The sequence below is a fragment of the Sus scrofa genome, chromosome 2 (assembly GCF_000003025.6).
Source record: "Sus scrofa isolate TJ Tabasco breed Duroc chromosome 2, Sscrofa11.1, whole genome shotgun sequence".
Lineage (NCBI taxonomy): Eukaryota > Metazoa > Chordata > Mammalia > Artiodactyla > Suidae > Sus > Sus scrofa.
The window spans coordinates 44,837,902-45,414,617 of record NC_010444.4 but is presented as its reverse complement, the minus strand read 5'-3'; the positions used below and the strand labels follow the sequence as shown (position 1 = coordinate 45,414,617).

Genomic DNA, 576,716 nt, shown 5'->3' with positions numbered 1-576,716 from the left:
TTCTGCTGTATCTGTTGTGACTTCTCCTTTTTCATGTATTATTTTTTATTTGAGTTTTTTTGTCTTCTCTTCTTAGTGATTCTGGGCAGAGGTTTGTCAATTTTGTTTACCTTTTCAAAGAACCATCTCTTGGTTGTATTGATTTTTTTTCTATTGTTTTTTGAATCTCTATTTTATTGATTTCCTCTCTGATCTTTATGATTTCCTTCCTTCTGCTGACTTTAGGTTTTGTTTTTCCTTCTTTATCTAATTCATTTAGGTGGTGGGTTAAGTTGTCAATTTGAGATTTTTCCTCTTTTTTGATGAAAGCTTGTATTGTTATGAATTGCCCTCTGAGCACTGCTTTTGCAGTATCCTATAGATTTTGAGTGGTTGTGTCTTCATTATCATTTTTCTCAAGGTTTTTTTGTTTTTGTTTTTTGGGGGGGTGTTTGGTCTTTTTCCATGGCATATGGTGCTTCCCAGGCTAGGGGTCCAATTGGAGCTGTAGCCACTGGCCTATGTCAGAGCCATAGCAATGTGGGATCTGAGCCATGCCTGCAACCTATACCACAGCTCAGGGCAATGCCAGATCCTTTACCCACTGAGCAAGGCCAGGGATCGAATCTGCAACCTCATGGTTTCTAGTTGGATTCATTAATCACTGAGGCACGACAGGAACTCACTCAAGGTATTTTTTAATTTCCTTCTTGATTTCCTCATTGACCCGTTGGTTTTTTAGTAGCATGTTGTTTAGTCTCCATGTAGAAAGTTTTTTCTCATTTCTTTTCCTGTGGTTGATTTCTAGTTTCATACCATTGTGGTCTTAGAAGATACTTGAAATAATTTCTATATTCTTAAATTTGTTGAGGTTAGCTTTGAGCCCCAGTGTGTGATCAATCCTTGAGAATGTTCCATGTGCCCTTGAGAAAAATGTGTATTCTGATTTTTTTGGATGTAATGTCCTACAGATGTCAATTACATCTAACTTTTCTATTGCACCATATAGGATCTCTGTTGTTTTACCATTTAGGATTTCTGTTTAGAGGATCTGTCCATTAATGTGAGTGGGGTGTTAAATTCTCCTACTCTTGTTGTGGTCCCATCAATTTCTCCATTTATGTCTGTTAGGATTTGTTGTAGGTATCTGGGTGCTTCTATATTGGGGGCATATATATATATATATACACACACATATATATATACATATTTTTTTTTTTGGTCTTTTTGCTATTTCTTTGGGCTGCTCCCGTGGCATATGGAGGTTCCCAGGCTAGGGGTTGAATCAGAGCTGTAGCCATTGGCCTATGCCAGAGCCACAGCAACACGGGATCTGAGCTGCGTCTGCAACCTACACCACAGCTCACGGCAACGCCGGATCGTTAACCCACTGAGCAAGGGCAGGGACCGAACCCGCAACCTCATGGTTCCTAGTCGGATTCGTTAAGCACTGTGCCACGACGGGAACTCCAGGGCATATATATTGACAATTGTAATATCCTCTTCTTGAATGGATCCTTTAACCATTAAATAGTGTCCTTCTTTGTCTTTCTTTATGGCTTTCATTTTAAAATCTATTTTGTCTGATATGAGTATTGCAACTCCTGCTTTCCTGTCTTGTCCATTGGCATGAAATATCTTTTCCTATCCCCTCACTTTTAAAATATCTATGTCCTTTGCCTTAAGGTGAGTCTCTTGTAGACAGCACATTGAAGGTTTTGCTTTTTTAATCCAATCTGCCACTCTGTATCTTTTGATTGAAGCATCAAATTCATTGACATTTAAGGTGATTATTGATAGATATGTATTTATTGCCATTTTAAACCTTGTTTTCCAGTTGAGCCTATATTTCTCTTTTCTTTCTTTTTTTTTGGTTGAATGGTTTCCATTTATTTTATGCTTGAGTACTTTTCTTTTCAGTTTTTGTGAATGTAATGTTTGGTTTTGATTTGTGGTTGTCCTATTCTTTAAGTATGTTAACCCCTCCTTATATCTGCTTGCTTTAGCCTTATAGTCATACAGGCTCAAAGGCATCATTAAAATAAAAAAAAAGAACCTATATTTCCTTACTTTCCCTCCCACATTGTATGATTTCGATGTATTTATTCATTTACTTTTAAACATCTTCATGTTTAGATCTGTCTGCTGGCTTATTTAAGTGATTGTTTTCCAATTGTGTTTTCCTCCATTCTATTTTCTTCTTACTTCTTTTTTTTTTTTTTTAATTTAGAGAAGCCCTTTCAGTATTTCTTTTAGAATGGGTTTAGTATTGCTATACTCTTTTAGCTTTTGTTTGTTGGAGAAAATCATTATTTCTCCTTCTATTCTAAATGATATTCTTGCTGGATAGAGTATTCTAGGTTGCAAATATCTTCCTTTCAGCACTTTAGATATATCTTGCCACTCTGTTCTGGCCTGTAGTGTTTCTGTAGAGAAATCTGCTGATAGCCTTATGGGGTTCCCTTGTAATGAACGCTTTGCTTTTCTCTTGCTGCCTTTAGGATCCTCTCTTTATCTTTAACTTTGCCATTTTTATTATAATATGTCTTGGTGTGGGTCAGCTTGGGTTCAACTTGTTTGGGGCCCCCTGTGCTTCCTGTATCTTGATATCAGTTTCCTTTAGATTTGCAAAGTTTTCAGACATAATTTCTTCAAACATATTTTCAATCTGCTTTTCTTTTTCTTCTCCTTTTGGAATTCTATTGTGTGTAATTTGGCCTGCTTTATATTATCTCATACATCTCATATTGTTTTCATGTTTTTTCATTTGACTTTCTGTCTGCTGTCCTGATTGGGTGATTTCCATTATTCTGTCTTCCACATCACTAATTTGTTCCTCTGCATTATTCATTCAGCTCTCTATTGCCTTTAGCTCAGTTTGCATCTCTGCAAATGAATTTTCTAGTTTTTCTTGTCTCCTCCTTATATTTTATAATTCCTTTCTGAGAGGATCTGTATTACTGTTCATATCTTCTCTTAATTCCTTGATATTCAGGCTTAATTCCTTCAGTATTTTCACTATCTCCCTTTGAACTCACTGTCTGTCAGACTGCTGAGGTCTGTTTCATTGTTGACTGCTTTAGGTGAATACTCCTGTTCCTTTAACTGGAATGGTTTCTGAGCTTCTTCAACTTGCATATGTTTTTCTTTTTCTGTGAGTTTGGGGAAGCCGTATTGTATTCTTGTATGGCTACCTCTATGCCAGATCTCCCCCCTTTTTATTTTTTGTGGCGTATTGCTATTTATTTTGGTGTGGAAGTCTGAATATTTGCTGTCTCTTTCTTTGGTGTGAGTAGGTTGTTATCCCCAGGATGCTCTGTGTGTTTTCAGTGAGAAGGAGGGAATGGGTAGGGCCAGTAAACAGTGCCTGGTTGTGGGCCTCTCAACACCAGTGAGGACCTGCAGGAAGGTGGTACAGGCTACTCCTAGTTGCAGGGTCCTGGGAAATGGTAATGAGCTCTATGCTGATCTATAAGGCAATCGGGGCATATGGCAGTAGCAGCAGCAGAGTGTGTGAGATCCTGGGGGGAATGAGAGAAACAACAGCTAGTGTTCGATTGCAATGCCCTCCTCTGAGGTGTTTGGAACCACAGGTGGTGCCTATTCAGGGACCCCTAGTGGTAGCAGGCCATGCCTGTCTCTGGAGTCAGTGATAAATGTGGTAGTTTGCCCCCACCACCTGCAGTCCATGCATGAAGCAACCTGTCTCACTTAGTCCACATAGGAGGTGCTACACAGGCTGCTTCTAGTTGCAGGATCCTGGGAAGTGACAGAGATCAGGCATGTGGGTATAGCCCAGAGCATTCAGCCATGGCAGCAGCATGGCCAGTGTGTTCCCAGGGGTGCAAAAGTACCAACAGGTGGTGTTTGGTCACAATGCCTTTCTCTGGGGTGCTCTTGAGGTGATTGGGGCTGCCTGTTCACAGACCCCTAGTGGTGGTGGTCCACTCCCACTTCTGGAGCGAGAGATAACTGTGGTGGTTTGCCCCCATCTCCTGTAGACTATTCAAGAAGCACCTTGTCCTGCTTAGCCCCCATAGGAGGTGCTGAACAAGCTGCTCCTAGTTGCAGGTTCCTGGGAAGGGACAGTGATCAATTGTCTGGGTACTGCACAGAGCATTTGGCAATGGCAGCCCCAGGGCATGTGTGCTCCCAGGAGAGTGAGAGCAACAACAGGTAGTGTTCCGTCACAATGTCCTTCTCTGTGGTGCCCTCTGAGGTGGTTGGGGCTGCAAGTGATTTTTGTTCAGTTATCCCCAGTGGTGGTGGGCCATGCCCACACAGGGATAACTGCGGTGGTTTGCCCTTGCCACCTGCAGACCACACAGGAAGCACCCTGTCCCACTTAGTCTATGCAGGAGGTGCTGCACCAGCTGCCCCTAGTTGTAGGGTCTTGGGAAGAGACAGTGACCAAGTGTCTGGGCACCTCCCAGAGCAATTGGCAGTGGCAACTGCTGGGCAGGTGTGTTCTCAGGGGAGTGAGAACAACAGCATATGGTGCTTGGTAGGCACTGCTTTGCCTTTAGCCCCCTGATGCCTTTAGCCCATACAAGAGGTACCTGGCCACCGTAGCCTGCACAAGGAGTGCCCAGTCTCCCCTAAATGAGCAAGAGGTGTCTCACCATGCACAGCCTGTGCCAGAGCCCCAGGTCCCCAAGAGTAGCAAGTGGCTTCTTGGCCCCTAGAGGCCTACACCAGAGCCACCCTGTCCTGGGCACACGTGCAAGCTTGCTCATAGGGAGTTTCCTATGGCGGTCCACCCCTCCTCCTCTTGCCCTCCCCAACAATGGCACCTTGCATCTCCTGTGGGTCTAAACCTTCTCCCGGGTTCCCTCTGCCATGGTGTTCCCCTCCCCCACCCATGGTGCACTGCACCTTAGCCCCCTAGGCTGTCTCCACATCACCAACCCCAGTCCTCTCTTGGGGACTGACCTCCGGAGCCTAAGTCTCAGCACCCAGGCCCCATTGGAGTATCTCAGGCTGTGGTGTCCAGCTGGTGGTTCAGATGATCTGTGTGGTTCTCACTCTGCTTTGCCGTTCTCAGTTCAGCTGCTATGGTTTTCTCAGCAACTTTGAGGTCCTTCTGACTCGGCTGATCTTTCTGTCAGTTAGGTGACTTCCCAGGAGGTGGGTTCCTTTTCTCCTTAACAGCTCCCTCTCAGGAATGCTAGTCCCATCCTGATTCCTTTTCTCTCTCTCTCTTTATTTCTTTTGTTCTACCCAGTTATGTCAAGAGTTTCTTGCCCTTTTTGGAGGTTTAAGTTCTTCTGCCCACATTCAGTTGATGTTCTGTGTGGGTCATTTTATATGTAGCTGTGTTTTTGAGGTATTTGTGGGAGAAGGCGAGTGCAACCTTTTATTCCTCTGCCATTTTTCTCTGCCTTCTATGTACATTTTTTGATCTTTTCTTATGACACTTAAATTCCATCTTGCATTGTACAATTGTCCTATTTTTTTCTCCATAGTTTATTGGTAGGCCATGAGACCAGCATTCCATGAAACCAGTGCCCATGGTTTTGTAGACCCTTCAAAGAGGGCCTGTCAGAAACACCAGCAGGACAACTAATCTTTCTTCCCAGTAACAGTCAAGTCATAGGAATAACTGACTAGCTTCCTGGTCCACCTATGCCTTCTTCCATAGCTGTGATGACTTGTTAATTAAAGTACATCCAGCTACCACTGCCCCAGTCAATATTCAGAGGAACTTTGGACCACTCAAAAGAATTTATTTTATTATTTTATTTTATTTTATTTTATTTATTTTAGGGTTGCGCCTGTGGCATATTGAAGTTTTCAGATGAGGGTTAGAATCAGAGCTGCACTTGCTGGCCTACACCACAGCCACAGCAATGCCATATCTGAGCCTCATCTGTGACCTTCACCACAGCTCAGGGCAACACCAGATCTTTTTACCCTAGAGGCCAGGGATGGAACCTGTGTCCTCATGGATACTAGCCAGGTTCGTTACCACTAAGCCACAACTCCTCAAAAGAATTTTTAGGGAATCCTCCAGTGTAACAACAACCACCAAAAAAATCCCACAAGATATATTCTATATACACCTTGTATTTATACATGTAGTTTATAGTTGTAACTGTATTTTGTAACACTATCCTGGTGCTTAACCCTGCCTCTCTGAACATCTTGGTTCTAAAATTACATGACAAGAAACAGAAACTATCTTTTCTACCTAAATTTATGCTAATCAAAAGAGAAGCAGTAATACTCCTCAAACCAAAATAGAATGCAAAAAATTGACTCCAGACCTTAGATAAGGAAATGCTTTTGTCAGAAGTGGCTTCTAGCCAAACAAATTATAGGGAGCAGAGGAAGACTTAAAAGCCTCTGTCAGGTAGGTTGGCTTAGCTAGCATGAAATCTGCTTAAAATCCCCACACACTTCCCACCTCAAGTGTTGCAGCCTGAACCCTTCAAGGCAACAGATCATCAAAGCTATGTCTTTGCCATTCACCTTCCCTTTTCAGTGTATATTGACCCATCTCTTATCATTTCCACAGCCCGCTACTCAGTCCAATATGTCAAAGCTAAGTTTATTACCAAAGAATCATATAACAACCATTGGTACCATGACCCACATTAGTAGCTGTTTCCTGGGAATGTTGAGGCCAACAGAATGAATATAATATGTTACCTCAAAGCTTAGGAACATCTCCAAAGGCATGGAAGTTCTGCAGTAAAGAAACCTGTTATTTCAGTCTTAATACCTACAAGACCAGATTTATTTGACAGAATCCCACTCTTTCCCACAGCCATCCAAGCCTTCATTGCTCTTGCTCTGGCGGAGGGAATAAGCCTTCTTTGGAGCACAATTTGGAAACATTAATGTCCCCTTCTGGTTCGTGGCTCTTGCCCTTCTCACATTCTTTTCTCTTCTTCTTTTTGTCTTTTTGCCTTTTCTAGGGCTGCTCCTGCAGCATATGGAGGTTCCCAGGCTAGGGGTCTAATCAGAGCTACAGCTGCTGGCCTACGCCAGAGCCGCAACAATGCCAGATCTGAGCCACGTCTGCAACCTAATCCACAGCTCATGGCAACATCAGATCCTTAACCCACTGAGCAAGGCCAGGGATGGAACCCGCAACCTCATGGTTCCTGGTCGGATTCATTAACCACTGAGCCATGATAGGAACTCCTCCCTTCTCACCTTCTTAATTTTCTGGCAAGACTTAACTAAGGAGATCTCACCCCAATCTCCTCCCCTAAAGAAGTTCTATTTTAGGAAACACAGTGTGACAATAAAAATATAGTCAAGATATGGACTCTGACAGTCTCTGCCAAGTGCAGTTGTCTCATTAAGCCTCAATAGTGCCTGAGAATGTGGCACTCTAAAATTTTCATTGAAATTGAAACTCCAAAAGTATTTTAGGTAAGAGTAGGTGGCTTTTTGTTTTGTGTGATATTTCCTTATGGAACTATTTGAATAGAGTTTTTGTTTGGGAAGCTACCTCTTAATATATTTTCTTTCATCAGCAAACTTTGGTCTTTTTGGACATGCTATGTGATATTCAGAATAATTCACATCAGAGAAAAATGTCTTATTTGAAGAACCTTCAGTGACTTCTCACTTCAAAATATGTCAGTTTGTTTATTCCTAAAAGCTCAAAGGAATCTGACCACAGCTCCATCCAGAGCCTACAGCGGAGGTTGAAATTTTAAATATTCATTATTCAGTCATTAGTTAGTCGTAAACATTAATGAAGCACCTACTTTGTACCAGATTCTGTTCCTAGTGCTGGAGATAACGAGTGAACAAAGACAGAGAAGATCCACAAGCTCTTGGATCTTATGCTCTGGTAGAAAGGAATAGGAAATAAACCCTCTGGAGGAAATAAAGCATGGTGAAGGGAAAGCAGGTGGCTTGTGGATGCAGGAGAAGAGAGGTGTCTCTGAGGAGGTGGTGCTTTAAGGGAAACCTGAAGGAACCAAAGGAGCCAGGCTTGAGTAAGGGGAGAAGACTGTATACAGAAGGGGCAGCATGTGCAAAAGCCCTGAGGTGGGAGCAGGCTTGGGATTTTCCAGGTGCAGAAGGAATAGTTCTGTGCTTGTATGTGTGAACAAGAGAGGAAGTGCCTGGGTATGAAGTTAGACAGGTGGTCAGGGACCAGACCAGGTAGGGTCTTGAAGGCTGGGGCAAGACACGGTATTTTATTCCAGGACAAGGGGAAGCCATCAAGGGTTGCATCAGGGGAATGGTATAATCTGATTTATATATCACTGGTCTGTACCAGGGCTGAAATAACCCTTGACAGCAGTTTATTTTGAAATTTGAGATCTCCTATCCCCACCACACCTAATTCCCTATCAGCTTTGTTTGAGTCCTCAAATTCAAGCCCCTGCAGTCACCAATTCTCTTTTGTGGCTTCATCTCTCCATATGCCACTCTTTTCCCTCAAAACAATTCTGCTCTGTCTTTTAGATTCCCCCAACTCCAGAATGAACAAATTCTTCTTTCCCCTCAACATCCTCACTGTGTACTCCACCATCTTCTTGTCCTAACCGAAAGACAAGCCTGTCCTTACAGGTGCTGCTTTGCTGCATTCCTTCTAAGCATCACCAGCTTGTTCTCCTACAGGCATGGGGTGAAAAGTGGGCACCCTCTAGCCTCTTAGCATCCACATGGCTGCTTCCATGCCCTGCTGTTTCCACACCCTGCTGCCTCACTTTTGCCATCCTTGATGATGCTCTGTTCTGATTTATAACATATCTGTCTGTTTGTTTCTTTCAAGTCATCTTTGTTAGTTCATTTCCCCCAACCCCTTAAGTGTTTGGGTGCTTGGGACTTTTCTGCACTCCCTTTCCTTCTTACCTTATAAACTTTTCCTGGGTTAATCCAGTTTTCCCCCACCCCATGGATTTAATCTTTATCTATAACCTGAAGGCTCTGAATCATAGGTTTCTGGTTCAGATTTCTTTCTCAAGTCCCAAATTCTTAAACTGCCTCTTGGAAACCTCTTGAGTGTGTCATAGACACTTGAAATTTAAGATGTCAAGACTAAACTTATTAGTCTCAACCACCACCCAAACTGCTCCTCTTCCAGTAGTTTCTACCTTTGTTGAATAGCATTGTCCAATTGTCCAAGCTAGAAACCTGGGATGCCTCACTTCCTCTTGATTCCCAGCCATCCTCAAAACTCTATTGCCTTGACCTAAAATTTTCTCATATTTCCATTGCCTTAGTTCAGGTTCTCATCACTCCTTAGACTAGTACTTACTGATTAACAAGAATCCTGGGAGTTCCCTGTGTGGCTCAGCAGATTACGAACCTCATACATCCATGAGGATGTGGGTTCAACACCTGGCCTCGCTCAGTGGGTTAAGGATCTGGCATTGCCATGAGCTGTGGTATAGGTCACAGACACAGCTCAGATCTGTGTTGCTGTGGCTGTGGTATAGCCTAGCAGCTGCAGCTCCTATTTGACTCCTAGCCTGGGAACTTCCATATTCTGCAGGTACAGCCCTAAAAAGCAAAAACAAAACAAAAAACCACAAAAAGAAGTTGCTTGCTTCCAGTCTTCCCTGTCAAATCCATTTTGACACAATTACCAAGAATGATCTTTCTTAGAACTAAAGCACACCTTTGTTGTTCTTACCTGCCCACTATCCATTCACCATTATCCTGGTGACAGTACCCTGAGGTGGGGGAACCACCTTCCCCCTTCACCTTCCAGGGAGTTTGAATGGGCACTGATCCTCGTTCAAAGGGTGGAGCATGAGACCAGCCTGGCCAATTAGCATTTTGAGTCTTTGGCACAGTGATTGGTTCAGAGAGAGCTTGTGACCAAGTTGGCCCAATCTGAAGGAGTTCTGGGATTTGAGGGAGAACTCCCAGGAAGAAAAGCTCTCTTGCTATTGGATTTAGCCACAGAACTGCCACCCCAAAGAGCTAGAGAATGAAACCAACATTTAAGAGAGCAGAACCAAAAGATGGAGAAGCATACACAACATAACAATTTAAACCCTATATCAAAATTTGATAGAAGCCACATTTACCCTTTCCCATTATAGTTGTGTGACTAATAAATTCATGTTTTTACTTACATGCTTTTGAGTTTAGTTTTTTGTTTGTTTGTTTGATCACTTACTACTAATAATCCAGGCTCACATCATTCCTCTACTTCATGGTGTCCTGGTATTCTTGGGCATTAAGATCTAAGTCCTTAGATTGTCATCAAAATCTTTATGATTTAGTATCTGCTTACCTTTTCAGCTTCATCTTCTGCCACTCCCCACGTCTCTGTTTAAGTCTCATCAGGCAGAGCTTCCTATAGCTCTCAGAATTTGTTATCCTTCCATTCACCATCATACTTTGCACTCACAATTTCCTCTCTCTAGAAGAATCTCTAGGCTGTCTTACACTACTTTCACTTTCACATGGAAGTTCCCAGGCCAAGGATTGAATCTGAGCTGGAGCCGCAATCTACACCACACCTGCAGCAATGCTAGATCCTTTAACCCATGGCCCCAGGTGGTGGATAGAACCAGTGCCCCCATAGAGACAACACCAGGTCTTAACCCACGTGCACTTTCTTTTACTCTTTCTTCAAAATTGAAATCAGCCATTGAATCAGCTGATTCAATTTTCTCTTCCAGGAAATTTTCTGATTCCCTTTCCACAGTCTTGATTAGGAAACCTCCTCAATACCACTTTATGTCATGTACAAATTTTAATATTAGCATTTATCCTATTGGGTTATAATTTTCTATGTTACTGTTTGTCTCTCCCCCACACACTAAACACCTTGATGGCAAGATCCATGAGTATTTTTAATCCTTAAAGGCTTTATTATACTTGTCATCATCATTGCTGTTATGCTTGCCATAGACTAAGATCATCAACAATGCTTGAGTCAATAAATGCCTTTCAATGTTATTGACATTTATAGGCAGTAAATTATAAGCTTCTTGAAGGAACGACAATATTTTCCTCTTATGTATATCACTCTTAGCATGCGCTGGACTTCATATAATATGCACTTAGTAAATATTTGTCTAAAAAATGGATGGAGGAAACATATGCCATCAAATTGTGCCTCCTTCTAGCTCTCCTCCTTACTGTCTTTCCCTGATCCCCTGGTCCCATCATTCACTGTAAAGTCTCCAGCTCTTTATACCATTAACAATCATTTTGTTACTGTCAGCATCTGTGGAGAAGACACAGCCAAGAGCTGGGCCCCAGACATTCAGTTCCTCACCTCTTGTGTTGACTCCTTTACTCCACTTCAGCTCCCAACTCCTAGGCAATATCCCAGTCTAGATCTTGTCATCACCAGTAGCTACACTTCCTCTTAAAATTTCAGTTTCATGTCTCCCATAACCTTCTGCCAACCTTCTAAAACCACACTGTAATAACTCTTCATCTTCATGTGGCCCTTTGATCTACAGACTCTACTGTTTTGTCCTCTTTAGTCCATGACCATGTCTTTATCTTCCCACCACCCACCTTAGAGTCCATCATTATCATCAGTCTCTTTGGGTTTAGATTATGTTTCAGGCAAGTGCTAGATACTGGCATAAAGCAGGGAAGAACAGACTGGTTCTGTACTCCCAGAATTTAAAGTCTGGCAGGGAAACAGATATTAGATACATGAAGAAACATACAGATGTATGATCAAACATTTTGAGAAGTGCTTGGAAAGGAAAGTATAGGAGGCAACAAATTTGCATAACAGGGTCATCTATTCCAATCTCGGGACAGAGAGGTCCTTCCTGAAGAAAGAGAAGAAAGAGAAGAAAAAGAACACCTTTGCTTAAAATGGGGGGGGGGAGTATTTTTTCAGTTTAAATATTAATTTCCAATTATCTCAAAAATCCACTCAACTTTCATCTAGGAAAAGCACTTATGATTGCCTTCTAATGGATCTCAATACTTCCAATCTTTTCTCCCCCACCCTCCTGGGTATATCACCCTGCCTAGGCATCTCCTGGTATCCACATTTTCCATCTCTCCTCCTGCTTTAGGATGCTTCTGGTGATACCAGCAAAAACGATCAAAACAGATCATAAGTCCTTTGGAAACCCTGGAAATAATTGCTACCTTTTCTCTTAGGCATAAAGCTCAGGTACAATGTCCCGTGTTTACTAATTAAAATAAAAATTGATACCTGGGATTTTGCAGTTAAAAGTAGTGCATTGTCCAGCAACAGATCCAGGGAATCAGAGGGTAGTAAATACCCAGAGTAAAGGACAAGGAAAGAAGGATCTGTGTTTAGTTTTGATCCACATTTTTTTTTTTTAAGTTGGCAATGACCAGATATATCTCTGGTTATGAAAACACATTTATTAGTGAAATTACTGTGGGGGAAAAACCCTGTTCTACTTGAGTCTAAAACTTCTCTGTTCCTATTTAAAAAAAAAAATTTTTTTTTTTCCTTTTTCGGGCTGCACCTGTGGCATATGGAGGTTCCCAGGCTAGGGGTCAAATCAGAGCTTCAGCTGCCAGTCTACACCACAGCCACAACAACACCAGATCCATGCTGCGTGCGACCTACACCATAGCTCATGGCAACGCCGGATCCTTAACCCACTGAGGGAGGTCAGGAATTGAACCCACATCCTCATGGATATTAGTCTGGTTTGTTAACTGCTGAGCCACGACGGGAACTCCTAAAATATTTTTTATTTTTTAATTAATTAATTAATTAATTTAGTTCTTTGTCTGTTCATCTTTCTAGGGCTGCACCAGCAGTACATGGAGGTTCCCAGGCTAGGGGTCTAATCGGAGTTGTAGTTGCCCACCTACACCACAGCCACAGCAATGTGGGATCAGAGCTACTACTGCGACCTATACCAGAGCTCATGGCAATGCCAGATCTTTAACCCATTGAGCTAGGTCAGGGATCGAACCCGAGTTCTCATAGATACTAGTCGGGTTCGTTAACCACATAACCACAACAGGAGCTCCTCAAATATTTTTTAAATCTTAAAAAAAAAAAAAAAAAAAAGTGGTGCCTTGGCTCTTTGGCTCCTCCCACAAGACCCTCTGGAAGCTGTCTTATTTATCCTTCACCAGTAGGTGGCTCAAGTCTCCCCCCCAATGTGGGAATCTGGCCCTCCTTAAGGGTTGTCTTCATTTGACCTGTCCAGCCATGCTCTGACAGCTCAATGTCCGAGTCACTGAGGTATCTTTCCTACTGGGCAGGAGCACCTGCTGGGTTTATTACGAAATGCTGTGTTCCTTTTCCACACCTATAAAGCCCATAGTACTGGTCCAGGGAAGCTGGTTGAAATAACCTACAGCAGCTTTCTACTACCAAGGGCAGATGCTCTGCTGAAGGCTGGCTCTCCAAGGAGAGAATCTCCTGAGTCCTACAGCTTCCCACTCATTGGCCAGTGGTCACCCATATTTTGCCTCAAGCTTCCTCTGGGCACCTGACTCCCCTATAGACAGGAGCCAAATGACCAGAAGGGATAATGAGGCTACTGGAAGATCAAGAGAAAATGATCAGTTTTCCTAGATGTTGGAGCTTGAAGAATAATGATCTTTGAACTGGTTACTACACGTCCTTGAATAAGGATGCTTTGGAAGGCCTTTAGGGAATCTGTTAACAAGGCAAATGGAGGAAGAAGGGAGGAAGGGTGGGAAGGAAAGAGAAAGAGGAAGAGAGAAGGAGAGCTAGAGAGAGAGAATAGTGAACAGTGCAGGGAGCAAGGAAACTAGAGAATTATCTTGAATTTTAGCCTCTGGGAGTTCAAGGAGTTGTGATTTGTTTGTCTGGAGCTGTCTCAGATACTTCTTTCACCATTTGAAGAGGTCTTCCTCTCTGTGTTGAAGTCTTGTAGCCTCTAATTTCTTTTTTTCTTTTTTGGCTGCTCCCACAGCATATGGAAGATCCAGGGCCAGGAACAGAATCCGAGTCTGAGCTGTGGCCTCTGCCACAGCTGCAGCAATGCCAGATCCTTAACCCATTGCACCAGGCCAGGGATTGAACTGCTGCCTCCACAGAGACAAGCTGGATCATTAACCCACTGCACCACAGCAGGGACTCCCAAAACTCTAATTTTTAAAATTGAAGTATAGGCGATTTACAAAGTTATGTTATTTTTTGCTGCACAGCAGAGTTCCCATCGTGGCTCAGTGGAAATGAATCTAAGATCCATGAGGATGTAGGAGTCTGGCCTTGCTCAATGGGTTAAGGATCCAGCATTGCCATGAGCTGTGGTGTAGGTCATAGACGCGGCTTGGATTTGATGTTGCTGTGGCTATGGTATAGGCCAGCGGCTACAGCTCCAATTCTACCCCTAGCCTGGGAACCTCCATATGCCACAGGTGAGGCCCTAAAAAGAAAAATTAAATTTTTGCTGCATAGCAAAATGATTCAGTTATACATATACTTATAGGTGTCGGCAGCCAGGATCTAAAGGTGAGCATTGCATCGCCCTGACCCGGGTCTTCTCTCTGTCTATAGTCTTTTTTAAAAAATTGAAATATAGTTGATTTACAATGGTTCAGGTGCTCAGCAAAGTGACTCAGTATATACACATATGTACTGTACAGTATATATATATATTTATATGTATAGTATATACACATATACACACATATATACACACTGTACAGTATATATATATATACATTTATAGGTATAGTATATATACATATATACACATGCATATATGTACATATTCTTTTCAGATTCTTCTCCACTATAAGTTATTACAAGATCTTGAATATAGCTCCTGTGCTATATAGCACGTCCTGTGGTTCATCTATTTTATGTATAATAGTGTGTATCTGTTAATCCCAAATTCCTAATTTATCCCCCCACTTTTTCCTTTTTCTAAGTTTGCTTTCTATGTCTGTGAGTTTAGTTCTCATAGTTTTGTAAAAAGTCCCTTTGCATCTTTTTTTTTTAGATTCCACATATAAGTGATATCATATGATATTTGTCTTTCTCCCCTGTTTGTAGTCTTCGTACAAGCCAAGCAGCTTCTCCTAACCCAAGTGAAGTGTGGCCCTTTGCCCCCCAACCCCCACCTTCCAAAACTGTTATGGGCAGCAACCCTGACTCATCGGGAAGCCTAGAGCCTGAAACGTGGGAGGCTGAGTGACGAGCATGCCTGTCAGGGAGACAAGAGCCATCCTGCCCAGAGGCAGCCCGTCCGCAGGCTCTGAGGACAGCTTTCAGACAGGCTTTTCCTCTTGCACAATTGCTGGATATTTCCCATGTTCCACGAGAGAAGGGGTGTGCATTCCAGACAAAGGCACTATTTATTTTCCCACCAAAGGTGACACGTGGCATCCAGAGGTCAAGCCCAGGCCGAGGCCATGTTTGCGGGGCTAAGCTTTGCCTTTTCCCAGAGGCCTGTATTGTTCTGACAGCCGCCCCAGCTGTGTGCTCTGGGCTGGGAATGTTTCCTCAACTGCTCTATACAAACACCCATACTGGCTACTCAGCCCCCTGGGTTTGTTTATTGACCAAAGTCAAGGAATGAGTACCCAGTCCAGAGGGTGGGCTCCAGACGACTCTGCCACAAACAGGTGGCGGGGGGCAGAGGTGGGACCCCCAGGCTGCTCTTTCTCCACACAGTCATAGCCAGAAAAGCAGAACTGAGACTAGAAAGAGGTCTTCAAACCACAATTTGACCCCTCCAAACCAAACTCTGAGTGGCTATGCCTCCTTATCTGTGCCAGTGACGTGAAACTTTTTCAGTAGCCTTTCAAAAAGTTAGAATTTTTTGGAGACAGCAATAATAGTAACGTGATAAGTTTTATTTGAGAAGCACTTAACATTTTATGAGCCACTTTTCCAAATACTATTTCTCAGTACAACCTGGAGAGATCGGGCTGAAAAACACCATGCAGGCAAGGCATGTATTGGGTTGGGCATGGTGCTGGGTAAGAGCGTAAGGTGCAGAAAAGGATCAGAGCCCTGGCCTGCGGGAACCCACTGTCATGAGTGAGAATCAGGATGGGGAAGACAGATGGGTCTTTTGAGTCTCTCCTTGCCCAGGTTTTGGCTGCCTTTGGGGGAAATTTTGTCTAAGGGAGTATGGGACACCCTCACACAAATATTGCTCCTATCCCAAATCCACCAGACCCAGGCAGTAGGCAAATCTGAATAGGCTGCCTCAAAAGCTGCCTACACCTTGATGTGCTTATAGTCTCATGCAAAGACAGCAATGAGGAAATTATCAGGCTAAGTGAAGTCAGTCAGACAATGAGACACCAACATCAAATGCTCTCACTTACATGTGGAATCTAAAAAAAGGACACAATGAACTTCTTTGCAGAACAGATATTGACTCACAGACTTTGAAAAACTTATGGTTTCCAAAGGAGACAGGTTGGGGAGGGGGCGATGGACTGAGGGTTTGGGATGGACATGCTGTAAAATTTGCTTGTGCCGATTTCTATACACCTATAAATGTAATAAAATTCATTGAGTAATTAAAAAAACAAAGATAGCAACTAGGTTCAACTTGAGTGACTATTCTGCGGGGAATTTCAGCTCTGCTACTTTACAGGCTATGCATCCTTGGGCAAGGTGCTCAAGCAGTTGGGCAAGCAGGTATAAGCTTCTCCATCTTTAGAAGGAAGTTACAATCCCTGTTTACTTTGCATGTTGGTAGTGAGTGTTAAATGAATTAATGTACGTGAAGTGCTTTTTTGTTTGTTTGTTTGTTTTTTGGTCTTTTTGCCTTTTCTTGATCCACTCCAGCGGCATATGGAGGTTCCCAGGCTAGGGGTCTAATTGGAGCTGTAGCCACTGGCCTATGCCAGAGCCACAGCAATGCCAGATCCAAGCCGCATCTGTGACCTACACCACAGCTCACAGCAATGCCGGATCCTTAACCCACTGAACAAGGCCAGGGATCGAACCCACAACCTCATGGTTCTTAGTCGGATTCGTTAACCACTGCACCACGACGGGAACTCCAACATGAAGTGCTTTGAATTTCCCTTGACATTACATAATACAGGATCAACACCTGCTAGCTGCTGCTGCTGCTGTTGTGACTATGTGGTAGGTGAACTGGATGAAAATAAGGTTAAAATCAGCAACACCAGTTCAGACATTAGTGCAAAAACTCCAGAGAAGAGTTAGGAGAACCAGGAGTTCCTGTCGTGCTACAGGGGAAACGAATCCGACAGGAACCATGAGGTTGTGGGTTCAATCCCTGGCCTCGCTCAGTGGGTTAAGGATCTGGTGTTGCCATGAGCTGTGGTGTAGGTCGCAGACGCAGCTCAGATCTAGCATTGCTGTGGCTGTGGCATAGGCCGGCAGCTGTAGCTCTGATTGGACCCCCAGCCTGGGAACCTCCATATGCCGCACATGCAGCCCTAAAAAGACAAAAAGACCAAAAAAAAAAAAAAAAAAAAGACACACACAAAAAAAGTTAGAAGAACTGAACTGAAGCCTTTCTTCTTCCTTGCTTTTCACCCTTCTTCCTTCCTCACTCCTTCCCTTCTTCCTTCCTTCTTTCTCTTTTTTGGTAACAGGCGTGTGACTAGGAAATGGGAAGAGTTAAGGAACACTGGGTGGCCTTGAGTTAGGAATAGGGTCTGACTCTGGGCATTGGGAAGAACCAAAGGCCCCATCCAAGCCCAAGACCACGAGGGAGCACCCACAAGTCAAGCACTGGAAACCAAACATAAAATCCAAGTGCCAAGGACAAGGCAAGATTGGAGTCAGGAGACTGAATACAGAGACCAAGAGTATACAGGTGGGGAATGGGAACAGGGAGACCGCGGGGTGGGAACGATCAGAAAGGTCAAAAGGAATTGCTGCTAACAGACCAGGGAGGTTTGGGCAGCTAGATTGGATGATGGTAAAAGGTCAGAGACAGTCAGAGACTTGTATTGATCACTCACCCCCACCTCCACCTCCCCACCACCGATGGCCACCATCTATTTAGCACTTACAGTGATGGCAGTATGCTAACTGCTAACCCCTTCATGTGTATTTCTTTCTTTTTCATCTCTCTCTCTCTCTCTTTTTTTTTTCCTTTTTAGGGCCACACCCATGGCATATGGGAGTTCCCAGGCTAGGGGTTGAATCTGAGCTGCTCTGCCGGCCTACGCCACAGCCACAGCAATGCAGGATCCAAGCTGCATCTGGGACCTGCACCACAGCTCACGGCAATGCAGGATCCTTAACCCACTGAGCGAGGCCAGAGATCGAACCCACATCCTCATGGATACTAGTCAGGTTCATTATGACTGAGCCACAAGGGGAACTCCGTGTATTTCTTATATGCTATTGAGTGATTACTTTCATTCTCTGCATTTTGAAAGACAAGCTTCAGGAAGGTGAGCTTTTTGCCCAAGGTCACGGAGCTGCATGTGACAGAATAGAATCAGACCTCAGACTATTCGTCTGTGGAGCTCATGCTCTATCCCCTGCTGTTGCTCTTTACTCAGAAACACTGCCCAAATGTTCCTGGTGCCCAATCTCTGCAACATTTTGAAGGTCACATACATGAATTGGACTCAGTCCTTATTTTCCCAGCTTAGAGGGCAGCCATGGAGGCAGATAGAGAATCAAAATGTGATTTGTCAAGGACCAGAATCCATTTCAGTTATTTTAAATTTAAACAATAAATGTGTTAATGGAGTTCCCTTCATGGCTCAGTGGTTAATGAACCCAACTAGGATCCATCGGGATGTGGGTTCAATCCCTGGCCTTGCTCAGTGGGTTAAGGATCCGGCATTGACATGAGCTGTGGTGTAGATCGCAGATGTGGCTTGGATCTGGTGTGGCTGTGACATAGGCCAGGAGCTATAGCTCTGATTCAACCCCTAGCCTGGGAAGTTCCATATGCCGTGGGGGAGCCCCTAAAAAGACTGTGTGTGTGTGTGTGTGTGTGTGTGTGTGTGTGTGTGTGTGGTGTGTGTGTGTTTAGTGGAGCATGGAGTACAAGAGTGTGGCTCCTGACTTAATAGTATTTATGGCACACCTGCTGGCATGTGCCCAGCCCTTGAAGGGAAGTGTGATGCCTGATCAGAGGAAAGGACAGCCTATCAGGCCTTGTGAAAATAGACCTACAAGGAGTAGGCAAAGAAAGGAGCATTTCAGAGGAGAATGAGCTATCTGGGAAGTAGAATTTGCAGAAGGCAGTGACTTACTGGGGGTAGGGAGCAAGGGGTATGGTTAGTTCCCTGAGCTTCCACCAGGAGTCCTTCTGCCAGGAGCTGGGGTCTGCCGATGGGCCTGGTGGTTCCAGGGATACAGAACACAGCCAGGCAGAGTTCCCTGGGTGTTTGTCCCATCAGCTGGATGGAAGCAAAGTGAAATCCAAGCTGGGTCAGTCCCAAGAATGGATGCTGAGGGGCTGGTTGAATATTCCCACCACGTCCCCCTCTGCCCCTCCCTCTTTCTGCACCTCTGGCACATTCATCCTAGGACTTTTTTTGGGGGGGTGTCTTTTTAGGGTTGTACCTGAGGCATACGGAGGTTCCCAGGCTAGAGGTCGAATCAGAGCTACAGCTGCTAGCCTTGAGAACCTTCTTCTCCCCTCCCATGCTGTCAGGTCCCTACCCAAACCACCAAATTCCTATTAATTTCATGCTGAGAACACTCTGGCTATCCATCCCTTACCCACAAAGTTTAGATTCCTTTTGTCCATCCCTTTGCATGCCCCAAATGCATTAAGGGGCTCTGCTGAACTTTATCATCTTTTTATGAAATTCATCCAAAGGCACCCAAAGAGAAAGTCAAGTATACTCCAATAAAAGATTGTTTTAAAAGAGACCCATGAGTTCCCATGTGGCTCAGCAGAAACGAATCTGACTGGCATCCATGAGGGTGCAGGTTCGATCCTTGGCCTTGCTCGGTGGGTTAAGGATCCGGCATTGCTGTGAGCTGTGGTGTAGGTCGCAGATGTGGCTCAGATCCTGTGTGGCTGTGGCTGTGGTGTAGGCTGGTGGCTGTGGCTCTGATTGGACCCCTAGCCTGGGAAACTCCATATGCCACAGGTGCAGCCATAAAAGGCAAAAAAAAAAAAAAAAAAAAAAAAAAGAAAAGAAAAAAGACCCTAAGAGGCTCTGAAATAAGTTTTCCTTTCAACTTGCTGGATTCATTAGAAAGAGCTTCTCCTTTGTCAGAGGAACCTCCACCCCGCCCCCAACTTATACCCCCACCCCAGGGGTGTTGGACTTCTGTTTGTTTTTCCTCCTCCATCTGTTTTCCCACTTCCCTCTCACTGCCTTAGCTGGATTCCTCGACTCCGTTTAACCCTAGTTGACCATTAGGCTGCTTGGACTGGATGTCACTTTCTTGCCTCACAGTCCTTGACCACACACACTGTAGCCCAGGCCAGGCACACTGCAGCTGGGCCCTGTGTTCCATGCTTGGCTCTGGAGGGGGCCAGTGACACTTCTTTGGAAGGTTCCAGGCAGCAAGGCCATTCGTTCAGTGAGGAGTCTCGAGTCATCCTGTTCGTGGGGGCTGGAGGCAGGGAACCTGGGGCCACCATCTAAAGTTAGAACCTGTCCTCCACAAGGGGGTGGGGGGCGGGGAGAGGAGACCAGGAAATCCATAAAAGAGAGGATGGAATCTAGGCAGCTCCTGGCTTAGGAGTTGGCTGCCTGAAGGTGACATTAATGGGAACACGAGCAAAGCAGATTTGGGAAGGAACGTTCCCTTTCAGGCCTATTAAGGCTGACGGGCCTGTGAACAACTGAGGGCGAAAGGCCATAAAGCAAGCAGCTGGGAAAACAGGTCTGCAGCCCCTGGAGAAAAACGGGGCGGGGGGGAGGCAGGGGGAATTGAGGGCAAGAAAGTAGTGTTATCGCCAGAAAGACTGCCTGCCGATGGTTCTGCTCTTCCTGAGTTCCTGCGGGAGCAGCGAGGCCTCGAGATCCAAGATCTCCCCCTACGAAGGGGGCCCACCGTGCCTCCCGAGCTGCAGTCATGCAGCCCTTGCCCTCAGCCGACGCAGGCAGGCAGATAATGCGCTCATGTTCAAGGACAATCAGACTCAGTAAAGCGTGAAATCAGTTTTTTCCAACTAACTCACTCAGGGCTAGAGGAACAGTTTCTATCTTGAGAGTGAGGAGTAACCTGTCAGTCCCTGAAGCAATTTACCTGTTTCAGTGGAAGCGGGTGTTCTTTTAAAGATGGCGGGGGGGGGGGGGCAATCTGTACAAACCAGGAACTGCGCATGCACCAGGAAAGGTGCCTTCCGCAGATCAGAGCGTGGAAGTCACCGACTCTCTGCTCTGCCTCGAGTTGGAGCACTTGAGGTGGTGGTGGCCGCATCAGGAAAGCCAATGTTACGCATCAGCAGCTGAGGACCGCTGGGAACTGAGAAATAGGTTTCACTCATTTGTGGATTCATTTTGCCTTTATCAAGCCCTTTCTAGGCAACTGGCCCGGGATCTGATTGTTTTATAAAAGAGACAGAAAAATAGAGGACACTTTTGGGTATGTAGACCCTGGCGTCAGTCCTCTCAGGTTTAAGTCTGGCTCCATTATTTACAAGTTGTTGACCTTGAAAAACTTGTTTCCCTTCCTTGTGCCTCGATCTCCTTATTTATAACATGGGAATATAAAAATTGTACCTACTTCATGAGATCATTATTGCCAAGACTACCTGTTCTGATATATGTAAAACCTCTTAGAACCATGCTGGTACCCTGTAAATGCTTCCTAGGGGTGAGTATATGCTATTATCTGAGTGTGTGTAGCCCCTCCAAGTTCCTATGTTGAAAACATGATGCTCAGGGAGACGGTATTAGGAGATGGGGCCTTGGGAGGTGACTAGGTCGTAAGGGCAGAATTTCAATAATGGGATTAGTGTCCTTGTGAAAGAGCCCCCAGGAAGATCTCTTCCTCCTTCTGCCACGGAAGTTACAGTAAAAACACAGCCATCCAAGAGAAAGCCGGTTCTCACCAGGCACAGATCTGTCAGCATCTTGATCCTAAGCCTCCCAGCCTCCAGAACTTTGAGAAATAAATGTTTGTGGTTATAAACCACCCCATTAATGGTATTTTGGTTATAGCAGCCGGAACAGACTAAGACAGCATAGAGAAGCCAACTATTCAAGTCACGTGGTACACGCAGTATTGATGAAAAGATGTACCAGATTCTGGAAGAGCACCAAAGGCTTGTCTGGAAGAGTTCGTGGAGATGGTGGTGGCTGTACCGAGTCTTGAAGAATGATCAGGAAAGTGGACCCTGGAAAATGGCTCATCACTGCTGGAGCTAAGGTTCCTGCAGGGAAGGGGGAGGTAGAAAGGGTGGGAATGTTGGCAGAGGCAGATTGCAGGGGCCCTTGATTGTCACGCCAAGACCTCTGATATTAGGTAATGCATGGTGAAGATGATTCTGGAATCATTTCTGAGGACAAAAATACCATGCCATTATTCATTTGCCTTGGAAATAAATGTTCTCTCATCAGAAAGGTAGAATTATAGTTTGTTTATTTTTAACAAAATTGATTTTTTTTCAAACCTCCCATCTCTTTGCCAATAAACTATTGTGCCACTGATGCTGCTTCATAAGCCAGTGCCTGTGCTAGCTGGAGTGTAATAATTGTTTTTCCTCTTGGACTGACTGAAGCATTGGTCTGTGAGGCAGAAGTTCAGGTTCAAATTAAATGGCATTTGTTCTTATTTAGGCCCACCTGTTCTGAATATTTACAAAGCTGGGGGAAAACGTGAACCAGGACAGTCTGTGATGGTGTTAGGTTGGGGGACAGATCCCCTGGTAGAGAAAGTGTATGTCTGCATACGCACCCCTCCCAGGAGTCTTTCCAGACCTAGACCTAGGGAGCATTTCTTTCTTTGTTTTTTTTTTTTTGTCTTTTGTCTTTTGTCCTTTTAGTTCTGCACCCATGGTATATGGAGGTTCCCAGGTTAGGGGTCGATTTGGAGCTATAGTGCTAGCCTACACCACAGCCACAGCAACGCAGGATCCAAGCTGCGTCTGCCACCTACACCTCAGCTCATGGCTATGCTGGATCCTTGACCCACTGAATGAGGCCAGGGATCAAACCCGCATCCTCATGGATGCTAGTCGGGTTGTTAACCACTGAGCCATGACAGGAACTCCTTAAGAGAGCATTTCCCGGAGTTCCCGTCATGGCGCAGTGGTTAACGAATCCAACTAGGAACCATGAGGTTGTGGGTTCGATCCCTGGCCTCGCTCAGTGGGTCAAGGAACTGGCATTGCCATGAGCTGTGGTGTAGGTTGCAGACTCGGCTTGGATCTGGCGTTGCTGTGGCTCTGGCATAGGCTGGTGGCTACAGCTCTGATTAGACCCCTAGGCTGGGAACCTCCATATGCTGTGGGAGCGGCGCTAGAAAAGCCAAAAAAAAACCACCAATTTTCTCAGTGTTCTTTTCAGGATCCTTCCCATCTTCACCTGGTATGATCCTTTCTCCTTGCCTAGGGGGCTGTTCCAAAAGCAACATCATTTGGTGCATCCCATTCAGGGCCTTAGGAAGTTCCTAGGCCTCGGGGACCAAGGACCTGGGCCCCATCCCAACTCTGAGCCCTTGTGTCCTCCTTCCTAAAATGAGTAGCATCTTGTGAGGTGGCAGAGAGAATTAAGTGAGGTCCCGTGTAAAGGCTCTAAGAACTTGTCACAGCACAGTGTGGACAGTTATTCATTCTCAGGGAGTTCCTGTCGTGGCTCAGCAGTAATAAACCCGACTAGCATCCAGGAGGATGCAGGTTCAATCCCTGGCCTCACTTAATGTTGCCATGAGCTGTGGTGTAGGTTGCACATGAACCTGGGATCTGGCATTGCTGCGGCTGTGGCCTACGCCGGCAGCTATAGCTCTGATTTGACCCCTAGCCTGGGACCTTCCATATGCCATGGCTGTGGCCCTAAAAAACGAATAAATTAGATAAAAAGCATCTGACCTGCCTCCGTCATCTGCCATACCCTCCAAGTGCACCCACAGGGTGGCACTGACAGAATTCATATTTGCTCAAAACAGTATCACAGCCAGGAACACAGGCCATGCTAGGAACATGGGGCCGAAGAGCTCAGATTAAGAGCTGATCCTGACCTTGGGTGACAGGGAGAGGGCTGGTGCCTCCTGCAGGTTCCTGTGAAGATGAAACAAGCAATGCCTAGAAAGTGGTTTTCTTGGATATCCACGAATAAATGGCTGGTCCTGCCTCAGTGTGACAGGTGTTTGAGTCCAGCAGTGTTGAGAGCTCATACAGGCATGGGAGGGTTGGGCTTAAGGGAAGGCTAATAACACAAGAACAGGGAGAGAAAAAGAGGGACTCATAGCATAGAAATGCAGAGAAATTGGAGGACAAGGAGAGAGTAAAGGAAGGAGGTTAACAGGCTCTAAAGGGAGGGTGGCCAGCAGCCCTGTAACACAGGGACAGTGACACTGGAAAAATGGATGGGGCGGTCACTGCCAGCAGGGGGTGTCATCTCCAGAGCCTCAGTCTCCTTTTGGGTGAAATGATGGGGAAGTGGGGTGGGGAGGGACCTGGGTGCAATGCCTTCTGGAGGAGCAGCATCCACCTCCTGCTTTCAGAAAACATGGGCTGATATCCAGGTGCCGTGCCTGGCACACCGGAGGCCATATAGTTCATCATCTATATGGAGTCACCCATGAGAGTAAAAGAGGGAGCTATGGCCCATTATATATGTACCACAGGGGAGCAGGGTAAGTGGGGACTCTCCAGGGCAGGCTGCTTTTTGTGACTCCTGCATATAGTTATTTCCCAAGTAAACAGCTCCTGCCCCCAGGATTCATTAATGGGAACCACACAGTTCAAGGCAGTCATCCAATTCTTTTTTTTTCTTCTGAAAAAAGTCCAGTTTGGAGAAAGAAAAGCCTGATACCTAAAAACAGAATGTGTCTACTGATGAGAAGGTTAGAGTCAGGATGTGGGGTTGCCAGAGCAATACAGGGAGTTCCATTAAATTTGAACTTCAGATAAGCAATAAATCATTTTTTAGTGCAAGTGTGCATTGGATATACTTACTTGTAAAAATCACATATTGTTTGTTGAAATTCAAACTTAGCTGGGCATCTTGGTTTTGTTTTGTTTTTGTTTTTGACAAATATGGCAGTCCTACCAAGACAGAATACATGTTTCTATGGATTTAACTATTCAATTAAATAAAGGGCTATTTGCTGACAATTATCTCTCTGCCAGGATATGTGCTGGATGCCGGGGTGGCAAGGGAACAAGACACAGTTCCTGCCACCATCTCAAAGGCCAGTGAGGGAGGAAGTAGAGAGGAACTAAGCAGGCATTTATTGAGCACCTAGTAAGATCTGGTTGCCATTGACAAAGTGTCCTGTGTTATCTTAGTAACTCTTTACAATCAGTGTTTTTCCAGTTTCACCATTGAGAGGATTAAGGCCCAAAGAAGTCATATGCCCAAGCTTTCAGAGTTGGTAAGTGATGAGTCAAAGTTAAAACCCAGGTCTGCTCTTTCCAACGAAAATATACTTTATAAACACATACAAAAAGTGCAACATCGAAAGACTGTGACAGGAGTTCCCATTGTAGCTCAGTGGTAATGAACCTGCCTAGTATCCATGAGGATGTGAGTTCGATCCCTGGCCTTGCTCAGTGGGTTTAGGATCCAGTGTTGCATGAACTGTGATGTAAAGTTGCAGACTTGTCTCAGATCTCATGTTGCTGTGGCTGTGGCGTAGGATGGCAGATGCGGCTCAGATTCAACCGCTAGCCTGGGAACTTTTATATGTCGCAGGTGTGTCCCTAAAAAGCAAAAGAGAACAAAACAAAAACAAGCAAAAACTGTGAGACCACATAGGAGAGAAAGAGAGAAAGAGAGAGAGAGATGAACTTTATGTAACCTGGGAGTTGTTCTCACCAACTTCTTTTAGTTTCAGGTCAAATGACTTCATCATAAAAGGAGAGAAGTTACTATGAGGAAACCCAGGAACTGGGGTCGTGGTTGGAAAACCGTGGGGAGCTGAGGCTCCTCTACGCTGGTCTCTCCGTGTCTCCCTGAGCCTCACCGTCTCTCTCTGGGCATCTCCCCTTCTCACTCCTGGCTGCCTTCTCTGCTAGTCAGAGGCTCTGCTTCATCAGAACTCTGGCCTGTGCACCGTCAGGATGGTACCTTAGGGCCCAAATCTATTTCCAGGCTTTTAGTCTCAGTTCTCACTAGCAGACGTTTCAGTATTTCAAAGTTTCTAGTTAATTTTTTAAAAACAGTTTTACATACCATAAGAGTCACTTATTTCCTAATTTAACTTTGCAACAGATTGTAAGTAGTTTATGAATGAGTTGCCCTTGGTCAAGAGCTCATCCCTAGGTCATGGACCCACCTCTGGCCCAATAGCTCATGTGACTGTCCTCTGAGTGGGTGCTGAAAGTTGAACAGTTTCAATTAGGATTGTGGACCTTGGAGTTCCTGTCGTGGTTCAGTGGTTAATGAACCTAATATCCATGTGGATGAGGGTTCAACCCCTGGCCTCACTCAGTGGGTTAAGGATCCGGTGTTGCCTTGAGTTGCGGTGTAGGTTGCAGATGCAGCTCTGATTTGACTCCTAGCCTGGGAACCTCCATATGCTACAGGTGCATCCCTAAAAAGATAAAAGACAAAAAAAAGGGGGGGATTGTGGACCTTTATTATATATTCCTATGTGCGATATAGATGTGTTTTAAGAGGAGAGGACACTGGATATGGGCCTGGAAGGACAGGTTAGAAGCAAAAAAAGAAAGCAAGAACATTCTAGCCAAGGGATGTGTGCAAATGCAAAGGTGCCCAAAACAGGAACGAACAAGGACAGTGAGGGGTTTGGAGAGCCTGGAGCACAGGGTCCTGGATGAGAAGGCAGGTGGTGTAAGCTGAATGTCAGCCTCCGGGTTTATAGTGTGGCTGTTTGGGTGGATACGCATTGGCAGTTCAATGAGATTGTACTTCTGGGTGTGAAAGATGGATGGGACTGGTTTGGGCATCCTGAGTTTGAGGGGCCTATAGAACATCTGTATTGGGAGGGTTCAGGAGATGTTTGGATACAGAGTTAGGAACTTATGGTCATCTTCACCCCAAACTTGCTATGAAGTTCCCCCCATATCTGGGCTTTTAGAAGACCTTGATGCTGAGCTGAAGCCTGTGCAGCCGGAAAATAGAGCCATTCCTCCAAAGATACCTGCTCAAACCATCTGGAGGGTGGACACACCCACTTCTGCATTGTCGATTCAGTCCAAAAGCAACCATCTGTGTACCTTATGAGGAAGTGGGGAGCAGCAGAAATCTGACATGCTTTATGTGAAATCGCTGCTTAGCCAGCATGTTTAGATATTAAACATTGAAAAGAAAAAATATGACCTGCCATAAATTCTCATTACACACATTATTGCCTTAATAGTATGAGCACAGATAGGCCCCTATGGAATTTTCTGATTTGTCGTCAGTATTTAGTTTTAGATTTTGATTTATTAATTTATTTATTGTTCTTCTTTCCATGTGTGCTTATGGTAAGCATTTTAGAAAATGGATACGTTTTCTGAAAGGTAGAAAAGAAAAATTGCCATGAATACCACTACTCAAATAGAAACCACTTTTAGCAGTTTGGAGTATGTGCTTCAAGCTTTCTTTCCTTTTTATAATTAAATCTTAATTTCTCAGTAATGCACACAGTTACACATCCAATGTACAGAAAAGTTTATCATAAGCAACTTGGCTCCATCTCAAACTCTTCACACTATCCCACTTCCCAGAAGGAACCTATTTTAGTGGATTCTGCCTCCCGTGGTGCTTGCCTCCATGGCTCATGATCTGTCCAATATGCTGACCACTAGCCATATGAGGCTCTTTAAGTTAAAACTAATTAAAAGTACACAAAAATAAAAATTCAGCTTCTCAGTCTCACTAGCTACGTTCAATACTCAATAGCCAGGTGAAGCCAGAAGTTACCATATTGGGCAGAGCAGACACAGGACGTTTCCTTTATCAAAGAAACTTTTTTGTGCAGTGCTACTCAAGATAAAAATATCCTTTAACGAAAGAGACAGCAGGAGTTCCCGTCATGGTGCAGTGGTTAATGAATCCGACTAGGAACCATGAGGTTGCGGGTTAGATCCCTGGCCTTGCTTGGTGGGTTAAGGATCCGGTGTTGCTGTGAGCTGTGGTGTAGGTTGCACACTCGGCTCGGATCCCGAGTTGTGTGGCTGTGTCTGTGGCATAGGCCAGTGGCTACAGCTCCGATTCGACCCCTAGCCTAGGAACCTCCATATGCTGTGGGAGCGGCTCTAGAAAAGGCAAAAAAAAAAAAAAAAAGGAAAGAGACAGCAGTTTATTAGTCTCATATACTTATAGCCTGAAGGAGGAGGACACTGCATGTCACACAGAGCAACAAGAGGCTTGTACTTGGGAACAGAGTGAACACCAGGAGATAAGCTTTGTTGTATGAAGAGGATAGAATAATCTAGCCCTGTGGGAGGATGTGATTGGCTTTGTTTTTTTGTTTTCTTCCGATTCTCTCTCTCTCTTTTTAAAAATTTTTAAGTTTTTATTAAAAAATTTTTTAGTGTTATTTCCCCAATACAATTTTTTTTCTACTGTACAGCAAGGTGACCCAGTTACACATACATGTATACATTCTTTTTTCTCCCATTATCATGCTCCATCATAAGTGATTAGACATAGTTCTCAGTGCTACACAGCAGGATCTCATTGCTAATCCATTCCCAAAACAATAGTTTGATCTATTAACCCCAAGCTCCGATCCCTCCCTCCCTCCCCCTCCCCCTTGGCAATGACAAGTCTAATTGAAATGAATTCGTCAGCGAGAGGACCTTGATCCCAGTCTTTCTTGGAGAAGAAATTAGGAGACCAAGATTGTGAAGCAAGTGTGAGTTTATGAAAAGCACAGCACATACGAAGAAGCACACACAGGTGAGCTTGCCAAATGAGCAGCACACAGTAGTGGCGGTTTAGACTGCTTTTATGCAGTCCTCCGGGTTGTCAGGGGTAGGGTGATGCTTCTAGCCAACTATCCTGTTTGTGCCCATATTTGGTCTGACTTAGGGTCCTTCCTGGTGGGCATGAGCATCTTTTATCAAGATGGATTTCAGGAGTCCCCACAGTGGCTCAGCAGTTAACGACCCGACTAGTATCCATGGGGCACAGGTTCGATCTCTGGCCTCGTTCAGTGGGTTAAGGATCCGGTGTTGCTGTGAGCTGTGGTGTAGGCTGCAGATATGGCTTGGATCTCAAGTGGCTGTGACTCTGGCCAGAGGCTACAGCTCCTATTGGAACCCTAGCCTGGGAACTTTCATATGCTGCTGGTGCGGCCATAAAACAAAAACAACAACAAAAGCCAAAAAAAAAAAAAAAAAAAAAAAGATGGATTTCAGGATGAACATTTCTAGGAGGTTGGCAGAATATATCACAGGCTGAAGACCCTTCTCTCCTTTGGCTCCCTCCCTAGATTGAGGACCTTTTCTGTGCATGGAAGTCCCTCTCATCCGAAGGAGAGTGAGAGGAAATTGTGGTCTTTCACCTGCCAGGGTCTAATGCTCCTGCAGGTGTCTTAATCTTAAAATGTCATCAGGAGACTGACCTCAAGCCACTCAACCTGGGACCCAGCTATCTCCTAGCTCAGAAATATAGTTAATTTACAATGTTGTGTTAGTTTCAATGCTGTGTTTAGCACAGTGATTCAGTGATTCAGTTACACCCACACACACACGCGTTTTTTTCAGGTTCTTTTCCCTTATAGATCATTTTATTACAAAATATTGAATATAGTTCCCTGTGCTATACAGTGGGTCCTTATTGGTTATCTATATTCACATACATTTTTAACAAACTTTTTAGAAAAATTAAAGATACAGAAAAGCATATCTTCATAAATATAAATCTTTTTTTTTTTTTTTTGTCTTTTTGTCTTTTTAGGACCACACCTGTGGCATATGGAGGTTCCCAGGCTAGGGGTCTAATCGGACTGTGGCCACCGGCCCATGCCAGAGCCACAGCAACGTCAGATCCAGGCCTCATCTGCGATCCACACCACAGCTCACGGCAATGCCAGATCCTCAACCCACTGAGCGAGGCCAGGGATCAATCCTGCCACCTCATGGTTCCCAGTCGGATTTGTTTCCACTGTCCCACGACAGGAACTCCCATAAATATAAATCTTAAGACTTATCGCAAAGTGAATAATCTAGGTAAATACCTCCACAGACCAATACATAGAATATTATGGGGAACCCAAATGCCCTCTCATGCTTGCCTTCAATTACTAAGTACTCTCTCAGTATCGCAACATCTATGGGCATGGTTTTCGCCTGGCAGTTTTTAGTATCTGGGCTTCTTTTAGTGCAAATTATGAACGTGGGAAACATCTGTATTTTGTGAAGGAGAGTTCATTCATTGGAATAGTATTGTTGTGGAGTTTGCTCTGTATGAATACAGTAAAGTTTCTTTATTCTGCTATTTTAGAGACATTTGAGTTGTTTGCAGTTTGAGGCTATTATGAATAATGTAGCTGTGAACATTCTTGTGCATATCTTTTGAAATGCATGCATACAGATTTCTGTTAGGTGCAAACGTAGGAGCAGAGTTTCTGGGTCACAGGTATGCATGTGCTCATCTTTATTAGATCTTCCCAAGGAGCTTGTACTTGTTCATACCTAGCAGTATTTGAAAGTATCAGCAATTATTCCATATCCCCAGTTATGGATGAAGAACTTTTGACATTCTAACAATTACATCATTATCTTTAAATTTGCATTTCCCTGATAACTTTTGAAGTTTAACATCTTTTTAGATATCGATTGACCATTTGGATATTTTCTTTTTATCATGTGTCTGAGTCTCTTGCCTATTTTACTACTGGACTGATTTTTCTGTCTCTTTTTAAAAAATTGATTTGTAGTTATTTTTAATATTTTATGGATATAAGCCCCCTTTCACTTACAAGAATTCTCAGACATTAGTTTTCCAATATCTTTTGATGAAGAAATAGCTCATGATTTGGGGATAGCCGAATATACTAGTCTTTATGGTTAATGCTTTTTGTGTCTTAGCTAAGAAATCTTTCTCCACCATAAGGTCATGAATATATTCTGGAAGCTTTATCATTTGATTTTCCACATTTACGTCCATAACTGAGATGGAATTTATTTTTATGTGTGCTATGAGGTAGGAATCAAATTTCATTTTTTTCAACATGGAAGCCAATTGGATCCATATAATTTAGTTTAAAAAAACTATCCTTTCTCTTTGCTTCTCAGTGTCACCTTTGTCACAAATCTCACACACACACACACACACACACACACACACACACACACACACACACACAGCTAAGTTTCTGAGTTCTCTGACAAGAGGTGATAAACTAAGGCCAGCTGACTGTTTTTGTAAATGAGGTTATTTTGTAACACAGCCATGCCACCTGTATTGTCTTGGCTGCTTTCAGGCTACAGCAATATGTTGGGGTCGTTGTGACAGATCATGTGACTTGCAAAGCCTAAATAGTTTTTACTATCTGGACCTTTTCAGAAAAAGTATATGACCTCTGCTTTCTGTTCCTTTTTTTTAAAAAAGAAATTATTCTTTCACTAATGCTACGCTGTAGCTTTACCATCAATCTTGATTTTTGATGGCATAAGCCTTCCAATTTTGTTTTTCTTCAAGATTTTCTTGACTGTTCTTGAGCCTTTGTATTCCCCTTCAGACATGTCTTGACTATAAAAATGTTCTTATACAAACTACATAGAAAGTTTTGTAATTTGTTTTATAAATTACTTAATATATAGTGGAAATCTTGCCGTGATAATGGAGGTTCTTCTGCAAAATTATTTTTAATGACTTTGTAATGTTCAGTTATTTAGATAAATTATCATTTACTTAAACAAACACATTGCTTGGATATATGTCTTTATTATTTTTCTATCATTAAATTGTAAATTGCTTCTTTAACTTTTTCATACTCTTTTACCAAGTAATTCCATTTATAGAAATTGAACCAAAGTAAATTATATTAAATGAAAAAAATGCATGAAGATGTTTATCACAGCATTATTTATAATGATGAAAAATTAGAAATGATCAATTCAGTGACACTTGGTAAATGGCTAATTATGGTAAATCCACTTGTTAGAATATTGTGCAATTGTTTAAAATAATGCTCAAGGAGACTGGAAAATTATTATAGAATATTTTATTCCATAAATGATGTATATTCTTTAATTAGAAATATGAAACTCTAGCCCTTAGGAAAACGTCTAGAAGGATATACATCAAATCAAAGTTAGTTAATACCAGGGAGTAGCATTTGCTAGGGGAGGGGAGGGCTAAGTACTATATTCATTTTTGTCTTGCTTGAATATTTTATAGAACTTATGGAAAAAACTTTTGAAAATCTTTTTTAAAAATAGATTGCATGATGCATGAAATGATAAAATGGCAATGCCCTAAGGAAAAGATAAGCCTTCTGTAAAAAGCAATGCTAAAGACTTGCTTAGTTTTAAGCAAGTGCATGAACAGAGTCTAAGATTTAAAAGGAGATGGAAACATCCCAGCTTGGCAAAAGAATAAAGCACAGGAGCACGGAACTCCCAGTTAGACCAGAATTACTCCCTAAGTCACACTGGATACCCTAATTACCAGCTCCTAGTGAACACAGACTGGAGACTGTGGGTCCTTGGAGACCGGAGGATACACTCAGAGTAAAGTGCATGTGGTTCTCATTTCCAATCATGGGCTCAAGGCAATCTTAGAAGAGACTGGATGTGACAATGGAAAATACATTCCCTGGGGCTCACCTGTGAGCATCTTATGGGACCATCAAAATAGTCCAGCATCTAGCGGATGGGGTGGGAATTTTCTCTGAAGAGATAAATATCCCAGTAGCCAGTCATCTCGGGAAATGTTCATGAGGTGGGTCTTTGGACTAGTAGAGAAAGAAACCTCTCCCTTCCCTCCCACAATTGTAGCCAGGTATCTCCAAGCCTAGACACTGAGGGAAGCCTGGGGAAATTCTAGGAGTGGATGTAACCCATCTCTGGCCGAAAAGAGGCAGATGGGATGGAGCAGCAACGTGGTGTAGTTAGTGGTGACAGCAGCAGCAATAGAACAGAAGGGTGGCACCTACAGTAGCCAACATCCACATCTGGAGGCAGTGTTTGCAAGACCAGACCTCTGACCTCAGAGGGCTCCCGTCTAGGATCAATACTTCTCCACACCCTTAGATGTTGGACTCTCCTCATTGCACCCAATTTGGGTTGTGCTGCCCTGCATAATAATGATGGGTAAGAGTTTCATTCATCAGCAACAAGCCAGAGAGTCCTACAAAATGACTCCATTAGCCCTGACAAGCTGCCAGCCCTTCTCTTCCCTCTTCGCCAGGAAATTAATGAGACCATTTATTGGAAGGTAGAATACCAACCCCTGTGTTTTGAAGTGTCGTGGGTCAAACTGTACACACTTTCCTACACTTATGCTTCCATCAGGAAGGAGGAGAGGAGAAAGACCCTGGTTATGTGCCATGTATTCTTTCCATATGTTATTTCTCTTTTCACAAAACATCTTGGAAAGCAGGTAGTATTATTAACTCCTTTTCACAGAGACGGAAAATGAGATAGAAAATGGTTAAGACAAAAATGACACCCATGGTATAGAGTGGCAGAGTGAGAATTTGAGCAAATTTGTCAAGCCCCAAAGTTTATCTTGTATCTTTTTATTATAGCATCCACCTTTCTTGTTTATTGTTGCACTTGTTGTTTTAAGTGCACATAAAGCACCTAAAAGAATACCTGGCAAATAGCAAGCGTTCTATAAATATTTGTGACTCCTCCTGGGATTTTACTGTGAGGTCAGGGTTGGGCACTAATTTCTAAGCCTGAATTGCAGCAATTCACCTTTGCTGGAAAAAAATATAGAAGCCCAGAAGTTGTGACTGAGTGAAGGAAGTTTCCATGCCTGTGGCTGAAGTCCTGAATCTAAGGGTGTAGCGTCCTGTCAGATCTATTTATACAAAATAGAAGATGAAGATCCAACTTTGCTAAAACAGGATGCATGCAGTGGATTAAGCGCTTTAAACATGCAAAGCAGGTTTTAGAACTTATTGAACTCTTTTCTTAATTAAGCAAATCTTTTATCCAACCAAGGACAGGAAGGTTCATGAGTTTCTGGTGATCTCTGTGATTTCCACTATTGGTGGCTCAGCAAGCAAAAAGGACTCCTTCTTGGCAGGCAGTTGGGTTCTTCTGAGGTTCTGGAAAGGGCAGAAACAGCAGAAGGGAGCAAGTCTGAAACTAGGCAGTGAATGACTGGTCGACACAAGAACCATCTCCAAACAGGCTCCTTTTCGAAGCGAAGCATGAGATACGGCAGCGAGGGTCTCTGCTGAGTGAGGGCCCCTCCCATGGATCTTAGCTTCTCTTTCCTTTAGAGGGCTCCCACTTAGCTCCACATGCCATCACTCTCTAATCCCCTGGGGGTGTCACCACCATCTTTGAAGGCTGGCCTTGACGAAATGGAAATATCTTTTAAGGCAGTCAGACTTCCCAAAGAGACTTTACTAAATAGTAAGAACAAAAAGGGGAAAATTAGAAAGTGCCAGCAGCATCAAAAATAGACTTTGAAAATGATGTTTTACACTTGCTCCTTTTATTCTATTCTATGTGGCCTCTCATGTTTTACGCTTGCTCCTTTTATTCTATTCTATGTGGCTTCTGGCTCCAAAGGTTTGCTTCATTTCACATGCCCTGCGTGTCTTCCCTCCTGCGCATGTGCCGGGCTGCCTCCACCACCCACAAACCTGCTTATCAGACATCCTTGAGCTGCCAGGGAAAATGCCCCACTTCCCTGCCAGCGCTCCCTTTAGTCTAGTCTCTGGTATGAGGGCACGGCCTTGCCCCCTCCCCAGCTGGCCAGTTTGATAACACACTCACAAAAGAAACTTACTCTTCAGATGAGAACCCTGTTTCCTACTCACAGAAGTAGGCTTTGTCCACTTAGATTCCAATGGCATAATATCTCAAACACCAAACAATGCCCTCTTTATCAGACACAGAGTAAGAGAAATATAACTTTTTACACAGAGGCATCATGATTTTAGCAAAGACTTTTTTTCCCGATTCAGTTCCTGGTGATGCCAAATCACACTCTCAGGTCCTATAAACCACTTTCTAAGTGTTGATGAGCTTTTCTTCAATGTTAGGGAGTGTCCGCCTTTAGCTAGGCAGTGAAGAGTCTTTTATTTGTGGTTTTTACATTACTCAGGAGACACAAGTTTCCTGGGATTTTGATTAAGAATTCCAAACTGTCAGTAATGGAATTTTCATTAGCAAATATCACAGGCAGCTCCAGACACAGCATGAGTTCTGTGTGTGTTCATACTGTGAGTGTGGGGGTGTTTTGTTTTGTTTTGTTTTTGGCTATGCCCGCCACATGCAGACGTTCCTGGGCCAGGGATTGAACCCGTGCCACAGCAGCAACCCAAGCCACTGCAGAGACAACCCTGGATCTTTAACCCAGTGTGCCACCAGGGAACTCTCCTGAGTGTTTATGTGCTCTATAAGCAGACAGCAAAGACCAGTCGTTAAGGGTAATGAGAGACAGCTCCCCCTTCTGTCTGCAAAGTCACTCTCGATGGATATCTGTTCAAATGGAAATCGCCATGGCTCTTGTGAAACAACAGCATACAGTGACCAGTGACCGTAGAAGATATCCCATGATTAAAATATAGCTGGAGCAGGTGTAAACAAAGATGACTGAGATAAGAATGAATTACAAAGAAATTAAAAATGCAAGAGTAGAGGACTGACAAGCAGACGCAGCATTGCAGAAAATCAGATCGGTGATGCAGAGAACAAATTGCAGAAGGTCTCCCAAGAGGCAGAGAAAAAAAGAACAAAGAGGAAAACAGAAGAAATGATATGATTGCTATGAAAAGTAGAAAAAAAAAAAAAAGAACTTATCTAAGAATGATGGATGTCCTTGATTAAAAAACTGGAACAGAAACACTAATCAAAGACACTTTGAAGAAAACTTGCCAAAGCTAAAAACCAAACAGGTCTTTATATTTTGAAGAAACACTTTATTTTTATTTATTTATTTATTTATTTATGCCTTTTCTGGGGCTGCTCCCGTGGCATATGGAGGTTCCCAGGCTAGGGGTCGAATCGGAGCCACAGCCACCAGCCTACGCCAGAGTCACAGCAATGCCAGATCTGAGCCGCGTCTGCGACCCACACCACAGCTCATGACCATGCCCGATCCTCAACCCCTTGAGCAAGGCCAGGGATCAAACCTACAACCTTATGGTTCCTAGTCGGACTCGTTAACCACTGCGCTATGACGGGAACTCCAAGAAACCCTTTATTTTGAATAATTCTAGATTTATAGGAAAGTTGTAAACACAGAGTTCCTATATACCCTTTCCCCCCTAAAGTTGACACCTTCCATAATCATGGTACATTTGCCAAAACGAAGAAATTGGCATTGGCACAGGACAGTTAACTACAGACTATGAACATTTTTACCAAGTTTTTCACTCGTATTCTTTTACTGTTCGAGGATCCAATCCAGGACACCACACTGCATTTAACCTTTATATTTTTATAAAAATTGAATTGCAGTAGGAGACCATAGCATGGAGCTATCTATTTGAGCTTTTCAAAAGAGGTCACTCCTCAGGCCTCAGCCTGTCTCATTCCCAACTTCCCCCACCTCCAATTTTTCAATACCTCCTGCGTTTTCTCCTTGCCCTTCAGACCTGACATGCACAATGACCTCTGAACTCCTATTAATGATGACTTTATTCTCCATGCGCACTCAGTGGCCTCAGGTAGTGTCCCTCTCTGTCCCCTGTTCTATTCCTAGCACCCTCTCACCCTGTCTCCCTCCTCAAGGGCACCCCACCGCCCCCCAGCCTCCCCAGAATTTCTCTGCTACTATGTATTCAAGCTGAAAAGACAATTTAGGTCTGGAGAAGGCAAAGGAAAAATGAAAAATCAAAACCACTTCTCTCTGCATGCAACTCAATCTGCCTCCCTCTTCCCCTTGATAAATGTTAGGCCCTTTGAAAATGCCATTTTTTCTGTTTCGTGAGAGAAAATTCTCCACGGCTGGGTGTGTGGGGGTGGTTCTGTGCTGGGTACAGGCCTCTACGTTCACTGCAGCCTGGGCTCAACCTACACTCATCAGCTTTCCAGAGGCGATCACACTTGGGAATGCCCACCCATGCTAACAGGCTCTCCAGGTGGAAATAAAATCAGAACAGCGATTCACTAATCTATAAGGAGCAATACTCCCGGTGGGCAAAGCTGTCCTTGTGTAGACCTGACCAGCCAGCTCCATAGGAGCCAAATTAGTGGATGGCTGCTTGTGGGTGTGGGAGCAGAACAAGGGAGTTATGGAATCTGAAATTTTAGTGGCATCAGGCCCTGAAAAACCAATGCTCCCATTTCCCTAAGGAGGACAGGCTTGTCTGGTGGTTTAGGCACTTACCCCGCCTGGCTGGGCACTCTCTCCTATGGGCACTGTTTGGACAGCTCTGTGCTTCCATAGCTGCCCAGTTGTTTGGTTCTTGCAAATGTCCTCTAGATGTGACCATACTTTCCCTCTATTCTTGACTGGGTCTGGGAGTCATGCAGGCTCATTAAGCTACTCACGATTCTGGAGTTCCCGTCGTGGTTCAGAGGAAAACAATCTGACTAGAATGTGTGAGGACACAGGTTTGACCCCTGGCCTCGCTCAGTGGGTTAAGGATCTGGCCTTGACATGAGCTGTGGCATAGGTTGCAGATGCAGCTGGGATCCCACATTGCTGTGGCTGTGGTGTAGACCGGCGGTTACAGCCCTGATCAGACCCCCAGCCTGGGAACCTCCGTCTGCGGCACATGCGGCCCTAAAAAAGACAAAAAATAAAAATAAAAATAAAAAGCTACTCATGGTTCTGATCAATTGTATGGGAACCTGAATTTTAACCCTCAAAGACTCACTTACTTCCAAGTCCCTGTGTGTATGTCTGTATGTGTATCTTGAACATCCATATGCTTTCTCTAAAAAACAAAACAAAATAAAATAAAATAAAATAAAATAAAATAAAATAAAAAGTAACCACACAGATCACAGTTAGAACCTTTAGCGAATGCTCTGAAGGACAAGGGCAGAGATGCATGGACACCTAAGAAAAACTTGCTCTAGCTCTGGAGGGCAGGTAGGATTTTCTTATGAGGTTTACACTGCTGTTTAAAGCTTGAGTAGAAGTTAACTAGAGGAAACAAGGAGGAGAGAGCGCTGGGCGTCTTCCAGACCCACTCTCCTCCCTTCTTGGTCCTGCTCTGTGACCCTCTAGGCTGACTGCCCAGGAGAGTGCCACAGACCTGCCTGTCCCCTTGGACTGTCCGCTGGGCAGCCCTAGAAGGGAGGAGCGTGAGGTCAGGACTGGGGCTCCTATACCCTGACTCCTTCCCTGTGGAATTGCCTTGGGAGGAAACAGGGGCTGGGTCCTATAAGCAAAAGTTACTCTTCCTGAGCTTTCTCTATCCAGCTGTGCTGCCCTTGAACCCAGGAGAGAGGCTCCCTGCCATGGAGCTTTAATGCTCAGGTCAGCCCCTGGAGCTGCATCATTGCCCATGGTGCTAAGAGGCCCTGCCCCTCCATGCTGCGTGCCCACATCCATCTCTCTTCCTCAGTGTGGGCAGCACCCGCAGTGCTCTGAGCCCCAGGCCTCAGGGCTTGGTCAGAGGATGTGGGGTGCATGTGTTCTGGGCTTAGCATGGGCCTGAAGGCTGGGGAGTCCAGCTGTGTGCATGAGGTCACATGTGGTTATAGGCAGAGGCAGGGGTGGGCTGTGAGCCAGGGGCTCGGGCCCAGATGTTTCCCTTCTGCCATGTCATCTGAACACAGAAGGCTGAGCAGTGGGAGATGTCTAAATTCAAACCTGGTCTTCCAGGTTGTTCAAAAGGTTTCTTTGCCAAGGTCAACAGATAGAATATATTTTGTTTAGCAGTTTGTTAGTTTGAGTTATGACTTTTGAATATTTAGACATGCGGTTTGGGAAGTCTCCAAGTGTTCTTATCCTGCACCCACAAGTGTGTGGGAAGAGCTGCATCCAGAAACCACTCTCTCCCTCCAGCTTGTCTCCTTGGGTTTCAGGGTAGGATGCCACAGGCACAAATTCCCTGTGCGTCCCCTGCACCTGCACCTCTGTAAAGGGCTCCTTGCAAATAGACCCTTTTTTGTGTTATGTGATTTTGAGTAGGCCATCGTCTCCTGTTGAGATCCTGATTGGTTCAGCAGGTGTTAACAGGCAGAGGGAATAGCACGTGAAAGACACACACACACACACACACACACACACACACACACACACACACACGCAAAACACCCACAGTTTTTTGCTTATAGCATTCACTTCTCCTGTAATCCATTAGTTGTAGAAAGCAAGGTGGAGAGAGATGCTGAATGAAGCAGGAGGGCTAAGGGTTACTATGGCTGTTAAGCTAAAGTGTGTGTGTGCATGTGTATATATGGGGAGAGGGATTCTGTACCTCAGCTCACACACTACTCCCCCCCAGCATTACAAAAAGCAAGTGCACACCAAGCCAGGCAGATGATGGCTGGCACGAGCTACCCCCTGGTGTCTTCAGATGCTCCCAGGATCCAGGCCATAGCCCATTGCTGGAACGAGGTGAAGGCAGTGCCAGCCTTCAATCTCTGAAGCCCCTCCCTGCAAGACAACTGGATTCCTATCACCTCTTGACCCTGCCCTCAGGGACACCACTGCCCCAGTTTTGCTCACTTGGCCCCCCTCACTTCCCAAGTTTCCTGGGAAATAGGCAAATGTCCCCCCTCCTGAGCAAGTACCTGAAGCCAGCTCAGATGAGGTCACGTGCGCAAATGTTAACTGGGATACTGGACAAGCACCACTGGTGGTATAATCAAAACAGTTTTATCTCTGTCTCTCACAACCCTTTTGCAATTTATTCACCAGGGGCAAATCTCCCTGTGCCCAAGATGAAATCTCTAGCAGGCACACAATTATTCTGATCACTCTCAGGTAATAGATATCCCTAGGTCAATTTACATGGCAAACACAGTTTAATTTAGTAATTAGAATGCTCAGTCCTGGAGTTCCCATCATGGCGCAGCAGAAACGAATCCGACTAGGAAACATGAAGTTGCAGGTTCGATCCCTGGCCTCATTCAGTGGGTTAAGGATATGGCGTTGCCGTGAGCTGTGGTGTAGGTTGCAGATGTGGCTCAGATCTGGCATTGCTGTGGCTGTAGACTTCTAGCCTGGGAACCATCATATGCTGTGGGTACATCCCTGAAAAGACAACACACACACACACACACACACACACACACACACACACACACACACACACACACACACAAGAATGCTCAGTCCCAAACTCTAATCCTGATTTAACTCAGTGTCTTCTCCTTCCCTTCTCCCAATTGGTGCCGACTTTAGAATGGGAGACTGCAACGGGAAACATGGTGGTGATGTGGCTGGGTCCCCATCCCCATTCCCCAGGCTTCTCACTAGTCAATCTCCCCAGTCAGGGGAGGATGGAGTTGGCGGGGTAGGAAAGGTCTTGCTTGAAATGTGTACTCTTACCTGTGGGACTTCAGGGCTTCTCCAAGGAGATAAAACTCAAAAAGCATCTGGCCAAGATAAGAATTGCCGGACCCTTATCAGCCTACCTGTCTCAGTAAAATTGTTAGAATGTTCCTATGGACCTCCCCATGCCAGCAACATGGCCTATTCCTTCCTGCACCCTACTGGGAAAGGTATTTGTCCCACTCCTCACTTCCTCCCCTTGATCGACATGGCCTACTCCTTCCTGTCCCCCACTAGAAAAGGTATGTAGCCCACTCCTTACCCTGCCCCTATAGGGGCAACATATGCCTGCAACCAACCAGCAAGTGTATCAGGAGACCCCATTCTTCCCCAACCAATCAAAAAGTGTATCAGAAGACTCCATTCTGCCCAACCAATCAGCAGGTCAACAAGTGTATGGCAGGACCACTCCTCATACTTCTTTGTCTTTGGGCTATAAAAACAGACACGACCATGCTCCCAGAGTTGGCTCTCCCTGATGATCCAGAAATTGGCCCACTGTGTTATCAGTGTCTCTTGTAACAAACTTGTCTTTTCTACACCTTGGTTTAAATCCAGAAAATTCTTTTTCCACCCGCGTGTAGAGAACTGGCCTGCGTGTTGGTCTAGTGGATGTCTGAGCTGAACTTTTCCCTTCTGGGGTGTACTCTCAGACTCTGTTGAGTTTGCTACTGCATCCCTCTTGCATGGATTTCTCTTCACTCAGGGACACACATCAGTTTTTATGAATGATAAATTCCTTGCCCTCCAGTCAAATGTTAGGACCTAAGTCTGCCCTTCTTGAGTGTAGCCCATGTGTGTTCCATGGGAAAATATTATACTTGCCCAGACAGTATCTAGAAGAAGATTTGAAGGCCAGAGATTTGAAGGCAGCAAGCTCTCCTGGGTCCACCAGAAAAGGAGGTGGTCAGCTTCTTAATCCTCCCATCCAGGGCATATGAGGCATTTGAGGTTGTCCCTGGATTCTTGGCTCAATTCCCCTCCTATGTCCATCTCCCCTTTGGCTGTCAGAAAGCTCAGACATAAATGGCAGCTTCCCTTTATAATCATGCAGCAGTTCTGCAGCCCGTACACCTGTGTTTTAATTTTTCTGCTGAATCCTGTTTAGGAGAGTGTTGCCAACCAGGTTTCTTGAGGAAGCAGACTCTGAGATGGAGATGTGTATGCAGGTGATGGATAGGGCTGTTCTCTTGTTAGTAAGACCTGCGGAGCAGGGAAAGAAGCAGGACTGACAGATTGGAAAGGGAATTGCAATGCAACCACATAAAAATCTCAGCCAATTTCTCGGAGAGCCCTGCATCTTAGATGACAATTCAGTGTTGTATTGAATGGGGGCAATGGGCTGGGCCTTTATGCTCCTCCTGTACTGGTCATTGGATGGGTGGTATAAGTGCTGTGAGGCATGTGAGGGATCTGCACAGCACACTACAGCATCCACATGGAGAAACACACCTCCTGGTAAAGTACGCATACTCTGGACTCACACTGAGTTTGAATTCTAGCTGAATGACTTTTTTGGCTAGGTCTCTCATTTCCTCATCTAAAATAGATAATTATATTATCTACTTCATAAGTTTTTGGCAAGGATTCATTGAGTAAATCTGTATAAAGGGTTTAGATCCATAGCAGGCTCATAGTCGGCACTCATTAAATGTTAGCTATTAATATTATGCTAGTTCCTATATTTTATGGCCTAAGCTTTAAATGCATTTTTATATGGCTTTATTGTATATAATGTTATCAGTGTTTTCAAAACCTCTGTGCATTAGGGCGGGGGAGAGGGGGCATGTTGATACTGGATCCTGGATCTGATGTGCAATGAACACAGCATGGGGTACTCAATAGTTGCAACCCTACTAACTACTCCCTCTGAGGCCCATCAGGTAAGGGCCTGTGCTGGGATCTGGGGTGGGGCAGAGTCTGAAGGTGGAGCAGAAACAAGACAAAGCTGACAGATACTCTTTGACAAATGATATTAAGATACTTACAAATCCTGCCTCCAAAATACAGCTTCTGAGCAAAGCCACGCATGTTATATTATCTATCACAAGGAAATTTTCCATTTCCTGTGTCTAACCCTGCCAGGCAGTTAAATGACATAGAAAATATGGTGACAGCTTGCTGTGTTCCTGACCCCATTATGGAGCCAGTGCATGAAATATGCCTCCTTTGAAAATAAACAGTTATTCATCAAGTTGTCTCTCGCTAGCATGGTGTAATTATCTTCCCAAAGTTATGAATGAAATGATAGGTTCCCAACAGAAAGAGCATGATGTAAAGATGGGTTTCAGCAGCATCAGTTTTATTTATCTAAGAAAGGTTGGGCCTGCCTCTTCTTGCGCTGCTCTTGCTGCTGAATGATTTCATGATGTGCATGCGATGGGGAGGGGCCCCTCGGAGAGAACCAGAGCTCTCAGGTACCTAACGGATTTGTGATCACATTTTTACCTTGGTCTGTTCCAAGGGTGAGAGAGTCCAACCTTAAGTCCCCAACTTTCAGGAGGCTAGATTGGGTCAAAGGGATATGAGGCCCGAGGGGAGGCCAGAGCTGACCTGAGGTTGCAGGCAACATCCACAGAGTTGACTGGATACATCTACAAGGGACTGGGTGCTAAACGAGGGCTGGCTGCCTGGCCTTGTAATGTGTTACCCCAAACCAGAGCTTCTTCCTCTGGTCTGTGATTACTCCTTGTTCATGGCTAAAGTTCATGGGAGCAAAACATATCAGCTATATTCAGCAATTTCTGCCTCAGAATATATTTGTGTCCCAGAGTTTAGTCTAACAGGGAAGTCCTCCTCACTCAACAGCCAGTGAGAAAGCCTCTTTATTCTCTGAGACGTGAAGCTGCAAGAAGCTTGATACCCTGTCCCCCCTCTGTCACCTGCCATGTTGTGTCCGTGCCCATTTTTCTCACTCTCCTGTCACAGAGGAACCCCGTCCCTACTCTGGCCCAGAGTGAATGAGCTTCATCTGGTTCTTTTCTTCTGACCTGTGTTTTTAATCCCCTCCTCTCTCCATAGCACTCTTGCTACATCAAGTATTCCATCCTCATACAAGTAAAATGCTTTCCATAGTGCCTGACACATAAGAATTCAACTCATGTTGGCTATTGCTACTGTTATGTTTATCACCAAGAAAACACCAATAAACTTTTCACGTGTGGGTCAGCCCATTCCTTCCATTCAGAAATGTGACCACCCAGAAATGTGACTACCTAAATGTTTGCTATCAGGAGCCCCGTTGTGGCTCAGTGGTTGACAAACCCAACTAGGAGCCATGAGGATGTGGGTTTGATCCCTGGCCTTGCTCAGTGGGTTAAGGATCTAGCATTGCCGTGAGCTGTAGTGTAGGTCGCAGATGTGGCTCAGATCTGTGTTGCTGTGGCTGTGGTGTAGGCCAGCCACTATAACTCCAATTCGACCCCTGGCCTGGGAACTTCCATGTGCCTTGGGTGTGGCCCTAAAAAGACAAAATAACTAACTAACTAACTAACTAAATAAATAAATAAAATGTTTGCTATGATTAACCCCCCCATCACCCTCATCATTCTTATTATCACTATTATTATCCACCTGGGTAAAATTTCTACGAAGACTTCCTTAAGATGAGTGCTAGAGCGACATAGGCCCGATAAACCAGTTACGTCTAATTGTGAGAAATTAAAACACAAAAGCAAAATCATTTCATAAGACAGGAGCTCTGATGATAGTTGCTAAGACATACAGCTTCAGAGGTTTATTTGTTTATTTATTTTTCAATCTCTTTTCAATGCATAAACACATATATACATGTGTATGTATTTTCCCAGAACTGGACCATATATCCAAAGTTTTCCCATAACTGGAGATACATATGCTCAGATATATCCTAAGGCATTTGAAATATATTACTAAATAACTCTATTATCAATATATCAATATGCTTATTCCTCTATCCAGGGTTTCTTAACTTTGGATGAACAATAGAATCGTCTGAGAAGATTTCAGAAATCCAGTCTGTCAGGTACTTTAGGCCAATTCAAGGAGAATCTCTGGGGCAGGTCTGCCAAACACCAGTGTTTTTGTAAAGCACCCCAGGTGATCTCAATGTGTAGCCATGGTTGAAAACCATTGGCCCCATCCTTTGCATTTTGCTGATTATTTTAATTGATTGAGTTACAGAATCTACTTGGAACTGACTGCTCATCGACCAATCATTGCCCTGTGAATTCTTGAACTCATTCATTTCTCACTGCTGATGTCTGAGTGACCAAGTGTCCTGGCTTCCAGGGTACCATGGAATTATTACTGTCATTCCTCCCCGAAGGCTGTGCTGGGAACTCTCTCTGGAGATAAAGTCTGGGGTGATGGGGACTGGTTATGCCATGCTTCTGGGTTTTACTTTTGACGGTGATGTAACTACGTTGTCCTCTCTGGTAGTGAGTTTGGTAGGGGTCATGCTGGTGGTGAGGAGAACTCACTTGTGTGAGTAGTAACCCAGACGAACGTGGAACACCTTCCCCGAAAGACAGGATCACGTGGCCCCTGTTACCCCAAATCAGCCGTTGCCCCAACCTCCCCTCAACCTGCCCTACTATGGTCTTTGCAGCACATGTAAATTTCCAGAAAGGAGAATCTATATTCATAGTTTCTCTACTTTTTCAATCTACTGGCTCCTGCTGTCATGATTCCAATCAAACTTCCAGGATCACAAATGGCTTCGGAGCTGTTAGGATTCTTCTCCTACTCCTCTGACTCTCCTTTTTCTGTTTCCTTTCTTGGCCCTTCCTGTTCTATTCAAACTTCAAATTTCAAAGCTCTGTCCCCAACAGAGTTGCCAGATTTAGCAAGTAAATAACTGTTTTACCTGGCAACCCTGACCTGCTGTCTACTTGCCCATCTATGTTCTCCCTGGGAAGGTTTATCCAAGGCTTTGCTATTCCCTCTGTAAACATGCCTCAAAGTCCACGTTTCCAACTCTGCTTCCTGAGACTCAAGCTGAGAAGTTCAGTCCACTCCTGGATGTTCTCCAAACACCTCAAGCTAAATATGAAGGCTGCCTCCTCCAAACATGCTCCTCCTACTGTGTTTCAAAAATGGGACATAGTTTCCTTTAAAGGAAGGAGTTCAGAGCTCCTTTGTCCTCTTTCTGAGCTCTTCCTTGCTTTTCCCAGAGAGGAGAAATTGATCTGCATGGGTCAGGTTTTAAAATCTAATCAGGAGTTCCCATTGTGGCTCAGACGTAATGAACCTGACTGCTATCAATGAGGACGTGAGTTCAATCCCTGACTTTACCCAGTGGGTTAAGGATCCGGCATTGCTGTGGCTGTGGTGTAGGCAGGCACAATTCTTCCCTTAGCCTGGGAACTTCATATGTCGTAGGTGCGGCCCTAAAAAGACCAAAAAAAAAAAAAAAATCGAATAAGATCCTGTTTATTTGGGGGACATCACTATGCTTTATTTATTTATTTGGTCTTTTTAGGGCCACACCTGTGGCATATGGAAGTTCCCAGGCCAGGGATTGAATCAGAGTTGTAGTCGCTGGCCTATGCCACAGCCACAGCAACACAGGATCTGAGCCATGTCTGCAACCTACAGCTCACGGCAACGCCGGATCCTTAACCCACAGAGCAAGGCCAGGAATTGAACCGGCATCCTCATGGATACTAGGCAGATTTATTTCCGCTGAGCTATGACTGGAACTCCCAATATGCTTCAGAACAGGGTCTGGCAAACTTTTTCTGTAAAGGGCAGAGAGCTTTGTGGGCTATATCTCTCTAAAAGCAGTCACTGACAATAGGTAAATGAATGGGCATGACTGTAAAATTTTATGTATGGACATTAAAATTCTCATTTTATGTAATTTTCACTTGCCATGAAATATCATTCTTGTTTTAATGTTTTCCCAACCATTTGAAAATGTAAAAATCATTTTTAGCTTGTGAGTCATGAAAACCAGCAATGGGCCACTCTTAGCCCATGCTCCATAGTTTGCCAACCTCCACTTTGAAAGGTAATGGTGGGACTTGACTGTTTTTCTTTCTCCGTGGAGCAAAACTTGACTGTTTTTCTTTCTCCATGGAGCAAATGCTCCGTGGAGCATTCTCCAGGGCTTTCTCCAACTAAGCCCATCTGATCACCTATCTCATCTCTCTCTTCCTTCCACGTGTTTAAAATGATAAGGGTCAGCCACCAGCCTGGCTGTCTTATACCCTCTCAGTCATTTTTGGCTTCTTCCATCCATGTGACCAGTGTGGCAAGAGTTGAAACTTGAGTGGGGGCTTTGAGGGAGGAAGGAGGGGAAATTGGCCATAATTCTTTACCTGTTTTAGCCTCTTATTTGTCGTGTGTGTGTGTGTGTGTGTGTGTGTGTGTGTGTGTGAGTGTGTGTGTGTGCTCTCTGGATAACTTCACAGTAAGTGGCTATGGTTTGGGAAGAGAGTGTGGTAGACCATGGTTTTCTGGCTAAATATGAAGTCTTAGCACCTAAAATACAAATACTGTTTCTAACAAATAACGGCACCATCCTTCTAGCACCCCAGCTAAAAAATGTATGTTATCTTTGACTGTTTCCTGATCTGTTATCTCCATACCCAACCAGTCTCAAATTGCCACAGTCACCATTGTTATTTTGAGTATTAATGTTAATCCCCTTCTATAGTCCATTATTTTTTAAAGATTTTATGGCCATACCCACAGCATATGGAAGTTCTCAGGCCAGGAAGTGAATCCAAGCCACAGCTGAGATCTTTATTGAAGCTGTGGAAATGCTGGATCCTTTAACCCATTGTGCCAGGCTGGGGATCAAACCTGTACCCTCATGGTGACCCAAACCACTCCAGTCAGATTCTTCTTTTTTTTTTTTTTTTTTTTTAGGGCTGCACACACAGCATATAGAGGTTCCCAGCCTATGGGTTGAATCAGAGCTGTAGCCGCTGGCCTACACCTCAGCCACAGAAATGCCAGATCTGAGCCTCTTCTGTGACCTACACCGCAGCTCATGGCAATGCCGGATCCTTAACCCACTGAGAGAGGCCAGGGATTGAACCTATATCCTCATGGATACTAGTCAGATTCATTTCCACTGAGCCACCATGGGAACTCCTGCAGTCAGATTCTTAACCCACTGTGCCGCAGTGAGAACTCCAACTCCACTCTTGATGCCTTTGTAACATGCATTCAAATGGACATGAGATAATTTTTTGAATTGAAGCGGGAGTAGGGGACCTTTTTTTGATGATACTATATCAGAATTAATCAAAGATTTAAATTTGTGTAGAGCGATGGTAAATGAAAAGTGATTATGGAGGAAAGCAAGATGGCGGCTATGAGTAGACACATGGTGGTAATTATGGCTTCAGAGGAGAGCCTGGCCCCATGAAGATGCTTTATTGTCTGGAATTCCACATATTCTAGGAATATTTTAGAGACTGTCAAAGAATTAATAACATAAGCACCTGCTGGGAACAGGTGGACACTCTGAAAGAGCAATGAAGAGGCTCCCAGGATCTGAAAAGGGCATTTCTCTTCACTTTTCTTTTCTCAGGCTTTGGATTTATGAATATGCTCACCCCACCCCAGCCTAATTAATGCAGATTTGTTTGCCTTGATTAGAAGATTTACTGTCTGTGGTATGTTTTCTATGTTAATTAACTTCCTCTCTATGACCTTGGGTTTAAAAATACCTGTGAAGAACATGGAGGACACAACCCTATTTCTTTCATATGACAAATATATTCTCAGATCTGCTGGAGGCAAAAGCACCAGCCATGCCAGACAAATTTTCCTTGAGGACGTGGCCTCCCAGACTTGTGGAGGGACGTGTTCCCCTGTGTGCTCAGCCATCCTATCTCCTTAATCCCTCTTCAGCAGAGTCATTTTTTTAAAAGACACATCTAAGCAAGCCAGTATCCTTAGATGCTCTCAGTGGTAGAGTTCCCCTGCTGCCTACAAATAAAGCAAACTCCTGAGCAAGGTGTTCAGGTCTCTTCCTTTGAGCTGCTTCCCGTAAGCTTCCCGTCGCCACCTCTGACTATGCCCTGCTCTGGCCACCCTGAAGGTTCGGGCACCTCTGGGCTTCAGGCACTAAACCTCCACGATGCCGAGTGTTCATGTGACTTCTCTACACTGAGTAAGTCACTGACCCTTTTGTATCTACTGCCCAGTTCCCTTTATTCAAATTGTTCTTGTTCCTAGTTGCTATGTTTTAAAAATCTTACTCAGCTTTCCAGGTCAAATCCTGTCTTCATGAAAATTTCCCAGTGTCTCTCAGTCTATTCCCTACCACGCATTGCCACTCTTTCGTTAAACACCTGTTCATTCTAGCCTCTGGTATGTTAATTTGATCATACCATTGTTCTTCCATAAATGTTTACAATTCGCCCCCTATGTATCAGGCACCGCATCAGACACAGGAGATGAATGGGGAGCAAGACTGCGATCTAGACATCCTTTCTGGCCACGTGGGGCATGAGGACCACTGGTCGCAGCCCCCTTATAGCAAGCACTGTGGGCTGAACTGTGATGTTCCCAGGCAGTGTGAATTAAGGAAGAATAGCATCAGTCCAGCTGTCTTACCTTGGTTTTACTGAATGAGGTGTGCAGCTTGATGGGAAAACTGAATTGCTTGGGACAGTGGAGGGAATTTTTAGTGTCTTGACAAAAAGAAGACAGAAGAAAGAGACTCCTCAGAAAGTAGTTCTTTCTCTAAAGCGAAGAGGCTATAGAGAAAAAAATTAAAATATCCAAGAGAAAGTCGGCTTACTCATTGCTGTATTGTATGGAATGAAATGAAATCATGGGAAATATTCAGCACCATGCCTAAAACATACTAAGAATCAATAGAGTTTAGCTGCTGTTGTCATTAATATTTTACCCCTTTCTCTGAATCGCCATGAAATCTTCATTAACATTACTTGTCAATCCTTTGGAGCTGGTCTTTTTTGGAGGGTTGGGGAGGATACTAGGAGTCTGGGGCAAAGTATTGTCTAGCCTTGCGGTGGGCTTAGAAGACAAATCCAAGGCTGCCCAAAGAGAACCAGTCATATCTGAGTATCACATACCATTTATTGACCGCTTACCTGTGCCAGGAACTGGGCTAAGAGCTCCGTGTACTTTGTCTCCTTTAATCCTCAAAACACCCTATGACATAGATATTATTATCATCCTCAGTTTTATAGATGAGGAAACTGAGGCACCAAGAACACGAATAATTTGCCCAAAATTATATAGTTAACAAGTGGTCGAAGCTCGTATTCAAATCCTAAATTTCCAAAGCTCTTCCAAGTTGCCATTTTCTCTGCTATCCTTTGACTAACCACCAGCTCCATGAGGGTGGGAAAAGGTAGTCTTGAAGGAGAAATGACCTAGGACCCTAACCTCATTTTATAAACGAGAATTGAGACTATGGAAAGGTAAAGGAACGTAGTCAGCACGTTTTGAAATTAGGACGTTAGCCCCTGTCTTCTGACCCCTACTCAAGTGCTCCTTCCATTATAGGAGGTTGACTTTATGGACGAACATAAAATTCCCATGTTATGCATGATTGCTATCTTCACTCCTGGGTTGATAGGATCACCAAGCCCAGGCAGGATTAGTGTCTTCTTCGATTTATGGTCTTATTCTTTCCTGCTCTGGGTTATTCAAAGGTCAGCTGGACTAATGGATGAGGCCTGCTTTGCAGTCTATGTTCAATTTAAAATGCATGATGCCTGTCAGACTTTTATTTTTTTAAAGGGAGCTCTTGTTGAGGTAGGGATGCTATTTTAGAGATGATTCTGTGTTTGGTTTTAGAGAGTATATCAGATACAAATCAGAAGGATAGTGTTGAAATTCATGACATGTGAAGAAAAAGAGACCTACATTCTCAAATGAACTCCCGATAAGAACAAAAAGATTCTGTGAAATATTTCACCAAAGTCTTTTGAAGTCATTAAGAAAGTGCCCAGCCAGGGCTGAAAAGTGCCTTAATGGTTGTATTTTTTTACAGCAATTGAAGTATAGCATCAATCTCCACCTAACTTGAATCACAGTGAAGCAGGTTATTTTAAAAATTAGATACAAGTGTTCTGGTTTATAAGGTGGCTGGCTCATAACCCTTGATACAACCTCTTCCAACCTCCCAATAAAAGTCCATAAAACAGAGAAAATGTCAAAAATGCATTAAAAAAAAAAAAAACACCTATATACTGGGACTGACAAATTGCTGCCAGAATCTGGGACTAATTAACACCAACTTCAATGCCAATGAAATTAGTCTGAGAATGCAGGTCCTCTCCTGTCCTTGCTCTGTTATTAGAAACGGAAGCCTGCTAGACTGCTAGACTGAAAACAGTAATGATAATAAGAGTAGTTAACATTGATAAAACATAAAATGAGGCATATTTGAGCAAAAAAAAATTTATTTGAGCAAAGGTTGATTGGAATTGGGCAGTATTACACCAGAAGTGGTTAGGGATGATCCACTGACAGGAGCTAGGGGCAAGATTTTTATAGAGAAGATGCAAAATAAAACAAGGAAATTGATTGGCTATAGCTTCAGCAGTTGCATTATCTGGTGAAGCCTCTTTGGCTCTTTGGTGATTAATTGTTCTTCTTATCCTTGAGGCATTTACAGGAACTGACAGGTGTAGGTTTGGGTTGTCTTACGTGTTTCTTATGCTATCAAGGTGTTGGAGCCATCTCAGTCTAACGATTTCCTTTTTCGATTAGTTTAATAGCACTTATTGAGCGATGACCATGTGCAAGGCACTACTCTAAGCATTTCACATGAAATTAAATCATTTAACCCTCTCAACAGTTCTGTGAATTAAGAACTACTATTTCTCCCATTTTATAGATGAGGAAGCTGAGGCACAGAAACGCTATGATTGTAAACATAAGAAGAGGAGTTCCCACTGTGGTGCAGTGTGTTAAGGATACAGTACTGTCTCTGCAGCATCTGGAGTTACCTTGGAGACATGGTTGGAGCCCTGGCCCAACCCAGTGGGTTAAAGATCTGGTGTTGCTGCAGCTGTGGCAGAGGTTACAGCTGTGTCTCAGATTCAGTCCCTGGCCTGGGAACTTCCATGTACTGTGGGTGCAGCCAAAACAAACAAACAAAGAGGAAACTGATAGTTGTATAATTTGGGGGTGACTTCTGTAGACAAATTAGGACAACCCTGCCCCCCCACAAAACTAGGTTAATAGAGAATTTATTTATTTATTTATTTATTTATTTATTGTCTTTTGTCTTTTTAGGGCCGCACCCCCAGCACATGGATGTTCCCAGGCTAGGGGTCGAATCAGAACTGTAGCCACCAGCCTACACCACAGCCACAGCAACATGGGATTTGAGCCTCATCTGTCCATCTGCACCACACCTCAGGGCAAGGACAGATCCTTAACCCACTGAGTGAGGCCAGGGATCAAACCTATGTCCTCATGGATACTAGTCAGATTTTTTTCCACTGAGCCACAACAGGAACTCCAGAGAATTTCAACTATATACATATTATATTATGTAATAAAAAACAAAAATATATCTTTAATTAAAGTGTTTGAGAAACACAAATACTGATCTTACATTAAATTATAAATTTAAATAAATTGCAAAAAGTAGAAAATGTAATGATTATATTCTCTATCTAAAATTCAGTAAATCTAGAAATCAAAAAAATTTAAGGATAAAGCCCTCAGCCTCATGGAAGTGAAAATTTTTTTAAATATCAGGAGTTCCCATTGTGGCTAAGCAGTAACAAACCTGACTAGTATCCATGAAGATGCAGGTTCAATCAGTGTGTTAAGATGCAGGCCTTGCTTGGTGGGTTAAGGATCCAGCATTGCTGTGAGCTCTGGTGTAAGTTGCAGATGTGGCTCAGATCTGGCATCACTGTGGCTGTGGTGTAGGCCAGCAGCTATAGTTCTGATTCAACCCCTAGCCTGGGAACTCTACTATGCCATGGGGGCAGCCCTAAGAAAAGCAAAAAAGATAAGAAAAGAAAAGAAAAAAGAAAAATCATTAAGAGAGGAAATCAATGGTGCAACTGTAGGTCACTTAGGAAACTGTAGTGAGAATACATTACATCAAAACTCATGAGATGTTGTCAAAACTATCTTCACAGGCAAATTCATAGCATAAAATGATCTCATTGTATAACAGGAACAAAATAAAATTAACTTTCTTCTTTGGCTCAATAACTTAGAAAATAAACAGCTAGATAAGTAAAAAAAAAAAGAAAAGAAAAGAAACAAACATCATGAAATTGATATATGTGGTGGAGACTGTAGGATGATTTTCTTAGTGCTTTCAGTCCTAACCTTATTTTCTCTTGTCGTCTTCTATAGAAGCTGAGAAGCAAATTAACTTCTCAGTACTTTTTGAAGGTAGAAGTGGCCAGGTGAAATGAATCTTATCACCAAAATAGCAACATAGGATGAATGAGGGGGCTTCTTGGAGCGCTCTTGCTTTAATGGTAGAAAGTGTTGCTACAGAGCTCATTCATTGCTTTCTCTCTCCCCTTTCCCTGGCCATATTTTCTGCCTTGAATGTATCTTTGATATCTGACATAATAACCATCTTGTGACCAGGAAGTCACAAACATAACGAAGGAAACCAATGGCTAGTGAATTGAAAAAAACAGAATAAGTCTGGATCCCTGACAGCACTGTCGAGTAGTTGAACAGTGCTAGAAACCATCAACTTCTGAGCTCATTTTCATGTTAGAAAAGTCAGTGCTGATTTATTGAAGCCATGGTTAGTTGCATTTTCTGATACATGCAGCTAAACATACTACTAATGGTATACAGATCAGAGAACAGATTCTGAAAATGAAAACAAACTTCTGGCAAATCTAATTTTTCAAAAGAATGAAAAAGCAAATAAATAAAAGTAATATTTAGTCCAATATATCATAAATACAGAAAGAATTTTAAAATGTTTAAAGAATGTCATGCTAATAAAACTGACAATCTCTTTTTTTTTTCTTTTTTTCTTTTTAGGGCCACACCTATGGCATATGGGGGTTCCCAGGTTAGGGGCAGAATTAGAGCTGTAGCCACTGGCCTACACCACAACCACAGCAATGCCATATCTGAGCTGTGTCTGCGACTTACACCACAGCTCATGGCAATGCCAGATCCTTAACCCACTGAAAGAGGCCAAGGATTGAACTTGCATCCTCATGGATCCTAGTTGGATTCGTTTCCACTGTGCCATGACGGAAACTTGAAAACTGACAATCTCAAATGAGTCTTTTGCTCTAGACAAAATAAATGAAAAATAATCATTGTACATTCAGGTTTTTAATTTCCTTCCAATTATTGTATTAGGAATTGGTTGCAAAAATGAAGTACTCTGGGTATTTTAGGTAGGACATGATTTAGGACAGGGAATATATGCTTTAAAAACTATTGGGGAGTTCCCGTCGTGGCGCAGTGGTTAACGAATCCGACTAGGAACCATGAGGTTGCGGGTTCGGTCCCTCCCTGCCCCTTGCTCAGTGGGTTAACGATCCGGCGTTGCCATGAGCTGTGGTGTAGGTTGCAGACATGGCTCGGATCCCGTGTTGCTGTGGCTCTGGCGTAGGCCAGTGGCTACAGCTCCAATTCGACCCCTAGCCTGGGAACCTCCATATGCCGCAGGAGCGGCCCAAGAAATAGCAAAAAGACAAAAAAAAAAAACAAAAACAAAAACAAAAAAACCAAAAAAAAAAACTATTGGGAAATACATACATACCACCACACTCCCCCCCCACACACACATACACATGCACACAGACAAAACCTTTGGAAGAAACAGAAGCAAGAGCAGGGAACCTGGCTAACAGCACTCAGGTTCTAGCCAGCTTTCAGGAAATCTGGAAGTTGCTACTATCACCCCAATCTGCAACTGCAAGAAACCAATCCCTGCCGGTGGTCACATGTGCCTGCAGCACCAAGGTAGGTGTCTCTGGGAAGAAAGGCTCTGGGGCCACTGAACTGCTTTCCCTCCTGCCTTTTAAATCTCACGGTGAGTGCCTCTTATGAATATACTATGTATAAGACTACCCTGCTGGCCAAGGATTTGCGAAAATGTAGTTCTCAGATCTCCAGCCCCTGTAATGGAGAGAGAGCCTAGAAGGGGTGGAAGAGGGGAATGGTACCAAGTACCAGCAGCCATCCTGACACATTTATTCATTTTATTATTGGATATTTATTTAGGAAAAAACAAGAAGCCCATATTTCTCTCTCCCTCTCTCTCTTATACGTATATGTTATATATATATAATAGTAATATATCTTATATTACTATATAATTTATATATTTAATAATATAAATTTATATATATAAATTATATGGTGATTATATATCTTGTATAGATATATCATAATTATAAAATTACATGAATAACATATAATACATAATTACATAAATATATAAGTCCATGAAATTCTCATGCTATAGAACTGTGCACACCTTCTCTCCAAAACATATTGTCTTAAAATCCCAGAAGCAGAATTATGTCCAAATGTGTTTAGCTACAGACATTTTAATGGAACTATTTATAGAAATGTGGGCAAGGGTTTAGAAAGTTCATGTATGTTGAGGTATCCCAACCACACCAGCAATAATGGGAAACCATTACCATCCCAGGCCTGAAAGGGGCAAGGAGAGGATAGAGGTTTTAAAGTGTGGCCACACATTTTTTGCTACTCCTTGAAGAAATAGAGCTGAATTCCCCTCCGCTTGAGTGTGGGCTGGACTTAGTGACTTCCTTCCAATAAATAGAATGTGGCAGAAGTGGGGAGGATATGTGACTTCTGAGACTAAGTGGCTTGTGCCTTCTTGTTTTCTCTCTCAGGTTGGTTGTTGTCACAGAAGCCAGCTGCCTTCCACAGGACACTCAAGCAACCCTTTGGAGAAGCCCACAGGGGAAGGACCTGGGGTCTCTGCCAACAACCATGAGCTCAGTACCATACCCTCCGGTCCCAGTCAAGCCTTCAGATGATGCCAGCCCAGTTCACATCCTCATGGAAACATCATGAGAGACCTTGAGCCAGAACTGTGCAGCTATCAGAAACTGTATGAGAGAATAAATGTTGCTGTTAAATTGAGGGGTGAGGCCCAGTCCATAATGATTGGCCTTGGGGCACAGAGCTGGGCTGAGCTGGTCAGAGGACGATTTACAGAGCCAACAAAGAATACTGAGAACAGATTTTGACTGTCTCACCTATGAGCAGTGCTTTGGTCAGGATTGGTCAGAGAGGGAGACCCCCGAGGAGGTATATATATTATACTTATTGGATTTTATGCAATTGTGGAAGCCAGTTAAACAATTTCTATATGGCTATTGCTTCTGCGTCTGGAGCCAGAGCCCAAAGTCAGTGAAGCAGGCAATGAGGAAAGAAGGATGAATATGATGAAGTAAAGCAGAAAGAACTGGGGCCTGGAAATTCAGACCGAAACATACTCTGGCCTTTCACTGCCCTCAAGTCTCCAGTTTTGATGATGGGAGGATCTGCAGGGAAATTGGTACCCTTCTCATGGAGTGGAAATGAAACTGAAGAGGTTGGCTGCCAGGAACTTGGTGTGCTGTGACCTGGCTGCTGTCCCAACCCCAATCAGGAGAGCCTACAGAGCAGTGACTGTCGACTTAAAAAAATTGCACAACCTGAAAATTGAGAGTTAAGTTTTATTTGGGGTGAAATTAGGCCTTAAGCCTGGAAGGCAGCATCTCAGGTAGCCCTGAGAAACCACTCCAGGCAGTGAGGGAGGAGCTAGGCTATACAGGAGTTTTTGCAACAAAGGGCAGGGAGCAGGAACAAAAGAGACCTGGGCTCACTGAAATCATTCCTTTGCTATGCACCTCCTCTATCAGGGCCAGGATCCCGAGTTTTCACAGCCTGCAGAACTCACCTGCTCTCATCCTTGGAGGTGACTGCATTCACAGATGACCTTATGACATGCTTTGTTTTATCCTTGACTACAGCCAGGGCTGCAATATTTCAGACAGCTCTGAAATACCGCCCAAAGAGGGAAAGGGGGAATATCGAGATACGATAAAGGTGAAGGGCGAGGTGCACGCAGCCAGATACACATTTTACAAAAATTTGTTGCTGATCTCCTTGTTAGAAAGGGCGAGGGAAGAAGTGTTACTACCAGTCACAAGGAGAAGACATCACCATGAAGGATTCTAGTGTTTTTCTAGATATGAGGAGATGCAAAAATGGGGCATATAAAACCTTTTAAAAATATCTGACTTTCTTTGGAGTTCCCATTATGGCACAGTGGGTTAAAAACCCAACTGCAGTGCTAAGGTTGCTGCAGAGGTGAAGGTTCAATCCCTGGCCCAGGAACTTCCAGGGGTGTGGCCTTAAGGAGAAAAAAAAAATCTGTTTAGAGGGTAAATCTCATGTTGTGCTCTTACCACAATAAAATTAAAATTAAAAAAAAAAAATCAGGGAGTTCCCGTCATGGTAGCAGAAATGGATCTGACTAGGAACCATAAGATAGCGGGTTTGATCCCTGGCCTTGCTCTGTGAGTTAAGGATCTGGCGTTTCTGTGGCTGTGGTATAGGCCAGTAGCTAGAGCTCCGATTAGACCCCTGGCCTGGCAACCTCCATATGTCAAGGGTGCGGCCCTAAAAAGACAAAAAGACTAAAAAAAAAAAAATCTGACTTTCTGAAGAAGACCTGTTCTTCCAGTTTTCCCAGAGCATAGAGTGCCTCACTCCTGATTTTTCACCTTGTGATCTGTGCAGATAGTGTTGCAGGTCTGCTGCTGCAGTGGCTCAAGATTTAATCCATGTAGAGGCTGATGGTAAGTGCCACACTTCAGTTCACAGACAACGTTCTGAGTGGCATCAATGCCACTGACCAGTGACTGTATAAGACTCTGTCCCCCACTTCACCTCCTCTTCCCAACCTCACACAAGTGTCTCACGGCCCAGCTAACCCAGCGCTATGCACAGAGGGGAATTTTGGAAACAGTCCCTGCTTAACTATAAGTTAATACAATACAAATCCTCTGCGGAGTTGCCAAAGGACAAAATATAGTAGCAAAATGATAAAAAACAAAACACACACATAAAAAAAGAAAAAAATATAGTAGCAAAATGAAGTATTAAGGGGATTATTTACCATGGCTATATCAGGTTTACTCGCAGATAGCATGGATAAATTCACGTTGCAAAAATTTATTCACATAATGACATCAGTTCAACCATCTCAATAAGAAAAACTGTGTTCATAATCTCTATAAATGACAAAAAGACATTCAGATAAAATTCAACATTCATGCCTGGTTTAAAAAAAATCCTCATAGAAAGCTAAGAATGGGATGATAACTCCCTTTAATCTACAATATCTCATATTGACAGCCTGTATCACCCTTAATGTTGAAACACCAGAAACATTCCCATTAAAACTAGGAAGAGGCAGAAAGGCTCAGTGTCTGTATTATTATGTGGCATTGTTTCAGAAATTTTATCTGATGCAATAAGATATCAGGCCGAAATGAAAGGTAAAATTATTAGAAAGGAAATGTCAAAACTACTGTGATTTGCAAACAATATGATTATATTTCTTTAAGAAACTGCAGGGGAATTAACTGAAATCTCCTCACATTAATTCATAATAAAAGTAAAATTGTGGCATACAAGAAAAATGTGCAAAATCCTGTAGATTTCTTCCATGCCACCCATACCCTTCACATGATATCGTGGGGAGCAGAATTTAATCACAATAGAAACCAGCAAACACTAAATCCCATGATGTTGGCATTTCTGAAGAATACAGATCATTTGTTTTGTTGAATGTCTCCTAATTTGGGTTTGTCTGATGTTTCCCTATGATTAGATTCAGGTTATGCATTTTGGGCAGGAATATCTCAGAAATGATGCTGTATCCTTCTTGCATTCTTTTATGATGAACATAATGACAACTGTCCCATTATTGATGAGCCTAACTTGTATCTCTGTTAATGTGCCGTCTGCAATATTTCTCTTCTGTAAAGATTTTTCCTTTTGTAGTCATTAAGCCCCTTGTAGAAATTTATTTTGAGACCATCCAAATACCCTGTTTCTCATCAAACTTTCACCCATTGTCATTGTCAACTTTTTTTTTTTTTTTTTTTTTTTTTTTTTTGCTTTTTAGGGCCACACCCATGGCATATGGAAGTTACCAGGCTAGGGGTTGAATCAGAGCTGTAGCCTCCAGCCACAGCCACAACCACAGCCACGCCAGATCTGAGCAATGTCTGTGACCTACACCACAGCTCATGGCAATGCTGGATCCTTAACCCACTGAGTGAGGCTAGGGATCAAACCTGCATCCTCATGGATGCTGGTCAGATTTGTTTCCGCTGAGCCACGATGGGAACTCCCCTGTCAATTGTTTTATCTGATAATACTGACAAGGGCATGGTGGGATGTATATTTGCACACAAGGCCAGTGCAAGTATAAATAGGTCACAGTCTCTGAAAAGCACCTGAATGATCCTTATGAGGAAAACTAAAAATTGTCATAGCCTTTGATCTAATAATCTGACTTCTAGGAATGTATTCTAGAAAGGATAAAAATCAGAAGTGTGGCCAAAGAAGCATTGTTTTCATGTCAAATATATTTGTAATAGTGAAAATGCGGTAACAAGATCAATGTCCACTAATAAATTGATGGATATAATAGTTCTGTAGAAAGAAATAATATACAATCAATTATGGTATTCTTTGGAGACTAATGGAAAAAAATCACTAAATAATGTTTGAAGATAGGATTTTAAGCTGCATATACAGTATGTACTTATAAGATATTAACCTTTTAGAAAACATATATCAATATAATAAGAGTATTTTTTCCAGGGTAGATTTAAAGGTTGTTCTATTTTTGTTGTTGTTGTCGTTGTTCTAATTTTTTTGTCTTTTTAGGGTCTCACCTGTGGCATATGGAGGTTCCCAGGCTAGGGTTGATTCAGGGTTGTAGCTGCCGGCCCACACCACAGCCACAGTAACACCAGATCTGAGCCATGTCTGTGACCTATACCAGAGCTCATGGCAATGCCGGATCCTTAACCCACTGAGCAAGGCCAGGGATTGAACCTGCATCCTCATGGATACTAGTCAGATTCATTTCTGCTGAGCCACGATGGGAACTCCAATTTTGTTTCTTTTATATTTTGCTATATTTCCCCAGTGTTTTATAATAACATACTTATGCATTCTTTTTATAATTGAAAAAATCTTAATAAAAGCCACCATGTATGAATTAATTTTCCTGCACATTTTAAATATAAATTATAATTCATGTATTACCTCTTCTGGAGTCAGCAAGAAAGAGTCACTGGAACAGCTGACAAAGCAGGTAAAAATCACTTTGATGTGTTTGATTGCCATCAAAATTTGACATGTAATACTGAATGATTATATCCATCTGGTCAGGCCATTTTATTTATTAACCTCACAGATTTAATCAGCAATTCACACAATGGCTAGGCACTATTTTATAATTTACAATGCACTCTCATTATGCATCAATTAAATGCTGGCACTATTTTGGGTCATTTTAATATGACCATGGAGAAAATCTTAAAAATGTCCTTGAAAACTGAAGTCACTTAGCCCCTTTTGACCTCTTTTTCCTGGCTGTGAGCATACTGTGCTGCAAAGGGCTCAGGTCTAGGGTTTGAAGTGTCTTTCTTATCAGCAGAATGACCCTCATATAATCACTTCATCTGTGTGACCTTCATTTTCCTGGTCTTCAAGACAAAAGACTCCTAAGGTTTCATGGAGCTATGTGAGACTGTGATTCTTAGGTGATTATCAGTTCCTTCCACATCCAATATGCTCCATCCCTGTGAGTCACTGCCACATCCACAAACATCAGTGCCCTTACAGTGTGTCTGCAAACATCATCCCATCAATGTACCTTCACAAGTTCATTATTAAAAGAGGACTGTATTTTATTTTGCCCTGACTGTCATAAGTACTGGGCAAAAGTGCATCTTCATTTCCTTTCTCTGGAAACTTTGGACCTCTCCCTTGATTGGCTCAGTTCTTCAATGATGTCGACTCCCTTCCCACTCTAGACCCCTCCAGAGACTATTGGTCACATTGCAGCAAAAGGAAATGATACGTCACTGCATAGCTATTAGGCATTTTGCAGGAGAGTGAGCCATGGTACTCCAAGCTTCATAAACAGTGCCTTGAAGAAACACTTCCCAGTGAGTCGAGAGAAATAAGGGTCAAGAGGAGTTCATGCCCCCAATTCCTCAAGGAGACCATGCCTTGAGCATCCATTTACAAGAATATGCTTTGCAATTGACACTCACACTAAACCCTGTTCCTCCCAGTGAGGGCTATAGCAGTTTTTCTAAAACAAGCTCCTTATAGAGCACAGTTTGATTAATTCCTGAGATGTTTCATCTGAGGTCTGTTTTCGATAAGGCTTGCTGACCTTGTCAAGCTTTTAAGGCTTCCAGTAGTCTTTATCAAACCAAGATGTGGGAATCGAGTATTTGTTGAGGGCTAACCCACAGCATGGTTAAAGCCAATTATATCAATTAACCCACAACAATCTTAGGAGCTATCTTCATTTTGCCAAATGAGAAAAATGTCTCAAAGAGATTAAATGAGTTACCCTAGGACACACAACTAGATAGAGCTGCCTGACAGAATCTATGATCTTTCTATTGCATCATGGCTATCCAGATCCAGGGATTCTGGGCAAGGTTTAGTTCATCTTCAATCCATTGCTAGAGGATCATTTAGCCATTCAACAAACATTTGCCAAGTGTCCTTTTTTGTGTTGATGTCTTAGTCTGTTCTGGCTGCTGTAACAAAATGCTGCAAACTTGGTGCCTTTTAAACAACAGAAATTTATTTCCCACAGTGCTGGAGGCTGGAAGTCTGAGCTCAGGGTGCCAGCACAGTCAGATCCTGGTGAACCCTTCCAGGTTGCAGACTGATAACTCATTCTATCTTCATATGGTGAAGAACAGAGCACAGGAAGCAACTGTGACTTATAAGGGCACTAATCTCATTCATGAGAGCTACACCAATATGACCTTGTCGAATCCTAATTACCTCCCAGGGATCTAACCTTCTAATAACATCACAGTAGGGCAGTGAGGGGCAGTGGAGTAGAGCTTCAATAGATCAATTTTGAAGAAGTCCACCATATGAGAACCATATGAGACTCTGGGAATTCATAATTGAACAAAAAAGAAAAAGTTACTCCTGGAGTTCCCGTTGCTGCGCAGTGGAAATGAATCCAACTAGTATCCATGAGGGTGCGGGTTTGATCCCTGGCCTGGCTCAGTGGGTTAAAGATCTGGCATTGCTGCGAGCTGTGGTGTAGGTCTCAGATGTGGCTCGGATCCTGCATTGCTGTGGCTGTGGTGTAGGCCAATGGCTGTAGCTCCGATTTCACCCCTGGCCTGGGAACCTCCATATGCTGGCAATGCATCCCTAAAAAACAAAAAGAAAAGAAAAAAAAAAAGTGACTCCATCTGTTGGAGCTTACCTTCCAGTGGGGAAGACAGATGATAAAGAAAATAAATGAGGAAAATACCTAATGTATGTGTAAGTGGTGATACGTGTTAAGGAGAACAGTAGTATAAATTGATAGAGGTCAGTTTGGGATATGGTTAATTTTGAGATGTCTGTTAAATATGCAAATGAAGGGTGACCCCGGGGGACAGTTGGAAATATGGGTCTGGAGTTCAAGGGAGAGGTGAATGAAAATACTTCACTATAAAAAATAGAGGAGAAATGCTAGAATTTTTCTCTATTTGTGGTTTAATAGCTCCCAATCTTGACCCTGTTAGCAATGTCTGAGTACAAAATAAGACAAAGAAGAGAAATGATGGGTTTATGAGGAAATAAAAGGTGCTCCAAATAGCTGGAGTGGGATGTGAGGGGATGGATAAAGAAGAGACTGGAGAGTGACCAGAGAAAAGGTGGAAAGGACCATAAGGAACTCGGGTTTTGTTCAGAGGCGAACAGGGGGACCATGAAAGCCATTAAAGGAGAGAAAGCATGTGCTTTAGAGTGAGAACTCTAGGAGTTCCCTGGTGGCTCAATGGGTTAAGGACCTGGCATTGTCACTGCTGTGGCTCAGGTCACTGCTGTGGTGTAGGTTTAATTCCCTGGCGCAGGAAATTTTGCATGCTGTGGGGGCAGCCAAAAAAGAAAAAGAAAAAAAATAGAACTCTGGCTGCAATAAAGAGTGAGCAGAAGGGCAAGGGTGGGGGCAGGAGGCCCACCCAGAATCTGTCACAGGAGCCCAGCTGAGAGAGACTAGTGACCTTAACCACTGCAGTGGGAAAGGATAAAGAACAGTGAGTGGGTCCAGCTAGGTTTGGAAATGAAGGGTGAGCAAGGTGTGAGAAGGGTGTTGGGATGCCCAGGTTTCTGGCTTGGTCTTCTGGGTGGATGGCAGCACACCTACCAATATGGAGATTCAGGAAGGAAAGCTGATCTGGAAGAGCCAGTTTAGTTTTGCATATATTGTGTTTGAGGTAGCTGTGGAATATCCAGGTAAAAAGTTGAGTGTGTGGATCTGAAACTCATGGGTGAAATCTGACATACATCCAGAATACCCATAGACACACACACACACACACACACACACACACACCCTCAAAGTGGTTGGAGGTCACCCAGGGTTAGTGTAGAGCATGCAAAGTGAAGGTGACAGAACCCCAAAGTATCCGTATACACTAACTTATCTGTTTAACAACCCATGAATTGAGTTTTATTTTTTTTCAGTTTTCTCTGAAGTCAATTGATTAGATAATCAGAAGCATTTGCCAGTTCTCTGGGACCCTATGTCAAACCTGCTTACATGTGAGTTACACACGTATTATATGAGGAGCACCTGCCACATGAAAGCATGTGAAGAAAGTTTGAGTGCTGTCATGAAGCCTTTTTTTTTAATACTAGAATTACACAATATCCTATACAGGTTGAAATGAGAAATTCCCCATTTTTATGACTTTTGAGGCAAGGATATTTGGGGCTGATGCTGCAGTTTAGAATGTGAGCCAGGAAAGTTATCAACATGGTAAAAGTTGAGTATAGAAACACAGAGGTCAGCTAGGACATGGAGGTTTTTTTTTTTCTTTTGTCTTTTGTCCTTTTAGGGCCACACCCGTGGCATATGGAGGTCCCCAGGCTAGGGGTCTAATTGGAGCTGCAGCTGCCGACTTACATCACAGCCACAGCCACGCCAGATCTGAGTTGTGTCTTTGACCTACACCCACAGCTTATGGCATCGCCGGATCCTTAACCCACTGAGCGAGGCCAGGAATTGAACCCTCGACCTCCTGGTTTCCTAGTCGGATTCGTTTCTGCTGTGCCACGACGGGAATTCCACATGTAGGTTTTAATACATGAAAATGGTCTATTGGTCAGCTAAGGTGAAAAAAAAAATAACATTTCCACATGCTAATACTAAAATAAATAACTGGTCAGGAGAAAAGGTGGTCAGACAGAATCATTCTACCAAGAAAAATAACACAAAATATAATATATTTTGTTATAGCTTTTTTTCTACCATTCTTATAAAAGGAATTCATGGGAGGAAAGGGAAAATATTTCTATAGAATCTTAAGAGAACCTTTCCATGTGGGCTGATCCTAAATACATAAAGCAGAATAGAGGGTTTTGAAGGGAACTTTTAAAAATAATGAGAAAGTGGTTCTTTTCTCTTGAAAAATTGTTACCCTGTGTGATTTTAAAACATCTTAAATCCCCAAACAGAAATCCACTGAAAGGCAATCATTTCATTGTAGGATACACTGAAAATAATGTTTAACCCAGTGACTACACATCAAAGTGAGAAAGATTATATGCTGGAATGGCGCATGGAGCCTGTACTGTGGTCCACAGAGCTGACTGCCACCAAGCACCTCGGGAGGAAGCTCAATGCCATTGTGTACGTATTTATATTCAGCTTAGCCATGAGATATGACTCCTACATGTATATAAAGGAGAAAGGAAAGTCATTTTCCAAGTTTGTTTCCACAGCAACAGCACTCCATGTTTTCTTTTTCTCTGTCTAAACATGAACCGGCTTCAACCAGAGGGAATGAAATAGGGAAGAACCTTTGTATTCTGTTGCAAGTTAATCACTAAAGGGATATTACCTGTAAGTTTAAATGATACATAATGACTCATCTCTGAGAGCCCTGCTTCCCAAGCCATAAGCTTTAAGCTAAATACCCTTGTTTAGCTCACAGGAAACATTGTAACCAGGCCCACCTGTAAGTGGCACGTGGAAGAAATTGACACATCCCTCCTGATTCTGACAGGGAACCAGGACTTTATCGCCTCACCTAAGAGAGGTCTCTACTCAAACTCGAGAAAGATGGTTCTTTGGGATACCAGACCATTATCTTCGTGTTCTGCTGGCTTTCGGAATAAAGTCACTACTCCTTTCTTCAACAACTCAGCTCTCAATTCATTGGCCTGTTATGCAGCACACCTTTGAGCAGGATTTAGTAACAAATGTGGGTGAAGCCAGCTAGGAGACTAGCTGCTTATGGCTGGCCGGCCCCTGGCCTCCGGCCCCCAGCCTTGGTCCCCAGGCCCTGGCCCCTGTTGGGGAATTTTCACGTAGGGCCCTAGCAGCTGCCTGGACCACTTGTCCTTAGGATCTTTTGTTTCAAAATTTCCCAAAGCAGCCCTGGCTGCCCCAGTGCTTGGAACTGGAGCAAGGAATTGCCATCTGGGAGTCAACACAGGCTGCATCCAGTGGGGTAAGTCACTCTGGTGTGTACAGCCAGAAACTTTATTTCCTTTTGGCTTGGGCCTTTTTCTCTGGAATAAGCCAATTTGTTTTATTGGGGGGTGACCTGTTGGAGAGAAGAAATGGTTGCTGAATATTTACGTGATATGTGAACTGGTTTGTTTGTTTCTTTGGATGCTAGCATTTGTGTACACCCTTTGTGTTTTGTATATCTGTTGTTTAAAATGGGGACTGTTTCAACTATGCCTGAAGAAAGTCTTCTGGGGAGCATTTTGGATAAGTGGTCTGATGACAGCTTTGAACCCATGACTAGGAGGAAGATGAGCGATGTGTGGCTACAGAACCTGTTTGCATTTCCACAAGGGGTTTATACAAGGTTATCTTGTGACCCTGGGTACCATGTACTGCCACCTGTGCTGTGTTCATTACATTGTTTGTGGCTTCCTGTGTTGGTATATGGAAAACCCCAAGACCAAGCTTGAGGGTTTATTTAGGGTTTTCTATTTGTCCTTCGAGTTTTTCATTTCATTTTGTCTTGGTCCTGTTTCTGCATTTTCAGCCAAATCAGTTTTGTGATATTGAAAACGTTTACTGGTGTCAAATGAAGGGCAGGAACAAGAAAAAAAGACTTGTTGGCTCTTGTTTGAGAGTAGGACACTGCCCAGAAGAAAAGTTCTGCTTGGTCCCTGACATTACCAAAAAAAAAACCCAGCCCAGAATTCAGCCCAGTTGGTTGATGCCAAGGCAAAATGGTTAGAGTCAGTTGCTATTTATGGGTTTACGATAAAACGCTGGGAGATTGGTGCCCTTTGAATGGCTCCCTACAATCCTGCAATTATGGCTCTTCTGTGAAAAAAATGGGAAGAAGGATGAAATCCCCCATGTGCCAACATTTGTGCTGTTACATCAGGGAAAATTAGGAAAGGGAATGAGAATGAGGCTATGTGCTTCAAATCTTGACTCCTCCAGCTGAGCCAGCTGTGCCAGCCCCTCTGCTACTATGTCAATATATCCACTCCTTTCACCACTTACCATTCCCATCCAGCCCCAATTCCTGACACTAGGGCTCAGGAAGCAAAGAAAATTAGGCAATGAAATCTTAAAAACCAGGATTGGGGTAGGTGAAGAAATGCCAAAGGAGCATCCTTATAGGGAACAATTAGAACATCCTGTGTTAATTCCTGGGGAACAGGGATCTAGTCTAGTATCACCATCTAAAGACCTGACACGATGCCCAGTTTGGGGCAGGGCAATTTCCTATGCCATTATGCTGTTATCTCATTATCCTCTTATCCCGTAGGGGTACTAAATGCAAGTGGCCAGCTGGCTGGGTTTCTCAGACTTTTAACTGGCAAGATGCAACTTTTCTTAGAGGGAGGGGCCTCTTCTAATGCTATTTTTGCTAACCATCCCCCTTCATGGGCAAACATACACATTCTTCTCAATCTGATGCTTACAGGAGATGAAGGGAGAATGGCCACTGATACGGCCAGGGAGGAAGGGTACCAGCTCCACTTAACAGACACCTGAAGTCCACTTGGCAGTACCCACAGCTGAACCAAACTGGGACTCCAATGAGGGAAGAATGCCCTCATTAGAGCACAACTGTAAATGCATCTTAGCAGGCCTTTGCAAAAGGAACCAATGCTAAGGATCTGGCGTTGTTGCTGCTGAGGTGCAGGTTCGGTCACTGGCCTGGAAATTTCTGGATGCCACAGGTGTAGCCAAAAGAAAAAAAAATTATAAAAAATTAAAAAAAAAAAGAAAAGGGTAACCAAAGCAGAAGAGTTTATAAATAAAGTTCAAGAAATTCATTAAAAACTAAGTGAAGATCCTTCTGAATTTTTTTGTTATTTCCCCAATACATTTTTTTTTCTACTGTACAGCATAGTGACCCAGTTGCACATACATGTATACATTCTTTTTTCTCCCATTACCGTGGTCCATCATAAGTGATTAGACATAGCTCTCAGTGCTACACAGCAGGATCTCATTGACAGACTTTTGAGTTCAAAAGGGAGACAGTGAAAATACTGCAGGAATTAAGAGAGGATATGAACAGTAATGCAGATTCAGAAAGGAACTAGAAAATATAAGGAGGAGCCAGGAAAAACTAGAAAAGAGATACAAGCTGAGCTAAAGGCAATAAAGACCAGAATGAATAATTCAGAGGAACGAATTAGTGATGTGGAAGATAGAATATTGGAAATTGCCCAAACAGGTCAGCAGACAGAAAACCCTCTGAATTTTTAGAAGGGATTTATCAAGCCTATAGACATTTTACTGACGCAGATCCTGAGGCCTCTGAAAAAAATCCTAGGATGGTAAACTTGATCTTTTGGGGGCAAAACAGCTCAGATATCAGGGGGAAGTGGCAAAAATTAGGTGGTACTTTGGTATCTTCTCAATTGGTACATGCTGCTTTGAAAGTGTTCAACAGGGAACAATGACATAAGAAAGAGGAAAAACACTTTTCTGGCATTCCTGGAAGGCAAGTAACCCCAAGAGAGGTAAACCACCACTGCAGAAGCAAGAATGTGCTTACTGTAAAGAGAAAGAGCCCTGGAAAAAAGATTGCCCAAGGCTAAAACCTAAGAAGAAAAACAATAAAGAGGATACCCTCAGAGTTCCCATTGTGGCTTGGGGAAACAAATCTGACCAGCATCCAAGAGGACGCAGGTTTGATCCCTGGCCTCACTCAGTGGGGTAAGGATCCAGCGTTGCCATGAGCTGTGGTATAGGTCGAAGATGCAGATCAGATCCTGCCTTGCTGTGGCTGTGGCATGGACCGACAGCTGTAGCTACGATTCGACCCCTAGCTTGGGAACTTCCATATGCCACAGGTACACCCCTAAAAAGTCAAAAAGAAATAAAAATACACATAAAGAGGATAGTCTCTCATACGGTAGAAAGAGAGGAACACTGAATGAAGAGGCCCAGGGGCTCCCCTGGCCTTGATGTACCCAATTCCAATTTCCCCACGAGAGCTCCAGGTAAAACTGAGAGTGGGGAATTAAAATAGGGAAGAACCTTTGTATTCTATTACAGGTCAATTACTGAAGGGATGTTGCCTATAAGCTTAAATTATACATTATGGCCCATCTCTGGGAACCCTGACTCCAAGATAATGAGCATTAAACTAAAATACCCTTGTTGAGCTCCCAGGAATGATCCTGACCAGGCCCATCTGTGAATGGCTGCAGGAAGGAAGAAATTAACACATTGCCTCCTGAGTCTGGCCAGATCCAAGACTCTATCCCCTCCTCCTTTTATTTTATTTTATTGTTTTGTCTTTTCGTCTTTTTAGGGCCACATCCATGGCATATGGAGGGTCCCAGGCTAGGGGTCTAATTGGAGCTATAGCTGCTGGCCTATGCCACAGCCACAGCCACAGCCACAGCCATGTGGGATCCAAGCCACTTCTGCAACCTACACCACAGCTCATGGCAACGCAGGATCCTTAACCTGCTGAGCGAGACCAGGGATTGAACGTGCATCCTCATGGATATTAGTCGGATTCATTAACTGCTAAGCTATGATGGGAACTCCTCTATCCCCTCCTCTTTTAATATAAGAGAAGCCGGAATTATAACTCGGATGTTTCTCTGGGGACACTATACCACCACCTTCTTCTGTCTGCTGGCTTTCCAAATAAGGAAAGCCTTGCCTTGACAACTCATCTTGATTTATTGGCCTGTTGGGTGGTGAGCAGTATGAATTTGGACTCTGTAACAGGAGTGACGTGAAATCCTTGTCAAATACCAATTTAAGACACACTATGAGTGTGAAATCTTCAGTGATCATATTTAATAAACGTTGATTACAAGCTTTCCCTAGGCCAGGAACTGTGCTAGGTCTGGAGATGGAGGGATGAAGACCCAAGACCTGACCTCTAGATTGTCATGTGCTGGTGAGAAAGACAGCCAGGCAAAAGGATGAATATGATCCATATATAACATTATGTTGTCAGGTCTGTGGCACCTGCAGTTTCAGAGGGCCGACTGTACTACGCCTTCTCATGTAAGGGACCTGAACATCCATGGATTTTGGTGTCTGTCAGGGGCCATGGAACTAGCCCCCATGTGAATATGACAGCTGTCTGTATGGACTGTAATAGAGCTACATTTGGAGGGATAGGAGGAAGCAAGTCACAGCCTGATGAATGAATGGATATGTGATCTAGATCTTGAATAACTGACCTTGTGCCAAAAGAGAGAGAACAATTAAGGCAAAGAGAATTGTATGTGTGAAAACATACAAATGGAGATATGGGAGCAATGCCATTGAGAAAAGGCCTCTGGGATGTCTGGGAGAGGGGGAGGATGGAGGGGAAGTGGACCATAACACGAGGCTAGGAAAGCAGAGTGGGGTTGTTCAGGAAGGACCGTGTGTGCCCAACTCAAATGTGAGGATTTGAGCTTGTGGATGAGGTTTCACCAAATCTAAAGCAGGGACATGATCAGATCTATGCTACCAGAAGAGTCCCCTGAGCTGCTGAGTAAACAGTGGGAATAATTAGAAGAACTGAGCGAATGGAAGTTGAGAGAGTCAGCTAAGATCTCTTGGTATAGCTGAAGTTTTGAGAATTGACCAAGATCTAAAAACAGACATAAAGGCTTTGGCTCCTAACTAGATTACTCAGCAAAAATTAATTTTTCACCTCCTCTCTCTTCCCCTCCCAATCTTGTTGAACCCCAGAGTAGGCAGTTGGGCTGGAGCTAGTCATTGGCTGGGATTTTGCAGATGAGAAATTTAGGCATGACAAGAAAAATAGGAGGCCCACGTTTCTGACCCTTGCGAATGGCAAGATAGGAATTTGGATCCCATAGGCTGCATATGTAATGACCACTCTAGGCCATCTCTAACATGTCTTATGCTGAAATGATGATATGAGTAAGCCTTTGATTAATTTCTTACTCCTCTCCCCATGTCATGGTCTGTGACCTTAATGTGGTCACCTCTCACTTGTCAGAGTCTCACATGGGCCCTTGCAGTTCTGTATTTGATCCCAAGGCTAGAATGGCTCTCTAGAGTCTTTAGATTTTCTAATCCCAGGCCTTCTCATGACATACACCTCCCATCGGCACTTCCTGAAATATCTGAACCTCATCCTACTCTTTCCTTCTTAAGTACCCAAGGTGGGATTCTACCCAGCATCTCTTAACAAGAGATCATGCTTTTCAGAGATAATGAGCAATGTTGCTGAGATGCCAATTTACCTAAAACGGTCCTACCCAAAGTTCTGAGCCACTTGGAGGAGGGTTGGGTCCTTTGGCTGGTGTGTGACCAGTTCAAGGCTTTTTCTCTCTCACTAGAATGAAGAGACTCAGACTGAGATGCTGGAACTTGGGCTCTGCTCAAGGGCCCATGAGAGCTGGACCACCCAAGCTATTGAGAGGCTATGCAGCCTATAACCTTGGATCCTGACTTTCATTCACATTGACTGTCTGGCTATACTTTCTGCCCTTGGGACCTGCGAGATCATCCCTGTTGGCTTCCAATAAGCTCTCCTTTGGGGTTTGTGTCATTTTAAATGGGTTTCTGTTTCTTACTATCACTTATTCACTGACTCTGCTATGTAACCTTGGTGTTCTCATGTGTGTTTTATGTGTGCTCAGTTATAAACCTCATCAGAGCCAAATTAAAAAAGAAATATCTGGGGGAGTCAGCAAACCCATACTGAGCCTCAACATTGAAAGTAGATTTCTTTGCTCACAGCTTATAAAGATGTAAAACAAGCTATTCATTACCTCCTTTTTTTTTAACCTCCAAATAGTTCATGCCAAAGAGCTCTACAAAGCTTTTCTTGACCACCAGTTAGCTTAAAATATTTGGCCAGCCTTAGTGTAATCATTTTCTAAATATGAGAGCTAATTATAATGACTAATTTTATAAGTCCCAAGAATAATGGTCCTGGAGAACATACATATAGAGTCAGGGCCAATAAACTTTAGAATTCAGATACTGAATCCGTAAGTGCACACACACATGCGTAGGCACATATTCATGTGTACCAGGCTTTTACCACACTAAACACAGCATCTGGGGTACCTGCCGTGGCTCAGTGGGTTAAGGATCTGATGTCTGTCTGAGGATGTGGGTTTGATCTCTGGCCTCACTCAGTGGTTTAAAGATCTGGCATCGCCGCAATCTGCAGCGTAGGTCACAGAGGCAGATCAAATCTGCTGTTGCCATGGCTGTGGCGTAGATCTCAGCTGCAGCTCCCATTTGACCTTTAGCCTGGGAACTTCCATAGGCTTCAAGTGCAGCCATAAAAAGAAAAAAAAAGATGGCACCTGACCTCTGAAAATGTCCTTTTTTATTTTCACAGTTAGCTATGCCAGGTGGTCATCTGATTGACCATTCATCAGTGCAGTGGGGTGTCCAAAAAGTCAGGAATCATTAGAGTATTATCTCTGGAAGGTTTGGCAATTTTCCAATTTTATTTTTATCTAAAGAGACTCATGAGGCTCCACAGTGACATATGTGTATTATTTACGTCCTCAGAACCAGGGTGGCCTAGGGGGTTCCCGTCGTGGCTCAGTGGAAATGAATCTGACTAGTATCCATGAGGACAGCAGGTTTGATCCCTGGCCTTGCTCAGTGGGTTAAGGATCCGGCATTGCCGGGAGCTGTGGTGTAGATCACAGATGAGGCTCAGATCTGACGTTACTGTGGCTGTGGTACAGGCCAGCGGCTATAGCTCCAATTCAACCTCTAAAACTAGGGTGGCCTACCACAGATGCACTGATGAGGGATGAACTAAATCCAGCCAGAGGGAGCTGCATCCTGAGGGGTCAGGACAGACTGCAGCAAAGGGCCAGCATAAGGACATTATCTTGGAGTTTCCTGGTGGCTCAGCTGGTTAGGGGTCTGGCATTGTCACTGCTATGGTGTGGGCTTAAGAAAGAAAGAAAAGAAAAGGACATCATCTTGTCCCAGTGGTGCAAGTGAGGTAGGGATACCTAAATGGAGTGAAGGCCCTGAAAATGGCCTGCAGATCTGCATCACCAGGGACAACTTTGTCTTGGGCAGGCTGGCCAAGGGCTGAAAAGGACCAAGGCTTGGCAGTGGGATGGGTTTGCATCCTTAAGAAGGGAAGGTTTTCTATCAGAGAAAAATGCCCCACTTTAAATGGACATAGCTTAGCTAGTCATCCTCTGATATCTGAACATTGCTATGAAAGTATAAAGCTGTCATGAAAAGAAGCATGAAGATTAATTGATAATATTCTTCAGCACTTTAATTCTGTAGAATGCAAAATAGAAGAAAACGAATTTCCTGGCCTCTTGCCAAAAGCAGATATAAATAAGTAGCTATCGAGGCTCTCATTTCCTGAGAATTTTAATAAAGAGAAATATTTACGGTTTGAAATTACCTCCGAAATTATGCAGTGAAGAATAGATAGTTTATGACTTTGGAGAACAAAAAGAAACTTGCAAATACTTGATGTTGGCAGATCAATTAAGTGGTAATACATGCTACATTATCATTTTAATCACCATGAAATTAAAATATGGTAATGAGTGTTAACATGACTTTATCCTTTCAAACCATGATTTAATTTATGGAGGTTTTCTTGACTACTTCCTTATTTCCTTGGTTATTTTTCTCACTCCATGTGCTACTTTAAATGATACACTTTCCAGTGCATGTTATTCAAGACAGTCCTCAATTAAATGAGTTCTTCTTCCTTTATCAATTAAGCATTTTGTAGGCTAGTCTTGCTCCTTTTAATCTAGCTCTTTCTGGCTCCTTGCATAAAATATATGAAGAATTAGAATAACTTTCTTTTTATTTTTCTCTTTTTGGTTTTCAGATTGTTTGCTCTAGTGATAAAAAGGAAACCCAAGTGTCAGCTTGCCTTCGTCAAGGGCAGCCTTTCTCCAACCTATTTGGGGGAAGGGGGTGAAGCTTAGTCTTGGCATCTTCATGGTAGCTATTTGGACCTGATGCACACCTTCTGCTTCTCCCATCTCTGTTGGTGCTCAGATGCTTTCCCTCCTTTCTTCATGCTTCCATACTCCATCCCACCGTAAAGCAAAAATAGATGGTTAGTGTTGCAAAGATTGGCTTTCCCTTTACTGCTCAGACCTCTAATTCCTAACACCTTATTTTCAAAGCTCCAAATGTTGGGATGTCCAAAAATTATCTCAGTAAAGGAGAAGAAAATGTTTAATACTACGTCAAAATGGCTCAGATGGTCTATGGAAAAAAGATGACAAAATAGTTAAACCTTTCCCAGAGAATGACACTCTTGTCTTCCAAGGTGCCAATTTATTCCTTTATCTTGAGGTGAGCATTCCCCTCCAGTGGAATGGGTCCCTCCAGATGACCCATCTTCTTCAACTCCCTGCACATGTAAACTCCACTTTACCCACAATATCAGAAGTTTAACCCTCTACCCACAGTTACTGATCCAATTCTGGAACCCATTTATTCCTTGCAATCAGGCCATCTCAGGATCACAATGACCCCATTTCCTAAAGGCAGGATTATTATTTTTTTTAATCTGACTCTTCACCCAAAAGCATCATGAAGAGGGTAGGTTAGGTTGAGAGTAGGGTACTGATGCAAGACAGGGTTGAGTAGGTTTCTACACTGAAATCAACTTGACTTCCTGTCTGTGCATCAAACAACACTGAGTTCAGGCATTTTCCTATGCTTTTGATCAACAATCCTGAGGACAAGCAAACATTAACTTAGTTGCTTGCTCCAGGAAACTCCTACAAGGTAAAGCTGGGAATCAATGGAACAGTTAAATCATCAAAACTAAGAGCATACTCAAAACTCACTTCAAAATCCTAACCTCACTGTGCTCACCAGTTTAAAGTTATTATGCTAAAAACTCTATCCAGGGAGTTCCCGTTGTGGCGCAGTGGTTAACGAATCCGACTAGGAACCTTGAGGTTGCGGGTTCGGTCCCTGCCCTTGCTCAGTGGGTTAACGATCCGGCGTTGCTGTGAGCTGTGGTGTAGGTTGCAGACGTGGCTCGGATCCCGCGTTGCTGTGGCTCTGGCGTAGGCCGGTGGCTACAGCTCCGATTCAACCCCTAGCCTGGGAACCTCCATATGCCGCGGGAGCGGCCCAAGAAATAGCAACAAAAAAGACAAAAAAAAAACCAAAACAAAAAAAAACTCTATCCCGTCCTAACTAGTTCCTTGCCTTGTAAGACTGGCTTTAAAATCCCCTCGTCCTGGAGTTCCCGTCATGGCGCAGTGGAAGTGAATCTGACTAGTATCCATGAGGGTGCAGGTTCGATCCCTGGCCTCTCTCAGTAGGTTAAGGATCCAGTGTTGCCATGAGCTGTGGTATAGGTTGCAGACATGGCTCAGATCCTGTGTTGCTGTTGCTGTGGCACAGGCTGGCAGCTACAGCTCCAGGCTCAGATTTGACCCCTAGCCTGGGAATCTCCATTTGCTGCGGGTGCAGCCCTAAAAAGCAAAATAAAATAAAATAAAATAAAATAAAATAAAATAAAATAAAATAAAATAAAATAAAATAAAATAAAATAAAATCCCCTTGTCCAGGCCCCCATTACATGCTTTGATGACTCCCTTCAGCTATAGGATAAAATAAAAACTTTTATAAAGTAATCCCTGTTGACCTCTCTAGTCTCATCCCCATCACACTCAGCATTGGACTTTATGCCAGACCCCTGAAGAATTTGTAACCCCCCCAGCACACGTAGCAAGATGTTTCATATCTCCATGCCTTCACCCATTTTTGTCATTATTTTAAATACCTGCCCCTCTTCTCCTCATTGCTTTGCATAAATTCTCCTCCATCTTCATCAGTCTGAGGCCTCTCTTCAGGAAGCTATTCATGAGCCTCAGGCCACACTGGGTGTCTACCCTTCCTCTTTTCCCAGAGCCCCTCATGGTTTTAGAGGAGTGCGTTGGAATGGTCCATTGTACATCCTGCCATCTCAGCAGAATCCCATGAGAAGTGACACTTTCTGACCGAGCTCTGAGCACCCCGTGGCCAACAGCTCTAGTTACATGGGAATGCACAGTTGGTATGTTGGACTGGACTGGATTTGCCATAATAGTCATGGTGAATAGTTTTCCTGGTATCTTGTTTGCCTTTCATTTAGGTTGTGTGGACTTTGACATAGTTTTTCATTTTCATAGAGTTAAATGTATTGATCTTTGTGTGATTTTCTCTATTGATTTTTTAGCTTAAAAAGTAACAAAACAAGTTCCCATTGAGGTGCAGTGGAAACAAATCTGACTAGGAACCATGGGATTGTGGGTTCAATCCCTGGCCTCACTCAGTGGCTTAAGGATCTGGCGTTGCTGTGAGCTGGGGTGTAGGTCTCAGATGCGGCCTGGATCTGACATTGCTGTGACTCTGGCCTAGGCCAGCGGCTACAGCTCTGATTAGACCCCTAACCTGGAAACCTCCATATGCTGCAGGTGCAGCCCTGAAAAGACAAAAGGCGCAAAAAAAAAAAAAAAAAAAAAAAAGTAACAAGACTGGATTTTAAGAGACTCTTAACATCTTGGCTGAGAAATTCTGCGATTTCATGCCCCTCACTGGGAATAGGACACCGTGAGGCAGAGGAACAAAGGGGACAGCTTACCCATCTCTTCTTGGGAATTCAAGGCTCTTTGCTTTTCCTTCTTAGTGAGGGATGGTCTCTGGGTCAAAGGCACACATTGTATCTTGTATCTTGGCTTTTATAATTTTCATCAGTATATGAAGACAGCTCACTTCAAGCTAAGCAATTCCATTTGTCTTTAGGCCCCAAAGACCGTCTATGCCTAAATGCTTTCAGGGGAAAGGAAAACAACATTTGCTGTTTCACTCTTCTCTTACTTTATTTTCTAAATAGGTATAATACATTACAGCACTTTACTCAGCGGGCTGTGCTTGCAAGAGCTTTGCTCTTGGATCTCTCCATTTGAAACATCAGCCCATCTTCCAAAGGCCAGCTTAGATGCCATGGCCTTGATAAGCCCCTTCTCTGAGCTCCTACTCCTTCTAAATCAATGTTTGCCCCCTTATAGATACGTGCTTATATATCACACAACTAAAATGTGAGCAACACAAGGGAACGACCAAAGTCTCCTTCCTTTATCTATTCAATTGCTGTTCAAACATGAACGCAGCACAGCAAATTCTTTGCTAAGCATGGCAGAAATGATAGTGAGCAAGCTAGGTACCAGCCCTACTCTCAAAGAACTTGCATTCTAGCAGGGGTGAGAGCCATTTAACAACTAGTGGCACATTTAATTCCAAGCTTGGAAAGTATAAAAGGATAAGTGAATATGTAACAGAGGGGCAGGTGAAGGGCAGGTCAAGAAGATCTGGTCTGGGAAATGATAAAGTTCATATTTGAAGGTTGAAGAGGCATCAGCTAAGTAATGTGGAGGAGGGGGAGGGCAGGGTAAGCTGGGCAAAGGAATAGAATGTGCAAAGTCCCTGAGGCATGGATCACCATGCGGCTGGCTAAGAATACCACCTTGCACATAAGAGCTACCCAACACCTGTGTATTAAGTAAAAAAAATGGTAATGCATATTAAATAGAATGATTATGGAGTGCTGTAATATTTCTCCTTTTTTTCTTTTTAGGGATATGCCCACGGTATATGGAAGTTCCCAGGCTAGGGGTTGAATCAGAGCTACAGCTGGCCTACACCTCAGCCACAGTAATGCGGAATCCGAGCCGCATCTGCCACCTACATGCTCACAGCTCATGGCAACGCTGGATCCTTAACCCGCTGAGTGAGGCCAGGGATCAAACCTGTGTCCTCCTGGATCTTAGTTGGGCTCATAACTGCTGAGCCACGACAGGAACTCCCAGTATTTCTGTCCAATGTTCTAACATGTTCAACTCTTCAGAGTAGGCGCATCAAGAGTAAAATGAAGAACCCTCAGTGTACTGGAGAGATGGAATATGATGACTATGTATATGGCTCTGGAGTCAGACAGTGTTTAAATCTCAGCTCTGCCATTTATGCTAGGTGTGTGACCCAAGGCAAGCTGCTTAACTTCTCTGTGTCTTTATCTATAAAACATACTACTACTACTAATAATAATACCAACCTCATAGGGTAGCTGCAGGGATTAAATGAGCTGAAACTTGTGAGGAGCTGAGAGCACTCAAAAAGGTCCATACTCACCATCTAGTGAAACCAAGTTTCACCTATAAATCTCAACACCACTCCTTAAATAAATAGTTATAACAGTAATCAGGGAAAGGGAAAATGTAATCTTTCTTTTTTTGCCTTCTGCCTAAGGAATTTCCCTTGTGAGTATATCTATACATAGCATCTCTGATGAAAACTGGAGAAAAGAACAAGATTTCCAAGTGATAAAATTACATTTCAGTCTCAGTCATAATTACACACCTTCCCAGCGACTCTCATGAATTCCAAATAGCATTTCTCCTCTCCTTACACTTTTGAATACCTATAGGTTTTGCAATCCTGTTGGCAATCTACAACTTTTCAAACTGGGGCAGCTTAATTAGAATCTTGACGTCTCTGTTTTCCATCTGATTTGCTTAAGTTTTGAAAAACATCATTAAAACAAAGGATGCAATGAGTATGCTAGACCATGGGGCTTTTATTTGTTTCTGAGATAAGATCATGGAGGGAAGTGACTGGCAAATGATTAATAGATTTGATATTTAGACTTTCTAGCCTTGACTTCCAGCTCTGGAGCTTGCATTTAATTTTGAGAGGCCAGGCTGTTGCTGCAGCTTTATTTTACACCTTCTCATTTCGGTACTGAATTGACCAGCTCACTAGCTTTTCATCTTGCCCAACAGAGCTAGACAGGAGACAAAATAGAAGCATTTGAGGGGCAGCTGGACTGGAATACAAGAATAATCATTAATTAATTTTTCCCATCACACCTTGAACAATGACAGACAGTTGGTCTTTTCATCTCCCCTTGGTCCTCCTTGGTAAGGATGTGTGTTGTGCAGGTGGCTGAGGCTGCCGGAACCTGTGCATGGACAGAATGGGAAATCTGGTAAGATGGTGTAATTTAATGGTGTTGAGCTTCTGACTTGAAGACTTACCACTTTATGAACTTTTTTTTTTGTAATAGCTTTATTTATTGAGATAGAATTGACCGACATAAATTCACCCATTTAAAGTGTATGATTCAATGGTTTTTAGTATGATCGGGGACTGGGGCAACCACAGCACAGTCAATTTGAGAATATTTTAAATAGCCCCCAAAGAAACCCCATACCCTTTAGTCTCACTCTCCCCAACATCCTTCTAACCCTAGGGAATGGTTAATTTACTTTCTGTCTGTATAGATTTGCCTTTTCTAGATATTCTGTGTAAGTGGAATTTTATAATATGTGGTCTTTAGTAACTGGTTTCTTTGACTTAGCATAGTGTCAACAAGGTCCATCCATGCTGTAATAATTAATACCACTTTTTCCTTTTTTATGCCTGAGTAATACTCTATTTGATGGCTGTCGCATTTTTGTTCATCCATTCCTCCTTTGATATGAACAGTCAGGTTGTTTGCACCTTTTGGCTATTAGAAATAATGCTGCTGTGAGAAATCACATGCAAGTTTTTGTGTGGACATGTGTTTTCATTTCTCTTGAGTACAAGCCTAGCCATTTAATTGTGGTGTCAAATTTTCTTGATGTTTTAACTCAAACACAAACCTTACACCCAATTAAACTAAAGGACAACATTTTTTAAATAATAAAGCTCTTATAAAAAAAAATAAGCATTGAGTTCCCATCATGGCGCAGTGGAAACAAATCGGACTGGGAACCATGCGGTTTTGGGTTCAATCCCAAAAGAGACTCATGAGGCTCCACAGTGACATATGTGTATTATTTACGTCCTCAGAACCAGGGTGGCCTAGGGGGTTCCCGTCGTGGCTCAGTGGAAATGAATCTGACTAGTATCCATGAGGACAGCAGGTTTGATCCCTGGCCTTGTTCAGTGGGTTAAGGATCTGGCATTATGATGAGCTGTGGTGTAGGTTGCAGACATGGCTGGGATCTGGCGTTGCTGTGGCTCTGGCGTAGGCAGGCAGATGTAGCTCTGATTAGACCTCTAGCCTAGGAATCTCCATATGCCATGGGTACGGCCCTAAAAAGATAAAAAAAAAAGGGGGGGGTTAATTACAATCATATTCTAGAATTTTTAATCTCTTAATTTATTCCAGAAATGATGAATCCATTTCTACTGTGTACTTTGCACTGTGCTCTGTACTGGGGCTAAAGATTCAAAGAGGACTAAGATGAGGCCCTTAATTTGGAGGGATTTACTGTTTATAAAAATAACATGTTTTGAGTCCTTATTCTATGCCAGGCATGGTACCGAATGGTTTAGGTATATTTAATCTTGGAAATGACTGCTACTGCATCAGGTAGATATCATTAGTATTCTCATCCTGTAGAGAATTTAGGTGACCTGCTCAAGATTATGCATGTGGTACAGGTGGTAAGTGGCAGAGATGGGTGGTCTTTATCACTGTATCATGCTCCCAGGCTGCTTCTCTAGCAACAGCATCCTGCAAGAGTTAACAGTGTGCCATCTGAAGTTAGACATCCTTGGTTTGAATGCCGCCTCCCCCACTCACCATGTGACCCTGGGCAAAGGAATCACACTTTCTAAACCTCAAATGCTAATCTGTAAAGAGGGGCTAAATCGAAATACCTACTTCAGAGTTGCTATAAGCATTAAGTGAAATTAACATATATCAGGTGCTTGACTTGTAGTTAGTGCTCAATAAATATTAACTGCTTTTGTTATCATAATAAAGTCTACAAGCAAACCATTACAAGGGCAAGTGATATATAAAAGCTGCCAAATGTTGTAATTTGTCTCTGCTAGAGAGGAAGAAAGTTAGGTTAAGCTTCAGAGAGCTAAGCCTGTTTGCCTCCTTTTACCTGAATTCTGTCCCGTGATATTAACAACTGAAGTCTTAAAAGCTGGCCTCTGGTTATCTCTTTTCCCTCCATCTCCAGCGCTGCTGGGGAGCCTAATGCAGTGTAGCGATTTGTATTCTATAAGGGTCTCTTGTTTCATCAAGTAAGGGGCCCATCTGGGCTTGTTTTGGGGTATGTTTGGAACCTGACACCCAGGAGATGGGGTAGCAGCAAAGGAATCAACCCAGGGATCTATAGAGGTGTCAGCCAGGCAAAATGCATTCCTCTGCAGGCTCCTGCAAGGAAGGGGCAAGGCATTACCATTATGCAAGAGAAGAACTCATAGAAATGTGTGATGCATTTCCACATAATTGTGTTCCATCCTCCATCACTTGGGGGAGTTGTCTGTGCATGGGGGTCAGCCTGACATGGGACTGGGGAAGGCTCAGGGTACAGTGTGACTTGTCACACTAAGTACACTTGTCTCCCACGGCAACGGGTTACTGGGCAGCAAGAGGCAGCAGGGCTGGGAAAAGCATTCAGGGGAATGGTCAACAGGGAGCCCTTCTCTGCATATTTATCTGGTCGGCCCCAATTTGGCTGATGGTTTCAGAATGTGTTAAGCGGTCATCAGCATTCCCTGCTGTTCTTGGGGAAGAGGTTGTTCCCGAGGGAAGAAGAATCAAGATTGTCTTCTGAGTACTTATTACAGGAAAGTCAGACATCCTACAGAGAAGGCCAAGTCCAAAATGAGAATAGGTTTCTGGATACACAGATACAAATACACAGTGATTCCTGAAGGACCCTCACACTCACGTAGTCGATGCTTAATAATTTTTTTTTTTCCTGCTTTTTAGGGCCACACTTCTGGCATATGGAGGATCCCAGGCTAGGGGTCCAACTGGAGCTACAGCCATCGGCCTACGCCACAGCCACAGCAACACAGGATCCAAGCTGTGTCTGTGACCTACACCACAGCTTAAGGCAACGTTAGATCCTTAACCCACTGTGCGAGGCCAGGGATTGAACCTGTAACCTCACGGTTTCTAGTCAGATTCGTTTCCACTGCGCCACAGTGGGAACTCTGCTTAATAAATGTTGATACCCTCCCTCCTGTCCTTAAAACACTTCTCTTGAAGATATCTATCTGTATCATAACTACTTGCCTACATGTGTCTCTGCCCACCAGTTTGTGGATTCAGAGAGGATCAAAGACTGTGTATCCTTTTCTTAGTGTTCCCAAGGTCTAGCACAGAATCCAGGCCACAATGTGTGCTGAAAAAAATGAAAAAAAAAAAAAAAGTTAACTGAGTAGAATATTAGGGGTGTATATAACCATTTGACTGGAATTCTATTTAATTTAATTATATCAAGCCTGTGAAGTTGATTTTATTATTCCTATTATAACAGATGAGGAAATTGAGGTTCAAAAAGGTTAAACAAGCCCAAGGTCATATGGTTGGTGGAGCTGGAATTGAATTTCAAGTTGAACATCTGACGGGTGATTAAGACGCACATAAGAATCAGTCAGCCTTTTATCACATTAAGACACCAACTAGGATAACCAAAGAAAATGCCTGAAGCTTCCAGGAAGTTCAATATCATCAAAGAGCTTATGTTAATTACCTTCAGGCCCATGACACTGAGCTAAGTGCTGGAAAAGGTAATCTACAAAGATGGCATGGTGGCTTTTTAAATGCAAAAACCTATAAGTAAAATGAAATTAAAAGACCAGTACCACAGTAAACGTGAACCAATCTAAATATGGACCAGAGGGATGACAGTGCCCCCAAAAGCAAGAACTGGGTCTGTTTTTTGACTGGAAAGTAGGATTTTTTGCTGGGCACAAGTAAGGGTCACATGGGTGCAGTCCTGCCATTTGTCCAGGGGGCCATGATTAGGGATGTATTTGATCCCACAGCCATCTGGGATGAGCCGCTTTCCTGCCACTATGTTTTCCAATTCAAGAGACTGGGTCTTTTCATTTTTTAATTAATTAATTATTCATTTATTTTTGTCTTTTTAGGGCTGTACCCATGGCATATGGAAATTCCCAGGCTAGGGGTCAAACTAGAATCGCAGCTACTAGCCTACACCACAGCCACAGCAACTCGGGATCTGAGCCACGTCCTTGACCTACCCCACAGCTCACAGCAGTGCTGGATCCTTAACCCACTGAGCGATGCCAGGGATCAAACCTGTGTCCTCATGGATACTAGTTGTGTTCATTAACTGCTGAGCCATGATGGGAATTCCAAGACTGGGTCTTTTAAATCACTTGTTCCAGTGCCCCACACATGCTGGGCACAAAGCTGGTACCCAATACCTGCTGCTGGGGTGGATTCTATTTTAAGTGAAAAGGCTATGTAACCATTGAGTCTGAAATACAAAATGTCAATAAGATTAGAGTCATATGAATGCATCCTTCCTAGCTGGCTTCCCTGGGACTTGTAGAATGTTCACTTCACTTTCTGGACTTGAGATGAAAGCCATGAAAAAAATCCTCTCAACTGGCATCTTTGGGAGGTTAGCCTTGCAGCTCCTAGCCGCAGGTGGAACTGACAGCACTTATGACTTGAACCTATCCAGAACCCAGATTGGGACTTGAACCCACGTTCTGGGACCCAATCCCAGCCTAAACTCAGATTGGGACTTAAACCCACAATTTTTAAATTAGAATCACTCACCTGGTGTCTGGAATTACTGAGGTTCAGGTTCTTTGTGCCTCCTCACAGAAGGAATTCAGCAAGAGACAAAGTAATAGGCAAGACAGGTTTATTAAGGTAGGATGCTTGTGAGAGATGCAAGCAGGCAGGCAAGGAGGCTCTGCCCTGAGGATTAGGTGGGCTACAGTTTTATCATCTAAGCGGAGTAGGCTTGGGAAAAGAGCGCTTCTTCCTCTTTCTTCAAGTAGTAGCTCCTCCTTGGTAAGAGAGAATTTGATCCTATAGGGTCAAACTAGGACTGTCATGGTGCTTATTCAGATCATCAGGAGGGTGGTCCTTAAACTCCTGCCACTGATCTCAACCTGAATTCAGTCCTCACCCCATCCCCCACCCAATGACATGAGGCATATCTCATGCCTCCACTAGTTAAGCAAGCCTGGCTTGTTCTGATGGCTCTCTTGAGCAATTATTAACTTCGTGTGGTCTTCTAAAGTTCCCTAGGTTTCCCTCTCTATCTTATGGACTTCCACAACTACCCGTGTAACTATCCTATTCCGTCCCTATCACAGGCACAAGAGTGGTGTGCCCAAGGGCCAGCAAGGCGAAAGATAGTCGGCTAAAGCTTTAAGACTATCTCTTCCCCTCTAGCCTGGAAGTGGACAGGGGACACAGAGACAGCACCATGCAAGTGAGCAGAAGATAGGGATAGAGGCAAAAGCTGTTAGAGCCTGGGGAAAGGGAGCATCTCAGAGTCCAAGGGGCAGCAATGGGAGACTGATGCTGAGCCCCAGAACATGAGGCACTAGAATAAAGTATTATGATAATTTTTAAAAGGGCAAATTCTAACTTTTGTCACTTACAATGCATCTAACCTGACACAAGTCATGTTGTTCTGTTTAAACTTCAGTTGGCTCCTCTATAAAATGGATGTAACACCTACCTCACAAGGTTTTCTAAGGATTAAAATGAGATATATATAGAGAGAGATTGTGGAACACATGGTCTGGCATAGCAACATTCTATGTTCCAACCACTACAACTTCAACTCCTACATACAGTCCTAGCAGATCTAGGACTCCAGGTATGTCCAGTTTCAGACACTCCATTCTGTTCATTATCTTGCTGCTGTATTGTAAATATATAATAGGCACCATGGAAACTGCCTAGGTTAGTGCTTGGATAATAATAATTATAGTAATAGCAATACAAATGTTATTAATAATATATTAATATATTAAATAAATTATATAACTGTCTAGCAATTATTATGTATTTATAATTATTATCATTCTAGTAATTACTAGGCATGAACCTAGGTACTTTTCATACATTTGCTCATTTAATCTTTATGATAATTCTATGAATCAAGTGATATTACCTCTGATTTAATGGGTAAAATTAGGTGACTTGCCCAAGATTATATATCTATTAAGTGGAAGAGTTGGGACTTAATTGGGAGGTACTGATTAGGAGGTGACTCCAGATTCTATGTGTTTTGTACTACTCCAAATGTAGTCTGAGGAGTTTTTCTTTTTCTCCACTCTTTTCCCCCTTTATCATTCTTTCTCTTTTCTTCTCATTGGTGCCTCAAGGACACTTCTGCCCCGTTTTCATAATCAGGGAAACCAAAAGAACACCAGTCTTGGAAAAGAACTATAACCTCTCTAGCAAATAAAGAAATGCAAATTAAAATGAGAATGGTATTAACCTAGGCAAATTTTTTTAAAAAAATAAGAAAACCCAAGCCTACAAGGAAACAGGCCCCATTTCCTGTGACAATGTAAGTTGACACAGCCCTTTGGCTGGGAATATGCACTAGGTAGTAATAGCCACAGAAGGGCAATTCCATTTAACAGTCATTTATGCATTTAACACACAGTAATAAAGCTGCTCAGGGAATTTATCATAATGCCTTGATGGAAATTACTTTCTTCTCATGGGAGTTCCACTTAGGGAGGGGTGGCAGGCCATGATTTGCTCTTCTCCGAACCTTCTGGCAGTTTAGTATCTCTTCCCTGGGGCTAGCTGGGAGAGGGTGGCAGACTACCATTTGCTCTTCTCCCAATCTTCTGTCAGTTTAGTTTCTCTGCCCTGGGCCTAGCTGGGAGAGGCCTGCTCTGCTTCAGGTTGCATTCATTACCCTGTATTATTAGCCCCCAGGATGCTGTGTCTGCAGAGGGGACCCAGGTGGAGCCAGGGGTGCATTTGTCCACCAAGGATGCTACTTAAGTGAAAGGTAGCCCCTTTCCGAGGTGGGCAACCAGTGTGAGGAAGCTTGGCTTTCCTTATTAACAGATCTCGCAGCTCTGCCAGTCAGAACAGCCTGACTTTGCCACACCTCATGGCTTCTTACTGACCTGTCACCCCATCACTGCTGCTTCAAAAGATACAATTTACTCCTTTACATCCTCCCTCTTTTCCTAGTGCCGCTTCTGGAAGGAGAGGCCACATTAGTCTGCCAAGCACTTTGTTTCAAAGACTTTTTGTCACCCTGGGGCAGCATTCCACTTCCTTCCCTGCAGCCTGGAGGTCCTGAGCAAATAAATCTGTGGTCATGACCTTCCCCTATAGCCTCCATGGAAAAGGTCAGTTCTATGCTTAATGCCCTCTGGGTCTTGGGCAGCACACTTTAAAATCTGATCCTGTTAAGCTCTGACTGAGGCTGGGCAGGGGACGGTGAAGGGGGGCAGGGAGCACTGTTCTGGGCTCTCCTTTGCCCACTATTGATTTTCTCCCACCCTCACTCTTCCACTGCCCCTTAAAGAAGCTTAAGTAGTAAAGCTGTCAGGACATTTTCTAGAAGAAAGATGTGCTGAATGGAAATGTTGTTAGTGCCCCTTAAAGAGGGACAGGCTGTGCGTGGAGGATGGGGCTGGAAAAATATCTGCACCAGCAAGGGTCCTGATGCTGACATTCCTAGAGATGAAGGGAGCCTCATGGGCTAATTCTGTCCCCACAGTGAGGCACAACTCCCATATGGGGCTGCTGTGTTGCTTCCATTTCCCAAAGCAGAGCTCAGGTGTCAGGAAATCCTACATGAATGGGAGGCAATCTCCACCCCTCCTTGGTTTGCATCCCCAGTCCAGAAAAGAGAGACAGCGCAGACACCTGGTGGTTTTTATCACCTACGGAATCCGTGCACCAGGAGAACCCTCCCATCCACCTACATGGGTTGTGGGATTTTGCAAAGGTGTTTTGTCAGCACTGATCCAGATCCATTTCTGCCGTTGACTGGCTCTGTGGCTTCAGGCAAGTTACGTAAGCCTCCTGAGCTCCATTTCCCTTGTCCTTCAAAATGGAGATATTAATACTTACTTGCAGGCTATGATAATATAAAAGTCGAATCCTGTGAAAGAATCTAGTTGAACATCTTGCACATTGTAGTCAATAAATGCTTCCTTTGCTTCCTCTCCAGTCATTGGCCAGAGCCCTTAACCCAATCTCTGCAAGGCCTTTTATGTTTTAAAAGGGGCTTATGGATCTCTTCTAGGACTTGTTATCTTCCTGGTTTAAGACAGCCCTTCTAATCACTAGAACAACATCCTTGTACCAGTATAAGGCAGAATACACAGCTATTAAACCAGGAGACTGACAGCCATTAGTAATGATGACCTCAGACAAGTGATATAATTCAGTTGTTCATCTTTACAACAACACGGTCTTTATAAAAGTGCATAGCATAGTGCTTGGCCTCGAGCAAGCATGCAGCTATGTGGCAGGCAGAATTCTAGGATGGCCCCCCTGATCCCAACTGCCACATATGCCCATCCTGTGGAATTCCCTCTCCTGGAGTGCAGACAGAGCTTGTGAATATGATGGATTTCACTCTAGTAAATTATATGGCAAAGGTAAAGTGATTTTGCAGATGTAATTAAGTTGCAAATTAGTTAATTTTGAGTTAATCATAAGGGACATTATCCTAGGTGGGTCTGCTCCAATTAAATGAAAGATTCTCCTGCTGGTTTTGAAGAAGTGAGTCACCAAGAGTTCTACAGTTGCCAGGGAGTGAATTCTGCCAACAACCATGTGAACCTGGACAAGAACCCTGTGTCTCAGATAAGACCAAAGCCCTGGCTGACACTGTGATTACAGCCTTGTGAGTCCCCGAGCAGAGGACCCAGCTATGCTGGGCTCAGACTCCATGGGTCACATGGCAACTGTGAGATAAGCAACACTCTAAGTGATAATATTTGTGGTAATTTGTTATGTAGTAATAGAAAACTAATACAAATTTGGAGGCATTTTTAAAAATTACCATTAATCATGAAATAAATAAGACAAAATCATTCCAGAAGGAACTCTGCTACCATGGCTCAAAAAAGGACCAAATAGATCAAGATATCAGTCTTTGAAAACTGACTACTATCTCCCCAAATAAAACCCCATTCTTTCAATTCCAATATCTTCTTCTCAGTAAAGAAAGCCAGTCCTCGGGGGGTCACAGGGAGAACTCTGGAGCAGTAGATGGAAGACAACCAGATGAGCGAGAGCCAGGCTATGCTTACCTCCAACTAGAAGAGTCTCTGAGGTGGGGGAGGGGGAGGGATAAGAGCATCAATGTCATGATGGATCTCTGAAGAAAAAGCCTGTTTACCCTTCAGGCAGGCTGAGCTCGGGGTAGGGTAGATGCTCCAGAAAAGGTGGGCAAATGGAGGGATGGAAGACCCTTGTCTCACTTTCTGTGTGGAATACAAAAGACCTCAGAAAGAAGAGAGTTACATGGAGTATGGAGAGGGCCTTAAACAGCCCTGTGAGATTCCCACTGCCCAGTGGGAGTTGCAGAAGAGGAATAACTGAGTGGGCTCCAGAGGGATAGAAAAGTAGCTGCCAGGTGGCCAGACCTCAAGGGAACTGCATGGATCCTCCACTGAAGAGCCAGAACATTCCACAAGCACCATCATAAATAGATGACAATCCAGAGCAGATGATGCCTCCCCAACTCTGGAACTTGAATGGGAGTTTCAGGAGGTGGGGAAAGGGAGGAAACTAAAAATTAAATTTAAATTGCCACCATCCAGGAAGAAGGGGTGGGGGGATCAACAAAACTCTACTGAATTCAGCCAAACCGAGTTTTGTAATTAAGGTTCACATCTGAAGATCCAGAGAGAAGCAAAGGATCTGTTTCCAGGAAGAGGGGGACGGGCAGATCATAGTAGAATGGCTCCGGTGAGGAAGTTGGCAAACACGAGGCAAGCTGAGGTTTGGTTGGGCTTGCACGTTGGTGCTTGCTCTCTTGCTGCTCTTGGCTACCCTTCTGGAGGTATGTGGCCCAGCCGACAGCCAATACCATCCCAAGTGAAGCATTTCAGACCATCCAGTTATAGAATGTTGCCACCAAGGATTGCAGCTGCATGAAGGGACCCCAGGGAAAACCAACCTGGGAATCACCCACCTGAGCCCAGCCGAATTCTCTGACCCATAGAAGCATGAGTAATTAAAACAGTGGCTGATGTACACTGCCATATTATGTGGTGGTGGTTTGTTGTAGAACAAAAGATCACCAACACAGGGGCACACAGCGAAAATATCTCGGTGAGTATGAAATTGATCCCCAAACCTGAGAGCTCAAAAAAACAAATGAAATAACCAGTGAACCTATATAACTGCATTATATCACCTACGTTTTGAACCTGGAGCCTATATTTCACTTGATTTCCCCATGAAGTCAGATGTATCATAGGTGAGCTAACTCAAGCCAAAAGAGTTGTGTTAAAAGCCTCTTGTTTTTCATGGAATCCAGTTTGTGTTTTAACACGTTCCAAAGTCCTTTAGCACCCTTAGCAGGAGGGTGGAGCCACGTGCCTTGATGCGACCCAGCCCACATAATGGTTAAGTCCCCTTTCCTTTCTTGTTCATTCTAAGACCCTCGTCCCAACCTGCAGCCTACCTACCACAGGCCCCTCCTTCTTCCAAAACAAACAGAAGAGTCCCAGCAAAGAAAGAGGGAAGGAGCAGGTCTTTGTAACACCCCCTGGGGTGAGAGCAGAAGATCACCATGGTGCTCAGCGGTCTCATGTGGGACAAAGCCCTTCAATTCCCCTCTGTTTGGACAGCTGAGACTGTCCCCCCACCCCTGCCCCCCACCGTCTCTCTCCAGAGTGCTTGCCAGGAGACTCGGGCTGAATCCTAATTCCAGGCGGTCAGATGGGGGCTTCTCAGGGCAGATTTTCAATGGCACATAGGTGAATGTTCTCTAATGACCAGGAAGACTTCAGAAAATAATTTGGCTCTATTTTCTATCACTCCTGTTTTTTTTTTTTTTTTTTTGTTCCCCCAGCAGACTGAGAAAGCAGAGTGATACAAAGGCTGAGTACTTGCTGAAGAGGAAGGGGTAGGGGAAGCCTCTAAAGAAATCCCTTAATTTATGGAGTTTTAGATTGGGAGACTCTCCTGGGCTTTGTAAGCCATTAACAAGGCAGATACCTGTCAAGAGAGGCCCTTTCTCCAGAGCAGTTCTGACTCAGCCTGTTTGCGCTCGGATAGTGCTGTAGCCTCTAAGGCATCAGAGATCATGAGTCAGTATGCGGTGCGGTACCCTCTCAACTGTTCTCCTGGAAATGCTGCATCCTAAACTCAGAGATGGGGCTTTAAGTGCAAAATGAGATGGAGAATCCTAGCTCTCTGACTTACGGGAGGATTACCTGGGGCCTAAGTTCCCTCATCTGTAAAGCACAGATGATAATGCGCACCTTGCTGTGTAGTGGTGAGGATGACATGGAGTGAGATGTGTGGCTGGCGTGGCTTCTGTACATCTTAGGTACTCTGGGCACTGACACTCATCGTAGGCGATCAGTGAACAGCAGTTCCTCCTGATCTTTCCACACATATACTTATTGTAGTGGTGAATCGCCATCAGGTTATAAATTTTTTATTTGGTTCAAAAGGCAGGAACTCTTTATTTTGTTTATGGAAGGCAGAACTCTCACATTTTGTAAAAGAAAAAAAAAAAAAAAAGAGCTCTTTCCAAAGGCTCCTTGGGTCCTTTGCTAAACTGGAAAATCCAATCAATCCCTCTGGTGTGGACTCGGCTGGTTGCCTCCCCAGCATCCATTTCTCCCCACCCCCTACCTCCTTTTTATTCCCTCCTGCCTTACAGAATCTTGACTATACAGATTCTCTCCTCCTCCCTGGCCATGTGCTTTAAGGTAAGTAGCTTCTGCCCCAGATCCAGGGGGAGTTTCTGATTGATCTAAAACAGAGTTTTTCCTCTTCAGCACTAGTGTTATTTTGAGTTGGATAGTTTTTTCCTGTGGGAGAGGCTGTCTTATGCATTGTAGGATGGTTTAGCAGCATCCCTGGCTTCTACATACCAGGTGACATTAGCAACCCCCTCCCCAGTCATGGCAATCAAATATGTCTCAAGACATTGCCAGTGTCCCCTGGTGGGCAGGGGTTGGGAGCACAAACACACTCAAAATGGGAAACACTGGCCTAAGCTGATCATAGTTGTCGAATTTCCCCTGCCATTGATTCATTTTGACATGGGAATGTGATACATGTCTGGCCAATAGAACTGAGGGGAAATTTGAAGAAGCTTCTGAAAAACATTTTTTCATTCTTAAAATGAGGCTTACAGAGTAGATAGCTTCTTTTCATTCTGTTAGGTGTTTCTGGGTCCAGTTATAAAGACCAGAACTGTAGTGGTCATTTTGCAACCATGAAAAAATAGCCTGAAGACAAAGCCCACTCACCAAAAGATAGACTTTTGAACTTGAATCCTTAATGGTGCCAATGAGCCACTGAGTTGAGGAAGCCTGGATCTGACTTCCTGCTATGAGAGATTCATTTGTTCATTCAACACAGATTTACTGTCCTAGAAATTTGGGCCAGTGCAGATTTCCTGTACTTAGAACACTTGCATTCTGGTGAACTTAGTGATTAAACTTCTTTAGGAAGATTCTCTATGACTTGCTGCCAGAGGCAACCAAATTAATAGCCCTATGAAATGCTAAAACTCTCAGCATCAGTTGGGTCTCCAGTGATATGTAGGAGGGTTTTTGTTTGTTTGTTTCTTCTGAATCCTATCTCATTCTTCACACTGACCATTTCTAACCTACATTTTCCTCAAACCTCTGAGCAGCAATGCCCTTCTTCAACTTGACCCTTACTATTTTTTTCTGGGGGTGGGGGGTGCACACACCCTCGAAATATGGAAGTTCCTAGGCTAGGGGTTGAATCACAGCTGCAGCTCCTGGCCTATGCCACAGCCACAGCCATATCAGATCTGAGCTGTGTCTGTGACCTACAGCACAGCTCATGGCAAATGCTGGATCCTTTAACCCACTCAGCAAGGCCAGGGATCAAACCTGTGTCCTCATGAATGCTAGTCAGATTTGTTTCTACTGAGCACAACAGGAACTCCTTGGCCCTTACTCATGAGCTCCTAACTTCTTCTTGTGTCCCATAACACCTCACGTAAACCAATTTCATTAGATTTGTCCCTCCATATTGGGTTGTCTCCTGACTTACCTGTGGAGGTTCTGAGTGCAGAAGAGTAGCTGTCTGTACTTAGAGAAAAAATTGAAGTACTGAACGATGCAGAGAAGCCATGAGGGAGACCATTTGGTGTGGCATGAACTGAGGTCCTGAGAGCTTTCTACTTTGCTTTTCCAGTTCCCATGAGTTCTTGCTATAGCTTTATAGAAAGGAAACCTTTTCTTGAACCGGCCTTAAAGTGACTTCTCTTTCAGGGATCAGCAAACTGCGACCTGTAGGTCAAATCCAATCTTCTGCTTCAGAAGCTAAGAATGGTTTTTGCATCTTTAAATCATTAAGAAAAAAAATCAAAAGAAGAACAATATTTCATGAACCATAACATTATATATGAAATTGGGGAGTTCCTGTCATGGCTCAGTGGTTAACGAACCCGACTAGTGTCTATGAGGATATAGGTTCTATCCCTGGCCTCGCTCAGTGGGTTAAGGATCTGGCATTGCTGTGAACTGCGGTGTAGGTTGCAGACACAGCTCAGATCCTGTATGGCTGTGGCTCTGGTGTAGGCTGGTGGCTAGAGCTCTGATTGGACCCCTAGCCTGGGAACCTCCATATGCAGTGGGTGTGGCCCTAAAAGACAAAACAACCAAAAAAAAAATTATATATGATATTCAAATTTCAGTGTCCAACAATAAAATTGTATTTAGAACACAGCCACACCTACTGGCTTACTTATCGTCTGTTGCTGTTTTCACATTATAATGGCAGATTTGAATAGTTGCTGCAGAGACCGTACAACCGTACAACCTGTCAAGCTTAAAATATTTATTATGTGAAAAAGTTTGTCATTCCCTACTCCATTTCCCATAACAAAAAGAGCCCTGCTTCATACCAGTATTTTCTGAAATTAGAGAGTATGGTGACCTATAAAATACAGAATATTTGGGAGTTTCCTGGTAGCTCAGTTGGTTAAGGATCCAGCATTGTCACTGCAGTGCCTTGGGTTTCTGCTGTGGTGAGGGTTCTGAACGTCCACATGCTGTGGGTGCAACCAATAAATAAATACATAAAAATACAGAATGCTTAACAAATCATTTGGTATGATTCCGATTGGTTTTGAGAGAACCATCCTCTGCTCTAGAAAACTAGTTAGAAGACAAAAGCAGGGAAGGAGCCTGGATTTAGCCTGGCAGAGATGTGGCTAGCCCAAGAAATAGTAAAATCAAGCAATTTGTTGTTCGTCAATTGTTTTCCTAGTATATTCTACTAAGGCTCCCCAGTGTTTGTGAATCGCGAATGTGACCACAAAAATATGGCCAAGAAGTGTGGTTGGCCCACACTGTACATGTAGCAGAAACAAAACCCCAAGCCATGCCTTTACTGTCTGAGCCACTGAGTGTTCCCTGTTGTATTTCCATGGTTGATTGAATTCATTAGTTTGTTCATATCTTAGATACATTCATTCCATCAGCAAACTTATATTGGGAATTGAGTAAGGAAGTTTGGAGACCAAACTGAGCAGAGACGTGCAAGACATGTCAAGATGAACAAAATAGACTTTTTCTTCTGTCTGGAAGGATAAGAAGTGCAGGGCTCAGTGTTTGTGGCTCAGGGAGGGGTAGTGAGTGCTGTGGATGACAGAGAGAGAACAGAGCTTCTTTTCTGCTTGGCTTCTGTCTTTGTCCATGTGAATGCTCACTGGATTACAGAGAGTGAAACCAGTATTGGCACAAGAGACCTGAAGTCTAAGAAAAATTATTGGAAAATGGAGCCATTCCCAATGAAGCCATGTCTCCTAGAATTAGAGTTTACCTACCTGGGCGTGAAGATGAGTTGCCAGCATTAGACGGGGGACTTGTGGGGAATTCAGTACTGTCGGAAATCAAGATGCTATTTGATAATTTTCTGATTCTATGTCTTAGAAGAAGATGGAGTCTTCAAACGCTAGACTGGTGGTTTGTCAGAATTCCAGGACAGATGTACCACCTAGGAATCACATTTTCCTGTTTGTAACTGAAACCCTAAAAGAGTAGCTTAACCAATTTAGAGACCTATTTTCCTCATTATAGGAGCAGTCTTAAGACGGACATCAGTTAACAGCTCAAGGATGTTAGGACTTACTGTAGGAGATTCTCTTTGCCTTTCCCTCATTGTCATGGTCCTGAGATGGCTCCTCCATGGCCAGTGTACGTTTCTGTGTTCCAGGCAGAAATAAGGGAATGGTAAGAGCAAATTGATTATTTTATCTCCCTCAGCCCAACCCTTGAATGTGCTTTTCCTCAAAGCTCTACCTAGCAACTTGCACCCATATCTCATGGGTCAGAATGTGTCAGATGGTCCACTAGTATCTGAAACAAGTAGAGAATGTGGGTTTTTAAAATGAGCACATTGCTCCCTGCCCCCAATAAGACTAGGGATTTGTTAGTAAAGAAGGAGAGAAGGGTAATACTTAGACAACTAGTAGTCTCTCCCGCAAGAGATTTTTTTCTTTTTAAAAGACAGGTTTAAGCATGTGTTTTAAAAAAGAGTTGGGAATTCCTGCTGTGGCACAATGGGATCTGCAGCATCTCTGCATCATCAGGGTGTAGGTTTGATCCCAGGCCAGCACAGTGGGTTCAAGGATCTGCTGTTGCTGCAGCTGCTGCATAGGTCGCACCTGTGGCTGGGATCTGATTCCCTGGCCTGGGGACTCCATATGCGGTGGGGCAGTCAAAAAAGAAAAAAAAGAGAGTAAAAAGAAAGAGTTGATTATTAGGGACTGCCATGAGTTTGTAAAGAAACTTCCAAGCAGATAATTTTTCTTTAATGAAAATATTACCAGGCTGGTAGAAAAAGGAAAGATGGAAGAGGTAAATGCATTCATCATCAGCAAGGCATTTAACCAAGGCACTTGTCCTTATAGATAATTAAGAGAAATATGGATGATGTGACAGAAGAGTAAGGGAGATTTATGACTGGTTAAAAGACTCAAAAGACAGCTAATGAATAGCTAATGTCAGCTCTCTAAGCAATAGCTGTTAGTACTAAATTGTATTATTTTAATTAATACCAGACTCATTAAAAACAGCAATATGTATAATGGACCAAAGATTCAGTCGTTATCCCAGTCATGCTCTGCATCAATTCCTATGCTGAGGATCTGGCAGACCTATGTGTAGTCTATAGGCTTGATGATGTTAATCTGGATGACAGATTAGGAATACAAAATTATGCATATGGGCGGGAATAATGGACTAAATAATATCTGCTATCATTTATTAAATGTCTACTATATGCCAGATAATATACTAAATGCTTTCCATAGATAACCTCTTGTCTTCTGAATAGCTCTGCAATGTAAGTCTTTTTTATCATCCTCATTTTTTTTTTTTATCTTTTTAGGGCTGTACCCCTGGCATATGGAGGTTCCCAGGTTAGGGGTCCAATCTGAGCTACAGCTGCCGGCTTACACCACAGCCACAGCCATGCCAGATCTGAGGCTCGTCTGCGACCCACACCACAGCTCACAGCAATTCCAGATCCATAACCCACTGAACGAGGCCAGGGGGGGAACCCGCAACCCCATGGTTCCTAATCGGATTCGCTTCCACTGTACCAAGATGGGAATCCCATTTTACAGATGAAGAAAACCAAGACTCCAAGAGACTGAGTCACTTGCCTAAGAGCACATAGCTGGAAATGAAAGAATTAGACTGTTCCTCAGGCATTCTTAACCTTCAAAACCTTTTCTACTTTCTCTGTGCCATTCTGCTTTCCTATGCCAGTAAATGTAACCAAGAACTGTTTTTCAGGACCAAGCACAAGATGGGGAAAAAATAGGTTGGGGAAGGGAGCAAGTAAGGAAAGGATTTGGAGATTTTGGTTGGCTGAAAGTCGACGTGGATGTCAACTGTCTTGGAAATGCATCAAACAAATAAAGACTAGTGGAATGGTAGAGTGAGAGGTGGGTTTGTGATGAAGCAAGTGTAGTAAAATGTTCATTGTGGAATCTGGTGGTGGATGATTGTAATCTGGGTGTTGATTGTAAAATGTAACTTTTTTGAATATTTGAAAATTTTCATAATGAAATGAGAGGGAAAGTCATTGTAAATTGGTAGCATGATGTGGCCAGGTGTAGATGGGAAAGATAGAGATTGTTTCTTCTTGGGTAGCACAGCCATACTTTAGTTCCTGTTTTCAGTTTGGGTGCCAGCCTTTTTCAGGGTTGGTGACAAACTGCAACATGCCCTTGGGAGAGAGAGCAGGAGGTTGAGGGATTCAGAAACCATGTCTAACCTGGAAAAGAGAAGAAAAGAATACGATGTGATGATTCTCAGCAAATATTTAAAAACCTATATCGTGCTTATCCATTGATGTGTGATAAGTTGTACCAAAACTTGTGACATAAAACAACATTCGTTATCTTGTGGTTTCTGTAAATTGTAAATTCAAAAATAGCTTATCTGTGTGGCTCTGTCTGGGGGTCTCTTATGAATTGCAGCTAGAAAGTCAGTAAGGGCTGCAATCATCTGAAGGCTGGACTAGATGCTGGACTAAAGCTAGAGGATTTGCTTTTAAGACAGCTCACTTATAGGGAAGCAGGTTTCAGTTCCTATTATGTAGGTCTTTTTTCCATAGGGTTGCATGAGCATCCTCATGACATGGCAGGTGACATCCCATAGAACAAGCTATTAAGAGAGGAAGGACAAAGTGACTTTCATGACCTCATCTCTGAAACCACACACCATAACTTCTGTATTATTCTAGTCATTAGAAGCAAGTCACTGACTCCAGCTCACCCTCAAGGGGAGGGGGAATTAAGCTCTCTCTCTTAAAGAAAGAAAGGAATATTTTTTTAAAACGTGTGGATACCTTTAAAAATCACCATGGAAGAGAGTTAGGCTTGTTCTTATTTCAATAGAAAGAAAACTTTCCTAATAATTAGGGTTGCCTAAAGGAATGGGAAGGAGTTTTCCTTCACTTGAAAGATCTAAAAAGAACCTGAACTGTTAACTGGAGATGTGATCTTCATTCTCTTATTCAGCAAACATCTCTAGAGCATGTTACTGAGTCACACACTGCAAGAGCCGTAGATGCAACAGTGAGTGGGACAGGTTTGGCGCCTGCACCCTGTGGAGTTTACACTGTCCTAAAAGAATAAACAAGCTCATCAAATTATTACAGGTTGTGATGAGTGGTGTGAAGGCAATAAATAGATAGGCTACTGTAATAGCAACTAAGATTCTAGAGAGCTACATTGATTTTATAGAGTTCAGGAAAGAGAGAAATGTGTCAACCGTATAATCCTATGTATTCCTTCCAGTATAATGATGGTCCTTCCTTCATCCATTTTAAAAAATTCATTCAACAGATACTTACTGAGTATCTGCTTTGTGCCAAACACTGGGCAAGGTACTATGGATACAAAACAAACAGTTCTGCCTTTTGAGGACATGAGGTCTTGTGAGAGATAACAAGATATATACATGGATGCTGGTGTCCCATGTGATAAGTGCTATAGGCTTATGTACATGGAACCTGACACATGTGGGAGGAATAACCCTGCTTGGGCATCAGTGAAGGCTTCTTGGTGATGCCCTTTTTGTTTGTTTGTCTGTTTTGCTTTTTAGGGCCACACCAGCAAAATTTGGATGTTCCCAGGCTAGGGATCAAATCGGAGCCCCAGCTGCCAGCCTACACCACAGCCACACAGGGTCTGAGTTGCAACTCTGACCTACACTGCAGCTCATGGCAACGCCAGATCCTTTACTCACTGAGCGAGGCCAGGGATCGAACCCATGTCCTCATGGATAGTAGCTGGGTTTGTTACCTCTGAACCATAAGGGGAAATCCCTGGAGATGCCATTTGAGCTGAGATTTTAAGGATGGGATAAGGGATCAATGATCGGCATAAGAATCTTTCTAAAAGGTCAGCACCCCAGATTAAGAAGAATGAAGGAACAGAGACAGAAGTGAAATGTTAAGTTCAATGAGTTAATGGAGCCTGATGAATGAACACATTCTGAATTCCAGCTCTTGTATGTATTACTGCATTGGATGCACTCTGCCAAGAAAACTAAGGCTCATTTCACACTTGAAACTTCTCAAGAGAAACTCCAATACCACAGGCTCATCACGACTCTGCTCTTGTCACAACAGCCGTGATTCCCCACCACAAACCTTCTGTTCTAGAACCCGTGGCCCCCTCACCACTCTGCCGCTGTTCCATGCTCCTAGAGAAAGTGCTGCTCAGAATGCCTTTCTCCCTCATCTCTCCCACTCTGACTTCTCTACCAAGTCTTACTCTCTCCCTGAATCTTTTGGACCACTTTAGCCTGAGATTTCTCCTATTGTGCAAGGAGTACATAGACCATTTGTCCTGGTTCTTAGCTGGCCCTGAAATGTCTCTTGTAGATCTTCATGGTTCTCAAATTGATTGTGACTTTGGCCAAGCAAGACACCTAACCTCCCTATGCCTCAGTTTGCTCACCTGCAAAACAGGGGTAATAAAAGTACCCAGGTTGTTATGAGGATTACATGAATCCATATCTGTGAACCATTTAGATCCACTGCCTGGTTCAGGGTAAGCATGTTATGATAGTCTGCTGTTGTAATTGCCCTTTGGAGATAAGAGACATGCCCACCTGTCCTTCAGAGACTCAATAAAAGGCTCAGCAATGTCAATGTCGCCACAACCTGATGAATGAATAAAATGTGTTTTATTCTTATTCCCTCTTAATGCTCAGACCAACAGACCAGGCTACAATTTTCTAAGAGAATTAATTTTGGGGCTGAATTATGTGTGGGGACTTTTTTTCAGGTCCTAGCTCCTCGGGCTGTGTATAGAGTAACAGTTGGATGCAGCTTATTTAAAGCCACAATCCAATCCGTAAACCTGACACTTCAGCAATTATATTTTCCAGATTGGGAGAGGTGTAAAAGTTGGACCAAAGCTAATTGGAAGGAAAAGAGGGCCTTTTAAAAAACTTTGCATCACATGGAAACTTCATTATGGTGGGAGAAGGAGGGGAACATCTTTTTTTCCAGTTACTCTTGAATTCCGTTATGCACTAAATACGCTTTCTGGCCACTTCTGTCTTCTTCTCTCATGCCCTGTTCTTTTTACTGTGTCACGTCTCTCATCTGTCTCTTCCTCATGACCTCAAGCTAAAAGGATGTGGGTCCGTTTTTTCGTTTTTTTCCTCTCTCACTGCCTTCCTCCAGTCTAGTTTTATGTGTGAGCAGAGTTGCTGCCAGCCAACAAGCCTGGAAGCTCCCTGAGAGCACAGGTGCCTGCTAGGTTAGGAGTCTAGAACCCACCTCTTTGGTTCACCCTGCTACACACCACTGTGAATACCCACACATGACTTTCCGTGAGTCACATAGGGAACAGAAGAAAATGGTACTTCTTTTTTTAAATTTACTTTTATTTAAATTTTTCATTTTTTAAAGTTTTATTGAAGTGTGGATTTACAATGTTGTGATAATTTCGGCTATACAACAGTGATTCAGCTATACAAATATACACATTCATTCTTTTCCCATATAGATTGTCACAGAATATTGGGTAGGGTTCTCTGTGCTATACAGCAAGTCCCCACTGGCCAATCATGCCATATACCACAGTGTGCATATGCCAGTCCCCAAACCCCCGTCCTTCCATCCACCCCCACCTGTCTCCATAAGTAACCATAAGTTTGTTTTCAAGGTCTGTCAGTCTGTTTCTGTTTTGCAAATAAGTTCATTTGTATCCTCTTTTTAGATTCCACATAAAAGTGATATCGTATGATGTTTGTCTTTTACTGTCTAACTTCACTTAGTATTATAATCTCTAGGTCCATCCATGTTGCTGCAAACAGCATTATTTTATTCTTTTTTATGGCTGAGTAGTATTCCATTGTGTATATGTACCACATCTTTTTTGTTGTTGTTGTTGTTGTTGTTGTTGTTGTTGTTGCTATTTCTTGGGCCGCTTCCACGGCATATGGAGGTTCCCAGGCTAGGGGTTGAATCGGAGCTGTAGCCACTGACCTACACCAGAGCCACAGCAACGCAGGATCCGAGCCGCGTCTGCAACCTACACCACAGCTCACGGCAACGCCGGATCATTAACCCACTGAGCAAGGGCAGGGACTGAACCCGCAACCTCATGGTTCCTAGTCGGATTCGTTTACCACTGCGCCACGACGGGAACTCCTGTACCACATCTTCTTAATCCATTCATATGTCGATGGAAATTTAGTGTTTCCATGTCTTGGCTATTGTGAATAGTGCTGCAATGAACATAAGGGTGCTTGTATCTTTTTCAAGGGAAGATTTGTCCATATATATGCCTACGAGTAGGATTGCTGGGTGATATGGTAGTTTTATATTTAGTTTTCTCAGGAATCTCCATACTGTTTTCCATAGTGGTTTTACCAATTTACATTCCCAACAACAGTGTAGGATGGTTCCCTTTTGTTCACACCCTCTCCAGCATTTATTTGTTGACTTTTTAGTGATGGCCATTCTGACCAGTGTGAAGTGGTACCTCACTGTAGTTTTGATTTGCTTTTCTCTAATAATGAGTGATGCTGAGCATTTTTTCATGTGCCTGTCGGCCATCCGTGTATCTTCTTTGGAAAAGTGTCTACTTAGATCTTCTGCCCATTTTTCAATTGGATTGTTTGGTTTTTTGCTGTTGAGGTGTTTGAATATTTTGGAGATTAAGCTCTTGTCAGTTACATCATGTGAAACAATTTTCTCCAGTTCTGTAGACTCTCCTTTTTTTTTTTTATGGTTTCCTTTGCTGTGCAAAAGCTTGTAAGTTTGATTAGGGCCCATTGGTTTATTTTTGGTTTTATTTCTTTTGCCTTGGGAGACTGACCTAAGAAAATATTTGTACAGTTGATATAAGAGAATGTTTTGCCTCTGTTCTCTTCTAGTTTGACGGTGTCTTGTCTTATGTTTAAGTCTTTAAGCTATTTTGAGTTTATTTTCATGCATGGTATGAGGGTATGTTCTAGTTTCATTGATTTGTATGCAGCTGTCCAGTCTTGGCAGCACTGCTTGCTAAAGAGACTGTCTTTTCCTCATTTTACATTCTTGCCTTCTTTGTCAAAGATTAATTGACCATAAGTGTCTGGGTTTATTTCTGGATTCTCTATCTGTTCCATTGGTCTTTATGTCTCTTTTTGGTACCAGTACCACACTGTCTTAATTACTGTAGCTTTGTAATTTTTCCTAAAGTCTGGGAGAGTTATGCCTCCTGCTTGATTTCCTTTTTCCTCAGGATTGCTTTAGCAATTCTGGAACTTTTATGGTTCCATATAAATTTTTTGATTGTTTGTTCTAGTTCTGTGACAAATGTCATGAGTAATTTGATGGGGACTACATTAAACAGGTAGATTGCTTTGGGTAGCATGGCCATTTTAATGAGATTAACTGTTCGAATACAGAAGCATGGGATACCTGTCTATTTCTTTGAATCCTCTTTAATTTCCTTAATTAATGTTTCATAGTTCTCAGCAAATAAGTCTTTCACTTCCTTGGTCAGGTTTATTCCTAGGTATATAATTTTTTTTTTTTTTTTTTTTTTTTTTTTTTTTTTTGTTTTTTTTTGGGGGGGTGGAGGATTTTTAAAAGGGTATATTTTTGTTATCCTTTTCTATATTTTCTTTTTTTTTTTTATATTTTTGTATTCCTTTTCTAATATTTCATTGTTACTATACAGAAATGCAACTATTTTATGAATGTTAATCTTGTATCCTGCTACTTTGCTGAATTCATTGATCAGTTTGAGTAGTTTTTGTGTGAAGTCCTTAGGGTTTACTATGTATAGTATCATGTCATTTGTACAGTTGATACAAGAGAATGCTTTGCCTATGTGCACTTGAAAAGAATGTATATTCTGGTTTTTTTTGGATGTAATGTCCTGAAAATATCAATTAGGTCTAACTTTTCTATTGTGTCATCTCCATTGCCTTATTGATTTTCTGTCTAGAGGATCTGTCCACTGATGTGAGTGGGGTGATAAATCTCTAACTATTATTACATTCCCATCAATTTCTCCTTTTATGTTTGTTAGTATTTGTTGTATGTATTTGGGTGTTCCTATAGTAGGGGTATATGTATTGATGAGTATAATATCCTCTTCTTGAATGGGTCCTTTTATCATTAAATAGTGTCCTTCTTTACGGCCTTCATTTTAAAGGCTATTTTGTCTGATATGAGCATTGCAATTCCTGCTTTCCTGTCTTTTCCATTCACATGAGATATCTTTTTCTATCCCCTCACTTTCAATTTATGTGTCCTTCACCCTAAGGTGAGTCTCTTGTAGGCAGCATATTGTAGGCTTTTTTTTTTTTTTTATCTAGTCTGCCACTCTATGTCTTTTGATTAGAGCATTCAGTCCATTGACATTTAAGGTAATTATTGATACATATTTATTTATTGCCATATTAAACCTCGTTTTCCACATTATTCTATGCTTCTCCTTTGTTCCTTTCTCTCTCTCTCTCTCTCTCTTTTTTTTTTTTTTTTTTTTGGTTGGATGATTTCCCTTTATTTTAACGCTTGTGTCCTCTTTTTAGTTTGTGAATGTGTTGTTTGATTTTGATTTGAGGTTTCCCTGTTTTTTAAGTACGTTAACCCCTTCCTATATCTGCTTGTTTTTTCCTGACAGTCATATAGGCTCAAAAGCATTCTTTTTTTAAAAAAAGTTCTAGATTTCCTTACTTTCCTTCCCCACATTTTGTGATTTTGATGTCCTTTTTTTTTACATCTTCATATTTATCCTTCTGCTGTTGCTTGTGTTTATAATGGCTTTTATGAATAGTTCCCCCACCACCCTTTTAGGTCTATATACTGGCTTCTTTAAGTGATTACTTTCCAGTTGTGATTTCCTCCATCCTCTATCTTCTTACTTCTTTCCTGTTTAGAGGAGACCTTTCAGTATTTCTTTTAAAATGGGTTTAGTATTGCTATATTCTTTTAGTTCTTTTGTTGTTGTTGTAGAAATTCTTTATTTCTCCTATTTAAAACGATATTCTTACTGGGTAGAGTATTTGCTATGCTGTAAATTCTTCCCTTTTAGAACTTTGGATATATCTTGCTGCTCTTTTCGGTAGTGTTTCTGTAGAGAAATGAGCTGACAGTCCCTTATAATTAACTCTTTGTTTTTCTCTTGCTGCCTTTAGAATCCTCGCCTTATCTTTAACTTTTACCATTTTTATTACAGCATGTCTTGGTGTGGGTCTGTTTGGGTTCAACTTGTTCAGAGCCCTCTGTGCTTTGCATATCTTGATATCTGTTTCCTTTAGATTTGGAAGGTTTTTAGCCATAATGTCCTCAAATATATTTTCAATTGCCTTTTCTTTTTCTTCTCCTTCTGGAATCCCTATTATGTGTAGATTGGCTCGCTTTATATTATCCCAATAGATCTTATACTGCTTTCATGTTTTTTCATTTGGTTTTCTGTCTGCTATTCTGATTGGGTGATTTCCATTATTTTACCTTCCAAGTCACTTATTCATTCCTCTGCATTATTCATTCTGCTCTTCAATGCCTTTAACTTAGCTTGTGTCTTTGCAAATGAATTTTCTAATTTTCTTGGCTTTTACAAATAGCCCCCCCCCTTAGGTCTAATTTTCTTGGCTTTTACAAAAAGTCCCCCCCCCCCAATTTTAGGTCTATATACTGGCTTCTTTTTTTTTTAATTTTTTTTATTGAAGCATAGTTGATTTATGGTGTTTTGTTGATTTCTGTTTTACAGTATTGTGATTCAGTTATACATTTTTTTTCATATTTTTTCCATTGTGGTTTATCATAGGATATTGAATATATTTCCCCATGCTATACAGCAGGACCTTGCTATTTATTGAACCTTCCTTTATCACACATGAACTGGCTCCTGTTACCTTTCCAGCCTGATTTCTACCCTCCACTCCTGTCTCCCTATCTCCACCATCATGATCACACACTGTGCCTCAGCCGTACCATTTTCTTAGTTCTTCAAACCCACCATATCTTGCTCACCTTGGGCCTTTATACATATTTCTCTCTACCTGAACCACTGCTTCATTTCCCTAGCCAATTTCTATTCACTTTTATTTTGTTATTATTATTATTTTAAATTTTTCCCACTGTACAGCAAGGGGGTCAGGTTATCCTTACATGTATACATTACAATTACATTTTTTTCCCCACCCTTTCTTCTGTTGCAACATGAGTATCTAGACAAAGTTCTCAATGCTACTCAGCAGGATCTCCTTGTAAATCTATTCTAAGTTGTGTCTGATAAGCCCAAGCTCCCGATCCCTCCCACTCCCTCCCCCTCCCATCAGGCAGCCACAAGTCTTTTCTCCAAGTCCATGATTTTCTTTTCGGAGGAGATGTTCATTTGTGCTGGATATTAGATTCCAGTTATAAGTGATATCATATGGTACTTGTCTTTGTCTTTCTGGCTCATTTCACTCAGTATGAGAGTCTCTAGTTCCATCCATGTTGCTGCAAATGGCATTATGTCATTCTTTTTTATGGCTGAGTAGTATTCCATTGTGTATATATACCACCTCTTCCTAATCCAATCATCTGTCGATGGACATTTGGATTGTTTCCATGTCCTGGCTGCAATGAACATGCGGGTGCATGTGTCCCTTTTAAGTAGAGTTTTGTCCGGATACATGCCCAAGAGTGGGATTGCAGGGTCATATGGAAGTTCTATGGATAGATTTCTAAGGTATCTCCAAACTGTTCTCCATAGTGGCTGTACCAGTTTACATTCCCACCAGCAGTGCAGGAGGGTTCCCTTTTCTCCACAGCCCCTCCAGCACTTGTTATTTGTGGATTTATTAATGATGGCCACTCTGACTGGTGTGAGGTGGTATCTCATGGTAGTTTTGATTTGCATTTCTCTTATAATCAGCGATGTTGAGCATTTTTTCATGTGTTTGCTGGCCATCTGTATATACTGGCTTCTTTAAGTGATTACTTAATTTTCTAGTTCCTCTCTAATTATACTCTGCATTACTATTCATATCTGCCTTTTTCTTTTTCTTTTTAGGGCCGCATCATGGCATATGGAAGTTCCCAGGCTAGAGGTCTGATAGGAACTGCAGCTCCTAGCTTATGCCACAGCCACAGCAATGCCAGATCTGAGCCTCATCTGCGACCTATACCACAGGTCACGGAAATGCCAGATCTTCAACCCACTAAGTGAGGCCAGGTATTGAACCCACATCCTCATGGATACTAGTCAGGTTCATTACCCCTGTGCCACAGTGGGAACTCCCCATATCATCTCTTAATTCCTTTGTATCCACTCTTCATTCCTTCACATCTGCTCTTAATTCCTTCAGAATTTTTGCTATTCTCTTTTGAACTCAGCATCTGTTAGACTGCAGGTCTGTTTCCTTGTTTGCTCCTTGATGGGAATTCTCCTGTTCTTTTAACTTGGAATGTTTCCTGAGCTTCTTCATTTTGCTTACATTTTTCTTATTCTGTGAGTTTAGGCAAATCAACTAGTGTCATCTGTAGTCTATTTATATACAAGAGTGTTCCTGGGTATTATGTGATGGCTTACCTTTTTTTTTTTTTTTTTTTTTTTTTTTTTTGATGTGAGAGTTGGTTTTGGTTTGGATGCTTGTTGTCTTTTTTCCTTAGTGTGCACAGGCTGTTATTCCCTTGATAGATGGTGTGCTTCCATGTAGCCTGTGTGTGCTTCCAGGGAGATGGAGGCAATGGGCAGGGCCCATAATCAGGGCCCTTGACAGTAGCAAGGACCCATAAGGAGGGTGGCACAGGATTTTCCTTGTTGTAGGGCCCAAGGAAGTGCCACTGACCCTCAGGCTACTGTAGGCAGTGCCCAGAGTCTTTGGCAATGGCAACAGCAGAGCGTGTGTATTCCTGGGGGAGAGAGAGCAACAATGGGTGGCTCTTGGTTGCAGTGCAGAGGTGACTAGGGCCACAGGTGGTGTCTTTTCACAAACCCCTGGTGGTGACAGGCCATGCCTACCTCTGGAGTCTGAGATCCCTGTGGCAGTTTGCCCCTACCACTTGTTGCCCGCAAGAGGCACCCCATGCCTGAGAGCCGGCACATGCCCAGATAAAGATATTCCTATGGCCCTCCTGCCTCTCCTCTCTCTCATCCTCTGTAACAATGGCACCATGCTTCTCCTGCAGGCCCAAGCTTCCTCCTGTGCTTCCTTGGCTGTGGCTCTCCACTCCCCAGCCTGTGGTGCACCATTTCTTAGCCCCTCAAGCTATCTCTACACAGCCAACCCTAGTCCTCTCCCTGGAACTGACCTCCAGACCCTGAGTCTCAGTGTCCAGCCCACACCCTAGCATCTCAGGGTGGTGGTACCACTGGTTTGGATGCCCCTCTCTCTGCTTTGCCCTCCTCAGACTGGCTATTGCACCTTTCTCTGAGGCTTTGAGGTTCCCTCTCCACCTCAGCTGATCTTGTCAGGTAGGTGGCCTCTCAGGATCCAGATTCCTTTCCTCTTTCACAGCTCCCTCTCAGGTGCTGGTCCCTTCCTGATTCCTTTTTTTCCCTCTTCTCTCTCTCTTTTTTTCCTTTTGTTCTACACAGTTATGTGGAAGGTTTCTAGTCCTTTTTGGAGGTTTAAGGTCTTTTGCTAGTGTTTAGTAGTGGGCGTTTGTGCCAATTGTGTACAATTTGTGTACATTTGTGCCAATTGTGTACATGTAGATGCTGCCTCTTACTCCTCTGCCACCTTGATCCTGTCTCCCACATGTATCTTTTTGAATTATGGTTTTCTCTGGATAGATGGCCAGGAGTGGGATTGCTAGATCATATGGTAGTTCTATTTTTAGTTTTTTGAGGAATCTCCATGCTGTGTTCCATAGTGGTTGCACCACTTTACCTTCTCACCAACAGTGTAGGAGGGTTCTTTTTTCTCCACACCCTCTCCAGTATTTATTGTTTGTAGACTTTTTATGATGGCCATTCCAGCTGGCATAAAGTGGTACCTCATTGTAGTTTTGATTTGTATTTCTCTAATAATTAACAATGTTGAGGATCTTTTCATGTGCTTTGGTCATCTGTATGTCTTCTTTAAAGAAATGTCTATTTAGCTTTTCTACCCTTTTCCCCCTTTTTGGCCACTCTGTGGCATATGGAGTTGCCAGGCCAGGGACTGGATGTGCGCCGCAGTTGTGATGTATGCCACAGCTATGGCAATGCTGGATCCTTAACCCACTGTACCAGGCCAGGGATTGAACCTGTGACCCAGAACTCCAGAGACACTGCTGATCCCATTGTGCCACAGGGGAATTTCTGCCTGTTTTTTTTTTTTTTTTTTTTTGATTGGGTTGTTTGTTTTTTGGATAATGAGCTGCAGGGGTTTTTTGTATTTTGAAGATTAATCCCTTGTCAGTAGCTTCGTTTGCAAATATGTTCTCCCATTCCGTAGATTATCTTTTCATTTTGTTTATGGTTTCCTTTGCTGTGTAAAAACTTTTAAGTTCAATTAGGTCCCATTTGTTTGTTTTTGTTTTTATTTTCTTTACTCTAGAAGGTAGATCAGAGAAGATATTGCTGCAGTTTATGTCAGAGAGTGTTCTGTGCTTTTCCCTAAGGATTTTATGGTATCTGGTCTTATAATTAGGTCTTTAATCCATTTTGAGTTTAATTTTGTGCATGGTGTTAGAGAGTGTTCTAATTCTTTTTCATGTACATTCTTTTTTATCTAGCTGTCCACTTTTCCCAGCCTCATTGAGCCACAACAGGAACTCCTGAAAGACCTCTCAATAGGACATGTCCACAGTTGAATGTACATCATCTCACACCCTCCATTCACCCCAGCCCATGATTTCTCTTATTGAATTCATTATCACAGGAAGTTACACCACTGACACCCCTCACCCCCTTGGCTTATGTGCCCTCAGAGCCATGCTTGACTCCCTTCTCCCCTCCTGCACATTACTATTCACTGAGCCCTGTTCACCCTACCTCCTAAACAATCCCTCATGTCATCCCTTCCTCTCTAGCTTTAGCCCATGGCCTCCTCTGGACTGAGGTTAAAGCCTTTTAGCATATGTCCCTTCCTCCAGATTCTCACTGATAAGCCATCTTTTTATGGTGCCTCTGAAAGTGTCATTCTGTCACCCCAAGCACACATTCTGCCTTTTCACACCTCTCTGTCTTTGTACTAGATGTTCCCTCTACTAGATTACTTATTCCCCTTGTCCAATTGGCAAGTTCTCATCTGTCTTTCAAGAAGGTGTTGAGTGCCTTTTCAAACGCTGCATTTTCCCGAGCCCTCATCTCAAGTGTAATTGGTCCCTTTGCTCTGTGCTTTCATTAATACTTAGTATATCTGATTTTTTTAACCTTACATATATCTGCTTTATCTGTCTCTGCAGCTTTTTGAAGGCCATAATTATGTCATTTTTATATCACTTTCCTTGTTAATCAATAAACATTGAATGAAAGAATTGAATTTCACAAAAATTCATTAAATACATAGTTCATACAGACACATTATTCTAAACACAGTGGAAAACTCGGCGTCTCAAAGAGCAAACAATCTAGTCTACGATAGGCCCAAGGACGTGGGCCAAGAAGTGCCTTACAGAATACTGCTGCATGTTCCATTTACTGTCACCAGGTGGCAGTAGTGTGCCATTGTCATGTGGTCCAAGCTCAGACGTTCCAGAACTTCAAAAAGGTGGCTGTGCTTCATTGGGGTTGCTAGGTTAATAGCAGGTGAGCCACTGGGGAAATGTAGGCTGTGTCTACTTTCTGGACATGCTGGGTTTGCAAGAGCTTTTGGGAGCTGCCCGCAGCTGCACCTGGCATAGGCTGTATTTCTCATTCAGATCTCTCTGATCTATATACTCAGAGCAGGGAAACTGAGAGGTCTCCAGATTGGGATCAGGTCTTCATCTTTGAAGACCTCCTGCTGTGCACTTCTCTTTAACTTCTTCCAGTGGTAAGCTTCCATTCAGTGGGGCAATGTCAGGGACCTTAATAATGGCTTTTGTCTATTTTAATTCAGACAATGGCTATGGTGATTAGGAGGTCTTAGGTGACCTCTGTTAGAGCAGTGTCAATAAAGACTAATGAGCTATTCCCAAAGTTCACTGCATGGAAAAATGAATGGAAACTGAGGGAAGCAGAGAGAGTAAGGGAGAACAAGTCATTCAAAAGTCTGGCTCTGAAGCATAGGGGGAGGACAGCTGGAGAGGGAAAGGAGAGCAGTGAAAGGTCAGTGTCATGCCCATGCCCTTCACTTCTGCCCCTACTCCAGGGTGGGGGATATTCACCCACGTCCACAGGATGAAGACATGGACAGGAAGGGAAACTGAACTATGAGCAATAGATAGGATACCCATCAGACCAGTGTTCAGCAGAACCAGGAGGGGATGAGAACAAGAATACAAGCTAGGGATCAGCCTTGGAAGAATTGAAGAATCAAAGCCCCTCTTCATTTGAGGCACGACATGAACTTAGGTTTTGCCAGTTTGGGTTGATGATAGAAGAGACAGAAAATGGAGGATGTTCATGCCTAATGTCCTTTTTTGGGAGGGTTGAAATAAGAGACCAGGTTACCTCCCAACACAAGAGTAAGAATATCAAGAGTGATACAACAGGTTTTCTTAAAAAAAAAAAAAATGGTACAGACCAGAAAGAAGAGAGAAGGCATTTTGAAGAATGGGAAAAGAGACTAACAGTTATGGTGGAATTCATGAGTTTGTAGTAAGGTAACTGGCAAGGTCACTGGGTTTCATGCAGCAGAATTCAGAAGTTAGAGATGGTACCATTGTTCTGCTTAGTGGATGTAGGGTTGAGGTTAGTTAGAGAGGAGGTAGATAAATAAAAGAGGCCACCTAATGAATGTTGGTGAGGATGTTGTTGAAATGGTTAAGCTTCGGAAATTCTCCTGTGGTACAGGGGGTTAAAGATGCGTCATTGCCACAATTGTGGTGTGGGTTCGGTCCCTGGCCTGGGAACTTCCACACGCTATAGGTGCAGAAAAAAAAAAAAAAAGTTAAGCATGGTGTCCAAATTAGGTGGGGAAGGAACTGCCAACAAGATTGGCAGGAAAAATCAGAACCGATGAAACAATTATCAGTCTCAGTGACATAGAGAAGTCAATAAAAGGGAGTGAGGCAGTGGGACTGGAAGTGGAGTGAGAGAGGGCTGTTGGGATATTTTCAAGCTGAGGGTGTTTCTGCAGGGGAGGGCTGCTGATATGGAAGGACTCAAGCTCCTGGGAATAGAGGAGGATAAAGAGATGGCTGAGTATCAGTACAGACTCTCATCTCCTGAGACTATAGCATGAGCTAGGATGGCCAGGAAGCCAATGAGCCAGTTACGGAGTTATTTGTGGCTTCAGGGAGTAGTCTGGGGCTATTGATGATGGAGGTAGGATGAGGGAGGATGAAGGAGCATAAATTGGGTGCTGTGAACTTTAAAGTAAGAGGGACTTTAGAAGGCTATTCGAGGATGCAGATGGACAGGGCAGTGAAAAATAGGTAGAGAGATGCTCCAGAGTGTAGAGAGAGGGGTAAACCTGAATGGAGACCAAAGAACTGGAGAAATCATGTGAGGGGAGGAACTCACACCTTGGGTGGGGTTGTAGGATGGACCCGCTCAGCTTCGGAATCCCAAAGGTAGTGTAAATATATGTGATTTGGCCAATGCCTAGAACACAAATTAATGTGCTTCAGCTAATTAATGTCTTTTGCTTTTAGAATTTAAAAAAAGTTTATTGGAGTATAGTTGACTTATAAACTTATGTTAGTTTCAGGTGTGTAGCAAAGTAAATTGGTTAAATATACATATATCTATTCCTTTTCAGATTCTTTTACCATATGGGTTAGTAGCGTACTGAATAGATTTCTCTATGCTATTCCGTAGGTTCTTGTTAACTATCTGTTTTATATATAGTTGCTTTCAGAATTTTTAAAAACTGTACTTTTAATCTTCATCTTCCATAACTTGGTCCCAGAAGCTACTGGCTCCCTGGTAGACAGCTCCAGGCTTTTCTTCATGACAGACCACAAATAGATTGTTTTGTGCAATTCAGCTTTCTTCATTGTCTATCTTCTTTCTTTTTCTAGAAACCCCTTCCCAGAAAATGTCTAACTGTATGAGTGAGAGAAACAAGGACATGAGAACATTTCTAGATTCTTGTTCTAAGTAAGTGATGTAAGAGTAACAACACTAGCTTTTTTTTTTTTTTTTTTTTTTTTTTTTTGATGAATCACTTTGAAGTTTACAAATTACCTTAGTTACTTATTTCTCTATCAAAACCCCAGGAAGTAGGCAAGATGGGAGTTACCACTCCCAGTTTTCTATGTGAGCATTTTATTTTTATTTTATTTTATTTTATTTTTATTTTTTTAATCTTTTCTAGGGCCACTCCCGAGGCATATGGAGGTTCCCAGGCTAGGCGTCGAATCGGAGCTGTAGCCGCTGGCCTAGGCCACAGCCACAGCAATGCCAGGTCCAAGCTGCCTCTGCAACCTACACCACAGCTCACAGCAACTCGGGATCCTTAACCCACTGAACAAGGCCAGGGATCAAACCCACAACCTCATGGTTCCTAGTCAGATTTGTTAACCACTGCACCACGACAGGAACTCCTATGTGAGCATTTTAGACAGGTCCTGTGACTTCCTAAAACCACTAAGGTCCACAGCCAAAACGTGGAAAGCCAGACAGAAGTCTTGTACCTCAAGTCTGAATGATAAGCTCTGGAATAGAGGGTCCCTAAACTGTAGTTTGAATTTGTTCAAAGTGCAAATTCAATAGTCTGGGATGGGGTTTTTGAATTTGCATTTAAGGCAAGCATCTGATGCTTCTGTTTGAATGATCATACTCCCAAAAACAATAATCTAGATACTTCTTTTTCCTGTCTCTCTTAAAAGGGAAAAAAAGAGGCTGATCTCACCTCTTAGCAATCAAAGAAAAAAATTTTTTTTTTCTTGGAGCAGTGTAGCCCCTAGCTCTTCTCTTCTGTGACCTACCCACACACACTGATAAAGTTAATTATCTGCCCTGGCTAAATGACTTTCCCTAGCAACACCCTAGCAACTAACATCAGCTCTGCCTTAGGCTGAAAAACTGGAAAGAGATTTCTTGAAGTCCAGTGTATTTTACAACAGAACAAAACATCTGAACAGGAAATTAAATAGAAAGTAAACTGGATTCATTGCTAGGAGATGAGACACAGACATAGAGACAAGTTCATGACAATCCACTGAACACAAGTCATAAGTAAGAAACTTTCTTCTCCCAAGTTCTACTGATGCCCAGAGGAGAGACTGTGAGATCTCGTCCCATGAAGGAGAGGAAAACTTAAATGGGCAGGGCATCCTAGATGATGGTACTGTACACAAGGTGCCTCGTCAAGTCTCAAAGTGGGGAACACAGGGACCCCCTCTGGGCAGCACTGGGAGCTCAGTCTGGGATCTAAGACCAGATCATGGAGGGCCTTGAAGGTCACTTGAAGGACTTGGGCTGCATCAGAGGGCCCTGGAAATATTCACAGAACAAATATTTATGGAGCCAGGCACCACAATGTGCATGGCAGATACAGTGGTTGGGCCCCAGAGACAGTCTCTGCCCTTAGGAAGCTTGGAATCTAGTGATGGAGACAGATACTGAACAACCACAAAATGTAAAAATCAAACGTAAAAGTGAGTAAGTCGATATGAATCTTGAGACTACTAAGTGAAAGCTAGGTTCCAGGAGAGCATACACGGAGGAGCGGGATCTATTCCGGGAAATCCAGAAGGATTTCTCTGAGGAGGCTTTTTTGCACTGAGATTTGGAGGATGCAGAGGAGTTGGCTGGGAGAGGGTGCTGGGTAAGAGAGAGAAGAAAGAGCACTGGATTCCAGGTAGAGAGAACTGCACTGGCCAAAGTTCATAAAACCGAAAAGCCAGGATGGCTGGAGCTCCGGAGAGAGGCACATTGAACAGGGCCTCCAAGGCCACGTTAGAGATTCCATCTTTGTTCAGAAATCCAGGAAAAGCCACTGAAAAAGGATTTGAACCTCGGGACTGATGTTCAAATCTGCATTTAAAAAAAAGGATTGCTCAGGCTTCAGTTCAGAAGATGGATTGGAAGACAGTAAGAGCGGATGTGGGTGGCCCAATTAGGAGGCTGAGAGATGGTGACAACTCAGACTGGTGTGGTGGCAGAGAGACGGGAAGAGTGGACAGATTGACAGTGGACAGACTGATGAGGAAGCTGGAAGCTGGTGCCCTGGGGAGGGACGGGACATGTGGAGAAGGAGAATCTAGCTCTGGTAGTGGGACTGCGGCTCCATGGGCTGCTCGGAGCCTGATGCCATAACCCAGATGATGGGGTCACCACTGTGTAGTAGGAAGAACCCAATTTTGGTGTTAGTGAGGCCTGTTTTGAATCCCCGTTCTTTTTCCCTTACTTGCCAGAGCACACAGACAGGTAAATTTTATAGGTTCCTAATCTGGAAAATAAAGGAAGGGAGGGGGCTTCCTACCTCATGTGGCTTTCCTGTCAGTGATGGATGAAAAATGAACTATTACACCCTTTCTGTTCTATTCCCACCCACCTCCATGTTAGATTTAAATATGCTGATTTAGCTGAAAAGATTTTCAAGAACACCTAATCAAGCTATTGGATGTAAAATAAGCTCCATGAAGACAGGAGCCACATTTTATCTACTTCTTTAGTTTCCTGCCTTCTGAGATCAGGTACATGATCGCGAACCACTTATTTTAGTTTGTAGCATATATATCACCATTATAATTAGAAAAGACTCAGGTAACAATGTATTTAATATTTGCCTCTCCCCCAGATTGTAAGGTCCACAAAGGCAAGTCATTTACTTGTGTGTCCCAGTGCTGAGCACATGAGGGCTTTAGACGGGAGTGAGTGAATGAATTTTAGTTTCCTCTGGCCCCCACTACTCAGCACAGACTTGGCCCCGAATCTACACCCCATGAAAGCTTGCTGGATGCACGGGATTCGGCACTGTGGAGTTTATGTGAGCCTTGAGCCAGTCCAGTCATGCTGGAGATAATTTACTCAGGATCCAGAGGTGAATCCAAATGTCACCTCCATAAAGGAAGGCTGGTCAGCTGGATCAGGTGCTGATGAGGGTCAAGGAGGGTCAAGCCAAGAAAAGAGCATAATTGGCTTCTGCAAAGCGGTGCTCTCGGGGGACCTCTGGGAGAAGGTCCCCAATTCATAGTGGCAATGGGAGTCCCAGCACAAGGACTGAAGGCAGGTGAGGAGGAATGGAGCCTCCAAATGGAGAAGGCTCCTCTGGGCAGTTTGTTAGTGATGTCAAAGAGAAAAACCTGACCTGGAAAGCAAAGGGGATTGCTTTTTAAATGCAGGCTCTAGAAGTATGTGAACAGCCCAGAGGAAGGAGGGGGTTGCATAACCAAAGCTGACTTGGGATGCTTGTGCACCTTGAGGGGGAGGTAGAGGCCTTAAGGCATCCCCAAGGTGGGCTTGGTCTCGGTTACTGTGGTACCCAGGGCCAGTACAGACATACCTATTGAGATCCAGGGTGGGAGTGGGCGAACTCTGGAGAGGCCAGGCCCTGTGTTTCGCACTGGTCACTTCATTGAACTCTAGTGCCCCCTAGGGGAAGGGTGTATTAGCCACAGGCACAACACATATCCCTTCTGAGCATGAAACTCAAGCTTGAAGAGGTGAAATAACTCACATAAATTTCACAGTGGGTGAGTGACACGACTAGTGTTTGATTCAGGTCTGTCCCCAAGGACATACTGGAAAAGATTCCTGGGCCCTCTCCTGTCTGGCTTTGGGGTTGGTGCCTGAGGCTCTGACCAGTGGGCCCTCCCTCTCAGCTCCTCTCCAAACATCTGTCACTGACTGAGAAACTGGGCAAAATCTAAGCCAAGGAAACAGGCTTTTCTTTAAAACTTTCAAAACCCCTTTCCAGGGTTCTATGAGGACTCCTATAAGCCTCAGGCACTTTTGTCTTTGTGGGCAATAAAACAATAATAAACATTATAAAACAATAATAATAAACATTTTAAAATTTATAAAATAATAACACATAATAAACAATATAAAGCAATAATAAGCATTATAAAACAATAATAAACATTGTATTTTATGATTGTAGGAATTAACACACACACACATATATACATAGTTTGTTTGTTTGTTTGTTTGCCTTTTTGCCTTTCCTAGGGCCACTCCTGTGGCACACAGAGGTTCCCAGGCTAGGGGTCTAATCGGAGCTATAGCCACCGGCCTATGTCAGAGCCACAGTAATGCCAGATCCGAGCCGCGTCTTCTACCTACACCACAGCTTGCAGTAACGTGGGATCCTTAACCTACTGATCAAGGCCAGGGGTCGAACCCACAACCTCATGGTTCCTAGTCGGATTCGTTAACCACTGAGCCACGATGGAAACTCCTTAACATCAATATATTAATACTACATAGTAAAAATTTTTTTGGAACTAAATGTCTTTTTCTTATTTAAAAAAAAACATTTTCAATAATCACCAAAAGTATTACATGCTATAGCCTACTGAGCCCAGCGGATATGAGTCATTCTGTTTCTTTCTGTCCTCCAGCCTGACCTGTTCCAACAGCAATAAGAAGGGCAGTAGAGTCAGATAGCCATGGTATCTGACCCTGTCTTAACTGGCCACAAGCCTCAGTTTGCTCATCTATAAAATAAGTGAAAGTAATGTCACGTTTATTATGTGCAGTGAGAGTGGAGAAGGTGAGCAGTTACTGTATGTAAGAAAACCTCCCAGAATACTGCCAGGCACAGAGTAGGTGTGCAACAAAAGTTAGTTCTCAGTCTTTCCCTTCTTGGAGCACCCTCCTCCACGGGGACCAGGGCGTTGGGGCAGCAGCCTCCTCCGTGGTGAGACAGAGCCCGCAGTGTCCCCATACCCTATGGTTTTTCTCGCCAGACCCTGGGAATCTAGCGTCGCAAAATAAACACGGCCCCGCCGCCGCTAATCGCCAGCTCGGAAACAAAACAGCGCTGCGCTCGGGGATCTGGGCAAAATCAGCCCTCCCTCCTCCTCCTTCACCGCCGCCCTCCCTTCCTCGCGCTGCTCCGCTTGCTCAGCTCTGCTCAGCGCAGCGCAGCTCAGCAGCTGCCAAGCCGAGGCGGGCACCGTCTCCCAGTTGCCAGCGCCGGCTCTGAGCTCCGCTTCCCGCCCGGGCTCCGGCAAGGTCTCGCTTCTGCGGGGACCCCTTCGGGCGGGAGTCGCGTGGCGAAAGCCGGCGGCCGCGGCACAAAGTTGGGGGCCCGCGAGGATGAGGCTGTCCCCGGCGTCCGTGAAGCTGAGCGGGAGTCCAGCGCTGCTGGCCCTGGCGCTGCCCCTGGCCGCGGCGCTGGCCTTCTCCGACGAGACGCTGGACAAAGTGCCCAAGTCAGAGGGCTACTGCAGCCGCATCCTGCGCGTCCAGGGAACGCGGCGCGAGGGCTACACTGAGTTCAGCCTCCGCGTGGAGGGTGACCCCGACTTCTACAAGCCAGGAACCAGCTACCGTGGTAAGTGACGTTGGGGGCGCGGGACCCGGACCCCGGAGGGCGCCGACTGCTCAGTGCTGGAGGAGCGTGCATGGTTCCCGGTGCACGGTGTGGGCGCAGCCCGGCAAGGGCCCTTCTGTCCTGGATGCCTTCAGCCCATTTAGCTCCGATCCAGCATCCAGGGCCCTCGCGGGACCCCATAGCTAGAAGAGGTAGCCCCCACCTCCGACGCGTGGTTCCCGGGCGTGGGCTGTAGAAGAACCACGGTCTGGCTGGGAGGGAACCTGGCTTCTCCCCCATACCTTCCCGCCGGCTCCAGGAGAGCAGTGGAGGCTCGCCTTTCTCCAGATTTGTATCTGGAGTTGAGGGGACCCTAGCTTCGCTCAGCTGGGTTCCAGGCAAGGTGGTGACTCCGGCTTTTCCCACTCACATCCCTTAAGGAGAGGAAACCAGCCTCTGGCTGCCCGACCACCAGTGGGACGGGCAGTCCAGTTTTCCCGGACAAATCCCTGCAGGAGAAGGGACTTGGTTTTTTCCCTTAACTGGTCCCAGAGCACAGGGAGGAGAAAAGAGCCTGAAGCTTTTCGGAGGAGTCCCTGGAAAGAACTCCGAATTATTCTCTGACGATCCCAGGCGAGAGAGAAGCCCCTGCATTTCAAGGACAGGCTCTCGGTGGACAGGGAGCCCTGGGTAGTTTCAGAGAGGGAAGAGGAACCTGATGAAGAAGGAAAGGGAAGCCTGAATTCCCAAGGCCTGCTCCCCGGAGGCCCCGGGGTGGGGGTGGGGGCTTGGCTTGGCTTGGTTCCCCTCAACCTCAAGGCTCTTGTCCCAGGGATGTTGCTATGCTCCTCAGCTGAGAGCTGGTTTTGGGGAGCGCAGAGAGGGGATGGCCAAGCCAGTAAGTGCCTCTGGGCAGAAGGGGCAGCTCAACCACCGGCACAGACCTGAAGACTCCTGACCATCCCCACGGCCCACTGCCTCTCTCTTCAGCCAGGTCATCTCCCCAGACATCTCTTCCGCGTGCAGCAGCCACCGTTCTCCAGTCGAGAGCCAGGACAACACGGCAGGGAAGGAATCCTGCCTGGCCCCACTGGGGTCCCACAGGCGGGGAGTGACAGGGCGTGCGTCCCCTCACTCCAGCCCCTTCATAAATCAATTCTGGGGCCAAGCAGAGAAGAGAGAGGCTTTGGGGTACTTGGTGGGACAAATGGGCCGGTATCCGCCGCCCTTCCATCCCCGCTTTCCCTGTCCCTGGAGCATTGCGGGAGGAAGCGGTGGGAGCCACACTGGTGAAAGTTTGGGGCAGTGTCAGCGGGAGCCCTGGCCACATTGGCAGAATGCTTCTCGGTTTTTCCTGGGCTTCTTGTCCCCGACGTTCGCCCCCTGGAGCCACCCAGAGCCGGCTTCCCAGCGCTGTCCACATGCGGATGCGCTCAAACGGACGCGCAGTCCCTCTGACCCAGCGCGAGTACTCCCGGTGGGGCTGGTACTCAAAGGAACGGGACTCGGTCGGTGGGCGGGGGCGGAGAACACCGGCCCTGGGGAGAGGCCGCAGGTTGCCTGGTCTGTCTGGCCAGCTGAATCTACTTGTGGCCACAGCTGGGAAGCAGCTAGTCCTCTGGAAGTGGGCGTAACCCCAATGGCCTTTTCAGTCCTCCCCCAACCGAGGACCTGGGTTCTGGGAAAACTTCTCCAGTTCCACGTGGCAGGGAAAGAGGTGGCTCTGGAGTCAGGCAGACAGGGTTTAGTAGCTATGTGACCTTGTGCAAGTCCTTTCACTTCTCTGAACCTATTTCCCAGCTATCGAAAACAGTGGTTTTTCCAGCCACTTGGGCCGGTAGTAAGAAGTAAATGAGTGTATAAAGATGAGTGTATAAAAAGATGAGCGTGTCTGAGCTACCGCGGGTCCCCAATCAATATATGTTCCTTAGAGTTGGCTCTGAGGCCCTAATGGCTTTGTAATGGAGGGATGTGCCTGGTCCAATTTGTTTTGCTTCTGGTGTGTGTGTGTGTGTGTGTGTGTGTGTGTGTGTTTAAAAGTAGGTTTTCTTGGAGTTTCCTGGTGGCTCAGCCAATGAAATATTTGGCATTGTCACTGCTGTGGCGCAGGTTTGATCCCTGGCTCTGGAACTTCCCCATGCCACAGGCATGCCAAAAGAAATGGTTTTTTTTAAAAGTACTTTTTCTCAGTACCCCTTCAAGCCGGTGTATCAGAGAATACCACTTATCTGAGTCCTCATGAAAAAACTGAATGAATGAATGAATGAATGATTTCTCCATAGACTTGCCTAAGACTATTTCTTGTTTAAGACCAGGAGGATTTCTTTTTTGGGGTAATTCAGGCTAGTTTGGGGATCAGGCCAAGAGTCTTACTGGGTCTCTCTTTCCACATGAGTCCTCCCAGTTTAGCTGAGCATCAGCAGCAAGTGGTCCCAGCATGGAGAGATAGAGAGACGCATGTAGGATTCCCTTGGGCAGAGAGGTTCCCTAAGTGTCCATGGCCAGCAGGTAGAAACTGTAGGGAGGGGAGCACCAGACTTTAACCCTACAGGTTATTCTAGCCTAAAATATTAGCCTTGGGGACTGTGACAATCAACTCAGGCTGGTGATGGTCGATCATCTCCTTTTCTGGTGACTAAGAGATCTTGAAAGAAAGACTTGCAGGAACCATGCTGAGGCCCTCTGAGTAAATACTCTGTGATTAGCAAACCTGATTCCGCCACTCAAAGTTAGGAAGAAAAGGGCCCTGGCCTAGTTTGTGACATTTTTCTGTTTTCTAAGTATAACTTTCTTAGAATAGTTATGTTAGGAGTAAATCTAATGTATTCCGCTCCCGGGTATTGACTTGGGGCCATGGAAATTAACATTCCCCTAGTGTTCATTTGCTTTTTTATTTTTTCCTGAATTAGGGCCCCTCACAATCCTTGGAATCAGTGCCTTGTTTTCCTGCCTCAGACCTTTGTCCTCCGTATTCCAGTTCATCCCCAAATAGCTTCTGGTCTCCATGCCCCAGGCCTCCCCCCTCTACCTCTCCCCGACCCTGGCTTCTCCTTTAGGTATTCTAGACTGGAATAAAATGGTCACTATTTTAAAAATATTCGAAACATGGGATTTCTTCTCAACAGCCAGGATCCAATTGAGATGATGATTCAGCCTTTTTTCCAAGTTGTTAGTCCTATATTGACCGCCTTCTCTCTCCCACCGCATCTCTCTCCTCTCCCTCCCGCTTTCCCCCAACACCCCTCCCTCTGCAATAATTGTGCTTTAGAAAGCTCTGAAAGGCCTGCTCTGTTTCTGGCCGTGGCCTCCTTTGAAAAGGAGATTACGGTGATTAAAAATAACAAGTTGAGGATCCTCAAGGGGCTTCCCTTACAGGAGGACAATTTGCAAGACCGGCCATTCCCAGATCACGATTTCAAGCCAAATAGAAGAAAATCAGCTGAAATGTTCAGGAATTGATTGAAAATAAAAGAGGCTCTTTTGTCTGTCCAAAGTTCTGTTTATTAGGAAAATAAAGCCGGACCCTGGCTAATGAGAGTGGCTTTTCCTAGATGCTCTTTAAAGGGAAATTTCAAGGAACTTGATGGGGAAAGAATGTCCAGCCGAGATTTCAAAAGCCTGTCCAACTTCAAGCATAATTGAGGGATTTATTCTTAACTGGGAGGTTCGGAGACCTCCAAAGCTGCTTTGCCTTCTCTTTCTTTGTCTCACTCTGGGGCACACACTGCCATAGGAATGAATGTGTGTCCCAGAGTGTCCCACTTCCGCCTGGTAGAAAGAACACAGGCTTTGATGTTGGCTAGGTCTGTTTCCACTCCAGTTCGGTCACACATTCACTGTGTGACCTCAGGCAGACCACTTTACCTCTCTGAGCCATAGTTTCTCCAATGAGATGGCTTCTCCCACCACCCCCAGTGTAGCTGTGAGAATTAGAAATAATCCATGTCAAAAGAAACTCATACAGTAGGATGTGTGTCTGTGTGTGTTATGCGATCATTATTTTGGAAATAGAAAAATATTTGGCAGCTAGCACTGGAAGAGACATTGTGTTAAGTACTTCCTACTCATCTCACTTATTCCTTTCAGTACGTTGGGCAGTTTATTATTTTTATTTTACAGATCAGGACACTAAATCTCAGAGAGGTTTAGAAACTTACCTATGGTCACACAACTAATAATCAGTGGAGTCCAAATACAATGGGATGTCTAACTCTCAAATCTGTGCTCTTAACTGGTCTTCTATACTAACTCAGTAAAATGAATTAGTCAAATGCATTCACCCAGCCACCCTCAGCCTTCTGGATAGTGAGTCTTTGTTGAAGGAAACAGCAACAGCAAATAAAGATAATAACTGACAGTATCTTGGGTCACAAGTGTGTAGCGATGGGTCCTTATTTACATTTGCATTTTTTTTCTTTTTAGAGACTTCAGGAATGCATTTCCCCATAAACTAGAGGATTAATTTAGAAACAGAAAAAAACCTGGCCTATCCTTAGCCAATTCCTTTTGTTTGTAGGGAGACAGAAACAAATTGGAAAGAAAAAGAAAAAACTAATTTGACCGTTATTTTATTTTTGCATGCATATATTATATGACCATACCTGTAAAATTGTATGTTTGAAAATTATATATGTAGAATCTGAAAAACTTAAGCTGGATAAGGTCTTTTATTTTTAATTTTTTTTTTGTCTTTTTGCCTTTTCTTGGGCCGCTCCTGTGGCATATGGAGGTTCCCAGGCTAGGGGTCTAATTGGAGCTGTAGCCGCCGGCCTACGCCAGAGCCACAGCAACATAGGATCCGAGCCATGTCTGCAACCTACACTACAGCTCACGGCAATGCCAGATCCCCAAGCCACTGAGCAAGGCCAGGGATTGAACCCTTAACCTCATGGTTCCCAGTCGGATTCGTTAACCACTGAGCCATGATGGAGACTCCAGGATAAGGTCTTTTAAATGAACTATTTCTTATCTAGTAGGTTTTTTTTTTTTTTTAAAAAATTAAGTACTACTGATGATATTATAATTAGTTATAAGCAACTCCTCCCACCTGTCCTCTTTTCTTGCTCCATCCCCCTCTTTTTCATTATGTAACTTTAATTTTTAAGCTTTTGCTCACTCTTAATAAGTATTTAGGTTGACTTAATAATACAAATTAAAAGACACATATATATCTAAATGCTTAATGCTTGTGGGGATGGTTTGTTGCTTTGAGTTTCACAAAACACAAAAAATCAGAACATATAAAAATGAAAGCATACCAATTGGAATTTTTCAAGGTTTAAAATTTGAGTACTTCCACATACACAGTTAAGTTGTTCCCTTTCATCTGGTTGACTCAACTGGAACAACAGGCTGTAATTGCTGATATGTTTACAAACATGCCATTTGCTTGTTATACAAGAGTCAAATGTAGGTCAATATCAATTTCTGTGGAGTGAAAAAATGCTTACCATTTTATATTAGTCTGGATACAAACTAAGCTCATGTTGCAAAGAGACCCCAGATACAGGGTTTTAAACAAGAGGTAAAGGGGAGGAATGACCTCCTCAAGGTCAATCAGGAACCCAGTTTCCTTCTGTCTTGCTGCTCCGCCATCCTCTAGCACTCTGCCGTCCAAAGGTAACCACAAGTCACAGTACCTGCAATGTGCCTGATCCAAATTGAGATGTGCTATAAATATAAGATGCACACTGGTTGTTGAATAGTCAATATGAGAACAGAATAAACTTGGAGTTCCCATTGTGGTACAGGGTAAATTAATCTTACTAGCAACCATGAGGTTGCAGGCTCAATCCCTGGCCTCGCTCAGTGGGTTAAGGATCTAGTGTTGTCATTAGCTGTGGTGTAAATCGCAGATGCGACTTGGATCCCATGTTGCTGTGGCTGTGGTATAGGCTGGCAGCTGTAGCTCTGATTCAGCCCCTAGCCTGGGGACCTTGTATGCTATGGGTGCGACCCTAAAAATAAAATAAATAAATAAATAAAATTTCAAAAAAGGAGGAAGCAGCACAGAAAGGGATGAAGGAAGAAATGAATAAAGCAAGAAAGTGCAAGAGAGGGAGAAAGAGGAGGAGGAGGAGGGGAAGGAGAAGAAAGAATTTAAGAGAAAAGAAAAAAACTCACAGGGGTATACATTTAGAATGAAACAGAAAGAATTTGGGTACAGAGGAGTCCTATCTCTCTCTCTTTCTCTCTTTTTGTTTAGCTTTTTAAAGTTTTAATGAAGAGAAGCATTCTCATTCTTTTAGTGGATAGAGAAGTTCCCCTAAGTCAGCTCCCATTGATCATGCATTGTTTTATGAAGATTAATTTAAAAGTAAGTGCACTTGGAGTTTCTGTCTTGGTGCAGCGGAAACAAATCTGACTAGGAACCATGAGGTTGCCAGTTCGATCCCTGGCCTCGCTCAGTGGGTTAAGGATCCAGCATTGCTGTGAGCTGTGGTGTAGGTTGCAGACGTGGCTCAGATCCCACATTGCTGTGGCTGTGGTGTAGGCCAGCAGCTGTAGCTCCAATTCGACCCCTAGCCTGGGAACCGCCATATGCTGCAGATGTGGCCCTGAAAAGCAAAAATAAAATAAAATAAAAGTAAGTGCTCTTAATTTGCTATGGAACTTACTAAATTTGTCAAGATTAAATTTTTAATTTGAAGTATAGTTGATTGACAGCTATGGTTGTGTTAGTTTCAGTTGTACAGCAAAGTGATTCAGTTGTGTGTGTGTGTGTGTGTGTTCTTTTTCAAGAGAGGAGTCCTATCTTACTTGAAGGTTAGATTCAAGAGGCACTATGGAAAGTAAAAATCATATAAGTCACAATTATTCCTTAAAAATCCTTTGCGATTGTACTTAAACTATCACATGGATACTAGATGCCTTCTAGCCTTATTTATGTGCCCCTGCAGATACTTTTGCTAAGGGGGAATTGAAACACACTGACATTTCTCAGCCAGTCCAGCACTTCTACTTTCCCCTCCAGCATTGGAAGAGGCCAAGGACTCTTCCATTGAATACTGGATAAAACCATGGGTTTGCTTGTCTGTAAATGCTGATGTGACAGGTACAAAAATACTCTATGATGGACTGTGGGAGCTGAGAGTCCCTCTGCATGCTCACTCATGCACATGTGTGTAGTAAATACAGTGGCAAGTTCCCCAAACCATCTCAGCTATTATTTCCTCTCTCTCTCTCTCTTTTTTTTTTTCTCAGACAGTGTGCAGTTGTGTCTGATTCTCATCAGAGGCACCTCTCTGGAGCACCTACAGTGTCAGGGAGCTCATTACATCACATAATGCTTTCCACGTGGCTGGCCAGCTCTTGGTGATACAAAATTTCCCATTTTTACCAGGTGTTTTAGCTGGGCTGGAGTTGAGGCTAGGCTAAGAAGAGTAAGAAGTTAGGTAATACCACAAGAAGTCCTTTGTAAGCTCTACGTAGACAAGGCTTCCAACTGTCACAGAATATTCAAAACAGCCGTAAAGAGTTCAGGGAAACTTTAAGTAGGTGCCTATGCACATCCACGGATTTGCGGAGGTTCGGGAGACCCATGAGAAATAACTTGAATCCTGTCTACAGTTGCAGTTCAGTTATTTGCAAATATGTCTCATGGACTGGGAGAGGGGCGCAGGGTGGGGTTCGGGGTGCAGACCAGTGTTGGGGAAGACGGGAGTGTGGGGAGGTGGGCAGACTCAGAATCAGGTGGGAAGAACTGAACGGGGATTCTAGATGCTACAGGAAGCTCTTCTGATGCTCCTTTGCTTCCTCTTTCCTCCTTTTCCCCTCCTCCTGCTTCTTCATTTTCTTTCCTCCTTTTCTTTCTCCTCTGTCCCCTCATAGCAGCAACCCTGCCCTTTGAATTTTCCAAACACAGCAAGCTCATTCCCACCCCAGGGCCTTTGCATGTGCCCTTCTCCATGCCTGGAATACTTGTCCCCCCAGATCTTTGCATGGCTCATTCTTTGTCTTTTGAGTCTCAGCTCAGATGTTATCTCTTGAAAGAGGCTTTTCTGACCTCTGAGTTATGTTTCCTATTACTTTGGCCTGGTTTTGTTTTCTTCGTGGCCCTGCACTACTCTCTGAAATGATCTTGTTTATCATCTGCCCGCTCTAGCTAGAGTACAAGCTTTATGAGAGCAAGGACTTTGGCTTTCTTGTTTGCTGTTAGATCTCCAGCACCCAGAAGAGCATGAAGCCATAAGAGACACATTATTTGTTGAAAAATGAATGTATTATTTAAATCCCAAGAACCCCTCTAAGAGAGGTATGAGATCTCTCTCTAAGAGAGCTGGATTGGATGAAAGGAAAGGAAAGCATTTTCCCCTCTGCCAGAGAGAGGTGAGGCCAAGGGATGGGGACAGATGGCAAGGATCTCCAGGTGGTGGCAGCAGAGAGAAAGGATGCTCAGTGCCCTGGGGGCACTGGCTGGAGGCTGAGGGCTGGCAGATGGTCTGGGTGCAGGGTGAAGGCTGTTGAGGAGGAAAAGATGGGCAGTCGTATGCATGGTGGGAAACTAGGATCGTTGATGGTTCAGAGGTGAGAAGCAAAAGGACAGCAGTCAAGAGAGCAAAGGGAAGGAGCCGCCAGCTTCAGACACTGACTCTGATTACATGGAGAACAAGGCAGAGGGGATTGTTGATCCATCAAACCTAGACACCTATTATTGTTAAAGTGACTTTCCCTGGAATCAGCACTTTGTGGAGTCATTTATATGGTTTCTGAACCTAGCTATGCTTCAGAATCACTTGGAAAGTTTAAAAAAAATGTGTGTGTGTATATAGACAGATAGATATGTGTGTATATAAATATTGACATGTATATATAGATATCTGTGTGTGTATAGATAGATATTGTATATACATAGATATATTTGTATATGTGTGTATATATATAGATATGTACATAGATATAGACATATATGTGTATATATGTTATGTGTATGTATCTTAAGTGGTCCCACCCCCAACAAAGGGGTGGATTTAGATATTTGGATTCCAGGAATCTTATTCTTTCTTTCTGTCTGTCTTTTCTTTTCTTTCTTTCTTCCTTTCCTTTCTTTCCTTCCTTCCCTTCCTTTCTTTTTCTTTCTTTCTTTCTTTCTTTCTTTCTTTCTTTCTTTCTTTCTTTCTTTCTTTCTTTCTTTCTTTCTTTCTTTCTTTTCTTCCTTCCTTCCTTTTTCTTTTTCTCTCCCTCCCTTCCTTTCTTTTTTATTTTAAAGCAAGATGGTGAGACACAAACAGATGGTGACCAAAAGATGGTCACTTTCCCGACTGTGCTTCCCTGTCCCCATTTCTCCCAGCCCCACTCCCAGCCTCCTAGTCTCACGTACTTTAGCACCTGGCCACAGCACTGCCCTATCCCGTTGCTGTCAACACAGTGGCCAGTGGAACATCCTCAAAGCTGGCACAATGGTGACATTCCCCTGTCTTGACTGTGGAGTGGTGGGGGGAGAGAAGACCTGTGAGCTTCTAGGTGACAGCATGTAGATCAGTAGAGCCTGAGCTAGGGCAGATCTCGTTGTGTGTCTCTGCTGCCAATGACTGCCTCCTCTGTAACTTCTACTCTCTGTCATGGTTCTGTCCTTTGGAGTCAAGCAAAATAAGGTCTTCCCTTGGCCATATTCAGCCCTTGAGGTGTTTGTGGAGAAATAGTTATTGTAACTTCTCTTCTGGTTAAAATGCTCCATGTCTTCTACCATTCTTTTTTTTTTTTTTTTTTTTGCTTTGCTTTGCTTGTTAGGGCCACACCTGTGGCATATGGAAGTTCCCAGTCTAGGGGTCGAATCAGAGTTACAGCCCCTGGCCTAAGCCACAGGCACAGCAAGAGGAGTGTAGGATCTGGGCTGCGGCTGTGATCTATACCACAGCTCATGGCAATGCTGGATCCTTAACCCACTGAGCGAGGCCAGGGATCAAACCCACATCCTCATGGCTCCTTGTTGGGTTTTAACCGCTGAGTCATGAAGGGAACTCCGTACCATTCTTTATGGGCACTATTCCTTTCTCCCTTGCACAGCGGACTCCAGATGTGCTCTGATCAGGGTGGAACATGGTGGAATGATTACCTCCCTTGTTCTGGACACTGTGTTTGTGTTAACCTTGCCAGGTCTTGTGTTCACTATTTTGGCAGCTGCGTTGTACTCTGGAATCACACTGAGCTTGCAGCCAGCAAAAAAATTCCTGTGATTTGTTGGAATAGCTTGCTGCCCTCCTTTCCCTGTGCTAGTAAAACTGGTCCTGGAACATAAGACTTGACATGATTCCCCATTAGACTTAATCCAACATGTTTAGGTCCATCCTGGTAGCTGTCAACCATTTATGAATCTGGATTCTGTCACTGAGGGACTTACCCACATAAGCTAAGTTTGGATGAACCACAGTTTTGACAAGCAAGTCTTGAAAGTCTTTATCTAAGAATTTGATAAGAATGTTAAGCAGGTCAGGGCTTAGGAGCGAGCCTTCTGACATCCCTTAGAATCTTTCTCTAAAGCTGACATCTAATTAAAATAGTTTTGAGGTCAACTGATTTTCTGCTACCTCAATGACAGTTAAATACTAACTGCTACCCTCCTGGTCAGCCACCTCACTTTAGTCATGAATACTGTTTCTTTTGCCTGTTAATGAATCTTATATTCTAGGCAGAATTATTTTCTTCCTTCGTTCCAAATTTAGTCAGGAGTCTTTCCACTACAAGTGACAGGAACAAAGTTTAACTAAAGCAAAAAATAAAATTATTGAGACCCATATTTGGAAAGTCCAGGGGTGGTTCTGGCTTCAGGTATAAATGGATCTAGGGACTTGAACAAATTCTCTCTCTCTCTCTCTCTCTCTCTCTCTCTCTCTCTTTCTCTTTCTCCCTCTCTCTCTGCCTCTCCCCCGCCTCTCTCTCTCCCTCCCTCCTCCCCTCCCTCCCTCTCTCTCTCTTGCTTTCTCTCTCTCCTTTTTTCATTTCCTCTCTCCCTCTCTCTTCTCTTTTCCTCTCCATCCTTTTCCATCTCCCTCTTCCACCTTCTCTCTCTTCTTCCATCCTTAATCTCTTGGCTGTTTCTGTGTGTTGGCATATTTTTTCAAACTGCAGATAGACTTTCTCCCAACATCAGAGAAGATAGCTGTCAACAATCTTCAGTGAAAAGAGTTTCAGTTCTGAAACTAAAAAGACTTTTTTTTCCCCTTTAGTTCCCAACCAGAAAATCCAGGGAAGGAATCTGATAGGCCCAGCTTAGGTCACATACCCAGGGAAATGGGGTGTGATATGGAGGTAGAATGCATCTGGGTCATAGTCATGGCTATGACTTGATATTTCAGGAGGGAGAGGGGGGACTGTGATTGGCAGCACCAAAAATCACATGGTCAGAGTAAGGGGGGCGGTCCTGGACAGCATATGTCCCTTAGAACTCCCTGCCCTCATCCATATCCCCAGCCACATTCTCTTGGCTGGTATATGTATCTCCAATTTCTCAGAAGCATCCACTCTTCTTCCCATCCACATATTGACCAGTGCAGGACCCATCCACCTGACTCCCAGCTATTCCACAATGAGAGAGCATATGAGGGAAAGAATGAACTTCTATTGAGGGGCTGCTATGTACTCCATCTACCTTATCTCCTTTAGTCCACATAAACTGATAATGATGATCCTTATTTTAGAGAAGGGATGCATTTATTTTTAAATATATTTTATTAAATTTAGCAAAAATATATATATATACTTACTGTGGCAAATGTTAATTCATTATTTGTCATAATAACAACATAAGTACTATTCCTGCCATCTTATAGGAGATTGTCCACTGAGGTGATGAAAAGTTAAATAATTAATCCAAGGTAACACATAGTAAACAGAGGAAAATGTCTGTTACCCCTGGACTTTTAGCCCTACCTTCCTACCTGCCAACCTATCACCAGCATCTTCTCCTGCCTACTCCTTGCTGGGTGGGCTGAATTGCCAATTTCTATGTGAAGTATGTGAGTTGCAGCTGCCCAGAGCTCAAAAGTTGTGCAGAGTTGGAGGTTACTTATGCAATGCTCTAGCAGTCCTTATAACCAATCCCATGTTACAAGTTAAAGCAGAAACTCAAGTTCATCGTGGTCAATGTGTGGGGTGTCAAGACTGGGACATCTCAGTAACACATAGCATGAGGATGGCAGGGGCTGGCCTTGTAATAGAACTGGAATCCTGTTTAGGACCTTCTCATTAAGGTTGGGGCTGGAGGGATCTGAAACCCAGAGACAGAATGAGGAGGGTGATGGCACCAGACAAGATACAGTGAATGCAATAGACATGCCAGATATATTGGAGTTTAGGCTAGATGATTGATAAACCAACATTTGAATGGCCCAGAAAGTTTTTTGGGAATGACAGGACCAGAGTTTTCTACAATAAGGAAGGGAGAACCTCACCTTACATAGAAGCTGGAAGTCAGGACCCAGTGCAAAACACCAGTCCTCAAACAAGCCAGGCCAGAGAGGTCCTTGCCACTGAGCTTGTTCTTAGGGAAAAGCTATAATTCAGCAATCACACAGCTTCCAGCCTGATCTTCCTAAAACGTAAACACGAAGATGACATTCCCTAACTCAAGCCCTTCAGTGCCTCCTCATCACCTCCAGGGTGGTATCCACACTTCCTACCAAGGCTCTGAAGATTTTCAGCTACCTCCCCTCTTCTCATCTTCCTCCCCTAGCCTCCTATAACATCCTCCCTCCCAGCTTGCGACTTAGGAAATACAGAATCACCTCTGGTTTCCAAGACTGGCCCACCATGTCTTTCCCTCTACTTGAGATGCTGTTGTTCCTCTTATCCACTGGACAAAATCCTATACCTCATTCAACTTCCAGCTCAAATGCCACCTCACCCTCAAAGTCTCCTCTAACGTGTCTGGTAGACTCTGATGTTCCCTCCTCTGAGATCCCAGAGCACTTCATTCATAACACCCATCAAATATTATAAAAAGTATCTGCTGAGTGTGTCCTCTTCTGGCTATTAGGCTGTGTGCTCCTAGAAAGGAGAGGTTGGGTTTTTTTCTCTGCATTTTCAGAGGTGTAATGCAAGACAGACTTTGGTCCCTGCCCTCACAGAGCTTATAAGTTATTAGGGGAAACTGGCATTTAGCAAATAATTCACAGATAAATATTTCATTAAGATTGGGTGAGAGGTATTCAAGAAAAAGAAAGGTGTGTTGAAAGGTTTTATGGTGAGGAGCTGGGAGGGGCTGAGAAGACTCTTGAGACTCACTGTCTTGGGTGTGATGAGCTGCAGGAAGACTCAGTGCCTTATAAGGACTCACTCAAATGTCCCTATAGCCTGGCCCTGGGATGATCATTCCCTAAGACAATCATCTCTACTGAAGTCCTGTCAGTGTTCCTACATTGGCCCCTACCAGGGTTTTTCTCTGGAGCTTCAATCATTGTCCCCAAGGACCAGCTTTTTTTTTTCTTTGCATCTATTAACTTCAGACTCCCAGTCCATCTCACTCCCTCCCCCCTCCCCTTGGCAACTGCAAGTCTCTTCTCCAAGTTCATGGGTTTCTTTTCATGAAGCCTCTCATGGAAAGGTTCATTTGCGCCTTTCATTCCATCATCACCATCGTCCTTCTGATCCTTTTGATCTTCATCTCCTTCATCTCCAACATCATCAGCACCAGCACCACCATCATCACCCTTGACAATTTTGAATCCTTTACCTAGAACAGGCCCTATGATAAATGTTTAGTTAGTCATCCCTACATTCCTACAAGAAAGCTAATATCATTAACCTCATTTTCAAAATGAGGATACAGGTGAAAAAACTTGCCAGAGGTCAAGTATTTGATAAGTGCTAGCTCTGGGAGTCTAATCTGAAATCTTTGCTTTTAACCAGTTCCCTGTATATGCTCACAGGATGGCTCCAAATGGACCTTTTTTAAACTTTGTTTTAATCCTTCATAGCTTTTTTCTTGAACTTCTTGGGTCTCTTAATGGCCTCTCTTGGGAGGTACTGGGGAGGAGTCATTAGAGAGAAGATTCTATTATTTATTGCCAAGCAGTCATCTTCAGTCATTACTGGGACTCAGAACAAGCTGCACATTTGTTCCTTTCAAAAGAGAGTCATATAATAGGATTCTCTGAAGAGAAAGGGTCTCCTCTCTTGCTTCAATTTACACTGTGTAACATAATTTTTCTTTCTTTTTTTTTTTTTTTTTTGCTTCTTAGGGCTGCACCCGCAGCATGTGGAGGTTCCCAGGCTAGGAACTGAATCAGAAACTACAGCTGCTGGCCACAGCCACAGCCACAGCAACGCAGGATCTGAACTACGTCTGCAACCTACACCACAGCTCACGACAGGACCAGATCCTTAACCCACTGAGTGAGGCCAGGGATCAAACCTGCAACCTCATGGTTCCTAATCGGATTCGTTTCCGCTGTGCCATGACGGAAACTCCTATACTATGTAACATAATCATCATCACTGGTTATTATGGAGTGAAACACCACTCAAGTTCAGCCTCTTGGGGCTCCATATTCTGTGTTGTATCCAGTAAGGTAGAGGAAAACCTATAGTTTTCTGGAAGCTCCAGGAATGCATCATTCTGGAAAGCTGAGTTTATGGTTAGCCCTTTAAGTTCACTGCACAGATATACAGAAAAGATGGGTATCTATCATTGAGAAACATTGTTTAATAATATTTTTAACAAAAGAAAACCAACAGGAGTTCCCATAATGGCTCAGAGGAAACAAATCTGACTAGCATCCATGAGGACTCAGGTTTGCTCCCTGGCCTCACTCAGTGGGTTAAGGATCCAGCATTGCTGTGAGCTGTGGTGTAGGTCGCAGACACAGCTTGGATCTGGTGTTGGTGTGGCTGTGGTGTAATCTGGCAGCTACAGCTCTAATTTGACCCCTAGCCTGGGAACTTCCATATGCTGTGGGTGTGGCCCTAAAAAGAGAAAAAAAAAAAAAACTGACATACAACAAAGTCATGAATCATGTGTCTTGGCCAATGTTGCTTGTTGAATATGTTCACACAGCTGGCACCCAGATCAGAAAATAGAAGAACACGACCGGCACTCCAGAAGCCCCTCCTGTCCCTGCTCCAAATCAATGCTGCCTCCCTTTCCCACACTTGTAGGTGCTGACCCGACCTCCAGAATCATAGATTACTTTGCCTGGTTTGGAGCTTCGTATAAATGTCATCATCCTTTTTGTATTCTTTTGGGTCTGTCTATTTTACTCAAGATTATGTTTATGAGATGTATCCGTGTTGTTGAAATAAACTGCAATTTGTTCATTTTCATTACTCTAAAGCATTCAATTCAATGACTACAATTTATGTAACCATTCCTGCTGATGGTCATTGGAGTGCTTCCAACTGGGTGCTATTAGAAATAGTGTTACTATGAGCATCTTATAGGTGTGGTTTGGTTCACATATGTCTGCATTTCTGTTGATTTAGGGCTGACAGTACTGGATCATAGAAGATATGTATATATACTCAGCTTCAACAAATGCTACTGAAGAGTTTCCCAGGAAAATTGCTCATTTTCACTGCATCAATAGTGTGTGAGCATTCATTCCAGTTAACAACATTTGATAATGTTAATCCTTTTAACATTAGACAATACAGTAGTATTTTACTTTGGGTTTCATTTTTATTTCCCCAATGGCTAGTGTGGCTAAGTGCCTTTTTGTGTGTTCATTGGTCATTTGGTCACCTTCCTTTGTGAAGTATTCGTTCATGGGATTTTCCTTTTTTTTTTTTTGTTTCCTTTGAGTTGTCTTTTTCTGATTGATGTTAGAGTTCTTTCTATATTTGGATAAAAGTCAATTTCTGGTTAAATGGATTATATATACCTCCTTCCACACCGTGGCTTGCTTTTTTAAAATAGTGTCTTTTGATAAGCAAAATTTTGATATAATTGCATTTATACATCTTTATTGTCAGGGTTTTTTTTTGTTTTTTTTTTTTTTGCTAACATCCTGTTTAAAAACTCTTTCCTACTCCAAGATCATTCTAGTTATCACTGAAAATGCCTTCTTTCCCTCACTGTTATGCAGTGCATCCTTAATCATAAATCAAGTTTACATATATATGTGGAGTTTTATCTGGACCTCAAACTGTTGAGTTGGCATATTTTTCTTTCCTTGCTATTGTACACTGGCTTAACTTCTGTAGGTGCACTAAGCCTCGATATCTAGTAGAATAAGCCATCCAACTGTGCCCTTCTGTTTCAAGATTGCCTTAGATATTCTTGGCCCTTTGTATTTTCACGTAAATTTTAGAATCGGCCTGTCAACATCACAGAAATCATGCTGCAATTTTAATTTAGGTTGCACTAAATCTGTAAATCCATTTGAGAAGAATTGACATATTTATAACACTGAGTCTACCAGCCCATAAACTTGATTTAATAAATATAATTACACATCAGCTCTGTGCTAATCACTGTGCTGAGCTAAGATGTGGTTCTTGCCTTTGAAGGACTTATAAATATGCAAACAAATACACGCAAAATGTAACTTGATGTGATCATCTCATCATTGATAATAATAAGAACTAAGGTTTATTAAGTGCTTGTTAATCTGCCACAATTTTAAGAACTTCAGTGTGTTATTTATGCTTTACAGTGATACTTTGAGGTACATGCTGGTATTAGGCCCATTGCCTAGTTTTGTTTTTTATTTTTGTTTTTGTCTTTTTAGGGCCACCCCTGTGGCATATGGAGGTTCCCAGGCTAGGGGCTGAATGAGAGCTGTAGCCACCAGCCTAGGCCACAGCCACAGCCATGTGGGATCTAAGCCATGTCTGCAACCTTTTCATCACAGCCCATGGCAACACCCAGTCCTTAACCCATTGAGCGAGGCCAGGGATCAAATCCGCGTCCTCATGGATGCTAGTCAGGCTTGTTAACCTCTGAGCCATGATGGGAGCTCCTGCCTAGGTATTTTTAATCTTAACAAGGTCCAAGGGAAAAAAAGAGCCTGGGTCTTGATGGGAAAGTCAGAGGAAACATCACAGAAAAGGTGAAAATTTAGCTGATTTCTAAAGAAGTTTGCCTGGAATGAAGGCACTGGAACATTCCAGGCATATGAATAACAATTGGGAAAAAAAAAATACTGTAGGGTGAAATGATATGGCTTTTCAGGAAACTGCTAGGGAGCGAGTCTCTGGACTGAAACATAGCATAGCAGAGAATGGAAATGTGTTTGGTGAGCCTCTCCAGAGAGGCACAGTGTGTGGAGTTTGAGTTGTGGCCTGAAGCCAGGGACTAGCCTGCAGAGATTGACTGTCTGTCTTAGGTTGGCTTCCCCAGAAGCAGATATTATTCATTTTCTAGGCCTCCTGTGTATAGTACCACAAACTATCGGCTTAAAACAACAGAAATGTATTTGCTCACAGTTCTAGAGGCTAAAAGCCGGAAATCAAGGTGTCACTGGCATTGGTTCCTTTTGGAGGTTCTGAGGCCGCTTCTTCCATGCCTCTCCTAGCCTCTGGTGACAATCCTCACCATTTGTTCGCTTGTAGATGCCTCACTCCAATCTCTGCCTCTGTCATCGCCTGGCCTTCTTTCATGTGTGTCTCTTCTTCTAAGGACGTGGGCCATGTTAGATGTAGGGTCACCCTAATCTGGTAGGATCTCATCATAACTAATTACATCTGCAAAGACCCCATTTCCAAATAAGCTCACATTTCCCAGGAACCTAGGGTTGGTACTTTAACATATGTTTGGGAAGGACACAATTTAACCCATAACAAACCCCCAGGTGAAGATTTACGTGTGAGTGACTTGTTGAGGAAGTCCTCCCAGGGAAGCCAATAAGGGAGTAGGGAAGGGAGACGGGAGGAAGAAGCCTTGAAGCCTTGCCAGGCCATGACCCCAGGTTGGCTCTGACCCTGCAGGGCCATTTAAAGATGTCAGTTACCTCTCAGAATTGTCCTCATCAGATGCAAGGGAGCTGGGCCTTTCATATTAGACAGGGCAGACTCTAGTGACCTGAGGCCAGTCCTCCAGGAACGAGCGACAAGTGTCGGCTGATAAAAGCAAAGGCACATCAGAACCAGGGTGTTACAATGGTGAAAAGGAATTTGCCATGATCTGGGCAGCGAACCTTTGCAGTCTGCTCTGTTTCCTCTGCTCCCCTTCCTCCAGTTTCGTGTAGAATGGGCTTGAAGTCCACCCTATCCAACCCCACCCTAGATAACCTCAGACTGAGGCAGGGCTCTCTCTCTGACCCTCAGAGACCCCAGTTCTTCCCCCTGACATCATAACCATCATTTTCTTTGTTTCATTGCCAAGCACCCCACATCTCCTGCTCTTCTTTACTTCACTGTGCTTTTCTCTCATTCTTTCTTCCTTACTTTCGATCTGACCTTTTATAGATGTCGGTAGCCAATCAGAATGTACCTTTACTTTTGTTGGGATGAACTGACCAATCACAGCATGAGATATGCAATCTTTGTGTCTCCAAGTCTTTCTCTGAGATATCATAGTGTTGATGGCTCAGGGACCATGGCTGCATTGCCCTAGTGTTTATAGTTTTTGGATTTTTGAGATGTTTCATTTTCTGGACTGAAACTAGAAGACTAAATGCCTCTCCCCAACAGGGGGTTTCTTATCAGAATCCCATAAATATTATAGGTTCGATGAACTGATTTTTAAATTTTGAAAACATAGTCAATCCTTATGGAATACGCACATTATGGGTGTTGCTTTATATACTCAATATGTGTAACAATGGGTGGGGACTTAAACTGGGGAGGGAGCCAGACCCTCAGGCTGCCTCTGGGTGGTCTTACTACTGCGAGGGTGTCTGTTGACATTTCTGGGTCTTTGCTTCCTATCTGTGCAATTGGAAGTTTGGAGTGGAAGATTCTCAAGATAGCTCTAATAGTCTCTAATTTTATGTTTAAAGAATCTTAGCACTTTCATGTAGGCAGTAAGGTAATTTAAACCTCAATTTACATCAATTTCAAGAAACTTGAATTGAGTGTCTGTCTCTTTAGATGCCAGGCTCTGTGCTAGGTGATAGGGATACAGAGAGGATTAAAACCCAGTTCTCTCTAGCATTAACTCAGAGTTCCTGGGAGAAGGCTGCTAAAAAGAGAATTGCAATCCAGTGCAAAAATTGCAATAAAGGGTTTCCATCTCAGGAGACTGGAGCTACAGTGGGAAGGGTGAACATCACTGCTAAGATCCTTGAGCTTAATTTCAATGAATATCTTCTTCTCTAGGTAGATGTAGGAAGGAAGAGTTTAATGTAGGTTCATAACTCCAACTGCTGTAATAAACTATCTCCTACCATATAAGTTTATTTCCACTTTATGCAAAGTATAATATGAATGTTTCTGGTCCATCAGTGATTAATTGTGTGGTTATTCAGAAACCCAGTTTCCTTCCATCTTGTGGCTCCACCATCCTTCTCCTGGGGCATCAGAGTCCTTTGCTGGTTGTCCTGCATTCAGCAAACAGAGATGGGAGAGGAAGAATGAATGGAGAATCATGTAGAAAGTTAGGATGGGCCAGGCAGGAAGTGGCATGCATCATGTCTGTCTATCCTTTCTACCATCAGGACTGGGGCACAGACAGACCTAACTACAAGGGAGGATGGGAATGTGATCTAGCTGTGTATCCACAAGAAATAGGAAATGTGTTTTGCAAAACACACAGCAGTCTCTGCCACAAAGGGCATCCTACTGGAGTTTGTGCTGAGAGCAGCTGGATTTCTCTTGGGCCAATCCATGAAAGGGTAACATTAGGTAACTCTCAAGACTGGAGTTGCTAACCAGGGACTATTTTTATCAGATTGTGGTTACCAGGAGAGAGCTCATCTCAGCCTTGTTTGATTCAAGAAATATATCCAATCTCTTGGGATAGACCATGATGGAAGATAATATAAGAAAAGAAATATGTCTCTGTGTGTGTGCATTTTTTTTTTTTTTTTGCTGCATAGCAGAAACTGGCACAACACTGTAAGTCAACCCACTATTAAAATTTAGAAAATATGTAAAAAAAAATTCCCAAGTGAAATCTCAGTAAAGGCATTTATCAGGTACTGAAATGTGAGAGGGAGCTGGGTGGTGAAGGTGAAAGTTCACTGCTCAGTGGAATGAGCCTTTCCCACTGTCAGCTGTTCCTTGCAACCCACAGGTCTGGGATGTTGGAGAACAAATGGAAGCCAGCTGATTCTCATGCTTATCATCTGCTTTCTTTTTTCTCTGCAGTGACACTATCAGCAGCCCCTCCCTCCTACTTCAGAGGATTCACATTAATTGCCCTCAAAGAGAATAGAGAGGGTGATAAAGAGGAAGACCACGCTGGGACCTTCCAGGTAAGACCCCTTCTCGGTTTATCCAGTGGCCCTTGTCGCCTTGCAGGTAGAAGCCCAAGTGAAAAGTGGGCGGGGGTACTGAGGAGGCTGAGGGAAAGGAAGGGGGCAGTTGTCTGAGATGGCACCTCATGCAATGCCCTTGATCATTGGCCAGGGAGCCAGAGCCATACAAAGACCCATAATGGAGCAGGCAGCAAATGGCTCAAGTCTACCTTCAAGCCTTTTGGGTTGAGCACCAGGCAGGGCTCTTCTGGGGCTTACGGAGCCTTTGGGCAGCAGATTGTCCAGCATGGTGAGAGCTCCCAGAACACTGGCGAGACCTGGCTGTTTTTCCTATGCAGCCGTTTCATGATTGACTGGCAATTCTCAAGTGTAAACGGAACAAGAGCTCAGGATGGCCAGACTGGAGGGAGTTCAAAGCACAGGAGAAGGACTATTAAGGGAAAGAAGAGATTGATTTATGAGGGACGATTAAAAGAATTAAACATGCTTTGCTTGGCTAAATGAACAGGGCTGAGTTTAAGAGGTGGTAATGGTCTTTAAATGTCAGTCTGCACAGAGCCGCCTCCTCCAGGGGTGCTTCGTTTGACTTTGGACAAAAGGGCACAGCAAGACGAAAGTGGGTCAGGAGAAGAAAGGGAATCTCAAAGGCAAGGGCCCTGACAGTGAGTCATATTTCACAGGGGAATATTCTTCCAAAGGCAGTGGCGGGAATATCACCCCCTCTCAGAGCTTTAGAAAGCAGCCAGTGAGTTGTCAGAACATGTCCCAGAAGGACTGGGGCGATCCTAGGAGGAGGCCTGGCCAAATTTCCTGGAACCATTTCTCATTTCCAGTTTCCATTGTTCTGGAATCCATTTTTGTCTGGCATTTGCAAACTTAAGAAAAAAAATCTTAAGAAGAATACTTATACCCATAGCTGCTGCTGGGGACTCTGGTACCACTTGTGGGTTCCACAGAGGACCATGTCCCCAAAATAGCTTCCCCATCCAAAGACATCTTTTAACCCTTTGTGGCCAGGTTGTAATTTTGAATCCTGTGATTTTTTTTGTTTGCCACACCCATGGCATGTGAAAGTTCCCAAGCCAGGGTTCAAACCCGTGCCACAGTTGTAGCCTGCACTACAGCTGTGGCAATGTCAGATCCTTAACCTGCTGCATCACAAGGGAACTTCCTGAATCCTGTAATTAAAAAAAAATGTTTAGATTTCTGGGCTTCTGGTCTAGTGAGACTGTTAATTCCATGCTCATTATAATGTCCTTCTATGGACCTACATAGCAGGAACTTTCTTGGCATGTATCTGAAGGAGTTACCCAATAACATTAAGGATGCCTTAGGTATTTGTTGGGTACCTACAATATGCCAGGCACTTGGTTAAGTGCTTAACCTTATCTTGGTTGATTGTATCTTAATTAGTTGACTTCATCTTAGTTTAATTCTCAAAACAACCAAGTAGATAGGAACTATTATTGCTATTTTATAGATCAGGAAAATTGAAACTGGAGAGATTAGATCACTTGCCTAAAGGGCTAGTAAGTGGTAAGGCCAGGCTTTTCTATCAGGTGTCTGATTCCAACAACTAAATGGCTTCCTTATAGTAGTGAACAAACTCCTGACATGGGTGTGTTTGGACAGTGCATCAGCAAGGATGTCATTAAAGGGAAAGGAAGATCCATGCATGCATTCAGTCCATAAAGTGCTAAAATATATTCCCCTTGTTCTCGTTGTGCTATTTTACTGGAAGGTGTGAAAGATTTATCACGTGGGGGCAGCTGAGAGATCTAGCTACCTGAGTGTCAGGAAGGGAAAAGTTCTAAGAGGGGAAAATGTGGGGGATTGGGGGGGTGTAATCTTCATATTCACCCAAACAAAATTTATCTGCTTTAAAATGATGCTTAGAAGTATGTACCCCAAAGAGTAGAAAGCGGGGACTTGAACAGACATGTGTACACTCATGTTCACAGTCGCATGATTCACAATAGCCAAAAAGCAAAAACAACCTACATGTCCGTGGATGAATGAATGGATTAAAAAAAAATGTGGCATATACAGAGAGTGGAATATTATTCACCCTTGAAAAGGAAGGAAACTCTGACATATCCTCTAACATGGATGACCCTTGAAGACATTATACTAAATGAAATGAAGTAAGCAGCCTAAAAATGACAAATATTGTCTGTTGTCAATTATATGAGCTACATAGAGGAGTCAAATTCACAGAAACAGAAAGAATGGTGGTTGCCTGGGGACGTGGAGGAGGGGAAACTGGAAATTAATGATGAACAGGTGTGGAGTTTCAGTTTGGGAAGATGAAAAAAGTTCTAGAGATAAATGGTGGTAAAGCTTGTACAACACATGAATATACTTAATGCCATGAACTGTATACTTAAAAATGGTTAAAATGGTAAATTTTATATTGGGTGTATTCTGATACACACACACACACACACACACACACACACACAATGCATGAGTTATTTTAATTCAATAGCTTGATAATCCTGTCCAACTCACTGTTGTTTCCGCTTGGTTAAATCTTGGTCTTTGCAAGCAATTGGGAAATACAGGGCCCTACTTACAGTGGGCAGTGAATAAATATTTGTTGAATGGATAAATGAACAAATTATTTTTTCTATAAATCTGTCCTATTTGAGATTTTTCCCAAACCCCTATCTCTCTCTCTTTTTTTTAAATTGTTATTTCCCCAAAACAATTTTTTTGTTGCTACTGTACAGCATGGTGATCCAGTTACACATACATGTATACATTCTATTTTGTCACATTATCATGCTCCATCATAAGTGACTAGACAGAGTTCCAAGTGCTACACAGCAGGATCTCATTGCTAATCCATTCCAAAGGCAATAGTCTGCATCTATTAACCCCAAGCTCCCAATCCATCCCACTCCCTCCCCTTCCCCCTCAGCAACCACAAGTCTATTCTCCAAGTCCATGATTTTCTTCTCTGTGGAAAGATTGATTTGTGCCATATATTAAATTCCAGATATAAGTGATATCCTATGGTATTTGTCTTTCTCTTTCTGACTTACTTCACTCAGTAGGAGAGTCTCTAGTTCCATCCATGTTCCTGCAAATAGCATTATTTTGTTCTTTTATATGACTGAATAGTATTCCATTATGTGTATATACCACATCTTATTACTCCAATCATCTCTCGGTGGACATTTGAGTTGATTCCATGTCTTGGCTATTGTGAATAGTGCTGCAATGAACATGTGGGTGCATGTGTCTTTTTCAAGGAAAGTTTTGTCCAGATATATGTCCAAGAGTGGGATTGCTGGGTCATATGGTAGTTGTATGTATAGATTTCTAAAGTACCTCCATACTGTTCTCCATAGTGGTTGTACCAGCTTACATTCCCACCAGTGGCGCAGGAGGGTTCCCTTTCCTCCACACCTCCTCCAGCCTTTGTTATTTGTGGACTTATTAATGATGGCCATTCTGACTGGTGTGAGGTGGTACCTCATGGTAGTTTGGATTTGCATGTCTGTAGTAATCAGGGATGTGGAGCATTGTTTCAAGTGCTTGTTGGCCATCTGTATATCTTCCTTGGGGAAATGTCTATTCAGGTCTTTTGCCCATTTTTCCATTGGGTTGTTGGCTTTTTGCTGTTGAGTTGTACAAGTTGCTTGTATATTCTAGAGATTAAGCCCTTGTCAGTTGCATCATTTGAAGCTATTTTCTCCCATTCTGTGAGTTGTCGTTTTGGTTTCCTTTGCTGTGCAAAAGCTTGTCAGTTTGATTAGGTCCCATTGGTTTATTTTTGCTTTTATTTCTGTTGCTTAGGGAGACTGACCTGAGAAAACATTTGTAAGGTTGATGTCAGAGAATGTTTTGCCTCTGTTCCCTTCCAGGAGTTTGATGGGGTCTTGTCTTATATTTAAGTCCTTCAGCCATTTTGAGGGTTTTTTGTTTGTTTGTTTGTTTGTTTGTTGTTTTTTTGTGCATGGTGTGAGGGTGTGTTCTGGTTTCATGGATTTGCATGCATCTGTCCAGGTTTCCCAGCAATACATGCTGAAAAGACTGTCTTTTTCCCATGTTCTGTTCTTGCCTCCTTTGTCACAGATTAATTGACCGTAGGTGTCAGGGTTTATTTCTGGGCTCTCTATTCTGTTCCACTGGGCTGTCTGTCTGTCTGTTTTGGTATCAGTATCACACTGTCTTGATGACTGTGGCTTTGTCATAGTGCCTGAGGTCTGGGAGAGTTATGCCTCCTGCTTGGATCTTGTTCCCCAGAATTGCTTTGTTAATTCAGGATCTTTTGTGGTTCCATATAAATATTTGGATTGTTTGTTCTAGTTCTGTGAAAAATGTCATGGGTGATTTGGTAGGGATTGTGTTGAATCTGTAGATCGCTTTGGGTAGAATGGCCATTTTTACAATATTACTTTTTCCAACCCAGGAGCATGGAATATCTTTCCATTTCTTTACATCTGCTTAAATTTCCTTGATTAATGTTTTATAGTTCTCAGCATGTAAGTCTTTCACCTCCTTGGTCAGGTGTATTCCCAGGTATTTAATTTTTTGTGGTGCATTTTTAAAAGGTGTTGTATTTTTGTATTCCTTTTCTAGTATTTCATTGTTAGTATACAGAAATGCAACTGATTTCTGAATGCTAATATTTTATTCTGCTACTTTTCTGAATTTGTTGATCAGTTCAAGTAGTTTTTGGGTTGAGTCCTTAGGGTTTTCTGTGTATAGTATCATGTCATCTGCATACAGTGACAGTTTCACTGCTTTCTGCCTATTTGTATGCGTTTTACTGCTCTCTTCCTATTTGTATGCCTTTTATTTCTTTTGCCAAACCCTTATCTCTTTATACATCCTCCTTCTCTTCTTCTCTTGGAGCTTCTGACATCCTTTCTTGTTCTACCACAGAGGTTCTCAGAGCGTTGTCCTTGGACCAGCAGCATTAGCACTACCTGAGAACTTGTTAGAGGTACAGAATCTCATTGCTGTATAGCACAGGGAACTATATCTAGTCACTTTGAATAGAATATGATGGAGGATAATGTGAGAAAAAGAGTATATATATATGAGACTGGGTCACTTTGCTGTACTGCAGAAATTGACAGAATATTGTACATCAACTGTAATTTTTAAAAATTAAAAAAAAAAATCTCAAGCTCCACCCAGACCTACTGAATCAGGTCTGTGTTTGAGCAAGCTCCCAGAGTGAATCCAATGTAACTGAGTTTGAGAACCACTGTTGAAATGAGAAATGGATCCAGCCCATCCAAAGTGAATTCCTCGGTCCTATATCAACATATCTGCTGTTTGAGCCCTAGAGGGATCAAAGTGGGAAACACACATGAAACATGCCTAGCCTTGATAATAATTCTTGTGTGCCAGATACAGTTTTCAGTGGTTTATGTTTATTAACTCATTTAACCTTCAGAGCAGCACCAGAAGATCAGTGTTATTGTCCTGTTTTTCCCAGATGAGGAAATGGCACAGAGCAATTCATTAACTCTAAAGGTCTTTCAGCTCTAAGTGATAAAGCTGGGATTCAAACCCAGGCAGTCTGACTCCAGATCCCTGCTCCCAACCACGTACACTGTCTCTCAATATGTACGTGTTAAGTGATAAAGTGAGAATCTATTATAACTTTTTTATGGTAATAGTCTCTATGTCAAGAGCTTTATATTCCTTGTCCTAATTAATTCTCATAACAACACTGTGAAGGCAGGATGGTTATTCCCATTTTCCAGATGATGAAACAGAGTTTCCAAGGGTTTAAGTAAATTGACCAAAGTAATTAAACATCTGTGGTGTAGGAGGTGGGTGGAAGGTAGAGGGAGAAGGGACCCTGTGCTGGTGATTTTCTCACACTCATCTCCCCAGCCCTGCCCTGCCCTTGTGCATTAATTAAACTCTTCACTTGTATACTCAGTATCTCAAAAGTTACCTCTTCTGCTTCAGACACTGTGGTCTCTGTGCTTCCCCTCTTCCACTCTAGCATAAAAGTCTTTCCTCTCTGTACCATATCTGTCATCTGTGGAGTCACTCATTTATTCATCAGTATATAGTAAGTGTCTCCCATATGCCAGGCACTGGGGATACAAAGGGGAAAAAACAGACATAGTTCTGCCCTCATGGAGCTCACAGCATCTTCCTTGTAACTGTGCCTTAGATCAACAGATGTGGCAAAAAGTCAGCAAGTCATCACTTGGAACATGAGCAGATGATCAGAAGCTGCAAATGCCAATGCAATTTTTAAAATATATATGTAGCAATTAACAAATATTTGGATATACTTCTTTGTTCTCACCCTCACTCCAAATATGACAGCTTTGATGACTTAACACCAACAGCAGAACTCTAATACCCTTTAAATGTGGGGAAAGATTACATTCCTAGTTCTAAAAGTGACTCTGAGAGTGGGTGATTTTGCTTCTAAATGAGAGAGCCCTTACACAGACAGCACAGACTCACCAGGTACAAAAGAAACAAGAGCAAATTTTAATGCCCCTTTAGACTCAGCAGGGAGGGAATGGGGCAGCTAGGGACAGGGAGGCAAGGGTTACAGCTTTCACCAGCCCAGCAAGAGGCCCGAAGAGGAGGAGGTGGGGCTCCCTCCTCTGCTTCCAGCTGCATGGTCCAGCGTGGCAGCTTTGGCACAGACTAGGGTGTCTGTCCCTGGCCTCCAGAAGGGAGAGACACGGGAGTCTCTTTGATGAGCTAGCTGGGTGTACTCATGGTTAATTGAAAGTGACAAGGAATGCAGCGGCTGGACTGCCTGTACAAAAGTAATCCACCAATCCTTTAAAATTCTCTTGCTAGTCGCTCCCTGGAATGCTCATGGCCCAGCCAACTAACTGGCTCTTTCTCCCTCCTCCTCCAGGTCTCTGCTCAGACATCCCTTTCCTGGGGGAATGGGGTGGGGCTGCTGCCCCATTGCCCTGTTTGAAACTTCATTCCCCCTAAGCTGTATCCCTCGCCACCACTTAATGTTTATCTGTTGCCTTTATTGCCACCTGACGTGCTGTCTGGTTCACTTGCTGACTTGAGTGTTATCTTTCACTTCTACTAAACAGTAAGTTCCAGGAGGCAGGGATCTGTGCCTGTCTTGTTTGCTGCTATATCCCAGCACCTCGAACGGCACCCTTCATGCAGTAGGCACTCAAATTTGGCAGAATTTTAAGCACAGTATTTGTACCAAAATTCAAGCTGCTAATTTATAATACCACTGTTTTATTTTATTTATTTTGTATATGCATGGATGGGCCCGTCACATGCAGAAGAAGTTCCAGGGCCAGGGATCGAACTGGCACAACAGCAGTGACCCAAGCCACAGCAGTGACAACACCAGATCATTAACCACTAGGCCACCAGGGAACTCCAGCTGCTTTATTTTATTTTTAATTTAAGGCCTGTGTGCATCAGCTAATTTAGGAAATAGTCTGCCAATCCAAGGAAAAAGCCTCATTTTAAAAGCTGTTTGCTTGAGAAGATTCCTTATCAATACCACACAAACAAGTATCTTTCAATAACTAATTATTCCATATTCTTAATCACCTGTTTATAAACTATTTTCATTATCTCCTTATTAACAATACGTATTTATTGGCACCTAAGGAGTTTTAAGCCATGTGAGGAGCTAAATGAGTTCTCAACACACTTTTCTAAAAACAAAATGCTATTGCAAGCATGTTCTGAGGAATTCTCTCTTAGTTTATAGGAAACCTTCTCTTGTTACGCTCATCTAAGCTTAATCATGACCATTATAAGATATTAGAATTTTCCAGTCTGCTATTCACTGCTATAAATGATGTAGTAAAAACAATTTCTTACATAAAACTTTTTTCCTTATTTGGTATTATTTTGCTAGAAGAGATTCGCAGAAGTATAATTACAAATGCAAAGATATGGACATTTTTGGAGTTCCCATCATGGCTCAGCAGTCAAAGAACCTCACTAGTATCCACGAGGATGCAGGTTCAATCCCTGACCTTGCTCAGTGGGTTAAGGATCCAGTATTGCAGTGGCTGTGGTGTAGGCTGGTGGTTATAGCTCTGATTCGACCCCTAGCCTGGGAACCTCCATATGCCACAAGTGCAGCCTTAAAACACGAAAAAACCAAAATCAAAACAAACAAACAAACAAACAAATGCAAAGATACAGACATTTTTATGTTTCTGATTGTATTTCACAGGTGATCTCTACCCCCAGGCACCCGCCCCCACCCCTACTCAATTTTCACTCCTTTTAGCAACTTGAATATGGGAATTCCATTCAGTAGCCATACCCATTGCTGTGAAGGGAAACATACAAACAGGGAATTCTATTCAGTAGCCATACCCTTTGCTGTGAAGGGAAACATACAAACACGACTGGGCATGACAGGATTTGGGCAGGTCAAATCGATAGACCAAATCCAGCAAGATGAAAGCTAATGGACAAACACAGAAAGTTACCTCTTACATAGATCCAAATAACCAGTTGGATGCATACAAGGAGATTTGGATTTATGGCAGCATGTTAAAAAACAGCAAAAATATCTTAGGGTTTTTAGTTGCCTGTGAGTGAGTTCAGAATGAGTCACTCATGAGATAGGACCCAAAAAAACTAATGAGGTCTTAGGCTGCATCTTGGGAGCCTGAACACAGGAGTTAGATTGTTTTGGGGGATTCTTAATCTGTCCTGAGACAGCCCACAATATTCTCTTTCGTTTCCTATTGAGTATATCTTTCTAATAAATGGATGTCACAGTATGAAATAGACAATGTTTTCTTTCATTCGTTTATTCAAATATTTCCATACCATTCATAGCACTCCGTACTATTCCTTTGAAGTGGTTATTCCAACTTATATATTTGTTTAGTATTTCTCTGCCCCACCAAATTGTAGGGTAAAACTATATCTACTTTGTTCACCAGTGTATTTCTATCAATTAGCACTGTGCCTGGTGGACACTCAATAAACATTAGCTGAGATGAACTAATAAAAGCACTAATTATCAGCTATGTAAAAAGCAGCATAATAGGCTCTGAGCATATTGAGATGAATAATTAAGGTCTAGTCACTGGTATTAATTAGGAGGTCAAGATCTGCCGCAGAACGTCTCAACCCTGATAGGCTAGTTACCCAGGTAGATGACAAAAATGGGAGAGCCTAGATACCTATTTTCTTGGATATTGGGTGGTCTCATCTGTCTACTGCAGGAAAATGCTGTCATTTCAGGGCAATGCTGTCATTTCCTACCTGTGACATCAAGAGATTTGTATAAAAAAAACCATATTGCAGCATAGTGAGTGCTATAATTGCTGCATGCGTGCAAATAAAGCAATCATTTGCAGGAAGTGAGGAGTGAGTACTGATTTGGGAGAAGAGAAAATAGTTTTTAGAGACAATAATTATTTTTTTCTAATTAAGTATAGTTGATTTATAATATTGTATTTTAGGTATACAGCAAAGTGATTCAGTTGCATATATGTATATGTATTCTTTTTCAGATTCTTTTCCATTATAGGTTGTAATAAGATATTGAATATGATTCCCTGTGCTATACAGTAAGTCTTTGTTGTTTTATGTATTACATATATATAATGTATATATAAAATCTGTTTTATAAATTGTAGTGTGTATCTGTTAATCACAAAATCCTATTTTATCCCTCCCCCCTTCCCCTTTGGTAACCATAAGTTTATTTTCTATGTCTGTGAGTCTGTTTCTGTTTTGTAAATAAGTTCATTTGAATCATTTTTTTAGATTCCACATATATGTGATATCACATGATACTTGTCTTTCTCTGTTTGGCTTGCTTCACTTAATATGATAATCCAGGTCATCCATGTTGTTGTAAATGGCATTATTTCATTCTATTTATGGTCAAGTAATATTCCTTATCTGTTCATCTGTTGATGGGCATTTAGGTTGCTTCCATGTCTTAGCTATTATAAACAGTGCTGCTGTGAACATTGGAGCACATTTATCTTTTTGAAATAGTTTCCAGCTTTTCTGGATATATGGGGTTGCTGGATCATATGGCAACTCTGTTTTTAGTTTTGTTTTTTTTTTCTTTTTTCTTTCCTTTTTTTTTTAGGGCTGCATTTGCATATAGAGGTTCCCTGGCTAGAGGACTGGCCTACACCATAGCCACAGCAATGCTGGATCCAAGCCACATCTGAGACCTATACCACAGCTCACACCAACGCTGGATCCTTAACCCACTCAGCAAGGCCAGGGATTGAACCCGCAACCTCATGGTTGCTAGTCAGATTCGTTTCTGCTGCACCACAACAGGAATTCTTCTATTTTTAATTTTTTTAGAGAACCTCAAGACTGCTCTCCATAGGGGCTGCAGCAATTTACATGCCTCCCAACAGTACAGAAGCGTTCCTTTTCTTCATTACCTCTCCAGGATTTATTGTTTGTAGACTTTTTGATGATGGCCATTCTGACCAGTGTGCGGTGATGCCTTATTATAGTTTTGATGTGCATTTCTCTGATAATTAGCAATGTTCAGCATCTTATTTTTTTGCCTTTTATTTTTTTTCTACTGTACAGCATGGTGATCCAGTTACACATACATGTATACATTCTATTTTGTCACATTTCATGTTCCATCATAAGTGACTAGACAGAGTTCCAAGTGCTACACAGCAGGATCTCATTGCTAATCCATTCCAAAGGCAATAGTCTGCATCTATTAACCCCAAGCTCCCAATCCATCCCACTCCCTCCCCTTCCCCCTCAGCAACCACAAGTCTATTCTCCAAGTCCATGATTCCAGATATAAGTGATATCCTATGGTATTTGTCTTTCTCTTTCTGACTTACTTCACTCAGTAGGAGAGTCTCTAGTTCCATCCATGTTCCTGCAAATTAGCATTATTTTGTTCTTTTATATGACTGAATAGTATTCCATTATGTGTATATACCACATCTTATTACTCCAATCATCTCTCGGTGGACATTTGAGTTGATTCCATGTCTTGGCTATTGTGAATAGTGCTGCAATGAACATGTGGGTGCATGTGTCTTTTTCAAGGAAAGTTTTGTCCAGATATATGTCCAAGAGTGGGATTGCTGGGTCATATGGTAGTTGTATGTATAGATTTCTAAAGTACCTCCATACTGTTCTCCATAGTGGTTGTACCAGCTTACATTCCCACCAGTGGCGCAGGAGGGTTCCCTTTCCTCCACACCTCCTCCAGCCTTTGTTATTTGTGGACTTATTAATGATGGCCATTCTGACTGGTGTGAGGTGGTACCTCATGGTAGTTTGGATTTGCATGTCTGTAGTAATCAGGGATGTGGAGCATTGTTTCAAGTGCTTGTTGGCCATCTGTATATCTTCCTTGGGGAAATGTCTATTCAGGTCTTTTGCCCATTTTTCCATTGGGTTGTTGGCTTTTTGCTGTTGAGTTGTACAAGTTGCTTGTATATTCTAGAGATTAAGCCCTTGTCAGTTGCATCATTTGAAGCTATTTTCTCCCATTCTGTGAGTTGTCGTTTTGGTTTCCTTTGCTGTGCAAAAGCTTGTCAGTTTGATTAGGTCCCATTGGTTTATTTTTGCTTTTATTTCTGTTGCTTAGGGAGACTGACCTGAGAAAACATTTGTAAGGTTGATGTCAGAGAATGTTTTGCCTCTGTTCCCTTCCAGGAGTTTGATGGGGTCTTGTCTTATATTTAAGTCCTTCAGCCATTTTGAGGGTTTTTTGTTTGTTTGTTTGTTTGTTTGTTGTTTTTTTGTGCATGGTGTGAGGGTGTGTTCTGGTTTCATGGATTTGCATGCATCTGTCCAGGTTTCCCAGCAATACATGCTGAAAAGACTGTCTTTTTCCCATGTTCTGTTCTTGCCTCCTTTGTCACAGATTAATTGACCGTAGGTGTCAGGGTTTATTTCTGGGCTCTCTATTCTGTTCCACTGGGCTGTCTGTCTGTCTGTTTTGGTATCAGTATCACACTGTCTTGATGACTGTGGCTTTGTCATAGTGCCTGAGGTCTGGGAGAGTTATGCCTCCTGCTTGGATCTTGTTCCCCAGAATTGCTTTGTTAATTCAGGATCTTTTGTGGTTCCATATAAATATTTGGATTGTTTGTTCTAGTTCTGTGAAAAATGTCATGGGTGATTTGGTAGGGATTGTGTTGAATCTGTAGACCGCTTTGGGTAGTATGGCCATATTGACAACATTTTTTTTTCCAACCCAGGAGCATGGAATATCTTTCCATTTCTTTACATCTGCTTAAATTTCCTTGATTGATATTTTATAGTTCTCAGCATATAAGTCTTTCACCTCCTTGGTCAGGTGTATTCCCAGATATTTGATTTTTTGGGGTGAACTTTAAAGGGTATTTTATTTTTGAGAGATGGGATTAATATGGTGGAATAGAAGGACTGGAGCTCAACATCTCTCCTAAAAACAACAAAATTCACAACTAAAAACTGAGCATTTTTCACCCAAATGGACCAGAAACCTTAAAAAAGATATCCTACTCCAGAAGAAAAAGAGGAGGACACAAAAGGTCACCACACCAAAAACATACAAAAACAAAAAGACAGAGAACTATAACTCAGATGAGGGAGAAAGGAAAAACCCCAGAAAATCAGTTAAGTAATGAGATTCTCAGCCTCCAGGAAAAAGAATTTAGACTGTTGATGCTGAAGATGATGCAAGACATTGGAAATAAACTGGAGGCAAAGATGGATACCTTAGAGGAAACACTGAGCAAAGAGATACAAGATATAAAACTTAAACAAGAAGAGATGCAAAATACAATAACTGAAATAAAATATTCAGCAGAATACAGGAGGCAGAAGAACGAATAAGCGAGGCAGAGGACAGATTAGTGGAAATTAAGGAAGTGGAACAGAAAAGAGAAAAATGAATGAAAACAAATGAAGAGAGTCTCAGAGAACTCTGGGACAACATTAAATGCACCAACATCCGTATTATAGGGGTGCCAGAAGGAGAAGAGAGAGAGAAGGAGACAGGGAAAAATATTCCAAGAGATAATAGCCAAAAATTTCCCTAACATGGGAAAGGAATCACTCACTCAAATCCAGGAAGTACAACAAGTACCATATAAAGCAAACTCAAGGAGGAATACACCGAGACACGTTAATCAAACTGACCAAAATTAAGGACAAAGAGAAAATCTTGAAAGCAGCTAGGGAAAAGAAACAAATAACATACAAGGGAACCCCAATAAGGTTATCGGCAGATTTTTCAGCAGAAACTCTGCAGGCCATAAGGGAGTGGAATGATATACTTAATGTGATGAATGGAAAAAACCTCCAACCTAGATTACTCTACCCAGCAAGGCTCTCATTCAGATTTGAAGGAGAAATCAAAACCTTCACAGATAGGCAAAAGCTGAGAGAATTCAGCAACACTAAACCTGCCTTAAAACAAATACTAAAAGAACTTCTCTAGGCAGAAAGGAACAAGAGAAGAGGGAAAGAAAAAAGAGCAACAAAAACGAATCCAAAGCAATTAATAAAATGGCAGTAAGAACATACACATCAATAATTACCTTAAATGTTAATAGACTAAACGCCCCAACCAAAAGACATGGACTGGCTGAATGGATACAAAAACAAGACCCACATATATACTGTCTTCAAGAGACCCACTTCACTTCTAGGGACACATACAAATTGAAAGTGAGAGGATGGAAGAAAATATTTCACGCAAATGGGGGTCAAAAGAAAGCTGGAGTAGCAATACTCATATCAGACAAAATAGACTTTAAAATGGAGAACATTTTAAGGGACAGTGAAGGTCATTACATAATGATCAAAGGGTCAATCCAAGAAGAAGATATAAAAATTTTAAATATCTACGCACCCAACATAGTTTCACCACAATATATAAAGCAACTGCTAACAACCTTAAAAGGACAAATCAATGATAACACAATAATAGTGAGGGACTTTAACATCCCACTTACAGATCAACAGACAGATGGACAGATCAACCAGACAGAAAATCAATAAGGAAACACAGGCCCTGAATGAAGCATTAAACCAGATGGACTTAATAGATATTTATAGGTCATTCCATCCTAAAGCAACAGAATACACATTTTTCTCAAGTGCACATGGAACATTCTCTAAAATTGATCACATCCTGGGCTACAAATCCAACCTCAGTAACTTTAAGAAAATTGAAATCATATCAAGCATCTTTTCTGACCACAACACTATACGACTGGAAATCAACAAAAAGAAATCTGCAAAAAACACAAACACGTGGAGACTAAACAACATGCTACTAAACAACCAATGGATCACTGAAGAAATCAAAGAGGAAATTTAAAAATACCTAGCAGCAAATGACAACAAAGATACGACACTCCAAAACCTATGGGATGCAGCAAAAGCCATTCTAAGAGGAAAGTTTAGAGCAATACAAGCCCACCTCAGGAAACAAGAAAAAGCTCAAATAAACAAGCTAACTTTAAATCTAAAGCAGCTCGAGAGGGAAGAACAGACAAGACCTAATGTTGGCTGAAGGAAATAAATCATAAAGATCAGAGCAGAAATCAATGAAATAGAAACAAAGAAAACCATAGAAAAGATCAATGAAACAAAAAGCTGGTTCTTTGAAAAGATCAACAAAATTGATAAACCCCTAACCAGACTTATCAAGCAAAAAACAGAGAGGACTCAAATCAATAAAATTAGAAATGAAAAAGGAGAAGTAACAGTGGACATCACAGAAATCCAGAGGATCATAAGAGACTACTATATACAACTATATGCCAGTAAAACGGAAAACCTAGAAGAAATGGACAAATTCTCAGAAAAGTAAAATCTTCCAAGACTAAACCATCATGAAATAGAAAAGATGAATGGACCAATCACAAGAACTGAAATTGAAACTGTCATTAAAAAACTTCCAACAAACAAAAGTCCAGGACCAGATGGCGTCACAGGCAGATTCCATCAAACATTTAGAGAAGAGCTAACGCCTATCCTTCTGAAACTATTTCAAAAAATTGCAGAGGAAGGGATAATCCAAAACTCATTCTATGAGGCCACCATCACCCAGATACCAAAACCAGACAAACATACCACAAAAAAAGAAAACTACAGACCATCCAAGCAAAACTCCTCTACAAAATACTAGCAACCTGCATCCAAGAATACATTAAAAGGATTGTACATCATGATCAATTGGGACTTATCCCAGGGATGCAAGCGTTCTTCAATATCCACAAATCCATCAGTGTGATACACCACATTAACAAACTGAAGAATAAAAACCATATGATCCTCTCAATAGACACGGTAAAAGCCTTTGACAAAATCCAACACCCATTTCTGATAAAAACCCTTCAGAAAGTGGGCATAGAGGGAACCTACCTCAACATGATAAAGGCCATATATGACAAACCCACAGCGAACATCATTCTCAATGGTGAAAAGCTGAAAGAATTCCCACTGAGGTCAGGAACAAGACAAGGATGCCCGTTCTTGCCACTACTCTTCAACATAGTTCTGGAAGTCCTAGCCATAGCAATCAGAGAAGTAAAAGAAATAAAAGGAATCCAGATTGGAAAGGAAGAAGTAAAACTATCACTATTTGCAGATGACATGATACTATTCCTAGAGAATCCTAAAGACTCTACCAGAAAACTGTTAGAGCTCATCCACAAATTTGGCAAAGTCTCAGGATACAAAATTAATACACAGAAATCAATGGCATTTCTATACACTAACAATGAAAGAGCAGAAAAAGAAATTAGGGAAGCAATCCCATTTACTATCACATCCAAAAGAATAAAATACCTAGGAGTAAACCTACCTAAAGAGACAAAAGACCTGTACTCTGAAAACTATAAGCCACTGATGAAAGAAATCCAAGATGACACAAATAGATGGAAAGATATACCATGCTTGTGGATTGGAAGAGTTAATATTATCAAAATGACTATACTACCTAAGGCAATCTACAGATTCAATGCAATCCCTATCAAATTACCAAGGACATTTTTCACAGAACTCAAACAAAATATTTTAAAGTTTGTTTGGAAGCACAAATGACCCAGAATAGAAAGATATCCTGAAAAAGAAAAATGGAGCTGGAGGAATCAGGCTCTCTGACTTCAGACGCTACTACAAAGCAACAGTCGTCAAAACTGTATGGTACTGGCACAAAGACAGACATATAGATCAGTGGAACAGGATAGAAAGCCCAGAATTAAACACACGCACCTACAGCCAATTCATCTATGACAAAGGAGGCAAGAATAAACAATGGAGAAAGGACAGCTTGTTCAATAAGTGGTACAGGGAAAACTGGACAGCCACATATAAAAGAATGAAATTAGAACAGTTCCTAACACCATACACAAAAATAAACTCCAAATGGATTAAAGACCTAGATATAAGACCAGACACTGTAAAACTCTTAGAGGAAAACATAAGCCAAACACTCTCTGATGTAAACCACAGCAACATCTTCTCAGATCCACCTCTTAGAGTATTGACAATAAAAACAAAAATAAACAAATGGCACCTAATCAAACTTAAAAGTTTCTGCACAGCAAAGGAAACCCTAAACAAAACGAAAAGACAACCCACAGAATGGGAGAAAATCTTTGCAATGAATCAACTGACAAGGGATTAGTCTCCCAAATGTATAAATACCTTCTACAGCTCCACACCAAAAAAAAAAAAACAAACAACCCCATCAAAAGATGGGCAGAAGATCCAAACAGACAGTTCTCCAAAGAAGACATACAGATGGCTAAAAAACACATGAAAAAATGTTCAACATCACTCATTATTAGAGAAATGCAAACCAAAACCACTATGAGGTACCACCTTACACCACCCAGAATGGCCATCATCAAAAAGTCTACAAACAATAAGTGCTGAGAGGGTGTGAAGAAAAAGGAATCCTCTTACACTGTTGGTGGGATTGTAATTTGGTGCAACCACTATGGAGATTCCTCAGAAACTAAACACAGAACTACCATTTGATCTAGCAATCCCACTCCTGGGCATCTATCCAGAGAAAACCATGACTCACAAAGACACATGTACTACGATGTTCATTGCAGCACTATTTACAATAGCCAAGACATGGAAACAACCTAAATATCCATCGACAGAGGACTGGATCCGGAAGATGTGGTACATATACACAATGGAATATTACTCAGCCATTAAAAAGAACGAAATACCGGCATTTTTAGCAACATGGATGGACCTAGAAATTATCATGCTAAGTGAAGTCAGCCATACAATGAGACACCAACATCAAATGCTTTCACTGACATGTGGAATCTGAAAAAAGGACAGACGGAACTTCTTTGCAGAACAGATGCTGACTCAGACATTGAAAGACTTAGTCTCATGAGGAGACAGTTTGGGGGGGTGGGGGGATGTGCTTGGGCTGTAGGATGGAAATCCTGTGAAATCAGATTGTTATGATCATTATACAACTACAGATGTGATAAATTCATTTGTTATTAAAAAAAGAATACTTAAAAAAGGATATTGTATTTTTGTGTTCTTTCTGTAATATTTCATTGTTAGTATACAGAAATGTGACTGATTTTTGAATGTTAATCTATCCTGCTACTTTGCTGAATTTGTTGATCAGTTCAAGTAGTTTTTGGGTTGAGTCCATGGGGTTTTCTATACATAGTATCATGTCATCTGTCTACAGTGACAGTTTTACCTCTCTCTTCCTATTTGGATGCCTTTTGTTTCTTTTGTTTGTCTGATTGCTGTAGCTAGGACTTCCAATACTATGTTGAGAGTGTGCATCCTTGTCTTGTTCAAGATTTTGGTGGGAAGACTTTCAGATTTTCTCCATTGAGTGTTATATTTGCTGTGGGTTTGTCATAAGTGGCTTTGATTATGTTAAAGGATGTTCCCTCTATACCCACTTTGGTAAGAGTTTTGATCATGAATGGATGTTGGACTTTGTCAAATGCTTTTTCTGCATCTATTGAGATAGTCATGTGCTTTTTGACTTTTATTAATGTTGTGTATGACCTTGATGATTTTTGTTATGTTGAACCATCCTTGTGAACCTGGGATGAATCCCATCTTGTCATGGTGTATGATCTTTTTTTATGTTGTTGGATTCAGTTGGCTAAAATTTTGCTGAGAATTTTTGTGTCTATATTATATTCATCATCGATACTGGCCTGTAGTTTTCTTTTTTGGTGGTATCTTTGTCTGGTTTGGGAATTAGGGTGATGGTAGCATCATAGAATGTCTTTGGGAGTGTTCCTTCTTCAACCTTTTGAAAAACTTTAAGGAGGATAGTTATAAGTTCCTCTTTGTATGTTTGGTAGAATTCACCTGTGAAGCCATCTGGTCCTGGACTTTTATGTGTAGGGAGTGTTTTTATGACATATTCAATTTCAATTCTAGTGATCAATCTCTTCAGTTGATATATTTCTTCTTGATTCAATTTTGGCAGGCTGTAAGTCTCTAGAAAGTTGTCCATTTCTTCTAGGTTGTCAAATTTGTTGGCATACAATTGTTTATAGTATTCTCTCGTGGTTTTTTTGTATTTCTCTAGTATCCATTGTGACTTCTCCTTTTTAATGTTGAGCATCTTTTCATGTGCCTGTTGGCCATATGTATGTCTTCTTGAGACAATAACTTTTCAGTTGTCTCTTTGGGTGATTTAAGTTTGCAGGCGGGCATAGGGTGAAGATGAAGGGTTTGTTAGAAAACCACACTATTCTTTCCTCTATTTTATTTTTTTCCTTTTTTTAAAAAAATTTCCCACTGTGCAGCAAGGGGATCAAGTTATCCTTACATGTATACATTACAATTACATTTTTTTCCCCACCCTTTGTTCTGTTGCAACATGTGTGTCTGGACATAGTTCTCAATGCTACTCAGCAGGATCTCCTTGTAAATCTATTCTAAGTTGTGTCTGACAAGCCCAAGCTCCCGATCCCTCCCACTCCCTCCCCCTCCCATCAGGCAGCCACAAGTCTCTTCTCCAAGTCCATGATTTTCTTTTCTGAGGAGATGTTCATTTGTGCTGGATATTAGATTCCAGTTATAAGTGATATCATATGGTATTTGTCTTTATCTTTCTGGGTCATTTCACTCAGTATGAGAGTCTCTAGTTCCATCCATGTTGCTGCAAATGGCATTATGTCATTCTTTTTTATGGCTGAGTAGTATTCCATTGTGTATATATACCACCTCTTCCTAATCCAATCATCTGTCGATGGACATTTGGGTTGTTTCCATGTCCTGGCTATTGTGAATAGTGCTGCAATGAACATGCGGGTGCATGTGTCTCTTTTAAGTAGAGTTTTGTCTGGATAGATGCCCAAGAGTGGGATTGCGGGGTCATATGGAAGTTCTATGGATAGATTTCTAAGGTATCTCCAAACTGTTCTCCATAGTGGCTGTACCAGTTTACATTCCCACCAGCAGTGCAGGAGGGTTCCCTTTTCTCCACAGCCCCTCCAGCACTTGTTATTTGTGGATTTATTAATGATGGCCACTCTGACTGGTGTGAGGTGGTATCTCATGGTAGTTTTGATTTGCATTTCTCTTATAATCAGCGATGTTGAACATTTTTTCATGTGTTTGTTGGCCATCTGTATATCTTCTTGGAGAAATGTCTATTCAGGACTTTTGCCCATTTTTCATTGGTTGATTGGCTTTTTTGCTGTTGGGTTGCGTAAGTTGTTTATATATTCTAGAGATTAAGCCCTTGTCGGTTGCATCATTTGAAACTATTTTCTCCCATTCTGAAAGTTGTCTTTTTGTTTTCTTCTTGGTTTCCTTTGCTGTGCAAAAGCTTTTCAGTTTGATGAGGTCCCATGGGTTTATTTTTGCTCTAATTTCTATTGCTTTGGGAGACTGACCTGAGAAAATATTCATGATGTTGATGTCAGAGAGTGTTTTGCCTATGTTTTCTTCTAGGAGTTTGATGGTGTCCTGTCGTATATTTAAGTCTTTCAGCCATTTGGAGTTTATTTTTGTGCATGGTGTGAGGGTGTGTTCCAGTTTCATTGCTTTGCATGCTGCTGTCCAGGTTTCCCAGCAATGCTTGCTGAATAGACTTTCTTTTTCCCATTTTATGTTCTTGCCTCCCTTGTCAAAGATTAATTGACCATAGGCGTCAGGGTTTATTTCCGGGTTCTCTATTCTGTTCCATTGGTCTGTCTGTCTGTTTTGATACCAGTACCACACTGTTTTGATGACTGTGGCTTTGTAGTATTTCTTGAAGTCTGGGAGAGCTATGCCTCCTGCTTGGTTTTTGTTTCTCAGGATTGCTTTGGCAATTCTGGGTCTTTTGTTGTTCCATATAAATGTTTGGATTGTTTGTTCTAGTTCTGTGAAAATGTCATGGGTAATTTGATAGGGATTGCATTGAATCTGTAGATCGCTTTGGGTAGAATGGCCATTTTTACAAGATTGATTTTTCCAATCCAGGAACATGGAATATCTTTCCATTTCTTTACATCTTCTTTGATTTCTTTGATTAAAGTTTTATAGTTCTCGGCATATAGGTCCTTTACCTCTTTGGTCAGGTGTATTCCAAGGTATTTGATTTTGTGAGGTATAATTTTAAAAGGTATTGTATTTTTGTATTCCTTTTCTAATATTTCATTGCTGGTATACAGAAATGCAACTGACTTCTGAATGTTAATCTTATATCCTGCTACTTTGCTGAATTTATTAATCAGTTCAAGTAGTTTTTGGGTTGAGTCCTTTGGGTTTTCTATGTATAGTATCATGTCATCTGCATACAGTGACAGTTTTATCTCTTCTCTTCCTATATGGATGCCTTTTATTTCTTTTGTTTGTCTAATTGCTGTGGCGAGGACTTCCAAATCTATGTTGAAGAGCAGTGGTGAGAGTGGGCATCCCTGTCTTGTTCCAGATTTGAGTGAAAGGCTTTCAGTTTCTCCCCATTGAGTATTATATTTGCTGTGGGTTTATCATAAATGGCTTTGATTATATTCAGGAATGTTCCCTCTATACCCACTTTGGTGAGGGTCTTGATCATGAATGGATGTTGGACTTTGTCAAATGCTTTTTCTGCGTCTATTGAGATGATCATATGATTTTTTACTTTTTGTTTGTTAAAGTGGTGTATGATGTTGATTGATTTCTTTCCTCTATTTTAAAACATTCTCTATTTTAATGTTTCACTATATCTACTTTGACAAGTACATAGAGACCAGTGAAGGCATAGTAAATTTTTTTTTGTCTTTTTAGGGCCACACTCATGGCATATGGAGGTTCTCAGGCTAGAAGTTGAATCAGAGCTGTAGCCACCAGTCTATGCCACAGCCACAGCAATGCCAGGTCCCAGCCACTGTAGTCTGCAACCTATACCACCACAGCTCATGGCAATGCTGGATGCTTAACTCACTGAGCAAAGCCAGGGATGGAACCTGCGTCCTCGTGGATGCTAGTCAGCTTTGTTTCCAGCAGGAACTTCAGTTTCCTTTTTTTTTTTTTAAATTGCAATTTAAAATCATTTATAGGGAGAGTCAGAGGCAGCATGGCATGTGAGTGCCTAGGGTGGACATTGGGTCCTCAGACTTCCATAGCCCTGTTCCTGCTGCCTGCCACAATAAAGTAGTTTCTTTCTAGGCAGGGAAGCCTTGAGTCTGGGAACCAGATACCTGATTTGGACTTGAGCATCATTCCTCTCAATAGAGCACGTCAATGTTTTATGGTAGAAATTACAGAAAAGGATAAATACAGAGAAGGATAAAGACAAGATAAAATTTATTATCTTATAATCCAAAGATAATCATTACTAGCATTTTGGTATATTTCCTTGTGTACACACACACACACACACACACACACACGCAAACACACACATACACGTATGTTAGCTCCTCTCTGGAGGTAATCATTTAGAATTTGACAGTGGCAGTGGTGGGCACAGTTTATTATGAAAGTGGAAAGCATCACTATTTTTAGGCTAATCTTCCTTCTCACAAAGGACCATGTATCTCATTATTCTTCCAATTCTAGCTTAGCTATTCTATTTAGAGTGTACAGTGGGTGTCTGGAAAGAACACAGGTTTTGGAGTTTGAGGACCTGGGCTCAATTTCTGCCTCTCCCAGCTGGGTGATGAGGTCACATAATTTCTCTGAACCTTCGTTCTTTCATCTTTAAAATAGGCACAATAGGAGTTCCCATCATGGCACAATGGTTAACGAATCCGACTAGGAACCATGAGGTTGCAGGTTTGATCCCTGGCCTTGCTCAGAGGATTAAGGATCCGGCATTGCTGTGAGCTATGGTGTAGGTTGCAGATGCAGCTTGAATCCCGAGTTGCTGTGGCTGTTGCGTAGATCAGCGGCTATAGCTCCGATGAGACCCCTAGCCTGGGAACCTCCATATGCCACAGGTGAGGCCCTAAAAAAAAAAAAAAAAAAAAAAAAGACATAAAATAAAATAAAATAGGCACAATAAAGATTGTTCTGCATAGCAGATGAGATAATTTATGCAAACTGCCCAACACAGTGCCTGGATGTAATGGACCCTTAATCAAGGTCTCTCCCTTCTGATTCAGCAAGCTACAACCTTTTCCCATGTTTCGGTGTTCAGCAAATCACAAACTCCATCCCTCTATAAATGTGATGGACATACCATCTTAGGTATTATATACCGGCTATCTCTCTGGCTCTACCAAGTGAGGGGAGAGAAAGGCTTCTTTAATGCTTTCTATCTCTATTGTAATATGATTGGAAAGGCTATAAAGGAAAATGAAAACTTTCAGTGGATACATGGTATCCAGTAAATAAAAACAAAATTCTGTTCCATGTGGGTGCTAGCCATTTGGTTGGGCTCAATGACTGGCTTTGTGACCTATTCCCACACAGCAACTTCACCAAAAATGGGGTCCAAATGGTGCCATGATGAAGGCTCTACACCTTTGGGAATAAGCAGATGAAGAAAACCATGACTGCCCCTTCTGGGTACTAATGGGTCTGGTGGCTTCATTACTTTCATTCTCTCCCTCGGGCTGTAGGTTCCACAAGAATAGGGACTGTTTCTTTTATGACTGCACAGCCAGTGCTGGGTGTGGGTGCAGTGCTTGTCACATGGCAGGTGCTCAGTAAATATTTGTCACAAAAATAAATAAGTATATTAATTTCCTGTCAGTCTCAGACCCATCCCATGAGGTAGGCACTGTTTTCGTCCCTGTGTTAGTTAGAGGCAAGGGAACACTGAGGGAATTAGAAATGTGACAAAAGGCAAAGAACCAGTAAGTGGCAGTGAGCAAGGATGAAAACATCAGTGGTCTGTGCCATTTTCTCTATTCAGCGTCTCCTGTAGTTCCAGGGGCAGATGTGTGGGAGAGACGGACACATCCATCTGGGTCCCCTAACATCCTTCCTCGGTCATTCCAGGGGTAACACTAGGCTGATGAACTCACAGATCCTCATTCTCCAGGTCTCAACTTGCCTTCTTCCCTGTGTTTCCTGATACTTGTGTCTGTCTTCTACCTCGTTTAGAACCTGTGCCCCTGCCCTGTCTCTGAGCTCTCAAACCCTTGGTACATCCCTTTATTCTAGTTCTTCTCACACCATGCAGCCCCGACATCTTAAATCCCGGTTTCCCTACAAGATTCTGCAAAGAGGCAGGAATCTGGGTGGCAGCCATCTCTGTATTCCCACGGCCTCACCGAGGCTTGGCACACTGGCCAGTTGATAAATGTTTTCCAAATTGATGGATGAATGCTGCTGGAATTTCTGGCTTTACCCCTGCCTTGTTCACTGGCATTAGTTGGTGTCATGCTTCCTTGCATGGGAATTAGCATTGTTTCCACATCTATTTTTCTAAAACTCTGGAAATCATTTGCAAATACATGACAGAATTGGGTAGCAGGTAATATATTACATTTACCACCATGATAAAGGGCTTTAATCATGTATGTATTAGGTAGTTTAGGAATGCCACTAAGTCAGTTTGTGGCCTTGCAATCCCCTTATCTTTAGAATGAGAAAGAGATGACCTTCTACTCCAGATGTAACTACTTTGTAGGATAGATCTTAATTCTGGTTTTACAAACATGTATGCCATCTGTTTGCCTTTTAAGTTTAAATTTAAATTAAATTTGTTAAATTTTGCTTTAGAGTTAAATCCAATGTGCGAATGGATCGTAGTTTACTTAAATAATAGCCTATGGTAGCATATTTAGGTAAACTTAATTTTGTAAATAATTTTTATAAAGAAAACCTTTTTATTTATTTATTTTCTACAAAAATTTTACTAAGCCTGGTATGTACAAGACATATTAGAGGCTGTGAGAATATAGATGTGACAAAACAGACAAAACTCCCTGCCCTTATGGACTTTGTGTTTCTGTATTTTAGATCATTTCCATGGGACAGAGTCTCAAGTTTCTATATTGAATAGGTTTTTTCTTTTGGCTCTTAATATATATTATTATATCACTTTCTGTCTCAGATGATTAAGTAGGAATTTGAGTAGGTACCTGGTTCAGAGCTTTCTTTTAGAGAGACTGTGTTAACTTTTGCTAAGTTACTTTGTCTTGTTTTCTCCCTTTGGACACAAAACTGTCCATGCAGTTGACCCCAGCTGGTGTCTGATGTACCTCTAGGCGTTCATTTTGGGGAGGCCAAGGTGTTGGCTGGAAAAAGTTCCCATCTATCTGCGATGTGGTTACTAACCCCCAACTTGCACATCCCATTCTTGTGCAATGACCTTCTTGTAATCAAGGTCAAGACCTTAGATTTTTGACCTGATAAATTAATCATTCAAGATGGCCTGTCTCTCCAGCATTTCAGGATTCTTCAGATGTGGCATTTTTTTTTTTTATCTGACATAGTTAATCACTGTGCCCACAGCCTATGTCATCTGCAGACTGAATGAGCCTGTAACAGCAGCTAAGTCATCAATGCATGCTTCGAAGACTATGTATTTCCTCTTCCCTCTGCCCAGGATACTCTTCCCCCAGGTATCCACAACTCCCACTACCTAATTTTTTGAGGTTCCTGTTCAAAGGTCATTTTTGTCAAAGAGTCCATTTCTGGCCATATTTTATAAAACAATACCCCCATCACTCTTAATCCCATTTACTCTGTTTAGTTTTCTTCATTTGACTGTGCACCACCTGACATGGTTGGTATATCCTTGCTGGTGAGTTAGCTATTTTCCCTCACTGCAGTGCCAGCTCCACAAGAGTAGGTACATTGCTTTGTTCAGCACTGTGTCTGTTCAGCACTATCCCAGTGTCTGGCACATAGTAGGCAATTAATAAATAGCTGTCAGTTTCTTAGGTGTGCTTTTTTGAGTTCAGCCCTAAAGCTAGTTGTTTTTTTTGACAGTGAAATGACACTGACTCTATGTAAGGGTAAGGATTATGGCTTCCACTCTCTGCTCCTTTCCTTCCCAAAGTCAGCTGACATTCCAGGGATTCCCTCACATATACCCGCATGAGGATGCATGCTCAGCTCACCTCGCTGGCCTCTTTCCAAAGAAGCCTGTACTTGTTCAGATGTATTTCTGGATTCGCGTTGAGGGCTTTACCTAAATCCCAATTTAATTTTATCATTTTAGTGGCAACATAGCCACTCCACCTCTCACTGACTGCATAACCTTGGGCCACTTAATTTAACCTTGCCTGTCAATTATGAATAGTACTAATTTGAAAAGCTCTAAAGATAAAATAAGGATTTCTGATTTCTGCTGTGACATGTAAAGAGTTTAGATGTCACCACTCCTGTCCTCACAAGAAAGAAGCTGAAAAATTGCAAATCAACAACTCTAATTAGACTGATCATTGAACCGAGGTCACAAAGCTCCCCTACTCACCCTCAAACTGGAAAGACAGGGAACACTGAGAATCACAGCTTTCAGGAGCAACAGCTTCTGGAGATAGCAACATCATAATTGATGACTAGCTATGGCTGAGAGTGGACTAGCTTGATAGTCACACTCCTAGGAACCAATGTTAGGGGATCCCCACACATTTGTAAATTTTATCTTCAGGAGCCCCACCAGGTTTCTCAGAGGGATGATCAGAGAAAAACCCTCTCATATTTCAGGCAGCAGAAGGGGAAAAATAACCATTTAGAAATATACTCAGATCATTCTCCTTAACAAAGATTTTCCCTCAAGTGAAACCACTTGACCAGGGTCTTACCTGACCCAGGGAAAGGGGAATTAGCCAACTTAGCTCCATCTAGCTTTCTTGTCTCTAGTAAAAGGAGAAAAAAAAAAAAGGCTAGGAAACTTTTCTAGAGGTCACAGCCAGAAACTATGGTCTGTTAAAAACCTGAAATGTAATTATGAGATTCTAGACTGCTTCCCCTTTCCAATACTTTGCCATCACATCAAAGTATAATAACAGTGGATTACAAGTGAGAGAGCTTCAAGTATAATAACAGTGGATTACAAGTGAGAGAGCTTCAAGGCACAAACTCTATTTAAGAAGGAGCTGCTAGAGAAAAACCAAAGATAATAGGGGAGACAAAAATCAGGACACTGGAGGAAATTGAAGCCTACACTCTAGCAAACATTAAACACACATCTGAACTTGAAGCTAGATGAACATTAAAGCCTCACACAAAAGGCCTTTTTTGCTTCAGTTCCTATTATCTCATGGATCATATCTGGCTTTTAACAAAAAATTATAAGCATGCTAAAAGGCAATAAAAAAAAAACCACAGCCTGAGGAGACAAAGCAAGCATCAGACCCAGACTTGGCTATGACAGAGATTTTGGAATTATCAGACTGGGAATTTAAAATAACTATGATTAATATGCTGAGGACTCTAATTTTAAAAAAGTGGACAACATGCAAGAACAGATGGTAATGTAAGCAAAGTAATGAAATTCTAGGAAAGAACCAAAAGGAAATGCTAGAAATAAAGACCATTGTAACAGATATGAAGAACTCCTTTGATGAGCTCACCAGTACATTGGTCATGGCACGGAAAGGAGATATCTTCAGTGAGCTTGAAGATATCTCAGTAGAGACTTTGCAAACTGAAACACAAAGAGAAAAAAAGAATGAAGAAAAAAAATAGAACAGAAAATCTAAGAGTTGTGGCACAATAATCAAAGGCGTAAAATACATATAATGCCAATACCAGACAGAGAGGAAGAAGTAGCAGAAATATTTGAAGAGACTGGATGAAGTAATAAATAAAAAAGACTTATCAAAGTTAGCTTGCTCATACTAAATGATAGCCCTTATAACTACCATTGTCATCATCATCATTTCCTCTGGTAGCTGAAAGTACCAGAGGAGGAAGGAAGAATTTGTATGAAAGGCAACCTTGGACATAGTCTTAATCAGGGATAGAAGGGAGATTTCTTTATTTGAGACAAGACAAAGGCAAAGAAAACTGGTGGAAATACATGACAGTTTGAGAATGAACGAGAAATGAAGGTGAGAGAGTTCACATAGGATGCTCTCCATGTGATTCTGACTTTAATAGTAATATCTCCTTCACAGAGCTGAAAAAATTAAATAATGTCTAACAGTGGTAGTCAAGTTGTAGCAAACATGTTTATAATGTGTCTTCTGAGCCCCAGCCGGGAAAATTTGCTTTTATGCATCTAAGGGGGTGAGGAGTTGGGGGAGGAGACCTTACTTTTTTTTTAGCAAGTGCCCCAGGTAAATTTGATACAGGTATTCCATTTTCTTTTAGTAAATATATGAGCATATTGATTGTAGCCTGGCCTGAAACATGTTCAACACATGTTTAAGTAGGCAGAGGCAAGCTCATCTGCAGAGGGGCAAGGATAGGACTGAGAAAATAGAAGAGGCTAAGAACAAGAGCAGGAGGAATGTGGCAGGGAGTCCATGAGAGTTGGACACAAGGATTGCCCGGAGACAGAGAGACCTAGTTTAGAAAACACACATTCTGGGAGTTCCCATTGTGGCGCAGTGGAAACGAATCTGACTAGGAACCATGAGGTTGCGGGTTTGATCCCTGGCTTTGCTCAGTAGGTTAAAGATCTGGCATTGCCATGAGCTGTGGTGTAGGTCACAGACACTGCTTGAATCTGGCATTGCTGTGGCTCTGGCAGGCTGGTAGCTACAGCTCCAATTAGACCCCTAGCCTGGTAACAGCCATATGCTGCATGTGCGGCCCTAAAAGGACAAAAAAAAAAAAAAAAAAACACAAAAAAACAAAAAACAAAAACACCACATTCCTAGAAAGAACCTTCACACTAGATTTGTAATTCTTCCCATCAATCCTTAAAAACTTTGTTGCAGCAGCCAATGAACAGGTGATGTGATTTTCTCAGGGCAAACCCTGAGATTCAATAGAAGATGGGAAGAAACAGGCATCCAGACACTGGAGAGGTAACAAGATTACCACTGAGAAGGCTGGCAGGGCTTGGGGTCCAGGCTGGGGAAACGGTAGTGCCTCCAGTATCTCTGATTATAAAACAACCCCAAAAGTCCTAGGACCCCATACCCCACATCTCTTGCAATCACTTCATTTCTCTGTCCCATTTCAGAGCCAATAATCTCAAGAAAGTTGTGCCTACATATACTTTTCACATGTCTTCACTGTCCATTCACTTCTCAGCCCCCACTAGCCTGTCTTTAGCCCCAGGAATCACCAAGATGGCCCTTGACAGTTTCTTCAGTGTCTCTATTTTGTCAGTAGACACTTTGCCATCACTTCCTTATGTATACACCCTTTTCCATCACTCTCTACTCTTTGTTTTCCAAAACACTCCCCTCTCATGTCTTCTTTTTTTTTTTTTTTTTTTTTTTTTTTTTTTATCTTTTTGCCATTTCTTTGGGCCGCTCCCACGGCATATGGAGGTTCCTAGGCTAGGGGTCCAATCGGAGCTGCAGCCACTGGCCCACGCCAGAGCCATAGCAACGTGGGATCCGAGCCACGTCTGCAACCTACACCACAGCTCACGGCAATGCCGGATCGTCAACCCACTGAGCAAGGGCAGGGACCGAACCCGCAACCTCATGGTTCCTAGTTGGATTCGTTAACCACTGCGCCACGATGGGAACTCCTCTCATGTCTTCTTGATTTTAAAAATTTCTTTCTGGCTCTGGCTGTGTCTTTATTTCCTTTACCCCCTACTGACTTCTAAATCTCTGTTTCCCAGACTTGGCACTGATGACATGCGGGGCCAGATCACTCTTTGTTGTGGGCAGCTGTGCGTTGAAAGGTATTTAGCAAAATCCCTGGCTTCTATCCACCAGAGACCTTTACACCTCCTCCCCCAACAAGTTGTGACAACCAAAATATTTCCAGACTTGTCAAATGTCTCCTAGGGGACAAAATCACCCCTAAAGAGACCCACTGTCCTAAAGGATGCACTCTTCAAACTCAGTCCTGTAACCCTTTTTGTCCATTCTCTATACTCAGGTTCATCTACTACTGTGGCTGAAAATGCCAACTCATGATAATGACGCCCATTTATGCTTCACTTTAATGCTTGTTGCCCACATCCATGTTCTAGACATTGGGCTGAGATAGAGGATAAAGTAAGACTGTGGCTTTTCAAATTAGCCTGGATTTCAATCCCTGTTCTACTCTTGCTACGCGTGTGACTTAAGCCCTCCTACCTTTCATTTCTTTGTCTGAAATAACAAAGAGCTCAAATTCATAAAATACAATCATTAGTGTCCTTGGCACATAGTAAATTCTTAAGTGTTAGTAACCATACCTATCACAGTCATTATCACAGTATCTTAAGGGTATGCACAATGGACTTCTGAAGCACAAAAGGTCTTGTTAGCCTTGTTGGGTAATAGAATGTTGAGAGTTCTCTGGAGTTTAAGAGACCCAAGTTGAGATCCTGATTCCACATCTCCACACTGTGGTCTCTCAAACCTGTTTTTTTTTTTTTCCTCCTTATGAAATGGAATAATAATAGTTACCTCCTTCATCTGGTGACTCAAGTAAGGTAATTCTAGGAAATGTGTACAACATGAACATTAACAATTATTTTTGTGGGAACATAGGAGAATCTAATCTTTAACTGAATCTCAGAGCCTGAGGAAAAGGCAGTCCAGAAGGAAGGGAGAGCATGAGCAAAAGATTGGAGGCACGGAAAAGAGTGCTATGACCTGGGAATGCCAAGAAATTCCAGAATGCTAGAGCATACAGTGGAACATAAGATGAAACTGATGAAAGGCAGAATCTAAATGCCCTTCCATGCCAGTTGAGGACTACAGACTTATCTTTTTATCAGCTGTGAACAGAAATATGTCTGTTGGCATGGCAGAAGGATATGGAAGAGTTTTAGACTAGGGAACAACGTCATAGTAAAATTTGCATTTACAAACCCTCGTTAATCTAGAAGAGTTTGGAGAAGGAAGATCAGTTGCAGGAAGGCTGGTTAAGAGGTTGTGGCAAGAGCTCCAGTGAAAGATTATGAGGTCCACCATCATGAGATGAATGCCACCAATATGAAAGAGTAGCATGGCCAGAGTTCTTGACCAGTTGAAGACAGGAGACAAATGAAGGGCTTAGTAGGATTCTGAAGCTTTATGCTTGGCCTTGAGTGGTAGATGCCCAGTGCATTGAGCCCTCTGCTATCTCTCCATATGACTTCTCTCTCCTCTCTTCTCTCTCCTACTCTTTCTGAATTGAACTTGGGGTCCACTCAGTGCACAACAAAGCCAATCTACTGAAAAAGGGTTGTGGTGAAGGAAAGTACAGCATTTGTTGCAGGGTTCCAAGCAAGGAGAATGGGCAGCTTGTGCTCAAAAGACCCCAATTCCCTAATGGCTTTCAGGGAAGAGTTTTTAAAGACAACATTAAAGATGAGCATTGCAGGGTGCATGATCAGCTCATGGACTTTCTTCTGATTCCTTGACGTTGAGGTAATAGGGTGATGTTTCAGGAATCTTAAGCATCAACCTTCTGATTCCAGCCAGCCTCAGATCTATGTACTTGTGGTCAGCATGTAGTCACCATCTTAGTTTAGTTTCTGCAAAACAGCTCAAAGGTATACATCAAATTGTTATGTATATCCCTTGAGGAGGAACCAGGAGTCCTGTGATTTTGTTTTATTGCTGAACTATTGTTTCTTGACAATTTTTCCTTTGTTTCTTTGTTCTCTCACTTCTTTTGTTTGCAACTGCTTAAGCCTGCTCTTTGGAACTCAGGGAAGGCCTGGGGAACAAAGCCTTTTTCTACAAACAAGAAACGAGGGGACACAGAGGCACTTTCATATCTGGGAGGGCGTCACAGTGTCCTGCTCAGTTTCAGTCATCATCTAGACTCCTTATCTCAGTCACACTCCTGCCATAGCCCAGAATGTCCTTACCATTTGTCTTTACTGGCAAAGCTCCAACCCTGATGAGCATACTTTTCCTGTCTTTATGCTGGCACTCAAGCCCTGTCCACACAGAAAGTCACACCACTGTACAGACTGGTAGACTGACATATGGTATTAACTTCCTAGAACTGCTCTAAGTTACCACAAACTTGGTGGCTTAAAATAACAGAAATGTATTCCCTCACAACTCTGGAGTCCAGAAAGCTGGACCACATTACTTTAGCCTCCATTCTCACGTGGAAGTCCCCCCCTCCCCCTCTCTCTCACTCCCTCAGCCTCTATCTGTTAAAGACACATATGATTGCATCCAGGGCCCACCCAGATAACCCAGGATAAACTTCTCCATCTTTAAATCAATCGTAGATTTTCCCATGTACGTTGATATTCACAGGTTCTGGAGATTAGGAAGTGAATGTTCTTGTGAGACGAAGGTGCATTTTTCCACCTACTGTACATAGTTAGTCAGGAACACTGACCCTGGAGGGCCCTCAACCTGTGTGGTCTGACTAAATTACTCTGAAAGGTTCTCCTTCCCACATCCCTAATTCTGGTTCCCTCTAATTCCTCACCTTTCTCTACCTCTTTCCACATCACTTTTATCACACGACTATTTCTTGCTCTATAGGGGAAAAAAAGAAATGGAAATCCCTGGACCAGAACTGCTTAACTTGTTGGTACCAAGTTAATAAACTCACCTACATCTTTCCTCATCATCATCTTTCCTCACCATCCCTTCTACCGAAATAATGATGTACTCTCTTCCTCCTCTTAAGGACAAATTCTCTACTTAGGCTCTGAATACCATTTTTGCCAGCCTCCTCAGGAGCCTTATGTGGCTAATAAAGTCTTCTCTCCTTTTTGCAGAGTCAATAGTTTCCTCTTGATTAATTCCTTCCCTTCAGCTCAAGTTTTATGATTCTTCTTTCCCGAATCTCCTTTCTTAAAATTATAACAAGAACAAAAAATCTCACCATAAACAAAAACTCTATCTCCAAGCAATCCATCAATAAGTCCTATTGATTATACCTCCCAAGTATCTTTCCAATCCACCAGCTTATTTTCCAATTCACTTGGCCTAGTCCTACTCCAATTAGTGGTCATGTCTCCCTGGACAACTTCAGTGACCTCCTTGCACCCTGGTCTGCCACCTCAAAGCAGTTCTACCGAGCACCCTTCAGGGGCCTATATGACCAGTATGGCAGCTCCATGGGGTCAGCATTTTGCTTAATTATCTGCTGTATTCTCTGTATCCCCAGCATCTATAAAGGTGCCTCAGACATAGTAGGTACTCAATAAATGCTTGTTGAAGGTAGTCAATTTATTACTAATGTCAGAAAGAAGATAAAATCCTTAACACTCTATGAGGCCCAGCAAGGTCTAGCCCCCACTTAGCCCTTCTCACATTGCTTCCCCCCTGCTCCCTGGGCTCTAGACACTCTGGTCTTCCATAAACACTCTGTCTCCTCCTACCCTGGGGCCTTTGTAAATAAATATTTTTCACTGTTTGGAACACTCAACCCATATTTTCCTACCTAATGCCCGTTCAGTCTTTAGATCTCAGTATATATGTTGCAAGTGGCTTCTTGGAAAAACTTTCCTTAGCACCCTCATGTGCTCTCATGTTCTCATCACACTTGTATCTTTCCTTTGTAGAAAGTTCTCCAGCTCTAATTGTGTTTGTGTTTGTATGTTACTGTCTGATTGATGGCCATTCTTTCCATTAGATGAGGATGAGGGCTATTAGATTCCTACTTCTTTGCATGTTGTCTGACACACAGATGCTCAGTAAACAAGTATTGTAGGACTAAATGAAGAAGCAATGGCATAAAGTTGGGCTGAAATTAACTACAGGAAAAGGAGAGGGTTCAGTGGAAAAGTCACCATTCTGTTTTGCACATAGTGGAGAGCCTGGCCTGTAACATGGTTGAAGAGGTTCACTGCCAGTTGGAATTTTGGACTGGGAGCTTAAGACAGAGTTCAGGCTGGCTATTAAGACTTAGGGGGTTAATGAAACTGTGGTAGACTGGAAAGATTGGAGATACAAGAGGATTTTTATTAGCATGTGGAGATGAGGGGGTTGAGATTAAGAGCATTAGTGGGAGCTCATTTTAGAAAAGAAGAGGCACAGATGTGATAGATGGATGCGGACAGAGATAAGTATGGAGATGGGAGAGGGGGGAAAGGATAAAAAGATCTGAAACAGAAGGTGAGGACAGAAGGAGGGTTGGGGGCAGAATGGGGGCTTGGGGAGAATGGGGAAGGTTTAGACATTCTGAGATGAGGAAAGCTCCTGCTGCTGAGGTAACCAAGCAGCTAACCTACAGGAGCGAGTGTGTATGAGTATGTGTGTGTGTGTGTGTGTGTGTGTATGGATGTGTGAGCACCTGTGTGGGGAGACATGACCACACTCTTCTCAACGCAATCATGTTTCACAATAGCATCAGTTTACGGCTCTCCAGACTCACTGAGATGAGTAAGCCAGGTGTGATGATCTTTCTTTCTCATGCAATACTAATACCTATGCCTGTGCTTTTCCCACTAAACCACAACTATCTCACCCGGCTCTAGCCTCCCTGCCTGGGGCTGGTCATCTTTCAGCATTTGAATCTATTGCAGATGAAATCAGCCCCCGTCAGGCAAAAATAGAATGGCCTGGGTAAATAGCTTTATAAGAGGATCTTGGCTTTAGGAAATCCTGCTATCCCTTGTGACAAACCATTTTTTTTTCTGTTAATGGGGAGCCTTTAAGACCAATACATTTTCCTAATTCATGTGGGTGATCAGAACAGACCAGGACCAAGGTATTATGCACAGAATGTGCCTCTGGTCCAGGGCTACTGAATGTGAGGAGCACAGGCAGCTCCAGAGCAGATCTCAGCCATCTCTGTTCCTCTGTGTGGGTTTGAATCCAGCTCAAGAGGCTCAGGAGAAAGAGCACGTGACTCACGGAGGTATGAGATATGAGGCAGCTATGCACACTTAGAGGAATCTGGCTGTGAACAGGAGATGAATGTAGGAGGTGGGGCACCAACTGCTTCAGAGCCTTTGTGATCAGGGGTCGGATCATAAAGGTCTTTGGAACCACAGGAGATCCTCCTTAGCCTCACCAGTCAGGACTTACTGGTCAACCTTCCAGAGGCCCAACACTCAGCATACCCAGCAGCTCTGTTCCTGGTAACTCCTTGCTACGAAGCCTCCCAGTGCCAATGATGATTACAACTAGGAAGACCAAGCCTGGCCAACAGGCACCTTCCCTCCCAATGCCCACCCTGGCATTTTCCCCAGGGCCACGTGCCCCAAATGGGGAAGTTGGTGCCATGCCATAGAGGTGTTTCCTGTGACCCCCAACGGAGGTCAGCTTTTGACCCTCGTGGGGTATATCTAAGAACCAGACTAGCACCTGCTTCTTTTTAGAACAACTGAGTCGTGTCAAACCTGTTCTCACTGCAGAGACATGCAGACCACATTTGCCCTGTGTGCTTGGGAAAGAGGCTTTTCTCCCTAGGTGCGTTCTCCACATGCTTTATAAATAAGAACTCTCTAAATAAGAACAAGGATGAACCAGTCTGTTGGCCTGGCAGACACTCACTCCTCTTCGAGACTCAGCTCAAGGTCATTTGCTCCATAAACCTGCTCCTGTACATCGTCCCCAACCCAGCCCACAGTGAAAGCCAGGCCCTCCTGAGGCTTCCACTGTCCTTGGTTCAGGTGAATTTCCCTATTATTTGCACCTCTTGGCCTTAGTCTTCTAGACCACAAGTCCCTTGAGGCAGAGCATATTTTAATCATCTTGGAATCCCTAGGGCCTAGAACCAAAATTAGTTCTTGGTAGTTAATGAATGCTTGTTCAATAAAAGGGTGGCTAAACTGTATGTCCTCTTCTATAGTTATTAAATATTAAATACATCTATTTATATATCCTACCTTATTGGAGAAGAGTTGCTTATTCCTGCACAAAATGGTCCCCCATGACTGTATCCAATATTTCTTACGTCTTTTCCCTGTGGGTCTGTTTCTGACAGCAACCCCATCCTCCAAATGTAATTTCACACATGTTACTAAATCAGTTTGCTCCAGCCTGAACCTGGGTTCTTGCTTCTTCAGCATCAGTTGCAGGCTGGGAATAGAGATCCAGACAGTCCCAGAAGACCCATGCTAACAGCTTCTGCTAATTCTTAGGCTGATTATGCAAGTTCTCCAGTAGATAATCCTTTTGCTTCTTGTTCTTTAAACTCACTCTCTGTAGCCTTATCTGTTTTATCAGTAAGGTCCCAGGGGGTGAGGGGATCTGGGGAGGTGGGGCTCAGAGACTGGGAAAACCAAACCCACTCCATTCTGCTTCCTTCTGGCCAGCTTTTATCTTAGGATGATATTTTGGAACAAAAAAATCTGACTATTAGTAAAGGAGCGATAATTTAATCATTTTAGAGCTACTCTCTTAATAAGACTTGCAAATGAATCCAATTTGGGCATTCTTTGGGGGAAAAAAAGAAGGGAATTAAGGGGCTTTGCAACAATTGTTTCCCCCATTCTCTGACTCACTGATGGGTTTGTGGCTGTGCAGTTGCCCAAAGTCCATTCACCACATTGCCTGGGGAATGAGTAGGATCTTCCTGGGATACGTGCAGCTTGAAAGTAGTTCTGAAAGCTGCTTGAATTTTGCTCAGGCCATATTGTTACTATTGAATATACTTGCCTCTTGGGCAACCAGTTCACCCAGTTGGGAGAAGTCTAGTGCACCTTATTAAGTTTTTAAGTGTACCCCAATGCCGTTATTCTCAGGAAAGTTAGATTGTAAGAAACAATTCTGAAATATCTGGATGTGTCAACATAACTTTAAAAGTTATTTGTTTACAGATTTAGGCTCCATTCAGGTCATAACCCTACAGGACTAAAGGAAGTAGTTTCTGTTTCCTACTGTGCTCATCATTATTCTACTTTTAATGGCCAGCATTTATTGAGCACCTGCTGTATACCAGGATCTACACTGAGTACCCTAGCTATTTTAACTCTCATCTTCACAAGCCATCTTTGAGCAAAGTATTTTGAATATTTAAGAGATGAAGAAACAGATTCAGAGAGGTTGTTTACTTGCTCAAGCCCCCATAGCAATGACTACCAAACAAGAGGGGTGCTTTCTTTTTTGGCTGTTTTTAGAGAGAATCAAGAAAGTTAAGCCCTGTTTGCAGATGTCATGGGTTTAAGAGAAAGAGAAACATTAAGCATAGCATCTAAAAGGCTGATTCTATGATGGAAGATAATATAAGAAAGGGAATATATGTACATGAGTGACTGAGTCACTTTGCTATACAGCAGAAATTAGCACAACATTGTAAATCAACTATACTTTAATAAAAAAATAAAAAAGCTGGTTCTTTTGAAGACTTTTTTTTTTTCTTGGTCTTTTTAGAACCACATTCGCAGCATATGGAAGTTCCCAGGCTATGGGTCAAATCAGAGCTGTAGCCACTGGCCTACACTATAGCCACAGCTACAGCAACACAGGATCCAAGTCGCCTCTGAGACCTACACCATAGCTCATGGCAACGTTGATCCTTTAACCCACTGAGAGAGGCCAGGATTGAACCCATGTCCTCATGGATACTAGTCAGGGTCATTACCACTGAGCCACAAGGGGAATTCCTCTTTTGAAAATTTTGACTGTAACCAAATGAGATATTAATTCTGGGAGAAGTTCTGTGTGAGAGACTCAGGACCTCCTGGCCCTCGCTCAGCCTAAGGTGCCCCTGGCCTGCCTGAATTTGCCTTCTGGATGCCCACTCCTCTTGTCCTTCCTGTCGAACAGACCAGTGGGCCCAGCCCAGTGACTCACATCTGTGCTGTGGCTTCTTGACAATAGGTGAGATGGCAGCAAGCACAAGCACTATGATTGGGGAAAGAGAGAAGGAGACCAGGGAGGGCAACAGCAGCATTCCTCAGATTCTAAAACTTCCATGGTACTCAGAAGTCAGAATGCAGCTGACAATTACCTACATGATATAGGGTTCCTTCTCCCCAGATGTCATTGATGCCTCTCTCACTGAATGGCATCTGAGACTGGAGAAACTATGGCAGGTTTCATCTTGTGTATCCATTCTGATCAACTGGCGGAGATCTGGAGTTTGGGAGGAGATGGGTTGGGTGCCGCCTCTCATCGCAGCGGGGCATCAGGGTGCATGGGTGTTTGCACCCCTTGCCCTCAGCCTATGGGAGGAAATGGAGGAGTGCCCCGCACTCTAATTATAAAGGGAGGGACGCAATACACAGAGAAGGCTTCCCAGGACCCAGGTGTGTGGCTGAACCACACTCACACCATTTTGGCAGCTCCCTCTTAGGCCTGAAGTCCTACCCCCTCCAGTCTCTGCATGACTGAGCTTGAGCCTACTCATCAGGAATACACCCAGGCCAAGCCAAATAAGCTCCCTATCAGCGTTGTTTACCCTTGTCTTCATCTGATGTGAAAATTGGGTGGATGCCTTTTGCTGATGTGGTTATTGGTCATGAGCCCCCCGGGGAGGGGAAAGGAAGGAACACACACACCCGCCTGGTCCCCATTCATGTGACCTTGCTTCTCCTTGGTAGTCACGTTCCTTTTTTTTTTTTTTCTTTTTTTGTCTTTTTGCCATTTCTTGGGCTGCTCCCATGGCATATGGAGGTTCCCAGGCTAGGGGTCCAATCAGAGCTATAGCCGCCGGCCTACACCAGAGCCACGGCAATGCAGGATCCTTAACCCACTGAGCAAGGCCAGGGATCGAACCCGCAACCTCATGGTTCCTAGTTGGATTCATTAACCACTGAGCCATGACGGGAACTCCAGTCACATTCCATGTTTAGCTTTGGCCCCTTGAAGTCCCCCTGTACCCCTTTCAGAGGCACCAAGTGCAGCTGCAAATGCCTCTGGCTCCTGTGTGTACATTAAGTTACCCACAGTAAGCCTCACGATTCCGTTTTATGGAGTTGCCCATTTCATTTTTCAGTCTCAGAGTTCCTTCCCAGTTCAGAGACTATTCAGTGTCTCCACCTCCCAAACCAGGTCAGAGGATGCTTCCTCTCACATAGATTTGTTACTTTGCTCTTTTTTTAAAGAATTAGTTTAATGGCAAAATTAGTACCTGCTTGTTATGAAACAAACAGGTATGTAGAAGTATATGAAATCTAAAAATGTCATTGTATGGATGTTACTTTTAATGGCCATATGAATGATTTTTTCTTTTTCTTCTATTACAAACCAACATGCATGTTTATATGTGTGTTCACCCACACCCATGCACACTCACCTGCAGATCTATACAGTAAATTTTAGAAGTATAATTCTGGGTAGGCATCACTTTTAATATGCACAAAATAGTCCACTTAACCTTTCCCCATTGAGGTGTAGCATGAAGATTATTTCTGGAGTTCCTGTCATGGCTCCACAGAAACGAATCTGACTAGAGGACACATGTTCGATCCCTGGCCTCACTCAGTGGGTTAAGGATCTGGCATTGCCATCAGCTGTGGTGTGGGTCACAGATGTGACTTGGATCTGGCATTGCTGTGGTGTAGGCCAGCGACTACAGTTCCAATTGGACCCCTAACCTAGGAACCTCCATATGCTGTGGGTGCGGCCCTAAAAGACAAAAAAAAATTTTTTTTTTTAATTTAAAAAGGTTATTTCTTATTTTTCATTCTTATAAATTCTACCACGTCCCCCCATCCAAGTCTTCAGCCAGAAAAGCTTTTCTTATGTTTTAAATTAGTTCATTAAAATGGCTTCCCAGAACTGGAATTAGTATATTAAGGGTTATGCGCATGCTTAAAGTTTTTGATAATTTGTAAATTGATGACTCCAAAGACTTGTAACTATGAATACGTTTAGGCTCAGGAATAAAGCCTTTGTGTTTTCAGTGCCAAAGAACATGAGAGCACTGGAAATATCTGTGTGCATCCATACTGGCTAGTTAGTACAACTCTTGCTAGGAGGGGAGCAAGTCCTGCTGTCCCTATGCAGAACATCAGGAACTCAGGGACTCAGGAAATAGGAGGGCTTTGAGTCACCATTGGATTTACTTGTCTTCCTTAATTGCAAGCTGGGGACAGGTCTGCCCCCCAGGACTCCAGGAGAGATCTCGGAAATGTCCAGTCATTGCTTTTCCTTCTCATAGGTTAAGTGCAGGTGGCCACAGAGGGCTGTGCATTTGATGACTCACTCCTAGGGGTCTCATCTTTGGACTGATTCTTCTTCTATTCCTTTGCTGGGGATGGGAAGGCAGAGAAGGGGAGGGGTCCTGACAGCAGCTTCAGGCCCTCCAGCTCCTGGACACACGACGTAGCGATGCCTCAGGAATTTTCTTTTCTCTGTGGGTGTAATGTCAGTGTCGGCTCTTCACGGGAATACTTACCATGTTGTAAGCATGTTTCATAGATTATCTCATTTAATACACTTCATTTAACCGAACCTTCAAGAGGCTAAGTAGTTCAGGAAACTAGTAAGAAGATGCTGCGATCTGTGTACTTCCCACTTGTACCCTGTGAGAGGGTTTAATTGGTGAGATGAATAGATCTGCCAGACAGAGTCAATTTTACTATCTACATATTCAGCAAGGAGGCACAACTCTATGCATCCAGGTAGACAGTTATACCAAAGTAACAGCCAACTTACTCATTCATTTATTTGGGAAAGGGCTCATCTAACTATAGCATTGGTTTTATTTTCTCTAAATTTGATTAGCTGTCAACTGAACATACTGTTCATTTATTGCTAATGGAAGCTTTAAAGCAAGTTCTCAGCATAGGTTTTTTTTTTTTCTGTTATATTTTTATACTGACATTAAAAAAGAAATATATACCAAGCCTTGTTCAAAAAGAATCTGAGATAGCTCATATTTAATCTAAAATTAATGCTTTTAAAATAGAAAATTTTTTTAAAATGATCATTTTAGTAGTGCTTTGGGGACTTAAATTGGGGCAAAGGAAGCTTACTGTTGACTCACACAATTGCTTTAATCACCACGGGAGGTAATGTGCCTTTTTTTTTTTTTTTTTGTCTTTTTGCCATTTCTTGGGCTGCTCCCACGGCATATGGAGGTTCCCAGGTTAGGGGTCGAATCGGAGCCACAGCAACGCGGGATCTGAGCCGCGTCTACGACCTGCACCACAGCTCATGGCAACGTCGGATCCCCAATCCACTGAGCAAGGCCAGGGACGGAACCCGCAACCTCATGGTTCCTAGTCAGATTCGTCAACCACTGAGCCACAACAGAAACTCTCCTTTTTTTTTTTTTTCCCATTTTAATTCAGGCAACACTTCTTGATCACTTAGTAAGTGCCAGGGGCTGCCTTTGGCCAGCAAGACCTATCAAGACCTATGTGTATGATACAGCACTGAGGCAGATCTGCAGACCTTTGCTTCTGAAATGGACATAGGGCATTGCAGCTTAGCAAGGCAGCCTTTCCACCCCCTTTGCAGGTGTGTGTGGATTGCTGGTGTTGAAGGAGCCTTTTGTACATTCTGGTGCTGGGGTCAGGCCCTTTTCATTGGCAATGGCCCTCCTGGCACAGGTTACATTTTCCTAGATTCAGATGAGAAATTTAATTTTACTCTCCAGAAGTATTAATTATAAAGGAAAATATTACAAATCACTTTTCAACTTGAGACTGAACAGATGGCCAAGTGTGACTGGATTCAGAGCCCCAAAATAATGACGTTTCTTTAAAACATTTTCATTGAGTTGTAAGCCAATGAGGTCACAAATAAAAACAGCTAGAGTTGTTTTTAAAAATTTTCAACCCTTTGGTTAATTGGGAGAACCAATAATGAAATAAGTGAAACATACTGATTTTAAAAATCAGTATCCATTTTTTTTTTAACTAGTATCCTTTTTTCTAGGCTAAGCATTAACTGGAGGATTTTGTAATTAGCTTAATTATCATTATTTTTGTTTAGTAATCTGTGAATAAAGCTCTTCTTCTCTTTTGTCTGGCTTGAATATGTTCTAATCCTTTTGCAAAATGTGTGTCTTACATTTCTGAAGAACTCAGTGGTGCTCAAATCATGTTCATATTCATCCTCTCATTTGAACTCCATAATAGCCCTATGATGGCTTCTTACCTGCTTTTACAGATGAAGATTCAGAGGGTGAGCAACTTGCCTAAAGTATCCAAGCCAGGAAGTGGCAGGGTCAGGCATGCTTCGTGAGGCCAACAGACATTTACAACATCAGACGCTGGAATGGAAAACCTTCCCTAACGCTCTGCTCGCTATTCAGTATTTTGCAAGTGTTAATGGTTGAATTAACCAGGACTAGCTAAGTCTCTTGAAAAATATGTACATTCTGATAATGAAGGCATTACATCAACTAAGGGTTTTTCGGCCCCTTGAATTTTTATACTTGTTACATCTTTGTAATATGTTGACTAAACTCATGAATCATGGGCTATTTGAGCAGCTCACTACTATTGAATCCTCTGTTTGGTCTTATATTTTATTGATCACTTGCCTGATTGATTACCTTATACTTTACTTGGTTTTGAGAAGGCTTTGCCAGAGCTACTGAACAAATCTTTAACTCACTTTTCTTATAAAATAACCCTGGGGCAAGGTATTGTTTAGAGTAGTTGAGTTTTACTGCTAATTTGTAGATAGAAAGAGGTACAATGTGTTACAAGGCAGGACTGTATTCAATCTACAAATAGGCAGAGGGCCTTTGTTCAAATCTGAACTACCTTTCAGACAAGCAGCTCCATCTCTCAACTCTGCAGGAAGCCCTTACTAGGTCCCAAATGGGAAAGAGATCTGCTTTGCCAAAGTCATTAAAGCTAAGATCTTAAACCACGCATGCAGGTTGTCACTTGGGAATAGAAAGGAGAAGATAGATTCAAACACATTTTAGAGGTGGAAGTTTGCTGTGGGGATTAAAGAGGATATGGAAATTTCTAGTTTTAATGATACCAATAATTATGATAGAGAACAAAGGAAGGGCAGGGACTTGGAGGGGAAGGGGAGGAGCTGAGTTTGCACTACTGTATCCTACTCCTGAGACACTTATAACCAGGTCTGGGAATGTGGGGTTGACAGGGGAGGGAGTAAAATAAGTGATCCAAGGATTAAACTGCAGTATAAGAGCTGAGGTGAAGAGCTGCAAGGCATGCTGGGAGACCAGTTCTGGAGGTGGGGGAATTAGAAGCCCTCCTCGTGGACATACATGTGGGCTAAATTGTGAACAAATTACATAACTAGGGAGTGCATAGTGCAGGGCATTGAAAGCAGGGGGACAATACACTCAAAGGCCCAAAGAACCGCCAGTGGATCAGGCAAAGTCAGTGGGCAGGAGGGTTTGGGTGGTAAAAGCCAGCACAGCTGGAGCAGCCTAATCACGAGGAAGCTGGGAATAGCAGCTAGCATTTATTAAGCATTGACTGTAAGCCCAGCTCCGAAGATGAGTTCAGAATGTGTTCCGAAGGTAGAGTTGTCAGCATGTGGCAGTTGATTGGAAACAGGAGAGAAGAGTGAAACAGGAGTCCAAGGAGTCTCGCAGGTTTCTGCCTTGACCCAAAGGGGGCATTTTCAGGAGGAGCCCACTTACAAGGGGAGAGGAGGAGGCGCTCCATTTGGGACACTTTTAATTTGATGTCCCTTTAGTCATCCAGGGAGCTGAGAAGTATGAGATTATATTTGAGCATATAGACCCTGAATCTACACTGCCCTGGTCTGAATCCTAGCCCAGCTGCCTAAGAGATTTATGACTGTGGACAAGTTACTTAATCCCCCCGTGCCTCAGTTTTCTCAATAATAAATTGGGAATAATAGGAGCACTTTAACATTTACTTTATGGAGTGGTAATGATGTTTAAATATATAATTTGGAATAGTGCTTAGCTCATAGTAGGTACTTAATGAATATTCAATATTGTTATTCATTAGTATTAAAGATACTTCTGAGTCTCAAGAGAGGGGTGTGGGGTTAGCACCATCAGGGTAGAGTATTAGGTAAGCTAACCTTATATATCTATCTGAAAGGAGGTATTTGACCATAAGAAACAGAAAATCCAACTGAGGCTTTTCTCATAGGTTCTTTTACTATTTCCCAAAGAGTTTGGAGGTAAGTGGCTTCAGACTTTTTTTCAGAAGCTCAGTGATGTCAGGTCCCTGTGATTCACTTGGCCTTTCTCTCCTGGTCCATAAATGGCTGCACTAGCTCAAAGCATCTCATTTTTACCTCCTGTGTTCTGAGTAGAACAGAATGAGGTTAATAGGGAAAAAAATGCTCCCCTAGCAGGCCTCTCTCCTTCAACCATTGAAGAAAATCCCAGGAGCTCCCAGGCAGAGTCCCCTTGTGTCTCATGGGCTAGAACTGGGTCACATGGCCAACTGCAGCTCCAGGAACGGAAACAGGAGAGCCATGATTGGCTTAGACTGCTCATGATTCATCCTTTAAGGGTGAACACTTTAAGCCTTCAACAAAATGAGGGTCCTTTTAGCGAGGAAGAAAAAAGGGATGGTTGTTGGGCCTGCAATTAAACAAGGCTGCTCCCCTAGGGAGGGAGAGCATTTAGAACAGGAGGAGGACAAGGGGAGACCCAGGACTCCACAGAGGCCTGATATGCATACAGAAAAGAGACTTCGGGTGCCAAAGACATTAAAGGAGAAGAGAGCCAGAGAGGAAATGGGAGAGAAGCCTAGGAATAATTTCTTGGGAGGGAGGGTGTGTCTACAGGGGTTCATGGGCAGAGCTTGGAGCAGGATGAGGCTGTAAAGAGCTGTTTGATTTGGCAGCGAGGAGGCCCCATAGAGGCCACTGCCAGAGCAGATTCAGTGGCTCCAAGGGTTGAGAAGAGAATGACAATCTCTCCCATATGTAGTTGGTGGGAGTGCAAATTAATTCAACATTTCTATCAATTTGGCAACGTCTACCAAAATGCAAAATGCTTATACCCTTTAACTCTGAAATTCTACTTTTAGGAATTACTCCAACAGGCAGAATTAGACTAGTATAGGCTGATTTAGGTACAAGGGTATTGCCTGCAACCTTGTTTATTACAGAAAGAAAAAGAAGAGGGACAGTTGACCTAAATGGTCATCATACAGGATTAATTAAAATTAATCACAAACAAACAAAAACAAGTCCCCATCGTGGCATAACAGAAATGAATCTGACTAGAACCATAAAGTTGTAGGTTCAATCCCTGACCTCGCTCAGTGGGCTAAGCATCCCATGTTGCCATGAACTGTTGTGTAGGCCACAGATGCAGCCCGGATCCTGCATTGCTGTGGTTGTGGTGTAGGTTGGTAGCTGTAGCTCTGATTCAAACCCTAGCCTGGGAACCTCCACATGCCGAGGGTGCAGCCCTAAAAAGCAAAAATAAATAAATAAATAAAATAAACAAATGATGGTACATCTTGGCAATGGAATACTAGGCATGGTGGCTAAGAGCTGAAGTTCTGGAATCTGACAGTCAGGGTTTGAATTCTAGTTCTGCCATTTACTGGCTATGTGACCTCAAGGTCTCTGGGAAACTTTCTGAGACTCTCAGTTTCTCTGGCTATAAAATGGGATAATTACAGTACTGACTCATAAAACTATGGTAGGAATTAAGGAAGCTGGTACAAATGAAACATGTCAAATATGTCTGGCATATATTATTATGCAGGCATTTAAAAACACGTGGTTGATCTCTATGTATGGAAATCAAAAGCTGTTTATGAGATATTAAGAGAAAAAAATTAAGTGACAGAATAGCAACATAATATGACCCAACAGTTAAATGGTGCTTTTTTTCTGGGAGATAGAATCATGGGAACCATTCACTTTTTATTTTATATATTTCTGTGTTTTTTCTTACCTTTAAAATAAAGGTAGGGGAAAAAAATTTGCCATCCCAGAATGTCCCTTTGGTGTGAAGATTATTTTGAGCAAAAAATAATTAAGTCCTAAAAAACTTAGGAAGAACTTTGACCTTCTCCCAAGTCAACTAAAAGAATTTAGTGCTGTCTGAGCACTATCACCAGAGATACCAGCAAAGGCTAGGGGCCAGGTACACTCCAGGAAGGGCTTGAAGATCAGAATCTGTGCCCCATTGTTTCTTCATGGCCCAACAAACATTTATATGTCAAACATTTGCTTTCCATCTCCATTGCCTTCCTCCCCTTGACATTCCAAACCACTCCACCCAACATCCTCTTTCATCTTTATTTATTTATTTATTTTTCTTTTTAGGGCTGCGCCCGAGGCATAAGAAGGTTCCCAGGCTAGAGGCTGAAGCAGAGCAGTAGCTGCTGGCCTATGCCACAATCACAGGCACGCAGGATCCGAGCCATGTCTGTGACCTACACCACAACTCATAACAACACCAGATGCTTAATCTACTGAGCAAGGCCAGGGATCGAACCTGCGTCTTCATGGATGCTAGTCAGACTCAATTACACTGAGCCATGATGGGAACTCCTCATCCTCTTTCATCTTTAGTACTGAAGATGGTACTTATGTTGAAGGCCATTTTGGTGAATTGCTCAGTTCTCCGGATTGCTCCCATCTATACATGTTATTACAGTTTGATTTTTCTCCTATTAATCTGTCTCATGTTAATTTAATTATTAGACCAGCCAGAAGAACCTAGAAGGGAAGAAGAAAATTTCCTTTTCCCTGATAGTATTTACTGTCTTATTCACCTGGCCAACTCTAAGCCACAAGAAAGCCAGTACCATTTTTGTTTTGTGCACAACTGTGAATCATCATATCTCAGTGCAAGCAGGTGGTAACTGTTTGTTGAATAAATGAATGTAAGACAAGAAGTTGTGTTTGGGAGGAAGTTGCATAGGCCAAGATTTCAAAGATGTAATTGTTCTGTACCCACAAGGCTTGGGGCAGACCTCAGGGAGGAGTACAAAAAGGAACAGAGCTCAGGCCTGAAGGTTAGCAGTCATGCATGCTGATGTTGCAGTTTCCCAGCACATGGACAGCATATGAGGAAAACAGCCCCAAGAGCACTGAGTCTAGTCCCTGGCTCTTTCTATTCAGTGCTTCCCAAACAGGCTGAATCTGAGAGCAAAACCAAACTTTAGAACTGCAGGGGATTTTGCTCCATCAAGTCATTTTTTACACTAGAAAACAAAGACAGGAAAGGTTGAATGAGCTCCCCAGGCTCCCCAGTTGTGTCTCCCAATTCCCACTCTGGTGCTGTCTCCTTCCTCCAGGGACCCACCAGTGTGGCTATTTCAGATATAAATGAGATTGTGGTGAGAGGACATTCATTGGATTCCTAAGAAACCCATTTCTGTTATGTAGCGTGACTTGCTTTTCTAAAGTTCACTGATCACCCATGCCCTTTATTTGTAAAGAACAAAATGACTGGGAACATAATTAACTCACCCACATCTTCCATTGTCCTTACATCTTTTGTGCAAGCATTGATTGTTGTTTCTATTGTCAAAAGCAAGATTGTTCTCTTGGCAATACACATCCAGAAAGAGAGCCCAGCAGGGGGCTCAGCAGGTGACACTGTTGAAGTTTGACCTTATGGTTCAGAAGAATGAGAGAAAAAGGCAGAAAAGCACTAATTGACCAAGGGGTGATTTTGAATTTGTTATCAATCTAAACTATAGAAAGCTTTGGGACAAAAGACTTTTGGTGTTTTTCAAGTACGCTTAGGAATTCAGATATCAGCCAACTGAGTTCTTAAGTACAGGCCCCTAGGGGATCCAATTTAGTGAATATTTATGAACAACTTGTTGAGATGTTACAATTAGCACAGGTAAATGGAGCCTTCAAATGTGCTCTTGGAAAACAGCCCTTTCTAGCTTTTACATCTTAATTGTTACTTACCCATACATTGTTTATTCTGGGGTTGTCTGTGCTGGGCAGAAAGGATGTGCTTAGTAAAGGAAGATGATGTGGCAGAAGAGATTTGAGACCAGATACAGCTGGGTAGAATACTGGTTGGAATGTTGGAAAGCTGTGTGTTCTTAGGGAAATCGTTCAACTCTGTTGAATCTCCATTTCCTCCTCTGTGACTTAGGATCCCACTACCTATTTCAGAGAGTTGTTCTGCAAAGGCAACCAAGTTGGGTTTTAAAAGCCTGGCACATAGTTCAATACATTCTAGCTTCCTTCCCCCAAAACTGAACTTCTGTTCCCTGACCATCTAAAAAAAAAAAAATCAAGTTATAAATTACCAAAATCCTTCAGTAGGCAGAGAGAAAGCAGCATATTTGGTTCTTGACCATATTTTGCATATGCATTTGACTTTATCTGTAGAATCCCTTGAGTTGCTTCATCTGCCTTTCCTGCAACATTGAGAAAGCAAAGGTGAGGAGCAAATCTAAAAGCAAGTTTGCGTTGGTTCACCTGGAAAACCAGCTGCCACGGAAGTCTCAAACAAATCTAAATCTGTTCTTCACTCTTTTCCTCCCGAATTCTTTAAGATCCATGGCTGGGATCATGTAGGATAGAGACAACCAAAGGGAACCATCAAAGGCTCTTGAGTGGATCACGTTTAAAAGATTGGAGAATAGACCTGTGGTTGCCATGGGTGGGGGTGGGGTGGGGAGTGGGATGGACTGGGGGTTTGGGGTTAATAGATACAAATTATTACAATAAAGTCTTACTATATAGCATAGGGAACTATATTCAATATCCTTGAATAGACCATGATGGAAAATAATATTTTTAAAAAGTATATGTACATGTATGACTGAGTCACTTTTCTGTACAGCAGAAATTGGCACAACATTGTTAAATCAACTATACTTTCATAAATTAAAAAAAAAAAAAAAAAACTGGAGCATGGTGGAGGAGAATGAAAGTGCCGGGGGATGATGTCCAAGAAGTTGGCAGGAGCCAGATCAGTGGGGAATTACCAGCTGGCATTATAAAGTTTGGATTTGAAGTATAATCAAAAGCCATTGGAAGGCTTTTGCCAGGGAAATGACATGATTTGATGTATTGTTTTAAATGTCTACTCTGTCTTCTTTGGGAAGATAGGATTGTAGGGGTTAAGTACAGAAGCAGAGAGAGAAGTGAGGCCATTCCTATTGCGGCTTTTGAGCTTGGGGGCTCTGGGGTACTGGAGAGAAAGAATGTGGAGTTACAACTGATGGGCAGTCAGAGGTGAGGCTTACATAAAGTCACATAATGACTTTCTAAGCAGGTAGTAGACATTTGACAAAGACAAGTTTCCTTCTGCCTTCATGTTGCAACTATGTCCACAAAGGGATGTTTTTCTCTTGACTTGGATTTAAGGGATAATAAATTAATAACTACATTTCTCAGGTATGGATTTGCTCTTTGGAGGGAGGGCAGACCAAGAGATGAAGGCCAGCTCTTGCGGACCACAGCCTGCCTACTGGGAACACTTGTCAAAAGTGGGAGGGAAAAAGTAAAGAGAGGTAGAAGGGAGGGAAGAGAAGCATGGGAAAAAGACTAAAAAGAGCAATTCAGGGATCTCCTGATAAATATAAAGATGTTACTGTGTGCAGAAGGTGCTGGCATCATAGCTGGATTGGCATCCTTATAAGTGACAATATAGGAATGGCAGGAAAGTCTCCTGTGATTAGAACTGGAATAAATATTCTGGGAGTCCATCTCATCCAATGTTGTCATTTTAAGAAACTGAGATCCAGAGAGAAGCGACTTGTGCAAAGCCACATAGGTAATAGCAGAGGAAGGGCTGGTAGCAAGACATAGAGAAAATAGATTGGTTTTCAAAATAAGAGAGTGCAGATGCTGCCATTTATTCAATAAAGGTGAACTGAACTCCTGTCTTAGACCCAGCTCTCAGCACTGGAAACACAGTGTGTATTGTGACAGGTCTATCTCCTGTAACAGACCTGTCTCCCTGTCTCCATGGAGCTTACACTCCAGTTGCTCCTCTTCCAGCAACTCTGCCACCATAGACCAGCTGTTTTGCCTCCAGGAATCAGTTTCCTCTTCTCTAAGAATAGAGCAATAATACTTCTTTGATTTTAGTTAATTTATTCATTCGGCAAGGATTAATTATGGGTATATGATTGCCAGTCACAGTGCTGGGTGCTGGTGACTCAAAAGTTAAGCAAAGTAGAACTAGCCCCTGGTTTCAGATGTGAGACACTAGACTCAAGATGGTTGTCATCTTAAATGTCCATCGAAATTATCCAGGGCCTTTGAAAAAAAATCACTGCTATCCTGACCCCACACCCAGAGCTTCTGATTCAGTTGGTATGAAGTGGGGCTCAGGCACTGGTTTCACAAAGCTCCAATGTGGTTCTTTTGTTTAAGTTCAGAGGGTGAAGAATCCCTGGAAATGCAAGGATAAAGGCTGATGAGGGTGATGACTGGGTAGCAACAACAATTGATGAAAATGATGATGATAAGAACACAGGAGGCATAAGAAAAGAGGTTTTTGGAGTTGTTTTTGTTTTTGTTTTTGCAGTCTTAAGAATTGCAACTGGGGAGGCACAGAGTTGGATAACCCCAAAAGAGCATTCCAAGAAAGAGAAAAAACCAGGGGCTTATGAATACAAAAAGCCATTTGGTTGTTTAAAGTTGCCCGGTAATAACTGTGATTGACTGACTCAGGTCAGAAAGCATTTGTCTTTAAGGAATCAGGTATTGTTTTAGAATAGGAGTCTGTTAAGTAGATAGACTGTCATGAGTTATTTTAGGGTACGGGTCTGAGAAGTATCTTGAGTATCTGGCAGGTGTTCTGGATGACTTCATCAGATCAAAGGTCAGAATCCATCCAGGCTGAGCTGTGCAAATGTCACACCTCCTCACCAGCTTCCCAGCTCCCCAGCTCCATTTTAGGGAGCTCTCTTAGCAATACTGACTCCCTTTTGATTCTCCTTTCCCATCTCTCCCCTTTGATTGAGATCTTTCTTTAGAAAGCTTCAGTGGTCAACTATTTGATTATCTGGCAACAGTATCAACTCCCTCAGCTTTGAGAAGGCTCATTTCCAGTCATGTCCCAAGGAGGAGAGAAAAAGGTGGTTGTGTGAGAGGTATGCTTTTAGAGAGATTATAACCACATTTAAGCAACAAGGAGCCATCTGGGAAGTGAGTCTCAAGCAGCGTTCAAAGTAGGAAAAGTTCATGGATCTTCACTAGCAAGAATCTTATAGGAGTGGTCAGTCATCTCCAGATATCAAGCTATCATCATTCCTGTGGAGGGTGTCATAGCACAACAGTGAGAGACATAAAACAGCTTAAAAACAACAAAGAGAGAACAAGCTAGAACAATAATTAGTATAGCAAGTTGAAATCCAGATTGCAATAAGCTATCAAGTCGAGAGGGGAGCCAGCCAAAGATTTCTAGATGTTACTGAAACATCGTTTACAGTTTGAAACAGTTTCTGAAAGGTGTCATCAGGTGTTTAGGTAAAAAGAAGCTTTGGTTCTTAATGGTTCCAAGTTAAAAACATGGGAGAAAACTGATTTTTAGTTTTAGTTTGGAGACTTGTGTCACCAGATATTGGAGGAAGTGAGAATAATTCAGGATGTAGTCCATTTTACAGAATAAATACCAAAAACCTCGAAGACAATTAATAGCACTAGAACCTAATATCTGCAAAAGTATATTACTGAAACATAATTTTTTTCTCTCAAAAATTACCTTGGGAGTTCCCATCGTGGCTCAGCAGTAACGAACCCAACTAGGATCCATGAGGATGTGGGTTCAATCCCTGGCCTCACTCAGTGGGTTAAGGATCTGGCATTGCTGTGAGCTATGGTATAGGTCACAGACACACCTCGGATCCTGCATTGCTGTGGCCATGGCATAGGCTGGCAGATGTAGCTCCAATTCGGCCCCTAGCCTGGGAAATTCCATATGCCATGGGTGCAATTACCTTCATGTCTACCAATTATAGCCAAATTGAGACTAATTTGTTTGCAAAAGAAGTCTATTTTCAATAAACATGGGATGGTTATTTACATTAGTATAACAAGAATAGCAATTAATCATACAAGCTCTTTTAAATATACTTTGCTGGAACTTTTCATGAGGAATTTGGATGGAACTTTTAAAAGCCTCTTGAGCTCAGGAAGGCCAAGCAAGGACTTGCCATGAGGCTTTGTCTGCAATCAGTACTGATTTGGGTGAACCTCTCTCCTTGAGGTCCCCCTCAATATCTTGAGTTCCTGCACCTGCCAGGAAAAGACCTCCCTTACTCACCTAATAAGGCTATTGGGAATCCTGTAAGCAAGGTCCCAGGCTGTTTTTTCAACGGTCTTTATTGGCTCCATAGAGTCAGTCTTAGTTCCTTAAAACAGTCTGGTCATATCTGAGTCTATGCATGTTTCTCTCAAATATGACATTCCAGTCAAAGCCTTGGTAATATAACCACTATTTCCAATTGTGTCCTGTTGTAGGGAGAACAGATTCTTATTGAACTTATGCAAATGACTATATTTCCTTGAAAATAAGAATAGTCACTAAGCCTTTCCAATTCCAGAAGGATCAGGTAGGGAGAAAAATATAAATGTTTCATCTTTTTTTTTTTTGATCTTTTTAGAGCCACACCCATGGCAGATGGAAGTTCCCAGCTAGGGGTTGAATCTGAGCTGTAGCTGCTGGCCTATGCCACAGCCACAACGATGCCAGATCCAAGCCACATCTTTGATCTACACCACAGCTCAAGGCAACACCAGATCCTTAACCCACTAAGCAAGGCCAGGGATGGAACCCTCATCCTCGTGCATCCTAGTCAGGTTCGTTACCACTGAGTCACAACAGAAACTCCTAAATGTTTCATCATCATTAGGAAGTTATACTTGATCAAATTGCCACAAGTCACAGATAGCTTGAGAGAAAAGGTTTCCTTAAATCTTTAAAAGTAAAACATAAAAAACCCCGCAATGCTGAAAAAGTCATAAAAATTATTATCAGCCTCATCAATCTTGTGGGATTAATTTTTTAGCTTATTAGCAGTTTTATGAAGCCATCAGGTTTTTCATTAGAGCAGTAATTCTTACCCATTTCAATGGTGTGATCTGAAAGTTTATCAGAAGTCTGTATTCTAGAGTTAGTGTCAGAGTCCCTTCCATGAGTATCTCTGAAAATGCAACATATTTGTAAAAGCGTCAGAATAAAACAATAATTATCTATAAATGACAAAAGTCTTAAAATGCCCATTATTAAAGATCTGAGAGTTCGTTACAATGGAACTAACAAGGAAATTTGGTTATTTCTGTGACACAAAATAATTGAAGATAGTAACTGAAATTATGACTGATAATATTATACCAGGATATACCAGATTTCGAGAAACTTCATAGCTTCTGAAACACATATAAAATATACCTAAACAGACACAACATAAAGAAGGCTAAGTATTACTTCTTAGTTGACAATGCTTCCTATGTAACTTAACATATAAAATAATCCTAATTAGTTTAACACCTCCCTTTTTATAAGGAGAGAAAACAACTCTTTTGAGATATTTCAGAAGCCCTTGAAATATCTCATACCTCAAAGTTAGTTCTAAGTCAAAAGACTTCATATGGAATTTGATTTGGGGAAGTTGTTAAAACTATCAAACTTAAAAAAATTTAGCCAAATAGGATCATAGGTCACTGTGAAACTATGCTTAGTTATCCACATAACCAAAACGCAATTAAAGACTTGAGGCAAATATAAAATTGCATATAGTTTTAAAAAGCCTTAGCTACAAAATACAGAATCTTTGCTTTTCTAGGCAGATTACATTAAAGATAAAGAAAATTTTTGTGTACAATTTCTCATTAAGACCAGACTAATAATCTAAGAAATTTTTTTCCTATTAACAGAGAGAAGAAACAAAGTTTAATTGAGCACCAGCTTACTTTTGATTTTAAAACTCAAGTACCTAATTAAATTCATTCCAATCTTAGCCAGTCCTGATCACACAAAAAAATTCCTTTCTAAAAATTGCTTCTTTTTTCTTTTTTAACACTTTATTATAGTACAGTTGACTTTCAATGTTGTGTTAGTTTTAGGTATACAACAAATGAATCAGTTATATTCATACATATATCCATTCTTTTTTCCCATATAGCTTATTACATTATTGAGTAGATTTCTCTGTGCTATACCATAGGTCCTTGTTTATTATCTATTTTATGTACAGTAGTGTATATATATTATTCCTATCCTCCTAATTTATCCCTCCCCCATGGCTTCCCTATGGTAACATAAGTTTGTTTTCAAAGTCTATGAGTCTGTTTCTGTTTTATAAATAAGCTTTGTCCCATTTTTATTAGATTACACATAGAAGTAATATTATATATTTGTCTTTCACTGTCTGACTTCACTTATTATGATAATCTCTGGGTCCATCCGTATTGCTGCAAATGGCATAATTTCATTCTTTTTTATGGCTGAGTAATATTCCACTGTACATATGTACTATGTCTTCTTTATCCATTCCTCTCTTGATGGACATTTAGGCTGCTTCTATCTCTTGGCTATTGTGAATAGTGCTGCTATGAACATTGGCATGCATATATCTTTCCAAATTATTGTTTCCCCAGGAGTAGGATTGCTCAATCATATGGTAGTTCCATATTTAGTTTATTAAGAAACCTGTTTTCCATAGTGGTTGCACTAACTTAGATTCCTACCAACAGTGTAGGGGGGTTCCCTTTCCTCATACCCTCTCTAGCATTTATTGTTTGTAGGCTTTTTGATGATGGCCATCATGACCGGTGTGAAGTGATACCTTGTTGTAATTTTGATTTGCATTTTTCTAATAATTAATGATGTTGAGCGACTTTTCTTGTGCTTTTTGGCCATCTGCCTGTCTTTAAAGATTGCTTCTTTTCCCCCTACAAACCTTCTACAACTGTCCATATCCATTTTAGTTTGCCCCTTACTTCCTTTCCCATTTAGAAATAACCAGCCTTAGGACAAAATTACTTTCTTTTCCCTTAACAAAGCGCATATCTGGTCTTTATACCTTTAAAAAATTTTTCCACAGATGAAGATATTTTCCTTATTAATTTTAATAATTTAATTAGATATATTCATTAGAATTTCTTTTTTATTTATTTTTTATTTTATTTGATTTATTTTTTTGTCTTTTTGCTATTTCTTGGGCCGCTCCCGCGGCATGTGGAGGTTCCCAGGCTAGGGGTCTAGTCGGAGCTGTCGACGCCAGCCTAAGCCAGAGCCACAGCAACGCGGGATCCGAGCCGCGTCTGCAACCTACACCACAGCTCACCGCAACACCAGATCATTAACCTACTGAGCAAGGGCAGGGATCGAACCCACCACCTCATGGTTCCTAGTTGGATTCGTTAACCACTGCACCACGATGGGAACTCCAATAAACATGTACTTTCTCATGGAAAATTTCTCAATGTGGCACCAAACATACTCACTTATAAGCTCAAATATCTTTAGTTTCTATGTAAAAGGAAGCCTAGTTTTAGTAATTAATGTTTCAGCATCTTACTTTATTTGGGAATGATCTATATAATCAATAAATATCCATAATTTAGCAAAATTCTAAAGTTTCAAGTTACTAAAAAGATTTGGGGAAACTATTTTTAAGTAGACATATCATAAAACATAATTATTCTTAAAGAGTTCACCTAAAAAATCCTGTCATTTACATTTACTTTACTTATAGAAATAACATCATACCAAGTGATTTTTCTTGCTTGCAAATTTTATAACAGGGATAAGATGAACTTGTTTGACTTTCTGTAGACCTAGTTACCATAACAGTATTATTCTTAACATTAATAACTTTAAAGATATGTCCGTATTAATTAAACCAACAAACTTAGACCAGCTCTAATACCAAAAATTAATTTCATATCAACTATTTTCCAGAACCTGAAATTCATTTTTATTATATTTCTGCTAACTTATATAAGCATTCAATTTTCTTTAAGCCAATTAAACAGAGCTCTTTTGCAAATTAACTTTGGCAGTACCATCCAGAGGTAGAAATGTAGCATGTCTATAAAGTATGTGCAGGAGTTCCCGTTGTGGCTCAGTGGTTAACGAATCCGACTAGGAACCATGAGGTTGTGGGTTCCATCCCTGGTCTCGCTCAGTGGGTTAAGGATCTGGTGTTGCCGTGACCTGTGGTGTAGGTCGCAGACACGGCTCGGGTACTACGTTGCTATGGTGGGTGGCTACAGCTCTGATTAAACCCCAGCCTGGGAACCTCCATATGCCTTGAGTGTGGCCCTAGAAAAAGGCAAAAAAATAAAATAAAATAAAGTATCTACATAGACAAGTACATTCATCCAGTTAGTCATAGACAGAGATCTCATCATTTTCACTTTAAAACGTGAACTCAGGTACAAAACAAAATTCACCAGTTTAGGGAGTTCCTGCTATGGCTCAGTGGTTAATGCACCTGACTAGCATCCATGAGGATTTGGGTTCAATCCCTGGCCTCACTCAGTGGGTTAAGAATCCAGCATTGCCCTGAGCCATGGTGTAGGTCGCAGATGCAGCTCAGATCCCACGTTGCTGTGGCTGTGACATAGGCCGGCAGCTACAGCTCTGATGCAACCCCTAGCCTGGGAACCTCCGTATGCCATGGATGCGGCCCTAAAAAGACAAAAAGACAAAAAAAAAATAATAATAATTCACCAGTTTATAAGTAACAGTTGCAGTAATAAATTGTCTACTTGCTCAGATGGCTAAAGTATTCTCTTATTTGTGGGAAAGACTTTTAATATTTGTATTTACCTTGACAATTTTTAGGAGGCCATTTGGGCAAAAGAGTCCTTTCAGCAGTTTGAGTTTTAAACAGCCTCCTTTCCTTTTTTTTTTTTCATCTATCTTAGGAACTGGAGATGGTCTAGGTAAGAGTTCCTTAAGAAGACCAGATGGAACATTTTATCTCAAAGGCACAGGGAAATGCTAACACCACCTAGGCGGACTTTTGTTCCCTTAAGTTCAGAATTTGGGAGAAAAAAAAATGGTTTGAATTGTTTTCCAAAATGGTCATAATCATCATAGATATTTTCTACAGGCCTTTAGAATTATTGTTGCCTTCTGCAGGTGATCAACCTCAGTGTTATAAAAAGGAAGTTTATAGAGAGACAGACAACAAGGAGAGGATTGCGGTGGACATCAGATCCCAGGAAGGTGCAGAGGGAGGGGGAGAGAGGGAGCGAGCTATCAGGCGCCTCAGTGGGGCAAATAAACTAATGCAGGTATTTCAGAGGAGCCCCAGGTTGGCCAGTTTAACTATGAATCATCCTGGGTAATCAAAATCCAGCAAAACGAATACCTGTGGGACCCATGGCTCTTATATGTAAAATCAGCAGAAGTTCCGGAAGGAGGCTGCCCCATAGCCTTGGAGAGTGGACTTCCTATATTCCAATAGTGAACGTCCTAGTCTGGTAATGACCAGAAAAAAAAGAAACAAAAATGAGAAATGAAATCCCAAGACCAAAAGCCAGCAAGCCAAACAAAATGGGAAGCAATTCTGAAGGCCCCTCAAACCAGACAAACATAACAGGAAGGGAAATTCTGAAGGTCACTTAAACAAAACAAACAAATTAGGAAGCAAAATCCCAAAGGACAGAGGACACCCAAATAAACTGGAATCTCTATCAAGGAAGGAGGTTCCAGGATAGAAAGATTTACTGCCGGGTGCTAAACCTCGAAGGAGATAATAGAGCACAATGCACTCTTGTAGGCACGTTACTCGCATCCAAAGAGGTGCCAGTCCCTGGGCGGGGGGCAGGTGCCTCTGTATCTTCACTTCTCCAACCATGTAATGTCAACCACAAAAAAAAAAAAAAAAAAAAAAAAAAAAAAAAAAAAAAAAAACATAGGAGGCTATAAGTAAGAATATAGGGTTTTTTTTTTTTTCTTTTTTTTTTTCAGTCTTAAGAATTGCAGCTGGGCTATGCTGTACAGCAGAAATTGACAGAACATCATAAATCAACTATAACAGAAAAAAATAAAAATCTTATTTAAAAAAATTGCATCTGGGGAGACACAGATTCAGCTAACCCCAAAAGGGTATTCCGAGGGGAAGAGAAAGAGTCAGAGGCTTATAAAGGGAAAAAGTCACAAGGTTGTTAAAAGTTGCTTGCTGAGAACTGTGATTGATTCTGACTTAAGTCAGAAAATGTTTGTCTTCAAGGAATCAGGAGCTGTTTGAGGGTAAGGGTCTGCCAAGTAGATAGACTGTCACAAGCTGTTTTAGGGGAAGGGTCTGAGAAGTAACTTAAGTTTCTGGCCCGTGTTCTGGATGCCTTCCTCAAGTCCAAAGGTCAGATTCCATCCAGGCTGAGATGTGTGTGCGTCCCTCTTGCTTCATACCCGCCCCCAGTTCCATTTTAGGGAGCTCTCTTAGCAAAACTGAGTCCATTTTTCTGCATAATCTTTTTTTTTTTTTTTTTTTGGTCTTTTGTCTTTTTTAGGGCTGCACCCGAGGCATATGGAGGTTTCCAGCCTAGGGGTCCAATCGGAGCTGTAGCTGCTTGCCTATGCCACGGCTATAGCAATGCTGGATCCATAACCCACTGAGTAAGGCCAGGGATCAAACCTGCATCCACATGGATACTAGTCGGGTTCCTTAACCACTGAGCCACAACAGGAACCTGAGATTTTCCTTTCCTGGTCCAGAGAGCAGCCCATCTGACACATGGTCTGAGGTTTTCAGGAAGGTTTCCCAGGGAAAGTGACATATAAATTGAGAGGCTTCCCCCTCTGCAAGTAGAACCTAATGGAGCAAGAAAGGAACGGGGTCTGGGAAGGCCAGGGGCCATCAGAGAATCGCTGTGATGGATGAAGAGGTAAGAAACACACAAACACAGTCCAAAACCTACTCAGTCCAGGGTTCCTTTGCCTGTGTCCTCCTCTCCCATTGCTCGTCCTGGCCCCACTCCCTTCCCATGAATGTTCTTTCTCCTATGATACACTGCGTTGACAGGACAACAGCAGATACTTTGGCTTCTAATAATTATCTGGAAGAGCTCCTTCCTGTCATCCATCAGCTGGTGAATTGCTCACACCTCCTGCTTCTCTGCAAGGCAGGAGCCAGCCTCTGGCTCCCTCCCGGTGGGGGTCCATTGAAACAGAGGGGGATACCTCGCACTCTTTTCTGCATGATTTGATCAGTGTTCCCCCACCCTCCCACCCGCAACCCCTCCTCCTTCAGGAGCCCAAAGACAAAATGCCTTCTCAAATATTCGATTTGTTTTGCAAAAGCTCAGTACTCCCCTGCCCGGTCACCACACTGGATGTGTTTGATAAATAGCCACTGAGAGTGACTGTAAATCCCCTTCTTTAAGAGAGATTCTTAGTGTTAAAATACAGTTAGATCAAAGTTTGGCACTTCCCCAGGGTGAGGAGAAGGTCACGGATATGTACCATATTCAGTAAGATTTAAGTCCATGCGCCCTGTCTGCTGTTTTCCTGCTAAAAGGAGAGGGAATGAATGTTGACACACTTCTCTGTCCTGGAGAATGAAGATGTTCAAGGATCTGTTTAAACCTCCTCTGAAACAATCCTGAGCAGAACCTTCCCTCATTCTTCAGGGGAGAGGAGAGGGGAGGGGAGCACAGTTTTGACCCTGTACTGATGTCCATTGACTTAACACAGGGTACAGATAAGCCTAGGGTAAGGAGGAGATGGGGGCATTCGTGAGAAAACACAGCCCTCTGCCAGAAATGTCATTGTCCTATGCTAGGGTAAGGGAGAGTCCCCTCTTCTATTTAAAACCTTCTAAATGCGGAGTTCCCATCGAGGCTCAGTGGTTAATGAATCCAGCTAGGAACCATGAGGTTGCAAGTTCTATCCCTGGCCTCGCCAAGTGGGTTAAGGATCCGGCATTGCCATGACCTGTGGTGTAGGTCGCCGACACGGCTTGGATCTGGCATTGCTGTGGCTCTGGCGTGGGCAGGCGGCTACAGTTCCGATTAGACCCCTAGCCTAGGAACCTTCATATGCCGCAGATGTGGCCCTAGAAAGACCAAAAAAAAAAAAACAAAAAAGATGAAACTTTCTAAATGCAATGTTAAAAAAAAAAAAAAGGACTATACCATTATTTTATTACTGGCTATTAAATAGCCTCCATCCTTCTTTTCCTTCCTTCTTCCTCCTTTCCCACTTTGCCTCATTTGGGGCCATGTTGACATATGGGTGAGACCAGAAACAAAGGTTGCCGTCTCAGCCAGCTAGCCATCTGGCCACATTTGCCAGTGAGCTGTATTTGCCAAGAACTCCCACTCTGCGGGCTCCCGGGAAAGGCAGGCTGATAAGCTTGTGCTTCTGATAAAGCCCACAGCCTTGGATGATCCAGGCAGGGTTGGGAGGCAGAGTCTGTGGGAAACTGCATCCCTCTTGGAGACTGGTCTGGATCCCTCTCTGCCTGGACGTGCTGATCTTGTTAAGAATGAAGGAATGAGGAGGGAGGGGGAAGGGGGGAGGAGCGACTCAGAAGTTTAAGGAGCCAGAGCTGCAAATAAAATCTGTCTAGGATCAATTTTTTTTTCCCCTGCATCTGACGTTCCTTGAATCCTCTTTCCAAACATATAAGCCTTCTCTGAATACATAGGGTCTTTCTGGAGGCTGGTGGCAGAGTGGAAGGCCACTGGTTTGGAGCCAGACTGCCTGGTATGAGTCAACTGTGGGTCTGGAGAATCTGATTAAGTGACACTGTTTCTCTGAGCCTTGGTTTCTTCTATGAGATGGAAAACATTGTCCCTTCTTAGGATTGTTGGGGACTTCCAATGAGCCAACATAGTTGACACACATCAACCCCAACACAGTGACTGGGACGCATAGGGGCCTCTGAAAACTGAGTTTTTGCTCCTAACTTTGTTCTTTGCTAAATGAAGTCAAACCACTGAGAGCCCCCTCAGTGTACAAGAGACATTCTCAATGCCCCAGCAGGTCTTAGCGCAGTATAAAAAGGCTTCTTGAACAACTTCAGGCAGAGTGGGATAGAGAGCCATACATTCTGAGCCGATCATAAATCTGCATGAAATAATTATGTAAAGTATTCAAGAGCAATTCAGTGAGAAGATGCCTCATCTGCCTTGATGGGCTTTTCAATTACTCATTTTTAGTACTGCATTATACCATTCTCTGGCAATAATTATTAAGCATTTCAACTGTATGGGGATATAAAACTTAAAAGCCTGATTTATTTCCTAGGCATGACACTACCCGTATAATGTTCTCCAATGATACATTTCTGTTTGTTTAAACCTGTTTATCAGAGTGATTTTCTAGCATCGAGCTGAAGCTGAAACCATCTCCCCAAGTGGAAGATGAGGGGACAAGGACTTAGGTCCAGCCATTGCCGGCACTAGCTTTGAGATCATGGGGGACATGTGCCCAGCTACTTTCTTCCTAGTCCCAGTTTCTGAATTTGTAAAATTTATACATTTCAAGATTATTGGGATCATTATGTGAAATAATGGGTATGAAGTGTCAGCAAGAACGTAGAGTAAGGATTTGGTAAATAATAGATGTCATCACCGTGACTGTGTCTTCGGGGATGCTCTGTATTTTACATTCAGCAAATGGCAATATTCTCAGTTATTCACACATGGGCACCAATCACTGATGAGGCTCTGGACTCTGAAGCGGCTGCTGGGGTCCATTTTCTGACTGTCACTTTAAGAACTCAAAAGAAGTCACAGTTAGGGGGTACCCTCCTATTCCAGGCACCCTGCTAGGTGCTATACACTGAGCATCTTCTTTCACTGGCATGATTCAGCCATTTCATGGGCACAGACCCTGAGGCACAGAAAGGTGAGTTACTTTGTTCAAGGTCATTCAGTGACTAAGACAGAATAGAATCCAGGTCTGCCTGGCTTCAAAGCCCAAACATCATATACTCCCACTACTCCATGCTTTCTGTCGGGATCCCAGGAGGCATATTCCCCCTGGTTTGAAGGAGAATTCTTTCTCCCCTTCCTGGATTTTCTAGAGGAGATGTGTCTTTTCCTACTGAGGGTTACCTCAGTAAATGAGCAGTTTCCCCCAAGTCCAACTCTACCTTTCTCAGTATGTCCCAATCCTCATGTGGAAGGTAAGACTCTCTTTTTCAACCAAAGGCCACACACGTGCACACACACACACACACACACACACACACCAGTTCCACTGGAGCCTGTCCATTGAACCCAAGCCTCCCAAGCCAAGCTGGATTTAGGTGCAGGCCAGCTGAGCTGATGCCAGGACACCAGTTTGTAAGAAACACTAAAACGTCACTGGAAAGGTAATGAGATGGAGAAAATGGTCTTTTCAAGAATTAGTGAAAGCAAGCATGATATGAGAATGATGAGAATAATGATTTTATTATTATAAATAATAGTCTGCGATTATAAGAGCTTTGTACTGGGAACTTCTCTAACTGCTTTACATGTCATAACTCTTTTAAGCCCTTCCAGCCCATTGAGGGAGGTATTGCTGTTATCCCCAATTTTACAGATAAGAAAACTCCTTCCAGAAAAAGGTTAAGGTATTTGCCAGTCACACCATCAGTAGATAGGCTACAGGGCCCTCCCAGCCCCTTCACCATAGCCTCTCGGTAGGGGCAAAAACTCTAGGAGCTCTAAGGTGGCAAGAGAATGTGTCTTGGCTGGCTTCCTGGCCTTTTAGTTGCTAAATGAGTTCAGGGCAAGTGAGGTCAGCCGAGCTGTGAGTAGACAGTACCAAGCCCCTTCCCTCTCCCCGCACTCAGCCTCTCTTCCAGATGCATGTTGGGCAGATGCTTAGAGAATATCCTCTGAAAGGAGGCCAGCTTATTAGCCTGCTCAGGCCACCTTCATACCCTGGTCCAGCCCCACTCCCAAGCCTGGCCTGCTGTGTTCACTCTTAGTAAGTAAAACAACTAAAATAACATGCAAGATTCATCTGCTTTTCAGAGGAAACAAAATCCATTCGCTCTCCGGACGTGTCCTTGATGATTGGGGGCTGTGTACACCTTGTGGGGCTCACGGCCACCTGTGCAGTCCTCCTCCTCCTCCACCTTCTCTCATACGTCTCTTCTCTGGTCTGGAAGGTGGAGGGTACACCCTTGGGAAAGGAAAAAATAAAGCAGAAAGGGTGAAAAAGATGAATATCGTGAAAATAAGAACTTGTTGGAAGAGATGCTGGAACAGAAAGGAATTCTAACAACTGACAAGGGGCTGGGAGAATGAGTCTTTGAAAGGAAGGAGGACAAGTTTAGACTTAAATCTTTACAGCCCAGAAGAGGGGCTTCTGTTAAAGGCTACAAAGGGGAATGCGGCCAACACAGGCGTTCAAATGACGTTTCTGATGCATTTAGAGAAAACCTAGAGAAATGTCGAGGCTCTTAGGACAAGTGGAAAAAAAAGATAATGTTACACACACAGTATGAATACAACTGTCTACAAGTTTCAAAGTATAAACAGAGAAAAGTTTAGAAGGAAAGAAACCAAAATTATTGAAACAGTGGGGGATTTTCCCCTTTTTCTGTCCTTGTACACTTTTCTATATTGTACTCTTTAGAGTAATAAAGGCAAAATCTTTATTTCAGTTTTAAAAGTCCGTATTGAAAGCTCTTTCAGAAAAGACAAAGCAGCTGTCTTTCTTTCCATGACTTTCAGACTGAGAAAATACACACGGGAAACAAGAAAGAGGCAATTTAATGACTGGGATTATTTTCTTTGGATTCTCTCAGATCTTACTGAACTGTTCAAAATCCCTTACTGGGCAGATTCAGCAATAACAACCTGCATTAATTTTAGAAAATTAAAGACGTGAAATTTAGCAGTAAGAGATAATCATCATAGTCTCCAAATGTAAACAACAAAATGTTCAACACTCTGAAGTTTGTTAGGCAAAATGGGGACGATCCATACTATAGGTTATTATGCAGCCATAGAAAGTTTGATTGAGTTATATATTGAGTAGAAGAGAAAGATGTTCACAATGGACTGTTGAGTGGAAAAGACAGTCTAGCATAATTTTTTAGAATTGCATATATGTGTGTATGTATGTATAATCTGAAAAGATACACATCAAAAAAAAGATATACATCAAAAAAAAGATATACATCAAAATGTATAAAAGGTATACATCAAAAAGAACAACCTTCAGGGCAGTTGAATTGTGAGTATTGCTTGTTTCATAATTTTTGCTTCTCTATGTTTTCTGATTTTCCTACAATGAACAAATACAGGCATGCCTCCTTTTATTACACTCTGCTTTATTGTACTCAGCAGGTATTCTGTTTTTTACAAGTTGAAATTTTGTCACAACTCTGTGTCTAGCAAGTCTCTTAGTGCCATTTCTCCAGCAGTATTTGCTCCCTTCATGTCTCTGCATCACATTTTGGTAATTCTCACAGTATTTCAAACTTTTTCATTATGATTATATTTGTTGTGGTGATCAGTAATCTTTGATGTTACAGTTGCAAAAAGATTGACTTGCTGAAGGCTCAGAAAATGGTTAGCATTTTTTAGCAACAAAGCATTTTTTAATTAACACATGGGCACTGGTTTTTTATATATGATGCTATTGCACACTTGAGAGATTACAGTATACTGTGGATAATTTTTATTCTTTTAATTTTAACCTTTAAATTTATTTTACTTTTTTAAATTTTAATTGAAGTACAGTTAATTTACTCTGTTGTGTTAGTTTCAAGTATATTGCAAATTGATTCAAGATATATATATATATATATATCTTTTTTCAGGTTATTTTCCATTATAGATTATTATAAGATACTGAATATAGTTTTCAGTGCTACAGAGTGTTGTTTATCTGTTTCATATATAGTAATGTTTATCTGTTAATCTTAAAGTCCTAATTTATCCTTCCCTCCCCCTACTTTCCCTTTGGTAACTCCAAGTTTGTTTTCTATGTCTGTGCATCTGTTTCTGTTTTGTAAATAAGTTCATTTGTTCATTTTTTAGATTCCACATATAAGTGATATCATATGGTATTTATCTGATTTACTTCACTTAGTGTGATAACATCGGGGTTCATTCATGTTGCTGCAAACAACAGCAACATGGCTTTATTTCGTTCTTTTTTATGGCTAGTATTCCATTGTTGTATGTGTGTGTGTGTGTGTGTGTGTATGCCACCTCTTCTTTATCCATTCGTCTGTTGATGGGTGGACATTTAGGTTGCTTCCATGTCTTGACTATTGTTAACAGTGCTGCAGTGAACACTGGGGTGCGTGTATCTTTTCAAATTAGATTTTTGTCTTTTCCAGATGTATGCCCAAGAATGGGATTGCTGAATTATATGGTAGTTCTATATTTAGTTTTTAAGGAACTTCCATATTGTTCTTCATAGTGGTTGCAGCAATTTACATTCCCACCAACAGTGTAGGAGGGTGCCCTTTTCTCCACACCCTCTTCAGCATTTATATTTGTAGACTTTTTAATAATGGCTATTCTAACTGGTGTGAGGTGATGCCTCACTGTAGTCTTGATTTGCATTTCTGTAATAATTAGTGACTCTGAGCATCTTTTCATTGTAAACATAATCTTTATACACATTGGGAAACCCCAAAATTTGTGTGACTTGCTTTATTGCAGAGATCTGGGACTGAACCCACAAGATCTCTGAGGTATGCTTGTATTCCTGCTTCTCCTCTTCAGGGTATCCTTCTCCTGTATTAATACAATCAAACTAAGATGTAGCTCGACTTCCCTCCAGCTATGGAATACTAAGGGACCACTGCTTCTTACAAACCTCAAGAGAAACATGTACAAGATGATGCTCTAGGACATATATTCCCTATTTTTTTCACCTGGTCCCTAAATATCATGGTCTCATATATTCTCTGACTCAACAGTCTGTATTTAGGTATGCGGTTGCCTTTTCCTTCAGACTCAGACCACCCACTAAACAGATCAATAAGGACTTGAGGACAGCCTGCTTAAGCAACCACTGTGCCCATCAATATCCCTGATAGGCATCCTTGGTCGTGGTGCTCTGCAGTGACCACTGGGCTTCCGAGTTGTCTTCTTACTCACATCTTACATCCCCTACCAGCATAAGTCCCTTCTTATTTCAAGGCCCAAATCTAACTCTGTTCTAAGCCCATGTTCATGTGACTTGTTTCCCTCTAAGGATGCAATTCCAAGTTCCTGCTCCAGTTCTCAGACTTATCCATGGCCCTCATGTGGGAACTGAAGCCCTGACCCTGACCACTAGCCCTGATCTCTATGACTAGGGTTCTGCTTCCTGAAGACACATGTCCAAGATGGCACGTACAGGAACTCCTGAATAGTATTCTTCTGGATGCCCTGCTGCCATGGTCTAGTCACATGTTAGAGAGTTTGTGACTTTCTCTGTCACCTTGATGCTATTGAGGTCCATCTCCTGAGGCTCATGTCTTTGGGGCCAGAAAGGATGAGACAACATAGCAGGGGAGAGAATCCAGTTGGAGTTGAAGAGGGGAGCCAAAATTAGATATAGGAAAGAAGTATTGTGTATCTGAGTTTGAAAAGAAAGTGAGGCTATAAATAGGATGGGAGGGAAAGGTATGCCATGATGTAGATTTCAAAATGGGTATGGTAGGTGATTCAGGATTGGAATCAATAGAAAGCTTTGGAAGCCTTGAAAATCCTGCTGATGAGGTAGCTTAGGAAGTCCCTAATATTTGAAAAGGCCTATTCATGACCAGATGCCCAACCAGTTGCCTTAACCACAGTTTGCCAAGCATTCTGGAAATGAAACTTTGTCCACTTGGCTAAACCTGGGTCTCCCTTACCTGGCTATCTTACTTGGCTGTGTGGGGACTAGTCACAGGCCCCTTAATTTCTCTGTCTTCTTAAGGGAGTCAAACGGCCAGTCTTAACCAGAAAAATCTCTCACATGTGACTTCAAACTTACCCTGAGAAGGTTAATTTTAGCCTACATTTTAAAAAAGGTGTGTTGAGGGGGAGTGTTACCCATGGAATGTTGTAATGAAGTCCCTTAAAAATAATTAGAAACCTCTTCATTTAAACTAATACATCATCATTTTAGAAAACTTAGAAACTGCAAAAAGCATAGAAAGGAAATAAAAATCACCCATAATACTACTGCCAGACACAACCACTCATTATGTTTTAATTTTCTAGTCTCAGGTACTCAGAAAAGAAATCATAGATTAAAATGAGTATTGAAGCCTTTTTAAGTGACTTTCATTTTGTTGGTGACCAACATGGCGGGTCTCCTCTAGACCAGGACAAGTGTGGAGATGCTTGGCGATGGGGAAACATACAAGAACAAGTTCCGATAGGCCCAAAGCTCATTGGAGAAAGCTGATATTTTCTGAAAAGCAAACAACTTTGGGAGCATTCTCTGAATTGGAGAAAACAACCCCTTCTGTTCAATGCTCAGTTACCATCTGGCAACTGAAGTTGTGGATAAACAACCGTATTTACCTGAGGTGGCTTCTATGGCTTGGCAGGCATTCTTCTTTGTTTCGGTGTTGGGCCAAGGGTCTGAGTCTTATCCCTTGCTGGCATATTTTACAGAGATGCAGGCTTTGGTTTCTGGACAGCCCCTGAGTCACTATAAACATTTACCAAGTACTTGTATGTATGTTTATTAGAGTGGAGTTATTGTGGGCTGGTCCAATATATGTGGTTCCGTAGGTCTCAACTTGGCTAGAGAGAAATTCTTACCTAACAGAGGGGAATGACACTGTTGGGAGGGACTGTGGTATAGAGGAAAGAGCACAACAAGCGTTACAGTAGTAGGTCAAACTCCAGCTCCACCACCGTGGGATATGAACAGGTAATATAACTCATCTGCATCACAGAGGTTTCCTTAAGTACAGGTTTCATAATGCTTAGCTGTTGGAAGGAAATGGAAGTAATATATATTAAGACTTTGGCCGATAGAAAGTTGCTCAAGGGAGTTCCCATTGTGGCACAGTGGAAACAAATCCCACTAGTGACCATGAGGTTTTGGGTTCGATCCCTGGCCTCACTCAGTGGGTTAAGGATCTGGCATTGCTGTGAACTGTGGATCTGATGTTGCTGTGGCTGTGGTATAGGCCAGCAACTAGCTCCGATTTGACCCCTAGCCTGGGAAATTCCATATGCTACAGGTATGGCCCTAAAAAGAAAAAAAAGTTGCTCAAAAATGCAAGCTAATATTATTATCAAAGCTATTAATAGTTATATAGAAAACAGAATCCAGAGTCAGAGGGAAGACCAGGGAGTTGTCTAAATAGGAGGTAAAGGCATATATTGCAGCCAGGATATAGAGCCAGCAATCTCACAACCAAAGGGAGGAGGCAGTACACCTAATTCTTCAGTTCCTGGTTCTTATGCATCAGGCACTGTGCTAAGTGCCTAGGAAACAAAGGGGAAAAAAGCAAGAGATATAGAGCCACCTTCATGTGGCTTGTAGATTATTAGAGAAATAGATGTTAATCAAGGACTCAAACAAATGCTTATAAAATTAAAAGAGAACTAAAGTGTCTGAAGGGAGAGGGATGGATATATGAGAACACATACAGGAGGAAACTGCCATGGTGAAATAGGACAAGGAAAGCTTTTCAATGAGGAGGAGTGAGCTGAGATGAAGAAAAGGAAGGAAGGAAGGAGGAAGAAAGAAGGGAAAGAAGAAGGAAATAGCAATCAACTGGGCTTTGGCTGGAGAATACGCAAGACCAAAGTAGCCAAGTGCAGAAAGCAAGGAGGGAGATGGAAGAGTATGAGGGTAGAGAGGTAGGAAAGCAGGGACTCGACTCTCTTAGGGATTTCAGTCCTGATTCTGGAAACAATGAAAAGCTATTGAGTTGTTCTAGGGAAGGAGATTATATGTGTGTTTTTAGAAGACCGTTCTTGTTTGCAGTATAGAGATCACTCTGGTTTGGAAGACAAGAAAAGGTATACAAAGGCCAGTTCGGATGATTTTGTATTAGCTCAGATTAAAAATTGTGTAGCTTAGTCTACAACAGTAGTAGGGATACTAGGGATGGTAGTAGGAATTCAAGAGACATTTGGAAGATTACATGGATGGCATTTGGACATGAAGAGCAAATAGAAGGAATAACCAAGGATGACTCCCAGCATTTCTGACTTGAACAGTAAGAGTAGGACCAGGTTAGAGAGAAGATAAGTTCATTGTTGATGAGGTGGATTTGAGGCATGTTTCATCCAAGAGTGAATGCAAGTAAAAGACAGAAGTTTGGAGATACATGCCTAGAGCTCAGAGAAATGGCCAAGTCTGGAAGCATAAACTTGTGAATCCTCCACATATAGGTAGCAATTAAAGCTGTAAGTTGAACGAGATAACCTACAGAGAGGGAATAAAGTCAAAACAGGAGAGGGCTTAGGACTGAGCTTTGAGCAGTTACAAATTTAAAGGCCAGTAGAGGAGGTTGAGCAGCCAAAGAATGTAGTGAAAGTGGACAGGAAAGTTGAGGTGGGGAGAGGGCAGAAGGGAACAAAGAAGCCTTTGGAGGAGAGCACTTCAAGAAGAAGGGCTACATAGTATCTATTAGATTAAGCACTGCAGAAGCCCTGATGGCCTTAGCTAGAACCAGTGTAATAATGTGATGCACACCTAAAACACAAGGGATGGGGTTGAAAATGAGTAGGAGGTGAAATGAAGACAGTTAGTATAGCCAGCTCATTTAAGTTGTTTGATTGTTACAGAGAAAGGAGATATAACACCATAACTGGAGAGGTATGAAGAGTTAAATGAAGACCTCCTAATTTTTAAACAGGATAGACTCAGATGTGCTTTCAAGAGCAATGGGAATGATTCATTTGGGACCAAAGTTGAAGTTTGGAGAATCTGGAGGAGAGAAAAGAGGTAGTTGTTAGAGTCAGGAAGAGGGATGTGAACCCAGCAGAGATAAAAGAGAAGACTCTTCTGTTATAACAGGAATGAAGGAGGAGAGGGTGGATACAAATGGGAAAATGAAGAAGTTTATATCTGATGACTTCTGGTTTTCTTCTGTGAAGTAAAAGACAAGGTAATACAATAAGAGTGAAAGACGAGAGATTAAAGGTTGGGAGTTTGGAGAGACTGGAGATTTTTAAATCATGGTTGTTGACAGTGGAAAGGTAATGGTTTTCCAGATACATATGGCACTGAACCACGGCAGGGTTGTTGAGGCCAGGGGTCAATTAATATAGGAGACAATTGTCCCATCACATGACTTTGTCCAGCAACACTGAGCTGCATATGTGAGAGGCTGGGATTTTTGTCACATCAGGAGGATGAAATGACTGAGAAGCAAGGGAGTTTTTAGAGCATGCATATCCCATATGAAAAAATGAAGATCCACAAAGAGATAACACAATGTTGATAAAGAAGAGCAATAAATGAGGACTTGAACTTATGGATATGAAAATATATTATAGTGCTATGGTGGTGGTGGTGGATACCAGAATGGAAGTTTCAATAACAACACAAGTGTTTGGGAACCTAGTATAGGATTTAGTTGAATAAATGCCCCATTCACCTGTGAAAGTCTCAGTTTTGCCTATTGTCTCAGAATAATTATTAATAACTTTTTTTTTCATTTTTGTTTGGACAGTAAAATTTATCTGACAAAGTTGGCATCACCAGCTGTGGGAAAGATAGATTAAATGGTCTTAAAAGTAGCTCACAGCATGGACTTCCAGCTTCTAGGCTCACTTTTAAGAAGTTTAGAAATTACCACTCTATCCTAACAAGTAAAATGCTGAGCAAACTGAAAAATCGAGAGTTCTCTTGAGATCCATCAGAGAAGTGAGGTCATAGAGCAAATTACTACCCCCCAAATTGGAGAGGCAGACAGTAAGATGCAGAGAATCACAGCTTACTAGAGCAGAGTAGGAAAGTCTAAACCATTACTGACGGATTTTCTGGAGGCTCAGTGTGGGCAACTCTGAGAGCTAAAAACCCCAGAGGCCCCCAGCCATTGGTGGGGAGGGGGAAACTTTTGTGAGTTTCACCTCCAGAAGCTCTACCAGGTCCTCATGGTGAATATCAGAGAGAAATCCCTTTGTGCTTCTGACAAGGGGAGGAGAAAGGGAATGATTTTTAAATACACCAGAGCATTTTATTCTTCTTAATGAGGCCTGCCCTCAGGAGGAACTATTTTATCAGAGCCTAACCTGCTGAACTTTTATCATAGCCTAACCTATCTGGGGAAAGGGAAATACCCTCCAGCCACCCAGTCCCACCTAAAGGGTAGGGAAAAACTGAGAAGCACATGTGAAATTCTCAGTCCAGGGTTTCAAGTCGCCAAAAGGCCAAGACCTAACCATAAGGCCTAATCACAAGATATAAGGGTCCTATGCAACACTTCCTCTCCCTGACACCTTACCAATGCATACTTTGGAGATATTGTTGCTTCAGTTCCAGACCACTGAGTAAAGCAAAGATTGCAATAAATTTGGTCACATGAAATTTTTGTTTTCCCAGGGCCTATGAAAGTTATGTTTATTCTGTACTCTATTGTGTGAAGTAGCATAATGTCTAAAAAACCAGTACATACCTTAATTAAAAAATTCTTTACTATTTAAGGAGTTCCCATCGTGACTCAGCCATAACGAACCCAGCAAGGGTCCAATGAGGACACAGGTTCGATCCCTGGCTTCACTCAGTGGGTTAAGGATCCAGCATTGCCATGAGCTGTGGTGTAGGTCACAGTCGCAGCTCAGATCTGGCATGGCTGTGGCATAGTAGGCCGGCAACTGCAGCTCTGATTAGACCGCTATGCCATGGGTGTGGCCCTACAGAGACAAAAAAAAAAAAAAAAAAAAAAAAACACTTTAACTCTTTAAAAATGTTAACTATCCTCTGATAATGCAGGGTGGCCACAAACTTTTAATTTCTTTCTTTTTTTATTGTTATTTCCCCAATACAATTTTTTTTTTTTTTTTTTACTGTACAACATGGTGACCCAGTTACACATACATGTATACATTCTTTTTGCCTGTGAATTACAATAAAGTGAGGTACGTCTGCATGTTACAAAAGACCTGTTTACCTCAGGTCCTTCTACCCAGCACATCATGCCTTCCTTGCAACAAAAAATTAAAAGGCAAAAAACACATTTGAAGAGATGGGGAAAGCATCAGAACCAGGCATGGCAGGGATGCTGGAATTATTAGACCAGAAATTTAAAATAATAATGATTAATATGCTAAGGGCACTAATGCATAAAGCAGACATCATGCAAAAACAATAGACAATGTAGGTTGCAAGATGGAAATACTAAGGAAAAACCAAAAAGAAATGCTAGAGATCAAAAACCTTGTAGCAGAAATGAAGAATGCTTCAAAGGGCGTAGTAATAAACTGGATACAGCTGAGGAATCTCTGAGCTTGAGGATATGTCAACAAAAATTTGTAAAACTGAAAAGAAAAGAAAAAAAAACTGAAAAAAAAAAAAAAAACCCAGAACAGAAGTTCCTGTTGTGGCTCAGCAGGTTAAGAACCAGACTAACATCCATGAGAATGTGGGTTTGATCCCTAGCCTTTCTCAGTGGGTTAAGGATCCAGTATTGCTGAAAGCTGCTGTGTAGGTCACAGATGCAGTCAGATCTGGTGTTGCTATGGCTATGGCAAAGGCTGACAGTTGCACCAGGGATTCAACCCCATCCTAGGGCCTTCCATAAGCCACAGGTGCAGCCTTAAAACAAACAAACAAACAAACAAACAAAAACAAAAGCACAGAATATGCAGGGACTATGGGACAACTGTAAAAGGTATAATATACACATAATGGGAATACCAAGAGAAGAAAGGGAGAAAGTAACAGAAGAAGTATTTGTGACAATAATGACTGAAAATTTCCTCAAATTAATATTACACACCAAACTCCAGATCCAGGAAGCTCAGAGAACACCAAGAAAGATAAATGCCAAAAAAACTATATCTATGCATATCATTTTTACACTGCAGAAAATTAAAGAAAAAAAAATCCTGAAAGAAGCCAGAGGAAAAAAGAACACCTTACCTATAGAAGAACAAAGATAAGAATTATATCCAGCCTCTCAGAAACAATGCAAACAAGAAGAGAGTAGAATGAAATATTTAATGTGATGAGAGAAAAAACAACCAACTTTGAACTCAATACCCTGCGAAATTATTCTTCAAAAGTGAAAGAAATATAGAGAGTCCTTCAAACAAAAATTGAATTTGTCGCCAGTAGACCTGTCTTGCAAGAACTGTTTAAAAAACTCTTTAGAGAGAATAAAAATAATATGGGTCAGAAATTCGGGTCAGAAATTCAGATCTTCATAACGAAAGGAAGAACATTAAAGAAGAAATAAATTTTTATTTTTCTTATCCTTAACTCATCTAACAGATAATGGCTTATTCAAAATAATAATAACAATGTATTATTAGGTTATATATGTTTATGTATAAGTGAAATGATTGACAGCAATGATATAAGGGATAGAAGGAAGAAATTAGGAACATCTTTGAAACAGTATAGTGTTATTCAAAAGTAGACTTGGATTAGTTGTAAATGTATAGTGAAAACTCCAGACAACCATTTAAAAAAGCAAAAAAAAAAAAAAAGTGTAATTGATATTCTAAGAAAGGGAAAAAAATAGGATCATATAAAAGTCTCAACTAGAACCAAAAAAGACAGAAAAAAAAATGTGGAAGGCAGAAATAGGAGCAAAGAACAGGGCAACAGATAGAAAACAGCAACAAATATGGTAAATATTAATCTGCTTATATCAATAGTCACCTTAAACATCAGTGGTCTAATCATATCAATTAAAAGACAGATTGTCAGTGAAAAACAAGACCCTTATATGTTGTTTACAAGAAACTCACTTTAAATATAGAGACACATATAGATTAAAAGAATGATGAGAAAGATATATAATGCTAACACCAATTGAAAGAAAGCAGGAATAGCTATATTAATTTCAGACAGAGCAGAATTTAGAGCGAAGAAAGTTTCAGGAATAAAGAGGGGCATTACATAATGATAAAGGGGTCAGTGCTCCAAGAAGATGTAATAATCCTTGATATGTATGTGCCTAATGACAGTGTCAAAGTATGTGAGCTGAAAACTGATAGAACTACAAGGAGAAATAGATGAATCCACTGTCATAGTTGTAGACTTAAATATCCCTCCATCAGAAATGGACAGATTTAGCAGGCAGAAAATCAGTAAGGACATAGTTCAACTCAACAGCACCATCAATCAATTGGATCTAATTGACGTCTATAGACTATTTCATTCAACAACAACGGATTACACATTCTTCTCAGGCTCACATGCAGTATTCAACAAGACAGATCACATTTTGGGTCATAAAACACACCTTAAAAATTTTAAAAGGATAGAAATCATATAATATCTGCCCTCAAACACAATGGAATTAAACTAACAATTAATAACAGAAAGATAGCTGGAAAATCCCCAAATATTTGGAGGTTAAACAAGACATTTCTAAGCAACACATGGGTCAAAGAAGGAATTTCAAAAGAAATTCTAAAATACTTGGAACTAAATGAAAATGAAAATTCAATGTATCAATTTGATCTTTTCAAAAAAACCAGTTTAGCTTTATTGATTTTCTATATTGATTTCTCTTCCTTTCAATCAATAAAACTAAACTGGTTTTTTGAAAAGATCAGTAAGATTGATATGCCCTTAGCCAGGGTAACTAAGAAAAAGAAGACACTCCAAAAAAAAAAAAAAGGAGTTCCCGTCGTGGCGCAGTGGTTAACGAATCCGACTAGGAACCATGAGGTTGCGGGTTCGGTCCCTGCCCTTGCTCAGTGGGTTAACGATCCAGCGTTGCCGTGAGCTGTGGTGTAGGTTGCAGACGCGGCTCGGATCCCGCGTTGCTGTGGCTCTGGCGTAGGCCGGTGGCTGCAGCTCCAATTCGACCCCTAGCCTGGGAACCTCCATATGCCGCGGGAGCGGCCCAAGAAATAGCAACAATAACAACAACAAAAAAAAGACAAAAGACCAAAAAAAAAAAAAAAAAAAAGAAAAAGAAGACACAAATTACTACTATTAGATATGAAAGATGGGACATCACTACAGGTCCCAAGGATACTAAAGAAATAATAAAGGAGTATTAGGAACAACTCTATGCTCACAAATTTGATAACCTAGATGAAATGGACCAATTTCTTGATAGATGTAATCTGCCAAATCTCACACAATAAGGAATAGACAATATGAATAGGACTGTATCTAAAAAGAAATTGAATCAATAATTAAAATCCTTCCAAAACAGAAAGCACCAGACCCAAATGGATTCACTAGTGAACTCTACCAAACATTTAAGGAAGAAAGTATACCAATTCTCAACTCCCTAACTCATTCTATGAGGCAGCATCACCCTAATACCAAAAGCAGACAAAGATATTTCCAAAAAGGAAAGCTGCAAACCCATACCTCTCATGAACATAGATGCAAAATTCCTTAATAAAACATCAATAAGTCAAATTCAACAATGTATGAAGAGAATAGATGCTATAACCAAGTGGAATTTATCCCAGTCATTCAAGGCCAGTTCGACATTTGAACATCAATTAATGTAATCTATCACATCAATAGGTGAAAGAAGAAAAATCACATGATCATATTAATAGATGCAGAAAAAGCATTTGACAAAATTCAACACCCATTCATGATAAAAACCTCAGCAAACAATGAATAGAGATAAATAGAGAACATACAAAAAACCTACACCTCACATCATAATTACTGGTAAGAAACTTGAATCTTTGCTGCAAAGATCAAGAATGAGGCAAGAATGTCTCATCTCACCACTGCTTTTCGAAATAATACTGGATGTCCTAACTAATGCAACAAGACAAGAAAAGGAAATGAAAAGGTATATAGATTGAAAAAGAAGAAATAAAGCTGACTTTTTTTTTCTTTCAGATGACATTATTGTCTACATAGGAAAATCTTAAAGAATTGTCTAAAAACCTCCTGGAACTAATGAGCAGTTACAACAAAAAATAAATGACTGCCAGAGGTTTGAGAGGAAGGAGGTATAAATAGGCAACGTAGAAAATTTTTAAAGCAGTGAAACTGTTCAATACACTACTACTACTGTAGATACATAATATTATTATATATGTCAGAACTCATAGAATATTTAATACCAAGAGTGAACCCTATTGTTAATTATGGACTTTGGGTGATGATGTGTCAACATAGGTTTACATAGTTTTATCAGTTATAACAAATGTACTGCTCTGATACCTGATGTTGATAATGGGGAGGGTTGTGCATGTGTGGGAACAGAGAGTATGTGGGAACTCCCTGTACTCATGCTTAGTTTTGCTGTGAAGCTAAAACTGCTCTAAAAAATTGTTTACTACTTAAAAAATTAGCTCCCAGTATGGAGAAAATGGAGTTGGATCCCTACTCCATCATATTTAAAAATAAAGTCTTAATGAATTGAAGAACTGAAAGTGAAAATAAAATTATAAAGCTAATGGAAGAAAATATTAGCGAGTATCTTTGTAATCTCAGTTTTTTAGGCAAGAACAAAACACAAACCAAAGAAGAGAAATTGATAAATTTGACTAAATGAACATTATTAAAGAATTCCAAAGATAAGATGAACATATGGATGACAGAAAGATATTTAAAAATGATGAGCAATCATGTCTAGAAAGTCCCACAAAAAAAGAAAAACCCCCCAGTAAAGATTCTGAGTAGGCAGTTCACAAGAGAAACCTGATAAATTTATGAAGAGAGGTTCAAATTTGCTGGTATTAAATGAAAACAAGATACTACTTTATATCCACTGGATTAGAAACAATTAGAAAGTCTAGTTATCACAGGTACAAGGATTTGGGGAAATGGGAACACTTGTATATAGCTTACGGAATAAAAGTAGAGACTGCCATTCCACAGAACAACCTGGCAGTACTTAGTGAAATTGATATGATGAAACCCGCAACCCAACAACCAATCAATCCTATGACGTGGTTTATATTGCTGAGAAACTGTGATGTAGAATCCCAAGCAGAGCGGCATGAGAATTTGCATTACAGTAGTTTTTGTGGGGGCAAAGAGCTGGAAGTCAGCTAAGTGCCTCTCACTGGGAGGATGGATGAGTAAGATGTGGTCTATGTATGCAGTGGAGTACTAGGCATCAGTCAGGAGTGAATTACATTCACATAGAGTAACACTGACATAGCTCAAAAATCATAACATTAAGTGCAAAGAAACATTAATACATTATATATTTTATATAAAATAAACATTATACAAAATAATTCTAGGTAACTTCAAGAAAATCATGTATATGTATATATATTATACATATAGTCAGAAGGGTATATATTAAAAGCTTAGGAGTGAGTGCTGGATAGAGGAGGGAAATGAGAGAAGTATAAAGAATATAAATGAAACATTGTCTTTGCCTTGTCCAGTGATGAAACTATATGATGTGACTTAATTTTTTACTTTCTCTCTTAGGCAAAAAGAGAAACTGAAAACAGGATTTTTGCGTGATTTTTAAGCTATTTTAAGTGTAAAGTTCAATGAGTTTGACAAGCATGTAGCTTTGTGTAGCCACTACCACAATTAAAACTATAGGGTATTTCCATCGCTCTAGAATGTTCCCTCATCCACCTTTGCAGTTAATCAGCTTCCTGCATCCCAGCTACTGTTGTGCTTGTCATTATAGTTTTGCCAGTTCTAGAAGGTCGTATAAATGAAAACATCCAACATATAGACTTTTGACTGGCGTTTTTCACTTCGCGTAGCACTCTTGAGTCATCTGTTTGAATGCATTGCGTGAGTGGCTCATTTCTTTTTATTCTTGAGTAGTAGTCCATTGTATGGAGATTTCCCAGATATCTTTCTGCTTGATTTCTGAATTGATTTTGTTGTAGAGAGAAAAATCTCTCTCTCTTTTTTTTTTCCCCCTTTTTAGGCCCACACCTATGGCATATGGAAGTTCCCTGGCTAGGAGGTATCAGAGCTACAGCTGCCAGCCTACACCACAGCCACAGCAACATGGGACCGAAACACATCTGTGACCCACACCACAGCTCATGGCAATGCTGGATCCTTAACCCACTGAGCAAAGCCAAGGATCAAACCTACATCCTCTTGGATACTAGTTGGTCTCATTACCGCTGAGCCACAACAGGAACTCCTGAGAAAATGTTCTTTATATGATTCCAGTCTTCTAAATGTATTAAGATTTCTCTTATGGCCCCAAATATAATAAGCTAACTTGGTGAATGTTCCACGTGCAATTGAAAACCTTGTATTTTCTATTGTTGTTGAGTGGAACGTTCTATAAATGTCCATCAGTGTTGTTCAGGTTCATTCTGTCCTCACTGATTTCCTATTTACCTGCTTTATCAATTGGTGAGAGAGGAATTGTGAGCTGAGTGTAATTGTGGATTTGTCTATTTATCCTTGCATTTCTATCAGTTTTGCCTCTTGTATTTTGAAATTCTGTTTAGGTGCATATATTAGCATTTTTTTGAAGAATTTTTCCCAAGATAAGTGTTTTTAAAAAAGTAATTCTGTGTCTGCCTGCTTAGATGGATACACAGAGTGGATCCTCATTCATATATACTCTTTTTTTAAGGTAGGATGGAATAGTTGAGGAGAGCCAGGAGGGGGAAGGTGTTGACAATTCTTAAGGCATTCCAAATGGCTGGCCACAGGAGGACCTCAAGTCCAACCCACCTGATTCCCCGCCTCCCACAGCCACACACAGAGCCAGATGTAGCAAGGGCCAGGATGGCAGAGGGGCCTGATGCTTTTAAGTGACTAGGCTTAACTTTGCAATCTGATGATCAGTTTTCATCAGTCTGTGGAGACCTATTTTTATTTTATTTTATTTTTTATATTTATTTTTTAATTTAAAAAAATTTTTATCAAAGTAGAGTTGATTTACAATGTGTCAGTTTCTTCTGTACAGCAAAGTGTCCCAGTCATATATATATATATATCATATATACATACACATTCCCTTTTCATATTAACTTCCATCATAGTCTAAAATAAATGCAATATGAGTATAATGATTTCATTAAGTTTTATTTGAAAATCAAGTGAGTAATACAGACCAAGCACTTAGCTAAGTACCGAGCCTATACTAAACACTCAATAAGTGTCATCTATTAGTATTATTAACACTACTCATGACACAGCTACTACCAGTCAGTCAGAGCTGGCACTTAAGACCATTGGATGGAGATGATTTCTGCCCAAAGGTTCTTTTAGGTCTAAGAGTCTGTGGTTCTACAAGAGGGATAGGCAAGTCCTGGCACCAGACCCAGAAGCAAACAGGGGAAATGCTGAAAACAGGAATGGGAATGGCTAAGCTTTCCTGCAGTGTCATAGGGAAACTTGGGTTAACTTGGGAAAACAAACACCAAAATAAGGCACAAATTAGAAAGGACTAATAAAGAGTACTATAAAGCTAAGTGATTTTATGTACTTTGGTATGCTTCTTTCAAAGGGAGATTTTCTTTTAACATTCTAAATTCGAGTGAAAAAATTGAATCCCAACATCTAGATATATAGTGTTTGCTTTGGATTATCCCTCCCCATCCTCCTTCTGCCCTGAAGTGGGACACAGGTTGTCCTGACATGAGCAAGATCATCACCTAGTGGCCTCTTCCTCAAAGTGCTGACATGAGATCCTGGTTCCAGAGAGCAGAGAAGGTGGGCCAAACACTTGCCCTTATGTTAATTCCACAAGCTTTGCGTGGGACTCAATGCCAGGCACGCCTCTGGTGTCTGGGGATATAGAGCCACTAAGACAAAATGACAGATTTAAAAATAAAATTAAGAAAGTGTCGACACGGAAACTTCCCAAAGTGGCATTGCATTTTAATGTGTTCATTTTCCGCTGGTTTTCCGTAGATCATAGATGAAGAAGAAACACAGTTTATGAGTAATTGTCCAGTTGCGGTCACGGAAAGCACCCCACGGAGGAGGACGCGGATCCAGGTGTTCTGGATAGCGCCACCTGCAGGAACAGGCTGTGTGATTCTAAAGTAAGTGAACGTGCTAACACTACGCTCTCCTTCCCTGTGGTCTTTTGAAGTCTCTGGTGTGCTTGCAAAAGGACGTGGCTTTCCTTGGGCGTCAGACAAGTTGTATCATCTCTCTGCCTTCAGTTATGGCGAGTCTAAAATGGGACTATGGCCCCTCTTTGGTAATGGGATATAAAAAAGGATTTATCACCTGAATCTCTATTTCCTTTCATCGGCTGGTCACTATTTTCCTAGATAATGATCCTATAGCTGGTTAAAAAAATGATGACCCAAATGAGGATAATTTTTGGCTTCCTGCATCTTGAATTTGAAACCCAGTATCCTTAAACTGTGCTAGGCTGACCTGAGACTCTTGACCACAGGCTCTGCTTTTTAGAATCCTATCTTCCTCCTCCTTCCATCAAAATTGCCCTCTTTTATCAATTACTATAAGGCCTTTTGATCTTCTTTTTTGGTGAGTTACAACAGATGATAAGGGGTATGAGCCAGCTAGTGGTTTTCCTCTGAAAGGTAGCATTGTCTCAAAACTGTGTTTCCAAAGTTGTATGTCTTAGAATGATGTTAAGGAAGATGTAAATAGGTGGGTAGGAAATCAGTTTCTGTGGTTAAATAAGTTTGGCAAATGCTGTATACTGTATCCCTTTCTTGCAGATTCACAACATATATTAGCATATTGAAGACTTTGCAAAGTCCTGCCAAAATGAAATCTGTTTAACTTGATTTCACCCAGCATTTCCCAAACCTGACTTCAAAGCGCCTTTTTTTTTCTTTTTGCTGAGACATCTATTAACATTCAGCAGTTTGAAAAAATGTATCTATTTTAACACATTTAAAGGCTATATGAACTGATGCTAGGAATTTTAGGATTTTAGACAAGCAGACGTACATGGGTAGATAGGCAGAACCAATGCCAGCATCCAAGAAGCTGTTTTTCCTAGAGGTAAGGTCTAGGAAACTTCCCAACCACCTTCCACTTCTTTAAATCCCTGAAGATTTTGTTTATGTATTTCATTCATTTGTCTGAATCTCTGGCAGGTGGACATTTCAACAGACCTATAGCTGTGGTTAACTACCTCTCTGCCCTGAGGAGAGGCTGATAAGGAGAAACTCCACCTATGTTCTCCAGTCCTGCAGCTTCTGGACCCAGCTGGGTTTAACTTACAGGGAAAAAAAGCCTGTAGAGATCTCTGGAAGCCTCTGTCCATTGTCCAGACTCAGCCTTGTCTTTGCCTGGCTTCTCTTTGCTGCCATCAATCTGGACATCATTTTTTTTTTCTTAGTTTAATGCAAGCTGAGCATCCTTCCTCAGATTCCATGAGAAGTTTGGCTTCTGGTGTTACTTTAAAAAAAATAGAATTTTAAAAAATGAGACCTTATATAAAAATTCCAATATATAACATGAAAGTAGTATCTCATTGCAATGTGGGAGAAGACCTTGTAGAAATAAATGAAGATCACTAAAACATGCTCTTTATTCAGAGCTTGCTATATAGCAAGGATGTCAACTGCCATCACTAATATTTGGCAGAGACTTAAAGACAGGCAGAGGAGTAGGAAAGCTTTATAGCGGGGGGAAAAAGGGGGAGGATTGCAGGTACATTCTGATTGGAGGTTGTTGGCCCCGGGAAAAACGAAAGTGGGCTAACTAGAAATGGAACATCTACTGTGATTGGTTTGGAGAGCATATTTGACTTTCTCTGATTGGTCCTGATTTGGGAACAGAGGAGACAGTGGGGGCAAGAATTAAAGAGCTGGCCTCCTTGACCAGGTCCTAACCATCCTGGGATGATGGCTACAGAGATTATGATTTGGCTTCCCAGGCCATTTACTGCAGAGGTTGGGGATCAGAGTTCTGTTGTTATTGTCATATACAACCTGGCCACAGTCCATTGGTATATTCAGTTTCTCAGCCTGGAGACTGAGTTCTCAGTTTGGCTTTCCAGTACCCACACGCCTGTCTATGGCAGCCCTATCACTCTGCAGAGCCTGGAGCTCTCCTGCATCAGATCTCCGTGATGTGTCTTCCTGCTCTAAAAACCCTTATCCCTCTGGCATAGATCTCTGGTTTTCTTTGATTTATTGTTCCCACAAACCAGAAGCATTTGATCTTGCTGGTGGAAGCCAGAAAGGCAGCTCTTGTTTACCTATTAACAATGAACATATGTGAACATATGTTTAACCATTAACAATGAGCAAATGTGGCTTGTTCAGTCACTCATTCTTTCAGCAAATGTAACTGAGCTGCTATTTGCCCAGGAGTCCAGGATATATAGGCAACCGAGGTTAAGATCTTGCCCCTCAAGGTTCTCACAGGCTAAATGGAAGAGAAAGAATCAACCAGTATTTTCTATCATCCAGGAACACAGCTGCACATCTAGCTGGCTTTATCTGATTTAATCTTCACGGCAAACTTTCCTCTTTTATGCAAGAGAAGACAGGTCCCAGTGAATTAGGCAAGTTTCTTGATGTCATATCGATTTAACTCTAAAGCTCCATGTTCTTCCTTTCTTTTGTCTTTTTCTGAAGGAATTAAATATAAACTACAACTATCCACTAAGGAAATCATTTTATAGGTAAAATGTAAATATGTTCCTATTATGAAATTTCAAAAATAGAGAAAATAGTAAAATACAAAATATAGAAAAAGTGAAAAATCCCTGACATTTCTTCCAATAAACCTCAGAGTCTTCTATCCAAAAGTAGCAATGCATATTCATTTGGTGTCTATTCATTAGACTTTTATCTGTGCGTTTATATGTATATAAGTAAACATATAAGTACACTTTACACAAATGGTTTCATGGTCTACATGATGTACTGACTTGACTTAGTTTTCCCTAAATAAAATGTATTAAGAGATATTTCCAGTCAGAACATATGGATCTATGGTTCTTTAAAAACATTGCATTGAATCTACTATGCTAATGGCTTAGTTATTCCACAGTTGGTGGACATTTAGATTGTTTCCACTTTTTTGCTATTATAAGTAATGCTATGATAAACATCTTTATACATGCCTCTTTGAGCAAATATGCAAGTTTTTATCCCTGATAACTGCCAAGAAGTGGGATCATAAAGGATGCACATTTATAATTTTAATAGACACTGCCAGATCCTCCTCCAAAAACCTTGCCAACCTAAACACTCTCCCTGACTGTGAACAAGAGAGCCTGTTTCCTTACTTGCTCAACAATTCTTGATGTTTATCATTCTTTAAAGTTCTGCCAATCTGATAGTTAATAACGGTATCTCGTGGTAATTTATATTTTCCTGATTACTGGTAATATTAAGAATCTTCTAAAATATATGGAGTTCCCATTGTGGTGCAGTGGAAATGAATCTGACTAGGAACCATGAGGTTGCTGGTTTGATCCCTGGCCTCGCTCAGTGTGTTAAGTATCCAGCGTTGCTATGGCTGTGGTGTAGGCCAGCAGCTATAGCTCCGATTTGCCCCCTAGCTTGGGAACCTCCATATGCTGTGGGTGAGGCCCTAAAAGACAAAAAAAAAAAAAAAAAGAATTTTCTCAAATATATATTCCATTTCAGTTTCCTTTTATAAATGGCCCATTCATATTCTTGTGCATTTTTCTAATAATATTTCTTTTTAAAAATTGATGTTTATATATTTCCATATATTTATATGTAAAATATATTTATATTGTATATTATATGTATAAAATACACTTATATTATGTATTTTATAAACATATGTAAATATATGTTTATATACTTGATATATTTTATGTTTAAAGTTCATCCTTACATAGTGCAGATAGTAATACTTTATTATAAATTTCAAGTACTTCTTTCTACCTTTCTTTTAACTTGCTTATGAGTATCTAATCATCCAGAATTTGAAATTTTGATTTTAATCAAACATATCCATACTTTCTCTTATGAATTTTCATTTGTATCTTATCTAAAAATAAACTTCCTCAACCCAAGGTTATAAATATATTTCCATATCGTTAATATTCTTATAGATTTAAAAACAAATTTAGGCCTTTAATCTTCCTGGAATTTAATTTTTTGAACAATATGGTATCAATAAGCCTCAACAGAAAATAGATGGTATGCTCAATATGAGGTGCCAAAGGGTCAGTTTAATTAGGGGATTATTTACAATGGTACAGCCAAAAAAAAAAAAAAATTAGGAAACGAATCCAACTAGGTTGTAGGTTCTATCCCTGGTCTTGCTCAGTGGGTTAAGGATCCAGTGTTGCTGTGAGCTGTGGTATAGGTCACAGACGTGGCTTGGATCCTGATTCGACCCCTAGCCTGGGAACCTCCATATGCCATGAGTGTGGCCCCAAAAAGTGGAAAAACAACAGCAACAACAACGTGTTACCAAAATAACAATGAGAGAAGCCTTTAACATCCCTGCCTGAAGGGGCACTGGGAGGGTACAGAGGACAGGGAAGAGAAGACCACCATCTCCCAGAACTGAGACCTTTAGTTAAGGGAAGCTACTAGCCTGAGGTGACCCCTCAGTGACCCCACCTTGATTCCCTGTCAGTTCACCCTTTTGACCTTGACTCCAACCATGAGGACAGCGAAGCCCATTGAGTCCACCCAGGCTCTCCTTTCCCTCAAAGATGGAAAGATGGAGGAGGGAGCTGGAGGGGCAGACCAAAGCTGTCCAGAACAGATGGGAAATCAAAATCTACCTGTTTTTATCAAAATGGCTAGTTGTTCCACATCCATTTATCAAAGAGCTTGTCCTTTTCCCAGTTGTATGAAATGCTACTTTATCAAATAAAATTTTTATATAGATATGTTCTTTTCTGTGAATCTTTTTATCTATTCCTGCACAAAACCCATACCATTTTATAGCATAATTTTCTTTTATGTTTTGATAGCAAGTCACCGCTCATTAATCTTCTGGTTCCAAATGTTTACGGTCATTCAAGCAGATTCATATTTCCAGACAAATCACAGAAAAAGTTTGCTGTGTTCAATGAAAAACTTATATTAGGATTTTGGATGGTGTTACAAACCCTTATGTTTTCAAATTGTAGCATCCCTACAGTACATTTTTCCAGTTAGAAATATAGAATATCTGGAGTTCCCATTATGACTCAGCAGTTAACGAACCCAACTAGCATCCATGAGGATGCAGGTTCGATCCCTGGCCTCGCTCCATGGGTTAAGGATCTGGCGTTGCCATGAGCTGTGGTGTAGGTTGCAGACATGGCTTGAATCTTGCATTGCTGTGGCTGTGGTGTAGGCTGGCAGCTACAGCTCCGATTGGACCCCTAGTCTGGGAACCTCCATGTGCTGCAGGGGTGGCCCCAAAAAGACAAAAAAAAAAAAAAGAAAAAGAAAAAGAAAGAAATATAGAATATCTCCTGGTCACATCTTTTGTCGTCTTCAGGAAAGTAATGTAATTTTTCTTCGTTGAGATTGCACATTCTTGTGCAGCTTTTTTTCCTCACAGGTATTTTATAATTTTATTGCTTTTGTGAATGGGCTCTTTTTTTCCTTTTAAACTTTCTAATCATTGATTTGCATTTAGGAAACCTATTGATTCTTGAACCTCGAGTTTGAGCTTAGACACTGCTGAACTCTCTTGATAGTTCTCTTATTTTTTCATTCTTTTGGAAATAATGAATAAATATACTTTTGCTTCTTTTTCCTGTTTTAGTTTATTATCTATCACCTCTAGTACAATATTAAATAGTAGCATCCAAGCTTCTTCCTGGTTTTAATGGGAATACTATTGTAGCTCACTTTTAAGTCTAAAAAGAAGTATGGATTTAAAATTGATGACTTGAATCAATTTGAGAAACACCCTTTATCTGGCTGAGGAAATTTCCTTCTTTTTCATGTGGAAGGTGATATTGGGGAAACCAACCAGCCGACCAGTATTCCACGAGTACCTACTGTGTGCTCAGAGTAGACCAGCACTGCGAAGGCTAAGAGTATACACAAGGATCCTAACTTTTAAGACACTTTCATGAAGTTTAGTTGTGGTGTAAATTAAAATATGTGTGCCAGGAATTCCCTTCATGGCTCAGTGGTTAATGAACCTGACTAGGAACCATGAGGATGAGGGTTCGATCCCTGGCCTCGCTTAGTGGGTTAAGGATCTGACATTGCTGTGAACTGTTGTGTAGGTCACAGACGTGGCTCGGATCCCACGCTGCTGTGGCTATGGTGTAGGCCAGCAGCTGCAGCTCCAGTTCAGACCCTAGCCTGGGAACTTCCACATGCCGTGGGTCTGGCCCTAAAAAGCAAAAAAATAAAAATAAAATAATGTGTGCCAAATTTAGCAAATCCAAGACAGACATGAACTGGGGACAAATTAAACATGGTTAGTCAGAAAGTAAATAAATGACTAATGTAATAATGGGAGCACCAGAATTTAGAAATGTTAGTTATATCTTGAAGTCAGTAGTAGGATTTGTATAAGTTGACAGACGGGCAGAGTTTACTCCAGGTGAAGGGAGTGGAAAGTGAAAACTGAAGTGAGAACTTGAAGGTGAGAATAAATAGGGCAGCCCTGGGAGAGTCACCAGACAGACTTGGTGAGGTTAGAAGGTCTTTGGGGGGCAAAATCCATTGCTAAATCATGGAGTTTCTCCAATGTGAAAATGAAGAGGTTGAACTTGACTCCGGAGGAAAAAGGGAGCCACTGCTGGGTCTTAAACTGTGGACTGATATGCTGGAAGGATGGTTGTTAAAAAGTTCCTAAGTATGCTTAAGTCTGGCAGCAAATTCAGGAAAAGTGAGCAAGCAGGTACTAACTTTGTTGCAGAGCCCTTACCTGCAAAAATGGGCATTTGTGTTGCCATGTTTAGGTAATTTTCCTGGGAGAAGGTACCCCAGTGTGTAAGCTGCAGAGTCTGCTGAATGTCTGTAGAAAACAGCTCTGAAGCCCACTCCACTGGTTTTGTTCCTTGGCCCGGGAGGACAGGAAAGGGAAGCACACAGCAATTATGACTTTCCTTTGAGCACAAACCTGACACCATTTCTGCTTTCCACTTGAATGCAAAGATTTGAACATTTCTAAATTACAGGTTTTCCAGGCAGCCCTCCTTGTAGCCTTCTCCTTACAAATGAATGACCCGGCACTTAAAGTTTCCCTGGCATGCTACAGGGCTGCAAAACTGTTACAGCAAAGTGATGACTGATTAAAAGAAAAAGATCCTCTGTGAATAGGATAGATGTTTTCAGATCCAGCAAAGGGAACTGATAAAAGTTCTGTCCCTTGAAGTGAGCCTCTCTTTCTATATAATATATATTTATTTCTAGATTTATGATACCCACTTGTAACTCCCTGGGGGTGGTCTGAGATGTGGGTTGCCTTACTCCAGAGGAGACAGTCACTCAGTGAACCATTTGGGAAATTGACCTTATGAATCAATGATTGATTATAGGCAGTAATAATGCCTTGTAGCCAAACCCTGCTCTAGCTACTTTATAAATACTTGTTTAATCCTTAGAGAAACCCTATGAAATAGATACTAAAGAGGATGCTAAAGCACAGAGAGGTATTTTTTGTTTGTTTGTTTGTTTGTTTTTGTCTTTGTCTTTTTAGGGCTGTTCCTGCAGCATATGGAGGTTTCCAGGCTAGGGGTTGAATCAGAGCTACACTTGCCAGCCCACACCACAGCCACAGCAACACCAGATCTGAGCAGCATCTGCAACCTATACCACAGCTCGCGGCAATGCCTACTGAATGAGGCCAGGGATTGAACCTGCCTCTTGGTGTATACTAGTCTGATTCGTTTCCACCGAGCCACAAGGGGAACTCCATAGAGAGGTTAACTAACTTACTCAAGGTCATGGAGTAAGTGACAGAGCTGGGATTTAAGCAGAAGCATCTGGGCTCTGGAGCCTGTGACCTTAATACTGCATTCTACCATCTCAGATGGGCGCCACTGGGTCAAGTTCAACTGCAGCTTCTCCCTCATCCCTAACATCATTAGTTGCCAGATCTGTTTCTTCCTTCTCTCCCTTGCTTTACATTCACTGCCTTATCCACAGACCCTTCTTGCCTCATTATTGCAGGAACCTCCTACTGCTCACCCCTGCCCTCTGATCCTGCCTCATTCTAGTATGAGAATTGCTGTCCTCTTATGCAGCTTAGTCATACCATCTACCTAACAAACTCTCCATCACCTTCTACATAAAGTCCGGAATTGTGATCAGAGCATTAAGTCTCACCATGTCCTTTTCCAGAGTCCCTGACCAGCCTCTTCTGTGGAATCTCTCCATGACACCTTTCTTCAGCCATTTTTATCTGTTCATTCTCTTGGTAACATTTATTGAGTGCCTTCTGTATGCAGACACTGGGGACTCAGAGGCTATCTCTGAGGATGGCACAGTCTAGAGGTGAAACACAAAACAAATCAGGTCCATCTGTATGGTTCATTTGCATTTGTGAAATCCAAAAAGCTCTAAAATCCAAAAGATGTTTTCTTAACTCATTTAGGGCCCCCCAAACCTTCCTTGAACTGAATTGAAGTTATTTATGATCCTTTTTTTTTCAAGTTTTATTGAAGTAGAGTTGATATGTTGTGTTAATTTCTGCCATACAGCAAAGTGACTCAGTTATCCATACATATTCTTTTTCATATTCTTTTCCATTATGGTTTATCACAGGATATTGAATATAGTTCCTCATGCTGTATAGTAGGACCTTGTTCTTTAGCCGTTCTATATATTATAGTTTGCCTCTACTAATCTTCCAGTCCTTCCCTCCCCGACCCTTCTCCCCCTTGGCAACCACGAATCTGTTCTCTGTATCTGTGAGTCTGTTTTTGTCTCATAGATATGCTGATTTGTGTCATATTTTAGATTGTGTAAGTGATATCATGTGGTATTTGTTTTTCTCTGTTTAACTTAATTCACTTAGCATGATAATCTCTAGGTCCATCCATGTTGCTGCAAATGGCATTATTGGATTCTTTTTAATGGTTGAGTAATGTTCCTCTGTGTGTGTGTGTGTATGTGTATGTACCACAGCTTCTTTATCCATTCATCGGCAGGTGGACATTTAGGTGGTTCCTAAGTCTTGGCTATTGTAAATACTGTGGCTGTGACCATAGGACAGCATATATCTTCACAAATTACAGTTTTGTCTGGATTTATGCTCAGGAGTGGGATTCCTGGATAATATGGCAACTTTATTTTTAGTTTTTTGAGGAAACTCTGCACCATATTCCATAGTGGCTGCACCAATTTACATTCCCATCAACAGTGTAGGAGAGTTCCCTTTTCTCCACACCCTTTCCAGCATTCATAATTTGTAGACTTTTTAATGATGGCCATTCTGACCAGTGTGAAATAGTACCTCATCGCTTTTTTTTTTTTTTTTTTTTTTTGTCTTTTTGCTATTTCTTGGGCCGCTCCCGTGGCATATGGAGGTTCCTAGGCTAGGGGTCGAATCAGAGCTGTAGCCACCGGCCTATGCCAGAGCCACAGCTACACGGCAACGCTGGATCCTTAACCCACTGAGCAAGGGCAGGGACCGAACCCACAACCTCATGGTTCCTAATCAGATTCGTTAACCACTGCGCCACGATGGGAACTCCCCTCATTGTATTTTTTATTTGCATCTCTAATAATTAGCAATGATGAGCATCTTTTCATGTGCCTATTGGCAATCTGAATGTCTTCTTCGGAGAAAAGTCTGTCTAGGTCTTCTGACCATTTTTCAATTGGGTTGTTTAATTTTATTGGAAAATAGTTGATTACAGCGTTATGTTTGTTTCATGTGTATAGCAAAGTGAATCAGTTATATATACATATTTTTCAGATTCTTTTCCCATGTAGGTTATTACACAATACTGAGTAGTTTCCTGTGCTGTACAGTAGGTCCTTGTCAGTTATCAGTGTTGTTTGTTTTTTCTTATTGAATTGTTTGAGCTGTTTGTATATTTTAGAAATTAAGCCCTTGTCTGTAATATCATTTGCAAATAATTTTTCCCAGTTTGTAGATTGTCTTTTCACTTTGTTTATGGTTTCCTTTGCTGAACAAAAGCTTGTAAATTTGATTAGGTCCTATTTGTTTATTTTTGCTTTTACTTCTATTGCCTTGGGAGACTGACCTAAGAAAACAATGGTATGGTATGTTATGGCCCTAAAAAGACAAAAAAGAAAGGAGTTCCCATCAAGGCTCAGCAGAAACAAATCTGACTGGCATCCATGGGGACACAGGTTTGATCCCTGGCCTTGCTCAGTGGTTTAAGAATCTGGCCGTGAGCTGTGGTATATATAGGTCACAGATGTGGCTCAGACCTGATATTGCTGTGGCTGTGGTGTAGGCCTGTGGCTGCAGCTCCAATTCCACCCCTAGACTGGGAACCTTCATGTGCCATGATTGCGGCCCTAAAAAGACAAAAAAAAAAAGAAAAGAAAAGAAAGAAAACAGTGGTATGATTTATATCAGAGAATATTTTGCCTGTGTTGTCTTCTAGGAGTTTTATGGTATCTTGTTTTAAGACTTTAACCCATTTTCAGTTTGTTTTTCTACACAACATGAGAGTGTGCTCTAACTTCATTGATTTACATGTGGCTATCCAACTTTCCCAACACCACTTGCTGAAGAGACTGTCTTTTTCCCATTGTATATTCTTGTCTCCTTTGTCAAAAATTAATTGTCTATAAGTGTGTGGTTTATTTCTGGACTCTCTATTCTGTTCTCTTGATCCATATACTTGTTTTTGTGCCAATACCATGCTATTTTGATTACTGCAGCTTTGTAGTATTGTCTGAAGTCTGGGAGGGTTACACCCCCTGCTTTGTTCTTTTTCCTCAGGATTGCTTTGGCAATTCTGGGTCTTTTATGCTTCCATATAGATCTTAGAATTATTTATTCTTTTTTTAAAAAAAATTTAATATAGTTGATTTACAATGTCCTACCAATTTCTGCTGTATAGCAAAGTGACCCAAACATACATGCATATATATATATATATATATATATATATATATATATACACATTTTTTTCTCACATTATCCTCCATCATGTTCCATCACAAGTGATTAGATGTAGTTCCTTGTGCTATACAACAGGATCTCATTGCTTATCCATTCCAGATGCAATAGTTTGCATCTACTAAGCCCATACTCCTAGTCCCTCTCACTCCCTCCCCCTTGGCAACCACAAGTTTGCTCTCCATGTCCATGAGTTTGTTTTTTTCTATAGATAGGTTCATTTGTGTCATATATTAGATTCAAGATTTAAGTGATACCATATGGTATTGGTCTTTCTCTTTCTGACTTACTTATTATGGGAATCCCTAGTTATATCCATGTTGCTGCAAATGGCATTATTTTGTGCTTTTTATGGCTGAGTAGTATTCCACTGTGTATGTATACCTACATGTTCTTCATCTACTTGTCTGTCAATGGATATTTAGGTTGTTTCCATGTCTTGGCTATTGTGAGTTGTGCTGTCATGAACATAGGGGTGCATGTATCTTTTTCAGTGAAAGTTTTGCTCGGATATCGGTTCAGGAGTGGGATTGCTGGATAATATGGTAGTTCTCTATTTAGTTTTCTGAGGAACCTCCATATTGTTTTCCATAGTGGTTGTACCAATTTATATTCCCACCAACAGTTCAGGACTATTCCCTTTTCTCCACATCCTCTTTAGCATTTGTTATTTGATGACTTGTTAGTGATAGCCATTCTGACAGACGTGAAGTGGTGCCTCAAGGCAGTTTCAATTTGTATTTCTCTAATAATGAGTGATGTTGAGCATTTTTTCATGTGCTTGTTGGCCACCTGTTTGTATATTTTAGAGATTAAGCCCTTGTCACTTACATCATTTGCAACTATTTTATACCATTACATAGGTTGTCTTTTTTTTTAAGTGGATTCCATTGCTGTGCAAAAGTTTTAAGTTTGATTAGGTCCCATTGGTTTATTTTTGCTGTTGCTTTGGGAGAGTGCCTTAAGAAAAAATTTGTACTTTTGACATCAGAGAATGTTTTGCCTATGTTCTCTAGGAGTTTTATGATGTCCTGTCTTATGTTTAAGTCTTTAAGCCATCTTGAGTTTATTTTTGTGCGTTGTCTGAGGGTGTTTTCTAGTTTCATTGATTTACATGCAGCTGTCCAGTTTTGCCAGCACCACTTAGTGAAGAGACTGTCTTTTCCCCATTTTATAATCTTGCCTCCTTTCTTGAAGATTAAATGACCATAGGTGTCTGGGTTTATTTCTGGGTTCTCTGTTCTGTTCCATTTGTCTATATATCTGTTTTTGTACCAGTGTCACACTGTCTTGATTACTGTAGCTTTGTGATATTGTCTGAATTCTGGGAGAGTCATGCCTCCTGCTTGTTTTTTGGTTTTTGGTTTTTAGTTTTGTTGTTGGCTTGTTTCCCCCCACCCCCCAGGATTGCTGTAACAATTCTGGGTCTTTTATGGTTCTATGTAAATTTTTGGATTGTTTGTTCTTATTATGTGAAAAATGCCATAGGGATTTCATTGAATCTGTGGATTGCTTTGGGTGGTGTGGCTATTTAACAATATTCTTCCAATCCAGGAGCATGGAATATCTTTCCATTTCTTCGAATCATCATTAATTTCCTTGATTAATGTTTTATTGTTCGCAGCATATAAGTCTTTCATGTCCTTAATTAGGTTTTTTCCTAGGTATTTAATTTTTGGGGGTGTAATTTTAAAAGGTATTGTATTTTTATATTCCTTTTCTAATATTTGATTATTAGTGTACAGAAATGCAGCTAATTTCTGAATGTTAATCTTGTATCCTGCTACTTTCCTGAATTCATTGATCAGTCAAGTAGTGTTTGTGTGGGGTTCTTAGGGTTTTCTATATATAGTATTATATCATCTGAATAGAGTGGCAATTTTGCCTCTTCTCTTCCAATTTGGTTACTTTTATTTCTTTTGTTTGTCTGATTGCTGTGGCCAGGACTTCCAATACTATGTTGAATAAAAGTGGTGAGAGTGGGCATCCTTATCTTGTTTCAGCTTTTAGTGGGAAGGCTTTCAGCTTTTCTCCATTGAGTATTATATTTGCTGTGGGTTTATCATAAATGGCTTTTATTATGTTAAGGTATGTTCACTCTGTACCCACTTTGGTAAGAGTTTTTATCATGAATAGATGTTGGATTTTGTCAGATGCTTTTTCTGCATCTATTGAGATGATCATGTGGTGTTTGTTAATGTGGTGCATGACATTGATTGATTTGCATCAACCATCCTTGGGCACCTGGGATGAATCCCACTCGATTGTGGTGTATAATCTTTTTTATATGTTCTTGGATTCTATCAGCTAAAACTTTATTGAGAATTTTTGTGTCTCTATTGATCAAAGGTATTGGCCTATAATTTTCTTTTTTGGTAGTATCTTTGTCTGGTTTTGGTATTAGTGTGATGGTGGCATGATAGAAGTTCTTTGTGAGTGTTCCTTCTTCAACCTTTTGAAAAAGTTTAAGAACAGTAGGTATAAGTTCATTGTATACCTGGTAAGATTTGCCTGTGAAGCCATCTGGTTCTGGACTTTTGTTTGGAGGGAGTGTTTTTATTACATACTCAATTTCATTTCTAGTGATTGGTTTGTTCAATTGATCTGTTTCTTCTTGATTCAGTTTCGGAAGGTTGTATGTCTCTAGAAAGTTGTCCATTTCTTCTAGGTTGTCGCATTTGTTGGCATGTAGTTGTTCATAGTATTCTCATGGTTTTTTGTATTTCTGCAGTATCTGTTGAGATATCTCCTTTTTCTTATTTTGCTTATTTGAGTTCTTTCTCTCCTCTTCTTGGTGAGTCTGGCCAAAGCTTCATCAATTTTGTTTATCTTTAAGAAAAAGCTCTTGGTTTTATTGATTGTTTAATGTCTATCTTATTGGTTTCCTTTCTGATCTTTATGATTTCCTTTCTTCTGCCGACTTTAGGTTTTGTTTGTTCTTCTTGTTCTAATTTACTTAGGTGGTAGGTTAAGTTGTTGAATTGAGATTTTTCTTCTGTTTTTACTTTTAGATCTGTGTGCTGGCTTATTTAAGTGATTGCTTTCCAGTTGTGATTTCCTCCATCCCATTTTTTCTAACTTTCTTTTAAATTAGAGGAGCCCTTTCAGCATTTCTTTTAGAAGGGATTTAGTATTCCTGTACTCTTAGTTTTTGTTTGTTGGAGAATTTCTCCTTCTAGTTCAAATGATATTCTTGCTGGGTAGAGAATTCTAGGCTGAAAACTTTTCCCTTTAGAACTTCAAATATATCTTGCCACTCTTTTTTGACCTGTAGTCTTTCTGTAGAGAAATCAGCTGATAACCTTGTGGGGGTTCCCTTATAATTAATTCTTTGTTTTTCTCTCACTGCCTTTAGAATCTTCTCTTTATCTTTACCTTTTGCCATTTTTATTATAATATGTCTTGGCATGGGTCTGTTTGGGTTCAACTGTTTGGAGCCCTCTGTGCTTCATGTATCTTGGTATCTGTTTCCTTTAGATTTGGAAAGTTTCCAGCCAAAATTTCTTTAAAGGCGTTTTCAATCCACTTTTCTTCTTCTCCTTCTGGAATCCCTATTATGTGTAGAATGGCCCTCTTTATATTATCCTATAGATCTCTTATATTGCTTTCATGTTTTTTCATTTGGTTTTTTGTCTGCTGATTGGGTGATTTCCATTATTCTATCTTGCAAGTCACTAATTCATTCCTTTGAATTATTCATTTTGCTCCTCAGTGCCATTAATTCTTCTTGTATCTCTACAAATGAATTTTATAATTTTTCTTGGCTCCTCCTTATATTTTCTAGTTCCTTTCTAAAGTAATCTGCACTACTGTTCATATCCACTCTTAATTCATTCAGTACTTTCACTATCTCCTTTTTGAACTCAGTATCTGTTGGACTGAAGAAGTCTATTTCATCGTTTGCTCCTTCAGGTGAATTCTCCTGTTCTTTTAACTGGGAATAGTTCCTGAGCTTTTTCATTTTGCTTATATGTTCCTTATTCTGTGAGTTTAGGGGAACCAACTACTGTAGTCTTAGAGTGCTATTTATATGCAAGGTGCCCCTGGGTATTTTGTGAGGGCTTACTATTTATTTTTAGGGTGCTGTGCATGCTTCCAGGGAAATGGAGTCAATGGGCAGGGCTGGTAGCCAGTGCCTGGTTGCTGGGCCCTTGACAATGGCAAGGACCCATAGGAAGGTGGCACAGACTGCTCCTAGTTTCAGGGCCCTGAGAAGTAACAGTGATCTTTAGGCAAGGGTAGACAATACCCAGAGCATTTGGCGGTGGCAGCAGCAGGGCATGTGCATTCCCAGGGGAGTTAGAGAAACAACAAGTGGTGCTGGGTTGCTGTGCCCTGCTGTGTGCCAACCACTGAGGTGACTGCATCCACAGGTGGTACCTGTTCATGGAGCCCTAGTGGTGATGTGTCACACTTACCACTGGTGCCTGAGAAGACTGCTCTGGTTTGTCCCTGCCATCTGTAGACCACATAAGAGGCATTCTATCACCCCTAGACTTCACAAGTGGTACCTTACCACCTGTAGCCTATGCCAGAGACACACTGCCCTCCGCAAGCCCACAAGTGCACAGGGAAAGAGATTCCTATGGTGATCTGCACCTCCTCCCCTCGCCCTCCCCAACAATGGCACCTTGCTTCTCCCATGGGCCTGGACCTCATCCCCAGGTCCCTCGGCTGTGGCGCTTCACTCCCCAGCCCATGGTGCACCACTCCCTAATCCCTCCGGCTGTCTCCACACAGCCAACCCTAGTCCTCTCTCTGGAACTGACCTCCAGAGCCTGAGTCAGCCCTGCCCCTGAGTCTCAGGCTGTGGTGTCAAGAGGCAGTGGTACCAATGGTCTGTGCAGCTCTCTCTCTGCTTTGCCCTACTCAGTCCAGTTGTAGCTTTCTCTGAGACTTCCATCTCAGTTGATCTCCCTGTCAGTTAGGTGGCTTCCCAGGGTGTAGGTTCCTTTCTTCTTTCACTGTTCCCTCTCAGGAGTCCCATCCTGATTCATTCTCTCTCTCTCTCTCTTTTTTCCCCTTTTATTCTATCCAGTTGTATGGAGGGCTTCCTTGACCTTTTTGGAAGTTTAAGGTCTTCTGCTAGCATTCAGTAGCTGTTCTGTGTGAATCGTTCTATGTGTAGATTTTTTTTAAAATGTGTTTATAGGAGAAAGTGAGTGCCACATCTTACTCCTCTGCCATCTTGATCCCTCTCCTAGGATTATTTATTCTATGTCTGTGAAAAATGATTTGGGTAATTGGATAGAGATTGCATGAAGTCTGTAGATTGCTTTGGGCAGCTTGGCCATTTTAACAACATCAATTCTTCCAGTCCAGTCCAAGAGGATGGGATATCTTTCCATTTCCTTGAATCATCTTTAGTTTCCTTTATTAACATTTTGTAGATTTATTCCTAAGTATTTTGTATTTTTGATGCAATTTTAAAAGATTGTTTACATTCCCTTTCTGATATTTCATTGTTAGTGTAAAGAAATGCAACCAATTTGTGTACGTTAATTTGTATCCTACTACCTTGCTGAATTTGTTTATCAGTTCTGGTAGTTTTTGTTTGGATTCTTTATGGTTTTCTACATACAGTATCATATCATCTGCATATAATGACAGTTTTACCTCTTCCCTAACAATCTGAAAACCTTTTTCTTCTTTCTCTTGTACAATTACTTTGGCTAGGACTTCCAATACTATGTTGAAGAGACACGGTGAGAGTGGACATCCTTATCTTGTTCCAGATTTTAGCAGGAAGGCTGTCAGATTTCCACCATTGAGGAGTTCCCGTCGTGGCACAGTGGTTAACGAATCTGACTAGGAACCACGAGGTTGCAGGTTCGATCCCTGTCCTTGCTCAGTGGGCTAAGGATCTGGCATTGCCATGAGCTGTGGTGTAGGTTGCAGGTATGGCTCGGATCCCGTGTTGCTGTGGCTCTGGCATGGGCTGGTGGCTACAGCTCCAATTAGACCCCTAGCCTGGGAACCTCCATATGCCACAGGAGTGGCCCTAGAAAAGGCAAAAAAAAAAAAAAAAAAAAAAAAAAAAAAAAAAAAAAAGATTTCCACCACTGAGTATTATATTGGCTGTGATTTTATCATAGGTAACTTTTTTGTGTTGAAATATGTTCCCTCTATACCCAATTTTGTAAGAGTTTTTATCATGAATGGATGTTGAATTTATCAAATGCTTTTTCTGTATCTATTAGGATGATCACATAGTCTTTGACTTTTGTTGATTAGTATATCACATGGATGATTTGTTATGTTGAACCACACTTGTGACGCTGGGATGAATCCAACTTGGTCATGTTGTATGATCTTTTTTATATGTTGTTGAATTCAGTTTGCTAATATTTTGTTGAATTTTGTTTGCATTTATATTCGTCAAAAATACTGGCCTGTGATTTTCTTTTTTTGTGGTGTCTTTGTCTGGTTTTGGTATCAGGGTGATGGTGGCTTCATAGAATATCTTTGGGTGTGTTGCCTTCTCTTCATTCTTTTGGAAGAGTTTCAGAAGGATGGGTATAAATTCTTTTCTATATGTTTGATAGAATACCCCAGTGGAGTCATCTGGTCCTGGACTTTTGTTTATAGTGAGGTTTTTCATTTGTTTGTTTGTTTGTTTTTTAATTACAGACTCTATCAACTTCTAGTGATCAGTCTGTTCAATTTATCTGTTTCTTCTTGATTCAGTTTTAGTGGGCTGTATCTTTCTAGAAACTTGTCCATTTCTTCTAGGTTGTCAAATTTGTCAGTGTATGATTGTTCATAGTATTCTCTCTCTCTCTCTTTTATTTTATTTTATTTTATTTTTTTGTATTTCTGCAGTGTTAGTTGGGATTTCTCCTCTTTCATTTGTCTTTTTGTTTATTTGGGTTTTCTCTCTTTTCTTCTTAGTGAAACTGGCTAAGGATTTGTCTATTTGTTTACCCTTCCAAAGAGCCAACTCTTGGCTTTACTTCATTTTTTTCTGTTGTTTTTTAAATCTCTGTTTTATTTATTTCCTCTCTGATCTTTATCATCTCCTTTCTTCTGCTGACTTTAGGGTTTATTTGTTCTTTTTCTAATTCTTTTAGGTGGTGGGTTAGGTTCTTTGCTTGAGATCTTTCTTGTTTCTTAAAGAAGGTTTGTATTGCTATGAACTTCCCTGCAAGAACTCCTTTTGCTGCATCTTCTTGATTTTGTATGATTGTTTTTGTTTATAATCTTTTAGTATAAATATTAATGTATTTGATGCTGCCTCAAGTCATTATGGGAATGTTACAAAGTATATGGAAAGTGAACTTTATTATCTTTTCGAAATCCAAAAATATCCTGAATTTTGAGACACCCCTGACTTCAAGGGTATCAGATAGGTGAACTTGGCCATCTGATAGGAAATTTGGTCATGGAAATATCACTCAGAGTGCTGTTGGAGTACAGAGGAGGCACTCCCCTGCCAGGACTGGTTTTCACATAAATGCTGAAAACTAGCAATTTATTTCTTGACAGTGAGGTATCTTGTTTCCAGCTGTAGCTGCTGCAAGATCTAAGAATGTATGAAGTGTTCCCCATCACCAAAGAATAAAGCCAAAATTCTTTAGCATGTAGTCAAGGTCCTACATCACTTGATTCCAGAACCCTTTGCAGCCTCATTTCTAGGTGCTCCTCCTTCCACCCAAAACTGTGAACTACATGGAGGAGGGTATCAATCTTACTCATCTCCATGGCTCTTATGTAGGGATTGACGAACTACCATCTATGGGCCATATCTGGCCCACTGCCTGTTTTTATAAATAAAATTTATTTGAACAAACCATTCATTTATATATTGTTGAGGACTGCTTTCATGTTACAAAAGCAGAATAAGAAGTTGCAATACAGACCTTATGGAATTCAAAGCCAAAAATATTTATCTGGCACTCTATAGAAAAAAAGTGTACTCAGCCCCATTCTAATGCATACCCCAGTGCTAGGAGCTCAATAACTACTGTTTCATGGCCTGGATTCTCTTAAAAGCCTAGCTGAGAAAGAAGCTTGTGTCTAGAGAGTTTATTTAGGAAATCATCTCAGGGAGAAGGAATGGGGGCAAAGGGGCACGGGGATTATTTTTTCATGTGTTATCGACCTGGCCAAGACTGTCAGCAATTGGTAATTAATCCTGCTGGGACCTTTTGAGAAGTCTTATGATGTGTCTCAGACAGTGTGACCAGGAGTGAAGGGGGAAACCATTATCCATTGGTTTTCATCCTCCATTGATCAGGGGGCCCCGCAAGCATTAATGCCCCTGCACTTCTGGGCTGCACATATGTGAATATTCATCAGGTTCTGAATATGTACAGCAACATCAGAGAAGCTCTGGGACAGGAAGCAAGAGGTACACCATGCAGACAATGTGTGTGTCGTCCAGTTACAATGGACAGAGAGCTACTCATTCAATAGCAGATGGAGTCAGAATTGGGATGAGAAAATGAAAAGAGGCGTATAGAGTTGAGATACTCAGTGCATCAATTAGTATGAATAATTACTTCCATTTATTGCTAACAGCTATGCCAGCTGCATTGCATGCCTTATCTTACTTAATGCTCATAGAAGCTCTGCAAGGTCTCCATGATACTATTCCCATTTTATTGATGAGGAAAAGGAGGTTTAGAGCATTTGTAATCATGGTAATAACGCTGGTAAGTGATGAAGCTGGGTCTTGAACCCACTTCACCTGACTCTAAAGCCCTTGTTGTTAACTAATTACCATTAAGCTTCATGGACCCCCCCCCCATACCCCACCTTCTCAGGTGGTCTGTGAAGTTTGCAGGGGCACAGTCCTTCCAGGAAACCAGGCAGCAGAGAACTGACTGTGGGGGAAGGTATTGTTCCCCAAGCGAAGAAACTAAATGTCATTTAGAAAATGGAAACCAAACCCAGGAACCTGGCAAGAGAAAGGCTTATTAGTGGGAAGGGAGCATGAGTATTAAGGAGGAATAATCCAGTGCTCTTAATACTTTGTAACTTCATAGAGATCACTAACTCTTTTTATCTTGGAAGGAAATAACATAGAAAACCCACATGCGATGACTCTGTGCGATTTAGAGGAAGCTGGCAGGGTTAGGACGATCTGATGTGGCTGAAGTACAGCTTACCCTGCAATTTTTCTGGCATTAGGTATTGAGAAGAACCACAGGCTTCTTTGTCATAAGTCAGGGTGGCTCTCCTTTGAGGCCGGCTAGGACCTCAGCAATGTTAATCACGGGTGGAAGCCAGGAATCAACAGAGAAGGGGGTGGGAAAACCCAGACCAGCTGAAGTGTCTGGTTCTTGGGAGAGCAGTTGGAGAGACCAAGGCCATGGTTAAAAGGGCAGCTTGTGTTTTGTTCAGGAAGACTTAGATAGTTGAAGACCTACTCTCCAACAGGTGGAGTCCAGATGCCAGGGTTTCCTGGGAGACTGGGGGTGGCACAGTTCCAGGGGAGCTGTCCAATGGCAGCAGAGTTTCATTCAGCAGCTTGAGTCCCAGGTGCAGGATCCAGCCCCAGGGAGGAAACTGGCAAGAATTAAACAGAAAGTATGTGCTACAAAAGTGCTCTGGGCACAACAAACTGAAGCTCAGGTGGAAGACTGAAGCCCACACTGTAAGGGGCCAGGGTGCAACTGCAGCTTAGTGGGCATGCATGAGTGCATGGCCCACTCCAATCATGCACCAGGGCCCAGAGCCCTGGCAGCAAGATTAGTGCCAGTCTGTGATGGAGCAATGGTTGCCAAGATATTCTCCCTGCCCTGATTTGTGGAATCAAAACATGATGTTCAGACCTTGTGGACATTTTTTAAAAATTGAAATTAAATTCACACAACATGAAATTAACCATTTTAAAGTCATCAATTTGGCAGAATCATTTAGTATACATTTAGTATCACAATGTGCAACCACTTCTATCTAGTTCCAAAATATTTCCATTGCTCCCAAGTAAAACCCGTTACCCATAAGCAGTAAACTCCATTCTCGTCTCCCCACGGCCCCTGGCAACCATTAATCTGCATTCTGTCTCTGCGGATTTACCTGTTCTTGATATTTCATGTTAATGGAATCATGCACTGTGGGCTGTTTTGCATCTGGCTTTTTTCACTTACCATGTTTTTGAGGTTCATCTATGTTGTTGTAAGTACCGGTATTTTTTTCTTTATATATTTGAATAATAGTTTATCACATGTATATACCACAATTTGTCCCTGTGACAAGTTTGACATGAAATAGTCATAGGATAAAGATGGAAACATTTGGGCAACAGTGAAAAACCACCAGATTGGCATCATACCTCCATTAACCTTTCAATCCATATATTTCATACACACACACACACATATAATATATATTCATAATATGTATGTGTATGTATATATGTGTGTGTGTGTGTGTGTGTATATATCTATATTTATTTATTTATTTATTTATTTTTTCTTAGACCAGGGGATATATAATAGATGTGTTGCTCTGCTCCTCAGGCTCACTCCATCTCTGGGAAGGACAGTGATGACTCTGGGACAAGGGTAGAAAAGGACAAAGAGATGATTCCACACCTATTTCATCTCTCAGGTTCATGAAATAGGTGTTTGGGCCTGTTAGTGAGAGAGTCTGGTCTGCTGCAGGCTGGGTCCGCAGGCTGTGAGTTTGTGGTTTTCTGGCATCTGGTGTCTGCCCCCTACTGGGTGAGCCTGGTCAAGAGACTTATGCAGGTTCCCTGAGGACAGGGCTGGGGCCCAGGGGATTTGGGAACAGTGCCTGCCCACTGGTGGATAGAGCTGGATCTTAGGCCCTCTGGTGGGCAGTGCTGTGTCCAGAGGTAGCTGTGGGCTCAGGAGGTCTTTAGGCAGCCTGTCTGGTGAGAGGTGGGACTGTGTCTCTGCCCATTTAGTTGCTTGGCCTGAGACATCCCAGCACTGGAGCCTACAAGCTGTTGGATGGAGCCAGATCTTGACACTAATGACTGGAGGGAGATTTTCAAAATGGTGCCTGCCAGTACCAGCATCAGCCAGCGCTAGGATCCACAGCCTAGAAGTAGCTCCCGCTAATGGCTATTGCCAGTGTCGGTGTCCCCAGGGGGAGCAGCAGCTGTGCCTCCCTCTCCAGGAGACTCCAACACTAGCAGGGAAGTCTAGCCCAGCCTGCTATCAAACTACTGCTTTTGCCTTGGGTCCTGGAGCTCATGAGGTTTTGTGTGCCCTTTAAGAGTGAAGTCTCTTGTTCCCCCAATCCTGTAGGACTCCTTAAATCAAGCCTCACTGGCCTTCAAAGCTAAATGCTCTGGGGACTCATCTTCTCAGTGCAGGACCCTCAGGCTGGAAAGCCTGACATGGGGCTCAGAACTCTTACCCTGTAGGAAAACCTCTGCCCTATAATTATTCTCCAGTTTGTGGATTGCCCACCCCAGGGGTGGGGGTGCATATGGGACTTGACTATATGGTGAATCCACCCCTCCCATCCATCTCGTTGTGGTTCCTTCTTCATGCCTTTAGTTGTAGATCTTTTCTAATAGGTTCTGGTCGTTTTCATGGATAATTGTTCTACAATTCATTGTGATTTTGATGTGCCAGTGAGAGGAGGTGAACTCAGGTTCTTTCTACTCTGTCATCTTGGCTGATCTCATGAAGTAAGTGTAATACAGGTTGGCATATTTTATCCTTCACCAAAGTGGCTTGATTAGATCTTTTACACCCAGTATGTAATCACAGTATAACAAAGTCATATACCTGGTCGTTTATTACTTCATCTGGAAGAAGCATGGGCTCAGGTCCACTGAAGACACAAACAATGCTAGAAAGCTGAGCAGAGGGTCCTCAGTGCTGTAGAAGATGCTCACATCCATAGATGAGAAATCAAAGAATTGTCCCTGAACTCTTTGCCTTCCTCCTTCTGTGATTACTTACTGTGGGCTAATTTCAGCTACATTTTTTTCCTTGGGCATTTCCTTAACATTTTGCATTTAACAGCCCCTGGAAGCCAGGAAAACAGAGGAGGAAAAAACCTCCGTAATATCTTAGTTCTGTGCGATCCATAAATGAAAATCATTGTTAATTTAGAGTTTGACAGCTGTGGTGCATTTGTAAGTCCAGGGCAGCTGTCATCAGTGCTCCAGCTTATTTTTCAAACAGATGTTTAATTTGACTTTAGAGCTATTGCCAATTTTTGAGGAGAAAGAGAGGGGGAAGCTGAAACAGAAATAATCATTATATTCATCATTTGGTTTCCTTTCAAAACATAAATCGGCATGATTAGCAATGACATCAGAATTGCTCTAATTGCAGTTTGGGGTGCAGGACTGGTTAGCTATCATTTCCTTATATGGTCCAAAGTCTTTTCTTTTCTTTTCTTTTCTTTTCTTTTCTTTTCTTTTTTTTTTAATTCCTAAAGTCAGAGGCTGTTTTGTGATAATTACACCCAGACTCTGGACAACAGTCCAAGCTACCCAGAAAAGCCTTGCAGGGAACAGAAAAAAATTGGGGAGTGGTGAATGATGGGTGACTGGGCTGCAGCCCCAGGTGAAAGCTGCTGGGCTGAGTCTTGTCTTGCGGCTGTGGAATCAGGAAGCCAGAGAGAACAAACAGAGCCCTGGGAACGGCAGCCAGGGTCTCCCCCTCACTCTTAACATATCCGCCACACTTATGGGGCTTAGGCAGCTGGGTTCGTGCATTCTCACAGTGTGCGAATAGGTCTCAGTGTATAAAATTAAACACATCTGTAGCTCCATGTAGAAATCTGATGAGTCAGAATGTACTTGAACAGGCCCTGCTGTTCCAGTCCACACTGCTTGGAGGAATCTTCCTTCATACCAGCTGTGTTGCTAGGTAAACCCACTTCCCAGATCTGCTTTCTCTTTGTGTATTTGGCTTTCAGTGGGCTCACCTGGCTCCTTCTCTGTCCCATCTCTCAAGTGTCCCATCACTAGCCCTCAGTACCTCTTTGACAATGCCTCTGTTGTGGGGACACCAGATGCCATAATGCACTTATGGCACTTCTTTGTATGTTGAGAGAAAAGACTCATCTTACCTTCTTTCTTAGCCAACAACTGATATGTGCTGTGTGAAAGAAGAATCCACCTCAAGGAAAAAGTTGGCAGATGTCCTGGAGCCCAGCTCTTAAGTCGTGGTTTGATGAAAGAATGATCATGGCCTCATCCAACTAGTGCTAGAAATAACAGGATGCTCTAAATAGAACCAAGGATGTGTTCTCTGAGGACCAGTCTGACTCCTCAAAGGGTGTCCCTCCCCCATCTTTTTAATTGCAAAGTACTATTTCCAGGAGTTCCCGTCGTGGCGCAGTGGTTAACGAATCCGACTAGGAACCATGAGGTTTCGGGTTCGGTCCCTGCCCTTGCTCAGTGGGTTGACGATCTGGCGTTGCCATGAGCTGTGGTGTAGGTTGCAGACACGGCTCGGATCCCACATTGCTGTGACTCAGGCGTAGGCCGGTGACTACAGCTCCAATTCGACCCCTAGCCTGGGAACCTCCATATGCCGTGGGAGCAGCCCAAGAAATAGCTAAAAAGACAAAAAAAAAAAAAAAAAAAAAAAAAAAAAGTACTATTTCCAGATCACTCATCAGGAATTACTTCTTTCTTAACTGTAGCAAGATGAGGCTTCTGCCATGTTCACCACCCAAGAATTTTGAGGAATCTTTGGGCAATTATTATGGTATCAAAACCTCCTGGCCCTTACTCACCACTTTGGCCATCTACCTGGGACTACACTGTGGATCTATTCCTCAGGAAAATGCTTCCCCACCCCTGCTCCAAGCTTATTACCTCCTATGACAGCCAAGGCTAAGTAGTAGTTACTAAGATGTTGTGGAAAGCTTGGGAAGTTGAAGAAGAGACTCATAACTCAGAGTTCCTACATGATAGCTTATGAGTTTGGCCATTATCATGTCCCAGAAGCCCAAGCTCATACTTGGGTGTTCCCTGCCCTCATACTTGGTGGACATCAGGCTCCCTTCCCAATCTCAGGGGTCAGCTTAGTGCCCCCTCAAAAGAATGCCCTGTACAAGTCCCAGCTGACCCAAACCCAGACCCAACTCTCCTCTGGGGTTAGTTTGTTTGGCACTGTAGTTACAAAGGTGGATATAGATCAGATGTCTCAGATTGAAATCTGGCTCCACCACAGATGCTTCCCCTATGAAACAGGTTGCTGTGTGGATTAGCTGAGTTAGTCCCGGAAAAGTGTTTAGAGGAATGTATGGCCCAGAAGCAGTTCCATAGAAGCCTATATTACTATTGTTATTATTAGTGCTGCACATTGCAATAACATGAAGATGATCACATAGATGTTTCTAGGTCAGAAGGGGTAGTTCACCCCTAGAAGCAAATTCCAATTTCTGGCACTTAGGACAAAAACTATACATGATTTTTTTTTTTTTTTTGAGCTCAAAAATGATTAAGTCTGGAGTTCCCATTGTGTTGCAGCAGAAACAAATCCAACTAGGAACCATGAGGTTGTGGGTTTGATCCCTGGCCTCGTTCATTGGGTTAAGGATCTGGCATTGCCATGAGCTGTGCCGTAAGTCGCAGACACAGCCCAGATCTTGCATTGCTGTGCCTGTGGCATAGGTTGGCAGCTGTAGCTCCAATTTGACCCCTAGCCTGGGAACCTCCAATATGCTGTGGGTGTGGCCCTAAAAAGCAAAAAAAAAAAAAAAAAAAAAAAAAAAAAAAAAAAAAAAGATAGCATTTCAGTCTGATAGCATTTCCTTTCTTTTCACTTGTTTGCTCCTTGCCAATTCCCATAAAGAATACAAAGTGGTGTTGAGAAAAACATCAAACAAAATAGTCGTGTTAAATTTTAAAAACCAAGATCAGAGAAAATTAAAAATATAAAACCAAGAAAAGGGGAAGACCAAGCACACATACACGGGGGGTCTCAGTTCCCACAGAGTTGTGACAGTAATGGCTTACACCCCATTAAATAAAATGGGAAACTGGAGATTGTCTAATAGCCATGCATATTATCCATTCAGGTATTTAGTTGATGCTAAGTACATAAATGGATAATTGGAAAGTTTGATAAAGAATAGCATGTTTATATAATCTCGAAGTACTTGCCCTCAAAATATTGAATAGCTTAACAGAGAAAATCAGAAATGTTAGAGTGGAGAAGACTGGCAGACACCAGTAATGGAACACATCTAAATTTAAATCCTGTGCTCCCTGACAGGATGCAATGAAGAGAACACAGCATCACTTCTGTGATGTTCCTGTTCAAGGCACATAACTTGAATCTAATTCTGAGGACACATCAAACAAGCTCAAACAGTTTACAGAATTACTGACATGTAATCTCCAGAACTTTCAAAGTCATAAAAGTCAAAGAAAGCCTGAGGCATTGCTCTAGGTTGAAGGAGGCCAGAGAGACATAAAATCTAAGGGCAACACTGTGATCCTAAATTAGACCTTTTGGGCATAAAGAAACAATTGTTGAAACTTGAATAGGATTGGAGGATTAGATGTTTCAATGTTCATTTCCTAAATCTTATTGTTACATCATGGTTGCATAAGATAATATCCTTGTTTGTAGAAAAGACACTAGCTTACTCAAAGTGATCAGATACATCAACCACTTACTCTCAAATGCTTCAGGGGAAAAAAAGTTCTTTGTACTATACTTGGAAGTTTTCCTGAAGTGGTTTCAAATTAAACAGACTCAGCTCCAAGACAGGAGGGAGGGTGGAGAGGAAAGAGAAGAGCTGTCTTATGCATCTTCCTTTCTTGTCTCTTTTTTTCTGTTTCCTTCCTGGCTTCTTCCTCCCAGAAGTTTGGGCTAAGATGAGGATGAGAAGATTTTGCTTGGGTTCAATCAGGCCAGGACTCACTAGACTGGAGAGGCTAGGCTGTCCATTCATTCTTTGACTTCTTCAGGTCACTAGTACAATTGCTCTGAGGCACCATGCCAGATACCAAGGATGCAGAACTGAGCAGGGCACAGCCTCGCCTAGGAACTTGCAGGGTGGTGGGAAAATGGACCAGTCACAGGGCAATGCCCATGGGAAGAGCACAGGGCTGGGTGCAGGGTGACCGAGCTGAGTCTGAGGTGATGCAGAAGGTTCAAGAGATCAACTTGTGATCTGACAGAAGGCTACAGGAGAGGAGGAACGGAGGAAACAGCATGTGGGGGTGTCCCTAGAGCAGAGAAAGTGAGGAATATTTGAAGTCTGCAAGTGGGTCTTGATGATGGAGCAGGAAGAATTGTAGTTGGGGCAGAAGTGGCATTCAAAATGTGATGTTTTTCTTTTCTCCTCTATCCTCTTTCTCTCTTTCTTTCTTTCTCTCTCTCTTTCTTTCTTTCTTTCTTTCTTTCTTTCTTTTTTCTTTGCCAAAACATGCCTTCTTTGAGCATTCAGCTGAGTGTTGCTCTGATTTTTTAATAACAGTAATAATAATAGCTGAAATATGTGCCAACAGCCCTATAATGAAGATACTATTCTTCCATTGTACAGAGAGGAAGCTAAGGCATAACTCGCCCAACTTTGAAATTCAATCTAACTTCACAATCCAAGCTTTTGATCTACCACAGTATATGATTAGATTTTAATGAGGCTGCATTCTTATGCAGACTATTATAAAGAAGGCTTTTGAGTGTCAAGTGTTCTATGTAGGGAGAGGGGTGGTAAACAGGGGACAGGCTTATGAACTGTCATTGTTGCATCTTATCCACTCAAGTCCCCTCCCCTCACTGCCTTCCCACACCTGTACCGTCAAAAGCCATGTGAGATCTACCACTGGAGCCTTGGTTGGACCAGGAATGGTTGGATTCTGTGTGGCTGCAGAGCCAGGGCAGCTCATAGTGGAGGAGGGCAAGAAAGGGCCAAATCAAAAAGAAAGACTGAAGACAGGGGAACCCAGCCGAGTCTGGGGTGATGCAGAAGGTTCTAAGAGGTCAACTTGTGAGCTGACAGAAGGGTCCAAAGGGTCCTCAGTGAGAAAGTCAGTCACAAGGGAAAAAGAGGAAAAATTTGGGGTCAAGGTGAATGGTTTAGGATGGAAACTATGACTAAGTGAGGCAAAGGTATAAAAGGCACATTTATATGTGGTGCTATAGGTGGCACTTGGTCTCAGAGGGAAGGAGCATCAGTATATCTTGCACCACCCTCCATCTCCCACACCTCCCAGGGGACTAGTTATTCATTTGACAAACATTTTTGTCAGCACCCACTATGTGCCGGGCTTGTGCCAGCTATGGGGGAGGGAAGAAGAGAGAACAAGCCTGAGGGACTTGCATTTCACCTGATACCCTGAAATGCCAAGCTGTCCTTGGAACAGGCTGCATTTCTATGTTCACTTTAGTGCCTGGAACAAAGCCAGAAGTGACAGAGAGTTACTGTCTGGAAGCAGTGAATTAGGAGGGGAGAAAAGAAAGTTCCCCCCAGCGACCACTGCCATGGCCATCTCCAAAGCACCTCTTTACAGAAAAGCCTGATTTCCACAGCTCTCCACAATCACCACAGATTTTGTTACTAATAGCATTTTCCAAGTTGGTTCTTGACTGATAGCAACATTGCATTAGACAGTTTTCCTCCTGCAAATAGGCTCTGAGATTAGACATGTCAAGGTCAGAGTCCAGGCTCTACCCAGTCTGAACTTGTTTTCCTCTCTATAAAATGAGGGTACGAAGCTGAGGCAGGGAAGTATTCTTTCCATTTCTAAAGTAGTTTAGGGTGCATGAGCACCTTCCCCAAACTCGTGCAATGTTGACATTGTAATCATTGTAGGAAGCTGGAACTCACAGAGGTAATGGGATTTGTACTAGATCACACAGAGCCTGAGTGTAAAAGTCAAGATACAAATTTGGTCTCCACTTTTAAAGCAAGGATTTGCTGTGGTTTTGCACACTTTTTTTGGACCGTGCCTGCTGCATGCAGAAGTTCGAACCCATGCCACAGCGTCAATCCAAGCTGCTGCAATGACAGTGCAGATCCTTAACCCACTCTCCACAAGAGAACTCCTGTTTTTGCCCACTTTTTAAATGATGATCAAAATTACTGTATAACACAGGCATCTTACACATACTATTTTTTTCCCAGTAGTTTTAGCTTGGGATTTCCTTTATACAAGAGAGTTGGAGATCCCATGGAGGAAGCTGTGAGTTGTAGAGGCAGCCTCACTGTGTTCCAAATCCTGGCTCCACAGCTTAAGAGTTATGTAAACTTGAGCAAGACATTTGGTCTCTCTGGACCTCGATTCTTTTCATCCACAAAGAAGATAGTAATAGTACCTACCTCATAGGTGGGAAAATTAAACAAGATAATCTATGTCAGTGATTCTCAACCCTGGCTTCACAATGGAATCACCTGGAAGCTTTTTAAAATCATCTGTGGTCTGGCCCACCTCTAGAAATCTGATGTCCTTGGACTAGGATGGAATCAGGGTGTCAATACTTTTTAGAAACTCCCCTAAATGATTTTAATGAGTAGCCTGGGCTGAGAACACTTGAGAAGTATGTAAAATGCTTACTGCAGAGTACCTGGGATGTAGTACACACTCGTTAGGTTTGTTTTTTTTTTTTAATTTTATTGAAGTGTAGTTGATTTACAATCTTGTATTAATTTCTTCTGTACAGCAAAGTGATTCAGCCATATATATACACATATCCATTCCCATATAGGTTGTCACACAACATTGAGTAAATTTCTCTGTGCTATACAACAGGTCCCTGTTGATTATCTGTTCCATATACAAAAGTGTGCATTTGCCAGTTCTAAACCCCCAGTCCATCCCACCCTCAAGCTGATAAAGTCAAGGCTTGAGGGCTAACACTCATAAATTGGTACCCACCTCCAATGGGACCCAACAACTGTGCAGTGCACTATGGGTGGATATAGGGATGAGCAAGAAAAATTCTGTACTTTATAAAGGTTGAATGAACTCTCTAGTTGGGTAGAAAAGGCATATGCATGAGAAGTTAAATAACATCATGAAGTTTAAAGTAAAAGAAAGGAAGATAACATTTTTAAGCATTTATTCATGCCAGGTACTTTCTATACTTGCTTAGCTCATTAATGCTATAAGAGTAGATATTAACCCCAATTTGTAGGGCAGAAAACTGAGTCTCAGGGCTATAATTAACCTATTATACGCTCTAGAGGTAGATCCAAGATTAAACCTGATCTGCTTGACTGCGGATGTCTTTCTTTTATACCATGGCTTTATCATGCTGATTTCCTGGTGATTATAAAGAAAAGAAATGAACAAGTGGGATTAGAATTTAGAAGGTTTAAATCCAAGCCCTTGTATATACATATATTTTATCTGTCATTATCTGTCATTCTGTATCTCTGTCATTCTGTTCTATCCATTTATCATTCCTTCCATTGTTAATCCATCCATCCATCCATCCATCCATCTAGTTCTGTCCCACAGCATGGCTGTAAGATTTTCATTTCAAGCAAATATTTCAGTTAATAGGCCAACCTTATGGGTAAATATTAATTCTTCATTTTCCCTCATAAAGTTAAAAATTAACACTAAGCTAAACAATCTACACTTTCAGTAAATCATAGAGGATTAGGATAGCTGAGGTTATTGTGCTTTAAGGCATGCTAATGGTATCAGAGTATTTAATGTAGATTAACTATCAGTCCTAAACAGTAATACAAATAAGAGGAAAACAAAATTAACGTGATTAAATACATTCAGAGACTATTTATTCTGTTAATTGTTAAAATTTAGGCAACAGTCAAGATTGCAAAGAGACTTGCAGCTGCAGCTCCAGAATAGCTGGTCCTCCCCTCAGCTGTTGCTAATTAATGCGATTTTCCTAATAACAGTTTTCTGATAGCAGAGAGACAGTAGCAAATCAAAACAACTTCATGTTTATGCTGATGAGCCCTGACAACAACCAAAAGAGCCCAACAGGATCCAAATGGAGATGTTGCTAACTGCAGGTTTCATGTGGTATATTCCTCATGCTCAGCTGACCTTCAGTGCTGGAAGGTTATCATGTAGATACTGGGGGTGGGGGGGAAATACAGCAGGCAAGTCAGGTCATCACAACAGCCACAGTCTCCTGAGTCACAATGGAATTGTGCCAGGGCTCCACAGAGGAGCAGAAAGGTGCTCTGGACAGTTGTCCATTGCTCTGCACCTAGACCTGTGTAAGTGACCCATCCTCCCTTATTTATCTGGCTTTAAAAAAAAAAAAAAAAGGCAGTTCAAGGAGGCCAGTTTACCCCCACTCAATGTGTAGAACTACGTGGCAGAATTAGCAGGAAAGCAGAAGTAGCAGGCATCCCTCATGTCCAGCCATCTGTGGTGGCTGTTGGCCCATGTGTTGATCCCCAATCCAATCAGTTGCATTTAACTAGTTTCAACGATATAAGTTACACATATCGTAATAATTTATGGGTCGAAGGACTGGTTTGGCCTTCCTGAGGAGGGTACCAGACACATGAAAGGCCAGGATTTATTAGCTTTTTCTACTGACAATCCAGTACAGCATCATCTGGGTTTTTGTTGTTGTTGTTGTTTGTTTTTTGGTTTTTTTTTTCTTTTTTCTTTTTCTTTTTTTTTTTTTTTTTTCTTTTTGCTATTTCTTGGGCTGCTCCTGTGGCATATGGAGGTTCCCAGGCTAGGGGTCCAATCGGAGCTGCAGCTGCCCACCTACACCACAGCCACAGCAGCGCAGGATCAGAGCCACATCTGCCACCTACACCACAGCTCACAGCAACAGCAAGTCCTCAACCCACTGAGTGAGCTCAGGGATCGAACCCAAGTCTGCATGGAAACTAGTTGGGTTCATTAACCACTGAGCACAGCAGAAACTCCTATATTATCATCTGGAACTGGGCCAGTGACCTTAGATTCTGCCATGATGGACTCCTGGTCCTCTCTAGGGCAGCTTGAACAGAGAAGAATCCAAGTCAGCAGGAAGTTAAATTACGGATTTTCAAGACTGTCTATGTCAACCCCAAGAAACACTATGCATGTTGATACATTTAGATGCAGGGGGGGTTAAATCATACAAAATGTCATTCCAAAAGATCATTACTGAATATCCTCTTGGATAGGGATTCTGCTGGTTCACTTTCTTGAAATGCAGTTTACTTTATATCAGAAACATTCTTGACATAGAGCCATCTGGGAAAGTAGGGAAATAAACATTCTAACTTGATGGCATAAACTCACCCATTTGCAAACACAAAATGAAGCACTGACCAGGGCACAGACCCTAGAAAAAATGTGATTGATGGCTCCACCACACTGTGAGGGTCCAGCCTCTAGATCTTCTGTTGTGCTGCCATCGGGATGCTATCTGATTTTACTCTTGTTCCCTTTATAGAGATGAGGACATCGAAGCCTCCTCTCCCTCAATCCCTCCCTTTCCTTTCCATCTCCACTTCGATCCCTACTTAGCGAAGGTGGAAGCATTTCCTAAGAACACATACACTCAAGTTCAATTTCATCTCTCCCAAGACATGCAACATATAAATGTGGTTACACTATCACCTTCAGGATAGATTCTTTTTTATTAATTTGTTCGGTTTTCATTTATCCCTTGCCTGCTTGAAGAAAAAGCTTTGCAGTACCTTGTGTAACATGGATAAGAGACCCCAGGTTCATGCTTCTAAGTCCTCCATTTCAAGCATTAGTAGAATTTTTAAATATGCCATATTTAAAAAAAGAACTGGTCATGAGTTCTATCATGGTTCAATGGTAACTAACCCGAATAGGATCCATGAAGACTTGGGTTTGCTCCCTGGCCTTGCTTAGTGGGTTACGGATCTGGCGTTGCTGTGAGCTGTGGTGTAGGCTGGCAGCTGTATCTCTGATTCAGCCCCTAGCCTGGGAACTTCCATATGCCACAGATGCAGCCCTAAGAAGCAAAGCAAAACAAAACAAAACAAAAAACTGATCACTTGCGTTCTTTACTCTGCATGGAAATGAGGTGCCATTAATTTCTCTTCTACATCCTTTTTACTCAGAAAGTTAAAGCTCTTGACTTTCTTTCTCTCTTTCTTTCTCTCCTCCTCTTCCTTTCTTTCTCTCTCTTTCTTTCCATCCCTTCCTCCCTCCCTTGCAGTCTTCCTTTAACTTATCTCTGAAAGTATTTTCCATGAGAAAGGCTGAGAAAATGGGATAAATCACACCCAGATTCTGTGGCTTCACATGGTCTCATGTTGTTGCTTCAGAACTCTGTGGAGGCCCAGATGATCATGGCTTACCTCTGATGAACTCGTGTGACATAAGAATGAGGTCAGATGCTACAAGAGGGGTGCAGATGTCAAAAAGAAGAAGCATGGAACAAATCTAGAGCCTATGGGCATTTTTTTTTTTGAAGAGTCAACTTCAGGGAATAAAGAGGGGTGCATAGTATAATTAGAAATTGTCTTTTCTGTAAAGGAAAGCTCTGCCCTTGGATTTAAGCTCCTCCTTGCAGACATCATCTCCTGATTCCCACCCTTGTGAAAGGTTTTTGAATTCAACCCAAATGGATCCCTTGAAGAACAATGGTTGCCATCAGCCTAACTTGAACAAGTAAAGCAGACTTAACTGGTCTTCATGCAGTGGGAAATGTTTCATGATTCAGACCAGTCAGTGTTTGGTGTTCCCCTAGCACTCTGGGTGGCACTGCTAATACAGAGGAATTGTGCTTCTTGCCAGTTTGTGGACATGCGGGAGACACCCAGCACTGTGTGTTAAATGCAAAAGAGTGGAATTACAGGTCAAGTCAGTCCATGAAAACATATCAGATCAACCCACCTTAAATGTGTCCTGCCTGAAATGCCCTGTGCTGAGCGCCAGAGCGGCCGTGAGAGTATAAGAAGACCCTGTCCCTGAATAAACTCAGAATTTAGTCAGAAGTCTAAAAAGTAGACACATAGTGAGGTAAATGGTAATACAAGATATTAAAGTTCAAGTAAAGGATGTTCCAAATGCCAAATGAGTGGTGGAGATCAGTGGTGTTCTAGGAACCCAGAGGAATCACTTCTCAAGGTCCTGGTCAGTGAGACCCTGAGATGGTGACAGATGAGTGGATGTGATTGGCAGAGAGGAAGCAGAGTGTATTCCTGGCTTATGAGCAGCACAAGCAGAAGCTGGGAGGAGTCATGTGACACACAGTGAAGCAGGAGAGCTGAGGTCAAATGGTTGGGAAGAGTGTTGAGGGGAGTTGGGAGAATGTCAGACCTAGAAGGCACCTTATGTCCTGGTTTCAGGATGGTGGATGTTTAGCCAAGAGTGTAGACTGTGATCTACAAGTGAGAGGGGAATCCTTTGTTTAGGTGAGACCTACTATGTGCCAGACCCTGAGCTGGGGTGGGTGGGGCAGAGTGGAGATGGAAATGGGATCATTAGGGCTATGATACCACTGCTGCCTAATATTATACTAGAGGTGACAATTAATCCTCTAGTGGATTGTAGGTATATTGGATGGGTTGGCAAAGAAAGGAACCCTGTTAAGAGGTTTCTGCAGTAATTGTACAGGGAATCCTTCATTTAATCTCCACGCATGTCCTTCCGGAGTGGCAGGGTGGTGTTGAGGACTCAGTGAGTACCAATAGGTAAGAAAATCTTGACTCCTGGCTTAAAGCAGCAGTTCCTGTACCATCTCTCCCCAAAGCAAAGCACATGCTTACATTTTTGCGTAGGGTTTTTTCCAGGGGTTCAAGAATCACCTGAAACCCTTTCATGGACCATGAATCCCTAGCGGAGAACCATAACCACCCTCTACACACTCCCTAACCATCTAGAAGGGGGAACATCTCCCCACACATAGGTCTGCCACTGAATCAGAAGATCCAGAATTCCCGTCATGGCTCTGGTTAACGAACTCAACTAGTATCCGTGAGGAGACAGGTTTGATCCCTGGCCTTGCTCAGTGGGTTAAGGATCCGGCATTGCTGTGAGCTGTAGTGTAGGTCACAGACACGGCTTGGATCTCACTTTGCTGTGGCTGTGGTGTAGGCTGGCAGCTACAGCTCTGATTCGACACATAGCCTGGGAACCTCCATATGCCACGGGTGTAGCCCTAAAAATAAGAAGCTCCTATTTCCACAGCAGAAAACCTGAGGTGACATTCAAGGGGCTCTCTGAGGAACAGAAAAGAGGACAGGTGGTCTGTACTTAAGGACTCTGCTCTGTCACCTGGATCATTTCCTCACACCTCAGAAGGAACCCACTGAGAGGGGAGGCGGCCATGGCCATGGCAGAATAGGACCAACTGCAGAGAACACTGACTTGTGTGCACCAGCCAGGAGGGAGCTTTCAGCTTGGCAGCATTTCCTCTAACTCAGGCTGGCGTGATTATATGATGACACTCACACCCTGCTCAGAGCAACAAGGACTCTGCAAGGAACACCCGAGAAACCCAGGAGCAATGCTTCTCTTTCTAGTTCTTGTTTTCCAGCTGAAATAGGTTCTTTTTCAGATCAGAGCAAGTCTGGAAAGAAAGCAGTTGAAGCCTTGGGTGCTTGGAATAAAAATTTAACCTTCATCTTTCGAAAGAGAGTATATATCTTGGTTGGAGATTTTATGAAATGAAATGACAGTCATACCAGTTCCCTTAGCTACTGTGATGCATAGTGGTTCTTCAAGTTTTCAAGGTCAGGAACCCCTTGGAAAAGCAGATGAAAGCTATGAACTCTTAACCAGAAATATGCACTTGTGCACATCACACAAAATTTTATCATCCTGGATCCTGTCTGCAGACCCCAGATTAAGAACTCCAGGTTCAAGCCTTGGCCACATCCTCTGTTAGATTCCAGGCGTGCAAAGATGAGTAAGATACAGTCCCAGGGCTCATGGTCTGGCAAGAGTTCATAGACATGAAGATGTTGGAGGGGAAAGTGAGACAGGCACTACATTATACAGTGGAATCATAGATCCAAAAACCTTATAGAAACAGTGAACTGTCAGTTGTCCCTTCACTAGTAATACCCCGGGTACAAATAATCATATTATAAAATGCTGAAAAATGTGCTCTGGCTGATTGGAAGAAAAACAGTAATTTTTCAGGAACATCAAACCTTGTTTTTTTTTTTTTTGTCTCCTTTAGGGAAAAAAGATTTTTTTTTTGTCCTAAAGATGTGAGTTATTGCCATCCCCACAGGCTCAAAGACTAGACATACATCTCTTTGCAAGGTTAAGAAATACCGTGGACAATTTAAGCCAGAGGGAAGAACCCGTTAAGGGTGAAAAGATGCTGAAAAAAAGTGATGGCTTGGTGGAAAACAATTAAAGAAAACAAGAGAAGGTCCTCATCACTTACCAGAATGACCTGCCTGTCAGAATTTCCACCACTGGACTCCATTCTGAAGTCTGTTCATTTTGTCCCTGGGAGTTTATTTAGACGACAAATTTCCAGCCTATGATCCAGCAGGTTCCCCTAAGGGTTTCTGCTGGTGCCTCAGCCACAGCTTTTAGGCCCAAGTGAAGACCTGCTCCAGACCAAAAAAAAGCGTATTTCCCTTGCCTGTGTTTTCCTGTCAAACTCCCACTCTCTCTGCCCACCCATCTCTTCACAGCCGTGTCTCTTCAGCCGGGAACATACAAGCAGAACTGCTGCTTTCCTCCTAGTTCCTAGAAGCAGGTGCCTGTTCTCTGCACCCCATGGCAAGTTCTACCAAAGGGCAGAATGACCTCCCAGCCACCCACTCCAGCCTCATCTGGAGTGTTATTTTCCCAGACACTTCTGACCTGAAACATCTCTGCATCCAGTCCTACCTAAGCCCTTTTGTGGTTTCCCAGTGCATCTCCTGGCCTAGGTTAGAGGGTGAGCAGAGGCTGCTCTATCTTAACTTTTTTTTTTTTTTCAGGCCCTCACCTGCTGCATGTGGAAGTTCCCAGCCTAGGGGTCAAATTGGAGCTGCAGCTGCTGGTCTATGCCACAGCCATGGCAACGCAGGATCCAAGCTGCATCTATGACCTATGCTGCAGCTTGCAGCAACACCAGATCCTTAACCCTCTGATCGAGGCCAGGGATCAAGCCCTCATCCTCAGATACTAGTCAGGTTCATAACGTGTTGAGCCGCAACAGAAACTCCTGCCTTATGGGTGTTTTTTGTTTGTTTGTTTGTTTTTACAGTTGATTTATAATGCTTTGTCAATTTCTGCTGTACAGCAAAGTAACCCAGTTATATATATATATATATATATATATACACACATAAGTGATTAGATATAGTTCCCTGTACTATACTGCAGTATCTCATGGCTTATCTGCTCCAAATGCAATAGTTTACATCTACTAAACCCAAACTACCAGTCCATCCCATTCCCTCCCACTCACTCTCAGCAAGTACAAGTCTGTTCTCTATGTCCACTAGTTTGGGTTTTTTTCTATATATAGGTTCATTTGTGCCATATGTTAGATTCAGATGTAATATCATATGGTATTTGTCTTTCTCTTTCTGACTTACTTCACTCAGTATGAGAGTCTCTAGTTCTATCCATCTTGCTGCCAATGGCATTATTTTGTCTTTTTTATGGCTGAGTAGTATTCCATTGTGTATATGTACCACATCTTAATCCATTCATCTGTTGATGGACATTTAGGTTGTTTCTATGTCTTGGCTATTGTGAGTAGTGCTGCAGTGAACATATGGTGTGTGTATCTTTTTCAGTGAAAGTTTTGTCTACATATATGCCAAGGAGTGGGATTGCTCGATCATATGGTAGTTCTCTATTTAGTTTTCTGAGGCACCTCCATACTGTTTTCAATTTATATTCCCACCAACAGTGTAGGAGGGTTCACTTTTTTCCACACTCTTTCCTGCATTTGTTATTTATAGACTTATTAATGATGGCCATTCTGACAAGTGTGTGGGTGGTAACTCATTGTAGTTTTAATTTGCATTTCTTTAATAATGAGTAATGTTAAACATTTTTCCATATGCTTTTTGGCCATCTGTATGTCTTCTTTGGAGAAATATCTACTTAGGTCTTCTGCCCATTTTTCAATTGAGTTTTTTGTTTTTGCTGTTGAGTTGTATGAGGTGTCTGTATATTTTGAAGATTAAGCCCTTGTTGGTTGAGTCATTTGAAACTATTTTCTCCCATTCTGTAGGTTGTCTTTTTGTGTTTTTTATGGTTTCTTTGGCTGTGCAAAAGCTTGTAAGTTTGACTGTATACTATTGGTTTATTTTCATTTTTATTTCTGTTGCTTTGGCAGACTGACCTAAGAAAACATTTGTACGGTAGATGTCAGAGAATGTTTTGCATATGTTCTCTTCTAGGAATTTTATGATGTCTTGCCTTATATTTAAGTCTTTAAGCCATTTTGAATTTATTTTTGTGCATGGTGTGAGGGCGAGTTCCAGTTTCATTTATTTACATGCAGCTGTCCAGTTTTGTAAGTAACACTTGGTGAAGAGACTGGCTTTTTCCCATTTTATATTCTTGCCTCTTTTGTGGAAGATTAGTTGACCATAGGTGTCTGGGTTTATTTCTGAGTTCTCTATTCTGTTCCATTGGTCTGCGTATCTTTTTTTGTACCTGTACCACACTGTCTTGATTACTGAATGCCAAAGCAATCCTGAGGAGCAAAAACCAAGCAGGAGGCATAACTCTTCCAGACTTGAGACAGTCCTGTCTTATGTTTTGAACTGCCCTCTTCCACACTCCCACAAGACTTTGTTCATGCCCTCTTTCCACCAGTTAGGCATGCTTGGGAGCTGCAATCATTAGTAAACTTGACCAATAATAGCTTCAACAAAATAGAGGTTTATTTTTCTCATATAACAAGAAGGCTAGAAGTAGGTGACCACTACCTAAATGATGCCATTGACAAATGACAGCAGCTTAATGATATCAGAGCCGGTATCTCTGAATTTTCTTGGTCTTTTCCTCATGGTCACAAAATGGTTGCCTTATTTCATACGTTGTTTTTGTAATCAAGGCTGGAAAAAAGACAGGACAGGGTGGGTCATTAATTTCTTTAATCTGGAGAGCAAAACTCTCTCAGAAGTTCTCCCCTCCAGGCTGACCCCCTTCCCTTATGTTATGGAGGCCACATGTGGGTCACATGCTCCCTTCCTCAGCTGCAAGGAAGGCTGGGAAAGTGGGAATAGAACCATCATAATCGGCTTACCTAGTACTACTCCTTGATAAATGGAAGTTCTGCAAGTATGGCAGGTAGCAGGAATAGATGCATCGGGTAACCTCTACTACTTGCTATGCAGCATTGTGATTCACCTCTCTCTCTCTTAGGCTGTCAGCTATTCAGGGTCACACATGCTATGTCTTTTTCATCTTTGTACCTCCAATTCCTAACACAGCTTTGTGGCTCCTACTCCGTTAAATAAAACATGAGTAGATCAATGTCTCTCTGGTTTTAATGACTCTCACATCTAAATTAGTTCTTTAAAAGCATAATCCAATTTTATTCTTTTCCTTTTCTGTCTCTTGTATGGTACAAAAATCAGCTCCCCATTGCTAACTTTCCATTGTATTTTTAGGGGGTAAAATTTAAAGGGCTGGAGTAATAGTATTGATAAGATATATGGTAAGGAAGAGATCTGAAACTGGACAATATGAGAAAAAGAAATCATGATAAGCTTGTTGCCCTCGGGTCATTCTAAGAAGAAATAAACTGAGTGCCAAAACTAGCTTTCCTCTAATTTTTGTGAAAATCGAAACCAGGGTTTTATAGGTACAACTTTGTTCCATAATGTGAAGCAAGAACTCCAGAAATCCAGTGGCCATACAGTGTTGGGAATGGATTATAGTCTTGTTAAGAACTGAACTGACCTCTTAGCCTGATTCCGGTCATAACCTAAGCTGTGAGTGTACGTGAAGTGCTACATGGAGTTGCTTCCCCTGATTCAGGTCAAGGCGTCTGCCCAGAGTAGATGGCATTGCATCCAAGGCCCAGGGATGGTGGACCTGCTGAGGAATTCTTAGTGGTTTGCAGCTTTAACTCCTGCAGAGAACTCATCCCTCATTCCAGACTCAGCCTCTGGGATTCTAAGTCCAGTTCAGGTACCATCTTTCCAAGAAGTTATCCTGACTGACTGCATCCTTCAGATAGTTCTCCCCATTCCACCTCTACCACCACATCATCCGCCTAAGTCACCACAGCACTTGTAGATGACTCTCCTGCTGGAGTTCTAACATACTATGTATTCCAAGGGTCATTTGGGAATGTTCTGTCTTAGAATGTGGCAGCTTGTCATAGGCATAATTTCTTTAGAATGGCATGACCTGGCCTTCAGCTCATCCTCTGGCACCATTTTGTTACCAGTCTGTCTCAGACTTGGTGGACTACATCAGTGTCAACATCCTAGTTGTACTATCCTACTGAAGTTTTGCAAAATGTTGCCATTGGGGATAACTGGATGAAGTGTACAATCTCTCTTCCCATTATATGTGAAGCTACAATGATCTCAACAGGCATTCCAAAACTTCTAATTCTTCCTTGCCCCTTGCCCCTTCTGTCTTCTTTTTCAATCACTGGCATCACCAATCCTCCCTTTAGTCCTTGGAGTTTGTCTTTGGGGAGTCAATCACCTTACCTCCAACGATCTCAGTTTTCTCATCTCTAAAATAGGGATAATATTAGGGAAACATCATGGAATTGTTGGGAGGATTAAATGAATTAATGCTTATGAAACCCTTAGAAGTGTGCTTAGCTGTTAAATAAATAATAAATAAATAAAAGGTCTTGTACTCACTCTCCTTGTTTTGCCCCAGTCCTAGTAAGTTACCAGGTGCTTATACATTTTTCTATGATACGTCTCTTGGATTCTCTATTACCACTTCTCCTTGGCCAGTTTAGACCTTTAGAATCATTGCCTCCTCTTGGAGCTTTGCCAGGAGGTTAGTTACTGCTCTTCTGCATCCCCTGGCTCCTCCTTTATTGCCCTCAACATCAATTTCCTATTTCCTTTTTCTATCTCTCTTTTTCCCCACTGGACTAGAAGCTCCTTCCTGGAAGGTGCCATCTCTTATTCATCTTTGAATCTTCAGCTCTCTGCCAAGTGCCTACACAAAATAAGTGCTCATAAGTGGCTCATGAATGAGTGATAGTTAAGCAAGTGTAATCCTGGGGCAGCTAGATTTCCTAGAATTTCCTAGACTTGCTTCTTTGCGGTAATGGTAGACAACTGTACCAGTCTCTGAATCCATAGCTTTGTGACCCCAAGTATAGATTGTCACCTTACTGTTGGGAAGCCATGGAGTCCCTGTGTGTATTGTAGAGAGACACATGCAGATAAGCTTTCACTTTTCCTCTCCTGCAAGCACATTACTGTGGGCTTCCAGGAAGGCTGTTAACTCCTGGACACAGCTTCATTTCTGAGATCCACATAAAACCATAGAAAAGATTGGTCAGAGTCTGAATTATGGAATGCACCCAGCTTCTGTAAATATTTGCTGAGTAATATGAGGCCATGGTCAGATTAGCACTTGGCATCTTTGCAAAGTAAAATAAGGCAGATGGCCTCAGTTCCTAATGCTGTTACCATCACTCTGACGTTCATATTTTATCCCTGTGTCTTCCCACAAAGTTGGTAGAAGGAAGGAAGTAGTGATTGGTTATAAACTGGATCATTTCTATGGAAAATATCCCTGAGATCATAGATGTATTTGGTAACACATTCCAAGAAATGCTCAGTAATAGGAATTTTACTGGAATTGGGAAGAGGGTTGGCAAAAAATAGTCTGCAGACCACAAACCTGAGCTTCCGTTTAATCATTCATTATCTCTGCCTAAAGCAGTTGACCAAGGTAACACCCTCCCTCCTCCCTCCACAGGCAAAGGAGACAGACCTGACATCAATCATCATAATAGCTTCTGTTTATTAAGCACTTTTATATGTCAGGCACTTTGTTAGGGGCTGGTGATTTAACAACAGCAACGATAATGGCTACACTCCTGAATATTTACTTTGTGCAAAGTGCCTGTCATAGGACCTTACGGGAATTATCCCTACATGGCAGTGACCCAGCCACTGAGGCTCCATGTATATTCTTAATTCATTGTGTGCCCAGATCTCTCCCAAGTCCTTCCATTTCTGAGGTCTCCCTCTCCCTTTTCAGTGACAGCAGGGGTCCCAGGCCTTTGCAGCATTAGACAGCAGACCTACAACTTAGCCAGCATTGACTTCGCTCCAACAGGCAGCTTCCCCAAGGAAAAAGAACAGCAAATGAAGAAACTCTTCAGACAGAAAAGAGCCAAGCATCTAAGGGATTCAGGATGGAGTTCCTGAAAATGTTCTACTTTGGGTTTAAAAGGAAACTTTTAAAATGATTAGTAAGTTATTTAGAATCTCAATATTCCGAAGTTTGAGAAGCTAACATACTGAGAAATTTAATTTAGATTTCCTTAACATGCTCTTTCATGATAAGAAAGCATTCAGTATATCAGTCTATAAATGCTATACAACAGGCTGCCAAATTGTGACACAGAATGGGAGAAATTTGTCATTTTGAAATGCTGAGGGAATTCTTACTAACAGCGTTCTCATCTTGTAAAGCTATTATTTTTCCGAACCATAATATGATTTATAAATCTCTGCTGAGTTTTATACTTTTGATGGGAACAAACTTGAAATGAAATGTATTTTCTCAGAATATAAAATTCCCTCAGGAGTTGACCAAATGAGAAAGAAAAAGAAACATCTTCTGCAGCCGAGCACACCAAAATCTTGGTCTCAGCCAGCATATCTGTAGATGAACATCGGACTTCAGAGTCCTGGGCTCAGCTAGATTCTCTTTCCCTTCCACATACTTGCCCTGGGTGTCGTTGGCCACTCCAAAAGCTTTGGTTCTTTCTTCTGCTTCACTGACTCCTCATTCCATAGTCCCCACCCTTCACATCTGTCCTGAGTTACAGGTCCCTGTGTCTAACTACACACTAAGACGACCATCACGCCCTACAGACAGCTCTGCTTCAAATTCTCTCCAATCCCTGTTCCTTCTCCTTGAATCCCAGTGGTGCATGATTCTAAAATCTACTGAAATAAGTAAGATACAGTTCCTGTTCTAGGGAAGCTTATACTCTAGCACAGGAGATATAGAAAAGTCAATATACAATTACAGGTCAGGTTAATAAGTGCTGGGGAAGGAGAAGCCCTGGGGGCTGTGGCTGTCATAGAAAGAGCAGCCAGTTAAGACATCAATTTTAAAGGCAGTAACATCTTAGTTGGGTATGAATTAGGTAACTGAAGGGTGTGTGTGTGTGTGTGTGTGTGTGTGTGTGTGTGTGTGTGTGTGTGTGTGTGTGTTGAGGAGTCATAGGAAGGACAGAAGGATTCCCACAGACAGGGGCCCAGGGACGTGAGATTATAAAGACAGATAGAGGATACGGCTCCTGTAGGGTGCTCAGGAAGAGCTAGATAGAGATAAGGCCAGGTCATCAGAACAAGCCTTGTGTTCCACATATGGTCTGCACAGAGTTTGAAATCCAAAGAGCATGACCCAGTGGGTTGGCCAAGCATGGGCCTGGGGGTGTATGCTCATCTTTTCATGGAGGGTATCAGGTGATCATGACCCAGGCTCCAGGGAGACACCACCCCCCACCACGGCCCCCCATCCCCCAGAGTCTCAGCTCTCCACAGTGTGCTCCAGGAGATGCTAAAATAGATTCCCCCCCCCAAACCAATCTAAGGTTACATTTGATAATAATACTTTCCTCACAGGGCAGTTAGACTCTTTATACATAATCATCCTGAATCCTTACAAGCACTCTGAGCCTGAGACAGACCTTGGACTTGGGCAGTAGAGGGGAGACTTTAAAACCTTGAGCAGTGGGATTTCCCTTCGTGGCTTAGAGGTTAACAAACCTGACTAAGATCCATGAGGACATGAGTTCAATCCCTGGCCTCTCTCAGTGAGTTAAGGGTCTGGCGTTGCCGTGAACTGTGGTGTAGGTTGCAGACGCAGCTCGGATCCCACATTGCTGTGGCTGTGGTGTAGACTGGCAGCCATAGCTGCAATTAGACCCCTAACCTGGGAGCCTCCTTATGCCATGGGGGCAGCCCTGAAAAGCAAAAAACAAAAAAATCAAAAAAACACCTTGAGTTACTTCACCTCCCTTCATCTCCACTACCCTTACTTGTAAGATAAGGGTGACAATAACCACAAATGCTCATCATTTAAAAAAATTTTTAATTAAATTAATTATAGTTGATTTACAATGTTCTGTGGATTTCTGCTGTACAGCAAAGTGACCCAGTCATACATAAATTTACATTCTTTTTCTCATATTATCTTTCATCATGACAAACCCTCATCTTAATCCCTCTGACGACAAGAGCATTTGGGTAAATTTACCAGACTTGCCTGAACTGATGTAAAGTTGTTTATAGTTTTTATTTACTCTCTTAGAATGACACTTCTTACATTTTGCTGCTGAATATTGAGGTGTTTGATTTTGCAGATGTTAATGGCCCGTTGCCATCTTAACTTTCTAATATCTGAAAAACTCTGAATTCAAAAACGCATGTAGCCCAAGTGTTTTGAATGAAGAATTTGAGGACCTCTAGTGTATGTCAAGCATAAGATATATAAGATAATGTACATGAAGGGCTTTGTGAGCGCAGTGACTGGCGCATGGTAAGGGCTCAGAAATTACAATTACTATCAAAAAGAGGGCCACTTTGACTTTATAAAACAAGGCATGAACGAAATAGAACTATCTTAAAGGAAATGCATATTTTCTGTCTCTGGCCCCTCAAATTTTTACAGTGATTGTTTTGGAAAATTTGGGAGTAATATAATTTTTTGAAACATAATCATGCTTTTAGAGCGTAGGCTTTTGCCATTGTTCTGCTATTCACAGTAGGAGGAAGAACATTCAAAGTATTTGTAACAGATGCCAGCAAAAACAAGTGAGGAGAGATTCTGGGAAAGGAAACAGCACAGGTAAGGGTGGGGTGAGCTGAAAAAGTGTCAGACAAGGGAAATAAACTCACAGTCTTAAAACCCAGGCACAAAATGGTGACCAATAAAGCATGGTGGTATTGGGTGAACTTTTATGAAGAACCTTGAATTCCATGGTAAGTTTGTATTTTATCCTGTAGATCAGGTGTTGTCAAACCATTTTATCAAAAGGATTTTATTGAGGGAGTTCCCATTATGGCTCAGCAGAAACTAATCTGACTAGTATCCATGAGGATGTGGGTTTGATCCCTGGCCTCTCTCAGTGGGCATTGCATGAGCTGTGGTGTAGGGTACAGATGCAGCTTGGATCCTGCGTTGCTGTGGTTGTGGTATAGGCTGGCAGCCGCACTCCAATTAGACCCCTAGGCTGGGAACTTTCATATGCCTCAGGTGCAGCCCTAAAAAGAAAAAAAAAAAAAGGATTTTCTTGAAACACAGTTCGATTTGCATGGGAGCTCTGTATACTGCAACCACGCACCCCAATCTGTTTTTACTCTGTGGTCCTAAGGCTCTTTTAAAAGGGCACATCTGATCTCCCTCTCCTCAGGACACATTGCTCAGAGACTTCTCAACAAGCCTGGAAAAAAATGCCATCTCCCTGCCTACTCTGGGCACCATGACCCTTCCCACCTGCCCAGCTCATCTCACACCTCCCTGACTTATATTCCTGGGCTCTCCAGTGGGTCTTGGTCCTCCCCACCTCAAAGATCTTACAAAGGATGCCCCCCTCCTTTGCTTCTCCCTCCCATTTTCCTAATTAGCTTTTGCTTGTTCAGATCTAAGCTCAGCCACCTCTTTTGGGGGAAGCCCTTCCTGGCTTGACCAGGACCCCCTGTGTTACCCTCTCCCACACCCTATGAACATCTCCGTTCAACACGTAATCACCATTGGGTTAAATGATTAACTGAGGATTTAGTTCTTGGATGCTTTCTCCCCACCATGCTGTCAACTTTGAGAATGGGAAGTGGCCCCATCTGTCTTATTCATGACAGTGCCCCTGGCCAATGTCTGGCCACAAGAAGACCTCCAGCAACTATTTGTTGAAAATATACAAGCAGATACAACAGGAAGACAAATGAGAGAAGAGGCTTCTTTGTGTTGAAGTAAGGTTGGAGCTTTGGTTGAAACAAGAATGTAGGGCCTGGGATACTTCCCACTAGGCCACCCTTGCCCTCCACAGAGGTCCCTAAGGCACTGTCACTGGGGAATGTTCTGTGGTGGATGATGGGAGAGTCCAACCAACAAAAGTCTTGGTTATTTAGCTTTGGGGTAAGCATTCTCCAGAGTGTTCTCTTGGCCTGAAGTAACTTTCTGCTTGATGGTGGTTCAACAGAATGGATAAATGATCACAGTAGCTTTGTGTAGACAGGAAGTATATTTCATTTTATTTCAACATCTTTTCTCTCTTGGGTGGGTAAAAGACATCTGTAGACTGGCCTCAACTTGATTCTTTTGTGCAAGACAGGGTGTAGAGTAGACATTTCTTTGGAAAGTCATCTTGGCCTAAGCCCAGACCATTGAGAAAACTCCCTCTGTGCTCTGCAGATCACTGCACACTTGGGCCCATTCCTGCATCTGAGGTCATGTGACCCGGGAGCCTGTGTGACTCTATTCCTTGTTCAGTGTGGTTAGTTCTAATGGAGTCAAGGGCTCCCTTTACCTGTTAAGTAGAGCAAATCAAAGTGAAAACTACCTCTTGATTGAGTGGCATTGCCAAAGAAAATCAATAGAAATAGCTCAAGGTCCATAGGCACCATCTCAATGTTAAGTGTTGTAGACTTTCGAATTACTGGAACACTGGGTTTCAGGTCTCTGCAGGGCCAGCTGAAAACAGATAGCAGAGTGGGTTAAAGGAGAAAAGTAGTGTTTCCGTACAATTCTAGATTAAAGAGCCAGTGTGTGCTGGCCAAAAGCAAGTCATTTTTCAACCTCAAAATATTCTTTCCAAATTCCAAGATCCTGTGTTTGACATGTTTAAGAGAGAGAGAGATAACAGCTGAAGTTGTCTTTGTTCAGAACGTAGGAGACAGTTTTGTCTAGACTTGCAGGAAAGATGTAGAATGACATTTTCAGAACAAAATCAAAATATATTTTTAGGGGATTTTTTTCCCCTTCAGGAAGAGAGTTTGACATGCTTCCCTGATTTGAATTTGTTTGATCTATAAATGGCCTCAATAGTTTGATACAAAACTAGAGTAAATGAACCATTGAGAAAAGTTACTGAAAATGCTGTTTACTTTCTTACCTTAATAATAATATGAGCACCACCACCAACCCAACAATAAGTAGGATTTATTAATTGGTTTCTAGGTATGTGCTGAACTCCTAATGTACTTCTTTTTTAGTTCTCCTAGCGGCTCTAGAAGGTCAATATTATTCATATCTACTGGCATTAATAAATGCCAGTTAGATTATAACTACAGTTAGATTATTAATATCTACACCCAAAAGCTTATTTATTAATAAATATCAGTTTTCCAATGAAGAAGCCAAGGCACAAAGAGTAGAAGGGACTCCCCCAAACTACACCTGGAGGTGGACAAGCAAGGATCTAATATCTCAGCCTCGCCCTCCTCACATGGACTCGTGTCTTCTTTCTCCACAGGGCCAGCATCGTACAAAAACGCATCATTTATTTTCAAGATGAGGGCTCTCTGACCAAGAAAGTTTGTGAGCAAGGTAAGGCCATGTGGACATGTGGGTGGGAGAGGGCCAGATAAATGGAGGGTGGTGTATTCAGCCACAGGAATTAAGGTAGTTGAGCTTTCTGAGTTCCTCTGGGTTCTGCTTCCTAATGTAGCTCAGATTTTTAATCTGGCTGTGTGCTGTGGGTAATTGGATCTGCCTTAAACTCTAATTACTCAGCTTGATTCCCTGGGTAGGAGATAATGTACCTTATATTGGTGTTGCTGTCTCCTTATTTTGGTGAAACAGTGATTATTCTGAAGAGGTTCCTTGGAATAATTCACAGGACTTAATTAAGGAATGCACAATTGTGTACCTTTAAAAAGTCTATAATGGTTCCCTGGAGTAATCACGAGTAGGAACTTGCATGGCACCCAGGCAGGATGGGGGGATTGTCTCCAGGGCAACGGGATGCCCCGGGCCCCCAGCATTGTTATCTCCCCTCATTCAAGGGTCTGGTCCTTGAATTTGCAGGCTCATCAGCTCCCTTTTGGGGGGTTGAAGGCATTTAACAAAGCTTATGGGGACTGAGTAGACTGGGAGGTTGGAGCAGAGGCCTGGATTCAGATCCACCTGGGGTTCTAATCCTTCCTCTGCCCTTTCATGTGACTTAATGTATGTAAAATAGTACCATGTCTCCTTGACGCCTAGTAAATATATATATGTATATGTATGTGTGTATATACACATGTGCACATACATAAATAATATATACACATGCCTGTGTATGTTTATAGTATATATGTGTTAGCTATTATTATCTATACCCAAAAATTATTTATTAATCTACTATGAAAATTGAAGGTTTTTAAACATCCAAATGTATTTAGAAGTCATTAGAGAGCTAAACAAAAATGGAAAATGTTCTGCAATTACACGTCTTAACTCTCTCATTTCTGTTCACTTTTGCAGGCTTTTTTACATGTAGAGCAATTAGCATTTTGAGAAAAAATAATTCTATAATAATTCTCTAATTCTAGCAAATCATAAGCTACTAGGAAAAGGAACAGTTGATAATGGTCTTCTGGGAAAATAATAACAATAGCTAATTTTTTTTTAGTGCTTGCTACACACTAGGCACCATTCTAAGCACATCACATGGCTTAATCTTATAAGCTAAACACCAATCCTATATGGTAAAGACTACTATATCACTCCTATTTTATAGATGAAAAGCCTGAGACATAGAAAGTTTGTATAGCTTGCTCAGCATCATCCAGTTAGTGAGGGAGGACGGAGTTTGGACCTGGGAACCATTGCGCTAACCTCTGCCCTTTAATTAAAGTAACTATCTCCAGTTCTGTAGCTTGAATTGCTGCTTTTGGTAGATCAAAGAGTAGGTGCCCCTGTAGATGAGCTGGTATGGAAACACTGTCCTATGTGGAGGACAGCTTGGAGAACATGAAAAGAGCAAAAAGGAGATAGCTGGCTGCCCTGCATTAGGGTCATGCCTGCCAGTGGGGCCAGAGAGCTGGAATTTGTAGACCAGAGCCCTGGGCAGCGTTCAAGTGGGCATCATGATGCATGGCTGTTGGCGCTTTTCTTTCCCGTATTGAATAGTCCACAAATTCACTCAGACTTTCCCCAAACCCAGAACATCTCAATTGTTGTGGGTCTTGGTTCCCGATCCCCCACCTGCCTGGCCTCCACAAGGCAACACCAGGTTCTATGGGTTAGGGTTGTGGGTGTCCTGCCTCACCTCTTGGTCTACACCCAAGGTTGGCTGGTCATGGCCACGATGGTGCAGTTTTTGTTTGACACTTAAAGGACAGCCTTTTCCCCCATATTTGAGGGTTCCTAGAAGACACTTCACTGTCACCCTTGTGAACTGACAGCAGTCATCAACTAAAGCGGATTTTCCAAAGCCTCTGTGCCAATGTTGTGGGAGCCTTGTCTAAGCCATGAATACGCTAGCATTCTGCAGATACAGTTTCAACAAAATGGCATTGCAAATCTCTATGGGTAACCACTTCTGAACCACAGATCCTATCAATTGACCAACCTATATAAAAACACAGGGAGCTATATCCAACCTCTTGGGATAGAATATGATGGAAGATAATATGAGAAAAAGAATATAAATCTATATATGTATGCCTGGGTCACTTTGCTGTATAGCAGAAATTGGGACAACATGATAAATCAACTATACTTTAATTAAAAAAAAAAAAACACCTTTACAGCAGCAACTTTGTGGGCAAAAAAGGACCAGCAGGACCTGGGCTATAGGATCATAAGGTGCAGTTGTGGGTGATTCCTGGAATCAGTAGACCCACGAGGAAATCCATCAGTTAGCAAAGCAGATCCCGTTCAGCAAGTCTTTAAGATACAAGCATAGAGCAAAGAGATTTTTCTTAAATGTGGATGCCCACATTATTTTCGCCAACTCTTTCATTAAGGTCTTCATACTCTCTGTTGAGTCAAATCAAATCTATCGAGGAAAGGGAGAGAGAAACTAGTGTCTATTTTCCCCCCAGCTAAAGGTATTAATCCATCAGAAAAAAATAAGAACTGCACAGATTAAAAGCAATGGCAATTGTTAATTTTCAAAAGAAACTTAAAATGTTAAGAGACTCTCATACTGAGTGAAGTAAGTCAGAAAGAGAAAGACAAATACCATATGATTTCACTTATATCTGGAATCTAATATAAGGCACAAATGAACCTTTCCACAGAAAAGAAAATCATGGATTTAGAGATTAGACTTGTGGTTGCCAAGGGGGAGGGGGAGGGAGTGGGGTGGTTGAGGAGCTTGGGATTAATAGATACAAACTATTGCCTTTGGAATGGATTAGCAATGAGATCCTGATGTGTAGCACTGGGAACTATGTCTAGTCACTTATAATGGAGCATGATAATGTGCGAAAATAGAATATGTACATGTATGTATAACTGGGTCACTGTGCTGCACAGTAGAAAAAAAATTGTGTTGGGGAAAGAACAATTAAAAATAATAATAACAAAATTTTTAAATGTTAAGTTACAATTAAGAACAGAGAAACATAAAATATCCCAAACATTGATCTATAATAAACAAATGCACACATAGACTCGAGCACACATGGAATCACTTTAATACTGTGTCACAGATAAGTAAGGGAGAGACAGAGAGAGGAAAAGTGGAAGGCAAAAGCAGCAGTGAGGGGAAATGTAGGCAGAGAAAGAATAAGAAAAGGAAGACAAGGGAAGAGGAAGGATAAGCGTTGAAAAGGAAGCTGATGGATTAAGAATGGAAAGGAGGGGGTGGGGCAGCGCTGGAGATGCTGCTTGGCCTGGAGGCACCTGTATTGGGCAGGCCCTGTGAGGTTAGAAGATGAGGGGTAAGTTAACACTAGTTATCACTGCCCTGTGAAAACCCGATACACTTTCGATAGGCTTTTCCTCAGTAGGGAACAGTATGTCTGCTTTTATTTTGAAACTTAGAAATTTACTTTTTAAATGGAAGATTATTTTCCTTTGGAGTTCCAAAGGTTTTATTATAAGTGCATTCCTTTGAACCCTGGGATGTATCTTTAAGTTCCCACTGCTTAAATCCAAAAGCCATTTTGATAAGGTAAAGCTACCAATTTGCCTGATTTGGGTTCTTTAGAGATTTTTGCCACCTCATTTAACAGCACCTAGTAGTTACAATTGAAGCCCCAGCATGGATCTCTTAGCTTTGAATCTCTTTTGCAAAACTAATTTAGTTTAGGGGTTTTTTGGGGTTTTTTTATTTTATTTTATTTATTTATTTATTTTTTTTGCAGTGTAGTTGATCATAATGGAAATGTGAAAAAAAAAAATCTTGAGGAGGTATTCATTTATGCTACCTTTCCTGAAGTATATTCAATAGGGCTTGTCTCTTAACTATCAAAGAACTATCAAAGTGACTCATGTAGGAATCAAATCTGGGCTTCATGTACATAAGGCAATGGGAAGCTTGCTCCCAACACAGACAATGCTGTAGCCTCTTCCTAGTGTACAAAAAGTAGCCAGACAATGATTTCTATTTTGGATGGTTTCAGATCTCTTCTTTAAGGCTGTTTAGAAATTCTGGAGCCTTATAGGGAGGTAATTTTTAAATGCACCATTCTTCATTTGAAAAAGCAGAAAGAGAAGCACACAATACAAATTTCTCTCATCGGTGTTTATGCAGACCTACCCAGCAGAAGGTCTTCCCTGCAGTGATGTAGTATAGAGGTTAAGCTCAGGGCTGTGGACCCAAAAAGACCTAGGCTCCAGTCCTGCCTGTACCATTTCACTGTCCCTGTGACCTTGGGCTGGTTACCTAACTTGCCTCAGTTTCATGATCTATAAAATGGAGTTAAAACCAAAGTACTGACCTCCACAGATTGCTAGGATTAAATGAGACTGAATAGAAAGGGACCAACATACACGAGGACTCTGTACAATGAAGTTATTATTACAATATCCCATACCTTTGTGTCCATCCTAGAACCCAGAATTCACTTCCACTCATCACTGATTTTGCACATTCAAATCAAATGAACCCAGTGAATTCTGTAAGAAAGGTGTGTAAAATGCTCTTCCTGATACTCAAAAAGATTTTTATACTTTTTGTCACTGCTCTTTATATAATAGCTAAGAATAAATGTCCAACTATTTGGGGAGGGGAAGCGGAGAACATTTATGTTAATATCTCCAGAGGACTCAAAGAAACAGCAACTGAAGCAAGTTGCATCTGTAGACATTGTTTTCATCCTGCAGGAAGCAGAACAGACTAAAAGCAACAATGCGCAGTTAGGGATGTGGGCTTGACAATCGGAAATACTGAATTTATTCATGTTATCTCTCCCTCTCCACTTAACAGCTATTCACAGCTAAAAGTGGAGGCGGAGAGGGAATCTTGAGTTTTTCCCGGCTGTTTCTATGCTCAGAAGTAAATCTGAACTTATGAACATGTTCCCAAGCCCCCAACCCTCCTCATAAAGTCTTCAAACACTTGATAAGAAATGATGTGACTATACAGGCATATCTTGTTTTTCATAACTTTCAGTACTTGTTTAAGGCTCTCTACTTGTTCTTATTGCTGTCCTTCAAAGGTTTTCCTTCTGATCCTGGCAATTTGGCCACAGAGAATATTCCTTTGTGAAAACACACTCATGCAAATTCCTCTTAAAATTCAATAGAGAAATCCTGTTGTGAGGAAGGTGAGGAAGGAGATTCAAACCCAGAAAGGATAACCAAATAAATCTTACCAAGATAGCACCCATCCCAAATATTCTGCCTAATTGGTCTCATAGATCTCCTCACATTATTAGAGCAAAAGTTCTGATTTTTTTTTAATTTGCAAAATATAGGTATCATCCTTAAAGGTAGGTAAAATCCTTTAGAGCTGGGCCTGGTTCTTAGTGTTATATATGAAACAGTGAAAACTGCACCTTGGGTCACTTTGCTGTACAGCAGAAATTGACACAACATTGTAAATCAATATACTTCAATAAAAAATATTTTAAATAAATAAATGATATCTAAAATTAGAAAAGAAACTGCACCTTGTCCTCTTTTCCCAATCACTGAGGACAGAACGAGACCAAGATGGTGCTGCCTTGTAAATGACTCTCAGTTGCTTTCTAACCTGGTGACTTTCCTGGACTCTTTCAGATTCCACATTTGATGGGGTGACTGACAGACCAATCTTAGACTGCTGCGCCTGTGGAACTGCCAAGTACAGACTCACATTTTATGGGAATTGGTCCGAGAAGACACACCCAAAGGATTACCCTCGTGAGTAGAATGGCTGCTTTACAGGTTGGGGGAAAAGGTCTAACAAAATTCTGTCTAATTGTGAAATACACTAGCTGCTCGCTGTCACTGATTAATTCATGAAACACACATTCCAAGTAGATGAGTTCATCAGGACAGACAGAATCATGGTATGCTTTCCACTTCTTTGCATAGTATTGTTCTAAGAGTTTTCTTATCTTCGATTTAAAAAATATCCCTGAGGTCATGCTGCTTATCTTCAGATCAGATATTTGGTAACCTCAGTCCTCTTGAAGTAGCTCTGCCCATGAATCATACAACAGGCTTATTTGTGCTGCATAGAGCCAGCAAAGGGACCTGCTCTTGACGCCACAGGCCAAGGTCAACAAATACTCAACATCCTCAACCATAGCAGGCATTGTTAATGTATCAGCATGCCCTTTCTCTACACATCCCAGATACACTTTAGTATTCTCGTGACAACATGCTACCAATAGGCAGGACCAAGCCATGAGAGTTGTCAGGTGACCCCAAACTTGCTGTTTTAGAGCAGATTCTTAGTCAGGACCCCACCTACGCTCTTTTATCAAACAATTGTCTCATCAAATGCCTAGTGTGTGTCAGAGACTCTAGAGCTGAGTCTAGAGTCTCTGACACACACTAGGCTGGGTTGTCATGACACAACCCATGTTCTCAGGCAATGTAGAGATTAATGGGGGACCAGACACTAAATAATTGTACAAATGATATGAAAATTATAACTATGAATAGTGAACTTACTGTGTAGCAAGCATTTTCCATGACCTATGTGTCATTTAATCCTCAAAATAACCTGCTTTTGTAGATGAGCTCACTAGAGATCACAGAGACAGCATGATTTTCCCCTTGTCCAGCCTAACTACAGTTATCTCTTGGTACTGGAGGGAGATGGTTTCAAGGATCCCCGTGGATACTGTTGACTAAAAAAAATACAATCCGAAAGTTGAGTGTTAAGTTTTATTTGGGGTGAAATTTGGACTTAAGCCCAGGAGACAGCATCTCAGGTAGCCCTGAGAAAGAGCTCCTGAGCAGGCCAGGTGGTGGTGGTGGTGGTGGGGTGCCAGGAGTTTCACTACAAAAGGAAGGTAGTAGGAATGAAAGATTTACAGATAACCAGATTGACAGAAAACCAGTTTCTGTGGGAAGATATAGAAATGTGGGCTTCCTGGAGTCACTCCTTTGATGTGCACCTCAACTGTGGGCCAGTGTTCTTTGTTCCTTCCCTGAGTTCCCTCAGGGCCCACTGGCCCTCCCTTGAGAGTGGTTGTTGTCGCAGGTGACCATGACATCTTTTGTTTTGTCCACTAACTACAGCCCAAGAGGCAACATTTCAGATAGCTCTGAAATACTGCACTAGGGAGGGAAGGGGGAAATATCAAGGTATAAGTCATAAAGGTGAAGGGGCAGGTGCATGCAGCCATGCACACATTTTACAGAAGTTTGCAGCGGGTCTTGTGAAGGTTGCTACTAGTCACAGACATCAGTCATCAGTGAAGGATGTTAGTGTTTTTCTAGATATGAGGAGATGCAAGAATTGGGCTCATAAAATCATCTCCTAAAAATATCTAATCATCTTCCAGTTTTCCCAGAGCACAGAGGGCCTCATTCCTGGTCTCCCCACTGAGCTCCACTCAGGGGGTGCTGTGGGTTGGCAGCTGCAGTGGCTCATGGTTTACTCCATATAGAGGCTGATGGCAAATGCCAGACTTCAATTCACAATACCAAAATCTACGGATGTTCACTCTCTTGTATAAAATGGCATAGTATTTGCATGAAATGTACATATATCCTCCTGCATGCTTTAAATCATCTCTAGAATGTTTGCAATACCTAATACTATTTACATAGCTGTAAATACCATGTATATGCTAGGTCAATAGTTATTGGGTACACAGCAAATTCAAGTTTTGTTTTTTGAAACTTTCTGGAATTTATTTTCCACGTATCTGTGATCTGTGGTTGGTTGAATCTATGGGTGCAGGACTCTCAGAAACAGGAGACCAGTGGTAGTGGGTCCAAGATGCAGAAGGGGTTTGTCAGACTCCTTGTCTTGCTGTCTGTTTGGATGGCCTTGGGGACCCCATGTCTCCCCTTCGCTTTAACCGTGAGTGGCAGGATGTCCGTGTGTAGCACTGTGCATGCTTTTTTTCTGTTCATTGTGTTCACTGTTCCTTCTGTTCATTTCTGGTTCACTTTGGAGTTACCACATCTGGGAAAGAACAGGAAGGCCAGGAAAAAGAGACTAAAAAGAGGGATTTGGGTCAGCCCTGAAGGAAGCAGGGGGGAAGGGTACGTGGTTGGGACTTAAGAAGACCAGTCCAGACCAGAACTTCTGCGGTCCCCAAACAGCCCACCCAGAGGGGACTCCAACATTTCTTGGCAGATCAAGAGCCCTATTGTTTAATTTTACCCACATGTAATCAAGGCTGGAGATCTTAGAAGCCTCTTCCTAGTTCATTCTTCTGACGCTGAGATTCAGCTTGATCTGCTTCAGCTGGTGTGGGAGACCTATGTGAACAAACTTGGACTCTGCCTGGGGCTGGGGGGAGGGGGAAACCACTGGAACAAGGATGATGGAAAAATTTCTCCAGTACCTCCCATTCACTAACCCAGAGGAAATAAAATGTTAGGGGCCCATTACTCATCTTTTGTAATCCGGAGGCACTTCTTGCACTTTTCTATTCTGACATCGTTATTTCCCAGAATTTTAATTTTTTGAGAAAAAGGTACAGACCCTTGTTTCTGAGTCTTTGGACCAAATCAAGTACAAACCTATACAGACTGTCTGTGGAGTTGCTGGGTGTTTCTTAACACACGCAGCAGACCTGGGTTCCAGAGGATTGTTTCATTGGCAGATGCCAGTGTGTGTCCTAGTTTTGGTTGGAAGAAGTTAGGTCACTATGTACAGAAGAGTGTTTATCACATCATATTGTAGTTATTACTTCAGGAGCCTTTCTTCTCCATGAGACTGAGAAGTCCTCCAGGACACAAGCCACAGCATACTCATCTTTCAGGCTTGGTGCCTGGGGCCTTCCCAAGCACAGGGTACTGATTGTTGGGCTCAGAGTGGCATTCGCCATGACCTGGGAGGCAGATTTGTAGCTCACATTTGTCTTGATGGCCAGTATGGAGCAGGAAGTGGGCCAGATGTTCCCTAGAGGGAAACGGGTGGACTTAGACCCTGGGGGCACTGGAAGCAGTTGGGATGGCCTAGAGAGGTCCCCTTCAATGTCTAATCAGGACCTTGAGAATTCGGTGACTTTCATTTTGCTGCTTTGAGGACGAGTCTGTCTTGATAATGTACCCTAGCCCTTAAGCCCAATTAAGCCTGGACGCTTCCCAACAATAGTGCAAACTGATAAACACTGAGTCCACTTCTTATTAATTACTCATCCCAAACTGCACTTTCTCTGCAAGCATCTCAGAGCAGACGTTCTCAAGCTTTTTAACTCCAGGACCACTTTTAGAGCTTCAAAATTATTGAGAACCCCAACATACTTTTGTTTGTATGAGTTGTATCTCTCAATGTTCACCATCTCAAAAATTAAAGTAGAAAATTTTAAATATTACCTATTAATTAACTTCAAAAAGTAATGTATGATGAATTAGCATTACTAATATATTAGTAATGCATAATAATTAACTTATTACAAGTTAACTTTTTTAGGAGAATAACTATCTTATTCAAAACAAAATAAATTTACTGAAAACAGCATCATTTTACATTTTTGCAAACCTTCAATGCCTGATTTAATGAAAGACATCTGGATCCTCATATTTGCATTTAACTTGGTTTGGGTTTTGGTGGATTGTTTTTGTTGTTGTCGTCGTCGTTTGGTTTAAGTATATGAAATTCTGTTTCACACAGATCTGTAATTGGAAACAGGAAGAATATTTAAATAACCTTTCAGATAGTTACAGATAATCTTCTCTGGTGCTACACCAAAACTCTACAAATGGTTGTTTCTTAAAGGATAATTACAAGGTAGAAGGTGCAACCATGTCAATGAACTTGTTCTCTGTTACATTAAAATGCATTTCTTTACTTTGCACTTTGAATGCATCTTTCACAAATGAATGATTTTATAATGCCATATATTGGTCATTTGGAAAATAGCGGTTTACTGAGTTTTGCAGGTGATCCAATTTTAGTAGAGGTGCTGCTGAAGCGAGCTCCAGATGATCCAGATATTAAGAAATTACATCATGCAGCATCAAAAATCACATTCATTAAGGTCACTTTCAATCTCATCAGAAAAGTGTTTAAGTATTGAAAAGCTGTCAAATTCATGGTAGCAGATACAAATTTCCCAAGATCCCAAGTTTTGCTTGAAAGCTCGAATTTCATCATTGGCAACAAATACTGTCAGGTGTTTTTCTTGAAGTGACAGGCTCACTTTATTTTCTTTAGAAAATGTGTACCAAATTCTCATATCTGAATAACCATAATTTGTCATTTGTTCTTTCAAGTAAAAATGATGTTTTATGAAAGTGTCCAGCTTGCACCTCAAGCCATCATACAAATGCTTTTATTGAAAAGAGTCATGTAGTCAGTATACAGTAGACGGGCTTCATGTGTATTTCCCAGTTAGTCACCAAGAATAATAAAAAGATGTGCACGCAAAAATAGCAAGTTAATAGAATTAATAATGTTTATTGTTTCATCAAGGACATTCTTAAGTGAAACCGACTTTTGTGGTGGTTGTTTGCAGTGAGGAATACATTAACAAATGATCCAGGTCAAGGCCATTGCCTTGACCTGCACTGAATGCCAGCAGTTTTCCTCACAATTGCTTTTGCTCCCTCAATGTTAATGTCGACACATTGCAAAAGGCAAATTTTGTCTTAATATCATTATGAAAATAGTTTTCACCTTTACAGAGCCCTCTGAAAGGACTTAGGGATCCCAGGGAGTCTGTAACCACACCTGCGATGAAGAAGATAGCAACCTTAGGGGGCTGTCCTTCAGTTGTCTTTGCGTGACATGCCCTTGAGAATTCACAGTGGACTCTACATGGAGGACTAGACAATACTCTGAGCTGTGAGCCATCTCTGGTGGTGGGCCACATCTATAGGTGGCGCTTCTCAGTCATTATACAAAATGGTTTCTCCCAAATGCTGTTTCTGGGGTTCCTCCTCTTGGAGGACAGAGTACTCTCTGTGTCCATGACGCCCCTCTCTCTAGGAGGCACCAGGCATAAAATAAAGAAAGCAGGAGGGTATAAAGGATCTCTGGCATTTCCTCCAAGTGCAATGCCATGAGCCCCTGCTAGCCATCTGGAAATAATGAAATCTTTTTTTTTCTTTTTTTTTGTCTTTTTAGGGCTGCACTCCCAGACTAGGGGTCGAATCAGCGCTACAGCTGCCAGTCTACACCACAGCCACAGCAACGCCAGATACGAGTGACATACACAACAGCTCACCGCAACACCCGATCCTTAACCCACTGAGCAAGGCCAGGGATTGAACCTGCGTCCTCATGGAGGCTAGTCAGATTCGTATCCACTGAGCCATGATGGGAGTGCCATTAAATCTTTTTAAAATCCTCCTAATTGAGTAATTTCTAGAAATCCATTTGAAGGCTAGATCATGCAAGTTTTACTTCCTAATTTTATAAGTGAAAAAGAAAAAAAAAAAAAACACAACTCAAAGCACAAAGAAGATATAGACTCAGATCACATAGCCAGAGAGAGTTCAGAACCAAAATCAAAGCTCAGATCTTCTGATTTCCTTTTGTCTTCCTCTGGAGGCTCTCACAAGGCAGCCTTCTCTCCTCTGCAGTAAAATTAAAATACCTCATTCACAGAACATCATAAGGCCCTGCTGTACCACCATGGTCTCAACTGATCCCAAATTCTTTTTTTTTTTTTTTTTTTTTTTTGGTCTTTTTAGGACTGCACCCGAGGCATAAGGAGGTTCCCAGGCTATGGGTCTAATCAGAGCTATAGCTGCTGGTCTACACCACAGCCACAGCAATGCCAGATCTGAGCCGCGTCTTCGACCTACACAACAGCTCATAGCAATGCTGGATCCTTAACCCACTGAGCAAGGCCAGGGATCGAACCTGCGTCCTCATGGATGCTAGTCAGATTCGTTTCTGCTGAGCCACAACGGGAACTCCTGATCCCAAATTCTGAACAGCTTGGCCCCACTGTACAAACATCTGGCCTGCAGAGATCCTAACTTTTAAGTCAGAGAGGGTCTGCATTTGCTAAGCTTGAGCAGTGCTGCGGAACCCTGCAGTATTAGGAGAGAGACAGGCCCTCCAGTGACTGTCCTTGGTACTGCAAGTGTTCCTCACAAGAACACGGTGACCAGGCACATTACTGCAGAGGGATGCCCATGGGTTGGCGATATGCCCGAGCTTTACCAGGGGTTTGGGAGTTACCTAACAGATGCTGAATCTCCTTGCTGTCTTGCTCTGAACACAGCTTCAGGGTTATTGACAAATGCTCCTACCCCACAGAGACTCTGTAAATGGCATAATTCCCCCATTTTTGATATAATATCAGTTTTAACATCATTTAACACATCCATGTTGATGAAAAGAACATTTTTTTCCAGGAGCCAATTTTTTAAATTGAAGTATAGTTGATTTTACAGTGTTGTGTTAGCTTCAAGTGTACAAAAAAAGTGATTCAGTTATATACATATTCTTTTTCAGATTCCTTTCCATTATAGATTATTATAAGATATTAAGTAAAGTTCCCTGTACTTTACAGTAGGTCCTTGTTGTGTATCTCTTTTATACATAGTAGTGTCTATATGTTAATCTGAAACTCCTAATTTATCTCATCCTCACTTGCCATCCCCTTTGGTAACCATAAGTTTGTTTTCTCTATTTCATGAGTCTATTTCTGGTTTTTTGTTTTTTATGTTTTTTTGGCCACACCGGTGGCATGTAAATATTCACTGGCCAGGGGTCAAACCTGAGCCACAGCAGTGACCCAAGCCACAGCAGTAACAATGCCAGGTTCTTAACATGCAGAGCCACCAGGAAACTCCAGTCTATTTCTGTTTTGTGTATAAGTTCATTTGTATCATTTTTTAGATTCCATGTATAAATGAATCATGATATTTGTCTTTCTCTGTCTGACTTCACTTGGTATGATAATCTCTAAGTCTATGCATATTGCTATAGATGGCATTACTTCATTCTTTTTTATGGCTAATATTCCATTATACGTATATATGCCACATATTCTTTGTCCATTCATCTGCTGATGGACATTTATGTTGCTTCCATGTCTTGGATATTATAACTAGTGTTGCAGTGAGCATTGGGGTGCATATGTCTTTTTGACTTAGAATTTTCTCTGGATATATGTGGTGCAGGAGTGGGATTGCATGATGATATGGCAACTCTATTTTTGTTTTTTTAAGGAACTTTGAGACTGTTCTCCATAGTGGCTATACTAATTTACAGTTCTACCAATAGGGTAAAAGGGTCCCCTTTTCTCCATACCCTCTCCATCATTTATTATTTATAGGCTTTTTAATGATGGCCCTTCTGACTGGCGTGAAGTGATACCTCACTATAATTTTTATTTTCATATCCCTGATGATTAATGATGTTGAGCATCTTTTCATGTGCCTGTTGGCCATATTCTCTATGTCTTCTTTGGAGAAATGACTATTTAGGTCTTCTGCCTATTTTTTTATTGTTTTTTTTTTTCGGTTTTGTTTTTTACTTTGAGCTATATGAGCTGTTTGTATATTTTGGAAATTAATCCCTTGTCAGCAGCATCGTCTGCAAATATTTTTCTCCCAGTTCATAATGTATCTTTTTGTTTTGTTTATGGTTTCCTTTGCTGTCCAAGAGCTTTTAAGTTTAATTAAGTCCCCTTTGTTTGTGTTTATTTTTATTTCTATTACTCTAAGAGACAGATCCAAAAAATATTGCTTTAATTTATGTCAAAGAGTGTTCTGCCTATGTTTTCCTCTAGGAGTTTTATAGTATCCAGTCTTACATTTAGGTCTTTAATCCATTTTGAGTTTCTTTTTGCATATGGTGTTAACAGACTGTTCTAATTTCCTTCTTTTACATGTAGCTTCCGGTTTTCTCAGACCATCTTTCCTCTATTGTATGTTCTTGCCTCCTTTTTCATAGATCAAGTAACCATAAGTGCATGGGTTTATTTCTGGACTTTCTATCCTGTTCTGTTGATCTATATTTCTGTTTTTATGCCAGTACTATACTGTTTTGATGACTGTAACTTTGTAGTATAACCTGAAATCATGGAGCCTGATTGTTCCTGCTCCTTTTTCCTTTTTCAAGATTGTTTTGGCTACTTGGGGCCTTTTGTGTTTCCATACAAATTTAAAAATTATTTGTTCTAGGAGTTCCTGTTGTGGCTCAGTGGCAATGAATCCAACTAGTATCCACGAGGATATGGGTTTGATCCCTGTCCTTGCTCAGTGGGTTAAGGATCCGGGTTTGCCATGAGCTGTGGTGTAGGTCACAGATGTGGCTTGGATCATGCATTGCTGTGGCTATGGCATAGGCTGGCAACTGTAGCTCTGATTTGACCCCTAGCCTCGGAACTTCCACATGCTGCAGATGCGGCCCTAAATTGAGGGGGAAAAAACTTATTTATCCTAGCTCTTTGGGGAAAAAATGTCATTGGTAATTTGATAGGGATTGCATTGACTCTGTAGATTGCCATGGGTAGCATGGTTATTTTTAACAATACTGACTCTTCCAATCCAAGAACACAATATATCTTTCCCTCTGTTTGTGTTGTCTTCAATTTATTTTATCAGAATCTTATAGTTTTTGGAGTATAGGTCTTTTGCCCCCTTTGGTAGGTTTATTCCTAGGTATTTTTTTAATGCAATGGTAAATGGGACTGTTTCCTTAATTTTTCTGTCTGATATTTCATTGTCAGGAGCCAATTATATTTTTCATTGGACAACATATTGCCTAGAATATAATAAACATGGCCACTGAGAAATAAACTCTACAGAATCAAAGTTAGTTTTACCATGAAATGCAACCATATTCTCCATTGGGTCACTTAATTTTTAAAAGTTATTAATGCTTAAATCCAATCACATCAAAGACCACCACTCAAATTCTTGGCAACTGCTTTAACAGAGTCTCTACATCATATTTGAAGACATCATGTCCTACTTTTTGCATTTGATTTTGTTTCCATAGTCATAATTTATTGCATCATCTTGCTTTCAACCACTTATCAAACTGTTCTTTTATTGACCATTTAGGTGATGTCAGGTCTCATGCTAAATAACATAGAAAGCACTGGAATAAACAACTTCATTCTTTGAGTCTTCCCCTTTCTTCTACCCTCCTTTGAATTATTTCCTTGAAATACTTTCCCAAGAGTAAGACTGCTGGATCAAAAGATGTGGATTCTTTTGGCTCTTGAGACTTTTTGTCCAAAACATTTGTATCAGTTCACCATGTTAATAATAATGAATAAATGTACCTGTTTCTCCCAGCCTTTTCAGCATCCAGTATAACTTTAATAATTATAAAAATTTAATCTTATTATTTTAAATTGGCATTGGTTTAATTACTAACACACTAGAAGCTTTTTTTTTTCATGTTTGTCTTTAAAGTCACTAGGACGTTGGCAGGAATCAAGCCTGATTTTGCTCATTACCTCCCCAGGGTCTAGCTCATTGTCTGGCACAGGCCTCTCAGTGAATAGTGCTGAATGATTGAATGATCAGAAACTGTTACAAAGTGAGCAAGGAAGAGAGTGGAAGCAGATGAACAATGAAAAGCCACTGAGGAGTCTGTGGCAGGAGAGAGATGGGACCTTATATGGCTGCTGAGCGGGGAGCACATTGAGTGGGGCAGGTGGTGTAGGGGGAGAGAGGTTTGGTGGATAATGAAATGATGGCGTAGTTCAAACTAAAGAGATGGATGTGGTGATGCAGAGGATGGGTAGTTTTGAGATAATTTTTTTTGCTTTGTTTTCGTTTTTGGTTTTGTTTTGCTTTTTAGAGCTGCACCTGTGACATATGGAGGTTCCCAGGCTGGAGGTCCAATTGGAGCTACAGCTGCTGGCCTATGCCACAGCCATTGCAACACCAGATCTGAGCCGCATCTGCGACCTACACTACAGCTCACAGCAATACCTGATCCTTAACCCACTGAGCAAGTCCAGGGATTGAACCCACATCCTTATGGATCCTAGTCAGTTTTGTTAACTACTGAGCCACAACGGGAACTCCTTGAGATACATTTTAGAGAGCATTCTATCATGGATTAGATGTAGAGACATGAAAGAGATAGAGAAGCATCAGAGCTGACAGGCCAGGTTGCTGGCTTGGTGATGGAGGTATTCCTTCTTCCTAAAATATTCCCTAATATTGCCTGTTTTTATAATTGTGGTATCATTTTATCAAGTTCTGGAAAGGATCCTGTCAAAATTTTAAATGCGATTGCATTAGATCCTCAAATTACTTTGGGAAGAATTGTTAGTTTTATAATATTTAGCCTGCTGAATTTCTTCCCATCGATGAATAAGACTGTTTGTGAGTTTTCTTAGCCCAGTGCCTGGAACAGCAATGAGCCATATGTGGACGAGAAGGCCCTTCTCTTGATCTAGCTTCAGAAACAATTAAACATTCAGCAAACAATAATCCCACTTCTTCCCACCATCACTGGGAAAATCTTTTTCCAAGCCGAGTAATGATGCCCATCAGAGCTTTCCCAGCTGTGCCACCATCAGGCTGAGTCACGAACACAGTATGTTGCCGGGAAATAGAATTTGGTACAATTTCAGTGAAAGGAGGGGCAAAAGAGAACAGATTAGATAATTTCTTCACCCTTTTCTCCCCTCTATCTCTCTGGGAAGTCTATACGGCAACAACTCCCTGCTTTATGGATTGGGAGCCAAGAAGGAGAACTCAATCATCTGGTCTTTCCATCAGCCACCCAGGTCGAATGCACCCATTAATCTCTGATCTTTCTGCAAATCCTGTAAAAATAACATTAGCTAAATCTATGTGGATCCACAAACAGGCAAAGAGGAAAGAAGACCACACCATACAAGAAATAAATCAAACTCTGGGAAGACGAAAGACAGATGAACAAGTAGCAGCTGTCTAGCAGAGCAAGGCAAGATGAGTCCTAGGTACCTGCTCAGAGGGTAGACAGAAGAATCGAGCCAATTCAAGCCAAGCCAGAGCTACATGCTTGGCACAAGGTCATGACATTTTAGAATAATGGAGATAGGAACAACCGTGAAGGCATTCAGATAAATGGGTCATAAAGGATCAGACCTCTTTAGAGCAACACAAAAGCTACACAACAATGGAGCAGTGTCAGTCTCCAAACTTGTGGTTGTAAGTTTTCAGGGGGAGAACTTTGTTCAGCCAAGGATCCAGGTGGAGACAGAGAAGCTCTCTTGTGGTCTCCATGTGCTAGTTAAGCTTCTTTCTGGATCACTTTTTCATTGAAAGTTTATTTTGTTTTGATAAGAGAGGATGTCATAGGTGATATCTGCTTTTTTTGTATTTACAGTTTGTTTTATTTTGCTTTTTTAATAACCTCATATATGTTTGCTTTAGAAAACCTTTTGTCTCATTCCTCCCTAGGTGCCAAGCGTTATGTTACTCAACTTACAGCACACACGCATCATTGGGCCATGCCCCTCTGGCTTTATTTATTTTGTTTCATTCCACTTATCCCACATTTCTTGTGATTACAGTCATATTAAAATTTTTTCTGCCGTCTCATTTTATATTTCCTGAAACTACTTCTTTTCTTTCCACTGCCTGGGTTAAGTTTTCTGTTGCTGGCTTATACGTTATTTGATTCTTTGTTGTTGCTGTTCTTATGGTGGTTGCCTTAAATTAAGACACATGCTTCTGTGTATTTATCACTGTCAATTTCATAAACATTTTAATATTTGTATCTTTCCCAAACAAAATGAGAACATTGGCATGCTTTTATTCCTTTGGCCTCTCTGATCCCTGTAGCCAAATATACATTTCATATTGATTATTTTCTAGAACTTTATCCCTGAATTGTTATGGATGTGTTCTTTTTCTTTTCTTTAGTCTTTTTTTTTTTTCACACAACCATAAACCTCACTAGAGTTTTGACCACCCATAGCTTTTTCACATTTCTCTTATTGACTCCTTCTTTCAAGAGTATTTCCATGGTAAGTCTTTGCAAGGCAAGCCCCCTAAGGTGTGATATGCCTAAGGATAGTTTTATTATTCTCTCACATTTAAATTGCATGGGGCCGAATATATCTAGGTTCTAAAACTTTTTCATCCATACTATGAAACGTCAGATTCGTATATCCAGCTGTTGAGAAGTTCAGTGGCAACCTGATGTTTTTCCCCCTTGATAACTCGATTTTTCCCTCTGCATTTGTTTTTTTTTGTTTGTTTTGTTTTTGTTTTGTTTTGTTTTGTCCTTGCCTTTTCTAGGGCCGCTCCTGCGGCATATGGAGGTTCCCAGGCTAGGGGTTGAATCAGAGCTGTAGCTGCCAGCCTACATCAGAGCCACAGCAACTCAGGATCGAAGCCACGCCTGTGACCTACACCACAGCTCACGGCAACGCTGGATCCTTAACCCACTGAGCAAGGCCAGGGATGGAACCTTCAACCTCATGGTTCCTAGTTGATTCGTTAACCACTGAGCCATGACAGGAACTCCCTGCATTTCAGTTTTTTAAATTATACTTCTGATGTTCTTAATTCTTAATTTCATTTTCACTATTAACATGACCAACTGTGGATATTTCCTTTCGGAAATATACTTTTCTACTCTATCATTCCTTTAAAGGCAAGATCATTCCTCTTTCTAGGAGATTTCTCTTTCTGCAAATAATTCCTCTCCTTTTTCTTCCTCTTTCTGAGTCTCCAGTTACCCAGGTGTTGTCATTTCTACTCATCTCAATGTCACCTAGGTTTTACTTTATGTGTTCTCTCTCTTCATACTTTCTGCCACCTTCTGGGTGAGAGTTCCTCACTTTTCCTCCCCACATCATTTCTTTCTTCAGTGCTAAGCACCTTTTTTTTTTTTTTTTTTTTTTTTGGTGATTTTTAGGGCCAGGCCCAGGGCACATGGAGGTTCCCAGGCTAGGGGCTGAATCGGAGCTGTAGCCTCCAGCCTACACCACAGCCACAGCAATGCCAAATCTGAGCTGCGTCTGCAACCTACACCACAGCTCATGGCAACACAAGATCCTTAACCCATTGAGCAAGGCCAGGGATTGAACCCACATCCTCATGGATCCTAGTTGGGTTTGTTAACCACTGAGCCACAAAGGGAACTCTCCCATCCTTTTTATCCAAACTACTGTGCTGCTTATTTTAACCATTGTGTAAGGGTGGGTTTTGTAACCTTTTTATTTTGAAATAATGTCAAATTGATATAAAAGTTGCCAGAATGGTACACAGGACTGCTATTATCTTTCACCTCGGTTCTGTCATTGTTAAGATTTTACCACATTTGTTTCATTGTTCTCTCTCCATAAACGTATATATATTTTTTCCTAAACTTTTGAGACTGTGTAGCAGACATCATGCTTGCTCCTTCACCTCTAAATACTTCAGTGTATATTTCCTAAGAATGAGGACATTATCTTAGAAAATTACAGCATGCGTATCATTAACACTGATAAAATACTATGACCTGATCTACATTCTTTGTTCAAAGTACACTAATTATACTTCTAACATTCTTTATAGCAGTGCTATATGATAGCAGTATAATGTGAGCCACAAAAATAAGCCAGAAATGTAATTTAAATGTTTCTACCTATCTTAAAAAAGAAGCAAGTGAAATTAACCTTAATAATAAATTTTATTTAAGCCAATATATCCAAAATAGTACCATTTTAATGTGTAATTAAAATATATAACTGTGATATTTTGCATTCTTCTTTTCATACGAAAACCCAGTGTGTATTTTATAATTATAGCACATCTCAATTCAGACTACCTGCATTTCAATTATTCAGTAGCTCCACAGGGCCAGTGGCCAACAGAGTGGACCGCACTGCTCTATAGTCTGGTCCTGGATCCAATGCAGGATCACACACTGCATTTACCTGTCATGTCTCTTTAGCCTCCTTTAATCTGAGACAGTTCCTTAGTCCTTCTTTTAATTTCGTGACAGTGACATTTTTGGAGAGTACCAGGCAGTTATTTTGTAGACTCTCAATTTGGGGTTTTCTGCTGTTTCCTCGTGATTAGATTCAGGTTGTGTGTATTTGGCAAGGATACCACAGCCATGATCAGTGTTTGTTTAACACCCAATTTACATTTGGTTCATTTTCTTCACTTTTCATTCTTTCTGCCTATTACTAATATCCCTCCACCCGCCCATGTCTTTGAGGGAATGCATTGTGCTCATGTTAAGTTTGTGGTCCATCTGTTGCAATTAAGCTGCTTGATGTTTAGTTTACTTTCACTTTTGCCATTGTACCCTTGATATCTGGTTATCGTGGCATATGGTCTTATGTTTCTCTGGTGATTTAAACTTTAGGCCTGGTAGCCTGTGATGGGAAAGGGCCAAATCCTAGGTAGTATCTCTTCCAGAAATGTTTAAGGGAAAGAGAGGGGATGAGACCAGGGAAGAGAGAGAGTCAGGCATCACACCACTGCTACCCACTCCTCTCTTTGCTTTCATTTCACTGAATACCTTGTCTAGTCAGGGATTTATCCCAACCCTCTACACAAAGCAGGAATAGAAAGAAAATCTCCTTGGGGTCTATTCCCCAGCTCTGTGAGTTTGGCGAGGGAAGGGATAGAAAAGAATACACCCAAGGGTGCCTGAGCTCCCTTTATCTCCTCTTCCCTTGAGGAGAGCTTTTTGCTGCCCTGAGTGTATTATGGCTATGGACAGGCGTCGGGCTGGCACAGTGCTGCAGACATGTAGACTGCAGAACTGGGTCATTACCCTCCCTTGGCAATGTCGAAAGGAGTCAGATAGGACTACTCCAACAGTCCTCTCAAATTCATCCTCCCACCAGTGCATCAGAGGAAAGAAGAGGACTCCTCCCCCCTCCTCCACTCATCCTCTTACTCCTGCATCAGTTCACCTCCCACCTTGGGCTACTTCCACCCCATCCCCATCCTCCAGTCAGGACAGCTTTGGATCTCCCCTTTATTTCAGTGTCTCTGTTAGTTCCGTGGATCTGTTCTTCCCTCTGTTTCTGAAGTTTCTCAGGGTTGAATTTAGAGGAATGAGGAGTATATGCTCATTTGCTGTCCCATTGGAACCAGTAATAAACTTGCAGGGTTTTTGTTGTTGTGTCATTCATTCCATTTAATCCTCAGCAACATCTCTCCTTACTGCTATATTATGGTAAATTTAAGTATGTTTTGGTTTTTCAAGCTCTTTATTCTATTACTTTATCGTTTTCTTCTTGATTTTTTATATTCTGATAAGAGGGTATTAACACCTTGATTTTAAATTGCGTACTCATAATTTCTCTTGATTTTTAAAGTTATTGCTTTCTGTTTGTTGCTTTGTTCTTCGGGCCCTATAGACATAATATCACTATGCTCTTATTATTAACTCTAACTTTTAACATCATATAATTAACATAATTGGCTTCCTTTAGTAACATTTGCCTTAAATTGTATCTGACATCCAACCTCCTTTTCCTTCATTTTAATTAATCTTTTTAGTATTTTTAAATTTATTTTTTTCTTATTTTTAGAATTTCTAACCCTTTGAAAGATTTTTCAGCAAAATATTGTATTAATCTAATTGGAAGTGTGTTGTTATTGGTGGTGGGGTTTTGTGGGGAGGGGGGTTATTTGTTTTGCATTCCACATGACCTTTAAACTTACACTTATTTTAGTCCTATTTAGTTTATGTTCTGCCATTCTACTTTCTACCTCTCAATTTTTATAATTAATTTTTTCTGAATTTTCTTGGTATTATATAGACAATGCATTTGCTTGGTTTTGTTTTTGTTTATTTTTGTTCCCTTTGGCAATAATCTTTTTAATTCAATTAGCTTTCAACTTAAACAACAAAGATATTCTATTTTATCAATACATAGAATTATACACATACATATTAGAATAATATCTTTTGATTCTCTTTATGGGAAAACTTTTCTGTCTGTTTTTGTTTTTCTCAGCTCTTTTCTCACTTTCATTCTCCATTGATTTGACTTATTACTCAACTTTATCTTCATTTACTTTTTTAAAAAATTTTATAATAGTTCATTTACAATGTTCTGTCAGTTTCTGCCATACAGCAAAGTGACCCAGTTTTATATGTATTTATATATATATATATACACATATATATATGTATATATATTATATATATATACATTCTTTTTCTCATATTATTTTCTGTCATGTTCTATCACATGTGATTTGATATAGTTCCCTATGCTAGGGACCTCTTTGGCTATCCAATCCAAATGCAATAGTTTGCATCTACTAACCCCAAACTCCCAGTCCATCCCTCTCCCTCCCCTGCCCCTTCCCCCTTGGCATCAAGTCTGCTCTCCATGTCTATGAGTCTGTTTCTGTTCTATAGATAGGTTCATCTGTACCTTATTTTATTTTTTTTCCCGCTATATAGCATGGGGATCAAGTTATTCTTACATGTATACATTTTTTTCTCCACCCTTTGTTCTGTTGCAATATGAGTATCTAGACATAGTTCTCAATGCTACTTAGCAGGATCTCCTTGTAAATCTATTCTAAGTTGTATCTGATAACCCCAAGCTCCCGATCCCTCCCACTCCCTCCCTCTCCCATCCGGCAGCCACAACTCTATTCTCCAAATCCATGATTTTCTTTTCTGTGGAATGTTCATTTGTGCTGGATATTAGATTCCAGTTATAAGTGATATCATATCATATTTGTCTTTGTCTTTCTGACTCATTTCACTCAGTATGAGAGTCTCTAGTTCCATCCATGTTGCTGCAAATGGCATTATGTCGTTCTTTTTTATGGCTGAGTAGTATTCCATTGTGTATATATACCACCTCTTCCTAATCCAATCATCTGTCGATGGACATTTGGGTTGTTTCCATGTCCTGGCTATTGTGAATAGGGCTGCAATGAACATGCAGGTGCATGTGTCTCTTTTCAGTAGAGTTTTGTCCGGATATATGCCCAAGAGTGGGATTGCTGGGTCATATGGAAGTTCTATGTATAGGTTTCTTAGGTATCTCCAAACTGTTCTCCATAGTGGCTGTACCAGTTTACATTCCCACCAATGGTGCAGGAGGGTTCCCTTTTCTCCACAACCCCTCTAGCACTTGTTATTTGTGGACTTATTAATGATGGCCATTCTGACTGGTGTGAGGTGGTATCTCATGGTAGTTTTGATTTGCATTTCTCTTATAATCAGCGATGTTGAGCATTTTTTCATGTGTTTGCTGGCCATCTGTATATCTTCTTTGGAGAAATGTCTATTCAGGTCTTTTGCCCATTTTTCATTGGTTGATTGGCTTTTTTGCTGTTGAGTTGTTTAAGTTGTTTGTATATTGTAGAGATTAAGCCCTTGTCTGTTGCATCTTTTGAAACTATTTTCTCCCATTCTGTAAGTTGTCTTTTTGTTTCTTTTTGGTTTCTTTTGCTGTGCAAAAGCTTTTCAGTTTGATGAGGTCCCATGGGTTTATTTTTGCTCTTATTTCTATTGCTTTGGGAGACTGATCTGAGAAAATATTCATGATGTTGATGTCAGAGAGTGTTTTGCCTATGTTCTCTTCTTGGCAATTCTGGATCTTTCGTTGTTCCATATAAATTTTTGGATTCTTTGTTCTAGTTCTGTGAAAAATGTCATGGGTAATTTGATAGGGATCACATTAAATCTGTATATTTCTTTGGATAGTATGGCAGTTTTAATGATATCAATTCTTCTAAACCATGAGCATGGATATCATTTACTTTTATTTTAACACTTCTCCTAATCCCCAATTCGTATCACAGACAGTTCTTCCTAATCGTTGTTCTTACTTATCTCTTCAATAGATACTTATTAATTCATAATTTATTACTATTTTTAACAATATTCATTCTCATGTCTGTCTTCGAAATTCAGATTTCTTTTTGAAATAATCTTTGAAGCCAACAGTTGTCCATTAGTTGATGATTAAATTTCTTAAGTCTCAAAAGTCTGTGAAAGTCTGTGTATGTGGATAACAACTTGCTTGGATAAAAACCCAATTTTATAGCTTTTAACTCTGACTATGATTGGTGTATGTTTTTCCACTACAATGCAAGAAAACATAGTCCCTATTTACTTGTGAGTTCTATTCCTTTACGTGAAATCTGTAACATAGCTCCTCATAGTATGCTATCATTTTCTCTTGTAGATAAAAATAACATATTTGATGATGCATGTTGATCTCATTTTTTACATGGACTCTTAAATAAGGCTTTATTTATACCTTCACCTATGTTGTTTGCAGTGACATTTTTCTTCTAGTAGATCTCTTTTTTGGTCTTTTTTGTTTGTTCATTCATTCTACAGATCTATTCAGAGCATCTATTGCATGCAGGCAGCATGTTCTCCATTTATTCTTGTTTATTACGTTACCTCTGAGCCACAATAGGAACTCCCTCCTTCTCTTTCTTTGGGATTTCCTGTCTCTCCCAGAGTAGTCTGTTCTCTAGACCCATCTGCTTTAACTTTTCATATCTCTTTCCATGTTTTGCATTTTTACCCTAGTTCATTTTCTCTGTTTAGTTTCCAATAGCATCCAATTCCACATTTTGCCCCTGTTATCATTACTGATTTCTTCTCATCCCTTCCTCCCATAATAGGAATAGGTGTAATGTTCTTCTGAAATAGGTGTAATGTTTTTCCTTCACACTTAAAAAAATAGATTACAAGTATTCTCTAAATCTTGTTTTGATTTTCATTTCATGGTTTACTGATTCCACAACCATCAACCCCACCTCACTCTGCACCCAGGTTCTTCATTCATGTATGTCTTCTCTCATAGTGCCATTCTTAATAGTTCATAAACCACTCTTTCACTCATTTTCCCCTTGAGTTTTTCCTGTGATGATTTTGACTGCTATTTCTGAAACCTTTGCTTCAGATTATTTTATTAGCATTTAAGTGGACTTGAAATTGGAAGGTTCACAGCTTCTTATTCTGCCTTCCTCTGGGAAGTCCACAAACCATATTTCTTGGGCATATCCTTTCTTAACTATACTGGATTTTCCATTCAAAATTACATAATATATAAAGTATTACTTTCTTTTTATTTATCAAGATAAAGTCCATTGCCACTGAAAGGGTGAGTTAATTTATTGATAACTTGCTTGCCATTTACTTCTGATGGATGGCAGTTTAAAGAGCATGTGGTTCTTGCATCTCATTGATGTAGCTGAAATAGTCACTTGTTTGAAACTGATATGAGGAGAAAGAAAGATAGGACTCATTGGCAAGTCATGTCAATTATTATGTACACTCTAATGCTACTAGTTTCCCTGGCAAAATGGATGACTTAACATTTAAGCATGACACCAACCCATGCATTTTTTTCATTTAATATTTCCTTCAAACCTGTTTGCCAGTTTCTGTGTTGTGATTCTGAGAAAGGCATACTTTAATAATAAAGACTTAATTTTCCCTTTGCATGAAAATATTCTAAACACTAAAAAGCTTTAGGAAATGACAGGAGGAGGAATATACAAAGTCCATTAAACAACAGCATTATGTATGGTTACCCAGGAATTTGCACACAAAACTCTGCTAAAGCTAATGGCATTTAGTTCTTAAGTTTTCCAAACAATGGGTTGAAAAATATACCCTCAAGATTGTTTATGCCAAGAGGGGCCAACTATTTATAATCACAAGTGGAGTTTCTGCAGAAGTCTGTGCCAGGCACTACAGTCCTGCAAATATCCCTCCCAATTTGCAAGAACTCTACTGTTTTGGGCTAGAAGTGAAGCATAAATACAAAGAAATACTTGCAGCTTTTTCCTAGCCTCAGTTAAATTCAGAGTGAAAGAACAGCATATAAGAGGACAAAAGGTTTAAGAAATCACAATACAGGCAACCCTGCCTTATTTTAGGATTAGTACGGGTGGCCCTGCAGTAAAGCCAATGGCCTGTGATCAGGGAGGAGGATAGTTGTAATCCCTTTACGATACCACTGAGTTGATTGATTAAAATGAAAATTATGGATCAAATGCCCCAGGAACATCTTGGAAACTTCCAGAGTCTGTGCATATTTATACAATCCTAATGACCTTCCTTTGGAAGGGAAAAGTGTGTGCTACCTGCAGAGAACACATGAAGAAAGGCCTGGGGGGAAGCTAACTAACCTTTTTCACAACCACCAGCAAGAGTTTAATTAAACTCTCTCTAACATAATAAGCTTGGTTCAATTTAAGAGCAAAATGTGCCATGTTTTCCCGGCACGTGGAACTCCCCAGGGTCCTGCAGCTCAAATGGAAAGAACAATGGAAAGTAGAAGGCTTTCTCTTCACATCTGGCTCCTTGAAATGGGGCTAAGAGGCTTTCTGGAGGGTGTTGCTGCCTGGGACAGTTAGTGTTTACAGATGTGAGTGACTTTCAGTCATTGAATGCAAATTACATTTGCTTTGTTGCCCATACCCTGGGAAAACCAAGACGGAGAAGAGGAATAATGTTCCTTTATCGCCCACCCACATTGAAATTCAAGGCACAGTCTTTTCAGGATTATTGGGTCCCTAAGCAACCTTTGAAGAGAACTGTACATATGTCTGGCTGTCCCTACTGACATGGACATGGATTCACTTGGCTTTGCTTTTCAAGTCTCTGGTTCCATCTTTGCTCCATTGACTGAATTTTTAGGTAAACATTTCTTGCCTGCAGACCTGAGTGGCTACCCAGCTCCTGGGCTAATTCTGCCTTCCTCTTAAACTTTTATCTGTATTTTGAAGGTGAGTTCATCAGAAGAAAGAAAGAAAGAAAGAAAGAAAGAAAGAAAGAAAGAAAGAAAGAAAGAAAGAAAGAAAGAAAGAAAGAAAGAAAGAGAGAAAAATAGCTTTTAATGTGGAGGCTAAAAGCCAGAAAAATATGCTAAAAGCAAGAAGGTGAGAGAAAGCAAGTACTTGCTGAAATGCCAAATCTCAACACCAACTATCAGAGCAATTTGAGAGCATTCTTGAGGTGAGAGAAAGTATAATCCTGGTTTCTCTTGCCCCAACATAAAAAGAGTGAGCACTGAAAAAAGGCAATACTACATATACAATCTGAATGATCATAGTCTTGGAAGCAATCATCAGCTTGGAATCTTGAATTTGAGCCTTGTTACAGGGCCTTATGAAAACTGATGAACCTCTGTGCCTCAGTTTCTTCTTCTACAAAACTAATCAAAACACCTGCCTCATACTTTAAAGGTGGCCTGGGTTCAAAGCTAAGCTCCTTCATTTAGTTATAAGACCTTGGAAAAGACACCAAGGGCTCTGATTTTGCATAATAAGACCAAAGTCCACATGACTGGGTTATGGTAGGGTTAGATGAGTTAATAGTCTTACAGTTCTTAAAACAGGCTTGATGTATAGTGAGAGCTCACAAAGTCATTTTTTCTTTAAAATGAGAAAATGTGAAAATGGGCCTTAGCTCAGTATACCCTGCAAGTGCTGTGTTACCTATGGCTGTAATGCATTTATTTCTAGCCTTGTCATTACAACCACTCAAATTTTCAAACTTTAAATAAGAATATAGTTCTGATCTTGGGTTAATATCTTGGATGAGACCTCTCATCTGATTGGCTTACATCATCTAATGAGAATTTGCTGAAGTTCCCATCTGACATCTGAACTTCCTTCATGTCCCAAATGGACTGAAGGCTGAGTTTCAGGTATATTTTGTCATCCCTAACTTTACAAACACGACTAAAGATTCCTGGCCCTAATTTAAAAGTTAAAAGATTTTGCAAAAGATCTCATCCTACAGACAACCTAACCAGCAATGAGGAAATAAAGTTTGCACTTGTGACTTTTTTTCCCCCCTCAGAAAGGAATTTAATAACAAATGCAACATATATTTCACAATCAACCAGGCAAACACATGGAACTAGTCAGCTAATTTTAATTACAAGTTAGTATTTACTGACTTGTATTTTTGTAAATCAGCTAATGGAAGTAAACAAAGCTTGGAATTTATGTGCTCTGTGATTTCTGTTGGCCAAGATCAGTTTTACTTGGTTTTCCTCCCCAGTTTCCCTCTCCTCCTCCTACCTCCCAAATACACACAAGCAATTCTTAGGTGGGATCTGCCTCAAATTATAGGAGGACCTGAGCAACAACCAACTAGAGGAGAAGCAAAGCTGGAATGAGATAAGGAAACCAACCTAATTGTTGAACTGAGTCAACAATTCTCAGAGCCAAGTCTTACTTAGCCTTCTTTTTTAGCCTAAATTTTAGCCTAAATTATCACTTCTTCCAGGCAGTCTTTCCTGATACCCTACACTGGACTTTACAATGTTTTGTACCCTTCTAACTATTTATCATTTAATAGAAATGCTTCAGGTTTCCCTAGGGTTATGTTCCTTTAGATATCTATATTTATTTAAAGTTTTACAGAATTCAAGATTAATCCTGACAAGGGATTAAGACTGCTTTTTTTAAACCAGCTATGAAGTGGTACAGCTGTGCACCAATTACATAAACACCACTTAAAACTCACTCTGTCACCAACTTTGAAATTATGATTCTTGACAATTCTTTTTAATTTGGGAGAGGGAGAATTTACATTGTTTTACATTTTGTGCATGGAGGGACTTTATTACTATTTTATATGTTTTTATTAATGTATATGCATATTTCTATGCCCTATGATTCACATTCACATAAAATAAGGCTGCTCTGTAATTATTTGTTTAATTAAATTAGCTGTCTTTCTCTCTGAAGGATAGCTGCCAGCAACTGTCACTACCCATTTCTCATTGCAATACATCCAGTGCCTGGTAAAAGGCCTGGTGCGTGAAAGACACTCAAGAAACCAGAGAAGGGCTAAGGAAGATAAAAACTGACCTCTTCTAAGAACCTAAGAAGAACAATTTTCTTTTCTCCATGGGCAGGAAGAAATAGTTGTGTCTTCTATCTCAAAAACAGGAAAGATTTATCTCTTCCTCTGGCCTCCACCAACATTCTGTCAACTCCTACAACATGGAGCAGAGCCTAACTGGCAAAAATTATTTATCAGTCTGTCTCTTGAACTAGATTCTTTGTTCCCTGAGGGCAGGGACAATGTCTTGTTCATAACTGTACCATGATCTCCCAGTGTATACAAAACAGTGTAGACATTCATGAGTGTCAGATAGATGAACTGGGCTCCTGGGGTCCACCCCACCCCTTGCAATGAATACCTCATAGGACAGACTCTAAACTCTCTCTAAAATCTGTCTTAGTTAAATGCATCCTATTTCCTGTAATCTATAAGATCTGAGGGAAAAAAATCTCTTATTATCTTCCTTTAACCATGGGGCATGTGATTATAATTAACGTCTTCCAGGTACTAGGAATATTAGAAATAACATTGGACAAACCTCCTATGTGATCCTTTTCCTTACCTTCTATCTCCTGTGCCCTCTTTGCTTTTTCCTCATCTTCTATAAAGTTTGTTCAAGTTTTATTGAAGTATACTTGATTTACAATGTGATAATTTCTGCTATACAACAAAGTGATTCAGTTATACATATATACTTAACAGTTCTTTTTCACATTCTTTTACCATATAGATTATCACAGAATGTTGGTGGAGTTCCCTGTTCTATACAGCAGATCTGCATTGGCCAGTCATTTCATATACCACATTGTGCATATGCCAGTTCCAAACCTCTAATCTGTCTCTCCCCACACCTGCTCCCTTTAGTAACAATAAGTTTGTTTTCAAAGTCTATGAGTCTGTTTCTGTTCTGCAAATAAGTTCATTTGTATCTCTTTTTTATATTCCACATATAAGTGGTATCATAGGATATTTGTCTTTCTGTCTGATTTACTTCACTTAGTATGATAATTCTAGGTCCATCCATTTTGCTGCAAACAGCATATTTTCATTCTTTTTTTATGGCTGAGTAGTAGTCTATTATATATATGGTATATCTTCTTTATCCATTCCTCTGTCAATGGACATTTAGGTTGCTTCTGTGTCTTGGCTGTGGTAAATAGTGCTGCAATGAATTATTGTTTTTCTCTGCATAGATGCCCAGGAATAAGATTGCTAAGTCATATGGTAGTTCTATTTTTGGTTTTTTTTTTTTTTTTTTTTTTGAGGAATCTCCATACCATTTTCCATAGTGGTTTCACCAATGTACATTCCCACCAACACTGTAGGATTTCCATTTCTCCACACCCTCTCCAGCATTTACTGTTTGTAGACTTTCTGATGTTGGCCATTCTGACTTGTATTAAGGTAATAACTCTTCATAGTTTTGACTTGCATTTCTCTGATAATTAGCAATGTTGAGCATTTTTACATGTGTTTTTTGCCGTCTGTATGTCTTCTTTAGAAAAAGTCTGTTCAGATCTTCTGCCCATTTTTTGATTGTTTTGTTTGTTTTTCTTGATATTGCACTACATGAGTTGTTTGTATATTTTGGAGATTAATCCCTTATTAGCCATTTCATTTGCAAAATTTTCTCCCATTCTGTGGGTTGTCTTTTTGTTTTGTGGTTTCCTTTCCTAAACCTTTTAAGTTTAGTTAGGTCCTGTTTGTTTATTTTTGTTTTTATTTTATTACTATAGGAGGTGGATCCAAAAAGATATTTCTGCAGTTTATGTCAGAGAGTGAGTTCTGCTTATGTGTTCTTCTAAGAGTTTTGTAGTATCCAGTTTATAATTAGTTGACCATAGATGTATGGGTTTATTCCTGGGCTTTCTATGCTCTTCCACTGATCTATATTTCTGTTTTAGTGCCAGTACCATACTGTTTTCATTATTAGAGCTTTATGGTATAGTCTGAAGTCAGCGAGCCTGATTCTTCCAGCTCCATTTTTCTTTCTCAGAATTGCTTTGGCTATTTGGGGGTTTTTGTGTTTCCATACTAATTTAAAATATTTTTGTACTAGTTCTGTGAAAAATGCCATTCATAATTTGACAGGGATTGCATGAATCTGTAGATTGCTTTGGGAAGTATACTCATTTTGACAATATTGATTCTTCTGATCCAAGAACATGGCATATCTTTCCATCTGTGTCATCTTCAATTTCTTTCATCAGCATCTTAAAGTTTTCAGAGTATAGCTCTTTTGCTTCCTTAGGTAGGTTTATTTCTAGACACTTTATTCTTTTTGTTGTGTTGGTAAATGGAATTGTTTCCTTAATTTCTCTTTCTGATCCTTCATTGTTAGTGTATATAAATGTGAGATATTTCAGTGTGTTGATTTTGCATCCTGAAACTTCACTGAATCATTGATGAGCTCTAGTAGTTTTCTGAAAGCCTCTTTAGGATTTTTTTATTTACAGTATCATGTTATCTGAAAACAGTGACACTTTTACTTCTTTCACAGTTTGGATTCCTTTTATTTCTTTTCTTCTCTGATTGCCATGGATAGGACTTCCAAAACTATGTTGAATAAAAGTGGTGAGGGTGGACATCCTTGTCTTGTTCCTGATCCTAGGGGAAATTCTTTCAGCTTTGCACTGCAGAGAATGTTATCTGTGGATTTGTTATATATGGCCTTGATTATTTTGAGGTAGATTCCCTCTATGCCCACTTTCTGGAGTTTTTATCATAAATAGGTTTTGGATTTGTTAAAAGCTTTTTCTACATCTATTGAGATGATCATATGGTTTTTTTCAATTTGTTAATGTGGTATATCCACCAATTAATTTGCAGATATTGAAAAATCCTTGCATCACTGGAATAAATCCCACTTGATTGTGATGTGTGATCCTTTAAATGCATTGTTGGATTTGGTTTGCTAGTATTTTGTTGAGGATTTTTGCATCTATATTCATCAGTGATATCAGCCTATAATTTTCTTTTTCTGTGGTATCTTTGTCTGGTTTTGGTATCAGGGTGACCTCATAGAATGGGTTTGGGGGGTGCTCCTTCTTGTGCAATTTTTAAGAACAGTTTCAGAGGGATAGGTGTTAGCTATTCTCTAAATATTTGATAGAATTTTCCTGTGAAGCCATCTGTAATGACTTTATGATAGATCTTGGTGAAAGGCGCTGGAATTAATTGGGACCATCACTGTATCTGTAGCTCCAGCATAGTATTTAATATGGAATTAGTGCTCAGTACCTGTTTTTTAATGGATGTGCTGCAAAATGTCTCCTTCATTTTTAAGAAAATATTTTAACTACTTAAAACAATCATAGGAAGGAGAGATGTCTATTTTCTAAAAATCTTAATAAATTTACCAGAATTGTATACACAAAACTCCACTGAAGCTAAAAGCATTTATGTTCTTAAGTTTTCCAAACAATGAATTGAAAATATACCCTGAAGAATTGTTTATGTTAAATAAGGCCGGCTATTCAGGATCGTGACTAGAATTGCTGCCTGTTTTGTGCCAACCACTGCATTCCTGCCAAACATCCTCCCAATTTGCAAGGATTCTTGGGTTTCATGTTGGAAATAAAGCAGTAAAATGCCTCCTGAACCCAACTTATGTGGGTCTTATTCTTCATTAGTACTTACTTAAGCTACACTGATTAGAGCAATGTCTTAACTCTGTTTTGAAATGCTTATTTTGGTTGACAAAGTGACATGGATTTTCAACCAAAGGGCATAGAAGCAAGTTAGTGGAATTGTGGTGTCACTTTGAGTTCTGAACACACAACACTGGGAAAATGGCTCACACACCTTTATGCCAGAGGCAGCAACTGAGAGGTTGTCAGTCAGATCTTTCTATCAGCCAAGGAAAGAAATCAGTTCCCCATCCTGGTGGCTGTTAGGCCAAAACTTGGGCAGGGGGGAAGCAAAAAGAAAAAAGCTGGCAGACCAAGGTCTTAGATTTGCTAATCACAGCTACTAGAAATTATATGCTTGGAGAATAATTCACAACATATAGAGCTCTCAGACAAAAGTACTCCTGAGGAGTGAGCCTACTGAGGATCTTCAGGCCCTTCTTGAGACTCAGTCCAACCTCGAGTTTCTGGAACCAGTGATTTTTCCTTGTGGGAAGAGTTTAGCAACCCCTCACCATCCCATTTCTAACAAGATCATCACATCTAATGGTTAAGTGTGTAGATTCTAGAGCAGAATTAAATCCTGCCCTTACCACTTAGGTCTGTGAGATGTTAGGCAAGCCACTTAGTCAACCTCTCTGTGCCTCAGTTTTCTCTTCTCTAAAGTGGGAATGATAACAGTGCCAACTTCACAGGACTATAGTGAGGAAAAAATGAATTAATAGATGTGAAGAAATTAGAAAAGTGCCTGGCATATATTAAATGTCATATAAGTGTTAAGTATTGTTATAACTCATTTTTTGTGATCTAGATCTTGCCTTGTACCCTAGGTCTCATAATTGGGTCTCAATCATCAGACATCCATTGATTCCATGGGTATCTAAGGACTTACTACTATCCAACTGGCATTGGCCTTAATGTTGCCCTGTTCCCCAGTGACACCCATGCAGGAATCCTATCTTTGCCTCTCCAGAGATGAGGTCCCTCTCTTGCCCCTACCAATCCTTCGAAACCCTAGACTCTCCCTCTCTGAGCTGCCAGACTGGCCAGATGCCCAGTGTCCCTGATGTCTTCTGACACTGGGAGGTCCTCGGCCTGCCAGTTAACCTCCTCTACAGGATCTCAGTCTTATTTTTAAATTCATCTGCCTGGTCTAGTCTTCATTCTGTAGCACTCTTGAAATTTGTTCAAGCAATGAGTAAATTATTCAACCCTTTATTCCTTCCAAGAAAGAATTAGGAAGCCGGACCTTATCAAGTCAAAGAATTCCTGCTGCCCTCTTACTGTAATAATTTAATCTCTAAGAAGTTAAAAGAAAAAAAGAAAGAAAAACCACCACCACTACTAAGGAAATATCCCTCTAATCATAAACTATCCCTCTTCATCAAGAGAAAACAGACTTCTCCTGCTTAGAGTTGCACAAACAGAATTCTTCCATTTCTCTCAGAGCTCTGGGGAGTGATAGGCCACCAGCTGCCACCTTGGGCTGCAGGTTTCAGGAACTTGGAAAGGGAAATTGTCCGTCCTGATTATTACCTTTGTGCTCTCAGCTACCAGCACATAGTGGTGGGCGTGGGTCCCAGCCAGCTTTTGTGTTTCTAAATAATAAAGCTGAGATGCTATCCTCCTCACTGCAGAGCCCCCTGGACACTCATCAATATGCCAGCTTTCCTGTGTACACCTACCACATGCAAGCTATTAGAACTAAAAAACAAAGAAAAGTTATCTCTTTATGTATTTTTAAAAAGCATTGGTGAGAAAGCTAGTCTCAAGGCAAAACTAACCATTTTCTGATGCTACTGAAACAGAAGAGACACTTGCCCCAAGGTCACGGATCCCAGATGGGGTAGATCCAGGATTTAATTATGTTACCTTGGGTTCAAATATAGATTCTTCCATAGGATTCAGTTCAGTGGGACCTGGCCCATACCAGTCTCATCTCTTGCTCCTCTACAACTTGTACTCTTAGTTCCACGTGTATTTTATATTTTCAGATAGCACCCTGCTCTGGGCCTTTGCACAAGCCATTTCAAGGGCCTGAAACACTGTTCTGCACTCCCTAACCCCCATCCCCCACTTCACCTAGCTGATGCTGGCCACCCTCTTGTTCTCAGCATGAACCCCACTGCCTTAGAAATCCTTTTTTCAATTCCCCAGTCTGGATTAACAGCCCTCCTCCTTTCTGCTCCAGCCTTGTGTTTATCCTATCATGGCATTCCCAAGGTGCATTGCAATTGCTCATTTGCATGTTTGATCCCCCTAATATGCTGAGACAGAGCAGGGCCCTTGTCTGGTTTGGCTCAGAATCTACAGGACCTTGCATAGAATTTAGCGCATAATGTGTAACCAGTGAGTATTTATTGAATTAGGATGAACCAAGCTCTCTACCAAGCTGCCTCCTGACAGGTCAAATCCTAAAATAAAGATACTAGCTTTGCAGTTCCAAACTAATGGCTCTTTGCAGGCTGAGCTCCTGGCCCAGAGCACATGACCTCTGATCTTTAAAATATGCTGGGATAACCTTTGACCTCCCACCTGCACCTTTAACAAACTCACAGCTCATTCTGTGTCATTTCCCTTCCATCATTTTCATTACATGAGAATTAAACTTTTGGTTTCTCTACAATGCAGCTCAAGCTTCAGATAGTCCAGAATGAGGCTTGAGAGACAAGGAAAGAAAAATCACTGCTGCTACCTTCACATTTTCTTTCTAAAAAATGAGCTTTTTTGGAAACATAACATCTGTACAGGTCACAGATTCCCATTTATTTGAGCACATTTGTGTTAGCAGCACAAATAAATCAGAAAATTACTAAGGTTCCTAAGGTGCCCTTTTTGTCCCCTTTCAGTGACTACTCCACCAAGAAAGGGCAACCAACATCTTGACTTGTATCCTAGATTAATTTTGCCTGTTTTAAAACTATTTATAATAAAAATTTTACAGTGTGAACTCTTGTTTGTGTCTGGCTTTTTTGTTCAGCTTTATAGTTTATGAGAGTCATCCTTGTGGTGGTGTGCAATTTGGGTTTGTTCCTTCTCGTGGCTGTATAATACTCCATTGCATGAATGTAGTTCATTTCATTTATCCATCTTGTTATCAATGAGCATTTGGGTAGTTTCTAGTTTGGGGCTATCAAGAATAGTGCCATATAAGCATTCAAGTGCATGTCTTCTGGTAAATATATATATGTATTTCTGTTGGTTATATTCTAAGAGTGGAATTGCTGGGTCATAGATATGTAGCTCAGATATGGTAAATACTGTTAAACAGTTTTCTACAATAGGAGAGATCTGGTGAACCTATATTCTTGCTAATGCTCAGTGTTGTTGGTCTTGTTCATTTTAGCTGTCTAATGTATATGTAGTGATACAACTTTGTGGTTTTAATTTGAATTTCTTTGATTTTGAAAACTTCGATATTATTGGTTATTTGGATAATTTGAAGTGCCTGTTCAGGCCTTTTGACTACTTTTTTCAATTGAATTGTCTGTGTTTTTCTTATAGCTATGTAAGGATACTATATGTATTATATATATATAAGTCCTTTGTCAAGTAAATTTTATACATTCTGTGGGTTGCCTTCTTACTCTCCTAATATTTTGATCAACAGAAGTTTTAATTTTAATGCAAATCCAAATGATCTTTTTTCTTTACAGTTAGCACTTTTTGTGTCTCATTTAAAAAATCTGTGCCTACCTCAAAGTCATAAAAACTGTTCTGTATTCTATTCTAAAAGCTTTGTTGTTTTCACTTCTCATGACTAGATGTTATATTAATCTGTAATTGAATTTATGTATGGTGAGAGGTAGAGGTTAAGATACTTTTGTTTTCCAGGGTCATTTATTGGAATGCCCATCCCTCTCTTTCTGCATTACTGTGATCTTTGCCATGTATTATGGATCTGTATATCAGTGGATCTGTTTCTGGACTCTGTATTCTATCATTCTGTTCATTGGTCTATTTGTCTGTCCTTCATATTTGGAAGTACTAGTTCTCCAACTATGATCTTCTTCAAGATTAATTTGGCTCTTTTTGGTCCTTTACATAAATTTTGGAATCATGATCTCAATTTTTATTTTAAAAAACCAGCTAATATTTTTAGTGGTTCATGTTGAATTTTGGGACAAATTAAGGGAACTATCTTTTAGAGCATTATTGACTCTTCTAATCAACAAAAATGTTTTATTGCTCTATTCATATTCACTCAATAATGTTTTATAGTTTCCTATGGAGAAGAGATCTTGTTATTTTTCACTATATTTACTTTTAGATATTTTATGATATTGTAAATAATAGGTCTTAAATTTTTTATTTTTGTTTGTCACTGGTACATAGAAATTAAACTGTATGTTGAATTAGTATCCAGATACCTCACTAAATGCACTTACTAATTCTATTTCTTTGTATATATATGATGTTGAAATTTTTACATAAACAATTATATCTTCTACCAACAATTTCTTTCCAATCTATATGCCTTCTATCTCTTTTTCTTGCCTTATTGCACTGACTATAACCTCCTGTATAATGTTGAATAAAAGTGGGGATAGTGGGTATTCATGCTTTGTTCCCAATCTTGTGAAGAAAGTTTTCAACATCTCATAATTAAGTATTATTTTTGCCTTTTTTTTTTGTTTATTTTTTACCAGGTAAAGAAAGTTCCCTTCCATTCTTAGTTTGCTGAGATTTTTATTTGTCATGAATGGATACTGAATATAATCAAATGTTTTTGTATCTATAAAGATATCCATATACTTTTTCTTCTTTTCTATTAACATGATAGATTATATTGATTGAATTTTGAGTGTTAAATCACCTTGTATTCCTGGAATAAATCTTACATGGTTGTGATATGGTATCCTTTTTCTAAATACCTGGGTATAGGATTTGCTACTGTTTTGTTTGAGGTATCTGCATCTATAATCATGAAAGGAACTAGGCCCCTATCTTCATTTTTACCTGAAGTTTTGAGGTGGAATTTCCTTGGTCCATCCTGACTCCTCTTTCATCCTATATAAACTTGGCTTAATAGATTTTGCTTCTATTATTAGCGTAACAAACATTCCCCAGAGCCTCCAGCTTCTTTATCACTGGCAGAAGAAAAAGCCTTCTCCAAGACAAAACAACCATAATCCAAATCCCAGTTAACTACTCACAGGCAATGTGTCCACTGGCAAGTTACAGATCATGTCTGAGCTTCTGTTTCCTCATCAATGAAATGGGATTGGAAAGTAAATTAGATGATACATATGAAATTACCTGATGTAAGTAGTGTGTGCTCAGTAATTTCTATTTCTCACTACCTCTTCTCTCTGCTGCCTGAAAACTTTTCAAACACAGAAGAGCATTGGCTTACTTATTTTCAGTGTTAAGCTGACAGTTAAGATTTAAATCTGAAAAATGAACTAATGGGTATGGGAGAAGTCCATGAGCCGGGGTGGGGGTGGGGGGGCTACACTCTAAAAAGCAAAGCAAAATTATTTACTGCTCCCACTAAGTTTTTAGGTACATGCTCCTAGATTCTTTAAATTAGATAAACATTGCTAGAATTTATCATCCAAAGTGCTATAATTCCTTCCCTGGGGCTTCAAACTCAGGTGTAAATGGTATATTAAATGTTTGGAAGTTAGCCAGGAATATAGCATCTCTTCCATATATAACGATGTTTATATAGAAAAGACAACTGGGGAGAACATTTTTAAATAAAGTTCTTCTTTCCAGAAATTTAACCCCGGCGCTATTTGTCAATGCCCAATAAACCTTCAACCAGCCTCTAGAGTAGCAGTGGGTATGGGAGTTTGAGAATGCCCTGAGATTATTTTATTTACCTCTGAGATGAAAATCAGGTGATTGGCTAGACTTTAGAGATATCCAAATAAATCAGGAGTCAGAAGTTCAGAAAAACTGGATTGGGAAGGCTGAGTCTAAAGAGGGCCAAAGTTTATTAATTTCAAAAGCCAGTACCCCAGTATTGTCAGGGACACTGGATAGGCACTATCTTATTTGCCCCCTGGTGACAGCCATGGGTGACATCAGAATGACCTCCTAAATAATTCTGGACTTAGCTTAGGCTGTAGATTCCCAGTAGAATAGAAATGGCTTGGCCTTGGAAGACCAGATGATGAACTCAGCTCTGCCACTAACCAGCAGCTCAATTCCCTCATCCGTAACATGGAGATAGTAATTGACCTACCTGATATGACCATTGTGAGAACAGAAGGATGTGTGCTAACACCTATGAAGTGCATGATGCAGGGAATATGCTCAATAAATAGCAGTGGGTTTTGACAATGATATTGGTAATGGTAACCATGGCATCAATGATGATGACAATGGAAACAACATCTGTAGCTTTGGGTGGAAAGATGCTGAAAGATCATCTGTGTTCTATAAAACTACTCTGCTTCCAGAAACAAAAAGAGCAGCTTCCCCAGCTGGCTCTTCTCTAATCCCCAGACTTTTCTGGCTCTCTGGGCCCAGACACATGATCTTAGTTGAAAGATCCATTTCTCAACTTCCCCAAAAGCAGAGCCTGAGGCAAGAACTTTGGTGCAGATAGTTTATGTAGAACATGACCCAGGAAACATGAGTGAAGGAATTGAGGGGAAGGCTAATAGGGGAGGAGGAGGAATCCACCTAAGAGTGGATGTTGAGGCCATTGGCATCAGTGTACCTCTGAAAAGTGTACAGAATGCCTTCCAGAATTATCCACCTTCCATGGTTGTCCACTAGTACCCATCAATCCATAGGCTAAGTATGGTCTCCAGGAGAACTAACTTCCCTGAACTCTTAGGTGCTTGCTTGCTACCCAAGCAGACACTCAAAGCTTTAGAGAAGGCTACAGTCAGTAAATGGAGAGAAGCAAGTACCCTTGAGGTGGACACTCACTGACAGCATGAATGTGTGCTCACATCTGCCTACCACTGTGGCTGAAGTCAGAGGTAAATGGAGGGAGTATGACACAGAGCATCAAATGCAACTGCTAAATCTTAGTTCAAGGTCAGGCTCTCCCTGAATGTGGTCTACCTGCCACACACGATTCACAGCTGTGAGAGATCCCAGTCCCCAGGAAGACCTGTCCTCTCCCATCTCCACTTCCTAGAGGGGCTACCTGCACAGTTAGTTCTTATGCCTAGCAGTCCTTAGACCTGTCCAAGATTCCACAGCTGTGCTGTCTAATAAGATAGCCACGGGACACGTGTAACTATTTAAATTTAAGTGAATTAAAATTAATGTGCTCAAGTGCTCAATAGCCACAGATGGAAAGTGGCTGCCATATTGGCAGCAAAGTATGGAACACGTCCGTCCTCACAGAAAAAAAATCAGTTGGAGCTTCTCTAGAGTGAGCCTGCCTGGGTCCAAATCCTGGTTCTAGCACGTACTAGCAGGAGAACGCTGAGCAAGTTATCTTATGTTTCAGTGCTTTAAGTTCCTAATCTATAAAATGAGCTTTTCTGAAGGATTAACAAAATGACAATATATAAAGCACATAGTGAAGTCTTACTAGATATTAATTATTATTATTATTATTATTATTATTATTATTATTATTATTACCTAGTTCCTAAGGCAATTCCTATGTGAGGCAGACAGTTGCTAAAGAGCCATCAGTCCCAATCCAGGCCCCTGGTCCCACACACACGATATCCCTGCCATGTGCCCCGAAGTTAAAGAACAGAGATGCTTCTTATGGTCACTACTTCCCTCTCAGCCTCTTTTCAGCCCCCCAATCCTGACTTCAAAAGGTGGAACCTGGACCTTAATTACAAACTTATGTCAGGGGCTCTACTGCCTGGTTCTAAGAACTTCTGTCCGTATACCTGTCATTCTGCTGCCATTTTCCCACCACTTCTTTGCCTACCTGTTGGGCTTCTATACCCTCCTAGTGCTGATTGCCACCTGAACCACAAGTAAGCTGCCCACCACTAAGAAAATCAAATTTTTCTCCAGGAACCTAATAAGCAGATCCTGTCCATGTTCTGGTTTGCTTCCAACCCCCGCCTTCCCTGTAGAAATGGAATGTTAATATTTAAAGTAATATTATCGAATGTTTATTATCTATCAAGATCTGTACTCTTTTTATGTAGATTTCTTTCAGCAATAACCATAATAAATTCCCTTATGTATTACCATAGATGTACCTAGAAATTAATATTATTGCTATTCCCATAAGAAATTAATATTATTGCTATTCTCAATAAGAAAATTGGGTCTTAGAAAACTTAGGTAGTTTCTTCCAGGTCACATAGCCAGTAAATGGTGGAAACAGGAATGCAGTGATGACCTAAACCAGTAGGAAGTCTCTTTTTTTTCTTTTAAGACATTCGAAAGAAGAATGAGCTGATACATATAACATTGTGAATGAATTTCAAATGTATTATGCTAAGTTAAAGAAGTCAGATCAAAAGGCTATATACTGTATGAGTCCATTTATACTATATTCCAGAAAAGGTAAAGCTATAGAGACCAAAAGGAAATCAAAGTTTGCCAAAGGCTGGGGTTGAGGAATGGTGTTGACTACAAAGGTGGCATTGTTTTAGTTAATAGAACTATTAACTAAATAGTTAATAGAACTATTTTTATTTTGATTATGATAGGGTTACACAACTACATGTGTTTGTCAAAACTTGCTAAACTATACATTAAAGAGGATGAATTTTATTGAATTTAAGGTATACTTTTATTTTTAAATAGAAAATAAAGCAGACAGTGATTTTCTTCTCATTGCCCCCAGAAATTATGGGACTAGAGAAGAGGAAAAGTTTCAAAGCCTTAGTGGAGTATTGAGCTCCAGAGTGGGAGCTTAGGATCAGATTGCCTGGATTTGAGAAAAGAATTCAAAGAGAGGAAGTGGAAACAGTAAGCTTAGCTTTTCTGAAAAGCCTAGATGTGTAGAAAAGAAAAAGGGCAGGCTTTGTGGAAAGAGAACATTGATGGAAGATTTTTTTCACCCAGAATGAGAAAACTTGAATCTCTTTACTTCAAAGGAGAAGCTCTTCAATGAAAAAGAGCTAAAGGGTTTACCTTACACACCTATTTTTTGGCCACACCCATGGCATGCAGAAGGTCCCAGGCCAGGGATCAAACCCCAAACCCAAGCCACAGAAGTAGCAACACCAAATCCCTAACCACTAGACCACCAGCAAACTCCCATACACACATACTTAATGTCTCTGGCACTTTTCATCCTTTCATGTAGATCTGAGTTTCCGTCTGTTTTCATTTTCCTTAAGCTTGAAGAATTTCTTTTAATATTTCATGTACTGCAGGTATGCTGGTAATAAATTCACTCAGCTTTTATTTTATCAAAAGTGTTTTATTTCACTCTCACTTTTGAAGGATATTTTTGTAGGATATAGCGTTCTAGGTCAACATTTGTTTATTTCTTTTAGGACTTCAGAGGCATCATTTCATTATCTTCTGGTTTGTCTTGTTTTTGAAGCCAGTAGTCATTCTTAAGTTTGTTTTCCTGATTGTAATCTGTCTTTTATTGCCCCTGACTCTTTTTAGGATTTTCTCTTTATCTCTAGGTATCACCAGTAGATTATGTACAATTACAAAAATATACTAGGTGTGATTTTCTTTTCTTTGCTTTGTTTTCCTTTTTTCTTTCTTCTTCTTTTTTTTTTTTAATAGCCACACCCACGGCATATGGAAGTTTGTGGGCTAGAGATTGAATCCAAGCCACAGATGTGACCTGTGCCACAGCTGGAATCCTTTAACCTGCTGTGTGGGTCTGGGGATTGAACTCACGCCTCCACAGTGACCTGAGCCACTGCAGTCAGATTCTTAACCCACTGTGCCATGGCAGGAACCCTGTAATTTTCTTGGTTTTAATCATGTGTGGGGTTTACTGGGCATCCTGAATCTGTAGGTTGAAATTTTTCACCAAATTTGGGAAATTTTCAGGCTTTATTTCTTTAAACATTTTATAACCCAATTTCTCCATCATCTCCTTCTGAGACTCCAGTTATCTCTATGTTAAATTACTTGTTCTAAAGGTCAGTGAGACTCCTTTATTTTTTTCAAACATTTTTCTCTGTGCTTCATTTTGAATTGTTTCTATTACCCTATCTTTCAGTTTATCAATTTTTTTCCTTTGCCATGTCCTAATATAGATATATTTTTCAATTCTAGAATTTCCAATATAGTTTTATTCTGTAAAACACTATAATATGGTTTCCAATGGGTTTACTGGATTAGCCCTCTGGATGTAAGTAACTATAAAACTGTGCGAAATATATGAAGCACTAGTTTTCACATAGATTATCACATGGAACTTTAAAAAATCTATTATCAATATGTACAAAGATTTAAAGGAAAAGATAGACTTAACGAATGAACAATAAAGATACACTTTATTATAATTGCCTGTCCTTCATGATTTGCACCCTACCCTTCACACTAAACATTCCAAGGACAGGGACCAAATCTGATTTTTTCAGACTCTCCATGGCCTAGCCCACACATTCTCTATGAAAGGCCAGAAAGTAGCTTTTCTATGAAAGACCAGATAATCTCTGTTGTAATTACTTGACCGCCTTTGTAGGATGAAAGAGGCATAAATAATAAGTGAAAATAAAACTTGATTGGAACAAAAAACAGGCAGTGGGCTGTACGTGGCTGATCTCTGGCTTAGCACATAGTATTGGCCTAGTAAGTGTTCATTCAATTAATTAATTAATAGAATAGAATATTATTATTGGAGGCCTCAGGGGGAATGTAGGAGAGTGTAATCTATTGCCTAAATGCTTCCCTAGAATGGAAAAATGACACCTCTTGAGACCTTAAAGAAGTATAAAAGGCTAGCTGAATGAAGAAGGCAGTGCCGAGACCATCTCAGCAGGATGGGGCTGAAGAACGGGTGCTATGGAACTTAAGGAAAAAAAGTTAACATAAAACAAGACACAGAGACGTTTATCTTAAGTAAAGGTGGGAACCGGGGGACTCAAGGTCTCAGGGACCAAGAGCCCTGCCTCAAGAAACCACACTGCTTTTATTGTGCTCTTGAGGGGGTTGTAGGTGCAGGATATAGGTTTTTTTTTATTATTTTAAAAGTCACTTAACTGGTAAATGGTTAAACTTTTTACTCTAAACTTTAGGCATTTAAGAATCATTAGCATTTGAGTTAGCTGTCTGTGCATAGCATTTCAGAGAATCCTCACTGTGCTTCCAGCATGCCTATTTGTGGCAACCCTGTGTGCCTAGGTTTGTACCTTGGTTCTCTTTGCTAATGAATATTCTGTTAATGACCACTCTAAACCACTTGGCCATGAGGTTCCTCTTTCTCTTATTCTTTAGAGGACATATCATGCTTGTGCAAATGGCATGCCAATCTGCCCAGGTCTGGAGTGCCTAGACCAATGCATTATGTCATCATTCAGCTGACCCCGCGAATAACCCATGCCTTTAGGTCTTTGTTCTTAAGCTTAAGTCATTTACCATCACCGTGACTGTTTCTCAAGTAGGAAGACGGAACAAAGTAAGGAAGGGGGAAGGATAAGATGGAGTTTGCAGCAAAGAGGCTAAGAACATATTATAAAATCATGTCTCGCAACAAGGCAGGAAGATAGAAAGTTGAGGAATTTCTGACCTAAGTGACAGATTTCTCCATGCAGGGCTTTTTCCAGGAGGCTATAATGGGATGGAGTCCTGAAAACCAGAATGGCTGGCTCAGATTGAGTTCCTGAAACAGCCAAGAGTAGGAAGAGCCAGAGGGCAGTGCCCAGAGGTAGACCCAAAGGAGCCAAGTTCCATGACCAAATCCAAAGTGTCAGAAACCAGGCAGATTCTGGAACTGAGCTTAGGGTAAGAATAACAAGGACAAGAGGAACTGAGATACAAGACAACATTTATGAATGGGGCTGGCAGGTCTACCCGCAGTGCTCTTCTGTTGATCACTGGCCATGTGGTACCTGGATAAGTCTGTGGATGTGTTGACCTTGGTCTTCTCAGAAAAGTTAAGTGACGAAATCATCTACAAAGTGATATGGGGAAAGGAGGCTGGGATTTAGAGACTGGGGTAGCTCTGGTATAGCTACTATAACAGATTCCATAAGGGCCCAAGACAGATTCACTAGATGTGATGGGTGAGGCTGAGGTTGGATTACAGGAGGTTGTAGCAAACTAGTCACCAAAGTTACAGAACATTCTCCATTCACTTCAGTGAAGCACTGTGACTGAGTGTCAAGGAAGTGAATGGGTGGCTCTTGCAGGACTGGCATTGGCAGAGAAATGTAGCCACTGGCAAAGCAGACCAGGAAATCTGGGCCATCACTGAATGTGTAGAACACCTCAGAATCCATCTCCTGTGCAACATGCCTCCTCCTACATGAGACAAAAGGCCAGCCTTGGTTCTTCTTTCATCAGCAGTAGCCTTTTAGGCATCATTGTTGTGAACCCTGGTAATTAAGCACCAGCAGTGACGACAGAAAAGATGTCAGAAATGAGGTAAGTACACATTTATTCAGGATATCCCCCTGGAGTGGCCTTTGAGACAATGCACAGCTTGTTGGCCAGCAGTATCTCAGGCTCACATATCTCATCATTCTTCCTGGCTTCCTACCTGCTTCTGTCCCATCCATGCCTCCAAGCTGCTGGAGGAAACACCTAGACCCAGATATGTAGGAGCCTCTTAAACACTGCTGGAGCCAGAGAGAGGCAGGCTACCCCAAAGAACTGTGGCCTTACCTGAAAGCCAAAGAGTTGGCAGTAGTCTTTGTTTCTCTACATTTGCCCTAAGACCGAAGCCTAGGTGTTTCACCAAGAACCCAGTGATAGCCCTTTTGAGTATTCCGTTCCCAGGCCTCCTGATGCCTGAGGCTTCTCTCCTCATCCCTTATTTCCTAGAGGATGGTGTGGCCTGGAGCTGAACGTCTCTGTGTCCCAGCTAATGGGTCTGCTTAGAACCTCATTCTGCAGGCCCCAGACCACTGAGTTCCATTTATATGACTCCCTACCATTTTTTTCAGACTCAGCTCCTTGAATATAACATTCCTGTCATTTCCTCCCACCAGTTCCTCCCAGTCACCCAGTCAGATTCCCTTTAGCCCCCTGTCTACCAGAAATTTATCTAGCTTTACCCTGCCCCCTTCAGATTTAAATTGACTGGCTGGTATTTATTGAGCCCGTTTGATGTGCCAGCCGATAGTCATGACTTCATGAACTTCAGCCTCAGAAAAACACCAGGAGCTGGTCGTGTCAATATCCCTGCTTTATAGATGAGGAAACGGAGTTGAAAGTGACTGACTTAATCCATCTAGAAAGTTTCAGAATGGAGACTAGAATATATGTTGTTGGTCTGATCCATAAACCAGAGGGTTTCGTGTGTGTGTGTCCTGTTTTGTTTTTTTTGCGGGGGTGGGCTGTGGCAAGCAGCAGCAGGATGTGTGATCTCAGTTTCCAGACCAGGGACTGAAGCCTGACCACAATGGTGAAAATGCCAAATCCTAACCACTAGACCACTAGGGAACTCCCCCAAACCAGAGTTTTAACTACTTCACCCAGCTGCCTCCCATAGACTTTCCAGTCCTCCCTTTTACTGGCTGATACCTCTGGTCCCATGTTCCCATTTCCTCTGCACTGCGCTAGTCAGGCCCTACACCAACTCATGCAGGGGATGTTGATGTATCTTCTGTGTGGTCTTCTCCCCTGGGGTCCTTTTCCCTTTTCTGGCTGCTGTGTCCCATAGACACAGAGATGAGGTGTAGCAGGGTGGCACCAAACAGACCCAACTTTGAATCCCAATATCTTCACTCATCTGCTTTGGTGATCTCAGGTTAATTCATTTCACCTCCGATTCTAAGTTTCTTCATGTGAAAGTGGAAATTCTGATAGCTGTATTCTGTATCCAAAGACTTTATTAATTTTAAAGACATATCCTACATACAAGAATTTCCTCATGCCTAAATATTTCATAGATGTTCTTTTACATAAATATTTGCTATAAAAGGGGTTCTCTGTTAAATTTCTGATGTGGACATTCTTTTATAAGTTAATTGTTTGCGTCTCAGAAAGCATTTTTCCCCATTGACATAGTGTTATAACAGAAGATTTTAAGGCAAGCTCACAATTGTGTTTCTCTATTATGTACTTGAACTGCTAAACAATTCTATTGACTTTGAAAAAAAAAGAATTTTCTTTTTTGAGTGTTCAGCACAATAATATAGATCAAGTCCTTGGTACTGGGCACATGGTAATGACTCCACAGGGGTTACCCATGGTTGTGTCATTCTTACCCAAAGAAAAGAAACTCTCATCCTGTTTCCTTCTCTTCTGATGCCGTTTACCACGATGGGCACTCAGCCCCCTTTACAACCCAGCCACCCTGACTCTCTTTTCATCTTCTCTCTTTGTCTTTTAACACTCCACTTCACCAGTCTCCATTCCCTGACTGGTCAATGGGATGGAAGGAGAAGAGCATGTGTTCTGGGTCAGGCAGACCTGAGTTTGAACCCTAGCTTTGCCCCCTTGCTAGCTCTGTGAGCTTGGGTAAGTTCCTTAATATCTCTGGGCCTCAATTTCCTCAGCTATAAGATGACAATGAGGTTGTGGTGAGGGTTGTACGTAGGAAAGCTTTATGCCTAATACCTAATAGGTATTTAATCCTCTTATCTGTCTTAACAGGATTCCTTCTCCTACTGTCCTGCCAGTTTTCCCAAGGGAAACTCCTTCCAAGGGGAAAGTGTCCTGGCTCCTCTGCCTTCCTCTGGATTTGCTCTTGTGGATTCCCCTAGTGTCTCTGTCTATAAACATACTGAGTCTTTGGGAGTTCCTGTGGTGGTGCAGTGGTAACAAACCTGACTAGTATCCATGAGGACACAGGTTCAATCCCTGGCCTTGCTCAGTGGGTTAAGGGTCCGGCTTTGACATGAGCTGTGGTGTAGGTCACAGACGTGTCTCAGATCCAGTGTTGCTGCACCTGTGGCATAGGCCAGCAGCTACAGCTCCAAGTTGACCTCTAGCCTGGGAACATCCATATGCTGCAGGAGCAGTCCTAAAAAGACCAAAAAAAAAAAAAAAAAAAACGGAGACTTTGTTTTGTTCAGCTCTTTAAAGTTTTCAATAGTTCTCTCCTGTTGCAGCCCAATTAATTGGCACAGCTCTGAGAGACGGTCCAGCCCAGTCATTTTTATCACTATTCTGAACGGTAAACTGAGGCTCTGAGAGATAGAATGACTGATTCATGGTCAAGAGTGGAGGACTAGAGCCCAAACCTCTAACTCTCGGTTACCTTCTGGCCACTCTCCCCTATTCCATTCTGCACAGTAGTGACTACTGCTTACCTGAATTCATTGCCATTTCTTTTTGTTTGTTTGCTTTTTTTTCTTTTTTGGCCACCCCATGGCATATTGAAGTTCCCAGGCCAGGGATCAGATCTAAGCTGCAGTTGCAACCTATGCACCCTTAACCCACTGTGCTGGGCTAGGGATCAAACCTGCATCCCAGGGCTCCCAAGACATCGCCGATCCCATTGTGCCACAGGGGGATCTCCCATTGCTTTTTCTTTTTCTTTTTTTTTTTTTTTTTTGGCTTTTGTTTTTCAGGGCTGCACCCATAGCACATGGGGGTTCCCATGCTAGGGGTCTAATCAGAGTACAGTTGCTGGCCTACACCATAGCCACAGCAATGCCAGATCCTTAACCCACTGAGTGAGGCCAGGGATTGAACCCACAACCTCAAGGTTCCTAGTCAGATTCGTTTCCACTGCGCCATGACAGGAACTCCCACATTGCCATTTCTTACATTGCAAATTGTTGTTCCATGAGTGCCTGCCTTGTCCCCCTAGGGAGAGCGTAGTCTGCCCCCTCGCCCTAGCCTAGTACCTTGCAGGTATCTATTCTATGATGGATGTCATTCAGTGTATGGAAATTTGAATAAATGTGGTATGTTGCAAGACCATTATAACAACTGTCTTGACCAGAAGGCTGAACTGGTACAATACTTTTTATTCAACAGTAAGATATATCAGGAGTTACCTGGTGACCTAGCAGTTGTGGATCTGACATTGTCACTTCTGTGGCTTAGGTCATTGCTGTGGCATGGATTGGATCCCTGACCTGGGAACTTCCGCATGCCATGGGCATGGCCAAAAAAACGGTGATAAATCTGAATACATCAAAATTACATATTCCTTTTTTTAAAAAAAAAAAAACCATCTCACTCTTGAGGCACCTGCCTCTCTGTAAACACATCTTTAGACTTTGAATCCTTGAATTTAGAGTCTGCAGCTCCATTCCCTGAGCTCTGTGTTCCTGTTTCCATAACTCTGACCATGCTTGATTGTAGGTAATCTGCTTCTCCATCTGTTTCCCCACCCCCAGACCATGAGTCCCTCCAGGACAAGCCCCATGTCCAACTGCTGTCAGTGCCCAGGGCCTGCCACTGTGCTTGGCACATAGTAAATGAGATGAATGAATAAACCAGAACGAGCCATCTGGGTCCATCCCCTGACCCTCTGTGACGGTGCTTATTCTCTTCTCTGAGTTCATATTATATGTTTCTTCTTTATCAAATTAAAGGCAGGTTCAAGTGTTGCTCATTATGGTCACCTCCCAAACAACCAGAGAAGGAAGAAACTATCATCATTGAGAGGGTCTATTGTGTGCTGGTGATTGCATGTATTTTCTATCATTATTTTTATAATTTAATTTAATTCTTCTAACAGGTCAATAAGGTAGGCATTATCATCTCTGAATCACAAAGGAAGGAGCTGGGACTCGGGAGAAATAAAGTAGTTGGATTTTGACCAAGTTTATGCAGCTAGTAAGTGGCAATGCCAGGATTTGAATCTTTGTATGCTGGTTCTGAGACCAGTGCCTTTCCTTTTTGTTGTCATTTGGCATGTATTTAACAGTGTGCAGAATAGCTAAGTGCTTTAGCCCAGTAGGACATAGGAATTCTGCCGAACTGAGGCTTGAATTTAATCACATTGAATCAAATCTGTGCAAGCCTGATCACCAATGCTTCCAGCACGAACATTGCCACCCTTTCATGGGATTATTTGGATGAAAAGCTTCAGTGAACATGCACTAAGCATCCACAGTGCATCAGGCACAGGGCTAGGCACTGAGGATACAGTGCTGAAGGCAGCCTTTCACAGGGACCTTACAGTCAAGGGGGAAAACAGACGTGTGATCTGTGCTGTTAGAGAACAATCTGGTGGTTACCTATGGGGAAAGGAAAAGGGAAGGAGCAAGATAAGGGTATGGGATTAAGAGATACAAACTACTATGTCTAAAATAGATAAGCCACAAGGATACAGTGTACAGCACAAATAATTATAGCCGTTATTTTTTAATAACTTTAAGTGGAGTATAATCTATAAAAATACTAAATTGCTATTTTGTACACCTGAAACTAATATAATATTATAAACCAACTGTAATTGTTTTTAATGTGGTCTGTGGTAAGAGGAGACAGAAGACAAGGGCTTAAATCATTCTAAGGTGGTCTTGGAAGGTTTCTGGGTAAATCATAAAGGTGGCCAAGACAAGAGGAGGAAAGCCAAGACAGAGGGAAGAGCATGTGCTAAGCCACTGACTACAAAATTGCAGGTAGGATAGGAGGTCTGGAACAAGGGGGCATTTTTGTGGAACAGAGCAAGGGGAGCAAGAGATGCTGAAACTGGTTTCCCTCTGTTCATATCACGAACCAAATGTCATGACTGGCTCCAACACTTGCCGCTATACAAGCAGAGCTTTTGGCCTAAATGGTAGCTAGACATTCTCTCTACTCAAGAATTGAGTTAGAGAGATAGCTGGCAACATCTCCATCTGTCTTCTCTAGGGATATGATGGTCAACCATGGAGTTTGTATTTCCCTGGTGTGTAGGAAATAATGATCCGGCAATTGGGCAGACCCACATGGTGATATCATCTGCCTGGATGATGTCATCCCATCCAGCAGACCAGGCTGGTGGCTTTGTGCCCATGTTCTTCATGTGCCCCTGGGCCAGAGGGCCCTGAGGTAGGCAGGTAGCAGGTGTAACAAGATCAGAGCCTGTTCAGAACCATTTTCTTAAGTTGTGGTTTAGAGTCAAGAGTTCTGCTCACCTTGGATCCTCAAGGTGGTAAATGGCAAATGTTAGCTGGATCCACCAGGTTCAAGTTTTCTTCCTCTTTGCTGTGCCCGAAGATGTTTTTTTGTTTTTTGTCATTGTTGTTGTTTTCTTTTTTCTTTTTTGTCTTTTTAGGGCCATACCTATGACATATGGAAGTTCCCAGGCCAGGGGTCAAATTGGAGCTGTAGCCACCAGCCACAGCCCCTGCAATTCAGGATCCATGCCATGTCTGCTTACCTATACCACAGTTCACAGCAATGCCGGATCCCTTAACTCCCTGAGCTGGGCCAGGGATCAAACCTTCATCCTCCTGAATCCTAGTCGGGTTTGTTACCACTGAGCTACAACAGGAACTCCCTGCAAATGTTCTTTAACTTGAGACTTTATAAAACCAACCGAAGAAGGGTGGAGAACTGAGCCAATCCTATGGGATGAATTGCATGTAACTTAGTGATTGATATATACGTAACTATATCCATCATGTGCAAAAACAAACCATTGTGGTACTGATGTTGACTCTCTTTCCTTCCCCCTGAGACTTTGAAACATTTTCACACCAAGTTCTCTCCTGGTCCTGCCCCAGCCTTCTCCCTTTGTGTCACCCATTTTTCCCTGCTACATCCTTCTGCAGTCATCATCCTACCCGATCCTCACCAAACCACTGTGGACTTGTCACTTCCTTGTATCCAAACCACCTATCCCATCCTTTCACGTGGCTACCCTGCCTACCCCTTACTCTGGAGTGTGCATAAAAGCCAGCTAAAAATGGCAATACTTATTCCCAGGAATTGTTAAGCCTAATTCCTCACTCACTTCCTCTATCTTTTGCTCCCTGCTGACTTCCACTGCTCCATGCTTTAATTTTGCTCTCTCCAGTGCTTTCCGCACACTGCTGTCTGGATCATTTATCAAAAATCCAAATGTGATTGTGTCATTCCCCTGCTCAGAACCCTTCTGTGGTTTCAGAGCCTTTCAAATGACATCTGAACTCCTAAAGCATTTAGAGCAAGGCCATTCGTGAGCAGGCTCCCTCCTACCTCCCTGGCATCATTTCCTGGCTCTCCCCTTGACAGTTTGTGACACAGCAATACTAAATTACTTATGGCTCCCCAAACACACAGTGTTATTTAATGTTTCTGAGTCTGCCCAAAATAGTCTTTCCTCTCTGTTGTCTCACGAATCTGCTCAGCATTTAAAATTCTCTCAATTTTTCTCTTCTCTGAGATCCTCCCAGACAGAAGTCATCCTTCTGGGCTGCTTCTGTGTCCTGCTCAGGCATCTACCATTCCCAAGACGTCTTGCTTATAGGGACTGTCATATGCATCCCTGAATAGCACAGGACCTAACACAAAGCAGGTGCTTAGCCAACGCTGGTTGAGTCATTGTCCAATTACACCTCCTCCCCATCCTTTAAGGGACTTGTGTTTCAGCCACAGCCGTACTGATACCTGCATCCCAATTGGTTTTCCCAGGTCGGGCCAATCACTGGTCTGCAATTATTGGTGGATCCCATTCCAAGAACTATGTCCTGTGGGAGTATGGAGGATATGCGAGCGAAGGCGTCAAACAAGTTGCAGAATTGGGCTCACCGGTGAAAATGGAGGAGGAAATTCGACAGCAGGTAAGAAAAACAATCACAGAATGACTGAAATCCAGAAATGCAGTCAAACCATCCTTTAACTTTCTTTCCCAGGGGTTCAAAATTTACTGTACAATGTGCTGGAAAATTGGTGCCAAGGGAAGCGAAATCTATTTGCTGAGTCTGGGAGGGTGATGTTCAGTGAGGACAGAGGCACAAATGTTCATTGGGTCAACTCAGATTTTCCTTAAAGGCATGTGTGGCTTTGTCAGCTTGTGCTAAAAGCTGCTGCTGTGACTGCATGGTTGGGGCACTACGTCTCCGTTCTGAGGGTCAGTGCAATGGATTATGGTTGGTTTTCTTACTATGATCCTTGACAGGGTCAGGAAATGACATTCACACTAAGCTAAAATCACCATTTCCGGAAAGAAACATTTGTTTTTTGCACCTATGTTTTGAGGTGTTTGGTAAATTCATCAGCAATTAAACAGCGTCATTATAGACCAAAGCATCTTTTAGGTACCAAGTACCATGTTGTGTGGACCCAGGAGCCAGGCCATTATCTAGGTCCCTATTCATACCAATGAGAGATAAGGGAGAAAGAGTCTGTCATTCTTCTTTACTTTTTGGGAAATACCATCATCAACCTCATCAAAAGCATGAGAAGGAGGCCAATGAGGGATCTTAGGAGAAGAGCTATGGTTTTTGAAGGCCATTCACAGGCCGTATGTGGGAGGAGGCCATCCAGCCTTGGCAGTCATGACCCCCAAAACTCTTGGGGCCTGAGTGAACTGGGTAGGCAGCCACAGCTCACTGCTCTCAAGCACTCAGGAGGGAGTAAGAGCAAACCGTGTTTGGAATGTCGTCACTTCACAGCACAAGTCACTGCAAAGCTGTTGCCCTGCTCACATTCCTGTTCTGTGTCCCCAAGACAATGCAGGGACCCCAAAGACACTGGGCCCTGTGTCTCTGGATGTGTATGTGCAGGAGGACATGCAGAGCTGAGGCCCCCAGTCCTTCCTCCTGATGTCTACCACCTGGACCTCATGCTCCCATAAAGCCTGAACTGAATGCAGTGAAAGTCACCTGATTCCTGCTATAATCCTCTGAGGAATTCTTTTGGGCCAGAGTCCCAAAATGCCCAGGAATTAGCTTAGGTTTCTCACTAATTTTATTGAAAACCTTTCTCCATTCCTTTTTTTGTTTGTTTGTTTGTTTTTTGGGGTTTTTTTTTTTGGTTTTTTAAAATAGATTTTATGTGTATTTAATAAATTTAATCAGAGAAGAGTTGACTTACGATGTTGTGTTAGTGTCAGTGGACAGCAAAGTGAATCACCTATACGTGTGGATATAGAGTGGATATCTATATTCCTTCTTTTTCAGATTGTTTCCCCATAGAGGCTATCACAGAGTCTTGAATAGATTGCCCAGTGCTTTACAGTGTAAAACCTTTCTCCATGCTTAGAAAAAAATGTTTCACCCAGTGTTTGAAGACAATATGTTATTCATCGCGAGTTTATCCTACCAACTACTTAGTGTTTCTCTGACTCTGGTAACTGGCGTTGCTCATTCAGGCTGCAGCATAGCCATGTTCATCTGCAAAGTCAGATGCAATCTCCATATTGGTCCTCATCTGTCTATCCTGTTATGGAGGGGGAATCCCTGATTTGGGTTCCTGGTTCTCAGGTGAGGAATTGTGATATGCTGGCTTGTCAAGTTCTATTGGGTTGTATGTTGAAAACCATTTGTTACAAATAGTAGTTGAAACACTAAAGTTTACAAATGAATTAGGTCAAGGTCATGGGCATCTTCATAGCAATGCTCGTGTTAGTCATTAGCTATCTTTTTATGTTTTGATTTTCTAAAAAATTTTAAAGTTTAAAAAATTTTTAAGTTAAAAAAATCAGGAGTTCCCAGCATGGCACAGCAGAAACGAATCCAACTAGGAACCATGAGGTTGCAGGTTCGATCCCTGGCCTCGCTCAGTGGGTTAAGGATCCGGTGTTGCCTTGAGCTGAGGTGTAGGTCGCAGATATGGCTCAGATCCTGCATTGCTGTGGCTGTGGTGTAGGCTGGTAGCTGTAGCTCCAATTAGACCCCTAGCCTGGGAACCTCCATGTGTCTCATGTGCGACCCTACCAAAAAAAAAAAAAATTATCACAGTATAGTTGATTTACAGCATTGTGTTAAATGCTGCTACACAGAAAAAATGATTCAGTTATACATGTACATATTCTTTTCCATATTCTTTTCTATTATGCTTTATCACAGGGCATTGAAAATAGTTCCCTGTGCTATACAGTAGGATCTTGTTGTTTACCCATTCTATATATAACAGTTTGTATCTGCTAATCCCAAACTCCCAGTCCTTCCCTCTCCCATCCTCCCTTCCCTTTGGCAACCACAAATATGTTCTCTATATTTGTGAGTCTGTTTCTGTTTCATGGATGTGTTCATTTGTGTCATACTTTAGATTCCACATATAAATGATATATTTATTGTTCTCTTTCGGACTTAATTCACTTAGTATAATAATCTGGAGTTCCCATTGTGGCTCAGTGATAACGAATCTAACTAACCTCCATGAGGACACAGGTTCCATCCCTGGCCTCACTCAGTGGGTTAAGGATCCGGCATTTCCATGAGCTGTGGTGTAGGTCGCAGACATGGCTCAGATCCTGAGTTGCTGTGGCTGTGGTGTAGGCCAGCAGCTACAGCTCTGATTCAACCCCTAGCCTGGAAACCTCCATATGCCATGGGTGTGGCTCTAAAAAGACAAATAATAATAATAATAATAATAATAAATAACAATAATAATAATCTCTAGGTCCATCCATATTGCTGCAAATGGCATTGTTCCATTCTTTTATGGCTTAGTAATATTCCATTTTATACATATATCCCATCTTTTTTATCCATTCATCTGTCAATGAGCATTTACGTTGTTTTCATGTCTTGGCTATTGTAAAAAGTACTGCTGTGAACATAGGGTTGCATGTATCTTTTTGAATTAGAGTTTTATCAGAGTGGGATTGTTGGATCATACGGCAACGCTATCCTTAGTGTTTTGAGGAACCTCCATACTGTTTTCCATAGTGGTTGCACTGCTTTACATTCCCGCCAACAGTATAGGAGGGTTCCCTTTTCTGGTTCTCTTGAGATGCTTCTGAAGAGAAGGGAAGTATGTGTGAATTGTGAGGAACTGAGATCACCTGTGCTGGCGAACATTATGTCATGTGTCATGGTACAAAGAAGGTTGAAAACTGATGGATGAGTGTCCCCCCTTAGGAATGTCCCCCTTAGGAAAACATTCTTTGCTTGGTGTGTTCCTAACCAGCACACCTGGGATTAGCTTCTACGCATACAGTGTCTGGCTGTGCCAACCAGCTAGTGTTCCTGACATTAAGTCCTAGTAATGTTTAATTATGGGTACTACACATGGGAGTTAAAAATCCCACTGAGCATGTCCTGTCATCACCTGACCGGCCCCCTAGATGCTGAACGTGTACTTTTAGCTCTCAGCTCAAGTTAGAGAAGATAATATCATTACCCTAGTTTTTCCAATAAGAAAACTGAGGCATAGTCTGTAATTAGAGAATCCAGAACAGAACCAAAGCCTGTCCACCTCCAAAGCATGTATGCAGGGCCAGATACATAATTTGAAGGGCCTCATGAAAGTGTGGGGTCCCTTGTTCAAAACTTTAGAATTTCAAGTTATCGACACTGTGAATTTTACAGCCCGGGGCCCTGAGAGTTTACACAGGTCATGTGCTCATGAGGCCAGCCCTGCCCATCTACCCTCCCTGCCCCAGCCTGTGCTGGCAATGCATCCAGCTCCCCAGCAACTCAGAAAGGCAGGTGGATAGAATGATTTCAGGGTCCTTTCCTTCCAGGCAATTCATGGTTCTAAATATTGTTCCTGCAAGCACTCACTTCATTATATTTTTTTGTAAGTTGGATAAGAAACAACATAAAAAGAAGCAAAAATATGAATCCTCCTAGAATATAAAAGTGTCCTCTGAATAACCGGGAACTTGTTTGAACACATCTACAAACTAACACAGTGTTCTCAGCCTTTAATACCTTATATCCTACCAACCACTGTATCAAAGAACCTGAGTCCAACCAGGATGAAAATAAAAAGCCCTCTTTTCCCAAGAAAGACATTTATATGCTTTCCAGCATTCTCGTATTAATAGACTTATCGCTCACTGAAAGTTTCAAGGGCATTAAAAATCACAGCAGATATTGTTGGAGGTAAATCTTATGCTAATGGCTTTCCAACACAATGAACAAAACTAATAATCCCATTAGCAGTGGAAAACTGTAATAATATTATTGAGTGTAAATTTTAATGTTACCGTAATTGTGAAATACCAAGAAAATGAATGAAAAATTACAGCAGTATTATTGGCATTAATGACACTGGTGACTGGAGAGTGGGGGAGGGGCACAACACACACTTCTTAGCAGGGGACAGAGGCAAATAATTTCTGGACCATGGGTGAGAAAGATCAAGCTAAGGCTAGCCTGGCAGGTCATGAATAGGGAACCCAAGGCAGGTGGAGGCAGTGGGAAATGGTAGGTCACGCTTAGACCCAGGTTAGACCCAGGGCTTGAAAGTGAGCTGATGTATACTCATCGTTACGGAAACATTACGCAGAGATCATTTCTACTTCATCAAGTACACATTATGGCATATATACTAGGTGTCTTGTTTTCTGCTGGGTGTGACCCAAACATGGCCCCCCTTCACCATGTTATTCATGCTAGAAACTTAGCCATCATCCTCAATCTGCCACCTGCCCCAACTGCTGCCTTCTCCCCTGAATTCGCCCAGTTCACTTCCTCATCACCATGCCTCCATCTAAACTGTTCTCATCTCACCTAAATTATTGCACTGGCCGTCTCATCTCCCTGCCTCCAGTCCTCTTCCTGTCATCCACACTGCCCCAAGGGCTGTTTTATGAAACACCAATTGGATTATGCCACTCTCCCAATTGGGATGTTTAATGGCTCCTGATTGACTCCAGGATAAAGTCTAAACTCCTTATCATAGCTTGAAAACCCTCCAGGATCAGGCCTTGCTTAACCTTCCCCATCTTACTTCTTGCAGCATCTCTAAGCTTTACCCATGCAGAGTCTCTTTCAGTCTCTCCCAAGAGGCATGCCTCTCTTGCATCTGGGCCTTCTGTCAGCGTGAAACATCTTCCAGCTCCCTTCAATGGGTGAGCTCCTATTTATCCTTTAGGATTCAGCTTAAATATTGCTTCTTCCTGGAAGCCTTCCCGAATTCGGTATAAAATGGGCACCCTTGCCAGGCACTCCCACAACACCCTGTACCTCCTTTGTCATTACTATCGTCGCATTTACTGCAAGTTCTTGTTGGATGTCTCTCCCTCACTAAGCAGCAGAATTCAAATCCATGCTTTCCAGCTCTGTATCCTCCGAGCTGGGTATAGTGTTAATTGCTTGATCATTGTTTCTTGAGTATATTAATTTATTTGATACCTTTACTAAACACCTACTAAATAAATTCCAGGCATTAGTGCTCCAAGAGTGATCAGATCATTCCCTGCCTTCATGGAGTCTACATTCTAATGGAGGAGACAAGGAAAAAATGATGAAATAATTAGAAATTAAGGTAAGGGAAAGAAACCCACAAGGGGTGACCTAGAAAGCAATAGTAGAAAGACACTTTGTCAGATTGGTGGTCAGGGAAGTTCTCTCGGAAGAGTGCCCATTAAGCGGAGATTCAAAAGAAAAGCTTAAGGAAAAGATCATTCTAGATAGTGACAACAGCATGTGCGAAGACCCTGAAGTAGAAAAGAGCTTAGCATACTTGAAGAACTGAGCGAAGACTGATGTGGCAAGAGGGACGTGGGTGAGGAATTCCCACTCTGGCACAGTGGGTTAAGGTTCTGGCTTTGCTGCAGCTGTGGTGTAGTTCACAGCTGCAGCTCCAATTCAGTCCCTGGCCTGGGAACTTCCATATGCCTTGAGTGTGGCTCAAGGAAAAAAGAAAAAAAAAAAAAAGAGAGAGAGAGAGAGAGCAAGAGAGAGGAGAATGGGTGAAGGGGAGTGTGGCTTGATGTGAATGAAGGATCCATTGTCACCGAGCTAGAGAAATTCACAGACTGGGTGGGAGAGGTGGATACATACGTAACTATATCCATATAATGGACTTAGAGGAAATCGCTGCAGTAGCTAAGGAAATGGAGACATTTGATGGTGGCAGCCCTTGACTGTGCCATCTCTGAGTCCCCCTGCCTGTAATATCCCCAGTTCCCTGTGGACACAGTTTAGACATGTGTTAGTTTCCCTGGGCAGGCTGGGTCCATCCTGGGGTGACTGCTCCTTCCTATGCTGTCCCTCTCCTGAACTGAGTGGTCCCTGTTTGTTTCCTTCTCATCTCCCAGGCAGGCTCTGTGTCATTCCATTGCTTCATTATGACTGCTTTTATCTCTTCCATTTTAAACATGCCTAATAGTCTCATTCAGATTATTCTATTATCGCGAGTCTTAGGGACTAATGTTCCTTTGAATTGAACTTGCCCTCTCTTCCCATCCCTCCTTTCCTCGTTTAGGAGTGGATTGTTTGCTCATTGTCAGTGAATGTTTCTCTTTGTTTCCTGTGGGAGTCCTGTGTGCTCAAGTTGTGTTGTCTCCTCTGCAGGAGATTATATTTTGTGTTTGCACCCAAGATTTAATGGCGTTTCTCAGCTTAGAGCTCCCCACTGTCTGGCCAGCATAAATATAGATTCTGCATTTATACATGGGAGAGGGTGGGGGCTTCTCTTTCTTGAAGGTGAATTTTCATTCAGGGCCCTAGACGGATGGCAAGCTTCTTTGCTTTTATCATCCCTGTTCATAAAAATGGCAGTGCTTCAAAATGTCTAGCTCGATACAGAGATGTCTTACCACATCCCAGCTCAAGGCTTCCCCTTCTTGCTCCTGGGGTCACATCTCGGTCCCTGGCCCCAATGGGTTCCCAGGCATCAGCTCTTGCTCACCACTCTGGCGTCCAGGGAATTTTTCTAAACTCACCTATGTATTTTTGAAACTTGGTTTTGCTATATTTTGTCTAGCATTACTGTGTGTTTATAGTAGGAGGGAGATCCCTTGCATCAGCTCATCTTTCATGTTTCCTGACATCCACTATGTCCCTAGCACTCAGTACACTCTCTCACACATAGTAGGTGCTCAACCAGTGTCTGAATTGGCGACTCGACACATGTGCCATAAATGGCTTGCTGTTAAATTTGTATGGACTGTGCTGGGGCCCTAGTCTGACTGAGGCTCTGGTTCAAGGAAGTTCTGGTTCAAGGAAGTGAATAACAGAACCCAAACTGAGATTTACACAGCACAAGCTTTATTCGGCAGATGAAGAATGGAGAAGTGAGAATTAAGATCAACTTCTTGCCCATCTGGCAAGAGGGATTTGACTTTAAAGAGTAAAGGCAAAGGAAGGAGGAGTGACGCTAGTAATGGGGAGGCATTTGCATTAGTCTACAGGGGAAGAGACACGGCTTTTTCAAGGGAGTTGGGTGCCACCCCCTTTTTATTCTTTTTTGGTCCTTAAAGTCAAGTCACGGCTGCTAGTAGGTGTGTCATTTAATGTGCTAATATAGTAGAATCAGTGTATAATGAGACTCAGGGTCTATTGGAGGTCAGATTCATTGCTGTCTTGGTCCCAGCTGGTTCCATCTGAGTTTTTTTGTTTGCACCTTCCTTTTTTCTCTCTGGACCCTTTAATCGAAAGATTATGTTCACTCCTGTTAAAGGGGGGTGTTATGGGCTTTGAGCAAAGACCTGGAGCAGCTCAGGCAAATCTCTTGCATAAAACCATGAGCTATGAATAGGCACTCACTCACAAAAAAATGCTAGGAAAAAACACTGCAACTTTTATATTTCTCTAGATTCAAGACTTCTCTGACTGCAAGAAGTTAGATAATAGTGGACCCTAACATAGACATTGATTATTTCACCTTCAGGAGGCCTCACTTTGGCAGATTCCTTAAACCTCCTGGCAGGATTATCGCACCACCTATGGCACAAGAATCAATAAACAAGCAGATGTTCTTTTTCTTTAAAGCTGAAATGGTTTTTAAGGCTCTGTGAACTGGCAGAAAGAGTTTGAGAATTTTCTTTTCTCATCTCCTTTGAATCATTAGAGATAACAGGTATCTACTAAACTTTTATTTTTCCTGATTTTTCACTTTCTAAACTTGCGATCACTTTCCTCTAATTAAAATTAAAACCAGAGTTCCCACTGTGGCTTAGCAGTAACAAACCTGACTAGTTACCACAGGTGTGATCCCTGGCCCCACTCAATGGGTTAAGGATCGGTGTTACCGTGAGCTGTGGTATAGGTTGCAGACATGGCTTGGATCTGGCATGGCTGCAGTTGTGGCATAGGCTGGCAGCTGCAGCTCTGATCCTACCCATAGCCTGGAAACTTCCCTATGCTGTGGATGTGGCTCTAAAATAAAAAATTAAAAAATTAAAACCATCACCTGATTTCTGACATTCTCCATGAATCATGATATATGATATATAAACAGCCTCATCTGTTTGAGAAAGTCCCCCCAGCATACATGCACACAAACAGCTTTTATTTAAAATAATAAAGTTTCAATGATTTCCAGTGCTTTTGAAAAATCGTCCCATATAATAGCTAAAAGCATTGGCTCTGAGTGATTCCTGGGTTCAAATCCTGGTTCCAGCTTTTACTTATTGTGTGACTTGAGCCCTCTGTGTCTTGGTTTCCTTTCATATGAGATGAAGATGGTAAGAAGCTAGCTTTATAGTGGTACCATGAGGACTAATGGAGCTGATGTGTATAAAGAGCTTGGAGCAGAGCCTTCCCTGTAGAAAGTACTCACTAAATGTTACTTATCATCACCACGTTTTTGTTCTTGGTCACTACTTCCTCATCAGTAAAGTGAGGGGTTTTTCCTAAGACCGAAGAGCCTCTGCAGGAACTAGACAGATTAATGATTCTAAAGGTTCAAATCCATCATGTCAGTCAGCCCGAGGACACCACAGGATGAGGACACCACTTTGCCATCCCCCATGGTCTGCCACTGCCTGCCCCTCCCACCACTGCTTGTCATCTCCTGATAACCTCAACCCTCTGTCTCTCCCAAAGTTGACCCTACACAATTTGAGGACAATAATCACATCCCTCATATTTAAAAAGAGCTGCAACAACACTCCACGCCTGTTCCAACGCTATTCCTGTGCTCACGTTCTCCCTCTACCTTGGAACAGCTCTATCTGGATGCTCACAGGAGCTAGTTCAATGCCACCTCCAGAACAAGGCTAGAGGCAGCTCCAAACAGGAGATCTTCCCATTTACAACAGGACACCTGCAGGGGGGAGAAACACAGACAAGCCTCCCAATCCCTGGAAGGAGATGGTCTAGTGAAGTCTCTTGATGGTAAATAACAGGAACCCACTCAAAATAACTCAAGAACAAAGGAGACTTTATTGCAGGGGAAAAGTAGAACTCAGAAGAACACAAGTTAACGCTGACTGCAAAAATATAGCCTCCTGAAAACTGTAACCAGAAGGCATCAGGCTGGGACAATCACTGACACTCTCCCATGCCAGGCACCCCAGAGTCACATGGTCTTTTTTATGCTCTTCTAAGTGAACATCTTCCACCAAGTGAAAATCTTCCACCATCCTTTCTCAATAGATCTGCTGTCTCATTACGTATGTTGCATATGGCTCCAGATGGTGGCTACATGTCTTTCTTCCTAGCTTCCCATAGCCACCTGAGCAGTATTGGTGACTCTTAGTTAAAACACTGGAAAGACAGATTGATCATTGGACGGTCTGTGCATGAGTGCTCCAGGCATCAGATATCTACTTCTTTTTATTTATTTATTTATTTATTTATTTATTTATTTATATTTTGGTATTTTTAGGGCTGCACCCACAGCATGTGGAAGCTAGGGGTCTAATCGGAGCTGTTGCCGCCGGCCTATGCCGGAGCCACAGCAAGGCCAGATCTGAACCACCGTCTACTCCCTATACCACAGCTCACGCAATGCCGGATCCTTAACCCACTGAGTGGGACCAGGGATCGAGCCTGCACCTTCATGGTTCCTAATTGGATTCGTTTCTGCTGCACCACAACGGGAACTCCAGATATCTACTTCTAATCCAATCTGCAGCTATCCCCATGTAAAGAACCATAAAGCCTATCACTTCATACAGGGGTTGTGAATAGGACAGTTTACACTAAAAAAAAAAAAAAAATAAAGATTGAGGAGTTCCGTTGTGGCTCAGCTGGCTAAGAACCCCTCATACTGTCTGTGAGGAGGTAAGTTCAATTCCTGGCCTTGCTCAGTGGATTAAGGATCCATTGTTGCCCCAGGCTGTGGCATCGGTCTAAGATATGGCTCAGATCCTGCATTGCCAGGCATAGGCCTGCAGCTGCAACTCCGATTCAACCCCTAGCCTTGGAACTTCCATACAGGTGCAGCCATAAAAAATAAATTAATTAATTAATTAATTAATTTAATTTCATAAAGGGAATTGAAGGTAGAAGGTAAATTGATTGATATTTCAGGGCAGCAGTGGAATGGCAAGAAATAGACCAAGTTGTAGAACCCAAGACCAAAAAAAAAAAAAAAAAACAGACAGAATTATCAGGGCAGGATGTCAAGGAGGAGCACTAAAGAGAATAGAAACTTAACACCAAAAACGAGAAGAGATCAATAGAAACCCAGACTGCTAAGGCAATTGGCCAAGAAATTCTAAGTCTAGGGATTGGGTCAGCCTTTGAGGAGGGACCAGGGGATATATATCTCTAGATATAAATATAAGGATCTGGAAAGGCAAAGATCAGAGAAAAGATATGGGGGCCAAGAGCACAGTCAAGACCACTTATTGGATTTTGCATTGCATTTCACTTACCTACTGCCTTGCATTTTTATTTAAGAACCATGAAAACAGTACAGGACAAGTAGGCAAGCTTCCTACAACTTTGACCTTGAGTAGGTCACCTAACTTCACTGAACCTTAGATTTTTCATTTGCAAATGGTAATAATGAGAATATGAACTACATACGTTGGTTATGAAATAATACACATGCAAGGTCTGGCTTGAAGCTATGACCCATTATTTCTCTTAGTATTAGAACAAAAAATTAAATTTGATGAATTTATAATCCCCTTGTCCTCTCACCTTCTAAGATGCTTTAGTTTTATTGGGTGGAAATGCAATTGAAAGAAGAGGTAAACTGTGCTACATAAAAGCTGCTAGAGAAAGTAGACTAGGAAAAAGGAACAGGAAGGGGATAAGTAAGGCCAGGAAGCAGGGACAGTGTCAGAATTCTAAGTGAGAAGAGACATATTTGAGCAGTTGCCATTTGGACTGGAAATACAGAAGAGAAAGAAAGGTCTAAAGAAGATTTTTAGTAAATTCAGTTTCTAAAAGAAGAGGCATCAAAAGGGAATTTTTAGCAGCATTTTTTCAGAATACCGTGTAATGTAATTAACCCTCTGCTACCTCTTCAAGAAGCATTCAGTAAAGACCTACGGTGGTTTTCAAGGCTTCCTGGAATCAGATTGGGTAAAAGATTTTAGGTTTGTCAGCCTGTTACACATGGTCCCCAGGGGTGACCACTTTTCTTTTGGTTACATTAATGTTGTCATCCATACCTCTTTTGTCTTCTTCTGTCATTCAAGACTTAACTCCATGGAGTGTGTGTGAATGGTCACTTGTGATTGATAAAAATAAAGTGATACTAGGCGTGAGGATGGAAAAGGAATTAAATAAAGATTCTCAGTCACAGATACTTGATACAGAAATTAGAACATTATTTGAAAGGTGTGATTTCAGTCATATGAAATCTCTTGCTTGCTTTCAGTTGGATCTTCAAACAAATCTAAATCACAGTAGGACAAGCAGCCAGAGTGAGCCAAAGTGATTCAGCGATGCCTGTTTTTCTGTATGTGTGTAGTTTAATAAAACTAGCACAGGCTGCCTTTGCTGGAAGGAGGCAGAGCCCTGCTCCTAGCAGCAATTCCCGACCTCCACAGTTTTATATCAGAGCATTATCAATCCCTGGGAATTTTTTCTGTCCCCTATGAAATAAATAGGGGACAGTTTTATTCAGAACTTGAAATTATTTAACTCACTAAATATCTATTTTTACAGCAGTTGAGCCAAAATATTGCAAACAGAAGGCAAATTTAAATGGGGAAATAATAATTATCAAGATTTAGAGGCCATTTGGCAACATCTATCAAAATGGTACTTTTTCTTTTTTTATTGTGATGAAAAAAACTCATATAATGTAATAACATCTTCACCATTTTTAACCATTTACATAATGTTGGTATGTTTACACTATTGTGCATACATTTTCTTTATACCTTGACATAGTAATTCTGTGTCTAGGAATTTGTCAGAAATATTCTCACTCAAAGATATATGAGGAAGGATACTCACTGCAACATTGTTTATAAAATAATAGATGGAAAGAAGTGATATTTCATCAATAGTGGACATATTGAAAAATTCTGACTGTTTTTATATAATTAAATACTATCCAGCTATTAAAAGGACTAAGGCATATCTGTTGGTACTTACAGAGAACACTTCCTGGTATATATTCTTAGGTGGGGAAAAGCAGAAAAGTATCTCTAGCAAGCTGCCATCTGGGGAAAAGACAGGTGGGTCAGAGTCAAATGATTATATGCACATAAAGAATTTGGTATGCATAGAATATTTCTATGTACACACAAAAGAAACTCAATGTCTCTGGAGCAAACTGGAAGCAGTAGGGGTCAGAACCAAAAGATGTATTCACATTTCACCATATGCCCTCTTGTACTATTTATACATATACATGTTATGTTTTTAAAAGAATGTTATTTAAATAGACAAAGAAAACTGATAAGAAAGTGAATATTGCAGAAAGACCAATACTCCAAACTTAATCTGTAAATGTAATGTTCTTCCCCCAAAAAATATAGTTTAAAAAATTATATAGGCTGATTGTATGGAAATGAAAACTTAATAGTCAAGAAAATGTCTGAAAGATAATAATGATTGGAAGGGGAAGTAAGGAAAGAAGACTAGCCAAACCAGATGTTTAAAAACTACAGGACAAAACTATATTAAATAAAACTGTGTGACACTAGCAAATGAGTAAACAGATCACTAGAATATAATAGGAAGCCTAGAAAAAGACTGAAATTTATTTTAAATTTTAAAAATCCATATGATTTCCTATCAGTTGGAGAAAAAAATGTAATTTTTAAAAATAGTCATGGTACAACTAGAAGCCATAAGAAACACACTTTGCTCCATACTTGAATCCTTAAACCCCAAATATAGCAAAGATTTAAATATTAATAAATTAAGATATAAAAGCATTAGAAGAAAACAAGATAGAGTACTTTTATAATCTAAAGTCTCTTCCAAGCATGCCACAAAACCCAGAGGCTGTAAAAAGAAACCATTGATCAACTAAAAATCTCTCTTTTTTAAAGGATGAGATTGTTAATTTAATTTTTTCACTAAAAATATGCTAATTCTAATGAGCATATAATAGTGTACAACACACATTTATTTTTTTGGTTGGTTGGTTGGTTGATTGGTTTTTGTTTTGGTGTTTTAAAATTTTGCTTCTTTGGGTATTTTTATATCTCCAATTTTTTAAATTTTATTGAACAATTCATTTACAATATTGTGTTAATTACTGTATAGCAAAGTGACTCAGTTATACATATATATATATATGAACTATTATATAATCTCTTTCATATTCTTTTCCATTATGGTTTATCATAGGATATTGAGTATAACTCTCTGTGCTATATCGTGGACCTTGTTGTTTATCCATTCTATGTATACTAGTTTGTATCTGCTAATCCCAAACTCCCAATTCTTCCCTCCCCCACCTCCCTTGGCAACTACAAGTCTATTCTCTATGTCCAAGTCTGTTTCTATTTCATATATATGTTGATTTATGTCATATTTTAGATTCCACATATAAGTGATACTATGTGGCATTTGTCTTTCTCTTTCCAACTTCCTTCACTTAGTATGATAACCTCTAGGTCCTTCCATGTTGTCGCAAATGGCATTATTTCATTCTTTTTTATAGCTGAATAATATTCCTGTGGGGGTTGGGGGGTGTGCAGAACATCTTCTTTATCCATTCATCTGTCAATGGACATTTAGGTTGTTTCTATGTCTTGGCTATTGTAAATACTGTTGTTATGAACACAGGGATGCATGTATCTTTTTGAATTACATTTTTGTCTGATTATATGCCCAGGAGTGGGATCGCTAAAATGATGTACTATTCAAACCCAAAGCAATCTACAGATTTAATGTGATCTCTATCAAACTACCCATGTCATTTTTCACAGAACCATAAAAAAAATTCTAAAATTTATGTTGAACCATAAAATACCCAGAATTGTCAAAAAATTCTGAGGAAAAATAGCAAATCAGGAGGCATAACCCTCCCAGACTTCAGATAATGCTATAAAACTATAGTAATCAAAACAGCTTGGTATTGGCACAAAAACAGACATATGGATCAAGGGAACAGAATAGAGCGCCCAGAAATAAACCCAGACATGTGCAGCCAATTAATCTTTGATGAAGGAGGTTAGAGTATAAAATGGGAAAAAGACAATCTCCTCAGCAAGTAGTGCTAGGGAAGTTGGACAGCTGCTTATAAATCAATGAAGTTGGAACACATCCTCACACCGTACACAAAAATAAACTCAAAATGGCTTAAAGACTTAAACACAAGACATGATACCATAAAGCTCCTAGAAGAGAACATAAGGAAACCATTATCTGGTGTAAATCATACCAGTGTTTTCTTAGGTCAGTTTCCCAAGGCAATAGAAATAAAAACAAAAATAAACAAATAGGACCTAATCAAACTTATAAGCTTTTGCACAGAAAAAAAAGATACAAAAAAAAGATACAAAATGAAAAGACAACCTATGGACTGAAAGAAAATATTTGCAAATGATTCAACCAGCAAGGGCTTAATTTCCAAAATATATAATCAGCTCATGCAATTCAATAACAAAAAAAAATCAAAAAATAGAAGACCTAAATAGACATTTCTCCAAAAAAGACACAAAAATGAAAAAATGCTAATCATTGCTAATTATTAGAGAAATATAAGTCAAAACTGCAATGAAGTACCAGCTCACACCAGTCAAAACGGTCATCATTAAAAAGTCTACAAATAATAAATGTTGGAGGGGAAATGGAGAATTGGGAATCCTCTTATACTGTTGGTGGGAATGCAACTGGTGCCGTTATTATGCAAAGCAATATGGAAGTTCCTCAAAAAACTAAAAATAGAATTTACATATGATCTAGCAATCCCACTCCTGGCATACAAGACAAAACTTAATTTTTTTTTTACTTTTTTTTTTTTTTTTTGCTTTTTATGGCCGCACCCATGGCATATGGAAGTTCCCGGGCTAGGGGCCGAATCAGAGCTATAGCTGCTGGCCTACACCACAGCCATGGAAACTCAGGATCTGAGCCTCAGCTGTGACCTACACCAGAGCTCACAGCAACTCCAGATCCCTAACCCACTGAGCAAGGCCAGGATCAAACCCACATCCTTGTGGATACTAGTCAGATTCATTTCCACCATGCCACAACAGGAACTCCCTAAAAGCATCTTTTATATTTAGTCATTTTAAAGACAAGAGACAAGAGTTCCCATCATGGCGCAATGAAATGAATCCGACTAGGAACCATGAAGTTGCAGGTTTGATCCCTGGTCTCATTCAGTGGGTTAAGGATCTGGCATTGCTTGGCTGTGGTATAGGCCAGCAGTTGTAGCTCTGGTTAGACCCCTAGCCTGGGAATCTCCATATGCCATGGGTGCAACCCAAAAAAGCCAAAAAATAAAAAAGACAAATGCAAATATTTATGGCCTATACAGTAAACAAAGGGCTAATTTCTTTAATTTATAAAGAGCTCTTATGGATCAATTTTTAAAAGACCAATAAACTAATTTCTTAAATGATCAAGACAGACATTTCTCAGAAAAGGAAATCAAATGGCTTTCATATATTTTAAAATATGCTCAACCCCATTTACAATTGTAGAAATGCAAATTCATTCCACAGAGCTATAATTTTTGATCTATTAGACTTTTGATAACCATATGTTGAAAGAGGTGTAGAAAAACAGACACTGTTATATGCTAATTGTTGCAGTGCTGAGTGGTGTAGCTTTGTGGAGGGCACATTTCTCTAACTTGTAGTCCTATCCATAAACGTACATATACAGATAGACTTACATGTCGGCACATGCTATTTACCAAACATTGTTTACAACATAAAGAGTGGGAAAAAACTTAAATATCCATTAACAGGGGACCAGTTAAATAAAAATGAGAATTTGAGATTAAACATTGCCAAGACACATCATTTAATTTAAAAAGAAAATGCAGATGGCCAGCAAGCTCATGAAAAAATGCTCAGCATCACTGATTATTAGAGAAGTGCAAATCAAAACTATTATGAGGTACCACTTCATACCTGTCAGAATAGCCATCATTAACAAGTCAACAAATAACGACTGCTGGAGAGGGTGTGAAGTAAAGGGAACCCTCCTACACTGTTGTTGGGGATGTAAATTGGTGCAATCACCATGGAGAGCAGTATGGAGGAATCTCAGAAAACTAAATATAGAACCATATGACCCATCAATCCCACTCTTGGGCATATATCCTGACAAAACTTTCCTTGAAAAAGATATATGCCCCCTTATGTTCATGGAAGCACTATTCACAATAGCCAAGACCTGGAAACAATATAATGTCCATCAACAGATGGATGGATCAAGAAGATGTGGTATATATACACAATGGAATGCTCTTAGCCACAAAAAAGAAGAAAATCATGCCATTTGCAGCAACATGGATGGAACTAGAGACTCTCATACTAAGTGAAATAAGTCAGAAGCACAAATACCATGTGATATCACTTATATCTGGAATCTAATATTAGGCACAAATGAACCTTTCCACAGAAAAGAAACTCATGGACTTGGAGAACAGACTTGTGGTTGCCAAGGGGGAGGAAGAAGGAGTAGGATGGACTGGGAGTCTGGGGTTAATAAATACAAACTGTTGCATTTAGAGTGGATAAGCAATGAGATCCTGCTGTATAGCACAGAGAACTATATCCAGTGACTTGTGATGGAACATGATGGAGGATAATGTGGGAAAAAGTGTGTGTATATATATATATTTGACTGGGCCACTTTTCTGTGAAGTAGAAATTGACAGAACACTGTAAATCAACTATAATGTAAAAAATAAAAATCATAAGAAAAGGGGGAAAAGAAAGAAAGTACAGCAGAGTACTTATAGTGTACTCCTCTTGTGTTATCACTAAAGATGTACGTTTGCATCTCCTGAAAGATATATAAGAATATGAATAATGGTTGCCTCTGGGGTAGGAAACAGAGACTGTGAGATGGGAATGGAAGGGCAACCTTTCACTGTATTGCCTCTGGTGCCTTTTGAATATTGTACCATGTCTTTGCAATATCTACTCAAGAAAGTGATTATTTTATAGTTGAAATAAACCAAACACTCAAGCTTAGGAATCTTTAGAAGATACCACATAAGAAAGCACATTGGGTGTTCTTGGTGGATGGTTCTCATCCTGGTGACCAACAGAGCTTGTCTAGACTCTGTTCATGGCATCAGGCCAACATGAAACCAATATGCCTGAAAACCTCCCCTGAAGACATGGTCCCAAGAACTGCACTAGGCAGAGGTAGAGATTTATAATCCTGGTGGTGAAGAGCAGTTAACTCAAAAAAAAGAATATGAGACATGGCCAAGGAGGAAAGCAAAGGTCAGAATCAGTGCTTGGCCTTAGGTCTGAGTGGTGAGGCCACAAACAAGAAGACCCTAAAAGCCAGGCAGTGTGGGAAGGGCTGAAAACTGCCCAAAGCCCCCTCTGGTATGGGGGCAGCCACATGGCCTGGGAGGGCCTGATGTCTTAAAAGATCAGAGAGGGTGTCTCCCATTGTGGCTCAGTGGGTTACAAACCCAAATAGTATCCATGAGGATGCAGGTTCAATCCCTGGCCTCAATCAGTGGGTTAAGGATCTGGCATTTCTGTGAGCTGTGGTATAGGTCGCAGATGAGGCTTGGATTCAATGTTGCTGTGGCTGTGGCTGTGGCTGGCAACTACAGCTCCGATTCAACCCCTAGCCTGGGAACTGCCCTATGCCACAGGTGCAGCCCTAAGAAGACAAAAAAAAAAAAAAAAAAAGATCAGAGAGGACTGGCCAGAACTCCTCCAGGAAGGCTCCAGAAGTGATCAGAAGCATTCCATCTTCACCTCCAAAGCTTCCAGGGAGTGGTTCTGCATGATTTAAGAGTTTAATACTCTGCAGAAGAGGGGAACTTGTCTCTAGATTGCACCACATTCATGGGCCTGAGTCCCCTGCTGGTGTAAACTCTACTTCCTTAGAGTGTGCACTGAGGATGGGAGCCTATTCACAGGCCACTTGCAACCGTGTGCTAAATCCAGAAGTTAAGAATAAGCAATAGGTTCCCTTTTCTCCACACCCTCCCTAGCATTTATTGTTTGTAGACTTTTTGATGATAGCCATTCTGGCTGGTATAAGGTGGTACCTCATAATGGTTTTGATTTGTATTTCTCTAATAATGAGAGATGAACATCTTTTCATGTTTGTTTGGGTTTTTTTTTTTTTTTTGCCATCTGTATGTCTTCTTTAGAATTGCCTATTTAGATCTTCAGCCCATTTTTTCATGGGATTGTTTGTTTTTTTGTTTTTTGGGTTTTTTTTTTGGTTTTGGGGTATTTTTTGGTATTGAGCTGCAGAAGGTGTTTATAAATTTTGGAGATTAATCCCTTGTCAGTCGCTTCATTTGCAAATATTTTCTCCCATTCTGTGGGTTGTCTTTTTGTGTTGTTTAGGGTTTCCTTTGCTTTGCAGAAATTTTGAAGTTTAATTAAGTCCCATTTGTTTATTTTTATTTTTACTGTCATTACTCTAGGAGGTGGATCTGAGAAGATATTGCTGTCCTTTACGTCGGAGAGTGTTTGGCCTAAGTTTTCCTCTAAGAATTTTATAGTATCCAATCTTATATTTAGGTCTTTAATCCATTTTGAGTTTATTTTTGTGCATGGTGTTAGGAAGTGTTCTAATTTCGTTCTTTTACATGTGGCTGTCCAGTTTTCCCAGCACCACTTGTTGAACAGGCTCTTTTCTCCATTGTATATTCTTGCTCCTTTGTTATAGATTAGTTGACTGTAGGTGCATGAGTTTAATTCTGGGCTTTCTGTCCTATTCCACTGATCTATGTTGCTGTCTTTGTGTCATTGCCATACAGTTTTGATGACTGGTAGCTTTGTAGTATAATCTGAAGTCAGAAGCCTGATTCCTCCAGCTCCATTTTTCTTTCTCAGGATGGCTTTGGCTGTTCTGGGTCTTTTGTGCTTTCAAATAAACTTTAAGATATTTTGTTCTAGTTCTGTGAAAAAATGTCCTTGGTAATTTGATAGGGATTGCATTGAATCTGTAGACTGCCTTGGGTAGTATAGTCATTTCGATAATATTGATTCTTCCAATCCAAGACACTGTTGGTGGGAATGTAAATTGGTGCAACCACTGTGGGAAAGAGTATGGAGATTCCTTAGAAAACTAAAAATAGAATTAGCATTTGATCCAACAATCCCACTCCTGGGCATCTACCCAGAGAATAGCATGACTTGAAAAGATACATATACTCCAATGTTAACTGAAGCACTATGTACAGTAGCCAAGACATGGAAACAACCTAAATGTTCATCAACAGAGGAGTGAATAAAGAAGATGTGGTACATATACACAATGGAATATTACTCAGCCATTAAAAGGAAAGAAATAATGGAATTTGCAGCAACATGGATGGACCTAGAAGTTATCATGCTAAGTGAAGTTAGTCAGACAGTGAGACACCAACATCATATGCTATCACTTACATGTGGAATCTAAAAAAAGGACACAATGAACTTCTTTGCAGAACAGATACTGACTCACAGACTTGTGAAACACTTATGGTTTCCAAATGAGACAGGTTGGGGGATAGGGGGATGTGCTGGGGGTTCGGGATGGAAATGTTATGAAAATCAGTTGTGATGATCATTGTACACCTATAAATATAATAAAATTCTTTGAGTAATAAAAAATTAATTTTTGAAAAAGAATAAGCATTTAGGAGTTCCCTTTGTGGCTCAGAAGTTAACAAACCCAACTAGGATCAGATGCGTATTTGATCCCTGGCCTCAATCAGTAGGTTAAGGATCAAGGATCCAGCATTGCCGTGAGCTGTGGTGTAGGTCACAGACATGGCTTGGATCCTACATTGCTGTAGCCATGGTATAGACCAGCAGCTGTAGCTCAGATTGGACCCCAAGTCTGGGAATTTCAATATGCCATGGGTCCCGCCCTAAAAAGCAAGAGAAAAAAAAAAAAAGAATAAGCAGTTAGAGGAGCTCCTGCTGTGGCACAGCAGGTTAATGATCCGGCTTGTCTCTGTAGTGATGCCAGTTCGAGCCCCAGCTTGGTGTGTCAGGTTAAGGATCCATCATTGCTACAGCTGCAACTTAGGTCACAGCTGCAGCTCAGATTCAATCCCTGCCCCAGGAACTTCCATGTGCTATGGGTGTGGCCAGAAAAAAGATAATAAGCATTAGAAATAGCCGTTTAACAACATTCAAAATTCTAATAACAAAAAAAAAATCAGAACTTGAATGGAGTCTGCAACAGATACTTTTTGAATGACCACAAACTGGGCTTTTTTAAGAGATGAGAAACATTGTTTTAGAGGCAAGAAGTTTTCCTGAGTCATTTCTTTACCCCCTATACCAGAGTCAGGGTCTGGGATATCACAGATGTTAATAAATGTTTATCTGAAGTTACCAGAGTCCATGGGTTTTTTAAAAAAATAAGACTGAGGCTTGGAAAATACACCTGACTTGCCCAAACATTAATGGCAGCACAGATCAGCACCCAGGGCTCCCAACATTTGTGCGGGGGCTTTCTCTGTTCTCTGCTAAAACAGAGGAGGCATAGGAATCCCTTGAAATTCCATCCTGTTGTATGTACTGAAAAATGTATCTGGTTTTCACCAGACTGTGTCTGAGACAGGTTAGAGTGCATTTGGCCACTGAATATTTGCCATCTAGTGGTAAAAAAAAAAAAAATGCACTGTGTAGACTTCATCCATTCATTCATTCATATGTCAAACCCCGTATTTGAAAGATCACTTATCCTTAAGAGGCTCGTGATCTCTTGGGAAAGACTGACATAGAAATAGGTAATTAAAACACGGCACAACTTGGGCCAGAAAAGTCAAGTCCAGGGCACACAGGGAACACAGAGCAGAACCTTCCCCCACCCCAGAAACTGAGATTTCATGGACAGCATTAAACTCAGCATTTCAATGTTCAAAAAATGTTAGCGCCTTTCTTGTCTTGCTCTTGCTGGACCATCAGGACAAGGATAGCAGTTTTTGTGATCTCCTCCTCTGTGTGAGGATGGACCCATAACTGAGCACATTAGGGGTGCAGCCAGTGCCTGCCCTTTATCTGAAGGGGATTGATGTCCCAAGATCTGTGTCCCCCACCACCTCTACATCTGGTCTTCAGGTCTATTTTGAGAAAGCGTTGTTCATTTTCCACTTGTGGTCAGAGTCTCTGTGGTCTGTCCTCCTGTCCATTCAGTTCTTCAGCTCTCTCAACCTGAAGGTGCTCCCCATGCAAGTCGGTCCTCCAGTCTGTTGAACATGCCCTCCAGGGAGCAAAGAGCCACCACCTGGGTGTCCATCTTGCCTGCAGTGAGAGATATGTGGCATGAGAGCAGAGGGACAGGCCTGTAAAGGGAGATTACATCATCTGGTGAACAGACTTGAATACCTAGGCTCATCTCATGAACAAACTTCAATAAAAGGCTGCCGAGGTTACACAAAGACCAGGAGGAGAAGGGCAGCCGTTGAGATTTCTGGGAGGGAAGTGACCAGAAACAAGGATATTTCTTCATTGATCAAGCAATTATTAAACATCTATTGTGTGCAAGGCACTGAGACCCTGAAAGGAATGAGCCCGAATGTGGAAGACCCTTCATGCCATCCCTTCAGGTGATAATGCGCTCTCTACCCCACATAACAACTTAAAATCCTTATCTTAAGAGATGAGGGGGAAAATTAAATCATTTCTGAAACATCATAGCATATGAACTTAGCTGCTGAAATTATAAAACCATAAGTCATGCTTCCAATTGTTCTGTGACTATGTAAACATATCAGTTTTTCCTTAGGATAGAAATAGGTAAACAAAAGAGGAAACAGGAGCCCCATCTCACAGAGAGATGTTCTGCTGCCTTCTCAGATTCTGCCCCCACATTATGACATTATGTCCCCTTGACACTGAGTAGCCATAAGGTTTGCAAGGTCTGAGGGAGACAGAGGGGACAGCAAGCAATTCCAAGTTGATGAGCTGCACATTATGGTAAGAGTTATGTACTGAGCCTACTAAGGAGAAAGTATCCGATCTGTCCAATTCTGCCTTGAATGAAGAACCTCAACAAAATCATGAGCTGAATTTTGAAGGATGAAGAGAGTTTGCTGGGTAGACTAAAGGGAAGGGCCCACAAGGCTGCTCAGAGGCATGAAATACCTTCATGAAGCTCTAAGTGATGGGAGAGCACTGGGAGATGGAGTAGGACAGACAGGTTCATTCAGTCACTCTTTCCAGAAGCTTTTCTGTGCGCCTGCTATGGGCACAGGTACACAAGCCACAGATCTCAGCCTGCAAGAGCTCAAGGATTCAGAGTTTGGATAGACAGAAAACCAAAAAAAAAAAAAAGTGGTGCATTTTCTCAGAAAAGGAAGATGTAAGGAAGGAAGGCAGATGATTCCTTCAAAATCTTGCTACCATTTTTCAACCTCATGTGGCTCATAGCCTCCCTTTACTGGGTGTCTACCCTGTACCAGGTGCTATGATAGATTCCCTACCAACTAACCAATTTCAATGAACCTTCACAACAACTCTGTAAAGGTGGTTATAATTGATTTCATTTCCAGTTGAGAAAAACTAAAGCCCAGAAAATTTAGGTAACTAACACAAGGTCACACAGCTAAGAGTCAGTAGCACTGGAATTTGAGTTCGTTCCTTTTTGCTGGCTCTTTGCTTTTCCTCATGTTGACCCTCCATCTCTAGAAGTGCTTTCATTTCCACCTGCATCTATCAGAATTCCACAGCTTCCCACATCCCACTCTGCTATGATGCCTTTCCTGATCCATCCAAATGCCTGTTGTTTCTAGCTCCTCAAATCTTCCACAGCGTCTTGTATCCCATGCTGGCCCCCTCCCTGCCTTGTGTTCTGGTATCTGCCCACACCTCTGGAAGAACTAACACACAGTAGGCATCTGTCTGAGCCAGGCTGTACCCCAGTCCCACCCCTTCCTCTCCTCTTTACATACAGTTCATAATATATTGATAAGTGTCTATTGAATTAAGTTGAACACTTTAGCCCTCGGTTTCCTGACAGAAAGAATGCTTTAAGCAAAACTGGCTATCTGACCTCTCTGTCTTCATAAGTACCACCAGTTCTCCAAACAACAGCCCATTTCCCAGTAGGCTCCAGTTACAGTAAATTCTTAATTTATCTTCCCATTCAAAAGCAAAATTACTGCTTCATTAATCAATGACTAAAGAAAATCAAAAGTCTATTAACTGGCAAGCTATGCTGTCCCAAAGGGCATTGATCCATGCATGTTAGAGGCAGCCTGTTCATTGGTAACTTCAGCTCCTGAGAGCAGCCTCTGGGGAAGGGCTGGGGGAACTGGAATCTTTTTCCAAAATAGCCTTTAAATACATCAAAACACATCAGATTCTTATTGGGATGTTTGTATATGAGAGGGATTAGTGAAGGAGTGATGATTTGCTTGGTGTAGAGACTAAGAATTTCATAAGATGTCATAGCTGCATACATTAGACTAATAAGCACTGATATATGTATATGTTATCTGGAGCAAAATTAATTTTTAAAAAAGGCAATGAACTCTGCATAATATATTCAAGAATCAATGTAAATATAAAGGGTGTGCTCATCTGACTGCTGCTCTGGGATCATGACCCCAAACATGATTGGGGCTTTCAAAATGAGGTTTTCGGAGTTTCCATTGTGCGGCAGTGGAAACAAATCTGACTAATATCCATGAGGATTCGGATTCAATCCCTGGCCTCATTCAGTGGGTTAAGGATCCAGCTTCACCCTAAGCTGTGGTGTAGGTCACAGACACAGCTCAGATCCCATGTTGCTGTGGCTGTGGTATACATAGGTTGACAGCTGTCACTCTGATTTGACCCCTAGCCTGGGAATTTCCATATGCCACAGGTGCGGCCCTGAAAAAGCAAAAAATAAGTAAATAAAAGAAACAAAATGAGGTTTTCCTCTATACTGATGGCTGAAGAATTTTCTTTCTCAAATGCATTTGCTAATCATCTAAAACTCACCCTTTTGAATTATCTGCATGCAGATTAGTGACCCCAAACTTGAGCAAATACATATATATACATATATATAAATATATATATATACACATATATACATATATATAAATATATATATACACACATATATACATATATATAAATATATATATATACACATATATACATATATATAAATATATATATATACACATATATATACATATATATATATATAAATATATATATATACACATATATATACATATATATAAATATATATATACATATATATAAATATATATATACATATATATAATATATATACATATATATAATATATATATAATATATATATATAATATATTATACAATCCTAACACAAAGAAGTGGGCCTGAGATTAACTCCAAAGTCCTCTAAATTGAGGCCTAAAACAGCAGCAGTGTGGGCGGGTGTCTAGGTCTGCTGTCTGGATTAGGGCTTTATTTTGTTGCCACAGCCCCCGTGAAGATTTTGCATTCTTTACAACTTACATCTTGACTTACTGGGGTCTAATATATTAGCATCTGACATACTTTCACTACTTCTGGGACAATGCAAGTTTCTTAAAACATTGAATTCCTCTCACCTTATTGATGCCTTAAGTATTATTGTGCCAAATGATGAAATTTTGCATACATTTAGCCCTGCACAGACATTATTCATATGGCTTGGTACAGTTAATATTCACTGAGCATCTCCCCTATATTAACTCTTTCTGTTGTTCTTCCTTCCTTGTTGCATCTCTGTTTCCTATCAGGGACCATTTTCTTACACTTGAAGAATTCCTTTAGCATTGCTTTGAGGGAGAATTTGCAGGCAAACATTCTCTTAGTTTGTGTTTGTCTGAAAATATCTTTATTTTGCCTTCATTTTTGAAGGTTTTTTTTTTTTTAAAGTAAGTTGTCAGTTATTTTCTTTTGATATTTAAAAGGTATGATTCCTCTGCCTTTGACTTCCACCATTGAGTTAAGAAGTCATATGTCAGTCTGACTTTGCTTTTATAGAGATAATATGTCTTTTTCAATGGCTACATTTAAGATGTTGTCTTTGTCTCAGGTTTTCAGCAATTCTACTATGTGCTGAGTAAAAATCGTGTAAACGAGTCACTATATGATGTGGTTGAGTTTGTATTTATTTAATTTATTCTTTAGGAGGTTTGTAGCACTTCATAAATCCATAGCTTGATATCTTTTGTCAGTTTGGGAAAATTCTGGCCAATATGCCTTCAAAGATTGGTTCTACCCAAATTTTCTCTCTCCCCTTTATCTGGGACTCCAATTACATACATGTTAAATTTTGCCATCATCTCTCATATGTTTCTTACACTTTTCTTCTACATTCTCCATCATTTTTCCTTCCATACTTTAGTCTGGATACTCCCTAATCCTCTCTTCTGCTAGCCTAAACTACTACTGTTAAACCTGTTCGCTCTTAATTCCAGTTATATTTGTCAGTTCTAGAATTTTCACTTGATTCCTTTTTTTTTTTACAAATTTCAGTTTGTTGCTGAAATTCCCCTTTGTGGTTTCTGCCTCCTAGAACATACTAATCACCATTTTTGTTTAAATCCAGGTTTGATGACTATAGTATCTGGATCACCTGTGGTTCTGAGTCTATTGGCTTCTTCCCTTGGTCCGATTTCTTTGTATATCTGGTAATTTTGTATTGAATGCCAGGCATTGTGCGGGAAAAGCTGTAGAGGCTCTAGACGACATGACCTTCCTTCACAGACTTACTTCTACTTCCAGCAGGCAGTGAACGTAGGGCAAATCACTTCAATCAAATCTTAAGTTGGACAGTTGTGAAGATGAGGTCCAGTCTTTGTGAGAGCTACTTTTTTATGGTTCACCCCAACTCCAAGCACCCAGCTCTTCTTGAGAGGCTCACTGAAAGCCTGGGGAGCTTAGTGTCTTCTTCTGGTTTCTGACTTCCAATTTGAATCTTCTCAAAATATGAGACTGCTGAAAGCTCTGTTCAACCTCTTAGCTACCCCCTTCTACTCTGATTTGCAAGCTCTTAGCTACCCACTTCTACTCTGATTTGCAAGCTTTCTGTCCTGTGACTCTTACAAATCAGGAAGGCAATGCCAAGTGTGGGGCTCCCTTCTCTGTCCTTCCTTTCTCTTCAGGATCTTGGCGCAAGTCACCTTTTTCTTCCCACTCATGGGAGACTGCCAAAAGCTGTGCTTGGCACCTCAGCCTCTTAGCCTTGCATGGCTGATGAAAAAGCCAGTGCTTGGAGGGAAAAAGCAGCTGGGAATATCTGACTCACTTCTGTGCATTTCCCTTCTCTCCAGGACCTTGGCCTTCAAGTCTTGGCTGCATTGAAATCTCTCCAAGTTGTTTTGTTGTGTTTTATCCATCTTTTCTAGTTGTTCTTGGCAGGTTGTTGGTATGATACAAGTAAGTTTCATCACTGTTGGAGGTGAACCTAGAATCCCTTCTTTAAGCATTTGGGTTTGTCTTTCCAGCATAAGCTGTGTCTCTGACATCATTCTGACCTTTTGTCTTTGACCCAGTCTTGCTCTCTGATATCAGTACTAGTGTGCTAAGTGTGGGGAATGATACTATGTCTTTCCATCTGCAGTTGTTCAAAACTCCCTCTTAAGTTATATTTGCTGCGTAAGCTATGTCTGCCTTGTTTCCATTCCTTACTTATATTGGAAAATACAGTATTACACCAGAGTATCTTGGTAAACTTCTTCATGTGGAAGAGGTTTATAACACTCTGGCATTTTGATTGGCAGACTTTCCTCTGAATTAGTGTCTCTCTCCTGCTCATCAAAGCACCCTTCTTCTGTGTCCAGTGTCTTGCTCACATAAACTTACTACAAAGGAACTGCCTAGTTTGAACTCAACCTAACTCTCTCAGAGCTTTGATTCCTAACTTATTGGTGCCCGTAATATGTGAGGGACAGATTTACTAAATATATCATGATAGGTACAAGGAGAATTGGGTTTTGATTTTTCCAACTAGTGAAGTTGTTAAAAAAATTTTTAAAACCCTCTATGGGTTTAAAATAAATAATATTTTATAGTGGTCACCTAATAGGACTCTGATCGATTGTTGTTCTGCCACTTTTTTTCAGTGTTTGCAACATTAGACACAAATCACAAACTATCAAAGATTTTCTTGATGGCTTTGAAAAGGAATTATATTAAAATAACAAATATCTTGCTGAAAATGTAGAACGGACTATATTGGCTATATATTGATCCCATGCATAAGTAGCAATGTCTAATTGTGTCAGGTACCCTCCCATCCAACTTAATTAAGAGCAGAAGTTGATTACTATAATATAAAACAGACTGTGTTAAAACAGGGAATTATAAAATTTTAAGATGAATATGTGAAATATTTTAAATTAAACCATGCACATAAATTTTCCTTCAGTCGCAAAGATAAATCGCCTCAGTAGCACAACAGGTTAAGAAGCCAGTGTTGTCATTGCAGTGGCTCAGGTCGCTGCTATGGCATGGGTTTGACCCCTGGCCCAGAAACTTCCACATGCCAGGGATGTGGCAAAAAAAAAAGGAATAGATCACTCCAAAAATTCATCAGCCATGCTTTCCAGTTTCAGCCTTATGGAAGTGAATCTAGTACTTAAAGATATTTGCAAGCCATCCAAGTGCAGAATCCCTGGATTTTACAACCTTCCCCATGATCTTTGACAGTAATTTTGCTTTCACCTAATTATACAATATTTTTAGCAACTTGCCTTTCAAAGCAATCATAAAATAATATCTTCCTTTTGTCACTCATTTCTCATCAGTTTCAAAAAATTAATTCCATTATGTAAATACAAGAATAAGTGGTATAAGGAGGTTTGGGAACAAATACAACTTAAGCTTAATAAGCATACAATTCTACTGCAAGAGCGGAAGGGTGCTGCTCTAGTCAAGAACAGCACAGCGCTGACACATTCAGCTTGCCATGGACGCTATCAGTACTTACTACAGAGGGAATGACAGGCCTTGGATAGTCCTGCAAGGAGTTTACGTGGCAGATAGTCAAGAAAGTATCTACAGGACTGCTAATGAGTACAACTCACTTTGTTCAGACTTGGGTTGTGTCTGTCTACTTGAAGTCGCCTTCCTTTCCACTACCCCTCACATTTATTAGCATAATTCCAGGATAACTGAAAATAGCTTTTTCACCAATCTGTAGTATTGCCTGAATTTAATAATGACAGTGAACTTTGTGTGTGCTACCAAGGACCAGTCTGCTGAAGATTATGTGGATCATCTCACTGTCTCTTCCCAATCCTTTTAAGTTGTGCTATTATTATCATCTTTTTATATAAGGAAAATGAGACTTGGAGGAATGAAATGACTTGCTCAAAGGCTTATAGAAAAGGTAGATGCAGAAATCAAGTCCAGGCCATGAGCATTCAGAAGCTACATTTGCACTGACTGCATCCGTCATCATGGAACTTGGGAATTAGTGTTGAGTCCCTTCTGTTATAGCCCACATGGGTTAAGGCCAGCTCCCCATGCTACCATTTCCCCTCCCCCTCCTTTTCTTTTTTTTTGCTCCAGTAAGCTTTAAACTCAGCCCACTTTACTTTCCTTCAGGAGCTAACACTCTCCCTTCCTCCAGTCCTCTAAATTCTCCCCTCTCTCCCCAAACCTGGCAAAGTGCAGGGTTCTGTCATCCTAAGCCCCCTCTTTACTCATTGATCCTGAAGACATCCCTGTAAGCTCTTTGTGATTTAAGGATTTTTAACTTTGATCACTATGGTGACAGAGGGTAAAGAAAAACATATGTAGGAAGAAAAACAACAAAGAGTCCAGAAACAATCTGTTAGAATTCTGGTTCCTGAGCTACTACTCTTCATGCCATGCTGTGATGGGAACAAAATGCTCCCTTGAGCTGTTGCCCTCTCTATTTAGTCCTGAGAAAGGGGCTCCCCAATTCCCTCTGCCCCCTTAGCAACCACACCCATAAAGTCTCCTTTCCCAGCACAAATGCCCCATTGTTTACAGGGCGGGGGCTTGTGCCTTAAAACCCTTTGGCCTGGGAGGCAGCTGTTTCCCAGGAACTCAGCCCCTGACACACAACAGCAGTAGCAAACCCTCTAGGCATTACCTGATGGCCACTGGTTAGGACTAAACAGCATGATTTTTGGAAAAACTTCATTAAAATTAAGGATTAAGTATCCAACATTGTCCCTGCAGTGGCTCGGGTCACTGCTGCAGCGGGGGTTCATTCCCTGGCCCAGGAACATCCACATGCTATGTGCGAAGCCAAAAAAAAAAAAAAAAAAAAAAAAAATGGCAGTATTCTACCTGGCACACTTGGGGTTTAGTGGACAGGGCAGGAGAGCCACTGTTAACCATTAACTCTGGAAACAGCTTTGTTCATTGAAATAACTGTCAACCAGGAAGGACTTACTGGTTGCACTAAAACATAGAAACTCAGAGAAAGCCCATGGAAAAGTTTAAACTGCCACTATTAAGTAACCTAATGTGCTTCCCAGTGTCTATGGTTGGTACCTTTAGTATCAGAATAGTAATTGCTGGCTGGATACATGGCCACCCAGAATAAGGACTACATGTCCCAGCTTCCCTTGAAACTAAGTTCTGACCAATGAGCCATAAGAGGGTGAGGGAAGGTGTGCAGTCTCCTGGAAGAGTATTTAAAAGGAGAGAGCAGGTCCCTTTTTGTCCCTTGGACTCTTTACCTACAAACTTTTTACATAAGAGGAAAATAAACTTTTATTCTTGTTTTAAGCTATGATATTTGAGGCTTCCAAGTTATATGCAGTCAAACCTATTCCTGACATAGGTAAGAATTCCAAAAGTATGTCAGAGTTTGAGATACTTGTTTCTTCTTCCCTTTCAAGGTAAATGTCACTTAAAGGGAAGTTACATGGAGTAATCTCTGACTTTCTTTTTCTTCACTACACCGTCTTAAAACACACACATTGCTTTGGTCTCAAGCGACTGGAGAAGAGTCATTTGTTCTCATAGGTTGCTGTGTTCTTCATACTATTTTTCAATTAAATGAGGGTTTAGAAGTTAGAAACAACACAAACCACACAAACTTCTTCTCATCTTACAACTGATCCTGATGCCCACTCCACAGGTGGGAAAAAAAATGGAATCAGCCTGCTCGATTTATTCCTTGGTACATATGTACAATTGGTACATACCCTTCAAGGAAATGAGAATAGTTATTTCTGAGACTGAACCATCATCCACCAGCAGTTGGTAATAAATACAATAAATGTCCAAATAAATCACAACTAGAGTTGATAAAGCAATTTCACCATCAGATGATTCCCATGAAAAAAGCACTAGTGTCAATCTGCATGAAGCCCCCAGCCCCGTTTCAAGTTATCTGTTAATTACACATCTCTCTTTTATCCAGCACCTCTGCTGTTGTGGCAAGTGTCTGGTTCATTTCATCCCACCACTCAATGGGTTTTTTTTTTTAATTTTTTTATTGTTATTTCCCCAATACAGATTTTTTTTCTACTGTACAGCATGGTGACCCAGTTACACATACATGTATACATTCTTTTTTCTCCCATTACGTGTTCTATCATAAGTGACTAGACATAGTTCTCGGTGCTACACAGCAGGATATCCAGCAAGAATATCATTTAAAATAGAAGGGGAAATAAAGAATTTCCCCAACAAACAAAAGCTAAAAGAGTACAGCAATACTAAACCCATCCTAAAAGAACTACTGAAAGGGCTTCTCTTAATTTAAAAAAAAAAGAAAGAAAGAAAGGAGAATTAGGATGAAGGAAACCACAATTGGAAAGCCATCACTTAAATAAGCCAGCATACAGATCTAAACATGAAGATGTTGGGGAAAAAAAAGGGGGGACATCAAAATCATACAATGTGGGGAAGGAAAGTAAGAAAATATAGATTCTTTTTCACTCAATAGATTTTAATTGCAGCTGTTGCAGCAGACACCTTGAGATGCACTTCCTATAGAGACTGTGGCAGCCGGCTAGACTGGCCCAGTGATGATTAATTTCAATGACGTGAATCACTGAGGAAGAGGGAAGCCACTTCCATTTTAATTACATCTACAAGAGTGCAGCACTTTCACCCCCAGTTCATTGTCCAAAACAAAAGACCTCCTGAAAGGAAGGGTGTGGTGAACTCTACTTGCAAAGATCTCCTTTTTTCATTTCTTGGCAACACAACCCATCTCTGTGTTGGGAAATACTGGCAAGCCATTGGGATTTGCAAGCAAATTGGAAGATAGGAAGAAAGCATCATTCAGTTTATTTTTGTTTGTTTTACTTGGGCAATTAAGATGCATTGAGCTGGGCAAGCTATGAGACAGCATCTTGCCATCTTTGTATGTGTTCTGCATAAAAGGTTCAAGAATAATTCATTCTGACATGCATGTGTATTTATTTATTGTCCCACAGAGACAGAGCCAAAGACAGCCCATGCTGTTCTCTTCTCTCTCCTTTTCCATTTGGATAAATAGCATCTTCTAGCAAAGCTCAGCTCAATTACCATTCCTTCTGCCCTACCCTGCCCTGCCCTTCAGGAGCATTGTTGGGAGGGTGGGGCATTGAAAGAGCAGAAGACCTTAGGCGAGACATTTCTCATTGGGAATGCCAGTGCTGTGTGACCTTAAACAAGTGACTTAGGCTCTCTGAGCCCTGTTTCCTCATCTGTACCCTGGAGGAGAATTACCATTCGCCTAGGTCATACTTGTTATGCATATTAAATGAGATACTTTATATAAAGCACTCAGGATGATGCCTCGTCATTGAAGGAACATCATAGGTATAATTTACTTTCGTTTTCTGCACATTCTGTAACTTAAAGGAAAAAATATCCTGATGCTATTTGATCAACAAATCAGAAAACAAGAATTCACTTATATTCTGTCCTTTCCTCTTCCACCTTTCCTCCACCTACCCAAGTAAAAATGTGATTAAATTTAGTTGCCTCTACTTCCTGTTTCAAATCCAATCCCTCCTCTTGCTCCTCACTACTAACTGCCCTGATTCGTGCACGGTTTCTTCATAAATGCCATTAATGCCGTCTTACCCCTCCCTTCTTAACCCCTCCTCTGCATTTCCTGAGGCGTCTACAGTGATCTTTCCTATCCTTCTGCTATAGCCTGACCAACCATCTCAGCTTGCCCAAAACTGAAGGGGTTCCCAGGATGTGGGACTTGGAGTTTTAAGCTCAGGACAGTGCAGGGCAAACCAGGATGAGATGGTCATCCTGAATCTCCTACTTAAAATCTCTCTGCAGTTCCTCAAAGATTTTAAGATGAACTGAAATTGATCAGTGTAATACACAAAACCCTTTGTAATCATCCCTGCCTTCTTCTCTGCCTTTATCTTCACCACCCAACTCCTGTTCACCACACAAATCCACATCCTTTGCTTTGCTCATACTAGGCTCCTGGGACTTCTTTCACACATGTTTCATGCTTTTTCCCAGCCCCTTTTTGCTTTGTCTTTGCAGTTCCTTCTACTTGCAATGCCCATTCCCCTACCCCTTCCATCTGGCTGACTCCTTCAGACCCTAATGCATCACTTCCCCTAAGAAGCCTTCTCTTAGCACCTTCCTAACAAAGAAGCTCCTCCACTGTGCTCCTGTCACACCCTGATTTTGCCCATAAACTGATGCCTACTACACTTTTCTATGATCGTGGTCTGTCTACCCTAAGAGACTGAGAGACCCTGAGGACTGGCCCTGTGTCTTCTTTATCTTTGTAACTCCAGGAACTGACAGGTAGTAAGGGCTCAGTGTTGATTGCATGAACAAATGAGATATACACATCTGCCTCCTCACTCCCACGACTATGTGAACCCTTCAAAAGTAGAAAGGATGCATGTCTTGATTTGCTTTGATTTCTTTATTTTCCCCCAGCACTTGGTGCACGAGGCTTCATTCATAGTTTGAGCCAGTGAATAAATAAATGAACGAACGAATATATTTTCATTAGATACGAGCATTCGTGGTGAAACTTCCCTTCAGTTCCTGCCCTCCCCGAGCCATGTGCCCTGGCCAAGCCACCAGTGGTCAGAACCAAACATGGCCCCATATTGTCCCCAGGTAGCTATCAGCTGGAAATCACTGGGGTCGTGACCTCTCCTATAGACACAAACTCCAGAAGAATGATAGTTTCTGTCCAAAGGCTGATTTCAGATCTAAGGAAATTCTCAACTCGATTCCCTGCACAATTGAGTATAAAGGCCACTAGCACATGGGGAGAAAGCTGCACCAGATGGCTTCCCGCTACAAAGAGATGAAGTATGTGTCATTTCCACTTCGGTAGTGGTTTAGTCTTTTTTGGAGCACAGCGTTAAACAGCTGGGAGCCCTTTCTGACAATGCAGGTTCCACTGCCTGATGGCAGGAAGTCAGGCAGCAGTCAGGGTCCATCCATTTCCTCCAACCACCTTTCCAGCCAGAAAGCTATAACTTTCTTCTCTATAAAAGTTTTATGGCAAGTGGAGTAGAAAGCCTAGCAGGGAATAAGATCTCAGGGGGTTGTCAGGATGGAGAAAATGAGTGCAGATTACAACATGAGCAATTGTTCCTGGAAATAAGTGTGGAATGGAAAAGGTCCAAAGGCCTGTGGCCACACAGACCTGGGATCAAAACCTAGTTCTTCTATGGACGAACTGTGTGACCCCAGTTAACTGGCCTCCGTTTTCTAATTTCTGCAGTGAGAATAACAAAACCTACTTGGCACAGGGTGTGTTCAGTACACATTTACCCTCTTCCCCTCTCTTGGTTCCCATGTCTGTGTTTAAATGATACGTGTCTGACAAAGGATTTTTCCCCACAATTGTGTATTTCTTTATGATGATAAATCTTCTAAAGATTGTTTTCAACGAAATCATGTTTAGATTTAATCCTTTTTCAAAATTACCTTTATGGGGTTTTTTCCTGGTTTATTTTATTTATTTATTTATTTTCCTGAAGTATGGTTGCTGTACAATATTATATGCTACAGGTATATGATACAGTGATTCACAAGTTTTAAAGGTTATACTCCATTTATAGTTATAAGACATCGGCTATATTCCCTCTGTTGTATGGTAGATCTTTGTGGCCTTTTTTTTTGCCACACCCACAGCACTTGGAAGTTCCTGGGTCAGGGATCAAACCCACGCCACAGCAGCAACCTGAGCCAATGCAATGGTAATGCTGGATCCTTAACCTGCTGAGCCACATGGGAACTTCCCCTTGGAGCTTATTTTATACCTAATAGTTTGTACCTTTTAATTCCCTACCCCTATCTTGCCCCTCTCCCCTTCCCTACCCCCACTGGTAACCACTAGTTTGTTCTCTATATCTGGGAGTCTGCTTCTTTTTTGTTATATTCATTAGTTTGTTGTATTTCTTAGATTCCACATACAAGTGATATCATACAGTATTTTTCTTTCTCCATCTGACCTATTTCACTTATCATGATGCTCTCCAAGTCCATCCATGTTGCTGCGAATGGCAAAATTTCATTCTTTTTATGGCTGTGTTCCATTGTGTGTGTGTGTGTGTATAAAGAAGTTGTGATGTATAAACTTGTTTATCCATTCATCTGTTGATGGACACTTAGGTTGCTTCTATATCTTGGCAATTATAAATAATACTGCTATGAATGTTTGGATGTGTTATCTTTTCAAATTAGTGTTTTTGATTTTTTTTTTAATATATCCCCAGGAGTGGAACTTCTGGGTCATCTGATAATTCCATTTTTAGTTTAAGAAACCTCCATACTGTTTTCCACAGTGAATGCACCAAGTTACCTTCCCACCAGCAGTGTATGAGAGTTCCCTTTTCTCCACATTCTCACCAGCACTTGTTATTTGTAGACTTTGATGACAGCCATTCTGACAGGTGTGAGGTGATAGCTCATTGTGGTTTTGATTTGCATTTCCCTGATGATTAGCAACATTGAGCATCTTTTTATGTGCCTATTGGCCATCTGCATTTCCTCTTTAGGAAAATGTCTGTTCAGTTCTCCTGATCAGTTTTAAATCAGATTGTTTGGTTTTTTTTGATGTTGAATTGTAGAACCTGTCTATATATGTTGGATATTAATGTTTATCAGTCATATAATCATTTTCAAATAGTTTCTCCCATTCAGTAGGTTATCTTTTTTTCTTTTTCTTTATCTTTGTTTTTTTCCAGCCATGCCAGCAGCATGTGAAAGTTTCTGGGCCAAGAATGGAACCTGAGCCAGAGTAGTGATAACACCAAGTCCTCAATGATCTTAACCACCAGGGAACTCCCTTGTCTTTTCATTTTGTTGATGGCTTCCTTTGCCTTTCCTTTGTGCAAAAGCTTTTAAGGTTAATTAGGTCCCATTTGCATATTTTTGCTTTTATTTCCTTTGCTTTAAGAGACAGATCCAAAAAATATTGGTACAGTTTATGTCAAAAAGAGTGTTCTGCCTCTGCTTTCCTGTAGGAGTTTTATAGTATCCCATCTTATATTTAGGTCTTTAATCCACAAAATTGCCTACTTTTGAATAGAAGTGTGTTGAGCAGGGTAAAATCAGAACTGTCAAGGGGTATCTGGGAAATGCGGTAGTTCTCCAGGAGCTGACCATGGATGCTACAAAGTGGTGGTTTGAAACACCTGTGTTCTGCTTTGATTCTCATACTTGCTCTCCTGTCTCCCAAAAGGATAAGGGTCTCTAACTGCATTAACCTCTTGTATATGCCTCTTGCTGTCTGCCCTTCAGACTCCTTATTTCCATATACTATTGTTTGTGACTGCTGTTCATTCACCTTCCAAGTTCACTAATCTTTTATTTTTTACTTATTTTTTTTTATTTTTTGCTTTTTATGGCCACACCTGTGGCATATGGAGGCGCCCAGGCTAGGGGTCCAATCAGAGCTGTAGCCACCTGCCTATGCCACCAATGCGGGATCCAAGCCACCTTTGTGACCTACACCACAGCTCACAGCAACGCCAGATCCTTAACCCACTGAGCAAGCCCAGGAATCAAACCCTCAACCTCATGGCTACTGGTTGGATTCATTTCCGCTGCATCACAATAGGAACTCCTTCCCCCCCCCCCCACCACTAATCTTTTAAAATCACATTTGAGTAGGCATGTGTGAGGGAAGCTTACTCACTTTCTAGCCAAAATCTTCCCACAGGGAACTGAAGAATACAGCTCAGCCAGACTAAATGAGAAAAGGTTTCAGAATCAAAGGCCCAAGTTCTAATCTTGGCCTCCTCGTCCTTATATATGATCAGCGCTTATGTCTATCAGCTATTAGGTAAAACCTCTATAAACATCTGTCACTCAGTTCAAGTTTTCATCCAATGCTAGGAACCCCTGCATCACATACTTAGAAGATAGTCACCCTACCTCCACTAGAATGTCTCCAAAAAAAAAAAGTCAGGGACCTCATTTTTCCGAACTGACATGCACAGTTGTGCAGTGTGTGCACTGTGCAAAGGCACCCAGCTGAGGATGGAAATAGGAACTAAATCCCAGTCTCCTTGCTGCTTGTCAAGCTGAGTGCCCCTAAAGGGACTCCTTTTTCTACTTTGACCATCCATAGGGGGCCTCTTTTCCTGCTAGTCACAAAGGCATAATATAGACCAGCAGCAACCCTGTCAGATGGACACACTCTAGGGCTCTTAGAGGGGTGCCACTCACTAAAAAGTAGAAGGGGTTTCAGTCTCCGTCTTGAAGATGTCATTTCAGATGTCAAGTGGGGAGTAAAACTTTGTGTCCATTGGGTCCTCTTGGCAAGGGCCAAGTCCCCAAATGAGTCCAGATGTGGAGAGACCAGCAGTTAGTCAGCATTCAAGCTCACGTTTCTGCAAGGGAGGAATATAACAAAATCAACAAGGACCTATGGCAGCAAGTTATGCTTGATCATTTATCAAATTGCAAAATCTTATCCATGACTATGAAATGGCTTGATGGTTAGGAAAATGTACTAATAATTTTATTAGGCAGCAATTAAACTTAAATTCCTTTTAACTATATTTGATGTCATCCTTTTTCTGGGCCCATTAGAGTAACATTAAGGTGTTTGTGCAGATAGCTCAGTCATTTCAAATTACTTTCCTAATGTGGGAGCCTTTAATAGCATACTCTTATGTTGAATTCAATTTTGGAGACACCAGGCATGCTAATTAGATCGTCTTGGTGTTCCTTGCAGAAAAAGCCAAAGAAGAACTATGTTTGCCCCTCTTCTGCTTAGCAGTGTTCATGGAACACAGCTTTCTGTGCAATTAGAGGTATAGACCCTTTACTGCACAAAATCTCACTTGAACCGTTAAGTATTGCTAGCAGACATAACGTCTGGTTAATGTGACACTGTTGTTGAAATGTTTTTAAAATCTAATTAGAGCCAGTTAGTTTTTTCTCCTGTTATTCTGAGGATCATAGTTAGTATTTGTTCCGTCTCAGCCCTCTAACTTTAGAGTTGAAAGAATGGTAACGGAAGGAATGAACATTTATTAGGCGCCATCTGCTAAGTTCTGGGTGAGATACTTAATGCTTACAACAGCCTTCTGAACTGTGGCTTATTATTTCACTGACAGATGGGGAAACTTTGGCTCAGAGAGGGTAAGTAAAGTGCCCAAGGTCACACAGCTGCCAAGCTGTGGAGTTGGGATTTCAACAACTGTCAGCCTCTCTTTGCCACTTACTGGTTCTGGGAACTTGAACAATCTGATCATTAGAATCCTCTTCTTATAAATAGGGATGATAATAATGCTTACTTCCTCACAGTTCATTGTGCAGATCGAATATAGTAATAAGTGGACAGAAACGAATCCGACTGGTATCCAGGAGGACGCAGGTTCAATCCCTGGCCTCACTGAGGAGGATCTGGCATTGCCATGAGCTGTGGTGTAGGGCTTAGATGTGGCTCAGATCTGGCATTGCTGTGGCTATGGTGTAGGCTGGCAGCTATAGCTCCAGTTTGACCCCTAGCCTGGGAACCTCCGTGTGTCATGGATTACTGCCCTAAAAAGCAAAATATATACTATGAATATATAGTAATAAATGAAATTGACCCTTGAAGAAGATGACGTACTCTACAGATGGAACGGGTAATGTCTTCTGACTTTGCCACATCAGGTCTTGAGCCAGATCTGCCTTCCTTCTGTGGGCCTGAAACCACGTATCTTCTGCCACAGAAAGCAGAGAAAGCACACGTCAAATCTTAACTCAAGGTAAATTAGATCCAAAGGAAACAGAAGGCAACACAGTGAGGAGCTGTTCATGGTTCCAACAGTGGTTTAATGGCTCTCCAGCTCTTGAGGTGACTCAATTTCCACATCTGAAAACAGAGTGTGCAAGCTGATCTTTGGATTAGATGAGGTGGTGTTATGCAAAGCCGTAAGCACACTGCCTAGAACTCAAACAATAATTCCATTTCCCAATCATGTCAACTCATTTTAATCCCTGGCAATCTTCCACTGATGTAATCCCTGCTCACTTACAGATTCCCTCTTCCAGGTCTCTTTCTTCATTGATCTATGGCCATAAATTATTTGTCCAAAGAGTCATTGTACTTGGCATCGATCTGCTAACTTACAGTTATTACAATTATGATTGCAATTACTGTGGGTCCAGGCTCCTTGCAATGGTATCATCATGTTCTCTCAGTTACCATGATAAATGTTACTAATAACTCCTGCCTCAGAGCCTTTGTGGAATGAGGCAAGAGATTAATTTATTAATTGATAGATTAATGACTCATAACTGTTCCAATCATCATTAATTGCTATTACCTTTGAAGTATCAAATGGTTGCAGGAGTTGAGAGCTAGGCTAAAAGAATGCTGGCTTCTTCCTCTCATGGGAAATAGGAGAGCTGTCACCAGCCAAGTCGAGAAAGTGGACATCCTCATGTGCGTAGAAGTGTGTTAAGACTCCCATGGCACAAACCACAGCTGTACTGGCCCATTCCTTGGTGTTCCCTGGCTCTGATCTGGCTTTCCCCAAAACTGCTGTAATTCTCTCAACATTACACCCTAGCCCTTGCTGGCACTTTTCCCAAGACCACTCTCCACCTAGGAATTCCTAAGAGCCAGCCAAGCAAGATAAGAAAACAATGGGACTGTTTGTCCCACACACTCTGGGGTCCCTGTAAGCTCTAGTCCATGCAGGGCATAGCTGCAGTCTTGTCACCCCTATGTCTGAGAGGGCGCCGTCCTCCGGCACTCACAGACCATGGAAGACACAAGCTCCAGATGCTCAAATCAGCAGAAGGGCACACCAGGGAGAGCCCAGACCCTTTATCAGCCCACTTGGCCCCACCCCTGTGCACACCCAGCTCTCATATGGGAAAGGAACAACCCACGAATCCCTCCTACAATTCTCTTAATCCTGAGCATTTCCACTTAGACCTAAGAAAAATGCCCATGCAAAGCACACATTTGCACATATTTGCACGGGGATGCAAATCATCCCTGTGAAGCAAACATAGTAACACATGCTCCACATCACCAAGTCTACCTGGATCCCCTCCCCCCTTCACCAATCTTTTTTTTTTTTTTAATATTGTAGCTATTGTTCCTTACTATTGGCTGCAGAGTTTAGCTGTCACATTTGCCCAGGACATATTACCCTTTACCATCTACCATCCCTATGAATGTTTTCCCTCCCTTGACTGTCAGCCCTGATGGTTGGGCCAGTTCTGTGCCCCCCAACCCCTTTCTCCTAAAGAGCCTTTCTCAGCCAGATTTGGCCGATCTCATAATTCATCTGTGGACTCTTACAACCATTTTCCTAAAAGAATGATAGAAACAGACCCAGAGCTTGGTTCAGAGTTCAGCTCTGGGTTTGAATCTAGCATTCCACTGCTTTTGATTGAGCTCTCTTAGTGCTTAGAGCTTTGGTTTTCATGAATCCCATTCGTTCTTCCTTGGGTGATATTTCACTGGCAAGGGCATCATGGCAGTCGTGCTGAGGGTTTCTGCCTTCCTAGAACAATGTGGAAATGTGTGTGTTTCAGTGCTGGACCCTATAAACAGAAGGATTCTCAGTACAGACTCTTCTGTAAAGAGATGTGTTTCATGACCTGACCATCGCAGACATCAGGATGCTGACCAAGCAGTGAGGGGTTTAACAGTTCTTCTCAAGAACTGGAGAGATTCCTTATGTCAGAGAGAGTACCAAGAGCAAGGGTATTCGTGAAACCTTAAACTGAAAAGCAGAATTATATACAGTTTACCAAAGAGATTAAAATGTGTGCCCAGGGAGTTCCCGTCGTGGCTCAGTGGAAATGAATCTGACCAGCATCCATGAGGACGCATGTTCAATCCCTGGCTTCGTTCAGTGGGTTAAGGATCCAGCGTTGCTGTGAGCTGTGGTGTAGGTCGCAGACAAGGCTCAGATCCCAAGTTGCTGTGGCTGTGGGATCCCTCATTGCTGTGACTATGGCATAGGCCAGCAACTACAACTCCGATTCGACCCCTAGCCAGGGAACCTCCATATGCCACGGGTACGGCCCTAAAAAGACAAAAGACAAAAAAATAAAAATAAAATGTGTACCCAGCCACCACACATAGCATATAGAAATCACTGCAGGGTGAAGCTGGATTAAATATCAGCCCCTCCAAAACAGGGCATCAGGCAAGCCTTTGGCCTTGGCCAGCCAAATGGAGCTGTCCTGGGCCTCCACTTTTATCTTTGTTCTGGTGCTATGATCTCCACTGATCAACATCTGGACCCAGGATGACCAACACTCTTAGTCAGCAGACTGGCCCTTTCCTCAGTTCAGAGATGAGATTCACATGGCAAAGACTCCTTATTTTTTTATGTCAGTCCAATTGATCTGACATGACAGGAGGAAGAGTAGGGGGGTTTCCATGCCAGATTTTGCATTTGATCCTATAGTCAACAAATATTATCAAATCGGAGAGTAAATCCTAATAAGAATAGGTACTTCCCCAGGTTGTATGAGGATCAATGAAATAATACATGCAAAATGAGTTTGAACAGCATAGTATTTCTCTCTTGTGGTTATTATTATTTCTTCCTGCAAGGAGCACTCCCCTGCTTAGTGATTCCTGGCTCGTCCTTTGGACTCTCCTTCAGAAAGGCAAGCCAGACACATGTGACAAGTTAAACAGGCAGAGAAGATATTTTTATCTGTTTAAGCCAACAACAGTAAATGCATCACAAGACAGTATGTGATTAATTGCCAAGTGAATTGTGAAAAGAATAATTGCCAGAAGAATATGAACCAGGGAGAGTTTGGCTCTAGCTGGTGGGGGAGGGGTAGAATGGGGCTTTGGAGAGGCTGCAGAGAATAACAGAGATTTGTTTTGGGTCTTGCAGGACAGATGGGATTGGGGCTGGTAGGTCGGAGGGTTGGGAGGAGGGCAGTTGGGAGGCATTCCAGGGAAGATACGTTATGTAGAGACAGATGGACAGATAGGCCATGGGGTGTTCAGAGAAAGTTGGGGTGAGAAGAGATAGTGGGAAGAGCAGAGCATGGATGTAGTGGGAAATTGTGAATGATGTTTGCTCTGACTCCTTAGCTTTAAACAAACCCAGTACACCTATGCCATGTGCTCTAACCAACTGAAAAATAAGCTCCAGTCCTGGCTGTGTCTTTTGCCCACCATCCCCTCCTTCTTGCTCCCCCTGCATCCTTTCCCATCCCAGCTCAACTAGACTCCTAACCTTGTCCCCACTTCCATTTACACCCCTGCTCAGACCCTGAGAACTTGATTCTAATGTTTGACTTCAAAGGGTCACATCTCCATTCTGGCTCAAACCTGCAGAAACAAAGCTACCACTTACCTTGACCTTTGTGGGCTAAACATTTGACGTCTCCTACCTCCTTTCATTCTCAACATGACTCTGTGAGATGGTGTTCTTACCCCCATTTTTCAGATGAGGAAATGGATGCTTGAGAGGAGAAGAAGGTCTGATGTTGCATCGCCCATGAATGGTATGCAACATCAGACCTTCAGGATGTGAACCCCAAGCTGTCTGACCCCATAGCCTGATTCCCAATGACGAGGCACACAGTACAGCCTCTTATTGCCTAGTCCACCCCCATTAGTTCTTTCCTCATTGGTCACCCTTGGATAGGATGGCTTACCCTAGTCAACCCTTAGAAACCTAGACTCTCCATGTGCTGCCATCTTACAGCAGACCCCAGGTACCAAGGATATGACTCAAGAGGTGTTGGTGGGGCATTCAGGTTAGAGTCCTAGAACATCGACACCAACGCTTACTGCATTTGATCCTGTTGACCAAGGGAACCAATGAAAGCTCAGATTTGATCCCTGGTCCAGGAACTTTCATATGCCATGAGTGTGGCCAAAAAAGAAAAAAATAATAAAAACATGTCTTCAGAAGGCGAAGTCTGGGACCCAGTTCAGGACTGTCCTTCCTGCTCCATCTTGGTCTATGGAGAGGTTGCAGGTGGAGGATACAATCAGCAGCCTGTTTTGTGGTTCAAGGCAAGGTAACAAGGGTCTGAATCAAGGTCATGGTGGTAGAAATAGAATATGATAATAAAGAATCAATTCAGGGAGTTCCCGTCGTGGCTCAGTGGTTAGCGAATCTGACTAGGAACCATGAGGTTGCGAGTTCAATCCCAAGTCTCGCTCAGTGGGTTAAGGATCCGGCGTTGCCCCAAGCTGTGGCATAGGTCGCAGATGCAGCTCAGATCCCGCATTGCTGTGGCTGTGGTATAGGCTATAGTTCCAATTAGACCCCTCGCCTGGGAACCTCCATATGCCTCGGGGTGCAGCCCTAGAAAAGACAAAAAGACCAAAAAAAAAAAAAAAAAAAGAATCAATTCATTTCGCTGTGACATAAAATGAACAGTGTCATATTATCTGTAAAGAACCAGCTTATGGCTTCATAGATCTTTGGGACTCAGAATACATTTCAGGTGTATCATTGTTCCTTGAATTGTGTTCTTGAAACTAGTGGAGGCAGCATGATTTGGAGGGAAGCTTCAGGCACTAAACTTCTGGGTACTGCCCAGAAGTCAGACCGGCCTTCATCCAAATAATGGCTCTGCCACTCACGTGACCATGTGGCCTTGGAAGAGTATTCAATCTCTCTGAACCTGTCTCCTCATCTGCCAAATGGGGATAATAATGTCTGCCTCACAGGGTTGTAAGAATTAAAGAAGACAGTGGATAGAAAGCCTATGATTAGCCCAGAATAAATGTCACTTTTTGTGCTATCATTTCTTAGCCAAACATCTCATTAAAAGCCCTGCATAATCACCCATAAAATCTTGTTTGAAATAAAAGTGATTGGGTTCAACCAACCCTTTGGAAAGCAATTTGGCTTTCCACATGCTTTCCACTGTGTATTAAGACACATAAAAATGTTCAGATCCTTTGACCCTCTTGTTCCACTTCTCAGAGTCTATTCTTAAGAAATTGTCCTCGATGCAGGGAGAGTGAAATGCACAGAGGCTCACTGCCCGGGGTGGGGCTGGGAGGAGAGGAACCATAATTGTGGGAAATTAGAAGCACACAGAACATCCAGAAGCAGAAGCAGATGACTGAGGAGTCCTTCTGCAGTCAGCTGATGCTCTGCAAATGCTTTGCATCGGTATTAAATACTGAGCTCAGAACAATGTCTTAAAATTAGTCAAGTCCTGGGAGTTCCTCTTGTGGCTCAGTAGGTTAAGAACCCATCTAGTATCCATGAGGACACAGGTTTGATAACCTGGCCTCACTAGTAGGTTAAGGATCCAGTGTTGCCGTGAACTGTGGTGTAGGTCTCAGATGCAGCTCGAATCTCCGTCGCTGTGGTTGTGGTGTAGACCAGCAGCTGTAGCTCTGATTCGACCCCTAGCCTAGGAACCTCCATATGCCTTGGGTGCGGCCCTAAAAAGCCAAAAAAAAAAAAAAATAGAGTCAAGTCCATCAAGAATCAAACATATTCTTTTCATTTCATGAACCCGGCCCTCTCCTCTGCAGGGCTTCCCTGCAGTCCACAGACAAGCAATCCTCTCGCCTCTTCTTGACTCTGCCATCTAGGCACCTGGGGGCTTCATGCCAGACCCCCCCCAGCTTCTCATCCAATTGCCTCAGCCCTTCAGCTCTTTCCCTTGCAGACACAGAACTTCTTTCCACGACCACTCAGCTGGCTCTCTGTCTCCCCAAGGGCTGCCTTGCAAATGTATCTTCCTCAGTCCCTCCCCTACCTCGCATCCCTGCTGTTGTCCTGCTTCCAACTTTTTTCCCATTATTTCCAACAGTTTGTTGTGTCTTCTAAGCTAGAGAATATATTTTCTGGAGCATCCAAAATTCGTTCATCCAAATAAACTTAATGAAGGGAGGTAAAACGCAGACCTAGATATCAAAGGTTATTTAGAAGCCCGTGGACATTGAATCTGAGTCTTGGAGCCTCGAGTGTGTTCTGCCATCCCTCAAGAGAGGACTGAAATTGTATTAAACCACATCGGTTCAATGCTGGCCTCCATGAAGTTAGAGACCCAGATATTTCGCTGGTTTAAAAAAAAAAAAAAAAAAGTTCTGTAAAATCTCTTGGTCTACCTTTATCTTGTAAGCTGAAACTTCTTTTGATAACGCCTAAGATGGAGAGCATTTGGTTCATCTTGCATTTTTATAATTATGTGCGTTTTGCAATTCCTTCACTTTTTGGCAGGCACAGGGGAGCATTTGGCTTCAGTGCTTTCAACTCCAAAGACAATTTCACAACTGGGTTTTTTCTGATAGCTCCCACATCTGGACCCTGAGTGGCCCCAGCCCACCATGTGGTGAGATCCTCAGTGAACCTCCTCAGCAGAGCACAGAACAAGCTGTACCCAGCCCTGTCCTTCCCTCACTCCCAGGAGCCTCGGGTACAGGCCTCTCATCATTGCTGCACAAGTTGTGGGCATTTTTTTTTTTTAAGTATGAGGGTAATACCTTCTTTTTAATGTTATTTTTCTGGTTGGACAATAATCAACCAATATTTCAACTGAATATTTTCTCAGCACCTACTGTGTATCAAGAATCTTATACTGAGAACTAGATATGGAAATAGATCATGCTAGTCCATTCTGGCCCATCTTCCTCCCTCCCTCCCTTCTTCCTTCCTTCTTTCCTTTCTTAGGGATTGTTTAATTAACGCTGAAAAACAAAAAGAGGAAAAGCACATTCAATCCCACCACTTCATATATAAAGGAAAAACCTGGGGAGTTCCCTGGTGGCCTAGTGGTTAGGATTTGGTGCTTTCACCCCTACGGCCGGAGTTCAACCCCTGGTCTGGGAACTGAGATCCCACATCAAGCTTCTGCACACTGTAGCCAAAAAAAAGAGAGAAAAAAATGAACATTTCTTCTTTCTCATCCCACCCTCCAAACCCCAGAAGTGGTAACGAACCTTAGCAGATTGGTGTATGTCTTTCCCAACTTTTCCTGAATGTATCCAAATGAAGCTCTGTCTCCATCTGTATACCCAGAGATTTCTTGGATGAACAGAATGATGCTCTACCTATTAGTCCCCACAGTTGTCTTCCTTTAATATAGGATTATTAAGTAAATCTACTCATTATTTTTAAAGACTGATTAGTATTCCATTAAATTATCCATAATTTATTTAAACATTCCCCTCCTAGTAGACATTTAGGTGGTTTACAATTTTTGTGCTATTATTGTTATAAACAATTATGTAGTGAACATCTACAAATATATGGAATATATGTGTGTATATGTGTGTGTATACATATAGCTGTGTTTTATTTATTTATAACAGATTCCCAGAAGTGGCATTAGTGAGTTAAAGAGTATGTATCTTCCTCAACTGTAATAGGTACCACAAAATTGCTTCCCAAAAGATGGCAAACATTCACACACCAAGCAGTCTCTTGCGATTACCCATCTCCCTTCTTCCTCAAAAGTGCGAGGTTCTTGTCTATTTTTCATTTTGGGGGAGTTTCTTGGGGGTCTTTTGAGGGCCACACCCGAGGCATGTGGAGGAATTGAATCAAAGCTGTAGCCGCCAGCCTACACCACAGCCACAGCAATGCAGGATCCGAGCCAAGTCTTCGACCTACACCACAGCTCACGGCAATGCTGGATCCTTAACCCACTGAGCCAGGCCAGGGATTAAACCTGTGTCTTCATGGATGTTAGTCAGATTCATTTCTACTGAGCCACGATGGGGAACTCCAGTTCCTGTCTTTTTTATTGCTGCCAATTGTGTGCACAAAGCTATTACTGTTTTAATTCACATTCTCCGACTTGAAAAAAATGTTGACTATCTCACACTTTTGTATGTTTATTGGCCATTAGCACTTATTTTTTATTTACTCCTCCATGGGCTTTGTTATTGTTGGCACTATTAATTCTGACCTACCACATGCCAGCTAAGCGGGCAGCACCACTCCAAACACCTCATATGCATTGTTTTGTTTAATCTAATAACCCTGGTATGAGGTAGGTGCCATTACCATTCCTTGTGACAGACGAGGAACACCCAAGGCTCAGAGCCAGATAAGCAACTTAATTTGTCCAACATCAGAGTCTGAACTGCGTATGCTGAGATTTGAATGCAGGTCCGTTAGCTCCAAAGTCTGTATTCGTTCCCCCTATTCCAGGCCATCTCTCACCAATCTGTCCACCTCTGTGCTCTCTGAAGCTTCAAGTCTGAGCTTCCTTCTTGAGCTGAGTCTATCTCCCATCTGATGGCCCATAATAGCCTTGGGCTGGGAATCCAAGTTTGCACTAAGTGGCACCTGAAGCCACAGCCCTTGGACACAGAAGCCCCAGTCTCTGCCTTGAAGAGCTCCTAGATCACATTTATAGGTGGCGCATTGATAATTCAATTTCTTCCTTAATTCACAACCTTGTACCTTAGCTTTCTGCCGCTTCCCCAGACCTTCCCACTCCCATGTCCCCTGAGGCAGGATTCCTCTAATGCAGAGGAATTTCTTTCTTCCCTCCTCACACACTTAAAGCATTTGGGCACATTTTGTTCTTCATGAACTTTCAGGACCGGGCACACGTTGTGAAATAATTGATGGAAGGGGAGAAACGGCAAGGGCTGCCTGACTTCTTGGCTGCAGAAATTTTCTTCCAGAGTAAGCTAGCATCCATCTCACTCTGGCAAATAGTCCTGAGCCAAGAGATTCCAAACCAAAGCAAAAATCTATCAAGAGAATTCTGATTTAAAACTTAAGAAAACAGCCTGGACATATTTTTAGAACAACCCAGGAAAGAATACATCTGTGACTCGAAACAGCTGGAAATCTACATTTTTGCCAAAACGATGCCGATTACGAAAGCTGTGATGGTCAGATAAGAGGCAGTCAGGATGCAAAGCTGTCCTGTGCTTTTCGTGTGTTCAGCTTTTGAATAACCTTCACTTTCATACTTTAAACGCTGACCCCTCTAAACTGCCTTTTGAATACCAAATGCCAGCCAGCCACACAGTTTGTACAGCAGTGTTTGTATTGTTATTTGAGGGTTTTATTGTATTTTGCCCTTATTGGCTCAATAAAAAGAGGGAGAAACAGGAAAAAACAGAAGTAATAAGAAGCAAAGGCCATATAAGCTCATGATGCTTGAGAAATAGAAGAAATTTTGAGGGAGTTCCCATTGCGGCGCAGCAGAAACAAATCTGACTAGGATCCATGGGTTTCGGGTTCGATCCCTGGCCTCACTCAGTGAGTTAAGGATCCGGCGTTGCTGTGAGCTGTGGTGTGGGTTGCAGATGGGGCTCGGATCCCCTGTTGCTGTGGCTGTGGTGTAGGCCGGCAGCTGTAGCTCTGATTCAACCCCTAGCCTGGGAACCTCCATATGCTGCGGGTGCAGCCCTAAAAAGAAAAAAAAGAAGAAGAAATTTTGAGGTGTGCTGAAAACAGAGTAACCTTAGTCTCAGTCATTGGGCTGAAGCCATCAACCATTCGCTTGTGTTCAGTTGTGAAGAAGAAAAACAAAACTACAGAATATGTGTTGAAAATGTTGGTAGCCAATGGTGGGTGAAAGAGAAGGTGTCCTTGGGGAGTTATACCTTTCTTTTAGTTTCCGGAAAGTGGAGCCCTCTCCTATTTGAGGCCCTACTAGGTCGCGATGTAGATAAACTGTTGGGTGCACATTGAGGGCGAAAAATCAATGTGTCATTAGGGAGTTGAATGATTTTTATTTCTTGGAGGGCTGTGAAAATGGAAAACTTCTCTTACCCGGGACTCTGCTAGGGCAAGTTCTCTCCTTCACTGTCCTGTCCCAGGGCCTCCCTTGCCTATAATAGATGATCTATTATATGGCAGTTGCAGGTTCAACATTTTAAGGACTTCCTTGTACGCAAGAGTAAGGTATGTTTTCTGGCCCCTAAATACAAAAGAAGAAGCAGGGAAGAAAGGATTCCTGAGGCTGCTCTGTTACTGTGCCTGACCATGGCCCCGCAGCCTATGGAGGCACAGAGCACTTGAACAGAAAGGGTGACACTGAATGCCTCTAGTCAGGTTCTTGTCCAGATACACTCCCGCACAGCACCCCTTCCTCCTGTCACACAGACAGCTGACTGAAGTCAGGAAAACACATCCCCAGCCAGGACATGCATCCCAAGGACAAAAACAGGACCTGGGAGTGAGGTGCCTCTCAGTAGAAAGAAGATGCATTGTTTGGAGAGTGGAGTGGGGGTGCTGGGAATTGTGCCCAGGAGGAAACCCGACATCAAGATCAAGGCCAGTGTAAAAGGCACATGAAAAAATGTTCACGTCACTGATTATTAGAGAAATGCAAATCAAAACTACCATGAGGTACCACCTGCTGGAGAGGGTGTGGAGAAAAGGGAACCCCTCCTACACTGTTGGTGGGAATGTAGACTGGTACAGACAGCCACTATGGAAAACAGTATGGAGGTACCTCAGAAAATTAGATATAGAACTACCATATGACCCAACTATCCCACTCTTGGGCATATATCTGGACAAAACTTTCCTTGAAAAAGATACATGCACCTGGATATTCATTGCAGCACTATTCTCAATAGCCAAGACATGGAAACAACCTAAATGTCCATCAACAGATAAATGGATTAAGAAGATGTGGTATATATACACAATGGAATACACTCAGCCATAAAAATGAACAAAATCATGCCATTTGCAGCACGATGGATGGCACTAGAGACTCTCATACTGAGTGAAGTAAGTCAGAGAAAGACAAATACCATATGATATCACATATCTGGAATCTAATATACAGCACAAATTAACCTTTCCACAGAAAAGAAATGCATGGACTTGGAAAACAGACCTCCTCCCAAGGAGGAGGGGGACAGAGTGGGATGGAGGGGAGCTTGGGGTTAATAGATGCAAACTATTGCATTTGGAGTGGATAAGCAATGAAATCCTGCTGTTTAGCACAGGGAAGAAGAAGAAGAAGATGATGAAGGCCAGTAATTCAAGCCAAGGGATAAAATGAAAATTCATAGTCAAGGTAAGGAATCAAACCAGACATGCTAGTGAGTGAAGAGAAATCAAGTGGATGAGTCTTGAGGAATTCTCATAATAGACTGAGAGCATCCAAATTGGTGTTTCCTTCTAACTTGCTATGTGCCAGTTGAAGAAAGTGCATGTATCTGCTGAACAAAAGATGGATACAGGGCAACATGAAGAAGAAAAAATCCAAACTTGTGCCCCTACAGCTGCCAGCCTACACTGCAGCCACAGCAACATGGGATCTGAGCCACGTCTGCAACCTACACCACAGCTCACAGCAACGCCGGATTCTTAACCCACTGAGCGAGGCCAGGGATTGAACCCGAAACCTCATGCTTCCTAGTCGGATTTGTTAACCACTGACCACAAAGGGAACTCCAGAACATCCTTCTTTAGAGAGTTCCTCAGGCCTAGGGAGACTGATCAGGGAAAACTCATAGCCTCTCCTGAAGCCCTCATCCCAGTGCCCAGCACAGGGCAGTGGTTCCAGCCCTTCGGGTTAAGGATGAATTTCATCTCCCCCATGTTTTTGTCTCCCCACCCACCCCTCACTGGTGAGGCAGAATATGCCTAATAAACCTTTCCATTGCTATCTGAGATCTGATCTCTAGGGCATTTGGCAGCAGTGCTAGATCCCTCTTCACATGGGTCCTGATGTGCTCTCTCCTACGGGCGTGTAATTGAATGACCTGACAGTCCTAAGTATCCTTCAGCTTCTTAAGTAATAAATGCAAATTAACCTTCACTAGTGACTCTATCTTGAGTGGCAAATGTCAGCCACTAAAATTTAAAGTGTAGGGTCAGTTCCAAGTTTAATTTCCAAGGAAAACACCCACAGCAAATCTTGAAGTGGAAGATTGCTTAAAAAAAGAAAAAAAGAAAAAAACAGTGGGAAAGAATGAAAGAGAATCCAAGCTTATTCCACAAAAATAGGGCTGCCTTGCCCAGCACAGTGTTTACTCACTCATCTAGTTCATTACAAAGCCCCAATCGCAAAGATATTTATTTTGTCTTCTTTGCTGCTCTGGTAAGCTAATTACAAAGTAATTGAATTAGCTACCAAATAAATTAGTTGTTATCAAACAGAAAATAAAGGCATTCTTCTAAAAATTATTTAGGGGGAAACATTGGCTTGAATGATAATCCAGACTGAGAACTGTTTTCTTTCTTCTATGTGTTATTATAGAGGGAAATTCTATGTGGAAAGATACTCCTAAAATAAATATTTATTCTACCTTTAATGAATGACAAAGAAAGCAAAGCAGGTTTGAGTCCTTGAAAAACACTAGAGGGGGCAGTCTACATGAACTGTTTACATGATGGCCCTTGTCAGCCGAGGTTGCTGAGATATTGAAATGTCTTCAAGGGTGAACGAGAGGGGTGGAAATTAATGATGCTTGCTGTAGATATGATCATTTCACTTAGCTGCCTCATCACATGCTGTTACTACTAAGTAGCTAGAAATAATGCCTTTTTCTAAAGTGTGTTCCTCTGTCTGCTTTAAAATTATGAAGATATAGGAGTTCCCATCGTGGCTCAGTGGTTAATGAACCCAACTAGCATCCATGAGGACGCATGTTCAATCCCTGGCCTTGCTCAGTGGGTTAAGGATCTGGTGTTGCCATGAGCTATGGTGTAGGTCGCAGACGTGGCTCAGATCCCAAGTTGCTTCGGCTGTGGTGTAGGCTGGCAGCTACAGCTCCAATTCGACGCCTAACCTGGGAACCTCCATATGCTACAGGTGCAGCCCTACAAGACAAAAAGTAAATAAATAAATAATAAAATTATGAAGATATAAAAATTTTGGAGTTCCCGTCATGGCTCAGCAGAAATGAATTGAACTAGCATCCATGAGGATTCAGGTTTTATCTGTGGTCTTGCTCAGTGGGTTAAGGATCCAGCATTGCCGTGAGCTGTGGTGTAGGTCTCAGACACAGCTCAGATCCTGCATTGCTGTAGCTGTGGTGTAGGCCAGCAGCTACAGCTCCAGTTCAATCCCTAGCCTTGGAACCTCATATGTGTGGGTGTCGCCCTAAAAAAAACAAAAAAAAATTTATATTCAAGTGCTAAATTACCCTTTCAATAGATGCCACCCAAAGTTCCAAAAAATGGCTGTTTCTGATCAGTCGGTTTTACAGAGCCCTTAATGAAGTCATTTCTAGTTGATCACAAATAGGCCTGAAGATTCCTTGTGATAAGGCTTTCAGCTCTCTTACAATATCAAAGTTATTTATGAGTTAAAAGAGTGCAAGCTCTTAATGGTGAAAATCAAAACGAGTGGAAAAAGCCTGGAGTCAAAGGACAAAAGCTGGACTCATTCAAGACAATACAGCAAAAGCCCACAATCAAAACCACTGTGATACCATGGGTTTCTTCACAGTGCAGGTCAAATCAAGTCTCATGATGGTAATGCTTTATGATTGAGGGTAAAATATCAGGTCCCACACTTAGGCCCAAAACCAAGAGCATAATAATAAAGTCAGAGAACAGCATAAAAATAATTTGCAGGTTTTTTGTTTGTGTTTTGCTTTTTCTAGGGCCGCACTGCACCCAAGGCACATGGAGGCTCCCGGGCTAGGGGTCCAATCAGCGCTACAGCTGCCAGCCTATGCCACAGCCACAGCCACACCAGATCCGAGCTGTGTCTGCAACCTACACCACAGCTCACAACAACATTGGATCCTTAACCCACTGAGCGAGGCCAGGGATCGAACCTGCAACCTCATGGTTCCTAATTGGATTTGTTTCTGCTGCACCACAATGGGAACTCCAATGATTTGCAGGTTTTAGTGGTCTATGACGTAGGCAGAATCAATGGCATGCAGAAGCTGCAGAAGAGCCAGTAAGAGTGTGGTCAAGGTTGGACTATGTTCCTCAGAATAAGAGGTCTTTTTATTATGTTTTTTGTTTGTTTGTTTGTTTGTCTTTTTGCCATTTCTTGGACCGCTCCCGCAGCATATGGAGGTTCCCAGGCTAGGGGCTGAATCCGAGCTGTGGCTGCCAGCCTACACCAGAGCCACAGCAACGTGGGATCCGAGCCGTGTCTGCAACCTACACCACAGCTCACGGCAATGCCAGATCCTTAACCCACTGAGCGAGGCCAGGGATCGAACCCGCAACCTCATGGTTCCTAGTTGATTCGTTAACCACTGTGCCATGATGGGAACTCCCAGAATAAGAGGTCTTAACTGGGGCTTTGTGTGTGGGATTTAGACATCACACCCTCTATTGTCAGACACTGACTTCACAGTTTTCAATAGTACTATCAACATTGTGATCATCCTTGTCCCTGTGTCTCTGCAACTATCCTTGAAGAACGCCTACGTGGAATTCCTGGGCCTAAGGGTATACATATTTTTAGCGCTCCTAATGCATATTAGCAAATATGTATCTAGGAAGATTGTAATCTCTCTGTTTGTAACAAGAACATTTGAGGAGTTCCCACTGTGGTGAAAGGGAAATGAATCCGACCTGTATCCATGGGGATGCGGGTTCCATCCCTGGTCTTGTTCAGTGGGTCAGGGATCCGGCATTGCTGTGAACTGTGGTGTAGGTGGCAGACCTGGCTCAGATCCGGGTTGCTGTGGCTGTGGTGTAGCTCTGATTCGACCCCCAGCCGGGGAACCTCCACATGCCTGGCAGGTGCGTCCCTAAAAAGAAAAAAGAAAAAAACAGCATTTGAAAGTTTCCGTTTCCCCACCTAGCCACATTTGCTTCCTGTTTTTTCTCTGAGACTGAATTGTAGAGTGTTTGGACTAGAAGGGAACCTGAATTCCATCCCTTTCATTTTTAGGAGAAAAAACATGAAGCAGATTCGGGGAGGGGGCGTGTGTAGGTGATGTTTTCTCCAAGCTAATTGCAGAGCTTCATGTGTTGCGGGGAGACACTGGTTTCTGTAGCCTCTCTGGCCTCAGGCCTGAAAGGTTCTTGGAAATGTCCATGGAGACAAATCTATAGAAACAGACAGTAGATTAGCGCATTTGCCTAGGGTTGGAGAGGGGATGGGAGCTGGGGAGTGACTGGTACGGGTGTGGGGGCTTGGGGGAGGAGAACGATGGAAATATTCTCAAGTGATGGCTGCACAACACTGTGAATATACTAAAAAATCATTGAATTGTACCCTTTAAATAAGTAAATTTTATAGTGTATAAAACGTATCTCAGTTTTTTAAAAAGAAGAAGAAGTGCTCTGTAAACATTTGCAGGAAGAAGGAAAGGAAATCTACATCCGTATTCCTTGATTTCTAACCAGTAATTGTTCCACTTACTTCATTTTTCAAAAGAAGAGCTTGTCTATGGTTGATTCCAGCATCCCCTTGGCGTTCTCTCTATTAGATGTTTCCCTGTTGCCAGTTACACACTGATCTGCCTCTTCTCAGAACTGAATGGGTTAAAAAATTTTAAAAGTTCTGCATTTCATCCTTTTAGAATCCTCTGAGACTCTCACTCAGGGCTGGTCACAAAGTAGGAGCTTGATAACTGTCTGTTTACTGAAATTGCTGGTGCACTGCAAGTAAATTAAATACTAACTAAAAAGGCAGAGACATCGGATTATTTCCAAACATTGATGCCAAATTTTCTGCAGCTGTCAGCTCCGGCTCTGTAAATGAAGTCAGCAGTGACACAATTTGGCGTTTTGGACATTCATTCCGATTTCTCTCCCAACCTTTCTCTGCAGGTAGTAAGCAGTCGAGGTCGCATTTTGCCCTCAGTGCAGGACTAAATTAAGGACTCAAGAGTAGCAACTGCTACATGCAGGGGTGAATCCAGAATCCATGGGGCTTAAAGCTTACTCAGTTTGACAAGGGGCCCTTTTACAGAAACAAGCATACAAAATTATGAACACAAATTAAGTGAGATCTTTGGAAGCCTGTGCAAGGAGGGTTCTGAAAGTAAAGCTTCCTTCGCCTCCTGGTACATCTGCTTCTAGCCAGGTTCCTGTCTCAGCTCCTTTTGATTGCATTTTATTTTGCTTTTGTGTAAAGGTCCTTTGTTAGAAGCAGTTAGCATTATAAGTCTCCTAGCCTTCCAGTTCTGCTTAAAAATAGAGCTTAAGCAATTGATTAATTAACTCCCCATGTTCCCATGCAGACAACTAGACAGATGACAGGAGCCACCCATCATGGGTAAAAGGCAGACTCTAAAATCCCGTGCATAATGTGAAAATCACACACAGTCATAATTGTCCTTAAAATCCCTGAAATCACCTATTAAGTACAGAATATGCAGTTTTATGTATGTGACCTTGAGTTGTTGTGCACATTCAAGTTTGAAATCCACTGAGCTGGGTGGAAGGAAAGTACAAATGCAGATGACTGGACTTGAAAATCTTTTGGCCTCATGACAAGTCTCAATTTCTAGCTGGAACCCAACGTGGGAGGTTCTCACCTGGGGTGTTTATTCCATCCTATTTCATTTTATCTTATTGTTTATTGAAGTATCATTGATTTACACTGTTTCAGGTGTACAGCAAAGTGATCAGTTGTACATATATGTGTGTGTGTGAGCGTGTGTGTGCTTTTTCATATTCTTTTCTATTATGGTTTATTACAGGATATTTTATATAGTTCCCTGGACTGTACAGTAAGACCTTGCTGTTTATCTATTCTATATATAGTAGTGTGTATCTGTTAATTCCAAACTCCTAATTTATTTCCTCTTTGGTAACTATGAATTTGTTTTCTACATCTATGAGTCTATTTCTGTTTCGTTAATAAATTCATCGGTACCATTTTTTTAAGATTCTGCATATAAGTGTTATAGTATGATATTTGTATTTCTCTGACTTGACCTCACTTAGTATGATAATCTCTAGGTCCATTATGTTGCTGCAGATGGCATCATTTCATTCTTTTTTATGGCTGAGTAGCATTCCATTGTATGTGTGTGTTCCATCCTATTTTATTTATTTATTTTTTTTAGCTTTTTTTTTTTTTTTTTTTTTTTTTTTGCCATTTCTTGGGCCGCTCCCACGGCATATGGAATTCCCAGGCTAGGGGTCGAATTGGAGCTGTAGCCACTGGCCTACACCAGAGACACAGCAGCTCAGGATCCGAGCCACATCTGCAACCTACACCACAGCTCATGGCAACGCGGGATCCTTAACCCACTGAACAAGGCCAGGGATCAAACCTGCAATCTCATGGTTCCTAGTCAGATTGGTTAACTACTGAGCCACAGCAGGAACTCCTCCATCCTATTTTAATACTGAGCTTTTTATAAGTTTGATAAATGTTAACGGATTTTTTTTGATATTTGGAATTTTAAAAGATGATACAGGAGTTCCCATCATGGCTCAGCAGAAACAAATCTGACTAGCATCCATGAGGATGCAAGTTTGATCAGTGGGTTAAGGATCCGGCATTGCCATGAGCTGTGCAGTAAGTTGCAGACACGGCTGGGATCCCGTGTTGCTGTGGCTGTGGTATAGGCCGGCAGCTACAGCTCTGATTTGACCCCTGGCCTAGGAACCTCCATATGCCGTGGGTGCACCCCTAAAAATACAACAACAAAAAAAAAAGATGATACATATGAAAGCTAGTAGACCAGGACCTGGTGTGATACATAGGTGCTTTATGAATGTGTGTTGGATTGAAATCTGGTCTTGCCTGATCAGCCTATTCACATGGCACTCTGTAAAGTTGTGTCTTCTCTGCTAATGTTCCTAACGAGGGCCCCACCCACATGTCCATCCCTCTCAGGCCAGTGGGCTCCAGGCATCACCTGGCAGGGTGGGCACACTGTAGCTATAGGATTCCTTGGGCCCAATGGAGTGATCACAAATCCCCATTTAAAGACATTTCTTGCTGAAAGCTACTTCATATAACTTTGTATACCCAAAGGCTGTTTTGAAATGAAATTATTTATTTGGTAATTAGTTTGCTACATTTGATTTTTCACTTCTTTGGAAAGCCTCAAGTTAGGAGGAAAAGATGCTTCTCTTTTGTCTGTATTTTTAAAACTGCCTCAAGCATGGCAATAAAGAACAGATTTCTAAAAGGTAACCAGGAATCTAGCTAACACTGGTCATAGGACTTCAGTGAATTTTAGTCCCGCTTTCACATTTAACTGAGTCTCTCACAGATATCAGTAATGACAGTTCTAGCATAAAATTTCATAGCACAATCGACTACTTTGTGGGGGAAACAAGAGAATCCCTTTCATATGGATTTACTGAGAACCTAAGTGTCAGCCCAGGGCTGGGCATGCGGGATACAGAAAGAAATAGTGCACAGCCTTGACCTGAGGGTCACAACTGTCTGAATATATTCGGTCCCCTTGGATACTTTAGGTGGATGTGCAGATGCTAGCTTTCAACATACCTTCCAGGCTGGGTAAGAATAACTTTGTCCACACCCCTCTGTCTCCATAGTTACTCTACTCTATAAAGAAATCCCCTTCATAATAGCATCACCTCCCACCCAGGTGTTCAGTCCAGACTCCAGGTAGTCATGCTAAACCATTCCTCTCCTTCACACCCACAGCAGCCAACCACCTTGGCACAGAAGCTCTAAATCCCAAACTATTTCTTGAATTCATCTCTTCCTCTCCATCCTCTGCCTCTTTCCTGGTTGGAGCCTCATCACCTCTTGCCTGAACTATTACAACATCCTCCCAGCTCCTCCCCTTTCTCCATTCTCACTTCCTGCCTCGTCTCAAATGCTCCTTGCCCCTCATCACCCGCCTCAGAGTTCCTTGTCCCTGCTTCTTCTGCTAGAAAGGGCTTTCTAAACAAAAATCTGATCACAGCGCCCTCCTTCCTAAATTCACTGATGCTTCCCCATTATTCTCAGAAAGGCCGCTTCACCTTTTCCTCCTGCTAGTGGGTTGGTTCACATGCAGGCAGGATTTTCAGGTTCATTTCCTCAGCTAGGTTCTGCGTGATGCCCAGCATACTTGTGGTAAGCTCGCCCCACTTCTACACTGCTGACCTCACCACTCAGGAGTGTGCAAGCTCTCAGTGGAGCACCTCTGACTTAGAGGGTAAAACCTAAGCTTCTGGGCCTTACCTACAAGGCTCTCCCTCGTCTTGCCTTTCCACATCTCCAGCCTCATTCCCTCCCAATCCCCAATACATGCCCTGTGCACCAGCCTCCAAGCTGTGCCCCTGTGCCTTGCACATGCTGTTCTTTTTTCCTTGAGTGCTTCCCTCCAATCCCTCATCCACCTAGTTAGCAAATATCCATCCTTTAAGGCACAGCTCAAGAACCCCCACTTCCAGGAAGGCGTCCATGCTCCATCCATATCCTTAGTATCCACTCTGTATGGTCCTCCCTTAAACTCATTGTGGCTCCATGCTTATCTCCAGTTAACAGAGCACTCAAGTTTATAGCTTGTCGTGTGCCCTAGAGCATAAGTTCTTTAGGACCCGGGACTTTGAATTATTAATTTTTAAGACCTCAATGCCTTACCTAGTGTTTTGCATCTTGGGAATTTGCTATTTGTTATTTGTGGAAGGAAGGGAAGAAGAAAGAAAAGGTGGGAAATCGGAGCTGTAATCATTTCCTTTCCCTCAAAGCCATAGAAAAGACTACATTTTTAACATCTAATTAACTTCTCTGAGGTATTCCTGTTGACTTCACGCCTTTGAAAAGTCTTTATGTAAAAGATCTTTTGGCTGATGTTTCATTCTCACTTTTGGTGATTTGTTTTAAAGTTCTATAAAGGATTCATGGGAACCGGTATTGCTCCCAGATCCTAAAAGAGGGTCCTCTGTAGGATAGTGGCTGAGAGTGTGAGCTCTGAAATGAAACAGAACTGTGTTTAAATCCCTCACTATCTATGTGGCTCTGGCAAGTTACCTACCTTCTCTGTGCCTTGATTTCCTCATCTGTAAAATGGAGATAATGAAATTACAAACTCCAGGAGTTCCCACCATGGCGCAGCAGAAACAAATCCGACTAGGAACCATGAGGTTGCAGGTTCGATCCCTGGCCTCGCTCAGTGGGTTGAGGATCTGGTGTTGCCATGAGATGTGGTGTAGGTCACAGATGGGGCTCAGATCTGGCATTACTGCGGCTGTGGCATAGGCCAGCAGCTGTAGCTCCAATTAGACCCCTAGCCTGGGAACCTCCATATGCCGTGGTGCCTCCCTAAAAAGCCAATAAATAAATTAAATAAATAAATAAATAAAATTCCAAACTCCAGACCATTAGTTTGACTTTGAGAAAATACATGCAATTGAGTAGATACACATAAGTGTTCAGGAAATGATGATTATTATTAGGGCAAAATCTAATACACCCAATCATAAGTTATGGCTGCATTAGTAGGTGACTATCAAGTAGCAGATTCTAATAAAAGGGAAACAAAAAATTCACTGAGAACTTACATAATAAGCTCATAGAGAAACTATTTTTTTGAGTATGTTTAGCTCATTTTCTTACAATTAAGCTACCAAGATTATTCCTTCACCTACAAAATGGATAAGTTCTTCATTGGCTGGACTCATTTGAAGAGAGAGCTTACATGGAATAAAGTTCCCTTTAATATGATTTCCTAGCAAGATTAAATTCTAATATGGAATAATCCTACATTGAGCGCTCTAATTGAGCACTGCAGGAATCAAGCATGCGTTAAAGATATCACACCTGTTCACGCATCCGTCATGAAGAGACACCCAGCAGTGTGTCAGAGGGCCCTCGTCACATCATACAGCCAGAATGGTCACATTGGCTGAATGCCGGCTGTGTGTCAGGGAGCCCAACATCCCTGAAGCCTCCCGCCTACACCAGGAGGGAACGGAAACTGCTGACTTTCCGTTCACAGTGAGGGAATTCACCTGCTGGTGAGCAGAGCACTCCCATCCACTCTCTGGAGCATCCTTCTCTCAGGATCTGAGGACCAGCACAGCAGCCTCTGTCATCAGCGTGGATCCCAGCAAAGGGAGGGAGGAAATCCCCAAGCCTCTGTCGTCCAGACCTGGGTGAGGCTTGGAAAGCTAGTGGCCTCGTGTCCTTGCTGCCAAAAGCCCTTCTCTTCCTTTCCCCAGTCATCCTCCAGATTGTCTTCTTAGTATGTGTTACTCTCTGAAATCATCTTGTACCTTAGTTTATTTTTTGAGGTCATGCAGCTTCTGTAAGCACAAGGACTTTTCTGTCCTGCTCACTGCAACCTTCCCATGCCTAGGACACGGTGTGGGTCAGAGCGCTGCTTGATGAATATGTGTCGAATGAAAATAAGGAAGGAGGGTGGGGACGGCAGGGGTCCGACATCCTCTAATGGTGAGGATTCTCACGCCCCCAGAGTCGGGCGCTTGCTTGCCCAGACTGAGTCACCCTCCACCGATGTCAGTCTCTGGGACTCTGTTTGCCAAGTTTGTTCAGCTGCCCGCTGCCTGCTGCCCGCCCCCAGCTTTAGCCCTGGGCTAATCTACTCTTCCTTTTGAGCCAGACTCACTGATTAGCCTTCCGTTTCTTTCACTTTCAACATGCCAGATCCTATTCTTCCTGCTTAACCCTTAGGGAAACATCCATCTTTCACCACGATTTCTGCAGGTGGCTAATATCATCGATTATTTGACTCATTCAACTCTCAGAGGGTAATCTTTTCTTTAACGTGAGTTTCAAGGCCATCTCACTGTGGGCTCTGATATATCGCTGATTACACCGGGCAGAGTCAAGCAGAGGTGTTGGCACTGCTCTCCACTGATTCCTCTGGATGCCGTGATGCTGTTAATCTCTGCTGTGTTTGTGCTAATAGTGTCTGTCTATAGTCAACCTCGATCTACCCTTCACCACGCCAAAAAGATAAGTGCCAGACCACAGGAAACAAACTCACGGCAGCCCTCGAAGTCCAGAAACCCTCCTCATCTACTCTGTCGGGCCCGAGACCTCCTGATGAGGAGATTAATCTCTCCTCTAATTCCTCCTCAGAATGTATTCCAAAATCAAAAGCCAAGGGTTATATTTCTCTGCAAAGAAGCAGACAAAAAAATGTTTTTGTTTGACACAGCGGCAATAGAAACAAGACCATATTTCTCTTTTATGAAACCTCGGAGAGCAGTTCATTGAGAATTTGACATTTAATATCACCTAATCACCTTTCCAGCAAGATATTTGCTTTGGCTCTATCAGCCCCACACACAGGCATAGCTGCTGGCACTTACTGGGGCTTGTCGTTAGGTGGGCTGCTTTTAATGCCCAAGGCAGGATTTGGCAAGAAGCAGCAGCACCTGCTTTATTGAAAGATATCGTCATATTTTATCCTCTGAAAGAAAAATGTGCATGTAAATGTCCTTAAGAGATGATTATGATACATCTAGATGTCTATGCCAAAAAGCATTGTAGCTGACACCCCATCACACACAGTCACCCAGAATGGAGGTGGCAGATGGAGAATTTGAGCATTTAAAGAAAACAAGTGTGGAAACTCCTAAGTGGCTGCCTGCTCCTGGCCAACATATACCCAGGTAATTTGAGTAGTGCCTGTTGGCTTGAAGAAGAGATTCACACTTCAAGGGACTTGGGGAATGACGTTGAGGTCTGAGGTTCTGGTCCCTTGTTGCCCAGATTCTATGAATGGATATGGAATACACTACCTCAGCCCAGAGATTTTTATGAGCTAAATTAAAAGAAAAGATTGGGCATAGCTTACACTCTCCATCAGCACATAACTGTTGATTCCTTGGCATTGGGGAGACATTAACCTAAAGGACTCTTCCTCTCTACTTTTCAAAAATTGGAACAGGGAGTTCCTGTTGTGGCTCAGCGGTAATGAATCCAACTAGGATCCATGTGGACGCAAGTTCAATCCCTGGCCTTGCTCAGTGAGTTAAGGATCCAGCATCGCCGTGAGCTGGGGTGTAGGTCACATATGTGGCTCGGATCCTGTGTTGCCTTGGCTGTGGTGCAGGCTGGCATCTGTATATCTGATTTGACCCCTAGCCTGGGAACAGGTGTGGCCCTAAAAAGCAAAAAAAAAAAAAAAAAAAAAAAAAAAAAAATTAGAACAATCATCCCAGCAGTGGGAGCATAATGTTTAGCAGCTCAGGTACAGAGAAAATGAAATTGGAAATCCAGGATTGGTGCTGCCGAAGACTTATCTTCAGTATGATAGCAATCTTTGAAATGTCACATAGTTCGGCCCTTGCAAATCTAATTGAGTCATTCCCTGTCTAAGTTCTTGTGTGGCTCCCTGTTGCCTACAGCTGTGATTTTCCAATTGCTCTGTGGGGTGTCAGGCGTGGGGGTCTGAAGGATGGAGTGCCGTTCTCTGGCCCAACCCCTCTGCGCCATCAGAGTTCTTCTTTCATCTGTTCTACAAGTTGGGCTTCCAAGTAGGACTGTTAACAAAGAGTTTCGTGCCTTAGCAACCAAGTTTGAAAAACACTGGCCCGGAGGATAAAAATCTAGACAAGTCTTCCACGTTCTTTATCCTACTTCTTGGATGTCCCCCAGACACCTTTAGTCATGCCTTACGATTATCCTTTCTCTTCCTTTGTCAAGACTCCCTTCTGTTCCCTCTGCCTGGCGTGTTCCCCCTTCCCTCTTCTCTGCCAGGTAGATCTGTACTCTTGTTTTAAGATTCAGTTCAAATCTTGCCTTGTGATGGCTGCTCTTCCTGCATTGGCAGCCGTCAGCCCTCTTCCCACAGGCATTAGTGTATGTGTTGATGCATGTGGAATTATGATGTGTGTCTGAATCTTGGACCAGTCTGCGCGCTCATGGAAGATAGAGCCCAGGTCTCACTTCTTTCTTACTCCGTCTTCCTCCAGGTCCTGACATGCAGTGGGCTCTCAATAAATATTTGATGGATGAATGCATAGCTCTTTAATTCACCACTAGATAGCACCTTGGCATTTTCCCAAACAGCTTAATTCAGAAGGAATTCAAAGACACAGAGCCACAATCTGTAACCAACTCAAGTGCTTCTATGTTAACAAAGACCACAACTTCCTTTAGCTACTTCTCTTTGGATCTGAATTTCATTTCTGTAAAATTAATTATTATAACAACATTAATAGAAATATTGTACACAGGTCCCATGCTGAAAGCCCATGGATAGTAAGAGTCTCTTCAATATGCCTGGTTTGACCCTGCTAATCTGGTTGAGTCACTCCTCCACTTAAAATCCTTTGGCAGATCCCCTGTTACCTGTGACTTTCAAGCTCTTTTGCGGAACTTGGGGGTTCCTAAGCACCCCTATGGGAAAGTTCTCCACAGAGTCTGGCTGGGAGGGATGTGGCCCTGGGCCCCACACTCTTTGCTCCAATCAAAGAGGTGCCACAAAATCTAAGCGTTGAAATGTTTTGCGTTTGAGATTTTTTATTTGAAGACCTTTGACTGAGCCTCTCTTCCATTCACCAGAGTCCCCACCACTTGGTATTTTTTTCTCTTCATCCTTATCTGTCTCATCCCTGCTGTTATTTGAGTTTGCAGCTCAAAACTCACCCCCCAACCCAACCCTCTAACATAAAAATGTTTTCATTTTTATGAACTCCTTTCTGGATCAGGAGCACACATCCTTGTTTTTCTATCATTGCATACATTATTTTATATTTCCTTTCTCACTCAACACCAGATCATAAACATTTTTCCATCATGCAAAACATATCTTTCATGCCCCCCCCCTTTTTTTTTTTTTGGCCTTTTAGGCTGCACTTGCTGCATATGGAAGTTCCTAGCTACAGGTCAAATTGAAGCTGCAGCTGCCAGCCTACACCACAGCCACAGCAACTCTGGATCCAAGCCATGTCTGCAACCTACACCACAGCTCACGGCAATGCTGAATCCGTAACCGACTGAGTGAGGCCAGGGATCACACTTGCATCCTCGTGGATACTAGTCAGGTTCGTTATTGCTGAGCCACAACTGGAACTCCCCATGGCTACCTTTTTTTTTAAAGTTGGTTGAGTCTAATTTACTCAGATCTTCCATTATGGTTAAAACAACTTTTTATTTCATGCTCTTAGAAGTAATGCTGCATTGAATATCCTCATGCCAAGGACTTTTTTCCTATAAATAAACATGCTCTTATTGATTTTAACAAGTTTCTTATGGTTTTGATTGTATAATTCTGAGGCAAATCTTTTCTCAATATATTCTTTTTCTTCCATTTCTTATATTTTTTTGATTAAAATATGGGAAAGCATTCTCCAGTTGAATGTTTTGGTCTCTTCCTCTGTTATTTCTCCTATTGCTTCAAGCCTTTGAAAAAGCTTCATAGTTCATTTTTCCTAGTTCCCCAGAGCTGATGCAATTTGGGATGTTCTTTCTTTTGGTTGTTCTATAGACTTTAAAATGTATATTTGAGAGTTGAGGCTCAGCAGTAACAAACCCAGCTAGTATCCACGAGGACGCGGGTTCAATCCCTGCTGTGAGCTATGTGGTATAGGTCACAGATGCGGTTCGGATCTGACATTGCTGTGGCTGTGCCGTAGGCCAGAGGCTATAGCTCTGATTTGACCCCTAACCTGGAACTTCCATATGCCTAGGTGTGGACCTAAAAAGACAACAAAAAATAAATAAATTAAAATTAAATGTATATTTGACTCTGATTCATTTGAGCATATTTGGTATGTGTTTAGACATAAATAATATTTAAATTGATACCATTTATTACATAACTTTTACTTTGCTTCATGATATATCAAATTGTCTTTTTTTTTAGGGCTCCTAATTCTCCACCACTGTTATGTATGTCTGGTTTTGCACCAGTACTATACTGTTGTAATTATTGCCACTTTGTAATGTATATAGAATCTATAGTGCTAGTCTTCCCCAATCAGAGATATTCTTTTTCAAAATATCCTCTCATGTTCGTGACATTTTGTTTGCCTAATCAATGTTAGAATCATTTTGCCAAATTCTAAAGAAAGTGGTAATTTTAATTTAAAATGTATCATCTGGGGTTCCCGGTGGTGCAGCATAAAATGAATCTGACTAGGAACCATGAGGTTGCAGGTTTGATCCCTGGCCTCACTCAGTGGGTTAAGGATCCAGCGTTGCCATGAGCTGTGGTGTAGGTCGCAGACATGGCTTAGATCTGGTGTCGCCGTGGCTGTGGCATAGGCTGGCAACTGTATCTCTGATTGGACCCCTAGCCTGGGAACCTCCATATGCTGTGGGTGTGGCCATAGAAAGCAAAAAATAAAAAAATAATAAAATAAAATATATCATCTTTATACTTAAGTCATTGCATGCATTCTAAACATTTTATATTATATATATAATTTTTTAATTTTTTAAATTTATTTATTTAGTTGCCTTTTAGGGCCATACCTGCAGCATGCGGACGTTCCCAGGGCTAAAAGTCAAATCAGAGCTTCCGTTGCCAGCCCACACAGCAATGGGTCCAAGACACATCTGCAACCTAAACCACAGCTCACAGCAATGCTGGATCCTTACCCACTGAGCAAGGCCAGAGATCAAATCTGAATGCTCATTGATACTATCGGTTTTGTAACTCACTGAGACACCATAGAAACTCCCTATATTCTATATTATTATACATATATCATTTCTAGCTGTTTACTGCTTGTGTATAATACTACAGTGTACACCGTGTGCAGTAATATATTGCATATAGTAATGCTACTACTGATTTTTTTATTTGAATACCAAATCTGCCCTCTTTCTAACTTGTTGATTTAGTTCCCTGTCTATAGCACAGTCTTTAGAATATTTTTCTCTTCTTTAGCAACAGTTATTGTTCTTTATATATTTTGCAATTTGTCTAAAGCAGTATTAGTTACGATGCTAGTGGCATTCTTTTTTTTGCTCCCACACCCACGGCATATGGAAATTCCCAGGCCAAGGATCAAATCTGTGCCACAGCTGCAACCTCTACCACAGCTGCCAGATCCTTAACCCACTGTACTGGGCCAGGGATTGAATCTGTGCTTCTACAGTGACCTGAGCCACCGCAGTTGGATCCTTGTCCTGCTGTGCCACAGCAGGAACTCCACTTGTGTGGAGTAACTCCATTCTCCATTTGGGCCTATCTTTGAAAGAAAATCTTTTAGTATTATTCTGTTATTGACTCATGATTTACAATAGGTATGTTTATCAAGTTAAGCTTGTAATTATATTACTCAAAATTTCTATAAATTCCTCTTTTGATATATATTGAAATGGATTGCATTATCTAATATTAATAGATTCTCATTTATTGATTTTTTTCTGCCTTCCTGCAGTAACTTTCATTTAAGATCAAATTAGTCACAAAGAATACATTAGATGGAGTCCAGCCTTTTCTGTATTTTGATACAGTTAGCATAGCTTGTAAATTACCTGTTCCTTGGGAGTTTGAAGGAATCCATTAAGTGTGTGTGCCTTGCTTTGGGGGGTTATTCCGAAAAATTTTTTGAAATTTCTTTCTCTGTTACTGACTTCACAGGTTTTCCAACCTTCGTGTTCCATTTGGGGTATTTTATACTTTTATTATAAAAGTATCACTTTTTACTGAGGTTTTTAGTCAATTAACATGTAATTTGTTAGGGTAGTCCCATGTAAGTAATGCCGTATTTCATATATGAAATCAGATTTGAACTCTCATTGGTTCCCACCTCTAATTGAGTTCTGTGACTGAGACCCAGTAACCTGACTTCTGACACATCATTTTCCTTGTAAACAGGAATCATGCTACTTACATCCCAGGGTTGCTGTGAGGATTACTGATAATGTAGGTTGAGTTCTTAGCACAGTGTCTGTCCTCAATGAATAGACGATATTACAGTGTTCTCTTTTCTTATATTGTGTATTTGTCCTCTGTCTCTTTTGTTCTTAATTATATTTGCATGGGCTGTTTTTCATAGCTACTTTAGTATTTTCAGAAGCACTGAAGGTTTTGGAAAAAGGAGCACCAGTTCTGGTAATGGAGCGTCTGAGCTGGGTTTGAGAACAGATCATCAGAGTCCCTGTCATGGCTCAGTGGAAACGAACACGACTAGTATCTATGAGGACACAGCTTCAACCCCTGACCTTGCTCAATGTTGAACTGAGGATCTGGTGTTGCCGTGAGCTGTGGTGCAAATCACAGATGTGGCTGAGATCCCAAGTTGCTGTGGCTGTGGTGTAGGCCGGCAGCTACAGCTCCAATTCGACCCCTAGCCTGGGAACTTCCATGGGATGCAGGTGCAGCTCTAAAAAGCAAAAAAGAAAAAAAAGAGAGAGAGAGAGAGAGAACAGATCATCATAAGGGCCAATGCTGTGAGAAATGACAGTTGATATGAGGCTGGCTAGACCTTTCATGCCGAGTGGATGTGGAGGTGCAGGCCTTATATTCATAGTCAGTGAGCACAGGCTCCGGACCTGGGAGAGACCCTTTCAAGGGCTCCTGGGAGTGGGAAGTTGACCAGTGGATCCCCGATTGTCCTGCTGCAGCATCCAACCCTTCAGGGCCTGGAAACAGACGCTGACAAACACTGTGACCCAGACTAAACCCAGCTTTTGAATGGGACCACAAAACAGGCTTTGTTCATCCTTCTGAAATGGGGCCCAATTATGTTTGATTAATAAATGAAACTCTGTGTCCCAATAAGAGAGACACTGTAAAGAAATGGTCAGAAACCACTTTGAGTAGAAAAGGCCAAGGAAGTTTTCAGAGGGCATTCATTTGCCTGGAGCTGATCTAAGACAGAGAAATGTTCAGCCTCCGAATCCTTCTCTTATTTCCCTATCCCCTTTCTTTTCTCAAATATGTTTAACTCTTCTGCTTGAGATTTATTTTGGCCCTTCGGTGATGGATTTCTGTGTTTATTCTGTCATTTAGAAAAAATGCACTATTTAAAAAACATTCCTAATCTGTTTATGTATGTCAACAGAAAAATAAGCCAAAAGGTTGACAACAGCAATTAATCAAAGTAAGTTTATTGAGCACTTTCTATGGTTATATACTAGGAGAGAAGAATTTTTTTAATTACTCAATGAATTTTATGACATTTATAGTTGTACAATGATCATGACAACCTGATTTTATAGCATTTCCATCCCAAACCCCCAGAACATCTCCCAACCCCCAAACCTGTCTCATTTGGAAACCATAAGTTTTTCAAAGTCTGTGAGTCAGTATCTGTTCTGCAAAGAAGTTCATTGTCTTCTTTTTTTAGATTACTCATGTAAGTGATAGCATATGATGTTGGTGTCTCATTGTCTGACTGACTTCACTTAGCTTTATAATTTCTAGGTCCATCCATGTTGCTAAAAATGCCAGTATTTCATTCCTTTTAATGGCTGAGTAATATTCCATTGTGTATATGTACCACATCTTCTGGATCCACTCCTATGTTGATGGACATTTAGGTTGTTTCCATGTCTTGGCTATTGAAAATAGTGCTGCAATGAACATTGGAGTACATGTGTCTTTTCCAGTCATGGTTTTCTCTGGATAGATGCCCAGAGTGGGATTGCTGGATCAAATGGTAGTTCTATTTTTAGTTTTCTGAGGAATCTCCATCCTGTTTTCCACAGTGGTTGCACCAATTTACAATCCCACCAACAGTGCGATAGGGTTGGTTCCCTTTTCTCCACACCCTCCCCAGCATTTATTGTGTGTAGACTTTCCCATGATGGCCATTCTGGCCCATATAAGGTGGTATCTCAGAATGGTTCTGATTTGCATCTCTCTAATAATGAGAGATGTTGAACATCTTTTCATGTGTTTTCTGGCCATCTGTATGTCTTCTTTGAAGAATTGTCTGTTTAGATCTTCTGCCCAATTTTTGATGGGGTCAGGATTTTTTTGGTATTGAGTGGCAGAAGGTGTTTATAAGTTTTGGAGATGAATCCCTTGTCAGTCACTTCATTTGCAAATATTTTCTCCCATTCTGTGGGTTGTCTTTTCATTTTGTTTAGAGTTTCCTTTGCTGTGCAGAAACTTTTAAGTTAATTAAGTCACATTTGTTTGTTTTTGTTTTTATTATCATTACTCCAGAGGTAGATCTGAGAGAATATTACTGTGGTTTATGTCAGAGAGTGTTTGGCCTATGTTTTCCTCTAAGAGTTTTATAGTGTCTGGTATTATATCTAGGTCTTTAATCCATTTGGAGTTTATTTTTGTGTTTGGTGTTAGGAAGTGTTCTAATTTCATTCTTTTACATGTGGCTGTCCAGTTTTCCCAGCACCACTTATTGAAGGGGCTGTCTTTTTTCCATGTATATTCTTGCCTCCTTTGTTATACATTAGTTGACTGTAGGTGGGTGGATTCAATTCTGGCTTTCTATCCTGTTCCACTGATCTACATGTCTGTCTTTGTGCCAGTACCATACAGTTTTGATGATTGTTGCTTTGTAGTATAGTCTGAAGATAGGGAGCCTGATTCCTCCAGCTCCATTTTTCTTTCTCAGGATGGCTTTGGCTATTCTGGGTCTTCTGTGCTTCCAAACAAACTTTAAGATATTTTGTTCAAGTTCTGTGAAAAATATCCTTGGTAATTTGATAGGGATTTCATTAAATTTGTAGATTGCCTTGGGTAGTATAGTCATTTTGATAATGTTGACTCTTCCAGTCCAAGATCTGGGATGTCTTTCCATCTGTTTGTGTCATCTTTTGATTTCTTTCATCACCGTCTTATAGTTTTCATAGTACAGGTCTTTTGTCTCTTTAGGTAGGTTTACTCCTAGGTATCTTATTCTTTTTGATGTGATGGTAAATGGGATTGTTTCATTAATTTCTCTTTCCGATCTTTCATTGTTAGTATATAGAAATGCTGTTGATTTCTGTGTATCAGTTTTGTATCCTGTGACTTTGCCAAATTCATGGATGAGCTCTAACAGTTTTCTGATAGAGTCTTTAGGATTCTCTAGGTATAGTATCATGTCATCTGCAAATAGTGGTAGTTTTACTTCTCCCTTTCCAATATGGATTCCTTTTATTTCTTTTTCTTCTCTGATTGCCATGACTTCCAAAACTATGTTGAAGAATAGTGGTGAGAGTAGACATCCTTGTCTTATTCCTGATCTCAGTGGAAATTCTATCAGCTTTTCCCCATTGAGAATGATGTTAGCTGTGGGTTTGTCATATATGGCCTTTATTATGTTGATGTAGTTTCCTTCTATGCCCACTTTCTGAAGGGTTTTTATCAGACATGGGTGTTGGATTTTGTCAAAGGCTTTTTCTGCATCTATTGAGAGGATCTTATGGTTTTTATTCTTCAGTTTGTTAATGTGGTGTATCACACCAATTGATTTGCAAATATTGAAGAATCCTTGCATCCCTGGGATAAATCCCACTTGATCATGATATACAGTCCTTTTAATATATTGCTGGATTTGGTTTGCTAGTATTTTTGTTGAGGATTTTTGCATCTATGTTCATCGGTGATATTAGCCTGTGGCATCTTTACCTGGTTTTGGTATCAGGGTGATGGTGGCCTCATAGAATGAGTTTGGGAGTATCCCTTCCTCTTCAATTTTTTTGAATAGTTGCAGAAGAATAGGTATTAACCTTCTCTAAATGTTTGATAAAATTCTCCTGTGAAGCCATCTGGTCCTGGATTTTTATTTGTTGGAAGTTTTTTAATCACAGTTTCAATTTCAGCACTTGTGATGGGTCCATTCGTCTTTTCTATTTCATGATGGTTTAGTCTTGGAAGATTGTACTTTTCTAAGAATTTGTCCATTTCTTCTAGGTTTTCCGTTTTACTGGCATATAGTTGTATATAGTAGTCTCTTATGATCCTCTGTATTTCTGTGATGTCCACTGTTACTTCTCCTTTTTCATTTCTAATTTTATTGATTTGAGTCCTGTCTCTTTTTTGCTTGATATGTCTGGTTAGGGGTTTATCAATTTTGTTGATCTTTTCAAAGAACCAGCTTTTTGTTTCATTGATCTTTTCTATGGTTTTCTTTGTTTCTATTTCATTGATTTCTGCTCTGATCTTTATGATTTATTTCCTTTGGCCAACATTAGGTCTTGTCTGTTCTTCTCTCTCAAGCTGCTTTAGATGTAAAGTTAGCTTGTTTATTTGAGCTTTTTCTTGTTTGTTGATGTGGGCTTGTATTGCTCTAAACTTTCCTCTTAGAACTTCTTTTGCTACATCCCATAGGTTTTGGAGTGTTGTATCTTTGTTGTCATTTGCTTCTAGGTATTTTTTTAATTTCCTCTTTGATTTCTTCAGTGATCCCTTGGTTGTTTAGTAGCATGTTGTTTAGTCTCCACGTATTTGTGTTTTTTGCAGTATTTTTCTGGTTGTTGATTTCGAGTCAACTATTGTTGTGGTCAGAAAAGATGCTTGATATGATTTCAATTTTCTTAAATTTACCAAGGCTTGATTTGTGGCCCAGGATGTGATAAATCTTAGAGAATGCTCCATGTACACTTGAGAAGAATGTATATTCTGCTGCCTTTGGATAGAATGTCCTATAAATATCTGCCAAGTCCATCTGATCTAATGCTTTATTTAGGGTCTGTGTTTCCATGTGATTGTCTGTCTGGATGATCTGTCCATTGCTGTATGTGGGGTGTTAAAGTCCCCTGCTCTTATTGTCTCATTGTCAATTTCTCCTTTTAAGGTTTTTAGCAGTTGCCTTATATATTGTGGTGACCCTATGTTGGGTGCATTTATATTTGCAATTGTTTTATCTTCTTGGATTGATCCTTTGATCATTATGTAATGTCCTTCTTTGTCTCTTATAATATTCTTTATTTTAAGATCTATTTTGTCTGATGTGAGTATTGCTACTCCAGCTTTCTTTTGATTCCCGTTTGCATGGAATATTTTCTTCCATCCTCTCACTTTCAATTTGTATGTGTCCCTAGAAGTGAAGTAGGTCTCTTGAAGACAGCATATATCTGTGTTTTGTTTTTTTGTATCCATTCAGCCAGTCTATGTCTTTTGGTTGGGGCATTTAGTCCATTTACATTTAAGGTAATTATTGATATCTGTGTTCTTATTGCCATTTTATTAACTGTTTTGGATTTGTTTTTGTTGCTCTTTTTTCTTCCCTTCTCTTGTTCTCTCCTGTGGTTTGATGACTATCTTTAGTGTTGTATTTGAGTTGATTTTTCTTATTTGTTTGTGTATCAGTTGTAGATTTTTGGCTTGCAGTTACCCTAAAGTTTTGACATAGGAGTCTATGTATATACACAAGATTGTTTTAAGTTGTTGGTCTCTTAATTGCAAGTGCATCTCCAGTGTCCTCTATTTGTACCCTCTTCTCACAATTTCTGATTTTGGTAGCATATTTATGCATGGGTGATTTCCTGCATTTACTGTGTATATGCCTTTACTGGTGATCCTTGTCATTTGTAGTATTTTTGTTTCTAGTTGTGGCCTTTTCTTTTCTGTCTAGAGAAGTTCCTTTAGTATTTGTTGTAAAGCTGGTTTAGTGGTGCTGAATTCCCTTAGCTTTTGCTTGTCTGTAAAGCTTTTTATTTCTCCTTCATATCTGAATGAAAGCCTTGCTGGGTAAAGTAATCTTGGTTGGAGCTTTTTTCCTGTTATCATGTTAAGTATATCATTCCACTCCCTTCTGGCTTGCAGAGTTTCTGCTCAAAAATCTGCCGATAACCTTACCGGAGTTCCCTTGTATGTTGTTTGTTTCTTTTTCCTAGCTGCTTTCAGTATTTTCTCTTTGTCTTTAATTTTGGTTAGTTTGATTAATATGTGTCTAAGGGTGTTCCTCCTTGGATTTATTTCATATGGTACTCATTGTACTTCCTGGATTTGAGTAAGTGGTTCCTTTCCCATATTAGGGAAGTTTTCAGCTATTATCTCTTTGAATATTTTTTCTGTCCCTTTCTCCCTCTCTTCTCCTTCTGGCACCCCTATAATATGGATGTTGGTGCATTTAACATTGTCCCAGAGTTCTCTGAGACTCTCTTCATTTGTTTTCAATCTTTTTTCTCTTTTCTGTTCCACATCAGTGATTTCCACTAGTCTGTCTTCCACCTTGCTTATTTGTTTTTCTGCCTCCTGTATTCTGCTCTTGGTTGCTTCTAATGAATTTTTTCTTTCAGTTATTGTGTTTTCCATCTCTGTTTGCTTAAGTTTCAAATCTTGTATTTATTTGCTCATTGTTTCCTATAAATTATCAATCTTTTCCTCCAGTCTATTTCCGGTATCCTGCATCATCTTCAGCATCAACAGTCTAAAGTCTTTTTCCTGGAGGCTGATAATCTTCAGATCACTTAGCTACTTTTCTGGGTTTTTTTCTTTCTCCTTTATCTGAGTTGTAGTTCTCTGCCTTTTCATTTTTATAGGTTTTTGGTGTGGTATCCTTTTTGCAAACAATAGAGTTGTAACCTCTCTTACTTCTGGTGTCTGCCCCCCTTGTGGCTGAAGTTGGAACAGGGAGCTTGCTGTAAGCTTCCTGATGGGATGGACTGGTGCCTGCCCACTGGTAGGTGGATCTGATTCTTATCCCTCTGGTGGGTGGGTCTTTGTCTCTGGGTGAGATTAGAGGCTGCTGTGTGCCTGGGGGGTCTTTAGGCAGCCTGTTTACTGATTGGTAGGGCTGTGATCCCACTTGGATTATTGTTTGGCCTGGGGTTTCTCAGTGTTGATGAGTGGGGCCAGATTTTCCCAAAATGGCCACCTCTAGAGGAATATACACTGATGAACACTCCCAAGGCCTTTGAGGAGAGAAGAATTAAGGCATCCAGTTGAAGAAATTGTCAAATGATTGACTCTCTGTAATGCAAAGGAAACTGAAATAAATGCTATCATCAGATCATAAGTCACACCCCAGAGGAGCAGATCCATTCAATGGATCTGCAAGGACTTCATGAGCAAGTTGCATTTAGGTTGCATCTTGGAACATAAATAGGCTTCCTAGGAGCATGTGTTCTGGACTTCTTTAAGGTGAACCAGCCAATCCACCAAGCACTATTCCCCAGATGTCAGCAAAAATAAGCAGCTATCCTAAGCCATTCCACTGTCCCCATGTGTGCACACTAGCACACAAACATTTTCCAGTTCACCTATGACGGCTTACCTATCCCTCATTGCATTTTTCCAGCCCCAAATCCTCACCCCCAGTTGGCCTCAGGCCCTCCTCAATGTGATGAATTCCAAAGTTTGACTTCTTAAAGCTAATCTTTTCTACATTTTGGTTCTGCTCTCTTCTTTGAGTTTTAGCCTTTTCCTCCATGTTGTCTTGAGCTTCAGTCCTCTACCCACAGAGCCCCAATCCCTAGCCAGACAAACCTGGTACTGAGGAAGCTATTGGAAGAACTCCCTTCATTTTCTGTCCAGGAGTCATGGAAGTAATCCAGCTTCTCTTCCACTTTCTGGCCCCAGGTAAGGTAAAGGGTGAGGAAGGGGAGGCAGGTGAGATGGAATGTGGTGTGCCATGGAATTCCATCTTCTCTGCCAACCACCAGACTGGAGTAACTGGAGATTGTACATTAAGTTCCAGGAGAACCTGAGAAGGCTACCTCAAGATAAATAAGTCATGGTGGTTGAAGCCTTGCATCATGGTGGTTGAACCACCTTGCTTCATCCCAACTGGTGAATTTATTAAAAGAAGTCAGAGTATAGTTTCAAGCCCAACCAAATCCGCTTGCCCCATAACAAACTCCTCTTCAGGGTCAGAATGTGGGGGCAAATGTTTGTTAGAATGCTTTCAGCCGTAAGTAACACAAAATTTAACTGAGAGGGGCTTAAATGAGGTGGACTGTTGGGATCTCACTGAATGAGAAGTTTGGAAATGTGTGGGAGGACAAGGGCTCATTGTTGTCATCAGAAACCAAGATGCTTACATCTTTCTACTCTGCCAGTTTTTTTTCTTTTTTTATTGAAGTATAGTTGATGTACAATATTATGTAAGTTTCAGGTATACAGCACAGTGATTCACAATTTTAAAGGTTATACTCCATTTTAGTATTAGAAAATTTTGACTATATTCCCTATACTGTACTATATACCTTATAACATTTATTTTATACATAGTAGTTTGTATCCTGTAGTTCCCTACCCCTACCTTGCCCCTTTCCCCTCTCTTTCTTCACTGATAACCACTAGTTTATTCCCTATATCTGTGGCATATAGAGATTCCCAGGCTAGGGGTTCAATCAGAGCTGTAGCTGCTGGCCTATGCCACAGCCACAGCAACACAGGATCTGAGCCGTGTCTGTGACCTACACCACAGCTCATGGCAATGCTGGATCCTTAACCCACTGAGCAAGGCCAGAGATCAAACCTCATGGTTACTAGTCAGGTTCATTAACCACTGAGCCACAACGGGAACTCCATGTTTTATTTTTTTCAGATTCTACATGTAAATGATAACATATTTGTCTTTCTCTGTCTGACTTGTTTTACTTACCATAATACCCTCCAAGGGAGTTCCCTAGTGGCCTAATGGTTAAGGATTTGACCTTGTCACTGCTGTGGCTCAAGTTTGATCCTTGGCCCAGGAACTTCCACATGCTATGAGCATGGCCAAAAAAAAAAAAAAATACCCTCCAGGTGCACCCATGTTGTTGCAAATGGCAAAATTTAATTTCTTTTTATGGCTAAGTAGTATTCCAGTATATATATATATATATATACTGGAATGTATACATATTATTACATATCATATATACTATATAATATATAGTATATATATATATATACACCACATCTTATACATATAGTTAAAGGTCATACCTTTATATATCCACTATATATTGTGTGTATATATCACCATATATATATTGTGTGTGTGTATGTGTATGTGTATTCATCTGTTGATGAATGCTTAGGTTGCTTCCTTATCTTGGCTATTGTAAATAGTTTCATTTTTAATGGATTGCCAGCAGCTCTCTTCATGGCCACTGCCACATTGTCCTCCTCGTGTGACAACCCAGGTGACTTCTTCTGCTCAGAGTGCTGCCAATAAGGTTATTCATGGTCTTCAGCAAACAGATGGGCTAATCTAAAGGGTCCAAGATAGTATCATTCATACACGTGGGACTTTGGAGGGGTGTGCTGGGACTGTCAACTACAGTGCCTTCGTGTGGCCTCCAGCCTGGTGGTCTTATGGAGTCAGACTTCTTACATGATGGTTCAGGGTTCCCAAAAAGAGTGTCCCCAAAGAAAGTGGAAACTTGATTTCTTACGGCCTAGGCAGCACAAGTCCCCATCTTATTTCATGGATGAGTGTAGAATTGATGGTCATCTTGGATCCACATATAGGTTAAGAACTAAGCTAATGTAAGAAAGAGACTGAAGGTATGGAGATTTAAATCATATAGAAGTTTCCTTCCCTCACACATGACAGGCCAGAGGTCAGCAACACCTGGCTGGTGATCTCTTTCAGCCAGGCTCTGCATGTGGCTCCCACACCTGGTGTTCTAGTTGCTTCTCCTTCCCAAGCATCAAGAAAGGAAGAAGAGAATGAAAACAGAGGGCAAGCAGCTTCCTTAAAAAGGCCATCCAAAAGTCTGCATCACATTGGCTAAGCATTAGCCACCTGGCCACACCTGACTACAAGTTACTACCAAATGGAAGACAGAGAGAACAGGTATTGAGAGACAATTAGTTCTTGATCTCTCTCTCTCTCTCTCTCTCTCTCTCTCTCTCTCTCTCTCTCTCTCTCTCTTTTTTTTTTTTTTTTTTTTTTGCCACATCTACAGCATGTGTAAATTCCCTGGCCAGGGAGGGATCAAACCCATGCCACACCAGTAACAACTCCAGATCCTTAACCCACTAAGCCATGAGGGAACTCCAGTGCTTGGTCTCTCTTGACAGCCCCAAAAGACATATGTGGGAGTGGATGAGATTCAACTCTAAATAATCAAGTGAATACCTGGGAGTGGTCTGTAAGTCGGCCCTGTACATGCAGAGGGTCTTCTCATCCAGGGCTGAGCAATGAGTCATAGGGAATTCTGAACACACCTGTAAGTCTTGGGCCACTCCTCTAAGCAGAAGCACATAATGTGCAGGTCCCTCCTCCCCAATTAGGAATGGTTGCTTACTTGAATCTCTCATTGAATAGCCTTGGGTTCATTTGGTTCAGAACTGCTCCTGAGAAATATCTAATGCAGTATCTTGCTCAACATTTCAAAGGCCACAAAAGAATTAGTTGACAAGGAATGAGCTAAAATAATTCACTAAATAGTTTATCAACCATAAATATGAAAGCAGATCTCCCTAGTGTTAAAACCTATGAGGCAGGGCTAATAACAGCCCCATCTAACCCACCAATCCTACCCCTCGGAGCACTGGTGAAGCCCATCTTAGGAGACAGGGGCATGTGTCAAGGGTGTTCACCAGGACTTCTTATGCCTTTTTCCTGGTTCAGAGAAACTCGCAGACCCACTTTTTCATCCCACTCTGAAGCAGGTGGGTTGACTCTTGTTTGTATGAGAGCTAATGTTTCTGTGGGGAGAGCTCTCACTTTCTGCCCACAGTGCTGGAGGCTCAGTTGTTTCTGCCAGCACTGACATCAATTTCATAAGCCTGAAAGCACCCTGTTCCTGTCTGCTGCTTATACACTGGGCTTCTGAATATACTCTTTTCTTTTTTTTTTTTTTTTTTAGGGCTGCACCCACATCATATGGAAGTTCCTGGGCTAGGGGTCAAATCAGAGCCTACACCACAGCCACAGCAACATGGGATCCCAGGCGAGTCTGCAACCTACACCACAGCTCATGGCAACGCCAGATCTGTAACCCACTGAGCAAGGCCAGGGATCAAACCTGCATCCTCATGGATACTAGTCAGGTTCACTGAGCCACAACAGGAACTCCTGAATATACTCTTATTTAACAAAATGTGCTCCATTAGCTTTTAGGAAGGATTGATAGCCAGTGGCTTAGGAGGATCCATGGGCTCAGGGCACTGCCAGCTCATGCTCATATATTTTTACAACTGTTTTCAAGAAATAAATGGTCTTTCCACTGGCTCTTGAGGCACAATTTTAAGAATATATTTGGGGACGGATTTGAAGTGGAATAAGGGTATTATAAGTCTAGTATTCACTAGACTCTTTAGCTTCTGTATTGAAAAAAAAAAAGGAAGTGGAGTTCCTATTGTGGCTCAATGGAAATGAATTCAAATAGTATCCATGAGGATGTAGGTTCAATCTCTGGCCTCGATCAGTGGGTCAGGGAGCTATGGTGTAGGTCGAAGAGGTGGATCCGGAGTTGCTGTGGTTGTCATGGAGGCTGGGAACTGTAGCTCCAATTCAACCCATATATTGAAAACTTCCATATGCCGCAGGTGCAGCCCTAAAAAGCAAAAAAGAAGAAGAAGAAAGATAAAAAATAAAAAAGGGAGTTCCCTTCGTGGCTCAGTGGTTAACAAATCCGACTAGGAACCATGACGTTGCAGGTTCGATCCCCGCCTCACTCAGTAGGTTAAGGATCTGGCGTTGCCGTGAGCTGTGGTGTAGGTCACAGACATGGCTCGGATCCCGCATTGCTGTGGCTATGGCATAGACTGGTGGCAACAGCTCCAATTAGAGCCCTAGCCTGAGAACCTCCGTATGCCGCAGGTGCAGCCCTGAAGAAGACCAAAAAGACAAAAAAATTAAAAAAAGAAGAAGGAAGAAAAAAACATTTCTCTAGTAAAGAGGCAGAATGGAGTAGAGTGACAGTAAACATGGGTTCTCCACTCAAAAAGACTGGGGTTTAAATCTCTTTGCCATTTGTTAGCTCTGTCTCTGAGCAAAATATTGAGATCTCTAACTTTCCATTTTCTCATCTATAAGAAATATAAGAATAATTCCTGCCATGTAGAAGGGTTAAGTTAGCTAGTTTATGTAAAGCGCTAAGCACAAGGCCTAATCCTATGTGTAATTATCATTTAGTGACCCCTTCCTCTGTGACAGGTACTGTCTAGGTCAGTGGTTGGCCCTTGGGCACTAGCTAGAAATGCAGATTCTCCCCCAGACCTCAGAAGTTCAGGAGTTCCCATCAAGGCACAGTGGAAACGAATCTGACTAGGAACAATGAGGTTGCGGGTTTGATCCCTGGCCTTGCTCAGTGGGTTAAGGATCTGGCGTTGCCATGAGGTGTGGTGTAGGTCACAGAAGCGGCTCGGATCTGGCATTGCTGTAGCTCTGGTGTAGGCCAGCAGCTGTAGCTCCGATTGGACCCCTAGCCTGGGGAGTTCCATATGCTGCAGGTGTGGCCCTAAAAAGACAAAAGACAAAAAAAAAAAAAAAAAAAAAAGGAAATTCAGAAGGTGGGAGTCTAGCAATTATAACAAGCCCCTCTGATGACTCCAATACAGTTTGCAAACCCCTGACCCAGGTGTTCAAGATGTGGAAAATATGATTTTTCTCATCTCCATTGCACTACAGCTAATAATTTCTTCTGACACAAATGCAGACATGCCCTCTTCTGTTTTGTTGGATGATAGCCCCAGAGTCTTACTGCTTTAGTCCCATCTGCAACATGTATGGCCCTCAGAACTGTTCCTTACAAGGAGATGGAAGGGAGACTCAGGAAGGCCAATTTATTTGACATCCTCCTCCCTCCCATGTCTTCTCTTCCTCCTCCTGAGGGTCTGCATCCTGTCTCTGTCAAGCAGCTTGTGAAATACCTGGTGAGAAGTCAGCCACTCCAGAAAGAATGAATTCTTCCTTATTGCAGCCCAGCACTGGGGGCCATATCTCCCTGACTTGTCATTACGTCTTCTGTATGTTCCCCCTGATAAAATACGAGTTTCTCCAGGGCAGGAACCACGTCTTAATCATCTCCGTGTTCCCAGCCTGGTACGCGTAGTAGACACCTAATAATAAACGGGTGGTGAATGAGTGAAGTGTCAGCCCCAAATCAGAGGGGCATTTGTTCCCCGAGCATTCGGGTGGTAGGTACGCCTGGCAGCCAATATATTTCTGGCCCTGGTGACAAGTAGGCAACGGGATTGCCTAGGGACCTGTGAAAGGTTACCTGAGCCGTGCCTCCTCCGTCCACCCGCTCTGTTCAGCGCCACAAGGAAGGCTGTGTGCCTGTCTCGGGGCAGATTGGAACCGCATTAGGAACAGCCTAGCAAAGCAAATGGCAAATATCCATTTCTTTTCTCTATCGTAATTTGTTTTCCCAGTTGCAGGCGAGGTTGAAATGAGCTCTGTCTGTTGACAATTTAGATAGAATAACTTTTCTGTTTCATGAATTCTCAACAGTGGAGGACTGAATTCTGCTCTGGGCTGTGGAAAATGAGCAAAGCTCTCAGTGGGATGGGTGGGAACTGAGCCCCGTCTCAGCAGAGGAAGAATTTGCACCTCCTTCGGGCTTTCCCTGAACCATTCCTGCCTTCTAGGTCTTTCCATGCTGGCTGGGTGCATCCTGCTCCCAAGCCTGTCCCTCGACCCACTGCCACCTATGCCAGTTGCCATTCATTTAGCTCATTTCGAAGAACCCAAATAAATACAGATTTCTTCTTCCACACATTAATTTATGAAACCTCCCTAGTTCTTCCTCAAACATTCTACCTTCTACAACCACATTCAACTTTCTTGAAAAGCAGTGGGGAATTTATCCCTTGCTAGAAAATTTTAACAGTTACATCCAGACTGGGAGGGAAAAGCTACCCTCGTTCTAGTCTCTCTCCCTAAGTGAAAGGATGGTCAGTATGGGGCAATGGTGAGGGGCAGACACCCTCTAAGAGCTGCAGGAGGATGAATCAGTGCAGAAGGTCATAGGCAAGCCATGCGCAGAAGTGCTCCAGAGATCTGGTTGTGATGAATGTTGGCCAGACTCCCATCATCTCATCTAGGATGTGTCCACTAAAGTCACATGTCTGCAATCCAACTGCCACCTATTTATACTGTATTATAGCCTGGCTAAAGAAAGAAGATGTAGATGAAAGGGAGAGGTCAGCATGGCCTCTGGAAAGCGGCTGGGCATGATGTTTGGATCTACAAGGCAGGTCTGTCCTCATAAAGGAGGTGGATGTATTTGACTAAGAGAGCTCCAAGACCATCCAAGAAAACCATTCATACCCCTTGCTTCAGAACTCTGCTTCCCAGGCAATATTCTATTAAAATGATAGCTTCTCCAAAAGACCTTCCAACATCTGGCAGTTGTGCTGACCAGGCACTCATGGGTTTGCGTAAAGTCCATTTGACTTTCCTATTTTTCACTGTTGAGCACATTTCTTCCACATCTTGAGAATTTGGGTAGTAGGAACCAATTCCTCTGGTTGATCCCCTCTGCACACACCACCAAAATCAAGGTCCTGGGCCAGGAAAGGAGAAGGCTATATGCTGGACATGGTCCAGTCACCATTCTAAGTGACACAGCTCTTAAATTCCACGAGGGGAAGGTGATTTTTCTTGCTGATCTCTGTCTTCAGAGGACCAGTATTAAAGTTAAGTAACAATGACAGTCTTTTTTATTATTGTCCTTACTGAGGTGACATTGTTAGGTTGTTTTAAGTATTTCTTTGAAGTGATTTTGCTCCCCAAATTTCTAATTTTTGTTCATTCTGTATTTGAGAAAGATTTCAAATTGCCTGGTGGTAGAAAATGAAAACAAAAAGTTCTACACTCTGACCTTAAAAACGTCTGTAATATAGCATCATAAAATATAATTAGAAATCCATCTTGACATCCCATTACAGATCTATGACTTAAAGGTAATTTCTGTCATCTGAATATGATGGTGAGCTTATGGCTGAATTGGCTTCTTAAGATAAAAACAATTCATCCTGCATTAGGAGTTATTACTTTAATTGAATAATATCTGGATCACGCCAGTGGTGTTAATGTTATTACCCATTATCTTGGTGATGTTCACCCCACTGTTTCCAGAGAAAATATAGCCCATTAAGCAGAGAGAAGGATTAAAACAGAAAAAAAAAAAAAGCTACAGACTTTTCATGGCTCATTATGCCAAGGTCAGGACAAAGGAATGGACTTGACCTTGAAGTAGGACAGAGGACCTGGCTTGGGCTAAATGCTTCCAGAAACTGCAAAAGAAGTCCTTGCAGCCATGCAGAGTGCCTTTGTTGTTCTCAAGCAACATATCTTTCTGAAAATTAGCATTTATTCATTCAATCACTTACCCAAGTCATTCCTTCAAATAATTCATTCCTTCAACCCATATATTTTGGACACCTTCATGAAACCACGAATGATGTTTAGACCATGAAGAAACAAAAGTGATTCAGTCAAGGAGGGAAGGCCAAGAATGATGAGATCCTACCATATCTCAGACAATATAGCAGGAATTTCAAGACAATATCTGACTTATTTTTCACTCTAACCCAAAAAGCAGGTCAAGTTACTATATCTGTTTCATATATGAAAAACTGAGGATCAGACAGGTGAAATTTGTCAAAGCCCTCATAGCTAGAAAAGGAACCAGTCATAATTCAAACCAAGGCCTGTCATAATTCAAGACTTGGGCTGTTTTCACTACACCTAGAATTTGGACATAGAACATAAACACAGCTTTTTAAAATAATAATACAGTGTGATAGATGATGCAGCTGATACACATAATATAGATCAAGACGACCCTGGTGGGGAAAGCCAGATCCCCACTCTAGGTGGACTCACTGAACTTTGGGAGCAGTGAGAAATGTCTGGATGGTCCTAATATGCCTCTAAGCTTCCTCTGCATCCTTAACCCCATCACACAGCTCTCCCTCCATCTCCGCCTTATGAATAACTTGGTCTCTGTGAAAGCATTTGTTCCCCCACATCCCACATAACTCAAGGCAAGAGGTGGGGTCAGGCTCTGCTTCTTCTCACATCCCATGTCATGGAAAAAAAACATGTTCCTTGGGACTCCCCACACCCAGCCATTCTAGCCTCTGTCTATCTGGTCTCTGCCACCTACCAGCCTTCTGGTCACCACCAGCCCTCACTGAAGATGTGGGCCCTAGGATCACTCCGGTTGACTTCTCCAACCTGCATCAGTGGCTTTTGCTGGGACTAGGATCACTTTTAGATGCACATTCTGAAGCACAGCCAATTTAGGAAGCACTGACACACAGCCCCTGCCCGTGGATCTGGATGCTCCCTATATCCTGACACCCAGTGAGTGTCTTCAGTCCTCCCTCCCTCCCTCATGTTCACCATCATTAGGTCAGAAAAATACCACTAGCCTCCAGCTTAAGGTCACCTTCTCTGCTCCTACCAACAGTGATGCCCTAGTGATTAGCAACTGGCTCTTGGGGGGAGGGGAAGGAAGCCATGATTTGTAGTGTTTGCCTATTTTCATGGTGTAAATACTTCTCCCATGGCCTATATCAAGTTACTAGTGTGAGGTCCCTAGACACAGAGTTAAAAAGACATGTATACAGTCAGTACTCATGAGCCAGAGAAATCTGCTCCACTATTGTACCATTCAGCTTGACTTATCCCTCAAAATCAACAAACTACCACCCAAGATGCAGAGGTTTCATGCAGATCCTTCAACACAGACAGGGCCACTCAGAAGCCATTTTTCCATTTTTTATAATAGCTCATGGCATATTAATAAGTGGGGGAAATGCTAAAACAGCATTAACAACATTGGGATAATGTTTTAATACAAAACTTTCATGCAATAAAGTTGTGTACTCTGAAGGTAGTTTATAAGAGTCCTAAAAATATTCATTTATACTTCACCATGGTAGTAGGACATGTTAAAAGTTGTAAGATGAGTTCTTCATTCAGTTCTGTTGTAGCTCTGTGACTCTGGAAATCATGGTAGACTCTAATCAGAGGCTTTTGTAAATGTGAAAACTGGCTGAGGGTTCCCCTGGTCCTGTCTCCACCCTGACCTCCACTCCCCTCCCCGATAACTCCCCATTCCATGTTGATGCTGGACATGGTTTTCCTCTTTCTGCCTTCTGTCCTTTGTTTCCCAAGAATTTCCAAAGCTAGCTTCCCTCTGTAAGGGGGGAGAAACAATTTTCCCTCAAGGAGATCACCCCCCCTTCCATAATAAAAGACAGATTAGCAGAAGGGAAAAAAAGCAGTTTTAATTACGTATATACTTATACGTATATGTACATAACGGGAGCGCCACAAAGATACAGACTCTAAAGGCAGCCAGGTAATTGAGACTTACTTACTCTCCTGAGCTAAGGAAATGGATAGAGGTCTGGGGCTTCAAAAGGAGAAAGGCAATTCACCAGAAGGTGAAATGAGGAAATGCATCATAAACAAAATCTGCCTTGCCAAGCAGATCAGTCCTTAGATGAGAAAGAGATCTCTAGTAATGGCGAGATTCCCTTCCTCATGTAAATTTCTCCTTCGACAGGGTAACCTCTACTTTGTTTTCAGGGCTTCTCCTGGGTCTGCAATTTCTCAATAATCAGCTCAAAATAATCCTTATGACAAAGAGGCTTATTTCGTGGCAGCATATTCTGTTACACTTCACCTACCACTGGACCTTATCTGGAGCAGGAAATAACTAAGTGTCAAGAAGTAAACATAAAAAAAAGATCACAGGTTGCCTTGTGGTTCAGGGGGTTAAGGATCTGGTATTGTCACTGCAGCAGCTCAGATTGCTGCTGTGGCATGGGTTTGATGCTGTGGCATGGGTTTGATCCCCGGCCTGGGCACTTTCACATGCTGCAGATGCAGCCAAAAAAAAAAAAAAAAAAAAAAAAGTCTAGCTCACTGCCACACCACTGAGGATCAGCAGTTAGTTTGTTCTTTCATCTGGCTCTAGTCTGGCAAGGGATCCAGCAGAGAAGAGCCTCTCTGGGTTTCATTTTCCTTATTTCTCTGATCCTCTTCTGGTGGGAGCATGGTGAACAAATCAAATTTTGATCAGTTGACGCCTATTTGAAGGCTCTGGGAGCTGGGCTCATTCATTCATTTATTAAACAAATATTTATTGGAGTTCCTGTCGTGGTGCAGCAGAAATGAATCTGACTAGGATCCACAAGGACACAGGTTCGATCCCTGGCCTTGCTCAGTGGATTAAAGATCCGGCATTGCCATGAGCTGTGGTATAGATCAGATCTGGCATGTCTGTGGCTGTGGTGTAGGCCAGTGGCTATAGCTCAGATTCAACCTCTAGCCTGGGAATTTCCATATGCCATGAGTGTAGCCTAAAAAGCAGGAAAATATATATATATATATATATATATATATATATATATATATATTACTTTCCTTGTACCAAATCCTGGGCTAGAGAAGGGGGGGAGAACAATATACTGATGAATAAGACAGAGTTTTCCCCCTCCCCTTGAGGCCCTTGCAGTGGGAGAAAGGGGAGGGGGGATACTTGATCAGGAATCTGGTAACTGCAGTTCAGTGAGGTAGATCCCATGACTGAGGTCAACCTGGGACACCCTGGAAGCACAGTTACATTAAATCAAAAGCTTGAGCTGCATTCTAAAGGACAAGGAGGCAGCATCCAGGTGAGAAAGGGCTATAGACACCTCAGGGGGATGGTGGGTTATGCAAAGGAAAGGAAGCTTGAAATGAAGCATATTTGTGGAGAGGTTCATTTGTGCCATATATTAGATTCCAGATATGAGTGATATCATATGGTATTTGTCCTTCTCTTTCTGACTTACTTCACTCAGTATGAGAGTCTCTAGTTCCATCCATGGTGCTGTAAATGGCATGATTTTGTTCTTTTTTATGGCTGAATAGTATTCCATTGTGTATATATACCACATCTTCCTAATCTAATCATCTGTCGATGGACATTTGGATTGTTTCCATGTCTTGGCTATTATGAATAGTGCTGCAATGACTATGCAGATGCATGTGTCTTTTTTAAGGAAAGTTTTGAGAAAAAAAAAAGAAAAGAAATAAAGCATATCTAGGTCAAGAAACTGCAAGCAATTCAATAGGGAGAAAAGTATCCTGATAATTTTGCTTTGATATCAGAGGACCCTGGGCTCAGATTCTGGCTCTTTTTTTTTTTTTTTTCTTTTTTTTCTTATAGGGATACACCCACACCTAACAGGCTGCAGATGCCAGCCTATGCCATAGCCACAGCAACTCGGGATCAGAGCCACATCTGTGATTTACACCACAGCTCACAGCAAAGCCAGAGCCTTAACCCACTGAGCAAGGCCAGGGCTCAAACCCTTATCCTCATGGATACTAGTCGGTTCTTAACCCGCTGAGCCACAAGGGGAACTCCAGATTCTGGCTCTTTTGATCATTAGCTGTATGCACAAGAGAGAATTGCTGGGTTGCTCTGAGCCTCGGGTTTCTCATCCATCAACCCCACCCTATAGGACTGTTGGCATAGAGATGAGATAATGCACGGAACACGCCCAGTGTGGTACCTAGCGCCTACACCACACCCAGTACTTGGTGGCTGGTTTGGTCATGAGGATGAAGGTGAGGATAGTGGTAGATGGGATGAACATGAGGCTGGAGGAGTAGGCAGTGCCGAAGGGTGACGCCTTGCAGTCCATGCTAAAAAATTTGGATTTTATCCCTAAAGCCAGAGGAAGGATTGCAAGAAGTCGAGTGCCCTGGTAAATGAATGCTTTTAGAAAGGACCCCATGATGGATTGGAGGGAGGAGTGGGAGAGAAAAATGGGAGTTAGGAGGCTCTTGCACTAATATAAAGGCAAGGTGGGGGGGCCTCTACCGAGTGCAGCTGATGGCTCTTGTTCCCTATGATTTCTCAGACCCCAGGGTGTGAGTTTTATTAGGCCAGGTCTACTCACTCACAGTAGGGCCCGACTCTATGGAAGAAGATAGGACCCAGGCTATTATCATTGGAATTAAGCTGCTTTGGCGATTCCATAAATTTCACACTCAGGCACACAGAAGTGGGTTTGGGTGGAGGTTAAAATGGAAAATGTAGGAGTTCCTGTCGTGGCGCAGTGGTTAACGAATCCAACTAGGAACCATGAGGTTGCAGGTTCAATCCCTGGCCTTGCTCAGTGGGTTAAGGATCCGGCATTGCCGTGAGCTGTGGTGTAGATTGTAGACGAGGCTCGGATCCTGTGTTGCTGTGGCTCTGGCGCAGGCTGGCAGCTACAGCTCCGATTAGACCCCTAGCCTGGGAACCTCCATATGCCACAGGAGCGGCCCTAGAAAAGGCAAAAGGACAAAAAAAAAAAAAAAATGGAAAATGTAGCGGTGGTTGTTTGTGGGTGGTGGGATTACAGGTTGTTTTTGATTATTCTTTATCCCTATCTCTATTTTCTAAATGATCTAAAGTGAACACACCTTTGTAATAAGGAAAAATCCACTATAAAAATTTTTATATCAAAACTACACATAGTTTCAATCAAAACAGAAAGTCTTTCCTTACCACCTGAGTAAGGAAATGTTTGATTAAATTACAAATGGGGGGAGATTGTTGATAGGATCCAACTTCAAACTTCTAAGCTGTTTATTTTCTCCCTTTCGCTTTGGGAGATGGCACTGTGCCCACAAAGACAGACTGGAGCCATGTGGATGGTCTTGAGTTTGAAAAATAATAGTTGTTTTTATTGTTATAGCTTCAAGCATGGATTATTTCCACAATTTATCCTTCAGGAAATGAAAAGTGCAGAAAAATTGCCCAATAGTTAGAGATGATTGGATTATTGATATTTTCTTCTTCAAGAAAATAAAACATCACATCAGAGAGAAGTTCAAGTGACAGTATCTCGCCACACTCAGCCTGCTTTGTCAAAGTAAGAAATTGCAAGCAGGCCCGGGGCTAAGTTTAGTCAAGTTCAGTGGGAGTTACAGATAGGGGTCTAAGAACTGAGATTTTTCAACACTGTGCTCCAAAACCTTGAATCACCAGGCTTAAATCTAAAGTGCATGGGGTCTCCTCAGATACACCTTTTTTTTTTTTTTTTTTTTTTTTTTTGTCTTTTAGGGCCACACTGTCCACATGTGGAGGTTCCCAGGCTAGGGGTCTAATCGGAGCTGTAGCTGCCGGCCTATGCCACAGCCACAGCAACACAGGATCCGAGCCTCATCTGCAACCTACACCACAGCTCACGGCAACGCCAGATCCTTAACCCACTGAGTAAGGCCAGGGATCGAACCTGCATCCTCATGGATGCTAGTCGTGTTCATTAACCACTGAGTCATGATGGGAACTCCTAGATGCACATTTTATGCTTCATTAGGCCATTTGGATTTTTTTAAAACAATGATAGTAATGAAAACAGCTCACATAGCTTTGTGGTTCACAAATAACCATAAACATGAGTTTAATCCTCATAACATGAGTTTACATTAGTCCCATTTTAGAAAGAAGGAAAATGAGGTTCAGAGAAGTTAACTAACAGGCCTGAGGTCACACAGCTGGAAGGTGGAGAGTCCAGAATCAGATGAGCTCTTCAGAATCTAATCACCATGCCCCTTCCACTCCTTCCTTCTAACAACTAGTCTTGGTTATTTCATTTTCACCAGGCTCACTAATTGAAAGGACAGGTGGGGCCCATAGGAACTGTATTAGTTTTGATTGCTGTTATAACAAATCACCACAAGCTTAGTGGCTTAAGACAACACAGGAGTTCCCTCATGGCTCAGCAGACTAAGGATCCAGCGTTGTCACTGCTGTGGTTCTGGTCACAGCTGTGGCACAGATCCAATCCCTGGCCCAGGAACTTCCACATGCCATGAGCACAATGCAAAATAAATAAATAAATAAATTTTTTAAAATAACAGATTTATTCTCTTATACTTCTGGAGGTTATAAGTCCAAAATGAGTCTTACAGGGTTAATATCAAGGTGTGGGCCTGGCTAGCTCCTTCAGGAGGCTCCTGGAGGTTTTTTGTCCCTTCCAGGATGTCAATGGCTGTTGGCATTGCTTGGCTCATGGCCACATCACTCCAATCTCTGCTCGTATCCTCACACTCATCTTCCGTAGTCGAATCTCCCTGTGCTCTCCTCTAATACGAACATTTAGATTTAGGGCCCATCCTGTTAATCCAGGATAATCTCCCCATCTCATGAGGCTTAATTTAATCACAGCTGCAAAAGTCCTTTGAGACATAAAATGCAACATTCACAGGCTCCTGGGATTAGAATGTGGACATCTTTGGGGACCGTTATTCAGCCTACGACGGGAAGATTTATTTCATCAATTGAGGGGTCCTTGAATGTAAAATTCTCTAAATTTAAATTTCGGCCATTAGCTCTTATGTTTTTATTATCCACCTTTCACTGAGAGCACTGGGACTTTAGTGTTTGCTTGCTTGTTAGCTTTTAAGCAAATTTTATTCTGACTCCCTCTTGGAAGTCACTTACCTAAAGCCAAAACCTCCAGTTGTCTTTCAGGGATGGAGGCAAACAGCAGAGTTTTTTCCAAATTGGAAAGGGCTCGCAAAGAGGTAGTCTTGACTATCAGGCCTCTCCTGCTTGATGTTATTTATTGAGCACTTACTCTGGGTCAGAAACTGTGCGAGCATTCTATATTCAATGATGGCTCATTACTATCTTGCAACAAACCTATAAGATAGATCTCAGTAGCCCATTTTATAGATGAGAAAATCAAGGCTCGCTAAAATTAAGCAACATGTCCAAGGTTGCACAGTTAAGCCACAGAGCCTCCCAAACCCATGCTCTTCATACCATGCTGTTACAAAATTGGATAATTCTCAAACCTGAGGTATGGACCTCTTTTAAAGAGCACGTATAAGCTCACAAACCCTAAGGGTTGAACTATAATTATTTTCATCATATTATTTAAATATGTGCAAAGATAACTAGATATTAACTCCTTATGCTTATTGCTCTCCCATGACTATAAAAGCAAAATAACAATACTAAGACAAAACTACAAGCCATTTAAAATGCTAATTAGGAACTTGCTTTAATGTGGTGGGGGATGCTGCTTTACCGACATTAAATGACTGCTCACCATCTAGAGTCAACGCTGACTGCCCTGCCGTGGTGCTTCAGGGTTTGATGAGATGTAGACCGCGCTGTCCTTCGGCCACTAACTCTCCCATCCACCGACGTCACATTTTTCATCTGGGCTTTATTTGGTGAGAATGTCACTAATTAGTTAACTCTGCCTCTCTTCTTATCCACTAGCTATAGCAGCTGGGTTCTCTGGGCAGCAGAGGGGGTGAAGATGACCAGAAGTTATTAGCAAACGCACTGGGGAACCACTTGCCTATAGAAGGAAGTGGGAGGAAGCAGCAACACACAGAGGGAGAGGCTGATCTGGAGAACAGGCCCACAGAGCCAACAGCACATGAAGCAGTTCTATCTACAATAGAACTGCAATACCCCAAAAGAACTGATAGCTAAGGGCCATCTTTTAGCCTCTTTCCCAGCAGCTGAAGAGGGACCTGGGCAGAGGAAGGCAGTCCGCCACATTAGCCCACAGTCAAGTTGTAGACAGCTGCAATTAGACATAGACACAAATGCATCTTGGCCACTGAAATAGCCTGGCAGTACTTGATTATAAGATCTTCAAGATCATCTATAACATGCTTAAATTGATTTTTTTTTTAAGGGCCACATCCACAGCACATGGAAGTTCCCAGGCTAGGGGTCTAATCAGAGCTACAGCTGCCAGCCTACACCACGGCACCGCAAGGCGGGATCCAAGCCGTGTCTGCAGCCTACACCACAGCTCAGGGCAATGCCAGATCCTTAACCCCCTAAACGAGGCCAGGGATCAAATCCACAACCTCATGGTTCCTAGTCAGATTTGTTTCTGCTGCGGCACAACGGGAACTCCTTCAATTGATTTTTTATTATCATAAAAATAGTAAATGTTTTCATTCCTATAGAGAACCGAGAGACCCTATCCACAACTTCTCAGACCCCTAAGGTTTCTTAGACCTCACTCTGAGAAGGAAGAACATCAGGAGACATCCGGTTATCTCCGCTTCAAATTTCCCTAAAAACCTGTGATATCTCCATGACGTAAAAATCACATTGTTCTATGGATGTTTCTCTGAGTGGCAGTCATAATTACCAGATCGTCTCATAATTCACATGTCACATTTGGGGAGTAAATACTTTTGTTTATTGAACACTCAGTATCATTGATCAAGCATCTACGCTAAGGTGGGTGCTTTGCTAGACAACCGTCTGGGGGTAAAGACATCTAAGTGAACAAATGAAATGAGCAGATACCCATGCAATATGATTGAGGTCCTAGAAATGGATGATCTGAGCCCCTGGGGGCAACAAGAAGGAATTACCAGGGGCAGGGAGGTGGGGACAACGGGAAGATGTTGGTCCAAGTGCTCCGAGTTGCATTTATGGAGGATGAAAAAAAATCTAGAGAACTGATGTACAGCAGGATGACTGTCGTAAACAGTGCTGTTTTGTATACTGGAAACGTGCTAAGAGAGATTTCAGATGTTCTTTTTCATCCCCCAAAATAGAAAGGCAGCTATGGGAGGAGATGGATGTGTTAATTAGCTTGACTGGCATAATCATTGTACAACGTATATCAAAACTTCATGTTGTACACCTTAAATATATCTATTTCTATTCAGCAAAAGAGGGGGGACGCTCCTGTGGTGGCTCAGCAGGTTAAAGATGCAGCATTGTCTATATGAGGCTGGGGGGGGGGGTCCATCCCTGGCTTCGATCGGTAGGTTAAGATCTGTTGTTGCCTCAAGCTATAGTGTAGGTCTCAGATGTGGCCCAGATCCTGTGTTGCAGTGGCTGTGTGGCAAAGGCCTGCAGCTGCAGCTCTGATTCAACCCCTTGTCTGGGAACTTCCATATGCCACAGATGCAGCCATAAAAAGAAAAAGAAAAAGAAAAAGAAAAAAAAGGAAGGAAGGCTTTTCTAAGGAGGAATTGCTTGAGGACACGGGGATAAGGACATTCTAGGTAAATGGACTCACAAGCCTTGAGAAGGCCTGGGCATCATGACAGGTAACCAGGCAGTGAAGCTGAACAGTGGGTCAGGCTGGAGTGGGAGATTACACTGAAAGAAGAGGGGTGGGGACATTGGAAGAAAACTAGGAAATCATACCTGCCCTGCCTCTTGCCACTCACCTGGTCCTTTCCTTACGTTTATATCATTCAGTCCTCATGTATCATTATTAACCCACTAGTGGACACTAGAGCAGGGACTATGCCTGTGTTACCGGGTCACTGCCCTACACCCCATGCCCAGCATCAACCTCAGAAACAAGAAACCGATTCAAGAGGCAAAGCATTTATCTAACATCAAAGAATTGTAATTTGGGATACGCAGATTCAGGTAGAAACCCAAAAAGTGTCCTAATTATGAGAGTCAGAATCAGGGGGATTTGGGGGAAGAAAAAAAAAGAAGAAGTATGGGACTTCCCTAGTGGTTCAGCAGGTTAAGGGTCTAGGGTTGTCACTGCTGTGGCTTGAGTCACTGCCATGGCACAGGTTTGACCCCTGGCCCGGGAACTCCCACATGCAGAAAAGAAGAAGAGGTTACTTGTTTTTGAGATGAGTTCACTGGTGCTGACAAGCAAAGCTAGATTCACACTTTAGGCGAAGTGGTCACTAGGTGAAAGTTCACTTTTATCAGTCCTTTCAACAGGAGCATCTCAAGTCTTGCTGACTTCTTGGAATGTTAACGGCTTGGTCCAGCTCAGAGGTTGAGAAAGCAGGACATGTATGGCAGCTCCTCTGGAATGGCTCTACTTTTTTTTTTTTTTTTTTTTTTTTTTTGTCTTTTTAGGGCCACACCCATGGCATATGGAGTTTCCCAGGCTAGGGATCGAATCCAAGCTGCAGCTGCCAGCCTGTGCAACAGCCATAGCAATGCCTGATCTAAGCCACGTCTACGACATGGCAACGCCAGATCCTGAACCCACTGAGCAAGGCCAGGCATTGAACCCGCAACCTCATGGTTCCTAGTTGGATTTGTTTCCGCTGCACAAGACAGGAATTCCTGGAATGGCTCTACTTTAAATGGCTCCACATCATCATCTTCCACACCCACTAGCAGACTCCCCCCAACAAGAGCAGGGACCGTGTTGCCTTGTCCGCTGCCCTGTGCCCCTTGCCCAGCAAGTCTCTGACCCTAGGCGAGCTCAATGAACTTGTGTTTTACACACTGAGGAATCTGCTCAGAAAGGATGAGTGACTTCCCCAAACTTACACAGCACAGAGATAGCAGAGCCCAGATTTGAACTTGGGTCTACTGTATTCCACTACACTGCTCCTCAGCTTTTTATCCCCTGCCCCATGATGCCACAATAATAACTAGAATGGGAGTTTGTCAAGTCACGGAACCTTCTGTTACCAGGGAAAGTCTGGCAGAGACCAGCCTGTGTGAGTGTGACCTTAAATTCCTGGTAAGACTACCCCTTCAAGTGTCAGCCTGACCCACAATTTCTCCCCCTCCCTTCCCAGTCTCTCCCCAAACCTCTTCGTATTAGGGGTCTCAGGTATGAAGAGTTAAGCTTTCACAGCTTATCGAGCTGTTCCTTTGCATTTAAATAGCACCATTTAAGAAAGCAGCATTTCTGGAATCTTATTTGATGCTAACATGCTGAGCACCTTGAGGCAGGCTTGCTTCTCCCTCGTCCAGGTCGTTTAGAGCTTCATTACTTAATAATTTGAAAGCTTTTTATGGAAATCGGTGGATGGAGGGAGACGATGAAGTGAACTGTTATTATATGTAAGGACCTAGCAAAACGGGCTGATGGTAGGCTACCTGGGTCGCAAGCTTCTTTGGAGGAAAGAGACAAGGGAGAGATGCTGGTGTGCAGATGAATCCTCCCTTCTCTTTGAAACGGCTTTTATTTTGAAGATAATAAAGCCTAACAGGTTTGAAATTGTCAAGTAAAGAACCCATCAGAGGTCTTATCAATCCTGCCCCAGCTCTGGCACGTTTGTCCCTTCTCACCACCTTCTCAGCTGCTGCTCTGGCTCCCAGACCATCACCTCTAGATGTTTGCCCTGCCCCTTTTTTCACACTCCCTCCAAAGCCTTTGTGGACGTTTATCCAGATGAGAAAACCATGGCGAACAGTGGTTTTTCCTTCCTGTTTTAAAAAAAAAAAAAAAAAGTTCTCGTCGTGGCGCAGTGGTTAACAAATCCGACTAGGAACCAGGAGGTTGCGGGTTCGGTCCCTGCCCTTGCTCAGTGGGTTAACGATCCGGCGTTGCTGTGAGCTGTGGTGTAGGTCGCAGACGCGGCTCGGATCCCGTGTTGCTGTTTCTCTGGCATAGGCCAGTGGCTACAGCTCCGATGATCCCTAGCCCGGGAACCTCCATATGCCGTGGGAGCGGCCCAAAGAAATAGCAAAAAGACAAAAAAAAAAAAAAAAAAAAAAAAAAAAAAAAAAAAAAAAGCTATATATTTGCATGGCTCAAAATTAAAAACCTATGTCAAGTTACACAGGGAAAAGTCTCATTTTCTTTGCTCTCTGGTTGCCCTATTCCTCTCTCCTGAGGCACCCTGTCTTTGTCATGTTCTTATATTCCTTCCAGAGATACTTTAGGCAAATGGAAATAAAAACATGCACGCACGCACACACATGCATACCACATGCACACACACTTTCTTTATCTCTACCATTTCTTTGTAACACAGAAGCTAGATTATTGTACAAATAGAGGATGAACCCAAAAGACTATATAGCATGTAAAAAAAGATATAAAAGTATATACAGATGGTTTTTTTAAATATTGCTATATGGTCTTTGGATTCATCATTAAAAGAGCTACATCAGTAATGAGACTATTTCTAAAATCTTTTAAATTGAAAAGCAAGGAATGGTTTGTATAATAGTCTATTTGTATAATAGTCTAGCTACCATGATACAAAGAAATGATAGTGATAAAGAAAGTGTGTGTGAGAATACCTGTCGTGGCTCAGTGGTTGACGAATCTGACTAGCATCCATGAGGACGCAGGTTCGATCCCTGGCCTTGCTCAGTGGGTTAAGGATCTGGCATTGCTGTGAGCTGTGGTGTAGCTCATGGACACAGCTTGAATCCTGCATTGCTGTGGCTGTGGTGTGGGCTGGCAACTACAGCTCTGATTTGACCCCTAGCCTGAGAACCTCCATTTGTGGCAGGTGTGAACCTAAAAGGCAAAAAAAAAAAAAAGAAAGAAAGATAAGAAACTGTGTATGTGTGTAAGCTATGATCTCAACTATGTAACAAAGAAGACACACAAATATAGAAATTAATATACTATATACCAACTGATGGTAGCTGTTGGATGAGGATGGTAGGATTATGAGGATTTTTTTTTTTTTTGCTTCTTTTTCTAACTTCCTATAATATAGTTGTGTTATTTTTATTTTTTTGAAGACCTTAGGTATGTAAGGTATATTTTCATCTCATTAGAGTTCTTTCCTGGTCCTTTACATATGCACTAAGCACCTATATTGCTATTGAAAATTGCAACATCCCTCCCCATCCGACCCTGGCCTCCCCTTCGCCCACCCCTGCATCATTTTCCCCAGACAGCCACTGGAGTCTGGCACCGAGTCATTGCCCCTTTGTTTCCACCCGCCTCCCACCCTTGGAGGAAAGCTCCACGAGGGCAGGGATTGATTGCTGTCTCTTTGGTTCAGGATTCTGTCTCCAGCAACCAAAGCCGAGCCTGGCACAAAGGAGGGGTTCAGTCATTATCTGCTGGATGAATGAATCCTTACGCTGGCCCCCCACAATGCCTGTAATCAAGTGACAGCCGCTCCTGTTTTCTCTGCCTTCCTCCTCCATCCTCTTGTGGTAGCTGGAAGGCCACCCCTCCCTCCCTCTTGGGTCTGTATCTCACCTCTTCTCATCTTTTCAAGGACCTCACTCCTGCAAGAGCACCCACTCTCTCTCCTGCAATAGCCATTTCTCCTTCTGTATTGGATTATAGCCTTCTCCAAACAAATTGCCCTAATGTCCCTCATTTTCTTAAAAATAGCTACATATTTAGCCTTTCTCCTACTGGTATTTTCCTCCACTCCCCTTCAGGACAGATTCCGCAAAAAGAGGTCTCTGGGCTTTTTGGCTCCACTGCCCCAGCTTTCCTGTCCTTCCTAAACCTGCTTCAGTTGAATTGTCAGCAGTGACAAGGGCGGGTAGTGGTGGCAGCAGTGAGCAAGTAGCAGGGCTGGTGGAGGTGAGGGCTGTACAGGCAGCAGGGAGCAGTGAGTGGGGGCAGCGGGGACAGCACAGGGGCTCTGAAGAGGCCATAGGGGCTGGTCCCAGTGTCCTCCTGCCTCTCTGGCTGTTTCTTCTTTGGCTTGTCCCCTCTTCTTTGTGTCCACTCATTGCGCAGGTCATCTGCCTCGTGGCTCTAACTAGCACCTTTATGCTAATGACTTTCAAATTTATCTCCTGCCTGAACTTCTCCCTTGAACTCCAGCCTCATATATCCAACTGCCTACATGACACCTCCCCTAGGAGTCATCCTTGACCCCTCTTTGTTTTGCACTCCCCATCCAATCCATCAGCAGATCCTGTTGCTTCTCCCTTTAAAATCATGTCTTGCACCGGACACCTTCCCACCCCCTCCATTGCTCTCTCCTGGCCCAGTGTGGCCTGACTGTCGCAGCTCCCACCCAACCACAGTTTCCTCCCCCACCCCCGTCATCAGAACCCTCTACACACATAAATCAGATCCTCGTGCGGCAGCCCAGTCCCACAGCACTGGCAAGAGTGCCCCCAGGACCCCTCTGGGAGGGCAGCAAAGGCCAGAGGCTTCCTCTAGCTTGTCATTAATTAATTGCTGAATTAACTAATCCATTATTCATTCCTAAATCATTCCTTATATACCTTCCCAGACCAGGCTAGTGCTGGAGACACAGGGAGGATGCAGTCCAGCCCCTGCTCTAACAGTGACTCTCAGGACTAGAGGGGAGCTCCCTTCAGAGGAAGGAGAGGAGAGGGAGACAGGGAAGAGGGGCAAGGAGTGTGAGTGCTACACCTTTAAGACCCCCAGGGACGTTCCCACGGGGCAGGGCTGGGGGTGCTGCCAAGGTTACTTACAGGCTGGCTCTTCGCCTGGGCTTCATTGCAGCCCCGCCTGTTGGGAAGCAGACAGCCTGGGCTTAGCATCCTCTCACCAGCATCATGTCTGAATGTCACCCTGCCTGGCCCTTTTTTACTTCTCTGCTCTGGCCCCAGCCCTAATGCTTTTCTTTTCTTTGTCTTTTTAGGGCCACACCTGCAGCATATGGAAGTTCCCAGGCTAGGGGTCAAATCGGAGCTATAGCTGCTGGCCTACACCACAGCCACAGCAGCACAGGATCCCAGCCGCATTTGGACCTACGCCACAGCTCGTGGAAATGGCAATGCTGGATCCTAACCCACTGAGCGAGGCCAGGAATCAAACCCGCATCCTCATGGATGCTAGTCGGATTTGTTACCATGGAGCCAAAATGGGAACTCCCCTAATGCTTTTCCAATTACTGGAGATTGAGTAGATGGTGGGGAGGTGGCCTAGGAAGAGCAGGTGTGGAGGGACTGGTGGGATGGGAGGTAGATTCATGCCCTCTGGACCCCTTCAGGTCCCTGTTGGACTTGGAGGAGAGGCAGACTGTCATAAGCATTCTAAAGGACAGCATGGAGGAGTTCCTGTCATGGATCAGTGGTTAACGAATCTGAGTAGGAACCATGAGGTTGCAGGTTTGATCCTTGGCCTTGCTCAGTGGGTTGAGGATCCAGAGTTGCTGTGAGCTGTGGTGGAGGTTGCAGACTCAGCTTGGATCCCGTGTGCCGTGGCTGTGGTGTAGGCCAGCGGCTACAGCTCTGATTAGACCCCTAGCCTGGGAACCTCCATATGCCACAGGAGCGGCCCTAGAAAAAGCAAAAAGACAAAAAAATTTAAAAAATAAATAAATAAAGGACACCATGGAAGTCCAGAAAAGGAAGGGAAGCCCAGCGTTGGCACTCTGGTCACCAACGAACAAGCTAACTCTTTTCCTGTGGTAACAGCGGCACATGGAGATTGGCCGTCTCCCTCAGGTCATGGGGTGCTACCCATCCTCAGAGCCCCCCACCTGCCGGGGTCAGATGTGGGTGCAGGGGCAGCGGGCGGGCCCAGGCGACTCTAGTGAGCCCTTCCTCTCCCGCTTCAGTAATGCTAAGCTGCTCACACAAAACTGTCTCATGGGAAAATTATTATCTGTGGGTATTATGCAATTTTCCCATAGGAATTACAGGCTGTGTTTGAAAAGAAATAAAAAGAAATTGAATGTGAGATGCTTCTGTGAAACCACATCATCTTCTTGTGGCTCTGTTAATGGGCTTCAGATACCTCCTCTGGCTTTGAAATAGCTCATCAGCCAGCAACTTGTGATGGCAGCTACCTGCTGGGGTCAAGGTGTGCCCTGGGCACTTAGAAACAGCCAGCCTAGGTCACTGGGGTGTCCATCTGAGGCAGATTCAGAGCCTGTGAGCTCTGACCATGGTTCCCAAAGTGGCCTCGTGTCCTGTCTCTTCGCCCTCCTTCTACTTCCCAGCAGCCTAGCAGAGTTCTTTGGCTGCCACTCGCCCCCACCTCTTCCAGTGCCCACCAGCTCCACACTCAGGTCCATCAGTGTCACTGTAACCAGCTCTGGCCACACCCAGCACTGTGGAGTCAAGTCCAAGTGAGCCGGGACTCGGAAGGACACCAGGCCCTTCCTCAACACAGTGTCTTGTTCATCCAGCAAATTTTTTTTTTTTTTTTTTTGTCTTTTTAGGTCTGCACCTATGGCATATGGAGATTTCCAGGCTAGGGGTTGAATCGGAGTTGTAGCTGCCAGCCTACACCACAGCCACAGCCACGCCAGATCCCTAACCCACTGAGCAAGGCCAGAGATGGAATCTGTGTCCTCATGGATGCTAGTCACACTCTCTTCCACTGAGCCACGATGGGAACTCCTCATCCAGCAAATATTGACTGAGCACACGCCAAGCACAGTTCAAAACACTGAGAGTACAGTGGTGCAAAAGACTTTGCCTACATGGAATGCCTGTTCCAGCAGGGAGAGCTCCACAAGAAAAAGTAAGTATACAAAGTATACAACATATAGGATGGTGACAAATGTTACAGAGAAAAGATAATCAGATAAAGTTAGGGGAGCGTTCCAGGTTGAGGGTGGGGCAGGGAACTGCTGTTTTGACTTTTTTTTTTTTTTTTTTGTCTTTTTAGGGCCGTACCCGCAGCATATGGAGGTTCCCAGGCCAGGGTTCAAATCAGAGCTACAGCTGCCAGCCTATGCCAGAGCCACAGCAACGCCAGATCAGAGCTGCATCTGCAACCTCCACCACAGCTCATGGCAATGCCGGATCCTTAACCCACTGAGCGAGGTCAAGGAGTGAACCCGCAACCTCATGGTTCCTAGTCAGATTCATTTCCGCCACGCCACGACAGGAACTCCTATGAATACATTTTAAAAGTGGAGTTGACATAGGTGCTCAAGAATCAGATGTGGAGTATGAGAGAAAGAAGCATCAAGGGTGAGAAACTGGAAGGAAGGTCATTGCCATTTAATGTTACAGGAAAAAAGAGAGCGACCGGGTTTGGGGAAGGGATGATGAGGAGTTTGGTTTCAGACATGCTGGGTTTGAACCACCAATGCCCAAAGACAAGCTGGGTCATTAACCCACTGTGCCACAGTGGAAACTCCTCTGGCTGGTATTTTAAGGCATGAGTCAGGAGGAAATTGCCAAGGCAACATGGATAGAAAAGAGAAGCACACCAAAGGCTTGAATCCAGGGGCACTTCAGTGCTTGGAGGAAGATGAAGTGGGAGGTCAGCAAAGGAGATTGAGAAAGAATGAGGTGAGAAGAAAATGCAAAGGCAGCAAATGCCAGAGGCAGGCAGAGGGAGTGACAGCTGCATCAAATGGTCACGGAAGCTAAGAGCTGGGCAGTGGAGAGGGGTGCAGGCTACAGAGCAAACTGTAGAGCCCCACCAGATATGCGCTATCTGTTTTTATTTATGCTTCAATAAACCCAGAGCCTGTTGAAATGATGGGAGGTGATGTTGGGCCCAATTGATTTTAAAGATGCTTATAGCTCCATTATCACCTCATAAAATGGCTCATTTCCTGCTGTTCATCACCAGGACACTCACTGAGGGATGAAAAAGTCCCCTTCAGAGGTGGAAACCATCAGGATATTTGTAACGGGTGGTTCGTGAGAATTCTGGGAAAGGATAGAAGCAAAGAAAGGGACCCAACACTGCTCTCCAGGGTCTTCCCGCAAGATATCAGGTGCTGCCCTTCCAGAGGCAACCGGATGACCCTGTCCCTCAAAGCTAGGGCTCCTTGGAGAAAACCATCAGCCAGGGGCAGCCATGGTCTTGTTGAAAAACAAGCAACATATGGGAGGGACGAAGGGGAGATGAAGAGGAAGAATCATCAGGAAAAGTGGAAAGAGCATGAGCTTTGGAGTCAGACTCATCTGTCCTGGAATCATGGTTCCTGGATGGGTCTTTACAAGTCATTTGACTCTCTGTCCCTCTGTTTCCTCATCAGCAAAATGAAATGGTAGTTACTCCCAAAGGTTTTCCTAAGAAGCAAGCTGATACATGGGGAAATGCACCATGGAGCGGGGGTCTCTCCGTGCATGCCTGTGGATCCCTGCCCGTGCATTTAATGTCACTGGCTTTCCTTGTCTTTGGTAGTAGCAGTTTCTCTCCAACTCCAGGACCCTGAACTCCCCCCTCTTCATCAAAAGCCGTTCTCAGGACAGCGTTAACCTTCCATGTATTGTGAACACAGTCTGATAATCCCCCAGTGTGGCTGTAATAGTCAGAACTCAGGGTAGGCTGGGACAGGCCCTTAAAGGCAGTGGAGGCACAGGTGGGGGGAGGGTGGGGCCAACCTTTCAAAAGAGCCCTGCTCTCCTGCCCCACTGCTTACCCTCCCAGTCCCCTCCACCTGGGTTCCCAAGGCGACAGGTGTGGTCCTCAGAGTCAGACTGTGGTTTAAACTCTAGACCTGCCATTGACTATGTGTCTGGGGATTAAAGAGTATATGGCTACCTTGTGAATGTGTTCTAAGGATTTAATGAGATACCAACTGGAGTTCCCGTCGTGGTGCAGTGGTTAATGAATCTGACTAGGAACGATGAGGTTGCGGGTTCAATCCCTGGCCTTGCTCAGTGGGTTAGAGATCGGTGTTGCCATGAGCTGTGGTGTAGGTTGCAGACTCGGCTCGGATCCTGAGTTGCTGTGGCTCTGGCGTAGGCCGGCGGCTACAGCTCCGATTCGACCCCTAGCCTGGGAACCTCCATATGCTGCAGGAGCGGCCCTAGAAAAGACAAAAAGACCAAAAAAAACAGATACTATCTATAAGGTAATTAGCAGGGTGCCTAGCATATAAAAACAATAGATTAGTTTTCTTATTGTTGTTATTATTATTGTTTCTCCTTTTTTGGATTCCTTTCCTCTGTGACCATAGACTGCATCCCATTTCTCTTCCCAGGGGTAGGAGGTACGTTGGCTGCCCCCTAGACTGCTGGTCTGGAGCAGGACATGCTCTGGTTAAGGACACTTAGCCTTGGTGCCGCCCAGAGCAAAGGGGGCCTTAAGATGGAGGCCACAGGTTGTGGTTCAGGACTGGGAGATGAAGACAAAAGATCAGGAGCCAGGAAGGTGCAGGAACAGAGAGGAGGTGAGGAGCAGGGCAGGGGGAGAGGAAAGGCTCACCTGTCGGCTGTGAGCACAGTGGGTTTGCCAGAGCTCTCCGCCTGGGGAGCTGGCTCCGGAGGGCAGCAGAGGATCCATGTGGGGTAAGCTTTTCAGACACCAGCCCCCACTGGACCCCTAGACTCCCACTCTGGCTGTCTCCTCTGCTCAGACTGATCTCCTGACATCCAGGTGATTGCTGCCTCTGACCTGTCCCAGGCCTGTTTCTACTCCACACGAGGCTCCTCCCTCCAGATCTGACCTCAGCCTGTGGTCCGTTTTAGGCTGTGTGATTCCTATTTGATACCTATAGTGAGGAAGTCTGAGTACAGCTGTGACATCCTCACAATATATTTATCAAAAGCAGCAAAAGAGAACCGCACCCCACTGCCCTCTACCCTCCACCCCTCTCCCACCCCCATGAAGACAGACATATACTCCATGGTTTCTTGGAGGTTAGTTGTTTTATATATATATATAATGATTTTTATTTTTTCCGTGATAGCTGGTTTACAGTGTTCTGTCAGTTTTCTACTGTACAGCAAGGTGACCCAGTTACACACATGTATATATTCCTTTTGCTCACATTAACATGCTCCTTCATAAGTCTTGGAGGTTTTTTAATTGGCATTTCTCTGGGAAAAGTGCTAATGTCATCCAAACAGGCATGAACTGTGAGTGCCCTGAAACACTTTGAAAACAGTCCTATAGGAGATGGAGAAGGACACTAAGGATTCTTGAAAGATCCTTTCTGGGCCTCAGAGACTTGTTAAAGAAGGTGGTTTTTTGTTTTTTGGTTTTTTTTAATTTAAGGCTCAAGTTTGGGTGGCTTACTCTGAATTTATGTCCTTTCATTATTCAGAATGTAAAATACCTGATGCTCCAGTGCCCCATCCAAGGCTCCTCCAGCTACATAAGCCTTTTCATAAGGGGACATTCTCCTAAGGCTTTGTGACTTTGTAGATGCAACTGTGTACTCCCTTCTCTGCGCTTAGGTGGTACAAGTTGATTCTAATACCAGCTTGGCCTGAATGAAAATAATAAGAGTTGTGGTTAATATGGATGCTAATGCAGGCATAGCGTTAGCACCTCACTTGAATTGTGTCATTTAGGACCACTGATAACAACATGTGGAAGATACACTTTTTAACCCTATTTCAGAGATGAGAAAGCTAAGGGACATCAAGAGAGCTGCAAGAGGACACAGAGCTAGTCACAATGCAGTGAGGATTTGAACTCAGGTATGACTCTAGGGTTTATGCTCTCAAACACACTATTTTCCTGCCTGCTGGATTAGTAAAGATTCAAAAGATTAATGTGCCCAAAGTTGTGACAACATTGGCTCACATACATTCCTGCTAGAGTATCAACTGGTACAAACATTTGGAGAATAATTTGCTAGGCACTACCAAAATTGTCAGTTTGCTTCATCTTTTGATCATCCCTGCCAATCTCTGACACTGGACCTTGTCACCGAGGAACTGTGTACACAGATGTTCATCATAGCATCCTTTGTGGAAAAACAATGAAATATCCACCACGAATGCCAGTTAAATAAATTAGAGAACATCCATGCTCTGGAATTCTATGCATATGTCCAAAAAATGGTGTGGCTTTGCCTTTTCATCAGTTGACTGAGCATTCACAACACCTGGATATAGCTATGAACAAGCCAGACCTTCTCCAATCCTCTAGGGCTTTGGTTCTACTAGAGAATTTTGATGTTTCAAGGAAATATTTGGTTTTTGTCTTTTTGCCTTTTCTAGGGCCGCTCCCGAAGCATATGGAGGTTCCCAGGCTAAGGGTCTAATCGGAGCTGTAGCCACCAGCCTATGCCAGAGCCATAGTAACACAGGATCCAAGCCGCATCTGCAGTCTACACGACAGCTCATGGCAATACTGGATCCTTAACCCACTGAGCAAGGCCAGGGATCGAACCCGCAACCTCATCGTTCCTAGTCAGACTCGTTAACCACTGAGCCACAACAGGAACTCCCAAAAATGTTTGTTTTTTTAAATACTTTCTCAGGAAAGTCCCTGCATTCTTATTTCATTGGATAACAGGAACGGTCACAGCAAGAAACAATAAGGCTGTTGATCATGCAGATGGTGTGTAACCACGAGATAAAACAATTTATAGGTATTTAGATCCCATACTTGGTTATCTTTGTTTCATAAGTCTTGATCTGGCTTACCCTAACTGGAAGATCTTCAACACTTTAAAAACAAAAAACAAGAAAGAAATCTTCAATGCCATAGGTATGTGGAAAATTTCCCATATGATAATTAAGGAAAAATGTAAACTCTGGAGTTGCCATCCTGGCTCAGTGGAAACGAACCTGACTAATATCCATGAGGACACAGGTTTGATCCGTGGCCTCGCTCAGTGGGTTAAGGATCTGGCGTTGCCATGAGCTGTGGTGTAGATCACAGACAGAGCTCGGATCTGGCATTGCTGTGGCTGTGGAGTAGGCCAGAGGTTACAGCTCCAATTGGACCTCTAGCCTAGGAACCTCCATATGCCGCGGGTGTGGCCCTAAAAAGACAAGGAAAAAAAAAAATTGTAAAACCCATGGTGCAGAGTAAGATATTCAGAATGATGCAATTTGAGGGGAATAAGCTTTTTTTATTATTATTACTCAATGAATTTATTACTTTTATAGTTGTACAATGATCATCACAAGCCAATTTTATAGCATTTCCATCCCAAACCCCCAGCATATCCCCCCCAACCTGTCTCCTTTGGAAACCATAAGTTTTTCAAAGTCTGTGAGTCAGTATCTGTTCTGCAAAGAAGTTCATTGTGTCCTTTTTTCAGATTCCACATGTCAGTGATAGCATTTGATGTTGGTGTCTCATTGTCTGACTTAACGTAATTTCTTTTTTTTTTTTTTTTTTTGTCTTTTTGCCTTTTCGAGGGCTGCTCCTGGGGCATATGGAGGTTCCCAGGCTAGGGGTCGAATCAGAGCTGTAGCCACCGGCCTACGCCACAGCCACAGCCACAGCCACAGCAACGTGGGATCCGAGCCAAGTCTGCAACCTACACCACAGCTCACGGCAACACCAGATCCTTAACCCACGGAGCAAGGCCAGGGATCGAACCCACAACCGCATGGTTTCTAGGCAGATTCGTTAACCACTGTGCCACAACGGGAACTCCAAACGTAATTTCTATATCCATCCATGTTGCTAAAAATGCCATTATTTCATTCCTTTTAATGGCTGAGTAATATTCCATTGTGTATATGTACCACATCTTCTGGATCCACTCCTCTGTCAATGGACATTTACGTTGTTTCCATGTCTTGGCTATTGCAAATAGTGCTGCTATGAACATCAGAGTACATGTGTCTTTGCGAGTCATGGTTTTCTCTGGATAGGTGCCCAGGAGTGGGATTGCTGGATCAAATGATGGTTCTATTTTTAGTTTTCTGAGGAATCTCCATACTGTTTTCCACAGTGGTTGCACCAATTTACAATCCCACCAACAGTGTAATAGGGTTCCTTTTTCTCCACACCCTCTCCGCTCTTATTGTTTGTAGACTTTTTGATGATGGCCACTCGATGGTATAAGGTGGTACCTCATAGTGGTTTTGATTTGCATTTCTCTAATAATGAATGATGTTGAACATCTTTTCATGTGTTTTTTGGCCATCTGGATGTCTTCTTTGGAGAACTGTCTGTTTAGATCCTCTGCCCATTTTTGGATGGGGTTGTTTGGTTTTTTGGTATTGAGTGGTAGGAGGTGTTTATAAATTTTGGAGATTAATCCCTTGTCAGTCAATTCATTTGCAAATATTTTCTCCCATTCTGTGGGTTGCCTTTCTGTTTTGTTTAGGGTTTCTTTTGCTGTGCAGAAACTTAAGTTTAACTAAGTCCCATTTGTTTATTTTTGTTTTTACTGTCATTACTCTAAGAGGTGGATCTGAGAAGATATTGCTGTGGTTTATGTCAGAGAATGTTTGGCCTATGTTTTCCTTGAAGAGTTTTATAGTCTAAATATAGACCTATATTTAGGTCTTTAATCCATTTTGAGTTTTTTTTTTTATGGTGTTAGGAAGTGTTCTCATTTCGTTCTTTTGCATGTGGATACCCAGTTGTCTCAGCACCACTTATTGAAGGGCTGTCTTTTTTCCATTGTATATTCTTGCCTCCTTTGTCATAGATCCGTTGCCTGTAGGTGCAAAGGTTTAGTTCTCGGTTTTCTATCCTGTTCCACTGATCTATATTTTGGAGTAAGCTTTATTTAATATATAAGCACACACACACACACACACACAAATATATATATATACACACACACAAGCACACCCACCTAGTACCTAACTATAGTAAAAGGTCTGGAATGATATGTACCAAACTATAACATTCTACAGAAGGCAGGGTCGATGCTAAACAAGCTCAACATTTACATTGTGTGCTTCCGTGATGCCAAATTTTTCCACGAGAAGCATATATAATTCTGAAATTAAAAATCAAAGAAAAAAGCTAGATGATGCAGGCCAGGTAGGCAAAACTCAGGCATTCAGAAATCCCCATGGAAGTTGCAGGGAGCTGCTGCAGGGTCTAGGCAGGGAAGAGATATGGTCAGATTTGCAGCAGTGCGGAGGGCGGACTGGGGAAAAGCAAGAAGATACTGGAGACGGGCAACCTGCGAGGAGACTGTGGAAGGAAGAGATGTTACGGCGGCGGTGACCTCAGAGGACCTTGGGACCTGAGGGCTGTGACGGGGAGGGAGGGAGGGATGCAGGCGGCTGGTGGATGTGCCCACTGGGGCCCCCTGGAGGAAGATGAGGAACTCAGTGTGGGACACAGAACCTGTGAGCTGAGCACAGGAAACCTAGATCACGGGAGACCAGTACTGGCCTTCAGGAGACAGGTCACCACTCACATGTGACTTCATGCCAGTCGGCTTGTCCCAGTCACTTACCAAACATGTATGGGGAGTGAGTAAAGGATACATTCTCAACAAACAAAGGCTCCCGTGAGAAATGTAAAACACTCAGCTGGGACCTGGAAATGCTCTCCCTGCATGTGAATGTGGGGATATCTGTGCATCCACAGATCCTTTCTTCTGACCCAAAGGGGAACCCCCAGGGAAGAACAAGTGGCAAGCATCTGGGGGAAGGGGGTGCCATATGGGCCTCACTTTCACCCCTCACTGCACCCAGGATCGTCTAAGTAGGTACCCAAGCCACCCTGGCTCTGGCTGAGCTCCTATCCCCTCTAACTGCTCCAGCGCCCTCCCCCCACAACAACCCCTTCCCTGGCTATGGACAAGGTGCTCCAGGCCAGACCTTATTAGAAACTTTGGGGGAGTTCCCACAGTGGCTCAATAGAAACGAGTCTGACTAGCATCTGTAAGGACGCATCCCCTGGACTCGCTCAGTGGGTTAAGGATCCAGCGTTGCCGTGAGCTGTGGTGTAGATCTCAGATGTGGTTCAGATTCTGCGTTGCTGTGACTGTGGGTTAGGTCAGCTGCTACAGCTCCAATTTGACCCTAGCCTGGGAACTTCCATATGCCGTGGATGCGGTCCTAAAAAGACAAAAAAAAAAAAAAAAAAGGCACTTTAGGCTCGATCCTGGAGGCCCCTTTGACCTCCCCCTTGCATGCAATTCCCTCAGGGCTATGGGATTTTCTGGGCAAGGTACCCACCAATTAAGGAGAAGTTCATCAAGGTACCTACTGGCAGGAACAACTCTAAGGACTGAGGCACACGCCTGTCTCTGCCCTTCTGGAACTCAGAGATCTGTCCAGTTGGCAACAAAACCTGCCCCGGCTGGTGACATTCCAGGATTTTCTGTGCAGTGTGGAGGGTGGTGTCTGAGCACCGCTGAGCCCAGGCTAGTCAAAGGGGGGCTCCAGCGCCAGCTGAATCTGCTCTGGGGAAACCCCAGCCAAAGCTGAATTTGGACCTGTGGAAGCTTAAGTCTTGAAAAGTCAATGGTACCCCTCCGCCTCCATGTGTAATTGAAAATAGAAAACCCAACAAACCTTGAAGTAAAGTTAAGCAAGTTTAACAAAATTCTAATTTTTTCCCCCTCAGGATGATGACTTAATGCTTTCCTTCCAAATGTTAATTAGCAAATTCTTCCTCAGAAAAATTCTTTTAAGATCCCAAGCTTTGAGGGTGTCCAACACACTGTCCAAAGCAAAATAGAGCAGGCTAACATGAGTGGCACAGGGCTGTGGGCTCCAGGCTTCACTTTGGCCTTTTTGTCCAAGAGGGTCTGGTCCAGTGTGTAAGGCTGGACAGCAGAGGCCTCAGAGTCAGGTCATAGCCGCCAGGTAGCCTGGAGCAGTGTGTGCCTAGACACAAAAAGTGTGACATTCCCTCCAGGCTGGACATGCTGTGGAACTCTGTCCATCCCAGGCAGGGTGCCGGTCAGAGTCTGGCTCGCATGGAGAAGGGTCTGAGCTGGAAACCTTCGGAGTGGCTCAGTGGGCCATCGATGTCCAGATGCACCATGCACCCTGGATGCAGCCCCACCACCGGGATCCAGGGGTCCCCCATCCTGGGGCAAGATGGCTCCACACCTGGGCAGGGAAAAGTGTTAGCAGCAGGTAAAGGCAGGGGCTTGGACAACGTCACCATGTCAGAGCCCCCTTGTTCCTTGATCCCTGCTCTTCTCACTAAATACCTGTGGTCTTTTTTTTCCAGAGCGATGAGGTCCTCACCGTCATCAAGGCCAAAGCTCAGTGGCCAGCCTGGCAGCCTCTCAACGTGTAAGTAGCAAACAGGGCCCTGCCCAGCCCCTGTCGTCACCTTGAACTTGGAGCCACCCACCCACTGGCCACCACGTGCTAGTTATATTGTAAAAGTCAGCACTGCCTCTCAGGTGGCTGAGCAGGTGAGGGGCTCTGCCCATGCATGGAGTACCACAAGGGCCCCTACCTCTTCAGGAAATGCAGGCTTGGTCTCAGTGTCCGCATGGCTTTAACTCCTCAGAGGTCCCCACTCAGACATTGCAGGTATTAAGAACATGGAAGGGAGTGGGATGGACTGGGATTCGGGGGTTAGTCGATGCAAACTGTTACGTTTCGAATGGATAAGCAATGAGGTCCTATTGTACAGCACAGGGGACTATATCTAATCACTTGTAATTGAGACATGATAGAAGATAATATGAGAAAAAGAATGTGTATATATATATGTACATGTATATGTATGACTGGGTCACCTTACTGTACAGCAGAAATTGACAGAACACTGTAAATCAACTATAATAAAAAAAATTTTTAGGAGTTCCTCTGTGGCTTAGCAGTAACGAACCCGACTAGTATCCATGAGAATGTAGGTTCCTGGCCTTGCTCAGTGGGTTAAGGATCCACAGGCTGCGCCATAGGTCACAGACATAGCTTGAATCCCGAGTTGCTATGTCTGTGGCACAGGCTGGCAGCTGCAGCTCCGATTCAACCCCTAGCCTGGGAACTTCCATATGCCCTAAGTGCGGCCCTAAAAAACAAAAACAAACAAACAAACCTGTTAAACTATAAAGCTCTGAAAGTCAGGGGGAGAATATAAAATATAAAATCAAGTGTCACCAAAGAGTGAGAGACTACCACCAAGGACGTGGATGGGAGAGAACTTAAGAATGAGAGAGTCAAGGGCTCCTGAGGAGCTCCCACGTTTAATGCAGAGGAGGACTTGGCTTCAAAGGAAGCAAAAAAAGAGCAGCAAGGAGATTGGGGAAGGAAGCTGGGTGTCAGGGAAGCCTAGGGAAAAAAGCGTTCAAGAAGGGGAGAGTGGTCAGCTGTGTGTAGGGCAGCTGAGCGATCAAGGGAGGTTAGAGCTGCAAAATGCCTGTTGGAATTTATCAGCATGAAGATCATCAGTGACTTTATTGGGAATCCTTTCTGCTGAGTAATGAGAGAAGGGTAAACAGCCTGGAACAGGGTGAAATGTGAACAGAAAGCGAGGTTATGGAGTCAGTGAGTACAGACAACTCTTCTGTGAAGTTCACTGTGAAAGGAGAGAGAGGCTGGGCAGTAGCTCCAAGGGCATGAGAGAATCAATGGAGCTCTTTCTTTCTTTCTTTTTTAAGATGGAAGAGACTTTCTGAAAACTTTTCAAAAATATTTGGGGACACCTTCCCACCTTTCACCTATCCCTCAGACTTCCTGAGACCTCAGTGAAACAGAATTCATTGATGGCCAACAGTCAGACTTCCCAAACAGCCAAAGCATCTCACTCAGGGCCACCAGCTTGTTAAGGGAAAGGAATTTTCCTTTGGTTTTCCCATACCCCAGTCTCCTCTTTCCTCTTCCAAATCTCATTAGGAAGTCAAATTAGGAAGCCTACATGCAGCCAAGTTTTGTTTTGCAGAAACAGCCCTGCCCCTCCTCATGGAGCCTGCTCGATTGAGGTTAATGGGATTCCAGCCTCCCTCAGGCCAGTAGAAAGCCAGGGTGACCTACTTTGTGAGGTCCTGCCCATCGAAACTGACTTGTTTTTCAATGATCTTCGTCTTTATCCCCACGACCACGTCTCAAAGGGCAGCCATGAATGAATAAATTAGCAGCTAACTTGTCTTAGCTCCATAAATCAAGCTGTGGGCTCCGACAGCCCAGAGCACAGGTAGAGACAGGAAAGACAAATTCTGAACAAACCCACATCCTTCTTGAGTCCCTCCAGCGCTTGAGTAGAAAATGCCCAGGTTTCCTGCACATCAATGCTGCGTTTCCACCAGCCAGTTCCTCGGGTTTAGTCTGAATGCTACGAACTTTTAAAAATAGTTTTTATCCCCTTTCTTATAATGAATCCTCTAAAGGCTGGCGTCCTCTTAATTAGCCCCAGCCATTCTGTTTAATTAACATTTGATTAGACAATGATCCCTGTTTTAAGACAGATGAGGGACAGGTAAAATAGAGCCTTGGTCACCCTTTCCAGAAACCATGCCTCTGGAGGTCTGAGCCCTATAATGATCCTTAGATTTGGTTCCAGGCAAGCCTGAGGCATCATCATCTCAAATAAAGACGAATTTTCCAGGGCTCTCCCTGCCTCCTGTAGCCCCTGCCCAGGTCCATCAATGCCCTCGGGATTGTAAAGGAAGATTGGCTTTGGACTATAGAAGCAGGCAGTAGATCTAATGGGCCACATGGACCCGGAAACCTAGATGCCTCCAGGTTATAAACAGTTTTCCAAGGCAGAACCCTCACTGAAACCTTCCTCCACCCACACAGAACTTCAGCCTAGTGAATGGCTCCAGCGCCCCCTAGTGTCAAGATTGAATTTCTGCAACTTCAAAAGCTAGTGGGGATTATCTGAGATGGTGCACAGGGGCGAGAACTTAACATATGGGGGACCTGAGACCCCAGTGAAATTAAATTAGATCAGTGAAGATATGGATCTATAATTTAGAACGAGATAGTAAGTCTCTATAAGGAACGTAAAAGTCCTTGATTGCCTCTTTGACAGTGTTTTTGAAAGTTCTGTTTAGTAAAGCTGAATGAGAAGGAAATCAACATTTACCAAGTCCTATAATGTGACGTCATGAGGATAAGCAATTTCCTCACAGAAAGCCCGGAAGTGGGTCTGAAGATGCTCCCATTTGGCAGATGAGCAACTGCAAAGGGAGATGAGGTCAAAGCCACTGTCACAGCTAATCCGTGGCTGAACCAAGGTTCAGATCCAGCTGTCTCTTCCAGCCCCCTTTGTTCTTCCCCACACCACACTGACTCTCTGAGTGTAAAAGGCAAAACATCTCTCCAGGTCTTCATTTGGTTTTCATTTTTCTAGTGTCAGTTGTCTGTTCATGACTTCCCTTTATCTATAGGAATTGTAGTATTTTTTCTTACAGATTTGGACATACCACAGGTGTTAACATTTGTCAGTCACACTAGAGGGAGACGTTTTTGCCAATATGTCATTTTCCCTCTAATTCAATACCCCTGTTTCCATTGTGCAGGTGTTTTTAGCTGATATACATATATTTCAATTGGTTGCTTTTATGATTGCTTTTATTGTTTCAAAACTGAGAAAATTAACTTTTCTCTAAAAGATCAGAAAACTTGACCTTTTTTCCTATGATCAGGTTGATTTCTATTTAACTGAGTTTTTGTGGTTTGGGGGGCTTTGTGTGTGTATAATACTAGATGTGAATCCTCTATTTTTTAAAAAAACTTCAATTGTTAGTCCAACTCTACTTGTTGCACAATCTTTCCTCTCCCCTCTATTTTGTATAAGTCCTTATCTAAAGTTTCTGGAATCTTCATTCTGGACACTGATATATACATATTTCTTTCTTATCCTGAATACTATACCACTTTTATTTTATTATTTTTATGGCCACACCCACGACATATGGAAATTCCCAGGCTAGGGACTGAATCCAAGCCACAGCTGCAACAACAGATTGATTAACCCACTGCACCAGACTATTTAGAACCCATGCCTATGCAGTGACCTGAGCCACTGCAGTTGGATTCTTCTTCTTCTTCTTTCTTTTTTTTTTTTTTTTTTTTTGTCTTTTTAGGGCCATACCCGAGGCATATGGAGGTTCCCAGGCTAGGGGTCCAATCGGAGCTGTAGCCACTGGCCTACACTACACCCAAACCATGTATGCGACCTACACCACAGCTCACGGCAACACTGGATCCTTAACCCACTGAGCGAGGCCAGGGATCGAACCCGCAACCTCGTGGTTCCTAACTGGATTAGTTTCTGCTGCACCACGATGGGCACTCCTGCAGCTGGATTCTTAACCCTGTTACATGGTGGGAACTCTTACACCATTTTAATTAGCATGCTTCATAATACATTTTGTCATATGGTATGGCCAGATCAACTTTCTTTGCCAGAAAAAGTGATAAAAATTGAAATCCCAAAGAGGAAATTGAGATCAAATTAACGAAGTTCTCTATATGGGAAGACACAGAATATAAGAAAGCATGAATAAGAATTTTTATTATGGTTTGGACAAACTAAAGAATCACAGTCATATTTCCTAAAGAAAACTCACATATATTCTTATCCATTTCATTATTTTAATTAGTATTTTTCTTACAGAAGTAATAAATACTTTGAGGCAATTTTATAATTAGATCTGAAGGTCAGTAGTTCTGATTGTGGCTCAGTGGAAATGAATGCAACCAGTATCCATGAGGATGTGGGTTTAATCCCTGGCCCTGCTCAGTGAGGTAAAGGATTCAGCGTTGCTGTGAGCTGTGGTATAGGCCGCAGACACGGCTCCAATCTGGCATTGCTGTGGCTGTGGCATAGGCTGGTAGCTCTGATGTGACCCCTAGCCTGGGAACTTGCATATGCCGCAGGTGCAGCCCTAAAAGCAAAACAAAAACAACAACAACAAAAAGATCGAAGATCAAAGGAAGTGCAAGAGCTCATAATCATTTCTTAGGTTAACTCATTTATTTCCACAAATATTTAAGGAGACTCTACTGCATGCCAGGCACTGGGATGTTGCTGTTAACGAGACAAAAAATGGTCCCTACTCTTTTGGAATCTCATAGGGAAGATGGAAATGAAATAAGAAACTCCAAGGAAAGCACATGTTCAACATGCTCTGAGAAGGGACAGCTACAGTCCTAAGCAATTTGAGTTGAGGTCAGGAAACTTTTCCTCCAGGGTGTATTATGTAAGCTTGGGGTACAAAGATGAATTTTCCAGTCAAAGGTATAAGAATAGAGCAGGCATAACTGAAGAGGTCAGAAAAGAGCTCCCAGCCTTTTACAGATTCAAATATACCATATTACCCAACCTAAGGTCAGGTGTTTTGTGTAGGGATTGGTTGCCCCAAGTTTCCTACCCTTTGAAACACTTCCCAAGGTCTGGAGGATACCTCACTTGGGTTACAGATTTAGCCAAAGTGCATTAGAAGAGAAGGATCTGTGTAAGCCTCATAAAACCTAAGATGTTCTCAGATGGTTACATCCTTCAACTGGGCAGAGTGTCAGGACGGTACGCTGGATGGGGCTGGTTTGGTTTTTCCAGCTCTAGATTCCTGAGGAGAGCTGTTTTTGTCCTCTTGGGTTGTCACGGTGAATAGTGTCACCCATGGGGTATAAGATATGAATGACTAACCTGACCCACAACCACATGCTCAGGGAGATGGGAAAGTAATAGGTATCGTGGTTGGTCTTTACGGCGATGGAAAAAGAGCCTTCCTCCAAGGCACTGCTGAGCTCTGAAGGGCAGGAGCCAAGGAAGGCGGGAGCATAAAACAGCCCCAGTCTGCCCACATTCCTGTGCTCTCTGCTGGGCAGTTAGGGGAAGGTGCCCCGGATTGTGTCCTGTTTGTCCCCTGGTGAGCAGTGCCATAGCTCCCCAGACTGTAGTTCTTGTAGAATCCAGGTCTTTAAAGAAGCTGCTGAAAGCAATCACCTACATGCTGGAAAAACGCACACATGGGGAAAGGAAATGAAGTCTCCCAATTTGTGCCTAACTAAATAGTAGACTGTGTAAGTGTGGGACCTCAGCAGTTTATAAAGACTTCCTAATAAAGCATCTCCCTGAGCCTCACAGCAACCTTGCAGATAGGTACTGTCCGATGAGGAAATTGAGACTGGAAGAGGGTGAGTTACCTGCCCAAGATCTAGTAAGTGGTGGAGCTCATCATACACCCACTTGTTCAGCTGGCCCACTGGACACCTGGTATTGGGATGTGGCTGTGAAACTTAGGGATCCTGCCCTTAAGGAGCTTCTAGTCTCATGGGGGACAGCAAACAGTGAGGAACAGATTAAATCAAAGGGCACAGCTCAGTGACCTACACACAGTGTCTGGAAATACAGACCAAGGGCCTTGGCCCCAATGCCGGGGATCAGAGAGGCTTCTAGACGAGCTGACTCGTGACTGAGGCTTGGAAGATGAGCAGACCAGTGAATCTCAAACTTGAGACCCATTAGAATCACTTGGGGAGATTTTTAAAGCAAAATGCTGGGTCCTACCCCCGTAGTCTCTAAGTAAGCAAACCTGGGGTGAGGCCCAATAATTTACACTTCCAACAAGTTTTCAAGAGGCGCCAATGCTGCTGGTCCAAGAACATAAGACCACTGAAGATGGGCTTTCCCAGCAGGTGCAAGTGAACAAGGGACCTGAAACAGGCTGGCCTGGCCGGAGAGCAGGGAGCCTCTGGGGTAGCGGGCAGGGTGACTGGACCTTGCTGACTGGCTGATGCCAAAGCCAGGCTCAGGCCAGGCTCTTCTGCCACTCGGGTGTCAGAACCTAGACTGCCTCAGGCTGGAATGTGAGGTGCACGCAAAACAGCGTCCCTGCCCCACCGCCTCTGTTTTCTGGTCTCCATAGGACCCTCCAGTGCTGCTTCTCTCAATAACAGCAATAGTCATAACTGCCAGGCACTAGGCTAAGTACTAGAGGTGAGTTCTCTCACTAAACACTCATAATAACCCTTTAGAGTAGGCATTATGGGGCTGCCCACTCTATAGACACTGAGAGGCACAGAGAGGTTTGGTCATTTGTCCAGAAATACACAGCTCGAAGAGCCAATGCGGGATGCACACCCAGGCTTCCCTCCTTCTCTGCCCATCGTCTGAGCCAAGCTCAGGGGCCCAGTTCCACAGAGCCCAACCAGGCCGACAGGTGAGGGCAGCCAGTAGCAGCTGGTCCCAAAAGAGAGGCACAGGGCCTCCCAAACAGCTGCCAGCTGATTGAACGGATGAGTTGGTCCCCAGCCAAGGATTCCCCATGGTCAGCAGCCTCAGGGAAAAATCAGGCAGAGCTGCCTTCACACCTCAGCCTCCCCAGCTGCATCTCTAAGGTCATTAACCTCTATAAAGCTTTCCTTTCTATTCTAAAAAACAAGGTAATAATTCTAAGTCCACAAGGAGTGTCATGAGGGGAAAAGAATACAGGTGTGCCACTGAGTGTATGCTGAGTGACTAATTCTACCACGCCCCTTGGGTGGCCACCGTTGATCTCATACAGCTCTGGACACTCGTAGGACTTCTTGGCAACATGAGGAGACGGAGGTTGATGAACTGGTCTCATAGCTTGGGGATCATCAGCCAAAGGTCTCTGGCTCCTTAGCTGGGTCCCTGCTCCCCAGGCACTGGAGGCAATGGCCAGGGAGCCAGGGCGAGGCCATGGTGAGCTGTGGAGGCAGGGCAGGGCCTTGCTCTAAGCAGCCTCTAGAGGGCAGTGGAGGCAGCAGGCTGGGGAGACACCTCTGATAGCCTAAGAGAGCTCTAGAGAATGGAAAGGGGCAGGGGGATGACAACTTAGAAACAGATGATGAAAAGAACACAGACCTTGAACTAAGATTGATTTGGGTTGTGGTTTCTATTCTGCCACTTCGTGACTTTGGACAAGTCACATAACTCTTCTGAGCCTCAGTGTCCTCATCTAGAATTTGCAGTCAATAATCCTTACCCCGGGTCCGTTCTGGGGCACCTATGAGACTCTGTAAGAAAAGGCTTGGCGGGGGGGGGGGCATTGTTATGCAGTTTATTTTTGTATTTTTTTGTCTTTTGTCCCTTTAGGGCAGCACCCATGGCATGTGGAGGTTCCCAGGCTAGGGGTCTAATCAGAGCTGTTGCTGCCGGCCTACACCACAGCCACAGCAACGCAGGATCCGAGCCGTGTCTGTGACCTACACCACAGCTCACGGCAACGCCGGATCCTTAACCCACTGAGCAAGGCCAGGGATTGAACCTGCAACCTCATGGTTCCTAGTTGGATTCATTTCCACTGCACCACAATGGGAACTCCTGTGCAGTTTATATTTGTCAAGTTCATCTCACATGCAGCACAGCTGGACACACACATAGCCCATAGTATCTGTTTATTCATCTTTTCAGAAACATTGGCTGAGCACCCACGCTGTGCCAGGCACTGGAAATAAAGCCATGAAGAAGGCAGACAGAATCCCTGCTTTCCTAGTGCTTATACTCCAGTGAGAGATGACAGTCAAAAAACAGCTAAACAAATGACTAAGAAAACACAAAACAACAGTAAGTGCTGCGGACACATTATAACTGGATAGGATGGTAGCATATGACTCTCTCCACACGTGGCCAATGGATGGGACTGGAGAGAGAAACTAGTAGTGGCCAAAGGCAGAAATCAGTGGGAGACCAAGAATCCCTCTTCTTTCTTTCCTTCTCATCCTTGAGCTGCTGTCTGGCCAGATGTCCCTCAGAGAGGGCACCTCAGGGCCCAGAATGTAATGGGCTCTGTACTTGGTTTCCAGGAGAGCAGCACCCTCGGCTGAATTTTCCGTGGACAGGACGCGCCACTTAATGTCTTTCCTGACCATGATGGGCCCCAGTCCCGACTGGAATGTGGGCTTGTCCGCAGAGGATCTGTGCACCAAAGAGTGCGGCTGGGTCCAGAAGGTGGTGCAGGACCTGATTCCCTGGGATGCCGGCACTGACAGTGGGGTGACCTATGAGGTATGTGTGGGTGCCTGGAGTGGTGAGTGACAAACTTTCCAAATGCCTGTTCCCTGCCCAGCCCTGTTCTGGGTGTACCAGTCATGGAGGTGAGTCAGCTCAGGCTCTGCACTAGATGAACTCACAGTCCGATGGGGGAGCCCACCATGATCCCATCAGAACATGATCCCATCAGCTGTGTGACTCGGGCTCTGGGAAGCATCCATGCAGCTAGTCAGGGCATGCCAGGAGGGTCTCTGCTGAAGGATAGTTCAGGGTTAAGCAAAGAAACAGCAAGCAAGAAGCATGGAGGCAAAGGGAGAAAAAGAGAAAGAGAACAGAGAACAGCAGAAGTTGATGCAGGTTAAGCTGGTCCAGATTCTGAAGATTTCTGAATGGCCAGGCTAAGGAATTTGGACTCTCCCATGAATGTCAGTATTTTTCAGTCAGCACACTAACTGCATTGAAATCTGGAGCCACCCAAAAACCAATCTAGAACAGAGGTTGGTAAACTATGGTTTGGGGGCCAAGTCTGGACTGTCCCTAATTGTAAACGGAGTGTTCAAACCCAGCCTCATGCATCCGACCCCATGTTGTCTGGGGCTGCTTTCTCACTGTGACAGCTGAGTTGAGCCATTGCAACAGAGTATTGCCCATAAAGCCTAAAATATTTACCATCTGACCCTCTGCAGACAAAAGTTTGCTGACACCTGGTCTAGAAGGAAAAACCCTGGACTCGGGCCAACATGGTTCGGCTATTTCCTAGCTGGAACTGGCTCTCTGAAACTCGGCATCTTCATCTGGGCATAAACCTACTGCGTACATGGGAGAATTTGAAAGTATAGATCTACAAATTTCCCTACACAACCGGTGGCATGAATAGAACTCTATAAATATATACAGCACTTATGCTTGTTAAATTCCTGTCGAGGTTTTTGTTCTGATCATGTATCAAATTGCCTTTGTGGTTTTTAACCAGTTTTATTTCCCACTCTCTGTATCTGTGTTCTTACTGCAGTCACCCAACAAGCCCACAATTCCCCAGGAGAAGATCCGGCCCCTGACTAGTCTGGACCATCCTCAGAGTCCTTTTTACGATCCAGAGGGCGGGTCCATCACTCAAGTCGCCAGAGTTGTCATCGAGAGAATCGCCCGGAAGGTACTGGGTTAGAGCTCACCCTGACACAGACCGTTCCCAGCAGGAGGCTGGACCCCTTCTTCAGAATCCTAGGGTCCCTAGCATATTTAGGATGTGGCCTGGGCCTTCCAGAGTTTCTAGAATGTAAATTATTCATAGGTTGTAAATGAGCAAAATGAACATAGTGGTACATTGACAAAATGATTTGGGAAACTACGCTTCATCATAAATGCCATATCAATTGCTAATGTCGGCCATAGATCAGTAAGTTGGTTGTTTTTATTTATGTATTTATTTATTTGCTTTTTAGGGCCACACATGTGGCATATGGAGGTTCCCAGGCTAGGGGTCAAATTCAAGATGCAGCTGCCAGCCTATGCCAGAGCCACAGCAACGCAGGATCCAAGCTGAGTCTGTGACCTACACCACAGCTCATGGCAATGGCAATGCTGGATCCTTAACCCACTGATCAAGGCCAAGGATCAAACTCACACCCTCATGGATACTAATCAGGTTTGTAACCCTCTGAGCCACACTGGGAACTCCCTGCCATTTCTTTTTCAGTCAAGTTGTAAAAGTTGACACGGAACTCTGCACGGCCTAGGATTTGTATGCAGGGTGGGCATTCAATTTTATATCCTCCCTCATCCCTCCCAACCCCCCCATACACATTCCATTCTTTAATGTGAGCCCTGCAAGTAAAATTCCTTTTGCAGGGGGAACAGTGCAACATTGTACCTGACAATGTGGATGATATTGTAGCAGACCTGGCTCCAGAAGAGAAAGATGAAGGTAAAGTGTCTCCCTTTGTTGCAGGTGGCAACATACATTGGGAACTAAAAATAAACTATCTTTTGGGAAAGCAATTTGCTAACATGTTTTAAAAACCACAAATGCATCCTTCAACTAGGTAATCCCATCTTTGAGGATTTCAGCTGGAGAGATAATCCAAAACAGGGCCAGGGCTAGACACCAAGTATAAGGGAGTTGGTGAGAGTATGACACTGGCAAATATGCTCAACAGTATCAGGTCTTTAAAATATCACATACGTTTGCATGGGCCTATGCAAATGTATGTGATATTTTAAAGAATCACAGTACCCAGATGGCTCCTCTCTGCTTTGATTCTCGCACTAGCTTGAGGCAGCAGCAGGGTCTGTCCACTTGCCCAGCAAGAAAAGTGAATCCAGACACTACAGTCAGAAGGCAGTGGCAGAGCCCTGGCTTCAGCTCGTTATCTCACAGGATCTGGAGCCAGACAACCTGGGCTCTCTAACTGTGGCCTTGAGCAAGCTCACCTTTCTACCACTGCTTCCTCAACTGTAAAATGGGAATAATAACAGGATCTGCCTCGTAGTTGTGGTAAGGCTCTAATGGGACAAAACAGTAAGGTTCTTAAAATGATGCTGGCACATAGTAAGTGCTCAGTGAACACTGGCCTTATTCTCATCATGACACAGTACGGGAGCCCTGGGAAGAAAAGCAACAACACAAAAAACGCTGCACTTCCCCAAATGCCTAGGATATGCCCACACCTGTATGGAAATGATGTCTGCCAAGGTGAGGGGCTGAAAATGAAAAGCTGTCCATGCGTAGAGAAGGGATAGTAACAGAATCTTTGCTTATTATGCTGCTGTCTAGATTTGTATTGGTGAAAGGCTAACATTATCATTCTCAAAGGGAAGCAAATGGCTGCCTGCACCCCAAGAGTACCCAGGCTCCCTGAGGCTGGCCAGACGGCAGGGATTCTCTTGTCCCCACATGAGCCTGTTACGGCTTCTACGGGCTCCAGAGAAAACATGTCACATACTCTTCCCAGATGACACCCCCGAAACCTGCATCTACTCCAACTGGTCCCCGTGGTCCGCCTGCAGCTCTTCCACCTGCGACAAAGGGAAGAGGATGCGGCAGCGCATGCTGAAGGCACAGCTGGATCTCAGCGTCCCCTGCCCCGACACCCAGGACTTCCAGCCCTGCATGGGCCCTGGGTGCAGCGACGAAGGTAAGGATACCTAGGCCAGTGAGTGCCTGACAGCTCAGGAAGGGAGGGTCCTGCCTGGCTATGCCGGTGGCTCATACCTGGTCAAGCAGACTCTCATCTCCAACAGTGTTTTGAGGGCCGTGAACACAGACATGTCTTGTGACATCAAAAAAGAGTTCTTGAGATTGACTGACCAACCTCCACCCTCCTATGCCCAGCCATGGAAAAAAAAAAAAAAAAGACACAAGTCTGTTCTCCAAGTCCAAGAGTTTCTTTTCTGTGGAAAGGTTCATTTGTGCCTTATATTAGATTCCAGATCTAAGTGATATCATGTGGTATTTGTCTTTCTCTTTCTGATTTAACTTCACTTAGTATGAGAGAGAGTCTCTAGTTCCATCCATCTTGTGGCAAATGGCATGATTTTGTTCTTTATGGTTGAGTAGTGTTCCATTGTGTATAATATACCACATCTTCTTAATCCATTCATCTGTCGATGGACATTTAGGTTGTTTCCAGTCTTGGCTATTGTGAACAGTGCTGCAATGAACATACAGGTGCATGTATCTTTTTCAAGGAAAGTCTTATCCGGATATATGCTCAAGAGTGGGATTGATGGGTCATACGGTAGTTCTATATTTAGTTTTCTGAGGTACCTCCACACTGCTTTCCATAGTGGTTGTACCAATTTACATTCCCATTAATAGTGTAGGAAGGTTCTCTTTTCTCCACACCCTCTCCAGCATTTATTTGTTGACTTGTTAATGATGGCATTTCTGACAGGTGTGAGGTGGTACCTCATAGTAGTTTTGATTTGTATTTCTCTAATAATTAGTGATGTTGAGCATTTTTTTCCTGTGCTTGTGGCCATCTGTATATCTTCTTTGGAGAAATGTCTATTCAGGGTTTTTGCCCATTTTTCAATTGGGTTGTTGGCTTTTTTGCTGTTGGGTTGTATAAATTGTTTGTATAGTTTAGAGATTAAGCCCTTGTCAGTTGCATTGTTTGAAATTATCTTCTCCCATTCTGTAGGTTGTCTTTTGGGTTTTTTTTTTTTTTTTTTTTTTTTTTTTTTTTAATGGTTCCTTTGCTATGCAAAAGCTTGTCAATTAGACTTGTGGTTGCCAAGGGGGAAGGGGAGAGAGTGGGATGGACTGGGAGTCTGGGGTTAATAGAGGCAAACTATTACATTTGGAGTGGATAAGCAATGAGATCCTGCTGTATAGCACAGGGAACTATATCTAGTCACTTGTGATGGAACTTGATGGAGGATAATGTGAGAAAAAAGATGTTATATGGCTGGGTCACTTTGCTGTACAATAGAAACTGATAGAACATGGTAAATCAACTAATTGAAAAAAGAAAAATCAGAAAAAAAGAAAAATACTTGAAAATGCCCTCTGTAACTGTCAGAAATTTTGCATTCCTTTTCTCCCTGAACTTGTACTTCCAATCTACTTCCTCATATAATTTTCACTACTGTAATATATTTTGTGCTTTAATATATCTTTTTAATCATGCATATTTTTCTACCAAGTTTTATATATATAGACTAAAATACTTTTGTTTTATATAAGGTTCAAAGCACTAAAGTAAATCTTAGTGATATCATGTGTCATTATAACACATTGATCAAAATAATCCAATTGTACTATATGTCTGATAAATATTAAACATAAAAATTTTTAAAAAAGGAAAAGAAAAAAAAAAAAAGACGCACGTTACTGAAGAGCTGGCAAACATCATGGCAAACTACAAACCACAAGCTGCCTGCTCCTGAGCTTTAACTCCAGTCTTTTTAAGAAGCATATAGGAGTTCCCGTCGTGGCGCAGTGGTTAACGAATCCGACTAGGAACCATGAGGTTGCGGGTTCGGTCCCTGCCCTTGCTCAGTGGGTTAACGATCCGGCGTTGCCGTGAGCTGTGGTGTAGGTTGCAGACGCGGCTCAGATCCCGCGTTGCTGTGGCTCTGGCGTAGGCCGGTGGCTACAGCTCCGATTCAACCCCTAGCCTGGGAACCTCCATATGCCGTGGGAGCGGCCCAAGAAATAGCAACAAAACAAAAAAACAAACAAACAAACAAAAAAAAGAAGCATATAGACTGGTTGGCCAAGATTGAATCTAGATCACTGCCCTACGGCCGTGTCATTCACAGACCTCCATGCACGTCCCACCTCAGCCTGAGTCACAGCCCTCACTTCCTTGTATCAGGACCTTTGGATTGATTGCAGCAATTCCGTCTCTCTTGGTAACTGGTCAAAGGTCAGGCTTGAACAGTGAGCTTGCAGGGCCTGTGTCCTGACTGCTTAAGCTTCATGATGGCACTGTGCTGACTGTGGTACAGAGGCCAGCGGCCTCCTTTCCGGGGCCCAACTCCTCTCTCTGCCTGAACAGAGCTATACTCTGTGCTCTGATCTTAACTGTCTCAGAGGTGCATGGAGGCAACAGGAAGTGTATAGGCTGGGCTTGTTTATGGCAGGAAGAAAACCACTTCTAAGCAGAGGATAATTGAAGAAAGCTTACCCCCCTGTGCAGGTCACTCTCTGGCTCTTTCCAGGAAACAGTCTTAATTAAATACCTCTCCCGGCTGCACTCCATGGTGGTGCCTGTGCCCAGGATAAGGCACTTCAGAGGGATGTGAACCTTGCATGGATAGGCCGGCCTTTCCTGCAAGCAGGCAGGGAAGAAGCTGTGACAGGACTGGTCACGTTGGAGGCTCTTTCTCTGTCTTGGGGATGAGGATGGGGAAGGGCAGCATTTGACTGAAGCCTGCAGGGGGAGTTGAGGTCTTTAACCACCTTCTCCATAGGGGTGTTCAGGTGGCATCCAGGTGGCAATGATAATTCTGAAACATGTTCAGCTATACTTTTTTTTTAATTGGTATTTCTTCATTTTTTTATATTACTCAATGAGTTTATTACATTTATAGTTGTACAATGTCGTTTTGGTTTTTTGCAGTATATAGCATCAAATTTACCATCTTCACTATTTTTAACGGTACAGTTCAGTGGTTTTAAGTGCATACACATTGTTGTGCAACCATCACCACTGTCTATATCCAGAACTCTTTGCATCTTGCAAAACAAACAAGAGACCCATTAAACATTAACTCTCCATTCCCCCCAGCCCCCATCCCACTTTCTAAGAATTGACTATTCTAGGTATCTAATAGAAGTGAAATCATACAGTATTTGACCATTGATGAGTGGCTTATTTCACTCAACGTAGTGTCCTCAAGTTTCATTTGTGTAGTGGCACGTGTCAGAATTTCCCTGCGTCTAACACCGGGTCCAGCTGTCTGTCTTGCTGCACTGTCCAGAGACCAAACAACAATGTGTAAGCACCATCACATATGTGCACATGACAGCCTGTGGACATGTATAGGCTGGCTTCATGCTAACTTCAATCCTTCTTTCTACCTTCAGCTCCCAGGAACACACACAATACGCCCTGTAGAAAACTACTCACAAGCACTGTTCCCTTCATCTTAAATACAGATATTCTCTACCCCAACAAGAGTGCACTCAGATGTGCCCTCTTGTGTGAAATCCTCCCCAGAACTCCAAGCAGCGAGTTTTTTCTATTCCAATTCCCTGGGCTCATCTCTGTTGTCATATTTTCAATACCTAGAATTATTGTCAGTTTATGTGCCCATCTCTCTTTCTGGAGTAGAACAAAAATTCCTATCTGACACTCTTTTTAACCTCAGTACATAACACTAAGCAACCCATAAATCATTATTGACATGAGTAAATGGATGGGGTTGGATGACTTCATTTCCCTCTTTTTTTTTTAGAACAGGCAAACACACACATGCAGATCCAGACATCTTTCAAATGTATTTTCTTTTTTTTTTTTTTGTCTTTTTGTCTTTTGTTGTTGTTGTTGTTGCTATTTCTTGGGCCGCTCCCACGGCATATGGAGGTTCCCAGGCTAGGGGTCTAATCGGAGCTGTAGCCACCGGCCTACGCCAGGGCCACAGCAACGCGGGATCCGAGCCGCGTCTGCGACCTACACCACAGCTCACGGCAACGCCGGATCGTTAACTCACTGAGCAAGGGCAGGGACCGAACCCGCAACCTCATGGTTCCTAGTCGGATTCGTTAACCACTGCGCCACGACGGGAACTCCTCAAATGTATTTTCATGAGATAAGGAATACTCCTGAGTGCTCTGTGCACCTGGAAAAAGGCATTTCCTTTAGAGAACAATTCCTAGTTTAAAGAATTATGCCTTTTACATGGGCTTCCATCCTCAACTCCTAACTCCCCCTGAATGCCACCTGGTCTTGATTCCTGCCTTTGGGCAAGTCCGGTCACCCGAATCTCCCAGCTCCGCAGTGCCCGTTCACTTGTGTATTGCAGACGGCTCCACCTGCACCATGTCCGAGTGGATCACCTGGTCACCTTGCAGCATCTCCTGTGGTACCGGCATGCGGTCCCGTGAGAGGTATGTGAAGCAGTTCCCAGAGGACGGCTCCGTGTGCACATTGCCCACCGAGGAGACGGAGAAGTGCACCGTCAATGAGGAATGCTGTGAGTGGGGCCCTGGGAGGGAGGGGCAGGCTCGGGGCTCTCAAGGCCACCGATGCGACCCAGTGCCACTCCCCAGCTCCCAGCAGCTGCCTGATGACCGAGTGGGGCGAGTGGGACGAGTGCAGTGCCACCTGTGGGATGGGCATGAAGAAGCGGCACCGCATGGTCAAGATGAGCCCGGCGGACGGTTCCATGTGCAAGGCGGAGACGTCTCAGGCAGAGAAGTGCATGATGCCCGAGTGCCGTGAGTGGGCAGGAGGGAGGGGACAGTGGACCACAGCAGCCCTATTCTTATCATCATTACGGCTGAGCAGCTGCAGGTGGAAATATGGGTCCCTGTCTGTGCAGCATATTGCTAGGAACAACATAAGGTCTATAATGTGTGGACATCATCCAGATGCAGAGAGCCATTCTGAGCAATGCTGGGGTGGCAAACTAGCGGCCTCTGCATGGAATTCACTTGTAGCTGTGTTTGACAGGACCCCAGAGTATCTTTGGGGAGGGTGACACATGTAGGCAAGGTGTGCATTCCTCAGGCCACAAGAGACCCTCTCATTCTATGTTGAGGTTGCCTGTGGCCCCATAAAAAGCATTACAACCCCTGCTCTGTGCACAAATGCACACAGAAAAGACAAAAAAAAAAAACAAAAACAAAAAAAAACAAATTCACACAGGCCCACACATCATGTACACATGCACCCAAGTACTCGCCCATTCTAGAGATTTCAGCACCGAAGCATCCAAAAATGCATCACTGAGCTTATCTTTTAGTGCATGGTTCTTGGGGCATGTGGGATGTTTCTGTGAGACCCTACTCAAAGGTCCTCGGGTGTTTCAAGTGGGCACTTGTGTACTCATCACTGAGGCCCATCTGATGCCACGCCATGAGCACCAGCTGAGCCAGCGAGATGCAGGAGAGTGACAAGAGCAGTGGTCTGCTGAGTCCCTCCCAGCTCCAAGGGGGTTCACTTGGGTTATCTAAATACATTGGTCAACACTTTACTCAAGGGACCCCAGCGGAGGACAGAGGGTGGGGGGCACCAGATCAGAGAAAGCAAAGGGAGCCCATTTTCAATGGAAAACCTGGCTCTTGACCTAGACACCATCCCGTGCTTGCTGTCCCCGTGGTCCGAGTGGAGTGACTGCAGTGTGACCTGCGGGAAGGGCATGCGGACCCGCCAGCGGATGCTCAAGTCTCTGGCCGAACTCGGGGACTGTAACGAGGAGCTGGAGCAGGTGGAAAAGTGCATGCTGCCCGAATGCCGTAAGTCCTGGAGCTCCTGCAAGCCACCTCTCCTCTCCTCCTGTTAACCAGCCCCGGGCTGAGTACAAAATGACTATTTATTCTGTGTTAGGAAAGTTAGTTAAACTTTCAATCTTCTCAGTGGTAAAGGGGGATTCCATTATGGCCTACAAAAAATACCCCAACTGTAAAGGGCTGCAAAGTCTCAAAAGGAAACTTACTTAGATGGAAAACACTTAGGACAGGCTCAATAAAACTTACTTCCCCACCCCAATTAGAGGCTTGTCTGACACATGGGTTTCCCAAGCTTTTTAATTCTAGTCCTCCTCCTTGGACCACTTTATTTTCCTGTGACCTCAGGACAGACTTTAAACCAATGACTCCTGTACCTCTGCAGCCTTGGTAAGACAAGCTGACAAAATCAATACATTCAAAAGCTCCACGTCCACCCCCATCTCCTCCCAGATCATTGGGATGAGCTGAGTTTATTGTCTGGGGACTAATTTCCAAAGAGAGCGCCCATTTCTCTAACTGGTCCTCCCTGAGAGCTTTCCCTCTTAGGTGGTGGGAAGTCAGACATGCTTGCTATGATCTGTTGTTTTCTGGCTGCCTCTGACATGCACGTGCAGCCTTCGGTGCTTCGTCTCCATTGTTACTACTCAGGCTGCCTGCCTGGCGACAGAAACCTCAGCAGATACTTAGCATCACTGTCCCTTATCTGTTAGAAAGCAAGAAAAACTTCTGAACTTGCTCTGAGAATTAAACCACATAATTGGCATGGTACAAAGTGCCCAGCACTGGACCTAGCCAAAGTGGGGAGCCTCCATCAGTGTCACATATTACACAGTTCCTAGGCTGTTTTAGCCAAAGTCATGTGTTGACCCAGACCATCAAATGAAACAAAGCCTGGGACTGTTAATAACTAAGACTGACCCAGAGTTCAACACATCTCACCAGAGCCGGGGCTGCAGAACCTTCTGAGATGTTGTTACCAACTTAAACAAGACTCTGCATCCACAGGTACTGTATCTGGGGCCACTGAATGAAGAAAGAAAAAGAACACTTAGGGAATATTTACTGAGGGCCAGGAACTGGGCTGAGACCATTACTTCACTTAATCCTCAAAACCTAGTGAGAAAAATACCGTTATCCCATGTTGCACTCAGGAAAGCTGCCTAAGCTCCCAGTGGGAGAAAAGGCCTGAGACAGGGAACAAAAGAGCCATCCAGCCTGGTCCTCACTTTGCAAAGGCAGAGGTTTGGAATCATTTGCCTCCCTAGGAGATATCTTGAGAATCACTCTGGTGGGTTCTCCCCGCTCCACATTTGTAAGATGCTGGCTTAATGAGAAGAATGTGCTGGATCTCTTACCATGATAAACTGCAACACTACTTGTACTTGTCTCTCTTCTCTCCTGAATTTCCTACTTCTGATCTCTGTGTTTTTCTCAGACCACCATAAATAAGGCCCAGGATGATGTCAAGAACAAGAGCCATTGCCTGGGTCTTACTACAATGTCCTTAGTATGGTCACCTCTGAAAAATGGCACCAATGAGCTGTGCCTTCCTAAAAAAATCAGGGTCTTTGGCTGTGGGAAGCGGATCTGTGCCGCTTGAGGCTAATTTGACAATATTCCAGAAGTACACAGAGCAGGGCAAGAGGCTTTGGACTAATCTTCAAAGTCCCCCCCACCCCCAAAGCCTTTTCAAACCATGAAGAGGGCCCAGCATGGGGGTTGTGATTTGGGTACCAATCCTGCATCTACTGCTTATCAACCATGGGGGCTAGATGAAGTCAGCCTGTCTCTTAAGCCTCAGTTTCTTCGTCTGTAAAATGGGTAATAGGACCTGCTTTGCCTTTCCCATAGGCTTGTGTTGAGATGTTCAGAGGAGAGTGTCAGTGACCATATCTTATATCAGACATGAGATACACTCACACCCATCTGTGTCTTGCCAGCCATTGACTGTGAGCTCACCGAGTGGTCCCAGTGGTCAGAATGTAACAAGTCATGTGGGAAAGGCCACATGATTCGAACCCGCATGATCCAAATGGAGCCTCAGTTTGGAGGCGCGCCCTGCCCAGAGACTGTGCAGCGGAAAAAGTGCCGCATCCGGAAGTGCCTCCGAAATCCATCCATCCAGAAACTGCGCTGGAGGGAGGCCCGAGAGAGCCGGAGAAGTGAGCAGCTGAGGGAAGAGTCGGACGGGGAACAGTTTCCAGGTACTGCTCAGGGTGAGGCTGGCATCCAGGGAGATGTCAAAGCAGAGGAAATTTGAATGGGTCTCAAAGGATTTGTAGGAGTCTGCCAGTTAAAAGGGTGCCTCAGGCAGCAGTAAGAATGGCAAAGGTACAGAGATACTGAAAAGCAAGGTATGTTCAAGTCACAAGTGGGATGCAGAAGGAACACATAGTTTCCTGCCTCTCCTGCCACACTGAGATGGAGAGGTAGGGTAGGAACCAGACCATGAAAATGAAAGGTCCAGCGGCCAGCTGAAGACTTGATTCTGTAAATGAAGTTTTTAACAGGCCTGTGTTGAGTGGTTTGAGGTGGCAAAAACAGAAACAAGAGGGAGTTCCCATCATGGCTCAGCAGTAATGAGCCCAACGAGGATCCATGAGGATGCGGGTTCAATACCTGGCCTTGTTCAGTGGCGTAAGGATCCGGCGTTGCCGTGAGCTGTGGTGTGGGTCACAGACACGGCTCGGATCTGGTGTTGCGATGGCTGTGGCGTAGGCTGGCAGCTATAGCTCTCATTCGACCCTTCTCCTGGGGACTTCCATATGCCGAGGGTGTGGCCGCAAAAAGCAAAAAAGCAAACAACAACAAAAAAACAGAGACACAGAAGCTGGATAAGTTTTCTCTGTAGCCAGGGGAGAGACTGTGTATCCCACTCCTCCAGCATAACCTGAGGGAGTTCCAAGACTTTAAAAAAAAAAAAAAATCCACCTAAGGCTTTACTGCTGAATACGCTGGTCCAGACCAAGAGCACAAAATCATCAACAAAACAATGAAACAGTAATTGGGAAGATCCATGGTCAGTTTTGGATCCAGGCTAATTGCTGGTCTGGATTCCCTGGAGTGGGTGAGGAGCTATGTATGAGTGAAGGTTAATGGGTTTCTATTTATAAAGGTGCAGCTCAAATTACCCATTTTTCTTTTCTCTTCCATAAGCATTACACCTCCACCTGAAGTTCACTATCTTTTCACTAAGGGAGCTGTTCCTTTATCAAAATGCTGTCTGCTGCACATGGTGGTCATGTGGCCAGTCAACAAACATTCATTGTGCCCCACTATGTGCCAGGAGGCACTATGCCATGAAACTTAGCAAAGTACTGACTGAATAGTCATAAATGTAACTGGTTCTACAAAGGAGTGCTATAGAAGCCTTTTTTTTTTTTTTTTAAAGACCTAACCTAATTTTGGGGTCAGGGAAGTTTTCTTTGAGAAATGCATGTCTAACTACAAGAAAAACAATAAAGCATACCTGAGTTTACTTAGAACTGGGGAGGCTGAGGACTTGGGGGAGCAAAACACCAAGAGAAAGTAATTCATTGCTCCTTGAGTGGCTGGTGCATTAACAAGCCACCCCAAAAGAGAAATGAAATTAACATGATGCCGTAGAGCAGAGGCTTGGCCTGACTTGGGGATAATTCTTCTGGGGTCATTCAAGTGGCTACCGTCAGCTGGTGGTTCAGCTGGGGCTAGAAGGCCTAGTCTGGATTCACCTGCATTTCTGGGGCCTCTCTCCACGTGGTCTCTCCAGCATACAGCTGGCCTTGCTTACATGGTGGTAGAAAGGTTCCTGACAGCTTTTTCCAAGGCGGGTTTGCTCATATCCCACTGGCCAAAAAAGCAGGTCATATAGCCAAGTCCAGATTCAAGAGGTGGAGAAACAGACTCCGCCCCTTGATAGGGAAGAGCTGCAAGGTACTGATGGCCATTTTTTGCAGTCTATCACATATGAGTTAATAGTCCCTAATAAGGACTCTAGCCATTATGTAATTCAACAAGGCACTGTGGATAAGAGCCCAGACAACTAACCAAGGCTGACAGTTGTTTCCTAGAGTGCAGTGTCTGCTGGCCTAACAAGGTCTTCTCATGCTTTCAGGCTGCAGGATGCGCCCCTGGACGGCCTGGTCGGAATGCACCAAACTGTGTGGAGGCGGGATTCAGGAACGCTACATGACTGTAAAGAAGAGGTTCAAAAGCTCCCAGTTTACCAGCTGCAAAGACAAGAAGGAGATCAGAGCATGCAATGTCCATCCATGTTAACAAGGGCACACGTTCCCTAGGGCTACACTCTAGACCCCCCAGAGTCACCAATGGTTGGATTGTTTGTTTGCTTGTTTGTTTAAAGCAGTTTAAATTGTGTACACTAGTTTTCATTTCTGCAGTGCAGTATGCCCAGTAGTTTTGGGGGTGCCAGGGACATCCCTCTGTATACTTTTTGGTGGCACAGATGGTGGGGGGGGGGTCCCTCATCCTCAGCTGGCCCTCCTCCAGCTCAAGAGAATAATGTCAGCCACCCATACTGAGTAGAAGTGTGTCCCTCTGGAGCATCCACCTGGGCTCCTCCACCTGGAGAGGCAGCTGTGTCTGCAGGTTAACTCTGCCTCTGTCCACGGTCCCCCCCACCCCCATCAGGTGGAGGGCAGATTCCCCTCGTTCTCATCTGTGGCCTGCTTGCTCTTGCAGGAAACTGTTGTTTGCCCATCTCTTCTCATTTAGTGGAACTTTAGGGTCCTTGTTGAGTCTCCTCAGTCATCAATAGTTCTTGGGGAAAATGGAGCTGGCAAACAGGAAGAGAAGTACTGATGCTGGATAGCTTTTCTTCTTTCACTGAGAAATTGTGAATGCATGTATGTCACCCCCTTAATGTTGGTTCCTGATGCCCCAAAGGAAAGAAATGATGGCTGCTTTATTTGAATGTCAGGTAACCAGTTCTTATATCTAAGGTAAAAGGTACTAAGTCTAGAAATTATTTTTCCCTTCTTTAGGGGGTTTTTGGACAAAATTTTCTTAGGAAGCCAGCCTTATGAACCTTCTGATGCTAGATCCTTACTAGAACCCAGGCAGCAAAACTGGCCTCTATATATAGCAGTCCCAAACCTGAGTTTTTTAAATCTTCTGACACAAGACTCTTAAGTTTTCAAGCCAGTATCTACCAAGAAAACTTTTTTTTAGTTATGCAAACATTTTGCTGAGTCTGTCACCACAGCCCACCAAGCCATTCCTTCAACAAAAATACTATGTCTGGACTTGAAAGAGTTTTTTTAAGTCATAACATTTTATATGTAGAGAGAAAAAGTATTTCAGAGATAAGACAAATCTAGGGAGAAAGGAATGTTACATAATCAAACTTGGCAGGAAAGTCTGTTGGGAATTCAAACCTATGTCAAGCCCCCACACCAGGGGTCTGGTTCTCTGACACAACCACAGGGAAGGTCATGGTTTTCCACCCCTTCCGAGCACTCATAAGCACACCAAATTCAGGGAGACTAACTACCAAGGATTAGTATGTAAAAGGACATTTTACCAAGTGGAGTCCCTCAGTTTACTCAACTCGTTCATTGTTAAAATTATCATTTCATTTCTGTTGCAGGCCGCCTTTATCATGCTTAATCCAAATATGTACCATGGAAGAGATGCATACAATGCTCTGAATACACTACTTTTAAGAATCTGCATTAAACACATCAGGATATTCCAAACACAACATATATATATATATGTGTGTGTGCATATATATATATATATGCTATAGCCTTGAATCTGTACCATTTTAACACAAGAGAGACTATTCAATAAAAAACTCATTGGGTCTGTCTTTCGTGTTTTAGTTTTAAAACTCAGTATTCAGAAGGTTGGGTCTTTTTACAGGTATCCATTTCAGTCATTCAGAAAAAGATATGCCTTTTGCTCCCTCACTCTAGAGGGGCCACTATTACCATTCTTGAGCCTTTTGGATGTTTGGGTTGTTCCCAACATTATTTTTTCAATCCTTAACTGAACTGGCTTTCTCTTCCCACAAAGCAACACAAAATATAAAGAAATAAGAGGTTTAATTTTCTACTTGGACCAAAAAAGAGTCCTGATACAGAATCTGCTCACTTTTGCAAGGTTACTCTTAGCTATCTAGAGGCATCCTTCCTCCCAAACCATGAAAAATCAAAGTTCCATACAATGGCAATTCCTAGGTAAGGACATGCCACCCTAGTGTCTCATGTTATTTGGTCCCTACTGTGTACATTTTTAATCCTAAATTTTGGAGACTTAAAACGAGGCAACTGGTTAACGGCTGAGAATGGGTAACATTTTTCTTGTTACATTAGGTGGTTTTCTTTGGTTTTTCGTTTTTCGGTTTTGGAGGGTTTTTTTGTTTTTTTTTTTTTTTTTTTTGCTTGCAAGGGGGGATTTATAAAAAGCATCAAATCTCTTTCTTACCAAAGTCTTGGTTTATAGTTTTTCTGGCTAACCAATCATTTTGGAAATAAAGACTTTTTACTACAAAAATGACATCTGTTTGGACGTCCACTTAAGAGAGTAAACAGCTTATAAGATAGTAAAAATTGCCATATAAAGAACAACCATAGTTGTTGTGTATATTCTTATCAATGCCAAACCACTCAGACTCCAGTTTACATCCACATTTTAAGATGACAGTAAGTTCAGAGATATATCTCCCAACCAAACATGGGGTCACTCACCTGTCATCTTGTTAATGCATTATTTGAAGGATATCTGTTGTAGCAAATGAGAATAAAGGCTGGGCTTCTTTAGACCCAGAATTTAAAGATTCTGTGCTGTTTTAATTTGAACTTTGTGCATTAAATGTGTTTTAAGTGTAGCCAAGGTCTGTGTACTTCTTCCAGGAAGTAAAGATTGATTACATATTCTCACATGACTACAATTCAACAGAACCTTAGTCCAGGTCAAGTCCATGGCTAAAATGTGAAGTTCCAGCTGTGGCTCAGTGAAAACAAGTCTGACTAGTATCCATGAGGGCACAGGTTCAATCCCTGGCCTTGCTCAGTGGGTTGGGGATCCGGAGTTGCCATGATCTGTGGCATAGCTCGTAGATGTGGCTCAGATCTGGTGTTGCTGTGATGGTGGTGCAGGCCAGCAGCTACAGCTCTGATTCGACCCCTAGCCTGGGAACCTCCATATGCCATGGGTGTGGCCCTAAAAAGACAAAAATAAATAAATAAAATAAAATGTTAAGACACAAAAATGTGCATTTCTGTGACCTGACAAAAAGGTCACATGTTTCAGGCTATAGTTTAAAGCAGTCAAATATTAAACTGTACCAGGACTATGCGGTCAGTCCCCTTTCCCCCAGAGTTAAATATTTATATCCTAAAGAAATGGACAGCATTGTCCAAACAAGACAAAACATAAATGTTTAATTGCTAATTACAACACAGAATCAAGGAAGACCCAAATGTTCGTGCTATTAATTTTCATGACAGAACAATTCATTTTGTTTTTCATATTGCCCAAAGTAGGGAGAATGAATGAAAATAAAACAGCCCCTTTTGAAAGAGAGTGAGATGCTGGTAGCAAACTATAAATAGCAGCTGAATGCTAACGGGTGTGAAGATAAATTTTCAATTTAAATCCTTTGAAATCTGTGAGCAAAAGATCTGTACTAAAATGTCAAATTTAAATAATGGCATCCCTGATTTAGAAACCCTGTCAGTTCAGAAGGTTTTACACGCTCTGTCGAGCAGAGGCAGAAGTCATGTAACGGTTAAGCACGGGGAACCTGGGTTCAAACCACTGCTGTGCCCCTGAATACCTGTGAGAGCTGGGCCAGTCACTTTACCTTTTCTGGCCTCAGGCTTTGTCACAAGCTTTCTTACACTAAAGGATTTCTCTACCCCACCTCCACGGTATAGCCAGTTCCCATCTTGAGAGTGAGTCCTGATTGTATCCTGGCAGTAGGAGGTCATTGAACGCCAGTTTTAGCTGCTCAGTCTCTTGCTTCCTCATAAACCAGTAAATGCCCACTTTGTGGTGAAGCTGGCTTGAGCTGCATTTCTACCACTTTTGACTGAAAATGTCCTGACAAATAAAATACATATGCAATACTTTTTTACCCAGACTTATGACTGAAAATCTCCTGACAAATAAAATACACATGCAATAGTTTTACCCAGCTATCATCAGAGCAAAGCACAATTCCAGACTTTTCACTCAGCATTCATTATCTATCATTATCATTTTCTCATATTGCTCTAAATTCTTCATAAAACTCAGAATATGTCCTTAACTACTTCCTGGCTTTTGAAATGACAGGCAGAAATTCTCCTATTTTAATAGCACTCATATTTAAGGTAATAATTCTCATGGTTTAACTGTTACGTGTTTACACAGTTTTCCTTTACTTCAAAAAATGCTAAGTATTAGCGGGAGGGAAAGGGGCCAACATCTTATTCAAGACCACTGACTTCTTTTCAATAGTCTTGGAGCAGAACCTTTTATCTTTCCCCCTAGTGTTAGCATGCAACTCCTACTGCGGGAGCTTAACCTGGAAGTGACTAGCCCATCTAGAAAGTCAGAAGGACCACTTGTGAAAAATACCTAGATCGCCGGCTCCCTCATCCGCTAATTAGTGCCACACAAAGAGAGATGTGTAGCCTGAGCACATCCACATTACCCTCCTAAGATGAGAGACAGAAATTTAAAACGTTCAAAACCTTTTACAGTTAACTCTATCATTCCATGATAGTGAAGATGCAAAAATTTTTTTAACTGGCTCTTCGTCTCAGTCTGAGAAGCACTGCACTAAGCAACTGTCACACACTGGTCAAAAAGGGATGTCACCTGCAAGCCATATGTTTTTGAATCTCTCAAATGCTTATGCACCTAAACGGTAACATCTTCTTCCACACTTGTATCCTACATACCTAGTCTGAGCGCCCTGCACTGGCTCTTTTTCTTATTCCTCTAACATCCTACCTGATCGTGAAAGACAACTGCCCCATCACCCTCTGATTGTGCCATGGAATTTCTCTAAGTAGTAGCCCAAACATACCTCCTCCACTTCCTTGCCCTCCAATCACACCACAACCCACTATAATCTGGTGGCCACTAGCATATGACTGAATCAAACCTCCCAAACTCATCAGCAACCTCGAAACAAGCACCGCTGCCCCTTACTCCCCAATCTTTGCACAGCACTCAAAGCTCTTCACCACCAACTATGGGCTGCTTTTCTCTTGTCTTTTTCCTGCCTTTTAATCTTTCAACTTCCCCCCAAAGTTTAAAACCCTGGACCTTCTCTCAAAAGCACTTTCTACCTCAACCCCCACCCCCCTTCTATCATTAGCTCAAAACAGACCAATTTCAAATCTGCACTTTTAATCCAGTCTCTTCTTTTGAGCTCCAAGCCCCATTCACCAGTGCCTCCTGGGCTAACCCTGTACGTAAGTGCCACGATCACCATATATTTTATTTCTATTACTATAAGGCTGCCTGTGCTCCTTATGCATTCATCAAATGATTTTCTGCCCATGCCAGGTAATACAGGTAAAGCAGGAAACCCAACAGACACAGTTCTGCCCTCGGGGAGCTTATGACATTAAGGTAGAGGTCAGACAAGACAAAATCACAGATGGGTAACTGTCATGAAGCAAATACAGGGCAGTGAGGTATTACGATGGGGTGGTCCTAGGGGGGCTCTCTGAGGTGGCATCTAAGCCAAGAAGCAAATGGGTGAAACCGGTAATTACAACAGTAAAGCAAGTGATTTGGAAAACATTCAGCAAGTTCTAGGGTGTGAGAAAGCAAGTCAGCTTGAATGTAAGTGAGAGGCAGAAAGAGGACAGATCCTGCAAAAAGTTTCCTTGTACACCCTGGTAAGGGATTCAGATGTTAGTCCAAGGGCACTGAGATGAGGACAGATTTTAAGCAACAGTGTAACATTTAATTTATGGCCTAAAAAAGACCCCTTTGGCTACACTGAAAGAACATCTTTGTGGGGGCAAAATGCAAATAAAGACTACTTCCAAGGCCATTATAATAATAATGTGGGTGTGAGATCAGAGGGGCTTAGATAAAAGTGGCAGAACAAATGGAAAGAGAACTGATTCAGTGATTCAGATAACCTCTCATCTGGCCACCTTTCCTTAAATCCACACGGCTCTGTCACCGCTCTGCTAGATTTGATTCAGGCATTTCTTGTTCAGAATTCCCAGCAGTTTCCCAGTATATACAGAAGGGTCATAATATTAAAGCCCTCCACAACCCAAGCCCAGTCATGTTCTTCCCCACTGCACCTAAAATCCTTTTATTTTATTTATTTATTTATTTTGGGGGGGGTCCTTCTTGCCATTTCTTGGGCCGCTCCCGCGGCATACAGAGTTTCCCAGGCTAGGGGTCAAACAAATAGGAGTTGTAGCCACCGGCCTACACCAGAGCCACAGCAACGCAGGATCTGAGCCGTGTCTGCAACCTACATACACCACAGCTCACAGCAACGCCGGATCCTCAACCCACTGAGCGAGGCCAGGGATCGAACCCGCAACCTCATGGTTCCTAGTCGGATTCGTTAACCACTGCTCCACGATGGGAACTCCTTAAAATCCTTTTAGATTAAGCTTCCAATCCCAGAATGCACCCTTCATGCTGCCAGCTCTGTACTTCTGCCCAGGCTTTTCCCCACCTCACTTTTCTTCTCTCTTCCCACATCAAAGCCTACCATTCTGTCAAGCTCCAGTGAAAACATCACTTCTAATTAAGAAGCTAAGCCTCCTTAGATTTTCCAGGAGGAATACATACCATCACTTCTCCTGGACCTGACAACTTTCTGCATGCATGCTCCTCACACACTACCTTAACTCTACAGTCTCATCATTTGTTTTTGTCACACTTCATCTTCTTCTACTAGATACTGAGTAATTTGTAGGAAGGAAATCTATCCACTTCCCCAGGGCACCTAATAAAGTCTTGCACAAAGAAATCTGTTCAAATTAAAATGCCTTTTTTCTAAAAAGTACTTTGAAACTTTAAAAGCAGTCACTGGTTAAGGACCCTTAAGTGACTGAGCAATACTGAAAGTGATCATTTTATCATCTCCTTTTATTTACCTGTCAGTTTTCTGTTCAATGGAATCACTACATATAGGAATGGGAAAGAAATAAGTTAAACAAGTGGTGATGAAAAGAGGGGAACGCAGGCTAGACCTTAAGTATATACAACTTTTTACACTGAATTTTAATGGTCAAAGGATCAAGTAGGGGACGAATTTATATTATGAAACTCTGAAGCCCCAAATGTAGAGAATCATCAATGTAGGAGGTATGTCAATAGGGCATAATGTCCAACTCTGAAACATTGTAAAGTTCTAAATAAATAATATAGGGAGAAAAATCCTAAGACAGAAACTCATAACTATGAATTCAAGAAATCCTACTTGAAAGAATTTCCACATACATAAGAGATTCTAAAGTTGGGAGTGTAACCTCAAATGCTAAATGTGCTAGAGAGCAGGATTGGCAAACCGCGGCCCACAGATCATAACCAATCTGCCATCTGTTTTTATATAGGAAGGTTTTTACAATTTTAAATACATTTCTGAAAAAATTCAAAAGATTTAATATTTCATGACATATGAAAATGATATGAAGTACAAATTGCAGACTCCACAAATAAGGTTTCATTGAAACACCGCCACCCTCCTTCATTTCTAGGTTGTTTACAGCTGCTTGGGTGCTACAATGGCAGAGTTGAGTGGGACAAAGACCACATGGCCCACAAAGCCCAAGATGATATTTACTAACTGGACCTCTTCAGGCAAAGTTTGCCAATCCCATCGGCTAGAGAGGAGAAAAATGGCTACACAGGCAAAGACGATTCATGCTATGAGACTAGCCATTCTTTGTGAGAAAAGATTCCAAGTTACAGACTGAGGGCTACAAGGCACCTCTGATTATTTGATAGACATCAAATGAGAGAGACCTCAGCTTCCGGTCATGGAGTAGCATGAACTGGATTTACGCCCCTACCTTAGACAATCAAGAAACTGCAGTAAAAATGTGAAAACTGTTTTCAAACAGTGTACACCAGGCAGCACGATTACAATCCCGGATGGAATAGAAACAAATAAACTAGGCCTTAAGATTGCCCTGGCTTTCTGCCTAGAGGCACATTCCAGATTGCAGAGGGGATGGAGATTCCAAGCAGGGCACAAATGTTTCCCTGAACTAAAAAGACAGACACTAGAGATCAGGGACTCTGAAGCAGCTGGAAGCTGCAGCCACAAAGTTCTGGAGGAGAGAGAGCGCTACATAGAAAAAGATCTCCAAAAATATGCAGAGGGTCAACAAGTCTTGGCTGAATTTTACGACATACACATGCATAGGCTGAACTTCAGGAGGCTAGGGAAAGAATGACCCAGGAGCTGTGAACAGAATGGCTCCCCAGAGCTCATATGGGGCTGAAAATTACCTGAGTCCCCATGAGCCAAATTGAAGACTCCTCACTGATCACACAGGGAATTTCAGTAGAGACCCCAAAAGGGCCACATCTTAGTAGTGGAGCCAAACTACCCTAAGAAAAAAAAGCTACTTGAGACTACATGAAGTTTAAAGACAAGCCTTAAAAGGATCAAACTGAACTGCAAGTAAATTAACTACCTACCAGATCAAAGCCCAACAATCTTTACATGAAGGTGACAAAATCTAGGCACTCAACAACATAAAAACTTACTAGACAATGCTATGAAGTAGAAAAATGAGACCCACGACTAGAGAAAAATCAGTCAATAGAAACAGATCCAAAAAATTACAGAAATGATTAGTGGACAAGGATATTAAAACATCTATTACAATAACAAGGTTCAAATATTCCAAGCAGCCTTTCTCAACCAGGGTTCTGTGAGAGAATTAAGCCCTATAGAAAGTTATATGAGGGATTAATTTCCTAATTCTCCCAAGAATGGTACACAGCTAGAACCACTCTAGATGCACAAGAAAGTTAATTCACTACATACAACAGATAAGGCATTAGATTCAATTCTTTGAAAAACCAGTTGAGAGGGTCTGTATAAGAAAAATATAAGAACATAATAGGGAAAGAAAGAGAATATATTTTAAAAATATAGAACTTCTACAGAAGAAAAGGAAAAAACATAAGGTCAGAAATGAAAAATTCATTGGATGGAATTAACAGCAGATTAAACAACTACAGAAGAAAACTCAGGGAACTTGAAGATGTGGCAATAAAAATTATCCAAAGTGAAGCACAGAGGGGAAAAAAAAGTACTCTGAGATATCAAAATTTAATTTCTAGGCTGCTTTCCTACAAATCATCTATTCAGAATAAAATAAAAGGTTTCCCACTAAATTTCAATATTATATAGTCTCTCATTATCTAAAGTTACCAACGATAAATAAATTTCCCAACTGAAAGTACTCACAAGGACAGAGCTATAGCATCAGAAGCCACAGGATAAATGTGGTAGCTCCCTGAGCAGTAATTTTAATTAGCATTCAAATAAATTTGTTTACTTTGCTTCAGCTGTTCTAGGCTTCATCCTCAGAGAGGGTGTATGTGCAGGTATTCACACTCCTCTCTCCTCTACAGCTGGAATCTCTGTGAGAGCACACCACAGAAAAAAAGTTTAAGAAAGACTGACTTAAGAATATATTCAGGAAATCACTAAAAACACCAAGCCATTTCACTTCAAGTTCAGCGGCTAAATAACCTGTCTTGAACTTTAGATTCAAATCCTAAGGAAAAGGCATAGTGCTACTAAAATAAGTTTCCTCCGACACTCATTCCTTCAATAAACCACCAAAATAACAAGTCGTCAAGCATCATCTTGTGGTAACAGATCAATTTTAATTCTAGCACCTGAAGCTATACAAGGGTACGCTTTATAAACTCCATGGGACTGTTGTACACATTCAATAAAGTGACAACTGTGCAATACCACTTAGTATCTCAAAATCAAGAACATAACTTTGAATTGTTTAAACACAATCCACAGAAGTAAAAACAAAATCATAAGCCATCCACAGTTATACTAATTGTCATTAAAAGGTTTACCACTTACTACTTGACATAACAGTCAGTATCTAGCAGGGGCTATCGGAAGTGATTTCAGCTTCTCATCCTGTTGTACTCTATTGGGAAGGTCTCTTGAGTAGCTATGTGACTGGCCAAAGGTGGGTACAACCAGGACCGGAACAGCAAGTAAGGTTCTACCACAGTTTCTGTAGTTTTCACGTTCTTTTCTTTGTCAGTTAAAAGTGAACAGTGAGAATTAAATACTTATCTTTACATATACACAAGGTATGCTGTGAAAGCATATTTGCTTACAAACATATAAAAATACTTGTTAACTAGTTTGATAAGAAAATAATGTATAAAAGTATATAGCAAAAACATTAATCATCTCTGACCCTGGAAAGATCAATTCCATATTTTATATTACAAACAAAAAGTTTTAGTTTTTTGAATCCCTTATCCAGAAATACTTGAAAAGGAAGACAGACAGAAATTATTTATTTTTACTCTCAACATGGCTGTGAAAAGAGTTAAATTAAAAAACCAATAACAGTGAAACGCCTAAGTCCAGAATGAGTCCAAATATTTGGCCACAAAGAATACTATCTTTAAGAATAGGAGTAATAGTAAAGGCTTTACACACAATTTTTAATCTATAAATACAAGAGGCATTTGGTATCTTGGCCACTGGAAAACAAAGTCTGTAAGCGTCAGTAAAGGTCTGAGATGTCTCACTTTTATGGATTCAATTCAGTGTATTTAAGGTTAACTAAAATTGACATCAAAATTTTTAGAGATAGGCAAAAACTCACATTAAAAAAAAAACTCCCTATGGTTCTATTTAGACTAACAGTAGGCAATATGATTCCAGAAGTTAAAAGTTATTTCACAACCTATGACTTCGGCTTGGCAAAACTTAGGTTCCAAAACTGATTCATCCTTATTAAAAGTAAGCCCTTAAAAAAGAATGTGTCTGTGTGTATATATATATATATATATATATATATATATATATATATATTAAAGGAATCAGATAATCTTTGAAGCAGCCTTAGTGTTTCCTTTAAATCTGTCTTGAAATGACCATTGGATTAGCTTCATAGAAAAGATTAGCCAGCATCTTGATCTAAGGCTACCACGGTGATCATTTGTCTAAGGCTAGAAAGGTACCAACATGATGTAAACCGTAAGGAGAGAAGAAGATGAGGGCTTTTCCTGGCAGTTGGTAGCTAAAATTCAAGGGATTCTTAGAAAATGACACAATGGCAGCCTTTCTTGTCTTTTTCCTTCCGTGTTGGTTCTGGTGAAGGAGGACATTCCTGCTCTTGAAATTTCCTGTAAGATAGAAAAATCTACAGATAATTGTCTTTTTGGTAATACATTATTACAAATGCAGGTTAATGTTGAGCGAGAATGTTGCATAGGCTTTCCAATGTTAAATTTCAACTAGAGAATCAAAACATATCTTTGGGGCAGGGGGCAGGCACAAATACTTCAACATGAGCATAAGCCAAGCTGTCTTTGAGTTTCCTTTATAGGCGAGTCTTCAATTAGATGAGATGTCGAAGGCAATAACGTCTAAGTTCCTTTCAGTTTGCAATCCATGACTCCAAGGTATCCATAGGAATGAATATCCATCACTAGAGTAGGACACAGAGGACCTGGCCTTATGAGGTATGCCATTCCTATCCCTGCTCTGCCACTCTGTAGCTACAAGTCCCTTTTGGACAAGCTGGTTGACCCCTCTGAACCAGTTTTTTAGAAGGGATAATAAAAATAAAACTCTACCTTTCATAGTTGCTTTGAGGATTAAAGAAGATTTTGTTATGTTCAAATGCCTAACAGTATCTGGCATAAAAAAGTCTCCTTTACCCACTCTTCACTCCTGACTGACTGATGGGTATGGATTGATTCTAAAGATCAAAACTAAGGACAAAATAGTTCAAAAAAGCAATAAACATTATTTTAAGAGAGCACTGGCATGTGAGTGGTAAAATACACATAACAAAATTTACCATTTTAACCATTTTTAAGTGTACAGTTCGGTGGCTTTAAATATATTCACAATGTTGTACACCACCATTCACCTCCCAAATCTTTTCATTCTGTAAAACCCAAACTCTGTGCTCATGAAAAAATAACAGAAGTTGGATTTTTAACAAACTACTGAAAAATAAAAATACAATCATCACTTCTTTTCCCCCTCACAAAGAGATGCCCTGGTAAGGGGCTTTGAAAAAAAAGTTCAAGATGTCACCTTAGATATACAACTAATACAAACTAATTTCATATACCTGTCAAACTAGCTAGCAGAGAAACCAGAAAATCTAAGAACAGAAGGTGAAGTGGGGATACGCCACAAGACCTAAAACCAAACCCTGCCCACTAAAGCAATTTACTCTTTCTCACACACACAAGCTCCAGCCGGCCTCACTTATCACCTCAAGCTTCCTGGAACTCATTAACACTTTCTGTACCACAGGGACCTCTTAGGCCAGCTAACAGAAAGCCTCCATGAAGTCTGGACATCACACTTCCGGCCCTGTGAGACTGCTGTATTCTTACTACCTGGCTTCTTCATACCCGGGGAGGAGTAGGTAAGAAGCAAAGCTAAGAGCACATGTTCTGGAATCAGACACAGGTTTAAGTGCCAGGTTTAAGTGCCAGCTTTGCCATTTAATATGTTCAAATTATTTAACCTCTCTACTTGGTTTCTCATCTGAGAGGGGGGCTATCATTGGGCTGTGAAGAGAACTAAATGTAACAATCACGTGAAGCACTCAGTACAGGATCTGGCAGAAGTTAACACTCAAGGCTTTGCTGCTGTCGTCGCCACCTTTGGAAGCTGCACAGATGCTTTTCGGAATCCCTATATGTACTCTACTTCAATACAATAAAATTAGGCTTTTTATGTAGGAAGTAACTAGAATACATATACAATTAAAAATTGTAACAAACTCTGTCAAAAATTCATTCCTTCTCAGAACAGAATCACCCCTACATACAATTTCCTTTCTTACTAAACATTTAATGGTAATTTTTTTCTCGGCTAAGTGTTTTCAAAAGCATAATGCGACTACCTGTCAAATTCAAACATTTAAAACTTCTAAAACCTGTTTTGCTTACCTTATAACCCGGACAAGTTCATGGAAAGCCTGATCCACATTCATCCTAATCTTTGCAGATGCCTCCATGTATGTTACCTTAAGCTGCCGTGCCAACTGCTGTCCTTCTTCCTGCGTTACCTGAAATTCCAAGAGTTGTGTTTGAGTATTAACAATCAGATCTGCTCCACCTAATCCTTGACCACAGGCTGCGCTGTTATTCCAGCCAGAGGTCAAGCTGATTCGTCTATGAGATGAACCAGGAGACTTAAGAGCTCAACACATAGGGATGAAGCCCAGCTCTGCACAACAACTCAGCACAGGACAGAAGCAAGATTTCAGTCTAGTGATTACTTAAAATATTAAATACAACAGTGATAAATCATGGCAAGGAAAAGTACAAGGTGCTCTGAGAGTCTATAGCCCTGCTGGGCAAGAAGTCAGGGAGAGCTTCCCTGTGGAAGTGATAGGTAAGCCAAGAACTAAACAAAGAGTATGGAATTGGGAGGGGGCGGGGTGAAGTATTCCTGACAAGGGAAATGGCACGTGTAGGGGCACTCCAAGTTCCAGGAACTGAAAGCCAAGAATGGCTGGGATAAAACAAGCGGTGAGTAAGGATGGAGACCAGGGCAAGCCTCAAGAAGTCACGGGGTCCTCTTCGTGTCCACATTCCCTAGGACCTGGTAAACTCAATAAATATGTGGGGAAAACGAATAATGAATAGGACCACAAACCCTCACAATGTCTGCCTTACATGAAGAGATGAAGGCAGGTAGGCAGGGGAGGGTGGCACTGCTGATGACACATAAAACGGCAGGCCAGAAGAAAACACTAACTGAATATAAGTAAAATGCCCTATATATTTTAAATGTAGGGGGTTGGAAGAGTGATATTTACCTAAAAATATTCAACACTGTTACATTTATATTTATATTATGGAGCTTAAAAGTTATATTTCTGAAAAAAAAAATAACTTTCATTGCTGTCACTACCATGAGAGTGAACATTTACAAAAAGTTAGAAAATTATACATCGGCAAAAAGAAAAAATAAACAAAATTTAGGAAACTATCACCCATACAGAACCAACATTCTTCTCATCTTTTTTCAATGATACACATTTTTCTCTGCAAAAGCAGAATAATAATCTTTGTATCTTTATTTTAGTCTCTGAAAATATGCTATACTCACTTATCCAGGTGGTTTGTTTGCTTTTTAATAAATGCCATACGCTTTCTACATACACAATCATGCTACTTGCTAATAAAGAAAGACAGTTTTGCTGTTACCTTGCTGAAATGGCTCCCTTTCATTCTTTTTCTGGCCCAACCTCACTGCCTTGAATTTCCAAGACAGCAGTGGTGAGGGGGTACTTTTGACTTGTTTCTGATCTTAGGGACAAAGCATTTAGTCTTTCACCATTAAGCAAGCTGTTAGTTGCAGGGTTTTATTGCAGGTGCCCTTCATCAGGTTAATAAAGTTCCTCACTATTCTGCTTATAAAGAGTTTTGATCAGGAACGGATGCTGGATTTTGTCGAATGGGTTTTTTTTTTTTTCTGCATCTATTGAGTTCATACGATTTTTCCCTTTTTGGTCTATTAATACGATGAGTTATACTGATTCACTTCTGCCTGTTAAATCGACATTGTATTCATAGAATAAACTCCATTTGTACGATGATACACTGTTCTTTTCATATACTGAATTCTGTTCACTTAAAAAAAAATTTATTTTCCTTTTTCAGCTGCACCCTTGGCCCATGGAAGTTTCCGGGCAAGGGATCAAATTCGAGCCACATCTGTGGCTTATGCCACAGGTGCAGCAATGCCAGCTAGATCCTTAACCCACTGTGCTGGGCCAGGGATCAAACCAGTGCCTCCACAGAGACAGGTCAAATTATTAACCCACTGTACCACAGTGGTATCTCCTATTTACTAAAATTTTAATTAAGAATTTTTACATATATGTTTCAGAGACATATCAAGCTGTAGCTTTATGTCTTTTTCTGATTTGGTATCAGAGTAACACTGGCTTCATATAATGAGTTGGGAAGAATTCTTTCCTCTTCAACTTTCTGGAATAGGTTTGGCAAAAACAGTTTGGTAAAAGTGGCCTAGAGTTTTCTTTGAGGAGAGGTTTTTCCAACAAAAAATTTTTATTTTTTTTTTAACATACAGTACTACTCAGATTATTTTTTTCTTAAGTGAGCTTTGGTAGTTTGTGCCTTTTAAGGACTAGGTCTATTTCATCTACTTGTTGAATTTATTGGTATAAAAGTTGTTTACAGTATTTCTTCATTATCTTTTAAGTATCTATTAAGATTTGAAGTGAGGTTATTTCTCCCACTGCTGAATTTATATCTTTGTTTTTTTTTTATCTGATCATTCTGGCTAGATTAGATCTGTCACTTGATTGAGCTTCTGAAAACCAGTTTGGGGTTTTTTATTTACTTTTCCTGTGGTTTTTCTATTTTTAATTTCATTGGTTTCCATTCTTATCTTTATTACCTTTCTTCTTCCGATTATTACGGTTTTAATTTGCTTTCTTTTTCTTACAGTTCTTAAGGTGGAAGACAGCCACCATATTAAGAGCTTTTTTCTTTCCTAATACAAACATTTAATGCTATAAATTTCTCTCTCTACATTTCTTTAGTAGCATCCCATAAATTTTGATATGCTGCTTTAGTTATCATTCACTTCCTAATACTTTGTAATGTCCCTTTTTTTCCTTTGTATCAAGGGTTAATTAAATGTATCTTAGTTTCCCTGTATTTGGAGATTTTCTAGGTGTCTTTCTGTTACTGAGTTCCATTTGGATACCAATGTGGTCAAAGAACATATACCATCTGACTAGAACCCCTTTAACTGTATTGAAAATTGTTCTATGACCCATTCCCATTTCAAAAGATGTGTATTCTGCTACTACTGAGTGGAATGTTCACTAAACATCAGTTAGGATGAGTTGCTCAATAGTGCTGTTCAAACCATCTATATCCTCACTGATTTTCTTTCTACTTGCTCAATTACTGAGAGAGACATTGAAACATCTGACTATAAGTGCGAATGTGTCTATTTCTCCTTGCAGTTCTTTCAATTTTTGCTTTAAGAATTTTGAGGCTGTTCTTTGGTACCTGAATAAACTTAGGATTGTTAAGTTCCCTCAACGAATTAATTTCTTTATTCTTGGTAACATTCTTTGCTCCAAAACCTACTTGGTCTGACATTTACATTGCCACTTCAACTTTCTTTTCATGAGTATTAGCATGGTCTACCTTACATCATCCTTTGTACCTTTCACCTACTTGTGTCTTTATGTCGAAAGTTTATTTCTTATAGCTTTGCTTTTTATCCAACCTGACAATGTCTGCCTTTTGAGGTGTTTATATTATTTACATTTAACATGATTATTGATACAGTTGAGTCATCCTATAATTTGTTGCCTAATCATCCCATTTATTCTTGTTCTACTTACAAAAGCTGCCTTCTTTTCAGTTAACTATATTGTGTTTATAATTCTTCTTCTTTGTTGGCTAATAAACTATGTATCATGTTATTTTTATGACTGCTTTAGAGTTTATACATTTTCCACTCATCATTACCTGATCCAAATAATATTATGCCAATTCATGTATAGTTTGAGAACCTTTTAACGATACTGTTTCTTTCTCCTGCTCTTTTGGTCATTATTACCTATTACCTCACAATATCTTGTTATTATTTTTGCTTTAAATATCCAATTATGTTTTAAGGAGATTTAATTAATAAAAGTAATTTATATTTACCCATATAACAGGTAAAAGTATTCTTCGTTTCTTTGTTTAGATCCAGATTTCCATTGGGTATGGTTTTCCTTCTTTTCACAATAAATTCTTTCACTTTTTGTATACCTGGGAGAAGTCTTTTCGAAATAAACTTTTAGATACTGAATTCTAGGCAACAGCTTTTTCTCTCAGCACGTGAAAGATGCTGTGCCACCATCTTCCGTGTATCACCTCCTTTGAGAAACAATATGACTGCTCTCATCCTTATCTCTGATCCGCTGGAGCAATGTGTTCCCCGCCCCCGCCAGTTATTTTTCAGATTTTCTCTTTTATCACTGTTTTTAAGCAATTTCTCTATAATGCACCTTTTAATTTTCTTCATATTTCTTGTGCTCAGGGTTTGTTGAGCTTTAGAGTTTTCATCAAATTTAGAAACTTTTCAGACATTACTTCTGCTTTTAATCCTATCCAGTGTATTTTTCATTGCAAACACTGTAGTTTTAATTTCTGGAAGTTGATTTTTATCTTTTTACATTTTCCATGTCTCTACTTAACATATTCAATATTCAGTCTTTCCTCCAGCTTCTTGAACATATGGAATACAGTTATAGTAACTGTTTTAATTTCTCTGTTCACCAACTCTATCACCCATGTTGTTTCTGAGAGTATTTCTATTCACTGTTTTTTTCTCATTATGGGTCATATTTCCCTGCTTCTTTATATGCTTGATAATTTTTGAGTGGATGCATGTGTACCCAATTTTTAACCTACTGGGTTTTAGATAGTTTGTATTCCTATAAATATTCCTGAGCTTTCTTTTGAGATGCAGTATTTGGAAAGTTTGATCCTTTTTGTTATACCGTACCAGAACAGCATTTTGTCTAGGGCCAATTTTGTCCCACTACTAGAACAAAACCCTTCTCAGTGCACTATCCAATATCCCCAGAATTATCAAGCTTTGCCACTCTGGCAGATTAGATATGATTATTCCTGGCCCTATTTTAGGTCAAGGTAGTATTCCCTTCTAAACCTTTCAGGCCGTTTGTTCTCCTAATTTGATATTACATTCTCAAAATTCAGAAGCAGCTTCAATGAAACTGCATTAGGCCCTTATATTAATGCATGTACATCTAACAATTACTTCATAACAGTCTATATACCCTATTGAGTTCCAAAAGAATGGCAGGCAGGTCCTACACAGCACTGATATATCCAAGTTAATGGAATTTTAAATTTTACCTTGCCTGTCTTCAAAACAGCACATGTACCACAAGGCCTATGAAATATAAATCAATCAAATCAAGCAAGCAATTAACAGTAAGAGAGCCAGGTAAGGAAAGAAAGCTTCACAGAGCCACCAATTTAGAAAGGACAATTCCTATCTTAAGCTGACTTGAAATTCCTTCCTACAAAAATACCCTCGTGTTGTCAAAAAGTCTGTTCCTTCTTCCTGGGGTGTCATTCCTTCTCTCCCATCTCTACACTCGTAATCTGCTTCATACCAATACTTCAAGGCTCAAGAAATCAAAAACTTCCCCTTAGTGCTGTCTTTACAACAGCGTCCTGGAATGCCCTATAATGAACAGCAAAAAACCACAATACACTACACCACAATTTTTAGTTTTGTTTTCTCCTTTGGTAGCAAGGTTGCAAGGTATAGTTGTCTTTGTACACTCAGAGCCTTGAAGAGCATATAGTAGTTACATAACAAACATATATTAAGGAAATAGAGTCTGACCAAGTAAGGACATCTTGAAGTAAAAGACAAAACATATAGGAAGAAAAGTGAAAATAAAATTTTGAGATGTGTCTATCTCAGTAATTATTACTTATTTTATTAATATAAAGTAATTTGATTGAGGGAGAGAAACATAGTCCTTAAGAATTCTGCTTTTTGTTCTGCTTAACTATTCTTCAGAGAGCCATCTCACCCTAACCCTCCTACATAAGGTAATTTGGCCAGAGAGAAATAGTGAATGACCTATCTTTCTACCATTAAGAAAAACTAATGAATTAATGGTCTAGCTGATAAAAAAAAAAAAAAAAACCCACTCATTGCTAAGACTGTTTATTGATGTGCTTCATTTATTTATTTTTAGAGCATTTTCTCACATCACTGTCTTCCAGGAATCGAGGTCAGCAAAGTTCATACACACATTTCTGGTCAAGAAATCTCTAACCACATACAAAGCTGCTCAGAAACTCACTGGTGCAGCATACTTTTAACTGAGAAGCAGAAATAGCATTGCTACCACCAAAGGAAAAAACATCGCATGGAACAAAAAGCTAAAACATTGTGAACACAGAAATCAAAAGAAGACTGAAAGCTACTCAAACAAGTTTCCTAGAGGTGTCCCAATCCAGAGAATTTTACAAAGATGCCAAATCCTAAGCCTTGATATTCTGGTTTGGTAGGTCTGAGCGCTACCCAGAAAAGTTTTTGTTTTAAACAACCAAGGTGAACCTGATGCAAGAAATTCTGATTTACATTTGCAAACCTCCAGTGAGACTCAGTTCAAAAGTACAAATGAAAAATCCCCGTTGTGGCTCAGCGGTTAAGAACCCAACAAGTATCCATGAGGATGCAGGTTTGATCCCTGGCCTTGTTCAGCGGGTTATGGATTCGGTGTTGCCATGAACTACAATGCAGGTTGCAGATGCGGCTTAGATCTGGCATTGCTGTGGCTGTGGTGGAGGCCAGCAGTTGCAGCTCCAGATTCAACCCCTAGCCTGGGAACCTCCATGTGCTTCAGATACAGCCCTAAGAAGACCCAAAGGAAAAAAAAAAAAAAAAAATGTACAAATGAATATTAGTGGAAATCCACAATAATGAGTTTATCTAGTACTACATATTTCTAAATAAAGAAGAGCAAAATAGGAATGATGAGAGCAGTTTTATTAAACAAACTGGGTTTAATAGGAGTAGACCACAACATCTGCAATACTCACTTAGGTTATTTATTAACTCGACACATCCCTAAGTTTACAGAAGCAAAACTTGTTTTTCAAAAATATCTATTACATAGAAAGAATCACCATATTAATACCAAATATTGATTCACAGATGCTTTGGTCCATCCATTCAGCAACTGTATACTAGGTGTATGTGTATCCCTGTTCTATGTGCTAAGGACAAAACATGAACAAAACTTAGTGGTCAAAAGAGAGAAGCCTTCATGGTACTCACATTCAGTGGCTCAGAGCCTTTCGGATACAGACAAGTCACAAATAAGGCCAGAGAAGACCCTTACCCTGTGTTGCGGGGAGGGAGTTCTTTTTCCTGGGAGGCTGCAGGAGCACCCTGCAGTCCAGGTACTAACAGAAAGAGGACTAGGTGTTAGTACACTTAGGCATCTATTATTGTAATGTAACAGGCTCCTTTCTCAAATTAATGGTGGCCTAGAAACTAAAAAACTAACAAGGGGGAAAGAAAAAGGGAAAATTAAGGCAAGCCAGGAGAGATTAAAGGGGTGGGGGGTTCCCAAAAGAAGCAAAAACAGTCCATTTCTAGACCAGCCTGAGTCAAGGACAAGGAACTTGAAATCAGAGCTACCATGGAGTCCACAGTCCGAGCTAACACACAACTGCTATATTAAATTTCAGAATCGATATGCTGTCATATTTACCTATGTTTACATTTTAGCAAGGGCAAGCAAATCATTTACCTATATTTTCTTCCTACACCTCTGACAGGATAAATAAAATAATCAATGTATCTCTAAGGGCCCAGGTATATGGTAACAACGCCATTCATCTTCCACAGATCTCTTTTTATTTCAGTGACTTTATTTTTTCTTCTGCTTTGTCATCAGTGCCCAGAAAGTGTTCTATAAATATTGGATAAAGAGGTGGTTGGAAGAAGCCAAAAGAAAAAAGGCAAAGCCTCTTCTGGCTGATCTCCCCTCCCTGATGGGTTCAGAATCTTGGGAGCAGTGGTAGTTGAAGCCCAGGGTTGGGCTTTCAAAGAACATGGGATCCAACTAGAGATTATCATACTAAATGAAGTTAAGTCAGCAAGAGAAGGACAAATACCATAGGATATCACTTATATGTGGAATCTAGAATATGGCACATAGGGAGTTCCTGTTGTGGCTCAGCGGAAACGAATCCAACTAGTAACTAGTATCCGTGAGGATGTGGGTTTGATCTCTGGCCTCGTTCAGTGAGTCAGGGATCCAGCATTGCCATGAGCTGTGGTGTAGGTCACAGACCCGGCTCAGGTCCCTCGTTGCTGTGGCTGTGGTGTAGGCCGGCAGCTGTAGCTGATTTGCCCCCTAGCCTGGGAACGTCCATAGACCACAAGTGTGGCTCTAAAAAGCAAAAAAAAAAAAGAAAGAAAATAAATGAATAAAATACGGCACTTAAGAACCTATCTACAAAACCAAAACAGACTCAGAGACATAGAAAACAGACTTGCGGTTGCCAAGGGGGGACGGAGCAGGATGGATGGGGAGTTTGGGATTCATAGATGCAAACTATTATATTTAGAATGCATAGACAATAAGGTCCTTCTGTATAGCATAGGGAACTATATCCAATCTCTTGGGATAGACCATGGTGGAAAATAGTATTTAAAGAATGTGTATTTATGTATGACTGAGTCACTCTGCTGTACAGCAGAAACTGGCACAACACTGTAAATCAACATTTAAAAAATATTTTAAAAAACAAACAACATGGGGAACTGACATTTGCTATGTAAGAGAAACCAGAGAAAGTCCAAAAGATCATACCTAAGACAAAGGGAGAAAAGACCACACTGGTCAGCAACTAAGAGGAAGCCAGATTGGTTACTGAACTTAAAGAAATGACCAAAAAGTCAGCATTTCCAAACTGTGGGACGAAATGTTTATGGGATGCCTGTGGCTTCTTTAGGTTCATTGGTAGAGCAAGTAAGGGTGAGAAGACATTATAGAACAGCACCTTTAATTCTGAAGAAACCTTTTCTTCTTTTTCAGCCATACCTGTGGCATAAGGAAGTTCCTGAGTCAGGGACTGAATCTGAACCACAGGTACCCATGTACATCACAGCTGTGGCAACTCCCAGATACTTCAACCCACACTGTGTCAAGGCCAAGGATGAAACTCAGGCCTCCACAGTTACCCAAGCCACTACAGTCATATTCTTAACCCTCTGCACCACAGCAGGAACTCCTGAAGAGACTTTTAAAAGGTAAAAAACTTTTAGTACAGCGTATGGCCTAAAGGCTAGCAGGGTTAAGGCATGTTTGTCTTTGTATATCTAGGGCCTGGAGAAAAGTGTGCCTGAGCCCAAAGACACCTGAGACAGACAAGGAAGCACAACAAAGGGAGGAGGGAACGGTGAACCAGAGCTAAGTAAACAAAGTGTTTCAAAAAGGAAAGTATAAGCAACTGTGTCCAATGTTACTGACATCTGCGTAAGTGGTGACCTTGACCAGGGCTGCATGCCTGAAGTCAGTGCCAGCAAGAAAAAGAAAGGAAAGGAAGTGGAGAGCAAGTGCAGATAACACATCTAAGGAGTTTTTGCTATGGTTACTTTTTCTTTTAAAGATGAGAGTACCGGGAGTTCCCGTGGTGGCGCAACGGAAACAAATCTGACTAGGAACCATGAGGCTGCGGGTTCAATCCCTGGCCTTGCTCCCTGGGTTAAGGATCTGGCGTTGCCGTGAGCTGTGACGTAGGTTGCAGATGTGGCTCGGATCTGGCATTGCTGTGGCTCTGGCGTAGGCTGGCAGCTGTAGCTCCAATTGGACCCCTAGCCTGGGAACCTCCATATGCCGAAGGTGCAGCCCTAAAAGACCCCCCCCACCAAAAAAAAAAGATGAGAATACTGAAGCATGTGACGCATGCTGACAGGAATGATCACCCAGGAGAGAAATGGAACCCCTGGATGGAACGACTGCTGGGGTGATGCCTGTGAGAGGCTGAGGAGGGGCAGATGGGCTCCAGTGCCTACCAGAGAGGCTGGTCAGAGAGGCTCAGTTTATTCATGTAAGTGGAGAGAAGCGGAACTGATGGGGCACACATGTACTTAGGTTAGTGCATGTGGACATGGAGAAATTTCTCAGTGAAATAGGAAATTATTATTCATCATCATCAGCCGAGAGTAAGGAAGGAGAAGAAAGTGTTGTAAGCTTAAAAATGAGAAAGTGAAAAAAAAGAGAGAGAGAAAGTAGGAATTCCCATTGTGGCTGAGTGGTAACGAGCCCTCATGAGGGTTCAGTCCCTGGTGGGTTAAGGATCCAGTGCTGCTGTCAGCTGTGGTACAGGTCACAGATGCAGCTCAGATCCTATGGTTTCTGTGACTGTGGTATAGACCAGCAGCTGTAGCTCTGATTGGACCTCTAGCCTGGGAACTTCCATATGCTGTGGGTGTGGCCCTAAAAAGACCAAAAAAAAAAAAAAAAACTAGTGATCATGACTTTTAAGTGAGAACAGCTACAAGAGAAGATGAAATGTGGTATATATACACAATGGAATACTACTCAGCCATAAAAAGAACAAAATGATGCCATCTGCAGCAACATGGATGGAACTAGAGACTCTCATACTGAGTGAAGTCAGAAAGAGAAAGACAAATACCATACGATATCACTTACGTCTGCAATCTAATATACGGCACAAATGAACCTTTCCAGAGAAAAGAAAATCATGGACTTGGAGAATAGACCTGTGGTTGCCAAGGGGGAGGGGAGGGAGTAGGGTGGATCGGGAGCTTGGGGTTAACAGATGCAGACTATTGCCTTTGGAATGGATTAACAATGAGATCCTGCTGTGTAGCACTGGGAACTATGTCTAGTCACTTATGATGGAGCATGATAATGACAGAAAATAGAATATGTACATGTATGTGTTAACTGGGTCACCATGCTCTACAGTAGAAAAAAAATTGTATTGGGAAAATAACAATTAAAAAGAAAAGAAAAAAAAAAAAAAAAAGAGGAGTTCCCGTCGTGGCGCAGTGGTTAACGAATCCGACTAGGAACCATGAGGTTGCGGGTTCGGTCCCTGCCCTTGCTCAGTGGGTTGACGATCCGGCGTTGCCGTGAGCTGTGGTGTAGGTCGCAGACTCGGCTCGGATCCCGGTTGCTGTGGCTCTGGCGTAGGCCGGTGGCTACAGCTCCGATTCGACCCCTAGCCTGGGAATCTCCATATGCCGCGGGAGCGGCCCAAGAAATAGCAACAACAACAACAACAAAAAAAAAAAAAAAAAAAAAAAAAAGAAAAAAGAGAGAAGATGAAGCTCGAGAGAAACAAAATGTTTCTTTGTGTCTATGCTTCAGAGAGGAGAATCTATAGGAATGAGCAAGAAATTAAATAGTTTTTATCCATTTGCTTTTTTCCCCTAGATAGATAGACATAGATAGATAGACATTTGAACTTTTCAGCATGTACATACTTTATTTATTTATTGTCTTTTTAGGGCCATAACCACAGCATATGGAGGTTTCCAGGCTATGGGTCTAATCCGAACTGTAGCTGCCAGCCTACACCACAGCCCACAGCAACGCCAGAGCCTTAACCCACTGAGTGAAGCCAGGGATCAAATCTCATGGATACTAGTAAGATTCATTTCTGCTGAGCCACGACAGGAACTGCAGCATGTACATACCTGACATCTGTGTATATGTTTTAAAGCAGAGAAATATTCCGAGCTATCTATCTTTAAGGTGAAGGAAATATAAAAGCTATCATTCCCTATGACCTTGTCCTTATTTTACTCTGAGAATCTATTACTCTTAAAAAAAGAAAATAACTTAGATGAAAAATTCTTAAGTCTGCAGTATAAGACAAAGCCAAAGTGGCACAACATGTTAATATCTGCAGGCAATTGGAAACCACACTCCAAATACCAGCAATCCTCCATATACAGAGGACTTAAAAATAACCCCTTGCCCCAAGCTAATTATGACATGACCTGTTGAGTTCTGATGGGTGTACTCCCCTGTTCTCCTTCATCTGCCACCACCAACCCTAGAAAAGACTCCCACCTCACCCCAGGCCTGCCACCTAGTCCTTTACTGGCACTACCAGCATGGAAAAGTTTCAGACAAACCGGGGCAGGAAACATTTGGGGGTGGAATAAAGGTTGGAGTTGGACAAGGCCAGAACCCCCCTGGTTCCCTGCAGAGTTACTCTGCCTTTATTTCTCAGATCCAGTGACATCTAAAAGTGCTTTGAGTACCTCCGAGGACTGAGAAGAGCAGTGGAAAGCTTTTGGTACAAAGTTGACTGAGAAGAACAACTGGGCAGTAGTTAAGAAATATAATTAGATTCAGAAGCCCTGAAAGAATTAGTTCCGTGTGTGTGTGTGTGTGTGTGTGTACACATATTTTTTTAAAAAAGAGATGGACTGTTTACTCCAGGTTTTCAGACATGAGCAATGTCATATCCTAAATTATTTCCAACAGCTTATACTGGTTTGAAATAAAGATCAATCAGCTTAAATCCATAATAACTCAGATTTGAAAGAGACATGGCAGTAAAATTTATTCTACATCATGTAAACATTTCTAAATCTTAGAACAATATTCTCTTAAGTTCATGTTTCAAACTTGTTTTTTAACAAAGTTTTACAAATAGAGCACACAAATCAAAGACTACGTTTTAAATAATAGTTGACTACACAATGGAAAGCTGTCCTCAGTGATGTTTATCAACCAAATTTTCCTGATGATTTGAACTTTTCCAACCAAATCTTAAGACTATTAACACAAGGTTATATAAAAATAAAATAGAACCTAAATACCAGCAAAAGTTAAGAAGTTAAACAACTGTATTCGAGATGTGGGATAGAGGCTGAAAAATCCATTGCACCACACTCAGCGCAGTATTTTTGATCATGGCACCTTCTCATTAAAAATATCTGTTCACTTACATGATTACAAATAATTGGCTTCCCAACAGCAAAATTCCTTCTCACCTGTCTTTGATGATCCAGATCTGCTTTATTACCAATTAAAATCATTGGAAACTCGTCACGATCCTTTACTCTGAGAATCTGTCTTTGAAACTTATAGATTTCTTCAAAACTAAAAACACAAAAATTAATCAGTTTGATCAAGTATCAGAATTCAGCAAGTCCCATGCCCCTTTTAGTACTTTACTACTTTTCCTTTTTCTATAAAAACAAGAAAGCAAATTCAATAAAACAGTGATCTAGACATTAACAGGAGACCTACAATTGAATATTGGTACCAACCTGCCCCTATCTGTGACTGAAAAGACCAACAGGAAACCCTCGCCAGTTCTCATATACTGTTCTCGCATAGCTCCAAACTCCTCTTGTCCTGCTGTATCCAGAACTAAAGAAAAAACAAAAAATGTAACTGGGTGCATGTTTTCCTTTTATAAAAATGGCTTCCTCACAAGGGCAGGCCCAATTAATGTGGGACCTTTGGAGCATATCACATTTAGCCTAATTTTTTAAAATTTCAAGTACTAAGAATCCTCTTAGTACTTGATTCTCAATGCCAAAGATGAATACATTCTAATGGCAGACAACATCAGAGTTATCTTCATCAGGGTAGGCTAATTTTGTATTTAGAATATATTAGCATAGCAATTACAACGTTAAAAATATCAAATACATCTAGGCAGACAGTCGGGTAACCTCTGAAGTCACCTGGATGTTTACCTCCTCCATGGAAAGGACTGAAAAAGATACTTATAAATTCAAGGAAGAAATTTTGGTCCACCCCCCACCCCCAAATACCATACTGAATGTGCAGGTGCTAATGGATTTCTTGATCTCTGTGAATAAAAGGATCATACAAGGTAAAAGAACAAGGCTTTCTTTTGTGGAGAGGTGGAATGTTTAGTCAAGCACAAAACACTATTTGCTAAGGCCTCATGCTATAAACTCTAAGCAAGTTAGCAAATATTGAAGCTTTTCTATATTTACTTCACCCATTTTAGCCTTCGTCAAAAGGTAAGGAGAGCTGAAACCTCATGTTTTTTCCAAATGTCCCAAAAAACACAACTTCAACAAGTTCAGTGACATGGCTACTTTATCAGAACAAGCTCAATCTAATTATTGTTTTACATTACACTTACTGAGGAATATTAAAATTGCCTAATATGTAGATTCATCATTCAAAATGAACAAAAAGAGACGGATTTATATTCAAGATTATCTAACATCTCAACTGTAGTACTTAACAACCTAGCAAAACGTCAAAGCTTACTTTTAAAAATATGATATGTAAGCAATCAAATAAAGGAAGATTACTTACTATCTAGCCGGGCTGCCCGGTCATCTATCACACACTGCTTTGTGTAGGAATCCTCGATGGTTGGATCATAATCCGTTACAAAATAGGACTGTAAGAAAAATAACTTTATTTTAAAATTACTTTATCAAATCCCACTTATCCAGAATTCATCAAAAATATTTTCATTGTATTAAAATTCCCCATTAAATGAAGTCTATTCAGAGTGGCTTCCAAGTGGAGAAAGGTATTAAATATCTCTGAATTTTCATATCTGAAATATGCAAAAAGACTATAAAGGACCCAGTGCAGGTTTTTTTTTAATAATTAATTTATATACACCTAAGACTCTAGACTTGAAGTTCTAGAAAAACTAGAAGAACACAGTAAGCTATAATTCAGGTCTATTTGCAACCACATGGCAGGCATCAGTGCTTACAACAATGTAGTTTGAGACAAGTGACAGAACGTGAAGTCTGGACAATTCAATGCCTCATCTTCTCTCCCCTCTTCTCATGCCCTTGTCTTAGTTCCCTTTCAGCTGACTTGTTTATTTTCTTAAGGAAACAAGAAGGATTTTATTTTTCAGGATTTTTTTTTCCATCTGCATGGATCGCAAACTTATTTTTCAACTGATATATCTGTTAGCTTTTCATCTTCTCTTCCTTCTTCTGTTGGCAAAGCCTCCAAACTTTTATCTTAGGAACTCATCACCAGGGGATAGTTATGGTAGCAGAGTAAGAAGGGAAGCGTCTTAGCGAACCACCTGATGTTTATATAATACACTTTGCAATCTTCTTTAAAGGCTTTAAAAAGAAAATAGAAACAAGAATCTGAAAGACAACTTATCTCCCCCCTCACACAGAAGAGCACTAACTAGGACACTGACATCCCATCTTTTGTTCTGCGTATCTCCTCTGCTCTCTCCCTCTTGACTGACTTCCTCAAAGCCTATTTTGCCACTAGCTCAACGCAAAATCTGAGGGATGACTTTGGAGGAGGGCACCTTAATGCTAGGAACCAGCACCAAAGGTGTTCATTCTTTCAGACAAGGGCTCCTGGCAGCTGGATCTGCTGGCTCCAGGGACACATCATCATTCTTAAGTGACAACCCCTGCATAGGGACTTGTGCAAACACCAGAAAGCTACTCAGAAGTAAGCACTCTGAACAGAGCAGCAAACAAACTCCTGGTTTGGGGGCAGGAGGCGATGCTGATTGTTTGCTACCATGACGTTACATGTTTTGTTTTATTTTTGAAAGACACTTTCTTTTTTTATTTATATGTTTGGATTAACTTTATCACAGAATTTGGTACCCATAATCCTATTTTCCTATTGATGGTTTCATTTAAGTGTATGATTTCTTAAAGTTTATTTTTAAAAATTTAGCAAAAGGAGCAGCTTTGAGTAGAAAGCCATCTCCATCACCACCCAATCCCCATTTTATTTTATTTTATTTTATTTTTTTTATTTTTTTGCTATTTCTTGGGCCGCCCCTGCGGCATATGGAGGTTCCCAGGCTAGGGGTCGAATCGGAGCTGTAGCCACCGGCCTACGCCAGAGCCACAGCAACGCGGGATCCGAGCCGCGTCTGCAACCTACACCACAGCTCACAGCAACGCCAGATCGTTAACCCACTGAGCAAGGGCAGGGACCGAACCCGCAACCTCATGGTTCCTAGTCGGATTCGTTAACCACTGCGCCACGACGGGAACTCCCCAATCCCCATTTTAAAATAAACTGATAGCAAAACAATCCTTAACTGACTCTCTGGCACCCACACCTCTTCAAAAGTAAATATAACTGACAACATTATTCTTTGTACCCACTACTCTAAACAACATAAAACAGCAGTCTTTCACCAAGAAAGCTGGATAAAGCTTGCTATTTAAAGATTAGCTTCCTGAAATGCATTTCTCCATAGTAATATTTCTTGCCATGCATCCATCTTGTAAAACCTAAATTTTATCAACTACTCCCAGTTTATGGCTAAATGTGCCAAAATGTCTCTCACAATTTGTCTAAAAACACAATGGACAAATATTAAATACATCTTTTCAAATGTCCAAGTCATGCAAAATAGCTAGAATTCTTTCAATGCAAAGGGGTTTTTTCCACTGTGACACCAAATTAAGAAAATAACATATATAAAGGATTGCTGGTTTAAGCAAATTTGAGGGCCATTAAAATAACCGTTTTACCTTTTTGTGACTGTGGAAGTTTCTTGTTTCTTTGGATGTTTTAGCCTTTAAAATATAACCTTAATGTTATAAGAATTTTGTCATTCCGCTAACAGTGGTATGCATTTATTCCACTCATTAATTTTAGAGACAAATTAATTGCTGAAATTTCTGGATATTTGGGTCCACATTTCACCTTTGTTGTGTCCTATTTTCGAAATATGAAGAAACCTTGCTACATGTAGATTTTAAAGAGCCATCCTGGGAGTTCCCATCGTGGCGCAGTGGTTAACGAATCTGACTAGGAACCATGAGGTTGCAGCTTCGATCCCTGACCTTGGTCAGTAGGTTAAGGATCCAGCATTGCCATGAGCTGTGGTGTAGCTCAAAGACGTGGCTCGGATCCCCGAGTTGCTATGGCTTGATGTAGGCCGGTGGCTACAGCTCCGATTAGACCTCTAGCCTGGGAACCTCCATATGCCGCGTGTGCAGCCCTAGAAGAGGCAAAAAGACAAAAAAAAAAAACAAAATAAAGAGCCATCCTGATGGAAAGCATCATCTTTCCTCACAAAAACCTTAACAAACATCACTCCAGGGCCTGTCACAGAGCCAAAGATCCCTTTCCCTCTCATAATTCTAATAAGCTACAGGTCATAATATGCCTTAAAAAAAAAAATTCATTGTGTGCAGGTAACAAAGATAAAACTGTCACCTCCTACCACAAAGAAATAACATTTTTGCTACTTAAACTCGGGTATCAGATACTAGAGGCAGCAGATCACCAACAAGATCAATCTCTGGTGACGAACAGTCCTGGATTTACTTCTAACTGCTCCTTTTTAGTGATGGACTTGAGGCAAATTACTTTAACTCTCTAACCTTCAGCACCTGTAAAACAGGACAGTAACAAAACCTCACGGAACAAATAAAATAAAGTAATGAATATAAAGTGCCAAGACATGTTGATGACTAATAAATGTTAACCATAATAACCAGTGTATTGTTTTTGCCATGCTGTTAGATGGTATGAACTAGCATTTTTATTCAAGTAAAAAGATTTGCTGGAGTTCCTGTCGTGGCTCAGCGGTTAACGAATCAGACTAGGAACCGGATCCCACGTTGCTGTGGCTCTGGCGTAGGCCGGTGGCTACAGTTCCGATTAGACCCCTAGCCTGGGAACCTCCATATGCCGAAGGTGCGGCCCTAGAAAAGACAAAAAGACCAAAAAAAAAAGATTTGCTAATGCCAGGAACACCTACTGTAATTCCAATCCTAGTCATACCACTGATCAACCTTGGACTTGGTATCCAAAATGTGAATCAGGATAAAAGTTCTTCATCAGGACCTGGAAATATCTTCTGGGTCTGAGCAGTAATAACACAGTATATACATATGTAAAAACTCATCAAGCTGTACATTTAAGATGTGTGCACTTCTTTGTACATATACAAATTATACCTCTCTCTATAAAACATGTAAATGGTTCCCAGTTGCTTAGCGGATGCATCCCTTTCTTTACATAGTTTGCAAAGCCCTCCAGTTTGGGCAGGGCCCTCCAGGGTGACTGTGTTCGCCATTCAGTGCTATTTTTCACTACCTGAAACCCTTCAGCTGATTGCTCATTCTCTTGGTTTCATTCTTTTGTTTAACAATCACTCATGAGGCATCAGAGGGACAAGGTCCCTACTTTTACAAAACCCATTGCTTTTTATACAACATCTAGTAATTGTGCTATAATTTGGGGCAAGGGAAATGGGGGGAATATTAATCATACCAAAGAACAGAGAGAGCATGAAATTCCAATACCATGCTTGTTCAGAACGCAACAAAATGTAAGCAGTTAATACTGCAGTCCTACATAGGAACTGTGTGTACTTTCACTTATAAACATAAAGCAAGGCGGGGTGGGGGAAAACAAGGACAGTATTCCACTGCGGAAGACAGCAGCAGCTCAAGGCAAGGGCAGGAAAGGACAGTGAACCAGAGTTCAGTCTAAGGAAAGTGGGAATGAGGGTTGGGGTGGAGAAAGTAATGTGCTTTCTTGAAGTCACAGGAAAGCATAATGGAAAAGGATCTCAGCCAGAAAGGGAATGCCCCCTTTCAAAAGCTGAGATGTCTTCCAGTTGGAAAGACAGGCAAAAGGACCTAAGTCCTTTTAAGGTTGTTGGGAGTTATGGAGAAATGTTTAAGATTAGGAAATCTCTCCCATGCAGATAGGGAGATCTATTTCCTTGATAAAATCTGGTCTGAGTAAAGCTGTCCAAAGTCCTTAATAACACAATAGTGATAGCTGGGAATGTCAGTCCCACATATACGCCACTAGGTTGCACAACAGGAGCTCCACCTGGCTTAAGAGAATTGCCATTTCCTTCTCTTCCCATTCAAAGAAGCTGCCTTAAGGAAGATAAGGAGGGGTCCAGGGAGGAAAGGGACTGAGCTGACGCAACTTCAACCTTTAGTGGGCAGGAATGACAAGGCACTGTCTCCGGACACCAAGCTGCTGGTGAAAGTGCAGTTCCCAAGCACTGCCACAAAGTGGTGCCTGGTCCACACTCTGGCAGGGTAATTTACTGGAGATTCTGGGAAACTCAGCAAACCCAGCTCACTGGTTAAAGTCCACTAGGCTTGCATATAAAAAGGACAGGAGGCTAGACCCAAGGTGCCCCTGGGGAGTTATAAACAAACGACAGGGCATTTCTGAGCACAGTGAGATTCTCATCAGGAGTCCTCTAAACACGTGAGGAGCAGAGAGAGGAGAGGAAAGGGAAAGAGCAGAAGGAAACATATTAAACGGTGTGGGAAACCTTGGTAACTACTGAATCTGGGTAATGTGATGAGTATATATTACACTAATCTACTTTTGTATATACATATAGAGAGAGAGACTTTTTAGGGCCACACCTGCAGCACGTCTAAGTTCCCAAGCTAAGGCTCGAAACAGAGCTACAGCCGCCAGCCTACATATACCACAGCAACGCAGGATCTGAGCCACATCTGCAACCTACACCACAGCTCACAGCCAGCACCAGATCCTTAGCCCACTGAAGGGGGCCAGGGATCAAACCCACATCCTCACGGATACCAGTTGGGTTCGTTACCGCTGAGCCACAACAGGAACTCCCAAAATTATTATTATTTTTTTAAATCTGGAGCCAGCACATTAAGTACTTCAGGAAGGGTCCGATTAAGGGAAGAGGATATGAGATCCTTTTGAATCCTGAGCTTTCTTCACCTCATTCCACTCAAGACCCACTAACACCCAGAAACCTTGCACATACATAGTTAGAGCCTCAAAATATCTGCTGTTGGGAAACCCAGAATTATGAAGCTTGTAATGGGGACTTAGGAATTGATTTCCCAGAGTACAATGAGGACCTGATTAGCCATCAGTGGCCTCTATTTGCTAAAACAGGAGCAGTGCGAATTCCTCTGGTAACACTAGAGAAAACTACAGCAACTTCAGGCAGCTGTGAGCCAGAGCCGGGCTCTTCCTGGTGTCACTTTTTAACAGCAGCTGTCAAGTCACAGAGAACCTTTGTTCCCTACAACACCCTCCCTTATTTTGATGTCAAATGTTTCCAATATGCTTGATATTCCTTCATTCAAGTACATATTTTTTCCTGACTGAAATTAGTACTTCATTTAATCTGACATGTTTAATTAGAGAGATCTCCATAATTTATCCTCCAGAATTCTAACAGAATAATGAAAGCAACCCTAAATCCAGTAATCCCTTTAGTTTCTTTTTAACAAAAGTTAGGTCTTCAGTCAATGTTGCTAATTGTCTCAGACTGTCTAAAGCCACCATGTGCCTTTCACATGACTTCTGTGCAATCTCAGTGATGACATACACACCTCAAGCAAAGTATCTGGTTGCAAATCAATGGGCCTGGTATGCAATAAGAAAAAGTATGATACAAAGTCAACTTACAATACGGTTCTATTAAAAAAGTTTGTTTCTAAGTTAGTTATTAGATGCTCATTTCCCCAGGGAATTCTAATCTGTGTTTAGGTCCAGAGACCAGGGCACAAAAGCTACCACTGAAATATGCTCCTGAGCCATTACTGACACTGAGTTCTAACCTCCTAAGCAGAGTCATCTGGCCCAAGAAGAATGAGAAGAGAATTTTGTTTCCCTTCCCAGAATAGAGAGCCAGCCCAAAGCTACACTTATAAAGAGGGGAAAAGCCTGTCTTGGGGCACCCCTTGCACCGCAGCCTCCTCTTTTACCCCAACCCCCTACTACCACTACACTCATACCCTAGCTTTAGCCTCCTTCTGAAAACAATCTAGGTACAAAGTCTCTTTCCTCTCTCCCCACTGTTTCTTCTACTCTCAAATTAAAACTTGTAATTCTCTCAGGAAAGCTAGCTCTCAGAGACACTAGATAGAAGACAGGATTATCAGTTCAAATAAGAGCACGCTACATTATGAGACAGCTCACCCCAATCCTGCAAGCCATGCTTGACCTTTTCAGAAGCAAAATTCTAAACCAAAATAAAACTTTTGTAATATCTGCACCACTGGTCCAAAAGGAAAATCTTCAGAAGTTTTAAGGATAAGAACTAAGAAAAAAATTTTTAAAGCACAATGATTACTGCCCAAGACAGATTAACAGGTAAACAGAGAGGGCCATACAAGCCTAACTGTATATTATATGTATCTCACACCATCCTCATAGAAAATCAGAGTAAATCCCAGACATTCCTGTTTTCATACCAAGGCACAAGTCTTTCTTGTGTCTTCTGGTTCTTGCCTGGACTGAACTTTGCACTTCTAGGGAGTTTCCATCCCCACCCCATCCTTCCATCCCCACAGCTATTACCTTAGCTAAGTAACCTTACCTCCACCTCATGTGGACCATGCTCAACAACCATGCTCATAATGCTGGCCTCTGTGGCATTATGTCACTTAACCTCTAGGGGCATGAAACTGTCCACGCTTATCTTGGGTCCTATGTCTGCATCCTTCCTCTCCATATCAGGGTCCTCCTCACACTGGTGTTCCCTAGGTCCTCTCTGCTGGCTCAGCCCTACCACACAGACCTCAGAGTCAATGTCAACTTTAGGCAAGAAGCATTTTCAAATGTTACAAGGTCCACATTCAGAGTCTCAGCAGTTAGCTTTTTTATTCTGACCTTGGCAGAATACTACAATGCTGATAACTCCTTCTGTTTTACTCCCAAACCCCAATATCACCATTTCTCCTGTCTTTTTAACAGACTTCACCAATCGACATGTGTTTCAGCTCTCAAAACTGCACTTCTTTTACTCTGAACTCTTTTCTTTTTAAATTGTGTGATTCATTTACAGCATTTTTTTTCTTTCTTTCTTTTTACGGCCACACCCACAGCATATGCTCTGTCAGGGACTGAATCCCAGCCACAGCTGCAGCAATGCTGGATCCTTTAACCCACTGCTCCGGGTCAGTGACCCATACCTCCGCAGTGACCCAAGCCACTGTAGTAGGATTCTTAAACCACTGTGCCACATCAGGAACTCCAGAACTCTTTTCTTATAATGATAATCTGCTAAGTAAGTAATCCAGACCCTTCCTAGAACCAGGGCCTCATTTTTTGTTCGTCTTCTAAGAGCATTATTGGGATATAAGTCACATACTATAAAAGTCACCCATTTAAAGCATACTATTCATTAGTGTTTATTAATTCACAAGGTTATGTAGCTGTCATCACTATGTACCTAATTCTAGAACACTTACACCACCCCCAAAAGGAATCCCACACCTATTAGCAATGATTTCCCATTTCCCCCATCCCTTCTCATCCCTAGGGCCACTAAACCACTAGTCTACTTTCTGTCTCCATAGGCTTGCCTGTTCGGGACATTTCATGCAAATGGAATCATACAACATGCGGTCTTTTGTGTCTGGCTACTTAGCATCATATTTTCAATATTCATCCATGTTGTAGCATGTATCAGTACTTCATTTTCTATCCCTCCCATGACATGCCATCATGACATGCCATACTATATTTACACATCCACTGGGTAATGGAGATTTGGGCTGTTTTCACATTTTGGCTATTACAAACAATGCTGCCATGGCCATTCATGTACAATCTTTTGTGTGAACATACGTTTTTGTTTTTCTTGGGTATATAGCTAGTAGTAGAGTTGCTGGATCATATAGTAACTCCATGTTTAACTTTTTGAGGAACTGCCAAAGTGTTTCCCAAAGTGGTTGTTCCATTTTACATTCCCATCAGCAGTGTTCAAGGACTCTCAATTCTCAATATCCATACCAACACTTGTTACTGGACATCTGTCTTTTTGATTCTAGCCATCCTAGTATAGTTATCTCTTTGCAGTTTTGACTGGCATTTCCCTGTGGAATGTTGAGCATCTTTTTACATACTTACTAACCATGTGTATGTCTTCTTTGAAGAAATGTCTGTTAAATCTTTGCCCATTTTAAAACTGGGCTGTATTTTACTGTTGAGTTTAAGAGTTCTTTATATATTCTGGATGCAAATCCTTTATGAGATACATAATTTGCAAATATTTTCTCCAATAAGTCCATTATAAACTCTTCCTACCAAAAATGAATACACAGTTTCTAAATCTCAACCCTGGGCTAAAGTCCTGTTACCACCAACGATTTGCTGTAATTTCAACTTCCATAGACTTACATCTGTGGGTAATACCTGCTCTTGTGTTTCATCAATCAGTTGCACTGTATCATCCCCACTATGTGGTGGATCTGCTGTGCTGACTGCTTGCCTAGAACAAAACTTCCACAGCTATACCCATTCCCTTAACACCCATACACACCCCACGCCAACTCTGAATTTTCCCTGTCACACTGAACTTTCTCTGCCTATACCATACCCTAGCACAGATCACTTGTGCCAGAAGTTAGAATCACCCTACTTCAGCATATCTAAGATGCAGTCAGTTCTAAGACCATCATTATTGTACATGCCATGAATGAAAAAACTGCTAAAACAACTTTGGTATGTCTTTGATTATGAAGCATCTCAATTTCAAATATTAAAATGTTGAGAAAAAAACATATGTGAGTTAGAACCAATGAAAGGCAGGAGTTCTAGACAACAGCTCTATAAGGCTGGTGTCATAATTCCCATTTCAGTAAAATCACTGAAGGTCAGCAGTCAAGTGACCTACCAAAAGTCATAAAGTCAGTGGGTTGGTATAACTGAGATCCAAATCCAGGTCTGACTCCAAAGCAATACTGCTTCCATCACAACTTTCTTTAACCTGTGATATTAACATCAAAGCACACAATATGTACCAGTTTAAAAAAGAAACCCTATTACTCCTAAAATACATTATTTCTAATTATAAACTCCAACTGCCAAATAGAAAAGACAGTCAAAACAGTTTCATTTAAAATGAAAACATTCCATTTATACATTAAGAATAAAGGTCTAACTTCAGACTTCAGTACAAAACTACAGTCATCAAAACAGTATGGTACTAGCACAAAAAAAAAAAAAAAAAAAACCAACAGAAATACAGATCAGTGGAACAGCATAGAAAGCCCCAAAATAAACCCACACAGCTATGTCAATTAATCAAAGGAGGCAAGAATACACAATGGAGAAAAGACAGCCCTCCAGTAAATGGTGCTGGGAAAACTGAACAGCTACATGTCAAAGAATGAAATTAGAACACTCTCTAATACCATACATAAAAATAAATTCAAAATGGATTAAAAACCTAAATCTAAGACCAGATATTATAAAACTCTTACAGGAAAACATAGGCAGAGCACTCTTTGACATAAATCGCAGCTAATGTCTTTCTTGATCCACCTCCTAGAGCAATGAAAACAAAAATAAACAAATGGGACCAAATTAAGCTTAAAAGTTTTGGACAGCAAAGGAAACTATAAACAAAATGAACAGACAACTCAAAGAATGGGAGAAAATCTTCACAAAATGACTGACAGGGGATTAATCTCCAAAATATACAAACATCACAAACACAGCTTTAAAACAAAAAAACAAAAAACCCAATTAAAAAGTGGTCAGAAGATCTAAACAGACATTTCCCCAAAGAAGACAGATGGCCAAGAAGCACATGAAAAGATGCTCAACATCACTAATTATTAAAGAAATGAAATCAAAACTACAATGAGGTACCACCTCACACCAATCAGAATGGCCATCACCAAAAAGTCTACAAATAATAAATGGAGAGGGTGTGGAGAAAAGGGAACCCTCTTACACTAATGGTGGAAATACAAGCTGATGCAACCACTATGGAGAACAGTATAGGGGTTCCTTAAAAAAAAATCAAATATAGAAATACCATATGATTCAACAATCCCACTCCTGGGCATATATCTGGAGAAAACCCTAATTTGAAAAGATACATGCACCCTAATGTGAGCTGCAGCAGTATTTACAATAGCTAAAACATGGAAGCAACCTAAATGTCCATCAACAGAGGATCAACGATGTGTGCATACACACACACACACACACACACACACAATGGACTATTACTCAGTCATAAAAATGAAATAATGCCATCTGCAACATGGACGGACCTAGAAATTATCATACCAAGTGAAGTCAGACAGACATATTATGAGATCAACAGCATGTGGAATAAAAATAATACAAAAAAAAAACTTACAAAACAGAAACAAAGATTTTCTAACCAAACTTATGATTAACAAAGGGGACATGGGAGGGGCAGTAAATTAGTAGACTGGGATTAACATATACACACTACTATATGCATAAAATAGGTAACAAGGACCTACTGTACAGCACAGAGTAATCTACTCAGTACTGTGTAATAAGCTGTATGGGAAAAGAAATGGATATATGTGTATGTATAACTGATCTACTTTGCTGTACACCTGAAACTAATACAACCTTGTAAGTCAACTACACGTCAAGAAAATTTATTTATTTATTTATTTATTATTTATTTATTTATTTTTGGTCTTTTTAGGGCCACACCATCAAGCACTGGTTCCCAGGCTAGGGGTTGAATCAAGAGCTACAGCTGCCGGCCTACGCCACAGCCAGAGCAACACCAGATCCAAACCACATCTAACCACCAGACCTACACCACAGGTAATGGCAATGTCAGATCCTTAACCCGCTAAGCGAGGCCAAGGATTGAACCTACATCCTCATGGTTACTAGTTAGATTCATTTCCACTAGAGCCACGATGGAAACTCCCAAAATTTATTTTTTAAAAAAAGAATAAAGGTCTAAGTATGGCAATATTTTTCTAAAAACATAAACTGGGAGTTCCCGTCGTGGCACAGTGGTTAACGAATCCGACTAGGAACCATGAGGTTGCGGGTTCGGTCCCTGCCCTTGCTCAGTGGGTTAACAATCTGGCGTTGCCGTGAGCTGTGGTGTAGGTTGCAGACACGGCTCGGATCCCGAGTTGCTGTGGCTCTGGCGTAGGCCGGTGGCTACAGCTCCAATTCAACCCCTAGCCTGGGAACCTCCATATGCCGCGGGAGCGGCCCAAGAAATAGCAACAACAACAACAACAACAAAAGACAAAAGACAAAAAAATAAAATAAAATAAATAAATAAATAAAAATAAAAACAAACTTTGATCTAGCAATTTTAGTTCTAGAAATTTATCCTACTGATACATTTGTTCATAAAAGAAATGATATGTGCAATGTCAATCACTATTGAATTGTTTTTAATTTTTAAAACTGGAAACAGGGAGCTTTCATTGTGGCTCAGTAGGTTAAGAACCCAACTAGTATCCATGAGGATGCAGGTTCGATCCCTGACCTCTCTCGGTGGGTTAAGGATCCGGTATTGTAGCAAGCTATGGCATAGTTTGCAAATGTGGCTTGGATCTGGCATTGCTGTGGCTGTGGTGTGGGCCAACAGCTGCAGCTCCAATTCGACCCCTAGTCTGGGAACCTCCATATGCCACAGGTGTGGCCCTAGAAAGAAAAAAATAAAAAAAATAAAAATTGGAAACATGTCCTTCAGCAAACGAATGGTTAAATTATGAATCATTCATTCAACATGAATGCAGCCATTTAAAAAAAAAGAAGAATGACTTCACATACTAATATGAAGTAATCCACATGATACATCACTAAATAAATACACACAGTTTATATATTTGCTTCATATACATAAATTATCTCTGGAAACATACACAAGAAACTGATTAAGTTCAATTACCTGTGTAGAGAACTGGGTTGCTGGGAGACAGGAGTGGAAAGGAAAATTATTTTGTAGGTCTCAAAATCTGAAACATGTGAATGAAAGAGGTAACTAACCAAAAGAAAAGACCTAGACAAATTAAATATAAACTCTTTCAGTAATAAAAACAGAGCACAGGGGCGTGAGGAAACCTAGATTCTGGGCCCAGCTGGACAACCAGATGAGAGTTCCTGATGAGCCAATCTCTTTCTTGGCTTTTAGCTGTAAATGATGAATTTCCTTTTCATGATCTCTTAAAAGATTCTTTCCAGCTCTCTAATTTTATTATGACATATTTAGCTCCTACAGTGTGTCAAATATAATTTATAAGAGCTATTGAGAGTGTCTTTGTTTTAAGTTCGTGGCATAATAGAATTTCAGATCTTAAGTCAGAATGGTTTGCTTAAAGCCCCACCTCCTGCTACTTTCTAGCTGTAGGATTGGCAGCAAATCACATCACTGACACCACCATTACCTGTAAGGCTGAGATGATGGCTACTTTCACAAGTTTGTTTTAAAGAGTCAAATAAGGTATGTGAATATTTTCTGAAATTCTTATACCACTATGTGAAATGTAAATTATTATTATACACAGACTCCCTCTTTCAAGTATAGAAACAGAATGATTTTGGAGTCAATCAGACCTGGATATCACATTTTAACTGCTGCCATGATCTGGGGAAGTTTATTTAATCTCTTAAATCTCAATCTCCTATAGGTTGGCCATAGTGATTCTTACTTGAAAAGGCTATTTGCGAAGGTAAAATGACACTGTAAAGTACCCAGCACACTGCTTGGCTCAAAACAGACATTTGAAAATTGGTTCTCTTCCTCTCCAAACTTAGAAACGAAAGGCTTCCTTCCCCTCAGGCAGGGAGCTGACCTGCTCCCTTCAGGCTGTAACTTTGGCTCCCCAGAACCTGGGCTGTTACTTCCTTTTTCATTTCCTTTCTCCTTTATCCACTGCTACCTACGAATATCCTAAAACCCTTTTCGTTTCTCATCTCTTCTAGAGCAGGGAAGGGGCCTAGAAGAGCAAAACAAGAAGTAAAGGAGGGTGGTGACTTTCCCAGCCTACATGGTACCAAACTTTTAAAATTTTCACAAGAATCTTCCTTAGGTTCACTCCCTAATCCACTCAGTCTACAGATGCCAATGAAGCACCTACAATGTGTCAGGAGCTGAGGATGGAATTCCAGCTCTCACAGGGCTTACAGTTTTGGTCTGCTGACCATCAACAAATAAACAAACATAACATTTTAAGAGGTGATGAGAACTCTGAAAAAAATTACAGGGGTTGACAGCAGCAGCAGGAGCGACAGGGAGGAAGTGATATCACAGAAGATGGCCAAGAACTGCACCGCAGGGACAGTGCAACACCGAGAGGATACTGGATCGGTTAAGGGAGTGAGCCACCCTGCAATCTAGGGACAGATCATTCCAGGCACAGAGGACATGAAGTTATAGGCAGCGAGGTGGGAGTATGTGTAACACATTGGAGAAACAGCAAGAAGGCTAGCTAGCATCACTACAACAGAACAAAAGGAACAAGTTCCAAAAGTGCACAGGGAGGTGGGCAGAGCTCCGCAGGTCTTGGTAAGGACTTCGTATTTTATTCTAAATGAAATGCAAACCAATGGAGAGTTTGATGCTCTAATCTTACCCTATATCGGTTGTTGCTTTCCTTCCCAGGTTTACTACATAATGGACAAAAGGGTTATGATACTTCCTTTCAAAGGAATTAAGCCAAGATCCATCCCACAGAGGGTTAATTCTTCCTGAAAATTACTTCAGTAATACATTTTAAAATGTGCTTAGCTATTTTACAGGAACACAGATAAAATGAAGGATATCAGGAGTTACCATTGCGGCACAGCAGAGAATGGAACCACGAGGTTGAGGGTTCAATCCCTGGCCTCGCTCAGTGGGTTAAGGATCCGGCATTGCCATGAGCTGTAAATAGGTCGCAGACATGGCTCAGATCCTGCAGTGCTGTGGCATAGGCCAGCAGCTGTAGCTCTTGATTTGATCCCTAGACGGGAACCTCCATATGCCGCGGGCGCAGCCCTAAAAAGCAACAACAACAAAAAGAATATCAACATCATGGAGTTCCCGTCGTGGCGCAGTGGTTAACAAATCCGACTAGGAACCATGAGGTTGCGGGTTCGGTCCCTGCCCTTGCTCAGTGGGTTAACGATCTGGCGTTGCCGTGAGCTGTGGTGTAGGTTGCAGACGCGGCTCGGATCCCGCGTTGCTGTGGCTCTGGCGTAGGCCGGTGGCGACAGCTCCAATTCAACCCCTAGCCTGGGAATCTCCATATGCCGCAGGAGCGGCCCAAGAAATAGCAACAACAACAAAAGACAAAAAAAAAAAAAAAAATTAAAATTAAAATTAAAAAAAAAAAAAAAAGAATATCAACATCATAAGCCACCAAAGATACATATACACATATGCATACACACAAGGTGTTCAGGCAGCTTTGCTACTGTGAAGAACTATTTAATAATTTAAATGTCTATAACAGAGAATAGTTAAATGAATTACCGTATGTATATTACAGAATAGGAAATAGCCATTAAAGGGAATGAGATAAGTTTCTACGTATGGATTTCAAGAATGTCCATGACATTAAGTTCATTTATTCAACAAGTATTGTGCCACATTGGAGCCGGGACATAGTACTGAATGTGTATAAAACTGACATGGTTCTGGCACTTGCGGAAATGGCACTTTAGTGGAGGAGAAAATACATAAGCAAGGGAATGAAAGCAACAAAAGTGCTACCAAAAATCCCCCCCCTCCAAAAAAGACTCTTCTGGATAGAGAATGGGGGGGGGGGTCCTAGAAATTTCATTGTCAAATATTATAGCTATGGGTCTATAGCACAATTAAACTTAAAAAAAAAAAAAACTATCTTAATAAGCCAGTAAAAAGTGAATTCCTCATGACTTTCATCGCAAAAATCGGAAAAAAAGGCTCACCAGAATGTCTCTCCAAACAAACCACATGCCAGGAGGCTGGGTCAGCACATCTCAGAAAGTGGATCTGTCTATTCATACCAAGGACCATGCTTCTTCTGGTTATCTAACCCCACTTATCTACCCAGCAATTCTCAATAGTTTCTGTAAAGTCCCTCCTTGTGGCACACAAATTTATGTCAGACTCGATCATTGGATAAATTTAAATTCTTTTAAGTGAAGACAGACATGATTCATATCAAAAAGAACCATATAAACATTCATCTTACAAAAATACCCAACTATGTAGGTTTAAAAAGTCAAGAGCTGAATGGCCAATGTTCACAGAATTTAAGACTGCTCACACCATTTCAAGTCACAAATTATACAACTTGTCAGTATGTGTACAGCCTAATTTCACAGTGAAAGAATGCCACATCAATTGCAAACCACATGAAGAGAAAGTAAACATGCAACTAAATTCTGAATCACATACACACATATATGTCATGTTCTATAACTATTATTCTATTTAGTAAAAACAGAGTGCTTATTAGCAAATTCGGGAAAAGGGTTTACTCACTGTAGAGGGTTGAACTGTGGTACCAAAAAAGACATGTTTAACTCCTAACCCCTAGCACCTGTGAACCTTATTTGGAAATAGGATCTTTGCAGATGCAGTTAAGTTAAGGATCTCCAGATGAGATCTTTCCGAACTTAAATTCAACCACCATGTCTTTATAAGAGAAAAGACTAGATGACTTGGAACACACAAACACAGAGAAGACCCCAAGGGAAAGGCAGAGATTGGAGAGATGCATCTACAAACCAAGGAATGGCCAACAGCTGTCAACAATCACCAGAAGCTGGGAAGAGGCAGGGAACAGACCTTGCCTCAGAGCCTCCAAGGGAACCCATGCCTTTAGACAATCTGACTTGGGGAATTTTTCTCCAGAACAGTGAGAGAAAACTTTTTGTTTAAAACTACCAACCTTGTGATAATTTATTACAGCAGACATAGGAAGGGGATATAAAGACCTATAAAATTTGACCTCCCCATTCTTCCTAATTATTTTGTGTGTAGCTTATAAACCCAAGGAGTAGATGAAAAACAATGTTTTTTCTACTCACAAGCTGTTGGAACTCAAATGCTGAGCTGTCTTCACAATACAGGCACCACAATTTATTGCAAAGATATATATATAGACACATGAAATAACGATTTCCATTCTCTAATTATGAGACAGTCAATAAAAACACAAAAAGTATTGGTCCCAAATTTCTAGGAATCTTGGGAAAGTAGTCAAATAAGACTTTCTTTTAAATATAATAAGCCTCATGCTGCTGTATAGCACTGGGAAATATATCCAGTCACTTATGATGGAGCATGATGGAGGTTAATGTAAGAAAAAGAATATATATATGTATGTGTGACTGGGTCACCTTGATGTACAGTAGAAAATTGACAGAACACTGTAAACCAGCTATGATGAAAAAAATAGAAACCATTAAAAAAAATAATTGTGTTAGATGAAATAAATAAATGAATAAAATATAATAAGCCTCAAGATTTTAAGAAGTTAATTATTTTCAATTTAGTTTTTTTATTATAAAATAATACCTCTTCATTGCAGAAAATTGGAAAACCTGGAGTTCCCATCGTGGCGCAGCAGAAACAAATCCTACTAGGAACCATGAGGTTGCAGGTTCGATCCCTGGCCTTGCTCGGTGGGTTAAGGATCCGGCATTGCCATGAACTGTGGTGTAGGTCGCAGACACGGCTTGGATCTGGCGCTGCTGTAACTGTGGTGTAGGCTGGCAGCAACAGTCAGATTAGACCTCTAGCCTGGGCACCTCCATATGCCGCGGGTGCGGCCCTAAAAGGACAAAAGACAAAAAAAAAAAAAAAAAAAAAAGATAACTGGAAGACCAGGCAAAAAAATGTTCAGCTCACCTTTAGAACCAAAGCATCTCTTCACAACTTCCCAACTTAAAATGAGAAACTAGACATCTGTTTTCTACCCTGCAAACTGAGTAACTTTCTTAAATTGCTCGAATAAGGCCTATCATTAAAGGTCTTTGTTTACAATCAATTTTGTAAGGCAGTTACACAACTATGAAATTGAGAGTCTACAATGGAAATTCTGATCTAAGTTTAACATAAGCCTTATAATTGAAACACACAAATGGGAACTACAGGGAGAGCTTTATTGTCATGGGGGTTTCCAACAAGGTGCTTTCCCTTGATCATTTTGGGTCCTGAACTGTTCTGGTCTCTAATCATAATTTACATATCAACTAAGCACTCAATTTTAGAAATAACATTTTTATGTACAGAAAAGCTAACGGTCAAAGACCAAAATATTACCAAATTTTATTCAAGAGCTTTTGACTAATGATCTCCCATATTTCCCTTTCATTTTATTTTCTCAAAAATAAGCATCAAATAGACTGCACAAAAAGCAGGTCAAGGGGAACATCTAACAGCTACCATGCAATAGAAGAGGTGAAAACACTGAGCATGAAAAAAAACCTTGAAAATTTTTGCGACACTAAATCTCTGGATGCAGGCACATTCCTTCATGTTTTACTTACACAGTAATTTTTTTAAAAATTTCACTAACTCCAGGTACATTTTTAAACTGTTCTGCCATTTAAGTGTTCATTCAAAATTACACATCATTCCCCCATTCAAAGTGTGGGCCGCACGTCATGACTTCCTTCCAAAGAATATGGAAAAAAGCCAGAGAAGAGGCGTAATTTTACGGTGGAGAAACCAAACACTACCTCAGCCAGACAGATGGTCAAGGTCAACATCAACAGTCATAACGGTGCTGACAGTGAGAACATTGATGTGATATGATGAAAATGGCACTTTACCTCTGTGGTCTTCCTCCCCAAAATCCATAACCCCAGCTGAGTTACAAGGAAAACAGATAAATTCCAATAGAGAGGCATCCTACAAAATCCTTAACAAGTACACCTCAAAATGGTCAGGGTCATGAAAAACAAGGAAAATCAGCTAAGAGGAGCCTAGAAGACATGAAAACTAAATCTAACGTGGTGTCTTGGTGGGATGATGGAACAGAAAAGGAATAATTAGGTAAAAACTACGGAAACCTGAATGAAGTATGGACTTTACTTCATAATACTGTATAAATATTGGTTCAATAATTACAACAAATGTATGTTTTGATGGAAGATGTTAATAATGGGGGATCTGGATGTTGCCAGTATATGGAAACTTGTGTTTTATCTTTTCAATTTTTCTGTGAATCTAAAACAATTCTTAAAAAAAAAAATAAATAAAGCTCATTTTAAAAATTTAGGAGTTCCTGCTGTGGCACAGTGGGTTAAAGAATCTGAGTGCAGCAGTGGGGAAAGGATCCAGCATTGCTGCAGCTGCAGTGTAGGCTGCATCTGCAGTTAAGATTCAATTCCTGGCCAGGAGCTTCCATATGCCATGAGTATGGCCATTAAAAAAAAAGAAAAAGAAAAAAGAAAAAAAGAAATTTACATGGCAGGCAGTCATTTCCAGAAAAATACTAATTAAGGTCCAAATCGGACTTTTCTAAACCCCCACATGTAAAAGCTTAACTTAAGAAAAACAACTAGATCCACTAAGCAGTTTCTTCTGTAACGAGATTACATCTAGATTTTTCAAGACTGATAACTAAGGTACTCAGCAGCAAGGTAAAGAAAGACTAGACATATCCCACCTTCTTAAGCAAACATTTGGTTTATCATAAGGGTATGAAAAGCCAAAGTCTCAATCACAGAGCTATTTATAAATCAGATAATTTTAAGCTAATGAAAATAATGAAAGTAATTCATAAGAGGATTCTTCTTTTTTAATGATTTTTATTTATTCCATTATAGCTGGATTATAGTGTTCTGTCATTTTCTACTGTACAGCAAAGTGATCCAGTCACACACACACACACACACACACACACACATATACATTCTTTTTCTCCCATTAAGAAGAGGATTATTTTAAAACACAAGCCTTGAGCAAGAAGTCTGGCCTTTGTTCCATCAACAGGGACTACACATTATGTCCCCTAAACACACTTACTCCCCCATTTCCTCATTTACAAAATGGAAAGTGATTTTAGCACCATGCAGTACCCAAAGGATGCTCAAAAAATAAGTGTATCATAGATAAGAATGTGACATTCTTACTCTTTCACATCACTGGCACCTGCTAAAAGCAAGTGAATCAGGTAAAATGTACGTAATACGTTGTAAGGCAGGCATCAGTAGGATGCAAGAGAATCAAGCAAAAAGAGAAAGAGAAGGGGTACAAAGGAGAAGTAGAAGCAGCACTTTACTATCAGCAGCTACTGGGCCCTCCTTTTACATGCAAAATGTCCTGATGAAGCTCCCATTTCAACTTATGCTTATTGAGATGATCTTAAAAATTGCTAAAATGTAGTTCAGCAAAAGTAGGGGTTCTAAATGTAAATCAGACATTGGAGATAAAAATAAATGAGTATCAGTTCTTGCCCTCAAGGAGTCTATTCATTGTCAAGCAGGAGGCAAGACAAGAAAACAAACACCACCTTTCTTGACTCAAGGATGCCATCAATTAGAAGATGCATCCTAATTCCAAGAACATTAAAAGAAGATCTTTTTTTTAATTTGGTCACGTCCAAGGCTTGCAGAAGTTCCAGGGCCAGGGATTGAACCCAAGCCACAGTAGCAATGGGGGGGCGGGGTATGAGTAGTTCCACAGATACTTAGCCATATGCAAGAGGAAAAACAATTCAAAATTTATACATCTTGCAAGGAACAGATCTGTTTATAAAAGGCAAGACATATCTGTAACGATGAAGAATACCTTTAGTAATAAAAATTACTAAAGCCAACGTGAATAAACTCATATTGACATTTCATTAAATTATTTGGGAAACACAATTCACAGGAAATTTCTTTACCTAAAGGAAAAAAAAAAAAAAAAGCCTTGTTAGCTAATGAGAAACTTTGAGAGAACTTAAGTTTTTCCTCTTGATCTTCCTCTACAAAACAAACCATAGCTTTTAGTGCATAAAGGAGGACAGCCGTAAAATAAATTTCTAAAAGAGAATTGCGTTATCTTCAGAGACAGTAGGAAAGAACAAAACATTTTCATAATATTCTCCCCTTCAGTCAGGACTAAAGCTCTTCTTTAGGACAGGAAAACGCTGTTGTTGCAAACTCCTTTAAGGCCACGCAACATAAACCCTACAGAAGTTATTTGCTGAATAAATGAAATCTCAGGCCTAAAAAGTCCTGTTTGGATGTTTACTTCTTTTAACACTAGACTGCCCAGAGATGAGATGGCACCTGTTCAATTAGGTGCCCTAACGAGGAAGCAAAACCCTTCTTTCACAGCAGGACCCTTGTACCCAGCCAGGTGTGGCCCTCATTCCCACAGTCTCCCCTGCTGTGGTTATCCCAGCAGAGAGCCTGGCGGGGGCTGGGCCAGGCCAGGCCATGGAGCAATCAAGACAGAAGAAATGTTTCCAAAGGAAGGGAGAACAGTGTATAGTAACCCAAACACAGACATTTGACTGATTCATTCTCCACTTTTGGGGCTACTCAAAAGTAACTAAAAATCAGACTTTCAGAAAAATTAAGGTTCACACTTCCAACTTCTTCAAGGAAATACATCTGAACATCTTAAGTCACATGTATTGGCTTGGCAACAATGCCTCTATAGCGTTTACTATGGGCCAGGCACTAAGTGCTTTACGTATATTAACTGAAATCTCACAAGAAGTCCACAAAGTAGGCAGGTACCTTTATTACTGTCTCCATCTTACAGGTGAGGAAAAGGAGACATAAGAGGTTAAGTAATTTGCCCAAAGCCACAGGACAGTAAGTGGTAGAGTGGAGATTGATTCCAAGCAGTCTGGCTCAATTCTATGCCCCCAAACCACTGTATTATACTGAAAGCTACCTTCAGAAAACAAAATAAATACATTACCTCTAAGTTTCTCTATATTTATGAAGCAAAACGTCCAGACCTCCCCACAGACCTCAGTCAATCCTGACATTGGCAATAACTTGGCAAACAGCATTTTTCCTAGGCATGTTAGTATGACTTGCAGCGCAGTAAATGCAGATATAAACTGTCCAGACTCCTTTCTGCCTTCTAAGAGCACAGATAACTACAAGCTTACCATACATAACAAAGGACTTCTCCTTTCCCTTTAAAGTATTATCAAAATCATCTCATACACAACACTCAACAGATAAAAGGCCATGATTCCACCCAAAAGGCTTATGGTAAAGAGATACAAACATTGGTTTTATTTTTTTGAGTGCAAAACAACTGTGTGATTAAAAGAATGAAACTTGCAGGATAAACAAGCAAAAACATAGGTAAAAGAATCCAACATGACAAGGTAAAGGGGGTTAGTTCCATTCAACCCACATTGTGAGGCTAAGATCACTCATATCTTAAGGTGCTCAAAACATGTAAATTTATCTGCTCAAAACAGAAAAAAGGCTCACTAGAGAAATAATAATAAGACTATAAAAATACTAACAACTCACTGTAATTATGTTATCTATTTACAATGAACTAATCACTGTGAAAAAATGTTTAGAAACCAAGGAATGATATCCAAAAAAGTCACAGTGTGAGAAGATGATAAAGATGAGTTAAATAAAGATCTTTCTGCATAATTCAATTTGTTTATGTAGTTGTAGCATTGCCCACCCACCCCATCCCACAAAAAAAGCCACATTCATTTGAGGTCATTTTACCTCTTGCTATTTCCTTTGCAGTGAGTCTGCAAAGTTATGATGCATGGTAGTGATCTTATTCATTGAACAGAAAGCAATTGAGTGAAACATACAAGCAACTAAACCTCTGGCACTCTGTAAAACCACAAGAGAGCAACATCTTTTTTTCCCATGTTCTAACATTTAAAAGCCGTTTTCTTAAGCGGCAATCTACCTAGAATGACTGCCTGCTTGTCTAGAGTCACATGCTCTCTATCAAAAGTCAGACGTCAAATGACACTGAAGACTGGAAATTAATCCAGTCAAAATTTTTAAATACCCTTTTCAGCAATTCTCACTTATTTACTTGCACATTTAGCTAATTTCAATTTGTAAATAAAATTAATGTAGCAGAAAGTTTTTACTGTAGACCTTAGCCTTCAAAGCTTCAAAATTTCAAGTTGCCCCAGAGATTCCCCTCAACCAAATTTTTGTTTTCAGAAAAAGTTATGCAAAAACATTAGCTAAGAATGGCTTAAGATAAAAGCACCGGAACCAAACTTTTTCTCAAAGGCACTAAATATACTGTCAGTTTATATAAAATACCATGGATTAGCAAAATAAAAATAACAAATAATTTAACTGTATTTCAAAATTCATCTCTCAAGGCCCTGACAACCAATCATGTAAAGAAGTTTGAGGAGTTCCTGTTGTGGCTCAGTGGTTAACGAATCTGACTGGGAACCATGAGGTTGCGGGTTTGATCCCTGGCCTTGCTCAGTGGGTTAAGAATCCGGGGTTGCCATAAGCTGTGGTGTAGATCACAGACTCAGCTCGGATCCCACGTTGCTGTGCGTAGGCCAGCAGCTACAGCTCCAATTAGACCTCTAGCCTGGGAACCTCCATATGTCTTGGGAACGGCCCTAGAAAAGGCAAAAAGACCAAAAAAAAAAAAAAAAGAAGTCTGACGTAAAATAGGAAAAAACTTTGAAAATGTGAGCTCATCTTTGTGGTAACTTAAGCAACTTAATGATAAAAGATAAATTGATTGTAAACAAGTAAACTCACATGGATATTTTGAAACCTTTAGGAAATGTCCATACCATTTCTCCCTCTACTAACCAAACCACATCTGCAAGCACTCCCTTGTGGCTCAGAGGGTTAAAACCTGACTAGTATCCATTAGGTCATGGGTTCAATTCCCAGCCTCACTCAGTATCCACAAGCTGAAGCACAGGTCACAGATGCAGCTCAGATCCTACATTGCTGTGGCTGAAGCCTATACCATAGGCCGGCTATAGTATAGGCCAGCAGCTCCAATTCAACCCCTAGCCTGGGAACTTGCATATGCCACAGGAGCAGCCATACAAAGAAAAAATAATAAAATAAGCTACAAAGATATGCTGCACGACAGAGAATAACAAGCATAAATGGAATATAACCTTTAGAGATTGTTAATCACTATGCTATATATACACCTGGGACTTACATAATATTGTACATCAACTATACTTCAATTTAAAAAAAAAAAAAAAAAAGAATCAGCGTTCCCATCATGGCTCAGCAGTAATGAATCTGACTAGCATCCATGAGGTTTGATCCCTGGCCTCACTGAATGGGTTAAGGATCTGGCATTGCCGTGAGCTGTGGTGTAGGTCACAGACGTAGCTTGGATCTGGCACTGCTGTGGCTGTGGCACAGGCCAGCAGCTATAGCTCTGATTCAACCCCTAGCCTGGGAACCTCCATATGCTGTGGATGCAGCCCTAAAAAGACATACATACATACAGAATGTCCACTATTGCTACATTATATTGGAGATTCTAGCTGATGCAGTAAGTCAAGAAAACAAAATGGCATAACTAAAAACAGATTACACTTGAAACAATACTTAGAGTTGACTGAAAGACTGCTTCCTGAGTTATAATTCTTAGCTTGGTGCAAATAAATTATTCCACTTCTTTCTTTGTCTTTTCTTTTTTGGGGGGGGGCATGCCCATGGCATATGGAAGTTCCCAGGATAGGGACTGAACCCATGCCACAGCAGTGACCAAGCCACTGCAGTGATAAAGCCATATCCTTAACCCACTGTATCACAAGAGAACTCCTCATTTCTTTCTTAAACACACACACACACACAAATTACAGTTGGCCCTTAAACAACACAGGTTTGAATGGCATGGGTCCACTCATACATGAATTTTCTTCAATAGTAAATACTACAGGTACTACATGATCCACAGTTGGCTGAGAGACACAGAGACCACCTTAACAGAAGGCCAACTGTAAATTACACTTGAATTTTTCAGCTACAAGGAGGGTTGGGTGTCCCTAACCCCTGCATTATTCAGGATCAACTGTATTTGATATGATTATTTACAAAGAAAAACCTACGGAATATATAAAATAATTATAGGAAATAGAGCTCTGCAAAGTATTTGGATATAAAACTAAATCTACATTAACCCCCAGCCCAAAAAAAGCCACTTCTGCATACAAGTCATTAGAAAACATAAGTTAAATACAAGATACTTTTATAGTATCAATAGAAAATATATGATAACTGGAAATAAATCTAATATATCCTAGAAACTTATAGAAAAGAAACTATAAAGCTTTAAACAAAGGCTAAAAAGACAGAAGATACATATGAAGGCAAAAGCATTCTAGGAGTTCCTGTCGTGGCTCAGTGGTTAACGAATCCAACTAGGAACCATGAGGTTGTGGGTTCGATCCTGGCCTTGCTCAGTGGGTTAAGGATCCAGCGTTGCTATGAGCTGTGGAGTAGGTCATAGACTCGGCTGGGATCTGGCGCTGCTGTGGCTGTGGCGCAGGCTGGCAGCTGTAGCTCTAATTTGACCCTTAGCCTTGGAACTTCCACATGTCACAGGCGTGGGCCTAAAAAGCAAAAAAAAAAAAAAATTATAAAAGACAAATACTCAAATTCTTTAGAAGAGTGAAGAGCATGAAAAATTTTTGTTTTGTTCAGTGCTATTTTCCCTACACCTACACAGTTCCTGGCACATCATAGTTGCCCAATAAATATTTGTACAGTGAAATTTTTATTGAATGGTAGAGCAGTGATGCTTAGCCTAATGATTCATGAAATTAAGACAGAGTGGAATCAATATAGGAACAGTCAAAAAAAAACAGAAGACCAGGTTAAAAAATCCACATACAGGAAATTTGATATATAAAGAAGCAGAATAGCAGATCTAAGGGAAGGATGGAATACGCTATAAACAATGCTACAACAACTGCTGATGCACATTACCAAAAAGTGAAATTGGGAGGAAGGAATTATAAATGACCTATAAGTCTATAAACATTGCATGCACTAGTTCTAGAACTGCCCTAGAAAGGTCTTACAAATATTGACTTTCTAAACATATTTAGACGCTATTCTAATTGAGAAAATATATAGTACTTTGCATGGGACAGTAATGCTTTAGTTATGTAAGTGCTTACTAAATATTAGCTATTATTACATCTAAGCCCTCAAACACCTTCTTGTGATGCCTTGCTTCAACTGCCTCCTAGCTTTATGAGCCTGGAAAGGTTACTTGATTTCTAAGCTTCATTTTACTCATCTATAAAATGAGCTTACACTAACACTTGCCTCCACCGAGTTAATGGTTGGAGGGTTGTTTCATTCATATATATATATATATATATATAGAGAGAGAGAGAGAGAGAGAGAGAGAGACTTTTAGGGTTTCTTTTATTTTAGAATGCCATTAAATTTGTAAATTAACTTCTAGAATTGAAATAGTTAAGAATTTGAATCTTCAAATCCAAGAGTGTGCTTTCCTATTTATTCAAGTCTTCTCTGTAAACTGTGGGTAGCATTTAAGTTTTCCTGATATATTACACATTTTTTAAGTGTTTCAAAGAACTGTCTTTTTTCTGCTGTTGTACAACAGATCTCTTCTTTCAATATACCTTCTATTTGGTTTGTAAAATGACAAGATTTTTGCCTATAATACCACTGTCCAATTATGAAACAGAGTAGAGGCTGGGGAAGAAGCAGCAATTGATCCCATTGTGAGGGAGGATGGCGTTTAGAACCTCACTAGACATCTCTTGTCTGCTTCCTCAAATTTAAGACCTTCTGTCTGGAAATATTGTAGGAAGGCGTTAAACAAAACAGACGTATTAAAATCTCTCCAAGAGTTTGGTTTTCTTTCCTTGAATAACACTAAAAATGACCTCATTATCCCATGGCACAGAACATGAAAATAGTGGAGATTTCAGCAGAATATAAGAAAATCTGAACATCTCAGGACATATACCTAATTCTTTACATATTTTTCATAAAACCAGAAACAGTAACAACTTAAAACTGCAAGTAATTAGATTACATGGCTTCTAAAATTCTAAACATTTTGTATACTGAATTTCTGTGCCAGAAAGTATGCAATTTTTAACTATTTTACATGATGCTTTTATTTTAAATAAAAAGTCACAGCACATACTAGATTAAATTCAACTACACTAATTATTGTGAGAACAAAACTTTTTTTCAGGGAATATATGCTTTCCAAGACTAATAAAGTTTTGAAAAAGATCATATATATATTCTTTTATGTTGAATATTTACAGTTTCACTGGTTCTGAAATTTATTTAGTAAGCCCTTTGGAAGTTAAATGATGTTAAGAAAAACAATTTTAAGGGATAAAAGTTTTCCTATACCTTTATTCCAACTGACATGACAAAATCAGGAGTTTCACTTTAATTTAGGACACGGCTTCCAATAAGAGCCAATTATCTGTCCTCTATTGCGGGAGGTGGAAGCAAACCAAGCAGTTGAAACTCATTTCATATCTTAAATTTTCACTTGTTTAAACAGAGAAAAGAAACATTGTAAATCTATTAAGAGTAAGATTTTGCTATTCAGTTCATCTGTGGAAAAATAGGGACTCATTTGTTAAAAAAAAAAAAAAAAAAAAAAACTCAGATTAAGTAGAAATAGCATATACCAATTAAGTCAAATTAAGTCAAAACAACAGTGGTGTTTTAAGACATAATATGCATGCATGAATTTCATTACAGAAGATATTATAGTTAGAACACCACTGAGTATACTCAAAGTGACATGTAAAAATAAAAATAGCTGAACAGAGGGTGGTCAAACCTCAAAACAAGTGCTACAACCACCACCCAGAAAATGCAAAATAAAGGAAGTTGTCTTCTTCAGAGTTAAGGGGAGGGAGGGGAGTCTCATTCTACCTACTAACTTTATTCCACTGGATATAGAGGGGTGGGGGGAGTGAGGGAGGAGTCAGCTCCAGTACCTTCCCAAAAGTTTGAAGACCACATACAAATTGCCACTAATAACACAAGAAAAGGAAAGCAGTGTTGTGTTAGGTTCAGAAGCATTTTTTATCACTACTAACAAAACTGCCTTTTCATTTGTAACAATAAACTTAGCAAACTAAATCTGCATTACTAGAGTGTACAGACACACATAACACATACTATACCTAAAAGGACCCCAAAAGCATGTGAGGATGAAAACCAAGACAATAACTGGTTATCTTATAAATTCTCACTTGACTTCACCCAAAAGACAAGTTATCAGTCAAACTGCAACTAGAATTGTGACAATATAAATTCATGTGACATAATCCAAACCACATAAATTCTCCCCCACTTGAGGAATCTATAAATGCTTTAGGGAAAAAGAAAATGTGCACTATATAATTTTAATCTCTTCCAACCAACTCTTCACCAGTTCATATATACTCACATTCATATATATTCAGAACCACAACTCATCAGAGAAAAAAAATCATGGATGAAAACTGTATTTACTTCATCTCCTCTCAACACACACACACACACACACACACACACAGAGCCAGTAATAAAAATAGATGTTAAAATAACTAAAACACAGGTCAAACACAGAAGAAAGGAGGGAAAAATACAAAGAGGCCAAACTGAGACCAAAATAATTGTAATAAAATTAAGAGGCTTCCTTAGAAGAATCTCAACAGGATGTCTTTTTTCTTTTTAAATAAAACTAAATAACGTAGTGTTTTAAAAACACAAGGCTAACAATAAAGGGGTGAGCAAAAAAAATGCATTAAATTTAGTCAACAGAGGAAAGCAAGGATGAAAACATCAATATCAAACATGGTAAAATTTTATTTGGCAAGAGCTATAGTGAGTTTAAAATGCCATTATGCAATAATGGAAACAAAATTATTCACAAAACAAAAAGTATAAATCAATGCAAAAACAATTAGAAACATTGCAAGTTTAGAAAAACATTTATCGCATGTAATCAAAAATACAAGACCCCAAATATATGAATAAAATTAATAATGTTTCATAACCAAACTTTATAATTTAAAAGCAGAGGCAAATTCACCACAAAATGAATGAGGATTGGGCTTTAAGGACCTTCATTTACACAAATGTCTCTTTTCTCAAACAAATATTCATCTGTGTACATAATTCTGTATTTTTTTTCTTAAAGAGGGTTCGTAAAAATCACATAAGCTTCAGGCCCCTCAACACTTGGCTCTGTCCCTGCCCAAAAGACAAAAAAAAAAAAAAAATCCTCTTTAATGACTAAAAATTCCAGGTCCCTAGTAGCCACAATGCCAAATACAAAATAAAACAATATATAATTAATTCCACTATCTTTTATTTTCAGTTTTATAACCTGCTTTAAACTCCTACTTAACATTTCCACCTTGTCAAATAGTCTCAAAAATTAATTTAATGACATGCACTATTATTTAATCCATCTTTAATAGTCTAATAGCCATGGAGACTATTTCCAAAATCTTGTTATTTTAAGTAACACTGTCATAAAATGTTGTACATAAATCTTTATGCCTATAGAAAATTACTTCATCAGGAAAAATTCCTTGAAAATTAACTACTGGGTCAAAATTTATGACATTTAAGACCAATTCATTCTGTTGACTTACAATTGCATACACATATCCTCACATCTTTAACCTACAACAGGTAACCTTTTACTGATCTTTGTCAGCTGTTAATTTTTAAATTTTTTTTTTTTTTTTGCTATTCAGTGAGAGGTGACGATTTAAAACATTGTATTTTGTTAATTGTCTGCTGCTCACTTGTCATTTTTCTTTTAACACATAAGAACTGTTTGTATCACCAGCATTTAATTTAATTTTCTTTTTCTTTTTTTTTTTTTTTTTTTTGTCTTTTTAGGGCCACACCCAAGGCATATGGAGGTTCCCAGGCTAAGGATCGAACTGAAAGCTACAACCACAGGCCTGCACCACAGCCACAGCAACATCAGATCCAAGCCGTGTCTGTGACCTACACCACAGCTCATGGCAACGCCATATCCTTAACCCACTGACTGAGGCCAGGGATCTAACCTGCATCCTCATGGATGCTAGTCAAATTTGTTTCCGCTGAGCCATGACGGGAACTCACAGCCTTTTTTTTAAATATGTAACTGTGAGATGCCTGAAATTAATGAACCCCACACACTGAAGGCCACAGAGGCACCTCAATATCCCATTGGATAGTGTCAGAGAAGGCCAAGTAGGAAGCCAGGACTTTCACCCCGACCGACCATTAAGCACTCTCTCTCCCCCATAGCATCAATGGAGATCATGTGGGGAGTCTGGAATTTCACACCCACACAGTAGTAATAAGGACTGTCTCCCCTCACTTCAAGTTTTAATGGATCCTGGGTAAGGTATCTGGGCATCTACCTCTACCTGGCAGTAATGAAGCAGCACCTCCACCTCCCTTCTCCTGTCAGAGAAGCATCAACAGGAGTCAGCTGATATACATGAGTTCGAGTAAGACCCAAGGCCTCAGAACAAAATACGTGCTAGTTTCAAAAGAAAAATCCAAGAACTGGGAAAATATCAAACTGAATAAAAAAAATGCAATCAAAAGATACCCACATCGAGATGACAGAGATATCAGAATCATTTGACAAAGACATTAAAGCAGTCTTGACAAAAATGTTTCAACAATTACAAGCATGCTTGAAATAAATGGGGGAAAAAGAAGGTCTCAGCAAAGAAATCAAAGTGCAGCAAACAAGTATATCATAAAGGACCAAATGGAATGGGAACAAAACTGAAAAACAGAATAACCAAAATAACCAGAATGGAAGGACAGAAATAATCAATGGACTGGAAGACGGGGGCGGCAGGGGGTAATATATGCATATACATACACACACACACACAATCTGAAAAAAAAAGAAAAACAGGCTGGAGGGAAAAAAGAAGCAGCCCCAAGGCCCTGTGCGACTATAAAAGACCCGACATTCATATTATCAGCATATGGGAAGGAGAAGACCAAAAGAATAGGGCTAAAAAAGTACTTGAAGAGGGAGTTCTCTGATGGCCTAGCGGGTTGAGGTTCCTTCGTTCTCACCGCTGTGGCTCTGGTTACTGCTGTGCGGCGTAGGTTCAATCCCTGGCCCAGGAACTCCCATATATTGCCTGTGTGGCAAAAAAAAAAAAAAAAAAAAAGAGAACCTGAAATAAACGTTGCAACTCTCATTTTAAAAAAAAAAAGGAGTTCCCGTCGTGGCGCAGTGGTTAACGAACCCGACTAGGAACCATGAGGTTGCGGGTTCGGTCCCTGCCCTTGCTCAGTGGGTTAACGATCCGGCGTTGCCGTGAGCTGTGGTGTAGGTTGCAGACGCGGCTCGGATCCCATGTTGCTGTGGCTCTGGCGTAGGCCGGTGGCTACAGCTCCGATTCAACCCCTAGCCTGGGAACCTCCATATGCCGTGGGAGCGGCCCAAGAAATAGCAACAACAACAAAAGACCAAAAGACAAAAAAAAAAAAAAAAAAAAAAATTACTTGAAATAATAGCTGAAAACCTCCCAAATTTGGCAAACGACATAAACCTACACATTCAGGAAGCTGAGCAAACCCTAAAAAGGTAAAAAACCTGAAGAAATCCACACCAAGGCATATCATAATTAAATTTCTAAAAACTCCTGTTGTGGCTCAGCAGTAATGAACCCAACTAGTATCCATGAGGTCGCAGGTTGGATCCCTGGCCTCGCTCAGTGGGTTAAGTATCTGGCGTTGCCATGAGCTGTGGTGTAGGTCGCCTATGAGGCTTGGATACCACACTGCTGTGGCTGTGTCAGGTAGCTACAGCTCCAATTCAACCCTTAGTCTGGGAACTTCCATATGCCTTGGGTTTGGACCTAAAAAAGACAAACAAACAAACAAACCTAAAAACAAAGAAAAAATCTTGAAGACAAAGAAAAACATCTATCTACAGGTGAAAAACAATTAGAATGAGTGCAGATATCTCATCAGAAAACATTAAGACCAGAAGCGGTACCACTTTTCAGGCGCTGAACTATCAATCCAGAATCCTACATCCAGAAAAAATATAGCTTTCAGGAAAAAAGGTAAACAGAAAAGAATCTGTCACCAGTAGATGTACTCTTAAAGAATGACTATCAGGAGTTCTACACACAGAAAACAATAAAAGAAGGAACCAAAGGAAGAACAGCTAGCAAAAATATAGACAAATATATGTTTTTCCTTCTCTTCAGTTTTCTAAAGTATGCCTGAACACTGAAGCAAAAAATTATAATACTATCTGATGCAGTTCTACATGCATATACAGGAAATTTTTAAAATTACATAAATAGGGACATAAAGGGAGGTAAGGTTTTCATACTTCACTGCAACTGGTAAAATGACAATACTAGTCAACTATGATAAAAGGAGATGCTAACAGTACTTGTGGGATTTTACTTTTGTGGGGGTTCTAGGTAAAATAAGCTGAAATCCCACAAGTACTATTACTATCTCCATTCTACCGATGAGGCAAGTTAAGACTCAGAGAGTACATAGTATGTATGTACTATTATGTGGTGAATATCAGCCTCAATTCCATAGTCATCTGGTTCTAACTCTGACTGATTTTTTAATTTTATTGAAGTATGGTTGATTTACTATGTTTTGACTGATTGATTTTTACTGCATTAAAAAAAAGGTTCCCGGGATTAAAACGTCGAAAATGTCGATGGGGAAAATTTTTTTTTTCCTTAACCTCTAACAGAAATTTAGCATTTATTTCAATATACCACTATAGCAGTACCAATTACTGTCAGCATAGGTATCACAGACATTTCACATAATAGCTGTTGCAAATAAATCAGAATAGCATTTACACTCAATATGCATTAAAGAGACATTTGTTTTTAATACTTTGATAACTATATTTAAATGTAATTTGTTTCCTTTATAAACATATATATTATACATTTTAAAAGCAGCGTTCTGAGGAGTCCAGAGGCTTCAACATGATGCCAAGAGACCATTATAGGAAGCAAAAAAAAAAAAAAAAAACTCAAAGACCCCCTGCCAGTTGAACATTCCTAACGCTGTTTATTACAAAAGTCTTAATGGACCACAGCTTCCACTTGCCACCAGAATGGGAAGGATGGCTCTCCTTACAAAAAGATACCAGAAAAAAAAAAAAAAAAACAATAAAATTAAACCATGCTAGAGGCAAAACATTTTTCAAGTTCCCCAAAATCAACACCAAGAGTCTTTATGTGACATTCAGAATCCATCCAAACTCACCAAGAGACACCCCTGAAACTTACACTGAGTTAATTTGCAAGTAACCCCCCATAAAGGAGATAATTCAAAACTCTAAACTCAAGAACAAGGACATTCATTCCATTTTCCCCAACCTTTCACCTCTTATCCACTCTACACCAAAACTTCCTCTTAAGGACACCTTATATTATAATCTATAAATCAAAAGATCTTCTTAAATCATTTCAATCAATTTCTTTACTGAGGGAATAGGCAACATCTAAGTGTACATACTTTCACACTGAAGAACACAAAATTCCTTTCCTCTCCCACCTTAACTCTCTGAAAAAGCAGAAGTAGCCAAATAAAGGCAAAGCTTTCAGATAAACAACCACCAACAGCTTTTTTTCTAATCCTATAATCATCCAAACCTGGAAAAACAATTCCTTTCATTCACAAGGCCCCCAAATAGGAAGCATATTTTTATATAAATAATCCAACCCCCAAAATTTATCAACTTTTGATGAAAATAGCCTAGAAATTACCCATTTATATATATAAACATATACATTTTTCTTTCTTTCTTTCTCAGAGCACCTGCAGCATATGGAAGTTTCCAGCCCAGGGATGGAATCCAAGCCACAGCTGCAGCAACACCAGATCCTTAACCCACCCTGCCAGACCTCGGCCAGGGATCAAACTGGCTTCGCCAAAAGAGACAAGCCGGATCATTGACCCACTGCGCCACAGCAGGAACTCCATTGCACATTTTATAAATGAGTAAATTTCATAAGCAAAATGTTTAACAGTATGTAGCACACAGCACAGGTCTAGTAATACTCTAGATTTTCTTTAAATCCTTACACCTACCTAAAACCACACTATGTGATCATTCATTTCATATGCCTACTAATAATTTAAGAATTTTATGCTGGGAAGTTAAAGGTATCAGTTCTTTATACAGGAAATTTAAGGCAAAATGAATCATCAGTTCCTGTAAGCAACAAGATGAAATCAGATACTATGCTTTGGAGAGAGAAATCTTCAGAAACTGGGTACAGTAATTTTAAAAGCAAATCACAACACATACACTTATACATTCAGACAAAACAGTTTTGCTCACAAATACAATTATCAACTTCTTAATGTACTAAGAATTATACTCAAAGTTTTATTTGTTGTTTGAATAGCCAGGGGGAAAAATTCTTTCCCACTCTGAAGGAAAACCCCTAAAGAACACACTTGTGTCTTGTCAACCAAGTCATGATACCGAACACCAAATGAAAGGCTAAGAGTTTCCATTTGACTACATATTTAAGTCAATTTAGAGCACATTTCTGTTCTTAAATAACCATAAAATATCTCAGAAAACATTACGAAGAAAAAATACTGACTATGCATACCTACCTCCCAACTTAGGAAATAAAGTATCAGCAATATGATTGTAGATCCTTATATGTCCTTTGATAATCATAGTCCCCCTCCACCTCCCACCCCAAAAGGCAATCAATACCTAAATTTGATGTTTGTCATTTTCCTGCATTCATACAACAGTGGTCGTAAAATGGATACCTCAGTCTTCTGAAGCTACACAACAGAGAGAGGATGCCATTACAAATCTTGGGCCAGACACTAGCTTTCATCAGTGCCATCACCAGCAGTTTTAGTAGAAATCTATCAAGTCACCAAGTGTGCTTGATGAAACCTCACTTATTCTTTCCTCTCCTCACCTCTCCCCTACTCAGTGCCCCTCCCATATTGATACTGATAATAGGCACAGACAGAATTTCATTTATGGAGTTCCCATCATGGCTCAGTGGTTAATGAACCCAACTAGCAACCATGAGGTTGTGGGTTCGATTCCCTGACCTTGCTCAGTGGGTTAAGGATCCGGCATTGCCATGAGCTGTGGTGTAGGTTGCAGATGCAGCTCAGATCGGCTGTGGCTGTGGCTGTGGCATAGGCCTGCGGAACCTCCATGTGCCGCGGGTGTGGCCCTCAAAAAAAGATGAAAACAAACAAAAAGACAAAGAATTTCATTCATTACATGAGTATGTATCACTCTTTTTAGTTCCCTTTTTGTAAGTCTTGGTATTTCTATCGCAGTTTAAGATTCCTAAATCTGTAGAAAGACTACTATACTTTAGAATCAGGAAAACCAACTTAAATCATAGCTTCACTGTTTACTTGTCACAGGAATTTGAGCCAACCACTTCTTCCCAAGCCTCCATTTCCTCATCTATAGAATGTAAATAATGATGACCACAACAATGTCAATGCACCCTTCCAGCTATAAAGGGTTGTTGCTGGTATAAAAGGAAAATCACCTACCTAAAAGTTCTCTGAAAACTAAAACATTATACAAATGTAAAACACTGTAGACATCACAAAAAGTAAATGCTAGTTATCTTAAAAATTCTTAAGGAAGAATTGATTTTAAAAGTTTAAATGCAGGAGTTCCCGTTGTGCAGTGGTTAACGAATCCAGCTAGGAACCATGAGGTTGCGGGTTCAATCCCTGGCTTCCATCAGTGCGTTAAGGATCCCGCGATGCTGTGGCTGTGGTGTAGGCCGGCAGCTACAGCTCCGATGAGACCCCTAGACTGGGAACCTCCATATGCCGTGGGTGCAGCCCTAGAAAAGACCAAAAAAAAAAAGTTTAAATGCAGCCAGGAATTCCCGTCATGGCGCAGTGGTTAGCGAATCCGACTAGGAACCATGAGGTTGCGGGTTCGATACCTGGCCTCACTCAGTGGGTTAAGAATCCGGCATTGCCATGAGCTGTGGTGTGGGTCGCAGATGCGGCTTGGATCCCGCGTTGCTGTGGCTCTGGCATAGACCGGCAGCTACAGCTCTGATTCAACCCCTAGCCTGGGAACCTCCATATGCCGCAGGAGCGGCCCTAGAAATGGCAAAAAGACAAAAAAAAAAAAAGTTTAAATGCAGCCAATTAATTTTTAGTAACTCACTAAATAACCTAATGCTTTTACTAAAGAACTTAAAAGTATTAACAATGTTGAAATAACACTTAACTCTTTCAGTCTGTTTATAGCGCAACAAATTCTACAACTAAATTTGTTCTAACCACAGGAAATTAAGATTCTCAATTCTTTAGAAATCATATGATGATTAGAAACACTATAAAATCCTCCAAAAGAAAGTACACATAAATTGTGTTTTTAAAGGTATAAACACTAGTGAACTGAATTTTTTCTGCTCTGTTAAGTAATTTAGAAAACTCCAAGGAATGATAGATCTATTGATTGATTATTATGGGACTAATAACCCCATTCCCCCTTCATCTCACCAGAAAAAAAGAATACCATTTTGTTTTCCAGTTTAGGAAGAAACATTATCTAAGTGTGAAAAATATTATGGCCCCAAAATAAGAATAGTTCTATTACTAGCCAAAGCAATTAGATGTTTATATGTTATACAGAAAGAAGCAGAAAATCAACTCTTTAGAAAACTTAGGGTAGAAAAGGTCAAACAGAATGTAACAATCTAATTTTTTAAAATTCATAAACTCTATTTCTTAAAACGCATAAACTCACTGAAAGGATCTTAGAATCTGCTTTAGAATCTGAAAGGATCTTAGACATAATCTGAATTTCAACCTTCATTTTATAGATGCAAAAAAATAAAGGCCAAGGAAGTGTAAACTCTTCTACTGAATAAAGAAAATGTAGTCCTCCTATGCACAGCAGGCTAGAGATCGGGTATTGTCACTGTAGTGGCCTGGGTCGCTGCTGTGGCCCAAGGTCCCATCCCTGGCCCAGGAACTTTCACATGCCACAGGCACAGCAAAAAAAAAAAAAAAAAAAATGTAGTAACTCAGGGCTTTTGCCCCTAAAGAAAACATGAGTAAGATACAAGCATTCTTTGAGGGCATTTAAAAAAGTCACAAAAATGCAAATTGGAGTAAGTTTAATAAGAAAGAAAGAAACAGGAAGGGAGAAAGAAGAAAAAGAGAGATATGACCACAAAGCCTCAAAAATAAAGAGTTATCAACCTGGCCTCAGGATCTCTAACCACAAGATATTAATTACAAAGGAACAGTAGTAATTTTTCAGTGGTTAAATAAGGAATCAGATTTCACATCAACAGTTATGGGAAAACATATGATGTACTAGAGAAAAACTTTACAGAGATTTCCCTGCCAAAACTACACACTCTGACTCTAATGACAAGAAAACATCGGACAACCCAAATTGTGGGGTATTTTACAAATAACTGTTAAGACTAAAAAGACATGAAAAGTAAGTGCAACATGCAGATCCTGGACCAAGGAAAAAAAATTGTTTTTCTTTCATTATAAAGGACATTATTGAAATGATGGTGACGTTTGAATAATGTAGGTGAGATAACAGCATTGTAATATCTGATTTTGATAGCTGTACTAAGGTTATATAAAAGACTCTTTTTTTGTTCTTCAGGAAATAAACACTAAAAGGAGCATCACTTCCACAACTTGCTCTCGAAAGGTTCAGGAAGAAAACACACAGGATACTATGGAAGCACATGGGAGGGGCACCTCATCCAATCTGGATATTCCCTCAGGAAAGGCTCGGATGAACCCTGAGTCACATCTAGAAAGATGACTAAGAATTAGTCAGATAAAAGGGACTGCTTGGTAAAGGATAGAGCTTCAGGAGAGTCATGGATGTACACTTCACGCAGACTGTGAGTAAGTGTGATCAGACTGTTTCTCCAGTCATAATGCACTGTGTGAGCAAGAATTTCAAATAGGTGTATGTAGGGCAGGTGTCTGGGGCTGCCAGGTCAGGGGAGAGCAGCAGCCACAATAGCATGTGTGGGAGTAATGGGAAACTCATCACCGACAGGCAGGAGGGAACAGAAAGGGAGGCAAATAGATACTTTAAACAAAACTTCACTCCCTATTCAATCCCAGCTCTCCTAATTTCAACTAAATAGAAAATGATTCATGAATTTAATCTAAGAAAAACTTGGGCAAAGACTTCATTATTAAGGTAACTCGTTAAATAAAACATGCCTTATTGGGGCAAGGTAATAGAGCACAGTCCCCCTTAGGTGCAAATCAAGGAAATGTAACTTCAAGTCTCATGTCAGTCATTACTGTGTGAACCTGCACAATTTATTTAACTTCTGAGCCTCAGTTTCCATATCTGCAAAAAAAAAAAAAAAACCAGTAAGTTGTAAAGACTAAGTAAGGCAAGGGTTTTAGCATGGTATCCAATACAGAAAATGTTTGATATATATTAGTTATTATTGATTCAAAATATTGATTCAAAATATTCTTCATAGGTCCCTGTTCTGAATTAAAAAACAAAATAAGGAGTTCCCTTGTGGTCTAGCTGGTTAAGAAGGTGCAATGGCCTGGGCCACAACTGTGGCGTGGGTTTGATCCCTAGCCCAGAACTTCCACATGCTGCATGTGCAGCCAAAAAATAGATACATAAATAAAACCTGAAACCCTTAGTATTATAATTTAGTCGCTCTGTAAAATGAATTGAAGTGGAACCCCTGATCAAAAACACACAAACTAAAGTCTACCTACACAGGTTCTTTAAAGCTTTATAAATACAAAATCAAGGCTTTTCATCTTATAAGTCTATTGAAGGTTATTAGCACAAATGTGAGGTTAAAATAAGAAATTAGGAGTTTCCGTTGTGGCACAGTGGTTAATGAATCCTACTAGGAACCATGAGGTTTCAGGTTCGATCCCTGGCCTCGTTCAGTGGGTTAAGGACAAGGATCAGGCGTTGCCGTAGGCTGTGGTGTAGGTCACAGACGAAGCTCGGATCCCGCATTGCTGTGGCTGTGGCGGTGGCTACAGCTCCGATTCGACCCCTAGCCTGGGAACCTCTATGTGCTGTGGTGTGGCCATAGAAAAGACAAAAAAAAGAAAAGAAAAAGAAAAAAGAAATTAGTTAGAAGATGCCGGTTTCATCATCCAGACACAACTACTCATTTGGTGACATTATTTAAGTTTGGTGCCCTTTTCAATGTTTGACAGAACTTGTAAAAATATTTTACAACTCCAACTTTAACTCACAACAAAAAAATTACAAATATGGCAAGATTTAAACCTGTTCCTCATAATCCACTTCAGCATCATTCTAAATAAATAATTACTGATAGGCATAAAAGTGAAGAAAACATTTAAGTGATCAGTGATTAGCACAATCCATTTTAAGTAATAAAGTACAGAATATTACAAAAGTTTCATTAAAAAAAAAAAGAAAAAGAATGTGGGGCATTTTGTGACAGGCCAGTAAGACAGCTGGAACAAAGCTGTTGAATCAACAGCTGTGCACCATGTACTGTTCATCTAAAACCACAAACTAAAGTAACCCATGTCAGACAACTTCATTTGACTAATCAGCTCAGCCAATGGCTCCTTCCTGAAACTATCTGCTATAAGGAAATCTAACTAGATACACAATTTGCAATTTGAGTTAGGAGAAAAAAATAAACAAAACATCCGTCTGTGTCTTTAAATGTAAAATTACAAACTGAGAATCACACTCTATAACAGAAGACAAAGTTTACCATGCTATTTTAACACCTGCTAAAATGAGGATCATAGAACCTATCAGACTTCACAATAGTAAGGAAATAATCCCAAAACCCAACATTTGATGAAGTGGGAATTACTAAAATGGAAGCTTACCTATTTCTACCCCATTCTTAACTTCCAATTGAATGAAAAGTGCTTTTGCCATAAAAAACTGCAGTAGTTGTAAGAAATTTTTAACGTTAAGTAATTTAACAATTAAAAAGAAGCTAATTCAAACCAAGTTGTTGGCATGAACCATGGCAATATCTGAAAATCCTAAATTCATGTAGTATTCAATTAAGCTACTATTATTATTCACTTAAACATCTGCAAGTCATTAAATGATCACAGACATTTACTAACACCTTAGTTTTATATTTTTATCTCCATTTTTTAATTCCAAAAACCCAAGATCCCTTTCTAACCTTAAATTCATTCCTTTCTCAGTTTAAGTAAGATACATGTGTTTGTGCACATGCATATTATGCATAAGGAAAATTTTTCTGCCCTATTTGACACATCTTAATTTCAGAAGCAAAAGAGACAAACTCACTAATAGTCACATATATTTTCCACAAGATTTTTGAAACAAATGTTATATCTATCACAAATCTTCCTCTGCAGTTTGACTCAACTACTTGTTTACTGTTCTTTTCCTTTCAGCTAACAAATTGCTGACTGTTGTAATCTCAACCACATATCATCATTTAACCAAGGTATTAAAAGAAAACCCACCAGAAAACAAGACAAAAGTGATAAATCTTTAAGACCTTACTCCCAAGATGTTTTACGTTTCCTGAATCAGAATTTCCAGAGAGAAATTAAAACAGGACAATCTTCTCCAAAGATCATTCTGAATAAAACTGACACTATCATTCAACTGCTAGAACTTCTAAAACTCAAACGTGCATATGCTACATATAGATAATCTTCTAATTACAGAGAAACTCTGAAACCCAAAATCAAAAACAGTTCAGTTCTATATTCTCTTCAGTGACCAGCTGCTATGGAACCATAATAGATACAACTCATCTTTCCTAAGACCTCTTTTTTCCAACTACTTATTACGTCCTGTTCAAGACCCAATTCTAGCAATTAATAAATATTAAATATTTTTCTATATGCTTATTTCTGAGTAACAAAAGTATTACTGGTCTAAATATGAAGAATAAAAAGTACAAACAAATAAAAACAAGAGGCAGACATTCATGAAAAAGTACAAATCTATAAAATTCTTCCTAAAATACTTGTTTTACCTGTAAACATTCTAATGTTTATAGAGTTTGAAAGAAAAATGTCAAAGTGAATCAGACACAGAATGATTATCTTGTCCAAAGCCACAGTCACACAGTGGTTAAATCAAGCTCTAGAGAAATGTCTTGACTTGCAAGGATTCTTTACACTACGCCAAGCTGCCTGTTCTTAAATAAGCAGCATTAATGTTTCCAGGTCTGCCTTTTTACAAAACAAAACGATAGCAGCTGTAGAGTTTAATCTCATAGACAATTTAGGACTATGATGAAGGCAACCACAAGGAATAAGTTTCTCTACTTTTAAAATGCTCTCTACTTTTATACTCTCAATGCAGGAGAAATGAAGCAACCAAAACAAGCCTACAAAATAAAGGTTAAAAACAAAGAATATGAAATACAAAAAATATAAAAAGAATCAAAACAATTTATCTAGCTTATTTCACAAATACATAATGATATTATATAATAAGTGTGAACAGGCTGAATGCCCCAACTAAAAGACAGAGACTCTCAGATCACATTACATATTGGTTATAAAAACTTACCATAAAATGACCAAAAAAAGTGAAATATAAATGAAATAAATGCATACAAAAAAAAACAGTAAAGGCAACATTAATATCATAGGTTGAAAATTAAAGCAGAACTCTGCACAAGACTTATAATTACTATTTAATTATTATTATCTTATAATTACTATTTAATTATAAGAAAGATGTAATCATTATATATCAAATAATATCAAAATAAAAACAAATTCAGAAACACAAGAAAAAAAGTACAACATCCTTCATGGGAAATTTAATACATTATTTCAGGGTTTCACAGATTAAATATGCAAGAAAAAAGGATATAGACGATCTTAAATAATACAGTCAACAAATTCAAGTTAAATAGATTTATGTAAAATTTTGCACCTTATAAGCTATAAATAAATACTCATTCTTCCGTGTTTTTGGAATATTTACAAAAATCAATGTTATGTTCAGCCATTAAAAATTCTTAATGTTCCAAAACAGGGAATTTTACAGATCACATTCTTTGACCATAGCCCAACAAAGCCAGAAATCTATGAAAAGATCCACTCAATCCTTCACCAAATTTAAATCACTTAAAAACTAAGGGCATGTCCAAATGGAAACTAAAATTATCTAAGAATGAATAAAAAAGATTTCAGGAGTTCTCTTTGTAGCTCAGCAGTTAACGAACCCAACTAAGATCCATGAGGATGCAGGTTTGATCCCTGGTCTCTCTCAGTGGGTTAAGGATCCAGAGTTGCTGTGAGCTGTAGTGTAGGCCACAGATGTGGCTCAGATCCTGTGTTGCTGTTAGTGTGGTGTAGGCCAGTGGCTGCAGCTCCAATTCAACCCCTAGCCTAAGAACCTCCATATGCCACAGGCGCAGCCCTAAAAAGACCAAAAAAAAAAAAAAGAAAGAAAGAAAGAAAGAAAGAAAAAGAAAGCACAAAGTTTATAAAAGAAATTGTGAAAAAGACATCTATGCAAAATACTATATAAAATAAGCATACCTCAGGTTACAGACAGACAGACACACATACACACACTCTCCTCCACTATTTTCTGAAGTCTCTTCCACTTGCCTCAATGCAGAAAGCTTTGACTTGAAGGATTAATAAACTTGAAAACTATCCCTTTTAAGCATCTCTAATTCTCCAAAATTAGACCTCTCAGCCAAAAAACCTAAATTTGGCTGTCTTAGCACATTTCACAGACTTTGACATTTGTTGAAACCCTGCTACTGATACTCCAAAAACTGAAGCTCCCCAGTACCAACTTGGCCTTCAGCATCAAAAAGAATGGGAATCTCAATGCCCTACAATAATTCTAAGGGATTTATTTCAAACCAGGTCTTTATTTCCAACACGGAGAACAGCTAAGGTCGACTCATCATGAGAGAATACATTTAAAAAATATATTCTGCCACACTAGAAAAAAACCATTCCTTGGAAGGAGTTGTTTCCTTAAACAATACCAAGCTTTAGAAATTACCAGTTTTGTGGCCTTAAGACAAGAGAACATCACCACCGATTAATATTAGACTGAGATATCAAGGGCATTAAATCTGTTTGAGAGAGTAATTAGATTTGACATCCGAAAACTTTCATCAGGCACATTTGACAAATTCTCCTAGAACAGAGATTATTTTTAGCCTTCTCTCTGATTCTTTAAGAAATATGGTACAAAGACTTCAAAGAATCAATGCACAAATATGTATTTCAGAAGATAATTGAGAAAATGATTTCAAAAAATGAAGAGGAGGGAGTTCCCGTCATGGCTCAGTGGTTAACGAATCCGACTAGGAACCATGAGGTTGCAGGTTCGATCCCTGGCCTCAATCAGTGGGTTAAGTATCCGACATTGCCGTGAGCTGGGGTGTAGGCTGCAGACGCGGCTTGGATCTGGCGCTTCTGTGGTTCTGGCGTAGGCCGGCGGCTACAGCTCTGATTGGACCCCTAGCCTGGGAACCTCCATATGTCATGGGTGCAGCCCTAGAAAAGAAAAAAGACAAAAAAAAAAAAAAAGAAGAAAACCTTTCCAGACTTGAGAATGTTCCATCATCTCCCAGGGAAAACTAGTGAAAAGAGCAAAACGTCTAGCCTTACCCTCACAAATGTTTCCATTTGCGGTGTAAGAGAAGGATACAAGCATACAAAGAGAATACAAGTTATTCCTGCAGAATAGAAATTTGAGGTCAGTTAGATAAAGGTAAAGAAATGGAAGATAAAATAGTACCTTCGACTCTTTTAATACCAAAATACTGGGACCCAATACTTTTATACCTAAGTCATCATTTATCATGCAAAAGCAAATATAATCTTAGATTTAAAAGTACTTGAGTTCCCATTGTGGCGCAGTATCCATGAGGACGCAAATTCGACCCCTGGCCTGGCTCGGTAAGTTAAGGATCCGGCGTTGCCCTGAGCTGTGGTGCAGGTCGCAGACGCAACTGGGATCTGCTGTGGCTGTGGCGTAGGCCAGCAGCTGTAGCTCTGATTATATCTCTCGCCTGGGAACCTCTATATGCCACATACGCAGCCCTAAAAAGAAAGAAAAAAAAAAGTACTTGAAAGTGTTCTCTAAAACATAATTCAAAACAAAAACTAGCTGTTAAATGAGAATCACTTATAAGTACAAACCAGTTAGAACGATAGAAATAGCAAATTAAGGCAATAACTCCTAATGAGAAAGAAAGTGGTTAATACCATTGAGCATTATTTACTATTACAATTACAATAACAAAATAAATGCTGAAAGAGAAATCTCTTAAAATCTCTTAAATCTAATAACGGGTGGATGAAAACAGCAACCAAAACTCTGAATTCCTCATTTTCCACAACTGGGAATAAGACACAATTATTCTGACTTTCTAATTAAATATTTTAAGAATATGAATCATTTTAAGGTAAATCCAAGTAGAAAAAAAAAAAAAAGAATCCTCTTTAAATCTGCCACAGAACACAGAAAAATAAAAAATCTATACAGCAAAAGCCAAGATTAGTGCTTGGAGTCCCCGTTATGGCTTCCCGTTAAGAACCCAACACAGTGTCCGTGAGAATGCCGGTTCAATTCCTGGCCTCACTCAGTGGATTAAGGATCCGCTGTTGCTGCAAGCTGCCCAGATGAGGCTCGGATCTGGAGTTGCTGTGGCTGTGGTGGGCAGGTGTAGCTCCAATTCAACTCCTAGCCTAGGAAGTTCCATGAGCCATAGGTAAGGCCTAAAAAGAAAAAAAGGATTAGTACAAAGAGAGGTCATTATGCTAAAGATCATGACCAAAATCTGTACTAGCCTATCACCCTTTCACTTCAAAGGCCATCTGCCCACAAAATTAAGCAAAAATTTTCTCCTTAAACAGAGAAAAAGTTGATCCCCTTTTTGCCTCAATTTGGTTCCTTCAGGCTTAATTTCAATTAGAGTCTAGCTCTGGTAACTGTGAAGAACAGATCTCATTAGCATAACAGTAAACTTTGATTATCCTTAACTAAAGCTACAGCAAAGATGTTAACTTCTATCTCCAGGTTTCTCCCCATGGTTATTATTTCCCCCTTGATGATAATTAACAACACCTTGTAAGCAACACTTTGAGACTATCCACCTACCCTCAAACTTTTACCCATTACTTTTAACATCCATTTATGATTCTTACTTAAATAAGTTGTTATGACTGCCAAATGGTGATTTTTCTTTTTCCTTTTTTTTGGGGGGGGGGTCTTTTTAGGGCCGCACTCAGCATATGGAAGTTCCCAGACTAGGGGTCAAATCAGAGCTCCAGCTTCTGGCCTATGCCACAGCCATAGCAACTCGGGACCCAAGCGGTGTCCGCACCTACACCACAGTTCACAGTGATTCCAGATTCTAAACCGAGTGAGGCCAGGGATCAAACCCCTGTCCTATTAGTTGGATTCGTTACCGCTGAGCCATGAAAGGAACTCCGAGATGGTGATTTTTCAATTTCCACCATCTCCTCTATGTTTATCTTACAGAAGGATTTCCCTTCCTCCATTTATTTATTTATCCCTACGGACTCGCAAATTATTTACAGACAATAATCAATTTCTATCATTATTTATTCTGACGATATTGTCCCAGAGTTAGTCAGTGGGAGTTCTTCCAGGCTGGCTGTGTCTCTGATATGCCACTATCATTTAGTTTTCTGAGCACTACTTCTTTACTTTCTGGCACTACAAGATGCTCCAAGCTCATGTTCTATTTTTCCCTGCCCCAGGCCAGGGATCAGTCATTTCTCCAAGGTCCCTTTCAGTAAAGCATGGTATTTAGAAATCAAGACCTGGGGAGTTCCTATCGTGGCTCAGCGGTTAAAGAACCCAACTAGTATCCATGAGAATGCAGGTTCGATACCTGGTCCCTCTCAGTGGGTTAAGGATCCGACGTTGCCATGAGCTGCAGTGTAGGTCGAAGTCACGGTTCAGATCCCTCGCTGCTGTGGCTGTGGCACAGGCCAGCAGCTACAGCTCCAATTGGACCCCTATATGGGAACCTCCATATGTCGTGGGTGCAGGCCTAAAAAGACAAAAAAAGAAAAAGAAAAAGAAAAAAAACCTGGATCTAGGTGTTATCAACTGTTAATAGGATGTCATTGTTTCTATGCTCTCTCAGCAGATAGAGCTGGAAAAAGGATGTACAGATGTGTGCATGTGTATCCATATACACCTGTTTCCATATCTATCTATATACTTCTCATGTTGGCATCCTCAATTCCAATCAAGCATCAAAAGAGTTCTTCCTAGTACATGTGGGTTCCAGGCTCACAGGACCCAGAGTGTGAGGCAGCTCAGGGAAACAGTAGTCTATTTGGTTCCCTGGGCTGGGCTGTGTATTCAGCTACTCATGCCTACTGAGCCCTTGAAATGTGGCTAGTCTGACTGAGATGTGCTCAAAGTCTAAAACACATGCCTGATTTCAAATAGTACAAAAATGTCAAATAACTCATTAATACTTTTTCATATTAATTACATGTTTAAATTATAATATTTTAGATATACTGCATTAAATAAAATATTCCATTACAATTTTTTAAAACAAGTTCCTCCTAGCCTTCCCCTTTCCACACACAACTCCCTTCTCCAATAGTGAGGAACCTGGCTCCCAATTTCCACAATACACTTTCTCATTTACTTAATCCTACTATAGAAAATTGTTTCAGGGAGTTCTGTTGTGACTCAGTTAAGGACCTGACATTGTCTCTGTGAGGATGCAGGTTCAATCCCTGGCCTCACTCAGTGGGTTAAAGATCCGGTGTTACTGTAAGCTGTGGCGTAGATTGTGGATGCAGCTCAGATCCAGTGTTGCTGTGGCTGTGGCCTAGGCTTCAGGGTTAGCTGATTAGACCCCTGGCCAAGGAGCTTCCGTATTCCACAGGTGTGGCCACAAAAAGAAAAAAAAAAGAAAGAAAAAGAAAATCGTTCCTGACATGCCAACCCATGCCTCTGGAAGGAAGGTGGAGAAAAAAAGCCTATTAATTAGAATTCAGTGTTTGTTTCGAGTTCTTTCTGTCTTTACCCTGAGGACATAGTCCAAATACCGGGTTCAAAAGTTACTTATATTAGCTTTTCTTTCTCTGCTTAGAGTAGTTCTGTTACTCATTTGAAATAAGGTTCTTGAAATAAGGTTCGTGTGTTTGTATTCCACCTTAGGGTGACTTTTTTTCTTCATTATTGGATTTTACTGGTGTTTACTGTTTATATACTGAGTATGTGAAGCATTAAATATGGCTGCACAAGTCAGAAAAGTATCCTCAAAGTGTCATCATCCCTATTCTATTCCTTTTCTCTCATTCCCACTGACCCCTACAGCTAACCAATAATTTCTTTAATACCTGATTTATCCATTCTGTGCTGTTTTTGCCCCAATGAGTAAATATATTCATATTTCATTTCCTCTTCTTTCTTACACTAAAAGTAGTCTATTACAAATACAGTAGATACTTTTGCACTTTTTTTTCACTGAACAATTTATCCTGGAATGCATCTCACATCAGTTCACAGAGACCTTTCTCATTCTTTTTATAGCTCCATTGGGTGAATAAACCTTATTATATTCACCCCTCCCCATCCTATAGGTTGCTTCTAACTTTTTAAATTCTAAACAATGCTGTGACCTCATACACATGTCTTTTCACACTGTTGGAAGTACATTTTCAGGATAAATTCCTAGACTGGGGATTACTGAGTCAAAAGGTAAGCACATATGCAATCAAATCAACCTCCTGATATAATACACTGAGAAGAACACATCATTTCTGTGCTATTCCTGAGCCAGAATGAATCCAACCATGAAGAAACAAACAAGTTGAGGGAACTCTACAAATAACTAACTTGTACTCAAAAATGTCGCTGTCATAAAACACAAAGAACTAAAGAAGATATGGGGACAATACGCACTGCATAATTGCATGAGATTTTCTTTTGCTATAAAGGGCAACATTGGGCAAAATATGAAAAAGTTCTGCATATTAGATTAGTAATGTACCGATGTTAATTTCTGATTTTGGTTATACATTATGTTTACATAAACCAATACCCCTGTGTATTTAAAAATAAGGGGGCGTTGTCTTCAACTTACACTCATCTGATTCAAAAAGAAATAAGTGTGCATATATGCACAGGGGGAAAATAAAATACAATAAAATGGTAGCACCTGGGAAATTCAGGTAAAGTTTTTTTTAAAAGCAACACCAGATATCATTTTGACATGTATACCCATACTTCCAGTACTGAACATTTAATTATTGTTATACAAAGTTCTTTCTCCTAGGAAAAAACAGCACCATATGAGGTTATAAGATAAACTGGTTTTCAGTATTAAACTACTAATATATATAAGCAACAAATTCTTTAAACTATGATTTAGTGTTATTTAATGCTTTAACTAAACTATTTAGTGTTATTTAATGCTATGTAACCAATAAAAAAATCATTATGTTCGTAAAACATTAAACTAAAATTTAAAAGGTAACAATGAACGTAAGTCTAATGTCTCCAATACCACAATTTTAGACAACTTATATTTCTTTGCTTCTTTCAGAACCACAGAATATGTGTGAATATATATTTTTTTATTTATTTATATTTTTTTTTTGTCTTTTTGCCTTTTCTAGGGCCACTCCTGCAGCATATGGAGGTTCCCAGACTAGGGGTCAAATCAGAGCTGTAGCCGCCGGCCTTCGTCAGAGCCACAGCAACGCAAGATCCGAGTCACATCTGCGACCTACACCACAGCTCACGGCAACGCCAGATCCTTAACCCACTGAGCAAGGCCAGGGATCGAACCCACAACCTCGTGGTTCCTAGTTGGATTCGTTAACCACAGAGCCACGATGGGAACTCCTCTTTGTCTTAAAAGCCTGAGAGACATTTTTCTTTGAGAAACAGAAAAAAATAAATAAATAAATCAGAGGCCTACCAAGGACATTACTTTAAACTAAGTTTCAATCCCAAGCACAGACTCAGTGGCTCTACCCAAAGTAATTCAAGCTCAAGGCCTTTCAAGAAGATCCAATGACAATTTACACTGTTTACAGGCAAAGTCTTTTTACTCATTATCACTTTTCAGCACAGAACTAATACCCTAAAGACATTTCTGTTTTTCCTCAGCCAAAATGAAAAAAAAAAAAAAAAAAAAAAGGAATAAACATTCAGGCAGCATCACAAAATCTGCTTCTATTTTATACGATCATTTTTAATTCGAAAAAGGAAACTTTAAAAATTTTAAAAACAATCCTGTTTTAAGAAAGTCTCTTTCTGCACTCCTCCCCCACTTTAAAGTTACCAAATTAGTTTTCTAACTGAATTAAACAGATTACTTTCATTTCAAAGCTTAGGAAAGATCCTTGACATTTCAGCAACACAAATGAATTCAAAATCCCATCCCAGTAGGTCGCTGCCTGTCATCACTTTGCCTTCTAGGGGCATTATACCAAGGGAAAGCTGAATTCTTAACCTACTCAACAGAAATATCCCTACTAAACTCTTGCAACTTCCCCATCACAAAACAGACAGACATCCACACATATAAAAAGGTTACAAATGCATAAGATGAGTTTTAAGAAATCCATAGGTTAGAATTTCTCCTCTGACAAAAGTAGTCATCTTCTAAAAGAAAGTGTTCTTTGAGCGCCTAGCATTTGCATCTAGGAAGTGCCATCAGAACCATTTCAACTCCCTCCAAAATGAGGAAATCTCTAGTATGTACCCACCCCTAAGAGGGATGTCTTATCTTTCAATGCTAAGAATTAATTTGTAAATTACTCTGAAAATGTAAAACAGTAATTTGCACACTAAAAATAAGTCTACAGTACAGTTTCAAATTCACAGATAGAAGTTATTTTAAGTGATTTCTAACTGCAGGGCGTGGATTCAAGACGCAACAGAAGAGCAATTTAGGATCACAAACTTCACACAAAGATCAACTAACTTTAACACAAATGCATGTGTCTTGAATCTCTTCTAGGATCTCTGCCCCAGGAAAAGGCAATGAAAAAGCATTAGGCAAAGGGCAAACTAGGTAAAAAAGCAATGTCTGAGTAAGGTCCAAGCTAGCAGGTTGTAACAATGACTAAAACTCAATGAAACTCAACCAGCTACCCCCTACACAGCTCAAAATCTGACACACTGCTGAATAAAAAGTCAAGATGCTGAGAACAGAGGCTGGGAAATTCCTCTTTTAAATTCTGTAGAACACGTATGGTCTTTTCTCAGAGTTGCGAGAAACCCCAATTGTTACGCCATTATTTCTGAAAATCAACTCCCAACTGATCAAAAGAAGTTTCCCAACTCAAAACGGGATCAACATTTATTACCTAGATACCACACAGAAGTGGAGGGAAGTACAAGGTCGAGGAAGGAAGAGGTCGAAGACTTACAACAGACCAATTCAATGTCAAGGAAAAATGAGTAAATCACAAATTTAGTTTTGGAGGAAAAATGTACAGAAATAACAGCAGCAAAGTTATTATTTTACTTATTCCTAGATGGCACTATGCTGAATGATTTGGATAAATTATTTCATTTACTCCAAAGATCCTGAGGGTACTAACGTTAAGTTTCCCTTTTCATACAGGAAACTAAGGCTTGGAGAACCTACGACACACAACTAGTTAACTGAGTAAGAAAGAACCTAGAATTTCAAATGTGCAGCAATTTGGTCACCCGAACCCAACAGTTTATGGAAAAGAAACTAAATCCCTGAAGCGATTACGGAAGATTAAAAGATTCCCCAGCGTCACCTGAGTAGGGAGACCTAGAACCCAGAAAGTCAACGCACTCTCCATTTCTTTTTGTACAATGTTGAATAATATCATTTCCTCTCTACAGAGTCCACCCATCACTTCGTGGTCCTATTTACCAACAAAATGTTAAGACATCTTTCAAAAGACCCTATGAACAAAAACAAGGCGTTCATATGCACACTCTTAGTAATATTTTACATTTTTAATCACAGATGTTTTATGATGTGTTCTACTCATGTTCAAAGAGGAAAAGCCACCTCAATTTAAGTAATTATTGCCTTAATGTCCTAATTCTGTAGTTCCTCATATGCATAAAAGGCAAAAAGTAAATTTAAGGTTAAAGAAAGGACTAAAGGCAAAGTTGTTTTTAAGTTCTCCACTTCCAAGTTTGTTTATTAGATTTTTTTCTATTCAAGATTACTTAACAGAATAATACATTCGGAACACTGTAAAAACAGGGTTGTATCTCAGGAGTCTTACAAAACAAATAAAACTAATTTGTGCCATTCTGATCTCCTACAAAGAGAACTGACTTCCGCTTAAGATTATTATAGTTCTGCTGTCTTCTCTCCCTCCAATTACTACTGCTAGACAGTCACAACAGAAATGAATTTTAATTTCCCAGGAGTCTGACAATAAATAGCAGTTCTCAGAAGTGTAAATGATAGTCACCTTAGCGTCATAAGCTAAGATTAATATAGTAACAACAATTAATAATGTTTGTAGCCTTACTATGCACTAGACATTGTTCTGGGCTCTGAACCTATGTTAACTCATTTAAATTTTCACAACTGTATGTGGTACTTTGTATTTTCCCAGTTCACAGATGGGCAAAACTAAGGTAGGGAGAGATTAATTTGGGTAAGATGACACATGCAGCACGTGGTAGAGCTGAGAGTTGATCCAGGTCTAGCTCCTACCTCTCCAGAGAGCCTCCTCAAAGTCAGGGTCTCAGTTCCACCTTTTCACTGGCCTATCCCACACCCCTCCTTTCCTGCCTCCTCTCTCCAAGCTGCCATACTACTCCCCCACTACTCCCACTCATATAAGACATGCCCCCTCTTTCCACCATCTCGTCTTCACAAAACTTTTCTCAATCCTTCCCAAACTGACTTTTCCCAATCCTGAAGATCCTTTGCATTTATGTTACAGAAGTGTACATACAGCCACCGCTAATGGAGCACATACTACATACTAGATACAAGACTAAAGAAGTTCCCGCAATTTAAAGGATTATGAAGAATGTGTGATCAGACCCATTTCACTGAAAAGAAAATTAAGGTTCAATGTTCTCTAGCTGTAAGTACATGACTCATGCATACATGCCTCCTTTACTTCTTTTAGATCATCTAAGTACATGTCTAGTCATAAAAGAGGTGTTTCTTAAAACAAATGAATTCTAGAAAATCATTAGCAATGAAGTTATTTTCATGGTTTCTAATAATATTTCCAAAAACAAAAGGCTTCAATACCTTAATAATTAACTTGCAGGTTCAAATGCATTCAGATGGCCCCTCCCCCCAAAAAACTCAAGAAATATTTGTGGTTGAAGTCTTTTAGCTAACACTCTTTATTAATACTGGAACCCAGGATTATTCTCTCACTCCTCACCAACATCCCACACGTCCCCAAAGAAAGAGTTAGCTATAAATTGTTTTTGCTTTGCTATCAGCTATAAATTGTTTTGCTTTGCTATCAGTTAAAGTCTCTCTTGGCCCTAGGGGAAATAGCAACATGACGGCATCCCTGATTCTGTCAGCCTGCTAAACTAAAACCAATCTCACCTCTTAGTGTGATTTTCTTAACCCACTAATGAGCATACTGTAAATGTTCATTATACATAAACATCTCCTCTTCCGGGATACAAAGGTTTTAGCAGCAGTTTTTAATACCCTGAAATAGTATAGCAGCAATTATTGTTCATTTAGTCAATGTGAAAGGTTTTATGCTACATTTATGCTACAGTACTTTGTATTTTAATGTCAATATAAGCGAAACGAAATAAGCTATTCAGGTACCCCAACTGAAAACAATGGGTAAAACAAATATTTCATCAAACCATCTTAACAATACTCTTCATATATATTGAGAGTATCTTTGTTACCTGTTATAACGCAGTACTTTCATTCTCTCCCAGCACATGCCACACCTTTCAGGTTGACAAAAGCAGAAAGACATGTAGGTTTCTCTTTTTACCAGTCTCAAAAAGAGATCACGCAAACCTCCTACCAAGAGCAAAGCCTAAGAATCAAGAATTCCATCTCCCCTTCCTTTACAACCCTGGCTTTCCGCCTCCAACTACCAGAGAGGGTTGGGAGTGGAGGAGAGAACGATAGGAACAGACACGGAACACGCGACTCGGTCGGTCGGTCATCTCCTAGCCTGGCCCACCCTAAACTTCACCTTGGCACAGCGAGAAGCAGGAAGGCACCAGGAATTCCTAGGAAATGGTCTCAGCCCTATCGGAGAACATTCTTAACTTCCTCGAGGCCACCATTTCCCTGGGGCATTATTACACACTCCCACCCAGACACATTACCTAAGAGACTACTTAAAAGAAATGCACAAACACACAAAGAGAAAACACTCGGCTAGAAGCGGGCAGCCCCCGCTCAGCGTGCGCGGAGAAGCCCAAACACCACGCGGAGCCGCAGCCAAGTTGCCTCCGCGATCGCACCCACCGTGCAGGAGGCGGCCGGGGCGGCTGGAAACCCAGAGCGCGGGGCTCCAGCCCCACGCCCTAAGCCCGGCGCCCCGACTTCGGGGCAGGAAACCCGGTGCTACGGCGCTACCTCTCCCGAAGGGCTCGGGCCACGCCGGAGCGATAAGGTGGATCTGCGCTACCCTCCCAGCTCCGCCCTCCCGGACACATTCCTGAGAAGCCCGACTCCCCCGACGCCAAGCAGGGCGCCCAGCAGGCAGGAGCCGGGCGCCCAGACCGCAGTGCAGAAAGGCAGAGCCGGCCCCGCGCCCCCCTGCCCGCCCGCCCCCAGCCCGCTCGGCGCCTCCGGGCGGGGTCCCCGCTGCCGCCCCGCCACAGGTAGAGCAAGCCCCCGCCCGCCGCCGCCCCGGCGCCCCCGGCAGGCCCGTTCCAGGTACCTGGATGAACTGGATGGTGAGCGCCGACTTGCCCACGCCGCCTCCACCGACCACCACGAGCCGGTACTTCTCTTGGCCAGAGCCGTCCCGCCAGCCGGCCGCGGCCATGGGGACGCCGCCGAACCCAGCCCAGCCACGCCGAGCCGCCGCCCGCCCTAGGCCCGGCTCCGGGGACGTGTGCGGCCGGCGGGCTGCGGGCGAGCGGCCGGGCGAGGGTCCCCGGCGCCGGGAGCTTCAGGAGGGCCGGTCCGGGCGGCAGCGCGGCGCCCAGGCTGGCCAGGTCCGGCAGGAGGCGCGGAGAAGCGGGGTGACCGCAGGGGCGAGGGTCGCAGCGTCCGGGGGGCGCGCTCCTCCACACGTCTCTGCAGCGCCTGCCGAACGCAGCCTCCAGCGCCGCTACAAATGGCCGTCTGGGGGCCGGGCCGCCAGGCTGAGGTGCTGCATATGCATGAGGGGGCGGAGCGAGGCAGGGCTGCGCTGGCCTAGGCTGATATTCAGGAGCTGACCGAGGGCTCGGTCCCTGAAGACTTGTGTTTCCATTCCCTTGACTGTGAGTGGACGTGTGCACGCGTGTGCGTGCGTGAGTGAATGGGTGTGTGAGAACGAGTGTAAAAGTGGGCGTCAAGCGGGAGTGGGAAGAAAACAGTAAGCAGTGCGTAACCATAATTGTGTTTGTCAGGGATTGTGTGGATGAAAAATACAGTATGCAAAGGCGTGTGTGAAAAATGAAGCTGTTGTCATCTTAACTCAGTTTGTAGGAGGGCAAATATCCTGTTTTGAGAGTGCAGATGGTGACCATGACTGTATGTAAAACAGTATATGACAGTGATTGAAGATTAGAGCTGTCACAATAATTGTGTGTGTGATAGGCTTGTGGTGGTTACCCTGTATGAGGAATGTCACAGAGACAGAACCAAGTGATTGAGGGCACGTGGACAAGAGTATATGTGGCACATTTTGTATCTGACGGGAGGGTGTCTTATTGGCTATGTCTATATGTGAGAAATATGCAGTAATTTTATTCAAGGGGATGAGTGTGGGAGATTAGTTTATACATATTTTCACACTACATTGCAGGCACTGTGCTTAGCGCTACAAATCCTTTCATAAACAAAATAATGTCCCTGCCCTCAGGGAACTAAGAGTCCAGTGGGGAAACAGCCAGGACAACAGGCATATTGTCAGGCATAATGATAAGTGCTGTAACTAAAGGCACCATGTGGCTTCTATGCTCTTCTGGAGGAGAAGCACTCACTCTGGAGTTGGGTGGTCAGCAAAGGCTTCCTAAAAGACCTGAAGAACAAATAATGTAGACAGATGAATCACTGGAAGAAATGTATTCCAGGGGAAGCAAACCACATATGCAAAAGTCAGAGCTGTTCCCTTGTGATACAGCAGGTTAAGGCATTGTCACTGCAGTGGCTTGGGTTGCTGCTGTGGCTGAGGCTCATTCTCGGTCCCAGGAACATGCCACAAGTGCAGCTAAAAAAAAAAAAGTCAAAGCTGAAATGGTTAGACTTGTGTCACATGATTTTGATTGTGCTGGGGGAGTGTGCTTGTAGATGAAAAGTGTTTGCAAATGAAAAGTGATTACCTATGTGTATGGCAGTTTAACCAAATGTAACAAGGATCCCAGCTGTATACAGAGACATTATAAGGTAATAGATGAGACCGTGAGCTCTGGGGACAGAATGTCTGGGTTCAAATCCTAGCTCTTTCAATAATGGTGTGATGTTGGGAACTTACTGAACCTCTGCGTCTCAGTCTTCTCTAAAATAAAGACAGACTACCTTCCGTAAGGGGATTTTAGTATGAATCAAATGAGTTACAACATATAGAGCACATGAAACAGTGTCTGGCATGTAGTAAGCATTTAGGGCAGTTTTGGAACATGACTGCAAGTTCTTAGAAACAGCTTAGTGACTCTCTTGGAACGTAAAATGCAGCAGAAGAGATGCTGTACAACTTCCAAGACTAGGTCCAAAGAGGCCACACAGCTTCCACCTGTCCTCTTGGGATTCTCACTCTGGGAGAAACAACGTAAGAAGTTTGGCTACCCTGAGGCTGCCATGCTAAGGCCACATATAAACATACCAGTCAAAAGTCCAGCTGAGCTCCTAGCTGATGGCGGGCATCAACTGCCAGCCAAGTGAGACACCTTGGAGACCAAGCCCCATCTAGCCTTCAGATGACTTCAGCCCCTGCTGGCCTCTGACTGCAACTGCATAAAAGACCCTAAGCAAGAGCTGCCCAGACCACCCTTCCTGACCTACAAAATCAGGAACAAAATAATAAGTAAACTGGGTGTGTTTTTTAAACATTTGATTTGGGAATAATTTGAATGTATGAAGTATAACAAACACCCATGCACCTTTATCCAAATTCAACTATTGTGAGCATTTTACTCCACTTCCGTTATCATTCTCCCCTCACTATCTCGACTTTTCTCTCTTCATATATATGATATAAAATCATTTATATAAATTTATGGCATGTTTATATATAGGCACACATAATTCATGTATAAAAATGAAGTCATTTATATAAATTTATGGTATGTTTATATATAGGCACACATAATTCATGTATAAAAATGAATTTTCGAACCATTTAAGGGTAAGTTATAGATATTATGGCCCTTTATCCCTAAGGGCTTCAATGTATATTTCCTAAGAATAGGGATCTTATAGTACATAGCCATAGTACAGTTATAGACTTTAGTAAATTTAACATTGATACAAATACTTTTATCTGACCTACCATTTGTATTCCAATTTTATCCATTGACTCAATAATGATGAGCGTTAGAGCATTTTTTTCTCCTCTAGTACAGAAGCCAGTCTAGGGTCAGGCATTCCATTTAGTTGGCAAATCTCTTTAGCTTTTTTAGTATGATACAAAATGGTTGTCTTAAGCATCTATATTTTTTCAAGGGGAGGGGGATATTTTTTTACATAGCAATAGTAGCCAGAAAAAGCCTTAATGCAGATCATTAACAATGTGAAAAGGAAAAAAGAAAGAAAAAAGAAAGAGGAAACTATGGCGAGGAAATGCTGGGAAAGGGCCAGTTATGCCTCTCTCAGTGTCTGTCTAGCCCTGAAATGTTCCATAATCTTTCAGGACCAGAAATATGCCAATGAGTCCTCTTTATGCAGCTTCCCTTCCAAAGTACTATCCAAAATCTTTCAAGAATTCATGATTTAAAAAAAGAAGATATCAGAAAGGCTTATCAACTCTCAAAACTATCCAAAAGAAACTTACCCCTGAGCAAAAAAAAAAAAAAAAATAGCCACACCAATCACAACTCTTTAGACTCAGGGAGTCAGATATTGATCCTAAAACAATTGTAATGAATTTGTTTGAATTCTGTGACTGCATCTGGCAGAGGCGCTCTCAGGGGGTACTGAGCCTGATAGTAGTTTGACCAATAAAAGAAAAGAGGATAAGGCAGTAATGAATAAAATCTGGTGTGCTAATACATGTCCAGTGACTAGAGTTCTCAGGGAGAAACTTATTTTCAGCCGAACCTATTTCAATACTTATTTTCTGAGCTTCTTCTCTGCCTGAGGCCTGACCAAGATTTTCTTTCCTTCCTACTCTGTACCACTAGAATCCCTGTATACAGGACAGTTCCAACCCTGAGACCAGGCAAGCAAATCCATCCTGTCAAAACCATGTGTTGGTTGCCTCCCAGGCTTCTATTTTCCCTTCCTTTCATATAATATCTCCAAATTTCCCTTCCTTTCATATAATATCTCCAAATTTCCCTATTTTCTATAGTTTGGGAGTGACTAATACCCACCCCCAGCTCCAAGGGTTTAATTCATTTACGATTATCAACCTCCACTGTCCACAGTAATTAGCTGATGGATGAGCATATGATCTAGGTCAGGCCAATCAAGAACAGATTCAACTGCAGAATTAAAACTATAATCAGCTACCCTTGCACATCCACTAGGATAATGATAATCAAAAAACAGGTAATAACAAATGTTGACAAATTCATTGAGTAAATGGAAAAAAAAAAATGTTGACAAAGATTTAGAGACACCGAAACACTCATGCATTCCTGGTAAGAATGTAAAATGGTGCTGCTGCTTTGAGAAACAGTCTGGCATTTCCTCAAAAAGTCAGAGTTACCAGGAGTTCCCATCGTGGTTCAGCGGTTAACGAATCTGACTAGGAACCATGAGGTTGCGGGTTCGATCCCTGGCCTCGCTCAGTGGGTTGAGGATCTGGCGTTGCCGTGAGCTGTGGTGTAGGTCGCAGACACGGCTCAGATCCCACGTTGCTGTGGCTGTGGCGTACGCCAGCGGCAACAGCTGTGATTAGACCCCTAGTCTGGGAACCTCCATATGCTGCAGGAGCGGCCCAAGAAATGGCAAAAAGACAAAAAAATATATATATATATGTGTGTGTGTGTGTGTGTCCAGGAGTTCCTGTGTGGCACGGCAGAAACAAATCTGACTAGCATCCATGAGATGAGGACGCGATTCCATCCCGGCCCTTGCTCAGTGGGTCGGGGATCCGGTGTTGCCATGAGCTGTGGTATAGGTCATAGACGTGGCTTGGATCCCGCGTTGCTGTGGCTGTGGCTGTGGTGTAGGCCAGCAACTGTAGCTCTGATTAGACCCCTAGCCTGGGAACTTCCATATGCTGCAGGTGTGGCCCTAAAAAGCAAAAAACAACAACCAAAAAATGTGTCCATATAAAAACGTGTACATGCAAGTTCATGGCCCCATTATTTGTAACAGCCGAAAAAACATGGAAGCAACCCAATTGTCTGTCAACTGATGAATGGATAAATAAAATGTAGTATATTCAGACAATGAGATCTTATTCAGCAATAAAAAGGGATGAAGTGCTGATATATGCTGCACGGATGAATCTTGAAAACATGATGCTCAGTGAAAGTCACAAGAGATGGTATTGTTGTATGATTCCATCTACATGAAAGACCCATGATAGGAAAATCTATAAAGCCAGGAAGTAAATTAGTGGTTGCCAAGACTGAGGGGAAATGCGCTGTGACTGATAATGGGTATGGAGTTTCTTTTTGGAGATATGAAAATGTTCTGGGAGTTCCCGTCATGGCGCAGTGGTTAACGAACACGACTAGGAACCATGAGGTTGCGGGTTCGGTCCCTGCCCTTGCTCAGTGGGTTAACAATCTAGCGTTGCCGTGAGCTGTGGTGTAGGCTGCAGATGCAGCTCGGATTCTGAGTTGCTGTGGCTCTGGCGTAGGCTGGCGGCTACAGCTCCGATTTGACCCCTAGCCTGGGAACCTCCATATGCTGCGGGAGCGGCCCTAGAAAAGGCAAAAAAAAAAAGAAAAAGAAAATGTTCTGGCATTAGACAGCTTTGATGGTTGCCTGACTCTAAGTATACTAACAACCATTGAATTGTACGCTTCTTAAAATAAATTTTATTGTATATTAATTAAATCTCAAAGCTGTGAGAATAAAAGATGCATTTGCAGGGTTTTATAATGAGCTACCAAGAAAATGTCTTTTTACTTCAAGATATTCCTCATATCAACTCTATTTTATTTTTTTAAATGTAACTTCAAAGTCGAGTGTTCGGCAGGCAAGAAGCCCACATGCTCAGTTCCACATAGATATTCTATTCCAAAATGTTTTCCTACCTTTAGAAAATATCCCAAAAGCCTACAGCAAAAAGAAGCTCCCCTGCAAAACCATTCACTGAAGACATAGGAGTATTTGGGAGAGAAAGAACTAGTTGTCGTTCATGCCAATTAAAGATGAATTTTCGTCTTAATCTAAAAAGTTTCTTTTTCAAGTAGCTAAGAGGTGAAAGGTAAGTACATAAATCAGAAAAATGACCCAGAACCTTAGAAAGGACAACAGAGGTTATCCCCCTTAACGTACCAAAAGACATCCTGTGACTAGGGAAGGGATTTCTTTCCCAATGTCACCTAGCAAGTTGTAAGTAAGCAGGATACAGGTCTCCTGATTGCTATGCTCAGAGCATTTTGCCCCATGCCAAGCTGGGTGTTATCCAGAATCTGACAGAGAATCACTGCACAGAGGCAGCATGAGACTGCCAATAAAGAGAGCTGTTGAATGTACCATTTTGATTCAAGTTGAGTGATTGGCTAAAGGGTTGTCAAGAGACTTCGATGGGCAAATTCAGGGTCAGATTTGGCCACAGGTATGTTTTCACCCAGAATTCAATTTTTTTTTTTTTTTTTAGAATTTTGAATTGGTTTTAGACTATGTCATAAACAAATCTAGATTTCTAAGTTTTCCTGAAAAAACAAAATGGAACATCTTCCAACACCGGGCCAGAATTATTCTAGGACAAATGGCTAAAGATAAGTACAGTTGCCCTTGAGAAAAGGTATGGATGTTTCTGTTCTTCAGAGCAACCAACATTCTTGTACCACACCCCACATATTTGATGTCACCTGCCTGGCCTTTGTGGATTTAAAGAGTTTGCAAATCCTGCTGCTATATGCCCATGTGCTGCTATATGCACATCTGAATCCCCTCTAGTATCTTAAAATGAAGAACCTGGGCTTCATCCCAGATTTGATAAGTAGGAATCTCTGAGGTTGCAGACCAAGAATGTCAATTTGTATATTTAAATACATATTAAAGTGCCCCTGAGATGCTGCCACAATTGGGAACTCTTGGAGAAGAGCAGACTCATCCAGGTCCACTCTTTTTTCAGAACAAACAATGACCCTCTCATCTGGAATGTTAGTTACTCATCATCGCTAAAAACGACCATTGCCCAAATACCATCCCTGGCCCATCCCAGAGAAAGGATCTGGGGGTGGAGTGGAGAGGGAGGTGCTGAAACCAAGATTCCCCTGACTTCATCTATAGCTGAGTCAGATGGAGCCCAGGCCTGGTGACCAAAGAGGGCCAACCACACCACCACACACCACCCCCCCCCAGATCAGAGAGCATTTGATTCTTATCATGGCTGATGGAAGCGCACCACCATCCACTCATTTCCTTAATGAGCCACTGCTTCTAATGTGAATGAATAGCTGTTGGAAAATGAAACAACCCAGCAGGAGCTGCATGCATCTGAGATGAGACAGACGCACAAATCTATTCCTTGTTTAAAGATCACACTGCTAAGAATAGAAACTGAAACATAGGCTGGAGCGAGTGCACACACAGCCCTAAGGAAGGCCACAACAGAGCCGGAGGAATCCACAGCCTAGGGAAGGATCATCTGAGAATCAATCACAGAGCCTTAAGAGCAGAAGAGGCACTCTGAGGTCGTTCTCTCTAAGGCTCTCGTTTTAGAGCTGGGAAAGCAAAGGCCCAAATGGAAAAGAGCACTCCCCAGCGTTGCCTAGAGAGGGAAGAGAAGCACAACTGGAACTCAGGTTCTGTCTTCCATTCTGGGGCCTGACTCAATGTAGCATGCTGCCTTGGGAGCTCAAGAGCTGAGAAGGCTTCTCAGGGCCACAGTCACACCACCTTCTCAGCTGTGGCTGCCAGGAAGAATCAGGCAAGGGTGTCCACTTTAGCATTTGTTTTAAATAATAGTAAAATCAAAAACAAAATATGTTATGACAGAGACTCAATTAAATAATACCATAGCCATAGTATAGACTATTATGTGACCATTAAAAATAATTTTTATTGGAATTTCTGCTGTGGCACAACGGGATTGGTGGCATCTTGGGAGCGCTGAGATGCAGGTTCAATACCCAGCACGAGTGGGTTAAGGATCTGGTGTGGCCAAAGCTGCAGCTAAAGTCACAACTACTACTTGGATCTGGTTCCTGGCCAGGGAACTCTATGCCTCAGGGTGGCAAAAGAGAAAAAAATAGTAATAACAATAATTTTTATGTATACAGGAAAATGAAAGAGTAGGATACAAATCACTATATTCAGTATGATTCCAGTGTTATAAAAAAGCTACCATTTACTGAGATATATACACAATAGCTACCATCTACTGAGCATTTATTATAAGCTGGGCCCTGTGCTAATCAGTTAAAACGTATTATTCAATTCAGTCCACAAATCAACCACCTAAAGTTGGTTCTATTGTTTGTATTTTACGAAAAAAAAAAAAAAAGCTTGGGCACAGAGCTGTCATTGAGCTAGTAAATGGCAAAGTGTATATTTGAACCTGTAAGGTCTGAGCTCTAAATTGTACTGAATCACTGCGAACAGATATTTTTAAAAAAATAAGACTGAGAGGATATTCAATTATCCTAGGCAGTAAGATCACAGGTGAGTTTTATTTTCCACTTTTCATTTTTCTATACTTTATTATTTTTTGCAATTCCCCATTCTCTCCTACCTCAGCCCCTAATAACCCCTTATCTACTTTCTGTCTCTATGAATTTTCCTATTATAGACATTATAAGTGTAATCATACAACATATGTCCTTTGATGTCTGGCTTATTTCATTTAGCATAACGTTTCAAGATCCCTACTGACTGATATCCATAAGGATGCAAGTTCGATCCCTGGTCTTGCTCAGTGGGTTAAGGATCTGGCATTGCCATGAGCTGTGGTGTAGGGTTGTAAATGAAGCTTGGCTCTGGCATTGCTGTGGCTGTGGCGCAGGCCATTGGCTACAGCTCCAATTTGACCCCTAGCCTGGGAACCTCCATATGCCTTGGGTGCAGCCCTAAAAAGACATACACACACACACAAATCCTCCATGCTATAGCCCATATTCATGCCTCATTCCTTCTTATGGCTGAATAGTATCCTGTTGTATGCATCTATTGATGAACATTTGGGTTGTTTCTACCGTTTGGCTATTGTGAATGATGCCCTTGGACTTTTGTGTAAAAGTACCTGAGTTCCTGTTTTCAAATCTTTTGGGTATATACCTAGGAATGGAATTGTAGGGTCAAAGGGTAATTTTATGTCTAACTTTTTGCCAATTTGTTTTCCACAGCAGCTACACCATTTTACATTTCTACCGGCAACGTGAGAAGGTTCCAATTTCTTCACATCTTCATCAATATTTGTTATTTTCCTTGTTTTTTTAAGTAATTGCCATCCTAGAAGGTCTGAACTGTTATCTCATTATAGTTTTGGTTTGCATTTCCCTAATGACTAACGATGTTGGGCATATTTTCTTATACATATTTGCCATTCATAGATCTTCTCTGGAGAAATATCTATTCAAGTCCTCTGCCCGTTTTTTAACTGGGTTATTTATCTTTCTGTTGTTGAGTTGTAGGAGTTCTTTATTCTGGATATTAAACTTATCAGATTATGTCATTTACAAATATATTCTCTGTGGCTTTTTACTTTCTCAAAACTATTTTTTTTTTTTTTTTTTTTGGCTATGCCCGCAGCAAGCAGACATTCACAGGCCAGGGATCAAACCAGTGCCACAGCAGTGACAAAGACAAATCTTTAATCACTAGGCCACCAGGGAACTCCTCGACAGTATGCTTTGATGTGCATTTTTATTTTATTTATTTATTTTTGTCTTTTCAGGGCTGCATCGCAGCATATGGAGGTCCCCAGGCTAGGGGTCAAATCAAGCTGTAGCCGTCGGCCTACCCTAGATCCACAGCAATGTGGGATCTGAGCCATGCCTATCTGCAACCTACACCACAGCTCATGGCAATGCTGGATCCTTAACCTACTGAACGAGCCCAGGGATCAAACCCGCCTCTTCATGGTTGTGAGTCGGGTTCATTAATCACTGAGCCACGATGGGAACTCCTGCATTTTTTTATTTTAATGAAAGCCCAATCTCTAATTTTTTTTTTAGTTAAGAAAAATATAAAATTATGCTGATGAACAACTTTTCATGATAGGGGCAAAGCAGAAGCCAAAGTTGTACATGGATGAGCTAACTATGTAGAAATAAGTGATAGTTATATAATCTGGGAGAAATAGCTATTCCAGAAAGATTGAGAATCAGGGTCAATACGCAGAAAGCACTTATGTCATCTTTTATCACTCAGGCTGAACTGTGATGGCTGCTTTCTCTCTTTCCCACAGCTACTTTCCAAAGAGGCATGCCTGTGGAGATTGAGCCCTGAAAACTGAGCTCCCTGTCACACCCAGGCCCGGTTTATTGGGCTCCAAACAGCTCTTTCGCCCACACCCCTTACCAGGACTGTGATTATGGCTGTTTTAAAGATTTGTAAAGAACCCAGAAAAGACCAAAAGAATGGAAGAGAGGAGAAGTCTTTGCTTCTGTTAAATAAGTGAAGACATCTCTAGCTTCCAGAACAGAAGGCCACAACTTCAAATGCAGCCGTGTGGATTGAGGTTAGATAGCCAGCAGAACCTGATAATAAGGCAAGGTAGACAGCGCCTAGGAAGCTTTTTAAAACGCAGTGGTTTCTAGGCCCTGTTCCTGCCCCCACAGAATTACACTGGTTCGGGAGCAAACTGAAAGGAAATGTTTTGTGATTGCAATCTTGCCTCCTGTGCCCCATGAGGCATGGGATAATTGTGTCTCATGCAGGTACACCAGTGGTCTGGTTAAAACAAACAAGGTTTTCTTCATGCAACTCTTAGGAGCTCTGGAGTGAGACACAGTGTCTTAAATACTAGAATGGGAGGTAGCTTGACAGATCTACTCTACCTCCTTTATTAGTCAGTGTGGCGGCCTTAGGGGACCCAATAAATAACAGCCCTCTTCCCCACCCAAGTTTTGATCCAAAACAGAACGCAGAAAAACAATAGATGGAGGGCTCCTTGTCAGCTTTATTACTGATATGACATGGACTGGCACATATGGCTTAAAGGAGAGGCCACATGGGCTTACTTTCACTGTTCTCAGCATGAATGCACCACTGAGTTACAGGCAGGGTTGAGAAAACTGCAGGCCTCATTTTTTTTTTTTTTTTTTTTTTTTTGTCCTTTTGTCTTTCTAGGGCCGCACCCGTGGCATATGGAGGTTCCCAGGCTAGGGGTCCAATCAGAGCTGTAGCTGCCATCCTACACCACAGCCACGCAGGATCCAAGCCGTGTCTGCAACCTACACCACAGCTCATGGCAACACCAGGTCCTTAACCTACTGATCAAGGCCAGGGATCGAACCCTCATTCTCATGGATGCTAGTTGGGTTAATTAACCGCTGAGCCACGAAGGGAACTCCTGCAGGCCTCATCTTAATGGGGTTCTGCCTCCCCAAAACTTGTAGCACATAGAGGAACACAGAAGAACTGCCCCTTTTGGTTAGGCTGGCTCCCAAAGAAAACAAAGGGAGGAGTTAAACTGAGCATGCATATATCATTCATCCAAACTCAAGAGGAAAGTCTAAAAGCCATACCTTTTTTCATGGAGAAGGATGAACAAGGAATGGAAAAAGAGGGTAGGAGCCTTACTCTGGTGATTTTCAAATTTTAGTGGGCATCAGAATCACCTGGAGGGCTTACCACAACACAGATTGCTGGACTCCACCCCCGGAACGCTGATTCAGTAGTCTCGGGTAGGGTCTGATAAATCTCTTTTTTTTTTTAACAAGTTCTCTGGTAATGCTGATGCTGCTTATCTTGAGACCATATCTTGGGAACCAATGCTCAAAGAGAATCTCTCCACTTGGAAATGTAAAGAGGAAAAACTGATTGATTTGTTTGGTTGCCAGTAACAGAAATCCAACTCAAACTGAAATAAAAAGAATTTATTGACTCATGTAACTAAGTGATACAGCTGTTGATCCACCTTCAAGAACAATTAATCCAACTAGGTTGCGGGTTTGATCCCTGGCCTGCTCAGCGGGTTAAGGATCTGGCATTGCCGTGAGCTGTGGTGTGGGTTGCAGATGTGGCTCAGATCTGGCTTTGCTGTGGCTGTGGCGCAGGCCAGCAGCTGTAGCTCTGATTCCTAGCCTGGGAATCTCCATATGTCAAGGGTGTGGCCCTAAAAAAGAAAGCAGGAAAAAAAAAAAAAACTAGATTCAGAGACTCAAATGGTATCGTCAGGATTCTTTCACTCTCTGTATCTCAGCCGTGTTTGTTCTCTATGACTCAAGTCTTAAGCAGGGTTTCCCCTGGTATTGGCAAGATGGTTCCACTTAGTTCTCCCGCCCTGAGCCAGGGTTTCTCAAACTTCAGCATGAATCAAAATCACCTGGAGGGCTTGTTAAAACATAGATTGCTTGGCTCCAACCCAGGAGTTTCTGATTCAGTAGGTCTAGGGTAAAGTCCAATAATTGGCAATTCTAACAAATTCCCAGGTGGTAATATCAGAAGAATGGAGAATGGATGCTGGAAAGACCCAAACAACATTTTCTATTTTTTGCCTTTTTTTGGGGGCTGCACTCGAGACACATGGAGGTTCCCAGGAGCTAGGGATCAAATCGGAGCTGTATCTGCCAGCCACAGCCACAGCCACAGGAACGGGGGATCCAAGCTGCTCACGGCAACGCCGGACACTTAACTCACTGATCGAGGTCAGGGATCGAACCCGCAACCTCGTGGTTCCTAGTCAGATTCATTTCCGCTGTGCCACAAGGGGAACTCCAAGATTCAAACAACAGATGTTCACTACTTTTTGTTTTACATATCAAGAAACCGAGAAGTTAAGAGGCTGATCTGTTTTAGCCCATTTAGAAGAGAAAAGTTTTTCTAAAGGCACATTAGTTTTGAAACAAGAAAATCTAACATCAAATCCCATCCCACCATTGACAAACTGGGTAGTTTAGGGCAGGCCACTAAACCTCTTTACTCCTCTATTGTTTTTGTTTGTTCGTTTGGTTGGTTTGGTTTTTTGTTTTTTTGGGGGGGGGTTTTTTTTTTTTTTCATCTTTTTGCCTTTTCTAGGGCCACTCCTGTGGCATATGGAGATTCCCAGGCTAGAGGTCTAATTGGAGCTGTAGCCGCTGGCCTACACCACAGCAACGTGGGATCCGAGCTGCGTCTGAGACCCACACCACAGCTCATGGCAACGCCGGATCCTTAACCCACTGAGCAAGGCCAGGGATCAAACCCAAAACCTCATGGTTCCTAGTCGGATTCATTAACCACTGAGCCACGATGGGAACTCCACTAGTCAGGTTCTTAACCCTCTGAACCATAACAGGAACTTTTTTTAATTTTTAAAAAAATTTTATTGGAGTATAGTTGACTTACAAGGTTTACTAAAGATGTACTGCAAAGTGAATCAGATATATATATCTATAAAATCACTCTTTTTTTCCTATGTAGGTTTTTACAGAATGTTGAGTAGATCTCTCTGTGCTATACAGCAGGTCCTTGCCAGTTATCTATTATATACATATGCCAATATGTTCGTATATGCCCATCCCACCCCCCAACTTATCCCTCCCTCCCCCTGATTTCCCATAAGTTTGATTTTCAATCAAATTATTTTAAAAGTCAATGTGGGAGTTCCCACCGTGGCGCAGTGGAAACGAATCTGACTAGGAACCATGATGTTGCAGGTTCGCTCCCTTGCTCTGTGGGTTAAGGATCCGGCATTGCCGTCAGCTGTGGTGTAGGTCACAGATGCAGCTCGGATCTGGCATTGCTATGACTGTGGTGTAGGCCAGCAACTGTAGCTCTGATTAGACTCCTAGCCTGGGAACCTCCATATGCTGCAGGTGCGGCCCCAAAAAGACAAAAGACCAAAAAAAAAAAAAAAAAGTCAATGTGGATTATAATAGCCCTGAACATTAAATCTACATGGAGTTATTATTTTCTGTTTTATTAGCACTATTTTTCCCTTGTACAATTGGCAAGATCAAATATTTGATAACACTACAGAGCAAAAGTGAAGGGAAACAGGAATTTTCATTCATTGCTAGTTGAGTCCAGCCCATATCCTGTACTTTCAATGTACTCAAGGACTCAATGTCCCAAGAACTTCATCTCTTTGCCTGAGGGCTCTTTCTGCACTATGGAAGTCTATTCTGGCCATCAGGAGGCCAGACTAGGGAGTTAACCCCCTATTCCCATCTCACATCCTCATGCTCTCAGAGCAGCCATCAGCCAATGACTCCTGGAAGTTGCAGTATCTTCAACTTTGTTGAGGAAAATCTAGAAGCAAGTATCCTGCACCATTTCTCATACTTTCCAAGTGGGATTACGTTTTAGTCACCCACTGTGGTAGCTGGCTTCATAACACATCCCTTTAGTGGTTGCCTTTCTTTCCTTGTTTCACTCTCATTCCCCTCAGCATTCTGGCGTTTCCTGTATCTTCCAAGCATGCTACTTGCACTAGAATCATTGTCACAGAGAAATACTTTTCTGGGATACCCCAAACAAGATATAAACATTCTTTAGGACTGGGTAGTGTCTAGCAAAATTACAAATTTACATGCCCTTTGGCCTAGCAAATATGATTCTAATAACTTATTCAACAAGTATATTCAGGTACAAAATATGATATATGAAGCTATTTACTGAAGCATTCTGTGATAGAAGATAACAAGAAATTGGTGTTCCCGTCGTGGCGCAGTGGTTAACGAATCCGACTAGGAACCATGAGGTTGCGGGTTCGGTCCCTGCCCTTGCTCAGTGGGTTAACGATCCGGCGTTGCCGTGAGCTGTGGTGTAGGTTGCAGACACGGCTCGGATCCTGCATTGCTGTGGCTCTGGCGTAGGCTGGCGGCTACAGCTCCGATTTGACCCCTAGCCTGGGAACCTCCATATGCCGAGGGAGCAGCCCAAGAAAATGGCAAAAAAAAAAAAAAAAAAAAAAACAAAGAAGATAACAAGAAATTGACATAGTTTAAATGTCCATTAATTCAATTCAAGACTGGTCAAATCAATCAAGGTACATTCATACAAAGAGATACTATGGAGGAAAAAAAAAGAGAAATTCATACTAAATTGGCATAATCTTCAAGACTTACTTTAAATGAAATACCAAAGAGTATATGTAATACGCTACCATTTGTGTAAAAGGGGGAGCATATGTAAATGTGCAATTGGTTGTACTCACTGATTATTTCTAGAAGGAGAAATAAGAAACTGAGAGACCATTCTTGTATATACTTTTTGGCACTTTCTGATTTCGGACCATGCGAATGTATTATCTCTTCAGAAAAACAAATTAATTATTTTAAAATTCTTGAAAATGTGAAGGAGTTCCTGTTGTGGCTCAGCAGGTTGAAAACCCAGCATAGTGTCTGTGAGGATGCAGGTTCAATCCCTGGCCTCGCTCAGTGGGTTAAGGATCTGGTGTGGCTGTGGCTGTGGCATGGCCCTGCAGCTGCAGCTCCAGCTCTGATTCAACCCCTAGCCTGGAAACTTCCGTATGCCACGGAGTGACCATAAAAAGAAATAAAGAAAAAAGAAAAATAAATAAAAATAAATGAATGTGGAAAAAGAAGTTTATACTAAAAAAATTATTTTAGTCATTTCGGAAACATTTATTTTTATAGCATTACAAACTACAAAACTACAAAATTGCAGTATGTCCAAAAAATGTGTATCAGTAGCCACCTGGAGCTTTAAAAGGTATAGACAATGTGTTAATTAACCAGGGAGTTTTTTTAAAAAAAAGAAGAAACAGGGAAGATTTCTGAAGAGCCCAAAGTCACACTTGTGGATTTTGAAGCTCTCATTATAAACCTCTCCTCTGTCCTTCAAATCTGCTATGAGTTGGGAGCTTCATATGCACATTCTCCTGTGTTCACTGCAGTTACTATCACCCTATTTGATACTGAGTGAATGAATGAATCAGCAATTGGGCAGCAGAGGGTGAAGTAAAGCGAGGATGTCCAAAGGGGCAAAAGACACAGTCCCAGGTTATAACTCAGTAGAGGAGACAAGACAAAAATAACACAATATTTAGGCAAGAGTAAAAGACAGGACTGAAAGTAAAGCCTTAGTGCCAAATAAAGCCTGAGCTATGGGAAATCAGAAGTGGGGAGTAGCCCTGTAGGCTGTCATAATGGAAAGATGACATATAGATAAAGAGAGAGCATTCTGGGGAAGACAATTTTTAGTGAAGATGCGGGATAAGCCCCATATCTTGATGCACGATAAAGAAGTGCGCGTTTTGGAATTAGAGAGGCACAGGGTTCGAATCCCACATCTACATTTTATTGATGGTTATCCAGCTCCTCTAATAAGGATAGTAATGGGCCTTTAGGAAGAGATATTCAGAGTAAACAGACCAGAAAGAAGAAAGACTATGAAGAAAGACTCTGAAGAGAGAAAGATATTTTCCTCTAGGCCCCGAGATCTCCCAGACCTGGAGCCAACTGGAGAATAATAGGGAAATGGGGGTTCCCAATGGACAGACTAAATCTGGATGGGGCTGTTGTGGCAGAGGGAGATTCCTGCATTACGGCTCCACCTTAATCCTCTGCCAGTCAGTTCCCCAGCTTCAGTGGTCACCAAGCTAAGCTCCAGGCCTGAAACATTCAAAACCTCTCCTACTCTGAATCTCAGTTTCTTTTCCTTGAGGTCTTGCTTTGAGTCTTTACTCCTTTTTTTTTTAAAATTCTTTTTTTTTTTTTTTTTTTTTTTTTTTGTCTTTTTAGGGCCACACCCATGGCATATGGAGGTTCCCAGGCTAGGAGTCTAATCAGAGCTGTTGCTGCCGGCCTATGCCATGACCACAGCCACGCCAGATCCGAGCCACGTCTGCGACCTACACCACAGCTCACGGCAATGCCAGATCCTTAACCCACTGAGCGAGGCCAGGGATGGAACCCTCAACCTCATGGTTCCTAGTTGGATTTGTTTCTGCTGTGCCACAATGGGAACTCCCTTTTTAAAAAAATAAAATAAAATAAAGTACAGTTGCATTTAAGTGTTGCCTTAGAAGTTCCCGTTGCCCCTCAGTGGTTAACGAACCCAACTAGTATCCATGAGGACATGGGTTTGATCCCTGGCCTTGCTCAGTGGGTTAAGGATCCAGCGTTGCTGTGAACTGTGGTGTAGGTCACAGACATGGCTCAGATCCCGTGTTGCTGTGGTTGTGGCCAGCAGTTGCAACTCCAATTCGACCCCTAGCCTGGGAACCTCCTTATACTGTAGGTTTGGCCCTGAAAAGACAAAAAGACAAAAAAAAAAAAATGTTGTGTTAGATTCTGGTGTACATCAAGGTGATTCAGATATGCATATATAAATATATATATACATATTCTTTTTCATATTTTTTCCATCATGGTTTATTACAGGATATCAAATATAGTTCCCACACTATTCAGTAGGACCTTGTTGTTTATCTATTTTACATATAGTAGTGTGTATCTGATAATCCCAAACTCCTAATTTCTCTCTCCCCCAAACTCTTAACCCTTTGGTAACCATTAAGTTTGTTTTCTATGTCTGTGCATCTGTTTCTTTTTCATAAATAAGTTCATTTGTGTCATATTTTAGATTCCACATGTAAGTAATATTATATGGTATTTGTCTTTTCTTTTTCTGACTTACTTCACTTAGAATGATAATCGCTAGGTCCATCCATGTTGCTGCAAATGGCATTATTTTATTCTTTTACTGGCTAAACAATATTCCATTTTGTATATGTGCCACTTCTTTTTTTTTTTTTGTCTTTTTTGCCTTTTCTGGGGCCACTCCCGTGGCATATGGAGGTTCCCAGGCTAGGGGTCCAATCAGAGCTGTAGCCGCTGGCCTACACCAGAGCCACAGAAACTCGGGATCCGAGCCTCGTTTGTGACCTTCACCACAGCTCAGGGCAACGCCGGATCCTTAACCCACTGAGCAAGACCAGGGATCGAACCTGCAACCTCATGGTTTCTAGTCAGATTCGTTAACCACTGAGCCACAATGGGAACTCCTGTGCCACTTCTTTATCCATTCATCTATTGAGGTTCTTCCACGCCTTGGCTATTGTAAACAGTGTCGCTATGAACATTGGAGCATATATAGCTTTTCGAACTAGAATTTTCTCCAGATATATGCCAGAGTAGCATTGCTGGATCATACAGCAACTCTGCTTTTAGCTTTTTAAGAAAACTTCCTACTGTTTTCCATAGCGGCTGCACCAATTCATATTCCTATCAACAGTGTAGAAGAATTCCTTTTTCTCTACATCCCCTCCAGCATTTTTTATTTGAAGAATTTTTTTTTCTTTTCTTTACTTTTTATTTTTTTTTTTTAGAGCTGCACCTCCAGCCTATGGAAGTTCCCAGGCTAGGGGTCGAATCGGAGCTGCAGCTGCCAGCCTACGCCACAGCAACAGCAACGCCAGATATGAGCCATGTCTGTGGCCTACACCACAGCTCATGGCAACACGAGAGTTTTTACCCACTGAGTGAGGCCAGGGATCGAAACTGCATCCTCATGGATGCTAGTCAGATTCGTTTCCACTGCACCATAACGGGAACTTCCTCATTGTAGTTTTGATTTGAATTATTCTAATAATTACTGATCTGAGTATCTTTTCATGTGCCTATTTCCCATCAGTATGCCTTTTTTGGAGAAATGTCTATTTAGGTCTTCTGCTCATTTTTCGATTGGGTTATTTTTTGTTATTGCATTGTATGAGCTGTTTGTATATTTTGGAAATTAAGCTCTTGTCGGTCTCATAATTGCAAATATTTTCTCCTAGTCTGTAGGTTATCTTTTTGTTTTGTTTATGGTTTCCTTTATTGCCCAAAAGCTAAGTCTGACTAGGTTCCATTTGTTTACTTTTGCTTTTATTTCTGTTGCCTTGGGAGACTGACCTACAAAAACATGGGTACCATTTATGTCAGATACTGTTTTGCTTATGTTCTCTTCTAGGAGTTTTATGGTGTCATCCTATATTTCAGCCTTAAAGCCATTTTGAGTTTATTTTTTGTATATGGTATAAAGGAGTGTTCTAACTTCATTGGTTTATATATGGGTGTCCAGCTTCCCCAATATGTCTTGCTGAAGAGACTATCTTTTCTCCATGAGTCTTCACTTCTCTTTGTTTCTTTTTCAGTCTCTATTTTAGCTTTTCTGTCTCTGTTTCAGTCGTTTGCTCTCTCTGTTTCTACCTCTATTGTCTGAAAGTTCTTGCTCCATTTTATTCCCATTTCTCTCAATAACAAGCCCCAGCCCCCCTGGACAATATTCCTTGTATTACTAAAACCCAAAAACAAAGCAAAATAAAAACCCAGAGGCTTGGCTTATTCACAAAAGTATATCAATCTAAAACCCAGTGTGATCATTTAGATTCATACCTTTGTACAATACTTAAAAATATATCTCGGCTGGATAAAAGAGTAAAATATATAAAAGCCAAATCATAGAAAAACAGGCAGGAAATTGAATTAGCTATTTATCAGATCTTTGGATGAATAGTAACTTTCAAGCATTGAAGCAAAAGAAGAAATCACAAAGGAAAAGATGAACAGATTTTACTACACAAAAATATGAAGCTTCTGTACAAAGAAAAGTAACAAGAGGAAGATAAAATAGAAAAGTGTTTGCAGTAAGTTTTCAAAGAAGTAATATATAATTTATATGTAGTTATCATAAAAAGAAAAAAATTAAAGCTTGAATAAACAGACTTTTTCCATAAATAGAAATACAACCATAAGGCAACATAAGGAAATGTGTTTAGCTTCATGTTTTCAAGTATGTGCAAATTAAAACATTTATAGGAACCATTTCCCTGCCATTATACTAGCAAAAAATAAAACAATGAGAATACTCAGTGCTTGTGGCTGAGTAAATTTACACCATTCTTTTGAAACCCTCTTTGGCGGTAATGATCAAGAAACTTTAAACTCTTTGTACTTTGTCCCTTAATTCCAGTCCAAGGGATTATTCCTAAGGTAGCAGATTTTAAACTATGATCCTTGCAACCCTAGAAATTCCACAGAATTTTCTGTGGGACTCTTAGGAAAGGTATGTTTTGGCCAGGGTTTCAAGCTATAAGCAGGAGATATTAACCCTGGCTAGGAGTTCCTGTTGTGGCGCAGTGAATCCGACTAGGAACCATGAGGTTGTGGGTTTGATCCCTGGCCTCGCCCAGTGGGTTAAGGACCCGGCATTGCCACGAGCTGTGGTGTAAGTTGCAGACGCGGCTCGGATCCCGTGTTGCTGAGGCTGTGGTGTAGGCTGGCAGCTACAGCTCTGATTAGACCCCTAGCCTGGGAACCTCCATATGCCATGGGTGCAGCCCTAGAAAAACAAAAACAAAACAAACACTGTGGCTACCTTAAGCCAAAGGTCAATGCACTGAAAAAACTCAGAGATTCACAGAATCTCTTGGAAGCTATACAGGGAAGTTCTGAAAACAGGCAGGAAAATAAGAGAATTCCAGAGGGCTAGACAGCTAGAATCACACCACATGCCAGAGACAGGAAGAGTCTGGTGCATGTGGCCCTGCTGCTGAGAGGAAAATGACCTCAGTCACCTCCACACTGTCACATGCTCCTGATTCAAAGACACAGGAAAGAATGCCTGATTGACTGAACCCAAATCACATGCCTTGAGTTTTGCAAGAAAGCAGGAGGTAAGAGTGAAGAATATTGGCCTTTGGCTTCCCAATGGGAGATGGGAACCCTCTCCCAAGTCTCCACACATATGGCAAGTCCTCCAAACGGAAGAGCTGGGTACATATTGCAAGATGATATTGACATCTGGAAAGCGGGAAATAATTGCTCCGGGTGATGGGCTACTGACCGCACAGAGCTACAAGCCCCATCCTCACTTCAACTATAGAAACTCCACTTGCACCTGTATTTCCAAATAGGCTTCCAGGCAAGATGTCATTTGCAGGAACATTTCTGAAGCTTGTACACATTTGAGAAGCCCTCGGAAGCACCAGGAAGGCACAATGCCATCTCTTTTCTTCCTCACTGCCTCCAAATAAGGAAGTCTGAAAAATGCTCTTGTAGCCTCCCTTTCAGGTAGGGGTGACCTTGCAACACAGTTCTAGCCAGAGAGACACAAATCTACGTCTACTTGGGGTGAATCTGGGTTGAGAAAAACACAATGACGATGTGATCCGCATTACCTCTCTCTTCTTTCTACCTTGGATGCTGATGTTATGATTAGAGCTTCAGCAGCCATTCTGAGAACATGAACATGAGAAAAAGGCCAAAGGCCAAGGGACCCAAAGCCAGCAGTCATTTGCCTCCAAATATCTTGTTATATTAGAAAGATAACCCCCCAGGAGTTCCTGTTGTGGTGCAGTGGAGACAAATCTGACTAGGAACCATGAGGTTGTATGTGGACAGGAACATGGGCAAATAATCAAATCTGACTAGGAACCTTGGCCTCACTCAGTGGGTTAAGGATCCGGTGTTGCTGTGAGCTCTGGTTTAGGTCAAAGATGAGGCTTGGATCTGGCCTTGCTGTGGCTGTGATATAGGCCGGCAGCTGTAGCTCCAATTGGACCCCTAGCTTGGGAACCTCCATATGCTGTGGGTATGGCCTTAAAAAGCAATAAAAAAAAGAAAGAAAGAAAGAAAGATAACCGCCTATTTTAAAGGCCATTTAGAGGTGCCTTCTCTTCCTTGCAGCTAAAAACAGTACGAATTGATACACTCAAGAGGAAAAGTCCAAAAAAGTAAAAATATATACTGATAAGTTGTTCATTACAGAATTTTCCAAATTGCTTTTTTTTAAACAAAAACCACTAAATTTAAATATCTAACTATAGGAGATTGCTTAAATAAATTGCAGTCTACCCACTCAATGAACTATTATACCCATATTAAGCTGGATAAGTATGTAGTTTTTATATGCTTACGACATAATAATTCAAACACTATATTAGATAATTTTATCTACATCATTGTACTATACATAAAAACCCAGGTACCTACCATAGCCACTATCATTCTTTTTTGTTTAGTTTCACTGGAGTTGGGTTCCTTTTCCTTAGCTTTTTTTTTTTTTTTAAGTTTAGTTGATGTTCAATGTTTCAGGTGTATAGCAGTGATTCAGTTATGTATGTATCACCCACAGCACCTGCTGAGCAGAGTGGCCCAAACACCCATGTTCTGGGCTCTATGACCCCTCCTCTCCGTGCAGCCCATTGGCTGGAGGGGAGGGAGGGGCTGAGATCCTTTCCTGCAAAATTCTGCTCACACAGGAGAAAACTGGTCCAATAGGTTTCTCATCATTTGGAATTGGAACTGGGGAATACTAAGAGAATCAGGCAAGCCATATCAGGGGCTGAAGCATAAAGGATATTGTCGATTTTTGAAGTCCAGTATGGGAATAAGAGGCTGCAAACATGAGTGTTGTCAGGAATCAGGGAATATTAGGCGAGAAAGGTTACAGAGTAGAGTGGGAGGAAATTAGCCCGGGGAATGGAGAGAAAGAGAAAGACATGGAAAGAAGCAAAAGCACAAAGAATAGCTATCTGAGGTAGATGACATTAGTGAGCATTAGTGTGGAGAACAGAAAGCCCTACTGAGTTCTGGAAAACCGCCTTAGATCCAGAAGAGCTTTTCCAGCTCCAGTCCAACAAGCCTTACTGTGCTCTAGCCCCCTTTGCTGAATTTTAGTGGAACTCTTTTCCCTCTTAGCTAAATTAGATCCTGAAGCCTGTGTGAGTATGCATTCCTGGGAATTATAATAACCTAAGGTAGGTATAAACACAATCATGCAAAAATACTCTTTGTATATGGACAGGAACATGGGCAAATAACCAAACTGATTTGTCAGAGAAGGGAGTTTACAGATTATACTTCTTTTGAGGAATTCATTATTACTGCTCTAGTGTTATCTTTACAGTAAATAAAATCGTGTTTTAAAACCAATGTAGAGGCATTCCCTGATGACCTAGTGGGTTAAGGATCCAGTATTTTCATTGCTATGGCTTAGGTTATTGTTACGGCATGAGTCCAGTCATGGCCTGGGAGTTTTTGCACGCAGAAGATGCAGCCCCCCAAAATAAATACATAAAACCACTGTAGAACTCTTGGGGTAAAGCTTTAAAAATGTGCATGCTGTCTGACCCTGCAATACTACTCCAAGAATGTAAGAATATAATCGGAAATAATGCACCATCACCGTGCACAAAAATAAACTCAAAATGGCTTAAAGACTTAAACATAAGACATGACACCATAAAACTCCTAGAAGAGAGCATACGCAAAACATTTTCTGACATGAGTTGTACCAATGTTTTCTAGGGTCAGTCTCCCAAGGCAGTAGAAATAAAAACAAAAATAAACAAATGGGACCTAATCAAGCTTATGATCTTTTGCATAGAAAAGGAAACCATAAAAAAACCAAAAAGACAACCTACAGAATGGGAGAAAATAGTTGCAAATGATGCAACAGACAAGGGCATAATCTCCAAATATATAGAAACAACTCATTTGAAAAGTGGGCAGAAGACCTAAACAGACATTTCGCCAAAGAAGACATACAGATGACCAGTAGGCACATGAAAAGATGCTCATCACTAATTATTAAAGAAATGCAAATCAAAACCATAATGAGGTACCACCTCACATTGGTCAAAATGGCCATCATTAATAAATTTACAAATAACAAGTACTGGAGCGGGTGTAGAGAAAAGGGAATTCTTGTACACTGTTGGTGGGAATGTAAATTGGTACAACCACTATGGAAAACTGTATGGGGGTTCCTCAGAAAACTAAAAATAGAATTACCATATGATCCAGCAATCCCACTTCTGGGCATATATCTGGACAAAACTATAATTCGAAAAGATACATGCACCCCTGTGTTCATAGTAACACTATTTATAGTAGCTAAGACATGGAAACAAACTAAGAGTCCATTGACAGATGAGTGGATTGGGAAGATATGGTACTTGGAGTTCCTGCTGTGGTGGGTTAAGAATCCAACTAGTATCCTTGAGGATGCAGGTTCCATCCCTGGCCTCCTTCAGTGGGTTAAGGATCCGGCATTGTCAGGAGCTGTGGTGTAGGTAACAAATACAGCTCAGATCTGGTGTTGCTGTGGCTGTGGTGTAGGCGAGCAGCTGCAGCTCCAATTTGATCCCTAGCCTGGGAAGTTCCGTATGCATGGGTGCAGCCTTAAAAAGACCAAAAAAAAAAAAAAAAAAGATGTGGCACACATTTTTTTGTATATATTGTATATATATTTTGTATACATTGTATATTGGTACATGTATACAATGGAATACTATTCAGCCATAAAAAGAATGCCATTCACAGTAACATGGATGCAACTAGAGATTACCATATTAAGTGAAATGTCAGAAAGACATGTACCATATAGTATCACTCATACGTGAAATCTAAAATATGGCACAATATGAACCTATCTGCAAAACAGAAACAGACCCATAGACATAGAGAACAGACTTGTGGTTGCCAAGGGGTAAGGGGGAAGGAGTGGGATGGATGGGAGTTTGGGGTTAGTAGATGCAAATTATTACATTTAGAATGGCTAAGCAATAAGGTCCTACTGTATAGCACAGGGAACTATATACAATCTCATGGGATAGACCATGATGGAAAGTAGTATTTCAAAAAAGAATACACATAAGTACGACCAAGTTACTTTGCTATACAACAGAAATTGCCACAACATTGTAAATTAACTATACTTAAAGAAAAAAAAAGAAAAAGAAAGTATAAATAATGCATAAAAATGTAAGTTTTTTGTTTCTGTTTTTGTTTTTGTTTTTTTAGCTGTGGCATGCAGAAGTTCCCACACCAGGGATCAAACTTGAACCACAGCTGTAACCAGAGCCAAAGCAATGAAAATGCCAGATCCTTAACCCACTGAGCCATGAGGGAACTACAAAATATAAGTTCTTGAATACTCATCACAGCATTGGAGAAAAAAATGGAAACCACTAAAATTCCAAATAAGACTATTGATTAATTAAATTATGATATATCCATAATGGGATGCTGTACAATCTTTAAAAATCATATGGTAGGAGTTCCTGTTGTGGCTCATTGGGTTAAGGATCAGACGTTGTCTCTGTGAGGCTACGGGTTTGACCCCTGGCCTTTGCTCAGTGGGTTAAAAATCCAGCATTGCCACAATCTGCAGAATAGGCTGGCAGCTGCAGCTCCAATTCAATCCTTGGCCCAGGAACTTCCCTATGTTGCAAGATTGGCCATATTGGTTGGCATAGGAAATGTTCACAATTTCCTGCCCAGAAGAAGAAAGGAACCAAACAAATACAACCAAAACCCCCAAATCCCTGCAAAATAGTAACTATTTTGGTGCCTTTTTTTCTGTAGAGAAAACAATGCATGCTATTATCATCATAAAAAGTATTAACATGGAAGGACAGATGCTAACATGTTAACAGTGGTCATCCTCGGGTTGAGGGGCAAGGATGATTAGAAGAAATTTCTGTATGCTTCCTTTATGCTTTTTTTCACATTTTCTTCCCTTAAATATTACAGAGGCGAAGGGAGGAGTGTTTTGTTTTGCCCACTTTTTTTCTTTCTTTTTTTTTCCTGGCAGGTCAGAAGTGTGGGCCAGGGGTGAAGAGCTGTTGCCCTACCCCTGCCCAGGCTGGCAGGATGCTCTTAGATGCCTGGCTCTGCAAGGGCCCTGGGCTGCTGATCCAGGCTGCTAACAGGCAAAGCTCACAGAGGTATGAGGTTTTAAGCCTGTGACAATTCCAGCCAACCAGGCAGGAGGGGCTCTGCCAGCATCTCAACCTGCTGAAGGCAGCCTTGAGCCAGAGCTGGGATAGGAGCTGTAAATCCAGCTTTGCCCTGGCCAGCCACACCCCGCCCCCCTCCCGGCAAGAAGACATTATCCAAGCAGTTGGGGACCATATGCTGTGAGCTCAGAGCCCCAGCCTTACCTCACCTGCTTCATTCCTCCCCTCCATTTTCACCCAGGGGGCTGTCCGTCTCGTTTTAAAAACACAAAACCAAAGTAATTACAATGACATTGGTCAACTGAAAAAAAGATGCATGACATGAGAGTTGTGAGTTAAGTTTTATTTGGGGCCAAATGAGGACTATCGCCTGGAAGACAGCCTCTCAGGCAGCTCTGAGGAACTGCTGGGAAGAGGCAAAGGGGAGGTCAGTATGTCTATGATTTTTTTTTATTTTTTATTTTGTCTTTTTGCCATTTTCTTGGGCCGCTCCCTCGGCATATGGAGGTTCCCAGGCTAGGGGTCGAATCAGAGCTGTAGCCACCAGCCTACGCCAGAGCCACAGCAACGCTGGATCCGAGCCGCGTCTGCAACCTACACCACAGCTCACGGCAACGCCAGATCCTTAACCCACTGAGCAAGGGCAGGGATCGAACCCACAACTTCATGGTTCCTAGTCAGATTCGTTAACCACTGAGCCACAACGGGAACTCCAGTATGTCTGTGATTTTGGCACAGGGGCATACGTGCCGTCGAGGACACATTTTGGCTGAAAGTTGCTGCTAGTCAAGAGAAACAGATGTCACCGTTAATGATTTTAGTGCTTTTCTAGATATGAGAAGGTGTAGGAAATTGGACTCATAAAATCTTTTCCTGAAAGTATCTAACTATCTGAAGGCCTGTTCTGCCAGTTTTCCCCAGAGTACAAAGGGCCTCATTCCTGATCTCCACCCTCAACTCCTTTCAGGGTGTGTTAAAGGTCAGCAACTGCAGTGCCTAGTGACATCATCCTTGGTGAGGCAGACCCTGGGTGACAATTTTTCTTTTTTTGCTGTTGTTGTTTTGTTTTGTTTTGGGGGTTTTTTTGGGGGGTTTTGTTGTTGTTGTTTTGGGGGGATTTTTGTTTGTTTTTTGTTTTTGTATTTTCTAGGGCCCATGGGTGAAAATTTTTCATCAACACACTGAAGAAGTATGCAAATGGGAGTCAGACTTAGACCTAAGTCTCAACACATGTGACCATGAGCAGGTCCTCTTACCACTTTGTGCCTCAGTTCCTCATCTGTGACGTGGGATAATGATACTACTTACCCCCCCAGATAACTCTTCCTCTGATTAATGAAGTCAAAAAAATAAGGATACAAGAGAGGATATGTGAAAACTGCTTGGTAAATTACGAAGGACTAAGCTAGTGTCAGTCCATGTTCATCAGATGTATGCTTTTTAGTTCTCCAAATTTGAAAGTTACTTGTATATCACTGTACCTCACTGCCTTCCACAGCTTGCAATGCAAGGCTCCACAGAGAAATGATAAGTTAGGAGTTCCCATTGTAGTGCAGCGGAACAAATTCGACTAGCAACCATGAGATTGCAAGTTCGATCCCTGGCCTTGCTCCATGGGTCAAGGGTCTGGTGTTATGGTGAGCTGTGGTGCAGGTCACAGACGCAGCTCAGATCTGGTGTTGCTGTTGCTATGGCTGTGGTGTAGGTCGGCGGCTATAGCTCCATTTGGAACCCTAGCCTGGGAACCTCCATATGCCGCAGTGCAGTCCTAAAAAGCAAAAACAAAACAAAATTTATATATATATATATATACATATGTGTGTATATATATATGTGTGTGTATATATATGTATGTGTGTGTATATATATATATGTATATATATATGTATATATATGTGTGTGTGTATATATATATATGTATATATATGTGTGTGTGTATATATATATATATGTATATATATATATATATATATATATATATATAAAATTTAGAAAGGATATCAGATCCAAAGCTAAGGAGAACACATACTGGCTAATACGGATGTCAATACAATTTCTGAGATTGAGGGTTTTTTTTTAATGATTTTTATTTTTTCCATTATAGTTGGTTTACAGTATTCTGTCAATTTCTACTGCACAGCAAACTGACCCAGTCACACATATATATATTCTTTTTCTCACATTATCCTCCATCATGTTCCATCATAAGTGACTAGATATAGTTCCCTGTGTTCTACAGCAGGACTGAGGTTTGAATTTAGTTCTGAGTCTCACAACAGAGAAGGCGTAAAAGGAACCACTTAAGGGAAATGGAATGTTCTCTAAGTCCACCTTGCTCAAGTAGCAGTTGCTGAAGTACCATCCTCAAGTGCTATGCTGTATCTCTATGCCACCTGTACTTCCAGTTAATAAATACTTTACAAGTCTAACAAAAAAAAATTTTTTTTCTTTTGTATATTTAGGGCCGCACCCACAGCATATGGAGATTCCCAGGCTAGGGGTCCAATCGGAGATGTAGCTGCCAGCCTACACCACAGCCACAGCAATGCGAGATTTGAATCATGTCTGCGACCTACACCACAGCTCATGGCAACGCCAGATCCTTAACCCATGGAGTGAGGCCGGTGATTGAACCCACAACCTCATGGTTGCTAGTCAGATTTGTTTACACCATGCCACAACGGGAATTCTAAAAATTATTTTCTAAGAAAAAAAATATAGCACACCTGTAAGTGCTTGCCGTATATTTTCCCTAATATACTATACTTCATTAAGAAATGGATAACCGGAGTTCCTGTCGTGGCTCTGCAGAAACGAATCTGACTAGCATCCATGAGGATGCAGGTTTAATCTCTGGCCTCGCTCAGTGGGTTAAGGATCCGGTATTGCCGTGAGCTGTAGTATAGGCTAGTGGCTACAGCTCCGATTCGACCCCTAGCCTGGGAACCTCCATATGCCACAAGTGTGGCCCTAAAAAAAAAAAAAAGAAATGCATAACTATTAAAGTAGAAAATATTTATCCTCTAACCACCAAGATTGTCTAACATGCTGCGTTAAGATATATGTGGGCTATGCTTACCACACTGGGAAATTCTGCTCTGGTTGTTGGATAAGCCCTTTACAGGGCCCATCATGGCATGTCCACACTGCTCCAAATCCTAGGTATCACCAGGGAAATCTCCCTACACTATGTCAAGAAGAGTGAAACCCAGCAGAAGGACCAGACTTGCCAAAGGTCACACATCAGAGGAGGGACCAGCTGAGGCTTCCTGACCCCAGTGTGGTGCCCTTGGCTCCCCTTGACCCACTTCCTTTCCCTACGTCCCTCCCCCCACCATCCTGGTGGACCCCTCTATCAGGGTCTACACTCACAAGGTCCCACCAATATGCCCATGTCTGATTCTGAGAGGAAGTGAGTTGAGGCAATTAGGTTGACTCCCCAGAACTACCTGGGATTCTCTTTCCCTAGACTGTGAGCTTCAGGAGGAGAAGAGCCATGATTCAGGAGGTTGGTATGGAACACTAGGTGTGGAGGTGGAGTTCTCTAGACCTCTGGACAAGTAGATGGTGAATGAGCTTTTCACAAACTGTACAGGATCCAGGATGAAGAGCAATGGCCAGAGAAGGAGAAGGATTTCCAGGGAATCAGAAGTCTGTGTCCTGAAGGAAAGCACTCAGCAGAGGAGCAACCCAGGGTCCCCAACTGAGGCTGAACCAGCCAGAGGAAGGGAGATTGGTTAACACGGGCTCCCAGAGTGGCTCCCTTTCCCTATTTGTCTGCCTGAGAGGATGTCTGCTTGTAATATGCTGTAGGGTGCTACATGAGCTGGCAGAGCCCCATGTGAGTCCCAGGCAAATTTAATTTTTCTTTTTAGTGTCGCACCCACGACATATGGAGGTTCCCAGGCTAGGGATTAAATTGGAGCTGTAGCCACCAGCCTACACCACAGCCATAGCAATGCCAGATCCAAGCCATGTCTGTGACCTATACAACAGCTCAGAGCAATGCCAGATCCTTAACCCGCTGAGTGAGGCCAGGGATTGAACCTGTGTCCTCATGGATACTGGTCAGATTCGTTTCTGCTAAGCCACAACAGGAACCCCAAGGAAATTTTTATCAAGGATTCTAAGGTGATATCAAACCCAGGCAGGTCCCCTGGGGCCAGACAGGGACACATCCCCTTCACAAAGAGGCCCCCTAGAACCCCTGCTGAGCAGTGCTGTCTTGGGCCAGTGAGGACAAGCTGCAGTGCTCATCCAGAGCTCAGCTCTAATACAGATTCGGGTATAGGGACCCTACATAGTCTAATAGTCATGCTGCCAGCACTCAAGATAGACATGGACATGCCTTTGAGCTCCCCTTAGCCTCTGCCAGGTGTTGCTGCTTGGGAGGCAGTGGATGGAAGGAAAAAGCCCTGGGTTAGGAGTCAGCAGGCTAGAGTTCTCGCTCTGGCTCTGTGTGATGTTGGGCAAATCACTTTGCCATTCTGGGCTTCAGTTTCCCCATCTGGACAATTATTTTCTTAATTCTTGTCCTACTGCCAGAATTAAGAAATTGAGGTTCTGAGGTTAGACAGACTTGGTTTCTAGTCAAATTCTTCCCAAAGGAACTCAGAGTTCAGCAGGGGACCTAGACAAGACAGACAATAGAAACTGGCACAAAAGTGGTAATCTTGCTTCTTGCTCAAGCCTAAACAGACAGGCGGTGGCAGAGTGAGGACTAGAATGCAGGGTCTGAACTCTAATGTAAAGACATATCTAACAGATAATCATATAAATAAGTAATGGAATGATTAATCATAAACGTGATAGGTGCTGTGAAGGAAAAATAGAGGCTGCTATGTGAGCACAAAACATATTATAACATGACAGAGAAGCCATGTTCAAGATTTTGGAGAGTCTCCAAAGGAATCATTTAAGTAAAAGAGTGATAGAGTCTGCTGAAGACTGGATTGGAAAGACACACGAGTAAAGGCATGGAGGTCTGTTAAGAGACTCCTGCAGTAATCCAGACAAGAGATGATAATGACATGAGTCAGGGTAGTGGAGACACTAGACCAAAGTGGTAGAACCATCAAGACTCAATGATGGATTTCCCATTGTGGCTCAGTGGTAATGAACTTGACTTGTATGCGGGTTTGATCCCTGGCCTTGCTCAGTGGGTTAAGGATCCTGGTGTTGCCATGAGCTGCAGTGTAGGTCACAGACGAGGCTCTGATCTGGCTTTGCTATGGCTGTGGTGTAGGCTGGCAGCTGCAGCTCTGATTCAACCCCTAGCCTGGGAATTTCCATATGCCCCAGATGCAGCCCTAAAAAGAAAAGGAAAAAAAGATTCGATGATGGATTAGATAAGAAAAAGGGAAGGGAGAGGCAATGTTAAAGTTTACCCCCAAGTTACTGGAATGAACAACAGGGTAAATGACAGTGCCATCTACTAGGATGGGGTATGAGAGGAGGGGCAGCTTTTGTGGGGAGAAGACCTTTAGTTCAAATTTGGCCGTGCTGGGTTTTCTGTTGTGATGGTGGTTGTTTTGGCTGTTTTGGTCCAGGCAGACCAAGTTTGCCTGTGAAATTGAGAAAGTAGTTAGACACATGAGACTCTTGGTCAGAGAGGAGTGGGCTTTGGGGTCAAAGCAACACAAGCCACAGTGGGAGTTCCCACCACGGATCAGCAGTAATGAACCCAACTAAGATCCATGAGGACGTGGGTTCAATCCCTGGCCTTGCTCAGTGGATTAAGTATCTGGCATTGCTGTGAGCTGTGGTAGATGTCACAGATGTAGTTTGGATCTGGCATTGCTGTGACTGTGGTGTACATGAGTAGCTGCAGCTCCAGTTTGACCCCTAGCCTGGAAACTTCCATTTGCAGCAAGTGCAGCTCTAAAAAGAAAAGAAGGAAAAAAAAAAAAAGAAGAAGAAGAAGCTACAGTGGACAGGGAGAAGTAGCCTGCCTGGCCCTAATGCAGAGTGGGAAGTAGATAGAGCACCAGCTTTGAATGACACTCACTGGTTTCCACTCTTTCTTTACCATCAGCCATATGACACTTGGGCCAATTGCTTCATCTCCCTGAGCATAAGACTCCTCATTTGTAAAATGGAAATAATTTTAGCAACCTCACCCAGTTATCATGAGAATTACATGTTAATACGATTAACAGTTCAAAAGACTTTCATCTACTAGATGAGGATATTTCAGGCCAGCACTTTGTACCATATCTTATAAGTTTGATGTGAACTCTAATACCAAGACAATTTTTGTTTTTTTGATTTTGGGTTTTTTTTTTGTTTTTTGGTTTTTGGGTTTTTTTTTTTTTTTTTTTTTTTTTTTTGCTTTTTAGGGCCACACCTGCAGGATATGGAAGTTCCCAGGCCACACCACAGCCACAGCAATGTGGGATCCGAGCGGCCTCTGTGACCTACACCACAGCTCACAGCAAAGCCGGATCCTTGACCCACTGGGCAAGGCCAGGGATGGAACCTGCATCCTCATGGATCCTAGTCGGATTCATTAACTGCTGAGCCATGACAGGAACTCCCATAAGACAATTTTTTTAACAAAATAAGATCTCTGAAGTAGTCATCACAGTAGAGAGACAGTATAGCTTGGGCTTCCACAGGTATTTGAGAGATGGGCTACCCTGGGTTCAAGCCTGCGCTTATCACTTCTGAGTTATGTGGCCTCGGGGAATTATTTACTGAGTTTCCTTTTCTGAAAAAATGAGAAAATAATGGGGTCAGCTTCATGAGGTTCTTGCATGGATTAAATGAAATAATGATGTAAAGTACCTTGCGCTTACTATGTGCTCCAAACATGCCAATTATTGTTATTATCTGTACTAGAGTATCTGGCACACAGTGAGTGTTCACTACATTTGTTCCCCTGCATCCTCCTTGCCACTCCTCCACCCTCCACACATTCTTTTGCGTGCATTTTAGGTCCCAGGCCTTACTCAGTGTCTGTTCACTGAGGGACCAGAGCTCTCTAAGTCCTAAAGCCTCACAGCATCCTGAATTTAGCTCTCTTCACAGAAACCTATTTGCTCCCTTCATTCAACAAGCACAACAGATAATACAGGACATTGTCACGTTTCTTTCAAGCACCAGCTCCCCTCCCTCACTGAGAATGTAAGAGACAGAGGCTCTAGGCCATATGCTCACATCATCAGCTATGTTTCCATGACAACCAGCCCAGCATAACTAGATGTTTCAGCAGAGCTGAGCTGTGACACCCAGCTCCCCACAGAATGTAGCTGACTAGCTATTATTATATTCCTTGCACTGATCTAAGGGCTAAAGCAGGCTAGGTATGGCTCTGAGGGGTGGGGAAGATTGCGTTTGCCTAAGCAAGAGAGTGAATTTGGGAATGCATTTGGCTATCCATTGCAGCAGTAACTGTTTTGGCTGTAATAAGTTAAAAGAAATCTGAAACAAAGATTGGGTTCTAAATGCCACAGCAGTGGAAGGTCCATATTGCTATGTGAAAATGAAGATACAGACCTAATTCTTCCTAAAAGGGTCATAGGAGGCTTCATGTCAACAAAAACTTTGGAATTGTCTTCATTTTTAAAAAAGAAAACATAATAGAAATATATTAGGGTGCTTTCAACTGCAAGCAGCAAGAAACCTAACTAAAGCAGTTTAAATAATTAGGATATATGTTATCTTCATGTACTAAAAAAATCTAGGAGTACGCCTTTCCAGGGCATGTTAATTCAGTGGCTCACATACATCAGCAGGATCCAAGTGCTTTCTGTCTGTCTGCTCTTCTTATCTTAGCATGGCTGCAATGTCTCCTCTCAAGGTTAAGAGATAACCAAAGCATTTCTAGATGTCATAAGCAGACATTCATCTCCAAAGAAGAAAAGCATTTGCTCCTGTGCATCCCTTTTTTATAGTGAGGAAAATGTCTCCCAACACTCCCCCTGCAGACCTTCTCTCAGGTCTCATTCGCAGGCCTTCGTCACAGATTCCAAGTCAAAGATTTGGATTCCATTAAAGGATTTTTCAGCCAAGTGATGGAGTCAGAGACTTCTGTTCTCAAGAGAGATCACTTAGACAGTAACATGAAGGCTGGAATAAGGAGAGGGAAGGATGAGAAGCAGAAAGACTTGTTAGCAAAAGGTTGCAAAATCTATATAGGTGATGATAAGGTCTGAACCAAGTTAGGGATGGTAGGAATTGGGATGGGAGATAGGAAGGTAGGGAAGAAGGGAATTTGAAATGTTAAATTGTCATGACATTAGACACAGATTGATTGGCTAGAATGCTACTTAGATTTCTTTTTTTTTTTTTTTTTTTTTGTCTTTTGTTGTTGTTGTTGGTGTTGTTGCTATTTCTTGGGCCTCTCCTGCGGCATATGGAGGTTCCCAGGCCAGGGGTTGAATCGGAGCTGTAGCCACCGGCCTACGCCAGAGCCACAGCAACGCAAAGGGATCCGAGCCGCGTCTGTAACCTACACCACAGCTCACGGCAACGCCAGATCGTTAACCCACTGAGCAAGGGCAGGGACCGAACCCGCAACCTCATGGTTCCTAGTCGGATTCGTTAACCACTGCGCCACGACGGGAACTCCTACTTAGATTTCTTTTCCCTTCCTTCCTTCCTTCCTTCCTTCCTTCCTTCCTTCCTTCCTTCCTTCCCTCTTTCTGGTTTTTATTTTTGGCTGTACCTGCAGCATGTGAAAGTTCCTGGGCCAGGGACTGAACCCTCACCATAGCAGAAACCCAGGAGAGTACAGTGACAACGACAGATCCTTAACCCCCATGCTATGCCACAACGGAACCCTGAGATTTCTTATTTTCGTATCTGAGTAGATGAGGCTTCCTACCAACTGAACTGAAGAACATCACAGGAGCAAATTTGAGGGAACTGGTGATGAGGTCAATTGTGTAAATATGAAGTTGAGGGGCCAGAGTATATCTAGACAGCAGGACAATATAGAGGCTGGAAGCTCAGAAAAGAGATGGGGAGCTGAGGTCATTAGCATGTGAGGGACTGGTGAAAACCAAAGGAATGGATGAGGTCACCCAGAAAAGGAAGGGTGCCAAGGACAGACTCTGGGTGAGTAGCATTTAAGGAATGGGACAGAGACAAGAATTCATTTAAAAAAAAAAAAAAGATGCATTCAGAGAAATCAGAGGTAGAAGAAGAGCCGGAAAGGGTGATGTTACAGAAGCTAAAGGAAGAGGACTTCAAAAGAGTGTAAAATCCTACTGAGGAGCAAGGGAGATAAGGGATTGGTTTCAGCTTTACTGACTTTGATGCAAACCCTTTCCAGAAGTCTGACTGTGAAGGGGAGTAGAGAGATAAAACGATGACTGAGGCAGGTGAGGGATGATTTTATAGACCTGAAATGAGGCTTCAGCATGTTTATAGGCTGAGCAAAGGTGTCTAGAGCCAGGAGATGCTATCATTGCCCTGCCTGACCCAGATATAGCACAGTTTTGGAGAACAACAAAAGCTAGAGTTCTCTCCTCCCCAGGGCCATTTCAGGGGTCCCTAGGGACGGCTACTTAACAGGGGCTACGAGGTGTCCCTTAGCCTCTGTTCCTTCAATGGCATTCATCCACATGTCTCTATTGTTCTTGGAAGATATAAGTGCATCAATCACGGTCTCCACTTAATACTGGTCTATTGGGAATTATGCAAAATACTGGCTGTCTCTAGGATCACCTTATTACTGCCTCGGGGTGGTAATTTCATGGAAATGACTCTGAGACATTTTTGAGCTGCCCAGCAGGGAGCCTTTTATCCTAGGCATTTGGCCTCTAGATCTTTTCTGCCTCCTCTGGGGTCAGCCCAATTGTCCCCAGGGCCAGACTCAGGGGGCTGCACCCTCAGCCTCCCTGCTCACTTCAGACTCAGAGTGCACTTTGCCTTGGCCAGTCACTCACCGTCTACCCCTTGGTGGTACAACTGGGACTAGGTGCAAAGAGGGGGGGATGTACCCTGGGGGGATCAGGAGTGTGTAACCTGGTGGAGACACAAGAAAAGCTGTCAACACTGCACAGATCCCATCAGAACCTGGGACACCCAACTCTTACCTTCAAGCCCTAGTGAGACATATCTTGAGATCCTGGTGTCTCTATAGAAACCATCTGCCTCACCTCAGGGGCCTACTCCCAGCCGTGTTACTGCTGCATCATCTTATTCCTCATCCCAAACATTGGGCAATTGATCCAGGGTGGACTTTGGGCTCAAGAGCTTTTCCCATAATCTCTTTCACTTCAGAATTCCCAGGGCCCAACACTCTATCTAGCACATCCAAAACATCATCAACCCATGAAAGCTTCAGTGATTCTCCACCTCCAATCTGTACGGTAGTATTCAGAGCTTATCTCTGCAGTAGAACTTTGCACTCTGTATTGCAAATATTTTCTTGCTCGTCTGCTATGTTATCTCCTCTTTCTAAATAAATGGATAGATATCCATCCTAATGCTTTTGAGATGTTGTAGGATATAACATCTCTTTGTCTTTTCTTCTCTCTCTCTCTCTTTTTTTTTTGGCTACAGCATGCAGTGGCTTAATGTGGAATCTCAGTTCCCAGATCAGGGACTGAACCTGGGCTGCAGCAGCGAAAGCACCAAGTCCTAACCACTAGACCACCAGGATCTTCATCTCTTTTTATCACCGAATAATATACCATATTTTATTTATCCATTCATCAGTTGATAGACATTTGGTTAATTTTCATTTTTTGGCTATTATGAATAACCCTGCTATGAAGATTCATGTGCAAGTCTTGTGTGGATGTACATTTTCATTTCTCTTGGAATACCTGGGTCATAGGGTAACTCTATGTTTATGTAACATTTTGAGGAATTGATAGACTATTATCCAAAGCAGCTGTCTCATGTTACATTCCTATCAGCAAGGTGTGAGGGTTCCAGTTTTTCTACAGTCTCAGCAACACTTGTTATTATCTTTTTTTTTTATTATAGTTATGCTAGTGGATAAGAAGAGGTACCTTACCGTGGTTTTGATTTGCATTTCACTAATGATTAGTGGTGTTGAGCATCTATTCATCTACTTATGGGCCATTTGTACATCTTTGGAGAAATGTCTATTCAAGTCCTTTGACCACTTTTTAATTGAGGTATTTATCTTTCCCGTCATCAAATTTTAAGAGGTTTTTTTTTTGTTTGTTTTGTTTTGTTGCTTTTTAGGGCCACACCTGAGGCATATGGAAGTTCCCAGGCTAGGGGTCTAATCAGAGCTGCACCTGCCAGCCCATGCCACAGCCACAGCAACTTCAGATCAGAGCCACATCTGCAACCTACACCACAGTTCACGGCAACTTTGGATCCTTAACCCACTGAGCGAGGCCAACCCCCAACCTCATGGTTCCTGGTCGGATTCGTTTCTGCTGCCATGATGGGAACTCCGAATTGTAAGTATTCTTTATATATTCTGAACACAAGTCTCTTATCAGATGTATTATTTGCAAATATTTTCTCTCATTCTGTGAGTTGTCTTTTCACTCATTTGATGATGTCTTTTGAAGTAGAAAGGTTTTAAATTTTTTTTTTTTTTTTTTTTTTTGGCCGCACCTGCAGCATATAGAATTTCCTGGGCCAGGGATCAAACCCATGCCATAGTTTCCACCTGTGCCACAGCTGCAACAAGGCTGGATCTTTAACCCACTGCACTGCAAGGGAACTTTTAAAGGTTTTAAATTTTGATGAAGTCCAATTTACCTTCTTTTTCTTTGGTTTCTTGTGCTTTGGGTGTTGAATGTCAGGCTTTACCTAACCCAAGGTCATGAAGATTTATTCCTACATTTTCTTTTAGGAGTCTTATAGTGTTAACTCTTACATTCAAGTCTCTAATCCATTTGGAGTTAAAAAGATTTAATCTTAAACTCAGTGTTTAAGAATACAGATTGGGACCTCGATTGTTTAGAGCATAAGTAGAGGGGTGAAATCTAGTGCAAAGATACATCTTTTCCTTAATACAGGGAAGGCTACTCCAACATCAGGATTTTCAAAGAGGGAGAATTGGTGTGATACTCTTTATTTATTCTGTCCACAGAAAGTGGAGTGACTTTTTGATTTGTAATTTGGATAGGTTTGATTCAAGGACTCCTTCTCCCCTCATTTTTTTTGGGTGAGAACTTGTCTGCGCAGGAAGGAGTTCTCCTCTGCTTCTCCCTGGCATTTTTTTATTTTATTTTATTTTTGGCTGCCCTGTGGCTATATGGAGTTTCTAGCACAGGGATCAGATCTGAGTGGTAGTTGAGATCCACACTGCAGTTGTGACTCACCCCACAGCTGCAGCAATACTGGATTCTTTAGCCCACTGTGCCAGGGCTGTGGGCTGTGTCCTGGCACTGCAGAGACGCCACAGATCCCATTGCACTGGAGTGGAGACTCCTGCTTCTCCCCACCAGCTTTTTTTTTTTTTTTTTTTTTTTTTTTACTCAATGAGTTTTATTACACTTATAGTTGTAACTTCTCCCTGTTTTAAGTCTTACCTGGGGAGACCCCATGTCTGCAGGCTGCTGTGGTCCAGCACTACCTCCACTGGATGGTGAATGTGCCTGATTTTGCAGATCAGTTAGTAGACTTAGTGGACTCTCACCGTCGGCTACATGCTGCAGTGTAGCCTTTATGACTAAAAAGGTGATATTTTATCCACCATCTACCTACCTTATTCTTTAACTCCTCGATTTGTTTAGAATCCAGGCAGTGAGAGGGGTAATCTGATTGGGGCACATCAGAGACCCTAATAACCCTTTTCCCTCTTTAAGCCTCTAGTATTCGAGATAGGCAAGAAGGTAGGGAACAGTGTCTTAGTTTGTCTGGCCCTGGCTATCGTCTTCCTTCTGTTGGTTACTTCTGCTTCTTGGGCTGACAGTGACTGGCCATCGATGACCTCTGTGAGTCAGATTTCCGAAAGTAGGCTCTCTCTTGGAGAAGGTGTGAGAGTTCTGTGGGAGGACGTTGCAGGAACCTCCCTACTAGGGCGCTGTCTGATGGATCAGTCAGAGTCTAGGCAGGAAACAGACACCGCATTCACAAGAGTAATTGAAGAGACTTTCATGAAGGGACTGTTGGCAGAGGAAGGGACCAGGTTAAGGGAGAGGAGCAGGACTGCTGAAGCCCCGAGGGGCAGTCAGGGGAAGCCTGAAGGACTACAAGGCTGGAAGGGATATGGAGAATGAGTTGTAAACCACAGGAGAGGGACCAGTCTGTGGCCATAGGAAGATGAGTGGAGCTATTGTAAAATTGTGCCCCAGCCTGGGGGGAACTGGGGCAGGGGGATAAACATCTTTCTTTCCTCCCATCCTCTCAGCTCTTGCTGATGTCTCCTATCGCCCAGACCCAATTGGAAGCCAGAGGGCAAAGGAGCCTGGAGATAATGTCCAGGGAAGTAAACTGTTCAGGCTACAGAGAAGGGCAGGGAAGCGTGGAGAATGGAGCTACAGGGGCAAGCGGATAAAACCCAGCACATGTGACATGGGAGATGGGGCTCTGCTCTTCCACAAGTCCTCAGCTACTACTATTAGGGTGATAGCAGCAGTACTGCTGTCAAAGTTATTTATTTCTAGTTCACATTCTGATTAAGTAGCAGCCATGCCATCCAACTCTGAATATCAACCCTGAGCGCACTTTGCAGCTTCTTAATGCTGGGGTCTTCTGTCTGGCAGGTGGCCCTCTTGGATAGAATAACAATAAGGTGGCTCAGCTCACAGAAACTTTCAGCTCTGAGCAGTGGGGTGTGCAGACTGTTCCACTGCCCTACCTCCTCTCTCCAGCCAGCCATTCTCCTCTAATTTTCTTCTCTCAGGCTCAGTTAGACATGAAATTTACTGCCTAAGCAGATGTCCAGCTGTAGAACAGAATTCTGGTCTTTTCTTCTTGAGGGTAGTTGGCCTGTGGAAACTAGTGTTTTTTCACGGTGAGTGGGTTCTTTCTTCTCTACTTGAAGCCTTGTGCTGGGGCATAGAGAAGGGAGTTCCAAATATATGTATATATATATATATATATATACACATTAGAATTCCCTACAGAAGCTGGACAAATTCTATACCCCCTTTATAAGCCCAGGAGAAGACAGAAGGGTATAAGGGGGGTATACCTCTAAAGGTAGGCTGTTCTTGGAGTTCCCGTCGTGGCTCAGTGGAAACGAATCTGACTAGCATCCATGAGGATGCAGGTTCGATCCCTGGCCTCACTTAGTGAGTTAAGGATCCAGTGTTGCCGTGAGCTGTGGTGTAAGTCACAGACATGGCTTGGATTGGGTGTTTCTGTGGCTGTGGTGTAGCCCAGCAGCTACAGCTCTGATTTGACCCCTAGCCTGGGAACCTCCATATGCCGTGGGTGCGGCCCTAAAAAGTCAAAAAAAAAAAAAACTTATTAAAAAAATAATTCCTGCTTTTGGCAAAATTTTTTAACAGTATCATACATATAGATATAACATCAAAAGTACAAAGCTCCTATAATCCTGCTTTTCTGAAAAAAAATGCTTCATGATTATTAATATTCCTAATGCGACAATCAGAGAAAAGATGTGAAGAATCCCCTGCTTCAGATACATACCTCCCGGGGTGTCTCTCCATTAGTAGTTATTTTTTTTTTTAATTTTTAAAAATATCTCTCACATCCCAGTATTTATTTTTAACTTTTGAATAAACTTTTGAAAACCATGACTCGCAAAGACACATGTACTTCGATGTTCATTGCAGCACTATTTGCAATAACCAAGACATGGAAACAACCTAAATGTCCATCAACAGAGGAGTGGATCAAGAAGATGTGGTACATATACTCAATGGAATATTACTCAGCCATTAAAATGAACGAAATAGGAGTTCCCGTCGTGGCGCAGTGGTTAACAAATCCGACTAGGAACCATGAGGTTGTGGGTTCGGTCCCTGCCCTTGCTCAGTGGGTTAACGATCCAGCGTTGCCGTGAGCTGTGGTGTAGGTTGCAGACGCGGCTCGGATCCCGCATTGCTGTGGCTCTGGCGTAGGCCGGTGGCTACGGCTCCGATTCAACCCCTAGCCTGGGAACCTCCATATGCCGCGGGAGCGGCCCAAGAAATAGCAACAACAACAACAACAAAAATGAACGAAATACCAGCATTTTTAACCACATGTATGGACCTAGAAACGATCATGCTAAGTGAAGTCAGCCATACAATGAGACACCAACATCAAATGCTTTCACTGACATGTGGAATCTGAGAAAAGGGCAGACTGAACTTCTTTGCAGAACAGATGCTGACTCACAGACATTTAAAAATTTATGGTCTCCGGAGGAGACAGTTTGGGGGGGTGGGGGGACGTGCTTGGATTTGGGGATGGAAATCCTATAAAATTGGATTGTAATGATCATTATACAGCTACAGATGTGATAAATTCATTGAGTAATAAAATAATAAAATAATAAAATAAAAAAAATTTAAAAACCCATCTGTGCTAGCCGTTTGATAAAACTCCTCTAGGCTTTTTTTTTTTTTGGCAATGTATGTAAACTTTATTAACTTTGAAAAACAGGATCTCATAGTGTAAATATTATTTTGTAACTTCCTTTTTTTTTTTTTCACTCAACAGAATGTCCTAGATAGTCATACTATTCGTCACTGTTAGAGGATGGAGTTAAAAATATTGAAAGGGGGAAAACCAGAATGTAATGTTGAATTAGGAATTAGTGGAAGCTGATGAAATTCAATAAATGTGTAAAGACATAGAAATAAATATACATATAAATGTCTATGTGAGCATGCGCACGTGTGCATGTGCGTGTGTGCTCGCGTGCACATGCACACACACACACACATTACCCAGCTGCCCATTCTTAGGGTCTGCCTATTCTTAGGGTCCCACTCACTATGAGCATAGCTATAGCACTCAGTTTTTGGTTTTTGGTACAAGATAAACCTGGAACCTCTTTTTGTATCAGAAAGTAAGTCTCAAAAAACAATGAGGACAGGTCAAAAGGTCATAGAAGGAAGTTTGAGGGGACCCCCACCAGCCAAATCTAGGATTATTTGCACACCAAAATAAATAATGATGATCATGGAGTATAATCCACTATGTACAGTGGAGTGGGAGGGAGGAAATGATGAGTGCCTACCGATATAAATAAATAAGTAAATTGAAAGCTTGATGAAGTACAGTATATTTGCATGGTTACAAAACACATTCCCACAAAATACTCATTAGTTACAAAAAGAGAGTTGTTGCTCAATGGATAGAGTTTCAGTTTTGCAAGATTGAACAGTTCTAGGGGTTCCCGTCGTGGCTCAGTGGTTAACAAAACCAACTAGCATCCATGAGGACTTACTTGGGTTCAATCCCTGGCCCCACTCAGTGGTTTGAAGATCCAGTGTTGTCCTGAGCTGTGGTGTAGGTTGCAGACAGGCATGGTTCAGATCCCACATTGCTGTGGATCTAGGTTAGGCTGGCGGCTACAGCTCCGAATGGACTCCTAGCATGGGAACCTCCACATGCTGCAGGTGCAATCCTAAAAAGACAAAAAAATATATATATAGTAAAAAGTTCTAGAGAGCTATTGTGCAGCAATGTGCCTATAATTAATGCCACTGTACTGTACACTTAAAAAATGGTTAGATGGTAAATTTTATGTTATGCGTGTGATTTTTACCACAATAAAAATACTTATTAGTTACAAAAGGAAAGAGTAACTTTTCAGTGGAGAAGTCTGGCAGACACCACCTTAATCAAGTGATCAAAGTGAACATCATCAGTGATGGGACGATATGAAACCCTGTCCCGCCTAATAGCCATGAGAACACATCATTGTTCCTGCGATCCATCTTCCAAAGATGGGCAGAACTGCATCTTGGGCAAATATAAACTGAGGGATAGGAGTTCCTGTTGTGGCTCAAAAGAAACAAATCTGACTAGCATCCATGAGGACACAGGTTCGCTGCCTGGACTCACTCAATAGGTTAAGGATCCAGCATTGCCATGAACTGTGGTGTAGGTCGCAGACACAGCTTGGATCTGGCATTGCTGTGGCTGTGTTGTAGGCTGGCAGCTACAACTCCAATTCGACCACCTAGCCTGGGAACCTCCATATGCCATGGGTGCAGCCCTAAAAAAAGACAAAAAGTAAAATAAAATAAATAAATTGAGAAACACTTTACAAAATAACTAGACTATAACCTTCAAAATATCATGGTCAGGAATGTCAAGGGAAGATGAAGAACAGGGACAGATTAAAGGAGACTAAAGAGATGACAACTAAATGCAACATGTGATTCTGATGTGATAAGCTTTTTGTAAATGATCTCATTGGAATAAGTGGTGAAATTTGCATAAAGTCTGAAGAAACTTGCGTGGGTGTAATGTGTTAATGTTGAGTTCTTGATTTTGATGGTTGTAGTGTGGTTAAGTAGGAAATTGTTCTTGCTTTTAGGAAATATACCCTAAAGGACCCAGGGGTGCTAGATTATCATGTTGGTGCCGTCTTCTCAAATAGTTCAGGGAGGATATAAGTTATTCCAGGAGTTCCCTTAGTGGCTCAGCAGAAACGAATCTATCTAGCATCCATAAGGACGCAGGTTCTATCCCTGGCCTCACTCAGTGGGTTAAGGATCCGGCATTGCTGTGAGCTGTGGTGTAGGTGGCAGACACGGCTCGGATCTGGTGTTGCTGTGGCTGTGGTGTAGGGTGGCAGCTACAGCTCCAATTCAACCCCTAGCCTGGGAACTTCCATATGCCACAGGTGTGGCCCTAGAAAAGACAAAAAAAAAAAAAAAAAAAGTTATTCCACAAATATTGAAATCCTGCACTTTCCACTAACACATTAGTATTATACTTGCAAACCTTCTGTAGGTTTGAGACTATTTTTAAAAATTACTATTCTTCTGGAGGAAGAAAAGAGTGTGGCACTAAAATGCTGCTTAGAACATGTCTAGGGGCAGGATTTTTGGAAGAGGGCTTCCCTGTTGCTTCCCCATAGGCAGAGTGCTGGCTTGTTCACTGGAAGGTCTCATTCCTGCCTTCCAGACCATCTGGTACCCTTCCAGTTCCTGAGGGCTCATTTTAGGGAACAGCAAGGAAAATCGATCTGCTTATTAGCAGCATCCCCTCTTCAAGTAGCTTCTGCCTTAGTTTGTTTTCTTCCACCAGCAGAGCCTGAGACATGAACTTGGGTGCAGGTAGCTCATCTTAGAGATGATCGCAAAAGGCAGGAGTAAAGAAACAGAGAAAAACAAGTCTAGGGAAGAAGAAAAGGCCACTCTAAAAAGATATGTTATTGAGGTTGTGGCTGTGGGCACCAGGTGCCAGAGAAGTACAGAGCATGCCTCTCAGAATTTTCTGCCCAGAGTGCTGGATGCTGGAGCACTTAACCAGTATTTGATCCCCCTTTGGTTGAAAACTACCCCCGTAGCAGAAATTTACATTCCCCTCCCATCCCCCGCCCCAGCAGCAATACACTTTCACTTGCACATGAGCCCTGCAGCTCAGAGAAGCTCCAGGGCAAAAAAGAGAAAAGACACAAGGCACATGCTATAAGGGAAGGTAAGGTTGAGCCGTGGCTGAAATCAGACATGGGCTGACAATGTGTGGGTGAGGTACCCCAGGTACCTACCTGCTCCAGCAGCTTTATCTTCCTCTACATTCTGGACACATTTCCCCACCTGCTTTCCTTAGTTCAGACAGTGTTATCAAAGATACAGTTTCCATTTTTTGACTTCGTTGTTTATGTGGGCTAATTTCTGAGGAAAGAAGGTGAGGAAAATGACATTGACTTGAGGAGTTCCCGTTGTGTCTTGGCAGATTAAGAACGTGGCTCAGCGGGTTAAGAACGCAACTAGTATCCATGAGGATGTGGGTTCAATCCTTGGCCTTGCCCAGTGGTTTAAGGATCTGGCATTGCCTTGAGCTGTGCTGTAGGTCACAGACAGGGTTCGAATCTGGTGTGGCTGTGGCTGTGGCATAGGCCAGCAGCTACACTTGGATTAGACCCCTAGCCTGGGAACTTTCATAAGCTGCAGGTGAGGCACTAAACAAACAAACAAACAAATAAACAAAATGAAAAAGACCTTGATTTTGCTATCTTGTCATCAGAGGTCCACTAAGTGATGACTTACAAAACGGTTGTAATTTGTTCAGTACTTGCACTGCTGTGAGAGACCCCCAAGTGCTGTTCCCAGCCTGCCTAGTTCTCTCATTTCGCAGGATTTCTCTGGCGTTGCTGGTTCCCAAAATGGAATCTGCTCATCCCAGATAAACTACAGGTTGGACTTCTTCCATCCAAGAAAGAACGCAATTGGGCTCCATAGTTTTTTCAGAAGCATGTCAGCTCTGGTCCTGTTGGTCTTATATTTAAAGTCCATGGCAGGAGCTCCCGTCATGGCTCAGTGGTTAACGAATCCGACTAGGATCCATGAGGACAGGGGTTCAATCTCCGGCCTTGCTCAATGGGTTAAGGATCTGGCATTGCTGTGAGCTGTGATGTAGGTCAAAGACACAGTTCGGATTCTGCGTTTCTGTGGCTGTGGTGTAGGCCAGCAGCTGCAGCTCTGATTTGACCCCTAGCCCAGGAACTTCCATATGCCATGAGTGTGGCCCTAAAAAGAAAAAAAAAAAAAAAAAGAGGCTCAGTGATGGATTAGGTATGGAAAAGGGAAGGGAGAGGCAAAAAAACAACATCAACAACTCTATGGCTATCCCTATAGTTATCAAATAGATGTCACAAGCCCTTACCAGGAAGCAAAAGCCTTAGAACTGAATGTAAACTACCTTCTTATAAGAAGCACAATTGAAATTAAAAAGCTCAGGTAAGACAGAGACTGAGAAACAAATGTGCCACTCTCAGACAAGGTCAGATCCTCTCTTATGCATATCCTCCTTCACAGCATTTACACTTTTACAATTAAAGGGTTAACTGTGAAGTCAATTGTCTGATGTCTAGCCCTCGTCCATTATAAGATAAGGTCTACCGAAGTAGAGATGTTATCATCTAAAACTGTTAATAGTTGGATTCCAATAAATATTTGTGGGCTATATGCTTTCAGTTGCCAAGTGACTGAAACTCCAATAAAATTTGCTTTAAAATATGTTTAGAGATAGGGTAGGTTCCCAGGTTGGTGGATTCAGCAGCTCGACAACATCATAAGAATCCTGGTTCTTTCCAGCACTCTGTATGTCATCTTTGATGTTGACTTCATCCTTCGGAGCTTCAAGATGGCTGTAAGAGTTCCAAGCATCACACAAAATACAGAGGAAGAAGAGAGAGCATCTCTCTATGGCTCTTGCTTTGGAACAAAGAAACTTTTCCCAGAGTCCTCTAGCATATTTCTCTGTTCTCATTGGCCAGAACTGGGTCATATGCATATTCCTAGACTAATCATGGGCAACAAATAAGATTGCCTCTAGACTAGTTAGTCAGACCTCTCCCTTGGAGCTGGGAGCAAAGCTCACTTCCCCTGATGCAGCACATAGCTGCATGGATGGTAGAACGAGATCACAGTTCTGTTAAAGTGGAAGCACGGACTGCCCACTGAGTGTCCACACACCATGGAGCTGGCAGCATAGCACGCTGCAATTCAAATCTGCTAGCCTGGAGTTGCCATCATGGCTCAGCAGAAACGAATCTGACTAGCCTCCATGAGGACACAGGTTCAATCCCTGGCCTCGCCCAGCGTTGCCATGAGCTGTGGCGTAGGTTGCAGACACAGCTTGGATCCCATTTTGCTGTGGCTACAGCTCCGATTAGACCCCTAGCCTGGGAACTTCCATATGCCTCAGGTGTGGCCCTAAAAAACAAAAAACAAAAACAAAAACAAATCTGCTAGCCTGGGCCAGACAACAATCTTTGTAAGAAACATGGGCTGCCCTCACTACCTTTCCTCCCAATATGAACAACTCCTCCAAAACATTTCTCCTCTGTCTTTCTTGTTACCCACCTCCTCATTGCTGACTATCCTCTATATAAGCATTTGGGAATTCCCGGAGGTGCAGCGGGTTAAGGACCTGGCTTTGTCACTGCAGTGGCTTGGGTCACTGCTTTGGCACAGATTTGCTCCTTGGCCTGGGTACCTCTGCACATGGTGGGTGTGACCAAAAAAGAAAAAAGAAGAAGAATTGGTGGTGAATTTCTCCTTGAATTACAAGTTTGTGTCTGTGGACAAATATCCTCTCACCACCCAAGGACAATTACACCATCCATCATCATTCTTTCTTAGAGCAGTGAAACTTAGAGCTATGTGTATAGCCGTAATGATGTCATCCCAGGCTCTTGGTACCACTGTGTTTCTCATTTCTCTAATGTTGTGTCTAAGATCTGGCTGTTGTTGTTTCCTTATCTAACAAGTAGATTCTGGGAAAGACTGGATTTTTGACCCAGGATTTTTGAGCCCTCGAGGAGAGACCCACTGAAACTCAACTTAGTTTGGCATACTTCTCCCTGGGTCAGCAATTTATAACCCAGCTTACATATCTTTTTTTCCTTTTTTTTTTTTACACCCCTCCTCAGCTTACATATCTTAATTTTATTTTATTTATTTATTTTGTTTTGTTTTCTTTTTTAGGGCCACACCCACAGCATATGGAGGTTCCCAGGCTAGGGTTCCCAGGCCTACACCACAACCACAGCAACTCAAGATCTAAGCCGCATCTGTGACCTGCACCACAGCTCACAGCAACACCAGATCCTTAACCCACTGAGTGAAGCCAGGGGTCAAACCGGCGTCCGTGTCCTCATAGATGCTAGTCAGGTTTGTGAACCGCTGAGCCACAACAGGAACTCCCTTAATTTGATTTTAATTTGATTTCTAAAGCCCTCTGACAAGTCACTAGAGATGTACTCAAGTCAGATGCTTGTCATTGTCTCTCTGAGGATCAAAAGGCCAAAATACATCCTTATGGGCATGTGGGGGTAATTCCTGAAGGGGATGGATATTGCCATCGTTAATCCCCCTGGCAAGAATTCGGTCCTTTGGCCAGAAGTTAGTTCTGGTGAGCCACCTCATAGTCTGGGGTAAGGGAAAAATCTCCCTGCTCTCTGGGGCCTGCAGGAGAGTGGCTTGGTCTCTGAAGTGGGGAACATGCCTGTAGAGTTCTTGGTGATGGCGAACACTGACTCCTGCAGGGGGAGGCTAGCCTGGGACCCAGCAGGGGTGTGGATCAGCAGGGGATCCTGAGGAAGAATCTGAGTGTGTGCACTCGTAGGAAGTGATGGTCTTTGTTATTCTCATCTTTCTTTATTCGAGAGGCATCAGTCATCTCTCTTTAAATATTATGGGCTGGTCGCTGCTGGGATATGGGACATGGAAGACAAGGTCTTATTTCAAATTTGGACCAGAGGAGCCAAAACGAGAGCAGTGCCCTCCGTGAACCCCAAATACTGTCAACAGGAGTTGGCAGTAGAGGACAGCCAGACCTGTGAAACAGCAACCTTGCGGATCATTATACTGGAGTTCCTGTCTGTGGCTCAGCAGAAACGAATCTGACCAGCATCCATGAGGACGCAGGTTTGATCCCTGGCCTCGCTTCATGGGTTAAGGATCTGGCATTGACGTGAGCTGTGGTGTAGGTCACAGATTCGGCTCGGATCTGATGCTGCTGTGGTTGTGGTGTAGGTTAGCAGCTACAGCTTCAATTCGATCCCTAGACTGGGAACCTCCATATGCCATGGGTGTGGCTCTAAAAAGACAAAAAAAAAAAAAAAAAAAAAAAAAAAAAAAAAGAGAGAGAGAGAGAGGCAGCAGTTTGGCTGCATAGAGAGGAGAAGGCCAGAGGGAAAGAATAGGAATAATTCTCCCTCTCATTTTCCTTCCCTCTCTTTTCTTTCTTCCCTCTCTTTTCTCCCTTCTTCCCTTCTTTCTCCCTTGTCCTCCTTCCTGTCCTTTCCTTTCTTCTTCTCTCCTCCCCCCCCCCATCTTTCCCTCTTTCCTTCTTTGTAAATAGGCAATGTATCTACCTGGTCCTAAATGAAAAAGTGTGAAAAAGTGTAAAAAATTAGATACTCCAGACATTTGGTCAACCATTCCACTACCCACCCTCATTACTAGTGTCTTTTGAATGCTTCCAGGGATATCCTATGAATACAAAGCAATTATAAATATATATGTACACAGTTGATCCTTGAACAATGCAGGTGTTGATGCACATATAATTTATAGTCAGCCTGCCACATCCATGGTTCCTCCATATCTGTGGATTCAAACAATCATGGACCATAATGTGGTATTTACTATTAAAAAATATTCCTGGGTAGAAAGACCCTGCAGTTCCAACCCGTGCTGTTCAAGGGTCAACTGTAACACATATATTCTATAAAAATGGTAGCATCTTCTACTTATTTTTAAAATACTTTGCATTTTAGGAGTTCCCATCATGGCACATCAGAAATGAATCCAACTAGGAACCATAAGATTGCAGGTTTGATCTCTGGCCTCACTCAGTGGGTTAAGGATCGGGCATTGCTGTGAGCTGTGGTGTAGGTCACAGATGTGGCTTGGATCTGATGTTGCTGTGGCTGTGATGTAGGCCAGCAGCTGTAGCTCCAATTTGACCTCTAGCCTTGGAAACCTCCATATGCTGTGGGTGCGGCCCTAAAAAGCAAAAAATAAAATACTTTGCATTTTTAAAATTCGTTTAATAATATACTTTAGAGAATTTTGCATAGCAGTACATAAAAACTGTCCTCATTTAAAAAAAGATAGCTAGATAGTACTTTATTGTGTGGGTCCACCCCAGAACCACTGAATCAGAAACTCTGGGGTGGGGCCCAGCAGCTCGTGAACCACTGTAAAGGACGGTCTTTACAGTACCTGGTGCCTCTGGAACCTGCACCCTGCTCCTGGCAGAACGTGTGATGCATGGGAGGCTGCTGCTGAAGACAGCATAGGATGTGCTTTGCACCCTCCAAAGAATGCCCTTCACACTGCAGACATTCTAGATGTGTAGAACTACTAAGACAGCAGTCAGGTGCCTTGAAGAAGGGACCCATTTTTTTCAATTGGATTGGAGATAAAATTGGAAAGTGCTAGAATTTGGGGTTGGAAGCTGGAGCAGTCTGAGTTTAGCTGTAAGACCTTCCCTGTCCTCCAACTTTCTGGGCATGATCCACTGTTGCTGCTCTATTTCAAAGCCTAAAAGGAGAGATTGCAGTGGAAACTTCCTCCTCTCTTGGCTCTCCTCCAGAAGGCACTGGTTTCAAGTCCAGTGATTCAGAACTAGAAAGGCCCTTAGAGACTTCCTTACCCAACCTCATCATTTTATAGATGAGGAAACTGAGGCCCAGACAGATTAAGCAATTTGCTGAAGGACACGGAGGATTAGTGGCTCAGCCAGGATTAGATCCACGTCTTTATTGGAAGTACAGCTCTATTTAATCTGCATTCAGTAGGGCTCCAGCCCCAATTCTCAGCATGTTTCTACTGTCAATTCCATGTCCCATGTCTATCTCCAATACTCACACACACACATCTTCAGGCTCCCACTGCTCTCGCTATCTCCCTCTTCAAACCGGATAAGAGGGAGGCATATGCAACTCAAGTCTACCATAAAGCCCATGGGACAGAGGTCAGCTTTGAAGACAGTCTTGGGCAGTACGGGGGATTGCATTTTAATTGAGACCAAAGCCTCCAAAGGTAAAGAGAAGGTCTATTGGTTAATTTTAAGCATTCAGAGCAGCTGGGGAAGGCGTGCTAGGAATGGAAGCTTTCCAGGTCTCTTTTACCCCCTCCCACCCCTGTGGATACGGCCAAGTGAAGGCCATTCTGCCTGCCTAGGAGAATCTCCTAGGAGAGCCTCTGCAGCCACCACCCATTGCTGTCCCTGCCAAATTTGGGAGGTAGCAGACTTAATTCCTTAACTCAACTCTGAGTCAGAGGTGGCCCAAGCTTCAGAGCCCAAGCCAAGGCTGTTGGGGGTGAATTTGCAAACTTCTCTCCTCGGGCTCTGACCACTTCATCCCTGAATTACCAAGGTCCAAAGCACAAAATCAGAAATTCTCCAGCAGTCTCTGCAGCAGGTTTCCTCCCAAGGGACAGCAGTGTTTCTCTGTGGCTCTGAGACCCACATGTGGGAAGTGTTGTCCTTCCCTCCCTTGCTGAAGCATTTCTAAATTGGTGAGCGGATAGGGGAAGTCTGAGTTGGGGAGGACAGGAGGAGAGAGAGGAACAGGTTTACCCCAACCAAGCAACCGTCTGGGAACCTCTAGCTGTAAAGAGTCAATTCAAGGCACAGAACCAGCTCTTCAGAGCCCAAAGCCTCATGAGAGAATTGTAGTATCACAGATTTAGGCACCTGGAAATGGCCCAGCCAGTGCAGGCTTGTTAGGTTGGTAGTCAATATGTCAGCTATTATACCCACGGTCCCTCTGCTTATGGTCCCTGCAGTCAAGGGTCACCCCGCTTTTACCATGGGACCCCACCTTCCTTTGGCTACAACTGACTGGGAAGCAGAAAGCTGAACTCAACTGTAACAAATCCACAGGCTGGCCAATGACCTACAGTATGGGATGGCACAAAAACAGGAATTGGGATGACTGTATTTTCTTATTCAGGAATTTAAACAGAGAAATGTTGAGAGAATGAGACATTTAGCAGCAGGAGCAGACATTCAGGGGTTATGATCTGGAGTGAACCAGGGGCAACCAAGATGAGCAGGCAAAAGTTGCAAGGAAACAGAAATTATGAAGAATCAGAAGCTATGAGTGGGGGCAGCAGTGAGAAAATGGAGCAGACATGTCCATGTGCAGAGTCCTAAGCCACCTTCCCAGACCAGTGCCATGAAGGTCCATGGAAGTCCTGTTGCCAAGAGTTCTTTTGAGTCTCTTTAGATCCAGAGCAAGACCTCCAGACCTTATGGCCCAGCAACATGACAACAGGGGTCTTCTCCTTAGAGTCAATGAGAAGTTTGTCTCCCTTTCCCTCTCTCTTTTTCTCACCCTCACATTCAGACACATGACTTGAGATAAATGTTTCTTCATTCCCAACAATCAAAAGAATGAAGAAACAAAAAAATCTCAGATTTTTAATACATATAATGATTCAATAGGGCTCAGCAGTTAATGAGTCTTACTAGAATTCATAAGGATGCAGGTTCGATCCCTCGCTTCACTCAGTGGGTTAAGGATCTGGCGTTGCTGTGAGATGTGGTGTAGGCCAGCAGCTGCAGCGCTGATTGGGAACTTCCATATGGTGTGGGTGTGGCCGTAAAAAGCAAAATAATAATAATAATAGTAATAATGATTCAATAGAACGAAGGACAATGCAAAATTCAATCACCCACCGTGCTTCTCCACTTAATAAAGTAACTAATGACAACAGCAGTAGCTTTCAAGTATTAGATACAGACTTTGGCATCTTCTTGTACATATTTGCACACAAGTGCAACTATGGTGAACATACATTTCGATTTTGATTTTCATTGGCTTATTGGGACTTTAGGAGGTATTCAGAAGAGGTATGGGGAAGACATAAGGATTCAGGGAAGACCTCTACATTTCTGACCTGTGCCATTATATAGAACTGTGTTTGCCGTAGCCACCAGCCACATGTAGCTATTTAAATTTAAATCTAAAATAATTAAATGAGGTAAAGTTCCTCAGTTACTAGCCAGCTTTCAGGTGCCCACTAGCCACACATGGCTGGGGGCTACCATGTTAGCACACATAGAACATTTCCGTCATTGCAGGAAGTTCCATCAGACATTGGTAAGAGATGTCCATTATCCTCTGTCACACAGGTAGGTAACTTTTTCTGTAAAGGGCGAGATAGTTAATATTTTCCATTTTGGAAGCCATATGGTCTCTGTGGCAGCCACTCAACTCTGTCATTGTAGCATGAAAGCAGGCATAGACAAAATGTAAGCAAATGACCATGGCTGTGTTCCAATAAAACTTTATTTACAAAGCAAGACAATGGACCACATTTTGCCTACCCACTTCTTATAGTACCCTTTCTCTACTACATAACCCTATTTGTTTGCTTCACAGCACTAAGCATTTTGTAAGAATAACTTTTTTTTTTTTTTTTTTGGTCTTTTTAGGGCCGCATCCACGGCCTATGGAAGTTCCCAGGCTAGAGGTTGAATCAGAGCTGTAGTTGCTGGCCTCTGCACATGTCCACACACCACAGCACGCGACAACACCAGATCCTGAACCCACTGAATGAGGCCAGGGATCAAACCTGTATCCTCATGGATATTAGTCAGGTTCATTAACCACTGAGCCACACGGGAACTCTAAGAATTACTTCTTTAGTTTTGAACTTTCTCTCCACATTAGACTA

General features: G+C 41.7%; 2 protein-coding genes across 6 annotated transcripts; one reads left to right on the top strand and one right to left on the bottom strand.

Moving 5' to 3' along the window:
* On the top strand, positions 114,941–446,636 carry SPON1 (spondin 1). The gene is made up of 16 exons (XM_003122966.6): positions 114,941–115,606; positions 135,770–135,876; positions 214,810–214,943; positions 262,317–262,390; positions 268,001–268,123; positions 314,231–314,379; positions 422,212–422,276; positions 430,716–430,917; positions 431,915–432,055; positions 432,751–432,826; positions 433,854–434,036; positions 438,376–438,546; positions 438,623–438,790; positions 439,646–439,810; positions 441,745–442,008; positions 443,898–446,636. Exons 1-16 carry the CDS (start codon positions 115,369–115,371, stop codon positions 444,059–444,061), a joined length of 2,424 nt encoding a protein of 807 aa, XP_003123014.4. The 5' UTR covers positions 114,941–115,368; the 3' UTR covers positions 444,062–446,636.
* Positions 453,615–524,489, bottom strand: RRAS2 (related RAS viral (r-ras) oncogene homolog 2). Of its 5 annotated transcripts, none has more exons than XM_021083303.1 (6): positions 524,092–524,489; positions 470,884–470,971; positions 469,851–469,953; positions 469,572–469,680; positions 456,929–457,047; positions 453,615–455,137 (listed from the first exon to the last, which is right to left on the bottom strand). In XM_021083303.1, the coding sequence occupies exons 1-6, from the start codon at positions 524,197–524,199 to the stop codon at positions 455,050–455,052; spliced, it is 615 nt and encodes a 204-aa protein (XP_020938962.1). In that variant the 5' UTR covers positions 524,200–524,489; the 3' UTR covers positions 453,615–455,049. The 5 variants fall into 5 exon arrangements, with proteins under 5 accessions (XP_020938962.1, XP_020938960.1, XP_020938964.1 ...); XM_021083301.1 differs by having other exon boundaries at positions 453,615–455,154; positions 524,092–524,482; XM_021083305.1 differs by lacking the exon at positions 524,092–524,489 and adding an exon at positions 523,674–523,953.

Bases quoted from the DNA above. Each gene is read 5' to 3' on its own strand.
- SPON1 (XM_003122966.6), top strand. From the start codon at position 115,369: ATGAGGCTGTCCCCGGCGTCCGTGAAGCTGAGCGGGAGTCCAGCGCTG. The intron at 422,277-430,715 runs GTAAGTAGCAAA...CTTGGTTTCCAG, and splicing joins GCCTGGCAGCCTCTCAACGT to GAGAGCAGCACCCTCGGCTG. The intron at 442,009-443,897 runs GTACTGCTCAGG...TCATGCTTTCAG, and splicing joins GGACGGGGAACAGTTTCCAG to GCTGCAGGATGCGCCCCTGG.
- RRAS2 (XM_021083301.1), bottom strand. From the start codon at position 524,199: ATGGCCGCGGCCGGCTGGCGGGACGGCTCTGGCCAAGAGAAGTACCGG. The intron at 470,972-524,091 runs GTACCTGGAACG...TTTTTCTTACAG, and splicing joins TCACCATCCAGTTCATCCAG to TCCTATTTTGTAACGGATTA. The intron at 455,155-456,928 runs GTAAGCAAAACA...AATTATCTGTAG, and splicing joins GAACTTGTCCGGGTTATAAG to ATTTTTCTATCTTACAGGAA.